We start from the raw sequence: 536,014 nt of genomic DNA on the forward strand, positions 1-536,014 counted from the left end.
AAACTTAGTGACTTTGTTCCCAAACGGTATAACTAAATCTCAGTGTTTTTTTGAAAATGTTCTTATTTTTTTGTGGGAGTATTGTTACCTTGTTACACTTGTGGTGTTCCCGGTCAAAAATGACCGGCCTATAAAAAATAGCTTATAAATCATTCATTATACCATATTTTCACCCAATCTTGGATTCAATCTTTTTGTCAACTTGTTCTCTTTGAATTAGGACTGGTTTTATATTTCTGTTTGCATCTGATTAATCGTGGGCCTCATTTATCTGAGAGTGGGCATCTAATTTTTTGAGTAAAAAACAAATAATTTATGAGTAAATTTGGAAATATGAAAAAAAAATATGAAAAAAAATGGCTACTGTTAATCACACTAGTCTACTCTAATGTTTCACCAGGAATTTTGTTTTAAAACTTTTGTTTTGTAAAAAATATGGCACATAGTCACACTTGTGGTGTTCCCGGTCAAAAATGACCGGCCTATAAAAAATAGCTTATAAATCACTCATAATACCATATTTTCACCCAATCTTGGATTCAATCTTTTTGTCAACTTGTTCTCTTTCAATTAGGACTGGTTTTATATTTCTGTTTGCATCTGATTAATCGTGGGCCTCATTTATCTGAGAGTAGGCATGGTCAAAAATGGTCACAATGGCCGACCATTGAAAGTGAATGGGAGAGACTAAAAATAATAAGTTACATGCTTGTGTGTGAGTTGTTCCAGCCTGCCTGTCTGCACCTGTACCTGTTGGATTTCTATAAGTAAACATTTTGCAATTGAGCCTTTGTACTCTTCGTCTTCTTCAACCCACACCCGCCGTGACAGAACTACAGACCGCCCTAAAATGGAAGACAGGGTCAAAATAATCGTCCTGGCTCAGGAGAGCAAAACATTTTTTTCGTTTGTGGTGGGCTTTTGCCGCATTGCCGTCTTCAGTGACCTCGACGATGTGAGCTTGTGCACGTTGTTCCGGATCGGGGCCACTTTCAACCAGCACATCGACCTCCCAGACACCACCGGACTTGACTGGAGGGAGACCGTCAGCCGGTGTCTGGAGAGCGTCGTGTCCTGATCCGGAACTCAACTTGCCAAGCCAGAGCCTTCATCGCTGGTTCCGTCCAGCCCAGCCAAGCTTCACCTCGACATGCCTGAGCTAATTCCCCCAGAGACCGTCCAGCCAGAGACCGTCGCCGTTGGTCCGGCCCAGCCCAGATCTTCACGTCACGCCTGCAGAACCAGTCTTCGAGCCACAGCCAGTCTTCGAACCAGAGTCAGTCTTCGAGCAAGCGCCAGAGCCGGTTGATCCTGCGCCAGAGCCAGTTGATCCTGCGCCAGAGCCCACTGATTCTGTACCCCTCCTATCCTGCCCTGTCGAGCATGAGCTTGCCCACGTCCCGTCTGCCCAGCCTGGGTCTGCTCATGTCCCGTTTGCCCAGCCTGAGGCTGTTCGCGTCATGTCTGCCCAGCCTGAGACTGTTCATGTCACGTCTGTCCAGCCTGTCCCAGAGCCTGTCCCTCATCCAGTCACTCTCCCCAATAATTTTTTGGGGGGGGGGGCATAGGTCACCGCCGTGTCCGCCTGAAGAGTCCTCACCGCCGTGGCCACCCGAAAGGTTTGCTCCGCCACGGCCGCCTGCACATCCTGCTCCGCCACGGCCGCCTGCTCGTCCTGCTCCGCCACGGCCGCCTGGACCATCCTGGAGTCCATCCAGCTGCACCCGGTCCGCCTTCCTGTCACGGACTCCAGGATGCCCACCCCCCCTCTCGTGTTCTGATGTGATGTGACGCTGATGTGAACCATCACAAGTACATTTTTGTTGATGAAGCGGGCTTTAACCTGGCCAAAACTCGACGCCGTGGACGGAACATCATCGGCCAACGGGCCACTGTCCAAGTGCCTGGACAACGTGGAGGAAACATCTCCATGTGCGCAGCTATCTCTGAAGATGGTGTAGTAGGATGTAGGCCATTACTTGGTTCCTATAATGCTGCACATCTTATTGAGTTTCTCAATGAAATTGAGCCGGCCTGTCAAGGTGAAGGGGTCACCTATGTAATTGTGTGGGACAATGTGAGGTTCCACCACGCAGAAGCATGGTTTCAGGCCCATCCCCGATTCATGACCCTCTACCTGCCTCCATACTCTCCTTTCCTCAACCCTATTGAAGAATTTTTTTCAGCATGGAGGTGGAAGGTCTATGATCGCCAACCCCTGGAGCGTGCCACCCTCCTTGAGGCCATGGATGATGCATGTGATGACATCAGTGTAGACCAATGTCAAGCATGGATTCGTCACGCCAAAAGGTTTTTCCCAAGGTGCATGAACAATGATAACATTCATTGTGATGTGGACGAGAATCTATGGCCAAATGCTCAAGACAGGCTTGATCCAAATGAATGTAATGTGTGCACTAAATGTTATGTTTTGTTCTCATTTAGTTACATTTCATTATAATGTCAATTTTAATATTTAGCACCATTAATCCCAACCGAGGTTGTCCAATGTGCTGCACATACTGTAGTAGACATAAGACAATACAATACAATATAAAACAATAATAAAATTAAAAACTGTGTAATAAAAAACGTACAATACACTTCCTCATTGAATATAAGCCAGTTCAAAAAGATGCGTTTTCAGCTTAGATTTAAAAACAGACAAAGATGATGCAGAGCGAATACACAAGGGTAGAGCATTCCATAGTCTGGGCGCAGCTACTGAAAAAGCCCTGTCACCCCTGCACCTCAGCTTCGACTTTGGAACACACAACTATCTCTGGTTAGAAGACCGGAGAGACAGAACTGGACGATATTCAGTTAGTAATTCCGAGAGGTAAGGAGGGGCCAGACCGTTTAATGATTTAAACACCAAAAGAAGAATTTTAAAATTCACTCGGTAACGCACGGGCAACCAGTGAAGAGAGCGTAAAACAGGCGTAATGTGGTCTCGTTTTTTAGTCCTGGTTAAAAGTCTTGCAGCTGCATTTTGAACTCTCTGTAACCGCGAAAAAGCTGACTGGCTAATCCCAAAGTATAGTGAGTTACAGTAATCCAATCTCGAAGTAATAAAAGCATGAATTAATTGTTCAAAAAAATTTCTTGACAGAATAGGTTTTACTTTAGCTAGAAGTCGAAGCTGAAAGAAACATGATTTGACCACTGTAGTGATATGTTTGTCAAATTTCAGCCCATCATCGAAAACAACCCCTAGATTTTTAACCCAAGGCTTCACAGACGAGGATAACTCACCAAAATTAATATTCGGTGGACTAACAGAGTCTGAAGGACCAAACACTATTATCTCAGTTTTACTCTGATTAAAGTTAAGAAAATTTTAAGACAGCCAGGCCCTCACATCAGCCAAACAGGTCAAAAGTGCTTCCAGACCATTAGAACTCTTTTTTAAGGGCAGATAGATTTGAGTATCATCTGCATAGCAATGAAATGACAGACCATGTTTCCTAAAAATAGAACCCAATGGTAGCATATACAGAGAAAAAAGAATCGGAGCTAAGATGGAACCCTGAGGAACACCACATAATAGAGAAGCTGCCTTAGATGAATGTTCACCCATGATAACATTAAAACTTCAATTTGAAAGATATGATTTAAACCATTCAAGAGCACTTCCTTTTATCCCTGCGCAGTGCTCCAAGCGAGTAAGAAGGACAGCATGGTCAACAGTGTCAAACGCTGCACTCAAATCTAGGAGCACAAGCACAGCATAGTCCCCAGAGTCACCAGTAAGTAGAATATCATTTAAGACCTTCAAGAGTGCTGTCTCTGTAGAATGGTATTTTCTAAAACCTGATTGAAGGACCTCAAATATCTCATTTTCATCTAAAAAACTCTGCAATTGTTGAAGAACTATTTTCTCGAGGATCTTTGAAATAAAAGACAAATTAGAAATTGGCCTATAATTATCTAAAACAGTAGGGTCTAGATTCTGTCTCTTAAGCAAAGGATGTACTGTAGCATGTTTTAACACATCAGGTACAGAACTAGTTTCAAAACATCGGTTAATCATAGTCACAAGGTATGGACCCACTGCATCAAAAACTTGTTTCAGGAAATATGGAGGCATGACATCAATGGAAGAGCCTGACGGCTTAAGCTGGCATACTAATTCTTGAAGATGTAAAAAAGAAATAGGTTCAAATTGACTGAACTCTGCAAAACAAACAGAGGGGATGGACGGATCAGAAGCAGGGCGAGATATCCCCAATCTGATAGCATTAATCTTATTAACAAAAAAGCTCATAAAATCCTCACACATTGTTTTTGACACAGCAGGGTACTCAGAGACGGTTGGGTTAACAACAGTGTTGAAAACAGTAAAAAGAGTTTTGGGCCTATGGTAGTTAATCTTAATAAGATCCGCAAAATACCTGGATTTTGCTACTTTCACTGCCTTCTGGAAATTGGATAATGATTCTCTTAATAATTCAAACGAAATCTGGAGCCGATCCTTTTTCCACTTGCGCTCCGCTCGTCTACAGATCTGCCTCGAAGAGCGTACGTTATCGTCAATCCAGGGCTCAGATCTAGGTTTGAGTTTTAAAGTCTTTACAGGAGCGACTGAATCCAAGACATTCAAAACAGTGGAGTTGAGTCTAAATAGGAGCTCCTCTAGACTCAAAACATACTGACTTACATCTACTGATTGAATAGCATCACAGAAAGCTAATGAAAAGGATTTACTAGTAGATGAAGTAATTTTTCTAGATTGACGGACACATTTAGTGGCTTTAGCATAATTTGGTACCCAGGGAACAGAAAACATAACAGATTTATGGTCAGAAAACCCATTTTCAGTTACCTCAAGCTCAAAAAGAGAAATGCCATATGAAAGCACAAGGTCAAGAGTATGTCCCAGCTGATGAGTCGGGATTTTCACATATTGTTCGAGATCAAATGCATTTATCAAAGTAGAAAATTCTTTAGATAATGAGTCCGTTGCGCAACACACATGAATGTTAAAATCACCAAGAATTAACACTTTCTCATATTTAGGTAGAAATTCTCCCAAAAAGTCAGCAAACTCATTTAAAAAATGTGTATTGTACTTAGGAGGACGGTATATCAGAGCAACCAGGAGTGGACCATTCAGATCAAATGTAAACAACTGCAGCTCGAAACTCCGAAAGTCATAAAACATAATTTGGCAACAAGAAAATTTTTCTTTAAAAATAGAGACCAGTCCTCCACCACGGCCCGTTTTACGAGGGGAATTAAAAAACGAACAATTTTGAGGTAAAAGATCAGAAAACGGACTTTGGTCCCCATTAGTAAGCCAACTTTCAGTAATGAATAAAAAATCAAGTTCCCGCGAAGAGAAGAAGTCATTAATAATAGCAGTCTTGTTTACCACTGATCTGGCATTTAACAACGCCATCCTTAGACCAGGCAGATTTTCAGTCGCGCCCTGCCGAATCCGAGAAAAACGTCGAAGATTACTCAAACACACTCCAGCGCGGTGTAAACGGGGCGAGCCGTAGACAGGTAACTGAACAGTCACAGCCGTGATCACTGAAGTGTTCTTATTCCATTCATACACTGGATCCAAAGAGCGCCAGCGAATGGAGAAACCCTTCACATGGAGACCCAGAGAGGGACGCGACTCTCGTTGTTGTTGAGCCAGGAAATGCTTCAGCTTAACGGCAAAGCCACCCCTTCTTCCGCGTTTTCTCCTACGCCTCCTCACCGGTAGAGAACACGGCCAGCGGCGCAGGTTGTCAGGTATTGACGTCAGAAAATGAGATGAATGAGATGAGCCATTTCGAGCTGGGTATATCAGATTGTTTGCACTAGTTTGCAAACTTAAAAGAGTTAATTTGTCATATACCAATATTGACGAGGCGCGTTGTGTTAAATAAAAGATAAACAAGACAAACAAACTAAAGACTGGACCAGATGTCCGAGAAAGAATTATAGAAAGTATACCTATGATACAAGTATATCTGAAAAATAAAAACTAATTTGCCCAAATGATTGTAGAGGATCTCTTCATTGATCCTTCACTTGATTACATATATGATGGATATTTGGAAATGATAGATTATGTAAATGTCTCGTAAGAGAACGAATCGGTTACCTAACGTAACCTCGGTTCTCTCTAGATGAGGGAACGAGTATTGCGTAAGCTAGCTTACGCTACGGGAAAGATTCATCTTTTCTGAGAAATTGAAGCCAAAAAATTATCCTATAATTTTGTATCCATTGTCAACGCAGTTCAGCTGCAGCAGACCATGAGCGGGCTAGCTAGCAGCTCATTGGTTCGATCACAGAGAACTGCTTAAGCCTATGAGGAGACGCGAATGAACTCTCGGCCAATGAGAGTCTGACATGCCCTCATTGCGTCAGAGCCCGCCGAAACGGGCGTGGTCAGAGAGTATAAATTCGCCTCTCAGGCTGTAAACACTGGTTTTCATAGAATGAAGCGAAAACGCTAGTAGCACAAGCACGGCCAGGAACGCAATACTCGTTCCCTCATCTAGAGAGAACCGAGGTTACGTTAGGTAACCGATTCGTTCTCTTACGAGAGGTCCTCTCGTATTGCGTAAGCTAGCTTACGCTACGGGAACACCTGGTCAACGCCGTGCGTGCTAAGCATCCACTATGAGTCCCAGGGGAGACCCCGGGGAACCCTTATGAGTGGGAATAAATATATGTACATGTGATAAAGGCCAGCAGAACGGGCGGAGATTGTGTAGTACATAAGCACATGATAGAGAGGGACAGAGCGAAACCGGTCTGAGTGAATAATTCCCTATAGTGCAGCTCAACCAGAAGAGCTGTAACCTACTAGACTGCTAGTAGTTTAGCCTGCAAGGCGGGAACTTCCAGATTGTAAAATCTGACAAAGGTGGAGGGGGAAGCCCATCCCGCTGCCACACAAATGTCATGAATGGAGATTCCGCTGGACCATGCCCACGATGAGGCCATGCCTCTAGTGGAATGAGCCCTGATGCCCAGAGGGCATGGCAGGTCTTTTGATGCGTATGCGGCTGCAATGGCATCAACTATCCATCTAGATAGAGTCTGTTTCGAGGCGGCCAACCCCTTGGTGCGCCCACCGAACGAAACAAAAAGCTGCTCAGATCGTCTGACCGGAGCAGTGCGAGTAATGTATAATCTCAGGGCCCTGACCGGACACAGGAGATTAGAGTCAGATTCGCTATCGGAAGCAGGCAGAGCCGATAGGGAAATAACTTGTGCCCTGAACGGGGTACCAATCGCTTTTGGGACATAACCATGTCTAGGTTTGAGAACGACTAAGGAGTCATTGGGCCCAAACTCGAGACAGGAAGCGCTACTGGACAGCGCGTGAAGGTCTCCCACACGTTTTACTGATGCGAGCGCGAGCAGAAAAACGGTTTTGAGCGAAAGGTATTTGAGGTCCACAGTGTTTAGCGGTTCGAATGGGGGGGGCTTTCAAAGCTTCGAGAACTATGGAAAGGTCCCAAATCGGCACCGAAGGGGGGCGCGGGGGGTTCATCCTTCTAGCTCCCCTGAGGAAGCGGATGACCAAGCCCTCTTTGCCCAGTGACTGGCCGCGCCGGGGTTCAATGAACGCTGCGACGGCTGCCACATACACCTTGAGAGTGGACGGGGACCTGCCCTTGTCCAACATCTCTTGGAGAAAAACTAGCAAGGAAGGGACCTCGCATGACCGTGGGTCCAAATTTCTGTCGGTGCACCATTTAGAGAACACAGACCATTTAGGCGCTTAGAGCCTTCTAGTAGAAGCCGCCCTAGCCTGCGTGATCGTGTTTAACACTCCCTCCGGCAAAGCGACGGGTAGTCGTTGATCACCCACGCATATAGCACCCAGCGCTCTGGGTGGGGATGCCAGATCGTGCCGCGAGCTTGGGAGAGGAGATCTGCTCTGACTGGAATGGGCCACGGGGCTGTCTGTGACAGCTGAGTGAGCTCCGGAAACCAAGTCTGACCCTCCCAACGCGTGGCTTTGAGGAGCACCGAGTGGCGTGTTTCCCTGATTCTCTGAAGCACCTGTGGTAGCAGAGAAACCGGAGGGAATGCATAAAGCGGGCGGCTGGGCCAGGTCTGGGCTAGCGCGTCCTCGCTCTTTGAGAAAAATATTGGGCAGTGGGTGTTCTCTTCTGAGGCGAAGAGGTCCACCTCTGCTCTGCCGAATATTCGCACAGCTTTTGGACTGTAAGAGTGTGCAGGGACCATTCCCCGGGGGGAATGGGGTTCCTGGACAGACTGTCTGGACCGTCGTTCAGATGACCCGGCACGTGCATCGCTCTGAGCGAGAGCAGGTGACACTGAGACCAAACTAAAAAGCGTTCTGTCAGCTGGAAGAGATTCCTGGATCTGACTCCGCCCTGACGGTATAGATAGGAAACCACGGCTATATTGTCCGAACGGATCAGCACGTGGTGACCGTGAATGCGCGGAAGAAAGCGCGTAAGCGCGTTCTCGACCGCCAGCATCTCCAAACAGTTTATGTGGAGGAGACTCTCCTGAGCTGACCAGGGGCCGAAGGCCGGTGAGCCCTCGCAGACCGCACCCCAACCCGTGTTGGATGCGTCTGTCAAGATGACTTTTCGGCGAGAAAAGGTCCCCATGGAAACGCCCCGCTGAAACCATTCTGCCACGGTCCATGGCTGCAGAGCTGTGATACAGGTCTGCGTTACCTTTATCAGCTGGCGGCCCGTGGTCCACGCGCGGTGAGACACACGGCTATTCAACCAGAGCTGAAGCGGGCGCATGCTGAAGCCTCGTCGCGCTAGCTCCTCTGCAGGCCGCTCACGTGACCAGCCTCCTGCACGAGCAGCTAGCGCGACGAGGCAGAAAAAGATTCATGGCCTGGGAGGCTTTCTGCACTTCGGAGAAACGGTCAACGATACCCGTGACAGCAGATCCGAAGAGGCCGGATGGAGAGAGCGGGGCGTTGAGAAAGGCGGCGCGCTCAGAATCTCCCATGTCGGCGAGTGTGAGCCACAAATGTCTTTCAGACACACAAATGGCGGCCATGCATTTCCCCAGGGCTTGAGCAGCAGATTTTGTAGCGCGAAGGGCAATGTCCGTGGCGCTCCTCAAATCCCCGACTGAGGGGGGATTTTTTCCGCTCTCGTCCCATTCACGAAGTAAATCGCCCTGTAGAATCTGAAGGACGGACATGGAGTGGAGTGCAGAGGCTGCTTGGCCGGCGGCTGAGTAAGCGCGGGCGTGAAAGCTCGAAGTCGCTCTGCAGGCTTTAGAGGGAAGCACAGGTGATGAGCGCCATCTCGTGGAAGGCGGGCATAAATGTGCGGCGACCAGGTCCTCTACAGGGGGAATGGAGAGATAGCCCTTTTCTGCGGCTCCGTCCACAACGCGAAGCGGGGCGGAAGAGTCAGAGCGAGTTCTGGCAGAGAGCGGGGCATTCCAGGACTTCGTGAGTTCCGCGTGCAGTTCAGGCAGGAAGGGCGCGGCCCGTTTAGTGACAGGAGTCGAGCGCTGGCGGAAGTAGCTGCCGTCCATACGGTTGATGGTCTGCTCGGGGGGAGGGGACCAATCGAGCCCGAGGCGTTCGACGGCCTGTGAGAGGAGGCGCACTAATTCCTCATCGATTCCAGCACGGGTCCCAGAGGATTCTCGGGCCGAGGAGGCGTGAGAACCGGACCATTCCTCACTGTCTGAAGCGAGAAGCGAACACGTTTCCTTGAAGTCCGCGGCGTCATCGGAGGCGACAGAGCGGCCACTCGGCGGCAACTGTACGTCCGGAAGCGGCGGAGAAGGAGAGCGGGAGGCAACAGGCTCCGGCGGGATGAACGCTTCCAGCTGGGGTTCCGGCGGCCTCTGAGAGCGGCGTTTCTTCTTCCGCGGCGAAGTCAGAGGCGGCGCGGAAGCAACTTTAGTGGCCTGAAGTCGAGCCCGCAGGGTCGACAACGGCATCTCCTCGCAGAGAACGCAGCTGAATCCGTCGGATGGCGCTAGCTCGCAGGACGGCTGAAGGTGGCGAAGACGGCCGGCTTCCTCAGTCTCCCAGATGCTCGCTAGAGTCGCCTTTTCGACGACGACGGCTTCTCTCAGGATCAGCAGATGCGTGTAGCCTCGCTGAAGAGATGAAAATCAGTGTTTACAGCCTGAGAGGCGAATTTATACTCTCTGACCACGCCCGTTTCGGCGGGCTCTGACGCAATGAGGGCATGTCAGACTCTCATTGGCTGAGAGTTCATTCGCGTCTCCTCATAGGCTTAAGCAGTTCTCTGTGAGCGAACCAATGAGCTGCTAGCTAGCCCGCTCATGGTCTGCTGCAGCTGAACTGCGTTGACAATGGATACAAAATTATAGGATAATTTTTTGGCTTCAATTTCTCAGAAAAGATGAATCTTTCCCGTAGCGTAAGCTAGCTTACGCAATACGAGAGAACCTCTCGTAAGAGAACTGTGTAATCTCTCTTTTATAGTACTGTAGCATATTAATTTCAGCACTTCTAGGGCCGATTTGAAACATGTATCTTGCATTGTTTGCTGTTCGATGAACTGATTGTTAAAAGTACTAAACTGAAAGAAGATCATACTGTTGTGTTTCAGTGATTACGTTATAAATGTCACGATGTCACGTTATAAAAAGGCTCTAAAAGCAGCCAGGGCTGAGCATCTCCGCAAACTAATAGAAAATAACCAAAATAATCCAAGGTTCTTATTTAACACCGTGGCTAGACTAACAAATAAACAGACATCACCAGAGCAAAATATTCCGTTACAGTATAGCTGTAATGATTTTATGAATTACTTCAATGAGAAAATAGAAAGCATCCGAAACACAATTGTAAATGTACAATCCTCTATGGTGTCTTATGATTCAGCCTCAATTATGGCCCCTCAAGGACAACTACACCGCTTTACAACTATAGGACAGGAAGAGCTAAATAAACTTATCATTGCATCTAAACCAACAACATGTTTATTAGATCCAATACCCACTAAACTACTGAAAGAAGTGTTACCTGTAGTGGAAGAGCCTCTTCTCAATATTATTAACTCGTCTTTATTTTTAGGTCATGTTCCAAAAATATTCAAGCAGTAATAAAACCTCTTATTAAGAAACCGCAATTAGATCCAAATAACTTAGCAAATTACAGACCCATTTCAAATCTTCCATTTATGTCTAAAATACTAGAAAAAACTGTGTCCGCTCAATTGTGCTCTTTCCTGCAAGAAAATGAGATGTATGAAAAATTTCAGTCAGGATTCAGACCGCATCATAGCACAGAAACTGCGCTAGTTAAAATTACAAATGATTTACTTTTAGCTTCTGACCAAGGCTGTATCTCAATACTAGTTCTACTCGATCTTAGCGCTGCGCTTGACACTATCGATCATAAAATACTCTTGGATCGACTACAAAACTACACTGGTGTTCAAGGACAGGCATTAAGCTGGTTCAGATCGTACTTATCAGACCGTTACCATTTTGTCTGTTTAAATGGGGAAATATCGAAGATAACGTCAGTAGACTATGGAGTGCCGCAAGGATCGGTGTTAGGCCCTCTGCTATTCTCAATATATATGCTGCCACTTGGTAATATTATAAGAAAACATGGAATTAATTTCCACTGCTATGCTGATGACACTCAATTATATATTTCATCACGACCAGATGAAAACACTAACTTATCTAAATTGACAGAGTGTCTTAAAGATATAAAATGCTGGATGACGTTAGCCTGGTTAAAACCAGACCATCTCAGTTGTAACTGAGTTATGGTCTGGCAAAGCGTCATAGACAAATCATTTCCAGAGGGGCGTCACCAACGGACGTCGCGGATAGACCTAAACCCAATCAGAGCGATGAAGGAGATGACGTATGCAGAGCGGCAGAAACATCTCCGAGTGTTGTTCTTTGCTCAGTTTTTAACAAAAAGGAAACGTTCAAATCGCTTAAAACAGGCGAGATAGCTGATTCGAACGAGTGATGTTCGACGGCGGCATCCATTTTTGTAATGTAGGCTACAAAATCTGCTTCAAAACCCCAGCGCTGTCGTCATCGTGTAAAGCCCGCCCCAACGTTTCTGATTGGTGCCGGGATTTCGGCGGATTGGAAATGAGCTTGAATGAGCTCTTTGCCAGACTAACTTTCAGAGCAAATCTAAATTTGCCGGAAGTTGTCTGGGTTTTCCCAGGCTAGGCTGACGTGTAATTTCCTGCTATTAAATCCAGATAATACTGAGGTATTACTTATTGGTCCAAAAAACTACCCACAAAATCTCTTACAATACAACTTTAATTTAGAAGGATGTCCTGTTACTTTATCCACTACAGTAAAAGACCTGGGTGTCATACTAGACCGCAACTTGTCTTTCGAAAATCATATTTCATATGTTACAAGAACTGCCTTTTTCCACCTTAGAAACATTGCTAAATTACGTAACATGCTATCTGTTTCTGATGCAGAAAAGTTAGTTCATGCATTCATGACCTCGAGACTAGATTACTGTAATGCTTTATTAGCTGGTTGTCCTGCATCCTCAATAAACAAGCTACAGTTAGTGCAAAATGCAGCCGCTAGAGTTCTTACTAGGTCAAGAAAATATGATCATATAACACCAATTTTATCATCTCTACACTGGTTACCTATTAAGTTCCGTATCAATTACAAAGTATTACTACTGACCTATAAAGCCCTAAATGGTTTAGCTCCTGTGTATTTAATGGATCTTCTATCGCCCTACAATCCATCGCGTTCTTTAAGATCCCTAAATTCGAGGCTTCTGGTCATTCCTAGGATATCTAAGTCCACTAAAGGAGGGAGGGTGTTCTCACATTTAGCTCCTAAACTTTGGAATAGCCTTCCTGATACTGTTCGTTGCTCAGACTCGCTCTCCCAGTTCAAAACTAGATTAAAGATGCATCTCTTCAGCCAAGCATTCACATAAGGCTTACCTTTTATACCACTGTTGAATCAGATCGAATGCATTAATATTATGAACAGCAGCTACGCTAATTATTTCCCATCTGCTTTTCTGCTGTTATCTCGGGACGCTAGTCCCGAGGTAAATAGCGTTCGTCAGCTCCAGTTTGTATCCAGCCTCTCACGGAGACTTCAGATGCCCCAACACCTGCGATGAGACGACTCGACGCCTGTGAAGAGACGACTCAACGCCGGCGATATGTTATGCCCTAAATTAATACATGATGATTAACTAACTGTATTTTTCTATGTACATTTCTGAAAAGCACTTTCTGTAAAGCTGCTTTGAAACAATATGTATTGTGAAAAGCGCTATACAAATAAATTTGAATTGAATTGAATTGATTAAACCAAATGTTCTCATTACATATTACAATAATCTTGTGTTTGAAATAATGATTATGTGGACTGAAAACATGTGCAACTGACTGAAAGCATTACATCAGGTTTTGAAAGAATGACTAACTGCGTTACAAGTGTGATCAGTTTGGATTTTTGTACTAAGAGTTTTGAAAATGTACACCTTACTTATGAAAATAGTACCAAAGCGAATAAAAAAAACTGTAATAGATGCATAGATATAAATTAGGGCTGTCAATCGATTAAAAATTTTAATCTAATTAATTACATAGTATTTTAAATATTTCAATTCCAATGAATCAGGATTAGTGACATTAAAGTTCAAAAACTCTTTTATTATTATTTTCACTGTTCAAATAATGGCCATAACATTCAACAATATGACCTAATATGCTGAGGAAATAAATTCAAAAAAGCTTCAGGAAGATTTTTTTTAACTGTACATACAAGGCATCTCAGGCCACAGTTATAACCTAGGGGACACAATGAATAAATTAACACTCCCCTCAATTTCAACACTATTTCTCTTGTATGTGCCATAAATAAACTCAGGCAACAGAGACCAAAACGTTAACAGTGCAATATCAATTTCAGGGCTTTTTTGTGTAATTGAACATAAACCTTAAATAAATAAAAGATCAGCCCCTTTTACCCACCAAAAAAAAAAAAAAGCAACAAAGCAACAATTTCTCATTTTTTAGTTTTAGTCAGACACATCTCCTCACTTCTACTTCTTCTTCAGCCAGTCACTGAGACAAAGTAGCTTCTCTACATTCTCAGAGCTCAAAGCTGCCCTCTTTTTTTGGACTATGTTACCTGCAAGTGAAAAAAGTCTCTCACAAGGGACAGAACTGGCAGGGGCAGCCAGATATTTGCGAGCCAGGACAGACAGCTGTTGATGGGTTCCTGCATGAGTTGTCCACCACTGCAGCGGGCATTCCTCCATGCTGATGCTGGGCTCTGCTTTGTAGCGGTTCAGAGCCCTGCTTGGTTCCACCGTGTCATCATCATCCGAGTCTGTGTCTGAACCAAAGAGTAGGAGGCTTCTCTTTTTCGGTGGCTCTTCTGCAGGCTCTGGGGTAGCCGTACTATTTTGCAGCAGTACCTCAAGGCTGGTCCACACCTCTTCTCTGTCTCCTCTTTGAAGATACTTCAAGTCCTTGAAGCGCGGGTCCAGTGCTGAAGCTATGTTGAGCCATCCATCGTTGAGGTTTGCTTGCCGTTCAGACAGGTCCTTTTTAAAGGCAGACTTGAATTTTCCTATGTAGACTGGGTCCTCTTCCGAAACTTCCATTGTGCGGTACAGGTGGCAGAGAGCAGGCAACACCACAGAGCAAGAAACATAAGTCTCACCTCCAAGGAGCTCAGTAACATATCTGCAGTGGATGATAAGAGATGCACACAGTATATTTATTATATCAGTGTCATAGTTTTAGCCTAGCCTACTTCAACAATTTGCAAAATAAAGTAAATGCCTAAAAAAATAAAAATATAAAAAAATGACTTTTTTTGTGCGTGTTTGTGCTTTTACCTGCATGGTTCAAGGATGGTTTCCAGCCTCTGAAGTTTGTCCCACTCAGATGTAGTCAACATAGTCAACTTGTGCTTCTGTCTGCTCAGTGTAGCCTTGATAGCCTCCTGGTTCTTCAGGAGACGAGAGATCATGGCGAGTAACGAGTTCCATCTTGTAGGGACGTCCTGAATCAGACTTTCTGTCAGTTGCCCAAGTTGATTTTGCTGCTGATGTAGCTCCTCTGTATTTGCAGGGCTATGTTTAAAATGTCCCACTATCTTACGACACTTTGCCAATGTGTCACAAAACCCACTGTCTGCGAGGCAAACAGTGATGCTTCTCTGTAACATATGAGCAACACAAGGCATGTGCTCATATGGAAGCTTTCTCGCCGCAGCAATCATGTTTCGGGCGCTGTCTGTGCCGACTGTGGTGATCTTTTGTTGAACTCCCCATGCCTCCGCCACAGACAAAAACTGCTGGGCACAGGCATCGGCGTAATGCCTGGTGTCCGTTTTTAGCATTGCTAACGCAAATGAATGTAGTTTCCACTTACAGTCTATGATGAGTGCCGTAACACCAAGGTAATTGTGGTTGCTAACTGAAGTCCAGTGATCCCCTGTCAGCGCGATATATTCCGCTCCCACCAATACATCTCCTTTTTTTTTTTTTTTTGTCGTACAGCTGCTGAATTTTTGACATAATGGTGTTTCGCGATGGCGGGTTATATGTTACGTCTGAAGAGGCAATTTGCAAAACCTCTGCTAACCCTCTGTCTTCTATCACCGAAACTGGTCTGCAGGACATTGCGATCCATTTAGCAAGGAAATTGCTCAGTCGGTCACATACAGATTTGCTAAGTTTGTATTTTAGTGTTTGGTCCAGTGTGGTTTGAAGATGACGCTGACTGCTAGAGTTGGTATCACGGGACGTGCTAGATCGTGCCGGATTAACGTTAACTCCTGGATGCTTTGCATTGATGTGCTATTTTAGAGTTGACGAAAATCCTGTGATAGGCAAATTCCTTGCTGCAGACATTGCATATAAGTTTATTTTTATCAGCACTTCCATCAGGCCGTTTTTTATAGGTAAATGTTCCAATCAATAATCCAGGCAGCGCGTTCTCGTCTCCCTCCTTCACTTAACTTTAGCTGGAAGTAACATTATTCAAGAACCGCTATAACGCCAAAACAATCTGTTACCTTAAATTATATGTTTATCTCTGTAAAGCTGCTTTGAAACAATTCATTGTTAAAAGCGCTATATAAATGAAGATGACTTGACTTGACTTGACTTCATTTTACAGTCGAATGGTGGCTAGTACGGCTCCGAGTCAAAGGTCAATACGGAATGGATTAATCTGCGTTTATTTTTTTAACACATTATTTTTCCTCAGATTAGTTAATCGAAATTAACGCGTTATTTTGACAGCCCTAATATAAATATATATAGACAGATAGATCGATAGATAGATAAAAATGGAGGCTCCACAGAAGAGATGTCGTACATCTGTGGTGTGGGAGCATTTCCATTTGGAAACCCCAAATAAAGTGAGATGTATGTATTGTGATCGGCAGCTAGCCTACTGCAACAATACATCATCCATGATGCGCCATTTGAGAAGCACTCATCCTGCCATTTTGCAGGGTGCAGAGGATGGTAACATTCCCCCTGTACCTAGGCCTGCTACTGACACTGCTGGGCCATCTAAGCAAGGTATGCATTGTTTGAAATATAGGTGTCACAAAGAGGAGTCGTAGTCGTAGATCCAAATGCAAGTAAAACAGTTTATTGAAGACACAGCACCGGAGATACTCAAAACACCACGTTTAGCAGGCGGGAGACCTGGAAGACAACACTCCGACTGGAAGACGTCAGACGAGGATGTACACACTCGACAGGAGACACTCAAAACACCACGTTTAACAGGCGGGCGACCTGGAAGGAGTCCGACGGGGAATTCTCCAGTGAAGGTAAACTATTAGTCAGGTGAATAGACTCAGGTGATCTCCCAAACGGCTGGATGCGTAGGAAACACAGACAAAACTCCGCACGGAGACTAGGGCACAGGAACTGTGTGAGAGACACAAACAAGAGTGACGAACCGACACTAAGCACAGAAAACTCCAGCGATATAAAGGCAGCTAACAAGCCTAATGATAAGCTGCAGCTGAAGGCTGATAAGAACCAGCTGGTGCTAACAACAAACAGGTAGAACACACCCACAAACCCACGCCTACAAAACACACCAACAGAGACACAGAACGAACACCCGGATTGATGCACCGTGACAGTACCCCCTCCCCTAGGAGTGCCTCCTGGCACTCCCAGGAGAGCTTACCTGACGATTGTAATCATCGATAAGGGAGTGATCCAGTATGTCTCTAGCAGGAAAAGAGGATTCAGTCCGTGCAACCCCACCCATCAGTAACCTCTTACCTTCTAACGGGTGCTGGCTTTTACCGGACACTGCAGCGCGATGTGACCAGCTGTACCACAATAAAAACATAATCCCCTCTCCTTTCTCCTCTGTTTCTCCCGAGAAGATAAGCGAGATCTGCCAAGCTGCATAGGTTCGGGTTCCGGAGGAAATGCTGTGGTCTCGACCGGAGAGAAAGTGTGATCGGAAGAATAATTCACGTGGCTTCGTTGTGACCTCGTCGACGTAGTCGAGTATCAACTTGAACTGCTAGATCAATCAATTTATCCACCCCGGTGGGTAATTCCAAAGCATAAATCTCGTCCTTAATGTACTCAGAAAGTCCGTGTAAAAACATGTCCCATTGGGCCTCGGCATTCCAGCCACACTCAGCAGCCAACGTACGAAATTCAATAGAGTAGTCCGTTACCGTACGTTCCCCTTGCCTCAGTTCAGCGAGAAGACGCGCCGCGTCTCGGCCAGAAGCAGCGCGATCAAAAACTTTTCTGAGTTCGCTGGAAAAAGCTTGAAATGATGCACAACACGGAAGTCTCTGTTCCCAAACAGTCGTTCCCCAGCTGCCCGCTCTACCCGCGAGCAAAGTGATCACAAAGGCCACCTTAGATTCCTCCGTAGGAAATGCGGATGGTTGGAGCGAGATGTAAAGTGAACACTTCGCCAAAAAAGAACGACACAGCTGGGACTCACCGGAGTAGCATGCGGGAGACGGAAGGCGAGGTTCAGTGGAGCGGATGATCTGGGCTGGAGCCGGCGGATTCACCGCGGCCTGTGGTTGAGAAACAGCAGCCTCGCTTCGTAGTTGTTGGACCTGTTTCGTCAGTTCTGAGACCTGGGTAACTAGCGCCTGAACGGCACGACCAGTAGCCGTCGCCTGTTCCTCCTGTTGCTGAAGACGAGTGTCACTCTTGAACAATATGTCCTGCAATTCTGCCACACTTGCTGGATCCATAATGTGGTCGGTTCGTTCTGTCACAAAGAGGAGTCGTAGTCGTAGATCCAAATGCAAGTAAAACAGTTTATTGAAGACACAGCACCGGAGATACTCAAAACACCACGTTTAGCAGGCGGGAGACCTGGAAGACAACACTCCGACTGGAAGACGTCAGACGAGGATGTACACACTCGACAGGAGACACTCAAAACACCACGTTTAACAGGCGGGCGACCTGGAAGGAGTCCGACGGGGAATTCTCCAGTGAAGGTAAACTATTAGTCAGGTGAATAGACTCAGGCGATCTCCCAAACGGCTGGATGCGTAGGAAACACAGACAAAACTCTGCACGGAGACTAGGGCACAGGAACTGTGTGAGAGACACAAACAAGAGTGACGAACCGACACTAAGCACAGAAAATTCCAGCGATATAAAGGCAGCTAACAAGCCTAATGATAAGCTGCAGCTGAAGGCTGATAAGAAAATATAATAGGCTAATTATAATTGAAATATAATAACAAACTGTTGGGACACTGTTTAGAAAGTCCATAGGCCAACCTAAGCCCTACCTAACGTCCCAATCACAACTGCCAATCATGTTAAAAACAGCTTCACTGAATATAATATATGTTGTCAATATAATATAATATTTTGTGAATATACATTTTATAGGTCTACATATGAGTACCCAATCTACAGCCAAGACATCATTTTGGTTTTTCTAATTGTTGTAGTTCTACATTCCACTTTATCTTTCTCTGCACACTGAGCATAAATATTCATAACATAACTTTGTTTAGGAAGGTTTCCAAATAATGAACCAGTAGGCTACTTTCACAGTAGGCTACAGTGGGGATTTCTTTAAGACTGCAAGGGAAGCTCGGCTTCCCCTATAATGTCAAAATAAATAATGGTCAAATATGTACTATTGTGTAAACAATTTATTGACTAAAAACGCGTTAGAACACGTTCATCTCGAAAACGAGTTCGTTCAGAATCATCTACAGGTCGACTGACTCGATTTCCTTCTCATACATTCCCGCAGCGTCACAGTGCATTTCCCTGTTGAAGCCGAGCGTCCATTGCCTTCAATGGGGCTGCTTTGAACAGTTTTTTTCAGTGCTCCGAAACTAGACGGTCATTGGATAAATGCTGCGATTATGTCCCGCCCACGGACCCCCGGCGTCTCTGGGGTGAATAGAGAAGTGGTCTGGCCCGGACGCCGGGCTTCCGCGTAATTATTGGAGGATCTGTCAAAAGACTGCATCTCCTTTTGACTGACAGCGAATCTGTACTATAAGAAGTCGCTGAAGCTATTTCGCGCTCAGTCCCGTCGCGGATTTCTCAAGTGTAGTCGAAAGACAAACTGCAGCAACTTATTTCTTGATATTTCTTTGGTGAAATTGCTAGTCAATTTGCATAATACATCCCAGCCAACACACCCATGTGGGGCCCAAAGGGGTTGTACTTGGGCTGATATCTGGGGCCCACCTGGGCTACCCAACTGGGACCCAGGTAATTTTGTCCTCAGTTTCCATGGAGGCCCCACATGGGTTAGCCCAGATGGGTTGATGATGGGATCTTGATGGGCTCCATATCGGGCCCATATGGGTAACCTAGGTAGCTCCCATTTAGGGCCTACAGGAGTCTGCCCACATGGGTTGATGATGGGACCCAGATAGGTCTTATCTAGGGCTCTTATGGGCCACAACAGGTATATATATGGGCTACTATATTTGTTTGTTTGGGTTACCTTATTTTACAGTAAACCCCTAAATACAAACATTACATGTAATCCACTAAACTACACTAAAATGTTAAAGGTATTCAATGAACAGAAGCAGTAGTTCATGCTTTACTTTATTAAGCAAGTTATAATAACAATTTTAACATGACTATTAGAACATTGCACATTTACAACTTTATAAAACACAAGTATCAAAATGTTAACTATAAAAAAAGTTAAAGCTCCTGACAATTTCCAAAACAGCTTCTCACTCCTCTGTCGTCGCTCTCCCAACGGTCCTTTGAAAAGAGAAAATAAATGAATGAATCAACCATTATGCCACTTTTTTTAATTCCTTTTCACAGTTCAAACAGATGTGTCAGGTTAGCCTTTTGGTGCCCCACATCAAGTTTATCAAGATAAGGGGGTTTGCAAACCTGTCCTGGAACACCATCTGCACATATTGAATGCACAAAATGTACATTTTGACCCATTTTTACCTCTTTTGAAGTAATTTCAATATTCAAGTCATTAAATGTTCACTTTGTTGTTAAACCATTATGCTGCCTCATAAGTCTGTCTAAAATCAGTTTTGTGAGGCACCTTAGTGTGTAAACGCTGCCTGCTAAGACATTGCCTGATAAGGCAGCAAGGCAATGAGTCAGCTGCCTAAGTTTTCGGATGCAGACTTTGTATGTCTCCCACATCTAATACACCTGATTCATCACATTAGCTCATTAGTAGAAACTGCTAGATCTGAAGTGGGTGTGCAGTGCTGAGGGTTCCCAGGACAAGTTTGAAAACCCCTGATTCAAAATATTTTGGCTACAATCATTCTTGTCTTTTTAAAGTTTGTATTTCCATATAAAAACAAGCATATCTTAAGACTTTTACCCATCTGGCTCTCCACCGTGTGCCCTCGCAGTATGCTTTCTTCCCCTGTCCCTGGCACCGATTAGCCACTTTGACACTGCCTTTTCTGCGTCTCTTCTGGCAATTTGGTTTGTAAGGGCATTTTTTTTCAAGCCTCCTGAAAAATACATAAAAGAGCATTAGAGTGAGATTAAATTCCATATTTGAGCCCTTGCAGCAAAGCAGTTATCTCCACCTTGACATTTTTCACTCCACATCTGACACGATTTCTGTTCAGCAATCAACTATTGTTGTTATGCACTGGGCTAACGTTAGTTAGTTATCGAACTAAACTGCCAGTGTGAAAGCACCCTCAGTCACTTAGCCTGCGAATTCCTAGCGTAAACAAATAGGCGCTAACGTGTACAGTAGGCTACTTCAGTTGGCTTACTTGAAAAGTCTAGGGTGCTTTCACACTGCCAGTTTAGTTCGGAACGGAGCACTGTTTGCATGAAAAATCGCTAATGTGAACGCTGTCATGCGGACCCGGGTGCGCACTGGGGTACCGAACCCGAGACTGCCTGGAGGAGGCGCTCTGTAGGGCTGTCAACTTTAGTCGTTTAGTCGACTAATCGGTCGATGCCGTCTTGGTCGACTGACATTCTTATTGGTCGACCAGTTGCATTTTTTTTTTTTTACCAATAGAAAGAAATTTTCAATGATTTACTCCTTGATATTTATTCCTTTATAAGCAGTTAAATATTACTGTATTCTAAATATAATTAGCCTATGGTTTATCCCCAACTTTAAATGCTTTAATTTAGGCTATTTTGTAACAGCGCCACAGTTTAGCGCACACACATAGAACACTCGGTTCGCCCCTGTGGCTGGCTGCGCTGCTGCTTCGTGCTCAGTAAGGGATATAGGTAGTTTAGCTGTATTCATTCAGTTAGAACGCTACTTGTTTCGGTTTTTATGTTTTTATACACTATATGTTTGTATCTCGATGCGGCGTGGACGCACTTGGAAAAAAAAGAGCGCGTCGCACCGCGACCGTTGCTTCCATCATTAGCGCACACCGCGCGCCTACATTTGAAATCGAACTTGAGCGCGCAAAAGACGTGAGCAGTCCCTTTAACGGCTTTATCATGCTGACTCAATAGATTGTGTTTTCTTGATATGTTTTTGTTTTTATTTGTACACTTGACGCATTTGAAAATAGCCTAAATAATGTAACAAAACGAAAATAAACCTATATGCGGTCCTACAATAAAGCCTATTATTATTAGGATTGTTTTTTAGGCTCTTTGGGTTTTTGTGTGTGTTTGTTTTAAAACGCCTAGATAGGCTGGACAAAAGTTAACCTATAGCTTTGAAAGTAAAGAAGAATATACAGCCTGTATAAACGAGAGCTTTTGTTAGGATTTTTCATTGTGGCAGATAGCAGTTATATTATTTGTAGCGTGTGGTGTGGTCAGGTGCGCGATTGTGACTGTCACTATAGACCTAGGACAGATCACTTTTTGCAGTTAAAAAAAAATCACTTAATTTTCAAAGAATTGTATTATTATTATAGTGTTATGTATTTTTGATGTTTTTTCGTTGTTGTTTTATAAATGCTCTATGACAATTGTTAAAAAATGTTCAATCAAAACATCGCGTCTTTTTTTTTTTTTTTTTTTTAGTCGACTAATCGTTGCGCAGGACAAGACTTTGGTCGACTAAGGATTTCTTTGGTTGACTACAGCCCTAGCGCTCTGAGTTCGGTTGCACTTGATCCGTGCTGCGGTTCGCGTGAATGTGAAAGCAACACGGACTCGGCTACGCACTTGTTCAGGAAGTAAAGTGACCTGCGCATGCTTTTTAGCTGATTATGATGTATTTAGTTAAATAAAACACATTTAAGGGGTGATAGTGTTGATAATTTACCTTGGATAACAGCGAGAGTGAGTCCACCATGCCAACCTAAGGAAAAACAAGATTATCATTATGGGGGAGACAACACAAAAAAATTAACCTGAATAATCACAATTACATTTCCTCCCAAATCGTGCAGCCATAGGTTAATCGATGGCTATTTTACATCAGAAGTAGTAATCTATTGTGTGTATTGTGTATCGAGTCATACACTAGATAGATACACAATACATACAATACAATACACTGACATTATGGATTCAGAAGGCAATAAAATCACGACTTACCCCTGTAAACGTTTAAAATACTGTACATGTGTGTTACCAAATCCATCAAAAGGAATTACTAATTATTTGAAACAGTATTCTAAAGTGTAACTATATTGGGTATCTTTTGTGCAGTTGTTTTTGAATTAGCACTAAATAAAGAAAGGAAAAAATAGCACAGGAATCCAAAGGGTTGCCGAGATGGTGTTAAAGACTTAGGTAAAGTTGGTTTTATATTCGCACATTCGCACATTCGCGTTCAAGAACTTTTTCAATTAAATAGTCAATGAAGCAATTTTTTTTCAGATTCGAAGCAGCTACACAATATTGACAACAAAGACTGTGAACTACAACATTTTCTACAATCGATCAAAATGGGCAAGTATATTTTTAATGCATACACACTTTGTTGAATATTCAATGTAGTGTGGTAACCAAGATAGGGACCGTCTAAAAAGTTTATATTGTTTTTCATCGTGTGCAAACAGACAACTACATTTTAGCCAACTACAGATGTACCAGCAAATATCTCTCACATTATGTGTTCTAATGCAATAGAATGTCCTTTAGCAACAATAAAAACTGCATTATAATGATGGTGTTTAAAAAGGTGTTTAGGAAATAATAAAGAATGAACATGTAGGCCACATGAACTGTAATCTGGTAACAATCCAGACTGTAGAAAGTGGAAAATCATGTGTAATCTCCTGAATATAGTTAATTGCTTCATTTTACATCTGTTTATATTTATGTTTATTTATTTATTTGAAATCAAAATTAACAAGAACAGTGTTGGTGTTGGTTTTAATAATGACATATGATTTATTTCAATAGGTTTTGAAAGGATGGGCCGACTGTTCCAAAGCAAGTTGGATCGTCTTGTCTGGACCCTAACATACTACTGTTTTATCCACCTCGGTTTTTCTGTTTTTAAGTGTAATAAAGACTTTACAGTGTAACAGTGTTCTCCAGGTGCTGAATAAAAAGAATGGCCTAACAGTATTTTATGTTTTCCTGTTGTATAGCATCTTCAATTAACATTAAACTCTCACAATAACACAATTCGTGTGCATTGATTGATGTTTACAGTCCTGCAGAAATGTCACTGTCCATTGTACTGAATCCATCAGATTATTGACAAGTACTCAGAAAGCATGACAGCAAACATGATGTTTATTTTGGGTGTGAAGGGTGTGGATTTTGGAATAAACTGCTGCTTCAATGTATATGTAATGAGTGATTATAATCAAGGTTTTCTTTCTAAATATCACATGAGTGGAATGACTTATATAGGCATGTGAGATTTTACTTAGTTATAGAAGTTACCAGTATGATTACTGAAATGTTTGTTTCATGTATTTTCTAATGTCTGTATTTGATATCTGAAAACAGTAACAGTGCTTGCTCATTTAGTGATTGAGTCTTGAAGCTGACTTCTGCTGATGAAACTGAAAACTATCTTCAGTAAATCTTTTCTTTATTATAATTCTGACTCCTGCTCTTCATTCATCATATCTGGTTCTGGGTCTTTGACTGTGCGCCCCTAACAGGTGAACATTTAAAAAACTAGCAAAACTCCTATGGGGTTTCAATTAGTTTCAATGGCACACCTTCCATCAAAAAATATTACATTATCTAAATGTATTTATTACTGTAATGGCTGAAAACAGTAACTTATTTACTTCATGGATGTATTTATAGAAGAATGATTTGCTTTAAAAGAACATTGAAACCATTAAACAAAGTACAGTTTTGAAAATATCTCCCTTACTGTACGTACAATTATCAAATGTGTATTAAAAAAAATACTGTATTTCCCCTAAAGTATTCTTTCCCGTTCCAAGGGCTGTAGTGCTTTCCTAGTGACCACACTGACTTACTACAGGTAAAATTCTGACAATAACTCCCTTACTGTACGTACAATTATCAAATGTTTATTAAAAAAATGTCTGTACTTGCCCTGGTCTAAAGTATTCTTTTCGTGTTTCAAAGGCTGTAGTGCTTTCCTAGTGACCACACTGACTTACTACAGGTGAAATTTCCACAATAACTCCTTTACTGTACGTACAATAAACTAATAAGTTCAAGAAAAAATTACTGTAATTCCCCTAAAGTATTTTTTCCCGTTCCAAGGGCTGTAGTGCTTTCCTAGTGACCACACTGACTTACTACAGCTGAAATTTTGACAATAACTCCCTTACTGTACGTACAATAAACTGAAATGTTTATGAAAAAATTACTGTAATTCCCCTAAAGTATTTTTTCCCGTTCCAAGGGCTGTAGTGCTTTCCTACTGATCAGACTGACTTACTACAGGTGAAATTTTGACAATAACTCCTTTACTGTACGTACAATAAACTAATAAGTTCAAGAAAAAATTACTGTAATTCCCCTAAAGTATTTTTTCCCGTTCCAAGGGCTGTAGTGCTTTCCTAGTGACCACACTGACTTACTACAGCTGAAATTTTGACAATAACTCCCTTACTGTACGTACAATAAACTGAAATGTTTATGAAAAAATTACTGTAATTCCCCTAAAGTATTTTTTCCCGTTCTAAAGGCTGTAGTGCTTTCCTAGTGACCACACTGACTTACTACAGGTGAAATTTTGACAATAACTCCTTTACTGTACGTACAATAAACTAATAAGTTCAAGAAAAAATTACTGTGATTCCCCTTAAGTATTTTTCCCGTTCCAAAGGCTGTAGTGCTTTCCTACTGATCAGACTGACTTACTACAGGTGAAATTTTGACAATAACTCCCTTACTGTACGTACAATAAACTAATAAGTTCAAGAAAAAATTACTGTAATTCCCCTAAAGTATTTTTTCCGTTCCAAAGGCTGTAGTGCTTTCCTACTGATCAGACTGACTTACTACAGGTGAAATTTTGACAATAACTCCTTTACTGTACGTACAATAAACTAATAAGTTCAAGAAAAAATTACTGTAATTCCCCTAAAGTATTTTATCCCGTTCCAAGGGCTGTAGTGCTTTCCTAGTGACCAAACTGACTTACTACAGCTGAAATTTTGACAATAACTCCCTTACTGTACGTACAATAAACTAATAAGTTCAAGAAAAAATTACTGTAATTCCCCTAAAGTATTTTTTCCCGTTCCAAAGGCTGTAGTGCTTTCCTACTGATCAGACTGACTTACTACAGGTGAAATTTTGACAATAACTCCTTTACTGTACGTACAATAAACTAATAAGTTCAAGAAAAAATTACTGTAATTCCCCTAAAGTATTTTTTCCCGTTCCAAGGGCTGTAGTGCTTTCCTAGTGACCACACTGACTTACTACAGCTGAAATTTTGACAATAACTCCCTTACTGTACGTACAATAAACTGAAATGTTTATGAAAAAATTACTGTAATTCCCCTAAAGTATTTTTTCCCGTTCTAAAGGCTGTAGTGCTTTCCTAGTGACCACACTGACTTACTACAGGTGAAATTTTGACAATAACTCCTTTACTGTACGTACAATAAACTAATAAGTTCAAGAAAAAATTACTGTAATTCCCCTTAAGTATTTTTCCCGTTCCAAAGGCTGTAGTGCTTTCCTACTGATCAGACTGACTTACTACAGGTGAAATTTTGACAATAACTCCCTTACTGTACGTACAATAAACTAATAAGTTCAAGAAAAAATTACTGTAATTCCCCTAAAGTATTTTTTCCCGTTCCAAAGGCTGTAGTGCTTTCCTACTGATCAGACTGACTTACTACAGGTGAAATTTTGACAATAACTCCTTTACTGTACGTACAATAAACTAATAAGTTCAAGAAAAAATTACTGTAATTCCCCTAAAGTATTTTTTCCCGTTCCAAGGGCTGTAGTGCTTTCCTAGTGACCAAACTGACTTACTACAGCTGAAATTTTGACAATAACTCCCTTACTGTACGTACAATAAACTAATAAGTTCAAGAAAAAATTACTGTAATTCCCCTAAAGTATTTTTTCCCGTTCCAAAGGCTGTAGTGCTTTCCTACTGATCAGACTGACTTACTACAGGTGAAATTTTGACAATAACTCCTTTACTGTACGTACAATAAACTAATAAGTTCAAGAAAAAATTACTGTAATTCCCCTAAAGTATTTTTTCCCGTTCCAAGGGCTGTAGTGCTTTCCTAGTGACCACACTGACTTACTACAGCTGAAATTTTGACAATAACTCCCTTACTGTACGTACAATAAACTGAAATGTTTATGAAAAAATTACTGTAATTCCCCTAAAGTATTTTTTCCCGTTCTAAAGGCTGTAGTGCTTTCCTAGTGACCACACTGACTTACTACAGGTGAAATTTTGACAATAACTCCTTTACTGTACGTACAATAAACTAATAAGTTCAAGAAAAAATTACTGTAATTCCCCTTAAGTATTTTTCCCGTTCCAAAGGCTGTAGTGCTTTCCTACTGATCAGACTGACTTACTACAGGTGAAATTTTGACAATAACTCCCTTACTGTACGTACAATAAACTAATAAGTTCAAGAAAAAATTACTGTAATTCCCCTAAAGTATTTTTTCCCGTTCCAAAGGCTGTAGTGCTTTCCTACTGATCAGACTGACTTACTACAGGTGAAATTTTGACAATAACTCCTTTACTGTACGTACAATAAACTAATAAGTTCAAGAAAAAATTACTGTAATTCCCCTAAAGTATTTTTTCCCGTTCCAAGGGCTGTAGTGCTTTCCTAGTGACCAAACTGACTTACTACAGCTGAAATTTTGACAATAACTCCCTTACTGTACGTACAATAAACTAATAAGTTCAATAAAAAATTACTGTAATTCCCCTAAAGTATTTTTTCCCGTTCCAAAGGCTGTAGTGCTTTCCTACTGATCAGACTGACTTACTACAGGTGAAATTTTGACAATAACTCCTTTACTGTACGTACAATAAACTAATAAGTTCAAGAAAAAATTACTGTAATTCCCCTAAAGTATTTTTTCCCGTTCCAAGGGCTGTAGTGCTTTCCTAGTGACCACACTGACTTACTACAGCTGAAATTTTGACAATAACTCCCTTACTGTACGTACAATAAACTAATACGTTCAAGAAAAAATTACTGTAATTCCCCTAAAGTATTTTTTCCCGTTCCAAAGGCTGTAGTGCTTTCCTAGTGACCACACTGACTTACTACAGGTGAAATTTCCACAATAACTCCTTTACTGTATGTACAATAAACTAATAAGTTCAAGAAAAAATTACTGTAATTCCCCTAAAGTATTTTTTCCCGTTCCAAGGGCTGTAGTGCTTTCCTACTGATCAGACTGACTTACTACAGGTGAAATTTTGACAATAACTCCTTTACTGTACGTACAATAAACTAATAAGTTCAAGAAAAAATTACTGTAATTCCCCTAAAGTATTTTTTCCCGTTCCAAAGGCTGTAGTGCTTTCCTACTGATCAGACTGACTTACTACAGGTGAAATTTTGACAATAACTCCCTTACTGTACGTACAATAAACTAATAAAGTTCAAGAAAAAATTACTGTAATTCCCCTAAAGTATTTTTTCCCGTTCCAAAGGCTGTAGTGCTTTCCTACTGATCAGACTGACTTACTACAGGTGAAATTTTGACAATAACTCCTTTACTGTACGTACAATAAACTAATAAGTTCAAGAAAAAATTACTGTAATTCCCCTAAAGTATTTTTTCCCGTTCCAAGGGCTGTAGTGCTTTCCTAGTGACCAAACTGACTTACTACAGCTGAAATTTTGACAATAACTCCTTTACTGTACGTACAATAAACTAATAAGTTCAAGAAAAATTACTGTAATTCACCTCAAGTGTTTCTTCATGTTCCAAAGGTTATAGTATGTTTCTAGTGATCACTCTACTCAATTAATTTTGATAAATGTATTAGGTAAAAGTATTTATTAGAACTGCTGTTCCTGGTACAACACATTTCGTTCATTGATTAAAAACTGTAAAGATTTTAGCTCAATCATATTTTTAACGTTATAAATAAGCAACAATCTTATTGTAATGATTTCAATCTGGAATCCATTGCTGCTTCAGTGTATATCTAATGACAAATTGGTAACACTTTACAATAAGGTTCCATTAGTTAACATTAGTTAATGCATTAGTTAACATGTACTAACCATGAACAACATCTCTGTTCAGCATTAGTTCATATTTGTTAACGTTAACTCACACATGTACTAACTAATGCATCAATTCACATTAACAGCACGGTTAGTTAACATTAGTTAATGCATTAGTTAACATGAACTAACCATGAACAATGCCTGTAAATAGCTTTACTGTTTTGTAAGGTTAACTTACTGTACATATTTACATTAGTTTACGTAGCAGTTGACACACACTAAGTATGAACATTTCTAACTCAACATGTTATCCTAAATGTAAAAATACTGTTGTGTACCTTATCTAAGGACTAATTATGTAATACACCACTAGCAGTTGTGTGTGTTAACCAATTACATTATGTAATAAAGAAATATTAAATAATTTTAATATGTTCAATTGCTTCAATATTTTGGTTTACCCAAAGTAGTCCTGACTGAAAACTGTGCTGAAAACAATATTTTAATTCAAATATACACATTTTTATTCGATTTATATTTTATTGTCACTTCACTAAAAGAAAATATAGTAAAGTAAAAATTACGTGACAAAACAATCAGTTAAAGGGTTTATGATAATATAAGAACAACTTAAACCAAGAGAGGATCAACAACAGCAAAATTATGAAGAGGTGATATTGAAATATTACTCTAACCATGAGGAATTAACTACAACTTTTATGTATAATCCCAGTTGTATTCCATGGACAATTAGAAAGATAATACATATAAAACAGTGTTTACATCAACAGTGACTTTCTACGTTACTTTGGTTGAATTTGGAGGGGGGAGAAGGAACATAAAAGTGAATGTCATATAAGTTTTTTGGCTGGTGGCTATATCAGCACATGTGACTTAATATGTGAAAATATTGACCATGAAGGACAACTACACTACATACAGATTGACAGGAGAGTCAGTGTCAGAAAAGATGATGCCAACAGCATCCTCTGAACAAACCATTATTTTGGATAACCTTGCATACAAAAATATACCGGACTCGGACTCCTGCAATCAGACCCTTTATTCCTGCTGTACAAGAAGCAAAAATTACATGTTGGTCATAAAATTCTGCACTGTACAGTATCTTGAATGCCTTCTTGATCTTGCTGTACATTATCTGTCAGATTTGCTGCACCAATGCCAACAGGTTCATTCACTGCTGTTATTAATAATTTAGCCCCTATTAATATTCTACAACCTTAAACAAACAAAACCCCTTTTAGTGAATATTATATTAGTATGTAATGTCAAAATTTCATGTGTATTAAGTCAGTCTGGTCACTAGAAAAGTACTACACCCTTTGAAACATGAAAAGAATGATTTAGGGAAATTACAGTAATTTTTTTTAAATTAACATTTGATAATTGTACGTACAGTATGGGAGGTATTGCCAAAATGTCACCTGTAGTAAGTCAGTGTGGTCACTAGGAAAGCAATACACCCTTTGGAACACTAAAAAATACTTACAGTGAATTACAGTAATTTTTTCATAAACCTTTTTGATAATAGTATATTCAGTTAGGGAGTAATTGTCAAAATTTCACCTGAAGTAAGTCAGTCTGGTCACTAGGAGAGTACTACACCCTTTGAAACATGAAAAAATACATACGGTGAATTACAGTAATTTTTTCATAAACATAATTGACAATAGTATGTACAGTAAGGGATATATTGTCAAAATGTCACCTTTAGTAAGTCACACTGGTCATTAGGAAAGTACTACAGCATTTGGAACGTGGAAAAATAGTTACGGTCATTTACAGTAAATTTTTCATAAACATATTTGACAAAAGCACGTACAGTGTGCGAGTTATTGTGGAAATTTCACCTGTAGTAAGTCAGTGTGGTCACTAGAAAAGCACTACAGCCCTTTGAAACACGAAAAGAATACTTTAGGGGAATTACTGTAATTTTTCTAATAAACATTTGATAATAGCACGTACAGTATGCGAGTTATTGTGGAAATTTCAGCTGTAGTAAGTCAGTCTGATCAGTAGGAAAGCACTACAGCCCTTGGAACGGGAAAAAATACTTTAGGGGAATTACAGTAATTGTTTCATAAACATTTTAGTTTATTGTAAGTACAGTAAGGGAGTTATTGTCAAAATTTCACCTGTAGTAAGTCAGTCTGATCAGTAGGAAAGCACTACAGCCCTTGGAACGGGAAAAATACTTTAGGGGAATTACAGTAATTTTTTCTTGAACTTATTAGTTTATTGTACGTACAGTAAGGGAGTTATTGTCAAAATTTCACCTGTAGTAAGTCAGTCTGATAACTAGGAAAGCACTACAGCCTTTGAAACAAGAAAAAATACTTTAGGGGAATTACAGTAATATTTTCTTCAACTTATTAGTTTATTGTACGTACAGTAAGGGAGTTATTGTCAAAACTTCACCTGTAGTAAGTCAGTCTGATCACTAGGAAAGGACTACAGCATTTGAAACAGGAAAAAATACTTTAGGGGAATTACAGTAATTTTTTCTTGAACTTATTAGTTTATTGTACGTACAGTAAGGGAGTTATTGTCAAAATTGCACCTGTAGTAAGTCAGTGTGATAACTAGGAAAGCACTACAGCCTTTGAAACAAGAAAAAATACTTTAGGGGAATTACAGTAATTTTTTCTTCAACTTATTAGTTTATTGTAAGTACAGTAAGGGAGTTATTGTCAAAATTTCACCCGTAGTAAGTCAGTGTGGTCACTGGGAAAGCACTACAGCCCTTGGAACGGGAAAAAATACTTTAGGGGAATTACAGTAATTTTTTCTTGAACTTATTAGTTTATTGTACGTACAGTAAAGGAGTTATTGTCAAAATTTCACCCGTAGTAAGTCAGTGTGGTCACTGGGAAAACACTACAGCCTTTGTAACAGGAAAAAATGCTTTAGGGGAATTACAGTAATTTTTTCTTCAACTTATTAGTTTATTGTACGTACAGTAAGGGAGTTATTGTCAAAATTTCACCTGTAGTAAGTCAGTCTGATAACTAGGAAAGCACTACAGCCTTTGAAACAAGAAAAAATACTTTAGGGGAATTACAGTAATTTTTTCTTCAACTTATTAGTTTATTGTACGTACAGTAAGGGAGTTATTGTCCAAATTTCACCCGTAGTAAGTCAGTGTGGTCACTGGGAAAGCACTACAGCCCTTGGAACGGGACAAAATACTTTAGGGGAATTACAGTATTTTTTTTCTTGAACTCATTAGTTTATTGTACGTACAGTAAAGGAGTTATTGTCAAAATTTCACCCGTAGTAAGTCAGTCTGATTAGTAGGAAAGCACTACAGCCTTTGGAACAGGAAAAAATGATTTGATTATTGTCCTGTTGGGGGGGGGGGGGGGGATGGTGGGTTGGGGGGGTGGTACAGTTGTAAGACCTAGGATCAGATATGATGAAAGAAGACCAGGAGTCGTGAAATTTAATCAAATAAGTAAAATTTTACTGAAGAATAGTTTGCAGTTAAATTAGTAGAACCAGTGTCAAAGTCACGAGGAGGTCCCAAGCCAATACCTTACACAAAAATCTCACACAATTATACTTTTTACAAGGACATGCATTACATAATCATTTACTTCTGATTGGCTAAGACAACATATAGTCTAAACAATAATACATTTTTGATAGATAAGTGGGTATATAGCCAATAATCAGAATATTTGTCGTCCATTTCCGAGATTCAAGTCTGTGGTGACCTTCTTCCAGGGTACGAGAATGTTGTATATCACAAAGTTCAGAACCTCCAAAGAATATCAAACGCACACACACACACAGAACACTGACAAACAACAGTTCTCTTCGAGGCTGAAGAAGGCCTGAGCTCATTATCAGAACAGCAGTCTACCTTAACAGGCTGATAAAACATTTCACTCCAGGAAAGCAGGAACGATAATATTATACCCCTTTACTCCACTCGCTAAAGAAATACACATGAGATGTTCACTTAATGAAAATAAGGTGAAATTATGTATAAATTGACCTTCAAACTTATACAAGTCAACTAAGACAAGATATGTGGATATTGTTATGAAATATGCAATTATTCTATTCTAATCATGGCTTTTGGTATATGAAGTATTTATGGGTTATAGTAAGCCACAATTGCAACCAATAAAAAGTGCTTTTATAATGAAAGGTATCATAAGTAGTTGTTAAACAATTTATTAAGAAAGTGTTTACTGTAAAACACTTGTATTAATAATCATTGTAACCAGAAAATAGTTTATTAAGAAAAACAACTTGTTTTTATAAAGATTTTTATTATGAAGCTGGTTTATTAAGGAAAACACTGTAACTTGTTTTATAAATATTTTTATTATGAAAATGGTTTATAAAGAAAAACATACCACACTGAATGTTGCAAGCATTTATTAAGCAGATGATGGTGGCAGAGTAGAGAGGAATTGAAAATTTATTAGAAAGAGCTTTGCAAAAGAAAGGAGAAAAATGCCATACCGTCTGTGTTGCGGACGAGATACAGAAGATACAGCGATGATGGAAAGGTCCAGAAAAAGAGGACAAAGGGACAAAGACTTTTATATGGAAAAGTCCTAAGGGCTCTTCTAGAAATAATGACAGTTCAAGATTTTGTGTTTGACCAATTGGCTGTAAAAGACTGAATGTATGCATGTCTCTCTCTCTCTCTCTCGCCGCTCTCTGAATCCCAAGACAACTATCATCAAAAGGCTTGCATGTGAACACAACCCAAGGGCACACACTGGAATGCACCTAAAAGAAAATGAATAAAGAATTGATTAGGATACATACTCGATTGTTGATTTTTTAATAAGAATAAAGTAATCATTCAAAAGGATATAAAAGGATATATAATTAAATTGAAGAGACAGGGGATTCTGACCCCAACCCTTCAGTACATACAGTAAGGGAGGTACTGTCAGAATTCCACCTGTAGCAGCAGTAAGTCAGTCTGGTCAGTAGGAACATACTACAACCTTTGGAATATGAAAAAAATCTCTTTGGTGAAGAATTACTGTAAGTTTTAAAACATTTTTGCGTACTGCATGTACAATAGCCTACACAAAGGTACACTAAAGCAGTCGTGATCTAGGTGAATACTCAGCAAATATCAAACCTGAAACTATTTTCACCCTGGTTGATTTTAAAAAAAATAACTTGACTATGTTCATGGTGCTGTCCACGTACTATGTGGTCCTGAAGGTCCTACATGATCAAGTCTGCAACTTGGGTACAGTTGCTTTTTATATTCGCTTCGCATATTTGCGGAGTTCCGCGTTCAATATCTCGTAAGCTGAATATTGTTACTACACAAATAACATTGTTTTAATATTTTAATCTCCTCAAAACGAGTTTTCCTTCGGGTTTGCACTTTGCAGATGGTCCCTTCTTAGCAGCCTGCTCATAGAGATCAATGTATTTTGTCCAGTGCGAAGGAAAGATCGTTTTGAGGAAATTTATGTTGTAGCTTCTAGTGTTTTATCTGTAGTTATCTGTGATATGCGTTGTGTGTAGCAACAACGTTTAGTTCACGAGTTATTGAACGCGGAAGTCCGCGAATGTGCGAATATGCGAATATAAAACCAACTTTACCTAAGTTGTTAAAGCTTCTCAGGTATCATAATTCAGTGAAAACTAGTTGTTCTGTGACAAAATAGACATTTATTAAAGATTTATTTAAAATTAAACATCAAGAATGTAGCCTAAATATTTTATTGAATGTGCACACTTTTAGAATAAAAGCTAAAATGGTCGCTGTATGACGCTGTTCTGTGATCACAATATAGACGGTAGCAGACCGATTAAACAGGCTTGTCGGGTAACGTTAATTAAATTCGAAATATTAATATGTCCTGCTTTCATTTTGGGTGTTTAATGTGCACATCTTATAAAAATTAAGAAACTGCTGCCATTGTGGGATTTATATTGTAAAACAGTGGTACAATTTTTATGCTGGAGTCTCAACTCCAATCAACTTGTTATAATACACAGTTCAAATAGTATTTTTTCGACTATTTTTGACTGACAAGAAACCGGCGGCCGGAAACAACAACAGCTAAAATACGGTCAATCTTAATACTGGCGTTTCCATCATAATTATGCTTTTAAACAAAGGTTTGCCTCGGGTAGATTCACAAAAAGGCCCTAGGTTGCATTTTTTGGGAGAGTTGACCTTTAACAATTATAAGAAACTAAGAATATTACTTGCTATAATAGCGTGCAGAGCGCCAGAAATAAGGGAAAATGGCGCGATCTGAGGGAACTCGAAATTCTAACTGAAATTCTAACGTGACAATAAGCTTTTGGTTAACATTATGTTTTGAAAACAATGTATTTTAATTAACATTTCAGTTTTTAAAAGATTGTAGTTCTTACCTTGAATACAGCAAGAATCTCCTCCCGAAAATTACAGCAGAATGAGTGAGAGTGCTATGGCGCCCGCGCGGTTCAGGGCGTGGAGTGGGGGATGGGAATTGCTGAATGAAATCTCGCGAGATCCATCCTGCCAAAGATTTGTACACTTTCAAGTCTTTTTTTTTTTTTTTTTTTTTTTTTCTCTGTATCCGAAGTTTCTTGGTCCTTTTAATTTGCAAAAATTGGGTACAATTGCAATTGTGTTGGCATTTATAGATTTTTAATAGATTAAAGTCACATGTTAAAGTGACAAAATAACAATACTTTCTTTTTCAAAGGTGCAGTGTAATCAATCTTTGGGATTGACTTTTTGCACTTGTCTTGGTAAACTGAATTAGTCCCCTTGTAGCCCATTTTCAACCCATGTACTCAATTTCCCATTAGTGAACCAACTAGGTCCCATATGGGGAGCCCACCTGGGTTTGCCCATGTTGGACCTACTTAGTTGACCCAAGTGGGCCCCAGATAAGATGCCCATTTTGAGCCCATGCCCACTCTGTACCCACGTAGCCCATGTGTAACCCATGTGGGCCCCACATACACGTGTTTGCTGGGATTTCACACAATTATACACCACATTCCTTGTTTCAGTTTTACCAAGTTTAATATATATTTTTAGATCGTTCATTCATTCATTTATACAGTAGGCTACAGTCGACCTGATTTTGGTGAAGCCATTTGAAAGTCTTCCTTACGAGGAAAAAATTTGAATTAAACAGCAGGGCAGATCAACACCTAAGATTGATTTAGTGCAAAAGATAGGGAAACATAACAGGTCTTTTTAGCTCTCCTGGTATGACAAAGTTAGCTGGCTGACTGGAAGTGCTGTGACAAATAAAATGTACTGCTGGCCATGCCTCTTGATGAAACCATCTCACGGATGTGTTGTTTGGTCAAAGGTGGGTTTTGGAGAACTGTCTAACTTTGACAGGGCATATAAAAGACATGAAAAGAGCAATGAACGTGAGTGCATGTGCAAGATTAAGTTGCATGGGCAGTATCAGGGTTGAGCATGCAATCAATGAAGGTGCTCGCATTCAAGTGGCTAAACATAATGAAACAGTCAAACAAAACAGGGCCTTCCTAAACCGCCTTATTGATGTAACATCCTTGCTTGGCCGACAGGAGCTGTCATTTAGGGGACATGATGAGAGTATTGAATCATCCAACAAGGGGAATTACAGGGAGTTCACAGAAACATTAGCTAAATATGACTGTCCTGACCACACAATTCGATGTCCCATACTATTCAAAATGACTTGATCTCTGCTCTTGCAGCCACCATTTCTGATCAGATCAGAGATGAAATTCTCCCTTTTTGAGATGCTCCCTTTTTCTGGATGGCAGGTGGATGAAACCACTGATATATCCTGCCGTGCCCAACTCTCTGTCATTGTTCGCTATGTGGATAGTGCAGGTAAAATTTAGGAGCGCTTTATTGGATTTCTTTATGTTTCTCGGGGTCCGTTTTTGATGTTTTAAATGAGAACATGCAGGCCTACAATTTTAAGGATAAGCTTGTGGCACAGACCTATGATGGGGCTGCTGTCATGGCTTCAGCTCTCAATGGTCTGCAGGCCAAAGTGATTTTGCATTGCTATGCACACAGACTGAATCTGGTGCTGTCACAGGGGGCTAAATGCTTGCCTGAGTGCAGAATTTTTTTGCATCACTCTCTGGGTTTGGCACATTTTTTTCACAATCCACAAAGAGGATGTCTTTTCTAGAGTCTGCAGGCTGTTCAAGGTTGCCCAGAAACGCTCCTACTCATGGAATTTCACATCACGGATAGTGAGCACTGTGGCAAACAATTATCATGGCCTCCTGCAGACATTTGAAAACATCATTGCAGACACGACAGTGGGTGATGATACACTGGATTGTGCCAAATGCTTTCTGAGGAAACTGGAGGATTTTGAGTTTGTGTTCATGTTGTACACATATGAACAAATCTTCACTGAGACTGATGTGGTCTTTGATGTTGTCCAGCAGAGGGCGATGGATGTTTTTTACTGCAAGAAAATAATTGAATCTCTTCTTGTATTTGTCAAAGAGAAAAGGTCAGAGGGGGCTTTCCAAGCTGTTTATGCCAAAACAGCAGATCTCACATCAGACCCATGAGATGAGCCCATGAGAAAGCGCCGTCTGACCCAATTGCAGGATCCCCAAGAGCGCTACAGAAATCTCTACATGGCCATCCTTGATAACATCTTGGAGCAGATTCCTCAACGTTTTTCAAATTTGGAAAGTATGCTCTTCTTAGAATTAGTCAATCCATGGAAATTTGATGACATGAGACAAGAATTTCCAGAGGAGGCCTTCCAAAGTGTCCTGAAAAGTTATGGGCGTCACTTTGATTCAGGGAGACTGAGGTCTGAACTTCAAGTCCTGTATTCAGATCAGGACTTGCAGGGTAACAGGGGAAAGCTGTGTGATTACTTGGTGTTCCTCAAAGACATGGAGTTGGACAGTGCAATGCCTGAGCTTTACAAACTGTTCTCATTAGTGGCAACAATTGGAGCTACATCTGCAAGTGTAGAAAGGAGCTTCTCCTGTTTAAAGCGGCTCAAGTCCTACATCCGTAACACAATGGGCCAAGGCCGTTTAAGCAGCCTAGCTCTGCTGGCCATTGAGAAGACCCTGGTCAAGTCACTGGAAAAGACACCTAGTTGGTACGACAGGGTCACGGTGCATTTTCTCGAAAAGGAACGTAGGGCAAAATTTACTTTTTAAATTAATGGACAAGTTTATAATGTAGGCTGAAAATGAGCCTTGTTTGAAAGACCAGGAGCCACCACTGGTAGGCTACTATTTTTCCAATATATTTGTCCGAAAGTATGTTTTATCTTCTCTTTTAAAAGGCAGACAGAGGGAATTGGATGAGGCTCTTCTAAACATGGTGGTGAAGGATCTGCAGCCCTTCACCATCGTGGAGGATGAGGGTTTCAGGGCCTTTGTGAACAAGCTTGATCCAAGTTATGTCCTCCCATCCCGGAAGGTGCTTAAAACAATGGTCAGTGAAAGGTACAACAAAACCAAGGAGAAGACAATGGAGGACCTACAAAAGGCCAAATTTGTTAGCCTTACGGCTGACATGTGGTCCTCCATTAATATGGACGGATATCTTGGTGTAACTTGCCATTACATAACCCCAGAGGCAAAAATGGCAACTGTTGTACTGGGTGTAAGGAGGTTTTACCAAACCCACACAGCCCAGCATCTCATGGAGGCTAAAGCCTTGCTAATGGCTGAGTGGGGAATAAACTCCAAAGTTCAGTGCATGGTGACTGACAATGCCTCCAACATGATCCTAAGTGCCCAGCTACTCCACCTTCGCCATGTCCCATGTTTTGCTCATAATTTAAATTTGATTGTGAAAAAGGCCCTAGATCAAACCCCAGTCATCAATGAAATACGCCAGAAAGCCAGAAAGATAGTGGAGATGCAGGGCTTGATGGCCAGACCAACTCTGAAACTGATACAGGACGTTGAGACGAGATGGAACAGCACATTCGACATGCTACAACGCTTGTATGAGCAACGTGGGCCAGTGGGTGCTGCACTTTCCAGTTTAAACAGTGATACTGCTCCCCTGACAAGTCTTGAGTATGACATTATTCAACAATCATTGTCACTACTGCAACCATTCAAACTAGCAACAACAGAGATGTCAGAGGAACAGAGAGTGCTTCAAAGCTTATACCACTGTACAGGATGTTGCAGCACAAGCTTGCACAGAAAAAAGGAAATGCAACGCAGGAATCAACTGTACAATTAGGTAGACCACAATGACCATACTACCCATGTAATTGGCCATAACTGTCATATTGTTGTCATTATTATAATTAATATGTTTTTCTCCTGTTTTGGCTCATAGGCTCACATCTACAAGAAGGTCTGCACTCCAGATGTGGAGGGTATGAGACTTGTAGAGCCTTGGCACTGGCTACACTGCTAATGCGTTCAAAAACAACTCCTGGTGAGCAGTTTCAGTCTATGTTATGTTATGTAATCTGATTCATGTAATTTATACCTCATATATGCCTCAGTTTAGGATTTGTTACTAATTGCTGTTTTCATTTTCATTCAGAGCCACAAATGTCAACATCAGGCCCATCATCATCAACACCAGTAGAAACACAGGACAGTTTATGGGAACATTTTGACAATCGTATCCGTGAAACCCAGATGATACACAATGCTACAGCTGATGCCACAGTGGAAGTGAAAAAATACCTCAACGATGCGTTTTTGCCCAGAACTCATGATCCCCTAACTTACTGGAAAGAGAGAGCAGTAATCTTTCCTCATTTGTATGTCCTTGCTAAAAAAAAATCTTTGCATGCCAGCAACAAGTGTCCCTTGTGAGAGGATTTTTTCAAAGGCTGGAGAAATTATCTGTAAAAAAAAGAAGTAGGCTAAGTCCTTCAACAGCAGAGAAATTAATATTTTTGAATAAAAATCTATAAGAAAGTGAGACATTGTGGCTTGATTTCTTTTATTACAGTTTTTTTCAATTGTTTACACGCAATTTTGAAAACCGGGTTCTTTTTTTCAAAATATAATCACAATTATCCAAACACCACACTCAATTTGCATAATTCCTAGATTGTTTGCAAAATGACACACTTCTGTCAAAACATACACACTTCAGTCAAAAGATATACACATATTTGTGAAAATGCTATTAGTTTTCATTTAACCAACACAGTCCTCAATGATCAGACACTATTGCAGCCCGTTTCACACGGCTGTGATAAATAAAAAACACATTTGTAAAAAAACAATTTTTAGGAAATTGCATGTGCTAGATTTTTGGCCAGACATTGTTATGTAAGGGATAATTTAGATGAAAAAAAAAGAATAGTGACAAACCCACAACATTCTTCATGATTAGTTTGAGATATAGGGAGAATGTACACAAATAGGCCTACTATAAACTTGCCTGATTTCTGCAGACTCATATTTCAAGTATTTATTTACGGTATTTCTTACCATAATCAGTTACAGTAATCAACCAACAAAGAAATCAATGAAAAAAATAAAATCTGTAGACAAATAAAAATTACTGCATGAAGTACATACAGTTTGACTCTGAAAAAAAAAACTACTGTAAAAGCAACAAGAATACTGTAACTATTCAGTTACAGTATCAACCAGAGATTTGGTTGATCTCTTTGTCCAGCTTCCATCAGTGTCAGTCCATTGTTGATAACATGGTCAATAAGTGTTGCACGGATTTCTTGAGTCAAATTTGGTCCTCGTCTTCTTTGTTCAGGTTCTATCAACTCTTCAAGTCCTTCTCTACCTCTTCCTCTACCTAGGGCTCTTCCTCTATCTCCTTCTCCTCTTCCTCTATCTCCTTCTCCTCTTCCTCTACCTGGGCCTCCTCCTCTACCTCCTTCACCTCTTCCTCTACCTCCTTCTCCTCTTCCTCCTTCTCCTCTTCCTCTACCTCCTTCACCTCTTCTTTGAGCTCCCCCTCTTATTCTCACTCTTCTTCTTCTTCTTCTTCTTCTTCCAGCTCCTTCCATTTTTGTTGAAGACAGGTGAACTTGAAGACAGGTGAACTCACCTGCTGCCTTTTATAGCACACCTGAGTGCTGCGTTTTCAAATTAGCACATGTGTGCTTCCACACCTGGTGGATGTGCATATCCAATTCATTCATTAGTGTGGTCAATGGCAAACCGGGGCTTTGTAATGACAAGGAAGTAACCTCACAATCCTTAACTGTGTCTAAGGTGTGAAAATGTGTGTAGAGTTTTACAAATTACTGTGTGTAATGTTTTGCAAAAAGGGTGAAGCTGACAACGTGCTTACAATTGTGCAAATCTAGGCTGGTGTTTTGCTCATTGAGTGTAAGGTTTTGCTAATAGTGGGAAAGTTTTAATTTTAGTGTGTAAGCAATTGAAAAAAACTGTAATATTCATTTTTCATGACCAAAATAACATTATGCACTGTGAAGAGCCTACCGGTTACAAGATTCACATATTAGAAAAATACAATAATAAAAAATAAAAACTTTTTTTAATGGCTCGTTGTCAAGGTTGTTTCAGATCAACACCTGCAAGTGACCACTAGGTGTCACCGTGGAGACGGGTGTCGGATTGATTCGAAGCCACGAAACAATATGGCACATTTGCTTCAACTGTTTCATTGCTTCACGAAGCCTCGATCTGCCCACCACTAGATAATACAAGGTAAATCTTAAAGGAGATAACATATAGCGCAGGCATAACTCACGTACACACGTAATAATCCGACAAAGAACAAGGGGAACAAACGCTTGAAGTAGAGAGAAAGAAATGAGACTAAAGTGAGAACAGGTGTCACAAAGAAGCAGCACAAACGCTAATTGCAACGATGAACAGGTGGGAGAATAGATAGGTAGAGCCAGAGCGAGAGAGAACAAACCCAGCTCATGACAGACATCACGCTAGTGGTGGGCAGATCGAGGCTTCGTGAAACACTGAAACAGTTGAAGCAAATGTGCCGTATTGTGTCGAGGCTTTGAAACAATCCGACACCCGTCTCCATGGTGACCCCTAGTGGTCAGAACAGTGTAAATGCAACAAATACCCGGGCCAAACATGTATAAAAAAAACATTTACAAATCTATTGCAAATGTTTTATTGAAAGTAAAATATTTCAAATGCAATTATCTAATCATCTAATAAGATTATCAAGTGTATGTTCTTTTATCAATTGTCAGGGTTTGTTAGTTCTATGAATTGCTCAGCTAAACAGGCCAATAAGACTATGAACTACCATTATTCATTTTAAAGCTCCAGTCGGCAAGTCTGGCAGATTGAGTGGATTTAGGAAAATTTTGAATGTTTACAACTCTCATGCCCCTCCCCCACTATCAACGGATACCCTCCCACCCAGTTCATGCTCGTCAGTGCGTGTGCACCAGATTTTCAGTGAACGCCAGGGCTCTCAAGTGTCACGCATTGAGCGTGACAGACTGACAGTCACTCATTTCGGTCTTTTGTCACGCTCTCCCGCCACACATTGTATTTCTCACGCTGAAAAACGATTTGAAATATATTTAATATGCCGCAGCGCCCAAAACTCTGGCCGCGCCGCTCTCACTGTGGAACCGGCATGAATCAAGCGCGTTTCCTCTGGTGTTGTTCGTCGAGCTACACAATAGCCAATCAGAAAATAGCACTATTGTATCTGGGTAAGATTTAACGCAACAACCAATGACACAAATGTATCCAACCCCCCGTCGGCTGGGTGTCACTCTTACCTGTCTTCAAAACTTGAGAGCCCTGGAACGCGCCCGTCTCATCAGCATCCATCAACACCATGGAGTATTTGGAGGTATGCTGTCCTGGCTAATCTACCAATAGATTGCAATTGCTAACGTCATTTATTCTCTAAATGAGCTTACTTGATTTTCCGCCATCACTCTTCGTTACTGCGCGAACTTCCGCGAACTTCAGGCGTGTGCATGTGATTGTAACGTGCGTGAGGGGTGGCGTGTGCCCGATCTGTGATTGACAGTCAGATCTCACACCCCCCTGCGCTGATTGGACATGATGAACCGGGAGCTGTGGATTTTTGCAAAACAAATAACACGCTTCAGGTGGAGTTAGAAGCTCGGGTTTTTTTCTAAAACCACTTTATTTATGTTGTTCTGTCAGATTATAGTGTCGATTTCACTGAATATGATCAAAAAAATGTTGCCGACGGCAGCTTTAATTATTCTAATGTCTAATTAAATATACAAATGTATAAAACTGATCAGAGATCAGGTAAAACCCACAGACACTTGTTCAATGGTTCTCAGTGAATCATCATGATTCATGGGTTGACAGAGATCATCGCCCCCAGCGGTGAACCATTGAAATTCAAAAGTGTTTCGAAACAGTTATGACGTAATGAAGCCTCGTTTACTGAAATCACGTGACTCTGGCAGTTTGATACACGCTCCGAACCATTGATTCGTAACAAACGATTCGCAAAGGCTTCAAAGCTTCATGAAGCAGTGTTTTGAAATTGCTATCACTACATCTCGCCACAAACGTCATGTGAATCGAACCCAGCAGAAACACAAGGATGCTGCTGCCCATTTTTTGCTTTTTATGGACATACCAGATGTTGTTGATGATTCTGCCACAAGTGACAATGTCAGAGATAATGTCTGCAGTGTAGGGACTCAAACTGAAATGACTGGTGATTTTATTGATTTATATGACCAGTGAACTTCAAAATCTGAGAACAGAAAACATTCAATTGCGTTCTTGTGTTGAAAATGTGTCCTCTTCATATGACCTAAGTGCATTTGAGGGTAAAGATGAAAAGGTTTTATTTTTCACTGGTCTACCTACATATCAGATTTTACTAGCACTATTTACATACCTTAGTCCCCACCTCCCTGTGAAGAAGTCACTTAATGCATTCAAGGTGCTGATGCTGACATTAATGACATTAATGATACTAAGGCGTAATGTTTCTACAACCTTCCTGTCTTATGCATTCAATGTGTCAATAGCCACTGCTTCTAGGGTATTTCACTGATGTTATTGATGTCATGTTTATTTGGATGAAACCACTTGTTATATGGCCAGAAAGAGAACAGTTGGTAAAAACCATGCCAATGCAATTCAGAAAACAATTTGTGAAAAAAATTGTTGTTATTATCGATTATCGGCTTTGAGGTCTTAATAGATCATCCATCTAACCTTATAGCCAGAGCAGAAACATGGTCATCCTACAAGCAGTAGGTTGCATTATGCCTCAGGTAAAAAGTCCAGCCTTTACCCGTGGGAAGTCGCAGCTTAGCTCCAGTTGACTTAGAAACCAAAAGGAAAATTGCTCATGTTAGGATTCATGTTGAACGTGTGATTGGTAGTGTGCGCCAGAAATATTGTATATGGGGAATGGGGGGCATTGTTAATTGATTTCTTGATGAGAAAAGATGATAGTTTTTGTACAATAGACAAGATTGGACTTGTCTGTTGTGCTCTGGTAAACCTTTGTCCATCAGTTGTTGATTTTGACTGAAGTTGCTTGTTTTAGGCTATTTTGGTAAAAATAATCCTTGCGATTTCATTGTAAATATGTAAATAGTTTTCTTGTGTAGGACAAACACATAGTATACCACTGTCAATAGAACAACACAAATGTATTAAAAGAGCAACAGAACATTTGGGTGAGCAACAGAACATTTGGGTATGCCACAACTTTTTACTTTATTGTATAATGTACAAATGATGTGAAAATGTACTCAATTCTGAAATAAATCTGTAACAAAGAAGTTAACTGTGTAAAGTGCCCAAATAACACACGTTACGATTTCAAAAGGAAATAAACCAAATAAATATTAAAATAAAACTTAATTTAAACAAAAAGTACCTGAAGAAATTTTTTTTTACTAAGCTTGGCTACACTTAGGCTGTACATTACAGATGTAAATGAAAACATGTGAAGCTACAGAATGGTTTACTGCATATAACCAGAGATGGACAGTAGTGAAGTATTTTTACTCTGCTTAAAGCTATGGTATACGATATTGAAAATCGGTCGAGAAAGCCTGAATTAAAAAAAAACTCATCCCGCCCCTCCACACACACACCCCTCCCCTCTGTGCTACCTGATCCCTCCCACCGGGAAACGAACTGAACTACGTCACTCAGTCAAGCTGTGATCACCGGTAGTAAACATCGGAACTGAGATGTAATGTCAGTTCATGTAATGTTCAATCTAATGACTTCGCTAATAAACACATCATATGCAAAATTGCCTTTAGACACTTGAACTTAGTTGCTTCATCAACAATTCAATGTCACGTTTGAGTTCACGTCAACGCAAGATTAGCAACCCATGAAATGTTCTAAACTCCCCACCACCATTAGTATAAAATACTACTAATATTGCTAAGGTTTTCAGTAATTGTTATTGCAGCACACAGCGCATCTTGTTCAAATTTCGATCGGCTCGAACAGAAACCTGCTAACTTAGGCCAACTGAAATATATTCAAGGACTTCAAGAAATATAATTACTTTGACCCGTGACATTCCAATGCCGACCGGCAGCATGAGCAAGTTGTCAAACTGATAAAAAGCTATTTTTGTAACACGTCCATAAAAGTATAAATAAATGTTTACCTGCTCAACAAAAAGTCAGCCATGTCAGCGTCGGTCTTCAGTCCCAGATCTTCCTGAAGCTTCCTCCAACGGTCAATGGTGGACCCTATATTTATATCCTACTCAAAGTTCGGCGTTCTTCACATTTTTTTTTAATCTCTGCTCGTTCCTCTAATGACTTTCTCTTTCGTCCTTACTTTACTGTAGGGGCAAGCAGGGGACGCTTGCTGCTGTCTTTTTTTTTATCCATTGCTGATATGCTACTTAACTAGCTACCATAGACTGTCAGCTGCTTGCTCGCGCAATTTCATGACGCAGGAGGGGTGCGGTGGGGTGGAGACGCGAGCGCCAGGCGGAGTTTCAGTGGAGCTGGCGATTGGATGAGAGCAGTTGACCAATGTAAGCTGTCCAGGCGGACAGCTTACATTGGTCAACTTCTCTGCGGCTGTACAGCCAATAGAGTGAATGGATTTTTTTCATTCTTTTTTCCATTCACATTGTTAGGATTGTACTATATAACCATAACCAGCATCTAAACGAGGATATTAATAATGAACAATCTTTGAAATCGTATACCCTAGCTTTAAGTAAATTTGTGAAGTATCTGTACTTAATCAGTGTTTTTCTTTGGAAAACTTTTACTTCACAACATTCCAAAGCATAATGTCGTACTTTTTACTGCTCTACGTTTCATATTGAATTTCATTTAATACTTAATTACATTAGAAATATACAACAACGGTTTACAGACCTCTAACAGAACATTTTTAGCTTGTCAGCTAGCCGAGAAATCAAAGGGAATCATTCGCCTTGTCCATTGCGAATGCCTTAATTTTTGTGCATGCAGAATCGTGTTTCGGCAGCAGATGACGGTGTACGTTCAATAATTACAGCCCTCATCCCATTTGGATGTCTCTAACTTTGTACACCTAGATTGGGGAATATTTGCCCATTCTTCCTTGCAGAATTGTTTTGAGTTCAGTCAAATTTCATGATGAGCGGGGATTGACTGTGGTTTTCAAGTCCATTGTGGCGGCAGTGGCTCAGTGGTTCATGTAGGTTGTCTACAGACCAGAAGGAACGTATCCCCGGTTCCACCTGACCAAGTGTCGAGGTGTCCATGAGCAAGACACCTAACCCCAGCTGCTCCCGACGAACTGGATGGCGCCTTGCATGGCTGACACCGCCGTCAGTGTATGAGTGAATGAATGGGTAAATGTGAGGCAATATGTAAAGTGCTTTGGTGACCATGGGTCTGTTGAAAGCGCTATATAAATGCAGTACATTTACCATTCACAGATCTTCAATTGGATTTAGGTTAGGGCTCTGACTTGGCCAAGGACATTCACCTTCCTATCCTTAAGCCACTGGATCGTTTTTTTTGTTGTTGTTGTGTCTAAATGTTTGAATTGCTTGTTTTATAACTCATTCTAACCAGTAGCTTTACCCACCTTGTTCTCTTCTTTTCACATGTGCACACAGGACACTATACATGCTTGCCAGATATGTATTTTGACATTCCTCAAAGACTCTTTAGTCATGGCCACTACATCACCGCACTCACTTTCATCCCCTTTCATTTCTGTAGATAATCTTGATTTTTGCAACTGTATGTTAGTCTCTTGATTAAAGTAGTTTATTGAACTCCAAGATGAGAGATTAACAACGCACTAGCCTAGCAAATACCCGACACACATATAGGTTAATAGGCTGGGCATGTCCTGACCACATGAAGTGAGTGCTTCTGGAGTGGTATTAGAGCGATATTGAGCAACAGCCTTCTGTCCCACTCAAATATCGCTACGTGCTCCCGTCAATCTGGATTCGCTCCGCTTCTCGCTCCTCTCCCACTCCACTCTGCTCACATACTCTGGTCCTAACAACATCCCTCCTGCCTTTGTGTCCGGCCATCTACAGCAGCCCAATGACCCAGTCCTCTAGCCCTACATCGACACAACACAATCACCCATTTCAATATCTGCCACCCCTGCCACTTCAGCAACCCTCTCTGTCTTGGAGAGAGAAGGCAATAAATATCGACGTTGAAGCATTGCACAGACCAGCTGTCTGCAGGGTTCACTGGCATTTTTAACATTTCACTGGAGACATGCTATGTTCCAGCATGTTTCAAATCCTCCAGCATCATCCCGGTCCCCACAAAGACAAAGATCAACTGACTTAACCCTCTGGGGACCAAGGTGTTTTTGGGGTCCTTGAGATGTTTTGACATGCCCTGACATTTGTGCTTTTTTCAGTTGCTTATAAACATATTAAGGGCACAGGTGAAATTACACTCTATTTAGCACAAACAGGGCTACCATAATATGTGAGCAACATGTATGTAAATGTTTGTATTTTTGAGAGAATATTGTTTATGCATGGTTATTGAAAAAAACAAAAAATTAAAGTTTCTGAAATAAAGCCACAAAACACATACTAAATATGTGTCCACAAGACTTTTGACTAATGGAAGTTGTGGCCTAGAGTTTTTGCTTCAAAATGATCTGAAAATCATCCTGTCTAAATCATTCACATAACACAATAGATTCTTTTAAATTGGGAAAAACATTTTTTTTATCCAAGGCAATATGCGAATGGGCGTGAACGGCCCAACCCCATTGTGAATAATTAATAATAATAATAGATTTTATTTATAACGCACTTTTCATTCCAAAGAATCTCAAAGTGCTACATAAAAGAACAACAATAATAGCTACAGAATACTAAAAACAATAAAAACAATAGAACAATCAGCACATAAAAGCCTTTCTAAATAAAAAAATTAGGTGGTTGAGAAGACAAAGACCCTGCATAGTAATGAGCCTTTCATTCAGGTGTGTCACACAAGAAAGAATGCAAGGACAATATACACACACACACACACATACATATACATACATACATTATATATATATATATATATATTATATATAAAATCAAAATATATAATGAAAGTCAAAAGCACATTTTTAGTCATACCTGGAAACAAATCCTGTTCAAATAGGTTATATGGGCCATTCTACAGAATTGGTTCAAAGTTAGAGTTGGAAACATCTTGAATAGAGCCCTGCACGGGCCTCAAATCTAGGCCCTAGCCCGGCCCTGGCCCGAGACGCTCAGGCCCTAGCCCGGCCCGTGTCCGACAGCTCATTAGAATGATCAGCCCGAGTCCGACCCGAGCCCGTAAAAAAAAAAAAAAAAAAAATTCACAGCCTGCCCTATGTTGCAGTCAGTAAAACTGATATTTTTTTCTTCTCAATGGCAAAGTATTTACCAGTAAGTTTATTTTCATTTCTTTATAAAGTTAATTTAGAAAAATGTTTTTTTTTTTTTTATGACGACCAAGCAGCCGACAGTGAGTTAAACATGTTTGATCCATTTATAGCCTCTCAAATCAACACTTTACTTGGCTACAATACAATCCATATATATAAAACAACTTAAGCATATCACACAGACAGTTAACGTTTGTTTAAACGTTTATTGTCATTTTTGAAAAGCTGAGGCAAACTGCTCTGCTGCTCAGTCGCAACAGCGCTCGCAAACTAAATGAGTTTACAATACAATACAGAGAATGCAATCTAAACAAATCAAATAAATTACATTAAAAACAAACATGCAGGTTATCTTACCTCAAAAATCAAGTCTTCACTACAGAACATGGCCATTCTTATTTCCAATAGTTTTCAACAGACTCATGAAAATAAAGTCCAATCAAACAAAAAACAACCTCCTAACATGGCTAAGAACAGTCTCAGAGCATCGTGAAGAAAAAGCACAGCATCCACAGTGGAAGGTTTTAATCCAGTCGTACTTTTTCCAGCTGCGCTGAAGTCACGCTCGCCACCGGGACACTAAACACAGAACGAGCCGGTCGCACGAATCTCAGATCGCGCCGCCGGGAAACCTGTGCGTGTGCGTGAGCAGACTGTCATGTGTCAGTCATGTCAGTGTGATAGGTTATAAAACGTCTTTCTATGTTTGCTTTTCAATCGTCATCTTCTCATATTTTATTTTAATTAATGTCTAAAATAGGCTATAAAAAAAGATAAGCCTAAAACAGGCCCGAGGCCCGGCCCGCGTGTGAACTATGACGTGAAAATTGGCCCGAAGCCCGGCCCTAGAAGCGTAAATAAGTCGGGGCCCGTCGGGCTCGGGCTGAAATGCAGGCCTCTAATCTTGAAAAGAAAATGGTCTTTTTCCATAAATGTCTTAGTAGGCCAATACATTTTATCATACATATTTCAAAGTTAAGGATTCATTATTTTGATATAGCTTGCATTGGAACAAACACTATAATATCTTAGTTGATTAGTTTATTGACAAAACAGAAACTGCTAACAAAAGCTTATTTGATGTCTATTTTAGAGTTAAAACTTTATAATCTATCCAAAACTAGTCACACACACACACAGAAACATGATTCAAATTTAAACAGTAGGGTATTTTTGCGTTTACAGACACTAACGTTATTCATCGCGATTAGAACAAAGCACAAGAATAAAACACTTACAGCCCAGCTCGCTCCTCGAAGTGAAAATAAACCAGCACTTGTTCTGAGGTAGGTAAATGTCCCAGGATTATTCCTCACAGCCGCGCAAGACGACAGTACATTAATCTGACTAAATATAGTGTGTTTACAGAGTTTATGTGGGCGTTTACACGTCTCAATGTGTTGCTTCAGATCATTAGCGTTCGAATAGCGCGCGCTCAAGGAGTGTTCAAGTTGTTGAGCTGTTCACACCACACGACACAACGTGATTGATCCGCAACAGGAGGTAACGCACTACACGAGTTGACAACAACTCTGTCACCCAACGATTCAATCTTGTCTACAAACCACGTTTTGTCACAAAAAATCACGCGATAAAACGAACCGGAAATGACGCGAAACATCACGCGCGCTAATACCCAGCGAAGAAGACGAAGACCCATGCCTTGCTCTGATTGGAGCAACCCATGCCTTGCTCTGATTGGCTGTAGCTCATGACATCATTGAGGTTGAGTCGGGCGACAGCTCTGGATATCTAGCATGCTAGATATTTTTCTGGGCTCGGCGACGCGTCTGCGAGGCGTCAGCGAGCGTCTTTGATGCGTTGTTGGCTCTTTCATACTAACAGATTGGCGAGCGTCCATCGTCCGCTAATCCCCCGCGATTTGCACGCGATAACACCCTGACCTGTCGGCGAGCTCAACGATTTGCAAATCGGGCTTAAATCGGGCTTATAATCCTGTAGTGTGAACTAGGCTTAAAGGGTAACTAAACACTGAAACAACTTTTTTTAGTTAATGATCTGTAAGAATGAAGCTTCATAAATGCTGTTCTTTGATTCGAGTACATTTTTTGACATTTGGGTATAAAGTGTTTTAATTTTCAAATATATGGTGTAAAAACGTATGAGTGCTGCCCTCTTCAGGTTAAACGGAAAGCTCCTGCAGTAGGGGTACTCTCTGACGTAGGATACTCTCTGACGTAACTCTGTCACGCCCTTGGTGCGAGCTCACCACGCCCTTGGCAGCCCCTGGTATAAAAGCATCTGGTTCCGTCAAAACTAACTTACTGTAGCGAGTCAGGAGTTGGTGTATTGAAAACGATCAGGATAGTTTTACATTTGAAAATCAACAAACAACAAATAAAAAAAGCAGCTCTATGCACTTTTTAAGGCAAGATTCTATTCTGTGGCATTTCCTTCTGACCGTCGTCAATAGCAACGCATTATAAACACAGTGCAAATCCATGCATCACAACGGACGCGCTCTCTCGTTTCATTCAAATACAATTTGCCGTCTTGCGTCTCCGTTTTTGATTGTATTGAAAATAAAATCAGAGTTAATTTATTGTTTACAGAGTTTGATAATATTGTTGTGATCATCTTGTCTGGACGATTGTTTTGTACGCTGTACAAAATGGATTTATAAACAGGTAAGATTTAAAACATTAATGCAAACTTTTCTTCGTGGAAGCTTCACGTTTATTTCAAGTGAGTGAGATAAAATATTTCAACTCAAAACAACATTTTGAAGTGTATTTCAGCGACTTTTTTGTGCATGTTCTGCAGACAGGGTGACCATCATCGATTAAGTTTCCCTCAGGACTTTTGTAAAAGCCAAAATATGACCACACACCTCAGATTTGGCCCTCTTAAAAGGCAGAAAAATCAGATGAAGGTGGGGAAGAAGAAAATACTTCAAATGACCGCTCTGTTGCAAAGCTACTTGCGTCACTCCAGTCGGTCTCCATTTTAGCGAGTTTGACAGCAGCTGTCAATCAATCCCTCACTGCGGTCTCAGTTCGTCCCCTCTATCTCCGCTGGGCTCTGGCCACTTTTCCAGCATTTTTCAAATATTGCCAGTGGGTGGAGTCAGGCTCTGACCAGGGGTTTAGTTACCCTTTAAGAGTGACACCCAGCCGACGGGGGGGTTGGATACATTTTTGTCATTGGTTGTTGCGTTAAATCTTACCCAGATACAATAGTGCTATTTTCTGATTGGCTATTGTGTAGCTCGACGAACAACACCAGAGGAAACGCGCTTGATTCATGCCGGTTCCACAGTGAGAGCGGCGCGGCCAGAGTTTTGGGCGCTGCGGCATATTAAATATATTACAAATAGTTTTTCAGCGTGAGAAATACAATGTGTGGCGGGAGAGCATGACAAAAGACCGAAATGAGTGACTGTCACGCTCAATGCGTGACACTTGAGAGCCCTGGCGTTCACTGAAAATCTGGTGCACACGCACTGACGAGCATGAACTGGGTGGGAGGGTATCCGTTGATAGTGGGGGAGGGGCATGAGAGTTGTAAACATTCAAAATTTTCCTAAATCCACTCAATCTGCCAGACTTGCCGACTGGAGCTTTAATTTTATTTTAAATTATATATTATACTGTATTAATAGTCTTTCTAGTTACATTAAGGCTACGTGTATTAAAGCAGAGTGCCCTGGGTAATATTTTATATCCTGTCAAAACATACTAATCATAGCCTAATCATAGCTATTGCATTTGTATTTTTCAAAGATGTCAGGGAAAAATGCAAAAAGATTTGTTTTTCCAAACTGTTTGAAACAATTTGTTATTTGTAATTTTGAAATATAACATTAAAGAGTAGGCCTATATTTGATGTGATGAATTGCTCTGTCATTTATCAGATTTACCAACTGCTATAATTTCAATTTGTGCTGGTTATTATGAACAATGGGTAAAATTGATGGCGGGGATGGGAGGGGGCGGGGCTCCATTAAGGCTCCTCCCCTAACCGCATGTGATCTCACTCCAAGCTTTTGATCAAACTTGAGAACCCTGGTGCCGAGTGTGTGTTAAATGCTCTCCTACTTGTTGCTTTGGATAAAAGCGTCTGTTAAATGAGACATAACAGATTATTCCCAGCAGGCACACAACGTCATAAGACGTTGATATTTGGTTAAATTTTGGTTGCGACGTCGGGTGACCAAAATTCAATGTAAATTCAACATATAATGTCAATGTTAAATTGATGTCCAATACCGAATACATTGATTTAGGTTTTATTGATATATTTTTATAAAATGTCTGTTGTATAAAATTACTGTAGGCTAGATGTAATCTGTATACTCATTGAACACTTTTTTTTTGGTCCAACTGTTAAGAAGTAAGATAAAAGTTATTGTTCAAGTGTAGTTTAACTGAAATATTGTAAATATCATAAAATATCTTTATTTCACAAAAATAAAGTATAGATGTCCACAGTTGTCTGAAAGTCCCAAGTCCTGCAATATTTTTTTATTTCGAGTATGATTTCACAAAAATAGGTTGCTGTAAACTATCATGGCATGTTCCCAAAATTGGCACTAGGGTGCTGTAAAATGCCAATTGCTATTCCATCTAGAATTTATTATTATGAACATCACCTTTCAGTCCCTCCAGAAAAACGTGATTATGCGATCACATGATCCAATGCATAAGCAGCCAAAGTCCGCATATTTATGCGGGGGCATTTTTTTAAATACGCCGCACTTTTTCCGTATAAATTGCCGATTTCCACGCAAAATATGCGGGGCTTGTATGATTTCATAATCCCCGCATTTTTGTTGCAAAAAAAGTCACATATATCTTAGCAGAAAGTTGAAAAATGTTGCGTTTGCTTCACACGAGAGCAGCCGTTTCCCCCTGTTGCCATGGGAACGTTATGAAGTGACGTAATTACGCGACATGAACATCATTGAAAAGCTGTAAAACAGGAAACATTTTTTTCATATTTTATTTATTCATTTTTACAAAAGTTGTAGCATATTCCTTTTGTAAAGCTACAGAACTTGTTTGACTCATCAATGTTTTGTAAGTTTGAGCCATGTGTTTATTAAGGTCTGAAATAAAACAAGATTAAATATTCCAGCACTTTCTGTGATGTAGTATGTTTGCTTATCATAGGAAGTAATAAGAAATAGCTCTTTACATTAAGGCCTAGTGAGAACAGGGTGTTGGGGAATCACTTTTTCTCTCTTTTTTATCAAACCGCAGTTTTTGCAAGTTCCCGCAATTTCATCACATAAAATTGCAAATATCCTGCATATTCCATCGCCGCATAATCAAGGATTTTTGCCCGCAACAATCCAAAAAAAATTCCACATTTTTCTGGAAGGACTGACCTTTGGGTCACATCACCACACCATTTTGTCCCCCCCACTTTTATAATGGCTGCTACGCCCCTGGGCCTGTTGATGGTATAAAATGAATTGCACTGTGCCTGAAAAAGACGCGCTCTCCGCTCTCTTCCCGTGCATTCAAAATTAACGGGAGTCTTCAGAACAGGCTCGTCCAGCGTCAACAGCACCGAACTTAGCTCCAATGTCAATCAACGTCTGGGCCACTTGGTGGAATCCTTTACGAGAAAAAATATCGAACGGGCGCATATCAAGAGAGCGCACAACTTATTCCAGGCAACACTTTTCTGACCTTCTATTTCCTTTGTTTTTAATTCTCCTTTTTTTGAGTTTGTCACGTAGCTACCTCCTTCGCCGGCGTTGCCATCTCTGATAACAACAAGCAGTCTCTGCATAGACTCGACTAGCTGATGAAAATTTGACTATTTCAAAGTGTGCTCGATTTATTTATTTTTTTGGATGTAGGTAGGCTATATGGTCATATAACAATATTTAACAATGTATATTTTTTCATTTGATTGGTTCAACCGCCCGCCACCCGCCCGAATTTAATTAAAATATTTTTTTCCGTCCCGTCATCCGCCCGATCCGCGGTTTATCCGCGGAGTCCGCGGCTGTAACCGCCAACCGCGCATCTCTACTAGACTCCACTGGATCCTAAGCCAGAATTCAGTTTGTGGACTTCAGCTCTGCATTTAACACCATCATTCCGGCCCTGCTACAGAATAAAATCTCCCAACTGGGAGTGCCTGAACCAACATGCCGGTGGATCACAGACTCAGATCGCATGTTAGGCTGGGGAAACACTTCTCTGACCCCCTGACCATCAGCACTGGATTCCCTCATGGCTGCATCCTATCAACCCTACTCTTCTCCCTGGACACCAACAGCTGCACATCCAGTCACAACTTAGTCAAGCTTCTAAAGTTTGCAGATGACACCACCCTCATCAGATTAATTACTGATGAAGATGAGTATACCTACTAGTTGGAGATCGACCATCTGGTGTCCTGGTGCAGCCAGAACAACATGGAGCTCAACGCCCCAAAGACAGTGGAGATAGTAGTGGACTTCAGGACCTCTGAACGGTACTCAGGGGGATGGTTAAAGCCTTTGACATTTGTATCCTTCCTCTAACTTGTGCCTTTCCACAACTTTTTTCCGGAGCTCTTTTGAAAACACCTTTCCAACCATGGTGTATTCTTTGCGTTGCCATTCACTACTGGTAATGTACTCATCATGGAACAGTCAGTTATGAAGTAAACAAAACCACTACAACTGATGTCTTCTGGGGAGCAATTAGCATGGTGTGTGATCTGGGAAGTGACTGGTTGTACCTGACCAAGTTTATAACAGTTATGGCGCTTTTCCACTGCATGGAACGGTACGGTTCGGTTCGGTACGGCACGCTTTGGCGCTTTTCCACTGCATGGTACAGTACGGCTCGGTTCGGTACGGCTCACTTATGGCGCATTTCCACTGCATGGTACGGTACGGTACGGCTCGCTTCGGCTCGCTTTAAATGGTACCTGGTCTGTTGAGGTTCCAAGCGTACCGTACCGATACTAAAATGTGACGTGAAAACACTACAGATCACTGATTGGTCAGACAGACAGAATCGTCACTATCAGCGTCATTGTATTTGCCACACGAGACACTAAACCCACTAGATTTAAATAGCCAGTAGACAACAGCCACCGCTGTAGCACCTGTTTTAAAACTACTTGCTTGAAGAAAAAAGAAAGAAAGAAAACTTCCATAAAAAAGAAATGGCTGAATCGTGGTCAGTGGACGAAGTGCAGACGTTCGTCTTGTTGGTTGCCGAGGAGCGGATAAACTATAACGGTCCGACTATAATCCCACCCACTTTGAAGCGGTACTAACTGCAGTGGAAAAGCAAACCGAGCTAAAGCGAGCCGCGCCGTGCCGTGCTGAGCCGAGTCGTACCAAGCAGTGGAAAAGCGAAGCGAGCCGAACCGTGCCGCGCCGAGCCGAACCGTACTGAGCCGTACCGAGCCGTACCAGCAGTGGAAAAGCGCCATTAGTCTAAAGGGTGTCCAAACCCTTCCATGGAGGGGCTAGTGTATGCTGGTTTTTGGTCTTTCCCTTCAATTAGAGCATAATTAGGACCTAGACTGCCAGGTGAGGGGAGATCCTAACCAAATAGTGACCTACTCCATTAGCCTTGTACAAGGTAAAAGCGAAAACCTGCATACACTAGGCCCTCCATGGAAGGGTTTGGACACCCCTGACTTAACCAAACCCGGTATTTCACTAATTAAATTGTAAGAATTATTCTGAATTTTATTATTTCTTTGATGTCAAGGGTTGGTTACACTTTATTTCGATAGTCCACTTTAGACATTTTACTTACTATAAGTAACTTTTCAACTAAATGTCATCTAACTCTCATTAGAGTATTAGTAGACTGTCAGTAGGCTGTTAGGTTATGGTTAGGTGTTAGGGTTCGGTTTAGTAGAATAAGTTGACTTGTATTTGCCAAGTCTGTTGGGGGACCAACAAAATAAAGTGTTAGCAAATATTAAGCAGAAAGTCTACTAATCCTCTAATGAGAGTTAGTTGAGATATAGCTGCAAAGTTACATATAATTAGTAGAATGTCTAAAGTGGACTATCAAAATAAAGTGCAACCATTTTTTTTATATATATATATTTTAATTTCCAGGGTGTAATGTGACAAAAGATAAGGATTTCAACAGAGTATGATGATTTTCTATAGGCACTGTATACTTATGAAGACTATACTAATCACAATAGGCTCACATGCAATATTTATTCTTTTTTAATTAAACAGATTGTATGGTGAGGCCACCCTTGTGCAATGTGACATCTCAAAATGAAAGTCAGCATCCAAGGAACAAGGACTGTGTTGAGGACACAGCCGAGTCACCATGTGCTTCAGGCAGTCGGATGCAAAATGACACAAAGAAAAACTCTCAAGCTATCCAATTATCATCTCCAAAAAATGGTGACTGACTTGTGTGAATGATCTGATTAACTGAAACACAGTGCTACTGTTCTCTAACAGTATTTGTAGTGAAGAACTCAGTTTAATTTAAAGGAACTGTTTTGGCAGGTGATTTATTTATGGGTTTGGTTATTGGGTTGTGAGAATGCTATCAAAACTTTATAAATTTGTCCCGCTTTCAAGTTCAGTAATTTCATTCTCATTTAGGTCGCAAACCAGTCAAGAAAAATAATTGGCACAAGGTGGATGTTGATGCAGTTGAAAAACACATGATGCACTTCATTGAATCCTGTCGTGTTCCAGGAAAGGCTGCATAGTATTTGTGCCTCAAATCTGAGCCGGAAGCCCTAAAACGGAGGGACTGGCTGGCTATTAAATTTTACATCAAAAACCGGATATCTGCTCTGCAAAGAAAAATTTGAGCTATGCTCCTGAGCTGACAGTATAAAGTACACCCAAAGAATAAAGTTGTAAATGGCTAAATGTAAAATGGTTAGATTTCAGGGAATTTTAAATGTTTTCCCATAGTGAATGCTTTCAACAACCAAAATGATGTTTTTTTAAATCAGCCTTTTTCATTTCTAAAGGTAAAGGATTTAGAGAGACAGGGTCAGTTTTATAGTAGGAGAGGGATTGAGGTTGAACATTGGCAGCTACAGTATCTTGGACACAAGGGATATGGAGAACGAGTCATCTTTATCTTCTTATGATGTGTAGTGTTCAGCCTGGATAGACTCGATCTATTCCAGGTGATGATGATGTGAGGGTGTAGTGATGGAGGAGTGTGTTCAGTGTCCATGTCTAGGAGATGGGTGGAATCTAATATATAATAATTGTGTTAATAATTTAGTTCCAGTTATATACTGGGAGGCCATACGTATGCAGTGGTGTGCTACTGTGAGGTGTGAATGGCCTCGTGAAGCGTCTTTTCACCCATCTCAGGTTATGTTCTAACAATTCCGCGGTCCTGGCTTTGATCCAGGTGGGGTCCAGCCTGTCCTGGCATCCAGGGGCGGAGTGGGACCAAAAAATCGACCGGGAAATAAATCTTTAGAGATCAAATCACACTGTCAGTAACAACTGTCTTGACAAAAGAAAACTGGACTCTCTCAAAACATGAGTTGCCGTCGCAGTAGGTCAATGGTCTCTGCTAACTTGTTTATAACTCCATCAGAGTCCAAGGACATCATAATGTCTTTCTCTGTTGACATAAGCATAAATGCTTCCAAGTGCTCTTGGGTTAGAGTACTCCCAAGTCTGTTTTTAACAAACTTAAAGGGTAACTAAACACTGAAACAACTTTTTTTAGTTAATGATCTGTAAGAATGGAGCTTCATAAATGCTGTTCTTTGATTCGAGTACATTTTTTGACATTTGGGTATAAAGTGTTTTAATTTTCAAATATATGGTGTAAAAACGTATGAGTGCTGCCCTCTTCAGGTTAAACGGAAAGCTCCTGCAGTAGGGGTACTCTCTGACGTAGGATACTCTCTGACGTAACTCTGTCACGCCCTTGGTGCGAGCTCACCACGCCCTTGGCAGCCCCTGGTATAAAAGCATCTGGTTCCGTCAAAACTAACTTACTGTAGCGAGTCAGGAGTTGGTGTATTGAAAACGATCAGGATAGTTTTACATTTGAAAATCAACAAACAACAAATAAAACAAGCAGCTCTATGCACTTTTTAAGGCAAGATTCTATTCTGTGGCATTTCCTTCTGACCGTCGTCAATAGCAACGCATTATAAACACAGTGCAAATCCATGCATCACAACGGACGCGCTCTCTCGTTTCATTCAAATACAATTTGCCGTCTTGCGTCTCCGTTTTTGATTGTATTGAAAATAAAATCAGACTTAATTTATTGTTTACAGAGTTTGATAATATTGTTGTGATCATCTTGTCTGGACGATTGTTTTGTACGCTGTACAAAATGGATTTATAAACAGGTAAGATTTAAAACATTAATGCGAACTTTTCTTCGTGGAAGCTTCACGTTTATTTCGAGTGAGATAAAATATTTCAACTCAAAACAACATTTTGAAGTGTGCATGTTCACAGCGACGTGTGTTTGAAGTGTGCAGCGACTTTTTTGTGCATGTTCTGCAGACAGGGTGACCATCATCGATTAAGTTTCCCTCAGGACTTTTGTAAAAGCCAAAATATGACCACACACCTCAGATTTGGCCCTCTTAAAAGGCAGAAAAATCAGATGAAGGTGGGGAAGAAAATACTTCAAATGACCGCTCGGTTGCAAAGCTACTTGCGTCACTCCAGTCGGTCTCCATTTTAGCGAGTTTGACAGCAGCTGTCAAACAATCCCTCACGGCGGTCTCAGTTCGTCCCCTCTATCTCCGCTGGGCTCTGCCCACTTTTCCAGCATTTTTCAAATATTGCCAGTGAGTGGAGTCAGGCTCTGACCAGGGGTTTAGTTACCCTTTAAGGGTGGAAAAGCTCCTCTCGCAGGACACTTGAGTGGTCGATAACGTCAACAGAAATTTGTAGGCCAGTCCAATGACATGGTATGCATCTGTTAACAGATTGTATTGAGCCAGGACAAGATACACACAAATGGCACAGTTTTTACACATACAGACATTCTTATTAACCAGCTCTGGCCCTTCCACATCATATGTGTCTTCATTACCACTGCCTTCAGATGCATGATCCATATCATCTTCTGTGTATGTCCTCACATTGTATTCTATTAGAGGGGACAGTTTCAATCTTTCCCACTGTCTGGCAAGGCTTAACAGCTCAGCCTGCAAAGTTCCAGCAGTGGCCCTTGAATCAAATTTCAGCAAACAGTTGCTGAGGTTTTGCATCGCTGATCGAATGAGACCCCTTTCCCTTATCTCAGGGAAGGTTTTTGGGTCAAGGCAGGCAAAATCAGTGCAGAGTTTTCCACTTGCAGCAAAGCGCTGGTGAATACTCTGTCACAGTGTCCATTATTACATTATAAACTCTGACCTCAAAGTCTCTCTCAGCTGCTGCAAGTGGTTCATCTTCTGCCAACTCTCCTGGCATGGTCTTCTTTCTCATCCGTTTTTCAGGTAGGGATACCTGCACCACCATCTCACAGTCCTTTTCCAGAAGCTTGTCATTGGCCCACTCCACAAATTGGCTCGCAGCTTTTTGGGCCCCACTAAAATCCCTCACACATTTCTTTAAACCATCTGCCGTGTCCACAACCAGACGCTGTGCTGTGAGTAGATCCATCCCGCTTGTCTGGAGATATTTTGATAAGGGTCCAGTGTGCTCAAAAACCCGAAGAAAAGTTTGAGCTGTGAGAATGGTCTCGTATTTCAGGAGGCCCTCCATGAATCCTGTAGCCTTAACCCTGTTGACTGCATTGTTTTGTCGTCTACAATCGCTGCTAATGTCAAGATCAGGTCAATGAACATGACACTCTCAGGCTTTCCGAAACCTAAAAGAGGCCTAATAAGCCTCTGCATAGTCCCTATGCACTTTACTTTTTTCATGCTCCTCAATCCTCTGATGTACATGCTTCCACGCTTGCATGCCTCCTCTGACAAAAGGACTGTCTGATACAGTGGGCTTTGAAAAAGCGAGGCAAACAGTGCAATAAAGTGCATGACTTGCTTCACAATATGTCAGCCACTTACGATTGAGCCCATCTTTTGTGTAAAAAATATTTGGTAGGGCACTTTTTGGGGTTTGTTGGGGGTTTAACTGCAAAAATCAACTGAGGTCTTTGGACTGGGGGCGGGCAAAGTAATTAAAGCTTCCCTCATTCACTTAATGATCTTTTCTGTTTCCTTCCATATTCTTCTCTCCTGTTTCAGTCTCTACACTTTCTGTATCCATCTCAGCTGTTTCATTCTCTACGCTTTCAAAGTCCTCAGCTGTTTCTTTCTCTATTTTTGACCCTGAGGTAGAAGCGTCTCTGTCCCTTGCACTGCTTGACAGATCATCTTCATCTACATCTGCTTTAAATTATATAAAATAAAACAGCTAGCTATCATCAACAGTATTACTACTACATAGTTTAATGTAACTTCTTTGAGTAACACAATATTTAAATAATAGTTGTTTTAGAGTAATTGACCATAAGGAACTTATGATACAACACAATTAAATTTTTCTACTATAGCACACCTTTACCTACATCTCTCCATATGCTACAATCATTAATTTCACTTTTCACAAGCAAAATATAATATTGCAGAAGTGCATTGATGACAATTTTTCATCAATGCACTAATGCAATATTATGTTTTGCTCATGAACTACATTCTACCCTATTGCACTCATAAATATAACATTGTGCAATGTGCACACCTTTGACTGTAGCACCTTTTCCAAAAGAGGAAAAAATAGCGTGAGACTGATAATAACGGCAGTCAGAAGAGATAAATGTCAATTTGTCATCACTCCCACAGCCGCTGTATTAGAAACACCCTCACAGCAGCATTAACTAGTTTTTTGTAATTTGATACAAAAGGTAATATAATATATAAAGTATAGTTTTATAAATGTAAAATACATATTTTTAAAAATGAAAATATAAAAAATATAAAATTACGATGCTGATGATGATTAAAACGCCTGTTGAAAAGGGTCCATTTTCACGGTCACGTCACCTAGCTTGAACGTGCATTAGCTTCTGCTAATGTTAATCCTTATACACTTAACATAGCAGCAGCCAAGGGAAGTTACTCATTTTAAAATTAGGAACATCTGCCAACCACTGAAGGACAAATTCAAGAGCCACTCAATAGTAAACCACTGAGGTGCCTTGATACAGCACTCTGGGAACAGCCTATTTGTTCAGAAATTTCTTTCTGTCTTTCCCTCTTGCTTGAGGGTGTCAATGATGGCCTTCTGGACAGCAGTCAGGTCGGCAGTCTTACCCATGATTGCGGTTTTGAGTAATGAAACAGGCTGGGAGTTTTTAAAAGCCTCAGGAATCTTTTGCAGGTGTTTAGAGTTAATTAGTTGATTCAGATGATTAGGTTAATAGCTCGTTTAGAGACCCTTTTCATGATATGCTAATTTTTTGAGATAGGAATTTTGGGTTTTCATGAGCTGTATGCCAAAATCATCAGTATTAAAACAATAAAAGACCTGAAATATTTCAGTTGGTGTGCAATGAATCTAAAATATATGAACGTTTAATTTTTATCATTACATTATGGAAAATAATGAACTTTATCACAATATGCAAATTTTTTGAGAAGGACCTGTATATAGGATGTGTCTGTTTATCCCTCAAGACTTCTAAAAAAGGCAAAAAGAATTGACTTACCACAACGGCGGAAGAAAGAGAAGACGTTCAAACCTCTTGTTGATTTTATGATCCCGATACTTTGCTGGAAAGACGTTCTCGCCTGTGTCGGGGGGTAACCACTTTAAGGCCCGGTTCGATTGGTCTCTGCGCGTTATTGTCTTTCCGCGTGGCAAAGGGATTTTATTAAATGAAATACATTTTCTTATATATTCTCTTGTTATTTCATCTGACTCCATAAACAGACTGATCTCATGAAATGGCGTATGTATGACACGCCAATTCGTATTTCCATTTTTGGCGTGCTATCAACACGCATAATCGCTTTTCAGCGTGTTTATCAACGCCTTGACTTAACGTTACATTACTGTATATATAAATATATGACCTACCCCAACCCCGTCCCTAAACCTACCCGTCACTGGGGTTAATACCATTTATGAGTCTTCCCCTACTATCCTAGGAAAATAAATATTGCTCCACAGATGTAAATATACATTTTGCTTCGTTTCGCTCGGACAATTAACGGCGTACACATACACGCGGAATCACTCGGACATTTAACGGCGTACACATACACGCAAAAGATGACGGTTCGTTTCGGCGTGGACATACACGCGGATAGCTCAAAATGCGTATAGATAACACGCCACTTGACTTGAAAGTGGCGTGTATGTTTACGCAAAGTCATGATGTCATGTTGCCATAAATGAAAAAGTTTTTAATGATATCTGTGCATCATTAAATGTGAGCGAATGTTTGACTGTTCTTTTAACTCTTTACTGGAAATAATGTTAGAGTCGATTAGAATAAAATCAAATGTTTACAATTTATTATGTCAGGTAAATGTATTATGCAAAGTCCATAATCAATTCAAAGATAATCAATACAAAACATCAAATGCTCTGGAATAAAGAAGAGATGCAAACCCATTAAAGACATTAAGAAATACATGGAGCTGAGAGTCTCGGCCGCTCTGAAGTACAGAAGGCCCCGATCCTTTTGCTGTATTATTACATTATATAGCTTTTCACATGGAAACATTTGCTAACAATGGTAATTTGCATTCAGAGTTCACACCCTTTGAGGGTAGGAGACCATTTGTCTAGAGACCACCTTCCTTTGTGTACCAGTTATCTCTAAACTCTTAAAAAAACGTTATTACCTTTTTTTTTTTACTTCTTTGAGAATGAGACCTTTGTACCAGTCGCACTGAGACATTTCAAATGATACCAAACATGTATAATACTGTATGATAATTATACACATTAAATCATATAGATTCTTGTGTGAGTTTTGGTGATAAAACGAGTGGGGGATGAGGGGAAGAAATGTAGGTTAGGTGAGACTTTTGTCTCAAATGATGAGTTCAAATGGTCCTTTGTCTTCTCGAGGAGTGGTCGTTCCTCAACCAGTTTCTCCAGTCTTACAGCTGTGCGGAAAACATGGCAGATGTCTCAAATTTATTTTCTTTACTGCTGCAACCACATTTGCTCCGTTGTCTGTAGCTACACAAAAAACGTTGTCTTGAAGACCCCACTCCAGAAGGTTACTGCGAAGGTGGGTAGCTATGGCATCAGCTGTGCGTCTTCCTTCAAATCTAACAAAGAAATAAGATATACTCAGATGTGATTATTATGCACATAGGTACTTGACCGTTAAATCTGAAGAGAGTAATTTCTACACAACTAGCATTACCAAATAGAGTTTTCAAAATGACTTCAATTAACTCCCTGCCAGCAATTGTATACTATAAAATGCGCAGGAACACATTTAGGGTTTCAAGAACTTAATTTAAAAATAAGTCTCTATAAACGTTTAAATGATTGTATTTTAGAATCAATCATAGTAATCATTAGAATGATTCCTTTTACTCTAATATAGTAAATTTACTAATTTACTATAATATTTCTGGGCCAAAGTGACTCAGAATGATGGAGCAGGTCACATGTAATCTAACTGACTGTCACTTTAATAAATACAAATTCTGTCATCTACGTTTTTCAGTATACGGTGATTACTAAATTAATCAAATTATAAATACAGCCATTTAACATTTTGCATATAGGAGAGAATAAAACAAAACAGCATATTGAAATAGAGGGGAAATAATGACAAACGGGGAAATAAAAGTAGTTACTCAGACGTGCAGTGAGCTGGTCCTTCAGAGCTTGCTTTTCTTTTGTATATCTTTCAAGGATTAGTTGTTTTGTTGTTTGTCTGCATGGAATCCTGGACTTTGGATCAAGTGTATTCACGAATGCTCGAAAACCTTTATCCTCCACAACAGATAGTGGCTGCATGTCCTTGATTATGAACTCAATCAGCTTTTGATCTATTTTTTTGTTTGGGAAGACTGAGCTACAATGAAAGAACATTCATATAAAAAAAACAATGAGTGAAAAAATAACCCCAACTAAGGCTCAAATTACTACAGCACTATTGACGACAATTTTTATGGGATGATTATAAGGGTGTAACAATACATCGTATCACAATATCATCGCAATATAAAAATGCAACTATGCATTGTGGATAGTGACAATCTGTATTGTGTATAGTTCACTCAAAATGAAAAAAATCAAGTTTACAGAGTTTTACTGTCAATACTACATTAAACTACTACAGTATACATAATGTTCAATATAAATGTATAATAATGCAATGGGGGAATATTTATGGGACCTGATAATGCCAAATGTCTTATGTTACCAGTAAAAAATGCCCTACATTATTTTAAATATATCTAGTCAGTGACAAATGTAAGCCTATTAGTCTGAAATAATTCTGTATTTCAGGCTTCAGAATCATCAATATTTTTATTCTGTTGTCACTAGTGGGTTACCAGCACCAAGTCCAAGCCTATTCATTTCCACCCCCAGTGTAATACCAAATGTAGCATTTTAATCAACAGTAAAAAAAAAAAAGTGTTAACTCAATAATATCGTATTGTGAGATCAATACCATGATTTGTAACGTTATCGAATTGTGACATGAGGATATCATTACACCTCTAGATGATTATATAACAAATATTATATTATTGCTTAGTTTCTCTACACTAAATAATCTTTACGATAAATAATTTGAGTAAACACCTACCAGGGTATGGCATCTTGTGGCAACTGTTGTTCAATTGATGTCTGCATCAAACGCTTTTTCGGGGCAGGCGGAGTTTCTCTCTTCCCCATCCTCATTTTTTCCAGGGAATTGCGATTTGGAAAATATAAAACCCCTTCCTGAGTTAATGAGGCTAGGCTAAATCCTGACTGACCACAATCGTTAATGCTTGATTGAGCAGTTTTATTTACATTTTTATTAACATTTGATGTACATTCCTTTTAAACCTTCATATTGATCTGCTTATGTATCTGACGTAAAATGGCGCATCAGATTAGCTAATTGTTGTTACCTGATCCTCATCCGTCACCTCCTTTTTGTAGATGGGCCTAAGATGTTTTATCATTGGGGATGTTGTTTTATTATATGCTAATTGTTTATGGCAAATTTGGCATTTAACTTAATTTTTTGATGATTCTAAAGTAAAATAGCACCAGACAACCGATGTTGACCATGGTGACTTGTCCTAAACCACAACGAGTTAAGAGCAAACCCCGCCCAGCAACCGATTCTGAAGATTTCATTGGTCATGTCAATCATTGCGCTGATTGCCTACACAACGATGCAAAAAATAGTTAATACTAAACCCCTCATCCTACCCTAAACCATAACATTAGAATAGCAGTTCCTGAAGACATTACGGTGTCACGACTGGATCCATTTATGTTGTCTATACTTTTTTTTCTTCACAGGTGACTGTGATTGTGTTGACAAATGAAACCGCTACGGGGCGCAGTTTGTGCTTAAACTCTTATTGATTCCCAGCCCTATACCTGTAGCTCTAGTCTTCCTCCAGGGAATCATTATTAAAATGCTGGACTAGAAAGCAGATTTCTGCTAATCTGGTTTAAAGGGCCATTTTAGTCCAGGACTAGGCTTAAGGAAACCGCCTCTATAAATTCAAATGAATCATGTTATGTTCCATAATTGTAGCTAATAAACCATACACTGTCAGAAAAAAAGTACAATAGTTGTATCTATCGTCACTGGCAGTCCCGTACAAAAATTAACCATTTGGTATTTTTTTATGGTAACCATAGTTCCACTATAGTACTAGTAAAACTGCAGTAACCACAAATTACAAATCCATGTTTACTATTACAGCCATATTTTAACTCAAATTATATTTGTAGTAAAACCATAGCAGTAATCATAATGATAATCAATCAATAAATTAAAAATAATCATGGTTTACCACAGTTTTACTTATGTAACACCATGGACATTTTTACCCAATGGGGTAAGAAAAATGAAAACAAAATTATTTTTCGTATGCCATTGGCAGATAATTTGGCTTGTTTTAATTAATTCAGAAAACAAGACATAATATCTTGTCATTTTACTTGTCTAATAAATTAATCTTGATTTAAGATGTTTTAAATATATTAAGAAAAGCATTTTTTTCAGTGTAGTAGCCTATAATATAATCGATAGGGCACACATGCGCTGAATACCTCTGAAGTAACTTAACCACGGAACATAAACTGCTTACCCCGGTGTCGCATAACCTGCTTTCTGAAAAACCCTCCTGCACTTTTATTTTGGTGTGATCGTGTGACGTCATAAACATGCGCTCCGCTCCTGCGTCTGTTGTGATTCGGCTAATGAAAGGTTTGTGTTTTTAAACGTTTGTGATTTGGGGAATTTTAGGTTTTTAAATGGGAATTGTTTAATCAATGTATAGCATTTACAATTCATTAAATAATAATAAATGTAACATGTATGAATGTTATTTTTGGTGAGTAAAGCGCATCCAAGCATGAGTTGCAGAAGGGGTACGTCTCATTTCGCTCCCTATCTCCCCATGGTCGTGAAATGAAGTAGGCTATATCGTAAACTGTAATTCGGTCTCTGACAAGTAGTGATTGGAGATTCAAAGCTTTGGAGCTCTCGAAACGGTTTCAAAACGGTGTAAATGCAACGAAAACAATACAAGTAACGTTAGCCTATAGACATTTAAAACTAACTGATTTCCCCCCTATTAAATCATATTAAATATTATCTACAAATGATTAAATACCAAATATATATCATAAATGCTAAATATGACGAGTCTGTAAAAGCAGAATGAATGTTACGAAATGAATATGTTTAGCCTATACAATATGAATAGTCTAGCAAAATTAATTTGTAATATATTAGGTTTGATCGAGACATATAGCGTCTGACTCCCTTACTACCAGTTCACCAACTAGGGAGCTAATTGCGACGTACCCAGAAATTTAGTTTGGATTTATTTTTCTTTCTTTTAATTATTCACATCTTAAACAAAGTGTCTAAACACACAGAAAAAAAACTCCTGGTGAAGCAACTGTGATCCATGTGACATACTATTATAAAGATGGCGTTTATTAAAGAGGAGAGTGAAGACGTGAAGATTGAAGAAACATTCAGAGTGAAAGAGGAAGATACTGAGGAACAAACAGGTTGGTTTTATTCTCAAAGCTTAACTCAGTCATTTGATCCTTATTAAAATGTTGACCTCAAAAGTGCTCTCTGTATCAAATCAGTAGCTGTGTCACAATTGACCTTTCGCCGGCCCCTCCCCCAAAACGGCCATTGTCCAATCACACATCATAGCAACCGTTACTATGTGAGCAGGTCCGTCAAACATTGACTCCAAGCAAGATGGTGAAGCGGTGTGCCCACGGCCAATAGATTGTCTGGAGTACCCCGATAGATACCCCGAGAGATTGTCTGGAGGATAGGGATGGGCATTCGATTAAATTTTCTTAGTCGATCGTCGGGAGAATTAACGATAGACTATCGATTAATCATTAATATTTTTTATATATTAAAATTAATTATTTATTTAACTTTTTATAAATTAAAAATGCAATGAAAATACAAAAATACAGCGTGTTTTTCCTCGATGAGATCTTTATTACAAGATAATCAACTTGCGGCAGTTAAACTGGACATTCGGCTAAACTTGAAATATGCGCTGCGGTGCTCTAAAAAGCAACAAAACCTGCAGCTGCGAGTTGGCGTCCTCAAACAGAGACCCGATCGTTTGTTCCAAAATAATAATGAAAAAAATCATGTTAAACAATAACTTAACCAAAAACATAATAATACTCAATGTAACTCAAAACTATCCAAGGTACGAAGTCGAGAAAGAGTGTGAGAGAGATTAGCCTACCTAGCAACAAATTAGGCTACTTAACAAAGCCTCAAAAAAAATATCTATTAACTCACATAAAACTTCTGCACCAGTCTACTGATTTTTGTTGAGAAAGATAAGCATGTTGATGACATGGACTGGGCCTGGGGTCAGACGCGACCGCAACATTGTGACCGTCAAGCCTCGTTTATACTTTTGCCTGGCTCTGCAGCGTGAGTCTCCGCAAACGGACGAGGCGTTTATACTCCACGCGCTCGCCTGTAAAACGCCGAATACCGCAATGACGTCATTTTTGCCTCGCGCACCTTTGCTCGTGCTTGTGCGGACGCGTCGAGGTCGAGTGTAAACAAACTCTTCAGTCCAGCCGCCGAAAACACCCGCTCTGAGGGGACTGACGTTGCCGGGATGCACAGGTACCTCTGCGCTAACTTGACCAGCCCGGGAAACAACTTATTCCGTTCACTTTCCACCCGTCTGCAGTGGTGCAATCCAGCGGTTCATTGCTTCAAGGCTCACATTACGCAACGCAACCATATTACATTTACATTTACATTTAGTCATTTAGCAGACGCTTTTATCCAAAGCGACTTACAACTGAGGACTAAACCAAGCGAGTCATCGTGAAGAGGCAAAAGCAACGCAAGAAGTGCTCAAAATACAAAGTTCAGACATAGCTCGGAGTAGCATAAGCCAGGCAAGCGAGGATTTAGAGGAAAGGATTTTTTTTTTTTTTTTTTTTTTTTTTTTTTATCGATAACAAATTAACATGATCGACGAAATTCTTAATGATCAATTATCGATCGTCGATTAATAATGCCCATCCCTACTGGAGGAGTTGCGTTCTTTCCGATTCCAAAGCCGAAAACACAACGTGAGCGGTGCCTACAATGGATAAAACAGTGTGGACGGCCCCAATCCCAGTTAAATGTGTCGAACATGGTTAACTCGCGTGCAGCGTGCGTGAGACTTGAGACACTGAGATTAGTCAAAGAAACATGGAGAAAGCAGATCAAGAGGATCCACAAAGGAATTACGTTTTCTAAAGGGTTGTTGTTAACATGATATTCTCGGGGGGAAATGAGCAGCAGTCAACTAGCAGTGCAGCACCATAGACTACAGTTTAGAGGAGTGCACGCTCGCAACGGGGAAAGCATGAAGCTTACTTAACAACATCAGTTCATATATCAATATCGTAACAAATAGAAATAACCTTAAATAATGTATGGTTATCTCCATCTTTCCGTCTCTTATGTATAGTTACTTTTTAAACACGAAAATTGCATTCAGCGTGACACGCAAGCGGTTGCCGTGGTAATGAACAACCTGCTTGTTAAAGCGAATGTATAATCCTGTATCTGAGGCAAAATTACTAAATATGCAGCGCGAGTTATATATTTCTAACTCCAAACAGTTAGCCACTGAACCAGCTTGTAAAATCTTCTTCAAGGCTGTGCTGGTTGCATTTGAGGTACAGGTCATGGGGTTGCTCAGATTTTGCTTGAGACCGGTAAACATTAGCCTCGATAGTTGTCGTGTCTCCATTGCGTATTTTTATATTTTGAATATATCCCTCCACTGCATACAGTAACCCCTTTTGCCTCGATCTGGAGCATATAGCTGAGGTATTGCTCCAAAAAAGGTCACTGACACGCACGGGTATACCTCTTTCTGTCATGGTAATCTGACACGCTGGTCGTTTTTGACCATTTGTTTGACGGGCGTAGTAACAATAACTATATTCAAAATATGATATATTCAAAATTAACCACGTATTATTACATTTACGCATCTTTGAGAAATAAAGTCACCATGCAGCTTTGAAAAGCAAAAACAAATTTTTTCCTAAACCTAATCAAAGAGGCGAAAGGTAATTGTAAAAATCTGTGGAGGAGCATGGATAAATTATTGGGAAGGGAAAAAATATATCAGGAGCACTTACAGCTTAAAATTAATGGAATAGTTCAAAATGAGGGTTCTACTCTGGCTAAATATTTTAATAATTATTTCTTGGATTCTATCTTAGACCTGGCGGAGACTTTCCCTGAAGTGAACTGCCGCCAAGATGATCATGGGGATGGCAATGCGTCTTATTGTAGGTTGCAGAATATGAAGATACAATTTTCAAAATAATAGCAAATTTAAAAAAATAGTAAAGCAAAGGATATATTTGGACTTGATACATCATTCCTAAAAGAAAACAAAATTACTCTAACTCCTGTGCTCACAATAGCTGTGAATCAATCCATAAATGAAAACAATTTTCCTCTGGCGTTGAAAAAAGCAGTAGTTAAGCCGATCAGGAGACAAGCTCTGTGTGGCAAACTACCGACCTATAAGTATTCTACCAGCCATCTCAAAGATCTTTGAGAAGGTGGTGGCAGAGCAGCTAGTAGAGCATCTCGACCACATTGACTACGTTTACATGCAGCCAATTTTCGGGTTATGGTCGGGTTAAGGTCACTATTCGGGTTTCTGAAACATTAGGAATAACCCGTTTACATGCGTGAGCAGAGAGAGTTTCTCCTGTATACATGGAATTGCAATATCCCGATGTAAACGGCGACGCACGGTTAGCGTCAAGACGTACGGACAACCTTAAGCCGCAATATGCGTCATTTCCGATTCTTCTTCCTGTATTCAAAGACAACAACAACAGCAGCAGCAGCACGCGGATAATGAATAGTTCGGGGCAGATAGCAATCGCCTTTGTTTGCGCTTTGGTGCTGGTACTGATCTCGCTCCAAAAGTATGCTGTGCTGCGTCTCGCCATGTTTACTTCCGGTATACTGCACGCAGGTTTTTGTAAGCGCCGAGAAGTTCCTCTACTCAAAAGACCAAGATTCCTTGCGAATAGAACATGCGCAGAACACAAATCACTATGCCGATGTGCGTTTTTTATTTTATTTATTTATTTATTTAGTTTTTTATTTAGTTATTTATTTTCGAAGAAAATGTCGGCTGAGAGTTCTTCTGTGGCGGCCGAAGAATACATGTATAAAAATGTAAGTATTGTTTACATTTACTCAAATGGCTAGCGAAACAAGGGCCACGGGTCTTTCTTTCGTAAAAGCGCGGCTTCATTTGTTAGGTGTTCTAAGGCCAAACTTGTTCCAATCGTTTTGTTTTAGGGAGCAAATAGCAGACAGCTGAGTTTGTGGCCAAAAATTTGTATTTATTAGGGCAGCACAATTTGGGGAAAATGTCATATTGCTATTATTGAGGTCAATATTGCAATTGCGATATTAAGTTTATTGACAACTTGTTACAATGTGGTACTGGTAGGCTACTGTTTTTATTATAGTTTCTATGTTTTATTCATAGATATTTCTAGCTTGCGGGAGTCCCGCGAATCGTTTTATTCTCCCACAACCGGTACACACAGAGTGAGTGCATTACCGCCCGTGCTCCCTTTTATGACGTCATCACCCAGTTACGGTAAAAAACATGCTACCTTTGAAGAAACCCCAATAAATGTTACTTTAACGCATTTTAAGACAGAGATTTTTAAATGTATACATATTAAGCACTTTAATTTACACATTAATTTGTTGTGGTGGTTAACCTGCAATTTACACTTTAAACCCTGTGTCTTGTTACAGTGTTTGTGGGTTCTTGATGTTGTTAGATGTTAGTTGTGTCGTTCTCTATGTCTGAGTTTTTGAGTCTGTCTAGTCTTTTGTTTATTTATTAAAAGTACTACTGCTGCATTTGGATCCTGCTTCCTTCTATGTTCCAACCGGCCACGTAACAGTGGTGAGCGCACTGACGCCATTGTGGCTGCCGTCGCATCAACCAAGTGGTGGTGGCTGAGGAGAGATCCCCTGATATGATTGTAAAGCGCTTTGGGTGTACAGTAGTACATATGAAAGCGCTATATAAATGCCTCATTCATTCATTATATTTATTTATTAGGGGTTTGTATCACGGTTTTAGGATTACAGTTTCCGTACAGTTTGTTATATGATTGTAGGGGTGGGCGATATGACAAATCTTAGATATGAGGAATTTTATTTTACAATAACGATATATATCACAATATAGATATTTTTGCTTTAAATAAGGTTATGATATCAAAATTTGACACCAGCATTAACATTTAATAATTATCACCATTTTCAATATCATTAAAAAAAAAATACTAGCCTAAAAAAAAACTCAAGTTTACTGAAGACAAGTAAACAGTGATAAAGAAAGAGAAAATAAAACAGACAATAGAACAGACACCAATGAAAATAGACCTACCTGAAAAACTTCAAGCACTAGAAATGCTACATAAAATGTATAAAGTAATCAAATGTATATAAAAAAAACAATGCACAGTCTTTACTGTGTAAATTAAATGTGCATTTATTCTTATTAAACTTACAAGTGATTACAAGTGATACAAGCATTAATAATGACAGCAGGTAAATTTGGATGCTCTCACTTTAAGACCGACATTGTAAAACCATGATGCTTAAAAATGCATGCAAATGATAAGCTTTTGTGACCGCGCAACACCACATGAGCGTAAAACCGCGATGGAGAAGATAGTCCAAAATAAAACTCTACCGGTTGATAAATTTCTACTTGTTAATCAGGTCTACCAGTATATCGCCCACCCCTACGTGATTGTATTGTAATAAGGATATGACTCCAAATTTTAGATACCAGTGGAATTTCACAATTCTCCATTACAATTTTGATACCACAGCAAAAACTACAAGTCTAACTAACAAACATTTTAACCATTATTAAAAGGCAAGTAAACAGTCACTAATAAAATAAGAAAAAATAATCAAACTACAACCAACAGAACAAATATACAAATGAAATTTAGTTTTCAGGTACAGAAATTGAATAAAGTAATCAGACATAAAATAACATTGTACAGTCTTCACTATATATTACATATATACACTACCGTTCAAAAGTTTGGGGTCGGTACGATTTTAAATACTTTTAAAAGAATTCTCTTCTGCTAACCATTAGCACTAGCTTATTTGATTAAAAATACAACAAAAATCAGTTATAGTATTAAATATTATTCCAGTGTAAATCAGCTGTTTTCTGTGTGAATATATAGTAAAGTGTAATTTATTCCTGTGATCAAAGCTGAATTTTCAGCATCACCAGTGTCAGTGTCTTCAGTGTCAAATGATCCTTCACAAATCAGTATAATATGAGGATTTGATGCTCAAGAAACATTTATTATTATTATCAATGTTGAAACAGTTGTTGGTCTGTCAGTTGTACAGTTTTTTTTTTTTTTTTTTGATTCTTTGATGAATAGGAAGTTCAAAAGACTTTTGTAACATTATAAATGTCTTTACTGTCACTTTCGATCAAATTAATTAATCCTTGATAAATAAAAGTATTGATTTCTTTCCTCCAAAAAATAAAAATAAAATTCTCACTGACCCCAAACTTTTGAACGGTAGTATATACTACGTAAAAATTATTCAGTCTAGAGCAGTGTGTGTTTTTATAGATTTGTTTTTATTAACATTAAGGACACAGACAGCAGGAGGTATATTAGGCTGCTGACACTTAAAAATCTAATGCACAGGTCCAGTGTATTCTAGTCACACACACACAAATCTTCTCACAGCCCACACGAGTTCTCTTTCGTGTCTTGCTCTTAAATGTTTACATTGGCAAAGCTTAAATGAGTTTAGTTTTAAACACCGATATAACGTGTGCAGTTCAGGTCTCGCCTGCACTTGCGCGCTATCGACTCCCGGGTGGTGATGACGGCGTAAATGACTGGTCATGTTCGAGCATTTGGCACTCGCATTGAACAGTTTACAAAGAGTAACAGTTTTGTTCACGTTTTTTTCTCTTTTTTCCGCTGTTGTAATGTATTTTTTGGGAAGCCAGCAAGTGAATTTATCGACAGTGGAACTGTCTGTTTTACGCGTTGTTATTTTCAACAAACCAGATTATAGATGCGTCATTGGTTTTGAGCAACCGCGGTGCAAGTGCGTCCCGAACCGAGGTTGGAGAACGGTACGGTTCGATTTTTTACAGAGAACCGTTACACCCCTAGCATCTTTGGATGCGGAGCCGCTCGCAAAGTTAGTAGGGGTGTGACAAGATTTCGTGCCACAAGATTCCGCGACATTAAAATGTGACTAGATTTCTAATTGAGGTAAAAAGATATTCTGTGATATAGCCATTACGGAGCGTGAGGGTGAGATTAGCATAGAATATGATTACATTACCGCCTCTATTTTTATAGAAATAAAAAAACATTTCAGTTGGATAACGGTCGCTTCAATTGTAAACAATTGTAAACGTCTGCTCTCATCCAGCACGAGCTGCAGAGTCGCACACAGTGCAGCAGGAATCACAGTTCACGGATCACGTGACGAGAGTAAGGCGAGATGACTGACAAGACCATGCAGAGGAATCGTTGTGCAAAAGAGCCCAAGCACCTGATAAATGTCTTATCTTGTAGAATGCGCGCTCGGCACTGCCGCTCCCTATACACAAAGTATGTGTGATTGCGAATTTAAAGCGAAACGCAAGCTCCCTGACGCGCGCAAATTAGGCTACATACAATAGCCTGTCTCCCAATATCAAACCTATCTTAGGGTACGTTTACAGGACAACAATATGCTTCAAACTGAGAAGTTTTTCCCTTTCAGTTTTCCGCGTACAGATGACACTATTGTCAACTAAAAACGCTGTATTCTGCTGCCAGGCCATTAGATGGCAATGAAACACTGTAGACTGAACAAGTAATACGGATGTGTATGACATCATCATCCTCAGAGATTGGCGTTTTTTGTTGTTTACACAGAGACCGTTTTCAAAAAAATTTACTTTGAAGTTTTCAAAAGTTTGTGTTTTCAGGCACCCAAAACACCATTGTCATGTAAATGAGCGGTCAAAACTCATATAAAAGTTTTACGGTTTTAGTAGTAATCGACTACTAAAATTGTTTTTTTGATGGCCGATATCTTAGAGAGCGGGGTGGCCGATGGCTCATATAAACTCGATATTTATTTTATATATATATATATATATATATATATATATATATATATATATATATATATATATATATATATATATATATAGGCTACTTTTAAATGTTTTGATGTCTGTTGCTTTGTGCCATTAAACTTAAGTTAACTTATATTTGCCTTTTTTGCCCTAGACCTGATGCCGCTGAAAGAGGAGTCTCAAGAACTCAATGAAATGTATGAGAAATATCACTATGAGAAGAATCGTGATTCTGCCAATGGAGAAAAATACACACAGACTGAAAATACTTCCTTACGGAAAGAAGATTATTTCGCCTGCTTTCAATGTGGAAAGAGTTTCACTGAAAAAGGAAACCTTAAAGTCCATATAAGAATTCATACTGGAGAGAGCCCTTACACCTGCCAACAGTGTGGAAAGTGTTTTACTCAAAAAGGAACTCTTAAAAGCCACATGAGAATTCACACCAGAGAGATGCCTTACACCTGCGAACTTTGTGGAAAGAGCTTCATGCGAGAACTAAACCTTAGATATCACATGAACATTCACAATGGAGTGAAGCCTTTCTCATGTGATCAATGTGAAAAGCGTTTCACACGTAAAGTAGGCCTTAGTAACCACATGAGAGTTCACTCAAAAAATTGTTTTAAATGTCATCAGTGTGGAATGAGTTTCCCAGACATGAATCGTTTTAACAGGCATGTGATAATTCACTCTGGAGAGAAGCCTTTCAAATGCCAGCAGTGTGGAAGGGGTTTCAAATGTAAGAAAAATCTTAAGACACACATGATAATTCACACTGGAGAGAAGCCTTTCATATGCCATCATTGTGGAAAGAGATTCAGTCATAAAGTAAGCCTTAAGACTCACACAAGACTTCATACTGGAGAGAAGCCTTACACATGCCCTCAATGCAAAAAGAGTTTCACATATAAATCAACCCTTAATGCCCACATGAGAAGTCACACCGGAGAGACCCCTCACACATGCAAACTATGTGGGAAGAGCTTCTCACAGAAAGGAAATCTTAAGACTCACATGAGAATTCACACGGGAGAAAAGCCGTTCATATGTGGTCAGTGTGGAAATGGTTTCAGATGTAAAGTAACCCTTAATTACCACATGAAGATTCATTCAAGAGAGAACCGTTGTATTTGTCAGCAGTGTGGAATGACGTTCACAGACCGTAAACAACTTAAGGATCATGTAATAACTCATATTGGAGAAAAGCCGTTCATGTGTCATCACTGTGGAAAGAGTTTCACACATAAAGGAAACCTCAAGACTCACATGAGACTTCACACTGGAGAGAAGCCTTTCACATGCCATCAATGTGGAAAGAGATTCAGGCATAATGTAAGCCTCCAAACTCATGTGAGACTTCACACTGGAGAGAAGCCTTTCGTGTGTCTTGAGTGTGAAAAGAGTTTCACGTATCAACGAGACCTGAAACGTCATTTGCAAACTCATTCTGGAAAGAAATTGCAGTGTGATAGGAGGTTAACAAAAAGGGGTCATTTCAAAAGTCACCTTCCCATTCACTCTGGAGGAAGGCGATTTAATTGTGATCAGTGTAATAAAAGATTTATCTTGTCGTCACACTTACAGATACACCTGAAAAGCCATGCGGATGTGAGACCCTATTTGTGTTCTATGTGTGGAAAGAGTTTTAAATGGCTCAGCAATTTAAAATGGCACCAGAAAATACGTATTTGTGTGAGATCAAGGCTACGTGCACACCTCAGCTGAATGTGACCCAAATCTAATTTTATGCTACATTTTTTTGATCATTTTTAAATGATCAACTGATGCTCCTACAACGTTCCACCTTGGCATAGTCAATGATTTGGAGATGGCCGAGATTTGGAGGTTTTTTGCTTTCTTCACCTATAATTTGCGTTGAGGCTTCTTTTCCTTTGGCATGTGCATATGAATGCTTGCGACAACAACTGACAGTTTTCCAATCTTTCTCTGTTATCTCAGAATCACACCACTGGCCCTTTTTTTGTCCTCTTTGTGTGTAGGTTGAAGAGAGCAAACACACATTTGCATGGTCTTTTTTTATTATTATATTCATTTATTTCCTTCTGTTCAATATTATTATATTACTCATTATATTCCTTACTCTTGCAATGTTTTGCTGTTGCTATTTAGTCTTAAGTTTGTTTGGTCTTCATAATTTAGAGATAAGAGGGAGTGAGGTCATTTCAGTGTTTCTGCTATCACAGGATGATGTTGTGAAGCAGTTTGATATAATACTACGGATGGACAAAGTCTGACTGAGCATTGAGAATGAAACAACTAAGTTTATTCAATAAAATTAGCTCATTATCATCATTATTTTGTCTCCTGCTTTACTCTTACCTTGGTCTGTCTACACGACTGGGTTCCTGCGGTTTGAGACTGGGTGTAACATTTATCATCTTAAACTTCTCTTTCCATTTCTTTTCCACAGGAAGTTAAAACATGCAATTCTGTCAAATGTCATGTTCAAATGACATCCCAAACTGGGTCATGTTCCTCTCTTCCCAGAGTCCTATGTTCCCAAGATGGGTTTCAAAAAAGAAAATGTTTTTGACCCTAGACTTTGTTTAACTTTAAATGAACGTATAAGATAATAATATAAAAGAACAACAAATTAACTGTTGGAAATAGGGTTTCTGGAAACAAAATGGGAGCACAATCTCAAGAACCCACTCTTCCAACCAAGACAAAACAAAAATGAGAGAAAGTGAGACAAAATCCAGGAGCTTCTTAAATAGGTTGTCACAGGTGCTGCCTGTTTTCATTAGAGCAGTCCAGCCCACCAAGGAGGAGTCTCTGTCCTAGAATTCTCACAAAAGCAACTGAAGTTAAAAAAGGGCTATAACACCTCCACCCAGAAAACATTAAATAATCTGAATTATTTTATAATACATTTTTTTTAACGAACATAACCCCAAACTAGAGGAAAAAGCTAACAAGATAAATCTACAATAAATCAATTTATATGAAAAGAAAAAATACCTACTCATAAATAGGATTTAACCATTTCCAAGGGGCTACATTTATGAAAGAATCCAAAATTAGAAATTGACAAGATATCACAGGCGAGAACATAGCATGATGTTTCACACGAGACATTTCTCCATTCTCCTTTCCTTTAATGTGATGAATTTGTAGAGGAAAAGACTGCAGAAACAAACTCTATCTCACCAAGCACTGATTGGTGGTGCAACTCTGCTGTAAAAAGACTAAAGGATTGTGATCAGGCATCACCTTATTCGGATTGCCGTGGCTCAAATAAAGCTCAAAATGCTGGATGGTCAAAATCAACGCCAAAGCTTCCTTCACAATTAATTTATTTGATGGGAATTAAACCTTTTAGAAAAGAAACAAACTGGATGTTCAACACCTCGATCATCATCCTGCAAAAGAACAGCTTCAACAGCATTTTCGCTAGCATCCACCGCCAGTTTAAAAGGAGTCTTCGGGTCAAAAATAATTTTCGCCATTGGATGGCGGGCCAGAACAGTCAAAGGATAATTTAAAGAAATTAATTTATGAAAAATGCAAATAGAATTGCCTGTGACAGACTGTCACAGTGTCTTTTGTAACTGGTAGTGAGTTGTTACTCTTGTGTTAAATCCTGTAGTAAGACAGTCATAAACATTTGCTTGTTACACAATGGAGTCTAACTTATTGTAATCATTATTTGAAGTAGCCTACTTTTACACTCATAATTATTCCTTGGCATCCTTACGTACTAGGAATGCACGATATTGGATTTTGGCCGATATTCGATATGCCGATATTTTCAAACTAATTTTGCCCGATGCTGATACCGATATATTTGTATTTTTTTTAAGTGCAAAAAAGCTTCTATTAAAGTTCTCAGTCAAGAGCAGTGAGTGATTTCCTCTTTGTGTATTGTTGTTTTATTAACATTAAAGGGATAGTTCTCCCAAAATTTTTTATTGTCATCATTTACTCTCTCAAGTTGTTTTAAACCCAAATAAATTTCTTTCTTCTGTTGAAAATAAAAGTTATTTGGAAGAATGTGGCTAACCAAACAGTTGCTGTACTCCAGTGACTTCCATAGTGTATTTAAGCACAAGAAAGAAATGAATACAGGTTTGGAACAACATTAGAGTGAGTAAATAATGACAGACTTTTTATTTTTGGGTGCAGTATCTCTTTAAGGACAAGCGGCAGCATATTATAGATACTGTGTCTTTAAGAGCTGCACGCGACGCGTCTAATATACACGCATTTGACAAGCAGATTGTATCTGTTTGCTTTCACTTTAGACATAACCAACTTTGTTTATGTAAACCTTGTGTGTATTTGACAGTATTAGCGCAATAAGACTCGAACGATAACTTAGTCCAGTATGCAGCTCTGGCGCTGTTTGACAGGCTTTTAGTTAATGCGAGCGTCGGGTGTACGCGCTCAGAAAATCGCATGTTAGAACAGCGCATCAGCACGTGAATGACATGTTTAACTAGCAAGACTTAGACGCACATGCAAATAATGAACTTTTGTGAATTGCAGTGTCCCGTGAGTGTAACTCTCACATCACATCACATGTAAACGCAGAGGTAATGCACGTCGCGTTGTACAGTATGTTGAGATGAAGGCGCCAGAATTGAACATAGAATGCACGATGATTTTTCTTCAAAAGCAGATTGTGGAGACATTTTAATCTTCCACGATCAAAAACCTGCTGGCGCTCATGCTTCGTTCACGGTCGTCACGTGCGCATAGGAAACACGCCACCCTATCGGCAAGGCTCATCGGCAGAAATATTCATATCGGCCGATGCCGATGATGGTCATTTTAAGCTTGTATCGGCCAATACCGATGTTGTCTCGATATCATCGTGCATCCCTTTCACGTACTAAACTGCATTTTTTAAAATTGTTTGCGTGCTGTAGGTACAGTATTACATTGTGTGCAGAGTGATGTTAACATTTAAGCTGGTGAGAGAAAATGGCACTATCAAAGAGTTTAAAGAGGAAAGTTGACAGCGAAAATAGGGCATACAAAGAAGAATGGAAAGACAACTATGCGTTCATCCTACCTAGTTTTGTGAATGCAAAACGTGTCTTATCTGCAACAAATCGATCCAATTATCAATTCATCTCAAAATAAAACATTGCTGCAAAAATGTTCTCATACTATTATTTTAAAGGCAAAATCACTAAAGATGAAGTGATTATGAGTAACTGTTGCTGTCATGACAGATCTATTTTAGAACCAGCCGCTATAGAAAAAATATGGCTGCGGGCGCAATATTAATGCTGACGGGCCACCTGTTGCGGACCACTGGTCTACAGTCTCAACTTTAGCCCTAATTGTTTGAACTTGACGCTTCCCCACAATTTTGCCCAAATAAGTAATGGTAGCCTTGGTAAATTCACACTTGGCCAGATTAACCTGTTAGCATTCACACCCCCGCTTTTGAAAAAAAAATCCCAAGAAATGGCATACCCAAACTAAAACAGATACAGTTCATGAACCCTTTGCACTAAGAGCATAAATATGGTCTCATTTGAAAGAAGACGCTTGGGAGTTTATTGAAAATTAAGTATTTTCATAATTTAAAAAAAAGTTATAAATAGCTTTAAAGTTTTGTAAAGTTATTAGAAATTTATTTTTGTTTCTAAGAGTGACACAAGGTATACATCTTGCTTTTGGAAACATTGGACCCGAAGCCTGTATATGTTCTATAAATGATGCCTCATCCGCATCATTTTTAATTGTTTTGTATTGTTTTTTACATCTGTACTGTGTTGTCTCTATGGACCTCTGTGTCTTGAATAAAAGTTGATTGATTGATGAAATATCTTTATGAAAATAAATTTGAAGTTGGCATATTGTTTTAATCTATAAATGCACTGCAGCTAAAGCCACATGCCTGACCATGTTTTATTTCAAATCTGAAGATAAGTCTAAAACTTTTAGTTTTAGTTTTTCATAAAACATGAAAAGAGGCTGGCCTCATAAAACATGACCAGAGGCTGGCCTCTGGCGATTACGTTTTGGTTGCACCGGCAAAGAAAGAAAAGTCTGAGGTGTGGAAAACTTTTGACCATGTGCATAATGAGAATAATGAGCCAGTGTGTTATGTGAAATGCAAAAGATGCGACATTCTGTTAAAGTACGACAGCAAAACGACAGGGAATTCGTCGCTGATGTTGATCGTCGCTCATGTTGATCGAAGCTGTTCAACACCTGCCAGTGCCCAGGATCAACCTACAATCACATCGTTTGTTACAGCATCAAAACCCATCCCTGCAAAGGTGAAACAAACGGTGACAGGGAAGTGTGTCAGCTTTTGCTGTAAAGACATTAGGCCTTTTAATATCGTAAATGGCGAGGGGTTTGAAGAGCTGGCACAAGAACTAATTAATGTTGTCACGCGGTTCATGTAAGCCCCAATAGTTCCAAAACATACGCGGGCTATCATGTTCTTCTATGGACAGACAGCAGCGATTGCTTTATTAAACGGTAGATATAAAATAAAACACACACCCAAGTACTTTTTAAGCTGTTATTGCATTTTGTTAATGTCAGTTTTGCATTTGGAGAGGCAGGGTGACAACTTAGATAAGTTTTAGGCTATATTTTTGGAGGGAAAAGCTTAGTGTTCATGTTCGCATGGGTAGTAGCACTGGCTTTAGCGGCTCTAACTTAACTTTTCCATGTCATTTATTTGATGATGGACGTCTCATGATATTTATTTTAGCACAACTGGGCTGTATTAGGCTATTGATTCCCGTGATCTTGCTTATAAATTCCGATTCAGCCATTATAGCCTACCTTCGTGATCACGCAAAGAGGTCTGCAGTCCGTTCAGAACTCCAACCAACATAAAATATAAATAATTACGCTGTGCATGTACAAATGAATGATTTAGGAGGGAAATAGACTGCTCCCATAACGTAGAAAGCAACGACTATATACAGCAATGTTCGGTAAATATTCAACCGAAAAATATTCTTCATAAAATTAAACCGGAGAGATAGTTAATGAGTGAATTAACTATGTTCCTAAATACATATAAGCACATTATATGCATAACCCTAACCCATTTAAATAAATGAATTGTGTGTGTGTGTGTGTGTGTGTGTGTATGTATATATAATATTATATAGGCTATATATATATATATATATATATACATACATATAAAATATTATTAAAAATATTATATACACCAGGTTACCGTAAGTTAGCTAACGTTAGTGAAGTGTTGGTCACGTAAGCTATCGCTGCAATTAACCTATTATCTTCCAATAAACATTTACTAAAACTGGCTACATAAAATATAACTACAGACTAGATTCACGAGAGGTCGGCTAATGTATGTAAAAGTAAAAAAAATACAGTAATTTCATTCATTTACCAGTGAGCGTACTTCGGAAGCACTGAAAATGAATGGGGTTCAATGCTGGAACTATCAGTGTTTGGAACTATTGGCCGCTCCACGACACGCGTTACTTCCGCATTCCAAAGGTCCTATGGCGGTCTATTGGAGTGTCGCAACTCTTTCTCTCTATGGCTCTGGGTGCACTGACGTAGCAGAAGAAAAGAGGGAAGCTTTAGTACAGAAACTTAAAGGGGTCATATAATGCCATTTTTGTACAAGCTAGTATGATTCTTTAGGGTCTAAATTAAAAGTTTGTAATATACTTTAATTAAAAATTCTCATTAGTATGGTAAGAAAACACTTATTTTACTTGGTCAAAAACAGCTCTGTTTTCAGCACGCCGTTTCAGTGCATATGACTTTAAATGATAATGAGCTTTGCTCACTCCGCCTCTCTGTTCTGTGCGTACACGTTTGTAACACAATAACACAATAACCATAACGCGTTGTTCAGTATAAACGTGGGATTATGAATTTTATTGAGAACATCATACATAGAAAACATGCCGTAATGTACCCTGAGTGTAAACCTTAGACACATTCATTGTGAAGCGTGCAGCTAGCGATTTGCAAAGATTAATATAAATATTAATATAAAGTTTAACAAAACGTTACACTCACTTCAGTTGTTCTAGAGGTTCAGCAGGAACACGAATAGCTGGTACCGATCCTTTTTTCATGAGCAGCTTCCACCAGCTCATACTGACCCTCGTTTATAAAGCAGTCTGGTGAGAAATGATTCGCGCAAACATGAAAGCATTGACGTTGCTCGTGGGGAATATTCCCTTCGAAAACAAACTCAGCCACTGCGTCTTCAGCGGTTCGGATTTAGGAACATTAAAATGACTTTTGTGTTCGTTATTACACCCAAGAACAGAACACCACAATCGCGTAGACGCCATTCTGCTCATAGACAGTGCTCCAGCGTATCAACAATGACCGCGCTGGTCCGCGCAGACTATGATTGACAGTTGGCTCACGAGCGAGGGCGGGTCTGTGTTGAAACGATGCTGTCAATGGGAGGGGCTTCCGAGCGTGTGACGTCACACGGTCGAACGGCTTGATTTGAGGCAGGGGAAAACATATAAGGAGATTAAAACAAAAACACTGGATGTATTTTTATCATTTTATGATGGTTGTGTACAGACACTGCCAACACACATTTCAGTACAATCAACTTGTAAAAGTGCATGTACCATTATATGACCCCTTTAAGACTTTGTTGAAGGATGGCACAGTCGCAATGACCACAGACATGTGGACAGAGGATTATCGGAAAATTAGTTATTTGACAATCACATGCCATTTCATAAGTAAGGATATGGAACTGGTGAATAAAACCCTGACAACTACAATGTTCCCTTTGGAAGAGGCAAAGACGGGAGAAAATATCAGACGGGAGATACTGAAACTACTGGTGACAAAGTTTGGCCTTGACACTTCCTCTCTCAGCAAAATTGTATGGGTGACCGATGAGGGGGCAAACATTAAATTAGCTATGCGGCCATACCAGTGATTGGACTGCATTGACCATGTCATTAATACGGTTATGGGACTCGACATTGCCGAGTTATCGAAAGCCGATGGTGCTCTGGACATAGGAGATACCATTTCTGCTGCTAAATCATTAGTGAGGTACGTTAAACAGTCGGGTTGGCTGCGCAACTGTCAACAACATTGCTGCAAACGGGAGACACTCGGTTCAGTACGGTGTACCTCACACTGACTTCTATACAGGCCATTTATCATGAGCTCCATGAAAAGCTGGAGGCACGAGGGGAGAGCGCGCACATTGAAAAAATAACACCGGACATACTGGACTTTTTGATAGACTTTCTGAAGCCGTTCTATGAAGCACAGCGGGAACTTGAGGGAGACAAGTATCCAACACTTAATAGTGTGTCTCTGGTGTGAGAAACTGAAACGCCACTGTCAGCCCAATGCCCTGGACTACCCTCAGCAAGCTGTCGTGCGTAAACGGCACGAAGACTGGCTCGCGTGTAAAGTGATAATACAGGACCTCCACAAGATCGCAACATTCCTCTGGCCAAAATTTAACCAGCTGAGAATGTTGTCACACTCAGACAGGAATGCCGTACATGCTCATGCCCGCACTCTTCTGCAAGCCATGACTGCAGGTGCACCAGATGTGGAGATTCGAGACCCAGAGCTTTCCGGAGTCAAACCCACTCCTCTGGCAAAAAGGGGCGAATTTTGCGGAGTGGGAAAATGGACGCACCATCAGTGAGCGCAGGACCGCGCTGAAGCCATCTACAGTGGATTCAATAATTTTCCTCCACAAAAACATGTAGCCTAATCTTGGTGAGTAAAGGTTTTTCAAATTATAACTAAATATTAATTGAGTCTTAAATGCATAATATGGACAGAGTATATAGGCTAAAAATGATCTCAATGATCATTCAACTTCCGGGTGAAAGGACACGCTGGCGCTGTTACGGGCTGAACAAGACGAGAGACGTGCGGATCCATTTGCAGGGCTTTATTCCAAAACATGGTCTTATACAGGCAAGGTCAACAAACAGCAAACATGAATGGCAGAGGCATGACACAGAGTGATCCTTAGGGCAAGCGTGGGTCGACGATCAGCAAACAACATCCAACAGGGGCAAGGCAAAGAGAGATAATCCAAGTAATCAGCAAAATCCAAACGAGGCGCTAACAGAGTCCAAAGGGCTAGGCTAGGGGTAAATCCAGGAAACACAGGCTAGAATCAGAACACAAGAAAACAGGCAAGGCAATGAACACTGGATGGGCTCAGTAGAGTAGCTAACACTAGGGGAGCGCTAAACGCAATACAATACTCGGCATCAGGGAGAGAAAGTCCAAGGCTTATGAAGAGTGTGTGATAGTTCTCAGGTGTGAGCGTGATTAGTGGAATCAGCTGTGTGAGTCGTCAATGCTATGAATGATGGGGATTGTAGTGAAGTGCAAGAGTCCATGCTGTGATTTGGTGGTGACCTCTGGTGGTGATTGACCGGAAGTGCATGGACCAGATTCGTGACATAGGAATCCAAGGAGCGGCTTCCAGACGCTCTTACACAATCCACGATGGCGATGGAGCAGAGGCGGAACAGGGGCCGGGACAGAGACAAAGATCTCTGCGGCAAAGCAGAAGACCCCCAGACAGGAGCAGAAGACCACCACAGTAGAGCAGACGAAACAAAAGGCCTCCACGGCAGAGCAGAGCACCACCACGGCGGAGCAGCCTGTGCAGGCGACCAGGGCGGAGCAGCCTGTGCAGGCGACCAGGGCGGAGCAGGCCGTGCAGGCGACCAGGGCGGAGCAGGCCGTGCAGGCGACCAGGGCGGAGCAGGCCGTGCAGTCGACCAGAGCGGAGCAGGCCGTGCAGTCGGGTCAGGAACCCAGGGCGCTGCAGGCTGTGCAGAAGAGACTGAGGACCATGGCAAGAACTGGGACCTAGGGAACACAGAAACACACAAAACCGACAGAGTATCTATGGTCCCAAGGACCAAGGCAGGGAACACAAGTTCGTCAGTACTTTCCCTGTTGACAATTGAGCTGGCAAACAGTTCATGAGCATGCTTATTGACTGTAACTAGACTGACAGACATTCCAAAATCAGACTCTGTGGTAGGAACAGGACAGACATAGAGTGCATTCATGGTTTCTGAGTTCATGACAGAAAGGGTTAAGAGTTCAACGGCAGGTCCTTGGGCTGTGACAGGGCTACTAGAGCCCAAAGAGAGCTCGGGTTTCTGGGGTCGTGACTGGACTAGTGGGGCACGAAACAGATTCATAGATTGAAATGGGACAAACACATGGTTCGACAAACACAATGCTTAAATCAGACCTGACAGATAGTTTTAATTCAGACTCCACAGCAGTACTAGGACAGACAGATAACTCCAGTTTAGATTCCTTGATGGAATCAGGCAGGACAGAAGCCTAGCCTTGGCTAGTTCCGAACACAATGATAGTTCGGCATGGATTGGAACTGGACAGGAAGACGTAACGTGAGCAGTTTCTGGCTCGGCAGACGTGACGTGAACTGTCTCTGGCTGGGCAGACGATACGTGAACAGTCTCCGGCTGGGCAGACGGGACGTGAACAGTCTCTGGCTGGCCGGGCGGGACGTGAACAGTCTCTGGCTGGGCAGGCGGGACGTGAACAGTCTCTGGCTGGGCAGGCGGGACGTGAACAGTCTCTGGCTGGGCAGGCGTGACGTGAACCTCTGCTGAGACGTGACGAGGCTCTGGCTGGACGTGGCTGACGTGAAGCTCTGGCTGGAAGTGGCTGACGTGAAGCTCTGGCTGGACGTGGCTGACGTGAAGCTCTGGCTGGACGTGGCTGACGTGAAGCTCTGGCTGGACGTGGCTGACGTGAAGCTCTGGCTGGACGGTCTCTGGCTGGACGGTCTCTGGCTGGACGGTCTCTAGATTGGTAACAGGGCAAGACGAGGATTTACAGATGGCTTCCAGAGCCGTGACAGGATAGGACAGGAATTCATCAACGGTTACCTCTGACACCTCCGAAGGTTCTGCAGCAGACGCCGCCACCTCTGGAGGTTCTACAGTGGTAGCATCAAGAATCAGGTAACGTTCATTAACAGGACAGGTACAGTTCTCCTCTACGGTTCCCTTGACCGTGACATGACAGGCTGAGAGGACATTGCTGGGCGCTACCACCATACAAGGGGCGAAAGCGACCACCACCATGGAAAAAGTGGGCCGGTCTTGGGCCTGAAACTCCCAGGCTGAAAAGTGGCCCCACTCCGGCCCTGGGATGGCTCTGTTGTACATTTCCAATCGAAACAAAAAAACCTGGGAGTAATTTTCGATTCTAATTTAACATTTGATCTTCACGTATGTAATACCGTTAAAGTTTCTTTTTTTTTCATCTCAGAAATATATCCAGATTACGGTCTATGCTGCCTTTTCCTGTAGCTGAAAAATTAAAGGTTCTCTGAACGATGTCGGGTGACGTCACTTCTTGTTGACGTTTAAAGTATTGTCAAACAAAACGGAGGCTAGCTAGACCCTCCCTCCTCCTCATCCGCGCACTCACCCCCCAAACCCCGCCCCCAAGTCCTTCTTGTCGGTGATTGGCTGGAACTGTTTGTCATGTTTCAGGGAGCGGGTCGCCGCAGTTTGTTTTTGTTGCTGTGTGTGGAGCCTGGGCTGTCTACAGAGATCGCGTTTCTTTACAGTGTGTTCAGGGGACAGGCAGCCAGCGGATAGTGAGGAGATGTTTGCTGTATGTGACAAAAAAATGTTTTGGCCTAAAAAACGCGTGACATCGCTTAGCCTTAGAGCACCTTTAATTAATACTCTGGTTTTCTCGAGAATTGATTATTGCAATGCCTTGTTTGGAGGAGCATCAAAATCTATTTTGAACAAACTTCAGTGGGTACAAAATTCTGCTGCACGTATTTTGACTAGGACAAGACAAAGAGATCATATAAAACCGATTTTAGAGTCTTTGCACTGGCTACCTGTGGACTCGCTCCTCAATATCTTTCCGAGCTTTTAATACCCTACATTCCGACACGTAATCATTGCTTGGCTGACGCTGATCTTTTAGTTGTTCCGGTAACGAACCTAAAAACAATGAGTGATAGGGCGTTCTCTTCAGTAGCCCCAAAGCTATGGAACTCTTTGCCTTCCGAAATAAGAAATGCACCATCTTTGAAAAATTTTAAATCATCTCTCAAAACGTATTATTTTATGGAAGCATTTGGCTAAAAGGTGATCTCAGTGGTTGTTTATGTGATGTATTTTTAATGGGCTTACTATATGTCTTGGATACTTATTTTGTACATTGTTTTTAGGGTTGTAAACTTGTTTGAAATACTTGGTTTTGTATTGTGTTTATCATGCCTTTTTTTTATTCTACTTATGTAAAGCGCTCTGAGAATTGACTTTTAAAAGCGCTAGCTGTACAAAATAAAGTTATTATAAAGTTGGCATTATTCTTTTATTAAATTTCAGCTGCTGTTGAGGTCGGATTGTGGAGAGAAGCAAATCCTGCGGAGCCTTTATCTTAATTTCGTTATTTGCCAAATACCCATCTTAATTTAGAATTTATATAAATTTAATGTGTTCCTTTTTATTCCTTTGTTCCTTTTTAAATATCTCCATGCTGAGCCTTTTTTGCACTTCCTGATTTCCCTACTTGAGAATCCTTGTCCAATGAATGGATGACCTTAGCACACGTGTGGTTTTGTTTACAAATTTTGGTTCACTTGCAAAAAGAGCAGCTTGAAAGCGAACCGTACCAAAAAAAAAAAACATTTTGGTCCGGACCAAAGCAGGTGAGCTATCGGACTTTCCTGGTGTGAATACACCCTTAAAGACTCTAGCTTGAGCCCGCAGCCAAAGGTTAGGTTTGTCAGAAGTGGGATTCGAACCCACGCCTCCAGGGGAGACTGCGACCTGAACGCAGCGCCTTAGACCGCTCGGCCATCCTGACGTGATGGCTGAGGGTGAGCAGTACTTTTGCAGCTGCACCGAATGGCAGATGATCTGGAAGCTAGTGCTGCACCGCTCACCCTAGCCACAGCACATGCCTCATTGGCGCAGTTAGGCAGCGCGTCAGTCTCATAATCTGAAGGTCGTGAGTTCGAGCTTCACACGGGGCAGAGTGGTGCTTTTTGATACACGGGAGCGTGTAAATGAAAGAGCTGCTTTCTGCATTCCCTTTTGTGCATTTGTCCAGTCCTTCATATGCAATGTAATTGAGGTCCAGTGTTTTTGTAGGACTAATGTTGAACAAATGCAGTAATAGTATTACTCTCATATTCATGTAATATGCGTCAGTGTTGTTACAATGTTTTGTTGAGGCTAATATAATTCTTTCGTTCCAATGACATGTCTTGTCAATGCTAATGTAATGTTTTGCATGACATTCCTTGAATCTTATGCCATGACACTCCACCCCATGCCCCCAAAACCCATGACATTCAATTCCAAGAAATTTCCAAGAATCCTTGCCATGAAACTCTACTGCATCCCCAAAACTTCAGTCCATGACATCACAGTCAGATTCCAAGAATCACATCGCATAATCCCCCTAAAAAGAAAAAAAAAGAAGACATGAACAGCCTTTCATAAACAAGTTCTTCTTCCGGTAAACATCAGAACGTGGTATTCTTTGAAATTATGTTGGATCCCATTCTATAAACATGTCCAATTTCATGAAATGTCACGACTTGAAATTCCAAGAAAACTGCACGAAAATGCCACCGAATCCCATACATCGGACTAAAGTGTTACTTTAAAGTCCATGTTAGGGCTGTCACGATGTTAGATTTTTCACACCACGGTTATTGTGGCCAAAATAATTCACGATATCGATATATCGCGATATCTATAGAAACCTTGGGGGAAAAAATGTCAAATCAGTCAAATTAATTTTTACTTCATTTAATGTTTCTTTTTTTGCATTTTTACTTCTTGCGTTCTTATATTTGAATGCACATTTTTGTGAAGTAAGACAAGGATGTGAAGTATATCTGGTTTCAAACTGGAGCGAAACACTGTCTGAATGTTTCCTGAAGAACTGAAAAGCTCTTAAACCTATTGTTGCGCCGGTGCAAGTCATGCAGATTTGAACAAAACAAAGCAAGTGCAAATACAAAAATACAAAAATAAGACGTGTAAAGAAAACGGGGTACTTAATAATCACCCTTTATTTAAACATATATGAAAACAAAAACCCGCTGTTAACAGGTTAATGTCACATTTCCCATTCCATGACTAGTAAAATTATCGCAATTTACTCTCTGTAAAATAGCGTAATCCGCAGGGTGATGGACACGGAGATGGGTAAAAAGGTTGGTGGCTACACATTCTGCAGATTGGGCTTAAGGGGGTCGCACACCGGACGAGAAGCGCAGCTCAGCGTCGCGTGTAGCACACCTGATGCGCACTTTCTCAGTTCATGGCCAGCAATATTGTTATGTTTAAGGACATTATGAAATTAAGATCATGTCTGTACTATGTTATGATTGTACTGGACAATTAAATACAATCGTTGCTAAGTCTGCAGTCTGAACACTTTACCTCAGTCAGAGCGCATCCGTTAACTGAATGATTTGAGAATCTCACCTGAAAATCCGAGCCATAGCTTTAGCTGGGCGTCGCGGATAGACGCCGAATGGTGCCGGTGGTGTGTGTAAACTCCTAGAAAATAATGTGTTCGAATTTTAAAGAATTCTCTGCGCTTCTCGTCCGGTGTGCGACCCCCTTTAAAGTGCTGTTTTCTTTGAAGCCGAAGAACTCTCATACCAGAGTGGCTGCGCGGGCGCGCGCTGCGTCTTCTTCTCATTTGATAGATGTCAGCGGGTGCAATACTGCCACCTCAACTGGCGCTGGAGTATACGTGTCATGTTATCATAAAAGTCCTATTCATTTTAAACATCGTGGCTATCGCCAATACCGGTATATTGCCACACTCTAAATTAACACGATGTCGATATTTCACGCTTTGAATATCACGATTATCGTCAATACCGGTATATTGCGACACCCCAAGTCCATGTAATGCAGGTCAGTGTTACTGTAATGTTTGGTTAACTCTAGCATGAACTGAAATGCAGTGCTTTGTCAAAATGAATGCATTTCTGGGTAAACTTGCCAGAGGGGTAAAGACTCTAGCTTGAGCCCGCATCCAAAGGTTCGGTTTGTCAGAAGTGGGATTTGAACCCATGCCTCCAGGGGAGACTGCGACCTGAACGAAGCGCCTTAGACCGCTCGGCCATCCTGACGTGATGGCTGAGGGTGAGCAGTACTTTCGGAGCTGCACCGAATGATAGATGATCTGGAAGCTAGTGCTGCACCGCTCACCCTAGCCACAGCACATGCCTCGTTGGCGCAGTTAGGCAGCGCGTCAGTCTCATAATCTGAAGGTCGTGAGTTCGAGCCTCACACGGGGCAGAGTGGTGCTTTTTGATACACGGGAGAGTGTAAATGAAAGAGCTGCTTTCCCTTTTGTGTGTTTGTCCAGTCCTTCATATGCAATGTAATTGAGGTCCAGTGTTTTTGTAGGACTAATGTTGAACAAATGCAGTAATAGTATTACTCTCATATTCATGTAATATGCGTCAGTGTTGTTACAATGTTTTGGTGAGGCTAATATAATTCTTTCGTTCCAATGACATGTCTTGTCAATGCTAATGCAATGTTTTGCATGACATTCCTTGAATCTTATGCCATGACACTCCACCCCATGCCCCCAAAACCCATGACATTCAATTCCAAGAAATTTCCAAGAATCCTTGCCATGAAACTCTACTGCATCCCCAAAACTTCAGTCCATGACATCACAGTCAGACTCCAAGAATCACATGGCATACTCCCCCTAAAAAGAAAAAAAAGAAGACATGAACAGCCTTTCATAAACAAGTTCTTCTTCCGGTAAACATCAGAACGTGGTATTCTTTGAAATTCTGTTGGATCCCATTCTATAAACATGTCCAATTTCATGAAATGTCACGACTTGAAATTCCAAGAAAACTGCACGAAAATGCCACCGAATCCCATACATCGCACTAAAGTGTTACTTTAAAGTCCATGTAATGCAGGTCAGTGTTACTGTAATGTTTGGTTAACTCTAGCATGAACTGAAATGCAGTGCTTTGTCAACATGAATGCATTTCTGGGTAAACTTGCCAGAGGGTTAAAGACTCTAGCTTGAGCCCGCAGCCAAAGGTTAGGTTAGTCAGAAGTGGGATTCGAACCCACGCCTCCAGGGGAGACTGCGACCTGAACGCAGCGCCTTAGACCGCTCGGCCATCCTGACGTGATGGCTGAGGGTGAGCAGTACTTTTGGAGCTGCACCGAATGGCAGATGATCTGGAAGCTAGTGCTGCACCGCTCACCCTAGCCACAGCACATGCCTCGTTGGCGCAGTTAGGCAGCGCGTCAGTCTCATAATCTGAAGGTCGTGAGTTCGAGCCTCACATGGGGCACAGTGGTGCTTTTTGATACACGGGAGAGTGTAAATGAAAGATCTGCTTTCTGCATTCCCTTTTGTGCGTTTGTCCAGTCCTACATATGCAATGTAATTGAGGTCCAGTGTTTTTGTAGGACTAATGTTGAACAAATGCAGTAATAGTATTACTCTCATATTCATGTAATATGCGTCAGTGTTGTTACAATGTTTTGGTGAGGCTAATATAATTCTTTCGTTCCAATGACATGTCTTGTCAATGCTAATGCAATGTTTTGCATGACATTCCTTGAATCTTATGCCATGACACTCCACCCCATGCCCCCAAAACCCATGACATTCAATTCCAAGAAATTTCCAAGAATCCTTGCCATGAAACTCTACTGCATCCCCAAAACTTCAGACCATGACATCACAGTCAGACTCCAAGAATCACATCGCATACTCCCCCTAAAAAGAAAAAAAAAGAAGACATGAACAGCCTTTCATAAACAAGTTCTTCTTCCGGTAAACATCAGAACATGGTATTCTTTGAAATTCTGTTGGATCCCATTCTATAAACATGTCCAATTTCATGAAATGTCACGACTTGAAATTCCAAGAAAACTGCACGAAAATGCCACCGAATCCCATACATCGCACTAAAGTGTTACTTTAAAGTCCATGTAATGCAGGTCAGTGTTACTGTAATGTTTGGTTAACTCTAGCATGAACTGAAATGCAGTGCTTTGTCAACATGAATGCATTTCTGGGTAAACTTGCCAGAGGGTTAAAGACTCTAGCTTGAGCCCGCAGCCAAAGGTTAGGTTTGTCAGAAGTGGGATTCGAACCCACGCCTCCAGGGGAGACTGCGACCTGAACGCAGCGCCTTAGACCGCTCGGCCATCCTGACGTGATGGCTGAGGGTGAGCAGTACTTTTGGAGCTGCACCGAATGGCAGATGATCTGGAAGCTAGTGGTGCACCGCTCACCCTAGCCACAGCACATGCCTCGTTGGCGCAGTTAGGCAGCGCGTCAGTCTCATAATCTGAAGGTCGTGAGTTCGAGCCTCACACGGGGCAGAGTGGTGCTTTTTGATACACGGGAGAGTGTAAATGAAAGAGCTGCTTTCTGCATTCCCTTTTGTGCGTTTGTCCAGTCCTTCATATGCAATGTAATTGAGGTCCAGTGTTTTTGTAGGACTAATGTTGAACAAATGCAGTAATAGTATTACTCTCATATTCATGTAATATGCGTCAGTGTTGTTACAATGTTTTGTTGAGGCTAATATAATTCTTTCGTTCCAATGACATGTCTTGTCAATGCTAATGCAATGTTTTGCATGACATTCCTTAAATCTTATGCCATGACACTCCACCCCATGCCCCCAAAACCCATGACATTCAATTCCAAGAAATTTCCAAGAATCCTTGCCATGAAACTCTACTGCATCCCCAAAACTTCAGACCATGACATCACAGTCAGACTCCAAGAATCACATCGCATACTCCCCCTAAAAAGAAAAAAAAAGAAGACATGAACAGCCTTTCATAAACAAGTTCTTCTTCCGGTAAACATCAGAACGTGGTATTCTTTGAAATTCTGTTGGATCCCATTCTATAAACATGTCCAATTTCATGAAATGTCACGACTTGAAATTCCAAGAAAACTGCACGAAAATGCCACCGAATCCCATACATCGCACTAAAGTGTTACTTTAAAGTCCATGTAATGCAGGTCAGTGTTACTGTAATGTTTGGTTAACTCTAGCATGAACTGAAATGCAGTGCTTTGTCAACATGAATGCATTTCTGGGTAAACTTGCCAGAGGGTTAAAGACTCTAGCTTGAGCCCGCAGCCAAAGGTTAGGTTTGTCAGAAGTGGGATTCGAACCCACGCCTCCAGGGGAGACTGCGACCTGAACGCAGCGCCTTAGACCGCTCGGCCATCCTGACGTGATGGCTGAGGGTGAGCAGTACTTTTGGAGCTGCACCGAATGGCAGATGATCTGGAAGCTAGTGCTGCACCGCTCACCCTAGCCACAGCACATGCCTCGTTGGCGCAGTTAGGCAGCGCGTCAGTCTCATAATCTGAAGGTCGTGAGTTCGAGCCTCACACGGGGCAGAGTGGTGCTTTTTGATACACGGGAGAGTGTAAATGAAAGAGCTGCTTTCTGCATTCCCTTTTGTGCGTTTGTCCAGTCCTTCATATGCAATGTAATTGAGGTCCAGTGTTTTTGTAGGACTAATGTTGAACAAATGCAGTAATAGTATTACTCTCATATTCATGTAATATGCGTCAGTGTTGTTACAATGTTTTGTTGAGGCTAATATAATTCTTTCGTTCCAATGACATGTCTTGTCAATGCTAATGTAATGTTTTGCATGACATTCCTTGAATCTTATGCCATGACACTCCACCCCATGCCCCCAAAACCCATGACATTCAATTCCAAGAAATTTCCAAGAATCCTTGCCATGAAACTCTACTACATCCCCAAAACTTCAGACCATGACATCACAGTCAGACTCCAAGAATCACATCGCATACTCCCCCTAAAAAGAAAAAAAAAGAAGACATGAACAGCCTTTCATAAACAAGTTCTTCTTCCGGTAAACATCAGAACGTGGTATTCTTTGAAATTCTGTTGAATCCCATTCTATAAACATGTCCAATTTCATGAAATGTCACGACTTGAAATTCCAAGAAAACTGCACGAAAATGCCACCGAATCCCATACATCGCACAAAAGTGTTACTTTAAAGTCCATGTAATGCAGGTCAGTGTTACTGTAATGTTTGGTTAACTCTAGCATGAACTGAAATGCAGTGCTTTGTCAACATGAATGCATTTCTGGGTAAACTTGCCAGAGGGTTAAAGACTCTAGCTTGAGCCCGCAGCCAAAGGTTAGGTTTGTCAGAAGTGGGATTCGAACCCACGCCTCCAGGGGAGACTGCGACCTGAACGCAGCGCCTTAGACCGCTCGGCCATCCTGATGTGATGGCTGAGGGTGAGCAGTACTTTTGGAGCTGCACCGAATGGCAGATGATCTGGAAGCTAGTGCTGCACCGCTCACCCTAGCCACAGCACATGCCTCGTTGGTGCAGTTAGGCAGCGCGTCAGTCTCATAATCTGAAGGTCGTGAGTTCGAGCCTCACACGGGGCAGAGTGGTGCTTTTTGATACACGGGAGAGTGTAAATGAAAGAGCTGCTTTCTGCATTCCCTTTTGTGCGTTTGTCCAGTCCTTCATATGCAATGTAATTGAGGTCCAGTGTTTTTGTAGGACTAATGTTGAACAAATGCAGTAATAGTATTACTCTCATATTCATGTAATATGCATCAGTGTTGTTACAATGTTTTGTTGAGGCTAATATAATTCTTTCGTTCCAATGACATGTCTTGTCAATGCTAATGTAATGTTTTGCATGACATTCCTTGAATCTTATGCCATGACACTCCACCCCATGCCCCCAAAACCCATGACATTCAATTCCAAGAAATTTCCAAGAATCCTTGCCATGAAACTCTACTGCATCCCCAAAACTTCAGACCATGACATCACAGTCAGACTCCAAGAATCACATCGCATACTCCCACTAAAAAGAAAAAAAAAGAAGACATGAACAGCCTTTCATAAACAAGTTCTTCTTCCGGTAAACATCAGAACGTGGTATTCTTTGAAATTCTGTTGGATCCCATTCTATAAACATGTCCAATTTCATGAAATGTCACGACTTGAAATTCCAAGAAAACTGCACGAAAATGCCACCGAATCCCATACATCGCACAAAAGTGTTACTTTAAAGTCCATGTAATGCAGGTCAGTGTTACTGTAATGTTTGGTTAACTCTAGCATGAACTGAAATGCAGTGCTTTGTCAACATGAATGCATTTCTGGGTAAACTTGCCAGAGGGTTAAAGACTCTAGCTTGAGCCCGCAGCCAAAGGTTAGGTTTGTCAGAAGTGGGATTCGAACCCACGCCTCCAGGGGAGACTGCGACCTGAACGCAGCGCCTTAGACCGCTCGGCCATCCTGACGTGATGGCTGAGGGTGAGCAGTACTTTTGGAGCTGCACCGAATGGCAGATGATCTGGAAGCTAGTGGTGCACCGCTCACCCTAGCCACAGCACATGCCTCGTTGGCGCAGTTAGGCAGCGCGTCAGTCTCATAATCTGAAGGTCGTGAGTTCGAGCCTCACACGGGGCAGAGTGGTGCTTTTTGATACACGGGAGAGTGTAAATGAAAGAGCTGCTTTCTGCATTCCCTTTTGTGCGTTTGTCCAGTCCTTCATATGCAATGTAATTGAGGTCCAGTGTTTTTGTAGGACTAATGTTGAACAAATGCAGTAATAGTATTACTCTCATATTCATGTAATATGCGTCAGTGTTGTTACAATGTTTTGTTGAGGCTAATATAATTCTTTCGTTCCAATGACATGTCTTGTCAATGCTAATGCAATGTTTTGCATGACATTCCTTAAATCTTATGCCATGACACTCCACCCCATGCCCCCAAAACCCATGACATTCAATTCCAAGAAATTTCCAAGAATCCTTGCCATGAAACTCTACTGCATCCCCAAAACTTCAGACCATGACATCACAGTCAGACTCCAAGAATCACATCGCATACTCCCCCTAAAAAGAAAAAAAAAGAAGACATGAACAGCCTTTCATAAACAAGTTCTTCTTCCGGTAAACATCAGAACGTGGTATTCTTTGAAATTCTGTTGGATCCCATTCTATAAACATGTCCAATTTCATGAAATGTCACGACTTGAAATTCCAAGAAAACTGCACGAAAATGCCACCGAATCCCATACATCGCACTAAAGTGTTACTTTAAAGTCCATGTAATGCAGGTCAGTGTTACTGTAATGTTTGGTTAACTCTAGCATGAACTGAAATGCAGTGCTTTGTCAACATGAATGCATTTCTGGGTAAACTTGCCAGAGGGTTAAAGACTCTAGCTTGAGCCCGCAGCCAAAGGTTAGGTTTGTCAGAAGTGGGATTCGAACCCACGCCTCCAGGGGAGACTGCGACCTGAACGCAGCGCCTTAGACCGCTCGGCCATCCTGACGTGATGGCTGAGGGTGAGCAGTACTTTTGGAGCTGCACCGAATGGCAGATGATCTGGAAGCTAGTGCTGCACCGCTCACCCTAGCCACAGCACATGCCTCGTTGGCGCAGTTAGGCAGCGCGTCAGTCTCATAATCTGAAGGTCGTGAGTTCGAGCCTCACACGGGGCAGAGTGGTGCTTTTTGATACACGGGAGAGTGTAAATGAAAGAGCTGCTTTCTGCATTCCCTTTTGTGCGTTTGTCCAGTCCTTCATATGCAATGTAATTGAGGTCCAGTGTTTTTGTAGGACTAATGTTGAACAAATGCAGTAATAGTATTACTCTCATATTCATGTAATATGCGTCAGTGTTGTTACAATGTTTTGTTGAGGCTAATATAATTCTTTCGTTCCAATGACATGTCTTGTCAATGCTAATGCAATGTTTTGCATGACATTCCTTGAATCTTATGCCATGACACTCCACCCCATGCCCCCAAAACCCATGACATTCAATTCCAAGAAATTTCCAAGAATCCTTGCCATGAAACTCTACTGCATCCCCAAAACTTCAGACCATGACATCACAGTCAGACTCCAAGAATCACATCGCATACTCCCCCTAAAAAGAAAAAAAAAGAAGACATGAACAGCCTTTCATAAACAAGTTCTTCTTCCGGTAAACATCAGAACGTGGTATTCTTTGAAATTCTGTTGGATCCCATTCTATAAACATGTCCAATTTCATGAAATGTCACGACTTGAAATTCCAAGAAAACTGCACGAAAATGCCACCGAATCCCATACATCGCACTAAAGTGTTACTTTAAAGTCCATGTAATGCAGGTCAGTGTTACTGTAATGTTTGGTTAACTCTAGCATGAACTGAAATGCAGTGCTTTGTCAACATGAATGCATTTCTGGGTAAACTTGCCAGAGGGTTAAAGACTCTAGCTTGAGCCCGCAGCCAAAGGTTAGGTTTGTCAGAAGTGGGATTCGAACCCACGCCTCCAGGGGAGACTGCGACCTGAACGCAGCGCCTTAGACCGCTCGGCCATCCTGACGTGATGGCTGAGGGTGAGCAGTACTTTTGCAGCTGCACCGAATGGCAGATGATCTGGAAGCTAGTGCTGCACCGCTCACCCTAGCCACAGCACATGCCTCGTTGGCGCAGTTAGGCAGCGCGTCAGTCTCATAATCTGAAGGTCGTGAGTTCGAGCCTCACACGGGGCAGAGTGGTGCTTTTTGATACACGGGAGAGTGTAAATGAAAGAGCTGCTTTCTGCATTCCCTTTTGTGCGTTTGTCCAGTCCTACATATGCAATGTAATTGAGGTCCAGTGTTTTTGTAGGACTAATGTTGAACAAATGCAGTAATAGTATTACTCTCATATTCATGTAATATGCGTCAGTGTTGTTACAATGTTTTGTTGAGGCTAATATAATTCTTTCGTTCCAATGACATGTCTTGTCAATGCTAATGTAATGTTTTGCATGACATTCCTTGAATCTTATGCCATGACACTCCACCCCATGCCCCCAAAACCCATGACATTCAATTCCAAGAAATTTCCAAGAATCCTTGCCATGAAACTCTACTGCATCCCCAAAACTTCAGACCATGACATCACAGTCAGACTCCAAGAATCACATCGCATACTCCCCCTAAAAAGAAAAAAAAAGAAGACATGAACAGCCTTTCATAAACAAGTTCTTCTTCCGGTAAACATCAGAACGTGGTATTCTTTGAAATTCTGTTGGATCCCATTCTATAAACATGTCCAATTTCATGAAATGTCACGACTTGAAATTCCAAGAAAACTGCACGAAAATGCCACCGAATCCCATACATTGCACTAAAGTGTTACTTTAAAGTCCATGTAATGCAGGTCAGTGTTACTGTAATGTTTGGTTAACTCTAGCATGAACTGAAATGCAGTGCTTTGTCAACATGAATGCATTTCTGGGTAAACTTGCCAGAGGGTTAAAGACTCTAGCTTGAGCCCGCAGCCAAAGGTTAGGTTTGTCAGAAGTGGGATTCGAACCCACGCCTCCAGGGGAGACTGCGACCTGAACGCAGCGCCTTAGACCGCTCGGCCATCCTGACGTGATGGCTGAGGGTGAGCAGTACTTTTGGAGCTTCACCGAATGGCAGATGATCTGGAAGCTAGTGCTGCACCGCTCACCCTAGCCACAGCACATGCCTCGTTGGCGCAGTTAGGCAGCGCGTCAGTCTCATAATCTGAAGGTCGTGAGTTCGAGCCTCACATGGGGCACAGTGGTGCTTTTTGATACACGGGAGAGTGTAAATGAAAGATCTGCTTTCTGCATTCCCTTTTGTGCGTTTGTCCAGTCCTACATATGCAATGTAATTGAGGTCCAGTGTTTTTGTAGGACTAATGTTGAACAAATGCAGTAATAGCATTACTCTCATATTCATGTAATATGCGTCAGTGTTGTTACAATGTTTTGGTGAGGCTAATATAATTCTTTCGTTCCAATGACATGTCTTGTCAATGCTAATGCAATGTTTTGCATGACATTCCTTGAATCTTATGCCATGACACTCCACCCCATGCCCCCAAAACCCATGACATTCAATTCCAAGAAATTTCCAAGAATCCTTGCCATGAAACTCTACTGCATCCCCAAAACTTCAGACCATGACATCACAGTCAGACTCCAAGAATCACATCGCATACTCCCCCTAAAAAGAAAAAAAAAGAAGACATGAACAGCCTTTCATAAACAAGTTCTTCTTCCGGTAAACATCAGAACATGGTATTCTTTGAAATTCTGTTGGATCCCATTCTATAAACATGTCCAATTTCATGAAATGTCACGACTTGAAATTCCAAGAAAACTGCACGAAAATGCCACCGAATCCCATACATCGCACTAAAGTGTTACTTTAAAGTCCATGTAATGCAGGTCAGTGTTACTGTAATGTTTGGTTAACTCTAGCATGAACTGAAATGCAGTGCTTTGTCAACATGAATGCATTTCTGGGTAAACTTGCCAGAGGGTTAAAGACTCTAGCTTGAGCCCGCAGCCAAAGGTTAGGTTTGTCAGAAGTGGGATTCGAACCCACGCCTCCAGGGGAGACTGCGACCTGAACGCAGCGCCTTAGACCGCTCGGCCATCCTGACGTGATGGCTGAGGGTGAGCAGTACTTTTGGAGCTGCACCGAATGGCAGATGATCTGGAAGCTAGTGGTGCACCGCTCACCCTAGCCACAGCACATGCCTCGTTGGCGCAGTTAGGCAGCGCGTCAGTCTCATAATCTGAAGGTCGTGAGTTCGAGCCTCACACGGGGCAGAGTGGTGCTTTTTGATACACGGGAGAGTGTAAATGAAAGAGCTGCTTTCTGCATTCCCTTTTGTGCGTTTGTCCAGTCCTTCATATGCAATGTAATTGAGGTCCAGTGTTTTTGTAGGACTAATGTTGAACAAATGCAGTAATAGTATTACTCTCATATTCATGTAATATGCGTCAGTGTTGTTACAATGTTTTGTTGAGGCTAATATAATTCTTTCGTTCCAATGACATGTCTTGTCAATGCTAATGCAATGTTTTGCATGACATTCCTTAAATCTTATGCCATGACACTCCACCCCATGCCCCCAAAACCCATGACATTCAATTCCAAGAAATTTCCAAGAATCCTTGCCATGAAACTCTACTGCATCCCCAAAACTTCAGACCATGACATCACAGTCAGACTCCAAGAATCACATCGCATACTCCCCCTAAAAAGAAAAAAAAAGAAGACATGAACAGCCTTTCATAAACAAGTTCTTCTTCCGGTAAACATCAGAACGTGGTATTCTTTGAAATTCTGTTGGATCCCATTCTATAAACATGTCCAATTTCATGAAATGTCACGACTTGAAATTCCAAGAAAACTGCACGAAAATGCCACCGAATCCCATACATCGCACTAAAGTGTTACTTTAAAGTCCATGTAATGCAGGTCAGTGTTACTGTAATGTTTGGTTAACTCTAGCATGAACTGAAATGCAGTGCTTTGTCAACATGAATGCATTTCTGGGTAAACTTGCCAGAGGGTTAAAGACTCTAGCTTGAGCCCGCAGCCAAAGGTTAGGTTTGTCAGAAGTGGGATTCGAACCCACGCCTCCAGGGGAGACTGCGACCTGAACGCAGCGCCTTAGACCGCTCGGCCATCCTGACGTGATGGCTGAGGGTGAGCAGTACTTTTGGAGCTGCACCGAATGGCAGATGATCTGGAAGCTAGTGCTGCACCGCTCACCCTAGCCACAGCACATGCCTCGTTGGCGCAGTTAGGCAGCGCGTCAGTCTCATAATCTGAAGGTCGTGAGTTCGAGCCTCACACGGGGCAGAGTGGTGCTTTTTGATACACGGGAGAGTGTAAATGAAAGAGCTGCTTTCTGCATTCCCTTTTGTGCGTTTGTCCAGTCCTTCATATGCAATGTAATTGAGGTCCAGTGTTTTTGTAGGACTAATGTTGAACAAATGCAGTAATAGTATTACTCTCATATTCATGTAATATGCGTCAGTGTTGTTACAATGTTTTGTTGAGGCTAATATAATTCTTTCGTTCCAATGACATGTCTTGTCAATGCTAATGTAATGTTTTGCATGACATTCCTTGAATCTTATGCCATGACACTCCACCCCATGCCCCCAAAACCCATGACATTCAATTCCAAGAAATTTCCAAGAATCCTTGCCATGAAACTCTACTACATCCCCAAAACTTCAGACCATGACATCACAGTCAGACTCCAAGAATCACATCGCATACTCCCCCTAAAAAGAAAAAAAAAGAAGACATGAACAGCCTTTCATAAACAAGTTCTTCTTCCGGTAAACATCAGAACGTGGTATTCTTTGAAATTCTGTTGAATCCCATTCTATAAACATGTCCAATTTCATGAAATGTCACGACTTGAAATTCCAAGAAAACTGCACGAAAATGCCACCGAATCCCATACATCGCACAAAAGTGTTACTTTAAAGTCCATGTAATGCAGGTCAGTGTTACTGTAATGTTTGGTTAACTCTAGCATGAACTGAAATGCAGTGCTTTGTCAACATGAATGCATTTCTGGGTAAACTTGCCAGAGGGTTAAAGACTCTAGCTTGAGCCCGCAGCCAAAGGTTAGGTTTGTCAGAAGTGGGATTCGAACCCACGCCTCCAGGGGAGACTGCGACCTGAACGCAGCGCCTTAGACCGCTCGGCCATCCTGATGTGATGGCTGAGGGTGAGCAGTACTTTTGGAGCTGCACCGAATGGCAGATGATCTGGAAGCTAGTGCTGCACCGCTCACCCTAGCCACAGCACATGCCTCGTTGGTGCAGTTAGGCAGCGCGTCAGTCTCATAATCTGAAGGTCGTGAGTTCGAGCCTCACACGGGGCAGAGTGGTGCTTTTTGATACACGGGAGAGTGTAAATGAAAGAGCTGCTTTCTGCATTCCCTTTTGTGCGTTTGTCCAGTCCTTCATATGCAATGTAATTGAGGTCCAGTGTTTTTGTAGGACTAATGTTGAACAAATGCAGTAATAGTATTACTCTCATATTCATGTAATATGCATCAGTGTTGTTACAATGTTTTGTTGAGGCTAATATAATTCTTTCGTTCCAATGACATGTCTTGTCAATGCTAATGTAATGTTTTGCATGACATTCCTTGAATCTTATGCCATGACACTCCACCCCATGCCCCCAAAACCCATGACATTCAATTCCAAGAAATTTCCAAGAATCCTTGCCATGAAACTCTACTGCATCCCCAAAACTTCAGACCATGACATCACAGTCAGACTCCAAGAATCACATCGCATACTCCCACTAAAAAGAAAAAAAAAGAAGACATGAACAGCCTTTCATAAACAAGTTCTTCTTCCGGTAAACATCAGAACGTGGTATTCTTTGAAATTCTGTTGGATCCCATTCTATAAACATGTCCAATTTCATGAAATGTCACGACTTGAAATTCCAAGAAAACTGCACGAAAATGCCACCGAATCCCATACATCGCACAAAAGTGTTACTTTAAAGTCCATGTAATGCAGGTCAGTGTTACTGTAATGTTTGGTTAACTCTAGCATGAACTGAAATGCAGTGCTTTGTCAACATGAATGCATTTCTGGGTAAACTTGCCAGAGGGTTAAAGACTCTAGCTTGAGCCCGCAGCCATAGCTTAGGTTTGTCAGAAGTGGGATTCGAACCCACGCCTCCAGGGGAGACTGCGACCTGAACGCAGCGCCTTAGACCGCTCGGCCATCCTGACGTGATGGCTGAGGGTGAGCAGTACTTTTGGAGCTGCACCGAATGGCAGATGATCTGGAAGCTAGTGCTGCACCGCTCACCCTAGCCACAGCACATGCCTCGTTGGCGCAGTTAGGCAGCGCGTCAGTCTCATAATCTGAAGGTCGTGAGTTCGAGCCTCACACGGGGCAGAGTGGTGCTTTTTGATACACGGGAGAGTGTAAATGAAAGAGCTGCTTTCTGCATTCCCTTTTGTGCGTTTGTCCAGTCCTTCATATGCAATGTAATTGAGGTCCAGTGTTTTTGTAGGACTAATGTTGAACAAATGCAGTAATAGTATTACTCTCATATTCATGTAATATGCGTCAGTGTTGTTACAATGTTTTGTTGAGGCTAATATAATTCTTTCGTTCCAATGACATGTCTTGTCAATGCTAATGCAATGTTTTGCATGACATTCCTTGAATCTTATGCCATGACACTCCACCCCATGCCCCCAAAACCCATGACATTCAATTCCAAGAAATTTCCAAGAATCCTTGCCATGAAACTCTACTGCATCCCCAAAACTTCAGACCATGACATCACAGTCAGACTCCAAGAATCACATCGCATACTCCCCCTAAAAAGAAAAAAGAAGAAGACATGAACAGCCTTTCATAAACAAGTTCTTCTTCCGGTAAACATCAGAACGTGGTATTCTTTGAAATTCTGTTGGATCCCATTCTATAAACATGTCCAATTTCATGAAATGTCACGACTTGAAATTCCAAGAAAACTGCACGAAAATGCCACCGAATCCCATACATCGCACTAAAGTGTTACTTTAAAGTCCATGTAATGCAGGTCAGTGTTACTGTAATGTTTGGTTAACTCTAGCATGAACTGAAATGCAGTGCTTTGTCAACATGAATGCATTTCTGGGTAAACTTGCCAGAGGGTTAAAGACTCTAGCTTGAGCCCGCAGCCAAAGGTTAGGTTTGTCAGAAGTGGGATTCGAACCCACGCCTCCAGGGGAGACTGCGACCTGAACGCAGCGCCTTAGACCGCTCGGCCATCCTGACGTGATGGCTGAGGGTGAGCAGTACTTTTGGAGCTGCACCGAATGGCAGATGATCTGGAAGCTAGTGCTGCACCGCTCACCCTAGCCACAGCACATGCCTCGTTGGCGCAGTTAGGCAGCGCGTCAGTCTCATAATCTGAAGGTCGTGAGTTCGAGCCTCACACGGGGCAGAGTGGTGCTTTTTGATACACGGGAGAGTGTAAATGAAAGAGCTGCTTTCTGCATTCCCTTTTGTGCGTTTGTCCAGTCCTTCATATGCAATGTAATTGAGGTCCAGTGTTTTTGTAGGACTAATGTTGAACAAATGCAGTAATAGTATTACTCTCATATTCATGTAATATGCGTCAGTGTTGTTACAATGTTTTGTTGAGGCTAATATAATTCTTTCGTTCCAATGACATGTCTTGTCAATGCTAATGTAATGTTTTGCATGACATTCCTTGAATCTTATGCCATGACACTCCACCCCATGCCCCCAAAACCCATGACATTCAATTCCAAGAAATTTCCAAGAATCCTTGCCATGAAACTCTACTACATCCCCAAAACTTCAGACCATGACATCACAGTCAGACTCCAAGAATCACATCGCATACTCCCCCTAAAAAGAAAAAAAAAGAAGACATGAACAGCCTTTCATAAACAAGTTCTTCTTCCGGTAAACATCAGAACGTGGTATTCTTTGAAATTCTGTTGAATCCCATTCTATAAACATGTCCAATTTCATGAAATGTCACGACTTGAAATTCCAAGAAAACTGCACGAAAATGCCACCGAATCCCATACATCGCACAAAAGTGTTACTTTAAAGTCCATGTAATGCAGGTCAGTGTTACTGTAATGTTTGGTTAACTCTAGCATGAACTGAAATGCAGTGCTTTGTCAACATGAATGCATTTCTGGGTAAACTTGCCAGAGGGTTAAAGACTCTAGCTTGAGCCCGCAGCCAAAGGTTAGGTTTGTCAGAAGTGGGATTCGAACCCACGCCTCCAGGGGAGACTGCGACCTGAACGCAGCGCCTTAGACCGCTCGGCCATCCTGATGTGATGGCTGAGGGTGAGCAGTACTTTTGGAGCTGCACCGAATGGCAGATGATCTGGAAGCTAGTGCTGCACCGCTCACCCTAGCCACAGCACATGCCTCGTTGGTGCAGTTAGGCAGCGCGTCAGTCTCATAATCTGAAGGTCGTGAGTTCGAGCCTCACACGGGGCAGAGTGGTGCTTTTTGATACACGGGAGAGTGTAAATGAAAGAGCTGCTTTCTGCATTCCCTTTTGTGCGTTTGTCCAGTCCTTCATATGCAATGTAATTGAGGTCCAGTGTTTTTGTAGGACTAATGTTGAACAAATGCAGTAATAGTATTACTCTCATATTCATGTAATATGCATCAGTGTTGTTACAATGTTTTGTTGAGGCTAATATAATTCTTTCGTTCCAATGACATGTCTTGTCAATGCTAATGTAATGTTTTGCATGACATTCCTTGAATCTTATGCCATGACACTCCACCCCATGCCCCCAAAACCCATGACATTCAATTCCAAGAAATTTCCAAGAATCCTTGCCATGAAACTCTACTGCATCCCCAAAACTTCAGACCATGACATCACAGTCAGACTCCAAGAATCACATCGCATACTCCCACTAAAAAGAAAAAAAAAGAAGACATGAACAGCCTTTCATAAACAAGTTCTTCTTCCGGTAAACATCAGAACGTGGTATTCTTTGAAATTCTGTTGGATCCCATTCTATAAACATGTCCAATTTCATGAAATGTCACGACTTGAAATTCCAAGAAAACTGCACGAAAATGCCACCGAATCCCATACATCGCACAAAAGTGTTACTTTAAAGTCCATGTAATGCAGGTCAGTGTTACTGTAATGTTTGGTTAACTCTAGCATGAACTGAAATGCAGTGCTTTGTCAACATGAATGCATTTCTGGGTAAACTTGCCAGAGGGTTAAAGACTCTAGCTTGAGCCCGCAGCCATAGCTTAGGTTTGTCAGAAGTGGGATTCGAACCCACGCCTCCAGGGGAGACTGCGACCTGAACGCAGCGCCTTAGACCGCTCGGCCATCCTGACGTGATGGCTGAGGGTGAGCAGTACTTTTGGAGCTGCACCGAATGGCAGATGATCTGGAAGCTAGTGCTGCACCGCTCACCCTAGCCACAGCACATGCCTCGTTGGCGCAGTTAGGCAGCGCGTCAGTCTCATAATCTGAAGGTCGTGAGTTCGAGCCTCACACGGGGCAGAGTGGTGCTTTTTGATACACGGGAGAGTGTAAATGAAAGAGCTGCTTTCTGCATTCCCTTTTGTGCGTTTGTCCAGTCCTTCATATGCAATGTAATTGAGGTCCAGTGTTTTTGTAGGACTAATGTTGAACAAATGCAGTAATAGTATTACTCTCATATTCATGTAATATGCGTCAGTGTTGTTACAATGTTTTGTTGAGGCTAATATAATTCTTTCGTTCCAATGACATGTCTTGTCAATGCTAATGCAATGTTTTGCATGACATTCCTTGAATCTTATGCCATGACACTCCACCCCATGCCCCCAAAACCCATGACATTCAATTCCAAGAAATTTCCAAGAATCCTTGCCATGAAACTCTACTGCATCCCCAAAACTTCAGACCATGACATCACAGTCAGACTCCAAGAATCACATCGCATACTCCCCCTAAAAAGAAAAAAGAAGAAGACATGAACAGCCTTTCATAAACAAGTTCTTCTTCCGGTAAACATCAGAACGTGGTATTCTTTGAAATTCTGTTGGATCCCATTCTATAAACATGTCCAATTTCATGAAATGTCACGACTTGAAATTCCAAGAAAACTGCACGAAAATGCCACCGAATCCCATACATCGCACTAAAGTGTTACTTTAAAGTCCATGTAATGCAGGTCAGTGTTACTGTAATGTTTGGTTAACTCTAGCATGAACTGAAATGCAGTGCTTTGTCAACATGAATGCATTTCTGGGTAAACTTGCCAGAGGGTTAAAGACTCTAGCTTGAGCCCGCAGCCAAAGGTTAGGTTTGTCAGAAGTGGGATTCGAACCCACGCCTCCAGGGGAGACTGCGACCTGAACGCAGCGCCTTAGACCGCTCGGCCATCCTGACGTGATGGCTGAGGGTGAGCAGTACTTTTGGAGCTGCACCGAATGGCAGATGATCTGGAAGCTAGTGGTGCACCGCTCACCCTAGCCACAGCACATGCCTCGTTGGCGCAGTTAGGCAGCGCGTCAGTCTCATAATCTGAAGGTCGTGAGTTCGAGCCTCACACGGGGCAGAGTGGTGCTTTTTGATACACGGGAGAGTGTAAATGAAAGAGCTGCTTTCTGCATTCCCTTTTGTGCGTTTGTCCAGTCCTTCATATGCAATGTAATTGAGGTCCAGTGTTTTTGTAGGACTAATGTTGAACAAATGCAGTAATAGTATTACTCTCATATTCATGTAATATGCGTCAGTGTTGTTACAATGTTTTGTTGAGGCTAATATAATTCTTTCGTTCCAATGACATGTCTTGTCAATGCTAATGCAATGTTTTGCATGACATTCCTTAAATCTTATGCCATGACACTCCACCCCATGCCCCCAAAACCCATGACATTCAATTCCAAGAAATTTCCAAGAATCCTTGCCATGAAACTCTACTGCATCCCCAAAACTTCAGACCATGACATCACAGTCAGACTCCAAGAATCACATCGCATACTCCCCCTAAAAAGAAAAAAAAAGAAGACATGAACAGCCTTTCATAAACAAGTTCTTCTTCCGGTAAACATCAGAACGTGGTATTCTTTGAAATTCTGTTGGATCCCATTCTATAAACATGTCCAATTTCATGAAATGTCACGACTTGAAATTCCAAGAAAACTGCACGAAAATGCCACCGAATCCCATACATCGCACTAAAGTGTTACTTTAAAGTCCATGTAATGCAGGTCAGTGTTACTGTAATGTTTGGTTAACTCTAGCATGAACTGAAATGCAGTGCTTTGTCAACATGAATGCATTTCTGGGTAAACTTGCCAGAGGGTTAAAGACTCTAGCTTGAGCCCGCAGCCAAAGGTTAGGTTTGTCAGAAGTGGGATTCGAACCCACGCCTCCAGGGGAGACTGCGACCTGAACGCAGCGCCTTAGACCGCTCGGCCATCCTGACGTGATGGCTGAGGGTGAGCAGTACTTTTGGAGCTGCACCGAATGGCAGATGATCTGGAAGCTAGTGCTGCACCGCTCACCCTAGCCACAGCACATGCCTCGTTGGCGCAGTTAGGCAGCGCGTCAGTCTCATAATCTGAAGGTCGTGAGTTCGAGCCTCACACGGGGCAGAGTGGTGCTTTTTGATACACGGGAGAGTGTAAATGAAAGAGCTGCTTTCTGCATTCCCTTTTGTGCGTTTGTCCAGTCCTTCATATGCAATGTAATTGAGGTCCAGTGTTTTTGTAGGACTAATGTTGAACAAATGCAGTAATAGTATTACTCTCATATTCATGTAATATGCGTCAGTGTTGTTACAATGTTTTGTTGAGGCTAATATAATTCTTTCGTTCCAATGACATGTCTTGTCAATGCTAATGTAATGTTTTGCATGACATTCCTTGAATCTTATGCCATGACACTCCACCCCATGCCCCCAAAACCCATGACATTCAATTCCAAGAAATTTCCAAGAATCCTTGCCATGAAACTCTACTACATCCCCAAAACTTCAGACCATGACATCACAGTCAGACTCCAAGAATCACATCGCATACTCCCCCTAAAAAGAAAAAAAAAGAAGACATGAACAGCCTTTCATAAACAAGTTCTTCTTCCGGTAAACATCAGAACGTGGTATTCTTTGAAATTCTGTTGAATCCCATTCTATAAACATGTCCAATTTCATGAAATGTCACGACTTGAAATTCCAAGAAAACTGCACGAAAATGCCACCGAATCCCATACATCGCACAAAAGTGTTACTTTAAAGTCCATGTAATGCAGGTCAGTGTTACTGTAATGTTTGGTTAACTCTAGCATGAACTGAAATGCAGTGCTTTGTCAACATGAATGCATTTCTGGGTAAACTTGCCAGAGGGTTAAAGACTCTAGCTTGAGCCCGCAGCCAAAGGTTAGGTTTGTCAGAAGTGGGATTCGAACCCACGCCTCCAGGGGAGACTGCGACCTGAACGCAGCGCCTTAGACCGCTCGGCCATCCTGATGTGATGGCTGAGGGTGAGCAGTACTTTTGGAGCTGCACCGAATGGCAGATGATCTGGAAGCTAGTGCTGCACCGCTCACCCTAGCCACAGCACATGCCTCGTTGGTGCAGTTAGGCAGCGCGTCAGTCTCATAATCTGAAGGTCGTGAGTTCGAGCCTCACACGGGGCAGAGTGGTGCTTTTTGATACACGGGAGAGTGTAAATGAAAGAGCTGCTTTCTGCATTCCCTTTTGTGCGTTTGTCCAGTCCTTCATATGCAATGTAATTGAGGTCCAGTGTTTTTGTAGGACTAATGTTGAACAAATGCAGTAATAGTATTACTCTCATATTCATGTAATATGCATCAGTGTTGTTACAATGTTTTGTTGAGGCTAATATAATTCTTTCGTTCCAATGACATGTCTTGTCAATGCTAATGTAATGTTTTGCATGACATTCCTTGAATCTTATGCCATGACACTCCACCCCATGCCCCCAAAACCCATGACATTCAATTCCAAGAAATTTCCAAGAATCCTTGCCATGAAACTCTACTGCATCCCCAAAACTTCAGACCATGACATCACAGTCAGACTCCAAGAATCACATCGCATACTCCCACTAAAAAGAAAAAAAAAGAAGACATGAACAGCCTTTCATAAACAAGTTCTTCTTCCGGTAAACATCAGAACGTGGTATTCTTTGAAATTCTGTTGGATCCCATTCTATAAACATGTCCAATTTCATGAAATGTCACGACTTGAAATTCCAAGAAAACTGCACGAAAATGCCACCGAATCCCATACATCGCACAAAAGTGTTACTTTAAAGTCCATGTAATGCAGGTCAGTGTTACTGTAATGTTTGGTTAACTCTAGCATGAACTGAAATGCAGTGCTTTGTCAACATGAATGCATTTCTGGGTAAACTTGCCAGAGGGTTAAAGACTCTAGCTTGAGCCTGCAGCCATAGCTTAGGTTTGTCAGAAGTGGGATTCGAACCCACGCCTCCAGGGGAGACTGCGACCTGAACGCAGCGCCTTAGACCGCTCGGCCATCCTGACGTGATGGCTGAGGGTGAGCAGTACTTTTGGAGCTGCACCGAATGGCAGATGATCTGGAAGCTAGTGCTGCACCGCTCACCCTAGCCACAGCACATGCCTCGTTGGCGCAGTTAGGCAGCGCGTCAGTCTCATAATCTGAAGGTCGTGAGTTCGAGCCTCACACGGGGCAGAGTGGTGCTTTTTGATACACGGGAGAGTGTAAATGAAAGAGCTGCTTTCTGCATTCCCTTTTGTGCCTTTGTCCAGTCCTTCATATGCAATGTAATTGAGGTCCAGTGTTTTTGTAGGACTAATGTTGAACAAATGCAGTAATAGTATTACTCTCATATTCATGTAATATGCGTCAGTGTTGTTACAATGTTTTGTTGAGGCTAATATAATTCTTTCGTTCCAATGACATGTCTTGTCAATGCTAATGCAATGTTTTGCATGACATTCCTTGAATCTTATGCCATGACACTCCACCCCATGCCCCCAAAACCCATGACATTCAATTCCAAGAAATTTCCAAGAATCCTTGCCATGAAACTCTACTGCATCCCCAAAACTTCAGACCATGACATCACAGTCAGACTCCAAGAATCACATCGCATACTCCCCCTAAAAAGAAAAAAGAAGAAGACATGAACAGCCTTTCATAAACAAGTTCTTCTTCCGGTAAACATCAGAACGTGGTATTCTTTGAAATTCTGTTGGATCCCATTCTATAAACATGTCCAATTTCATGAAATGTCACGACTTGAAATTCCAAGAAAACTGCACGAAAATGCCACCGAATCCCATACATCGCACTAAAGTGTTACTTTAAAGTCCATGTAATGCAGGTCAGTGTTACTGTAATGTTTGGTTAACTCTAGCATGAACTGAAATGCAGTGCTTTGTCAACATGAATGCATTTCTGGGTAAACTTGCCAGAGGGTTAAAGACTCTAGCTTGAGCCCGCAGCCAAAGGTTAGGTTTGTCAGAAGTGGGATTCGAACCCACGCCTCCAGGGGAGACTGCGACCTGAACGCCAGCTGCCGAAGGATAGTCCGACAATATGGGGATAATGTTGAACAATGTTGAACGCCACAGCCAATCACGTAGACGCGCTATAACATTTGCAGCCAATCAGAGAGCGCCATTCTTGACATTTTCTTATCATTTTCGACATTTGACCAATCAGAGTACAAGATTTTCTTATAATTTTCGACATTTGACCAATCAGAGTAAAAAGAAATCTCGACGGCACGTTTATGCTTATCACCGCTAGGTGAAGTCAGGAAGATAGCCAAGTGTCAATCAAGTTCCCGAACTGAGCCGAAAGTGTACGGAGCGGTACGAAGTGATGATCCTCAGGGGCGTGTCAGAGGTAAAAAAAGTTCAGTTAGACGTCGAGCATCACTGTCAGGGGGGTCAGGTTGCATAATTTGAACGGAGGACTGCGAAACAAAATTTTCGGTAAATTTAACGTTATTTTCGGACAACAGGTAAGAACGAATAATGTAATTGTATATTTGAATATGTCGTGTGTGCTTTTTTAAAGAAAACCTTTTTATTATTACTAGTTTTGTCCAAAACGATTTAACCTTAACTTACCTAGCCCCCCCAAAAAAAGAAAAAAAAAAGAATGTCGGGCAAAAAATCCCATAAAGCCATGTCGGATGCTGACTGGATTTCAAGGCTAAAAAAGTTTGCCAGCACAGGAGTTTGGCCATCAAATGAGGGTAACAGGCCAGCTCCTCGACAGAAAAAGTGGCATGACGTGTATCAAAAGGTGAGTGTGCTTTTGTCACCTTTGCATGGCAGTAAGGAATAAAAATGACATTTGAATGTAAAAATGACATTTTAATGACAAATTCAATTCGTACCACTGTAGTTGAGGTCAATAAAAACATTCATGACAAAGTTATAATGGCCTCATGACCAACCACATAACAGTTTAATGTAATGTTAACCTATAAAGCTAAGTGGTTTCTTAAGTTTGATAATTAATCTGCTATGTCATGTTTATGACATATTATGTTATCTTGGTATTGTCAAGTTGTTATGACACTGACCAGTTATGATGTATTGGTTAATGTCAAGTTGTCATAACAAAGACATCTCAAACAATGTCATATTTGCATTAAAAATGTCATAATTGACCGAATGACACTTAATGGCAGTTGTCATAAACATGCATAAAACCTCCTTCATATTCATGATTATGAGGGTGTCATGTCAGTCTTATGCACACCCCTTCAAGTAAAGTGTTACCGTGTGAAATGTTCCTCACTCTTTCTCTCTAATTTTACAGTTTGTATCTCCCCTTCAAAGAACATGAATAAAAATAAATATGACACACGTCATGGAAAATGACAGTAGATTAGTTTGCCATTCCGGTTTAGTTGAAATGCATGTATTGTGTATATGACATGTGTCATAATGTTTACAGATTGAAAAATGTCCGATGCAGTCTCGCGGCCAGACGACCTTGTTCAGAGAGGTCCCAAAGTGCACGTGTGGTTTTCACACTCAAAAGGTAACAATGTGAAGATGTTGCAAGTATTAAAACATAATAATAATAATAATTTACTGAATAAATGTTTCTCGTTCAAAAGTGATTGAAGCTGATGTCTTTTTTGGTTGTCTTAAGCAGGCCACAGTCTCTACTGGACAAGCACCAATGGTTGTGGAGCAACAGTCTGCCGCTACTGGACCAGCACAGGAGGTCATGGAGCAGAGTCAACCTCAGCCTCGACTCCAGCCCCAGCCACGGCCTACTGCATCTGTGACATCTAGGATAATACCAAGTTTGTCAATGGTAATAACATTTTTATTAATACATGTATTATTAATTCAGTCATCATGCATCTACTTTCAAGTATAACCTTAATTACTGTTAATAAACACTTTATCTTACAAGCTATGTGCAAACTAGTTTTGAATCAATGTCATTTTTAAAAGGTACCTGTTGAATTACAATAATACTCACATTCTAGCAATGTCTTCCCACTCATTTTTCTATTCTAACTGTGCTTGCTTCAATCTATATAAGTAGCAGAGGGTTGTAATATGAACAAATGTACAGCAAGAAAGCAGTTAATTTAGTTATATGAAATATTGAAACAACAGATATTTTCTCATTTACCAAAAATGTAATTATATTTTCTGCCACTGTGCTGTTACAGCTTATTTTGTCATTTAGTTGAAATTGTTTTGCCCTATTTTAGTTTACCAAGCCAAGATTTGGTGGGTCCCACATTTCTGCCGCAAAGCCAAATCTAAGTGTGTCTAGGAGACCATCTCAGGTTGATGACCAACCCAGCACAGCAGTGTCCAGTGCCCCTACACCAAGCACCACTGTCTCTGTAAGTACTGGCATAATCCACATTGCATTCTATGAATACACATTCCACTCCTGTGCACACATATCTTGTATTCCAGGAAATCTTACAATAATGAAGTAATAACAGTACTATATACTCTTTGAATTAAATAGATTTTATGTACAGTACTGTTCAAAAGTTTGTGTGTTCAGTAAATTGAGACTTTTTTTCAGCAATGACACATTAATAAATACATTTGAAAATACATTAAAATAAGCAGCAATATTATTTCCCAGTATAACTGTTTTTGACTGTATTTTAATCTTCTTTCAAAAACATAAAATAAACTTACTGACCCCAGACTTTTGAACAGCATTGTATAATTCCATCCAGGATGAGTTACAATTATTGGACAGGTATGTTTGACTGTTTCTCTTGTTATATATACAAAATCTATTATATTTCACTGCATGATTTTACAGACACAAGATCCTGGAGTTCCAGCCTCTGTCCCCAGAACCACTGCAGATGTGACCAGTCCTGAGTCTTGCGGTATTGTCTCGGTAAGCAATTTCAAATTCTATTGGTCTAAAATAATTTATTTTGCATATTAACTGTCACAACTCACTAGAGTCGCACAAAATAGCGCTAGCAGCTGACACAATTCTGAAAACATTTGGAACAAATGTACCAATTATATTCTATTACCTTAAGTACGTAATTGACATCCAATATTTTCTATTTTATGTGAGGGTAGACTTGGATAGATAAAGCGCTAATTAAATAAATGACCTGCTAGACTAAATGTTTTTTTCTTTTTCCTTCACAGACTGCTCCTTCCGGGGCGTCATTGCAAGCTCCATCTGCAGTTCGACTGCATCGTTTGTGGTCGGAGACCTTGCCGCCAGAGGACCACAGGTGGATTGCCAGCAGGCTTTTTAAAATGGGGCCCAAGGGAAAACCAGAGCTTCGAGACAACCTACAGCTCTGGTATTACCCACCACAGCCAGCACTTATTTATAACCAGGCTCCAGCTCCAGACAGATTTTTTTGTCATGCTCTGTTGCTGTGGATGCCGTACAAGCTGTGGAAGATCAAGGCTGTCTGTCCCAATTCTGCTTGCGGGCAGCATCAGCTAACAGGAGGCGGTCTGCACAAAAGGGCACGGCAGGTTCTGGACATCGATAGGATGTACAACATGGTCACAGAAACCCTCATCTGTACCAAATGTAAAGCCTCGCATGTGTCCTGGAGTCAGACTGTCCTGCAACAGCTGGATCTGGGTCATCGCTCTGAATTTCGGGTCATCCTCACGCGGAAGTAAGTACACTTTCATTCCACATCCAGTTGATAGACCATCATCACATATATTTGCAAATATTTTACAAATCAAACATGTAAAATATATGAATGTGTGGATTTTGCTTTTCCTAAGGTATGCCTGTGATATGAGAGTCATTCGGCTCCTGCGTGAGCGTGGCCTAGGCAACAGTCCCACGCGGGTCATCAAACAGCTGCGTGAGAACCACAGCGAGGAGTGGCTCCAGCGTATGGCCCGGTACACCACCCAATGTGTGGACTTCCTCAAACGACCCGGGGTGTTGCAAATACCATTCCAGGAACCCCCAGAGCCTACAGTGGTGCCAAGCTGCAAGTGGCTGCTCACCGTGTACAGCCAAGACATCCTGACAAGACTGGATGAAATCCATGCAAGGATAACATCCACGTATGGTTCAGTCTTGAAAATGGATTCCACTAAAAAGGTTAGCAGGGGATTTTTGTTCATTTATGGTGTTTACTGTTATATCATTATCAGAGCATGAGTATCATATTCTACATGGTGTGATGTTTCATTACATTGCATGCTTCCTGTCATCTACTGCAGATCACTAAGAAGCTGGCTGGGACGGCAAGGGGAACGGGACTCTGGCTTACCTCTGTTGGCAATGAGTTTGGTCAGGTGCTCATGAGTGTGCTGACAGCACAGGAAGGAGCAGGACTGGACATGATGGTCGATGGTCTGGTGAAGAGGTACCAGCAGGCTAGTGTGGATCCACCTGCTGTTTTGTATGTGGACTGTGGCTGCTGCACTGATGTGGGTGAGACCAAGCTGAAAACCAGATTCAGAGGTTGGCCTGATCTCATGATTCGCTTGGACATCTGGCATTTTATGCGCAGGATTGCCGTGGGGTGTACAACTGATGCCCATCAGCTGTATCCCATCTTCATGTCACAGCTGTCAGCGTGCATTTTTGAGTGGGATGCGGCTGATGTTTCTATGCTTCGCAAAGCAAAGAGAGAGCTGTTGTTATCCCAGGGTTGGCCTGCGCTGACAGATGAAGATGTCAACAAGCATCTTACCAGGGATGAGCTGGCACTCCATTGCCGGAGGAGGACCTGTGGAGAGGAGACTACCATCCTTCTCCTTGAGCGGCTGCTCACAGAGCTCCTGAGCAGCAAGGGCAAAGACTCCCTGGGTGTTCCTCTCCTGGACCGAGAAAGGATGGAGCACATCTGGAATGTCCAGAAGAAGCATGTGAAATGCATTCAAGACCCCCCTGGTGTTGTGCTCTATACAGAGACAGGGAGTCTAAACAAGGGAGGCGTTCTTCTGAAGACCTACAGATGTGCCAGAGGCTCCACTTCTCTCGAGTCCTTTCATTTACACCTAAACCGTTTCATCCCAGGTATTGTCTTTGTCACACACACTGTGCATGTGTAAAGAAAGAGCATTAAGTGTTTTGTATGTTTCTTTAACACCCCCTAAACACTGTTGTGTCTATTTACAGGGACCAGTGCAAACAGTCTGAACTTTCAGATTTATCTGCTGGAGGGTCTACACCGGTGGAACCAGGACCGGGAGGCTGCTTCCCTGTCATCGGAGCCATCAGCTTTGCGCAGCTACACAGGAGAACTTGTTCACTGTGTAAACAGCAATTATGAAAAGCTGTTTGGCAGGAAAGTGGTCCCCACGTTTTGTCCCCCTGCATGTTACACCGGTGAGAATTATTGTATATATTTTTTATTTTATCAACTTGCAATTTCTGTGTAACCTCCGTCTATATGTCAGATTTAATCCTATAGAGTCGATTGTATCATAATTGATATGCAAGTTTCTAAAGGCCTCTAAATGATCAACATGGTCAAAACTTTTCAGGAAACATGGCCTCTGTCGTCTGATTGATTATAGTCTTTTAATATAATTGTAAAAGTGTCCACCTTCAGCTCGTGCTTCACGTTTCTTTTCACTGTGAAACCTTTACTGATTTTTATAAAGTAATTGTAAGAATAACTTTTATATTGTTAGTAATATGTAATGACTGTAATATGTAATAAATATGTAATGACAGCTTGGGTTCACTTGATTAGAAAACCATGTTACATGTAAATATCAAAATTATCATCAGACTTTTCTCTCAGTCACCATTGTATTGCATTTCATTTCATGTTTTGCCCCCATAATTAAACGTGTTGGGCCTCTGAATAAAACAGTTTTTTTTTTCTCCTTGACGATGAGCTCTATATTCTCACACTATATGAGCTAGCCTACTACAAAAGCCTAATGTATCAAATATGATACACAACATTCTATTTAATTTCTGTTTGTTTATTGTTTTTATTTCAGGTGAGCTCATTGGAGTGCAGTATCTGTTCCAGCAGACTGGTCAGGCACTGCAGGACATGAATCCTGACTCTGAGCAGACAGCAGAGCTCATTGAGGACCTCAGTGTGGAGGAGCGAGATGAAGATGAGGGCTTCTGTGACATCAGCGAGGATCACACAATAGCAGATCCGGAGGCTGTTCTGTCACCGCCCTCTTCCACACTGACACTGGGTTCTTCCACCCTGGTCACCAGCAGTGCCACACCTGTACTGGGCTCCACATCCCCTCCACTGGTCCCTGACCCCAAACTTGGCCTCACACAGTCTCCTTCATCACCTGGACCCTCAGGGACTGCCGTCACACCTGTTCCCTCTGAAACATCTGTTTCAACTCTCCCCTCAGATCCAGAGGATGCTGGTGAGGATGATGGTGAAGAAGAGACGGTAAATACCACTCCTTTGCATGTCTTTCAAATTAACTAGAATAATTATGATGAATTAACATCCAGTGCTTTAAATACAGACTTTCCACATATTTTAAATGTAAAAGTACAGCCTAAATTCATTTGTAAGCTGCAAATACACATCAAGTCAAGTCATCTTTATTTATTTGGTGCTTTGTAAAGAACATGTTAAGAAAATGTCAAGAATGGGGCTCTCTGCTTTGTACTATACAGTGCTTTACGGTGATAAACAGGAAAATAACACAATCAGTTATGGAATTATGCATTAGACAGATGTGATGTAATAATTGTATTGCGTGTTTGTGTTTTTTAATAGGCTGTTGACTACCAAAATGTCCCGGGTTATCAACATGTGGACCAGCTGGCAGAATATCTGGTGGATCTCCGGGCCCACACAGCCCTCAGCCTGACCAACCAGGAAGCCAACACCATTATTGCTCTTTGGCAGAACCTGGATGACCGGGACAAGGAACGGGTGGTGTATGACAGTCGATGCCGAAAGAGACTGCTGAGTGGACGCTTCAAAGTCCCGAAGAGGCCCACTCACCCTGGTGTAGAGAGCACCACCAGATGTGTGCTGGGTGCAAGCAGCTCACCTGCTCAGTGGCCTGACTGTTGCCGTCTGGTGGAGACCATCTTCATCAGACTTTGCACTGTCCACCCAAGCCCTAAAAGAAAAGGCAAGGGAGCCCTGTCAAGATGGTCTCTGATCCTGCAAGACTATCGCAGGATAAGGCAGCTTGTACTGGGCAACAGCTTGGTGATGGGAGGAACATCGATGCAGCTGGTGGAGGTTAACCAGAACACCCTGATTCAGTGGTATAACAGAAGACAGAAAAAGCAGGAGCTGTCTGTGCTGCTTCAGGGTATTCAGTTGCCTCAGCCCCTCCCTGAAGCTCCAGAGCCTCTCCAGGTTGCCAAACGTCTACGGACTGAGCCAGAACAACCAGGGGAGCAGCACCAGTACAAGCTACCAGAGAGCACAGCTGGTCAGGCAAAGCAGAGGCAGACTTCTGTTGGGCGACCCCCTCTCAGACCCAAGGCACCAGCGCAGAGTCAGATGTTGCTGACACCATCAGCACCTGGAGCATCACTGCAGATGGTCCCAAATATACTCATACCATCAGCACCAGGTTTCCAGGGTGTGCCAATGTTTCAGGGTGTGCCAATGATCCAGGGAGTTCAAATGATCCAGGGCATCCCAATGGTCCAGGGGATGCAAATGATACAGCCACTGTTACAGCCAACAGCTGTACAGGGCACTCGCTTACCCGCTGCACCAGCTGCCAATCCAGACGCCATGCCCAAGAGACCCTACAGGAGAACTGTTGCGGCCAACACTTGCAAAAAATGTGGGCAATATAAAACAAGTGCAACAGGTCATAGCCAGTACAGGGGCAGGGTGTACTGCCCACAGACTGAGACTGTTACAAAAGAGGTGTGGTTAGAGGAAATGCGCAGAACCATTCCCAAATAATGTATATATTTTCATGTACAGTATATAGCATCATGTATATAGTGTGAACAGTTGTTTAAATAGTTAATACTTGTGTTGTATATTATTTAATTTTGTTTTTTTAACGTTATTTAACATTTTAACTTTTTATTTCTTGTTTTTGAAAACCTATTTAACTTTTCATTTTATTTATTTATTTTTAAAACATGTTACCAGTATTTAACATATTAATATTCATTACTGTTCTGTTGGCATGATTGGAAAATAAAAACAAATTGGCAAGTGATTTCTTTTTGACTTTCATATATCACTAGTTCATCAGTACACTGCAACAATATAACATTTGTATATAAAAAGATAATTTGTACATTTTGTTATTCTTGTGATTGACATTTTCAGCATATTAGTAACTATTTAATGGGTTGCATTTTGTTCATTACAAATAACAGTTTTGCAAGTTTCTTGTTTGAATGTAACCTAAAAAAATGCTTAATTAGATCAATAATAATACAACAACTACTAAATAATATCACTTTTTATTGGCAATTATATATTTTTATAAAAGAATATAAAAACAACACAAACAAATTACATATGTATATTTTATTAACACTGGAAAAGTATGCATTAAAAAATTAGCTTATTTTCTTTTACTTTATTATAACAGAATGTGCTCATTTACTTTCATATAACACAATATTTCATCAGTACACTGCACCAATATAACATTTGTATTTAAAAAGATAATTTGTACATTTTGTTATTCTTGTGACAGACATTCTTCATATTAGTTACTATTTAATGATTTGCATCTTTCTTCATTGCATAATAATGCAAATAACATTATTTTTCATGATAGAATATCAAAAAACACAACAAACAAATTAAATATGTATATTTTATTAACACTGGAACAGTATGCATTCAAAAATATTGATTATTTATTCTGGAACAGTATGCATTCAAAAATATTGATTATTTATTCAAATAATACATATGACAAAAAGTTGTCTTTAGCTGGATTCGAACCCCGGTCTTGGTGAACACCTGCAATAGAAAACAGTGTAATATAAATGCGTGATTTTCACACACGAAGAAACCGGAAAATGTATCATAAGACCTATGCTAATGAAGGTATATCTTTGAACATCAAATTTCAGCCTTTCTTTTCTTCATTTTTTCTTTCTCTTCTTCCCCCTCTCTTTTTCTTCCTTCCCCCTTTTCTTCCCTTCTTCCCCACCTTTGTTGGACTATTGTTCCCCAGCTTGAACGCAGCGCCTTAGACCGCTCGGCCATCCTGACGTGATGGCTGAGGGTGAGCAGTACTTTTGGAGCTGCACCGAATGGCAGATGATCTGGAAGCTAGTGGTGCACCGCTCACCCTAGCCACAGCACATGCCTCGTTGGCGCAGTTAGGCAGCGCGTCAGTCTCATAATCTGAAGGTCGTGAGTTCGAGCCTCACACGGGGCAGAGTGGTGCTTTTTGATACACGGGAGAGTGTAAATGAAAGAGCTGCTTTCTGCATTCCCTTTTGTGCGTTTGTCCAGTCCTTCATATGCAATGTAATTGAGGTCCAGTGTTTTTGTAGGACTAATGTTGAACAAATGCAGTAATAGTATTACTCTCATATTCATGTAATATGCGTCAGTGTTGTTACAATGTTTTGTTGAGGCTAATATAATTCTTTCGTTCCAATGACATGTCTTGTCAATGCTAATGCAATGTTTTGCATGACATTCCTTAAATCTTATGCCATGACACTCCACCCCATGCCCCCAAAACCCATGACATTCAATTCCAAGAAATTTCCAAGAATCCTTGCCATGAAACTCTACTGCATCCCCAAAACTTCAGACCATGACATCACAGTCAGACTCCAAGAATCACATCGCATACTCCCCCTAAAAAGAAAAAAAAGGAAGACATGAACAGCCTTTCATAAACAAGTTCTTCTTCCGGTAAACATCAGAACGTGGTATTCTTTGAAATTCTGTTGGATCCCATTCTATAAACATGTCCAATTTCATGAAATGTCACGACTTGAAATTCCAAGAAAACTGCACGAAAATGCCACCGAATCCCATACATCGCACTAAAGTGTTACTTTAAAGTCCATGTAATGCAGGTCAGTGTTACTGTAATGTTTGGTTAACTCTAGCATGAACTGAAATGCAGTGCTTTGTCAACATGAATGCATTTCTGGGTAAACTTGCCAAAGGGTTAAAGACTCTAGCTTGAGCCCGCAGCCAAAGGTTAGGTTTGTCAGAAGTGGGATTCGAACCCACGCCTCCAGGGGAGACTGCGACCTGAACGCAGCGCCTTAGACCGCTCGGCCATCCTGACGTGATGGCTGAGGGTGAGCAGTACTTTTGGAGCTGCACCGAATGGCAGATGATCTGGAAGCTAGTGCTGCACCGCTCACCCTAGCCACAGCACATGCCTCGTTGGCGCAGTTAGGCAGCGCGTCAGTCTCATAATCTGAAGGTCGTGAGTTCGAGCCTCACACGGGGCAGAGTGGTGCTTTTTGATACACGGGAGAGTGTAAATGAAAGAGCTGCTTTCTGCATTCCCTTTTGTGCGTTTGTCCAGTCCTTCATATGCAATGTAATTGAGGTCCAGTGTTTTTGTAGGACTAATGTTGAACAAATGCAGTAATAGTATTACTCTCATATTCATGTAATATGCGTCAGTGTTGTTACAATGTTTTGTTGAGGCTAATATAATTCTTTCGTTCCAATGACATGTCTTGTCAATGCTAATGCAATGTTTTGCATGACATTCCTTGAATCTTATGCCATGACACTCCACCCCATGCCCCCAAAACCCATGACATTCAATTCCAAGAAATTTCCAAGAATCCTTGCCATGAAACTCTACTGCATCCCCAAAACTTCAGACCATGACATCACAGTCAGACTCCAAGAATCACATCGCATACTCCCCCTAAAAAGAAAAAAAAAGAAGACATGAACAGCCTTTCATAAACAAGTTCTTCTTCCGGTAAACATCAGAACGTGGTATTCTTTGAAATTCTGTTGGATCCCATTCTATAAACATGTCCAATTTCATGAAATGTCACGACTTGAAATTCCAAGAAAACTGCACGAAAATGCCACCGAATCCCATACATTGCACTAAAGTGTTACTTTAAAGTCCATGTAATGCAGGTCAGTGTTACTGTAATGTTTGGTTAACTCTAGCATGAACTGAAATGCAGTGCTTTGTCAACATGAATGCATTTCTGGGTAAACTTGCCAGAGGGTTAAAGACTCTAGCTTGAGCCCGCAGCCAAAGGTTAGGTTTGTCAGAAGTGGGATTCGAACCCACGCCTCCAGGGGAGACTGCGACCTGAACGCAGCGCCTTAGACCGCTCGGCCATCCTGACGTGATGGCTGAGGGTGAGCAGTACTTTTGGAGCTGCACCGAATGGCAGATGATCTGGAAGCTAGTGCTGCACCGCTCACCCTAGCCACAGCACATGCCTCGTTGGTGCAGTTAGGCAGCGCGTCAGTCTCATAATCTGAAGGTCGTGAGTTCGAGCCTCACACGGGGCAGAGTGGTGCTTTTTGATACACGGGAGAGTGTAAATGAAAGAGCTGCTTTCTGCATTCCCTTTTGTGCGTTTGTCCAGTCCTTCATATGCAATGTAATTGAGGTCCAGTGTTTTTGTAGGACTAATGTTGAACAAATGCAGTAATAGTATTACTCTCATATTCATGTAATATGCGTCAGTGTTGTTACAATGTTTTGTTGAGGCTAATATAATTCTTTCGTTCCAATGACATGTCTTGTCAATGCTAATGCAATGTTTTGCATGACATTCCTTGAATCTTATGCCATGACACTCCACCCCATGCCCCCAAAACCCATGACATTCAATTCCAAGAAATTTCCAAGAATCCTTGCCATGAAACTCTACTGCATCCCCAAAACTTCAGACCATGACATCACAGTCAGACTCCAAGAATCACATCGCATACTCCCCCTAAAAAGAAAAAAAAAGAAGACATGAACAGCCTTTCATAAACAAGTTCTTCTTCCGGTAAACATCAGAACGTGGTATTCTTTGAAATTCTGTTGGATCCCATTCTATAAACATGTCCAATTTCATGAAATGTCACGACTTGAAATTCCAAGAAAACTGCACGAAAATGCCACCGAATCCCATACATCGCACTAAAGTGTTACTTTAACCCTCTGGGGACCAGAAACGCGCCCGCGCGTTTTGCCGTTTTTTTTTCACATAGCAGAAAAATAGACTTAAAATACTCTGTTGATTTTGATCGTACATATAAGTGTTATACATCAATCGATCTTGTTAATTGTCTATTATTTTTCTGTATACTCACAATAAAAACAAAGTTTTGTGCTTTTTGTCAAATAAAGAAAAATAAACATGATGCGAGTTTTGCCTTCTCTCTGTCAGTGCAGTCCATTCTGAAACACGTCCGAAAAATTAACTCTAACTCTGCAAATACTTGTCATACAGGCACGAGAGATTTTTCTTTATGAAGCTTGAATTCTCTTCTTTTCAATGATGTAATTTATATAAAAAACAAATATTCTCAGTTTATGTAATCTGTACGAAAAGAGAGTGCTGTCAGATTTTTTTTCCCCAGCTCATTACACTTCATTACGCGTTAATCTGACACGCCCACGGAGGACGCGCGCTATTCAAACGCAAATGTTGAGGCAAGCCATGACAATGCCCACATCAGCCGTTCCACCGCGGCGGTAAAATTTGGGGTGTATTTTCTGCCTTTTACCGCCAAGAGGCGCTACAATCATAGACTCTGAAAAGTGTTTGTTTATTCTCTCTAATGCGTAATCTGCTGCCGCACCGCACTGATTCAGAGCGATTGAAAGCTGGTAGCAGATGAATTCAACAAGTGAAACGTATAGTTAAAATAATTCATAATCACAATACTGAAATTAGGCTACTGAAATGAAATTGAATAAATAATGAAAAAGTAAAACATTGCAATAAAAACATTTACAGACGTACAGACGATAGCTCAGTGGTAGATGTTGGCCAACAGCGTTTATATTTTACCTTCTTGATGCTTAAATAGCTAACTGTTTATAACTGTTTACTTATTTAAAGTCAAGAGTTTTGTTTAATTATTATTACAACATAAATTTGCTACATTCCTGTAGAACCGCAGCCGCTGCACAAACGACAAAAACTGATGAAGGAAGATTGTCAGCCGATTGCATCAGAAAATGAAAATGAAGAAGCTCGTCTTTAGTCTGCTAAATTATTGTGTAATGTAAAAGAACACTAAAATTACTTAAGTTTGAAACCAAGTTCGAACATTTCAAGGTTTAAATAAAGTGTCGGGACAGTTTTTTTAATTTAAAACAGGGTTGCATCGGGTTTAGAGTTTATTTCTTTTGCGATGCAAAATAAGAAACACTAGGCTAATCTTATTCTTGCGACATTTTAAATTTGTATTGCCAAAGAAATGACAGCTATATTAAACAATTAAAACAGTAGGCCTACAAAACGAAAATTGTCCAAAGCAACATAATTAAATTAAAACATGCGTTTTTCTTTGCCTCTCTCGCGCTGAATCTCTTTTTAACAAGTTTATTTAGTCTCCCTCGCTCTCCATATGAAAGAGGAACATTAACACCTATGCCTATTGTCCTGCGCGCTCGATACAGCACTGAACTGTCCCTCCAACCCCCCACCGGCTATCGGAGTCTGAGGCTGACTTAACACAAAGAGAAGTCGCAATTCACACTTAAATCGCTATTCTAGACAGTGTTGATAATGAAGGAATTAAATGATTTAGTTACATGTAGCCTAGTGATATTTCTATCATAAAAGTTTATTACTAAATATTTCATTATTTCAGTAATTGATGAAATAAAACTGGTTTGGGCCAGCTTTTTCCAAGCAAAACTAAATATAATCTGAAAAAAACGCATGTTAATTTGTTTTCATGAACAAAATGTTCAACTCAATATTAAAGTCTACATGGATCTTTGGATCCTTTCAACCAGGCATGCAATTTGTGAATTAAGTTTTTTATTTTTTATTTTTTTATTCAAATAAATATCGAACCACGGTGCTTTGTGGTAATGCTGCTAAATTAAATAACATGTATTGAATAATTATGAACTTAAATGAAACAATATCGCAACATTTCGACAAATACATTATTTGATCTGTTTTTACATTTTAATTCAGGGCGATTTAGCCTGCTACATTTAATTAGAGCGAGATTTTCACCCTTGTCATTTTCTCATTGGGAAGCGCTTACAGGCTACATGTTTGAGTACATCCTCTGTACCTCTCGTTTTCATATGGATTACATAATCAGATAACATTTATTAGCCAGAATATTTAGACATTTAAAGGCTTTAGACAGAGCCGATTTCTTATAGTGACTGAGCTGAAGTGGCTTCGGTTCATTTTTGTGACGCGCAGTTCCCGGAGACAGAGACGACAGATAAACTGTTTTTGTCGTTAGCAAAAGTTCGAATAAAACCCGACTTTAGAAAAATGCATAGGGCCACTCGGCGTGGTCTGCCAAAACACTTAATTATAAACTTCAATATTTCATTCAAAATAATCTCAACACGCTTTGTAAAATTTTGAAAAGCCGTGCATGCATTAAGGCCACTTGAACTAATGAACAACTGAAACGCTGGTTTTGATTTTATTGTTTGTCGTTGTTTAAACGTGCTTGTTGCATATCTCTATTTTATATTTGATATGGTCTATTGGTGAAGTAGCCTATTGCATTGATTACTGTGGAGGGAGGGGTGTGGGGATTCAAATAATTCAGCAGAAGCAGGGATGTTTAGACCAGAAGGAAATCCCCGTCCCCTCTGGCAAATCACACTTTACTTAAAACCATGTTTTTAAAAACTCTAGGTTGTAGGGAATCAAAATAATAATAATAATAATAGGCCTAATAAAAAAAAAATATATATATATAGGCTATATATGTAAAATTACTTTTTTTACAGAACTGCTTTTGAAATTACGATTGGTAGCCTCGTACGATTGGTACAGATGCAGTGTCGTTGTGTTCGATACTATTGTTCCTAGTGTAAAATGGAAATGCATGGTAATTTTATTTTATAAATATAACCAAAAAACTGTATGGCGTAACAGAGTTTTAGAGCTAGACAAATCTCTCTGCATTAATAAATATAAAATTTGCAGTAGACCATGTTTGATCGGGATTTGAACCCGTGTCATCTTGATGATGAACCGTAAGTTCTACCGCTCGGCTATTAATTTCCTCACTGAGAAATGCCCAAACGTTTGTTTCTCACATGAGCGAGAAAACGTTTTGTCGTTAGCCTGTGTGAGTGTAGGCCTACTTTAGCCTACCTACATGAATAAAAGTAGACCTTTTACAGTTTTAAAAGATGATATCTTATCTGTATGACCAACAATTACGCAGTAAGTTCTTTTAGCTGTTATGAGAAAAATAAATCCAAATGAACGCGCCGCCGCGTTTGTCAAACTCTAATTCAACATGCCAGAATAAAGCCAGATTTTAGAATAATGCATAGCCACTCGGCGTGGTGTGCCAAAATACCCTAATTATAAACTTCAATATTTCATTCAAAACCATCTCAAAACGCTTTGTGACATTTTAAAAAGCCGTGAATGTATTAAGGCCACTGGAACCAGGATCGTAACTGAAACGCGCTGCATGTCTCAATACAGGAGCGCTGGTTCAGATTGTATTGTTTGTTGTTTAAACGTGCATGTTGCATATTTAAAAATATTTGTTTAAAAATAAATGTTTGTTGTAGGCTTATTTGTAAATTACCATAACTTGTAGAATTTCATCCTTACTGTTGTTAATTGACATTAGCCCCACTTACGTTTTGATAAATGTCCCTTTGCGCCACCTGGCGGTCATTTCGCGAGCGACTTTGAAATGCGACTGGTTTATTTTTATTGTATTGGTCTACTTTAAAAAATAATACTTTATAAGACATTTATGGGAAAAGACTATTTTCTTTTCAAGATGTTTCCAACTGTAACTTTGAACCAATTCTGTAGAATGGCCCATATAGCATTTGACCAGGATTTGTTTCCAGGTATGACTAAAAATGTGCTTCTGGCTTTCATTTATATTTTGATTGTTTGTATATATATATATATATATATGTGTGTGTTTGTGTGTGTGTGTGTGTGTGTATATATATATATATATATATATATATACACATGTAGGTTATATATATATACAAGAAAGAATGCAATGACAAAATATATATATATATATATATATATATATATATATATATATATACATGTAGGCTATATATATATATACAAGAAAGAATGCAATGACAATATATATATATATATATATATATATATATATATATATATATATATATATATATTGTCCTTACATTCTTTCTTGTGTGACACCCCTGAATGAAAGGCTCATTATTATGCAGGGTCACTGTCTGAGAACCACTTAATTATTCATGATAGGGGTTGGGCCGTTCCGCCCATCCGCATATTGCCTTGGCAAACAAAAAAATGTTTTTCACAATTTAAAACAATCTATTGTTTTATGTGAATGATTAGGAAGGATGATTTTCAGATCATTTTGAAGCAAAAACTCTAGGCAACAACGTACATTAGTCAAAAGTCTTGTGGACTCATATTTAGTATGTTTTTTGTGTCCTTATTTCAAAAACTTTATTTTTTAGTTTTTTCAATAACCACGCATAAACAATATTCTCTCAAAAATACAAACATGTACATACATGTTGCTCACACATTATGGTAGACCTGTTTGTGCTAAATAGAGTTTAATTTCACCTGTGCCATTAATATGTTTATAAGCAACTGAAAAAAGCACAAATGTCAGAGCATGTCAAAACATCCAAAGGGCCCCAAAAACACTCTGGTCCCCAGAGGGTTAAAGTCCATGTAATGCAGGTCAGTGTTACTGTAATGTTTGGTTAACTCTAGCATGAACTGAAATGCAGTGCTTTGTCAACATGAATGCATTTCTGGGTAAACTTGCCAGAGGGTTAAAGACTCTAGCTTGAGCCCGCAGCCAAAGGTTAGGTTTGTCAGAAGTGGGATTCAAACCCACGCCTCCAGGGGAGACTGCGACCTGAACGCAGCTCCTTAGACCGCTCGGCCATCCTGACGTGATGGCTGAGGGTGAGCAGTACTTTTGCAGCTGCACCGAATGGCAGATGATCTGGAAGCTAGTGCTGCACCGCTCACCCTAGCCACAGCACATGCCTCGTTGGCGCAGTTAGGCAGCGCGTCAGTCTCATAATCTGAAGGTCGTGAGTTCGAGCCTCACACGGGGCAGAGTGGTGCTTTTTGATACACGGGAGAGTGTAAATGAAAGAGCTGCTTTCTGCATTCCCTTTTGTGCGTTTGTCCAGTCCTACATATGCAATGTAATTGAGGTCCAGTGTTTTTGTAGGACTAATGTTGAACAAATGCAGTAATAGTATTACTCTCATATTCATGTAATATGCGTCAGTGTTGTTACAATGTTTTGTTGAGGCTAATATAATTCTTTCGTTCCAATGACATGTCTTGTCAATGCTAATGTAATGTTTTGCATGACATTCCTTGAATCTTATGCCATGACACTCCACCCCATGCCCCCAAAACCCATGACATTCAATTCCAAGAAATTTCCAAGAATCCTTGCCATGAAACTCTACTGCATCCCCAAAACTTCAGACCATGACATCACAGTCAGACTCCAAGAATCACATCGCATACTCCCCCTAAAAAGAAAAAAAAAGAAGACATGAACAGCCTTTCATAAACAAGTTCTTCTTCCGGTAAACATCAGAACGTGGTATTCTTTGAAATTCTGTTGGATCCCATTCTATAAACATGTCCAATTTCATGAAATGTCACGACTTGAAATTCCAAGAAAACTGCACGAAAATGCCACCGAATCCCATACATTGCACTAAAGTGTTACTTTAAAGTCCATGTAATGCAGGTCAGTGTTACTGTAATGTTTGGTTAACTCTAGCATGAACTGAAATGCAGTGCTTTGTCAACATGAATGCATTTCTGGGTAAACTTGCCAGAGGGTTAAAGACTCTAGCTTGAGCCCGCAGCCAAAGGTTAGGTTTGTCAGAAGTGGGATTCGAACCCACGCCTCCAGGGGAGACTGCGACCTGAACGCAGCGCCTTAGACCGCTCGGCCATCCTGACGTGATGGCTGAGGGTGAGCAGTACTTTTGGAGCTTCACCGAATGGCAGATGATCTGGAAGCTAGTGCTGCACCGCTCACCCTAGCCACAGCACATGCCTCGTTGGCGCAGTTAGGCAGCGCGTCAGTCTCATAATCTGAAGGTCGTGAGTTCGAGCCTCACATGGGGCACAGTGGTGCTTTTTGATACACGGGAGAGTGTAAATGAAAGATCTGCTTTCTGCATTCCCTTTTGTGCGTTTGTCCAGTCCTACATATGCAATGTAATTGAGGTCCAGTGTTTTTGTAGGACTAATGTTGAACAAATGCAGTAATAGCATTACTCTCATATTCATGTAATATGCGTCAGTGTTGTTACAATGTTTTGGTGAGGCTAATATAATTCTTTCGTTCCAATGACATGTCTTGTCAATGCTAATGCAATGTTTTGCATGACATTCCTTGAATCTTATGCCATGACACTCCACCCCATGCCCCCAAAACCCATGACATTCAATTCCAAGAAATTTCCAAGAATCCTTGCCATGAAACTCTACTGCATCCCCAAAACTTCAGACCATGACATCACAGTCAGACTCCAAGAATCACATCGCATACTCCCCCTAAAAAGAAAAAAAAAGAAGACATGAACAGCCTTTCATAAACAAGTTCTTCTTCCGGTAAACATCAGAACATGGTATTCTTTGAAATTCTGTTGGATCCCATTCTATAAACATGTCCAATTTCATGAAATGTCACGACTTGAAATTCCAAGAAAACTGCACGAAAATGCCACCGAATCCCATACATCGCACTAAAGTGTTACTTTAAAGTCCATGTAATGCAGGTCAGTGTTACTGTAATGTTTGGTTAACTCTAGCATGAACTGAAATGCAGTGCTTTGTCAACATGAATGCATTTCTGGGTAAACTTGCCAGAGGGTTAAAGACTCTAGCTTGAGCCCGCAGCCAAAGGTTAGGTTTGTCAGAAGTGGGATTCGAACCCACGCCTCCAGGGGAGACTGCGACCTGAACGCAGCGCCTTAGACCGCTCAAAACCCATGACATTCAATTCCAAGAAATTTCCAAGAATCCTTGCCATGAAACTCTACTGCATCCCCAAAACTTCAGACCATGACATCACAGTCAGACTCCAAGAATCACATCGCATACTCCCCCTAAAAAGAAAAAAAAAGAAGACATGAACAGCCTTTCATAAACAAGTTCTTCTTCCGGTAAACATCAGAACGTGGTATTCTTTGAAATTCTGTTGGATCCCATTCTATAAACATGTCCAATTTCATGAAATGTCACGACTCGAAATTCCAAGAAACTGCACGAAAATGCCACCGAATCCCATGCATTGCACTAAAGTGTTACTTTAAAGTCCATGTAATGCAGGTCAGTGTTACTGTAATGTTTGGTTAACTCTAGCATGAACTGAAATGCAGTGCTTTGTCAACATGAATGCATTTTTGGGTAAACTTGCCAGAGGGTTAAAGACTCTAGCTTGAGCCCGCAGCCAAAGGTTAGGTTTGTCAGAAGTGGGATTCGAACCCACGCCTCCAGGGGAGACTGCGACTTGAACGCAGCGCCTTAGACCGCTCGGCCATCCTGACGTGATGGCTGAGGGTGAGCAGTACTTTTGGAGCTGCACCGAATGGCAGATGATCTGGAAGCTAGTGCTGCACCGCTCACCCTAGCCTCAGCACATGCCTCGTTGGCGCAGTTAGGCAGCGCGTCAGTCTCATAATCTGAAGGTCGTGAGTTCGAGCCTCACATGGGGCAGAGTGGTGCTTTTTGATACACGGGAGAGTGTAAATGAAAGATCTGCTTTCTGCATTCCCTTTTGTGCGTTTGTCCAGTCCTACATATGCAATGTAATTGAGGTCCTGTAATTGAGGGAGACTGCGACCTGAACGCAGCGCCTTAGACCGCTCGGCCATCCTGACGTGATGGCTGAGGGTGAGCAGTACTTTTGGAGCTGCACCGAATGGCAGATGATCTGGAAGCTAGTGCTGCAACGCTCACCCTAGCCTCAGCACATACCTCGTTGGCGCAGTTAGGCAGCGCGTCAGTCTCATAATCTGAAGGTCGTGAGTTCGAGCCTCACATGGGGCAGAGTGGTGCTTTTTGATACACGGGAGAGTGTAAATGAAAGATCTGCTTTCTGCATTCCCTTTTGTGCGTTTGTCCAGTCCTACATATGCAATGTAATTGAGGTCCAGTGTTTTTGTAGGACTAATGTTGAAAAAATGCAGTAATAGTATTACTCTCATATTCATGTAATATGCGTCAGTGTTGTTACAATGTTTTGGTGAGGCTAATATAATTCTTTCGTTCCAATGACATGTCTTGTCAATGCTAATGCAATGTTTTGCATGACATTCCTTGAATCTTATGCCATGACACTCCACCCCATGCCCCCAAAACCCATGACATTCAATTCCAAGAAATTTCCAAGAATCCTTGCCATGAAACTCTACTGCATCCCCAAAACTTCAGACCATGACATCACAGTCAGACTCCAAGAATCACATCGCATACTCCCCCTAAAAAGAAAAAAAAAAGAAGACATGAACAGCCTTTCATAAACAAGTTCTTCTTCCGGTAAACATCAGAACGTGGTATTCTTTGAAATTCTGTTGGATCCCATTCTATAAACATGTCCAATTTCATGAAATGTCACGACTTGAAATTCCAAGAAAACTGCACGAAAATGCCACCGAATCCCATACATCGCACTAAAGTGTTACTTTAAAGTCCATGTAATGCAGGTCAGTGTTACTGTAATGTTTGGTTAACTCTAGCATGAACTGAAATGCAGTGCTTTGTCAACATGAATGCATTTCTGGGTAAACTTGCCAGAGGGTTAAAGACTCTAGCTTGAGCCCGCAGCCAAAGGTTAGGTTTGTCAGAAGTGGGATTCGAACCCACGCCTCCAGGGGAGACTGCGACTTGAACGCAGCACCTTAGACCGCTCGGCCATCCTGACGTGATGGCTGAGGGTGAGCAGTACTTTTGCAGCTGCACCGAATGGCAGATGATCTGGAAGCTAGTGCTGCACCGCTCACCCTAGCCACAGCACATGCCTCGTTGCCGCAGTTAGGCAGCACGTCAGTCTCATAATCTGAAGGTCGTGAGTTCGAGCCTCACACGGGGCAGAGTGGTGCTTTTTGATACACGGGAGAGTGTAAATGAAAGATCTGCTTTCTGCATTCCCTTTTGTGCGTTTGTCCAGTCCTACATATGCAATGTAATTGAGGTCCAGTGTTTTTGTAGGACTAATGTTGAACAAATGCAGTAATAGTATTACTCTCATATTCATGTAATATGCGTCAGTGTTGTTACAATGTTTTGTTGAGGCTAATATTATTCTTTCGTTCCAATGACATGTCTTGTCAATGCTAATGTAATGTTTTGCATGACATTCCTTGAATCTTATGCCATGACACTCCACCCCATGCCCCCAAAACCCATGACATTCAATTCCAAGAAATTTCCAAGAATCCTTGCCATGAAACTCTACTGCATCCCCAAAACTTCAGACCATGACATCACAGTCAGACTCCAAGAATCACATCGCATACTCCCCCTAAAAAGAAAAAAAAAGAAGACATGAACAGCCTTTCATAAACAAGTTCTTCTTCCGGTAAACATCAGAACGTGGTATTCTTTGAAATTCTGTTGGATCCCATTCTATAAACATGTCCAATTTCATGAAATGTCACGACTTGAAATTCCAAGAAAACTGCACGAAAATGCCACCGAATCCCATACATCGCACTAAAGTGTTACTTTAAAGTCCATGTAATGCAGGTCAGTGTTACTGTAATGTTTGGTTAACTCTAGCATGAACTGAAATGCAGTGCTTTGTCAACATGAATGCATTTCTGGGTAAACTTGCCAGAGGGTTAAAGACTCTAGCTTGAGCCCGCAGCCAAAGGTTAGGTTTGTCAGAAGTGGGATTCGAACCCACGCCTCCAGGGGAGACTGCGACCTGAACGCAGCGCCTTAGACCGCTCGGCCATCCTGACGTGATGGCTGAGGGTGAGCAGTACTTTTGGAGCTGCACCGAATGGCAGATGATCTGGAAGCTAGTGCTGCACCGCTCACCCTAGCCACAGCACATGCCTCGTTGGCGCAGTTAGGCAGCGCGTCAGTCTCATAATCTGAAGGTCGTGAGTTCGAGCCTCACATGGGGCACAGTGGTGCTTTTTGATACACGGGAGAGTGTAAATGAAAGATCTGCTTTCTGCATTCCCTTTTGTGCGTTTGTCCAGTCCTACATATGCAATGTAATTGAGGTCCAGTGTTTTTGTAGGACTAATGTTGAACAAATGCTGTAATAGTATTACTCTCATATTCATGTAATATGCGTCAGTGTTGTTACAATGTTTTGGTGAGGCTAATATAATTCTTTCGTTCCAATGACATGTCTTGTCAATGCTAATGCAATGTTTTGCATGACATTCCTTGAATCTTATGCCATGACACTCCACCCCATGCCCCCAAAACCCATGACATTCAATTCCAAGAAATTTCCAAGAATCCTTGCCATGAAACTCTACTGCATCCCCAAAACTTCAGACCATGACATCACAGTCAGACTCCAAGAATCACATCGCATACTCCCCCTAAAAAGAAAAATAAAGAAGACATGAACAGCCTTTCATAAACAAGTTCTTCTTCCGGTAAACATCAGAACATGGTATTCTTTGAAATTCTGTTGGATCCCATTCTATAAACATGTCCAATTTCATGAAATGTCACGACTTGAAATTCCAAGAAAACTGCACGAAAATGCCACCGAATCCCATACATGGCACTAAAGTGTTACTTTAAAGTCCATGTAATGCAGGTCAGTGTTACTGTAATGTTTGGTTAACTCTAGCATGAACTGAAATGCAGTGCTTTGTCAACATGAATGCATTTCTGGGTAAACTTGCCAGAGGGTTAAAGACTCTAGCTTGAGCCCGCAGCCAAAGGTTAGGTTTGTCAGAAGTGGGATTCGAACCCACGCCTCCAGGGGAGACTGCGACCTGAACGCAGCGCCTTAGACCGCTCGGCCATCCTGACGTGATGGCTGAGGGTGAGCAGTACTTTTGCAGCTGCACCGAATGGCAGATGATCTGGAAGCTAGTGCTGCACCGCTCACCCTAGCCACAGCACATGCCTCGTTGGCGCAGTTAGGCAGCGCGTCAGTCTCATAATCTGAAGGTCGTGAGTTCGAGCCTCACACGGGGCAGAGTGGTGCTTTTTGATACACGGGAGAGTGTAAATGAAAGAGCTGCTTTCTGCATTCCCTTTTGTGCGTTTGTCCAGTCCTTCATATGCAATGTAATTGAGGTCCAGTGTTTTTGTAGGACTAATGTTGAACAAATGCAGTAATAGTATTACTCTCATATTCATGTAATATGCGTCAGTGTTGTTACAATGTTTTGTTGAGGCTAATATAATTCTTTCGTTCCAATGACATGTCTTGTCAATGCTAATGCAATGTTTTGCATGACATTCCTTGAATCTTATGCCATGACACTCCACCCCATGCCCCCAAAACCCATGACATTCAATTCCAAGAAATTTCCAAGAATCCTTGCCATGAAACTCTACTGCATCCCCAAAACTTCAGACCATGACATCACAGTCAGACTCCAAGAATCACATGGCATACTCCCCCTAAAAAGAAAAAAAAAGAAGACATGAACAGCCTTTCATAAACAAGTTCTTCTTCCGGTAAACATCAGAACGTGGTATTCTTTGAAATTCTGTTGGATCCCATTCTATAAACATGTCCAATTTCATGAAATGTCACGACTTGAAATTCCAAGAAAACTGCACGAAAATGCCACCGAATCCCATACATCGCACTAAAGTGTTACTTTAAAGTCCATGTAATGCAGGTCAGTGTTACTGTAATGTTTGGTTAACTCTAGCATGAACTGAAATGCAGTGCTTTGTCAACATGAATGCATTTCTGGGTAAACTTGCCAGAGGGTTAAAGACTCTAGCTTGAGCCCGCAGCCAAAGGTTAGGTTTGTCAGAAGTGGGATTCGAACCCAAGCCTCCAGGGGAGATTGCGACCTGAACGCAGCGCCTTAGACCGCTCGGCGTGCACCGCTCACCCTAGCCACAGCACATGCCTCGTTGGCGCAGTTAGGCAGCGCGTCAGTCTCATAATCTGAAGGTCGTGAGTTCGAGCCTCACACGGGGCAGAGTGGTGCTTTTTGATACACGGGAGAGTGTAAATGAAAGAGCTGCTTTCTGCATTCCCTTTTGTGCGTTTGTCCAGTCCTTCATATGCAATGTAATTGAGGTCCAGTGTTTTTGTAGGACTAATGTTGAACAAATGCAGTAATAGTCTTACTCTCATATTCATGTAATATGCGTCAGTGTTGTTACAATGTTTTGTTGAGGCTAATATAATTCTTTCGTTCCAATGACATGTCTTGTCAATGCTAATGCAATGTTTTGCATGACATTCCTTGAATCTTATGCCATGACACTCCACCCCATGCCCCCAAAACCCATGACATTCAATTCCAAGAAATTTCCAAGAATCCTTGCCATGAAACTCTACTGCATCCCCAAAACTTCAGACCATGACATCACAGTCAGACTCCAAGAATCACATCGCATACTCCCCCTAAAAAGAAAAAAAAGAAGACATGAACAGCCTTTCATAAACAAGTTCTTCTTCCGGTAAACATCAGAACGTGGTATTCTTTGAAATTCTGTTGGATCCCATTCTATAAACATGTCCAATTTCATGAAATGTCACGACTTGAAATTCCAAGAAAACTGCACGAAAATGCCACCGAATCCCATACATGGCACTAAAGTGTTACTTTAAAGTCCATGTAATGCAGGTCAGTGTTACTGTAATGTTTGGTTAACTCTAGCATGAACTGAAATGCAGTGCTTTGTCAACATGAATGCATTTCTGGGTAAACTTGCCAGAGGGTTAAAGACTCTAGCTTGAGCCCGCAGCCAAAGGTTAGGTTTGTCAGAAGTGGGATTCGAACCCACGCCTCGAGGGGAGACTGCGACCTGAACGCAGCGCCTTAGACCGCTCGGCCATCCTGACGTGGCTGAGGGTGAGCAGTACTTTTGCAGCTGCACCGAATGGCAGATGATCTGGAAGCTAGTGCTGCACCGCTCACCCTAGCCACAGCACATGCCTCGTTGGCGCAGTTAGGCAGCGCGTCAGTCTCATAATCTGAAGGTCGTGAGTTCGAGCCTCACACGGGGCAGAGTGGTGCTTTTTGATACACGGGAGAGTGTAAATGAAAGAGCTGCTTTCTGCATTCCCTTTTGTGCGTTTGTCCAGTCCTACATATGCAATGTAATTGAGGTCCAGTGTTTTTGTAGGACTAATGTTGAACAAATGCAGTAATAGTATTACTCTCATATTCATGTCATATGTGTCAGTGTTGTTACAATGTTTTGTTGAGGCTAATATAATTCTTTCGTTCCAATGACATGTCTTGTCAATGCTAATGTAATGTTTTGCATGACATTCCTTGAATCTTATGCCATGACACTCCACCCCATGCCCCCAAAACCCATGACATTCAATTCCAAGAAATTTCCAAGAATCCTTGCCATGAAACTCTACTGCATCCCCAAAACTTCAGACCATGACATCACAGTCAGACTCCAAGAATCACATCGCATACTCCCCCTAAAAAGAAAAAAAAAGAAGACATGAACAGCCTTTCATAAACAAGTTCTTCTTCCGGTAAACATCAGAACGTGGTATTCTTTGAAATTCTGTTGGATCCCATTCTATAAACATGTCCAATTTCATGAAATGTCACGACTTGAAATTCCAAGAAAACTGCACGAAAATGCCACCGAATCCCATACATTGCACTAAAGTGTTACTTTAAAGTCCATGTAATGCAGGTCAGTGTTACTGTAATGTTTGGTTAACTCTAGCATGAACTGAAATGCAGTGCTTTGTCAACATGAATGCATTTCTGGGTAAACTTGCCAGAGGGTTAAAGACTCTAGCTTGAGCCCGCAGCCAAAGGTTAGGTTTGTCAGAAGTGGGATTTGAACCCACGCCTCCAGGGGAGACTGCGACCTGAACGCAGCGCCTTAGACCGCTCGGCCATCCTGACGTGATGGCTGAGGGTGAGCAGTACTTTTGGAGCTGCACCGAATGGCAGATGATCTGGAAGCTAGTGCTGCACCGCTCACCCTAGCCACAGCACATGCCTCGTTGGCGCAGTTAGGCAGCGCGTCAGTCTCATAATCTGAAGGTCGTGAGTTCGAGCCTCACATGGGGCACAGTGGTGCTTTTTGATACACGGGAGAGTGTAAATGAAAGATCTGCTTTCTGCATTCCCTTTTGTGCGTTTGTCCAGTCCTACATATGCAATGTAATTGAGGTCCAGTGTTTTTGTAGGACTAATGTTGAACAAATGCAGTAATAGTATTACTCTCATATTCATGTAATATGCGTCAGTGTTGTTACAATGTTTTGGTGAGGCTAATATAATTCTTTCGTTCCAATGACATGTCTTGTCAATGCTAATGCAATGTTTTGCATGACATTCCTTGAATCTTATGCCATGACACTCCACCCCATGCCCCCAAAACCCATGACATTCAATTCCAAGAAATTTCCAAGAATCCTTGCCATGAAACTCTACTGCATCCCCAAAACTTCAGACCATGACATCACAGTCAGACTCCAAGAATCACATGGCATACTCCCCCTAAAAAGAAAAAAAAGAAGACATGAACAGCCTTTCATAAACAAGTTCTTCTTCCGGTAAACATCAGAACATGGTATTCTTTGAAATTCTGTTGGATCCCATTCTATAAACATGTCCAATTTCATGAAATGTCACGACTTGAAATTCCAAGAAAACTGCACGAAAATGCCACCGAATCCCATACATCGCACTAAAGTGTTACTTTAAAGTCCATGTAATGCAGGTCAGTGTTACTGTAATGTTTGGTTAACTCTAGCATGAACTGAAATGCAGTGCTTTGTCAACATGAATGCATTTCTGGGTAAACTTGCCAGAGGGTTAAAGACTCTAGCTTGAGCCCGCAGCCAAAGGTTAGGTTTGTCAGAAGTGGGATTCGAACCCACGCCTCCAGGGGAGACTGCGACCTGAACGTAGCGCCTTAGACCGCTCGGCCATCCTGACGTGATGGCTGAGGGTGAGCAGTACTTTTGCAGCTGCACCGAATGGCAGATGATCTGGAAGCTAGTGCTGCACCGCTCACCCTAGCCACAGCACATGCCTCGTTGGCGCAGTTAGGCAGCGCGTCAGTCTCATAATCTGAAGGTCGTGAGTTCGAGCCTCACACGGGGCAGAGTGGTGCTTTTTGATACACGGGAGAGTGTAAATGAAAGAGCTGCTTTCTGCATTCCCTTTTGTGCGTTTGTCCAGTCCTACATATGCAATGTAATTGAGGTCCAGTGTTTTTGTAGGACTAATGTTGAACAAATGCAGTAATAGTATTACTCTCATATTCATGTAATATGCGTCAGTGTTGTTACAATGTTTTGTTGAGGCTAATATAATTCTTTCGTTCCAATGACATGTCTTGTCAATGCTAATGTAATGTTTTGCATGACATTCCTTGAATCTTATTCCATGACACTCCACCCCATGCCCCCAAAACCCATGACATTCAATTCCAAGAAATTTCCAAGAATCCTTGCCATGAAACTCTACTGCATCCCCAAAACTTCAGACCATGACATCACAGTCAGACTCCAAGAATCACATCGCATACTCCCCCTAAAAAGAAAAAAAAAGAAGACATGAACAGCCTTTCATAAACAAGTTCTTCTTCCAGTAAACATCAGAACGTGGTATTCTTTGAAATTCTGTTGGATCCCATTCTATAAACATGTCCAATTTCATGAAATGTCACGACTTGAAATTCCAAGAAAACTGCACGAAAATGCCACCGAATCCCATACATTGCACTAAAGTGTTACTTTAAAGTCCATGTAATGCAGGTCAGTGTTACTGTAATGTTTGGTTAACTCTAGCATGAACTGAAATGCAGTGCTTTGTCAACATGAATGCATTTCTGGGTAAACTTGCCAGAGGGTTAAAGACTCTAGCTTGAGCCCGCAGCCAAAGGTTAGGTTTGTCAGAAGTGGGATTCGAACCCACGCCTCCAGGGGAGACTGCGACCTGAACGCAGCGCCTTAGACCGCTCAAAACCCATGACATTCAATTCCAAGAAATTTCCAAGAATCCTTGCCATGAAACTCTACTGCATCCCCAAAACTTCAGACCATGACATCACAGTCAGACTCCAAGAATCACATCGCATACTCCCCCTAAAAAGAAAAAAAAAGAAGACATGAACAGCCTTTCATAAACAAGTTCTTCTTCCGGTAAACATCAGAACGTGGTATTCTTTGAAATTCTGTTGGATCCCATTCTATAAACATGTCCAATTTCATGAAATGTCACGACTTGAAATTCCAAGAAAACTGCACGAAAATGCCACCGAATCCCATACATTGCACTAAAGTGTTACTTTAAAGTCCATGTAATGCAGGTCAGTGTTACTGTAATGTTTGGTTAACTCTAGCATGAACTGAAATGCAGTGCTTTGTCAACATGAATGCATTTCTGGGTAAACTTGCCAGAGGGTTAAAGACTCTAGCTTGAGCCCGCAGCCAAAGGTTAGGTTTGTCAGAAGTGGGATTCGAACCCACGCCTCCAGGGGAGACTGCGACCTGAACGCAGCGCCTTAGACCGCTCGGCCATCCTGACGTGATGGCTGAGGGTGAGCAGTACTTTTGGAGCTGCACCGAATGGCAGATGATCTGGAAGCTAGTGCTGCACCGCTCACCCTAGCCACAGCACATGCCTCGTTGGCGCAGTTAGGCAGCGCGTCAGTCTCATAATCTGAAGGTCGTGAGTTCGAGCCTCACATGGGGCACAGTGGTGCTTTTTGATACACGGGAGAGTGTAAATGAAAGATCTGCTTTCTGCATTCCCTTTTGTGCGTTTGTCCAGTCCTACATATGCAATGTAATTGAGGTCCAGTGTTTTTGTAGGACTAATGTTGAACAAATGCTGTAATAGTATTACTCTCATATTCATGTAATATGCGTCAGTGTTGTTACAATGTTTTGGTGAGGCTAATATAATTCTTTCGTTCCAATGACATGTCTTGTCAATGCTAATGCAATGTTTTGCATGACATTCCTTGAATCTTATGCCATGACACTCCACCCCATGCCCCCAAAACCCATGACATTCAATTCCAAGAAATTTCCAAGAATCCTTGCCATGAAACTCTACTGCATCCCCAAAACTTCAGACCATGACATCACAGTCAGACTCCAAGAATCACATCGCATACTCCCCCTAAAAAGAAAAAAAAGAAGACATGAACAGCCTTTCATAAACAAGTTCTTCTTCCGGTAAACATCAGAACGTGGTATTCTTTGAAATTCTGTTGGATCCCATTCTATAAACATGTCCAATTTCATGAAATGTCACGACTTGAAATTCCAAGAAAACTGCACGAAAATGCCACCGAATCCCATACATCGCACTAAAGTGTTACTTTAAAGTCCATGTAATGCAGGTCAGTGTTACTGTAATGTTTGGTTAACTCTAGCATGAACTGAAATGCAGTGCTTTGTCAACATGAATGCATTTCTGGGTAAACTTGCCAGAGGGTTAAAGACTCTAGCTTGAGCCCGCAGCCAAAGGTTAGGTTTGTCAGAAGTGGGATTCGAACCCACGCCTCCAGGGGAGACTGCGACCTGAACGCAGCGCCTTAGACCGCTCGGCCATCCTGACGTGATGGCTGAGGGTGAGCAGTACTTTTGCAGCTGCACCGAATGGCAGATGATCTGGAAGCTAGTGCTGCACCGCTCACCCTAGCCACAGCACATGCCTCGTTGGCGCAGTTAGGCAGCGCGTCAGTCTCATAATCTGAAGGTCGTGAGTTCGAGCCTCACACGGGGCAGAGTGGTGCTTTTTGATACACGGGAGAGTGTAAATGAAAGAGCTGTTTTCTGCATTCCCTTTTGTGCGTTTGTCCAGTCCTACATATGCAATGTAATTGAGGTCCAGTGTTTTTGTAGGACTAATGTTGAACAAATGCAGTAATAGTATTACTCTCATATTCATGTAATATGCGTCAGTGTTGTTACAATGTTTTGTTGAGGCTAATATAATTCTTTCGTTCCAATGACGTCTTGTCAATGCTAATGTAATGTTTTGCATGACATTCCTTGAATCTTATGCCATGACACTCCACCCCATGCCCCCAAAACCCATGACATTCAATTCCAAGAAATTTCCAAGAATCCTTGCCATGAAACTCTACTGCATCCCCAAAACTTCAGACCATGACATCACAGTCAGACTCCAAGAATCACATCGCATACTCCCCCTAAAAAGAAAAAAAAAGAAGACATGAACAGCCTTTCATAAACAAGTTCTTCTTCCAGTAAACATCAGAACGTGGTATTCTTTGAAATTCTGTTGGATCCCATTCTATAAACATGTCCAATTTCATGAAATGTCACGACTTGAAATTCCAAGAAAACTGCACGAAAATGCCACCGAATCCCATACATTGCACTAAAGTGTTACTTTAAAGTCCATGTAATGCAGGTCAGTGTTACTGTAATGTTTGGTTAACTCTAGCATGAACTGAAATGCAGTGCTTTGTCAACATGAATGCATTTCTGGGTAAACTTGCCAGAGGGTTAAAGACTCTAGCTTGAGCCCGCAGCCAAAGGTTAGGTTTGTCAGAAGTGGGATTCGAACCCACGCCTCCAGGGGAGACTGCGACCTGAACACAACGCCTTAGACCGCTCGGCCATCCTGACGTGATGGCTGAGGGTGAGCAGTACTTTTGGAGCTGCACCGAATGGCAGATGATCTGGAAGCTAGTGCTGCACCGCTCACCCTAGCCACAGCACATGCCTCATTGGCGCAGTTAGGCAGCGCGTCAGTCTCATAATCTGAAGGTCGTGAGTTCGAGCCTCACATGGGGCACAGTGGTGCTTTTTGATACACGGGAGAGTGTAAATGAAAGATCTGCTTTCTGCATTCCCTTTTGTGCGTTTGTCCAGTCCTACATATGCAATGTAATTGAGGTCCAGTGTTTTTGTAGGACTAATGTTGAACAAATGCAGTAATAGTATTACTCTCATATTCATGTAATATGCGTCAGTGTTGTTACAATGTTTTGGTGAGGCTAATATAATTCTTTCGTTCCAATGACATGTCTTGTCAAGGCTAATGCAATGTTTTGCATGACATTCCTTGAATCTTATGCCATGACACTCCACCCCATGCCCCCAAAACCCATGACATTCAATTCCAAGAAATTTCCAAGAATCCTTGCCATGAAACTCTACTGCATCCCCAAAACTTCAGACCATGACATCACAGTCAGACTCCAAGAATCACATCGCATACTCCCCCTAAAAATAAAAAAAAAGAAGACATGAACAGCCTTTCATAAACAAGTTCTTCTTCCGGTAAACATCAGAACATGGTATTCTTTGAAATTCTGTTGGATCCCATTCTATAAACATGTCCAATTTCATGAAATGTCACGACTTGAAATTCCAAGAAAACTGCACGAAAATGCCACCGAATCCCATACATCGCACTAAAGTGTTACTTTAAAGTCCATGTAATGCAGGTCAGTGTTACTGTAATGTTTGGTTAACTCTAGCATGAACTGAAATGCAGTGCTTTGTCAACATGAATGCATTTCTGGGTAAACTTGCCAGAGGGTTAAAGACTCTAGCTTGAGCCCGCAGCCAAAGGTTAGGTTTGTCAGAAGTGGGATTCGAACCCACGCCTCCAGGGGAGACTGCGACCTGAACGCAGCGCCTTAGACCGCTCAAAACCCATGACATTCAATTCCAAGAAATTTCCAAGAATCCTTGCCATGAAACTCTACTGCATCCCCAAAACTTCAGACCATGACATCACAGTCAGACTCCAAGAATCACATCGCATACTCCCCCTAAAAAGAAAAAAAAAGAAGACATGAACAGCCTTTCATAAACAAGTTATTCTTCCGGTAAACATCAGAACATGGTATTCTTTGAAATTCTGTTGGATCCCATTCTATAAACATGTCCAATTTCATGAAATGTCACGACTTGAAATTCCAAGAAAACTGCACGAAAATGCCACCGAATCCCATACATCGCACTAAAGTGTTACTTTAAAGTCCATGTAATGCAGGTCAGTGTTACTGTAATGTTTGGTTAACTCTAGCATGAACTGAAATGCAGTGCTTTGTCAACATGAATGCATTTCTGGGTAAACTTGCCAGAGGGTTAAAGACTCTAGCTTGAGCCCGCAGCCAAAGGTTAGGTTTGTCAGAAGTGGGATTCGAACCCACGCCTCCAGGGGAGACTGCGACCTGAACGCAGCGCCTTAGACCGCTCGGCCATCCTGACGTGATGGCTGAGGGTGAGCAGTACTTTTGGAGCTGCACCGAATGGCAGATGATCTGGAAGCTAGTGCTGCACCGCTCCCCCTAGCCACAGAACATGCCTCGTTGGCGCAGTTAGGCAGCGCGTCAGTCTCATAATCTGAAGGTCGTGAGTTCGAGCCTCACACGGGGCAGAGTGGTGCTTTTTGATACACGGGAGAGTGTAAATGAAAGATCTGCTTTCTGCATTCCCTTTTGTGCGTTTGTCCAGTCCTACATATGCAATGTAATTGAGGTCCAGTGTTTTTGTAGGACTAATGTTGAACAAATGCAGTAATAGTATTACTCTCATATTCATGTAATATGCGTCAGTGTTGTTACAATGTTTTGGTGAGGCTAATATAATTCTTTCGTTCCAATGACATGTCTTGTCAATGCTAATGCAATGTTTTGCATGACATTCCTTGAATCTTATGCCATGACACTCCACCCCATGCCCCCAAAACCCATGACATTCAATTCCAAGAAATTTCCAAGAATCCTTGCCATGAAGCTCTACTGCATCCCCAAAACTTCAGACCATGACATCACAGTCAGACTCCAAGAATCACATCGCATACTCCCCCTAAAAAGAAAAAAAAAGAAGACATGAACAGCCTTTCATAAACAAGTTCTTCTTCCGGTAAACATCAGAACGTGGTATTCTTTGAAATTCTGTTGGATCCCATTCTATAAACATGTCCAATTTCATGAAATGTCACGACTTGAAATTCCAAGAAAACTGCACGAAAATGCCACCGAATCCCATACATCGCACTAAAGTGTTACTTTAAAGTCCATGTAATGCAGGTCAGTGTTACTGTAATGTTTGGTTAACTCTAGCATGAACTGAAATGCAGTGCTTTGTCAACATGAATGCATTTCTGGGTAAACTTGCCAGAGGGTTAAAGACTCTAGCTTGAGCCCGCAGCCAAAGGTTAGGTTTGTCAGAAGTGGGATTCGAACCCACGCCTGCAGGGGAGACTGCGACCTGAACGCAGCGCCTTAGACCGCTCGGCCATCCTGACGTGATGGCTGAGGGTGAGCAGTACTTTTGCAGCTGCACCGAATGGCAGATGATCTGGAAGCTAGTGCTGCACCGCTCACCCTAGCCACAGCACATGCCTCGTTGGCGCAGTTAGGCAGCGCGTCAGTCTCATAATCTGAAGGTCGTGAGTTCGAGCCTCACACGGGGCAGAGTGGTGCTTTTTGATACACGGGAGAGTGTAAATGAAAGAGCTGCTTTCTGCATTCCCTTTTGTGCGTTTGTCCAGTCCTACATATGCAATGTAATTGAGGTCCAGTGTTTTTGTAGGACTAATGTTGAACAAATGCAGTAATAGTATTACTCTCATATTCATGTAATATGCGTCAGTGTTGTTACAATGTTTTGTTGAGGCTAATATAATTCTTTCGTTCCAATGACATGTCTTGTCAATGCTAATGTAATGTTTTGCATGACATTCCTTGAATCTTATGCCATGACACTCCACCCCATGCCCCCAAAACCCATGACATTCAATTCCAAGAAATTTCCAAGAATCCTTGCCATGAAACTCTACTGCATCCCCAAAACTTCAGACCATGACATCACAGTCAGACTCCAAGAATCACATGGCATACTCCCCCTAAAAAGAAAAAAAAAGAAGACATGAACAGCCTTTCATAAACAAGTTCTTCTTCCGGTAAACATCAAAACGTGGTATTCTTTGAAATTCTGTTGGATCCCATTCTATAAACATGTCCAATTTCATGAAATGTCACGACTTGAAATTCCAAGAAAACTGCACGAAAATGCCACCGAATCCCATACATCGCACTAAAGTGTTACTTTAAAGTCCATGTAATGCAGGTCAGTGTTACTGTAATGTTTGGTTAACTCTAGCATGAACTGAAATGCAGTGCTTTGTCAACATGAATGCATTTCTGGGTAAACTTGCCAGAGGGTTAAAGACTCTAGCTTGAGCCCGCAGCCAAAGGTTAGGTTTGTCAGAAGTGGGATTCGAACCCACGCCTCCAGGGGAGACTGCGACCTGAACGCAGCGCCTTAGACCGCTCGGCCATCCTGACGTGATGTTGAGCAGTACTTTTGGAGCTGCACCGAATGGCAGATGATCTGGAAGCTAGTGCTGCACCGCTCACCCTAGCCACAGCACATGCCTCGTTGGCGCAGTTAGGCAGCGCGTCAGTCTCATAATCTGAAGGTCGTGAGTTCGAGCCTCACACGGGGCAGAGTGGTGCTTTTTGATACACGGAAGAGTGTAAATGAAAGAGCTGCTTTTTGCATTCCCTTTTGTGCGTTTGTCCAGTCCTACATATGCAATGTAATTGAGGTCCAGTGTTTTTGTAGGACTAATGTTGAACAAATGCAGTAATAGTATTACTCTCATATTCATGTAATATGCGTCAGTGTTGTTACAATGTTTTGGTGAGGCTAATATAATTCTTTCGTTCCAATGACATGTCTTGTCAATGCTAATGTAATGTTTTGCATGACATTCCTTGAATCTTATGCCATGACACTCCACCCCATGCCCCCAAAACCCATGACATTCAATTCCAAGAAATTTCCAAGAATCCTTGCCATGAAACTCTACTGCATCCCCAAAACTTCAGACCATGACATCACAGTCAGACTCCAAGAATCACATCGCATACTCCCCCTAAAAAGAAAAAAAAAGAAGACATGAACAGCCTTTCATAAACAAGTTCTTCTTCCGGTAAACATCAGAACGTGGTATTCTTTGAAATTCTGTTGGATCCCATTCTATAAACATGTCTAATTTCATGAAATGTCACGACTTGAAATTCCAAGAAAACTGCACGAAAATGCCACCGAATCCCATACATCGCACTAAAGTGTTACTTTAAAGTCCATGTAATGCAGGTCAGTGTTACTGTAATGTTTGGTTAACTCTAGCATGAACTGAAATGCAGTGCTTTGTCAACATGAATGCATTTCTGGGTAAACTTGCCAGAGGGTTAAAGACTCTAGCTTGAGCCCGCAGCCAAAGGTTAGGTTTGTCAGAAGTGGGATTCGAACCCACGCCTCCAGGGGAGACTGCGACCTGAACGCAGCGCCTTAGACCGCTCGGCCATCCTGACGTGATGGCTGAGGGTGAGCAGTACTTTTGGAGCTGCACCGAATGGCAGATGATCTGGAAGCTAGTGGTGCACCGCTCACCCTAGCCACAGCACATGCCTCGTTGGCGCAGTTAGGCAGCGCGTCAGTCTCATAATCTGAAGGTCGTGAGTTCGAGCCTCACACGGGGCAGAGTGGTGCTTTTTGATACACGGGAGAGTGTAAATGAAAGATCTGCTTTCTGCATTCCCTTTTGTGCGTTTGTCCAGTCCTACATATGCAATGTAATTGAGGTCCAGTGTTTTTGTAGGACTAATGTTGAACAAATGCAGTAATAGTATTACTCTCATATTCATGTAATATGCGTCAGTGTTGTTACAATGTTTTGTTGAGGCTAATATAATTCTTTCGTTCCAATGGCATGTCTTGTCAATGCTAATGTAATGTTTTGCATGACATTCCTTGAATCTTATGCCATGACACTCCACCCCATGCCCCCAAAACCCATGACATTCAATTCCAAGAAATTTCCAAGAATCCTTGCCATGAAACTCTACTGCATCCCCAAAACTTCAGACCATGACATCACAGTCAGACTCCAAGAATCACATGGCATACTCCCCCTAAAAAGAAAAAAAAAGAAGACATGAACAGCCTTTCATAAACAAGTTCTTCTTCCGGTAAACATCAGAACGTGGTATTCTTTGAAATTCTGTTGGATCCCATTCTATAAACATGTCCAATTTCATGAAATGTCACGACTTGAAATTCCAAGAAAACTGCACGAAAATGCCACCGAATCCCATACATCGCACTAAAGTGTTACTTTAAAGTCCATGTAATGCAGGTCAGTGTTACTGTAATGTTTGGTTAACTCTAGCATGAACTGAAATGCAGTGCTTTGTCAACATGAATGCATTTCTGGGTAAACTTGCCAGAGGGTTAAAGACTCTAGCTTGAGCCCGCAGCCAAAGGTTAGGTTTGTCAGAAGTGGGATTCGAACCCACGAACCCAGGGGAGACTGCGACCTGAACGCAGCGCCTTAGACCGCTCGGCCATCCTGACGTGATGGCTGAGGGTGAGCAGTACTTTTGGAGCTGCACCGAATGGCAGATGATCTGGAAGCTAGTGCTGCACCGCTCACCCTAGCCACAGCACATGCCTCGTTGGCGCAGTTAGGCAGCGCGTCAGTCTCATAATCTGAAGGTCGTGAGTTCGAGCCTCACACGGGGCAGAGTGGTGCTTTATGATACACGGGAGAGTGTAAATGAAAGATCTGCTTTCTGCATTCCCTTTTGTGCGTTTGTCCAGTCCTACATATGCAATGTAATTGAGGTCCAGTGTTTTTGTAGGACTAATGTTGAACAAATGCAGTAATAGTATTACTCTCATATTCATGTAATATGCGTCAGTGTTGTTACAATGTTTTGTTGAGGCTAATATAATTCTTTCGTTCCAATGACATGTCTTGTCAATGCTAATGTAATGTTTTGCATGACATTCCTTGAATCTTATGCCATGACACTCCACCCCATGCCCCCAAAACCCATGACATTCAATTCCAAGAAATTTCCAAGAATCCTTGCCATGAAACTCTACTGCATCCCCAAAACTTCAGACCATGACATCACAGTCAGACTCCAAGAATCACATCGCATACTCCCCCTAAAAAGAAAAAAAAAGAAGACATGAACAGCCTTTCATAAACAAGTTCTTCTTCCGGTAAACATCAGAACGTGGTATTCTTTGAAATTCTGTTGGATCCCATTCTATAAACATGTCCAATTTCATGAAATGTCACGACTTGAAATTCCAAGAAAACTGCACGAAAATGCCACCGAATCCCATACATCGCACTAAAGTGTTACTTTAAAGTCCATGTAATGCAGGTCAGTGTTACTGTAATGTTTGGTTAACTCTAGCATGAACTGAAATGCAGTGCTTTGTCAACATGAATGCATTTCTGGGTAAACTTGCCAGAGGGTTAAAGACTCTAGCTTGAGCCCGCAGCCAAAGGTTAGGTTTGTCAGAAGTGGGATTCGAACCCACGCCTCCAGGGGAGACTGCGACCTGAACGCAGCGCCTTAGACCGCTCGGCCATCCTGACGTGATGGCAGAGGGTGAGCAGTACTTTTGGAGCTGCACCGAATGGCAGATGATCTGGAAGCTAGTGCTGCACCGCTCACCCTAGCCACAGCACATGCCTCGTTGGCGCAGTTAGGCAGCGCGTCAGTCTCATAATCTGAAGGTCGTGAGTTCGAGCCTCACACGGGGCAGAGTGGTGCTTTTTGATACACGGGAGAGTGTAAATGAAAGAGCTGCTTTCTGCATTCCCTTTTGTGCGTTTGTCCAGTCCTTCATATGCAATGTAATTGAGGTCCAGTGTTTTTGTAGGACTAATGTTGAACAAATGCAGTAATAGTATTACTCTCATATTCATGTAATATGCGTCAGTGTTGTTACAATGTTTTGTTGAGGCTAATATAATTCTTTCGTTCCAATGACATGTCTTGTCAATGCTAATGTAATGTTTTGCATGACATTCCTTGAATCTTATGCCATGACACTCCACCCCATGCCCCCAAAACCCATGACATTCAATTCCAAGAAATTTCCAAGAATCCTTGCCATGAAACTCTACTGCATCCCCAAAACTTCAGACCATGACATCACAGTCAGACTCCAAGAATCACATCGCATACTCCCCCTAAAAAGAAAAAAAAAGAAGACATGAACAGCCTTTCATAAACAAGTTCTTCTTCCGGTAAACATCAGAACGTGGTATTCTTTGAAATTCTGTTGGATCCCATTCTATAAACATGTCCAATTTCATGAAATGTCACGACTTGAAATTCCAAGAAAACTGCACGAAAATGCCACCGAATCCCATACATCGCACTAAAGTGTTACTTTAAAGTCCATGTAATGCAGGTCAGTGTTACTGTAATGTTTGGTTAACTCTAGCATGAACTGAAATGCAGTGCTTTGTCAACATGAATGCATTTCTGGGTAAACTTGCCAGAGGGTTAAAGACTCTAGCTTGAGCCCGCAGCCAAAGGTTAGGTTTGTCAGAAGTGGGATTCGAACCCACGCCTCCAGGGGAGACTGCGACCTGAACGCAGCGCCTTAGACCGCTCGGCCATCCTGACGTGATGTTGAGCAGTACTTTTGGAGCTGCACCGAATGGCAGATGATCTGGAAGCTAGTGCTGCACCGCTCACCCTAGCCACAGCACATGCCTCGTTGGCGCAGTTAGGCAGCGCGTCAGTCTCATAATCTGAAGGTCGTGAGTTCGAGCCTCACACGGGGCAGAGTGGTTCTTTTTGATACACGGAAGAGTGTAAATGAAAGAGCTGCTTTTTGCATTCCCTTTTGTGCGTTTGTCCAGTCCTACATATGCAATGTAATTGATGTCCAGTGTTTTTGTAGGACTAATGTTGAACAAATGCAGTAATAGTATTACTCTCATATTCATGTAATATGCGTCAGTGTTGTTACAATGTTTTGGTGAGGCTAATATAATTCTTTCGTTCCAATGACATGTCTTGTCAATGCTAATGTAATGTTTTGCATGACATTCCTTGAATCTTATGCCATGACACTCCACCCCATGCCCCCAAAACCCATGACATTCAATTCCAAGAAATTTCCAAGAATCCTTGCCATGAAACTCTACTGCATCCCCAAAACTTCAGACCATGACATCACAGTCAGACTCCAAGAATCACATCGCATACTCCCCCTAAAAAGAAAAAAAAAGAAGACATGAACAGCCTTTCATAAACAAGTTCTTCTTCCGGTAAACATCAGAACGTGGTATTCTTTGAAATTCTGTTGGATCCCATTCTATAAACATGTCTAATTTCATGAAATGTCACGACTTGAAATTCCAAGAAAACTGCACGAAAATGCCACCGAATCCCATACATCGCACTAAAGTGTTACTTTAAAGTCCATGTAATGGAGGTCAGTGTTACTGTAATGTTTGGTTAACTCTAGCATGAACTGAAATGCAGTGCTTTGTCAACATGAATGCATTTCTGGGTAAACTTGCCAGAGGGTTAAAGACTCTAGCTTGAGCCCGCAGCCAAAGGTTAGGTTTGTCAGAAGTGGGATTCGAACCCACGCCTCCAGGGGAGACTGCGACCTGAACGCAGCGCCTTAGACCGCTCGGCCATCCTGACGTGATGGCTGAGGGTGAGCAGTACTTTTGGAGCTGCACCGAATGGCAGATGATCTGGAAGCTAGTGGTGCACCGCTCACCCTAGCCACAGCACATGCCTCGTTGGCGCAGTTAGGCAGCGCGTCAGTCTCATAATCTGAAGGTCGTGAGTTCGAGCCTCACACGGGGCAGAGTGGTGCTTTTTGATACACGGGAGAGTGTAAATGAAAGATCTGCTTTCTGCATTCCCTTTTGTGCGTTTGTCCAGTCCTACATATGCAATGTAATTGAGGTCCAGTGTTTTTGTAGGACTAATGTTGAACAAATGCAGTAATAGTATTACTCTCATATTCATGTAATATGCGTCAGTGTTGTTACAATGTTTTGTTGAGGCTAATATAATTCTTTCGTTCCAATGGCATGTCTTTTCAATGCTAATGTAATGTTTTGCATGACATTCCTTGAATCTTATGCCATGACACTCCACCCCATGCCCCCAAAACCCATGACATTCAATTCCAAGAAATTTCCAAGAATCCTTGCCATGAAACTCTACTGCATCCCCAAAACTTCAGACCATGACATCACAGTCAGACTCCAAGAATCACATGGCATACTCCCCCTAAAAAGAAAAAAAAAGAAGACATGAACAGCCTTTCATAAACAAGTTCTTCTTCCGGTAAACATCAGAACGTGGTATTCTTTGAAATTCTGTTGGATCCCATTCTATAAACATGTCCAATTTCATGAAATGTCACGACTTGAAATTCCAAGAAAACTGCACGAAAATGCCACCGAATCCCATACATCGCACTAAAGTGTTACTTTAAAGTCCATGTAATGCAGGTCAGTGTTACTGTAATGTTTGGTTAACTCTAGCATGAACTGAAATGCAGTGCTTTGTCAACATGAATGCATTTCTGGGTAAACTTGCCAGAGGGTTAAAGACTCTAGCTTGAGCCCGCAGCCAAAGGTTAGGTTTGTCAGAAGTGGGATTCGAACCCACGAACCCAGGGGAGACTGCGACCTGAACGCAGCGCCTTAGACCGCTCGGCCATCCTGACGTGATGGCTGAGGGTGAGCAGTACTTTTGGAGCTGCACCGAATGGCAGATGATCTGGAAGCTAGTGCTGCACCGCTCACCCTAGCCACAGCACATGCCTCGTTGGCGCAGTTAGGCAGCGCGTCAGTCTCATAATCTGAAGGTCGTGAGTTCGAGCCTCACACGGGGCAGAGTGGTGCTTTATGATACACGGGAGAGTGTAAATGAAAGATCTGCTTTCTGCATTCCCTTTTGTGCGTTTGTCCAGTCCTACATATGCAATGTAATTGAGGTCCAGTGTTTTTGTAGGACTAATGTTGAACAAATGCAGTAATAGTATTACTCTCATATTCATGTAATATGCGTCAGTGTTGTTACAATGTTTTGTTGAGGCTAATATAATTCTTTCGTTCCAATGACATGTCTTGTCAATGCTAATGTAATGTTTTGCATGACATTCCTTGAATCTTATGCCATGACACTCCACCCCATGCCCCCAAAACCCATGACATTCAATTCCAAGAAATTTCCAAGAATCCTTGCCATGAAACTCTACTGCATCCCCAAAACTTCAGACCATGACATCACAGTCAGACTCCAAGAATCACATCGCATACTCCCCCTAAAAAGAAAAAAAAAGAAGACATGAACAGCCTTTCATAAACAAGTTCTTCTTCCGGTAAACATCAGAACGTGGTATTCTTTGAAATTCTGTTGGATCCCATTCTATAAACATGTCCAATTTCATGAAATGTCACGACTTGAAATTCCAAGAAAACTGCACGAAAATGCCACCGAATCCCATACATCGCACTAAAGTGTTACTTTAAAGTCCATGTAATGCAGGTCAGTGTTACTGTAATGTTTGGTTAACTCTAGCATGAACTGAAATGCAGTGCTTTGTCAACATGAATGCATTTCTGGGTAAACTTGCCAGAGGGTTAAAGACTCTAGCTTGAGCCCGCAGCCAAAGGTTAGGTTTGTCAGAAGTGGGATTCGAACCCACGCCTCCAGGGGAGACTGCGACCTGAACGCAGCGCCTTAGACCGCTCGGCCATCCTGACGTGATGGCAGAGGGTGAGCAGTACTTTTGGAGCTGCACCGAATGGCAGATGATCTGGAAGCTAGTGCTGCACCGCTCACCCTAGCCACAGCACATGCCTCGTTGGCGCAGTTAGGCAGCGCGTCAGTCTCATAATCTGAAGGTCGTGAGTTCGAGCCTCACATGGGGCAGAGTGGTGCTTTTTGATACACGGGAGAGTGTAAATGAAAGATCTGCTTTCTGCATTCCCTTTTGTGCGTTTGTCCAGTCCTACATATGCAATGTAATTGAGGTCCAGTGTTTTTGTAGGACTAATGTTGAACAAATGCAGTAATAGTATTACTCTCATATTCATGTAATATGCGTCAGTGTTGTTACAATGTTTTGGTGAGGCTAATATAATTCTTTCGTTCCAATGACATGTCTTGTCAATGCTAATGTAATGTTTTGCATGACATTCCTTGAATCTTATGCCATGACACTCCACCCCATGCCCCCAAAACCCATGACATTCAATTCCAAGAAATTTACAAGAATCCTTGCCATGAAACTCTACTGCATCCCCAAAACTTCAGACCATGACATCACAGTCAGACTCCAAGAATCACATGGCATACTCCCCCTAAAAAGAAAAAAAAAGAAGACATGAACAGCCTTTCATAAACAAGTTCTTCTTCCGGTAAACATCAGAACGTGGTATTCTTTGAAATTCTGTTGGATCCCATTCTATAAACATGTCCAATTTCATGAAATGTCACGACTTGAAATTCCAAGAAAACTGCACGAAAATGCCACCGAATCCCATACATCGCACTAAAGTGTTACTTTAAAGTCCATGTAATGCAGGTCAGTGTTACTGTAATGTTTGGTTAACTCTAGCATGAACTGAAATGCAGTGCTTTGTCAACATGAATGCATTTCTGGGTAAACTTGCCAGAGGGTTAAAGACTCTAGCTTGAGCCCGCAGCCAAAGGTTAGGTTTGTCAGAAGAGGGATTCGAACCCACGCCTCCAGGGGAGACTGCGACCTGAACGCAGCGCCTTAGACCGCTCGGCCATCCTGACGTGATGGCTGAGGGTGAGCAGTACTTTTGCAGCTGCACCGAATGGCAGATGATCTGGAAGCTAGTGCTGCACCGCTCACCCTAGCCACAGCACATGCCTCGTTGGCGCAGTTAGGCAGCGCGTCAGTCTCATAATCTGAAGGTCGTGAGTTCGAGCCTCACACGGGGCAGAGTGGTGCTTTTTGATACACGGGAGAGTGTAAATGAAAGAGCTGCTTTCTGCATTCCCTTTTGTGCGTTTGTCCAGTCCTTCATATGCAATGTAATTGAGGTCCAGTGTTTTTGTAGGACTAATGTTGAACAAATGCAGTAATAGTATTACTCTCATATTCATGTAATATGCGTCAGTGTTGTTACAATGTTTTGTTGAGGCTAATATAATTCTTTCGTTCCAATGACATGTCTTGTCAATGCTAATGCAATGTTTTGCATGACATTCCTTGAATCTTATGCCATGACACTCCACCCCATGCCCCCAAAACCCATGACATTCAATTCCAAGAAATTTCCAAGAATCCTTGCCATGAAACTCTACTGCATCCCCAAAACTTCAGACCATGACATCACAGTCAGACTCCAAGAATCACATGGCATACTCCCCCTAAAAAGAAAAAAAAAGAAGACATGAACAGCCTTTCATAAACAAGTTCTTCTTCCGGTAAACATCAGAACGTGGTATTCTTTGAAATTCTGTTGGATCCCATTCTATAAACATGTCCAATTTCATGAAATGTCACGACTTGAAATTCCAAGAAAACTGCACGAAAATGCCACCGAATCCCATACATCGCACTAAAGTGTTACTTTAAAGTCCATGTAATGCAGGTCAGTGTTACTGTAATGTTTGGTTAACTCTAGCATGAACTGAAATGCAGTGCTTTGTCAACATGAATGCATTTCTGGGTAAACTTGCCAGAGGGTTAAAGACTCTAGCTTGAGCCCGCAGCCAAAGGTTAGGTTTGTCAGAAGTGGGATTCGAACCCACGCCTCCAGGGGAGACTGCGACCTGAACGCAGCGCCTTAGACCGCTCGGCCATCCTGACGTGATGGCTGAGGGTGAGCAGTACTTTTGGAGCTGCACCGAATGGCAGATGATCTGGAAGCTAGTGCTGCACCGCTCACCCTAGCCACAGCACATGCCTCGTTGGCGCAGTTAGGCAGCGCGTCAGTCTCATAATCTGAAGGTCTTGAGTTCGAGCCTCACACGGGGCAGAGTGGTGCTTTTTGATACACGGGAGAGTGTAAATGAAAGAGCTGCTTTTTGCATTCCCTTTTGTGCGTTTGTCCAGTCCTACATATGCAATGTAATTGAGGTCCAGTGTTTTTGTAGGACTAATGTTGAACAAATGCAGTAATAGTATTACTCTCATATTCATGTAATATGCGTCAGTGTTGTTACAATGTTTTGTTGAGGCTAATATAATTCTTTCGTTCCAATGACATGTCTTGTCAATGCTAATGTAATGTTTTGCATGACATTCCTTGAATCTTATGCCATGACACTCCACCCCATGCCCCCAAAACCCATGACATTCAATTCCAAGAAATTTCCAAGAATCCTTGCCATGAAACTCTACTGCATCCCCAAAACTTCAGACCATGACATCACAGTCAGACTCCAAGAATCACATCGCATATTCCCCCTAAAAAGAAAAAAAAAGAAGACATGAACAGCCTTTCATAAACAAGTTCTCTTCCGGTAAACATCAGAACGTGGTATTCTTTGAAATTCTGTTGGATCCCATTCTATAAACATGTCCAATTTCATGAAATGTCACGACTTGAAATTCCAAGAAAACTGCACGAAAATGCCACCGAATCCCATACATTGCACTAAAGTGTTACTTTAAAGTCCATGTAATGCAGGTCAGTGTTACTGTAATGTTTGGTTAACTCTAGCATGAACTGAAATGCAGTGCTTTGTCAACATGAATGCATTTCTGGGTAAACTTGCCAGAGGGTTAAAGACTCTAGCTTGAGCCCGCAGCCAAAGGTTAGGTTTGTCAGAAGTGGGATTCGAACCCACGCCTCCAGGGGAGACTGCGACCTGAACGCAGCGCCTTAGACCGCTCGGCCATCCTGACGTGATGGCTGAGGGTGAGCAGTACTTTTGGAGCTGCACCGAATGGCAGATGATCTGGAAGCTAGTGCTGCACCGCTCCCCCTAGCCACAGCACATGCCTCGTTGGCGCAGTTAGGCAGCGCGTCAGTCTCATAATCTGAAGGTCGTGAGTTCGAGCCTCACACGGGGCAGAGTGGTGCTTTTTGATACACGGGAGAGTGTAAATGAAAGATCTGCTTTCTGCATTCCCTTTTGTGCGTTTGTCCAGTCCTACATATGCAATGTAATTGAGGTCCAGTGTTTTTGTAGGACTAATGTTGAACAAATGCAGTAATAGTATTACTCTCATATTCATGTAATATGCGTCAGTGTTGTTACAATGTTTTGGTGAGGCTAATATAATTCTTTCGTTCCAATGACATGTCTTGTCAATGCTAATGCAATGTTTTGCATGACATTCCTTGAATCTTATGCCATGACACTCCACCCCATGCCCCCAAAACCCATGACATTCAATTCCAAGAAATTTCCAAGAATCCTTGCCATGAAACTCTACTGCATCCCCAAAACTTCAGACCATGACATCACAGTCAGACTCCAAGAATCACATGGCATACTCCCCCTAAAAAGAAAAAAAAAGAAGACATGAACAGCCTTTCATAAACAAGTTCTTCTTCCGGTAAACATCAGAACGTGGTATTCTTTGAAATTCTGTTGGATCCCATTCTATAAACATGTCCAATTTCATGAAATGTCACGACTTGAAATTCCAAGAAAACTGCACGAAAATGCCACCGAATCCCATACATTGCACTAAAGTGTTACTTTAAAGTCCATGTAATGCAGGTCAGTGTTACTGTAATGTTTGGTTAACTCTAGCATGAACTGAAATGCAGTGCTTTGTCAACATGAATGCATTTCTGGGTAAACTTGCCAGAGGGTTAAAGACTCTAGCTTGAGCCCGCAGCCAAAGGTTAGGTTTGTCAGAAGTGGGATTCGAACCCACGCCTCCAGGGGAGACTGCGACCTGAACGCAGCGCCTTAGACCGCTCGGCCATCCTGACGTGATGGCTGAGGGTGAGCAGTACTTTTGCAGCTGCACCGAATGGCAGATGATCTGGAAGCTAGTGCTGCACCGCTCACCCTAGCCACAGCACATGCCTCGTTGGCGCAGTTAGGCAGCGCGTCAGTCTCATAATCTGAAGGTCGTGAGTTCGAGCCTCACACGGGGCAGAGTGGTGCTTTTTGATACACGGGAGAGTGTAAATGAAAGATCTGCTTTCTGCATTCCCTTTTGTGCGTTTGTCCAGTCCTTCATATGCAATGTAATTGAGGTCCAGTGTTTTTGTAGGACTAATGTTGAACAAATGCAGTAATAGTATTACTCTCATATTCATGTAATATGCGTCAGTGTTGTTACAATGTTTTGTTGAGGCTAATATAATTCTTTCGTTCCAATGACATGTCTTGTCAATGCTAATGCAATGTTTTGCATGACATTCCTTGAATCTTATGCCATGACACTCCACCCCATGCCCCCAAAACCCATGACATTCAATTCCAAGAAATTTCCAAGAATCCTTGCCATGAAACTCTACTGCATCCCCAAAACTTCAGACCATGACATCACAGTCAGACTCCAAGAATCACATGGCATACTCCCCCTAAAAAGAAAAAAAAAGAAGACATGAACAGCCTTTCATAAACAAGTTCTTCTTCCGGTAAACATCAGAACGTGGTATTCTTTGAAATTCTGTTGGATCCCATTCTATAAACATGTCCAATTTCATGAAATGTCACGACTTGAAATTCCAAGAAAACTGCACGAAAATGCCACCGAATCCCATACATCGCACTAAAGTGTTACTTTAAAGTCCATGTAATGCAGGTCAGTGTTACTGTAATGTTTGGTTAACTCTAGCATGAACTGAAATGCAGTGCTTTGTCAACATGAATGCATTTCTGGGTAAACTTGCCAGAGGGTTAAAGACTCTAGCTTGAGCCCGCAGCCAAAGGTTAGGTTTGTCAGAAGTGGGATTCGAACCCACGCCTCCAGGGGAGACTGCGACCTGAACGCAGCGCCTTAGACCGCTCGGCCATCCTGACGTGATGGCTGAGGGTGAGCAGTACTTTTGCAGCTGCACCGAATGGCAGATGATCTGGAAGCTAGTGCTGCACCGCTCACCCTAGCCACAGCACATGCCTTGTTGGCGCAGTTAGGCAGCGCGTCAGTCTCATAATCTGAAGGTCGTGAGTTCGAGCCTCACACGGGGCAGAGTGGTGCTTTTTGATACACGGGAGAGTGTAAATGAAAGATCTGCTTTCTGCATTCCCTTTTGTGCGTTTGTCCAGTCCTTCATATGCAATGTAATTGAGGTCCAGTGTTTTTGTAGGACTAATGTTGAACAAATGCAGTAATAGTATTACTCTTATATTCATGTAATATGCGTCAGTGTTGTTACAATGTTTTGTTGAGGCTAATATAATTCTTTCGTTCCAATGACATGTCTTGTCAATGCTAATGCAATGTTTTGCATGACATTCCTTGAATCTTATGCCATGACACTCCACCCCATGCCCCCAAAACCCATGACATTCAATTCCAAGAAATTTCCAAGAATCCTTGCCATGAAACTCTACTGCATCCCCAAAACTTCAGACCATGACATCACAGTCAGACTCCAAGAATCACATGGCATACTCCCCCTAAAAAGAAAAAAAAAGAAGACATGAACAGCCTTTCATAAACAAGTTCTTCTTCCGGTAAACATCAGAACGTGGTATTCTTTGAAATTCTGTTGGATCCCATTCTATAAACATGTCCAATTTCATGAAATGTCACGACTTGAAATTCCAAGAAAACTGCACGAAAATGCCACCGAATCCCATACATTGCACTAAAGTGTTACTTTAAAGTCCATGTAATGCAGGTCAGTGTTACTGTAATGTTTGGTTAACTCTAGCATGAACTGAAATGCAGTGCTTTGTCAACATGAATGCATTTCTGGGTAAACTTGCCAGAGGGTTAAAGACTCTAGCTTGAGCCCGCAGCCAAAGGTTAGGTTTGTCAGAAGTGGGATTCGAACCCACGCCTCCAGGGGAGACTGCGACCTGAACGCAGCGCCTTAGACCGCTCGGCCATCCTGACGTGATGGCTGAGGGTGAGCAGTACTTTTGCAGCTGCACCGAATGGCAGATGATCTGGAAGCTAGTGCTGCACCGCTCACCCTAGCCACAGCACATGCCTCGTTGGCGCAGTTAGGCAGCGCGTCAGTCTCATAATCTGAAGGTCGTGAGTTCGAGCCTCACACGGGGCAGAGTGGTGCATTTTGATACACGGGAGAGTGTAAATGAAAGATCTGCTTTCTGCATTCCCTTTTGTGCGTTTGTCCAGTCCTTCATATGCAATGTAATTGAGGTCCAGTGTTTTTGTAGGACTAATGTTGAACAAATGCAGTAATAGTATTACTCTCATATTCATGTAATATGCGTCAGTGTTGTTACAATGTTTTGTTGAGGCTAATATAATTCTTTCGTTCCAATGACATGTCTTGTCAATGCTAATGCAATGTTTTGCATGACATTCCTTGAATCTTATGCCATGACACTCCACCCCATGCCCCCAAAACCCATGACATTCAATTCCAAGAAATTTCCAAGAATCCTTGCCATGAAACTCTACTGCATCCCCAAAACTTCAGACCATGACATCACAGTCAGACTCCAAGAATCACATGGCATACTCCCCCTAAAAAGAAAAAAAAAGAAGACATGAACAGCCTTTCATAAACAAGTTCTTCTTCCGGTAAACATCAGAACGTGGTATTCTTTGAAATTCTGTTGGATCCCATTCTATAAACATGTCCAATTTCATGAAATGTCACGACTTGAAATTCCAAGAAAACTGCACGAAAATGCCACCGAATCCCATACATCGCACTAAAGTGTTACTTTAAAGTCCATGTAATGCAGTTCAGTGTTACTGTAATGTTTGGTTAACTCTAGCATGAACTGAAATGCAGTGCTTTGTCAACATGAATGCATTTCTGGGTAAACTTGCCAGAGGGTTAAAGACTCTAGCTTGAGCCCGCAGCCAAAGGTTAGGTTTGTCAGAAGTGGGATTCGAACCCACGCCTCCAGGGGAGACTGCGACCTGAACGCAGCGCCTTAGACGGCTCGGCCATCCTGACGTGATGGCTGAGGGTGAGCAGTACTTTTGCAGCTGCACCGAATGGCAGATGATCTGGAAGCTAGTGCTGCACCGCTCACCCTAGCCACAGCACATGCCTCGTTGGCGCAGTTAGGCAGCGCGTCAGTCTCATAATCTGAAGGTCGTGAGTTCGAGCCTCACACGGGGCAGAGTGGTGCTTTTTGATACACGGGAGAGTGTAAATGAAAGAGCTGCTTTCTGCATTCCCTTTTGTGCGTTTGTCCAGTCCTTCATATGCAATGTAATTGAGGTCCAGTGTTTTTGTAGGACTAATGTTGAACAAATGCAGTAATAGTATTACTCTCATATTCATGTAATATGCGTCAGTGTTGTTACAATGTTTTGTTGAGGCTAATATAATTCTTTCGTTCCAATGACATGTCTTGTCAATGCTAATGCAATGTTTTGCATGACATTCCTTGAATCTTATGCCATGACACTCCACCCCATGCCCCCAAAACCCATGACATTCAATTCCAAGAAATTTCCAAGAATCCTTGCCATGAAACTCTACTGCATCCCCAAAACTTCAGACCATGACATCACAGTCAGACTCCAAGAATCACATGGCATACTCCCCCTAAAAAGAAAAAAAAAGAAGACATGAACAGCCTTTCATAAACAAGTTCTTCTTCCGGTAAACATCAGAACGTGGTATTCTTTGAAATTCTGTTGGATCCCATTCTATAAACATGTCCAATTTCATGAAATGTCACGACTTGAAATTCCAAGAAAACTGCACGAAAATGCCACCGAATCCCATACATCGCACTAAAGTGTTACTTTAAAGTCCATGTAATGCAGGTCAGTGTTACTGTAATGTTTGGTTAACTCTAGCATGAACTGAAATGCAGTGCTTTGTCAACATGAATGCATTTCTGGGTAAACTTGCCAGAGGGTTAAAGACTCTAGCTTGAGCCCGCAGCCAAAGGTTAGGTTTGTCAGAAGTGGGATTCGAACCCACGCCTCCAGGGGAGACTGCAACCTGAACGCAGCGCCTTAGACCGCTCGGCCATCCTGACGTGATGGCTGAGGGTGAGCAGTACTTTTGGAGCTGCACCGAATGGCAGATGATCTGGAAGCTAGTGCTGCACCGCTCACCCTAGCCACAGCACATGCCTCGTTGGCGCAGTTAGGCAGCGCGTCAGTCTCATAATCTGAAGGTCGTGAGTTCGAGCCTCACACGGGGCAGAGTGGTGCTTTTTGATACACGGGAGAGTGTAAATGAAAGATCTGCTTTCTGCATTCCCTTTTGTGCGTTTGTCCAGTCCTACATATGCAATGTAATTGAGGTCCAGTGTTTTTGTAGGACTAATGTTGAACAAATGCAGTAATAGTATTACTCTCATATTCATGTAATATGCGTCAGTGTTGTTACAATGTTTTGGTGAGGCTAATATAATTCTTTCGTTCCAATGACATGTCTTGTCAATGCTAATGCAATGTTTTGCATGACATTCCTTGAATCTTATGCCATGACACTCCACCCCATGCCCCCAAAACCCATGACATTCAATTCCAAGAAATTTCCAAGAATCCTTGCCATGAAACTCTACTGCATCCCCAAAACTTCAGACCATGACATCACAGTCAGACTCCAAGAATCACATGGCATACTCCCCCTAAAAAGAAAAAAAAAGAAGACATGAACAGCCTTTCATAAACAAGTTCTTCTTCCGGTAAACATCAGAACGTGGTATTCTTTGAAATTCTGTTGGATCCCATTCTATAAACATGTCCAATTTCATGAAATGTCACGACTTGAAATTCCAAGAAAACTGCACGAAAATGCCACCGAATCCCATACATCGCACTAAAGTGTTACTTTAAAGTCCATGTAATGCAGGTCAGTGTTACTGTAATGTTTGGTTAACTCTAGCATGAACTGAAATGCAGTGCTTTGTCAACATGAATGCATTTCTGGGTAAACTTGCCAGAGGGTTAAAGACTCTAGCTTGAGCCCGCAGCCAAAGGTTAGGTTTGTCAGAAGTGGGATTCGAACCCACGCCTCCAGGGGAGACTGCGACCTGAACGCAGCGCCTTAGACCGCTCGGCCATCCTGACGTGATGGCTGAGGGTGAGCAGTACTTTTGCAGCTGCACCGAATGGCAGATGATCTGGAAGCTAGTGCTGCACCGCTCACCCTAGCCACAGCACATGCCTCGTTGGCGCAGTTAGGCAGCGCGTCAGTCTCATAATCTGAAGGTCGTGAGTTCGAGCCTCACACGGGGCAGAGTGGTGCTTTTTGATACACGGGAGAGTGTAAATGAAAGAGCTGCTTTTTGCATTCCCTTTTGTGCGTTTGTCCAGTCCTTCATATGCAATGTAATTGAGGTCCAGTGTTTTTGTAGGACTAATGTTGAACAAATGCAGTAATAGTATTACTCTCATATTCATGTAATATGCGTCAGTGTTGTTACAATGTTTTGTTGAGGCTAATATAATTCTTTCGTTCCAATGACATGTCTTGTCAATGCTAATGCAATGTTTTGCATGACATTCCTTGAATCTTATGCCATGACACTCCACCCCATGCCCCCAAAACCCATGACATTCAATTCCAAGAAATTTCCAAGAATCCTTGCCATGAAACTCTACTGCATCCCCAAAACTTCAGACCATGACATCACAGTCAGACTCCAAGAATCACATGGCATACTCCCCCTAAAAAGAAAAAAAAAGAAGACATGAACAGCCTTTCATAAACAAGTTCTTCTTCCGGTAAACATCAGAACGTGGTATTCTTTGAAATTCTGTTGGATCCCATTCTATAAACATGTCCAATTTCATGAAATGTCACGACTTGAAATTCCAAGAAAACTGCACGAAAATGCCACCGAATCCCATACATCGCACTAAAGTGTTACTTTAAAGTCCATGTAATGCAGGTCAGTGTTACTGTAATGTTTGGTTAACTCTAGCATGAACTGAAATGCAGTGCTTTGTCAACATGAATGCATTTCTGGGTAAACTTGCCAGAGGGTTAAAGACTCTAGCTTGAGCCCGCAGCCAAAGGTTAGGTTTGTCAGAAGTGGGATTCGAACCCACGCCTCCAGGGGAGACTGCGACCTGAACGCAGCGCCTTAGACCGCTCGGCCATCCTGACGTGATGGCTGAGGGTGAGCAGTACTTTTGCAGCTGCACCGAATGGCAGATGATCTGGAAGCTAGTGCTGCACCGCTCACCCTAGCCACAGCACATGCCTCGTTGGCGCAGTTAGGCAGCGCGTCAGTCTCATAATCTGAAGGTCGTGAGTTCGAGCCTCACACGGGGCAGAGTGGTGCTTTTTGATACACGGGAGAGTGTAAATGAAAGAGCTGCTTTCTGCATTCCCTTTTGTGCGTTTGTCCAGTCCTTCATATGCAATGTAATTGAGGTCCAGTGTTTTTGTAGGACTAATGTTGAACAAATGCAGTAATAGTATTACTCTCATATTCATGTAATATGCGTCAGTGTTGTTACAATGTTTTGTTGAGGCTAATATAATTCTTTCGTTCCAATGACATGTCTTGTCAATGCTAATGCAATGTTTTGCATGACATTCCTTGAATCTTATGCCATGACACTCCACCCCATGCCCCCAAAACCCATGACATTCAATTCCAAGAAATTTCCAAGAATCCTTGCCATGAAACTCTACTGCATCCCCAAAACTTCAGACCATGACATCACAGTCAGACTCCAAGAATCACATCGCATACTCCCCCTAAAAAGAAAAAAAAAGAAGACATGAACAGCCTTTCATAAACAAGTTCTCTTCCGGTAAACATCAGAACGTGGTATTCTTTGAAATTCTGTTGGATCCCATTCTATAAACATGTCCAATTTCATGAAATGTCACGACTTGAAATTCCAAGAAAACTGCACGAAAATGCCACCGAATCCCATACATTGCACTAAAGTGTTACTTTAAAGTCCATGTAATGCAGGTCAGTGTTACTGTAATGTTTGGTTAACTCTAGCATGAACTGAAATGCAGTGCTTTGTCAACATGAATGCATTTCTGGGTAAACTTGCCAGAGGGTTAAAGACTCTAGCTTGAGCCCGCAGCCAAAGGTTAGGTTTGTCAGAAGTGGGATTCGAACCCACGCCTCCAGGGGAGACTGCGACCTGAACGCAGCGCCTTAGACCGCTCGGCCATCCTGACGTGATGGCTGAGGGTGAGCAGTACTTTTGGAGCTGCACCGAATGGCAGATGATCTGGAAGCTAGTGCTGCACCGCTCACCCTAGCCACAGCACATGCCTCGTTGGCGCAGTTAGGCAGCGCGTCAGTCTCATAATCTGAAGGTCGTGAGTTCGAGCCTCACACGGGGCAGAGTGGTGCTTTTTGATACACGGGAGAGTGTAAATGAAAGATCTGCTTTCTGCATTCCCTTTTGTGCGTTTGTCCAGTCCTACATATGCAATGTAATTGAGGTCCAGTGTTTTTGTAGGACTAATGTTGAACAAATGCAGTAATAGTATTACTCTCATATTCATGTAATATGCGTCAGTGTTGTTACAATGTTTTGGTGAGGCTAATATAATTCTTTCGTTCCAATGACATGTCTTGTCAATGCTAATGCAATGTTTTGCATGACATTCCTTGAATCTTATGCCATGACACTCCACCCCATGCCCCCAAAACCCATGACATTCAATTCCAAGAAATTTCCAAGAATCCTTGCCATGAAACTCTACTGCATCCCCAAAACTTCAGACCATGACATCACAGTCAGACTCCAAGAATCACATCGCATACTCCCCCTAAAAAGAAAAAAAAGAAGACATGAACAGCCTTTCATAAACAAGTTCTTCTTCCGGTAAACATCAGAACGTGGTATTCTTTGAAATTCTGTTGGATCCCATTCTATAAACATGTCCAATTTCATGAAATGTCACGACTTGAAATTCCAAGAAAACTGCACGAAAATGCCACCGAATCCCATACATCGCACTAAAGTGTTACTTTAAAGTCCATGTAATGCAGGTCAGTGTTACTGTAATGTTTGGTTAACTCTAGCATGAACTGAAATGCAGTGCTTTGTCAACATGAATGCATTTCTGGGTAAACTTGCCAGAGGGTTAAAGACTCTAGCTTGAGCCCGCAGCCAAAGGTTAGGTTTGTCAGAAGTGGGATTCGAACCCACGCCTCCAGGGGAGACTGCGACCTGAACGCAGCGCCTTAGACCGCTCGGCCATCCTGACGTGATGGCTGAGGGTGAGCAGTACTTTTGCAGCTGCACCGAATGGCAGATGATCTGGAAGCTAGTGCTGCACCGCTCACCCTAGCCAAAGCACATGCCTCGTTGGCGCAGTTAGGCAGCGCGTCAGTCTCATAATCTGAAGGTCGTGAGTTCGAGCCTCACACGGGGCAGAGTGGTGCTTTTTGATACACGGGAGAGTGTAAATGAAAGAGCTGCTTTCTGCATTCCCTTTTGTGCGTTTGTCCAGTCCTTCATATGCAATGTAATTGAGGTCCAGTGTTTTTGTAGGACTAATGTTGAACAAATGCAGTAATAGTATTACTCTCATATTCATGTAATATGCGTCAGTGTTGTTACAATGTTTTGTTGAGGCTAATATAATTCTTTCGTTCCAATGACATGTCTTGTCAATGCTAATGTAATGTTTTGCATGACATTCCTTGAATCTTATGCCATGACACTCCACCCCATGCCCCCAAAACCCATGACATTCAATTCCAAGAAATTTCCAAGAATCCTTGCCATGAAACTCTACTGCATCCCCAAAACTTCAGACCATGACATCACAGTCAGACTCCAAGAATCACATCGCATACTCCCCCTAAAAAGAAAAAAAAAGAAGACATGAACAGCCTTTCATAAACAAGTTCTTCTTCCGGTAAACATCAGAACGTGGTATTCTTTGAAATTCTGTTGGATCCCATTCTATAAACATGTCCAATTTCATGAAATGTCACGACTTGAAATTCCAAGAAACTGCACGAAAATGCCACCGAATCCCATACATTGCACTAAAGTGTTACTTTAAAGTCCATGTAATGCAGGTCAGTGTTACTGTAATGTTTGGTTAACTCTAGCATGAACTGAAATGCAGTGCTTTGTCAACATGAATGCATTTCTGGGTAAACTTGCCAGAGGGTTAAAGACTCTAGCTTGAGCCCACAGCCAAAGGTTAGGTTTGTCAGAAGTGGGATTCGAACCCACGCCTCCAGGGGAGACTGTGACCTGAACGCAGCACCTTAGACCGCTCGGCCATCCTGACGTGATGGCTGAGGGTGAGCAGTACTTTTGGAGCTGCACCGAATGGCAGATGATCTGGAAGCTAGTGCTGCACCGCTCACCCTAGCCACAGCACATGCCTCGTTGGCGCAGTTAGGCAGCGCGTCAGTCTCATAATCTGAAGGTCGTGAGTTCGAGCCTCACATGGGGCAGAGTGGTGCTTTTTGATACACGGGAGAGTGTAAATGAAAGATCTGCTTTCTGCATTCCCTTTTGTGCGTTTGTCCAGTCCTACATATGCAATGTAATTGAGGTCCAGTGTTTTTGTAGGACTAATGTTGAACAAATGCAGTAATAGTATTACTCTCATATTCATGTAATATGCGTCAGTGTTGTTACAATGTTTTGGTGAGGCTAATATAATTCTTTCGTTCCAATGACATGTCTTGTCAATGCTAATGCAATGTTTTGCATGACATTCCTTGAATCTTATGCCATGACACTCCACCCCATGCCCCCAAAACCCATGACATTCAATTCCAAGAAATTTCCAAGAATCCTTGCCATGAAACTCTACTGCATCCCCAAAACTTCAGACCATGACATCACAGTCAGACTCCAAGAATCACATCGCATACTCCCCCTAAAAAGAAAAAAAAAGAAGACATGAACAGCCTTTCATAAACAAGTTCTTCTTCCGGTAAACATCAGAACGTGGTATTCTTTGAAATTCTGTTGGATCCCATTCTATAAACATGTCCAATTTCATGAAATGTCACGACTTGAAATTCCAAGAAAACTGCACGAAAATGCCACCGAATCCCATACATCGCACTAAAGTGTTACTTTAAAGTCCATGTAATGCAGGTCAGTGTTACTGTAATGTTTGGTTAACTCTAGCATGAACTGAAATGCAGTGCTTTGTCAACATGAATGCATTTCTGGGTAAACTTGCCAGAGGGTTAAAGACTCTAGCTTGAGCCCGCAGCCAAAGGTTAGGTTTGTCAGAAGTGGGATTCGAACCCACGCCTCCAGGGGAGACTGCGACCTGAACGCAGCGCCTTAGACCGCTCGGCCATCCTGACGTGATGGCTGAGGGTGAGCAGTACTTTTGCAGCTGCACCGAATGGCAGATGATCTGGAAGCTAGTGCTGCACCGCTCACCCTAGCCAAAGCACATGCCTCGTTGGCGCAGTTAGGCAGCGCGTCAGTCTCATAATCTGAAGGTCGTGAGTTCGAGCCTCACACGGGGCAGAGTGGTGCTTTTTGATACACGGGAGAGTGTAAATGAAAGAGCTGCTTTCTGCATTCCCTTTTGTGCGTTTGTCCAGTCCTTCATATGCAATGTAATTGAGGTCCAGTGTTTTTGTAGGACTAATGTTGAACAAATGCAGTAATAGTATTACTCTCATATTCATGTAATATGCGTCAGTGTTGTTACAATGTTTTGTTGAGGCTAATATAATTCTTTCGTTCCAATGACATGTCTTGTCAATGCTAATGTAATGTTTTGCATGACATTCCTTGAATCTTATGCCATGACACTCCACCCCATGCCCCCAAAACCCATGACATTCAATTCCAAGAAATTTCCAAGAATCCTTGCCATGAAACTCTACTGCATCCCCAAAACTTCAGACCATGACATCACAGTCAGACTCCAAGAATCACATCGCATACTCCCCCTAAAAAGAAAAAAAAAGAAGACATGAACAGCCTTTCATAAACAAGTTCTTCTTCCGGTAAACATCAGAACGTGGTATTCTTTGAAATTCTGTTGGATCCCATTCTATAAACATGTCCAATTTCATGAAATGTCACGACTTGAAATTCCAAGAAACTGCACGAAAATGCCACCGAATCCCATACATTGCACTAAAGTGTTACTTTAAAGTCCATGTAATGCAGGTCAGTGTTACTGTAATGTTTGGTTAACTCTAGCATGAACTGAAATGCAGTGCTTTGTCAACATGAATGCATTTCTGGGTAAACTTGCCAGAGGGTTAAAGACTCTAGCTTGAGCCCACAGCCAAAGGTTAGGTTTGTCAGAAGTGGGATTCGAACCCACGCCTCCAGGGGAGACTGCGACCTGAACGCAGCGCCTTAGACCGCTCGGCCATCCTGACGTGATGGCTGAGGGTGAGCAGTACTTTTGGAGCTGCACCGAATGGCAGATGATCTGGAAGCTAGTGCTGCACCGCTCACCCTAGCCACAGCACATGCCTCGTTGGCGCAGTTAGGCAGCGCGTCAGTCTCATAATCTGAAGGTCGTGAGTTCGAGCCTCACATGGGGCAGAGTGGTGCTTTTTGATACACGGGAGAGTGTAAATGAAAGATCTGCTTTCTGCATTCCCTTTTGTGCGTTTGTCCAGTCCTACATATGCAATGTAATTGAGGTCCAGTGTTTTTGTAGGACTAATGTTGAACAAATGCAGTAATAGTATTACTCTCATATTCATGTAATATGCGTCAGTGTTGTTACAATGTTTTGTTGAGGCTAATATAATTCTTTCGTTCCAATGACATGTCTTGTCAATGCTAATGCAATGTTTTGCATGACATTCCTTGAATCTTATGCCATGACACTCCACCCCATGCCCCCAAAACCCATGACATTCAATTCCAAGAAATTTCCAAGAATCCTTGCCATGAAACTCTACTGCATCCCCAAAACTTCAGACCATGACATCACAGTCAGACTCCAAGAATCACATCGCATACTCCCCCTAAAAAGAAAAAAAAAGAAGACATGAACAGCCTTTCATAAACAAGTTCTTCTTCCGGTAAACATCAGAACGTGGTATTCTTTGAAATTCTGTTGGATCCCATTCTATAAACATGTCCAATTTCATGAAATGTCACGACTTGAAATTCCAAGAAACTGCACGAAAATGCCACCGAATCCCATACATTGCACTAAAGTGTTACTTTAAAGTCCATGTAATGCAGGTCAGTGTTACTGTAATGTTTGGTTAACTCTAGCATGAACTGAAATGCAGTGCTTTGTCAACATGAATGCATTTCTGGGTAAACTTGCCAGAGGGTTAAAGACTCTAGCTTGAGCCCGCAGCCAAAGGTTAGGTTTGTCAGAAGTGGGATTCGAACCCACGCCTCCAGGGGAGACTGCGACCTGAACGCAGCGCCTTAGACCGCTCGGCCATCCTGACGTGATGGCTGAGGGTGAGCAGTACTTTTGGAGCTGCACCGAATGGCAGATGATCTGGAAGCTAGTGCTGCACCGCTCACCCTAGCCACAGCACATGCCTCGTTGGCGCAGTTAGGCAGCGCGTCAGTCTCATAATCTGAAGGTCGTGAGTTCGAGCCTCAAATGGGGCAGAGTGGTGCTTTTTGATACACGGGAGAGTGTAAATGAAAGATCTGCTTTCTGCATTCCCTTTTGTGCGTTTGTCCAGTCCTACATATGCAATGTAATTGAGGTCCAGTGTTTTTGTAGGACTAATGTTGAACAAATGCAGTAATAGTATTACTCTCATATTCATGTAATATGCGTCAGTGTTGTTACAATGTTTTGGTGAGGCTAATATAATTCTTTCGTTCCAATGACATGTCTTGTCAATGCTAATGCAATGTTTTGCATGACATTCCTTGAATCTTATGCCATGACACTCCACCCCATGCCCCCAAAACCCATGACATTCAATTCCAAGAAATTTCCAAGAATCCTTGCCATGAAACTCTACTGCATCCCCAAAACTTCAGACCATGACATCACAGTCAGACTCCAAGAATCACATCGCATACTCCCCCTAAAAAGAAAAAAAAAGAAGACATGAACAGCCTTTCATAAACAAGTTCTTCTTCCGGTAAACATCAGAACGTGGTATTCTTTGAAATTCTGTTGGATCCCATTCTATAAACATGTCCAATTTCATGAAATGTCACGACTTGAAATTCCAAGAAAACTGCACGAAAATGCCACCGAATCCCATACATCGCACTAAAGTGTTACTTTAAAGTCCATGTAATGCAGGTCAGTGTTACTGTAATCTTTGGTTAACTCTAGCATGAACTGAAATGCAGTGCTTTGTCAACATGAATGCATTTCTGGGTAAACTTGCCAGAGGGTTAAAGACTCTAGCTTGAGCCCGCAGCCAAAGGTTAGGTTTGTCAGAAGTGGGATTCGAACCCACGCCTCCAGGGGAGACTGCGACCTGAACGCAGCGCCTTAGACCGCTCGGCCATCCTGACGTGATGGCTGAGGGTGAGCAGTACTTTTGCAGCTGCACCGAATGGCAGATGATCTGGAAGCTAGTGCTGCACCGCTCACCCTAGCCAAAGCACATGCCTCGTTGGCGCAGTTAGGCAGCGCGTCAGTCTCATAATCTGAAGGTCGTGAGTTCGAGCCTCACACGGGGCAGAGTGGTGCTTTTTGATACACGGGAGAGTGTAAATGAAAGAGCTGCTTTCTGCATTCCCTTTTGTGCGTTTGTCCAGTCCTTCATATGCAATGTTATTGAGGTCCAGTGTTTTTGTAGGACTAATGTTGAACAAATGCAGTAATAGTATTACTCTCATATTCATGTAATATGCGTCAGTGTTGTTACAATGTTTTGTTGAGGCTAATATAATTCTTTCGTTCCAATGACATGTCTTGTCAATGCTAATGTAATGTTTTGCATGACATTCCTTGAATCTTATGCCATGACACTCCACCCCATGCCCCCAAAACCCATGACATTCAATTCCAAGAAATTTCCAAGAATCCTTGCCATGAAACTCTACTGCATCCCCAAAACTTCAGACCATGACATCACAGTCAGACTCCAAGAATCACATCGCATACTCCCCCTAAAAAGAAAAAAAAAGAAGACATGAACAGCCTTTCATAAACAAGTTCTTCTTCCGGTAAACATCAGAACGTGGTATTCTTTGAAATTCTGTTGGATCCCATTCTATAAACATGTCCAATTTCATGAAATGTCACGACTTGAAATTCCAAGAAACTGCACGAAAATGCCACCGAATCCCATACATTGCACTAAAGTGTTACTTTAAAGTCCATGTAATGCAGGTCAGTGTTACTGTAATGTTTGGTTAACTCTAGCATGAACTGAAATGCAGTGCTTTGTCAACATGAATGCATTTCTGGGTAAACTTGCCAGAGGGTTAAAGACTCTAGCTTGAGCCCGCAGCCAAAGGTTAGGTTTGTCAGAAGTGGGATTCGAACCCACGCCTCCAGGGGAGACTGCGACCTGAACGCAGCGCCTTAGACCGCTCGGCCATCCTGACGTGATGGCTGAGGGTGAGCAGTACTTTTGCAGCTGCACCGAATGGCAGATGATCTGGAAGCTAGTGCTGCACCGCTCACCCTAGCCAAAGCACATGCCTCGTTGGCGCAGTTAGGCAGCGCGTCAGTCTCATAATCTGAAGGTCGTGAGTTCGAGCCTCACACGGGGCAGAGTGGTGCTTTTTGATACACGGGAGAGTGTAAATGAAAGAGCTGCTTTCTGCATTCCCTTTTGTGCGTTTGTCCAGTCCTTCATATGCAATGTAATTGAGGTCCAGTGTTTTTGTAGGACTAATGTTGAACAAATGCAGTAATAGTATTACTCTCATATTCATGTAATATGCGTCAGTGTTGTTACAATGTTTTGTTGAGGCTAATATAATTCTTTCGTTCCAATGACATGTCTTGTCAATGCTAATGTAATGTTTTGCATGACATTCCTTGAATCTTATGCCATGACACTCCACCCCATGCCCCCAAAACCCATGACATTCAATTCCAAGAAATTTCCAAGAATCCTTGCCATGAAACTCTACTGCATCCCCAAAACTTCAGACCATGACATCACAGTCAGACTCCAAGAATCACATCGCATACTCCCCCTAAAAAGAAAAAAAAAGAAGACATGAACAGCCTTTCATAAACAAGTTCTTCTTCCGGTAAACATCAGAACGTGGTATTCTTTGAAATTCTGTTGGATCCCATTCTATAAACATGTCCAATTTCATGAAATGTCACGACTTGAAATTCCAAGAAACTGCACGAAAATGCCACCGAATCCCATACATTGCACTAAAGTGTTACTTTAAAGTCCATGTAATGCAGGTCAGTGTTACTGTAATGTTTGGTTAACTCTAGCATGAACTGAAATGCAGTGCTTTGTCAACATGAATGCATTTCTGGGTAAACTTGCCAGAGGGTTAAAGACTCTAGCTTGAGCCCACAGCCAAAGGTTAGGTTTGTCAGAAGTGGGATTCGAACCCACGCCTCCAGGGGAGACTGCGACCTGAACGCAGCGCCTTAGACCGCTCGGCCATCCTGACGTGATGGCTGAGGGTGAGCAGTACTTTTGGAGCTGCACCGAATGGCAGATGATCTGGAAGCTAGTGCTGCACCGCTCACCCTAGCCACAGCACATGCCTCGTTGGCGCAGTTAGGCAGCGCGTCAGTCTCATAATCTGAAGGTTGTGAGTTCGAGCCTCACATGGGGCAGAGTGGTGCTTTTTGATACACGGGAGAGTGTAAATGAAAGATCTGCTTTCTGCATTCCCTTTTGTGCGTTTGTCCAGTCCTACATATGCAATGTAATTGAGGTCCAGTGTTTTTGTAGGACTAATGTTGAACAAATGCAGTAATAGTATTACTCTCATATTCATGTAATATGCGTCAGTGTTGTTACAATGTTTTGGTGAGGCTAATATAATTCTTTCGTTCCAATGACATGTCTTGTCAATGCTAATGCAATGTTTTGCATGACATTCCTTGAATCTTATGCCATGACACTCCACCCCATGCCCCCAAAACCCATGACATTCAATTCCAAGAAATTTCCAAGAATCCTTGCCATGAAACTCTACTGCATCCCCAAAACTTCAGACCATGACATCACAGTCAGACTCCAAGAATCACATCGCATACTCCCCCTAAAAAGAAAAAAAAAGAAGACATGAACAGCCTTTCATAAACAAGTTCTTCTTCCGGTAAACATCAGAACGTGGTATTCTTTGAAATTCTGTTGGATCCCATTCTATAAACATGTCCAATTTCATGAAATGTCACGACTTGAAATTCCAAGAAAACTGCACGAAAATGCCACCGAATCCCATACATCGCACTAAAGTGTTACTTTAAAGTCCATGTAATGCAGGTCAGTGTTACTGTAATGTTTGGTTAACTCTAGCATGAACTGAAATGCAGTGCTTTGTCAACATGAATGCATTTCTGGGTAAACTTCCCAGAGGGTTAAAGACTCTAGCTTGAGCCCGCAGCCAAAGGTTAGGTTTGTCAGAAGTGGGATTCGAACCCACGCCTCCAGGGGAGACTGCGACCTGAACACAGCGCCGTTGACCGCTCGGCCATCCTGACGTGATGGCTGAGGGTGAGCAGTACTTTTGCAGCTGCACCGAATGGCAGATGATCTGGAAGCTAGTGCTGCACCGCTCACCCTAGCCACAGCACATGCCTCGTTGGCGCAGTTAGGCAGCGCGTCAGTCTCATAATCTGAAGGTCGTGAGTTTGAGCCTCACACGGGGCAGAGTGGTGCTTTTTGATACACGGGAGAGTGTAAAAGAAAGAGCTGCTTTCTGCATTCCCTTTTGTGCGTTTGTCCAGTCCTTCATATGCAATGTAATTGAGGTCCAGTGTTTTTGTAGGACTAATGTTGAACAAATGCAGTAATAGTATTACTCTCATATTCATGTAATATGCGTCAGTGTTGTTACAATGTTTTGTTGAGGCTAATATAATTCTTTCGTTCCAATGACATGTCTTGTCAATGCTAATGCAATGTTTTGCATGACATTCCTTGAATCTTATGCCATGACACTCCACCCCATGCCCCCAAAACCCATGACATTCAATTCCAAGAAATTTCCAAGAATCCTTGCCATGAAACTCGACTGCATCCCCAAAACTTCAGACCATGACATCACAGTCAGACTCCAAGAATCACATGGCATACTCCCCCTAAAAAGAAAAAAAAAGAAGACATGAACAGCCTTTCATAAACAAGTTCTTCTTCCGGTAAACATCAGAACGTGGTATTCTTTGAAATTCTGTTGGATCCCATTCTATAAACATGTCCAATTTCATGAAATGTCACGACTTGAAATTCCAAGAAACTGCACGAAAATGCCACCGAATCCCATACATTGCACTAAAGTGTTACTTTAAAGTCCATGTAATGCAGGTCAGTGTTACTGTAATGTTTGGTTAACTCTAGCATGAACTGAAATGCAGTGCTTTGTCAACATGAATGCATTTCTGGGTAAACTTGCCAGAGGGTTAAAGACTCTAGCTTGAGCCCGCAGCCAAAGGTTAGGTTTGTCAGAAGTGGGATTCGAACCCACGCCTCCAGGGGAGACTGCGACCTGAACGCAGCGCCTTAGACCGCTCGGCCATCCTGACGTGATGGCTGAGGGTGAGCAGTACTTTTGGAGCTGCACCGAATGGCAGATGATCTGGAAGCTAGTGCTGCACCGCTCACCCTAGCCACAGCACATGCCTCGTTGGCGCAGTTAGGCAGCGCGTCAGTCTCATAATCTGAAGGTCGTGGGTTCGAGCCTCACATGGGGCAGAGTGGTGCTTTTTGATACACGGGAGAGTGTAAATGAAAGATCTGCTTTCTGCATTCCCTTTTGTGCGTTTGTCCAGTCCTACATATGCAATGTAATTGAGGTCCAGTGTTTTTGTAGGACTAATGTTGAACAAATGCAGTAATAGTATTACTCTCATATTCATGTAATATGCGTCAGTGTTGTTACAATGTTTTGTTGAGGCTAATATAATTCTTTCGTTCCAATGACATGTCTTGTCAATGCTAATGTAATGTTTTGCATGACATTCCTTGAATCTTATGCCATGACACTCCACCCCATGCCCCCAAAACCCATGACATTCAATTCCAAGAAATTTCCAAGAATCCTTGCCATGAAACTCTACTGCATCCCCAAAACTTCAGACCATGACATCACAGTCAGACTCCAAGAATCACATCGCATACTCCCCCTAAAAAGAAAAAAAAAGAAGACATGAACAGCCTTTCATAAACAAGTTCTTCTTCCGGTAAACATCAGAACGTGGTATTCTTTGAAATTCTGTTGGATCCCATTCTATAAACATGTCCAATTTCATGAAATGTCACGACTTGAAATTCCAAGAAAACTGCACGAAAATGCCACCGAATCCCATACATTGCACTAAAGTGTTACTTTAAAGTCCATGTAATGCAGGTCAGTGTTACTGTAATGTTTGGTTAACTCTAGCATGAACTGAAATGCAGTGCTTTGTCAACATGAATGCATTTCTGGGTAAACTTGCCAGAGGGTTAAAGACTCTAGCTTGAGCCCACAGCCAAAGGTTAGGTTTGTCAGAAGTGGGATTCGAACCCACGCCTCCAGGGGAGACTGCGACCTGAACGCAGCGCCTTAGACCGCTCGGCCATCCTGACGTGATGGCTGAGGGTGAGCAGTACTTTTGGAGCTGCACCGAATGGCAGATGATCTGGAAGCTAGTGCTGCACCGCTCACCCTAGCCACAGCACATGCCTCGTTGGCGCAGTTAGGCAGCGCGTCAGTCTCATAATCTGAAGGTCGTGAGTTCGAGCCTCACATGGGGCAGAGTGGTGCTTTTTGATACACGGGAGAGTGTAAATGAAAGATCTGCTTTCTGCATTCCCTTTTGTGCGTTTGTCCAGTCCTACATATGCAATGTAATTGAGGTCCAGTGTTTTTGTAGGACTAATGTTGAACAAATGCAGTAATAGTATTACTCTCATATTCATGTAATATGCGTCAGTGTTGTTACAATGTTTTGTTGAGGCTAATATAATTCTTTCGTTCCAATGACATGTCTTGTCAATGCTAATGCAATGTTTTGCATGACATTCCTTGAATCTTATGCCATGACACTCCACCCCATGCCCCCAAAACCCATGACATTCAATTCCAAGAAATTTCCAAGAATCCTTGCCATGAAACTCTACTGCATCCCCAAAACTTCAGACCATGACATCACAGTCAGACTCCAAGAATCACATCGCATACTCCCCCTAAAAAGAAAAAAAAAGAAGACATGAACAGCCTTTCATAAACAAGTTCTTCTTCCGGTAAACATCAGAACGTGGTATTCTTTGAAATTCTGTTGGATCCCATTCTATAAACATGTCCAATTTCATGAAATGTCACGACTTGAAATTCCAAGAAACTGCACGAAAATGCCACCGAATCCCATACATTGCACTAAAGTGTTACTTTAAAGTCCATGTAATGCAGGTCAGTGTTACTGTAATGTTTGGTTAACTCTAGCATGAACTGAAATGCAGTGCTTTGTCAACATGAATGCATTTCTGGGTAAACTTGCCAGAGGGTTAAAGACTCTAGCTTGAGCCCGCAGCCAAAGGTTAGGTTTGTCAGAAGTGGGATTCGAACCCACGCCTCCAGGGGAGACTGCGACCTGAACGCAGCGCCTTAGACCGCTCGGCCATCCTGACGTGATGGCTGAGGGTGAGCAGTACTTTTGGAGCTGCACCGAATGGCAGATGATCTGGAAGCTAGTGCTGCACCGCTCACCCTAGCCACAGCACATGCCTCGTTGGCGCAGTTAGGCAGCGCGTCAGTCTCATAATCTGAAGGTCGTGAGTTCGAGCCTCAAATGGGGCAGAGTGGTGCTTTTTGATACACGGGAGAGTGTAAATGAAAGATCTGCTTTCTGCATTCCCTTTTGTGCGTTTGTCCAGTCCTACATATGCAATGTAATTGAGGTCCAGTGTTTTTGTAGGACTAATGTTGAACAAATGCAGTAATAGTATTACTCTCATATTCATGTAATATGCGTCAGTGTTGTTACAATGTTTTGGTGAGGCTAATATAATTCTTTCGTTCCAATGACATGTCTTGTCAATGCTAATGCAATGTTTTGCATGACATTCCTTGAATCTTATGCCATGACACTCCACCCCATGCCCCCAAAACCCATGACATTCAATTCCAAGAAATTTCCAAGAATCCTTGCCATGAAACTCTACTGCATCCCCAAAACTTCAGACCATGACATCACAGTCAGACTCCAAGAATCACATCGCATACTCCCCCTAAAAAGAAAAAAAAAGAAGACATGAACAGCCTTTCATAAACAAGTTCTTCTTCCGGTAAACATCAGAACGTGGTATTCTTTGAAATTCTGTTGGATCCCATTCTATAAACATGTCCAATTTCATGAAATGTCACGACTTGAAATTCCAAGAAAACTGCACGAAAATGCCACCGAATCCCATACATCGCACTAAAGTGTTACTTTAAAGTCCATGTAATGCAGGTCAGTGTTACTGTAATCTTTGGTTAACTCTAGCATGAACTGAAATGCAGTGCTTTGTCAACATGAATGCATTTCTGGGTAAACTTGCCAGAGGGTTAAAGACTCTAGCTTGAGCCCGCAGCCAAAGGTTAGGTTTGTCAGAAGTGGGATTCGAACCCACGCCTCCAGGGGAGACTGCGACCTGAACGCAGCGCCTTAGACCGCTCGGCCATCCTGACGTGATGGCTGAGGGTGAGCAGTACTTTTGCAGCTGCACCGAATGGCAGATGATCTGGAAGCTAGTGCTGCACCGCTCACCCTAGCCAAAGCACATGCCTCGTTGGCGCAGTTAGGCAGCGCGTCAGTCTCATAATCTGAAGGTCGTGAGTTCGAGCCTCACACGGGGCAGAGTGGTGCTTTTTGATACACGGGAGAGTGTAAATGAAAGAGCTGCTTTCTGCATTCCCTTTTGTGCGTTTGTCCAGTCCTTCATATGCAATGTTATTGAGGTCCAGTGTTTTTGTAGGACTAATGTTGAACAAATGCAGTAATAGTATTACTCTCATATTCATGTAATATGCGTCAGTGTTGTTACAATGTTTTGTTGAGGCTAATATAATTCTTTCGTTCCAATGACATGTCTTGTCAATGCTAATGTAATGTTTTGCATGACATTCCTTGAATCTTATGCCATGACACTCCACCCCATGCCCCCAAAACCCATGACATTCAATTCCAAGAAATTTCCAAGAATCCTTGCCATGAAACTCTACTGCATCCCCAAAACTTCAGACCATGACATCACAGTCAGACTCCAAGAATCACATCGCATACTCCCCCTAAAAAGAAAAAAAAAGAAGACATGAACAGCCTTTCATAAACAAGTTCTTCTTCCGGTAAACATCAGAACGTGGTATTCTTTGAAATTCTGTTGGATCCCATTCTATAAACATGTCCAATTTCATGAAATGTCACGACTTGAAATTCCAAGAAACTGCACGAAAATGCCACCGAATCCCATACATTGCACTAAAGTGTTACTTTAAAGTCCATGTAATGCAGGTCAGTGTTACTGTAATGTTTGGTTAACTCTAGCATGAACTGAAATGCAGTGCTTTGTCAACATGAATGCATTTCTGGGTAAACTTGCCAGAGGGTTAAAGACTCTAGCTTGAGCCCGCAGCCAAAGGTTAGGTTTGTCAGAAGTGGGATTCGAACCCACGCCTCCAGGGGAGACTGCGACCTGAACGCAGCGCCTTAGACCGCTCGGCCATCCTGACGTGATGGCTGAGGGTGAGCAGTACTTTTGCAGCTGCACCGAATGGCAGATGATCTGGAAGCTAGTGCTGCACCGCTCACCCTAGCCAAAGCACATGCCTCGTTGGCGCAGTTAGGCAGCGCGTCAGTCTCATAATCTGAAGGTCGTGAGTTCGAGCCTCACACGGGGCAGAGTGGTGCTTTTTGATACACGGGAGAGTGTAAATGAAAGAGCTGCTTTCTGCATTCCCTTTTGTGCGTTTGTCCAGTCCTTCATATGCAATGTAATTGAGGTCCAGTGTTTTTGTAGGACTAATGTTGAACAAATGCAGTAATAGTATTACTCTCATATTCATGTAATATGCGTCAGTGTTGTTACAATGTTTTGTTGAGGCTAATATAATTCTTTCGTTCCAATGACATGTCTTGTCAATGCTAATGTAATGTTTTGCATGACATTCCTTGAATCTTATGCCATGACACTCCACCCCATGCCCCCAAAACCCATGACATTCAATTCCAAGAAATTTCCAAGAATCCTTGCCATGAAACTCTACTGCATCCCCAAAACTTCAGACCATGACATCACAGTCAGACTCCAAGAATCACATCGCATACTCCCCCTAAAAAGAAAAAAAAAGAAGACATGAACAGCCTTTCATAAACAAGTTCTTCTTCCGGTAAACATCAGAACGTGGTATTCTTTGAAATTCTGTTGGATCCCATTCTATAAACATGTCCAATTTCATGAAATGTCACGACTTGAAATTCCAAGAAACTGCACGAAAATGCCACCGAATCCCATACATTGCACTAAAGTGTTACTTTAAAGTCCATGTAATGCAGGTCAGTGTTACTGTAATGTTTGGTTAACTCTAGCATGAACTGAAATGCAGTGCTTTGTCAACATGAATGCATTTCTGGGTAAACTTGCCAGAGGGTTAAAGACTCTAGCTTGAGCCCACAGCCAAAGGTTAGGTTTGTCAGAAGTGGGATTCGAACCCACGCCTCCAGGGGAGACTGCGACCTGAACGCAGCGCCTTAGACCGCTCGGCCATCCTGACGTGATGGCTGAGGGTGAGCAGTACTTTTGGAGCTGCACCGAATGGCAGATGATCTGGAAGCTAGTGCTGCACCGCTCACCCTAGCCACAGCACATGCCTCGTTGGCGCAGTTAGGCAGCGCGTCAGTCTCATAATCTGAAGGTCGTGAGTTCGAGCCTCACATGGGGCAGAGTGGTGCTTTTTGATACACGGGAGAGTGTAAATGAAAGATCTGCTTTCTGCATTCCCTTTTGTGCGTTTGTCCAGTCCTACATATGCAATGTAATTGAGGTCCAGTGTTTTTGTAGGACTAATGTTGAACAAATGCAGTAATAGTATTACTCTCATATTCATGTAATATGCGTCAGTGTTGTTACAATGTTTTGGTGAGGCTAATATAATTCTTTCGTTCCAATGACATGTCTTGTCAATGCTAATGCAATGTTTTGCATGACATTCCTTGAATCTTATGCCATGACACTCCACCCCATGCCCCCAAAACCCATGACATTCAATTCCAAGAAATTTCCAAGAATCCTTGCCATGAAACTCTACTGCATCCCCAAAACTTCAGACCATGACATCACAGTCAGACTCCAAGAATCACATCGCATACTCCCCCTAAAAAGAAAAAAAAAGAAGACATGAACAGCCTTTCATAAACAAGTTCTTCTTCCGGTAAACATCAGAACGTGGTATTCTTTGAAATTCTGTTGGATCCCATTCTATAAACATGTCCAATTTCATGAAATGTCACGACTTGAAATTCCAAGAAAACTGCACGAAAATGCCACCGAATCCCATACATCGCACTAAAGTGTTACTTTAAAGTCCATGTAATGCAGGTCAGTGTTACTGTAATGTTTGGTTAACTCTAGCATGAACTGAAATGCAGTGCTTTGTCAACATGAATGCATTTCTGGGTAAACTTGCCAGAGGGTTAAAGACTCTAGCTTGAGCCCGCAGCCAAAGGTTAGGTTTGTCAGAAGTGGGATTCGAACCCACGCCTCCAGGGGAGACTGCGACCTGAACGCAGCGCCTTAGACCGCTCGGCCATCCTGACGTGATGGCTGAGGGTGAGCAGTACTTTTGCAGCTGCACCGAATGGCAGATGATCTGGAAGCTAGTGCTGCACCGCTCACCCTAGCCAAAGCACATGCCTCGTTGGCGCAGTTAGGCAGCGCGTCAGTCTCATAATCTGAAGGTCGTGAGTTCGAGCCTCACACGGGGCAGAGTGGTGCTTTTTGATACACGGGAGAGTGTAAAAGAAAGAGCTGCTTTCTGCATTCCCTTTTGTGCGTTTGTCCAGTCCTTCATATGCAATGTAATTGAGGTCCAGTGTTTTTGTAGGACTAATGTTGAACAAATGCAGTAATAGTATTACTCTCATATTCATGTAATATGCGTCAGTGTTGTTACAATGTTTTGTTGAGGCTAATATAATTCTTTCGTTCCAATTACATGTCTTGTCAATGCTAATGCAATGTTTTGCATGACATTCCTTGAATCTTATGCCATGACACTCCACCCCATGCCCCCAAAACCCATGACATGCAATTCCAAGAAATTTCCAAGAATCCTTGCCATGAAACTCTACTGCATCCCCAAAACTTCAGACCATGACATCACAGTCAGACTCCAAGAATCACATCGCATACTCCCCCTAAAAAGAAAAAAAAAGAAGACATGAACAGCCTTTCATAAACAAGTTCTTCTTCCGGTAAACATCAGAACGTGGTATTCTTTGAAATTCTGTTGGATCCCATTCTATAACATGTCCAATTTCATGAAATGTCACGACTTGAAATTCCAAGAAACTGCACGAAAATGCCACCGAATCCCATACATCGCACTAAAGTGTTACTTTAAAGTCCATGTAATGCAGGTCAGTGTTACTGTAATGTTTGGTTAACTCTAGCATGAACTGAAATGCAGTGCTTTGTCAACATGAATGCATTTCTGGGTAAACTTGCCAGAGGGTTAAAGACTCTAGCTTGAGCCCGCAGCCAAAGGTTAGGTTTGTCAGAAGTGGGATTCGAACCCACGCCTCCAGGGGAGACTGCGACCTGAACGCAGCGCCTTAGACCGCTCGGCCATCCTGACGTGATGGCTGAGGGTGAGCAGTACTTTTGCAGCTGCACCGAATGGCAGATGATCTGGAAGCTAGTGCTGCACCGCTCACCCTAGCCACAGCACATGCCTCGTTGGCGCAGTTAGGCAGCGCGTCAGTCTCATAATCTGAAGGTCGTGAGTTCGAGCCTCACACGGGGCAGAGTGGTGCTTTTTGATACACGGGAGAGTGTAAAAGAAAGAGCTGCTTTCTGCATTCCCTTTTGTGCATTTGTCCAGTCCTTCATATGCAATGTAATTGAGGTCCAGTGTTTTTGTAGGACTAATGTTGAACAAATGCAGTAATAGTATTACTCTCATATTCATGTAATATGCGTCAGTGTTGTTACAATGTTTTGTTGAGGCTAATATAATTCTTTCGTTCCAATGACATGTCTTGTCAATGCTAATGCAATGTTTTGCATGACATTCCTTGAATCTTATGCCATGACACTCCACCCCATGCCCCCAAAACCCATGACATTCAATTCCAAGAAATTTCCAAGAATCCTTGCCATGAAACTCTACTGCATCCCCAAAACTTCAGACCATGACATCACAGTCAGACTCCAAGAATCACATCGCATACTCCCCCTAAAAAGAAAAAAAAAGAAGACATGAACAGCCTTTCATAAACAAGTTCTTCTTCCGGTAAACATCAGAACGTGGTATTCTTTGAAATTCTGTTGGATCCCATTCTATAACATGTCCAATTTCATGAAATGTCACGACTTGAAATTCCAAGAAACTGCACGAAAATGCCACCGAATCCCATACATTGCACTAAAGTGTTACTTTAAAGTCCATGTAATGCAGGTCAGTGTTACTGTAATGTTTGGTTAACTCTAGCATGAACTGAAATGCAGTGCTTTGTCAACATGAATGCATTTCTGGGTAAACTTGCCAGAGGGTTAAAGACTCTAGCTTGAGCCCGCAGCCAAAGGTTAGGTTTGTCAGAAGTGGGATTCGAACCCACGCCTCCAGGGGAGACTGCGACCTGAACGCAGCGCCTTAGACCGCTCGGCCATCCTGACGTGATGGCTGAGGGTGAGCAGTACTTTTGGAGCTGCACCGAATGGCAGATGATCTGGAAGCTAGTGCTGCACCGCTCACCCTAGCCACAGCACATGCCTCGTTGGCGCAGTTAGGCAGCGCGTCAGTCTCATAATCTGAAGGTCGTGAGTTCGAGCCTCACATGGGGCAGAGTGGTGCTTTTTGATACACGGGAGAGTGTAAATGAAAGATCTGCTTTCTGCATTCCCTTTTGTGCGTTTGTCCAGTCCTACATATGCAATGTAATTGAGGTCCAGTGTTTTTGTAGGACTAATGTTGAACAAATGCAGTAATAGTATTACTCTCATATTCATGTAATATGCGTCAGTGTTATTACAATGTTTTGGTGAGGCTAATATAATTCTTTCGTTCCAATGACATGTCTTGTCAATGCTAATGCAATGTTTTGCATGACATTCCTTGAATCTTATGCCATGACACTCCACCCCATGCCCCCAAAACCCATGACATTCAATTCCAAGAAATTTCCAAGAATCCTTGCCATGAAACTCTACTGCATCCCCAAAACTTCAGACCATGACATCACAGTCAGACTCCAAGAATCACATCGCATACTCCCCCTAAAAAGAAAAAAAAAGAAGACATGAACAGCCTTTCATAAACAAGTTCTTCTTCCGGTAAACATCAGAACGTGGTATTCTTTGAAATTCTGTTGGATCCCATTCTATAAACATGTCCAATTTCATGAAATGTCACGACTTGAAATTCCAAGAAAACTGCACGAAAATGCCACCGAATCCCATACATCGCACTAAAGTGTTACTTTAAAGTCCATGTAATGCAGGTCAGTGTTACTGTAATGTTTGGTTAACTCTAGCATGAACTGAAATGCAGTGCTTTGTCAACATGAATGCATTTCTGGGTAAACTTGCCAGAGGGTTAAAGACTCTAGCTTGAGCCCGCAGCCAAAGGTTAGGTTTGTCAGAAGTGGGATTCGAACCCACGCCTCCAGGGGAGACTGCGACCTCTGCGACCTGAACGCAGCGCCTTAGACCGCTCGGCCATCCTGACGTGATGGCTGAGGGTGAGCAGTACTTTTGCAGCTGCACCGAATGGCAGATGATCTGGAAGCTAGTGCTGCACCGCTCACCCTAGCCACAGCACATGCCTCGTTGGCGCAGTTAGGCAGCGCGTCAGTCTCATAATCTGAAGGTCGTGAGTTCGAGCCTCACACGAGGCAGAGTGGTGCTTTTTGATACACGGGAGAGTGTAAAAGAAAGAGCTGCTTTCTGCATTCCCTTTTGTGCGTTTGTCCAGTCCTTCATATGCAATGTAATTGAGGTCCAGTGTTTTTGTAGGACTAATGTTGAACAAATGCAGTAATAGTATTACTCTCATATTCATGTAATATGCGTCAGTGTTGTTACAATGTTTTGTTGAGGCTAATATAATTCTTTCGTTCCAATGACATGTCTTGTCAATGCTAATGCAATGTTTTGCATGACATTCCTTGAATCTTATGCCATGACACTCCACCCCATGCCCCCAAAACCCATGACATTCAATTCCAAGAAATTTCCAAGAATCCTTGCCATGAAACTCTACTGCATCCCCAAAACTTCAGACCATGACATCACAGTCAGACTCCAAGAATCACATGGCATACTCCCCCTAAAAAGAAAAAAAAAGAAGACATGAACAGCCTTTCATAAACAAGTTCTTCTTCCGGTAAACATCAGAACGTGGTATTCTTTGAAATTCTGTTGGATCCCATTCTATAAACATGTCCAATTTCATGAAATGTCACGACTTGAAATTCCAAGAAACTGCACGAAAATGCCACCGAATCCCATACATTGCACTAAAGTGTTACTTTAAAGTCCATGTAATGCAGGTCAGTGTTACTGTAATGTTTGGTTAACTCTAGCATGAACTGAAATGCAGTGCTTTGTCAACATGAATGCATTTCTGGGTAAACTTGCCAGAGGGTTAAAGACTCTAGCTTGAGCCCGCAGCCAAAGGTTAGGTTTGTCAGAAGTGGGATTCGAACCCACGCCTCCAGGGGAGACTGCGACCTGAACGCAGCGCCTTAGACCGCTCGGCCATCCTGACGTGATGGCTGAGGGTGAGCAGTACTTTTGGAGCTGCACCGAATGGCAGATGATCTGGAAGCTAGTGCTGCACCGCTCACCCTAGCCACAGCACATGCCTCGTTGGCGCAGTTAGGCAGCGCGTCAGTCTCATAATCTGAAGGTAGTGAGTTCGAGCCTCACACGGGGCAGAGTGGTGCTTTATGATACACGGGAGAGTGTAAATGAAAGATCTGCTTTCTGCATTCCCTTTTGTGCGTTTGTCCAGTCCTACATATGCAATGTAATTGAGGTCCAGTGTTTTTGTAGGACTAATGTTGAACAAATGCAGTAATAGTATTACTCTCATATTCATGTAATATGCGTCAGTGTTGTTACAATGTTTTGTTGAGGCTAATATAATTCTTTCGTTCCAATGACATGTCTTGTCAATGCTAATGTAATGTTTTGCATGACATTCCTTGAATCTTATGCCATGACACTCCACCCCATGCCCCCAAAACCCATGACATTCAATTCCAAGAAATTTCCAAGAATCCTTGCCATGAAACTCTACTGCATCCCCAAAACTTCAGACCATGACATCACAGTCAGACTCCAAGAATCACATCGCATACTCCCCCTAAAAAGAAAAAAAAAGAAGACATGAACAGCCTTTCATAAACAAGTTCTTCTTCCGGTAAACATCAGAACGTGGTATTCTTTGAAATTCTGTTGGATCCCATTCTATAAACATGTCCAATTTCATGAAATGTCACGACTTGAAATTCCAAGAAACTGCACGAAAATGCCACCGAATCCCATACATTGCACTAAAGTGTTACTTTAAAGTCCATGTAATGCAGGTCAGTGTTACTGTAATGTTTGGTTAACTCTAGCATGAACTGAAATGCAGTGCTTTGTCAACATGAATGCATTTCTGGGTAAACTTGCCAGAGGGTTAAAGACTCTAGCTTGAGCCCGCAGCCAAAGGTTAGGTTTGTCAGAAGTGGGATTCGAACCCACGCCTCCAGGGGAGACTGCGACCTGAACGCAGCGCCTTAGACCGCTCGGCCATCCTGACGTGATGGCTGAGGGTGAGCAGTACTTTTGGAGCTGCACCGAATGGCAGATGATCTGGAAGCTAGTGCTGCACCGCTCACCCTAGCCACAGCACATGCCTCGTTGGCGCAGTTAGGCAGCGCGTCAGTCTCATAATCTGAAGGTCGTGAGTTCGAGCCTCACACGGGGCAGAGTGGTGCTTTATGATACACGGGAGAGTGTAAATGAAAGATCTGCTTTCTGCATTCCCTTTTGTGCGTTTGTCCAGTCCTACATATGCAATGTAATTGAGGTCCAGTGTTTTTGTAGGACTAATGTTGAACAAATGCAGTAATAGTATTACTCTCATATTCATGTAATATGCGTCAGTGTTGTTACAATGTTTTGTTGAGGCTAATATAATTCTTTCGTTCCAATGACATGTCTTGTCAATGCTAATGTAATGTTTTGCATGACATTCCTTGAATCTTATGCCATGACACTCCACCCCATGCCCCCAAAACCCATGACATTCAATTCCAAGAAATTTCCAAGAATCCTTGCCATGAAACTCTACTGCATCCCCAAAACTTCAGACCATGACATCACAGTCAGACTCCAAGAATCACATCGCATACTCCCCCTAAAAAGAAAAAAAAAAGAAGACATGAACAGCCTTTCATAAACAAGTTCTTCTTCCGGTAAACATCAGAACGTGGTATTCTTTGAAATTCTGTTGGATCCCATTCTATAAACATGTCCAATTTCATGAAATGTCACGACTTGAAATTCCAAGAAACTGCACGAAAATGCCACCGAATCCCATACATTGCACTAAAGTGTTACTTTAAAGTCCATGTAATGCAGGTCAGTGTTACTGTAATGTTTGGTTAACTCTAGCATGAACTGAAATGCAGTGCTTTGTCAACATGAATGCATTTCTGGGTAAACTTGCCAGAGGGTTAAAGACTCTAGCTTGAGCCCACAGCCAAAGGTTAGGTTTGTCAGAAGTGGGATTCGAACCCACGCCTCCAGGGGAGACTGCGACCTGAACGCAGCGCCTTAGACCGCTCGGCCATCCTGACGTGATGGCTGAGGGTGAGCAGTACTTTTGGAGCTGCACCGAATGGCAGATGATCTGGAAGCTAGTGCTGCACCGCTCACCCTAGCCACAGCACATGCCTCGTTGGCGCAGTTAGGCAGCGCGTCAGTCTCATAATCTGAAGGTTGTGAGTTCGAGCCTCACATGGGGCAGAGTGGTGCTTTTTGATACACGGGAGAGTGTAAATGAAAGATCTGCTTTCTGCATTCCCTTTTGTGCGTTTGTCCAGTCCTACATATGCAATGTAATTGAGGTCCAGTGTTTTTGTAGGACTAATGTTGAACAAATGCAGTAATAGTATTACTCTCATATTCATGTAATATGCGTCAGTGTTGTTACAATGTTTTGGTGAGGCTAATATAATTCTTTCGTTCCAATGACATGTCTTGTCAATGCTAATGCAATGTTTTGCATGACATTCCTTGAATCTTATGCCATGACACTCCACCCCATGCCCCCAAAACCCATGACATTCAATTCCAAGAAATTTCCAAGAATCCTTGCCATGAAACTCTACTGCATCCCCAAAACTTCAGACCATGACATCACAGTCAGACTCCAAGAATCACATCGCATACTCCCCCTAAAAAGAAAAAAAAAGAAGACATGAACAGCCTTTCATAAACAAGTTCTTCTTCCGGTAAACATCAGAACGTGGTATTCTTTGAAATTCTGTTGGATCCCATTCTATAAACATGTCCAATTTCATGAAATGTCACGACTTGAAATTCCAAGAAAACTGCACGAAAATGCCACCGAATCCCATACATCGCACTAAAGTGTTACTTTAAAGTCCATGTAATGCAGGTCAGTGTTACTGTAATGTTTGGTTAACTCTAGCATGAACTGAAATGCAGTGCTTTGTCAACATGAATGCATTTCTGGGTAAACTTCCCAGAGGGTTAAAGACTCTAGCTTGAGCCCGCAGCCAAAGGTTAGGTTTGTCAGAAGTGGGATTCGAACCCACGCCTCCAGGGGAGACTGCGACCTGAACACAGCGCCGTTGACCGCTCGGCCATCCTGACGTGATGGCTGAGGGTGAGCAGTACTTTTGCAGCTGCACCGAATGGCAGATGATCTGGAAGCTAGTGCTGCACCGCTCACCCTAGCCACAGCACATGCCTCGTTGGCGCAGTTAGGCAGCGCGTCAGTCTCATAATCTGAAGGTCGTGAGTTTGAGCCTCACACGGGGCAGAGTGGTGCTTTTTGATACACGGGAGAGTGTAAAAGAAAGAGCTGCTTTCTGCATTCCCTTTTGTGCGTTTGTCCAGTCCTTCATATGCAATGTAATTGAGGTCCAGTGTTTTTGTAGGACTAATGTTGAACAAATGCAGTAATAGTATTACTCTCATATTCATGTAATATGCGTCAGTGTTGTTACAATGTTTTGTTGAGGCTAATATAATTCTTTCGTTCCAATGACATGTCTTGTCAATGCTAATGCAATGTTTTGCATGACATTCCTTGAATCTTATGCCATGACACTCCACCCCATGCCCCCAAAACCCATGACATTCAATTCCAAGAAATTTCCAAGAATCCTTGCCATGAAACTCGACTGCATCCCCAAAACTTCAGACCATGACATCACAGTCAGACTCCAAGAATCACATGGCATACTCCCCCTAAAAAGAAAAAAAAAGAAGACATGAACAGCCTTTCATAAACAAGTTCTTCTTCCGGTAAACATCAGAACGTGGTATTCTTTGAAATTCTGTTGGATCCCATTCTATAAACATGTCCAATTTCATGAAATGTCACGACTTGAAATTCCAAGAAACTGCACGAAAATGCCACCGAATCCCATACATTGCACTAAAGTGTTACTTTAAAGTCCATGTAATGCAGGTCAGTGTTACTGTAATGTTTGGTTAACTCTAGCATGAACTGAAATGCAGTGCTTTGTCAACATGAATGCATTTCTGGGTAAACTTGCCAGAGGGTTAAAGACTCTAGCTTGAGCCCGCAGCCAAAGGTTAGGTTTGTCAGAAGTGGGATTCGAACCCACGCCTCCAGGGGAGACTGCGACCTGAACGCAGCGCCTTAGACCGCTCGGCCATCCTGACGTGATGGCTGAGGGTGAGCAGTACTTTTGGAGCTGCACCGAATGGCAGATGATCTGGAAGCTAGTGCTGCACCGCTCACCCTAGCCACAGCACATGCATCGTTGGCGCAGTTAGGCAGCGCGTCAGTCTCATAATCTGAAGGTAGTGAGTTCGAGCCTCACACGGGGCAGAGTGGTGCTTTATGATACACGGGAGAGTGTAAATGAAAGATCTGCTTTCTGCATTCCCTTTTGTGCGTTTGTCCAGTCCTACATATGCAATGTAATTGAGGTCCAGTGTTTTTGTAGGACTAATGTTGAACAAATGCAGTAATAGTATTACTCTCATATTCATGTAATATGCGTCAGTGTTGTTACAATGTTTTGTTGAGGCTAATATAATTCTTTCGTTCCAATGACATGTCTTGTCAATGCTAATGTAATGTTTTGCATGACATTCCTTGAATCTTATGCCATGACACTCCACCCCATGCCCCCAAAACCCATGACATTCAATTCCAAGAAATTTCCAAGAATCCTTGCCATGAAACTCTACTGCATCCCCAAAACTTCAGACCATGACATCACAGTCAGACTCCAAGAATCACATCGCATACTCCCCCTAAAAAGAAAAAAAAAAGAAGACATGAACAGCCTTTCATAAACAAGTTCTTCTTCCGGTAAACATCAGAACGTGGTATTCTTTGAAATTCTGTTGGATCCCATTCTATAAACATGTCCAATTTCATGAAATGTCACGACTTGAAATTCCAAGAAACTGCACGAAAATGCCACCGAATCCCATACATTGCACTAAAGTGTTACTTTAAAGTCCATGTAATGCAGGTCAGTGTTACTGTAATGTTTGGTTAACTCTAGCATGAACTGAAATGCAGTGCTTTGTCAACATGAATGCATTTCTGGGTAAACTTGCCAGAGGGTTAAAGACTCTAGCTTGAGCCCACAGCCAAAGGTTAGGTTTGTCAGAAGTGGGATTCGAACCCACGCCTCCAGGGGAGACTGCGACCTGAACGCAGCGCCTTAGACCGCTCGGCCATCCTGACGTGATGGCTGAGGGTGAGCAGTACTTTTGGAGCTGCACCGAATGGCAGATGATCTGGAAGCTAGTGCTGCACCGCTCACCCTAGCCACAGCACATGCCTCGTTGGCGCAGTTAGGCAGCGCGTCAGTCTCATAATCTGAAGGTTGTGAGTTCGAGCCTCACATGGGGCAGAGTGGTGCTTTTTGATACACGGGAGAGTGTAAATGAAAGATCTGCTTTCTGCATTCCCTTTTGTGCGTTTGTCCAGTCCTACATATGCAATGTAATTGAGGTCCAGTGTTTTTGTAGGACTAATGTTGAACAAATGCAGTAATAGTATTACTCTCATATTCATGTAATATGCGTCAGTGTTGTTACAATGTTTTGGTGAGGCTAATATAATTCTTTCGTTCCAATGACATGTCTTGTCAATGCTAATGCAATGTTTTGCATGACATTCCTTGAATCTTATGCCATGACACTCCACCCCATGCCCCCAAAACCCATGACATTCAATTCCAAGAAATTTCCAAGAATCCTTGCCATGAAACTCTACTGCATCCCCAAAACTTCAGACCATGACATCACAGTCAGACTCCAAGAATCACATCGCATACTCCCCCTAAAAAGAAAAAAAAAGAAGACATGAACAGCCTTTCATAAACAAGTTCTTCTTCCGGTAAACATCAGAACGTGGTATTCTTTGAAATTCTGTTGGATCCCATTCTATAAACATGTCCAATTTCATGAAATGTCACGACTTGAAATTCCAAGAAAACTGCACGAAAATGCCACCGAATCCCATACATCGCACTAAAGTGTTACTTTAAAGTCCATGTAATGCAGGTCAGTGTTACTGTAATGTTTGGTTAACTCTAGCATGAACTGAAATGCAGTGCTTTGTCAACATGAATGCATTTCTGGGTAAACTTGCCAGAGGGTTAAAGACTCTAGCTTGAGCCCGCAGCCAAAGGTTAGGTTTGTCAGAAGTGGGATTCGAACCCACGCCTCCAGGGGAGACTGCGACCTGAACGCAGCGCCTTAGACCGCTCGGCCATCCTGACGTGATGGCTGAGGGTGAGCAGTACTTTTGCAGCTGCACCGAATGGCAGATGATCTGGAAGCTAGTGCTGCACCGCTCACCCTAGCCAAAGCACATGCCTCGTTGGCGCAGTTAGGCAGCGCGTCAGTCTCATAATCTGAAGGTCGTGAGTTCGAGCCTCACACGGGGCAGAGTGGTGCTTTTTGATACACGGGAGAGTGTAAAAGAAAGAGCTGCTTTCTGCATTCCCTTTTGTGCGTTTGTCCAGTCCTTCATATGCAATGTAATTGAGGTCCAGTGTTTTTGTAGGACTAATGTTGAACAAATGCAGTAATAGTATTACTCTCATATTCATGTAATATGCGTCAGTGTTGTTACAATGTTTTGTTGAGGCTAATATAATTCTTTCGTTCCAATTACATGTCTTGTCAATGCTAATGCAATGTTTTGCATGACATTCCTTGAATCTTATGCCATGACACTCCACCCCATGCCCCCAAAACCCATGACATGCAATTCCAAGAAATTTCCAAGAATCCTTGCCATGAAACTCTACTGCATCCCCAAAACTTCAGACCATGACATCACAGTCAGACTCCAAGAATCACATCGCATACTCCCCCTAAAAAGAAAAAAAAAGAAGACATGAACAGCCTTTCATAAACAAGTTCTTCTTCCGGTAAACATCAGAACGTGGTATTCTTTGAAATTCTGTTGGATCCCATTCTATAACATGTCCAATTTCATGAAATGTCACGACTTGAAATTCCAAGAAACTGCACGAAAATGCCACCGAATCCCATACATCGCACTAAAGTGTTACTTTAAAGTCCATGTAATGCAGGTCAGTGTTACTGTAATGTTTGGTTAACTCTAGCATGAACTGAAATGCAGTGCTTTGTCAACATGAATGCATTTCTGGGTAAACTTGCCAGAGGGTTAAAGACTCTAGCTTGAGCCCGCAGCCAAAGGTTAGGTTTGTCAGAAGTGGGATTCGAACCCACGCCTCCAGGGGAGACTGCGACCTGAACGCAGCGCCTTAGACCGCTCGGCCATCCTGACGTGATGGCTGAGGGTGAGCAGTACTTTTGCAGCTGCACCGAATGGCAGATGATCTGGAAGCTAGTGCTGCACCGCTCACCCTAGCCACAGCACATGCCTCGTTGGCGCAGTTAGGCAGCGCGTCAGTCTCATAATCTGAAGGTCGTGAGTTCGAGCCTCACACGGGGCAGAGTGGTGCTTTTTGATACACGGGAGAGTGTAAAAGAAAGAGCTGCTTTCTGCATTCCCTTTTGTGCATTTGTCCAGTCCTTCATATGCAATGTAATTGAGGTCCAGTGTTTTTGTAGGACTAATGTTGAACAAATGCAGTAATAGTATTACTCTCATATTCATGTAATATGCGTCAGTGTTGTTACAATGTTTTGTTGAGGCTAATATAATTCTTTCGTTCCAATGACATGTCTTGTCAATGCTAATGCAATGTTTTGCATGACATTCCTTGAATCTTATGCCATGACACTCCACCCCATGCCCCCAAAACCCATGACATTCAATTCCAAGAAATTTCCAAGAATCCTTGCCATGAAACTCTACTGCATCCCCAAAACTTCAGACCATGACATCACAGTCAGACTCCAAGAATCACATCGCATACTCCCCCTAAAAAGAAAAAAAAAGAAGACATGAACAGCCTTTCATAAACAAGTTCTTCTTCCGGTAAACATCAGAACGTGGTATTCTTTGAAATTCTGTTGGATCCCATTCTATAACATGTCCAATTTCATGAAATGTCACGACTTGAAATTCCAAGAAACTGCACGAAAATGCCACCGAATCCCATACATTGCACTAAAGTGTTACTTTAAAGTCCATGTAATGCAGGTCAGTGTTACTGTAATGTTTGGTTAACTCTAGCATGAACTGAAATGCAGTGCTTTGTCAACATGAATGCATTTCTGGGTAAACTTGCCAGAGGGTTAAAGACTCTAGCTTGAGCCCGCAGCCAAAGGTTAGGTTTGTCAGAAGTGGGATTCGAACCCACGCCTCCAGGGGAGACTGCGACCTGAACGCAGCGCCTTAGACCGCTCGGCCATCCTGACGTGATGGCTGAGGGTGAGCAGTACTTTTGGAGCTGCACCGAATGGCAGATGATCTGGAAGCTAGTGCTGCACCGCTCACCCTAGCCACAGCACATGCCTCGTTGGCGCAGTTAGGCAGCGCGTCAGTCTCATAATCTGAAGGTCGTGAGTTCGAGCCTCACATGGGGCAGAGTGGTGCTTTTTGATACACGGGAGAGTGTAAATGAAAGATCTGCTTTCTGCATTCCCTTTTGTGCGTTTGTCCAGTCCTACATATGCAATGTAATTGAGGTCCAGTGTTTTTGTAGGACTAATGTTGAACAAATGCAGTAATAGTATTACTCTCATATTCATGTAATATGCGTCAGTGTTATTACAATGTTTTGGTGAGGCTAATATAATTCTTTCGTTCCAATGACATGTCTTGTCAATGCTAATGCAATGTTTTGCATGACATTCCTTGAATCTTATGCCATGACACTCCACCCCATGCCCCCAAAACCCATGACATTCAATTCCAAGAAATTTCCAAGAATCCTTGCCATGAAACTCTACTGCATCCCCAAAACTTCAGACCATGACATCACAGTCAGACTCCAAGAATCACATCGCATACTCCCCCTAAAAAGAAAAAAAAAGAAGACATGAACAGCCTTTCATAAACAAGTTCTTCTTCCGGTAAACATCAGAACGTGGTATTCTTTGAAATTCTGTTGGATCCCATTCTATAAACATGTCCAATTTCATGAAATGTCACGACTTGAAATTCCAAGAAAACTGCACGAAAATGCCACCGAATCCCATACATCGCACTAAAGTGTTACTTTAAAGTCCATGTAATGCAGGTCAGTGTTACTGTAATGTTTGGTTAACTCTAGCATGAACTGAAATGCAGTGCTTTGTCAACATGAATGCATTTCTGGGTAAACTTGCCAGAGGGTTAAAGACTCTAGCTTGAGCCCGCAGCCAAAGGTTAGGTTTGTCAGAAGTGGGATTCGAACCCACGCCTCCAGGGGAGACTGCGACCTCTGCGACCTGAACGCAGCGCCTTAGACCGCTCGGCCATCCTGACGTGATGGCTGAGGGTGAGCAGTACTTTTGCAGCTGCACCGAATGGCAGATGATCTGGAAGCTAGTGCTGCACCGCTCACCCTAGCCACAGCACATGCCTCGTTGGCGCAGTTAGGCAGCGCGTCAGTCTCATAATCTGAAGGTCGTGAGTTCGAGCCTCACACGAGGCAGAGTGGTGCTTTTTGATACACGGGAGAGTGTAAAAGAAAGAGCTGCTTTCTGCATTCCCTTTTGTGCGTTTGTCCAGTCCTTCATATGCAATGTAATTGAGGTCCAGTGTTTTTGTAGGACTAATGTTGAACAAATGCAGTAATAGTATTACTCTCATATTCATGTAATATGCGTCAGTGTTGTTACAATGTTTTGTTGAGGCTAATATAATTCTTTCGTTCCAATGACATGTCTTGTCAATGCTAATGCAATGTTTTGCATGACATTCCTTGAATCTTATGCCATGACACTCCACCCCATGCCCCCAAAACCCATGACATTCAATTCCAAGAAATTTCCAAGAATCCTTGCCATGAAACTCTACTGCATCCCCAAAACTTCAGACCATGACATCACAGTCAGACTCCAAGAATCACATGGCATACTCCCCCTAAAAAGAAAAAAAAAGAAGACATGAACAGCCTTTCATAAACAAGTTCTTCTTCCGGTAAACATCAGAACGTGGTATTCTTTGAAATTCTGTTGGATCCCATTCTATAAACATGTCCAATTTCATGAAATGTCACGACTTGAAATTCCAAGAAACTGCACGAAAATGCCACCGAATCCCATACATTGCACTAAAGTGTTACTTTAAAGTCCATGTAATGCAGGTCAGTGTTACTGTAATGTTTGGTTAACTCTAGCATGAACTGAAATGCAGTGCTTTGTCAACATGAATGCATTTCTGGGTAAACTTGCCAGAGGGTTAAAGACTCTAGCTTGAGCCCGCAGCCAAAGGTTAGGTTTGTCAGAAGTGGGATTCGAACCCACGCCTCCAGGGGAGACTGCGACCTGAACGCAGCGCCTTAGACCGCTCGGCCATCCTGACGTGATGGCTGAGGGTGAGCAGTACTTTTGGAGCTGCACCGAATGGCAGATGATCTGGAAGCTAGTGCTGCACCGCTCACCCTAGCCACAGCACATGCCTCGTTGGCGCAGTTAGGCAGCGCGTCAGTCTCATAATCTGAAGGTAGTGAGTTCGAGCCTCACACGGGGCAGAGTGGTGCTTTATGATACACGGGAGAGTGTAAATGAAAGATCTGCTTTCTGCATTCCCTTTTGTGCGTTTGTCCAGTCCTACATATGCAATGTAATTGAGGTCCAGTGTTTTTGTAGGACTAATGTTGAACAAATGCAGTAATAGTATTACTCTCATATTCATGTAATATGCGTCAGTGTTGTTACAATGTTTTGTTGAGGCTAATATAATTCTTTCGTTCCAATGACATGTCTTGTCAATGCTAATGTAATGTTTTGCATGACATTCCTTGAATCTTATGCCATGACACTCCACCCCATGCCCCCAAAACCCATGACATTCAATTCCAAGAAATTTCCAAGAATCCTTGCCATGAAACTCTACTGCATCCCCAAAACTTCAGACCATGACATCACAGTCAGACTCCAAGAATCACATCGCATACTCCCCCTAAAAAGAAAAAAAAAGAAGACATGAACAGCCTTTCATAAACAAGTTCTTCTTCCGGTAAACATCAGAACGTGGTATTCTTTGAAATTCTGTTGGATCCCATTCTATAAACATGTCCAATTTCATGAAATGTCACGACTTGAAATTCCAAGAAACTGCACGAAAATGCCACCGAATCCCATACATTGCACTAAAGTGTTACTTTAAAGTCCATGTAATGCAGGTCAGTGTTACTGTAATGTTTGGTTAACTCTAGCATGAACTGAAATGCAGTGCTTTGTCAACATGAATGCATTTCTGGGTAAACTTGCCAGAGGGTTAAAGACTCTAGCTTGAGCCCGCAGCCAAAGGTTAGGTTTGTCAGAAGTGGGATTCGAACCCACGCCTCCAGGGGAGACTGCGACCTGAACGCAGCGCCTTAGACCGCTCGGCCATCCTGACGTGATGGCTGAGGGTGAGCAGTACTTTTGGAGCTGCACCGAATGGCAGATGATCTGGAAGCTAGTGCTGCACCGCTCACCCTAGCCACAGCACATGCCTCGTTGGCGCAGTTAGGCAGCGCGTCAGTCTCATAATCTGAAGGTCGTGAGTTCGAGCCTCACACGGGGCAGAGTGGTGCTTTATGATACACGGGAGAGTGTAAATGAAAGATCTGCTTTCTGCATTCCCTTTTGTGCGTTTGTCCAGTCCTACATATGCAATGTAATTGAGGTCCAGTGTTTTTGTAGGACTAATGTTGAACAAATGCAGTAATAGTATTACTCTCATATTCATGTAATATGCGTCAGTGTTGTTACAATGTTTTGTTGAGGCTAATATAATTCTTTCGTTCCAATGACATGTCTTGTCAATGCTAATGTAATGTTTTGCATGACATTCCTTGAATCTTATGCCATGACACTCCACCCCATGCCCCCAAAACCCATGACATTCAATTCCAAGAAATTTCCAAGAATCCTTGCCATGAAACTCTACTGCATCCCCAAAACTTCAGACCATGACATCACAGTCAGACTCCAAGAATCACATCGCATACTCCCCCTAAAAAGAAAAAAAAAAGAAGACATGAACAGCCTTTCATAAACAAGTTCTTCTTCCGGTAAACATCAGAACGTGGTATTCTTTGAAATTCTGTTGGATCCCATTCTATAAACATGTCCAATTTCATGAAATGTCACGACTTGAAATTCCAAGAAACTGCACGAAAATGCCACCGAATCCCATACATTGCACTAAAGTGTTACTTTAAAGTCCATGTAATGCAGGTCAGTGTTACTGTAATGTTTGGTTAACTCTAGCATGAACTGAAATGCAGTGCTTTGTCAACATGAATGCATTTCTGGGTAAACTTGCCAGAGGGTTAAAGACTCTAGCTTGAGCCCACAGCCAAAGGTTAGGTTTGTCAGAAGTGGGATTCGAACCCACGCCTCCAGGGGAGACTGCGACCTGAACGCAGCGCCTTAGACCGCTCGGCCATCCTGACGTGATGGCTGAGGGTGAGCAGTACTTTTGGAGCTGCACCGAATGGCAGATGATCTGGAAGCTAGTGCTGCACCGCTCACCCTAGCCACAGCACATGCCTCGTTGGCGCAGTTAGGCAGCGCGTCAGTCTCATAATCTGAAGGTTGTGAGTTCGAGCCTCACATGGGGCAGAGTGGTGCTTTTTGATACACGGGAGAGTGTAAATGAAAGATCTGCTTTCTGCATTCCCTTTTGTGCGTTTGTCCAGTCCTACATATGCAATGTAATTGAGGTCCAGTGTTTTTGTAGGACTAATGTTGAACAAATGCAGTAATAGTATTACTCTCATATTCATGTAATATGCGTCAGTGTTGTTACAATGTTTTGGTGAGGCTAATATAATTCTTTCGTTCCAATGACATGTCTTGTCAATGCTAATGCAATGTTTTGCATGACATTCCTTGAATCTTATGCCATGACACTCCACCCCATGCCCCCAAAACCCATGACATTCAATTCCAAGAAATTTCCAAGAATCCTTGCCATGAAACTCTACTGCATCCCCAAAACTTCAGACCATGACATCACAGTCAGACTCCAAGAATCACATCGCATACTCCCCCTAAAAAGAAAAAAAAAGAAGACATGAACAGCCTTTCATAAACAAGTTCTTCTTCCGGTAAACATCAGAACGTGGTATTCTTTGAAATTCTGTTGGATCCCATTCTATAAACATGTCCAATTTCATGAAATGTCACGACTTGAAATTCCAAGAAAACTGCACGAAAATGCCACCGAATCCCATACATCGCACTAAAGTGTTACTTTAAAGTCCATGTAATGCAGGTCAGTGTTACTGTAATGTTTGGTTAACTCTAGCATGAACTGAAATGCAGTGCTTTGTCAACATGAATGCATTTCTGGGTAAACTTCCCAGAGGGTTAAAGACTCTAGCTTGAGCCCGCAGCCAAAGGTTAGGTTTGTCAGAAGTGGGATTCGAACCCACGCCTCCAGGGGAGACTGCGACCTGAACACAGCGCCGTTGACCGCTCGGCCATCCTGACGTGATGGCTGAGGGTGAGCAGTACTTTTGCAGCTGCACCGAATGGCAGATGATCTGGAAGCTAGTGCTGCACCGCTCACCCTAGCCACAGCACATGCCTCGTTGGCGCAGTTAGGCAGCGCGTCAGTCTCATAATCTGAAGGTCGTGAGTTTGAGCCTCACACGGGGCAGAGTGGTGCTTTTTGATACACGGGAGAGTGTAAAAGAAAGAGCTGCTTTCTGCATTCCCTTTTGTGCGTTTGTCCAGTCCTTCATATGCAATGTAATTGAGGTCCAGTGTTTTTGTAGGACTAATGTTGAACAAATGCAGTAATAGTATTACTCTCATATTCATGTAATATGCGTCAGTGTTGTTACAATGTTTTGTTGAGGCTAATATAATTCTTTCGTTCCAATGACATGTCTTGTCAATGCTAATGCAATGTTTTGCATGACATTCCTTGAATCTTATGCCATGACACTCCACCCCATGCCCCCAAAACCCATGACATTCAATTCCAAGAAATTTCCAAGAATCCTTGCCATGAAACTCTACTGCATCCCCAAAACTTCAGACCATGACATCACAGTCAGACTCCAAGAATCACATCGCATACTCCCCCTAAAAAGAAAAAAAAAGAAGACATGAACAGCCTTTCATAAACAAGTTCTTCTTCCGGTAAACATCAGAACGTGGTATTCTTTGAAATTCTGTTGGATCCCATTCTATAAACATGTCCAATTTCATGAAATGTCACGACTTGAAATTCCAAGAAACTGCACGAAAATGCCACCGAATCCCATACATTGCACTAAAGTGTTACTTTAAAGTCCATGTAATGCAGGTCAGTGTTACTGTAATGTTTGGTTAACTCTAGCATGAACTGAAATGCAGTGCTTTGTCAACATGAATGCATTTCTGGGTAAACTTGCCAGAGGGTTAAAGACTCTAGCTTGAGCCCGCAGCCAAAGGTTAGGTTTGTCAGAAGTGGGATTCGAACCCACGCCTCCAGGGGAGACTGCGACCTGAACGCAGCGCCTTAGACCGCTCGGCCATCCTGACGTGATGGCTGAGGGTGAGCAGTACTTTTGGAGCTGCACCGAATGGCAGATGATCTGGAAGCTAGTGCTGCACCGCTCACCCTAGCCACAGCACATGCATCGTTGGCGCAGTTAGGCAGCGCGTCAGTCTCATAATCTGAAGGTAGTGAGTTCGAGCCTCACACGGGGCAGAGTGGTGCTTTATGATACACGGGAGAGTGTAAATGAAAGATCTGCTTTCTGCATTCCCTTTTGTGCGTTTGTCCAGTCCTACATATGCAATGTAATTGAGGTCCAGTGTTTTTGTAGGACTAATGTTGAACAAATGCAGTAATAGTATTACTCTCATATTCATGTAATATGCGTCAGTGTTGTTACAATGTTTTGTTGAGGCTAATATAATTCTTTCGTTCCAATGACATGTCTTGTCAATGCTAATGTAATGTTTTGCATGACATTCCTTGAATCTTATGCCATGACACTCCACCCCATGCCCCCAAAACCCATGACATTCAATTCCAAGAAATTTCCAAGAATCCTTGCCATGAAACTCTACTGCATCCCCAAAACTTCAGACCATGACATCACAGTCAGACTCCAAGAATCACATCGCATACTCCCCCTAAAAAGAAAAAAAAAAGAAGACATGAACAGCCTTTCATAAACAAGTTCTTCTTCCGGTAAACATCAGAACGTGGTATTCTTTGAAATTCTGTTGGATCCCATTCTATAAACATGTCCAATTTCATGAAATGTCACGACTTGAAATTCCAAGAAACTGCACGAAAATGCCACCGAATCCCATACATTGCACTAAAGTGTTACTTTAAAGTCCATGTAATGCAGGTCAGTGTTACTGTAATGTTTGGTTAACTCTAGCATGAACTGAAATGCAGTGCTTTGTCAACATGAATGCATTTCTGGGTAAACTTGCCAGAGGGTTAAAGACTCTAGCTTGAGCCCACAGCCAAAGGTTAGGTTTGTCAGAAGTGGGATTCGAACCCACGCCTCCAGGGGAGACTGCGACCTGAACGCAGCGCCTTAGACCGCTCGGCCATCCTGACGTGATGGCTGAGGGTGAGCAGTACTTTTGGAGCTGCACCGAATGGCAGATGATCTGGAAGCTAGTGCTGCACCGCTCACCCTAGCCACAGCACATGCCTCGTTGGCGCAGTTAGGCAGCGCGTCAGTCTCATAATCTGAAGGTTGTGAGTTCGAGCCTCACATGGGGCAGAGTGGTGCTTTTTGATACACGGGAGAGTGTAAATGAAAGATCTGCTTTCTGCATTCCCTTTTGTGCGTTTGTCCAGTCCTACATATGCAATGTAATTGAGGTCCAGTGTTTTTGTAGGACTAATGTTGAACAAATGCAGTAATAGTATTACTCTCATATTCATGTAATATGCGTCAGTGTTGTTACAATGTTTTGGTGAGGCTAATATAATTCTTTCGTTCCAATGACATGTCTTGTCAATGCTAATGCAATGTTTTGCATGACATTCCTTGAATCTTATGCCATGACACTCCACCCCATGCCCCCAAAACCCATGACATTCAATTCCAAGAAATTTCCAAGAATCCTTGCCATGAAACTCTACTGCATCCCCAAAACTTCAGACCATGACATCACAGTCAGACTCCAAGAATCACATCGCATACTCCCCCTAAAAAGAAAAAAAAAGAAGACATGAACAGCCTTTCATAAACAAGTTCTTCTTCCGGTAAACATCAGAACGTGGTATTCTTTGAAATTCTGTTGGATCCCATTCTATAAACATGTCCAATTTCATGAAATGTCACGACTTGAAATTCCAAGAAAACTGCACGAAAATGCCACCGAATCCCATACATCGCACTAAAGTGTTACTTTAAAGTCCATGTAATGCAGGTCAGTGTTACTGTAATGTTTGGTTAACTCTAGCATGAACTGAAATGCAGTGCTTTGTCAACATGAATGCATTTCTGGGTAAACTTGCCAGAGGGTTAAAGACTCTAGCTTGAGCCCGCAGCCAAAGGTTAGGTTTGTCAGAAGTGGGATTCGAACCCACGCCTCCAGGGGAGACTGCGACCTGAACGCAGCGCCGTTGACCGCTCGGCCATCCTGACGTGATGGCTGAGGGTGAGCAGTACTTTTGCAGCTGCACCGAATGGCAGATGATCTGGAAGCTAGTGCTGCACCGCTCACCCTAGCCACAGCACATGCCTCGTTGGCGCAGTTAGGCAGCGCGTCAGTCTCATAATCTGAAGGTCGTGAGTTTGAGCCTCACACGGGGCAGAGTGGTGCTTTTTGATACACGGGAGAGTGTAAAAGAAAGAGCTGCTTTCTGCATTCCCTTTTGTGCGTTTGTCCAGTCCTTCATATGCAATGTAATTGAGGTCCAGTGTTTTTGTAGGACTAATGTTGAACAAATGCAGTAATAGTATTACTCTCATATTCATGTAATATGCGTCAGTGTTGTTACAATGTTTTGTTGAGGCTAATATAATTCTTTCGTTCCAATGACATGTCTTGTCAATGCTAATGCAATGTTTTGCATGACATTCCTTGAATCTTATGCCATGACACTCCACCCCATGCCCCCAAAACCCATGACATTCAATTCCAAGAAATTTCCAAGAATCCTTGCCATGAAACTCTACTGCATCCCCAAAACTTCAGACCATGACATCACAGTCAGACTCCAAGAATCACATGGCATACTCCCCCTAAAAAGAAAAAAAAAGAAGACATGAACAGCCTTTCATAAACAAGTTCTTCTTCCGGTAAACATCAGAACGTGGTATTCTTTGAAATTCTGTTGGATCCCATTCTATAAACATGTCCAATTTCATGAAATGTCACGACTTGAAATTCCAAGAAACTGCACGAAAATGCCACCGAATCCCATACATTGCACTAAAGTGTTACTTTAAAGTCCATGTAATGCAGGTCAGTGTTACTGTAATGTTTGGTTAACTCTAGCATGAACTGAAATGCAGTGCTTTGTCAACATGAATGCATTTCTGGGTAAACTTGCCAGAGGGTTAAAGACTCTAGCTTGAGCCCGCAGCCAAAGGTTAGGTTTGTCAGAAGTGGGATTCGAACCCACGCCTCCAGGGGAGACTGCGACCTGAACGCAGCGCCTTAGACCGCTCGGCCATCCTGACGTGATGGCTGAGGGTGAGCAGTACTTTTGGAGCTGCACCGAATGGCAGATGATCTGGAAGCTAGTGCTGCACCGCTCACCCTAGCCACAGCACATGCCTCGTTGGCGCAGTTAGGCAGCGCGTCAGTCTCATAATCTGAAGGTCGTGGGTTCGAGCCTCACATGGGGCAGAGTGGTGCTTTTTGATACACGGGAGAGTGTAAATGAAAGATCTGCTTTCTGCATTCCCTTTTGTGCGTTTGTCCAGTCCTACATATGCAATGTAATTGAGGTCCAGTGTTTTTGTAGGACTAATGTTGAACAAATGCAGTAATAGTATTACTCTCATATTCATGTAATATGCGTCAGTGTTGTTACAATGTTTTGTTGAGGCTAATATAATTATTTCGTTCCAATGACATGTCTTGTCAATGCTAATGTAATGTTTTGCATGACATTCCTTGAATCTTATGCCATGACACTCCACCCCATGCCCCCAAAACCCATGACATTCAATTCCAAGAAATTTCCAAGAATCCTTGCCATGAAACTCTACTGCATCCCCAAAACTTCAGACCATGACATCACAGTCAGACTCCAAGAATCACATCGCATACTCCCCCTAAAAAGAAAAAAAAAGAAGACATGAACAGCCTTTCATAAACAAGTTCTTCTTCCGGTAAACATCAGAACGTGGTATTCTTTGAAATTCTGTTGGATCCCATTCTATAAACATGTCCAATTTCATGAAATGTCACGACTTGAAATTCCAAGAAAACTGCACGAAAATGCCACCGAATCCCATACATCGCACTAAAGTGTTACTTTAAAGTCCATGTAATGCAGGTCAGTGTTACTGTAATGTTTGGTTAACTCTAGCATGAACTGAAATGCAGTGCTTTGTCAACATGAATGCATTTCTGGGTAAACTTGCCAGAGGGTTAAAGACTCTAGCTTGAGCCCGCAGCCAAAGGTTAGGTTTGTCAGAAGTGGGATTCGAACCCACGCCTCCAGGGGAGACTTCGACCTGAACGCAGCGCCTTAGACCGCTCGGCCATCCTGACGTGATGGCTGAGGGTGAGCAGTACTTTTGCAGCTGCACCGAATGGCAGATGATCTGGAAGCTAGTGCTGCACCGCTCACCCTAGCCACAGCACATGCCTCGTTGGCGCAGTTAGGCAGCGCGTCAGTCTCATAATCTGAAGGTCGTGAGTTCGAGCCTCACACGGGGCAGAGTGGTGCTTTATGATACACGGGAGAGTGTAAATGAAAGATCTGCTTTCTGCATTCCCTTTTGTGCGTTTGTCCAGTCCTTCATATGCAATGTAATTGAGGTCCAGTGTTTTTGTAGGACTAATGTTGAACAAATGCAGTAATAGTATTACTCTCATATTCATGTAATATGCATCAGTGTTGTTACAATGTTTTGTTGAGGCTAATATAATTCTTTCGTTCCAATGACATGTCTTGTCAATGCTAATGCAATGTTTTGCATGACATTCCTTGAATCTTATGCCATGACACTCCACCCCATGCCCCCAAAACCCATGACATTCAATTCCAAGAAATTTCCAAGAATCCTTGCCATGAAACTCTACTGCATCCCCAAAACTTCAGACCATGACATCACAGTCAGACTCCAAGAATCACATCGCATACTCCCCCTAAAAAGAAAAAAAAAGAAGACATGAACAGCCTTTCATAAACAAGTTCTTCTTCCGGTAAACATCAGAACGTGGTATTCTTTGAAATTTTGTTGGATCCCATTCTATAAACATGTCCAATTTCATGAAATGTCACGACTTGAAATTCCAAGAAAACTGCACGAAAATGCCACCGAATCCCATACATCGCACTAAAGTGTTACTTTAAAGTCCATGTAATGCAGGTCAGTGTTACTGTAATGTTTGGTTAACTCTAGCATGAACTGAAATGCAGTGCTTTGTCAACATGAATGCATTTCTGGGTAAACTTGCCAGAGGGTTAAAGACTCTAGCTTGAGCCCACAGCCAAAGGTTAGGTTTGTCAGAAGTGGGATTCTAACCCACGCCTCCAGGGGAGACTGCGACCTGAACGCAGCGCCTTAGACCGCTCGGCCATCCTGACGTGATGGCTGAGGGTGAGCAGTACTTTTGGAGCTGCACCGAATGGCAGATGATCTGGAAGCTAGTGCTGCACCGCTCACCCTAGCCACAGCACATGCCTCGTTGGCGCAGTTAGGCAGCGCGTCAGTCTCATAATCTGAAGGTCGTGAGTTCGAGCCTCACATGGGGCAGAGTGGTGCTTTTTGATACACGGGAGAGTGTAAAAGAAAGAGCTGCTTTCTGCATTCCCTTTTGTGCGTTTGTCCAGTCCTACATATGCAATGTAATTGAGGTCCAGTGTTTTTGTAGGACTAATGTTGAACAAATGCAGTAATAGTATTACTCTCATATTCATGTAATATGCGTCAGTGTTGTTACAATGTTTTGGTGAGGCTAATATAATTCTTTCGTTCCAATGACATGTCTTGTCAATGCTAATGCAATGTTTTGCATGACATTCCTTGAATCTTATGCCATGACACTCCACCCCATGCCCCCAAAACCCATGACATTCAATTCCAAGAAATTTCCAAGAATCCTTGCCATGAAACTCTACTGCATCCCCAAAACTTCAGACCATGACATCACAGTCAGACTCCAAGAATCACATGGCATACTCCCCCTAAAAAGAAAAAAAAAGAAGACATGAACAGCCTTTCATAAACAAGTTCTTCTTCCGGTAAACATCAGAACGTGGTATTCTTTGAAATTCTGTTGGATCCCATTCTATAAACATGTCCAATTTCATGAAATGTCACGACTTGAAATTCCAAGAAACTGCACGAAAATGCCACCGAATCCCATACATTGCACTAAAGTGTTACTTTAAAGTCCATGTAATGCAGGTCAGTGTTACTGTAATGTTTGGTTAACTCTAGCATGAACTGAAATGCAGTGCTTTGTCAACATGAATGCATTTCTGGGTAAACTTGCCAGAGGGTTAAAGACTCTAGCTTGAGCCCGCAGCCAAAGGTTAGGTTTGTCAGAAGTGGGATTCGAACCCACGCCTCCAGGGGAGACTGCGACCTGAACGCAGCGCCTTAGACCGCTCGGCCATCCTGACGTGATGGCTGAGGGTGAGCAGTACTTTTGGAGCTGCACCGAATGGCAGATGATCTGGAAGCTAGTGCTGCACCGCTCACCCTAGCCACAGCACATGCCTCGTTGGCGCAGTTAGGCAGCGCGTCAGTCTCATAATCTGAAGGTTGTGAGTTCGAGCCTCACATGGGGCAGAGTGGTGCTTTTTGATACACGGGAGAGTGTAAATGAAAGATCTGCTTTCTGCATTCCCTTTTGTGCGTTTGTCCAGTCCTACATATGCAATGTAATTGAGGTCCAGTGTTTTTGTAGGACTAATGTTGAACAAATGCAGTAATAGTATTACTCTCATATTCATGTAATATGCGTCAGTGTTGTTACAATGTTTTGTTGAGGCTAATATAATTCTTTCGTTCCAATGACATGTCTTGTCAATGCTAATGTAATGTTTTGCATGACATTCCTTGAATCTTATGCCATGACACTCCACCCCATGCCCCCAAAACCCATGACATTCAATTCCAAGAAATTTCCAAGAATCCTTGCCATGAAACTCTACTGCATCCCCAAAACTTCAGACCATGACATCACAGTCAGACTCCAAGAATCACATCGCATACTCCCCCTAAAAAGAAAAAAAAAAGAAGACATGAACAGCCTTTCATAAACAAGTTCTTCTTCCGGTAAACATCAGAACGTGGTATTCTTTGAAATTCTGTTGGATCCCATTCTATAAACATGTCCAATTTCATGAAATGTCACGACTTGAAATTCCAAGAAACTGCACGAAAATGCCACCGAATCCCATACATTGCACTAAAGTGTTACTTTAAAGTCCATGTAATGCAGGTCAGTGTTACTGTAATGTTTGGTTAACTCTAGCATGAACTGAAATGCAGTGCTTTGTCAACATGAATGCATTTCTGGGTAAACTTGCCAGAGGGTTAAAGACTCTAGCTTGAGCCCACAGCCAAAGGTTAGGTTTGTCAGAAGTGGGATTCGAACCCACGCCTCCAGGGGAGACTGCGACCTGAACGCAGCGCCTTAGACCGCTCGGCCATCCTGACGTGATGGCTGAGGGTGAGCAGTACTTTTGGAGCTGCACCGAATGGCAGATGATCTGGAAGCTAGTGCTGCACCGCTCACCCTAGCCACAGCACATGCCTCGTTGGCGCAGTTAGGCAGCGCGTCAGTCTCATAATCTGAAGGTTGTGAGTTCGAGCCTCACATGGGGCAGAGTGGTGCTTTTTGATACACGGGAGAGTGTAAATGAAAGATCTGCTTTCTGCATTCCCTTTTGTGCGTTTGTCCAGTCCTACATATGCAATGTAATTGAGGTCCAGTGTTTTTGTAGGACTAATGTTGAACAAATGCAGTAATAGTATTACTCTCATATTCATGTAATATGCGTCAGTGTTGTTACAATGTTTTGGTGAGGCTAATATAATTCTTTCGTTCCAATGACATGTCTTGTCAATGCTAATGCAATGTTTTGCATGACATTCCTTGAATCTTATGCCATGACACTCCACCCCATGCCCCCAAAACCCATGACATTCAATTCCAAGAAATTTCCAAGAATCCTTGCCATGAAACTCTACTGCATCCCCAAAACTTCAGACCATGACATCACAGTCAGACTCCAAGAATCACATCGCATACTCCCCCTAAAAAGAAAAAAAAAGAAGACATGAACAGCCTTTCATAAACAAGTTCTTCTTCCGGTAAACATCAGAACGTGGTATTCTTTGAAATTCTGTTGGATCCCATTCTATAAACATGTCCAATTTCATGAAATGTCACGACTTGAAATTCCAAGAAAACTGCACGAAAATGCCACCGAATCCCATACATCGCACTAAAGTGTTACTTTAAAGTCCATGTAATGCAGGTCAGTGTTACTGTAATGTTTGGTTAACTCTAGCATGAACTGAAATGCAGTGCTTTGTCAACATGAATGCATTTCTGGGTAAACTTGCCAGAGGGTTAAAGACTCTAGCTTGAGCCCGCAGCCAAAGGTTAGGTTTGTCAGAAGTGGGATTCGAACCCACGCCTCCAGGGGAGACTGCGACCTGAACGCAGCGCCGTTGACCGCTCGGCCATCCTGACGTGATGGCTGAGGGTGAGCAGTACTTTTGCAGCTGCACCGAATGGCAGATGATCTGGAAGCTAGTGCTGCACCGCTCACCCTAGCCACAGCACATGCCTCGTTGGCGCAGTTAGGCAGCGCGTCAGTCTCATAATCTGAAGGTCGTGAGTTTGAGCCTCATACGGGGCAGAGTGGTGCTTTTTGATACACGGGAGAGTGTAAAAGAAAGAGCTGCTTTCTGCATTCCCTTTTGTGCGTTTGTCCAGTCCTTCATATGCAATGTAATTGAGGTCCAGTGTTTTTGTAGGACTAATGTTGAACAAATGCAGTAATAGTATTACTCTCATATTCATGTAATATGCGTCAGTGTTGTTACAATGTTTTGTTGAGGCTAATATAATTCTTTCGTTCCAATGACATGTCTTGTCAATGCTAATGCAATGTTTTGCATGACATTCCCTGAATCTTATGCCATGACACTCCACCCCATGCCCCCAAAACCCATGACATTCAATTCCAAGAAATTTCCAAGAATCCTTGCCATGAAACTCTACTGCATCCCCAAAACTTCAGACCATGACATCACAGTCAGACTCCAAGAATCACATGGCATACTCCCCCTAAAAAGAAAAAAAAAGAAGACATGAACAGCCTTTCATAAACAAGTTCTTCTTCCGGTAAACATCAGAACGTGGTATTCTTTGAAATTCTGTTGGATCCCATTCTATAAACATGTCCAATTTCATGAAATGTCACGACTTGAAATTCCAAGAAACTGCACGAAAATGCCACCGAATCCCATACATTGCACTAAAGTGTTACTTTAAAGTCCATGTAATGCAGGTCAGTGTTACTGTAATGTTTGGTTAACTCTAGCATGAACTGAAATGCAGTGCTTTGTCAACATGAATGCATTTCTGGGTAAACTTGCCAGAGGGTTAAAGACTCTAGCTTGAGCCCGCAGCCAAAGGTTAGGTTTGTCAGAAGTGGGATTCGAACCCACGCCTCCAGGGGAGACTGCGACCTGAACGCAGCGCCTTAGACCGCTCGGCCATCCTGACGTGATGGCTGAGGGTGAGCAGTACTTTTGGAGCTGCACCGAATGGCAGATGATCTGGAAGCTAGTGCTGCACCGCTCACCCTAGCCACAGCACATGCCTCGTTGGCGCAGTTAGGCAGCGCGTCAGTCTCATAATCTGAAGGTCGTGGGTTCGAGCCTCACATGGGGCAGAGTGGTGCTTTTTGATACACGGGAGAGTGTAAATGAAAGATCTGCTTTCTGCATTCCCTTTTGTGCGTTTGTCCAGTCCTACATATGCAATGTAATTGAGGTCCAGTGTTTTTGTAGGACTAATGTTGAACAAATGCAGTAATAGTATTACTCTCATATTCATGTAATATGCGTCAGTGTTGTTACAATGTTTTGTTGAGGCTAATATAATTATTTCGTTCCAATGACATGTCTTGTCAATGCTAATGTAATGTTTTGCATGACATTCCTTGAATCTTATGCCATGACACTCCACCCCATGCCCCCAAAACCCATGACATTCAATTCCAAGAAATTTCCAAGAATCCTTGCCATGAAACTCTACTGCATCCCCAAAACTTCAGACCATGACATCACAGTCAGACTCCAAGAATCACATCGCATACTCCCCCTAAAAAGAAAAAAAAAGAAGACATGAACAGCCTTTCATAAACAAGTTCTTCTTCCGGTAAACATCAGAACGTGGTATTCTTTGAAATTCTGTTGGATCCCATTCTATAAACATGTCCAATTTCATGAAATGTCACGACTTGAAATTCCAAGAAAACTGCACGAAAATGCCACCGAATCCCATACATCGCACTAAAGTGTTACTTTAAAGTCCATGTAATGCAGGTCAGTGTTACTGTAATGTTTGGTTAACTCTAGCATGAACTGAAATGCAGTGCTTTGTCAACATGAATGCATTTCTGGGTAAACTTGCCAGAGGGTTAAAGACTCTAGCTTGAGCCCGCAGCCAAAGGTTAGGTTTGTCAGAAGTGGGATTCGAACCCACGCCTCCAGGGGAGACTTCGACCTGAACGCAGCGCCTTAGACCGCTCGGCCATCCTGACGTGATGGCTGAGGGTGAGCAGTACTTTTGCAGCTGCACCGAATGGCAGATGATCTGGAAGCTAGTGCTGCACCGCTCACCCTAGCCACAGCACATGCCTCGTTGGCGCAGTTAGGCAGCGCGTCAGTCTCATAATCTGAAGGTCGTGAGTTCGAGCCTCACACGGGGCAGAGTGGTGCTTTATGATACACGGGAGAGTGTAAATGAAAGATCTGCTTTCTGCATTCCCTTTTGTGCGTTTGTCCAGTCCTTCATATGCAATGTAATTGAGGTCCAGTGTTTTTGTAGGACTAATGTTGAACAAATGCAGTAATAGTATTACTCTCATATTCATGTAATATGCATCAGTGTTGTTACAATGTTTTGTTGAGGCTAATATAATTCTTTCGTTCCAATGACGTCTTGTCAATGCTAATGCAATGTTTTGCATGACATTCCTTGAATCTTATGCCATGACACTCCACCCCATGCCCCCAAAACCCATGACATTCAATTCCAAGAAATTTCCAAGAATCCTTGCCATGAAACTCTACTGCATCCCCAAAACTTCAGACCATGACATCACAGTCAGACTCCAAGAATCACATCGCATACTCCCCCTAAAAAGAAAAAAAAAGAAGACATGAACAGCCTTTCATAAACAAGTTCTTCTTCCGGTAAACATCAGAACGTGGTATTCTTTGAAATTTTGTTGGATCCCATTCTATAAACATGTCCAATTTCATGAAATGTCACGACTTGAAATTCCAAGAAAACTGCACGAAAATGCCACCGAATCCCATACATCGCACTAAAGTGTTACTTTAAAGTCCATGTAATGCAGGTCAGTGTTACTGTAATGTTTGGTTAACTCTAGCATGAACTGAAATGCAGTGCTTTGTCAACATGAATGCATTTCTGGGTAAACTTGCCAGAGGGTTAAAGACTCTAGCTTGAGCCCGCAGCCAAAGGTTAGGTTTGTCAGAAGTGGGATTCGAACCCACGCCTCCAGGGGAGACTGCGACCTGAACGCAGCGCCGTTGACCGCTCGGCCATCCTGACGTGATGGCTGAGGGTGAGCAGTACTTTTGCAGCTGCACCGAATGGCAGATGATCTGGAAGCTAGTGCTGCACCGCTCACCCTAGCCACAGCACATGCCTCGTTGGCGCAGTTAGGCAGCGCGTCAGTCTCATAATCTGAAGGTCGTGAGTTCGAGCCTCACACGGGGCAGAGTGGTGCTTTTTGATACACGGGAGAGTGTAAAAGAAAGAGCTGCTTTCTGCATTCCCTTTTGTGCGTTTGTCCAGTCCTTCATATGCAATGTAATTGAGGTCCAGTGTTTTTGTAGGACTAATGTTGAACAAATGCAGTAATAGTATTACTCTCATATTCATGTAATATGCGTCAGTGTTGTTACAATGTTTTGTTGAGGCTAATATAATTCTTTCGTTCCAATGACATGTCTTGTCAATGCTAATGCAATGTTTTGCATGACATTCCTTGAATCTTATGCCATGACACTCCACCCCATGCCCCCAAAACCCATGACATTCAATTCCAAGAAATTTCCAAGAATCCTTGCCATGAAACTCTACTGCATCCCCAAAACTTCAGACCATGACATCACAGTCAGACTCCAAGAATCACATCGCATACTCCCCCTAAAAAGAAAAAAAAAGAAGACATGAACAGCCTTTCATAAACAAGTTCTTCTTCCGGTAAACATCAGAACGTGGTATTCTTTGAAATTCTGTTGGATCCCATTCTATAAACATGTCCAATTTCATGAAATGTCACGACTTGAAATTCCAAGAAACTGCACGAAAATGCCACCGAATCCCATACATTGCACTAAAGTGTTACTTTAAAGTCCATGTAATGCAGGTCAGTGTTACTGTAATGTTTGGTTAACTCTAGCATGAACTGAAATGCAGTGCTTTGTCAACATGAATGCATTTCTGGGTAAACTTGCCAGAGGGTTAAAGACTCTAGCTTGAGCCCGCAGCCAAAGGTTAGGTTTGTCAGAAGTGGGATTCGAACCCACGCCTCCAGGGGAGACTGCGACCTGAACGCAGCGCCTTAAACCGCTCGGCCATCCTGACGTGATGGCTGAGGGTGAGCAGTACTTTTGCAGCTGCACCGAATGGCAGATGATCTGGAAGCTAGTGCTGCACCGCTCACCCTAGCCACAGCACATGCCTCGTTGGCGCAGTTAGGCAGCGCGTCAGTCTCATAATCTGAAGGTCGTGAGTTCGAGCCTCACACGGGGCAGAGTGGTGCTTTTTGATACACGGGAGAGTGTAAAAGAAAGAGCTGCTTTTTGCATTCCCTTTTGTGCGTTTGTCCAGTCCTTCATATGCAATGTAATTGAGGTCCAGTGTTTTTGTAGGACTAATGTTGAACAAATGCAGTAATAGTATTACTCTCATATTCATGTAATATGCGTCAGTGTTGTTACAATGTTTTGTTGAGGCTAATATAATTCTTTCGTTCCAATGACATGTCTTGTCAATGCTAATGCAATGTTTTGCATGACATTCCTTGAATCTTATGCCATGCCACTCCACCCCATGCCCCCAAAACCCATGACATTCAATTCCAAGAAATTTCCAAGAATCCTTGCCATGAAACTCTACTGCATCCCCAAAACTTCAGACCATGACATCACAGTCAGACTCCAAGAATCACATCGCATACTCCCCCTAAAAAGAAAAAAAAAGAAGACATGAACAGCCTTTCATAAACAAGTTCTTCTTCCGGTAAACATCAGAACGTGGTATTCTTTGAAATTCTGTTGGATCCCATTCTATAAACATGTCCAATTTCATGAAATGTCACGACTTGAAATTCCAAGAAACTGCACGAAAATGCCACCGAATCCCATACATTGCACTAAAGTGTTACTTTAAAGTCCATGTAATGCAGGTCAGTGTTACTGTAATGTTTGGTTAACTCTAGCATGAACTGAAATGCAGTGCTTTGTCAACATGAATGCATTTCTGGGTAAACTTGCCAGAGGGTTAAAGACTCTAGCTTGAGCCCACAGCCAAAGGTTAGGTTTGTCAGAAGTGGGATTCGAACCCACGCCTCCAGGGGAGACTGCGACCTGAACGCAGCGCCTTAGACCGCTCGGCCATCCTGACATGATGGCTGAGGGTGAGCAGTACTTTTGGAGCTGCACCGAATGGCAGATGATCTGGAAGCTAGTGCTGCACCGCTCACCCTAGCCACAGCACATGCCTCGTTGGCGCAGTTAGGCAGCGCGTCAGTCTCATTATCTGAAGTTCGTGAGTTCGAGCCTCACATGGGGCAGAGTGGTGCTTTTTGATACACGGGAGAGTGTAAATGAAAGATCTGCTTTCTGCATTCCCTTTTGTGCGTTTGTCCAGTCCTACATATGCAATGTAATTGAGGTCCAGTGTTTTTGTAGGACTAATGTTGAACAAATGCAGTAATAGTATTACTCTCATATTCATGTAATATGCGTCAGTGTTGTTACAATGTTTTGTTGAGGCTAATATAATTCTTTCGTTCCAATGACATGTCTTGTCAATGCTAATGCAATGTTTTGCATGACATTCCTTGAATCTTATGCCATGACACTCCACCCCATGCCCCCAAAACCCATGACATTCAATTCCAAGAAATTTCCAAGAATCCTTGCCATGAAACTCTACTGCATCCCCAAAACTTCAGACCATGACATCACAGTCAGACTCCAAGAATCACATCGCATACTCCCCCTAAAAAGAAAAAAAAAGAAGACATGAACAGCCTTTCATAAACAAGTTCTTCTTCCGGTAAACATCAGAACGTGGTATTCTTTGAAATTCTGTTGGATCCCATTCTATAAACATGTCCAATTTCATGAAATGTCACGACTTGAAATTCCAAGAAACTGCACGAAAATGCCACCGAATCCCATACATTGCACTAAAGTGTTACTTTAAAGTCCATGTAATGCAGGTCAGTGTTACTGTAATGTTTGGTTAACTCTAGCATGAACTGAAATGCAGTGCTTTGTCAACATGAATGCATTTCTGGGTAAACTTGCCAGAGGGTTAAAGACTCTAGCTTGAGCCCGCAGCCAAAGGTTAGGTTTGTCAGAAGTGGGATTCGAACCCACGCCTCCAGGGGAGACTGCGACCTGAACGCAGCGCCTTAGACCGCTCGGCCATCCTGACGTGATGGCTGAGGGTGAGCAGTACTTTTGGAGCTGCACCGAATGGCAGATGATCTGGAAGCTAGTGCTGCACCGCTCACCCTAGCCACAGCACATGCATCGTTGGCGCAGTTAGGCAGCAGGGCAGCGCGTCAGTCTCATAATCTGAAGGTAGTGAGTTCGAGCCTCACACGGGGCAGAGTGGTGCTTTATGATACACGGGAGAGTGTAAATGAAAGATCTGCTTTCTGCATTCCCTTTTGTGCGTTTGTCCAGTCCTACATATGCAATGTAATTGAGGTCCAGTGTTTTTGTAGGACTAATGTTGAACAAATGCAGTAATAGTATTACTCTCATATTCATGTAATATGCGTCAGTGTTGTTACAATGTTTTGTTGAGGCTAATATAATTCTTTCGTTCCAATGACATGTCTTGTCAATGCTAATGTAATGTTTTGCATGACATTCCTTGAATCTTATGCCATGACACTCCACCCCATGCCCCCAAAACCCATGACATTCAATTCCAAGAAATTTCCAAGAATCCTTGCCATGAAACTCTACTGCATCCCCAAAACTTCAGACCATGACATCACAGTCAGACTCCAAGAATCACATCGCATACTCCCCCTAAAAAGAAAAAAAAAAGAAGACATGAACAGCCTTTCATAAACAAGTTCTTCTTCCGGTAAACATCAGAACGTGGTATTCTTTGAAATTCTGTTGGATCCCATTCTATAAACATGTCCAATTTCATGAAATGTCACGACTTGAAATTCCAAGAAAACTGCACGAAAATGCCACCGAATCCCATACATCGCACTAAAGTGTTACTTTAAAGTCCATGTAATGCAGGTCAGTGTTACTGTAATGTTTGGTTAACTCTAGCATGAACTGAAATGCAGTGCTTTGTCAACATGAATGCATTTCTGGGTAAACTTGCCAGAGGGTTAAAGACTCTAGCTTGAGCCCGCAGCCAAAGGTTAGGTTTGTCAGAAGTGGGATTCGAACCCACGCCTCCAGGGGAGACTGCGACCTGAACGCAGCGCCTTAGACCGCTCGGCCATCCTGACGTGATGGCTGAGGGTGAGCAGTACTTTTGGAGCTGCACCGAATGGCAGATGATCTGGAAGCTAGTGCTGCACCGCTCACCCTAGCCACAGCACATGCCTCGTTGGCGCAGTTAGGCAGCGCGTCAGTCTCATAATCTGAAGGTCGTGAGTTCGAGCCTCACATGGGGCAGAGTGGTGCTTTTTGATACACGGGAGAGTGTAAATGAAAGATCTGCTTTCTGCATTCCCTTTTGTGCGTTTGTCCAGTCCTACATATGCAATGTAATTGAGGTCCAGTGTTTTTGTAGGACTAATGTTGAACAAATGCAGTAATAGTATTACTCTCATATTCATGTAATATGCGTCAGTGTTGTTACAATGTTTTGGTGAGGCTAATATAATTCTTTCGTTCCAATGACATGTCTTGTCAATGCTAATGCAATGTTTTGCATGACATTCCTTGAATCTTATGCCATGACACTCCACCCCATGCCCCCAAAACCCATGACATTCAATTCCAAGAAATTTCCAAGAATCCTTGCCATGAAACTCTACTGCATCCCCAAAACTTCAGACCATGACATCACAGTCAGACTCCAAGAATCACATCGCATACTCCCCCTAAAAAGAAAAAAAAAGAAGACATGAACAGCCTTTCATAAACAAGTTCTTCTTCCGGTAAACATCAGAACGTGGTATTCTTTGAAATTCTGTTGGATCCCATTCTATAAACATGTCCAATTTCATGAAATGTCACGACTTGAAATTCCAAGAAAACTGCACGAAAATGCCACCGAATCCCATACATCGCACTAAAGTGTTACTTTAAAGTCCATGTAATGCAGGTCAGTGTTACTGTAATGTTTGGTTAACTCTAGCATGAACTGAAATGCAGTGCTTTGTCAACATGAATGCATTTCTGGGTAAACTTGCCAGAGGGTTAAAGACTCTAGCTTGAGCCCGCAGCCAAAGGTTAGGTTTGTCAGAAGTGGGATTCGAACCCACGCCTCCAGGGGAGACTGCGACCTGAACGCAGCGCCTTAGACCGCTCGGCCATCCTGACGTGATGGCTGAGGGTGAGCAGTACTTTTGGAGCTGCACCGAATGGCAGATGATCTGGAAGCTAGTGCTGCACCGCTCACCCTAGCCACAGCACATGCCTCGTTGGCGCAGTTAGGCAGCGCGTCAGTCTCATAATCTGAAGGTCGTGAGTTCGAGCCTCACATGGGGCAGAGTGGTGCTTTTTGATACACGGGAGAGTGTAAATGAAAGATCTGCTTTCTGCATTCCCTTTTGTGCGTTTGTCCAGTCCTACATATGCAATGTAATTGAGGTCCAGTGTTTTTGTAGGACTAATGTTGAACAAATGCAGTAATAGTATTACTCTCATATTCATGTAATATGCGTCAGTGTTGTTACAATGTTTTGGTGAGGCTAATATAATTCTTTCGTTCCAATGACATGTCTTGTCAATGCTAATGCAATGTTTTGCATGACATTCCTTGAATCTTATGCCATGACACTCCACCCCATGCCCCCAAAACCCATGACATTCAATTCCAAGAAATTTCCAAGAATCCTTGCCATGAAACTCTACTGCATCCCCAAAACTTCAGACCATGACATCACAGTCAGACTCCAAGAATCACATCGCATACTCCCCCTAAAAAGAAAAAAAAAGAAGACATGAACAGCCTTTCATAAACAAGTTCTTCTTCCGGTAAACATCAGAACGTGGTATTCTTTGAAATTCTGTTGGATCCCATTCTATAAACATGTCCAATTTCATGAAATGTCACGACTTGAAATTCCAAGAAAACTGCACGAAAATGCCACCGAATCCCATACATCGCACTAAAGTGTTACTTTAAAGTCCATGTAATGCAGGTCAGTGTTACTGTAATGTTTGGTTAACTCTAGCATGAACTGAAATGCAGTGCTTTGTCAACATGAATGCATTTCTGGGTAAACTTGCCAGAGGGTTAAAGACTCTAGCTTGAGCCCGCAGCCAAAGGTTAGGTTTGTCAGAAGTGGGATTCGAACCCACGCCTCCAGGGGAGACTGCGACCTGAACGCAGCGCCTTAGACCGCTCGGCCATCCTGACGTGATGGCTGAGGGTGAGCATTTTGGAGCTGCACCGAATGGCAGATGATCTGGAAGCTAGTGCTGCACCGCTCACCCTAGCCACAGCACATGCCTCGTTGGCGCAGTTAGGCAGCGCGTCAGTCTCATAATCTGAAGGTCGTGAGTTCGAGCCTCACATGGGGCAGAGTGGTGCTTTTTGATACACGGGAGAGTGTAAATGAAAGATCTGCTTTCTGCATTCCCTTTTGTGCGTTTGTCCAGTCCTACATATGCAATGTAATTGAGGTCCAGTGTTTTTGTAGGACTAATGTTGAACAAATGCAGTAATAGTATTACTCTCATATTCATGTAATATGCGTCAGTGTTGTTACAATGTTTTGGTGAGGCTAATATAATTCTTTCGTTCCAATGACATGTCTTGTCAATGCTAATGCAATGTTTTGCATGACATTCCTTGAATCTTATGCCATGACACTCCACCCCATGCCCCCAAAACCCATGACATTCAATTCCAAGAAATTTCCAAGAATCCTTGCCATGAAACTCTACTGCATCCCCAAAACTTCAGACCATGACATCACAGTCAGACTCCAAGAATCACATCGCATACTCCCCCTAAAAAGAAAAAAAAAGAAGACATGAACAGCCTTTCATAAACAAGTTCTTCTTCCGGTAAACATCAGAACGTGGTATTCTTTGAAATTCTGTTGGATCCCATTCTATAAACATGTCCAATTTCATGAAATGTCACGACTTGAAATTCCAAGAAAACTGCACGAAAATGCCACCGAATCCCATACATCGCACTAAAGTGTTACTTTAAAGTCCATGTAATGCAGGTCAGTGTTACTGTAATGTTTGGTTAACTCTAGCATGAACTGAAATGCAGTGCTTTGTCAACATGAATGCATTTCTGGGTAAACTTGCCAGAGGGTTAAAGACTCTAGCTTGAGCCCGCAGCCAAAGGTTAGGTTTGTCAGAAGTGGGATTCGAACCCACGCCTCCAGGGGAGACTGCGACCTCTGCGACCTGAACGCAGCGCCTTAGACCGCTCGGCCATCCTGACGTGATGGCTGAGGGTGAGCAGTACTTTTGCAGCTGCACCGAATGGCAGATGATCTGGAAGCTAGTGCTGCACCGCTCACCCTAGCCACAGCACATGCCTCGTTGGCGCAGTTAGGCAGCGCGTCAGTCTCATAATCTGAAGGTCGTGAGTTCGAGCCTCACACGGGGCAGAGTGGTGCTTTTTGATACACGGGAGAGTGTAAAAGAAAGAGCTGCTTTCTGCATTCCCTTTTGTGCGTTTGTCCAGTCCTTCATATGCAATGTAATTGAGGTCCAGTGTTTTTGTAGGACTAATGTTGAACAAATGCAGTAATAGTATTACTCTCATATTCATGTAATATGCGTCAGTGTTGTTACAATGTTTTGTTGAGGCTAATATAATTCTTTCGTTCCAATGACATGTCTTGTCAATGCTAATGCAATGTTTTGCATGACATTCCTTGAATCTTATGCCATGACACTCCACCCCATGCCCCCAAAACCCATGACATTCAATTCCAAGAAATTTCCAAGAATCCTTGCCATGAAACTCTACTGCATCCCCAAAACTTCAGACCATGACATCACAGTCAGACTCCAAGAATCACATCGCATACTCCCCCTAAAAAGAAAAAAAAAGAAGACATGAACAGCCTTTCATAAACAAGTTCTTCTTCCGGTAAACATCAGAACGTGGTATTCTTTGAAATTCTGTTGGATCCCATTCTATAAACATGTCCAATTTCATGAAATGTCACGACTTGAAATTCCAAGAAACTGCACGAAAATGCCACCGAATCCCATACATTGCACTAAAGTGTTACTTTAAAGTCCATGTAATGCAGGTCAGTGTTACTGTAATGTTTGGTTAACTCTAGCATGAACTGAAATGCAGTGCTTTGTCAACATTAATGCATTTCTGGGTAAACTTGCCAGAGGGTTAAAGACTCTAGCTTGAGCCCGCAGCCAAAGGTTAGGTTTGTCAGAAGTGGGATTCGAACCTACGCCTCCAGGGGAGACTGCGACCTGAACGCAGCGCCTTAGACCGCTCGGCCATCCTGACGTGATGGCTGAGGGTGAGCAGTACTTTTGGAGCTGCACCGAATGGCAGATGATCTGGAAGCTAGTGCTGCACCGCTCACCCTAGCCACAGCACATGCCTCGTTGGCGCAGTTAGGCAGCGCGTCAGTCTCATAATCTGAAGGTCGTGAGTTCGAGCCTCACATGGGGCAGAGTGGTGCTTTTTGATACACGGGAGAGTGTAAATGAAAGATCTGCTTTCTGCATTCCCTTTTTTTGCGTTTGTCCAGTCCTACATATGCAATGTAATTGAGGTCCAGTGTTTTTGTAGGACTAATGTTGAACAAATGCAGTAATAGTATTACTCTCATATTCATGTAATATGCGTCAGTGTTGTTACAATGTTTTGTTGAGGCTAATATAATTCTTTCGTTCCAATGACATGTCTTGTCAATGCTAATGTAATGTTTTGCATGACATTCCTTGAATCTTATGCCATGACACTCCACCCCATGCCCCCAAAACCCATGACATTCAATTCCAAGAAATTTCCAAGAATCCTTGCCATGAAACTCTACTGCATCCCCAAAACTTCAGACCATGACATCACAGTCAGACTCCAAGAATCACATCGCATACTCCCCCTAAAAAGAAAAAAAAAGAAGACATGAACAGCCTTTCATAAACAAGTTCTTCTTCCGGTAAACATCAGAACGTGGTATTCTTTGAAATTCTGTTGGATCCCATTCTATAAACATGTCCAATTTCATGAAATGTCACGACTTGAAATTCCAAGAAAACTGCACGAAAATGCCACCGAATCCCATACATCGCACTAAAGTGTTACTTTAAAGTCCATGTAATGCAGGTCAGTGTTACTGTAATGTTTGGTTAACTCTAGCATGAACTGAAATGCAGTGCTTTGTCAACATGAATGCATTTCTGGGTAAACTTGCCAGAGGGTTAAAGACTCTAGCTTGAGCCCGCAGCCAAAGGTTAGGTTTGTCAGAAGTGGGATTCGAACCCACGCCTCCAGGGGAGACTTCGACCTGAACGCAGCGCCTTAGACCGCTCGGCCATCCTGACGTGATGGCTGAGGGTGAGCAGTACTTTTGGAGCTGCACCGAATGGCAGATGATCTGGAAGCTAGTGCTGCACCGCTCACCCTAGCCACAGCACATGCCTCGTTGGCGCAGTTAGGCAGCGCGTCAGTCTCATAATCTGAAGGTTGTGAGTTCGAGCCTCACATGGGGCAGAGTGGTGCTTTTTGATACACGGGAGAGTGTAAATGAAAGATCTGCTTTCTGCATTCCCTTTTGTGCGTTTGTCCAGTCCTACATATGCAATGTAATTGAGGTCCAGTGTTTTTGTAGGACTAATGTTGAACAAATGCAGTAATAGTATTACTCTCATATTCATGTAATATGCGTCAGTGTTGTTACAATGTTTTGGTGAGGCTAATATAATTCTTTCGTTCCAATGACATGTCTTGTCAATGCTAATGCAATGTTTTGCATGACATTCATTGAATCTTATGCCATGACACTCCACCCCATGCCCCCAAAACCCATGACATTCAATTCCAAGAAATTTCCAAGAATCCTTGCCATGAAACTCTACTGCATCCCCAAAACTTCAGACCATGACATCACAGTCAGACTCCAAGAATCACATCGCATACTCCCCCTAAAAAGAAAAAAAAAGAAGACATGAACAGCCTTTCATAAACAAGTTCTTCTTCCGGTAAACATCAGAACGTGGTATTCTTTGAAATTCTGTTGGATCCCATTCTATAAACATGTCCAATTTCATGAAATGTCACGACTTGAAATTCCAAGAAAACTGCACGAAAATGCCACCGAATCCCATACATCGCACTAAAGTGTTACTTTAAAGTCCATGTAATGCAGGTCAGTGTTACTGTAATGTTTGGTTAACTCTAGCATGAACTGAAATGCAGTGCTTTGTCAACATGAATGCATTTCTGGGTAAACTTGCCAGAGGGTTAAAGACTCTAGCTTGAGCCCGCAGCCAAAGGTTAGGTTTGTCAGAAGTGGGATTCGAACCCACGCCTCCAGGGGAGACTTCGACCTGAACGCAGCGCCTTAGACCGCTCGGCCATCCTGACGTGATGGCTGAGGGTGAGCAGTACTTTTGGAGCTGCACCGAATGGCAGATGATCTGGAAGCTAGTGCTGCACCGCTCACCCTAGCCACAGCACATGCCTCGTTGGCGCAGTTAGGCAGCGCGTCAGTCTCATAATCTGAAGGTTGTGAGTTCGAGCCTCACATGGGGCAGAGTGGTGCTTTTTGATACACGGGAGAGTGTAAATGAAAGATCTGCTTTCTGCATTCCCTTTTGTGCGTTTGTCCAGTCCTACATATGCAATGTAATTGAGGTCCAGTGTTTTTGTAGGACTAATGTTGAACAAATGCAGTAATAGTATTACTCTCATATTCATGTAATATGCGTCAGTGTTGTTACAATGTTTTGGTGAGGCTAATATAATTCTTTCGTTCCAATGACATGTCTTGTCAATGCTAATGCAATGTTTTGCATGACATTCATTGAATCTTATGCCATGACACTCCACCCCATGCCCCCAAAACCCATGACATTCAATTCCAAGAAATTTCCAAGAATCCTTGCCATGAAACTCTACTGCATCCCCAAAACTTCAGACCATGACATCACAGTCAGACTCCAAGAATCACATCGCATACTCCCCCTAAAAAGAAAAAAAAAGAAGACATGAACAGCCTTTCATAAACAAGTTCTTCTTCCGGTAAACATCAGAACGTGGTATTCTTTGAAATTCTGTTGGATCCCATTCTATAAACATGTCCAATTTCATGAAATGTCACGACTTGAAATTCCAAGAAAACTGCACGAAAATGCCACCGAATCCCATACATCGCACTAAAGTGTTACTTTAAAGTCCATGTAATGCAGGTCAGTGTTACTGTAATGTTTGGTTAACTCTAGCATGAACTGAAATGCAGTGCTTTGTCAACATGAATGCATTTCTGGGTAAACTTGCCAGAGGGTTAAAGACTCTAGCTTGAGCCCGCAGCCAAAGGTTAGGTTTGTCAGAAGTGGGATTCGAACCCACGCCTCCAGGGGAGACTGCGACCTGAACGCAGCGCCTTAGACCGCTCGGCCATCCTGACGTGATGGCTGAGGGTGAGCAGTACTTTTGCAGCTGCACCGAATGGCAGATGATCTGGAAGCTAGTGCTGCACCGCTCACCCTAGCCACAGCACATGCCTCGTTGGCGCAGTTAGGCAGCGCGTCAGTCTCATAATCTGAAGGTCGTGAGTATGAGCCTCACACGGGGCAGAGTGGTGCTTTTTGATACACGGGAGAGTGTAAAAGAAAGAGCTGCTTTCTGCATTCCCTTTTGTGCGTTTGTCCAGTCCTTCATATGCAATGTAATTGAGGTCCAGTGTTTTTGTAGGACTAATGTTGAACAAATGCAGTAATAGTATTACTCTCATATTCATGTAATATGCGTCAGTGTTGTTACAATGTTTTGTTGAGGCTAATATAATTCTTTCGTTCCAATGACATGTCTTGTCAATGCTAATGCAATGTTTTGCATGACATTCCTTGAATCTTATGCCATGACACTCCACCCCATGCCCCCAAAACCCATGACATTCAATTCCAAGAAATTTCCAAGAATCCTTGCCATGAAACTCTACTGCATCCCCAAAACTTCAGACCATGACATCACAGTCAGACTCCAAGAATCACATGGCATACTCCCCCTAAAAAGAAAAAAAAAGAAGACATGAACAGCCTTTCATAAACAAGTTCTTCTTCCGGTAAACATCAGAACGTGGTATTCTTTGAAATTCTGTTGGATCCCATTCTATAAACATGTCCAATTTCATGAAATGTCACGACTTGAAATTCCAAGAAACTGCACGAAAATGCCACCGAATCCCATACATTGCACTAAAGTGTTACTTTAAAGTCCATGTAATGCAGGTCAGTGTTACTGTAATGTTTGGTTAACTCTAGCATGAACTGAAATGCAGTGCTTTGTCAACATGAATGCATTTCTGGGTAAACTTGCCAGAGGGTTAAAGACTCTAGCTTGAGCCCGCAGCCAAAGGTTAGGTTTGTCAGAAGTGGGATTCGAACCCACGCCTCCAGGGGAGACTGCGACCTGAACGCAGCGCCTTAGACCGCTCGGCCATCCTGACGTGATGGCTGAGGGTGAGCAGTACTTTTGGAGCTGCACCGAATGGCAGATGATCTGGAAGCTAGTGCTGCACCGCTCACCCTAGCCACAGCACATGCCTCGTTGGCGCAGTTAGGCAGCGCGTCAGTCTCATAATCTGAAGGTCGTGGGTTCGAGCCTCACATGGGGTAGAGTGGTGCTTTTTGATACACGGGAGAGTGTAAATGAAAGATCTGCTTTCTGCATTCCCTTTTGTGCGTTTGTCCAGTCCTACATATGCAATGTAATTGAGGTCCAGTGTTTTTGTAGGACTAATGTTGAACAAATGCAGTAATAGTATTACTCTCATATTCATGTAATATGCGTCAGTGTTGTTACAATGTTTTGTTGAGGCTAATATAATTCTTTCGTTCCAATGACATGTCTTGTCAATGCTAATGTAATGTTTTGCATGACATTCCTTGAATCTTATGCCATGACACTCCACCCCATGCCCCCAAAACCCATGACATTCAATTCCAAGAAATTTCCAAGAATCCTTGCCATGAAACTCTACTGCATCCCCAAAACTTCAGACCATGACATCACAGTCAGACTCCAAGAATCACATCGCATACTCCCCCTAAAAAGAAAAAAAAAGAAGACATGAACAGCCTTTCATAAACAAGTTCTTCTTCCGGTAAACATCAGAACGTGGTATTCTTTGAAATTCTGTTGGATCCCATTCTATAAACATGTCCAATTTCATGAAATGTCACGACTTGAAATTCCAAGAAAACTGCACGAAAATGCCACCGAATCCCATACATCGCACTAAAGTGTTACTTTAAAGTCCATGTAATGCAGGTCAGTGTTACTGTAATGTTTGGTTAACTCTAGCATGAACTGAAATGCAGTGCTTTGTCAACATGAATGCATTTCTGGGTAAACTTGCCAGAGGGTTAAAGACTCTAGCTTGAGCCCGCAGCCAAAGGTTAGGTTTGTCAGAAGTGGGATTCGAACCCACGCCTCCAGGGGAGACTGCGACCTCTGCGACCTGAACGCAGCGCCTTAGACCGCTCGGCCATCCTGACGTGATGGCTGAGGGTGAGCAGTACTTTTGCAGCTGCACCGAATGGCAGATGATCTGGAAGCTAGTGCTGCACCGCTCACCCTAGCCACAGCACATGCCTCGTTGGCGCAGTTAGGCAGCGCGTCAGTCTCATAATCTGAAGGTCGTGAGTTCGAGCCTCACACGGGGCAGAGTGGTGCTTTTTGATACACGGGAGAGTGTAAAAGAAAGAGCTGCTTTCTGCATTCCCTTTTGTGCGTTTGTCCAGTCCTTCATATGCAATGTAATTGAGGTCCAGTGTTTTTGTAGGACTAATGTTGAACAAATGCAGTAATAGTATTACTCTCATATTCATGTAATATGCGTCAGTGTTGTTACAATGTTTTGTTGAGGCTAATATAATTCTTTCGTTCCAATGACATGTCTTGTCAATGCTAATGCAATGTTTTGCATGACATTCCTTGAATCTTATGCCATGACACTCCACCCCATGCCCCCAAAACCCATGACATTCAATTCCAAGAAATTTCCAAGAATCCTTGCCATGAAACTCTACTGCATCCCCAAAACTTCAGACCATGACATCACAGTCAGACTCCAAGAATCACATCGCATACTCCCCCTAAAAAGAAAAAAAAAGAAGACATGAACAGCCTTTCATAAACAAGTTCTTCTTCCGGTAAACATCAGAACGTGGTATTCTTTGAAATTCTGTTGGATCCCATTCTATAAACATGTCCAATTTCATGAAATGTCACGACTTGAAATTCCAAGAAACTGCACGAAAATGCCACCGAATCCCATACATTGCACTAAAGTGTTACTTTAAAGTCCATGTAATGCAGGTCAGTGTTACTGTAATGTTTGGTTAACTCTAGCATGAACTGAAATGCAGTGCTTTGTCAACATTAATGCATTTCTGGGTAAACTTGCCAGAGGGTTAAAGACTCTAGCTTGAGCCCGCAGCCAAAGGTTAGGTTTGTCAGAAGTGGGATTCGAACCTACGCCTCCAGGGGAGACTGCGACCTGAACGCAGCGCCTTAGACCGCTCGGCCATCCTGACGTGATGGCTGAGGGTGAGCAGTACTTTTGGAGCTGCACCGAATGGCAGATGATCTGGAAGCTAGTGCTGCACCGCTCACCCTAGCCACAGCACATGCCTCGTTGGCGCAGTTAGGCAGCGCGTCAGTCTCATAATCTGAAGGTCGTGAGTTCGAGCCTCACATGGGGCAGAGTGGTGCTTTTTGATACACGGGAGAGTGTAAATGAAAGATCTGCTTTCTGCATTCCCTTTTTTTGCGTTTGTCCAGTCCTACATATGCAATGTAATTGAGGTCCAGTGTTTTTGTAGGACTAATGTTGAACAAATGCAGTAATAGTATTACTCTCATATTCATGTAATATGCGTCAGTGTTGTTACAATGTTTTGTTGAGGCTAATATAATTCTTTCGTTCCAATGACATGTCTTGTCAATGCTAATGTAATGTTTTGCATGACATTCCTTGAATCTTATGCCATGACACTCCACCCCATGCCCCCAAAACCCATGACATTCAATTCCAAGAAATTTCCAAGAATCCTTGCCATGAAACTCTACTGCATCCCCAAAACTTCAGACCATGACATCACAGTCAGACTCCAAGAATCACATCGCATACTCCCCCTAAAAAGAAAAAAAAAGAAGACATGAACAGCCTTTCATAAACAAGTTCTTCTTCCGGTAAACATCAGAACGTGGTATTCTTTGAAATTCTGTTGGATCCCATTCTATAAACATGTCCAATTTCATGAAATGTCACGACTTGAAATTCCAAGAAAACTGCACGAAAATGCCACCGAATCCCATACATCGCACTAAAGTGTTACTTTAAAGTCCATGTAATGCAGGTCAGTGTTACTGTAATGTTTGGTTAACTCTAGCATGAACTGAAATGCAGTGCTTTGTCAACATGAATGCATTTCTGGGTAAACTTGCCAGAGGGTTAAAGACTCTAGCTTGAGCCCGCAGCCAAAGGTTAGGTTTGTCAGAAGTGGGATTCGAACCCACGCCTCCAGGGGAGACTTCGACCTGAACGCAGCGCCTTAGACCGCTCGGCCATCCTGACGTGATGGCTGAGGGTGAGCAGTACTTTTGGAGCTGCACCGAATGGCAGATGATCTGGAAGCTAGTGCTGCACCGCTCACCCTAGCCACAGCACATGCCTCGTTGGCGCAGTTAGGCAGCGCGTCAGTCTCATAATCTGAAGGTTGTGAGTTCGAGCCTCACATGGGGCAGAGTGGTGCTTTTTGATACACGGGAGAGTGTAAATGAAAGATCTGCTTTCTGCATTCCCTTTTGTGCGTTTGTCCAGTCCTACATATGCAATGTAATTGAGGTCCAGTGTTTTTGTAGGACTAATGTTGAACAAATGCAGTAATAGTATTACTCTCATATTCATGTAATATGCGTCAGTGTTGTTACAATGTTTTGGTGAGGCTAATATAATTCTTTCGTTCCAATGACATGTCTTGTCAATGCTAATGCAATGTTTTGCATGACATTCATTGAATCTTATGCCATGACACTCCACCCCATGCCCCCAAAACCCATGACATTCAATTCCAAGAAATTTCCAAGAATCCTTGCCATGAAACTCTACTGCATCCCCAAAACTTCAGACCATGACATCACAGTCAGACTCCAAGAATCACATCGCATACTCCCCCTAAAAAGAAAAAAAAAGAAGACATGAACAGCCTTTCATAAACAAGTTCTTCTTCCGGTAAACATCAGAACGTGGTATTCTTTGAAATTCTGTTGGATCCCATTCTATAAACATGTCCAATTTCATGAAATGTCACGACTTGAAATTCCAAGAAAACTGCACGAAAATGCCACCGAATCCCATACATCGCACTAAAGTGTTACTTTAAAGTCCATGTAATGCAGGTCAGTGTTACTGTAATGTTTGGTTAACTCTAGCATGAACTGAAATGCAGTGCTTTGTCAACATGAATGCATTTCTGGGTAAACTTGCCAGAGGGTTAAAGACTCTAGCTTGAGCCCGCAGCCAAAGGTTAGGTTTGTCAGAAGTGGGATTCGAACCCACGCCTCCAGGGGAGACTGCGACCTGAACGCAGCGCCTTAGACCGCTCGGCCATCCTGACGTGATGGCTGAGGGTGAGCAGTACTTTTGCAGCTGCACCGAATGGCAGATGATCTGGAAGCTAGTGCTGCACCGCTCACCCTAGCCACAGCACATGCCTCGTTGGCGCAGTTAGGCAGCGCGTCAGTCTCATAATCTGAAGGTCGTGAGTATGAGCCTCACACGGGGCAGAGTGGTGCTTTTTGATACACGGGAGAGTGTAAAAGAAAGAGCTGCTTTCTGCATTCCCTTTTGTGCGTTTGTCCAGTCCTTCATATGCAATGTAATTGAGGTCCAGTGTTTTTGTAGGACTAATGTTGAACAAATGCAGTAATAGTATTACTCTCATATTCATGTAATATGCGTCAGTGTTGTTACAATGTTTTGTTGAGGCTAATATAATTCTTTCGTTCCAATGACATGTCTTGTCAATGCTAATGCAATGTTTTGCATGACATTCCTTGAATCTTATGCCATGACACTCCACCCCATGCCCCCAAAACCCATGACATTCAATTCCAAGAAATTTCCAAGAATCCTTGCCATGAAACTCTACTGCATCCCCAAAACTTCAGACCATGACATCACAGTCAGACTCCAAGAATCACATGGCATACTCCCCCTAAAAAGAAAAAAAAAGAAGACATGAACAGCCTTTCATAAACAAGTTCTTCTTCCGGTAAACATCAGAACGTGGTATTCTTTGAAATTCTGTTGGATCCCATTCTATAAACATGTCCAATTTCATGAAATGTCACGACTTGAAATTCCAAGAAACTGCACGAAAATGCCACCGAATCCCATACATTGCACTAAAGTGTTACTTTAAAGTCCATGTAATGCAGGTCAGTGTTACTGTAATGTTTGGTTAACTCTAGCATGAACTGAAATGCAGTGCTTTGTCAACATGAATGCATTTCTGGGTAAACTTGCCAGAGGGTTAAAGACTCTAGCTTGAGCCCGCAGCCAAAGGTTAGGTTTGTCAGAAGTGGGATTCGAACCCACGCCTCCAGGGGAGACTGCGACCTGAACGCAGCGCCTTAGACCGCTCGGCCATCCTGACGTGATGGCTGAGGGTGAGCAGTACTTTTGGAGCTGCACCGAATGGCAGATGATCTGGAAGCTAGTGCTGCACCGCTCACCCTAGCCACAGCACATGCCTCGTTGGCGCAGTTAGGCAGCGCGTCAGTCTCATAATCTGAAGGTCGTGGGTTCGAGCCTCACATGGGGTAGAGTGGTGCTTTTTGATACACGGGAGAGTGTAAATGAAAGATCTGCTTTCTGCATTCCCTTTTGTGCGTTTGTCCAGTCCTACATATGCAATGTAATTGAGGTCCAGTGTTTTTGTAGGACTAATGTTGAACAAATGCAGTAATAGTATTACTCTCATATTCATGTAATATGCGTCAGTGTTGTTACAATGTTTTGTTGAGGCTAATATAATTCTTTCGTTCCAATGACATGTCTTGTCAATGCTAATGTAATGTTTTGCATGACATTCCTTGAATCTTATGCCATGACACTCCACCCCATGCCCCCAAAACCCATGACATTCAATTCCAAGAAATTTCCAAGAATCCTTGCCATGAAACTCTACTGCATCCCCAAAACTTCAGACCATGACATCACAGTCAGACTCCAAGAATCACATCGCATACTCCCCCTAAAAAGAAAAAAAAAGAAGACATGAACAGCCTTTCATAAACAAGTTCTTCTTCCGGTAAACATCAGAACGTGGTATTCTTTGAAATTCTGTTGGATCCCATTCTATAAACATGTCCAATTTCATGAAATGTCACGACTTGAAATTCCAAGAAAACTGCACGAAAATGCCACCGAATCCCATACATCGCACTAAAGTGTTACTTTAAAGTCCATGTAATGCAGGTCAGTGTTACTGTAATGTTTGGTTAACTCTAGCATGAACTGAAATGCAGTGCTTTGTCAACATGAATGCATTTCTGGGTAAACTTGCCAGAGGGTTAAAGACTCTAGCTTGAGCCCGCAGCCAAAGGTTAGGTTTGTCAGAAGTGGGATTCGAACCCACGCCTCCAGGGGAGACTTTGACCTGAACGCAGCGCCTTAGACCGCTCGGCCATCCTGACGTGATGGCTGAGGGTGAGCAGTACTTTTGCAGCTGCACCGAATGGCAGATGATCTGGAAGCTAGTGCTGCACCGCTCACCCTAGCCACAGCACATGCCTTGTTGGCGCAGTTAGGCAGCGCGTCAGTCTCATAATCTGAAGGTCGTGAGTTCGAGCCTCACACGGGGCAGAGTGGTGCTTTATGATACACGGGAGAGTGTAAATGAAAGATCTGCTTTCTGCATTCCCTTTTGTGCGTTTGTCCAGTCCTTCATATGCAATGTAATTGAGGTCCAGTGTTTTTGTAGGACTAATGTTGAACAAATGCAGTAATAGTATTACTCTCATATTCATGTAATATGCGTCAGTGTTGTTACAATGTTTTGTTGAGGCTAATATAATTCTTTCGTTCCAATGACATGTCTTGTCAATGCTAATGCAATGTTTTGCATGACATTCCTTGAATCTTATGCCATGACACTCCACCCCATGCCCCCAAAACCCATGACATTCAATTCCAAGAAATTTCCAAGAATCCTTGCCATGAAACTCTACTGCATCCCCAAAACTTCAGACCATGACATCACAGTCAGACTCCAAGAATCACATCGCATACTCCCCCTAAAAAGAAAAAAAAAGAAGACATGAACAGCCTTTCATAAACAAGTTCTTCTTCCGGTAAACATCAGAACGTGGTATTCTTTGAAATTCTGTTGGATCCCATTCTATAAACATGTCCAATTTCATGAAATGTCACGACTTGAAATTCCAAGAAACTGCACGAAAATGCCACCGAATCCCATACATTGCACTAAAGTGTTACTTTAAAGTCCATGTAATGCAGGTCAGTGTTACTGTAATGTTTGGTTAACTCTAGCATGAACTGAAATGCAGTGCTTTGTCAACATGAATGCATTTCTGGGTAAACTTGCCAGAGGGTTAAAGACTCTAGCTTGAGCCCGCAGCCAAAGGTTAGGTTTGTCAGAAGTGGGATTCGAACCCACGCCTCCAGGGGAGACTGCGACCTGAACGCAGCGCCTTAGACCGCTCGGCCATCCTGACGTGATGGCTGAGGGTGAGCAGTACTTTTGCAGCTGCACCGAATGGCAGATGATCTGGAAGCTAGTGCTGCACCGCTCACCCTAGCCACAGCACATGCCTCGTTGGCGCAGTTAGGCAGCGCGTCAGTCTCATAATCTGAAGGTCGTGAGTTCGAGCCTCACACGGGGCAGAGTGGTGCTTTTTGATACACGGGAGAGTGTAAAAGAAAGAGCTGCTTTTTGCATTCCCTTTTGTGCGTTTGTCCAGTCCTTCATATGCAATGTAATTGAGGTCCAGTGTTTTTGTAGGACTAATGTTGAACAAATGCAGTAATAGTATTACTCTCATATTCATGTAATATGCGTCAGTGTTGTTACAATGTTTTGTTGAGGCTAATATAATTCTTTCGTTCCAATGACATGTCTTGTCAATGCTAATGCAATGTTTTGCATGACATTCCTTGAATCTTATGCCATGACACTCCACCCCATGCCCCCAAAACCCATGACATTCAATTCCAAGAAATTTCCAAGAATCCTTGCCATGAAACTCTACTGCATCCCCAAAACTTCAGACCATGACATCACAGTCAGACTCCAAGAATCACATCGCATACTCCCCCTAAAAAGAAAAAAAAAGAAGACATGAACAGCCTTTCATAAACAAGTTCTTCTTCCGGTAAACATCAGAACGTGGTATTCTTTGAAATTCTGTTGGATCCCATTCTATAACATGTCCAATTTCATGAAATGTCACGACTTGAAATTCCAAGAAACTGCACGAAAATGCCACCGAATCCCATACATTGCACTAAAGTGTTACTTTAAAGTCCATGTAATGCAGGTCAGTGTTACTGTAATGTTTGGTTAACTCTAGCATGAACTGAAATGCAGTGCTTTGTCAACATGAATGCATTTCTGGGTAAACTTGCCAGAGGGTTAAAGACTCTAGCTTGAGCCCGCAGCCAAAGGTTAGGTTTGTCAGAAGTGGGATTCGAACCCACGCCTCCAGGGGAGACTGCGACCTGAACGCAGCGCCTTAGACCGCTCGGCCATCCTGACGTGATGGCTGAGGGTGAGCAGTACTTTTGGAGCTGCACCGAATGGCAGATGATCTGGAAGCTAGTGCTGCACCGCTCACCCTAGCCACAGCACATGCCTCGTTGGCGCAGTTAGGCAGCGCGTCAGTCTCATAATCTGAAGGTCGTGAGTTCGAGCCTCACATGGGGCAGAGTGGTGCTTTTTGATACACGGGAGAGTGTAAATGAAAGATCTGCTTTCTGCATTCCCTTTTGTGCGTTTGTCCAGTCCTACATATGCAATGTAATTGAGGTCCAGTGTTTTTGTAGGACTAATGTTGAACAAATGCAGTAATAGTATTACTCTCATATTCATGTAATATGCGTCAGTGTTGTTACAATGTTTTGGTGAGGCTAATATAATTCTTTCGTTCCAATGACATGTCTTGTCAATGCTAATGCAATGTTTTGCATGACATTCCTTGAATCTTATGCCATGACACTCCACCCCATGCCCCCAAAACCCATGACATTCAATTCCAAGAAATTTCCAAGAATCCTTGCCATGAAACTCTACTGCATCCCCAAAACTTCAGACCATGACATCACAGTCAGACTCCAAGAATCACATCGCATACTCCCCCTAAAAAGAAAAAAAAAGAAGACATGAACAGCCTTTCATAAACAAGTTCTTCTTCCGGTAAACATCAGAACGTGGTATTCTTTGAAATTTTGTTTGATCCCATTCTATAAACATGTCCAATTTCATGAAATGTCACGACTTGAAATTCCAAGAAAACTGCACGAAAATGCCACCGAATCCCATACATCGCACTAAAGTGTTACTTTAAAGTCCATGTAATGCAGGTCAGTGTTACTGTAATGTTTGGTTAACTCTAGCATGAACTGAAATGCAGTGCTTTGTCAACATGAATGCATTTCTGGGTAAACTTGCCAGAGGGTTAAAGACTCTAGCTTGAGCCCGCAGCCAAAGGTTAGGTTTGTCAGAAGTGGGATTCGAACCCACGCCTCCAGGGGAGACTTCGACCTGAACGCAGCGCCTTAGACCGCTCGGCCATCCTGACGTGATGGCTGAGGGTGAGCAGTACTTTTGCAGCTGCACCGAATGGCAGATGATCTGGAAGCTAGTGCTGCACCGCTCACCCTAGCCACAGCACATGCATCGTTGGCGCAGTTAGGCAGCGCGTCAGTCTCATAATCTGAAGGTAGTGAGTTCGAGCCTCACACGGGGCAGAGTGGTGCTTTATGATACACGGGAGAGTGTAAATGAAAGATCTGCTTTCTGCATTCCCTTTTGTGCGTTTGTCCAGTCCTACATATGCAATGTAATTGAGGTCCAGTGTTTTTGTAGGACTAATGTTGAACAAATGCAGTAATAGTATTACTCTCATATTCATGTAATATGCGTCAGTGTTGTTACAATGTTTTGGTGAGGCTAATATAATTCTTTCGTTCCAATGACATGTCTTGTCAATGCTAATGCAATGTTTTGCATGACATTCCTTGAATCTTATGCCATGACACTCCACCCCATGCCCCCAAAACCCATGACATTCAATTCCAAGAAATTTCCAAGAATCCTTGCCATGAAACTCTACTGCATCCCCAAAACTTCAGACCATGACATCACAGTCAGACTCCAAGAATCACATCGCATACTCCCCCTAAAAAGAAAAAAAAAGAAGACATGAACAGCCTTTCATAAACAAGTTCTTCTTCCGGTAAACATCAGAACGTGGTATTCTTTGAAATTCTGTTGGATCCCATTCTATAAACATGTCCAATTTCATGAAATGTCACGACTTGAAATTCCAAGAAACTGCACGAAAATGCCACCGAATCCCATACATTGCACTAAAGTGTTACTTTAAAGTCCATGTAATGCAGGTCAGTGTTACTGTAATGTTTGGTTAACTCTAGCATGAACTGAAATGCAGTGCTTTGTCAACATGAATGCATTTCTGGGTAAACTTGCCAGAGGGTTAAAGACTCTAGCTTGAGCCCGCAGCCAAAGGTTAGGTTTGTCAGAAGTGGGATTCGAACCCACGCCTCCAGGGGAGACTGCGACCTGAACGCAGCGCCTTAGACCGCTCGGCCATCCTGACGTGATGGCTGAGGGTGAGCAGTACTTTTGGAGCTGCACCGAATGGCAGATGATCTGGAAGCTAGTGCTGCACCGCTCACCCTAGCCACAGCACATGCCTCGTTGGCGCAGTTAGGCAGCGCGTCAGTCTCATAATCTGAAGGTCGTGAGTTCGAGCCTCACACGGGGCAGAGTGGTGCTTTATGATACACGGGAGAGTGTAAATGAAAGATCTGCTTTTTGCATTCCCTTTTGTGCGTTTGTCCAGTCCTTCATATGCAATGTAATTGAGGTCCAGTGTTTTTGTAGGACTAATGTTGAACAAATGCAGTAATAGTATTACTCTCATATTCATGTAATATGCGTCAGTGTTGTTACAATGTTTTGTTGAGGCTAATATAATTCTTTCGTTCCAATGACATGTCTTGTCAATGCTAATGCAATGTTTTGCATGACATTCCTTGAATCTTATGCCATGACACTCCACCCCATGCCCCCAAAACCCATGACATTCAATTCCAAGAAATTTCCAAGAATCCTTGCCATGAAACTCTACTGCATCCCCAAAACTTCAGACCATGACATCACAGTCAGACTCCAAGAATCACATCGCATACTCCCCCTAAAAAGAAAAAAAAAGAAGACATGAACAGCCTTTCATAAACAAGTTCTTCTTCCGGTAAACATCAGAACGTGGTATTCTTTGAAATTCTGTTGGATCCCATTCTATAAACATGTCCAATTTCATGAAATGTCACGACTTGAAATTCCAAGAAACTGCACGAAAATGCCACCGAATCCCATACATTGCACTAAAGTGTTACTTTAAAGTCCATGTAATGCAGGTCAGTGTTACTGTAATGTTTGGTTAACTCTAGCATGAACTGAAATGCAGTGCTTTGTCAACATGAATGCATTTCTGGGTAAACTTGCCAGAGGGTTAAAGACTCTAGCTTGAGCCCGCAGCCAAAGGTTAGGTTTGTCAGAAGTGGGATTCGAACCCACGCCTCCAGGGGAGACTGCGACCTGAACGCAGCGCCTTAGACCGCTCGGCCATCCTGACGTGATGGCTGAGGGTGAGCAGTACTTTTGGAGCTGCACCGAATGGCAGATGATCTGGAAGCTAGTGCTGCACCGCTCACCCTAGCCACAGCACATGCATCGTTGGCGCAGTTAGGCAGCGCGTCAGTCTCATAATCTGAAGGTAGTGAGTTCGAGCCTCACACGGGGCAGAGTGGTGCTTTATGATACACGGGAGAGTGTAAATGAAAGATCTGCTTTCTGCATTCCCTTTTGTGCGTTTGTCCAGTCCTACATATGCAATGTAATTGAGGTCCAGTGTTTTTGTAGGACTAATGTTGAACAAATGCAGTAATAGTATTACTCTCATATTCATGTAATATGCGTCAGTGTTGTTACAATGTTTTGGTGAGGCTAATATAATTCTTTCGTTCCAATGACATGTCTTGTCAATGCTAATGCAATGTTTTGCATGACATTCCTTGAATCTTATGCCATGACACTCCACCCCATGCCCCCAAAACCCATGACATTCAATTCCAAGAAATTTCCAAGAATCCTTGCCATGAAACTCTACTGCATCCCCAAAACTTCAGACCATGACATCACAGTCAGACTCCAAGAATCACATCGCATACTCCCCCTAAAAAGAAAAAAAAAGAAGACATGAACAGCCTTTCATAAACAAGTTCTTCTTCCGGTAAACATCAGAACGTGGTATTCTTTGAAATTCTGTTGGATCCCATTCTATAAACATGTCCAATTTCATGAAATGTCACGACTTGAAATTCCAAGAAAACTGCACGAAAATGCCACCGAATCCCATACATCGCACTAAAGTGTTACTTTAAAGTCCATGTAATGCAGGTCAGTGTTACTGTAATGTTTGGTTAACTCTAGCATGAACTGAAATGCAGTGCTTTGTCAACATGAATGCATTTCTGGGTAAACTTGCCAGAGGGTTAAAGACTCTAGCTTGAGCCCGCAGCCAAAGGTTAGGTTTGTCAGAAGTGGGATTCGAACCCACGCCTCCAGGGGAGACTGCGACCTGAACGCAGCGCCTTAGACCGCTCGGCCATCCTGACGTGATGGCTGAGGGTGAGCAGTACTTTTGGAGCTGCACCGAATGGCAGATGATCTGGAAGCTAGTGCTGCACCGCTCACCCTAGCCACAGCACATGCCTCGTTGGCGCAGTTAGGCAGCGCGTCAGTCTCATAATCTGAAGGTCGTGAGTTCGAGCCTCACATGGGGCAGAGTGGTGCTTTTTGATACACGGGAGAGTGTAAATGAAAGATCTGCTTTCTGCATTCCCTTTTGTGCGTTTGTCCAGTCCTACATATGCAATGTAATTGAGGTCCAGTGTTTTTGTAGGACTAATGTTGAACAAATGCAGTAATAGTATTACTCTCATATTCATGTAATATGCGTCAGTGTTGTTACAATGTTTTGGTGAGGCTAATATAATTCTTTCGTTCCAATGACATGTCTTGTCAATGCTAATGCAATGTTTTGCATGACATTCCTTGAATCTTATGCCATGACACTCCACCCCATGCCCCCAAAACCCATGACATTCAATTCCAAGAAATTTCCAAGAATCCTTGCCATGAAACTCTACTGCATCCCCAAAACTTCAGACCATGACATCACAGTCAGACTCCAAGAATCACATCGCATACTCCCCCTAAAAAGAAAAAAAAAGAAGACATGAACAGCCTTTCATAAACAAGTTCTTCTTCCGGTAAACATCAGAACGTGGTATTCTTTGAAATTCTGTTGGATCCCATTCTATAAACATGTCCAATTTCATGAAATGTCACGACTTGAAATTCCAAGAAAACTGCACGAAAATGCCACCGAATCCCATACATCGCACTAAAGTGTTACTTTAAAGTCCATGTAATGCAGGTCAGTGTTACTGTAATGTTTGGTTAACTCTAGCATGAACTGAAATGCAGTGCTTTGTCAACATGAATGCATTTCTGGGTAAACTTGCCAGAGGGTTAAAGACTCTAGCTTGAGCCCGCAGCCAAAGGTTAGGTTTGTCAGAAGTGGGATTCGAACCCACGCCTCCAGGGGAGACTGCGACCTCTGCGACCTGAACGCAGCGCCTTAGACCGCTCGGCCATCCTGACGTGATGGCTGAGGGTGAGCAGTACTTTTGCAGCTGCACCGAATGGCAGATGATCTGGAAGCTAGTGCTGCACCGCTCACCCTAGCCACAGCACATGCCTCGTTGGCGCAGTTAGGCAGCGCGTCAGTCTCATAATCTGAAGGTCGTGAGTTCGAGCCTCACACGGGGCAGAGTGGTGCTTTTTGATACACGGGAGAGTGTAAAAGAAAGAGCTGCTTTCTGCATTCCCTTTTGTGCGTTTGTCCAGTCCTTCATATGCAATGTAATTGAGGTCCAGTGTTTTTGTAGGACTAATGTTGAACAAATGCAGTAATAGTATTACTCTCATATTCATGTAATATGCGTCAGTGTTGTTACAATGTTTTGTTGAGGCTAATATAATTCTTTCGTTCCAATGACATGTCTTGTCAATGCTAATGCAATGTTTTGCATGACATTCCTTGAATCTTATGCCATGACACTCCACCCCATGCCCCCAAAACCCATGACATTCAATTCCAAGAAATTTCCAAGAATCCTTGCCATGAAACTCTACTGCATCCCCAAAACTTCAGACCATGACATCACAGTCAGACTCCAAGAATCACATCGCATACTCCCCCTAAAAAGAAAAAAAAAGAAGACATGAACAGCCTTTCATAAACAAGTTCTTCTTCCGGTAAACATCAGAACGTGGTATTCTTTGAAATTCTGTTGGATCCCATTCTATAAACATGTCCAATTTCATGAAATGTCACGACTTGAAATTCCAAGAAACTGCACGAAAATGCCACCGAATCCCATACATTGCACTAAAGTGTTACTTTAAAGTCCATGTAATGCAGGTCAGTGTTACTGTAATGTTTGGTTAACTCTAGCATGAACTGAAATGCAGTGCTTTGTCAACATTAATGCATTTCTGGGTAAACTTGCCAGAGGGTTAAAGACTCTAGCTTGAGCCCGCAGCCAAAGGTTAGGTTTGTCAGAAGTGGGATTCGAACCTACGCCTCCAGGGGAGACTGCGACCTGAACGCAGCGCCTTAGACCGCTCGGCCATCCTGACGTGATGGCTGAGGGTGAGCAGTACTTTTGGAGCTGCACCGAATGGCAGATGATCTGGAAGCTAGTGCTGCACCGCTCACCCTAGCCACAGCACATGCCTCGTTGGCGCAGTTAGGCAGCGCGTCAGTCTCATAATCTGAAGGTCGTGAGTTCGAGCCTCACATGGGGCAGAGTGGTGCTTTTTGATACACGGGAGAGTGTAAATGAAAGATCTGCTTTCTGCATTCCCTTTTTTTGCGTTTGTCCAGTCCTACATATGCAATGTAATTGAGGTCCAGTGTTTTTGTAGGACTAATGTTGAACAAATGCAGTAATAGTATTACTCTCATATTCATGTAATATGCGTCAGTGTTGTTACAATGTTTTGTTGAGGCTAATATAATTCTTTCGTTCCAATGACATGTCTTGTCAATGCTAATGTAATGTTTTGCATGACATTCCTTGAATCTTATGCCATGACACTCCACCCCATGCCCCCAAAACCCATGACATTCAATTCCAAGAAATTTCCAAGAATCCTTGCCATGAAACTCTACTGCATCCCCAAAACTTCAGACCATGACATCACAGTCAGACTCCAAGAATCACATCGCATACTCCCCCTAAAAAGAAAAAAAAAGAAGACATGAACAGCCTTTCATAAACAAGTTCTTCTTCCGGTAAACATCAGAACGTGGTATTCTTTGAAATTCTGTTGGATCCCATTCTATAAACATGTCCAATTTCATGAAATGTCACGACTTGAAATTCCAAGAAAACTGCACGAAAATGCCACCGAATCCCATACATCGCACTAAAGTGTTACTTTAAAGTCCATGTAATGCAGGTCAGTGTTACTGTAATGTTTGGTTAACTCTAGCATGAACTGAAATGCAGTGCTTTGTCAACATGAATGCATTTCTGGGTAAACTTGCCAGAGGGTTAAAGACTCTAGCTTGAGCCCGCAGCCAAAGGTTAGGTTTGTCAGAAGTGGGATTCGAACCCACGCCTCCAGGGGAGACTTCGACCTGAACGCAGCGCCTTAGACCGCTCGGCCATCCTGACGTGATGGCTGAGGGTGAGCAGTACTTTTGGAGCTGCACCGAATGGCAGATGATCTGGAAGCTAGTGCTGCACCGCTCACCCTAGCCACAGCACATGCCTCGTTGGCGCAGTTAGGCAGCGCGTCAGTCTCATAATCTGAAGGTTGTGAGTTCGAGCCTCACATGGGGCAGAGTGGTGCTTTTTGATACACGGGAGAGTGTAAATGAAAGATCTGCTTTCTGCATTCCCTTTTGTGCGTTTGTCCAGTCCTACATATGCAATGTAATTGAGGTTCAGTGTTTTTGTAGGACTAATGTTGAACAAATGCAGTAATAGTATTACTCTCATATTCATGTAATATGCGTCAGTGTTGTTACAATGTTTTGGTGAGGCTAATATAATTCTTTCGTTCCAATGACATGTCTTGTCAATGCTAATGCAATGTTTTGCATGACATTCCTTGAATCTTATGCCATGACACTCCACCCCATGCCCCCAAAACCCATGACATTCAATTCCAAGAAATTTCCAAGAATCCTTGCCATGAAACTCTACTGCATCCCCAAAACTTCAGACCATGACATCACAGTCAGACTCCAAGAATCACATCGCATACTCCCCCTAAAAAGAAAAAAAAAGAAGACATGAACAGCCTTTCATAAACAAGTTCTTCTTCCGGTAAACATCAGAACGTGGTATTCTTTGAAATTCTGTTGGATCCCATTCTATAAACATGTCCAATTTCATGAAATGTCACGACTTGAAATTCCAAGAAAACTGCACGAAAATGCCACCGAATCCCATACATCGCACTAAAGTGTTACTTTAAAGTCCATGTAATGCAGGTCAGTGTTACTGTAATGTTTGGTTAACTCTAGCATGAACTGAAATGCAGTGCTTTGTCAACATGAATGCATTTCTGGGTAAACTTGCCAGAGGGTTAAAGACTCTAGCTTGAGCCCGCAGCCAAAGGTTAGGTTTGTCAGAAGTGGGATTCGAACCCACGCCTCCAGGGGAGACTTCGACCTGAACGCAGCGCCTTAGACCGCTCGGCCATCCTGACGTGATGGCTGAGGGTGAGCAGTACTTTTGGAGCTGCACCGAATGGCAGATGATCTGGAAGCTAGTGCTGCACCGCTCACCCTAGCCACAGCACATGCCTCGTTGGCGCAGTTAGGCAGCGCGTCAGTCTCATAATCTGAAGGTTGTGAGTTCGAGCCTCACATGGGGCAGAGTGGTGCTTTTTGATACACGGGAGAGTGTAAATGAAAGATCTGCTTTCTGCATTCCCTTTTGTGCGTTTGTCCAGTCCTACATATGCAATGTAATTGAGGTCCAGTGTTTTTGTAGGACTAATGTTGAACAAATGCAGTAATAGTATTACTCTCATATTCATGTAATATGCGTCAGTGTTGTTACAATGTTTTGGTGAGGCTAATATAATTCTTTCGTTCCAATGACATGTCTTGTCAATGCTAATGCAATGTTTTGCATGACATTCCTTGAATCTTATGCCATGACACTCCACCCCATGCCCCCAAAACCCATGACATTCAATTCCAAGAAATTTCCAAGAATCCTTGCCATGAAACTCTACTGCATCCCCAAAACTTCAGACCATGACATCACAGTCAGACTCCAAGAATCACATCGCATACTCCCCCTAAAAAGAAAAAAAAAGAAGACATGAACAGCCTTTCATAAACAAGTTCTTCTTCCGGTAAACATCAGAACGTGGTATTCTTTGAAATTCTGTTGGATCCCATTCTATAAACATGTCCAATTTCATGAAATGTCACGACTTGAAATTCCAAGAAAACTGCACGAAAATGCCACCGAATCCCATACATCGCACTAAAGTGTTACTTTAAAGTCCATGTAATGCAGGTCAGTGTTACTGTAATGTTTGGTTAACTCTAGCATGAACTGAAATGCAGTGCTTTGTCAACATGAATGCATTTCTGGGTAAACTTGCCAGAGGGTTAAAGACTCTAGCTTGAGCCCGCAGCCAAAGGTTAGGTTTGTCAGAAGTGGGATTCGAACCCACGCCTCCAGGGGAGACTGCGACCTGAACGCAGCGCCTTAGACCGCTCGGCCATCCTGACGTGATGGCTGAGGGTGAGCAGTACTTTTGCAGCTGCACCGAATGGCAGATGATCTGGAAGCTAGTGCTGCACCGCTCACCCTAGCCACAGCACATGCCTCGTTGGCGCAGTTAGGCAGCGCGTCAGTCTCATAATCTGAAGGTCGTGAGTATGAGCCTCACACGGGGCAGAGTGGTGCTTTTTGATACACGGGAGAGTGTAAAAGAAAGAGCTGCTTTCTGCATTCCCTTTTGTGCGTTTGTCCAGTCCTTCATATGCAATGTAATTGAGGTCCAGTGTTTTTGTAGGACTAATGTTGAACAAATGCAGTAATAGTATTACTCTCATATTCATGTAATATGCGTCAGTGTTGTTACAATGTTTTGTTGAGGCTAATATAATTCTTTCGTTCCAATGACATGTCTTGTCAATGCTAATGCAATGTTTTGCATGACATTCCTTGAATCTTATGCCATGACACTCCACCCCATGCCCCCAAAACCCATGACATTCAATTCCAAGAAATTTCCAAGAATCCTTGCCATGAAACTCTACTGCATCCCCAAAACTTCAGACCATGACATCACAGTCAGACTCCAAGAATCACATGGCATACTCCCCCTAAAAAGAAAAAAAAAGAAGACATGAACAGCCTTTCATAAACAAGTTCTTCTTCCGGTAAACATCAGAACGTGGTATTCTTTGAAATTCTGTTGGATCCCATTCTATAAACATGTCCAATTTCATGAAATGTCACGACTTGAAATTCCAAGAAACTGCACGAAAATGCCACCGAATCCCATACATTGCACTAAAGTGTTACTTTAAAGTCCATGTAATGCAGGTCAGTGTTACTGTAATGTTTGGTTAACTCTAGCATGAACTGAAATGCAGTGCTTTGTCAACATGAATGCATTTCTGGGTAAACTTGCCAGAGGGTTAAAGACTCTAGCTTGAGCCCGCAGCCAAAGGTTAGGTTTGTCAGAAGTGGGATTCGAACCCACGCCTCCAGGGGAGACTGCGACCTGAACGCAGCGCCTTAGACCGCTCGGCCATCCTGACGTGATGGCTGAGGGTGAGCAGTACTTTTGGAGCTGCACCGAATGGCAGATGATCTGGAAGCTAGTGCTGCACCGCTCACCCTAGCCACAGCACATGCCTCGTTGGCGCAGTTAGGCAGCGCGTCAGTCTCATAATCTGAAGGTCGTGGGTTCGAGCCTCACATGGGGTAGAGTGGTGCTTTTTGATACACGGGAGAGTGTAAATGAAAGATCTGCTTTCTGCATTCCCTTTTGTGCGTTTGTCCAGTCCTACATATGCAATGTAATTGAGGTCCAGTGTTTTTGTAGGACTAATGTTGAACAAATGCAGTAATAGTATTACTCTCATATTCATGTAATATGCGTCAGTGTTGTTACAATGTTTTGTTGAGGCTAATATAATTCTTTCGTTCCAATGACATGTCTTGTCAATGCTAATGTAATGTTTTGCATGACATTCCTTGAATCTTATGCCATGACACTCCACCCCATGCCCCCAAAACCCATGACATTCAATTCCAAGAAATTTCCAAGAATCCTTGCCATGAAACTCTACTGCATCCCCAAAACTTCAGACCATGACATCACAGTCAGACTCCAAGAATCACATCGCATACTCCCCCTAAAAAGAAAAAAAAAGAAGACATGAACAGCCTTTCATAAACAAGTTCTTCTTCCGGTAAACATCAGAACGTGGTATTCTTTGAAATTCTGTTGGATCCCATTCTATAAACATGTCCAATTTCATGAAATGTCACGACTTGAAATTCCAAGAAAACTGCACGAAAATGCCACCGAATCCCATACATCGCACTAAAGTGTTACTTTAAAGTCCATGTAATGCAGGTCAGTGTTACTGTAATGTTTGGTTAACTCTAGCATGAACTGAAATGCAGTGCTTTGTCAACATGAATGCATTTCTGGGTAAACTTGCCAGAGGGTTAAAGACTCTAGCTTGAGCCCGCAGCCAAAGGTTAGGTTTGTCAGAAGTGGGATTCGAACCCACGCCTCCAGGGGAGACTTTGACCTGAACGCAGCGCCTTAGACCGCTCGGCCATCCTGACGTGATGGCTGAGGGTGAGCAGTACTTTTGCAGCTGCACCGAATGGCAGATGATCTGGAAGCTAGTGCTGCACCGCTCACCCTAGCCACAGCACATGCCTTGTTGGCGCAGTTAGGCAGCGCGTCAGTCTCATAATCTGAAGGTCGTGAGTTCGAGCCTCACACGGGGCAGAGTGGTGCTTTATGATACACGGGAGAGTGTAAATGAAAGATCTGCTTTCTGCATTCCCTTTTGTGCGTTTGTCCAGTCCTTCATATGCAATGTAATTGAGGTCCAGTGTTTTTGTAGGACTAATGTTGAACAAATGCAGTAATAGTATTACTCTCATATTCATGTAATATGCGTCAGTGTTGTTACAATGTTTTGTTGAGGCTAATATAATTCTTTCGTTCCAATGACATGTCTTGTCAATGCTAATGCAATGTTTTGCATGACATTCCTTGAATCTTATGCCATGACACTCCACCCCATGCCCCCAAAACCCATGACATTCAATTCCAAGAAATTTCCAAGAATCCTTGCCATGAAACTCTACTGCATCCCCAAAACTTCAGACCATGACATCACAGTCAGACTCCAAGAATCACATCGCATACTCCCCCTAAAAAGAAAAAAAAAGAAGACATGAACAGCCTTTCATAAACAAGTTCTTCTTCCGGTAAACATCAGAACGTGGTATTCTTTGAAATTCTGTTGGATCCCATTCTATAAACATGTCCAATTTCATGAAATGTCACGACTTGAAATTCCAAGAAACTGCACGAAAATGCCACCGAATCCCATACATTGCACTAAAGTGTTACTTTAAAGTCCATGTAATGCAGGTCAGTGTTACTGTAATGTTTGGTTAACTCTAGCATGAACTGAAATGCAGTGCTTTGTCAACATGAATGCATTTCTGGGTAAACTTGCCAGAGGGTTAAAGACTCTAGCTTGAGCCCGCAGCCAAAGGTTAGGTTTGTCAGAAGTGGGATTCGAACCCACGCCTCCAGGGGAGACTGCGACCTGAACGCAGCGCCTTAGACCGCTCGGCCATCCTGACGTGATGGCTGAGGGTGAGCAGTACTTTTGCAGCTGCACCGAATGGCAGATGATCTGGAAGCTAGTGCTGCACCGCTCACCCTAGCCACAGCACATGCCTCGTTGGCGCAGTTAGGCAGCGCGTCAGTCTCATAATCTGAAGGTCGTGAGTTCGAGCCTCACACGGGGCAGAGTGGTGCTTTTTGATACACGGGAGAGTGTAAAAGAAAGAGCTGCTTTTTGCATTCCCTTTTGTGCGTTTGTCCAGTCCTTCATATGCAATGTAATTGAGGTCCAGTGTTTTTGTAGGACTAATGTTGAACAAATGCAGTAATAGTATTACTCTCATATTCATGTAATATGCGTCAGTGTTGTTACAATGTTTTGTTGAGGCTAATATAATTCTTTCGTTCCAATGACATGTCTTGTCAATGCTAATGCAATGTTTTGCATGACATTCCTTGAATCTTATGCCATGACACTCCACCCCATGCCCCCAAAACCCATGACATTCAATTCCAAGAAATTTCCAAGAATCCTTGCCATGAAACTCTACTGCATCCCCAAAACTTCAGACCATGACATCACAGTCAGACTCCAAGAATCACATCGCATACTCCCCCTAAAAAGAAAAAAAAAGAAGACATGAACAGCCTTTCATAAACAAGTTCTTCTTCCGGTAAACATCAGAACGTGGTATTCTTTGAAATTCTGTTGGATCCCATTCTATAACATGTCCAATTTCATGAAATGTCACGACTTGAAATTCCAAGAAACTGCACGAAAATGCCACCGAATCCCATACATTGCACTAAAGTGTTACTTTAAAGTCCATGTAATGCAGGTCAGTGTTACTGTAATGTTTGGTTAACTCTAGCATGAACTGAAATGCAGTGCTTTGTCAACATGAATGCATTTCTGGGTAAACTTGCCAGAGGGTTAAAGACTCTAGCTTGAGCCCGCAGCCAAAGGTTAGGTTTGTCAGAAGTGGGATTCGAACCCACGCCTCCAGGGGAGACTGCGACCTGAACGCAGCGCCTTAGACCGCTCGGCCATCCTGACGTGATGGCTGAGGGTGAGCAGTACTTTTGGAGCTGCACCGAATGGCAGATGATCTGGAAGCTAGTGCTGCACCGCTCACCCTAGCCACAGCACATGCCTCGTTGGCGCAGTTAGGCAGCGCGTCAGTCTCATAATCTGAAGGTCGTGAGTTCGAGCCTCACATGGGGCAGAGTGGTGCTTTTTGATACACGGGAGAGTGTAAATGAAAGATCTGCTTTCTGCATTCCCTTTTGTGCGTTTGTCCAGTCCTACATATGCAATGTAATTGAGGTCCAGTGTTTTTGTAGGACTAATGTTGAACAAATGCAGTAATAGTATTACTCTCATATTCATGTAATATGCGTCAGTGTTGTTACAATGTTTTGGTGAGGCTAATATAATTCTTTCGTTCCAATGACATGTCTTGTCAATGCTAATGCAATGTTTTGCATGACATTCCTTGAATCTTATGCCATGACACTCCACCCCATGCCCCCAAAACCCATGACATTCAATTCCAAGAAATTTCCAAGAATCCTTGCCATGAAACTCTACTGCATCCCCAAAACTTCAGACCATGACATCACAGTCAGACTCCAAGAATCACATCGCATACTCCCCCTAAAAAGAAAAAAAAAGAAGACATGAACAGCCTTTCATAAACAAGTTCTTCTTCCGGTAAACATCAGAACGTGGTATTCTTTGAAATTCTGTTTGATCCCATTCTATAAACATGTCCAATTTCATGAAATGTCACGACTTGAAATTCCAAGAAAACTGCACGAAAATGCCACCGAATCCCATACATCGCACTAAAGTGTTACTTTAAAGTCCATGTAATGCAGGTCAGTGTTACTGTAATGTTTGGTTAACTCTAGCATGAACTGAAATGCAGTGCTTTGTCAACATGAATGCATTTCTGGGTAAACTTGCCAGAGGGTTAAAGACTCTAGCTTGAGCCCGCAGCCAAAGGTTAGGTTTGTCAGAAGTGGGATTCGAACCCACGCCTCCAGGGGAGACTTCGACCTGAACGCAGCGCCTTAGACCGCTCGGCCATCCTGACGTGATGGCTGAGGGTGAGCAGTACTTTTGCAGCTGCACCGAATGGCAGATGATCTGGAAGCTAGTGCTGCACCGCTCACCCTAGCCACAGCACATGCATCGTTGGCGCAGTTAGGCAGCGCGTCAGTCTCATAATCTGAAGGTAGTGAGTTCGAGCCTCACACGGGGCAGAGTGGTGCTTTATGATACACGGGAGAGTGTAAATGAAAGATCTGCTTTCTGCATTCCCTTTTGTGCGTTTGTCCAGTCCTACATATGCAATGTAATTGAGGTCCAGTGTTTTTGTAGGACTAATGTTGAACAAATGCAGTAATAGTATTACTCTCATATTCATGTAATATGCGTCAGTGTTGTTACAATGTTTTGGTGAGGCTAATATAATTCTTTCGTTCCAATGACATGTCTTGTCAATGCTAATGCAATGTTTTGCATGACATTCCTTGAATCTTATGCCATGACACTCCACCCCATGCCCCCAAAACCCATGACATTCAATTCCAAGAAATTTCCAAGAATCCTTGCCATGAAACTCTACTGCATCCCCAAAACTTCAGACCATGACATCACAGTCAGACTCCAAGAATCACATCGCATACTCCCCCTAAAAAGAAAAAAAAAGAAGACATGAACAGCCTTTCATAAACAAGTTCTTCTTCCGGTAAACATCAGAACGTGGTATTCTTTGAAATTCTGTTGGATCCCATTCTATAAACATGTCCAATTTCATGAAATGTCACGACTTGAAATTCCAAGAAACTGCACGAAAATGCCACCGAATCCCATACATTGCACTAAAGTGTTACTTTAAAGTCCATGTAATGCAGGTCAGTGTTACTGTAATGTTTGGTTAACTCTAGCATGAACTGAAATGCAGTGCTTTGTCAACATGAATGCATTTCTGGGTAAACTTGCCAGAGGGTTAAAGACTCTAGCTTGAGCCCGCAGCCAAAGGTTAGGTTTGTCAGAAGTGGGATTCGAACCCACGCCTCCAGGGGAGACTGCGACCTGAACGCAGCGCCTTAGACCGCTCGGCCATCCTGACGTGATGGCTGAGGGTGAGCAGTACTTTTGGAGCTGCACCGAATGGCAGATGATCTGGAAGCTAGTGCTGCACCGCTCACCCTAGCCACAGCACATGCCTCGTTGGCGCAGTTAGGCAGCGCGTCAGTCTCATAATCTGAAGGTCGTGAGTTCGAGCCTCACACGGGGCAGAGTGGTGCTTTATGATACACGGGAGAGTGTAAATGAAAGATCTGCTTTTTGCATTCCCTTTTGTGCGTTTGTCCAGTCCTTCATATGCAATGTAATTGAGGTCCAGTGTTTTTGTAGGACTAATGTTGAACAAATGCAGTAATAGTATTACTCTCATATTCATGTAATATGCGTCAGTGTTGTTACAATGTTTTGTTGAGGCTAATATAATTCTTTCGTTCCAATGACATGTCTTGTCAATGCTAATGCAATGTTTTGCATGACATTCCTTGAATCTTATGCCATGACACTCCACCCCATGCCCCCAAAACCCATGACATTCAATTCCAAGAAATTTCCAAGAATCCTTGCCATGAAACTCTACTGCATCCCCAAAACTTCAGACCATGACATCACAGTCAGACTCCAAGAATCACATCGCATACTCCCCCTAAAAAGAAAAAAAAAGAAGACATGAACAGCCTTTCATAAACAAGTTCTTCTTCCGGTAAACATCAGAACGTGGTATTCTTTGAAATTCTGTTGGATCCCATTCTATAAACATGTCCAATTTCATGAAATGTCACGACTTGAAATTCCAAGAAACTGCACGAAAATGCCACCGAATCCCATACATTGCACTAAAGTGTTACTTTAAAGTCCATGTAATGCAGGTCAGTGTTACTGTAATGTTTGGTTAACTCTAGCATGAACTGAAATGCAGTGCTTTGTCAACATGAATGCATTTCTGGGTAAACTTGCCAGAGGGTTAAAGACTCTAGCTTGAGCCCGCAGCCAAAGGTTAGGTTTGTCAGAAGTGGGATTCGAACCCACGCCTCCAGGGGAGACTGCGACCTGAACGCAGCGCCTTAGACCGCTCGGCCATCCTGACGTGATGGCTGAGGGTGAGCAGTACTTTTGGAGCTGCACCGAATGGCAGATGATCTGGAAGCTAGTGCTGCACCGCTCACCCTAGCCACAGCACATGCATCGTTGGCGCAGTTAGGCAGCGCGTCAGTCTCATAATCTGAAGGTAGTGAGTTCGAGCCTCACACGGGGCAGAGTGGTGCTTTATGATACACGGGAGAGTGTAAATGAAAGATCTGCTTTCTGCATTCCCTTTTGTGCGTTTGTCCAGTCCTACATATGCAATGTAATTGAGGTCCAGTGTTTTTGTAGGACTAATGTTGAACAAATGCAGTAATAGTATTACTCTCATATTCATGTAATATGCGTCAGTGTTGTTACAATGTTTTGTTGAGGCTAATATAATTCTTTAGTTCCAATGACATGTCTTGTCAATGCTAATGTAATGTTTTGCATGACATTCCTTGAATCTTATGCCATGACACTCCACCCCATGCCCCCAAAACCCATGACATTCAATTCCAAGAAATTTCCAAGAATCCTTGCCATGAAACTCTACTGCATCCGCAAAACTTCAGACCATGACATCACAGTCAGACTCCAAGAATCACATCGCATACTCCCCCTAAAAAGAAAAAAAAAAGAAGACATGAACAGCCTTTCATAAACAAGTTCTTCTTCCGGTAAACATCAGAACGTGGTATTCTTTGAAATTCTGTTGGATCCCATTCTATAAACATGTCCAATTTCATGAAATGTCACGACTTGAAATTCCAAGAAACTGCACGAAAATGCCACCGAATCCCATACATTGCACTAAAGTGTTACTTTAAAGTCCATGTAATGCAGGTCAGTGTTACTGTAATGTTTGGTTAACTCTAGCATGAACTGAAATGCAGTGCTTTGTCAACATGAATGCATTTCTGGGTAAACTTGCCAGAGGGTTAAAGACTCTAGCTTGAGCCCACAGCCAAAGGTTAGGTTTGTCAGAAGTGGGATTCGAACCCACGCCTCCAGGGGAGACTGCGACCTGAACGCAGCGCCTTAGACCGCTCGGCCATCCTGACGTGATGGCTGAGGGTGAGCAGTACTTTTGGAGCTGCACCGAATGGCAGATGATCTGGAAGCTAGTGCTGCACCGCTCACCCTAGCCACAGCACATGCCTCGTTGGCGCAGTTAGGCAGCGCGTCAGTCTCATAATCTGAAGGTTGTGAGTTCGAGCCTCACATGGGGCAGAGTGGTGCTTTTTGATACACGGGAGAGTGTAAATGAAAGATCTGCTTTCTGCATTCCCTTTTGTGCGTTTGTCCAGTCCTACATATGCAATGTAATTGAGGTCCAGTGTTTTTGTAGGACTAATGTTGAACAAATGCAGTAATAGTATTACTCTCATATTCATGTAATATGCGTCAGTGTTGTTACAATGTTTTGGTGAGGCTAATATAATTCTTTCGTTCCAATGACATGTCTTGTCAATGCTAATGCAATGTTTTGCATGACATTCCTTGAATCTTATGCCATGACACTCCACCCCATGCCCCCAAAACCCATGACATTCAATTCCAAGAAATTTCCAAGAATCCTTGCCATGAAACTCTACTGCATCCCCAAAACTTCAGACCATGACATCACAGTCAGACTCCAAGAATCACATCGCATACTCCCCCTAAAAAGAAAAAAAAAGAAGACATGAACAGCCTTTCATAAACAAGTTCTTCTTCCGGTAAACATCAGAACGTGGTATTCTTTGAAATTCTGTTGGATCCCATTCTATAAACATGTCCAATTTCATGAAATGTCACGACTTGAAATTCCAAGAAAACTGCACGAAAATGCCACCGAATCCCATACATCGCACTAAAGTGTTACTTTAAAGTCCATGTAATGCAGGTCAGTGTTACTGTAATGTTTGGTTAACTCTAGCATGAACTGAAATGCAGTGCTTTGTCAACATGAATGCATTTCTGGGTAAACTTGCCAGAGGGTTAAAGACTCTAGCTTGAGCCCGCAGCCAAAGGTTAGGTTTGTCAGAAGTGGGATTCGAACCCACGCCTCCAGGGGAGACTGCGACCTGAACGCAGCGCCGTTGACCGCTCGGCCATCCTGACGTGATGGCTGAGGGTGAGCAGTACTTTTGCAGCTGCACCGAATGGCAGATGATCTGGAAGCTAGTGCTGCACCGCTCACCCTAGCCACAGCACATGCCTCGTTGGCGCAGTTAGGCAGCGCGTCAGTCTCATAATCTGAAGGTCGTGAGTTTGAGCCTCACACGGGGCAGAGTGGTGCTTTTTGATACACGGGAGAGTGTAAAAGAAAGAGCTGCTTTCTGCATTCCCTTTTGTGCGTTTGTCCAGTCCTTCATATGCAATGTAATTGAGGTCCAGTGTTTTTGTAGGACTAATGTTGAACAAATGCAGTAATAGTATTACTCTCATATTCATGTAATATGCGTCAGTGTTGTTACAATGTTTTGTTGAGGCTAATATAATTATTTCGTTCCAATGACATGTCTTGTCAATGCTAATGCAATGTTTTGCATGACATTCCTTGAATCTTATGCCATGACACTCCACCCCATGCCCCCAAAACCCATGACATTCAATTCCAAGAAATTTCCAAGAATCCTTGCCATGAAACTCTACTGCATCCCCAAAACTTCAGACCATGACATCACAGTCAGACTCCAAGAATCACATGGCATACTCCCCCTAAAAAGAAAAAAAAAGAAGACATGAACAGCCTTTCATAAACAAGTTCTTCTTCCGGTAAACATCAGAACGTGGTATTCTTTGAAATTCTGTTGGATCCCATTCTATAAACATGTCCAATTTCATGAAATGTCACGACTTGAAATTCCAAGAAACTGCACGAAAATGCCACCGAATCCCATACATTGCACTAAAGTGTTACTTTAAAGTCCATGTAATGCAGGTCAGTGTTACTGTAATGTTTGGTTAACTCTAGCATGAACTGAAATGCAGTGCTTTGTCAACATGAATGCATTTCTGGGTAAACTTGCCAGAGGGTTAAAGACTCTAGCTTGAGCCCGCAGCCAAAGGTTAGGTTTGTCAGAAGTGGGATTCGAACCCACGCCTCCAGGGGAGACTGCGACCTGAACGCAGCGCCGTTGACCGCTCGGCCATCCTGACGTGATGGCTGAGGGTGAGCAGTACTTTTGCAGCTGCACCGAATGGCAGATGATCTGGAAGCTAGTGCTGCACCGCTCACCCTAGCCACAGCACATGCCTCGTTGGCGCAGTTAGGCAGCGCGTCAGTCTCATAATCTGAAGGTCGTGAGTTTGAGCCTCACACGGGGCAGAGTGGTGCTTTTTGATACACGGGAGAGTGTAAAAGAAAGAGCTGCTTTCTGCATTCCCTTTTGTGCGTTTGTCCAGTCCTTCATATGCAATGTAATTGAGGTCCAGTGTTTTTGTAGGACTAATGTTGAACAAATGCAGTAATAGTATTACTCTCATATTCATGTAATATGCGTCAGTGTTGTTACAATGTTTTGTTGAGGCTAATATAATTCTTTCGTTCCAATGACATGTCTTGTCAATGCTAATGCAATGTTTTGCATGACATTCCTTGAATCTTATGCCATGACACTCCACCCCATGCCCCCAAAACCCATGACATTCAATTCCAAGAAATTTCCAAGAATCCTTGCCATGAAACTCTACTGCATCCCCAAAACTTCAGACCATGACATCACAGTCAGACTCCAAGAATCACATGGCATACTCCCCCTAAAAAGAAAAAAAAAGAAGACATGAACAGCCTTTCATAAACAAGTTCTTCTTCCGGTAAACATCAGAACGTGGTATTCTTTGAAATTCTGTTGGATCCCATTCTATAAACATGTCCAATTTCATGAAATGTCACGACTTGAAATTCCAAGAAACTGCACGAAAATGCCACCGAATCCCATACATTGCACTAAAGTGTTACTTTAAAGTCCATGTAATGCAGGTCAGTGTTACTGTAATGTTTGGTTAACTCTAGCATGAACTGAAATGCAGTGCTTTGTCAACATGAATGCATTTCTGGGTAAACTTGCCAGAGGGTTAAAGACTCTAGCTTGAGCCCGCAGCCAAAGGTTAGGTTTGTCAGAAGTGGGATTCGAACCCACGCCTCCAGGGGAGACTGCGACCTGAACGCAGCGCCTTAGACCGCTCGGCCATCCTGACGTGATGGCTGAGGGTGAGCAGTACTTTTGGAGCTGCACCGAATGGCAGATGATCTGGAAGCTAGTGCTGCACCGCTCACCCTAGCCACAGCACATGCCTCGTTGGCGCAGTTAGGCAGCGCGTCAGTCTCATAATCTGAAGGTCGTGGGTTCGAGCCTCACATGGGGCAGAGTGGTGCTTTTTGATACACGGGAGAGTGTAAATGAAAGATCTGCTTTCTGCATTCCCTTTTGTGCGTTTGTCCAGTCCTACATATGCAATGTAATTGAGGTCCAGTGTTTTTGTAGGACTAATGTTGAACAAATGCAGTAATAGTATTACTCTCATATTCATGTAATATGCGTCAGTGTTGTTACAATGTTTTGTTGAGGCTAATATAATTATTTCGTTCCAATGACATGTCTTGTCAATGCTAATGTAATGTTTTGCATGACATTCCTTGAATCTTATGCCATGACACTCCACCCCATGCCCCCAAAACCCATGACATTCAATTCCAAGAAATTTCCAAGAATCCTTGCCATGAAACTCTACTGCATCCCCAAAACTTCAGACCATGACATCACAGTCAGACTCCAAGAATCACATCGCATACTCCCCCTAAAAAGAAAAAAAAAGAAGACATGAACAGCCTTTCATAAACAAGTTCTTCTTCCGGTAAACATCAGAACGTGGTATTCTTTGAAATTCTGTTGGATCCCATTCTATAAACATGTCCAATTTCATGAAATGTCACGACTTGAAATTCCAAGAAAACTGCACGAAAATGCCACCGAATCCCATACATCGCACTAAAGTGTTACTTTAAAGTCCATGTAATGCAGGTCAGTGTTACTGTAATGTTTGGTTAACTCTAGCATGAACTGAAATGCAGTGCTTTGTCAACATGAATGCATTTCTGGGTAAACTTGCCAGAGGGTTAAAGACTCTAGCTTGAGCCCGCAGCCAAAGGTTAGGTTTGTCAGAAGTGGGATTCGAACCCACGCCTCCAGGGGAGACTTCGACCTGAACGCAGCGCCTTAGACCGCTCGGCCATCCTGACGTGATGGCTGAGGGTGAGCAGTACTTTTGCAGCTGCACCGAATGGCAGATGATCTGGAAGCTAGTGCTGCACCGCTCACCCTAGCCACAGCACATGCCTCGTTGGCGCAGTTAGGCAGCGCGTCAGTCTCATAATCTGAAGGTCGTGAGTTCGAGCCTCACACGGGGCAGAGTGGTGCTTTATGATACACGGGAGAGTGTAAATGAAAGATCTGCTTTCTGCATTCCCTTTTGTGCGTTTGTCCAGTCCTTCATATGCAATGTAATTGAGGTCCAGTGTTTTTGTAGGACTAATGTTGAACAAATGCAGTAATAGTATTACTCTCATATTCATGTAATATGCATCAGTGTTGTTACAATGTTTTGTTGAGGCTAATATAATTCTTTCGTTCCAATGACATGTCTTGTCAATGCTAATGCAATGTTTTGCATGACATTCCTTGAATCTTATGCCATGACACTCCACCCCATGCCCCCAAAACCCATGACATTCAATTCCAAGAAATTTCCAAGAATCCTTGCCATGAAACTCTACTGCATCCCCAAAACTTCAGACCATGACATCACAGTCAGACTCCAAGAATCACATCGCATACTCCCCCTAAAAAGAAAAAAAAAGAAGACATGAACAGCCTTTCATAAACAAGTTCTTCTTCCGGTAAACATCAGAACGTGGTATTCTTTGAAATTTTGTTGGATCCCATTCTATAAACATGTCCAATTTCATGAAATGTCACGACTTGAAATTCCAAGAAAACTGCACGAAAATGCCACCGAATCCCATACATCGCACTAAAGTGTTACTTTAAAGTCCATGTAATGCAGGTCAGTGTTACTGTAATGTTTGGTTAACTCTAGCATGAACTGAAATGCAGTGCTTTGTCAACATGAATGCATTTCTGGGTAAACTTGCCAGAGGGTTAAAGACTCTAGCTTGAGCCCACAGCCAAAGGTTAGGTTTGTCAGAAGTGGGATTCTAACCCACGCCTCCAGGGGAGACTGCGACCTGAACGCAGCGCCTTAGACCGCTCGGCCATCCTGACGTGATGGCTGAGGGTGAGCAGTACTTTTGGAGCTGCACCGAATGGCAGATGATCTGGAAGCTAGTGCTGCACCGCTCACCCTAGCCACAGCACATGCCTCGTTGGCGCAGTTAGGCAGCGCGTCAGTCTCATAATCTGAAGGTCGTGAGTTCGAGCCTCACATGGGGCAGAGTGGTGCTTTTTGATACACGGGAGAGTGTAAAAGAAAGAGCTGCTTTCTGCATTCCCTTTTGTGCGTTTGTCCAGTCCTACATATGCAATGTAATTGAGGTCCAGTGTTTTTGTAGGACTAATGTTGAACAAATGCAGTAATAGTATTACTCTCATATTCATGTAATATGCGTCAGTGTTGTTACAATGTTTTGGTGAGGCTAATATAATTCTTTCGTTCCAATGACATGTCTTGTCAATGCTAATGCAATGTTTTGCATGACATTCCTTGAATCTTATGCCATGACACTCCACCCCATGCCCCCAAAACCCATGACATTCAATTCCAAGAAATTTCCAAGAATCCTTGCCATGAAACTCTACTGCATCCCCAAAACTTCAGACCATGACATCACAGTCAGACTCCAAGAATCACATGGCATACTCCCCCTAAAAAGAAAAAAAAAGAAGACATGAACAGCCTTTCATAAACAAGTTCTTCTTCCGGTAAACATCAGAACGTGGTATTCTTTGAAATTCTGTTGGATCCCATTCTATAAACATGTCCAATTTCATGAAATGTCACGACTTGAAATTCCAAGAAACTGCACGAAAATGCCACCGAATCCCATACATTGCACTAAAGTGTTACTTTAAAGTCCATGTAATGCAGGTCAGTGTTACTGTAATGTTTGGTTAACTCTAGCATGAACTGAAATGCAGTGCTTTGTCAACATGAATGCATTTCTGGGTAAACTTGCCAGAGGGTTAAAGACTCTAGCTTGAGCCCGCAGCCAAAGGTTAGGTTTGTCAGAAGTGGGATTCGAACCCACGCCTCCAGGGGAGACTGCGACCTGAACGCAGCGCCTTAGACCGCTCGGCCATCCTGACGTGATGGCTGAGGGTGAGCAGTACTTTTGGAGCTGCACCGAATGGCAGATGATCTGGAAGCTAGTGCTGCACCGCTCACCCTAGCCACAGCACATGCCTCGTTGGCGCAGTTAGGCAGCGCGTCAGTCTCATAATCTGAAGGTCGTGGGTTCGAGCCTCACATGGGGCAGAGTGGTGCTTTTTGATACACGGGAGAGTGTAAATGAAAGATCTGCTTTCTGCATTCCCTTTTGTGCGTTTGTCCAGTCCTACATATGCAATGTAATTGAGGTCCAGTGTTTTTGTAGGACTAATGTTGAACAAATGCAGTAATAGTATTACTCTCATATTCATGTAATATGCGTCAGTGTTGTTACAATGTTTTGTTGAGGCTAATATAATTCTTTCGTTCCAATGACATGTCTTGTCAATGCTAATGTAATGTTTTGCATGACATTCCTTGAATCTTATGCCATGACACTCCACCCCATGCCCCCAAAACCCATGACATTCAATTCCAAGAAATTTCCAAGAATCCTTGCCATGAAACTCTACTGCATCCCCAAAACTTCAGACCATGACATCACAGTCAGACTCCAAGAATCACATCGCATACTCCCCCTAAAAAGAAAAAAAAAAGAAGACATGAACAGCCTTTCATAAACAAGTTCTTCTTCCGGTAAACATCAGAACGTGGTATTCTTTGAAATTCTGTTGGATCCCATTCTATAAACATGTCCAATTTCATGAAATGTCACGACTTGAAATTCCAAGAAACTGCACGAAAATGCCACCGAATCCCATACATTGCACTAAAGTGTTACTTTAAAGTCCATGTAATGCAGGTCAGTGTTACTGTAATGTTTGGTTAACTCTAGCATGAACTGAAATGCAGTGCTTTGTCAACATGAATGCATTTCTGGGTAAACTTGCCAGAGGGTTAAAGACTCTAGCTTGAGCCCACAGCCAAAGGTTAGGTTTGTCAGAAGTGGGATTCGAACCCACGCCTCCAGGGGAGACTGCGACCTGAACGCAGCGCCTTAGACCGCTCAGCCATCCTGACGTGATGGCTGAGGGTGAGCAGTACTTTTGGAGCTGCACCGAATGGCAGATGATCTGGAAGCTAGTGCTGCACCGCTCACCCTAGCCACAGCACATGCCTCGTTGGCGCAGTTAGGCAGCGCGTCAGTCTCATAATCTGAAGGTTGTGAGTTCGAGCCTCACATGGGGCAGAGTGGTGCTTTTTGATACACGGGAGAGTGTAAATGAAAGATCTGCTTTCTGCATTCCCTTTTGTGCGTTTGTCCAGTCCTACATATGCAATGTAATTGAGGTCCAGTGTTTTTGTAGGACTAATGTTGAACAAATGCAGTAATAGTATTACTCTCATATTCATGTAATATGCGTCAGTGTTGTTACAATGTTTTGGTGAGGCTAATATAATTCTTTCGTTCCAATGACATGTCTTGTCAATGCTAATGCAATGTTTTGCATGACATTCCTTGAATCTTATGCCATGACACTCCACCCCATGCCCCCAAAACCCATGACATTCAATTCCAAGAAATTTCCAAGAATCCTTGCCATGAAACTCTACTGCATCCCCAAAACTTCAGACCATGACATCACAGTCAGACTCCAAGAATCACATGGCATACTCCCCCTAAAAAGAAAAAAAAAGAAGACATGAACAGCCTTTCATAAACAAGTTCTTCTTCCGGTAAACATCAGAACGTGGTATTCTTTGAAATTCTGTTGGATCCCATTCTATAAACATGTCCAATTTCATGAAATGTCACGACTTGAAATTCCAAGAAAACTGCACGAAAATGCCACCGAATCCCATACATCGCACTAAAGTGTTACTTTAAAGTCCATGTAATGCAGGTCAGTGTTACTGTAATGTTTGGTTAACTCTAGCATGAACTGAAATGCAGTGCTTTGTCAACATGAATGCATTTCTGGGTAAACTTGCCAGAGGGTTAAAGACTCTAGCTTGAGCCCGCAGCCAAAGGTTAGGTTTGTCAGAAGTGGGATTCGAACCCACGCCTCCAGGGGAGACTGCGACCTGAACGCAGCGCCGTTGACCGCTCGGCCATCCTGACGTGATGGCTGAGGGTGAGCAGTACTTTTGCAGCTGCACCGAATGGCAGATGATCTGGAAGCTAGTGCTGCACCGCTCACCCTAGCCACAGCACATGCCTCGTTGGCGCAGTTAGGCAGCGCGTCAGTCTCATAATCTGAAGGTCGTGAGTTTGAGCCTCATACGGGGCAGAGTGGTGCTTTTTGATACACGGGAGAGTGTAAAAGAAAGAGCTGCTTTCTGCATTCCCTTTTGTGCGTTTGTCCAGTCCTTCATATGCAATGTAATTGAGGTCCAGTGTTTTTGTAGGACTAATGTTGAACAAATGCAGTAATAGTATTACTCTCATATTCATGTAATATGCGTCAGTGTTGTTACAATGTTTTGTTGAGGCTAATATAATTCTTTCGTTCCAATGACATGTCTTGTCAATGCTAATGCAATGTTTTGCATGACATTCCTTGAATCTTATGCCATGACACTCCACCCCATGCCCCCAAAACCCATGACATTCAATTCCAAGAAATTTCCAAGAATCCTTGCCATGAAACTCTACTGCATCCCCAAAACTTCAGACCATGACATCACAGTCAGACTCCAAGAATCACATGGCATACTCCCCCTAAAAAGAAAAAAAAAGAAGACATGAACAGCCTTTCATAAACAAGTTCTTCTTCCGGTAAACATCAGAACGTGGTATTCTTTGAAATTCTGTTGGATCCCATTCTATAAACATGTCCAATTTCATGAAATGTCACGACTTGAAATTCCAAGAAACTGCACGAAAATGCCACCGAATCCCATACATTGCACTAAAGTGTTACTTTAAAGTCCATGTAATGCAGGTCAGTGTTACTGTAATGTTTGGTTAACTCTAGCATGAACTGAAATGCAGTGCTTTGTCAACATGAATGCATTTCTGGGTAAACTTGCCAGAGGGTTAAAGACTCTAGCTTGAGCCCGCAGCCAAAGGTTAGGTTTGTCAGAAGTGGGATTCGAACCCACGCCTCCAGGGGAGACTGCGACCTGAACGCAGCGCCGTTGACCGCTCGGCCATCCTGACGTGATGGCTGAGGGTGAGCAGTACTTTTGCAGCTGCACCGAATGGCAGATGATCTGGAAGCTAGTGCTGCACCGCTCACCCTAGCCACAGCACATGCCTCGTTGGCGCAGTTAGGCAGCGCGTCAGTCTCATAATCTGAAGGTCGTGAGTTTGAGCCTCACACGGGGCAGAGTGGTGCTTTTTGATACACGGGAGAGTGTAAAAGAAAGAGCTGCTTTCTGCATTCCCTTTTGTGCGTTTGTCCAGTCCTTCATATGCAATGTAATTGAGGTCCAGTGTTTTTGTAGGACTAATGTTGAACAAATGCAGTAATAGTATTACTCTCATATTCATGTAATATGCGTCAGTGTTGTTACAATGTTTTGTTGAGGCTAATATAATTCTTTCGTTCCAATGACATGTCTTGTCAATGCTAATGCAATGTTTTGCATGACATTCCTTGAATCTTATGCCATGACACTCCACCCCATGCCCCCAAAACCCATGACATTCAATTCCAAGAAATTTCCAAGAATCCTTGCCATGAAACTCTACTGCATCCCCAAAACTTCAGACCATGACATCACAGTCAGACTCCAAGAATCACATGGCATACTCCCCCTAAAAAGAAAAAAAAAGAAGACATGAACAGCCTTTCATAAACAAGTTCTTCTTCCGGTAAACATCAGAACGTGGTATTCTTTGAAATTCTGTTGGATCCCATTCTATAAACATGTCCAATTTCATGAAATGTCACGACTTGAAATTCCAAGAAACTGCACGAAAATGCCACCGAATCCCATACATTGCACTAAAGTGTTACTTTAAAGTCCATGTAATGCAGGTCAGTGTTACTGTAATGTTTGGTTAACTCTAGCATGAACTGAAATGCAGTGCTTTGTCAACATGAATGCATTTCTGGGTAAACTTGCCAGAGGGTTAAAGACTCTAGCTTGAGCCCGCAGCCAAAGGTTAGGTTTGTCAGAAGTGGGATTCGAACCCACGCCTCCAGGGGAGACTGCGACCTGAACGCAGCGCCTTAGACCGCTCGGCCATCCTGACGTGATGGCTGAGGGTGAGCAGTACTTTTGGAGCTGCACCGAATGGCAGATGATCTGGAAGCTAGTGCTGCACCGCTCACCCTAGCCACAGCACATGCCTCGTTGGCGCAGTTAGGCAGCGCGTCAGTCTCATAATCTGAAGGTCGTGGGTTCGAGCCTCACATGGGGCAGAGTGGTGCTTTTTGATACACGGGAGAGTGTAAATGAAAGATCTGCTTTCTGCATTCCCTTTTGTGCGTTTGTCCAGTCCTACATATGCAATGTAATTGAGGTCCAGTGTTTTTGTAGGACTAATGTTGAACAAATGCAGTAATAGTATTACTCTCATATTCATGTAATATGCGTCAGTGTTGTTACAATGTTTTGTTGAGGCTAATATAATTATTTCGTTCCAATGACATGTCTTGTCAATGCTAATGTAATGTTTTGCATGACATTCCTTGAATCTTATGCCATGACACTCCACCCCATGCCCCCAAAACCCATGACATTCAATTCCAAGAAATTTCCAAGAATCCTTGCCATGAAACTCTACTGCATCCCCAAAACTTCAGACCATGACATCACAGTCAGACTCCAAGAATCACATCGCATACTCCCCCTAAAAAGAAAAAAAAAGAAGACATGAACAGCCTTTCATAAACAAGTTCTTCTTCCGGTAAACATCAGAACGTGGTATTCTTTGAAATTCTGTTGGATCCCATTCTATAAACATGTCCAATTTCATGAAATGTCACGACTTGAAATTCCAAGAAAACTGCACGAAAATGCCACCGAATCCCATACATCGCACTAAAGTGTTACTTTAAAGTCCATGTAATGCAGGTCAGTGTTACTGTAATGTTTGGTTAACTCTAGCATGAACTGAAATGCAGTGCTTTGTCAACATGAATGCATTTCTGGGTAAACTTGCCAGAGGGTTAAAGACTCTAGCTTGAGCCCGCAGCCAAAGGTTAGGTTTGTCAGAAGTGGGATTCGAACCCACGCCTCCAGGGGAGACTTCGACCTGAACGCAGCGCCTTAGACCGCTCGGCCATCCTGACGTGATGGCTGAGGGTGAGCAGTACTTTTGCAGCTGCACCGAATGGCAGATGATCTGGAAGCTAGTGCTGCACCGCTCACCCTAGCCACAGCACATGCCTCGTTGGCGCAGTTAGGCAGCGCGTCAGTCTCATAATCTGAAGGTCGTGAGTTCGAGCCTCACACGGGGCAGAGTGGTGCTTTATGATACACGGGAGAGTGTAAATGAAAGATCTGCTTTCTGCATTCCCTTTTGTGCGTTTGTCCAGTCCTTCATATGCAATGTAATTGAGGTCCAGTGTTTTTGTAGGACTAATGTTGAACAAATGCAGTAATAGTATTACTCTCATATTCATGTAATATGCATCAGTGTTGTTACAATGTTTTGTTGAGGCTAATATAATTCTTTCGTTCCAATGACATGTCTTGTCAATGCTAATGCAATGTTTTGCATGACATTCCTTGAATCTTATGCCATGACACTCCACCCCATGCCCCCAAAACCCATGACATTCAATTCCAAGAAATTTCCAAGAATCCTTGCCATGAAACTCTACTGCATCCCCAAAACTTCAGACCATGACATCACAGTCAGACTCCAAGAATCACATCGCATACTCCCCCTAAAAAGAAAAAAAAAGAAGACATGAACAGCCTTTCATAAACAAGTTCTTCTTCCGGTAAACATCAGAACGTGGTATTCTTTGAAATTTTGTTGGATCCCATTCTATAAACATGTCCAATTTCATGAAATGTCACGACTTGAAATTCCAAGAAAACTGCACGAAAATGCCACCGAATCCCATACATCGCACTAAAGTGTTACTTTAAAGTCCATGTAATGCAGGTCAGTGTTACTGTAATGTTTGGTTAACTCTAGCATGAACTGAAATGCAGTGCTTTGTCAACATGAATGCATTTCTGGGTAAACTTGCCAGAGGGTTAAAGACTCTAGCTTGAGCCCACAGCCAAAGGTTAGGTTTGTCAGAAGTGGGATTCTAACCCACGCCTCCAGGGGAGACTGCGACCTGAACGCAGCGCCTTAGACCGCTCGGCCATCCTGACGTGATGGCTGAGGGTGAGCAGTACTTTTGGAGCTGCACCGAATGGCAGATGATCTGGAAGCTAGTGCTGCACCGCTCACCCTAGCCACAGCACATGCCTCGTTGGCGCAGTTAGGCAGCGCGTCAGTCTCATAATCTGAAGGTCGTGAGTTCGAGCCTCACATGGGGCAGAGTGGTGCTTTTTGATACACGGGAGAGTGTAAAAGAAAGAGCTGCTTTCTGCATTCCCTTTTGTGCGTTTGTCCAGTCCTACATATGCAATGTAATTGAGGTCCAGTGTTTTTGTAGGACTAATGTTGAACAAATGCAGTAATAGTATTACTCTCATATTCATGTAATATGCGTCAGTGTTGTTACAATGTTTTGTTGAGGCTAATATAATTATTTCGTTCCAATGACATGTCTTGTCAATGCTAATGCAATGTTTTGCATGACATTCCTTGAATCTTATGCCATGACACTCCACCCCATGCCCCCAAAACCCATGACATTCAATTCCAAGAAATTTCCAAGAATCCTTGCCATGAAACTCTACTGCATCCCCAAAACTTCAGACCATGACATCACAGTCAGACTCCAAGAATCACATCGCATACTCCCCCTAAAAAGAAAAAAAAAGAAGACATGAACAGCCTTTCATAAACAAGTTCTTCTTCCGGTAAACATCAGAACGTGGTATTCTTTGAAATTCTGTTGGATCCCATTCTATAAACATGTCCAATTTCATGAAATGTCACGACTTGAAATTCCAAGAAACTGCACGAAAATGCCACCGAATCCCATACATTGCACTAAAGTGTTACTTTAAAGTCCATGTAATGCAGGTCAGTGTTACTGTAATGTTTGGTTAACTCTAGCATGAACTGAAATGCAGTGCTTTGTCAACATGAATGCATTTCTGGGTAAACTTGCCAGAGGGTTAAAGACTCTAGCTTGAGCCCGCAGCCAAAGGTTAGGTTTGTCAGAAGTGGGATTCGAACCCACGCCTCCAGGGGAGACTGCGACCTGAACGCAGCGCCTTAGACCGCTCGGCCATCCTGACGTGATGGCTGAGGGTGAGCAGTACTTTTGCAGCTGCACCGAATGGCAGATGATCTGGAAGCTAGTGCTGCACCGCTCACCCTAGCCACAGCACATGCCTCGTTGGCGCAGTTAGGCAGCGCGTCAGTCTCATAATCTGAAGGTCGTGAGTTCGAGCCTCACACGGGGCAGAGTGGTGCTTTTTGATACACGGGAGAGTGTAAAAGAAAGAGCTGCTTTTTGCATTCCCTTTTGTGCGTTTGTCCAGTCCTTCATATGCAATGTAATTGAGGTCCAGTGTTTTTGTAGGACTAATGTTGAACAAATGCAGTAATAGTATTACTCTCATATTCATGTAATATGCGTCAGTGTTGTTACAATGTTTTGTTGAGGCTAATATAATTCTTTCGTTCCAATGACATGTCTTGTCAATGCTAATGCAATGTTTTGCATGACATTCCTTGAATCTTATGCCATGACACTCCACCCCATGCCCCCAAAACCCATGACATTCAATTCCAAGAAATTTCCAAGAATCCTTGCCATGAAACTCTACTGCATCCCCAAAACTTCAGACCATGACATCACAGTCAGACTCCAAGAATCACATCGCATACTCCCCCTAAAAAGAAAAAAAAAGAAGACATGAACAGCCTTTCATAAACAAGTTCTTCTTCCGGTAAACATCAGAACGTGGTATTCTTTGAAATTCTGTTGGATCCCATTCTATAAACATGTCCAATTTCATGAAATGTCACGACTTGAAATTCCAAGAAACTGCACGAAAATGCCACCGAATCCCATACATTGCACTAAAGTGTTACTTTAAAGTCCATGTAATGCAGGTCAGTGTTACTGTAATGTTTGGTTAACTCTAGCATGAACTGAAATGCAGTGCTTTGTCAACATGAATGCATTTCTGGGTAAACTTGCCAGAGGGTTAAAGACTCTAGCTTGAGCCCACAGCCAAAGGTTAGGTTTGTCAGAAGTGGGATTCGAACCCACGCCTCCAGGGGAGACTGCGACCTGAACGCAGCGCCTTAGACCGCTCGGCCATCCTGACATGATGGCTGAGGGTGAGCAGTACTTTTGGAGCTGCACCGAATGGCAGATGATCTGGAAGCTAGTGCTGCACCGCTCACCCTAGCCACAGCACATGCCTCGTTGGCGCAGTTAGGCAGCGCGTCAGTCTCATTATCTGAAGTTCGTGAGTTCGAGCCTCACATGGGGCAGAGTGGTGCTTTTTGATACACGGGAGAGTGTAAATGAAAGATCTGCTTTCTGCATTCCCTTTTGTGCGTTTGTCCAGTCCTACATATGCAATGTAATTGAGGTCCAGTGTTTTTGTAGGACTAATGTTGAACAAATGCAGTAATAGTATTACTCTCATATTCATGTAATATGCGTCAGTGTTGTTACAATGTTTTGTTGAGGCTAATATAATTCTTTCGTTCCAATGACATGTCTTGTCAATGCTAATGCAATGTTTTGCATGACATTCCTTGAATCTTATGCCATGACACTCCACCCCATGCCCCCAAAACCCATGACATTCAATTCCAAGAAATTTCCAAGAATCCTTGCCATGAAACTCTACTGCATCCCCAAAACTTCAGACCATGACATCACAGTCAGACTCCAAGAATCACATCGCATACTCCCCCTAAAAAGAAAAAAAAAGAAGACATGAACAGCCTTTCATAAACAAGTTCTTCTTCCGGTAAACATCAGAACGTGGTATTCTTTGAAATTCTGTTGGATCCCATTCTATAAACATGTCCAATTTCATGAAATGTCACGACTTGAAATTCCAAGAAACTGCACGAAAATGCCACCGAATCCCATACATTGCACTAAAGTGTTACTTTAAAGTCCATGTAATGCAGGTCAGTGTTACTGTAATGTTTGGTTAACTCTAGCATGAACTGAAATGCAGTGCTTTGTCAACATGAATGCATTTCTGGGTAAACTTGCCAGAGGGTTAAAGACTCTAGCTTGAGCCCGCAGCCAAAGGTTAGGTTTGTCAGAAGTGGGATTCGAACCCACGCCTCCAGGGGAGACTGCGACCTGAACGCAGCGCCTTAGACCGCTCGGCCATCCTGACGTGATGGCTGAGGGTGAGCAGTACTTTTGGAGCTGCACCGAATGGCAGATGATCTGGAAGCTAGTGCTGCACCGCTCACCCTAGCCACAGCACATGCATCGTTGGCGCAGTTAGGCAGCGCGTCAGTCTCATAATCTGAAGGTAGTGAGTTCGAGCCTCACACGGGGCAGAGTGGTGCTTTATGATACACGGGAGAGTGTAAATGAAAGATCTGCTTTCTGCATTCCCTTTTGTGCGTTTGTCCAGTCCTACATATGCAATGTAATTGAGGTCCAGTGTTTTTGTAGGACTAATGTTGAACAAATGCAGTAATAGTATTACTCTCATATTCATGTAATATGCGTCAGTGTTGTTACAATGTTTTGTTGAGGCTAATATAATTCTTTCGTTCCAATGACATGTCTTGTCAATGCTAATGTAATGTTTTGCATGACATTCCTTGAATCTTATGCCATGACACTCCACCCCATGCCCCCAAAACCCATGACATTCAATTCCAAGAAATTTCCAAGAATCCTTGCCATGAAACTCTACTGCATCCCCAAAACTTCAGACCATGACATCACAGTCAGACTCCAAGAATCACATCGCATACTCCCCCTAAAAAGAAAAAAAAAAGAAGACATGAACAGCCTTTCATAAACAAGTTCTTCTTCCGGTAAACATCAGAACGTGGTATTCTTTGAAATTCTGTTGGATCCCATTCTATAAACATGTCCAATTTCATGAAATGTCACGACTTGAAATTCCAAGAAAACTGCACGAAAATGCCACCGAATCCCATACATCGCACTAAAGTGTTACTTTAAAGTCCATGTAATGCAGGTCAGTGTTACTGTAATGTTTGGTTAACTCTAGCATGAACTGAAATGCAGTGCTTTGTCAACATGAATGCATTTCTGGGTAAACTTGCCAGAGGGTTAAAGACTCTAGCTTGAGCCCGCAGCCAAAGGTTAGGTTTGTCAGAAGTGGGATTCGAACCCACGCCTCCAGGGGAGACTGCGACCTGAACGCAGCGCCTTAGACCGCTCGGCCATCCTGACGTGATGGCTGAGGGTGAGCAGTACTTTTGGAGCTGCACCGAATGGCAGATGATCTGGAAGCTAGTGCTGCACCGCTCACCCTAGCCACAGCACATGCCTCGTTGGCGCAGTTAGGCAGCGCGTCAGTCTCATAATCTGAAGGTCGTGAGTTCGAGCCTCACATGGGGCAGAGTGGTGCTTTTTGATACACGGGAGAGTGTAAATGAAAGATCTGCTTTCTGCATTCCCTTTTGTGCGTTTGTCCAGTCCTACATATGCAATGTAATTGAGGTCCAGTGTTTTTGTAGGACTAATGTTGAACAAATACAGTAATAGTATTACTCTCATATTCATGTAATATGCGTCAGTGTTGTTACAATGTTTTGGTGAGGCTAATATAATTCTTTCGTTCCAATGACATGTCTTGTCAATGCTAATGCAATGTTTTGCATGACATTCCTTGAATCTTATGCCATGACACTCCACCCCATGCCCCCAAAACCCATGACATTCAATTCCAAGAAATTTCCAAGAATCCTTGCCATGAAACTCTACTGCATCCCCAAAACTTCAGACCATGACATCACAGTCAGACTCCAAGAATCACATCGCATACTCCCCCTAAAAAGAAAAAAAAAGAAGACATGAACAGCCTTTCATAAACAAGTTCTTCTTCCGGTAAACATCAGAACGTGGTATTCTTTGAAATTCTGTTGGATCCCATTCTATAAACATGTCCAATTTCATGAAATGTCACGACTTGAAATTCCAAGAAAACTGCACGAAAATGCCACCGAATCCCATACATCGCACTAAAGTGTTACTTTAAAGTCCATGTAATGCAGGTCAGTGTTACTGTAATGTTTGGTTAACTCTAGCATGAACTGAAATGCAGTGCTTTGTCAACATGAATGCATTTCTGGGTAAACTTGCCAGAGGGTTAAAGACTCTAGCTTGAGCCCGCAGCCAAAGGTTAGGTTTGTCAGAAGTGGGATTCGAACCCACGCCTCCAGGGGAGACTGCGACCTGAACGCAGCGCCTTAGACCGCTCGGCCATCCTGACGTGATGGCTGAGGGTGAGCAGTACTTTTGGAGCTGCACCGAATGGCAGATGATCTGGAAGCTAGTGCTGCACCGCTCACCCTAGCCACAGCACATGCCTCGTTGGCGCAGTTAGGCAGCGCGTCAGTCTCATAATCTGAAGGTCGTGAGTTCGAGCCTCACATGGGGCAGAGTGGTGCTTTTTGATACACGGGAGAGTGTAAATGAAAGATCTGCTTTCTGCATTCCCTTTTGTGCGTTTGTCCAGTCCTACATATGCAATGTAATTGAGGTCCAGTGTTTTTGTAGGACTAATGTTGAACAAATGCAGTAATAGTATTACTCTCATATTCATGTAATATGCGTCAGTGTTGTTACAATGTTTTGGTGAGGCTAATATAATTCTTTCGTTCCAATGACATGTCTTGTCAATGCTAATGCAATGTTTTGCATGACATTCCTTGAATCTTATGCCATGACACTCCACCCCATGCCCCCAAAACCCATGACATTCAATTCCAAGAAATTTCCAAGAATCCTTGCCATGAAACTCTACTGCATCCCCAAAACTTCAGACCATGACATCACAGTCAGACTCCAAGAATCACATCGCATACTCCCCCTAAAAAGAAAAAAAAAGAAGACATGAACAGCCTTTCATAAACAAGTTCTTCTTCCGGTAAACATCAGAACGTGGTATTCTTTGAAATTCTGTTGGATCCCATTCTATAAACATGTCCAATTTCATGAAATGTCACGACTTGAAATTCCAAGAAAACTGCACGAAAATGCCACCGAATCCCATACATCGCACTAAAGTGTTACTTTAAAGTCCATGTAATGCAGGTCAGTGTTACTGTAATGTTTGGTTAACTCTAGCATGAACTGAAATGCAGTGCTTTGTCAACATGAATGCATTTCTGGGTAAACTTGCCAGAGGGTTAAAGACTCTAGCTTGAGCCCGCAGCCAAAGGTTAGGTTTGTCAGAAGTGGGATTCGAACCCACGCCTCCAGGGGAGACTGCGACCTGAACGCAGCGCCTTAGACCGCTCGGCCATCCTGACGTGATGGCTGAGGGTGAGCAGTACTTTTGGAGCTGCACCGAATGGCAGATGATCTGGAAGCTAGTGCTGCACCGCTCACCCTAGCCACAGCACATGCCTCGTTGGCGCAGTTAGGCAGCGCGTCAGTCTCATAATCTGAAGGTCGTGAGTTCGAGCCTCACATGGGGCAGAGTGGTGCTTTTTGATACACGGGAGAGTGTAAATGAAAGATCTGCTTTCTGCATTCCCTTTTGTGCGTTTGTCCAGTCCTACATATGCAATGTAATTGAGGTCCAGTGTTTTTGTAGGACTAATGTTGAACAAATGCAGTAATAGTATTACTCTCATATTCATGTAATATGCGTCAGTGTTGTTACAATGTTTTGGTGAGGCTAATATAATTCTTTCGTTCCAATGACATGTCTTGTCAATGCTAATGCAATGTTTTGCATGACATTCCTTGAATCTTATGCCATGACACTCCACCCCATGCCCCCAAAACCCATGACATTCAATTCCAAGAAATTTCCAAGAATCCTTGCCATGAAACTCTACTGCATCCCCAAAACTTCAGACCATGACATCACAGTCAGACTCCAAGAATCACATCGCATACTCCCCCTAAAAAGAAAAAAAAAGAAGACATGAACAGCCTTTCATAAACAAGTTCTTCTTCCGGTAAACATCAGAACGTGGTATTCTTTGAAATTCTGTTGGATCCCATTCTATAAACATGTCCAATTTCATGAAATGTCACGACTTGAAATTCCAAGAAAACTGCACGAAAATGCCACCGAATCCCATACATCGCACTAAAGTGTTACTTTAAAGTCCATGTAATGCAGGTCAGTGTTACTGTAATGTTTGGTTAACTCTAGCATGAACTGAAATGCAGTGCTTTGTCAACATGAATGCATTTCTGGGTAAACTTGCCAGAGGGTTAAAGACTCTAGCTTGAGCCCGCAGCCAAAGGTTAGGTTTGTCAGAAGTGGGATTCGAACCCACGCCTCCAGGGGAGACTGCGACCTCTGCGACCTGAACGCAGCGCCTTAGACCGCTCGGCCATCCTGACGTGATGGCTGAGGGTGAGCAGTACTTTTGCAGCTGCACCGAATGGCAGATGATCTGGAAGCTAGTGCTGCACCGCTCACCCTAGCCACAGCACATGCCTCGTTGGCGCAGTTAGGCAGCGCGTCAGTCTCATAATCTGAAGGTCGTGAGTTCGAGCCTCACACGGGGCAGAGTGGTGCTTTTTGATACACGGGAGAGTGTAAAAGAAAGAGCTGCTTTCTGCATTCCCTTTTGTGCGTTTGTCCAGTCCTTCATATGCAATGTAATTGAGGTCCAGTGTTTTTGTAGGACTAATGTTGAACAAATGCAGTAATAGTATTACTCTCATATTCATGTAATATGCGTCAGTGTTGTTACAATGTTTTGTTGAGGCTAATATAATTCTTTCGTTCCAATGACATGTCTTGTCAATGCTAATGCAATGTTTTGCATGACATTCCTTGAATCTTATGCCATGACACTCCACCCCATGCCCCCAAAACCCATGACATTCAATTCCAAGAAATTTCCAAGAATCCTTGCCATGAAACTCTACTGCATCCCCAAAACTTCAGACCATGACATCACAGTCAGACTCCAAGAATCACATCGCATACTCCCCCTAAAAAGAAAAAAAAAGAAGACATGAACAGCCTTTCATAAACAAGTTCTTCTTCCGGTAAACATCAGAACGTGGTATTCTTTGAAATTCTGTTGGATCCCATTCTATAAACATGTCCAATTTCATGAAATGTCACGACTTGAAATTCCAAGAAACTGCACGAAAATGCAATGTAATTGAGGTCCAGTGTTTTTGTAGGACTAATGTTGAACAAATGCAGTAATAGTATTACTCTCATATTCATGTAATATGCGTCAGTGTTGTTACAATGTTTTGTTGAGGCTAATATAATTCTTTCGTTCCAATGACATGTCTTGTCAATGCTAATGCAATGTTTTGCATGACATTCCTTGAATCTTATGCCATGACACTCCACCCCATGCCCCCAAAACCCATGACATTCAATTCCAAGAAATTTCCAAGAATCCTTGCCATGAAACTCTACTGCATCCCCAAAACTTCAGACCATGACATCACAGTCAGACTCCAAGAATCACATCGCATACTCCCCCTAAAAAGAAAAAAAAAGAAGACATGAACAGCCTTTCATAAACAAGTTCTTCTTCCGGTAAACATCAGAACGTGGTATTCTTTGAAATTCTGTTGGATCCCATTCTATAAACATGTCCAATTTCATGAAATGTCACGACTTGAAATTCCAAGAAACTGCACGAAAATGCCACCGAATCCCATACATTGCACTAAAGTGTTACTTTAAAGTCCATGTAATGCAGGTCAGTGTTACTGTAATGTTTGGTTAACTCTAGCATGAACTGAAATGCAGTGCTTTGTCAACATGAATGCATTTCTGGGTAAACTTGCCAGAGGGTTAAAGACTCTAGCTTGAGCCCGCAGCCAAAGGTTAGGTTTGTCAGAAGTGGGATTCGAACCCACGCCTCCAGGGGAGACTTCGACCTGAACGCAGCGCCTTAGACCGCTCGGCCATCCTGACGTGATGGCTGAGGGTGAGCAGTACTTTTGGAGCTGCACCGAATGGCAGATGATCTGGAAGCTAGTGCTGCACCGCTCACCCTAGCCACAGCACATGCCTCGTTGGCGCAGTTAGGCAGCGCGTCAGTCTCATAATCTGAAGGTTGTGAGTTCGAGCCTCACATGGGGCAGAGTGGTGCTTTTTGATACACGGGAGAGTGTAAATGAAAGATCTGCTTTCTGCATTCCCTTTTGTGCGTTTGTCCAGTCCTACATATGCAATGTAATTGAGGTCCAGTGTTTTTGTAGGACTAATGTTGAACAAATGCAGTAATAGTATTACTCTCATATTCATGTAATATGCGTCAGTGTTGTTACAATGTTTTGGTGAGGCTAATATAATTCTTTCGTTCCAATGACATGTCTTGTCAATGCTAATGCAATGTTTTGCATGACATTCCTTGAATCTTATGCCATGACACTCCACCCCATGCCCCCAAAACCCATGACATTCAATTCCAAGAAATTTCCAAGAATCCTTGCCATGAAACTCTACTGCATCCCCAAAACTTCAGACCATGACATCACAGTCAGACTCCAAGAATCACATCGCATACTCCCCCTAAAAAGAAAAAAAAAGAAGACATGAACAGCCTTTCATAAACAAGTTCTTCTTCCGGTAAACATCAGAACGTGGTATTCTTTGAAATTCTGTTGGATCCCATTCTATAAACATGTCCAATTTCATGAAATGTCACGACTTGAAATTCCAAGAAAACTGCACGAAAATGCCACCGAATCCCATACATCGCACTAAAGTGTTACTTTAAAGTCCATGTAATGCAGGTCAGTGTTACTGTAATGTTTGGTTAACTCTAGCATGAACTGAAATGCAGTGCTTTGTCAACATGAATGCATTTCTGGGTAAACTTGCCAGAGGGTTAAAGACTCTAGCTTGAGCCCGCAGCCAAAGGTTAGGTTTGTCAGAAGTGGGATTCGAACCCACGCCTCCAGGGGAGACTGCGACCTGAACGCAGCGCCTTAGACCGCTCGGCCATCCTGACGTGATGGCTGAGGGTGAGCAGTACTTTTGCAGCTGCACCGAATGGCAGATGATCTGGAAGCTAGTGCTGCACCGCTCACCCTAGCCACAGCACATGCCTCGTTGGCGCAGTTAGGCAGCGCGTCAGTCTCATAATCTGAAGGTCGTGAGTATGAGCCTCACACGGGGCAGAGTGGTGCTTTTTGATACACGGGAGAGTGTAAAAGAAAGAGCTGCTTTCTGCATTCCCTTTTGTGCGTTTGTCCAGTCCTTCATATGCAATGTAATTGAGGTCCAGTGTTTTTGTAGGACTAATGTTGAACAAATGCAGTAATAGTATTACTCTCATATTCATGTAATATGCGTCAGTGTTGTTACAATGTTTTGTTGAGGCTAATATAATTCTTTCGTTCCAATGACATGTCTTGTCAATGCTAATGCAATGTTTTGCATGACATTCCTTGAATCTTATGCCATGACACTCCACCCCATGCCCCCAAAACCCATGACATTCAATTCCAAGAAATTTCCAAGAATCCTTGCCATGAAACTCTACTGCATCCCCAAAACTTCAGACCATGACATCACAGTCAGACTCCAAGAATCACATGGCATACTCCCCCTAAAAAGAAAAAAAAAGAAGACATGAACAGCCTTTCATAAACAAGTTCTTCTTCCGGTAAACATCAGAACGTGGTATTCTTTGAAATTCTGTTGGATCCCATTCTATAAACATGTCCAATTTCATGAAATGTCACGACTTGAAATTCCAAGAAACTGCACGAAAATGCCACCGAATCCCATACATTGCACTAAAGTGTTACTTTAAAGTCCATGTAATGCAGGTCAGTGTTACTGTAATGTTTGGTTAACTCTAGCATGAACTGAAATGCAGTGCTTTGTCAACATGAATGCATTTCTGGGTAAACTTGCCAGAGGGTTAAAGACTCTAGCTTGAGCCCGCAGCCAAAGGTTAGGTTTGTCAGAAGTGGGATTCGAACCCACGCCTCCAGGGGAGACTGCGACCTGAACGCAGCGCCTTAGACCGCTCGGCCATCCTGACGTGATGGCTGAGGGTGAGCAGTACTTTTGGAGCTGCACCGAATGGCAGATGATCTGGAAGCTAGTGCTGCACCGCTCACCCTAGCCACAGCACATGCCTCGTTGGCGCAGTTAGGCAGCGCGTCAGTCTCATAATCTGAAGGTCGTGGGTTCGAGCCTCACATGGGGTAGAGTGGTGCTTTTTGATACACGGGAGAGTGTAAATGAAAGATCTGCTTTCTGCATTCCCTTTTGTGCGTTTGTCCAGTCCTACATATGCAATGTAATTGAGGTCCAGTGTTTTTGTAGGACTAATGTTGAACAAATGCAGTAATAGTATTACTCTCATATTCATGTAATATGCGTCAGTGTTGTTACAATGTTTTGTTGAGGCTAATATAATTCTTTCGTTCCAATGACATGTCTTGTCAATGCTAATGTAATGTTTTGCATGACATTCCTTGAATCTTATGCCATGACACTCCACCCCATGCCCCCAAAACCCATGACATTCAATTCCAAGAAATTTCCAAGAATCCTTGCCATGAAACTCTACTGCATCCCCAAAACTTCAGACCATGACATCACAGTCAGACTCCAAGAATCACATCGCATACTCCCCCTAAAAAGAAAAAAAAAGAAGACATGAACAGCCTTTCATAAACAAGTTCTTCTTCCGGTAAACATCAGAACGTGGTATTCTTTGAAATTCTGTTGGATCCCATTCTATAAACATGTCCAATTTCATGAAATGTCACGACTTGAAATTCCAAGAAAACTGCACGAAAATGCCACCGAATCCCATACATCGCACTAAAGTGTTACTTTAAAGTCCATGTAATGCAGGTCAGTGTTACTGTAATGTTTGGTTAACTCTAGCATGAACTGAAATGCAGTGCTTTGTCAACATGAATGCATTTCTGGGTAAACTTGCCAGAGGGTTAAAGACTCTAGCTTGAGCCCGCAGCCAAAGGTTAGGTTTGTCAGAAGTGGGATTCGAACCCACGCCTCCAGGGGAGACTTTGACCTGAACGCAGCGCCTTAGACCGCTCGGCCATCCTGACGTGATGGCTGAGGGTGAGCAGTACTTTTGCAGCTGCACCGAATGGCAGATGATCTGGAAGCTAGTGCTGCACCGCTCACCCTAGCCACAGCACATGCCTTGTTGGCGCAGTTAGGCAGCGCGTCAGTCTCATAATCTGAAGGTCGTGAGTTCGAGCCTCACACGGGGCAGAGTGGTGCTTTATGATACACGGGAGAGTGTAAATGAAAGATCTGCTTTCTGCATTCCCTTTTGTGCGTTTGTCCAGTCCTTCATATGCAATGTAATTGAGGTCCAGTGTTTTTGTAGGACTAATGTTGAACAAATGCAGTAATAGTATTACTCTCATATTCATGTAATATGCATCAGTGTTGTTACAATGTTTTGTTGAGGCTAATATAATTCTTTCGTTCCAATGACATGTCTTGTCAATGCTAATGCAATGTTTTGCATGACATTCCTTGAATCTTATGCCATGACACTCCACCCCATGCCCCCAAAACCCATGACATTCAATTCCAAGAAATTTCCAAGAATCCTTGCCATGAAACTCTACTGCATCCCCAAAACTTCAGACCATGACATCACAGTCAGACTCCAAGAATCACATCGCATACTCCCCCTAAAAAGAAAAAAAAAGAAGACATGAACAGCCTTTCATAAACAAGTTCTTCTTCCGGTAAACATCAGAACGTGGTATTCTTTGAAATTTTGTTGGATCCCATTCTATAAACATGTCCAATTTCATGAAATGTCACGACTTGAAATTCCAAGAAAACTGCACGAAAATGCCACCGAATCCCATACATCGCACTAAAGTGTTACTTTAAAGTCCATGTAATGCAGGTCAGTGTTACTGTAATGTTTGGTTAACTCTAGCATGAACTGAAATGCAGTGCTTTGTCAACATGAATGCATTTCTGGGTAAACTTGCCAGAGGGTTAAAGACTCTAGCTTGAGCCCGCAGCCAAAGGTTAGGTTTGTCAGAAGTGGGATTCGAACCCACGCCTCCAGGGGAGACTGCGACCTGAACGCAGCGCCGTTGACCGCTCGGCCATCCTGACGTGATGGCTGAGGGTGAGCAGTACTTTTGCAGCTGCACCGAATGGCAGATGATCTGGAAGCTAGTGCTGCACCGCTCACCCTAGCCACAGCACATGCCTCGTTGGCGCAGTTAGGCAGCGCGTCAGTCTCATAATCTGAAGGTCGTGAGTTCGAGCCTCACACGGGGCAGAGTGGTGCTTTTTGATACACGGGAGAGTGTAAAAGAAAGAGCTGCTTTCTGCATTCCCTTTTGTGCGTTTGTCCAGTCCTTCATATGCAATGTAATTGAGGTCCAGTGTTTTTGTAGGACTAATGTTGAACAAATGCAGTAATAGTATTACTCTCATATTCATGTAATATGCGTCAGTGTTGTTACAATGTTTTGTTGAGGCTAATATAATTCTTTCGTTCCAATGACATGTCTTGTCAATGCTAATGCAATGTTTTGCATGACATTCCTTGAATCTTATGCCATGACACTCCACCCCATGCCCCCAAAACCCATGACATTCAATTCCAAGAAATTTCCAAGAATCCTTGCCATGAAACTCTACTGCATCCCCAAAACTTCAGACCATGACATCACAGTCAGACTCCAAGAATCACATCGCATACTCCCCCTAAAAAGAAAAAAGAAGAAGACATGAACAGCCTTTCATAAACAAGTTCTTCTTCCGGTAAACATCAGAACGTGGTATTCTTTGAAATTCTGTTGGATCCCATTCTATAAACATGTCCAATTTCATGAAATGTCACGACTTGAAATTCCAAGAAACTGCACGAAAATGCCACCGAATCCCATACATTGCACTAAAGTGTTACTTTAAAGTCCATGTAATGCAGGTCAGTGTTACTGTAATGTTTGGTTAACTCTAGCATGAACTGAAATGCAGTGCTTTGTCAACATGAATGCATTTCTGGGTAAACTTGCCAGAGGGTTAAAGACTCTAGCTTGAGCCCGCAGCCAAAGGTTAGGTTTGTCAGAAGTGGGATTCGAACCCACGCCTCCAGGGGAGACTGCTACCTGAACGCAGCGCCTTAGACCGCTCGGCCATCCTGACGTGATGGCTGAGGGTGAGCAGTACTTTTGCAGCTGCACCGAATGGCAGATGATCTGGAAGCTAGTGCTGCACCGCTCACCCTAGCCACAGCACATGCCTCGTTGGCGCAGTTAGGCAGCGCGTCAGTCTCATAATCTGAAGGTCGTGAGTTCGAGCCTCACACGGGGCAGAGTGGTGCTTTTTGATACACGGGAGAGTGTAAAAGAAAGAGCTGCTTTTTGCATTCCCTTTTGTGCGTTTGTCCAGTCCTTCATATGCAATGTAATTGAGGTCCAGTGTTTTTGTAGGACTAATGTTGAACAAATGCAGTAATAGTATTACTCTCATATTCATGTAATATGCGTCAGTGTTGTTACAATGTTTTGTTGAGGCTAATATAATTCTTTCGTTCCAATGACATGTCTTGTCAATGCTAATGCAATGTTTTGCATGACATTCCTTGAATCTTATGCCATGACACTCCACCCCATGCCCCCAAAACCCATGACATTCAATTCCAAGAAATTTCCAAGAATCCTTGCCATGAAACTCTACTGCATCCCCAAAACTTCAGACCATGACATCACAGTCAGACTCCAAGAATCACATCGCATACTCCCCCTAAAAAGAAAAAAAAAGAAGACATGAACAGCCTTTCATAAACAAGTTCTTCTTCCGGTAAACATCAGAACGTGGTATTCTTTGAAATTCTGTTGGATCCCATTCTATAAACATGTCCAATTTCATGAAATGTCACGACTTGAAATTCCAAGAAACTGCACGAAAATGCCACCGAATCCCATACATTGCACTAAAGTGTTTACTTTAAAGTCCATGTAATGCAGGTCAGTGTTACTGTAATGTTTGGTTAACTCTAGCATGAACTGAAATGCAGTGCTTTGTCAACATGAATGCATTTCTGGGTAAACTTGCCAGAGGGTTAAAGACTCTAGCTTGAGCCCACAGCCAAAGGTTAGGTTTGTCAGAAGTGGGATTCGAACCCACGCCTCCAGGGGAGACTGCGACCTGAACGCAGCGCCTTAGACCGCTCGGCCATCCTGACATGATGGCTGAGGGTGAGCAGTACTTTTGGAGCTGCACCGAATGGCAGATGATCTGGAAGCTAGTGCTGCACCGCTCACCCTAGCCACAGCACATGCCTCGTTGGCGCAGTTAGGCAGCGCGTCAGTCTCATAATCTGAAGGTCGTGAGTTCGAGCCTCACATGGGGCAGAGTGGTGCTTTTTGATACACGGGAGAGTGTAAATGAAAGATCTGCTTTCTGCATTCCCTTTTGTGCGTTTGTCCAGTCCTACATATGCAATGTAATTGAGGTCCAGTGTTTTTGTAGGACTAATGTTGAACAAATGCAGTAATAGTATTACTCTCATATTCATGTAATATGCGTCAGTGTTGTTACAATGTTTTGGTGAGGCTAATATAATTCTTTCGTTCCAATGACATGTCTTGTCAATGCTAATGCAATGTTTTGCATGACATTCCTTGAATCTTATGCCATGACACTCCACCCCATGCCCCCAAAACCCATGACATTCAATTCCAAGAAATTTCCAAGAATCCTTGCCATGAAACTCTACTGCATCCCCAAAACTTCAGACCATGACATCACAGTCAGACTCCAAGAATCACATCGCATACTCCCCCTAAAAAGAAAAAAAAAAGAAGACATGAACAGCCTTTCATAAACAAGTTCTTCTTCCGGTAAACATCAGAACGTGGTATTCTTTGAAATTCTGTTGGATCCCATTCTATAAACATGTCCAATTTCATGAAATGTCACGACTTGAAATTCCAAGAAACTGCACGAAAATGCCACCGAATCCCATACATTGCACTAAAGTGTTACTTTAAAGTCCATGTAATGCAGGTCAGTGTTACTGTAATGTTTGGTTAACTCTAGCATGAACTGAAATGCAGTGCTTTGTCAACATGAATGCATTTCTGGGTAAACTTGCCAGAGGGTTAAAGACTCTAGCTTGAGCCCACAGCCAAAGGTTAGGTTTGTCAGAAGTGGGATTCGAACCCACGCCTCCAGGGGAGACTGCGACCTGAACGCAGCGCCTTAGACCGCTCGGCCATCCTGACGTGATGGCTGAGGGTGAGCAGTACTTTTGGAGCTGCACCGAATGGCAGATGATCTGGAAGCTAGTGCTGCACCGCTCACCCTAGCCACAGCACATGCCTCGTTGGCGCAGTTAGGCAGCGCGTCAGTCTCATAATCTGAAGGTTGTGAGTTCGAGCCTCACATGGGGCAGAGTGGTGCTTTTTGATACACGGGAGAGTGTAAATGAAAGATCTGCTTTCTGCATTCCCTTTTGTGCGTTTGTCCAGTCCTACATATGCAATGTAATTGAGGTCCAGTGTTTTTGTAGGACTAATGTTGAACAAATGCAGTAATAGTATTACTCTCATATTCATGTAATATGCGTCAGTGTTGTTACAATGTTTTGGTGAGGCTAATATAATTCTTTCGTTCCAATGACATGTCTTGTCAATGCTAATGCAATGTTTTGCATGACATTCCTTGAATCTTATGCCATGACACTCCACCCCATGCCCCCAAAACCCATGACATTCAATTCCAAGAAATTTCCAAGAATCCTTGCCATGAAACTCTACTGCATCCCCAAAACTTCAGACCATGACATCACAGTCAGACTCCAAGAATCACATCGCATACTCCCCCTAAAAAGAAAAAAAAAGAAGACATGAACAGCCTTTCATAAACAAGTTCTTCTTCCGGTAAACATCAGAACGTGGTATTCTTTGAAATTCTGTTGGATCCCATTCTATAAACATGTCCAATTTCATGAAATGTCACGACTTGAAATTCCAAGAAAACTGCACGAAAATGCCACCGAATCCCATACATCGCACTAAAGTGTTACTTTAAAGTCCATGTAATGCAGGTCAGTGTTACTGTAATGTTTGGTTAACTCTAGCATGAACTGAAATGCAGTGCTTTGTCAACATGAATGCATTTCTGGGTAAACTTGCCAGAGGGTTAAAGACTCTAGCTTGAGCCCGCAGCCAAAGGTTAGGTTTGTCAGAAGTGGGATTCGAACCCACGCCTCCAGGGGAGACTGCGACCTGAACGCAGCGCCTTAGACCGCTCGGCCATCCTGACGTGATGGCTGAGGGTGAGCAGTACTTTTGCAGCTGCACCGAATGGCAGATGATCTGGAAGCTAGTGGTGCACCGCTCACCCTAGCCACAGCACATGCCTCGTTGGCGCAGTTAGGCAGCGCGTCAGTCTCATAATCTGAAGGTCGTGAGTTTGAGCCTCACACGGGGCAGAGTGGTGCTTTTTGATACACGGGAGAGTGTAAAAGAAAGAGCTGCTTTCTGCATTCCCTTTTGTGCGTTTGTCCAGTCCTTCATATGCAATGTAATTGAGGTCCAGTGTTTTTGTAGGACTAATGTTGAACAAATGCAGTAATAGTATTACTCTCATATTCATGTAATATGCGTCAGTGTTGTTACAATGTTTTGTTGAGGCTAATATAATTCTTTCGTTCCAATGACATGTCTTGTCAATGCTAATGCAATGTTTTGCATGACATTCCTTGAATCTTATGCCATGACACTCCACCCCATGCCCCCAAAACCCATGACATTCAATTCCAAGAAATTTCCAAGAATCCTTGCCATGAAACTCTACTGCATCCCCAAAACTTCAGACCATGACATCACAGTCAGACTCCAAGAATCACATGGCATACTCCCCCTAAAAAGAAAAAAAAAGAAGACATGAACAGCCTTTCATAAACAAGTTCTTCTTCCGGTAAACATCAGAACGTGGTATTCTTTGAAATTCTGTTGGATCCCATTCTATAAACATGTCCAATTTCATGAAATGTCACGACTTGAAATTCCAAGAAACTGCACGAAAATGCCACCGAATCCCATACATTGCACTAAAGTGTTACTTTAAAGTCCATGTAATGCAGGTCAGTGTTACTGTAATGTTTGGTTAACTCTAGCATGAACTGAAATGCAGTGCTTTGTCAACATGAATGCATTTCTGGGTAAACTTGCCAGAGGGTTAAAGACTCTAGCTTGAGCCCGCAGCCAAAGGTTAGGTTTGTCAGAAGTGGGATTCGAACCCACGCCTCCAGGGGAGACTGCGACCTGAACGCAGCGCCTTAGACCGCTCGGCCATCCTGACGTGATGGCTGAGGGTGAGCAGTACTTTTGGAGCTGCACCGAATGGCAGATGATCTGGAAGCTAGTGCTGCACCGCTCACCCTAGCCACAGCACATGCCTCGTTGGCGCAGTTAGGCAGCGCGTCAGTCTCATAATCTGAAGGTCGTGGGTTCGAGCCTCACATGGGGCAGAGTGGTGCTTTTTGATACACGGGAGAGTGTAAATGAAAGATCTGCTTTCTGCATTCCCTTTTGTGCGTTTGTCCAGTCCTACATATGCAATGTAATTGAGGTCCAGTGTTTTTGTAGGACTAATGTTGAACAAATGCAGTAATAGTATTACTCTCATATTCATGTAATATGCGTCAGTGTTGTTACAATGTTTTGTTGAGGCTAATATAATTCTTTCGTTCCAATGACATGTCTTGTCAATGCTAATGTAATGTTTTGCATGACATTCCTTGAATCTTATGCCATGACACTCCACCCCATGCCCCCAAAACCCATGACATTCAATTCCAAGAAATTTCCAAGAATCCTTGCCATGAAACTCTACTGCATCCCCAAAACTTCAGACCATGACATCACAGTCAGACTCCAAGAATCACATCGCATACTCCCCCTAAAAAGAAAAAAAAAGAAGACATGAACAGCCTTTCATAAACAAGTTCTTCTTCCGGTAAACATCAGAACGTGGTATTCTTTGAAATTCTGTTGGATCCCATTCTATAAACATGTCCAATTTCATGAAATGTCACGACTTGAAATTTCAAGAAAACTGCACGAAAATGCCACCGAATCCCATACATCGCACTAAAGTGTTACTTTAAAGTCCATGTAATGCAGGTCAGTGTTACTGTAATGTTTGGTTAACTCTAGCATGAACTGAAATGCAGTGCTTTGTCAACATGAATGCATTTCTGGGTAAACTTGCCAGAGGGTTAAAGACTCTAGCTTGAGCCCGCAGCCAAAGGTTAGGTTTGTCAGAAGTGGGATTCGAACCCACGCCTCCAGGGGAGACTTCGACCTGAACGCAGCACCTTAGACCGCTCGGCCATCCTGACGTGATGGCTGAGGGTGAGCAGTACTTTTGGAGCTGCACCGAATGGCAGATGATCTGGAAGCTAGTGCTGCACCGCTCACCCTAGCCACAGCACATGCCTCGTTGGCGCAGTTAGGCAGCGCGTCAGTCTCATAATCTGAAGGTCGTGAGTTCGAGCCTCACACGGGGCAGAGTGGTGCTTTATGATACACGGGAGAGTGTAAATGAAAGATCTGCTTTCTGCATTCCCTTTTGTGCGTTTGTCCAGTCCTTCATATGCAATGTAATTGAGGTCCAGTGTTTTTGTAGGACTAATGTTGAACAAATGCAGTAATAGTATTACTCTCATATTCATGTAATATGCATCAGTGTTGTTACAATGTTTTGTTGAGGCTAATATAATTCTTTCGTTCCAATGACATGTCTTGTCAATGCTAATGCAATGTTTTGCATGACATTCCTTGAATCTTATGCCATGACACTCCACCCCATGCCCCCAAAACCCATGACATTCAATTCCAAGAAATTTCCAAGAATCCTTGCCATGAAACTCTACTGCATCCCCAAAACTTCAGACCATGACATCACAGTCAGACTCCAAGAATCACATCGCATACTCCCCCTAAAAAGAAAAAAAAAGAAGACATGAACAGCCTTTCATAAACAAGTTCTTCTTCCGGTAAACATCAGAACGTGGTATTCTTTGAAATTTTGTTGGATCCCATTCTATAAACATGTCCAATTTCATGAAATGTCACGACTTGAAATTCCAAGAAAACTGCACGAAAATGCCACCGAATCCCATACATCGCACTAAAGTGTTACTTTAAAGTCCATGTAATGCAGGTCAGTGTTACTGTAATGTTTGGTTAACTCTAGCATGAACTGAAATGCAGTGCTTTGTCAACATGAATGCATTTCTGGGTAAACTTGCCAGAGGGTTAAAGACTCTAGCTTGAGCCCGCAGCCAAAGGTTAGGTTTGTCAGAAGTGGGATTCGAACCCACGCCTCCAGGGGAGACTGCGACCTGAACGCAGCGCCGTTGACCGCTCGGCCATCCTGACGTGATGGCTGAGGGTGAGCAGTACTTTTGCAGCTGCACCGAATGGCAGATGATCTGGAAGCTAGTGCTGCACCGCTCACCCTAGCCACAGCACATGCCTCGTTGGCGCAGTTAGGCAGCGCGTCAGTCTCATAATCTGAAGGTCGTGAGTTCGAGCCTCACACGGGGCAGAGTGGTGCTTTTTGATACACGGGAGAGTGTAAAAGAAAGAGCTGCTTTCTGCATTCCCTTTTGTGCGTTTGTCCAGTCCTTCATATGCAATGTAATTGAGGTCCAGTGTTTTTGTAGGACTAATGTTGAACAAATGCAGTAATAGTATTACTCTCATATTCATGTAATATGCGTCAGTGTTGTTACAATGTTTTGTTGAGGCTAATATAATTCTTTCGTTCCAATGACATGTCTTGTCAATGCTAATGCAATGTTTTGCATGACATTCCTTGAATCTTATGCCATGACACTCCACCCCATGCCCCCAAAACCCATGACATTCAATTCCAAGAAATTTCCAAGAATCCTTGCCATGAAACTCTACTGCATCCCCAAAACTTCAGACCATGACATCACAGTCAGACTCCAAGAATCACATCGCATACTCCCCCTAAAAAGAAAAAAAAAGAAGACATGAACAGCCTTTCATAAACAAGTTCTTCTTCCGGTAAACATCAGAACGTGGTATTCTTTGAAATTCTGTTGGATCCCATTCTATAAACATGTCCAATTTCATGAAATGTCACGACTTGAAATTCCAAGAAACTGCACGAAAATGCCACCGAATCCCATACATTGCACTAAAGTGTTACTTTAAAGTCCATGTAATGCAGGTCAGTGTTACTGTAATGTTTGGTTAACTCTAGCATGAACTGAAATGCAGTGCTTTGTCAACATGAATGCATTTCTGGGTAAACTTGCCAGAGGGTTAAAGACTCTAGCTTGAGCCCGCAGCCAAAGGTTAGGTTTGTCAGAAGTGGGATTCGAACCCACGCCTCCAGGGGAGACTGCGACCTGAACGCAGCGCCTTAGACCGCTCGGCCATCCTGACGTGATGGCTGAGGGTGAGCAGTACTTTTGCAGCTGCACCGAATGGCAGATGATCTGGAAGCTAGTGCTGCACCGCTCACCCTAGCCACAGCACATGCCTCGTTGGCGCAGTTAGGCAGCGCGTCAGTCTCATAATCTGAAGGTCGTGAGTTCGAGCCTCACATGGGGCAGAGTGGTGCTTTTTGATACACGGGAGAGTGTAAATGAAAGATCTGCTTTCTGCATTCCCTTTTGTGCGTTTGTCCAGTCCTACATATGCAATGTAATTGAGGTCCAGTGTTTTTGTAGGACTAATGTTGAACAAATGCAGTAATAGTATTACTCTCATATTCATGTAATATGCGTCAGTGTTGTTACAATGTTTTGGTGAGGCTAATATAATTCTTTCGTTCCAATGACATGTCTTGTCAATGCTAATGCAATGTTTTGCATGACATTCCTTGAATCTTATGCCATGACACTCCACCCCATGCCCCCAAAACCCATGACATTCAATTCCAAGAAATTTCCAAGAATCCTTGCCATGAAACTCTACTGCATCCCCAAAACTTCAGACCATGACATCACAGTCAGACTCCAAGAATCACATCGCATACTCCCCCTAAAAAGAAAAAAAAAGAAGACATGAACAGCCTTTCATAAACAAGTTCTTCTTCCGGTAAACATCAGAACGTGGTATTCTTTGAAATTCTGTTGGATCCCATTCTATAAACATGTCCAATTTCATGAAATGTCACGACTTGAAATTCCAAGAAAACTGCACGAAAATGCCACCGAATCCCATACATCGCACTAAAGTGTTACTTTAAAGTCCATGTAATGCAGGTCAGTGTTACTGTAATGTTTGGTTAACTCTAGCATGAACTGAAATGCAGTGCTTTGTCAACATGAATGCATTTCTGGGTAAACTTGCCAGAGGGTTAAAGACTCTAGCTTGAGCCCGCAGCCAAAGGTTAGGTTTGTCAGAAGTGGGATTCGAACCCACGCCTCCAGGGGAGACTGCGACCTGAACGCAGCGCCTTAGACCGCTCGGCCATCCTGACGTGATGGCTGAGGGTGAGCAGTACTTTTGCAGCTGCACCGAATGGCAGATGATCTGGAAGCTAGTGCTGCACCGCTCACCCTAGCCACAGCACATGCCTCGTTGGCGCAGTTAGGCAGCGCGTCAGTCTCATAATCTGAAGGTCGTGAGTTCGAGCCTCACACGGGGCAGAGTGGTGCTTTTTGATACACGGGAGAGTGTAAATGAAAGAGCTGCTTTCTGCATTCCCTTTTGTGCGTTTGTCCAGTCCTTCATATGCAATGTAATTGAGGTCCAGTGTTTTTGTAGGACTAATGTTGAACAAATGCAGTAATAGTATTACTCTCATATTCATGTAATATGCGTCAGTGTTGTTACAATGTTTTGTTGAGGCTAATATAATTCTTTCGTTCCAATGACATGTCTTGTCAATGCTAATGTAATGTTTTGCATGACATTCCTTGAATCTTATGCCATGACACTCCACCCCATGCCCCCAAAACCCATGACATTCAATTCCAAGAAATTTCCAAGAATCCTTGCCATGAAACTCTACTGCATCCCCAAAACTTCAGACCATGACATCACAGTCAGACTCCAAGAATCACATCGCATACTCCCCCTAAAAAGAAAAAAAAAGAAGACATGAACAGCCTTTCATAAACAAGTTCTTCTTCCGGTAAACATCAGAACGTGGTATTCTTTGAAATTCTGTTGGATCCCATTCTATAACATGTCCAATTTCATGAAATGTCACGACTTGAAATTCCAAGAAACTGCACGAAAATGCCACCGAATTCCATACATTGCACTAAAGTGTTACTTTAAAGTCCATGTAATGCAGGTCAGTGTTACTGTAATGTTTGGTTAACTCTAGCATGAACTGAAATGCAGTGCTTTGTCAACATGAATGCATTTCTGGGTAAACTTGCCAGAGGGTTAAAGACTCTAGCTTGAGCCCGCAGCCAAAGGTTAGGTTTGTCAGAAGTGGGATTCGAACCCACGCCTCCAGGGGAGACTGCGACCTGAACGCAGCGCCTTAGACCGCTCGGCCATCCTGACGTGATGGCTGAGGGTGAGCAGTACTTTTGGAGCTGCACCGAATGGCAGATGATCTGGAAGCTAGTGCTGCACCGCTCACCCTAGCCACAGCACATGCCTCGTTGGCGCAGTTAGGCAGCGCGTCAGTCTCATAATCTGAAGGTCGTGAGTTCGAGCCTCACATGGGGCAGAGTGGTGCTTTTTGATACACGGGAGAGTGTAAATGAAAGATCTGCTTTCTGCATTCCCTTTTGTGCGTTTGTCCAGTCCTACATATGCAATGTAATTGAGGTCCAGTGTTTTTGTAGGACTAATGTTGAACAAATGCAGTAATAGTATTACTCTCATATTCATGTAATATGCGTCAGTGTTGTTACAATGTTTTGGTGAGGCTAATATAATTCTTTCGTTCCAATGACATGTCTTGTCAATGCTAATGCAATGTTTTGCATGACATTCCTTGAATCTTATGCCATGACACTCCACCCCATGCCCCCAAAACCCATGACATTCAATTCCAAGAAATTTCCAAGAATCCTTGCCATGAAACTCTACTGCATCCCCAAAACTTCAGACCATGACATCACAGTCAGACTCCAAGAATCACATCGCATACTCCCCCTAAAAAGAAAAAAAAAGAAGACATGAACAGCCTTTCATAAACAAGTTCTTCTTCCGGTAAACATCAGAACGTGGTATTCTTTGAAATTCTGTTGGATCCCATTCTATAAACATGTCCAATTTCATGAAATGTCATGACTTGAAATTCCAAGAAAACTGCACGAAAATGCCACCGAATCCCATACATCGCACTAAAGTGTTACTTTAAAGTCCATGTAATGCAGGTCAGTGTTACTGTAATGTTTGGTTAACTCTAGCATGAACTGAAATGCAGTGCTTTGTCAACATGAATGCATTTCTGGGTAAACTTGCCAGAGGGTTAAAGACTCTAGCTTGAGCCCGCAGCCAAAGGTTAGGTTTGTCAGAAGTGGGATTCGAACCCACGCCTCCAGGGGAGACTGCGACCTCTGCGACCTGAACGCAGCGCCTTAGACCGCTCGGCCATCCTGACGTGATGGCTGAGGGTGAGCAGTACTTTTGCAGCTGCACCGAATGGCAGATGATCTGGAAGCTAGTGCTGCACCGCTCACCCTAGCCACAGCACATGCCTCGTTGGCGCAGTTAGGCAGCGCGTCAGTCTCATAATCTGAAGGTCGTGAGTTCGAGCCTCACACGGGGCAGAGTGGTGCTTTTTGATACACGGGAGAGTGTAAAAGAAAGAGCTGCTTTCTGCATTCCCTTTTGTGCGTTTGTCCAGTCCTTCATATGCAATGTAATTGAGGTCCAGTGTTTTTGTAGGACTAATGTTGAACAAATGCAGTAATAGTATTACTCTCATATTCATGTAATATGCGTCAGTGTTGTTACAATGTTTTGTTGAGGCTAATATAATTCTTTCGTTCCAATGACATGTCTTGTCAATGCTAATGCAATGTTTTGCATGACATTCCTTGAATCTTATGCCATGACACTCCACCCCATGCCCCCAAAACCCATGACATTCAATTCCAAGAAATTTCCAAGAATCCTTGCCATGAAACTCTACTGCATCCCCAAAACTTCAGACCATGACATCACAGTCAGACTCCAAGAATCACATCGCATACTCCCCCTAAAAAGAAAAAAAAAGAAGACATGAACAGCCTTTCATAAACAAGTTCTTCTTCCGGTAAACATCAGAACGTGGTATTCTTTGAAATTCTGTTGGATCCCATTCTATAAACATGTCCAATTTCATGAAATGTCACGACTTGAAATTCCAAGAAACTGCACGAAAATGCCACCGAATCCCATTCATTGCACTAAAGTGTTACTTTAAAGTCCATGTAATGCAGGTCAGTGTTACTGTAATGTTTGGTTAACTCTAGCATGAACTGAAATGCAGTGCTTTGTCAACATGAATGCATTTCTGGGTAAACTTGCCAGAGGGTTAAAGACTCTAGCTTGAGCCCGCAGCCAAAGGTTAGGTTTGTCAGAAGTGGGATTCGAACCCACGCCTCCAGGGGAGACTGCGACCTGAACGCAGCGCCTTAGACCGCTCGGCCATCCTGACGTGATGGCTGAGGGTGAGCAGTACTTTTGGAGCTGCACCGAATGGCAGATGATCTGGAAGCTAGTGCTGCACCGCTCACCCTAGCCACAGCACATGCCTCGTTGGCGCAGTTAGGCAGCGCGTCAGTCTCATAATCTGAAGGTCGTGAGTTCGAGCCTCACATGGGGCAGAGTGGTGCTTTTTGATACACGGGAGAGTGTAAATGAAAGATCTGCTTTCTGCATTCCCTTTTTTTGCGTTTGTCCAGTCCTACATATGCAATGTAATTGAGGTCCAGTGTTTTTGTAGGACTAATGTTGAACAAATGCAGTAATAGTATTACTCTCATATTCATGTAATATGCGTCAGTGTTGTTACAATGTTTTGTTGAGGCTAATATAATTCTTTCGTTCCAATGACATGTCTTGTCAATGCTAATGTAATGTTTTGCATGACATTCCTTGAATCTTATGCCATGACACTCCACCCCATGCCCCCAAAACCCATGACATTCAATTCCAAGAAATTTCCAAGAATCCTTGCCATGAAACTCTACTGCATCCCCAAAACTTCAGACCATGACATCACAGTCAGACTCCAAGAATCACATCGCATACTCCCCCTAAAAAGAAAAAAAAAGAAGACATGAACAGCCTTTCATAAACAAGTTCTTCTTCCGGTAAACATCAGAACGTGGTATTCTTTGAAATTCTGTTGGATCCCATTCTATAAACATGTCCAATTTCATGAAATGTCACGACTTGAAATTCCAAGAAAACTGCACGAAAATGCCACCGAATCCCATACATCGCACTAAAGTGTTACTTTAAAGTCCATGTAATGCAGGTCAGTGTTACTGTAATGTTTGGTTAACTCTAGCATGAACTGAAATGCAGTGCTTTGTCAACATGAATGCATTTCTGGGTAAACTTGCCAGAGGGTTAAAGACTCTAGCTTGAGCCCGCAGCCAAAGGTTAGGTTTGTCAGAAGTGGGATTCGAACCCACGCCTCCAGGGGAGACTTCGACCTGAACGCAGCGCCTTAGACCGCTCGGCCATCCTGACGTGATGGCTGAGGGTGAGCAGTACTTTTGCAGCTGCACCGAATGGCAGATGATCTGGAAGCTAGTGCTGCACCGCTCACCCTAGCCACAGCACATGCATCGTTGGCGCAGTTAGGCAGCGCGTCAGTCTCATAATCTGAAGGTAGTGAGTTCGAGCCTCACACGGGGCAGAGTGGTGCTTTATGATACACGGGAGAGTGTAAATGAAAGATCTGCTTTCTGCATTCCCTTTTGTGCGTTTGTCCAGTCCTACATATGCAATGTAATTGAGGTCCAGTGTTTTTGTAGGACTAATGTTGAACAAATGCAGTAATAGTATTACTCTCATATTCATGTAATATGCGTCAGTGTTGTTACAATGTTTTGTTGAGGCTAATATAATTCTTTCGTTCCAATGACATGTCTTGTCAATGCTAATGTAATGTTTTGCATGACATTCCTTGAATCTTATGCCATGACACTCCACCCCATGCCCCCAAAACCCATGACATTCAATTCCAAGAAATTTCCAAGAATCCTTGCCATGAAACTCTACTGCATCCCCAAAACTTCAGACCATGACATCACAGTCAGACTCCAAGAATCACATCGCATACTCCCCCTAAAAAGAAAAAAAAAAGAAGACATGAACAGCCTTTCATAAACAAGTTCTTCTTCCGGTAAACATCAGAACGTGGTATTCTTTGAAATTCTGTTGGATCCCATTCTATAAACATGTCCAATTTCATGAAATGTCACGACTTGAAATTCCAAGAAACTGCACGAAAATGCCACCGAATCCCATACATTGCACTAAAGTGTTACTTTAAAGTCCATGTAATGCAGGTCAGTGTTACTGTAATGTTTGGTTAACTCTAGCATGAACTGAAATGCAGTGCTTTGTCAACATGAATGCATTTCTGGGTAAACTTGCCAGAGGGTTAAAGACTCTAGCTTGAGCCCACAGCCAAAGGTTAGGTTTGTCAGAAGTGGGATTCGAACCCACGCCTCCAGGGGAGACTGCGACCTGAACGCAGCGCCTTAGACCGCTCGGCCATCCTGACGTGATGGCTGAGGGTGAGCAGTACTTTTGGAGCTGCACCGAATGGCAGATGATCTGGAAGCTAGTGCTGCACCGCTCACCCTAGCCACAGCACATGCCTTGTTGGCGCAGTTAGGCAGCGCGTCAGTCTCATAATCTGAAGGTCGTGAGTTCGAGCCTCACACGGGGCAGAGTGGTGCTTTATGATACACGGGAGAGTGTAAATGAAAGATCTGCTTTCTGCATTCCCTTTTGTGCGTTTGTCCAGTCCTTCATATGCAATGTAATTGAGGTCCAGTGTTTTTGTAGGACTAATGTTGAACAAATGCAGTAATAGTATTACTCTCATATTCATGTAATATGCATCAGTGTTGTTACAATGTTTTGTTGAGGCTAATATAATTCTTTCGTTCCAATGACATGTCTTGTCAATGCTAATGCAATGTTTTGCATGACATTCCTTGAATCTTATGCCATGACACTCCACCCCATGCCCCCAAAACCCATGACATTCAATTCCAAGAAATTTCCAAGAATCCTTGCCATGAAACTCTACTGCATCCCCAAAACTTCAGACCATGACATCACAGTCAGACTCCAAGAATCACATCGCATACTCCCCCTAAAAAGAAAAAAAAAGAAGACATGAACAGCCTTTCATAAACAAGTTCTTCTTCCGGTAAACATCAGAACGTGGTATTCTTTGAAATTTTGTTGGATCCCATTCTATAAACATGTCCAATTTCATGAAATGTCACGACTTGAAATTCCAAGAAAACTGCACGAAAATGCCACCGAATCCCATACATCGCACTAAAGTGTTACTTTAAAGTCCATGTAATGCAGGTCAGTGTTACTGTAATGTTTGGTTAACTCTAGCATGAACTGAAATGCAGTGCTTTGTCAACATGAATGCATTTCTGGGTAAACTTGCCAGAGGGTTAAAGACTCTAGCTTGAGCCCGCAGCCAAAGGTTAGGTTTGTCAGAAGTGGGATTCGAACCCACGCCTCCAGGGGAGACTGCGACCTGAACGCAGCGCCGTTGACCGCTCGGCCATCCTGACGTGATGGCTGAGGGTGAGCAGTACTTTTGCAGCTGCACCGAATGGCAGATGATCTGGAAGCTAGTGCTGCACCGCTCACCCTAGCCACAGCACATGCCTCGTTGGCGCAGTTAGGCAGCGCGTCAGTCTCATAATCTGAAGGTCGTGAGTTCGAGCCTCACACGGGGCAGAGTGGTGCTTTTTGATACACGGGAGAGTGTAAAAGAAAGAGCTGCTTTCTGCATTCCCTTTTGTGCGTTTGTCCAGTCCTTCATATGCAATGTAATTGAGGTCCAGTGTTTTTGTAGGACTAATGTTGAACAAATGCAGTAATAGTATTACTCTCATATTCATGTAATATGCGTCAGTGTTGTTACAATGTTTTGTTGAGGCTAATATAATTCTTTCGTTCCAATGACATGTCTTGTCAATGCTAATGCAATGTTTTGCATGACATTCCTTGAATCTTATGCCATGACACTCCACCCCATGCCCCCAAAACCCATGACATTCAATTCCAAGAAATTTCCAAGAATCCTTGCCATGAAACTCTACTGCATCCCCAAAACTTCAGACCATGACATCACAGTCAGACTCCAAGAATCACATCGCATACTCCCCCTAAAAAGAAAAAAGAAGAAGACATGAACAGCCTTTCATAAACAAGTTCTTCTTCCGGTAAACATCAGAACGTGGTATTCTTTGAAATTCTGTTGGATCCCATTCTATAAACATGTCCAATTTCATGAAATGTCACGACTTGAAATTCCAAGAAACTGCACGAAAATGCCACCGAATCCCATACATTGCACTAAAGTGTTACTTTAAAGTCCATGTAATGCAGGTCAGTGTTACTGTAATGTTTGGTTAACTCTAGCATGAACTGAAATGCAGTGCTTTGTCAACATGAATGCATTTCTGGGTAAACTTGCCAGAGGGTTAAAGACTCTAGCTTGAGCCCGCAGCCAAAGGTTAGGTTTGTCAGAAGTGGGATTCGAACCCACGCCTCCAGGGGAGACTGCTACCTGAACGCAGCGCCTTAGACCGCTCGGCCATCCTGACGTGATGGCTGAGGGTGAGCAGTACTTTTGCAGCTGCACCGAATGGCAGATGATCTGGAAGCTAGTGCTGCACCGCTCACCCTAGCCACAGCACATGCCTCGTTGGCGCAGTTAGGCAGCGCGTCAGTCTCATAATCTGAAGGTCGTGAGTTCGAGCCTCACACGGGGCAGAGTGGTGCTTTTTGATACACGGGAGAGTGTAAAAGAAAGAGCTGCTTTTTGCATTCCCTTTTGTGCGTTTGTCCAGTCCTTCATATGCAATGTAATTGAGGTCCAGTGTTTTTGTAGGACTAATGTTGAACAAATGCAGTAATAGTATTACTCTCATATTCATGTAATATGCGTCAGTGTTGTTACAATGTTTTGTTGAGGCTAATATAATTCTTTCGTTCCAATGACATGTCTTGTCAATGCTAATGCAATGTTTTGCATGACATTCCTTGAATCTTATGCCATGACACTCCACCCCATGCCCCCAAAACCCATGACATTCAATTCCAAGAAATTTCCAAGAATCCTTGCCATGAAACTCTACTGCATCCCCAAAACTTCAGACCATGACATCACAGTCAGACTCCAAGAATCACATCGCATACTCCCCCTAAAAAGAAAAAAAAAGAAGACATGAACAGCCTTTCATAAACAAGTTCTTCTTCCGGTAAACATCAGAACGTGGTATTCTTTGAAATTCTGTTGGATCCCATTCTATAAACATGTCCAATTTCATGAAATGTCACGACTTGAAATTCCAAGAAACTGCACGAAAATGCCACCGAATCCCATACATTGCACTAAAGTGTTTACTTTAAAGTCCATGTAATGCAGGTCAGTGTTACTGTAATGTTTGGTTAACTCTAGCATGAACTGAAATGCAGTGCTTTGTCAACATGAATGCATTTCTGGGTAAACTTGCCAGAGGGTTAAAGACTCTAGCTTGAGCCCACAGCCAAAGGTTAGGTTTGTCAGAAGTGGGATTCGAACCCACGCCTCCAGGGGAGACTGCGACCTGAACGCAGCGCCTTAGACCGCTCGGCCATCCTGACATGATGGCTGAGGGTGAGCAGTACTTTTGGAGCTGCACCGAATGGCAGATGATCTGGAAGCTAGTGCTGCACCGCTCACCCTAGCCACAGCACATGCCTCGTTGGCGCAGTTAGGCAGCGCGTCAGTCTCATAATCTGAAGGTCGTGAGTTCGAGCCTCACATGGGGCAGAGTGGTGCTTTTTGATACACGGGAGAGTGTAAATGAAAGATCTGCTTTCTGCATTCCCTTTTGTGCGTTTGTCCAGTCCTACATATGCAATGTAATTGAGGTCCAGTGTTTTTGTAGGACTAATGTTGAACAAATGCAGTAATAGTATTACTCTCATATTCATGTAATATGCGTCAGTGTTGTTACAATGTTTTGGTGAGGCTAATATAATTCTTTCGTTCCAATGACATGTCTTGTCAATGCTAATGCAATGTTTTGCATGACATTCCTTGAATCTTATGCCATGACACTCCACCCCATGCCCCCAAAACCCATGACATTCAATTCCAAGAAATTTCCAAGAATCCTTGCCATGAAACTCTACTGCATCCCCAAAACTTCAGACCATGACATCACAGTCAGACTCCAAGAATCACATCGCATACTCCCCCTAAAAAGAAAAAAAAAAGAAGACATGAACAGCCTTTCATAAACAAGTTCTTCTTCCGGTAAACATCAGAACGTGGTATTCTTTGAAATTCTGTTGGATCCCATTCTATAAACATGTCCAATTTCATGAAATGTCACGACTTGAAATTCCAAGAAACTGCACGAAAATGCCACCGAATCCCATACATTGCACTAAAGTGTTACTTTAAAGTCCATGTAATGCAGGTCAGTGTTACTGTAATGTTTGGTTAACTCTAGCATGAACTGAAATGCAGTGCTTTGTCAACATGAATGCATTTCTGGGTAAACTTGCCAGAGGGTTAAAGACTCTAGCTTGAGCCCACAGCCAAAGGTTAGGTTTGTCAGAAGTGGGATTCGAACCCACGCCTCCAGGGGAGACTGCGACCTGAACGCAGCGCCTTAGACCGCTCGGCCATCCTGACGTGATGGCTGAGGGTGAGCAGTACTTTTGGAGCTGCACCGAATGGCAGATGATCTGGAAGCTAGTGCTGCACCGCTCACCCTAGCCACAGCACATGCCTCGTTGGCGCAGTTAGGCAGCGCGTCAGTCTCATAATCTGAAGGTTGTGAGTCTGAGCCTCACATGGGGCAGAGTGGTGCTTTTTGATACACGGGAGAGTGTAAATGAAAGATCTGCTTTCTGCATTCCCTTTTGTGCGTTTGTCCAGTCCTACATATGCAATGTAATTGAGGTCCAGTGTTTTTGTAGGACTAATGTTGAACAAATGCAGTAATAGTATTACTCTCATATTCATGTAATATGCGTCAGTGTTGTTACAATGTTTTGGTGAGGCTAATATAATTCTTTCGTTCCAATGACATGTCTTGTCAATGCTAATGCAATGTTTTGCATGACATTCCTTGAATCTTATGCCATGACACTCCACCCCATGCCCCCAAAACCCATGACATTCAATTCCAAGAAATTTCCAAGAATCCTTGCCATGAAACTCTACTGCATCCCCAAAACTTCAGACCATGACATCACAGTCAGACTCCAAGAATCACATCGCATACTCCCCCTAAAAAGAAAAAAAAAGAAGACATGAACAGCCTTTCATAAACAAGTTCTTCTTCCGGTAAACATCAGAACGTGGTATTCTTTGAAATTCTGTTGGATCCCATTCTATAAACATGTCCAATTTCATGAAATGTCACGACTTGAAATTCCAAGAAAACTGCACGAAAATGCCACCGAATCCCATACATCGCACTAAAGTGTTACTTTAAAGTCCATGTAATGCAGGTCAGTGTTACTGTAATGTTTGGTTAACTCTAGCATGAACTGAAATGCAGTGCTTTGTCAACATGAATGCATTTCTGGGTAAACTTGCCAGAGGGTTAAAGACTCTAGCTTGAGCCCGCAGCCAAAGGTTAGGTTTGTCAGAAGTGGGATTCGAACCCACGCCTCCAGGGGAGACTGCGACCTGAACGCAGCGCCTTAGACCGCTCGGCCATCCTGACGTGATGGCTGAGGGTGAGCAGTACTTTTGCAGCTGCACCGAATGGCAGATGATCTGGAAGCTAGTGGTGCACCGCTCACCCTAGCCACAGCACATGCCTCGTTGGCGCAGTTAGGCAGCGCGTCAGTCTCATAATCTGAAGGTCGTGAGTTTGAGCCTCACACGGGGCAGAGTGGTGCTTTTTGATACACGGGAGAGTGTAAAAGAAAGAGCTGCTTTCTGCATTCCCTTTTGTGCGTTTGTCCAGTCCTTCATATGCAATGTAATTGAGGTCCAGTGTTTTTGTAGGACTAATGTTGAACAAATGCAGTAATAGTATTACTCTCATATTCATGTAATATGCGTCAGTGTTGTTACAATGTTTTGTTGAGGCTAATATAATTCTTTCGTTCCAATGACATGTCTTGTCAATGCTAATGCAATGTTTTGCATGACATTCCTTGAATCTTATGCCATGACACTCCACCCCATGCCCCCAAAACCCATGACATTCAATTCCAAGAAATTTCCAAGAATCCTTGCCATGAAACTCTACTGCATCCCCAAAACTTCAGACCATGACATCACAGTCAGACTCCAAGAATAACATGGCATACTCCCCCTAAAAAGAAAAAAAAAGAAGACATGAACAGCCTTTCATAAACAAGTTCTTCTTCCGGTAAACATCAGAACGTGGTATTCTTTGAAATTCTGTTGGATCCCATTCTATAAACATGTCCAATTTCATGAAATGTCACGACTTGAAATTCCAAGAAACTGCACGAAAATGCCACCGAATCCCATACATTGCACTAAAGTGTTACTTTAAAGTCCATGTAATGCAGGTCAGTGTTACTGTAATGTTTGGTTAACTCTAGCATGAACTGAAATGCAGTGCTTTGTCAACATGAATGCATTTCTGGGTAAACTTGCCAGAGGGTTAAAGACTCTAGCTTGAGCCCGCAGCCAAAGGTTAGGTTTGTCAGAAGTGGGATTCGAACCCACGCCTCCAGGGGAGACTGCGACCTGAACGCAGCGCCTTAGACCGCTCGGCCATCCTGACGTGATGGCTGAGGGTGAGCAGTACTTTTGGAGCTGCACCGAATGGCAGATGATCTGGAAGCTAGTGCTGCACCGCTCACCCTAGCCACAGCACATGCCTCGTTGGCGCAGTTAGGCAGCGCGTCAGTCTCATAATCTGAAGGTCGTGGGTTCGAGCCTCACATGGGGCAGAGTGGTGCTTTTTGATACACGGGAGAGTGTAAATGAAAGATCTGCTTTCTGCATTCCCTTTTGTGCGTTTGTCCAGTCCTACATATGCAATGTAATTGAGGTCCAGTGTTTTTGTAGGACTAATGTTGAACAAATGCAGTAATAGTATTACTCTCATATTCATGTAATATGCGTCAGTGTTGTTACAATGTTTTGTTGAGGCTAATATAATTCTTTCGTTCCAATGACATGTCTTGTCAATGCTAATGTAATGTTTTGCATGACATTCCTTGAATCTTATGCCATGACACTCCACCCCATGCCCCCAAAACCCATGACATTCAATTCCAAGAAATTTCCAAGAATCCTTGCCATGAAACTCTACTGCATCCCCAAAACTTCAGACCATGACATCACAGTCAGACTCCAAGAATCACATCGCATACTCCCCCTAAAAAGAAAAAAAAAGAAGACATGAACAGCCTTTCATAAACAAGTTCTTCTTCCGGTAAACATCAGAACGTGGTATTCTTTGAAATTCTGTTGGATCCCATTCTATAAACATGTCCAATTTCATGAAATGTCACGACTTGAAATTTCAAGAAAACTGCACGAAAATGCCACCGAATCCCATACATCGCACTAAAGTGTTACTTTAAAGTCCATGTAATGCAGGTCAGTGTTACTGTAATGTTTGGTTAACTCTAGCATGAACTGAAATGCAGTGCTTTGTCAACATGAATGCATTTCTGGGTAAACTTGCCAGAGGGTTAAAGACTCTAGCTTGAGCCCGCAGCCAAAGGTTAGGTTTGTCAGAAGTGGGATTCGAACCCACGCCTCCAGGGGAGACTTCGACCTGAACGCAGCACCTTAGACCGCTCGGCCATCCTGACGTGATGGCTGAGGGTGAGCAGTACTTTTGGAGCTGCACCGAATGGCAGATGATCTGGAAGCTAGTGCTGCACCGCTCACCCTAGCCACAGCACATGCCTCGTTGGCGCAGTTAGGCAGCGCGTCAGTCTCATAATCTGAAGGTCGTGAGTTCGAGCCTCACACGGGGCAGAGTGGTGCTTTATGATACACGGGAGAGTGTAAATGAAAGATCTGCTTTCTGCATTCCCTTTTGTGCGTTTGTCCAGTCCTTCATATGCAATGTAATTGAGGTCCAGTGTTTTTGTAGGACTAATGTTGAACAAATGCAGTAATAGTATTACTCTCATATTCATGTAATATGCATCAGTGTTGTTACAATGTTTTGTTGAGGCTAATATAATTCTTTCGTTCCAATGACATGTCTTGTCAATGCTAATGCAATGTTTTGCATGACATTCCTTGAATCTTATGCCATGACACTCCACCCCATGCCCCCAAAACCCATGACATTCAATTCCAAGAAATTTCCAAGAATCCTTGCCATGAAACTCTACTGCATCCCCAAAACTTCAGACCATGACATCACAGTCAGACTCCAAGAATCACATCGCATACTCCCCCTAAAAAGAAAAAAAAAGAAGACATGAACAGCCTTTCATAAACAAGTTCTTCTTCCGGTAAACATCAGAACGTGGTATTCTTTGAAATTTTGTTGGATCCCATTCTATAAACATGTCCAATTTCATGAAATGTCACGACTTGAAATTCCAAGAAAACTGCACGAAAATGCCACCGAATCCCATACATCGCACTAAAGTGTTACTTTAAAGTCCATGTAATGCAGGTCAGTGTTACTGTAATGTTTGGTTAACTCTAGCATGAACTGAAATGCAGTGCTTTGTCAACATGAATGCATTTCTGGGTAAACTTGCCAGAGGGTTAAAGACTCTAGCTTGAGCCCGCAGCCAAAGGTTAGGTTTGTCAGAAGTGGGATTCGAACCCACGCCTCCAGGGGAGACTGCGACCTGAACGCAGCGCCGTTGACCGCTCGGCCATCCTGACGTGATGGCTGAGGGTGAGCAGTACTTTTGCAGCTGCACCGAATGGCAGATGATCTGGAAGCTAGTGCTGCACCGCTCACCCTAGCCACAGCACATGCCTCGTTGGCGCAGTTAGGCAGCGCGTCAGTCTCATAATCTGAAGGTCGTGAGTTCGAGCCTCACACGGGGCAGAGTGGTGCTTTTTGATACACGGGAGAGTGTAAAAGAAAGAGCTGCTTTCTGCATTCCCTTTTGTGCGTTTGTCCAGTCCTTCATATGCAATGTAATTGAGGTCCAGTGTTTTTGTAGGACTAATGTTGAACAAATGCAGTAATAGTATTACTCTCATATTCATGTAATATGCGTCAGTGTTGTTACAATGTTTTGTTGAGGCTAATATAATTCTTTCGTTCCAATGACATGTCTTGTCAATGCTAATGCAATGTTTTGCATGACATTCCTTGAATCTTATGCCATGACACTCCACCCCATGCCCCCAAAACCCATGACATTCAATTCCAAGAAATTTCCAAGAATCCTTGCCATGAAACTCTACTGCATCCCCAAAACTTCAGACCATGACATCACAGTCAGACTCCAAGAATCACATCGCATACTCCCCCTAAAAAGAAAAAAAAAGAAGACATGAACAGCCTTTCATAAACAAGTTCTTCTTCCGGTAAACATCAGAACGTGGTATTCTTTGAAATTCTGTTGGATCCCATTCTATAAACATGTCCAATTTCATGAAATGTCACGACTTGAAATTCCAAGAAACTGCACGAAAATGCCACCGAATCCCATACATTGCACTAAAGTGTTACTTTAAAGTCCATGTAATGCAGGTCAGTGTTACTGTAATGTTTGGTTAACTCTAGCATGAACTGAAATGCAGTGCTTTGTCAACATGAATGCATTTCTGGGTAAACTTGCCAGAGGGTTAAAGACTCTAGCTTGAGCCCGCAGCCAAAGGTTAGGTTTGTCAGAAGTGGGATTCGAACCCACGCCTCCAGGGGAGACTGCGACCTGAACGCAGCGCCTTAGACCGCTCGGCCATCCTGACGTGATGGCTGAGGGTGAGCAGTACTTTTGCAGCTGCACCGAATGGCAGATGATCTGGAAGCTAGTGCTGCACCGCTCACCCTAGCCACAGCACATGCCTCGTTGGCGCAGTTAGGCAGCGCGTCAGTCTCATAATCTGAAGGTCGTGAGTTCGAGCCTCACATGGGGCAGAGTGGTGCTTTTTGATACACGGGAGAGTGTAAATGAAAGATCTGCTTTCTGCATTCCCTTTTGTGCGTTTGTCCAGTCCTACATATGCAATGTAATTGAGGTCCAGTGTTTTTGTAGGACTAATGTTGAACAAATGCAGTAATAGTATTACTCTCATATTCATGTAATATGCGTCAGTGTTGTTACAATGTTTTGGTGAGGCTAATATAATTCTTTCGTTCCAATGACATGTCTTGTCAATGCTAATGCAATGTTTTGCATGACATTCCTTGAATCTTATGCCATGACACTCCACCCCATGCCCCCAAAACCCATGACATTCAATTCCAAGAAATTTCCAAGAATCCTTGCCATGAAACTCTACTGCATCCCCAAAACTTCAGACCATGACATCACAGTCAGACTCCAAGAATCACATCGCATACTCCCCCTAAAAAGAAAAAAAAAGAAGACATGAACAGCCTTTCATAAACAAGTTCTTCTTCCGGTAAACATCAGAACGTGGTATTCTTTGAAATTCTGTTGGATCCCATTCTATAAACATGTCCAATTTCATGAAATGTCACGACTTGAAATTCCAAGAAAACTGCACGAAAATGCCACCGAATCCCATACATCGCACTAAAGTGTTACTTTAAAGTCCATGTAATGCAGGTCAGTGTTACTGTAATGTTTGGTTAACTCTAGCATGAACTGAAATGCAGTGCTTTGTCAACATGAATGCATTTCTGGGTAAACTTGCCAGAGGGTTAAAGACTCTAGCTTGAGCCCGCAGCCAAAGGTTAGGTTTGTCAGAAGTGGGATTCGAACCCACGCCTCCAGGGGAGACTGCGACCTGAACGCAGCGCCTTAGACCGCTCGGCCATCCTGACGTGATGGCTGAGGGTGAGCAGTACTTTTGCAGCTGCACCGAATGGCAGATGATCTGGAAGCTAGTGCTGCACCGCTCACCCTAGCCACAGCACATGCCTCGTTGGCGCAGTTAGGCAGCGCGTCAGTCTCATAATCTGAAGGTCGTGAGTTCGAGCCTCACACGGGGCAGAGTGGTGCTTTTTGATACACGGGAGAGTGTAAATGAAAGAGCTGCTTTCTGCATTCCCTTTTGTGCGTTTGTCCAGTCCTTCATATGCAATGTAATTGAGGTCCAGTGTTTTTGTAGGACTAATGTTGAACAAATGCAGTAATAGTATTACTCTCATATTCATGTAATATGCGTCAGTGTTGTTACAATGTTTTGTTGAGGCTAATATAATTCTTTCGTTCCAATGACATGTCTTGTCAATGCTAATGTAATGTTTTGCATGACATTCCTTGAATCTTATGCCATGACACTCCACCCCATGCCCCCAAAACCCATGACATTCAATTCCAAGAAATTTCCAAGAATCCTTGCCATGAAACTCTACTGCATCCCCAAAACTTCAGACCATGACATCACAGTCAGACTCCAAGAATCACATCGCATACTCCCCCTAAAAAGAAAAAAAAAGAAGACATGAACAGCCTTTCATAAACAAGTTCTTCTTCCGGTAAACATCAGAACGTGGTATTCTTTGAAATTCTGTTGGATCCCATTCTATAACATGTCCAATTTCATGAAATGTCACGACTTGAAATTCCAAGAAACTGCACGAAAATGCCACCGAATCCCATACATTGCACTAAAGTGTTACTTTAAAGTCCATGTAATGCAGGTCAGTGTTACTGTAATGTTTGGTTAACTCTAGCATGAACTGAAATGCAGTGCTTTGTCAACATGAATGCATTTCTGGGTAAACTTGCCAGAGGGTTAAAGACTCTAGCTTGAGCCCGCAGCCAAAGGTTAGGTTTGTCAGAAGTGGGATTCGAACCCACGCCTCCAGGGGAGACTGCGACCTGAACGCAGCGCCTTAGACCGCTCGGCCATCCTGACGTGATGGCTGAGGGTGAGCAGTACTTTTGGAGCTGCACCGAATGGCAGATGATCTGGAAGCTAGTGCTGCACCGCTCACCCTAGCCACAGCACATGCCTCGTTGGCGCAGTTAGGCAGCGCGTCAGTCTCATAATCTGAAGGTCGTGAGTTCGAGCCTCACATGGGGCAGAGTGGTGCTTTTTGATACACGGGAGAGTGTAAATGAAAGATCTGCTTTCTGCATTCCCTTTTGTGCGTTTGTCCAGTCCTACATATGCAATGTAATTGAGGTCCAGTGTTTTTGTAGGACTAATGTTGAACAAATGCAGTAATAGTATTACTCTCATATTCATGTAATATGCGTCAGTGTTGTTACAATGTTTTGGTGAGGCTAATATAATTCTTTCGTTCCAATGACATGTCTTGTCAATGCTAATGCAATGTTTTGCATGACATTCCTTGAATCTTATGCCATGACACTCCACCCCATGCCCCCAAAACCCATGACATTCAATTCCAAGAAATTTCCAAGAATCCTTGCCATGAAACTCTACTGCATCCCCAAAACTTCAGACCATGACATCACAGTCAGACTCCAAGAATCACATCGCATACTCCCCCTAAAAAGAAAAAAAAAGAAGACATGAACAGCCTTTCATAAACAAGTTCTTCTTCCGGTAAACATCAGAACGTGGTATTCTTTGAAATTCTGTTGGATCCCATTCTATAAACATGTCCAATTTCATGAAATGTCATGACTTGAAATTCCAAGAAAACTGCACGAAAATGCCACCGAATCCCATACATCGCACTAAAGTGTTACTTTAAAGTCCATGTAATGCAGGTCAGTGTTACTGTAATGTTTGGTTAACTCTAGCATGAACTGAAATGCAGTGCTTTGTCAACATGAATGCATTTCTGGGTAAACTTGCCAGAGGGTTAAAGACTCTAGCTTGAGCCCGCAGCCAAAGGTTAGGTTTGTCAGAAGTGGGATTCGAACCCACGCCTCCAGGGGAGACTGCGACCTCTGCGACCTGAACGCAGCGCCTTAGACCGCTCGGCCATCCTGACGTGATGGCTGAGGGTGAGCAGTACTTTTGCAGCTGCACCGAATGGCAGATGATCTGGAAGCTAGTGCTGCACCGCTCACCCTAGCCACAGCACATGCCTCGTTGGCGCAGTTAGGCAGCGCGTCAGTCTCATAATCTGAAGGTCGTGAGTTCGAGCCTCACACGGGGCAGAGTGGTGCTTTTTGATACACGGGAGAGTGTAAAAGAAAGAGCTGCTTTCTGCATTCCCTTTTGTGCGTTTGTCCAGTCCTTCATATGCAATGTAATTGAGGTCCAGTGTTTTTGTAGGACTAATGTTGAACAAATGCAGTAATAGTATTACTCTCATATTCATGTAATATGCGTCAGTGTTGTTACAATGTTTTGTTGAGGCTAATATAATTCTTTCGTTCCAATGACATGTCTTGTCAATGCTAATGCAATGTTTTGCATGACATTCCTTGAATCTTATGCCATGACACTCCACCCCATCACCCCCAAAACCCATGACATTCAATTCCAAGAAATTTCCAAGAATCCTTGCCATGAAACTCTACTGCATCCCCAAAACTTCAGACCATGACATCACAGTCAGACTCCAAGAATCACATCGCATACTCCCCCTAAAAAGAAAAAAAAAGAAGACATGAACAGCCTTTCATAAACAAGTTCTTCTTCCGGTAAACATCAGAACGTGGTATTCTTTGAAATTCTGTTGGATCCCATTCTATAAACATGTCCAATTTCATGAAATGTCACGACTTGAAATTCCAAGAAACTGCACGAAAATGCCACCGAATCCCATTCATTGCACTAAAGTGTTACTTTAAAGTCCATGTAATGCAGGTCAGTGTTACTGTAATGTTTGGTTAACTCTAGCATGAACTGAAATGCAGTGCTTTGTCAACATGAATGCATTTCTGGGTAAACTTGCCAGAGGGTTAAAGACTCTAGCTTGAGCCCGCAGCCAAAGGTTAGGTTTGTCAGAAGTGGGATTCGAACCCACGCCTCCAGGGGAGACTGCGACCTGAACGCAGCGCCTTAGACCGCTCGGCCATCCTGACGTGATGGCTGAGGGTGAGCAGTACTTTTGGAGCTGCACCGAATGGCAGATGATCTGGAAGCTAGTGCTGCACCGCTCACCCTAGCCACAGCACATGCCTCGTTGGCGCAGTTAGGCAGCGCGTCAGTCTCATAATCTGAAGGTCGTGAGTTCGAGCCTCACATGGGGCAGAGTGGTGCTTTTTGATACACGGGAGAGTGTAAATGAAAGATCTGCTTTCTGCATTCCCTTTTTTTGCGTTTGTCCAGTCCTACATATGCAATGTAATTGAGGTCCAGTGTTTTTGTAGGACTAATGTTGAACAAATGCAGTAATAGTATTACTCTCATATTCATGTAATATGCGTCAGTGTTGTTACAATGTTTTGTTGAGGCTAATATAATTCTTTCGTTCCAATGACATGTCTTGTCAATGCTAATGTAATGTTTTGCATGACATTCCTTGAATCTTATGCCATGACACTCCACCCCATGCCCCCAAAACCCATGACATTCAATTCCAAGAAATTTCCAAGAATCCTTGCCATGAAACTCTACTGCATCCCCAAAACTTCAGACCATGACATCACAGTCAGACTCCAAGAATCACATCGCATACTCCCCCTAAAAAGAAAAAAAAAGAAGACATGAACAGCCTTTCATAAACAAGTTCTTCTTCCGGTAAACATCAGAACGTGGTATTCTTTGAAATTCTGTTGGATCCCATTCTATAAACATGTCCAATTTCATGAAATGTCACGACTTGAAATTCCAAGAAAACTGCACGAAAATGCCACCGAATCCCATACATCGCACTAAAGTGTTACTTTAAAGTCCATGTAATGCAGGTCAGTGTTACTGTAATGTTTGGTTAACTCTAGCATGAACTGAAATGCAGTGCTTTGTCAACATGAATGCATTTCTGGGTAAACTTGCCAGAGGGTTAAAGACTCTAGCTTGAGCCCGCAGCCAAAGGTTAGGTTTGTCAGAAGTGGGATTCGAACCCACGCCTCCAGGGGAGACTTCGACCTGAACGCAGCGCCTTAGACCGCTCGGCCATCCTGACGTGATGGCTGAGGGTGAGCAGTACTTTTGCAGCTGCACCGAATGGCAGATGATCTGGAAGCTAGTGCTGCACCGCTCACCCTAGCCACAGCACATGCATCGTTGGCGCAGTTAGGCAGCGCGTCAGTCTCATAATCTGAAGGTAGTGAGTTCGAGCCTCACACGGGGCAGAGTGGTGCTTTATGATACACGGGAGAGTGTAAATGAAAGATCTGCTTTCTGCATTCCCTTTTGTGCGTTTGTCCAGTCCTACATATGCAATGTAATTGAGGTCCAGTGTTTTTGTAGGACTAATGTTGAACAAATGCAGTAATAGTATTACTCTCATATTCATGTAATATGCGTCAGTGTTGTTACAATGTTTTGTTGAGGCTAATATAATTCTTTCGTTCCAATGACATGTCTTGTCAATGCTAATGTAATGTTTTGCATGACATTCCTTGAATCTTATGCCATGACACTCCACCCCATGCCCCCAAAACCCATGACATTCAATTCCAAGAAATTTCCAAGAATCCTTGCCATGAAACTCTACTGCATCCCCAAAACTTCAGACCATGACATCACAGTCAGACTCCAAGAATCACATCGCATACTCCCCCTAAAAAGAAAAAAAAAAGAAGACATGAACAGCCTTTCATAAACAAGTTCTTCTTCCGGTAAACATCAGAACGTGGTATTCTTTGAAATTCTGTTGGATCCCATTCTATAAACATGTCCAATTTCATGAAATGTCACGACTTGAAATTCCAAGAAACTGCACGAAAATGCCACCGAATCCCATACATTGCACTAAAGTGTTACTTTAAAGTCCATGTAATGCAGGTCAGTGTTACTGTAATGTTTGGTTAACTCTAGCATGAACTGAAATGCAGTGCTTTGTCAACATGAATGCATTTCTGGGTAAACTTGCCAGAGGGTTAAAGACTCTAGCTTGAGCCCACAGCCAAAGGTTAGGTTTGTCAGAAGTGGGATTCGAACCCACGCCTCCAGGGGAGACTGCGACCTGAACGCAGCGCCTTAGACCGCTCGGCCATCCTGACGTGATGGCTGAGGGTGAGCAGTACTTTTGGAGCTGCACCGAATGGCAGATGATCTGGAAGCTAGTGCTGCACCGCTCACCCTAGCCACAGCACATGCCTCGTTGGCGCAGTTAGGCAGCGCGTCAGTCTCATAATCTGAAGGTTGTGAGTTCGAGCCTCACATGGGGCAGAGTGGTGCTTTTTGATACACGGGAGAGTGTAAATGAAAGATCTGCTTTCTGCATTCCCTTTTGTGCGTTTGTCCAGTCCTACATATGCAATGTAATTGAGGTCCAGTGTTTTTGTAGGACTAATGTTGAACAAATGCAGTAATAGTATTACTCTCATATTCATGTAATATGCGTCAGTGTTGTTACAATGTTTTGGTGAGGCTAATATAATTCTTTCGTTCCAATGACATGTCTTGTCAATGCTAATGCAATGTTTTGCATGACATTCCTTGAATCTTATGCCATGACACTCCACCCCATGCCCCCAAAACCCATGACATTCAATTCCAAGAAATTTCCAAGAATCCTTGCCATGAAACTCTACTGCATCCCCAAAACTTCAGACCATGACATCACAGTCAGACTCCAAGAATCACATCGCATACTCCCCCTAAAAAGAAAAAAAAAGAAGACATGAACAGCCTTTCATAAACAAGTTCTTCTTCCGGTAAACATCAGAACGTGGTATTCTTTGAAATTCTGTTGGATCCCATTCTATAAACATGTCCAATTTCATGAAATGTCACGACTTGAAATTCCAAGAAAACTGCACGAAAATGCCACCGAATCCCATACATCGCACTAAAGTGTTACTTTAAAGTCCATGTAATGCAGGTCAGTGTTACTGTAATGTTTGGTTAACTCTAGCATGAACTGAAATGCAGTGCTTTGTCAACATGAATGCATTTCTGGGTAAACTTGCCAGAGGGTTAAAGACTCTAGCTTGAGCCCGCAGCCAAAGGTTAGGTTTGTCAGAAGTGGGATTCGAACCCACGCCTCCAGGGGAGACTGCGACCTGAACGCAGCGCCTTAGACCGCTCGGCCATCCTGACGTGATGGCTGAGGGTGAGCAGTACTTTTGGAGCTGCACCGAATGGCAGATGATCTGGAAGCTAGTGCTGCACCGCTCACCCTAGCCACAGCACATGCCTCGTTGGCGCAGTTAGGCAGCGCGTCAGTCTCATAATCTGAAGGTAGTGAGTTCGAGCCTCACACGGGGCAGAGTGGTGCTTTATGATACACGGGAGAGTGTAAATGAAAGATCTGCTTTCTGCATTCCCTTTTGTGCGTTTGTCCAGTCCTACATATGCAATGTAATTGAGGTCCAGTGTTTTTGTAGGACTAATGTTGAACAAATGCAGTAATAGTATTACTCTCATATTCATGTAATATGCGTCAGTGTTGTTACAATGTTTTGTTGAGGCTAATATAATTCTTTCGTTCCAATGACATGTCTTGTCAATGCTAATGTAATGTTTTGCATGACATTCCTTGAATCTTATGCCATGACACTCCACCCCATGCCCCCAAAACCCATGACATTCAATTCCAAGAAATTTCCAAGAATCCTTGCCATGAAACTCTACTGCATCCCCAAAACTTCAGACCATGACATCACAGTCAGACTCCAAGAATCACATCGCATACTCCCCCTAAAAAGAAAAAAAAAGAAGACATGAACAGCCTTTCATAAACAAGTTCTTCTTCCGGTAAACATCAGAACGTGGTATTCTTTGAAATTCTGTTGGATCCCATTCTATAAACATGTCCAATTTCATGAAATGTCACGACTTGAAATTCCAAGAAACTGCACGAAAATGCCACCGAATCCCATACATTGCACTAAAGTGTTACTTTAAAGTCCATGTAATGCAGGTCAGTGTTACTGTAATGTTTGGTTAACTCTAGCATGAACTGAAATGCAGTGCTTTGTCAACATGAATGCATTTCTGGGTAAACTTGCCAGAGGGTTAAAGACTCTAGCTTGAGCCCGCAGCCAAAGGTTAGGTTTGTCAGAAGTGGGATTCGAACCCACGCCTCCAGGGGAGACTGCGACCTCTGCGACCTGAACGCAGCGCCTTAGACCGCTCGGCCATCCTGACGTGATGGCTGAGGGTGAGCAGTACTTTTGCAGCTGCACCGAATGGCAGATGATCTGGAAGCTAGTGCTGCACCGCTCACCCTAGCCACAGCACATGCCTCGTTGGCGCAGTTAGGCAGCGCGTCAGTCTCATAATCTGAAGGTCGTGAGTTCGAGCCTCACACGGGGCAGAGTGGTGCTTTTTGATACACGGGAGAGTGTAAAAGAAAGAGCTGCTTTCTGCATTCCCTTTTGTGCGTTTGTCCAGTCCTTCATATGCAATGTAATTGAGGTCCAGTGTTTTTGTAGGACTAATGTTGAACAAATGCAGTAATAGTATTACTCTCATATTCATGTAATATGCGTCAGTGTTGTTACAATGTTTTGTTGAGGCTAATATAATTCTTTCGTTCCAATGACATGTCTTGTCAATGCTAATGCAATGTTTTGCATGACATTCCTTGAATCTTATGCCATGACACTCCACCCCATGCCCCCAAAACCCATGACATTCAATTCCAAGAAATTTCCAAGAATCCTTGCCATGAAACTCTACTGCATCCCCAAAACTTCAGACCATGACATCACAGTCAGACTCCAAGAATCACATCGCATACTCCCCCTAAAAAGAAAAAAAAAGAAGACATGAACAGCCTTTCATAAACAAGTTCTTCTTCCGGTAAACATCAGAACGTGGTATTCTTTGAAATTCTGTTGGATCCCATTCTATAAACATGTCCAATTTCATGAAATGTCACGACTTGAAATTCCAAGAAACTGCACGAAAATGCCACCGAATCCCATTCATTGCACTAAAGTGTTACTTTAAAGTCCATGTAATGCAGGTCAGTGTTACTGTAATGTTTGGTTAACTCTAGCATGAACTGAAATGCAGTGCTTTGTCAACATGAATGCATTTCTGGGTAAACTTGCCAGAGGGTTAAAGACTCTAGCTTGAGCCCGCAGCCAAAGGTTAGGTTTGTCAGAAGTGGGATTCGAACCCACGCCTCCAGGGGAGACTGCGACCTGAACGCAGCGCCTTAGACCGCTCGGCCATCCTGACGTGATGGCTGAGGGTGAGCAGTACTTTTGGAGCTGCACCGAATGGCAGATGATCTGGAAGCTAGTGCTGCACCGCTCACCCTAGCCACAGCACATGCCTCGTTGGCGCAGTTAGGCAGCGCGTCAGTCTCATAATCTGAAGGTCGTGAGTTCGAGCCTCACATGGGGCAGAGTGGTGCTTTTTGATACACGGGAGAGTGTAAATGAAAGATCTGCTTTCTGCATTCCCTTTTTTTGCGTTTGTCCAGTCCTACATATGCAATGTAATTGAGGTCCAGTGTTTTTGTAGGACTAATGTTGAACAAATGCAGTAATAGTATTACTCTCATATTCATGTAATATGCGTCAGTGTTGTTACAATGTTTTGTTGAGGCTAATATAATTCTTTCGTTCCAATGACATGTCTTGTCAATGCTAATGTAATGTTTTGCATGACATTCCTTGAATCTTATGCCATGACACTCCACCCCATGCCCCCAAAACCCATGACATTCAATTCCAAGAAATTTCCAAGAATCCTTGCCATGAAACTCTACTGCATCCCCAAAACTTCAGACCATGACATCACAGTCAGACTCCAAGAATCACATCGCATACTCCCCCTAAAAAGAAAAAAAAAGAAGACATGAACAGCCTTTCATAAACAAGTTCTTCTTCCGGTAAACATCAGAACGTGGTATTCTTTGAAATTCTGTTGGATCCCATTCTATAAACATGTCCAATTTCATGAAATGTCACGACTTGAAATTCCAAGAAAACTGCACGAAAATGCCACCGAATCCCATACATCGCACTAAAGTGTTACTTTAAAGTCCATGTAATGCAGGTCAGTGTTACTGTAATGTTTGGTTAACTCTAGCATGAACTGAAATGCAGTGCTTTGTCAACATGAATGCATTTCTGGGTAAACTTGCCAGAGGGTTAAAGACTCTAGCTTGAGCCCGCAGCCAAAGGTTAGGTTTGTCAGAAGTGGGATTCGAACCCACGCCTCCAGGGGAGACTGCGACCTGAACGCAGCGCCTTAGACCGCTCGGCCATCCTGACGTGATGGCTGAGGGTGAGCAGTACTTTTGCAGCTGCACCGAATGGCAGATGATCTGGAAGCTAGTGCTGCACCGCTCACCCTAGCCACAGCACATGCCTCGTTGGCGCAGTTAGGCAGCGCGTCAGTCTCATAATCTGAAGGTCGTGAGTTCGAGCCTCACACGGGGCAGAGTGGTGCTTTTTGATACACGGGAGAGTGTAAATGAAAGAGCTGCTTTCTGCATTCCCTTTTGTGCGTTTGTCCAGTCCTTCATATGCAATGTAATTGAGGTCCAGTGTTTTTGTAGGACTAATGTTGAACAAATGCAGTAATAGTATTACTCTCATATTCATGTAATATGCGTCAGTGTTGTTACAATGTTTTGTTGAGGCTAATATAATTCTTTCGTTCCAATGACATGTCTTGTCAATGCTAATGTAATGTTTTGCATGACATTCCTTGAATCTTATGCCATGACACTCCACCCCATGCCCCCAAAACCCATGACATTCAATTCCAAGAAATTTCCAAGAATCCTTGCCATGAAACTCTACTGCATCCCCAAAACTTCAGACCATGACATCACAGTCAGACTCCAAGAATCACATCGCATACTCCCCCTAAAAAGAAAAAAAAAGAAGACATGAACAGCCTTTCATAAACAAGTTCTTCTTCCGGTAAACATCAGAACGTGGTATTCTTTGAAATTCTGTTGGATCCCATTCTATAACATGTCCAATTTCATGAAATGTCACGACTTGAAATTCCAAGAAACTGCACGAAAATGCCACCGAATCCCATACATTGCACTAAAGTGTTACTTTAAAGTCCATGTAATGCAGGTCAGTGTTACTGTAATGTTTGGTTAACTCTAGCATGAACTGAAATGCAGTGCTTTGTCAACATGAATGCATTTCTGGGTAAACTTGCCAGAGGGTTAAAGACTCTAGCTTGAGCCCGCAGCCAAAGGTTAGGTTTGTCAGAAGTGGGATTCGAACCCACGCCTCCAGGGGAGACTGCGACCTGAACGCAGCGCCTTAGACCGCTCGGCCATCCTGACGTGATGGCTGAGGGTGAGCAGTACTTTTGGAGCTGCACCGAATGGCAGATGATCTGGAAGCTAGTGCTGCACCGCTCACCCTAGCCACAGCACATGCCTCGTTGGCGCAGTTAGGCAGCGCGTCAGTCTCATAATCTGAAGGTCGTGAGTTCGAGCCTCACATGGGGCAGAGTGGTGCTTTTTGATACACGGGAGAGTGTAAATGAAAGATCTGCTTTCTGCATTCCCTTTTGTGCGTTTGTCCAGTCCTACATATGCAATGTAATTGAGGTCCAGTGTTTTTGTAGGACTAATGTTGAACAAATGCAGTAATAGTATTACTCTCATATTCATGTAATATGCGTCAGTGTTGTTACAATGTTTTGTTGAGGCTAATATAATTCTTTCGTTCCAATGACATGTCTTGTCAATGCTAATGTAATGTTTTGCATGACATTCCTTGAATCTTATGCCATGACACTCCACCCCATGCCCCCAAAACCCATGACATTCAATTCCAAGAAATTTCCAAGAATCCTTGCCATGAAACTCTACTGCATCCCCAAAACTTCAGACCATGACATCACAGTCAGACTCCAAGAATCACATCGCATACTCCCCCTAAAAAGAAAAAAAAAAGAAGACATGAACAGCCTTTCATAAACAAGTTCTTCTTCCGGTAAACATCAGAACGTGGTATTCTTTGAAATTCTGTTGGATCCCATTCTATAAACATGTCCAATTTCATGAAATGTCACGACTTGAAATTCCAAGAAAACTGCACGAAAATGCCACCGAATCCCATACATCGCACTAAAGTGTTACTTTAAAGTCCATGTAATGCAGGTCAGTGTTACTGTAATGTTTGGTTAACTCTAGCATGAACTGAAATGCAGTGCTTTGTCAACATGAATGCATTTCTGGGTAAACTTGCCAGAGGGTTAAAGACTCTAGCTTGAGCCCGCAGCCAAAGGTTAGGTTTGTCAGAAGTGGGATTCGAACCCACGCCTCCAGGGGAGACTGCGACCTGAACGCAGCGCCTTAGACCGCTCGGCCATCCTGACGTGATGGCTGAGGGTGAGCAGTACTTTTGCAGCTGCACCGAATGGCAGATGATCTGGAAGCTAGTGCTGCACCGCTCACCCTAGCCACAGCACATGCCTCGTTGGCGCAGTTAGGCAGCGCGTCAGTCTCATAATCTGAAGGTCGTGAGTTCGAGCCTCACACGGGGCAGAGTGGTGCTTTTTGATACACGGGAGAGTGTAAAAGAAAGAGCTGCTTTCTGCATTCCCTTTTGTGCGTTTGTCCAGTCCTTCATATGCAATGTAATTGAGGTCCAGTGTTTTTGTAGGACTAATGTTGAACAAATGCAGTAATAGTATTACTCTCATATTCATGTAATATGCGTCAGTGTTGTTACAATGTTTTGTTGAGGCTAATATAATTCTTTCGTTCCAATGACATGTCTTGTCAATGCTAATGCAATGTTTTGCATGACATTCCTTGAATCTTATGCCATGACACTCCACCCCATGCCCCCAAAACCCATGACATTCAATTCCAAGAAATTTCCAAGAATCCTTGCCATGAAACTCTACTGCATCCCCAAAACTTCAGACCATGACATCACAGTCAGACTCCAAGAATCACATCGCATACTCCCCCTAAAAAGAAAAAAAAAGAAGACATGAACAGCCTTTCATAAACAAGTTCTTCTTCCGGTAAACATCAGAACGTGGTATTCTTTGAAATTCTGTTGGATCCCATTCTATAAACATGTCCAATTTCATGAAATGTCACGACTTGAAATTCCAAGAAACTGCACGAAAATGCCACCGAATCCCATTCATTGCACTAAAGTGTTACTTTAAAGTCCATGTAATGCAGGTCAGTGTTACTGTAATGTTTGGTTAACTCTAGCATGAACTGAAATGCAGTGCTTTGTCAACATGAATGCATTTCTGGGTAAACTTGCCAGAGGGTTAAAGACTCTAGCTTGAGCCCGCAGCCAAAGGTTAGGTTTGTCAGAAGTGGGATTCGAACCCACGCCTCCAGGGGAGACTGCGACCTGAACGCAGCGCCTTAGACCGCTCGGCCATCCTGACGTGATGGCTGAGGGTGAGCAGTACTTTTGGAGCTGCACCGAATGGCAGATGATCTGGAAGCTAGTGCTGCACCGCTCACCCTAGCCACAGCACATGCCTCGTTGGCGCAGTTAGGCAGCGCGTCAGTCTCATAATCTGAAGGTCGTGAGTTCGAGCCTCACATGGGGCAGAGTGGTGCTTTTTGATACACGGGAGAGTGTAAATGAAAGATCTGCTTTCTGCATTCCCTTTTTTTGCGTTTGTCCAGTCCTACATATGCAATGTAATTGAGGTCCAGTGTTTTTGTAGGACTAATGTTGAACAAATGCAGTAATAGTATTACTCTCATATTCATGTAATATGCGTCAGTGTTGTTACAATGTTTTGTTGAGGCTAATATAATTCTTTCGTTCCAATGACATGTCTTGTCAATGCTAATGTAATGTTTTGCATGACATTCCTTGAATCTTATGCCATGACACTCCACCCCATGCCCCCAAAACCCATGACATTCAATTCCAAGAAATTTCCAAGAATCCTTGCCATGAAACTCTACTGCATCCCCAAAACTTCAGACCATGACATCACAGTCAGACTCCAAGAATCACATCGCATACTCCCCCTAAAAAGAAAAAAAAAGAAGACATGAACAGCCTTTCATAAACAAGTTCTTCTTCCGGTAAACATCAGAACGTGGTATTCTTTGAAATTCTGTTGGATCCCATTCTATAAACATGTCCAATTTCATGAAATGTCACGACTTGAAATTCCAAGAAAACTGCACGAAAATGCCACCGAATCCCATACATCGCACTAAAGTGTTACTTTAAAGTCCATGTAATGCAGGTCAGTGTTACTGTAATGTTTGGTTAACTCTAGCATGAACTGAAATGCAGTGCTTTGTCAACATGAATGCATTTCTGGGTAAACTTGCCAGAGGGTTAAAGACTCTAGCTTGAGCCCGCAGCCAAAGGTTAGGTTTGTCAGAAGTGGGATTCGAACCCACGCCTCCAGGGGAGACTTCGACCTGAACGCAGCGCCTTAGACCGCTCGGCCATCCTGACGTGATGGCTGAGGGTGAGCAGTACTTTTGCAGCTGCACCGAATGGCAGATGATCTGGAAGCTAGTGCTGCACCGCTCACCCTAGCCACAGCACATGCATCGTTGGCGCAGTTAGGCAGCGCGTCAGTCTCATAATCTGAAGGTAGTGAGTTCGAGCCTCACACGGGGCAGAGTGGTGCTTTATGATACACGGGAGAGTGTAAATGAAAGATCTGCTTTCTGCATTCCCTTTTGTGCGTTTGTCCAGTCCTACATATGCAATGTAATTGAGGTCCAGTGTTTTTGTAGGACTAATGTTGAACAAATGCAGTAATAGTATTACTCTCATATTCATGTAATATGCGTCAGTGTTGTTACAATGTTTTGTTGAGGCTAATATAATTCTTTCGTTCCAATGACATGTCTTGTCAATGCTAATGTAATGTTTTGCATGACATTCCTTGAATCTTATGCCATGACACTCCACCCCATGCCCCCAAAACCCATGACATTCAATTCCAAGAAATTTCCAAGAATCCTTGCCATGAAACTCTACTGCATCCCCAAAACTTCAGACCATGACATCACAGTCAGACTCCAAGAATCACATCGCATACTCCCCCTAAAAAGAAAAAAAAAAGAAGACATGAACAGCCTTTCATAAACAAGTTCTTCTTCCGGTAAACATCAGAACGTGGTATTCTTTGAAATTCTGTTGGATCCCATTCTATAAACATGTCCAATTTCATGAAATGTCACGACTTGAAATTCCAAGAAACTGCACGAAAATGCCACCGAATCCCATACATTGCACTAAAGTGTTACTTTAAAGTCCATGTAATGCAGGTCAGTGTTACTGTAATGTTTGGTTAACTCTAGCATGAACTGAAATGCAGTGCTTTGTCAACATGAATGCATTTCTGGGTAAACTTGCCAGAGGGTTAAAGACTCTAGCTTGAGCCCACAGCCAAAGGTTAGGTTTGTCAGAAGTGGGATTCGAACCCACGCCTCCAGGGGAGACTGCGACCTGAACGCAGCGCCTTAGACCGCTCGGCCATCCTGACGTGATGGCTGAGGGTGAGCAGTACTTTTGGAGCTGCACCGAATGGCAGATGATCTGGAAGCTAGTGCTGCACCGCTCACCCTAGCCACAGCACATGCCTCGTTGGCGCAGTTAGGCAGCGCGTCAGTCTCATAATCTGAAGGTCGTGAGTTCGAGCCTCACACGGGGCAGAGTGGTGCTTTATGATACACGGGAGAGTGTAAATGAAAGATCTGCTTTTTGCATTCCCTTTTGTGCGTTTGTCCAGTCCTTCATATGCAATGTAATTGAGGTCCAGTGTTTTTGTAGGACTAATGTTGAACAAATGCAGTAATAGTATTACTCTCATATTCATGTAATATGCGTCAGTGTTGTTACAATGTTTTGTTGAGGCTAATATAATTCTTTCGTTCCAATGACATGTCTTGTCAATGCTAATGCAATGTTTTGCATGACATTCCTTGAATCTTATGCCATGACACTCCACCCCATGCCCCCAAAACCCATGACATTCAATTCCAAGAAATTTCCAAGAATCCTTGCCATGAAACTCTACTGCATCCCCAAAACTTCAGACCATGACATCACAGTCAGACTCCAAGAATCACATCGCATACTCCCCCTAAAAAGAAAAAAAAAGAAGACATGAACAGCCTTTCATAAACAAGTTCTTCTTCCGGTAAACATCAGAACGTGGTATTCTTTGAAATTCTGTTGGATCCCATTCTATAAACATGTCCAATTTCATGAAATGTCACGACTTGAAATTCCAAGAAACTGCACGAAAATGCCACCGAATCCCATACATTGCACTAAAGTGTTACTTTAAAGTCCATGTAATGCAGGTCAGTGTTACTGTAATGTTTGGTTAACTCTAGCATGAACTGAAATGCAGTGCTTTGTCAACATGAATGCATTTCTGGGTAAACTTGCCAGAGGGTTAAAGACTCTAGCTTGAGCCCGCAGCCAAAGGTTAGGTTTGTCAGAAGTGGGATTCGAACCCACGCCTCCAGGGGAGACTGCGACCTGAACGCAGCGCCTTAGACCGCTCGGCCATCCTGACGTGATGGCTGAGGGTGAGCAGTACTTTTGGAGCTGCACCGAATGGCAGATGATCTGGAAGCTAGTGCTGCACCGCTCACCCTAGCCACAGCACATGCATCGTTGGCGCAGTTAGGCAGCGCGTCAGTCTCATAATCTGAAGGTAGTGAGTTCGAGCCTCACACGGGGCAGAGTGGTGCTTTATGATACACGGGAGAGTGTAAATGAAAGATCTGCTTTCTGCATTCCCTTTTGTGCGTTTGTCCAGTCCTACATATGCAATGTAATTGAGGTCCAGTGTTTTTGTAGGACTAATGTTGAACAAATGCAGTAATAGTATTACTCTCATATTCATGTAATATGCGTCAGTGTTGTTACAATGTTTTGTTGAGGCTAATATAATTCTTTCGTTCCAATGACATGTCTTGTCAATGCTAATGTAATGTTTTGCATGACATTCCTTGAATCTTATGCCATGACACTCCACCCCATGCCCCCAAAACCCATGACATTCAATTCCAAGAAATTTCCAAGAATCCTTGCCATGAAACTCTACTGCATCCCCAAAACTTCAGACCATGACATCACAGTCAGACTCCAAGAATCACATGGCATACTCCCCCTAAAAAGAAAAAAAAAGAAGACATGAACAGCCTTTCATAAACAAGTTCTTCTTCCGGTAAACATCAGAACGTGGTATTCTTTGAAATTCTGTTGGATCCCATTCTATAAACATGTCCAATTTCATGAAATGTCACGACTTGAAATTCCAAGAAACTGCACGAAAATGCCACCGAATCCCATACATCGCACTAAAGTGTTACTTTAAAGTCCATGTAATGCAGGTCAGTGTTACTGTAATGTTTGGTTAACTCTAGCATGAACTGAAATGCAGTGCTTTGTCAACATGAATGCATTTCTGGGTAAACTTGCCAGAGGGTTAAAGACTCTAGCTTGAGCCCGCAGCCAAAGGTTAGGTTTGTCAGAAGTGGGATTCGAACCCACGCCTCCAGGGGAGACTGCGACCTGAACGCAGCGCCTTAGACCGCTCGGCCATCCTGACGTGATGGCTGAGGGTGAGCAGTACTTTTGGAGCTGCACCGAATGGCAGATGATCTGGAAGCTAGTGCTGCACCGCTCACCCTAGCCACAGCACATGCCTCGTTGGCGCAGTTAGGCAGCGCGTCAGTCTCATAATCTGAAGGTCGTGGGTTCGAGCCTCACATGGGGCAGAGTGGTGCTTTTTGATACACGGGAGAGTGTAAATGAAAGATCTGCTTTCTGCATTCCCTTTTGTGCGTTTGTCCAGTCCTACATATGCAATGTAATTGAGGTCCAGTGTTTTTGTAGGACTAATGTTGAACAAATGCAGTAATAGTATTACTCTCATATTCATGTAATATGCGTCAGTGTTGTTACAATGTTTTGTTGAGGCTAATATAATTATTTCGTTCCAATGACATGTCTTGTCAATGCTAATGTAATGTTTTGCATGACATTCCTTGAATCTTATGCCATGACACTCCACCCCATGCCCCCAAAACCCATGACATTCAATTCCAAGAAATTTCCAAGAATCCTTGCCATGAAACTCTACTGCATCCCCAAAACTTCAGACCATGACATCACAGTCAGACTCCAAGAATCACATCGCATACTCCCCCTAAAAAGAAAAAAAAAGAAGACATGAACAGCCTTTCATAAACAAGTTCTTCTTCCGGTAAACATCAGAACGTGGTATTCTTTGAAATTCTGTTGGATCCCATTCTATAAACATGTCCAATTTCATGAAATGTCACGACTTGAAATTCCAAGAAAACTGCACGAAAATGCCACCGAATCCCATACATCGCACTAAAGTGTTACTTTAAAGTCCATGTAATGCAGGTCAGTGTTACTGTAATGTTTGGTTAACTCTAGCATGAACTGAAATGCAGTGCTTTGTCAACATGAATGCATTTCTGGGTAAACTTGCCAGAGGGTTAAAGACTCTAGCTTGAGCCCGCAGCCAAAGGTTAGGTTTGTCAGAAGTGGGATTCGAACCCACGCCTCCAGGGGAGACTTCGACCTGAACGCAGCGCCTTAGACCGCTCGGCCATCCTGACGTGATGGCTGAGGGTGAGCAGTACTTTTGCAGCTGCACCGAATGGCAGATGATCTGGAAGCTAGTGCTGCACCGCTCACCCTAGCCACAGCACATGCCTCGTTGGCGCAGTTAGGCAGCGCGTCAGTCTCATAATCTGAAGGTCGTGAGTTCGAGCCTCACACGGGGCAGAGTGGTGCTTTATGATACACGGGAGAGTGTAAATGAAAGATCTGCTTTCTGCATTCCCTTTTGTGCGTTTGTCCAGTCCTTCATATGCAATGTAATTGAGGTCCAGTGTTTTTGTAGGACTAATGTTGAACAAATGCAGTAATAGTATTACTCTCATATTCATGTAATATGCATCAGTGTTGTTACAATGTTTTGTTGAGGCTAATATAATTCTTTCGTTCCAATGACATGTCTTGTCAATGCTAATGCAATGTTTTGCATGACATTCCTTGAATCTTATGCCATGACACTCCACCCCATGCCCCCAAAACCCATGACATTCAATTCCAAGAAATTTCCAAGAATCCTTGCCATGAAACTCTACTGCATCCCCAAAACTTCAGACCATGACATCACAGTCAGACTCCAAGAATCACATCGCATACTCCCCCTAAAAAGAAAAAAAAAGAAGACATGAACAGCCTTTCATAAACAAGTTCTTCTTCCGGTAAACATCAGAACGTGGTATTCTTTGAAATTTTGTTGGATCCCATTCTATAAACATGTCCAATTTCATGAAATGTCACGACTTGAAATTCCAAGAAAACTGCACGAAAATGCCACCGAATCCCATACATCGCACTAAAGTGTTACTTTAAAGTCCATGTAATGCAGGTCAGTGTTACTGTAATGTTTGGTTAACTCTAGCATGAACTGAAATGCAGTGCTTTGTCAACATGAATGCATTTCTGGGTAAACTTGCCAGAGGGTTAAAGACTCTAGCTTGAGCCCGCAGCCAAAGGTTAGGTTTGTCAGAAGTGGGATTTGAACCCACGCCTCCAGGGGAGACTGCGACCTGAACGCAGCGCCGTTGACCGCTCGGCCATCCTGACGTGATGGCTGAGGGTGAGCAGTACTTTTGCAGCTGCACCGAATGGCAGATGATCTGGAAGCTAGTGCTGCACCGCTCACCCTAGCCACAGCACATGCCTCGTTGGCGCAGTTAGGCAGCGCGTCAGTCTCATAATCTGAAGGTCGTGAGTTCGAGCCTCACACGGGGCAGAGTGGTGCTTTTTGATACACGGGAGAGTGTAAAAGAAAGAGCTGCTTTCTGCATTCCCTTTTGTGCGTTTGTCCAGTCCTTCATATGCAATGTAATTGAGGTCCAGTGTTTTTGTAGGACTAATGTTGAACAAATGCAGTAATAGTATTACTCTCATATTCATGTAATATGCGTCAGTGTTGTTACAATGTTTTGTTGAGGCTAATATAATTCTTTCGTTCCAATGACATGTCTTGTCAATGCTAATGCAATGTTTTGCATGACATTCCTTGAATCTTATGCCATGACACTCCACCCCATGCCCCCAAAACCCATGACATTCAATTCCAAGAAATTTCCAAGAATCCTTGCCATGAAACTCTACTGCATCCCCAAAACTTCAGACCATGACATCACAGTCAGACTCCAAGAATCACATCGCATACTCCCCCTAAAAAGAAAAAAAAAGAAGACATGAACAGCCTTTCATAAACAAGTTCTTCTTCCGGTAAACATCAGAACGTGGTATTCTTTGAAATTCTGTTGGATCCCATTCTATAAACATGTCCAATTTCATGAAATGTCACGACTTGAAATTCCAAGAAAACTGCACGAAAATGCCACCGAATCCCATACATCGCACTAAAGTGTTACTTTAAAGTCCATGTAATGCAGGTCAGTGTTACTGTAATGTTTGGTTAACTCTAGCATGAACTGAAATGCAGTGCTTTGTCAACATGAATGCATTTCTGGGTAAACTTGCCAGAGGGTTAAAGACTCTAGCTTGAGCCCGCAGCCAAAGGTTAGGTTTGTCAGAAGTGGGATTCGAACCCACGCCTCCAGGGGAGACTGCGACCTGAACGCAGCGCCTTAGACCGCTCGGCCATCCTGACGTGATGGCTGAGGGTGAGCAGTACTTTTGGAGCTGCACCGAATGGCAGATGATCTGGAAGCTAGTGCTGCACCGCTCACCCTAGCCACAGCACATGCCTCGTTGGCGCAGTTAGGCAGCGCGTCAGTCTCATAATCTGAAGGTAGTGAGTTCGAGCCTCACACGGGGCAGAGTGGTGCTTTATGATACACGGGAGAGTGTAAATGAAAGATCTGCTTTCTGCATTCCCTTTTGTGCGTTTGTCCAGTCCTACATATGCAATGTAATTGAGGTCCAGTGTTTTTGTAGGACTAATGTTGAACAAATGCAGTAATAGTATTACTCTCATATTCATGTAATATGCGTCAGTGTTGTTACAATGTTTTGTTGAGGCTAATATAATTCTTTCGTTCCAATGACATGTCTTGTCAATGCTAATGTAATGTTTTGCATGACATTCCTTGAATCTTATGCCATGACACTCCACCCCATGCCCCCAAAACCCATGACATTCAATTCCAAGAAATTTCCAAGAATCCTTGCCATGAAACTCTACTGCATCCCCAAAACTTCAGACCATGACATCACAGTCAGACTCCAAGAATCACATCGCATACTCCCCCTAAAAAGAAAAAAAAAGAAGACATGAACAGCCTTTCATAAACAAGTTCTTCTTCCGGTAAACATCAGAACGTGGTATTCTTTGAAATTCTGTTGGATCCCATTCTATAAACATGTCCAATTTCATGAAATGTCACGACTTGAAATTCCAAGAAACTGCACGAAAATGCCACCGAATCCCATACATTGCACTAAAGTGTTACTTTAAAGTCCATGTAATGCAGGTCAGTGTTACTGTAATGTTTGGTTAACTCTAGCATGAACTGAAATGCAGTGCTTTGTCAACATGAATGCATTTCTGGGTAAACTTGCCAGAGGGTTAAAGACTCTAGCTTGAGCCCGCAGCCAAAGGTTAGGTTTGTCAGAAGTGGGATTTGAACCCACGCCTCCAGGGGAGACTGCGACCTGAACGCAGCGCCTTAGACCGCTCGGCCATCCTGACGTGATGGCTGAGGGTGAGCAGTACTTTTGGAGCTGCACCGAATGGCAGATGATCTGGAAGCTAGTGCTGCACCGCTCACCCTAGCCACAGCACATGCCTCGTTGGCGCAGTTAGGCAGCGCGTCAGTCTCATAATCTGAAGGTCGTGAGTTCGAGCCTCACACGGGGCAGAGTGGTGCTTTATGATACACGGGAGAGTGTAAATGAAAGATCTGCTTTTTGCATTCCCTTTTGTGCGTTTGTCCAGTCCTTCATATGCAATGTAATTGAGGTCCAGTGTTTTTGTAGGACTAATGTTGAACAAATGCAGTAATAGTATTACTCTCATATTCATGTAATATGCGTCAGTGTTGTTACAATGTTTTGTTGAGGCTAATATAATTCTTTCGTTCCAATGACATGTCTTGTCAATGCTAATGCAATGTTTTGCATGACATTCCTTGAATCTTATGCCATGACACTCCACCCCATGCCCCCAAAACCCATGACATTCAATTCCAAGAAATTTCCAAGAATCCTTGCCATGAAACTCTACTGCATCCCCAAAACTTCAGACCATGACATCACAGTCAGACTCCAAGAATCACATCGCATACTCCCCCTAAAAAGAAAAAAAAAGAAGACATGAACAGCCTTTCATAAACAAGTTCTTCTTCCGGTAAACATCAGAACGTGGTATTCTTTGAAATTCTGTTGGATCCCATTCTATAAACATGTCCAATTTCATGAAATGTCACGACTTGAAATTCCAAGAAACTGCACGAAAATGCCACCGAATCCCATACATTGCACTAAAGTGTTACTTTAAAGTCCATGTAATGCAGGTCAGTGTTACTGTAATGTTTGGTTAACTCTAGCATGAACTGAAATGCAGTGCTTTGTCAACATGAATGCATTTCTGGGTAAACTTGCCAGAGGGTTAAAGACTCTAGCTTGAGCCCGCAGCCAAAGGTTAGGTTTGTCAGAAGTGGGATTCGAACCCACGCCTCCAGGGGAGACTGCGACCTGAACGCAGCGCCTTAGACCGCTCGGCCATCCTGACGTGATGGCTGAGGGTGAGCAGTACTTTTGGAGCTGCACCGAATGGCAGATGATCTGGAAGCTAGTGCTGCACCGCTCACCCTAGCCACAGCACATGCATCGTTGGCGCAGTTAGGCAGCGCGTCAGTCTCATAATCTGAAGGTAGTGAGTTCGAGCCTCACACGGGGCAGAGTGGTGCTTTATGATACACGGGAGAGTGTAAATGAAAGATCTGCTTTCTGCATTCCCTTTTGTGCGTTTGTCCAGTCCTACATATGCAATGTAATTGAGGTCCAGTGTTTTTGTAGGACTAATGTTGAACAAATGCAGTAATAGTATTACTCTCATATTCATGTAATATGCGTCAGTGTTGTTACAATGTTTTGTTGAGGCTAATATAATTCTTTCGTTCCAATGACATGTCTTGTCAATGCTAATGTAATGTTTTGCATGACATTCCTTGAATCTTATGCCATGACACTCCACCCCATGCCCCCAAAACCCATGACATTCAATTCCAAGAAATTTCCAAGAATCCTTGCCATGAAACTCTACTGCATCCCCAAAACTTCAGACCATGACATCACAGTCAGACTCCAAGAATCACATGGCATACTCCCCCTAAAAAGAAAAAAAAAGAAGACATGAACAGCCTTTCATAAACAAGTTCTTCTTCCGGTAAACATCAGAACGTGGTATTCTTTGAAATTTTGTTGGATCCCATTCTATAAACATGTCCAATTTCATGAAATGTCACGACTTGAAATTCCAAGAAAACTGCACGAAAATGCCACCGAATCCCATACATTGCACTAAAGTGTTACTTTAAAGTCCATGTAATGCAGGTCAGTGTTACTGTAATGTTTGGTTAACTCTAGCATGAACTGAAATGCAGTGCTTTGTCAACATGAATGCATTTCTGGGTAAACTTGCCAGAGGGTTAAAGACTCTAGCTTGAGCCCGCAGCCAAAGGTTAGGTTTGTCAGAAGTGGGATTCGAACCCACGCCTCCAGGGGAGACTGCGACCTGAACGCAGCGCCTTAGACCGCTCGGCCATCCTGACGTGATGGCTGAGGGTGAGCAGTACTTTTGCAGCTGCACCGAATGGCAGATGATCTGGAAGCTAGTGCTGCACCGCTCACCCTAGCCACAGCACATGCCTCGTTGGCGCAGTTAGGCAGCGCGTCAGTCTCATAATCTGAAGGTCGTGAGTTCGAGCCTCACACGGGGCAGAGTGGTGCTTTTTGATACACGGGAGAGTGTAAAAGAAAGAGCTGCTTTTTGCATTCCCTTTTGTGCGTTTGTCCAGTCCTTCATATGCAATGTAATTGAGGTCCAGTGTTTTTGTAGGACTAATGTTGAACAAATGCAGTAATAGTATTACTCTCATATTCATGTAATATGCGTCAGTGTTGTTACAATGTTTTGTTGAGGCTAATATAATTCTTTCGTTCCAATGACATGTCTTGTCAATGCTAATGCAATGTTTTGCATGACATTCCTTGAATCTTATGCCATGACACTCCACCCCATGCCCCCAAAACCCATGACATTCAATTCCAAGAAATTTCCAAGAATCCTTGCCATGAAACTCTACTGCATCCCCAAAACTTCAGACCATGACATCACAGTCAGACTCCAAGAATCACATCGCATACTCCCCCTAAAAAGAAAAAAAAAGAAGACATGAACAGCCTTTCATAAACAAGTTCTTCTTCCGGTAAACATCAGAACGTGGTATTCTTTGAAATTCTGTTGGATCCCATTCTATAAACATGTCCAATTTCATGAAATGTCACGACTTGAAATTCCAAGAAACTGTACGAAAATGCCACCGAATCCCATACATTGCACTAAAGTGTTACTTTAAAGTCCATGTAATGCAGGTCAGTGTTACTGTAATGTTTGGTTAACTCTAGCATGAACTGAAATGCAGTGCTTTGTCAACATGAATGCATTTCTGGGTAAACTTGCCAGAGGGTTAAAGACTCTAGCTTGAGCCCACAGCCAAAGGTTAGGTTTGTCAGAAGTGGGATTCGAACCCACGCCTCCAGGGGAGACTGCGACCTGAACGCAGCGCCTTAGACCGCTCGGCCATCCTGACATGATGGCTGAGGGTGAGCAGTACTTTTGGAGCTGCACCGAATGGCAGATGATCTGGAAGCTAGTGCTGCACCGCTCACCCTAGCCACAGCACATGCCTCGTTGGCGCAGTTAGGCAGCGCGTCAGTCTCATAATCTGAAGGTCGTGAGTTCGAGCCTCACATGGGGCAGAGTGGTGCTTTTTGATACACGGGAGAGTGTAAATGAAAGATCTGCTTTCTGCATTCCCTTTTGTGCGTTTGTCCAGTCCTACATATGCAATGTAATTGAGGTCCAGTGTTTTTGTAGGACTAATGTTGAACAAATGCAGTAATAGTATTACTCTCATATTCATGTAATATGCGTCAGTGTTGTTACAATGTTTTGGTGAGGCTAATATAATTCTTTCGTTCCAATGACATGTCTTGTCAATGCTAATGCAATGTTTTGCATGACATTCCTTGAATCTTATGCCATGACACTCCACCCCATGCCCCCAAAACCCATGACATTCAATTCCAAGAAATTTCCAAGAATCCTTGCCATGAAACTCTACTGCATCCCCAAAACTTCAGACCATGACATCACAGTCAGACTCCAAGAATCACATCGCATACTCCCCCTAAAAAGAAAAAAAAAGAAGACATGAACAGCCTTTCATAAACAAGTTCTTCTTCCGGTAAACATCAGAACGTGGTATTCTTTGAAATTCTGTTGGATCCCATTCTATAAACATGTCCAATTTCATGAAATGTCACGACTTGAAATTCCAAGAAAACTGCACGAAAATGCCACCGAATCCCATACATTGCACTAAAGTGTTACTTTAAAGTCCATGTAATGCAGGTCAGTGTTACTGTAATGTTTGGTTAACTCTAGCATGAACTGAAATGCAGTGCTTTGTCAACATGAATGCATTTCTGGGTAAACTTGCCAGAGGGTTAAAGACTCTAGCTTGAGCCCGCAGCCAAAGGTTAGGTTTGTCAGAAGTGGGATTCGAACCCACGCCTCCAGGGGAGACTGCAACCTGAACGCAGCGCCTTAGACCGCTCGGCCATCCTGACGTGATGGCTGAGGGTGAGCAGTACTTTTGCAGCTGCACCGAATGGCAGATGATCTGGAAGCTAGTGCTGCACCGCTCACCCTAGCCACAGCACATGCCTCGTTGGCGCAGTTAGGCAGCACGTCAGTCTCATAATCTGAAGGTCGTGAGTTCGAGCCTCACACTGGGCAGAGTGGTGCTTTTTGATACACGGGAGAGTGTAAATGAAAGAGCTGCTTTCTGCATTCCCTTTTGTGCGTTTGTCCAGTCCTTCATATGCAATGTAATTGAGGTCCAGTGTTTTTGTAGGACTAATGTTGAACAAATGCAGTAATAGTATTACTCTCATATTCATGTAATATGCGTCAGTGTTGTTACAATGTTTTGGTGAGGCTAATATAATTCTTTCGTTCAAATGACATGTCTTGTCAATGCTAATGCAATGTTTTGCATGACATTCCTTGAATCTTATGCCATGACACTCCACCCCATGCCCCCAAAACCCATGACATTCAATTCCAAGAAATTTCCAAGAATCCTTGCCATGAAACTCTACTGCATCCCCAAAACTTCAGACCATGACATCACAGTCAGACTCCAAGAACCACATGGCATACTCCCCCTAAAAAGAAAAAAAAAGAAGACATGAACAGCCTTTCATAAACAAGTTCTTCTTCCGGTAAACATCAGAACGTGGTATTCTTTGAAATTCTGTTGGATCCCATTCTATAAACATGTCCAATTTCATGATATGTCACGACTTGAAATTCCAAGAAAACTGCACGAAAATGCCACCGAATCCCATACATCGCACTAAAGTGTTACTTTAAAGTCCATGTAATGCAGGTCAGTGTTACTGTAATGTTTGGTTAACTCTAGCATGAACTGAAATGCAGTGCTTTGTCAACATGAATGCATTTCTGGGTAAACTTGCCAGAGGGTTAAAGACTCTAGCTTGAGCCCGCAGCCAAAGGTTAGGTTTGTCAGAAGTGGGATTCGAACCCACGCCTCCAGGGGAGACTGCGACCTGAACGCAGCGCCTTAGACCGCTCGGCCATCCTGACGTGATGGCTGAGGGTGAGCAGTACTTTTGGAGCTGCACCGAATGGCAGATGATCTGGAAGCTAGTGCTGCACCGCTCACCCTAGCCACAGCACATGCCTCGTTGGCGCAGTTAGGCAGCGCGTCAGTCTCATAATCTGAAGGTCGTGAGTTCGAGCCTCACATGGGGTAGAGTGGTGCTTTATGATACACGGGAGAGTGTAAATGAAAGATCTGCTTTCTGCATTCCCTTTTGTGCGTTTGTCCAGTCCTACATATGCAATGTAATTGAGGTCCAGTGTTTTTGTAGGACTAATGTTGAACAAATGCAGTAATAGTATTACTCTCATATTCATGTAATATGCGTCAGTGTTGTTACAATGTTTTGTTGAGGCTAATATAATTCTTTCGTTCCAATGACATGTCTTGTCAATGCTAATGTAATGTTTTGCATGACATTCCTTGAATCTTATGCCATGACACTCCACCCCATGCCCCCAAAACCCATGACATTCAATTCCAAGAAATTTCCAAGAATCCTTGCCATGAAACTCTACTGCATCCCCAAAACTTCAGACCATGACATCACAGTCAGACTCCAAGAATCACATCGCATACTCCCCCTAAAAAGAAAAAAAAAGAAGACATGAACAGCCTTTCATAAACAAGTTCTTCTTCCGGTAAACATCAGAACGTGGTATTCTTTGAAATTCTGTTGGATCCCATTCTATAAACATGTCCAATTTCATGAAATGTCACGACTTGAAATTCCAAGAAACTGCACGAAAATGCCACCGAATCCCATACATTGCACTAAAGTGTTACTTTAAAGTCCATGTAATGCAGGTCAGTGTTACTGTAATGTTTGGTTAACTCTAGCATGAACTGAAATGCAGTGCTTTGTCAACATGAATGCATTTCTGGGTAAACTTGCCAGAGGGTTAAAGACTCTAGCTTGAGCCCGCAGCCAAAGGTTAGGTTTGTCAGAAGTGGGATTCGAACCCACGCCTCCAGGGGAGACTGCGACCTGAACGCAGCGCCTTAGACCGCTCGGCCATCCTGACGTGATGGCTGAGGGTGAGCAGTACTTTTGCAGCTGCACCGAATGGCAGATGATCTGGAAGCTAGTGCTGCACCGCTCACCCTAGCCACAGCACATGCCTCGTTGGCGCAGTTAGGCAGCGCGTCAGTCTCATAATCTGAAGGTCGTGAGTTCGAGCCTCACATGGGGCAGAGTGGTGCTTTTTGATACACGGGAGAGTGTAAATGAAAGATCTGCTTTCTGCATTCCCTTTTGTGCGTTTGTCCAGTCCTACATATGCAATGTAATTGAGGTCCAGTGTTTTTGTAGGACTAATGTTGAACAAATGCAGTAATAGTATTACTCTCATATTCATGTAATATGCGTCAGTGTTGTTACAATGTTTTGGTGAGGCTAATATAATTCTTTCGTTCCAATGACATGTCTTGTCAATGCTAATGCAATGTTTTGCATGACATTCCTTGAATCTTATGCCATGACACTCCACCCCATGCCCCCAAAACCCATGACATTCAATTCCAAGAAATTTCCAAGAATCCTTGCCATGAAACTCTACTGCATCCCCAAAACTTCAGACCATGACATCACAGTCAGACTCCAAGAATCACATCGCATACTCCCCCTAAAAAGAAAAAAAAAGAAGACATGAACAGCCTTTCATAAACAAGTTCTTCTTCCGGTAAACATCAGAACGTGGTATTCTTTGAAATTCTGTTGGATCCCATTCTATAAACATGTCCAATTTCATGAAATGTCACGACTTGAAATTCCAAGAAAACTGCACGAAAATGCCACCGAATCCCATACATCGCACTAAAGTGTTACTTTAAAGTCCATGTAATGCAGGTCAGTGTTACTGTAATGTTTGGTTAACTCTAGCATGAACTGAAATGCAGTGCTTTGTCAACATGAATGCATTTCTGGGTAAACTTGCCAGAGGGTTAAAGACTCTAGCTTGAGCCCGCAGCCAAAGGTTAGGTTTGTCAGAAGTGGGATTCTAACCCACGCCTCCAGGGGAGACTGCGACCTGAACGCAGCGCCTTAGACCGCTCGGCCATCCTGACGTGATGGCTGAGGGTGAGCAGTACTTTTGCAGCTGCACCGAATGGCAGATGATCTGGAAGCTAGTGCTGCACCGCTCACCCTAGCCACAGCACATGCCTCGTTGGCGCAGTTAGGCAGCGCGTCAGTCTCATAATCTGAAGGTCGTGAGTTCGAGCCTCACACGGGGCAGAGTGGTGCTTTTTGATACACGGGAGAGTGTAAATGAAAGAGCTGCTTTCTGCATTCCCTTTTGTGCGTTTGTCCAGTCCTACATATGCAATGTAATTGAGGTCCAGTGTTTTTGTAGGACTAATGTTGAACAAATGCAGTAATAGTATTACTCTCATATTCATGTAATATGCGTCAGTGTTGTTACAATGTTTTGTTGAGGCTAATATAATTCTTTCGTTCCAATGACATGTCTTGTCAATGCTAATGTAATGTTTTGCATGACATTCCTTGAATCTTATGCCATGACACTCCACCCCATGCCCCCAAAACCCATGACATTCAATTCCAAGAAATTTCCAAGAATCCTTGCCATGAAACTCTACTGCATCCCCAAAACTTCAGACCATGACATCACAGTCAGACTCCAAGAATCACATCGCATACTCCCCCTAAAAAGAAAAAAAAAGAAGACATGAACAGCCTTTCATAAACAAGTTCTTCTTCCGGTAAACATCAGAACGTGGTATTCTTTGAAATTCTGTTGGATCCCATTCTATAAACATGTCCAATTTCATGAAATGTCACGACTTGAAATTCCAAGAAAACTGCACGAAAATGCCACCGAATCCCATACATCGCACTAAAGTGTTACTTTAAAGTCCATGTAATGCAGGTCAGTGTTACTGTAATGTTTGGTTAACTCTAGCATGAACTGAAATGCAGTGCTTTGTCAACATGAATGCATTTCTGGGTAAACTTGCCAGAGGGTTAAAGACTCTAGCTTGAGCCCGCAGCCAAAGGTTAGGTTTGTCAGAAGTGGGATTCGAACCCACGCCTCCAGGGGAGACTGCGACCTGAACGCAGCGCCTTAGACCGCTCGGACATCCTGACGTGATGACTGAGGGTGAGCAGTACTTTTGGAGCTGCACCGAATGGCAGATGATCTGGAAGCTAGTGCTGCACCGCTCACCCTAGCCACAGCACATGCCTCGTTGGCGCAGTTAGGCAGCGCGTCAGTCTCATAATCTGAAGGTCGTGAGTTCGAGCCTCACACGGGGCAGAGTGGTGCTTTTTGATACACGGGAGAGTGTAAATGAAAGATCTGCTTTCTGCATTCCCTTTTGTGCGTTTGTCCAGTCCTACATATGCAATGTAATTGAGGTCCAGTGTTTTTGTAGGACTAATGTTGAACAAATGCAGTAATAGTATTACTCTCATATTCATGTAATATGCGTCAGTGTTGTTACAATGTTTTGTTGAGGCTAATATAATTCTTTCGTTCCAATGACATGTCTTGTCAATGCTAATGTAATGTTTTGCATGACATTCCTTGAATCTTATGCCATGACACTCCACCCCATGCCCCCAAAACCCATGACATTCAATTCCAAGAAATTTCCAAGAATCCTTGCCATGAAACTCTACTGCATCCCCAAAACTTCAGACCATGACATCACAGTCAGACTCCAAGAATCACATCGCATACTCCCCCTAAAAAGAAAAAAAAAGAAGACATGAACAGCCTTTCATAAACAAGTTCTTCTTCCGGTAAACATCAGAACGTGGTATTCTTTGAAATTCTGTTGGATCCCATTCTATAAACATGTCCAATTTCATGAAATGTCACGACTTGAAATTCCAAGAAAACTGCACGAAAATGCCACCGAATCCCATACATTGCACTAAAGTGTTACTTTAAAGTCCATGTAATGCAGGTCAGTGTTACTGTAATGTTTGGTTAACTCTAGCATGAACTGAAATGCAGTGCTTTGTCAACATGAATGCATTTCTGGGTAAACTTGCCAGAGGGTTAAAGACTCTAGCTTGAGCCCGCAGCCAAAGGTTAGGTTTGTCAGAAGTGGGATTCGAACCCACGCCTCCAGGGGAGACTGCAATCTGAACGCAGCGCCTTAGACCGCTCGGCCATCCTGACGTGATGGCTGAGGGTGAGCAGTACTTTTGCAGCTGCACCGAATGGCAGATGATCTGGAAGCTAGTGCTGCACCGCTCACCCTAGCCACAGCACATGCCTCGTTGGCGCAGTTAGGCAGCACGTCAGTCTCATAATCTGAAGGTCGTGAGTTCGAGCCTCACACGGGGCAGAGTGGTGCTTTTTGATACACGGGAGAGTGTAAATGAAAGAGCTGCTTTCTGCATTCCCTTTTGTGCGTTTGTCCAGTCCTTCATATGCAATGTAATTGAGGTCCAGTGTTTTTGTAGGACTAATGTTGAACAAATGCAGTAATAGTATTACTCTCATATTCATGTAATATGCGTCAGTGTTGTTACAATGTTTTGGTGAGGCTAATATAATTCTTTCGTTCAAATGACATGTCTTGTCAATGCTAATGCAATGTTTTGCATGACATTCCTTGAATCTTATGCCATGACACTCCACCCCATGCCCCCAAAACCCATGACATTCAATTCCAAGAAATTTCCAAGAATCCTTGCCATGAAACTCTACTGCATCCCCAAAACTTCAGACCATGACATCACAGTCAGACTCCAAGAACCACATGGCATACTCCCCCTAAAAAGAAAAAAAAAGAAGACATGAACAGCCTTTCATAAACAAGTTCTTCTTCCGGTAAACATCAGAACGTGGTATTCTTTGAAATTCTGTTGGATCCCATTCTATAAACATGTCCAATTTCATGATATGTCACGACTTGAAATTCCAAGAAAACTGCACGAAAATGCCACCGAATCCCATACATCGCACTAAAGTGTTACTTTAAAGTCCATGTAATGCAGGTCAGTGTTACTGTAATGTTTGGTTAACTCTAGCATGAACTGAAATGCAGTGCTTTGTCAACATGAATGCATTTCTGGGTAAACTTGCCAGAGGGTTAAAGACTCTAGCTTGAGCCCGCAGCCAAAGGTTAGGTTTGTCAGAAGTGGGATTCGAACCCACGCCTCCAGGGGAGACTGCGACCTGAACGCAGCGCCTTAGACCGCTCGGCCATCCTGACGTGATGGCTGAGGGTGAGCAGTACTTTTGGAGCTGCACCGAATGGCAGATGATCTGGAAGCTAGTGCTGCACCGCTCACCCTAGCCACAGCACATGCCTCGTTGGCGCAGTTAGGCAGCGCGTCAGTCTCATAATCTGAAGGTCGTGAGTTCGAGCCTCACATGGGGTAGAGTGGTGCTTTATGATACACGGGAGAGTGTAAATGAAAGATCTGCTTTCTGCATTCCCTTTTGTGCGTTTGTCCAGTCCTACATATGCAATGTAATTGAGGTCCAGTGTTTTTGTAGGACTAATGTTGAACAAATGCAGTAATAGTATTACTCTCATATTCATGTAATATGCGTCAGTGTTGTTACAATGTTTTGTTGAGGCTAATATAATTCTTTCGTTCCAATGACATGTCTTGTCAATGCTAATGTAATGTTTTGCATGACATTCCTTGAATCTTATGCCATGACACTCCACCCCATGCCCCCAAAACCCATGACATTCAATTCCAAGAAATTTCCAAGAATCCTTGCCATGAAACTCTACTGCATCCCCAAAACTTCAGACCATGACATCACAGTCAGACTCCAAGAATCACATCGCATACTCCCCCTAAAAAGAAAAAAAAAGAAGACATGAACAGCCTTTCATAAACAAGTTCTTCTTCCGGTAAACATCAGAACGTGGTATTCTTTGAAATTCTGTTGGATCCCATTCTATAAACATGTCCAATTTCATGAAATGTCACGACTTGAAATTCCAAGAAACTGCACGAAAATGCCACCGAATCCCATACATTGCACTAAAGTGTTACTTTAAAGTCCATGTAATGCAGGTCAGTGTTACTGTAATGTTTGGTTAACTCTAGCATGAACTGAAATGCAGTGCTTTGTCAACATGAATGCATTTCTGGGTAAACTTGCCAGAGGGTTAAAGACTCTAGCTTGAGCCCGCAGCCAAAGGTTAGGTTTGTCAGAAGTGGGATTCGAACCCACGCCTCCAGGGGAGACTGCGACCTGAACGCAGCGCCTTAGACCGCTCGGCCATCCTGACGTGATGGCTGAGGGTGAGCAGTACTTTTGCAGCTGCACCGAATGGCAGATGATCTGGAAGCTAGTGCTGCACCGCTCACCCTAGCCACAGCACATGCCTCGTTGGCGCAGTTAGGCAGCGCGTCAGTCTCATAATCTGAAGGTCGTGAGTTCGAGCCTCACACGGGGCAGAGTGGTGCTTTTTGATACACGGGAGAGTGTAAATGAAAGAGCTGCTTTCTGCATTCCCTTTTGTGCGTTTGTCCAGTCCTTCATATGCAATGTAATTGAGGTCCAGTGTTTTTGTAGGACTAATGTTGAACAAATGCAGTAATAGTATTACTCTCATATTCATGTAATATGCGTCAGTGTTGTTACAATGTTTTGTTGAGGCTAATATAATTCTTTCGTTCCAATGACATGTCTTGTCAATGCTAATGTAATGTTTTGCATGACATTCCTTGAATCTTATGCCATGACACTCCACCCCATGCCCCCAAAACCCATGACATTCAATTCCAAGAAATTTCCAAGAATCCTTGCCATGAAACTCTACTGCATCCCCAAAACTTCAGACCATGACATCACAGTCAGACTCCAAGAATCACATCGCATACTCCCCCTAAAAAGAAAAAAAAAGAAGACATGAACAGCCTTTCATAAACAAGTTCTTCTTCCGGTAAACATCAGAACGTGGTATTCTTTGAAATTCTGTTGGATCCCATTCTATAAACATGTCCAATTTCATGAAATGTCACGACTTGAAATTCCAAGAAACTGCACGAAAATGCCACCGAATCCCATACATCGCACTAAAGTGTTACTTTAAAGTCCATGTAATGCAGGTCAGTGTTACTGTAATGTTTGGTTAACTCTAGCATGAACTGAAATGCAGTGCTTTGTCAACATGAATGCATTTCTGGGTAAACTTGCCAGAGGGTTAAAGACTCTAGCTTGAGCCCGCAGCCAAAGGTTAGGTTTGTCAGAAGTGGGATTCGAACCCACGCCTCCAGGGGAGACTGCGACCTGAACGCAGCGCCTTAGACCGCTCGGCCATCCTGACATGATGGCTGAGGGTGAGCAGTACTTTTGGAGCTGCACCGAATGGCAGATGATCTGGAAGCTAGTGCTGCACCGCTCACCCTAGCCACAGCACATGCCTCGTTGGCGCAGTTAGGCAGCGCGTCAGTCTCATAATCTGAAGGTCGTGAGTTCGAGCCTCACACGGGGCAGAGTGGTGCTTTTTGATACACGGGAGAGTGTAAATGAAAGATCTGCTTTCTGCATTCCCTTTTGTGCGTTTGTCCAGTCCTTCATATGCAATGTAATTGAGGTCCAGTGTTTTTGTAGGACTAATGTTGAACAAATGCAGTAATAGTATTACTCTCATATTCATGTAATATGCGTCAGTGTTGTTACAATGTTTTGTTGAGGCTAATATAATTCTTTCGTTCCAATGACATGTCTTGTCAATGCTAATGTAATGTTTTGCATGACATTCCTTGAATCTTATGCCATGACACTCCACCCCATGCCCCCAAAACCCATGACATTCAATTCCAAGAAATTTCCAAGAATCCTTGCCATGAAACTCTACTGCATCCCCAAAACTTCAGACCATGACATCACAGTCAGACTCCAAGAATCACATCGCATACTCCCCCTAAAAAGAAAAAAAAAGAAGACATGAACAGCCTTTCATAAACAAGTTCTTCTTCCGGTAAACATCAGAACGTGGTATTCTTTGAAATTCTGTTGGATCCCATTCTATAAACATGTCCAATTTCATGAAATGTCACGACTTGAAATTCCAAGAAAACTGCACGAAAATGCCACCGAATCCCATACATCGCACTAAAGTGTTACTTTAAAGTCCATGTAATGCAGGTCAGTGTTACTGTAATGTTTGGTTAACTCTAGCATGAACTGAAATGCAGTGCTTTGTCAACATGAATGCATTTCTGGGTAAACTTGCCAGAGGGTTAAAGACTCTAGCTTGAGCCCGCAGCCAAAGGTTAGGTTTGTCAGAAGTGGGATTCGAACCCACGCCTCCAGGGGAGACTGCGACCTGAACGCAGCGCCTTAGACCGCTCGGCCATCCTGACGTGATGGCTGAGGGTGAGCAGTACTTTTGGAGCTGCACCGAATGGCAGATGATCTGGAAGCTAGTGCTGCACCGCTCACCCTAGCCACAGCACATGCCTCGTTGGCGCAGTTAGGCAGCGCGTCAGTCTCATAATCTGAAGGTCGTGAGTTCGAGCCTCACATGGGGTAGAGTGGTGCTTTATGATACACGGGAGAGTGTAAATGAAAGATCTGCTTTCTGCATTCCCTTTTGTGCGTTTGTCCAGTCCTACATATGCAATGTAATTGAGGTCCAGTGTTTTTGTAGGACTAATGTTGAACAAATGCAGTAATAGTATTACTCTCATATTCATGTAATATGCGTCAGTGTTGTTACAATGTTTTGTTGAGGCTAATATAATTCTTTCGTTCCAATGACATGTCTTGTCAATGCTAATGTAATGTTTTGCATGACATTCCTTGAATCTTATGCCATGACACTCCACCCCATGCCCCCAAAACCCATGACATTCAATTCCAAGAAATTTCCAAGAATCCTTGCCATGAAACTCTACTGCATCCCCAAAACTTCAGACCATGACATCACAGTCAGACTCCAAGAATCACATCGCATACTCCCCCTAAAAAGAAAAAAAAAGAAGACATGAACAGCCTTTCATAAACAAGTTCTTCTTCCGGTAAACATCAGAACGTGGTATTCTTTGAAATTCTGTTGGATCCCATTCTATAAACATGTCCAATTTCATGAAATGTCACGACTTGAAATTCCAAGAAACTGCACGAAAATGCCACCGAATCCCATACATTGCACTAAAGTGTTACTTTAAAGTCCATGTAATGCAGGTCAGTGTTACTGTAATGTTTGGTTAACTCTAGCATGAACTGAAATGCAGTGCTTTGTCAACATGAATGCATTTCTGGGTAAACTTGCCAGAGGGTTAAAGACTCTAGCTTGAGCCCGCAGCCAAAGGTTAGGTTTGTCAGAAGTGGGATTCGAACCCACGCCTCCAGGGGAGACTGCGACCTGAACGCGGCGCCTTAGACCGCTCGGCCATCCTGACGTGATGGCTGAGGGTGAGCAGTACTTTTGCAGCTGCACCGAATGGCAGATGATCTGGAAGCTAGTGCTGCACCGCTCACCCTAGCCACAGCACATGCCTCGTTGGCGCAGTTAGGCAGCGCGTCAGTCTCATAATCTGAAGGTCGTGAGTTCGAGCCTCACACGGGGCAGAGTGGTGCTTTTTGATACACGGGAGAGTGTAAATGAAAGAGCTGCTTTCTGCATTCCCTTTTGTGCGTTTGTCCAGTCCTTCATATGCAATGTAATTGAGGTCCAGTGTTTTTGTAGGACTAATGTTGAACAAATGCAGTAATAGTATTACTCTCATATTCATGTAATATGCGTCAGTGTTGTTACAATGTTTTGTTGAGGCTAATATAATTCTTTCGTTCCAATGACATGTCTTGTCAATGCTAATGTAATGTTTTGCATGACATTCCTTGAATCTTATGCCATGACACTCCACCCCATGCCCCCAAAACCCATGACATTCAATTCCAAGAAATTTCCAAGAATCCTTGCCATGAAACTCTACTGCATCCCCAAAACTTCAGACCATGACATCACAGTCAGACTCCAAGAATCACATCGCATACTCCCCCTAAAAAGAAAAAAAAAGAAGACATGAACAGCCTTTCATAAACAAGTTCTTCTTCCGGTAAACATCAGAACGTGGTATTCTTTGAAATTCTGTTGGATCCCATTCTATAAACATGTCCAATTTCATGAAATGTCACGACTTGAAATTCCAAGAAACTGCACGAAAATGCCACCGAATCCCATACATCGCACTAAAGTGTTACTTTAAAGTCCATGTAATGCAGGTCAGTGTTACTGTAATGTTTGGTTAACTCTAGCATGAACTGAAATGCAGTGCTTTGTCAACATGAATGCATTTCTGGGTAAACTTGCCAGAGGGTTAAAGACTCTAGCTTGAGCCCGCAGCCAAAGGTTAGGTTTGTCAGAAGTGGGATTCGAACCCACGCCTCCAGGGGAGACTGCGACCTGAACGCAGCGCCTTAGACCGCTCGGCCATCCTGACATGATGGCTGAGGGTGAGCAGTACTTTTGGAGCTGCACCGAATGGCAGATGATCTGGAAGCTAGTGCTGCACCGCTCACCCTAGCCACAGCACATGCCTCGTTGGCGCAGTTAGGCAGCGCGTCAGTCTCATAATCTGAAGGTCGTGAGTTCGAGCCTCACACGGGGCAGAGTGGTGCTTTTTGATACACGGGAGAGTGTAAATGAAAGATCTGCTTTCTGCATTCCCTTTTGTGCGTTTGTCCAGTCCTTCATATGCAATGTAATTGAGGTCCAGTGTTTTTGTAGGACTAATGTTGAACAAATGCAGTAATAGTATTACTCTCATATTCATGTAATATGCGTCAGTGTTGTTACAATGTTTTGTTGAGGCTAATATAATTCTTTCGTTCCAATGACATGTCTTGTCAATGCTAATGTAATGTTTTGCATGACATTCCTTGAATCTTATGCCATGACACTCCACCCCATGCCCCCAAAACCCATGACATTCAATTCCAAGAAATTTCCAAGAATCCTTGCCATGAAACTCTACTGCATCCCCAAAACTTCAGACCATGACATCACAGTCAGACTCCAAGAATCACATCGCATACTCCCCCTAAAAAGAAAAAAAAAGAAGACATGAACAGCCTTTCATAAACAAGTTCTTCTTCCGGTAAACATCAGAACGTGGTATTCTTTGAAATTCTGTTGGATCCCATTCTATAAACATGTCCAATTTCATGAAATGTCACGACTTGAAATTCCAAGAAAACTGCACGAAAATGCCACCGAATCCCATACATCGCACTAAAGTGTTACTTTAAAGTCCATGTAATGCAGGTCAGTGTTACTGTAATGTTTGGTTAACTCTAGCATGAACTGAAATGCAGTGCTTTGTCAACATGAATGCATTTCTGGGTAAACTTGCCAGAGGGTTAAAGACTCTAGCTTGAGCCCGCAGCCAAAGGTTAGGTTTGTCAGAAGTGGGATTCGAACCCACGCCTCCAGGGGAGACTGCGACCTGAACGCAGCGCCTTAGACCGCTCGGCCATCCTGACGTGATGGCTGAGGGTGAGCAGTACTTTTGCAGCTGCACCGAATGGCAGATGATCTGGAAGCTAGTGCTGCACCGCTCACCCTAGCCACAGCACATGCCTCGTTGGCGCAGTTAGGCAGCGCGTCAGTCTCATAATCTGAAGGTCGTGAGTTCGAGCCTCACACGGGGCAGAGTGGTGCTTTTTGAGACACGGGAGAGTGTAAATGAAAGATCTGCTTTCTGCATTCCCTTTTGTGCGTTTGTCCAGTCCTACATATGCAATGTAATTGAGGTCCAGTGTTTTTGTAGGACTAATGTTGAACAAATGCAGTAATAGTATTACTCTCATATTCATGTAATATGCGTCAGTGTTGTTACAATGTTTTGTTGAGGCTAATATAATTCTTTCGTTCCAATGACATGTCTTGTCAATGCTAATGTAATGTTTTGCATGACATTCCTTGAATCTTATGCCATGACACTCCACCCCATGCCCCCAAAACCCATGACATTCAATTCCAAGAAATTTCCAAGAATCCTTGCCATGAAACTCTACTGCATCCCCAAAACTTCAGACCATGACATCACAGTCAGACTCCAAGAATCACATCGCATACTCCCCCTAAAAAGAAAAAAAAAGAAGACATGAACAGCCTTTCATAAACAAGTTCTTCTTCCGGTAAACATCAGAACGTGGTATTCTTTGAAATTCTGTTGGATCCCATTCTATAAACATGTCCAATTTCATGAAATGTCACGACTTGAAATTCCAAGAAAACTGCACGAAAATGCCACCGAATCCCATACATTGCACTAAAGTGTTACTTTAAAGTCCATGTAATGCAGGTCAGTGTTACTGTAATGTTTGGTTAACTCTAGCATGAACTGAAATGCAGTGCTTTGTCAACATGAATGCATTTCTGGGTAAACTTGCCAGAGGGTTAAAGACTCTAGCTTGAGCCCGCAGCCAAAGGTTAGGTTTGTCAGAAGTGGGATACGAACCCACGCCTCCAGGGGAGACTGCGACCTGAACGCAGCGCCTTAGACCGCTCGGCCATCCTGACGTGATGGCTGAGGGTGAGCAGTACTTTTGCAGCTGCACCGAATGGCAGATGATCTGGAAGCTAGTGCTGCACCGCTCACCCTAGCCACAGCACATGTCTCGTTGGCGCAGTTAGGCAGCGCGTCAGTCTCATAATCTGAAGGTCGTGAGTTCGAGCCTCACACGGGGCAGAGTGGTGCTTTTTGATACACGGGAGAGTGTAAATGAAAGAGCTGCTTTCTGCATTCCCTTTTGTGCGTTTGTCCAGTCCTTCATATGCAATGTAATTGAGGTCCAGTGTTTTTGTAGGACTAATGTTGAACAAATGCAGTAATAGTATTACTCTCATATTCATGTAATATGCGTCAGTGTTGTTACAATGTTTTGTTGAGGCTAATATAATTCTTTCGTTCCAATGACATGTCTTGTCAATGCTAATGCAATGTTTTGCATGACATTCCTTGAATCTTATGCCATGACACTCCACCCCATGCCCCCAAAACCCATGACATTCAATTCCAAGAAATTTCCAAGAATCCTTGCCATGAAACTCTACTGCATCCCCAAAACTTCAGACCATGACATCACAGTCAGACTCCAAGAATCACATCGCATACTCCCCCTAAAAAGAAAAAAAAAGAAGACATGAACAGCCTTTCATAAACAAGTTCTTCTTCCGGTAAACATCAGAACGTGATATTCTTTGAAATTCTGTTGGATCCCATTCTATAAACATGTCCAATTTCATGAAATGTCACGACTTGAAATTCCAAGAAAACTGCACGAAAATGCCACCGAATCCCATACATCGCACTAAAGTGTTACTTTAAAGTCCATGTAATGCAGGTCAGTGTTACTGTAATGTTTGGTTAACTCTAGCATGAACTGAAATGCAGTGCTTTGTCAACATGAATGCATTTCTGGGTAAACTTGCCAGAGGGTTAAAGACTCTAGCTTGAGCCCGCAGCCAAAGGTTAGGTTTGTCAGAAGTGGGATTCGAACCCACGCCTCCAGGGGAGACTGCGACCTGAACGCAGCGCCTTAGACCGCTCGGCCATCCTGACGTGATGGCTGAGGGTGAGCAGTACTTTTGGAGCTGCACCGAATGGCAGATGATCTGGAAGCTAGTGCTGCACCGCTCACCCTAGCCACAGCACATGCCTCGTTGGCGCAGTTAGGCAGCGCGTCAGTCTCATAATCTGAAGGTCGTGAGTTCGAGCCTCACACGGGGCAGAGTGGTGCTTTTTGATACACGGGAGAGTGTAAATGAAAGATCTGCTTTCTGCATTCCCTTTTGTGCGTTTGTCCAGTCCTACATATGCAATGTAATTGAGGTCCAGTGTTTTTGTAGGACTAATGTTGAACAAATGCAGTAATAGTATTACTCTCATATTCATGTAATATGCGTCAGTGTTGTTACAATGTTTTGGTGAGGCTAATATAATTCTTTCGTTCCAATGACATGTCTTGTCAATGCTAATGCAATGTTTTGCATGACATTCCTTGAATCTTATGCCATGACACTCCACCCCATGCCCCCAAAACCCATGACATTCAATTCCAAGAAATTTCCAAGAATCCTTGCCATGAAACTCTACTGCATCCCCAAAACTTCAGACCATGACATCACAGTCAGACTCCAAGAATCACATCGCATACTCCCCCTAAAAAGAAAAAAAAAGAAGACATGAACAGCCTTTCATAAACAAGTTCTTCTTCCGGTAAACATCAGAACGTGGTATTCTTTGAAATTCTGTTGGATCCCATTCTATAAACATGTCCAATTTCATGAAATGTCACGACTTGAAATTCCAAGAAACTGCACGAAAATGCCACCGAATCCCATACATTGCACTAAAGTGTTACTTTAAAGTCCATGTAATGCAGGTCAGTGTTACTGTAATGTTTGGTTAACTCTAGCATGAACTGAAATGCAGTGCTTTGTCAACATGAATGCATTTCTGGGTAAACTTGCCAGAGGGTTAAAGACTCTAGCTTGAGCCCGCAGCCAAAGGTTAGGTTTGTCAGAAGTGGGATTCTAACCCACGCCTCCAGGGGAGACTGCGACCTGAACGCAGCGCCTTAGACCGCTCGGCCATCCTGACGTGATGGCTGAGGGTGAGCAGTACTTTTGCAGCTGCACCGAATGGCAGATGATCTGGAAGCTAGTGCTGCACCGCTCACCCTAGCCACAGCACATGCCTCGTTGGCGCAGTTAGGCAGCGCGTCAGTCTCATAATCTGAAGGTCGTGAGTTCGAGCCTCACACGGGGCAGAGTGGTGCTTTTTGATACACGGGAGAGTGTAAATGAAAGAGCTGCTTTCTGCATTCCCTTTTGTGCGTTTGTCCAGTCCTACATATGCAATGTAATTGAGGTCCAGTGTTTTTGTAGGACTAATGTTGAACAAATGCAGTAATAGTATTACTCTCATATTCATGTAATATGCGTCAGTGTTGTTACAATGTTTTGTTGAGGCTAATATAATTCTTTCGTTCCAATGACATGTCTTGTCAATGCTAATGTAATGTTTTGCATGACATTCCTTGAATCTTATGCCATGACACTCCACCCCATGCCCCCAAAACCCATGACATTCAATTCCAAGAAATTTCCAAGAATCCTTGCCATGAAACTCTACTGCATCCCCAAAACTTCAGACCATGACATCACAGTCAGACTCCAAGAATCACATCGCATACTCCCCCTAAAAAGAAAAAAAAAGAAGACATGAACAGCCTTTCATAAACAAGTTCTTCTTCCGGTAAACATCAGAACGTGGTATTCTTTGAAATTCTGTTGGATCCCATTCTATAAACATGTCCAATTTCATGAAATGTCACGACTTGAAATTCCAAGAAAACTGCACGAAAATGCCACCGAATCCCATACATTGCACTAAAGTGTTACTTTAAAGTCCATGTAATGCAGGTCAGTGTTACTGTAATGTTTGGTTAACTCTAGCATGAACTGAAATGCAGTGCTTTGTCAACATGAATGCATTTCTGGGTAAACTTGCCAGAGGGTTAAAGACTCTAGCTTGAGCCCGCAGCCAAAGGTTAGGTTTGTCAGAAGTGGGATACGAACCCACGCCTCCAGGGGAGACTGCGACCTGAACGCAGCGCCTTAGACCGCTCGGCCATCCTGACGTGATGGCTGAGGGTGAGCAGTACTTTTGCAGCTGCACCGAATGGCAGATGATCTGGAAGCTAGTGCTGCACCGCTCACCCTAGCCACAGCACATGTCTCGTTGGCGCAGTTAGGCAGCGCGTCAGTCTCATAATCTGAAGGTCGTGAGTTCGAGCCTCACACGGGGCAGAGTGGTGCTTTTTGATACACGGGAGAGTGTAAATGAAAGAGCTGCTTTCTGCATTCCCTTTTGTGCGTTTGTCCAGTCCTTCATATGCAATGTAATTGAGGTCCAGTGTTTTTGTAGGACTAATGTTGAACAAATGCAGTAATAGTATTACTCTCATATTCATGTAATATGCGTCAGTGTTGTTACAATGTTTTGTTGAGGCTAATATAATTCTTTCGTTCCAATGACATGTCTTGTCAATGCTAATGCAATGTTTTGCATGACATTCCTTGAATCTTATGCCATGACACTCCACCCCATGCCCCCAAAACCCATGACATTCAATTCCAAGAAATTTCCAAGAATCCTTGCCATGAAACTCTACTGCATCCCCAAAACTTCAGACCATGACATCACAGTCAGACTCCAAGAATCACATCGCATACTCCCCCTAAAAAGAAAAAAAAAGAAGACATGAACAGCCTTTCATAAACAAGTTCTTCTTCCGGTAAACATCAGAACGTGATATTCTTTGAAATTCTGTTGGATCCCATTCTATAAACATGTCCAATTTCATGAAATGTCACGACTTGAAATTCCAAGAAAACTGCACGAAAATGCCACCGAATCCCATACATCGCACTAAAGTGTTACTTTAAAGTCCATGTAATGCAGGTCAGTGTTACTGTAATGTTTGGTTAACTCTAGCATGAACTGAAATGCAGTGCTTTGTCAACATGAATGCATTTCTGGGTAAACTTGCCAGAGGGTTAAAGACTCTAGCTTGAGCCCGCAGCCAAAGGTTAGGTTTGTCAGAAGTGGGATTCGAACCCACGCCTCCAGGGGAGACTGCGACCTGAACGCAGCGCCTTAGACCGCTCGGCCATCCTGACGTGATGGCTGAGGGTGAGCAGTACTTTTGGAGCTGCACCGAATGGCAGATGATCTGGAAGCTAGTGCTGCACCGCTCACCCTAGCCACAGCACATGCCTCGTTGGCGCAGTTAGGCAGCGCGTCAGTCTCATAATCTGAAGGTCGTGAGTTCGAGCCTCACACGGGGCAGAGTGGTGCTTTTTGATACACGGGAGAGTGTAAATGAAAGATCTGCTTTCTGCATTCCCTTTTGTGCGTTTGTCCAGTCCTACATATGCAATGTAATTGAGGTCCAGTGTTTTTGTAGGACTAATGTTGAACAAATGCAGTAATAGTATTACTCTCATATTCATGTAATATGCGTCAGTGTTGTTACAATGTTTTGGTGAGGCTAATATAATTCTTTCGTTCCAATGACATGTCTTGTCAATGCTAATGCAATGTTTTGCATGACATTCCTTGAATCTTATGCCATGACACTCCACCCCATGCCCCCAAAACCCATGACATTCAATTCCAAGAAATTTCCAAGAATCCTTGCCATGAAACTCTACTGCATCCCCAAAACTTCAGACCATGACATCACAGTCAGACTCCAAGAATCACATCGCATACTCCCCCTAAAAAGAAAAAAAAAGAAGACATGAACAGCCTTTCATAAACAAGTTCTTCTTCCGGTAAACATCAGAACGTGGTATTCTTTGAAATTCTGTTGGATCCCATTCTATAAACATGTCCAATTTCATGAAATGTCACGACTTGAAATTCCAAGAAACTGCACGAAAATGCCACCGAATCCCATACATTGCACTAAAGTGTTACTTTAAAGTCCATGTAATGCAGGTCAGTGTTACTGTAATGTTTGGTTAACTCTAGCATGAACTGAAATGCAGTGCTTTGTCAACATGAATGCATTTCTGGGTAAACTTGCCAGAGGGTTAAAGACTCTAGCTTGAGCCCGCAGCCAAAGGTTAGGTTTGTCAGAAGTGGGATTCTAACCCACGCCTCCAGGGGAGACTGCGACCTGAACGCAGCGCCTTAGACCGCTCGGCCATCCTGACGTGATGGCTGAGGGTGAGCAGTACTTTTGCAGCTGCACCGAATGGCAGATGATCTGGAAGCTAGTGCTGCACCGCTCACCCTAGCCACAGCACATGCCTCGTTGGCGCAGTTAGGCAGCGCGTCAGTCTCATAATCTGAAGGTCGTGAGTTCGAGCCTCACACGGGGCAGAGTGGTGCTTTTTGATACACGGGAGAGTGTAAATGAAAGAGCTGCTTTCTGCATTCCCTTTTGTGCGTTTGTCCAGTCCTACATATGCAATGTAATTGAGGTCCAGTGTTTTTGTAGGACTAATGTTGAACAAATGCAGTAATAGTATTACTCTCATATTCATGTAATATGCGTCAGTGTTGTTACAATGTTTTGTTGAGGCTAATATAATTCTTTCGTTCCAATGACATGTCTTGTCAATGCTAATGTAATGTTTTGCATGACATTCCTTGAATCTTATGCCATGACACTCCACCCCATGCCCCCAAAACCCATGACATTCAATTCCAAGAAATTTCCAAGAATCCTTGCCATGAAACTCTACTGCATCCCCAAAACTTCAGACCATGACATCACAGTCAGACTCCAAGAATCACATCGCATACTCCCCCTAAAAAGAAAAAAAAAGAAGACATGAACAGCCTTTCATAAACAAGTTCTTCTTCCGGTAAACATCAGAACGTGGTATTCTTTGAAATTCTGTTGGATCCCATTCTATAAACATGTCCAATTTCATGAAATGTCACGACTTGAAATTCCAAGAAAACTGCACGAAAATGCCACCGAATCCCATACATCGCACTAAAGTGTTACTTTAAAGTCCATGTAATGCAGGTCAGTGTTACTGTAATGTTTGGTTAACTCTAGCATGAACTGAAATGCAGTGCTTTGTCAACATGAATGCATTTCTGGGTAAACTTGCCAGAGGGTTAAAGACTCTAGCTTGAGCCCGCAGCCAAAGGTTAGGTTTGTCAGAAGTGGGATTCGAACCCACGCCTCCAGGGGAGACTGCGACCTGAACGCAGCGCCTTAGACCGCTCGGCCATCCTGACGTCATGACTGAGGGTGAGCAGTACTTTTGGAGCTGCACCGAATGGCAGATGATCTGGAAGCTAGTGCTGCACCGCTCACCCTAGCCACAGCACATGCCTCGTTGGCGCAGTTAGGCAGCGCGTCAGTCTCATAATCTGAAGGTCGTGAGTTCGAGCCTCACACGGGGCAGAGTGGTGCTTTTTGATACACGGGAGAGTGTAAATGAAAGATCTGCTTTCTGCATTCCCTTTTGTGCGTTTGTCCAGTCCTACATATGCAATGTAATTGAGGTCCAGTGTTTTTGTAGGACTAATGTTGAACAAATGCAGTAATAGTATTACTCTCATATTCATGTAATATGCGTCAGTGTTGTTACAATGTTTTGTTGAGGCTAATATAATTCTTTCGTTCCAATGACATGTCTTGTCAATGCTAATGTAATGTTTTGCATGACATTCCTTGAATCTTATGCCATGACACTCCACCCCATGCCCCCAAAACCCATGACATTCAATTCCAAGAAATTTCCAAGAATCCTTGCCATGAAACTCTACTGCATCCCCAAAACTTCAGACCATGACATCACAGTCAAACTCCAAGAATCACATCACATACTCCCCCTAAAAAGAAAAAAAAAGAAGACATGAACAGCCTTTCATAAACAAGTTCTTCTTCCGGTAAACATCAGAACGTGGTATTCTTTGAAATTCTGTTGGATCCCATTCTATAAACATGTCCAATTTCATGAAATGTCACGACTTGAAATTCCAAGAAAACTGCACGAAAATGCCACCGAATCCCATACATCGCACAAAAGTGTTACTTTAAAGTCCATGTAATGCAGGTCAGTGTTACTGTAATGTTTGGTTAACTCTAGCATGAACTGAAATGCAGTGCTTTGTCAACATGAATGCATTTCTGGGTAAACTTGCCAGAGGGTTAAAGACTCTAGCTTGAGCCCGCAGCCAAAGGTTAGGTTTGTCAGAAGTGGGATTCGAACCCACGCCTCCAGGGGAGACTGCGACCTGAACGCAGCGCCTTAGACCGCTCGGCCATCCTGACGTGATGGCTGAGGGTGAGCAGTACTTTTGCAGCTGCACCGAATGGCAGATGATCTGGAAGCTAGTGCTGCACCGCTCACCCTAGCCACAGCACATGCCTCGTTGGCGCAGTTAGGCAGCGCGTCAGTCTCATAATCTGAAGGTTGTGAGTTCGAGCCTCACACGGGGCAGAGTGGTGCTTTTTGATACACGGGAGAGTGTAAATGAAAGAGCTGCTTTCTGCATTCCCTTTTGTGCGTTTGTCCAGTCCTACATATGCAATGTAATTGAGGTCCAGTGTTTTTGTAGGACTAATGTTGAACAAATGCAGTAATAGTATTACTCTCATATTCATGTAATATGCGTCAGTGTTGTTACAATGTTTTGTTGAGGCTAATATAATTCTTTCGTTCCAATGACATGTCTTGTCAATGCTAATGTAATGTTTTGCATGACATTCCTTGAATCTTATGCCATGACACTCCACCCCATGCCCCCAAAACCCATGACATTTAATTCCAAGAAATTTCCAAGAATCCTTGCCATGAAACTCTACTGCATCCCCAAAACTTCAGACCATGACATCACAGTCAGACTCCAAGAATCACATGGCATACTCCCCCTAAAAAGAAAAAAAAAGAAGACATGAACAGCCTTTCATAAACAAGTTCTTCTTCCGGTAAACATCAGAACGTGGTATTCTTTGAAATTCTGTTGGATCCCATTCTATAAACATGTCCAATTTCATGAAATGTCACGACTTGAAATTCCAAGAAAACTGCACGAAAATGGAACCGAATCCCATACATCGCACTAAAGTGTTACTTTAAAGTCCATGTAATGCAGGTCAGTGTTACTGTAATGTTTGGTTAACTCTAGCATGAACTGAAATGCAGTGCTTTGTCAACATGAATGCATTTCTGGGTAAACTTGCCAGAGGGTTAAAGACTCTAGCTTGAGCCCGCAGCCAAAGGTTAGGTTTGTCAGAAGTGGGATTCGAACCCACGCCTCCAGGGGAGACTGCGACCTGAACGCAGCGCCTCAGACCGCTCAGCCATCCTGACGTGATGGCCGAGGGTGAGCAGTACTTTTGGAGCTGCACCGAATGGCAGATGATCTGGAAGCTAGTGCTGCACCGCTCACCCTAGCCACAGCACATGCCTCGTTGGCGCAGTTAGGCAGCGCGTCAGTCTCATAATCTGAAGGTCGTGAGTTCGAGCCTCACACGGGGCAGAGTGGTGCTTTTTGATACACGGGAGAGTGTAAATGAAAGAGCTGCTTTCTGCATTCCCTTTTGTGCGTTTGTCCAGTCCTTCATATGCAATGTAATTGAGGTCCAGTGTTTTTGTAGGACTAATGTTGAACAAATGCAGTAATAGTATTACTCTCATATTCATGTAATATGCGTCAGTGTTGTTACAATGTTTTGGTGAGGCTAATATAATTCTTTCGTTCCAATGACATGTCTTGTCAATGCTAATGCAATGTTTTGCATGACATTCCTTGAATCTTATGCCATGACACTCCACCCCATGCCCCCAAAACCCATGACATTCAATTCCAAGAAATTTCCAAGAATCCTTGCCATGAAGCTCTACTGCATCCCCAAAACTTCAGACCATGACATCACAGTCAGACTCCAAGAATCACATCGCATACTCCCCCTAAAAAGAAAAAAAAAGAAGACATGAACAGCCTTTCATAAACAAGTTCTTCTTCCGGTAAACATCAGAACGTGGTATTCTTTGAAATTCTGTTGGATCCCATTCTATAAACATGTCCAATTTCATGAAATGTCACGACTTGAAATTCCAAGAAAACTGCACGAAAATGCCACCGAATCCCATACATCGCACTAAAGTGTTACTTTAAAGTCCATGTAATGCAGGTCAGTGTTACTGTAATGTTTGGTTAACTCTAGCATGAACTGAAATGCAGTGCTTTGTCAACATGAATGCATTTCTGGGTAAACTTGCCAGAGGGTTAAAGACTCTAGCTTGAGCCCGCAGCCAAAGGTTAGGTTTGTCAGAAGTGGGATTCGAACCCACGCCTCCAGGGGAGACTGCGACCTGAACGCAGCGCCTTAGACCGCTCGGCCATCCTGACGTGATGGCTGAGGGTGAGCAGTACTTTTGGAGCTGCACCGAATGGCAGATGATCTGGAAGCTAGTGCTGCACCGCTCACCCTAGCCACAGCACATGCCTCGTTGGCGCAGTTAGGCAGCGCGTCAGTCTCATAATCTGAAGGTCGTGAGTTCGAGCCTCACACGGGGCAGAGTGGTGCTTTTTGATACACGGGAGAGTGTAAATGAAAGAGCTGCTTTCTGCATTCCCTTTTGTGCGTTTGTCCAGTCCTACATATGCAATGTAATTGAGGTCCAGTGTTTTTGTAGGACTAATGTTGAACAAATGCAGTAATAGTATTACTCTCATATTCATGTAATATGCGTCAGTGTTGTTACAATGTTTTGTTGAGGCTAATATAATTCTTTCGTTCCAATGACATGTCTTGTCAATGCTAATGTAATGTTTTGCATGACATTCCTTGAATCTTATGCCATGACACTCCACCCCATGCCCCCAAAACCCATGACATTCAATTCCAAGAAATTTCCAAGAATCCTTGCCATGAAACTCTACTGCATCCCCAAAACTTCAGACCATGACATCACAGTCAGACTCCAAGAATCACATCGCATACTCCCCCTAAAAAGAAAAAAAAAGAAGACATGAACAGCCTTTCATAAACAAGTTCTTCTTCCGGTAAACATCAGAACGTGGTATTCTTTGAAATTCTGTTGGATCCCATTCTATAAACATGTCCAATTTCATGAAATGTCACGACTTGAAATTCCAAGAAAACTGCACGAAAATGCCACCGAATCCCATACATCGCACTAAAGTGTTACTTTAAAGTCCATGTAATGCAGGTCAGTGTTACTGTAATGTTTGGTTAACTCTAGCATGAACTGAAATGCAGTGCTTTGTCAACATGAATGCATTTCTGGGTAAACTTGCCAGAGGGTTAGTTGCGGGCTCAAGACTCTAGCTTGAGCCCGCAGCCAAAGGTTAGGTTTGTCAGAAGTGGGATTCGAACCCACGCCTCCAGGGGAGACTGCGACCTGAACGCAGCGCCTTAGACCGCTCGGCCATCCTGACGTGATGGCTGAGGGTGAGCAGTACTTTTGCAGCTGCACCGAATGGCAGATGATCTGGAAGCTAGTGGTGCACCGCTCACCCTAGCCACAGCACATGCCTCGTTGGCGCAGTTAGGCAGTGCGTCAGTCTCATAATCTGAAGGTTGTGAGTTCGAGCCTCACACGGGGCAGAGTGGTGCTTTTTGATACACGGGAGAGTGTAAATGAAAGAGCTGCTTTCTGCATTCCCTTTTGTGCGTTTGTCCAGTCCTACATATGCAATGTAATTGAGGTCCAGTGTTTTTGTAGGACTAATGTTGAACAAATGCAGTAATAGTATTACTCTCATATTCATGTAATATGCGTCAGTGTTGTTACAATGTTTTGTTGAGGCTAATATAATTCTTTCGTTCCAATGACATGTCTTGTCAATGCTAATGTAATGTTTTGCATGACATTCCTTGAATCTTATGCCATGACACTCCACCCCATGCCCCCAAAACCCATGACATTCAATTCCAAGAAATTTCCAAGAATCCTTGCCATGAAACTCTACTGCATCCCCAAAACTTCAGACCATGACATCACAGTCAGACTCCAAGAATCACATGGCATACTCCCCCTAAAAAGAAAAAAAAAGAAGACATGAACAGCCTTTCATAAACAAGTTCTTCTTCCGGTAAACATCAGAACGTGGGATTCTTTGAAATTCTGTTGGATCCCATTCTATAAACATGTCCAATTTCATGAAATGTCACGACTTGAAATTCCAAGAAAACTGCACGAAAATGCCACCGAATCCCATACATCGCACTAAAGTGTTACTTTAAAGTCCATGTAATGCAGGTCAGTGTTACTGTAATGTTTGGTTAACTCTAGCATGAACTGAAATGCAGTGCTTTGTCAACATGAATGCATTTCTGGGTAAACTTGCCAGAGGGTTAAAGACTCTAGCTTGAGCCCGCAGCCAAAGGTTAGGTTTGTCAGAAGTGGGATTCGAACCCACGCCTCCAGGGGAGACTGCGACCTGAACGCAGCGCCTTAGACCGCTCGGCCATCCTGACGTGATGGCTGAGGGTGAGCAGTACTTTTGGAGCTGCACCGAATGGCAGATGATCTGGAAGCTAGTGCTGCACCGCTCACCCTAGCCACAGCACATGCCTCGTTGGCGCAGTTAGGCAGCGCGTCAGTCTCATAATCTGAAGGTCGTGAGTTTGAGCCTCACACGGGGCAGAGTGGTGCTTTTTGATACACGGGAGAGTGTAAATGAAAGAGCTGCTTTTTGCATTCCCTTTTGTGCGTTTGTCCAGTCCTTCATATGCAATGTAATTGAGGTCCAGTGTTTTTGTAGGACTAATGTTGAACAAATGCAGTAATCAGGGACGTGCACAGGGGGGTTGCTCAGGTTGCCCGGGCAACTGCCCATATGCCCTTCTCACTCAAGTTGCCCTTCTCACTCAAGTTGCCCTTCCGAGAAAAAAATTAAATCGTACAATGGATGCAGAATTTCACGTAGGCCTAGATTAAAAAAAAAATCGCAAAGCCTCATTCACTTCCATTCGGGCACCGAAAGTGAAAGTCAGTATGAAGGGCAAACGCTGCACGCGACCATAGACTGCACGCGACCGGCGTAGGGCCACGCAAATTACTTAAGGCCACGCCTCCATCTCGTGTCATAGTCATAGCGCGCCGTCAAATGTAGCTACAACATCCACGACAAAATGAAGCGAAACTATCCTTCTGGTCACGAAAAGAGGAAGAAGAAAAAAACCATGAGAGTGAATTGCGGGAACAACAATCAAGTAAACTTGTGTTCTCTCCTCTCTAAGTTTGATGTCAGCAAAGTTTGATGTTTTTTGGTCTTGCTAACCTAGCTGGGCAGGCAGTGCATCTCTTGCATCCCTTTGTGGCTGGCAAAAGTGAGAGTAAAATACAATTATTTATTACGTTTGATTTTGATAAACGACAAAGTGCAACGGTGTTTGTTTACTGCTGCTCGGAAAACATAACCGCGTCGCATGTGTTATCGTGCGTTCATATGCGCGTTGCCGAAATGAAACTCGCATTTTTCAAGCAGAAATATGTGGAGACCAGACATACTGTACAATATATGCACGTGAATGATGGCACTCCCAATCAAAGTACACATTATAAAACAAGACACTGATTATCTAGTCTCAGTGTAGTTAAAAACTCTAAACAACTGCACTAATTATGCAAGATAGAAAGCAATGTATTGACAATTTGACATTGATTGACTATTGATTTATAGGCTATATTGAATTAAAAATGTTGATTAGCTGGACATACTGGTCAAAATGGATGCACATCCCTCAGTAAATAATAACCATAAATCAAGAATTGCTTCAACATGCATAATAAAAAATTTAAAAATCATACTGATGCCGAAAATGCCCAGGCTGTAGAAAGAACCAAAGTTAATCCCAAAAGCCAAAGCTCAGGGTTATAATTTATTATTTTCTTCTTATTTATGTTTACGTTAATATTCACTTACTTAATAATATTCACTTATTATCTTAACATTCTATAGAAAATACTCTATTCAATAAATATTGTGTGTTTGAACCTCATTCTGTTCTATATTGTTGTACTTATTCTTTGACTGTTTTGTTTAAAGGAGGGAGGATTGTATGGGAGCGCTGAAGTGTCAGGTGTGACTGTGGCAATGGCAAATGGTTTACATAGCTCACGACATCACAGGTCAGGTAGAGGGCCCATTAGCAGAATTTTGCTTAGGGCCCCAGGGAGGTCAGGATCGGTGGGTGTAGCAGTCGATTCTGTTCCTTACCGGAATTCCTGTTCCCTTTACGCAATCATACTACAAATCATGCGTAGTTGCCCAGATGAGCAAAAAGCACAATTGAATGTACGGGAAGCCAAAAGGTTAAAAAAGGATTGTATTTTTTCCGAAATCTAAGCGTTTTTTTTATTTTTATTAGAAGCGAGTTTTTCCCCATCTGTCAATTCAATCCAGATTATTTATTTAAAAATAATAAATAATAATAATAATAATAATTAAAAAACAATAAACAATAATATGAGGAACTCTTTTTCTCATGTGTATTTTGGTGACATTTAACATATTGTTAATACATTTTGTATACTGTTTACAAAGTTGTATATCATAAACCTGTCATCTTTGACGTTTGCAATCTTTATAAATAATAATAAGACCATAATATGAGGCATTGCGTTTGGACATAAACACGATCAGATAAGGCAATTTGTATGGGCAAAATTCAACTGAATATATTCCTTCATATAGCCCGTGAGTTTTGGGGGTAGTGGCCTTTTTTCAGGTCAGAGCAACTGCCCCACAAAATTCCTGTGCACGTCCCTGGCAGTAATAGTATTACTCTCATATTCATGTAATATGCGTCAGTGTTGTTACAATGTTTTGTTGAGGCTAATATAATTCTTTCGTTCCAATGACATGTCTTGTCAATGCTAATGCAATGTTTTGCATGACATTCCTTGAATCTTATGCCATGACACTCCACCCCATGCCCCCAAAACCCATGACATTCAATTCCAAGAAATTTCCAAGAATCCTTGCCATGAAACTCTACTGCATCCCCAAAACTTCAGACCATGACATCACAGTCAGACTCCAAGAATCACATGGCATACTCCCCCTAAAAAGAAAAAAAAAGAAGACATGAACAGCCTTTCATAAACAAGTTCTTCTTCCGGTAAACATCAGAACGTGGTATTCTTTGAAATTCTGTTGGATCCCATTCTATAAACATGTCCAATTTCATGAAATGTCACGACTTGAAATTCCAAGAAAACTGCACGAAAATGCCACCGAATCCCATACATCGCACTAAAGTGTTACTTTAAAGTCCATGTAATGCAGGTCAGTGTTACTGTAATGTTTGGTTAACTCTAGCATGAACTGAAATGCAGTGCTTTGTCAACATGAATGCATTTCTGGGTAAACTTGCCAGAGGGTTAAAGACTCTAGCTTGAGCCCGCAGCCAAAGGTTAGGTTTGTCAGAAGTGGGATTCGAACCCACGCCTCCAGGGGAGACTGCGACCTGAACGCAGCGCCTTAGACCGCTCGGCCATCCTGACGTGATGGCTGAGGGTGAGCAGTACTTTTGCAGCTGCACCGAATGGCAGATGATCTGGAAGCTAGTGCTGCACCGCTCACCCTAGCCACAGCACATGCCTCGTTGGCGCAGTTAGGCAGCGCGTCAGTCTCATAATCTGAAGGTCGTGAGTTCGAGCCTCACACGGGGCAGAGTGGTGCTTTTTGATACACGGGAGAGTGTAAATGAAAGAGCTGCTTTTTGCATTCCCTTTTGTGCGTTTGTCCAGTCCTTCATATGCAATGTAATTGAGGTCCAGTGTTTTTGTAGGACTAATGTTGAACAAATGCAGTAATAGTATTACTCTCATATTCATGTAATATGCGTCAGTGTTGTTACAATGTTTTGTTGAGGCTAATATAATTCTTTCGTTCCAATGACATGTCTTGTCAATGCTAATGCAATGTTTTGCATGACATTCCTTGAATCTTATGCCATGACACTCCACCCCATGCCCCCAAAACCCATGACATTCAATTCCAAGAAATTTCCAAGAATCCTTGCCATGAAACTCTACTGCATCCCCAAAACTTCAGACCATGACATCACAGTCAGACTCCAAGAATCACATGGCATACTCCCCCTAAAAAGAAAAAAAAAGAAGACATGAACAGCCTTTCATAAACAAGTTCTTCTTCCGGTAAACATCAGAACGTGGTATTCTTTGAAATTCTGTTGGATCCCATTCTATAAACATGTCCAATTTCATGAAATGTCACGACTTGAAATTCCAAGAAAACTGCACGAAAATGCCACCGAATCCCATACATCGCACTAAAGTGTTACTTTAAAGTCCATGTAATGCAGGTCAGTGTTACTGTAATGTTTGGTTAACTCTAGCATGAACTGAAATGCAGTGCTTTGTCAACATGAATGCATTTCTGGGTAAACTTGCCAGAGGGTTAAAGACTCTAGCTTGAGCCCGCAGCCAAAGGTTAGGTTTGTCAGAAGTGGGATTCGAACCCACGCCTCCAGGGGAGACTGCGACCTGAACGCAGCGCCTTAGACCGCTCGGCCATCCTGACGTGATGGCTGAGGGTGAGCAGTACTTTTGCAGCTGCACCGAATGGCAGATGATCTGGAAGCTAGTGCTGCACCGCTCACCCTAGCCACAGCACATGCCTCGTTGGCGCAGTTAGGCAGCGCGTCAGTCTCATAATCTGAAGGTCGTGAGTTCGAGCCTCACACGGGGCAGAGTGGTGCTTTTTGATACACGGGAGAGTGTAAATGAAAGAGCTGCTTTTTGCATTCCCTTTTGTGCGTTTGTCCAGTCCTTCATATGCAATGTAATTGAGGTCCAGTGTTTTTGTAGGACTAATGTTGAACAAATGCAGTAATAGTATTACTCTCATATTCATGTAATATGCGTCAGTGTTGTTACAATGTTTTGTTGAGGCTAATATAATTCTTTCGTTCCAATGACATGTCTTGTCAATGCTAATGCAATGTTTTGCATGACATTCCTTGAATCTTATGCCATGACACTCCACCCCATGCCCCCAAAACCCATGACATTCAATTCCAAGAAATTTCCAAGAATCCTTGCCATGAAACTCTACTGCATCCCCAAAACTTCAGACCATGACATCACAGTCAGACTCCAAGAATCACATCGCATACTCCCCCTAAAAAGAAAAAAAAAGAAGACATGAACAGCCTTTCATAAACAAGTTCTTCTTCCGGTAAACATCAGAACGTGGTATTCTTTGAAATTCTGTTGGATCCCATTCTATAAACATGTCCAATTTCATGAAATGTCACGACTTGAAATTCCAAGAAAACTGCACGAAAATGCCACCGAATCCCATACATCGCACTAAAGTGTTACTTTAAAGTCCATGTAATGCAGGTCAGTGTTACTGTAATGTTTGGTTAACTCTAGCATGAACTGAAATGCAGTGCTTTGTCAACATGAATGCATTTCTGGGTAAACTTGCCAGAGGGTTAAAGACTCTAGCTTGAGCCCGCAGCCAAAGGTTAGGTTTGTCAGAAGTGGGATTCGAACCCACGCCTCCAGGGGAGACTGCGACCTGAACGCAGCGCCTTAGACCGCTCGGCCATCCTGACGTGATGGCTGAGGGTGAGCAGTACTTTTGCAGCTGCACCGAATGGCAGATGATCTGGAAGCTAGTGCTGCACCGCTCACCCTAGTCACAGCACATGCCTCGTTGGCGCAGTTAGGCAGCGCGTCAGTCTCATAATCTGAAGGTCGTGAGTTCGAGCCTCACACGGGGCAGAGTGGTGCTTTTTGATACACGGGAGAGTGTAAATGAAAGAGCTGCTTTCTGCATTCCCTTTTGTGCGTTTGTCCAGTCCTACATATGCAATGTAATTGAGGTCCAGTGTTTTTGTAGGACTAATGTTGAACAAATGCAGTAATAGTATTACTCTCATATTCATGTAATATGCGTCATTGTTGTTACAATGTTTTGTTGAGGCTAATATAATTCTTTCGTTCCAATGACATGTCTTGTCAATGCTAATGTAATGTTTTGCATGACATTCCTTGAATCTTATGCCATGACACTCCACCCCATGCCCCCAAAACCCATGACATTCAATTCCAAGAAATTTCCAAGAATCCTTGCCATGAAACTCTACTGCATCCCCAAAACTTCAGACCATGACATCACAGTCAGACTCCAAGAATCACATGGCATACTCCCCCTAAAAAGAAAAAAAAAGAAGACATGAACAGCCTTTCATAAACAAGTTCTTCTTCCGGTAAACATCAGAACGTGGTATTCTTTGAAATTCTGTTGGATCCCATTCTATAAACATGTCCAATTTCATGAAATGTCACGACTTGAAATTCCAAGAAAACTGCACGAAAATGCCACCGAATCCCATACATCGCACTAAAGTGTTACTTTAAAGTCCATGTAATGCAGGTCAGTGTTACTGTAATGTTTGGTTAACTCTAGCATGAACTGAAATGCAGTGCTTTGTCAACATGAATGCATTTCTGGGTAAACTTGCCAGAGGGTTAAAGACTCTAGCTTGAGCCCGCAGCCAAAGGTTAGGTTTGTCAGAAGTGGGATTCGAACCCACGCCTCCAGGGGAGACTGCGACCTGAACGCAGCGCCTTAGACCGCTCGGCCATCCTGACGTGATGGCTGAGGGTGAGCAGTACTTTTGCAGCTGCACCGAATGGCAGATGATCTGGAAGCTAGTGCTGCACCGCTCACCCTAGCCACAGCACATGCCTCGTTGGCGCAGTTAGGCAGCGCGTCAGTCTCATAATCTGAAGGTCGTGAGTTCGAGCCTCACACGGGGCAGAGTGGTGCTTTTTGATACACGGGAGAGTGTAAATGAAAGAGCTGCTTTTTGCATTCCCTTTTGTGCGTTTGTCCAGTCCTTCATATGCAATGTAATTGAGGTCCAGTGTTTTTGTAGGACTAATGTTGAACAAATGCAGTAATAGTATTACTCTCATATTCATGTAATATGCGTCAGTGTTGTTACAATGTTTTGTTGAGGCTAATATAATTCTTTCGTTCCAATGACATGTCTTGTCAATGCTAATGCAATGTTTTGCATGACATTCCTTGAATCTTATGCCATGACACTCCACCCCATGCCCCCAAAACCCATGACATTCAATTCCAAGAAATTTCCAAGAATCCTTGCCATGAAACTCTACTGCATCCCCAAAACTTCAGACCATGACATCACAGTCAGACTCCAAGAATCACATCGCATACTCCCCCTAAAAAGAAAAAAAAGAAGACATGAACAGCCTTTCATAAACAAGTTCTTCTTCCGGTAAACATCAGAACGTGGTATTCTTTGAAATTCTGTTGGATCCCATTCTATAAACATGTCCAATTTCATGAAATGTCACGACTTGAAATTCCAAGAAAACTGCACGAAAATGCCACCGAATCCCATACATCGCACTAAAGTGTTACTTTAAAGTCCATGTAATGCAGGTCAGTGTTACTGTAATGTTTGGTTAACTCTAGCATGAACTGAAATGCAGTGCTTTGTCAACATGAATGCATTTCTGGGTAAACTTGCCAGAGGGTTAAAGACTCTAGCTTGAGCCCGCAGCCAAAGGTTAGGTTTGTCAGAAGTGGGATTCGAACCCACGCCTCCAGGGGAGACTGCGACCTGAACGCAGCGCCTTAGACCGCTCGGCCATCCTGACGTGATGGCTGAGGGTCAGCAGTACTTTTGCAGCTGCACCGAATGGCAGATGATCTGGAAGCTAGTGCTGCACCGCTCACCCTAGCCACAGCACATGCCTCGTTGGTGCAGTTAGGCAGCGCGTCAGTCTCATAATCTGAAGGTCGTGAGTTCGAGCCTCACACGGGGCAGAGTGGTGCTTTTTGATACACGGGAGAGTGTAAATGAAAGAGCTGCTTTTTGCATTCCCTTTTGTGCGTTTGTCCAGTCCTTCATATGCAATGTAATTGAGGTCCAGTGTTTTTGTAGGACTAATGTTGAACAAATGCAGTAATAGTATTACTCTCATATTCATGTAATATGCGTCAGTGTTGTTACAATGTTTTGTTGAGGCTAATATAATTCTTTCGTTCCAATGACATGTCTTGTCAATGCTAATGCAATGTTTTGCATGACATTCCTTGAATCTTATGCCATGACACTCCACCCCATGCCCCCAAAACCCATGACATTCAATTCCAAGAAATTTCCAAGAATCCTTGCCATGAAACTCTACTGCATCCCCAAAACTTCAGACCATGACATCACAGTCAGACTCCAAGAATCACATCGCATACTCCCCCTAAAAAGAAAAAAAAGAAGACATGAACAGCCTTTCATAAACAAGTTCTTCTTCCGGTAAACATCAGAACGTGGTATTCTTTGAAATTCTGTTGGATCCCATTCTATAAACATGTCCAATTTCATGAAATGTCACGACTTGAAATTCCAAGAAAACTGCACGAAAATGCCACCGAATCCCATACATCGCACTAAAGTGTTACTTTAAAGTCCATGTAATGCAGGTCAGTGTTACTGTAATGTTTGGTTAACTCTAGCATGAACTGAAATGCAGTGCTTTGTCAACATGAATGCATTTCTGGGTAAACTTGCCAGAGGGTTAAAGACTCTAGCTTGAGCCCGCAGCCAAAGGTTAGGTTTGTCAGAAGTGGGATTCGAACCCACGCCTCCAGGGGAGACTGCGACCTGAACGCAGCGCCTTAGACCGCTCGGCCATCCTGACGTGATGGCTGAGGGTGAGCAGTACTTTTGCAGCTGCACCGAATGGCAGATGATCTGGAAGCTAGTGCTGCACCGCTCACCCTAGCCACAGCACATGCCTCGTTGGCGCAGTTAGGCAGCGCGTCAGTCTCATAATCTGAAGGTCGTGAGTTCGAGCCTCACACGGGGCAGAGTGGTGCTTTTTGATACACGGGAGAGTGTAAATGAAAGAGCTGCTTTCTGCATTCCCTTTTGTGCGTTTGTCCAGTCCTTCATATGCAATGTAATTGAGGTCCAGTGTTTTTGTAGGACTAATGTTGAACAAATGCAGTAATAGTATTACTCTCATATTCATGTAATATGCGTCAGTGTTGTTACAATGTTTTGTTGAGGCTAATATAATTCTTTCGTTCCAATGACATGTCTTGTCAATGCTAATGCAATGTTTTGCATGACATTCCTTGAATCTTATGCCATGACACTCCACCCCATGCCCCCAAAACCCATGACATTCAATTCCAAGAAATTTCCAAGAATCCTTGCCATGAAACTCTACTGCATCCCCAAAACTTCAGACCATGACATCACAGTCAGACTCCAAGAATCACATGGCATACTCCCCCTAAAAAGAAAAAAAAAGAAGACATGAACAGCCTTTCATAAACAAGTTCTTCTTCCGGTAAACATCAGAACGTGGTATTCTTTGAAATTCTGTTGGATCCCATTCTATAAACATGTCCAATTTCATGAAATGTCACGACTTGAAATTCCAAGAAACTGCACGAAAATGCCACCGAATCCCATACATCGCACTAAAGTGTTACTTTAAAGTCCATGTAATGCAGGTCAGTGTTACTGTAATGTTTGGTTAACTCTAGCATGAACTGAAATGCAGTGCTTTGTCAACATGAATGCATTTCTGGGTAAACTTGCCAGAGGGTTAAAGACTCTAGCTTGAGCCCGCAGCCAAAGGTTAGGTTTGTCAGAAGTGGGATTCGAACCCACGCCTCCAGGGGAGACTGCGACCTGAACGCAGCGCCTTAGACCGCTCGGTCATCCTGACGTGATGGCTGAGGGTGAGCAGTACTTTTGCAGCTGCACCGAATGGCAGATGATCTGGAAGCTAGTGCTGCACCGCTCACCCTAGCCACAGCACATGCCTCGTTGGCGCAGTTAGGCAGCGCGTCAGTCTCATAATCTGAAGGTCGTGAGTTCGAGCCTCACACGGGGCAGAGTGGTGCTTTTTGATACACGGGAGAGTGTAAATGAAAGATCTGCTTTCTGCATTCCCTTTTGTGCGTTTGTCCAGTCCTACTTATGCAATGTAATTGAGGTCCAGTGTTTTTGTAGGACTAATGTTGAACAAATGCAGTAATAGTATTACTCTCATATTCATGTAATATGCGTCATTGTTGTTACAATGTTTTGTTGAGGCTAATATAATTCTTTCGTTCCAATGACATGTCTTGTCAATGCTAATGTAATGTTTTGCATGACATTCCTTGAATCTTATGCCATGACACTCCACCCCATGCCCCCAAAACCCATGACATTCAATTCCAAGAAATTTCCAAGAATCCTTGCCATGAAACTCTACTGCATCCCCAAAACTTCAGACCATGACATCACAGTCAGACTCCAAGAATCACATGGCATACTCCCCCTAAAAAGAAAAAAAAAGAAGACATGAACAGCCTTTCATAAACAAGTTCTTCTTCCGGTAAACATCAGAACGTGGTATTCTTTGAAATTCTGTTGGATCCCATTCTATAAACATGTCCAATTTCATGAAATGTCACGACTTGAAATTCCAAGAAAACTGCACGAAAATGCCACCGAATCCCATACATCGCACTAAAGTGTTACTTTAAAGTCCATGTAATGCAGGTCAGTGTTACTGTAATGTTTGGTTAACTCTAGCATGAACTGAAATGCAGTGCTTTGTCAACATGAATGCATTTCTGGGTAAACTTGCCAGAGGGTTAAAGACTCTAGCTTGAGCCCGCAGCCAAAGGTTAGGTTTGTCAGAAGTGGGATTCGAACCCACGCCTCCAGGGGAGACTGCGACCTGAACGCAGCGCCTTAGACCGCTCGGCCATCCTGACGTGATGGCTGAGGGTGAGCAGTACTTTTGCAGCTGCACCGAATGGCAGATGATCTGGAAGCTAGTGCTGCACCGCTCACCCTAGCCACAGCACATGCCTCGTTGGCGCAGTTAGGCAGCGCGTCAGTCTCATAATCTGAAGGTCGTGAGTTCGAGCCTCACACGGGGCAGAGTGGTGCTTTTTGATACACGGGAGAGTGTAAATGAAAGAGCTGCTTTTTGCATTCCCTTTTGTGCGTTTGTCCAGTCCTTCATATGCAATGTAATTGAGGTCCAGTGTTTTTGTAGGACTAATGTTGAACAAATGCAGTAATAGTATTACTCTCATATTCATGTAATATGCGTCAGTGTTGTTACAATGTTTTGTTGAGGCTAATATAATTCTTTCGTTCCAATGACATGTCTTGTCAATGCTAATGCAATGTTTTGCATGACATTCCTTGAATCTTATGCCATGACACTCCACCCCATGCCCCCAAAACCCATGACATTCAATTCCAAGAAATTTCCAAGAATCCTTGCCATGAAACTCTACTGCATCCCCAAAACTTCAGACCATGACATCACAGTCAGACTCCAAGAATCACATCGCATACTCCCCCTAAAAAGAAAAAAAAGAAGACATGAACAGCCTTTCATAAACAAGTTCTTCTTCCGGTAAACATCAGAACGTGGTATTCTTTGAAATTCTGTTGGATCCCATTCTATAAACATGTCCAATTTCATGAAATGTCACGACTTGAAATTCCAAGAAAACTGCACGAAAATGCCACCGAATCCCATACATCGCACTAAAGTGTTACTTTAAAGTCCATGTAATGCAGGTCAGTGTTACTGTAATGTTTGGTTAACTCTAGCATGAACTGAAATGCAGTGCTTTGTCAACATGAATGCATTTCTGGGTAAACTTGCCAGAGGGTTAAAGACTCTAGCTTGAGCCCGCAGCCAAAGGTTAGGTTTGTCAGAAGTGGGATTCGAACCCACGCCTCCAGGGGAGACTGCGACCTGAACGCAGCGCCTTAGACCGCTCGGCCATCCTGACGTGATGGCTGAGGGTCAGCAGTACTTTTGCAGCTGCACCGAATGGCAGATGATCTGGAAGCTAGTGCTGCACCGCTCACCCTAGCCACAGCACATGCCTCGTTGGTGCAGTTAGGCAGCGCGTCAGTCTCATAATCTGAAGGTCGTGAGTTCGAGCCTCACACGGGGCAGAGTGGTGCTTTTTGATACACGGGAGAGTGTAAATGAAAGAGCTGCTTTTTGCATTCCCTTTTGTGCGTTTGTCCAGTCCTTCATATGCAATGTAATTGAGGTCCAGTGTTTTTGTAGGACTAATGTTGAACAAATGCAGTAATAGTATTACTCTCATATTCATGTAATATGCGTCAGTGTTGTTACAATGTTTTGTTGAGGCTAATATAATTCTTTCGTTCCAATGACATGTCTTGTCAATGCTAATGCAATGTTTTGCATGACATTCCTTGAATCTTATGCCATGACACTCCACCCCATGCCCCCAAAACCCATGACATTCAATTCCAAGAAATTTCCAAGAATCCTTGCCATGAAACTCTACTGCATCCCCAAAACTTCAGACCATGACATCACAGTCAGACTCCAAGAATCACATCGCATACTCCCCCTAAAAAGAAAAAAAAGAAGACATGAACAGCCTTTCATAAACAAGTTCTTCTTCCGGTAAACATCAGAACGTGGTATTCTTTGAAATTCTGTTGGATCCCATTCTATAAACATGTCCAATTTCATGAAATGTCACGACTTGAAATTCCAAGAAAACTGCACGAAAATGCCACCGAATCCCATACATCGCACTAAAGTGTTACTTTAAAGTCCATGTAATGCAGGTCAGTGTTACTGTAATGTTTGGTTAACTCTAGCATGAACTGAAATGCAGTGCTTTGTCAACATGAATGCATTTCTGGGTAAACTTGCCAGAGGGTTAAAGACTCTAGCTTGAGCCCGCAGCCAAAGGTTAGGTTTGTCAGAAGTGGGATTCGAACCCACGCCTCCAGGGGAGACTGCGACCTGAACGCAGCGCCTTAGACCGCTCGGCCATCCTGACGTGATGGCTGAGGGTGAGCAGTACTTTTGCAGCTGCACCGAATGGCAGATGATCTGGAAGCTAGTGCTGCACCGCTCACCCTAGCCACAGCACATGCCTCGTTGGCGCAGTTAGGCAGCGCGTCAGTCTCATAATCTGAAGGTCGTGAGTTCGAGCCTCACACGGGGCAGAGTGGTGCTTTTTGATACACGGGAGAGTGTAAATGAAAGAGCTGCTTTCTGCATTCCCTTTTGTGCGTTTGTCCAGTCCTTCATATGCAATGTAATTGAGGTCCAGTGTTTTTGTAGGACTAATGTTGAACAAATGCAGTAATAGTATTACTCTCATATTCATGTAATATGCGTCAGTGTTGTTACAATGTTTTGTTGAGGCTAATATAATTCTTTCGTTCCAATGACATGTCTTGTCAATGCTAATGCAATGTTTTGCATGACATTCCTTGAATCTTATGCCATGACACTCCACCCCATGCCCCCAAAACCCATGACATTCAATTCCAAGAAATTTCCAAGAATCCTTGCCATGAAACTCTACTGCATCCCCAAAACTTCAGACCATGACATCACAGTCAGACTCCAAGAATCACATGGCATACTCCCCCTAAAAAGAAAAAAAAAGAAGACATGAACAGCCTTTCATAAACAAGTTCTTCTTCCGGTAAACATCAGAACGTGGTATTCTTTGAAATTCTGTTGGATCCCATTCTATAAACATGTCCAATTTCATGAAATGTCACGACTTGAAATTCCAAGAAACTGCACGAAAATGCCACCGAATCCCATACATCGCACTAAAGTGTTACTTTAAAGTCCATGTAATGCAGGTCAGTGTTACTGTAATGTTTGGTTAACTCTAGCATGAACTGAAATGCAGTGCTTTGTCAACATGAATGCATTTCTGGGTAAACTTGCCAGAGGGTTAAAGACTCTAGCTTGAGCCCGCAGCCAAAGGTTAGGTTTGTCAGAAGTGGGATTCGAACCCACGCCTCCAGGGGAGACTGCGACCTGAACGCAGCGCCTTAGACCGCTCGGTCATCCTGACGTGATGGCTGAGGGTGAGCAGTACTTTTGCAGCTGCACCGAATGGCAGATGATCTGGAAGCTAGTGCTGCACCGCTCACCCTAGCCACAGCACATGCCTCGTTGGCGCAGTTAGGCAGCGCGTCAGTCTCATAATCTGAAGGTCGTGAGTTCGAGCCTCACACGGGGCAGAGTGGTGCTTTTTGATACACGGGAGAGTGTAAATGAAAGATCTGCTTTCTGCATTCCCTTTTGTGCGTTTGTCCAGTCCTACTTATGCAATGTAATTGAGGTCCAGTGTTTTTGTAGGACTAATGTTGAACAAATGCAGTAATAGTATTACTCTCATATTCATGTAATATGCGTCAGTGTTGTTACAATGTTTTGGTGAGGCTAATATAATTCTTTCGTTCCAATGACATGTCTTGTCAATGCTAATGCAATGTTTTGCATGACATTCCTTGAATCTTATGCTATGACATTACCACCCCATGCCCCCAAAACCCATGACATTCAATTCCAAGAAATTTCCAAGAATCCTTGCCATGAAACTCTACTGCATCCCCAAAACTTCAGACCATGACATCACAGTCAGACTCCAAGAATCACATGGCATACTCCCCCTAAAAAGAAAAAAAAAGAAGACATGAACAGCCTTTCATAAACAAGTTCTTCTTCCGGTAAACATCAGAACGTGGTATTCTTTGAAATTCTGTTGGATCCCATTCTATAAACATGTCCAATTTCATGAAATGTCACGACTTGAAATTCCAAGAAAACTGCACGAAAATGCCACCGAATCCCATACATCGCACTAAAGTGTTACTTTAAAGTCCATGTAATGCAGGTCAGTGTTACTGTAATGTTTGGTTAACTCTAGCATGAACTGAAATGCAGTGCTTTGTCAACATGAATGCATTTCTGGGTAAACTTGCCAGAGGGTTAAAGACTCTAGCTTGAGCCCGCAGCCAAAGGTTAGGTTTGTCAGAAGTGGGATTCGAACCCACGCCTCCAGGGGAGACTGCGACCTGAACGCAGCGCCTTAGACCGCTCGGCCATCCTGACGTGATGGCTGAGGGTGAGCAGTACTTTTGCAGCTGCACCGAATGGCAGATGATCTGGAAGCTAGTGCTGCACCGCTCACCCTAGCCACAGCACATGCCTCGTTGGCGCAGTTAGGCAGCGCGTCAGTCTCATAATCTGAAGGTCGTGAGTTCGAGCCTCACACGGGGCAGAGTGGTGCTTTTTGATACACGGGAGAGTGTAAATGAAAGAGCTGCTTTTTGCATTCCCTTTTGTGCGTTTGTCCAGTCCTTCATATGCAATGTAATTGAGGTCCAGTGTTTTTGTAGGACTAATGTTGAACAAATGCAGTAATAGTATTACTCTCATATTCATGTAATATGCGTCAGTGTTGTTACAATGTTTTGTTGAGGCTAATATAATTCTTTCGTTCCAATGACATGTCTTGTCAATGCTAATGCAATGTTTTGCATGACATTCCTTGAATCTTATGCCATGACACTCCACCCCATGCCCCCAAAACCCATGACATTCAATTCCAAGAAATTTCCAAGAATCCTTGCCATGAAACTCTACTGCATCCCCAAAACTTCAGACCATGACATCACAGTCAGACTCCAAGAATCACATCGCATACTCCCCCTAAAAAGAAAAAAAAGAAGACATGAACAGCCTTTCATAAACAAGTTCTTCTTCCGGTAAACATCAGAACGTGGTATTCTTTGAAATTCTGTTGGATCCCATTCTATAAACATGTCCAATTTCATGAAATGTCACGACTTGAAATTCCAAGAAAACTGCACGAAAATGCCACCGAATCCCATACATCGCACTAAAGTGTTACTTTAAAGTCCATGTAATGCAGGTCAGTGTTACTGTAATGTTTGGTTAACTCTAGCATGAACTGGAATCCAGTGCTTTGTCAACATGAATGCATTTCTGGGTAAACTTGCCAGAGGGTTAAAGACTCTAGCTTGAGCCCGCAGCCAAAGGTTAGGTTTGTCAGAAGTGGGATTCGAACCCACGCCTCCAGGGGAGACTGCGACCTGAACGCAGCGCCTTAGACCGCTCGGCCATCCTGACGTGATGGCTGAGGGTGAGCAGTACTTTTGGAGCTGCACCGAATGGCAGATGATCTGGAAGCTAGTGCTGCACCGCTCACCCTAGCCACAGCACATGCCTCGTTGGCGCAGTTAGGCAGCGCGTCAGTCTCATAATCTGAAGGTCGTGAGTTCGAGCCTCACACGGGGCAGAGTGGTGCTTTTTGATACACGGGAGAGTGTAAATGAAAGATCTGCTTTCTGCATTCCCTTTTGTGCGTTTGTCCAGTCCTACATATGCAATGTAATTGAGGTCCAGTGTTTTTGTAGGACTAATGTTGAACAAATGCAGTAATAGTATTACTCTCATATTCATGTAATATGCGTCAGTGTTGTTACAATGTTTTGGTGAGGCTAATATAATTCTTTCGTTCCAATGACATGTCTTGTCAATGCTAATGTAATGTTTTGCATGACATTCCTTGAATCTTATGCCATGACACTCCACCCCATGCCCCCAAAACCCATGACATTCAATTCCAAGAAATTTCCAAGAATCCTTGCCATGAAACTCTACTGCATCCCCAAAACTTCAGACCATGACATCACAGTCAGACTCCAAGAATCACATCGCATACTCCCCCTAAAAAGAAAAAAAAAGAAGACATGAACAGCCTTTCATAAACAAGTTCTTCTTCCGGTAAACATCAGAACGTGGTATTCTTTGAAATTCTGTTGGATCCCATTCTATAAACATGTCCAATTTCATGAAATGTCACGACTTGAAATTCCAAGAAACTGCACGAAAATGCCACCGAATCCCATACATTGCACTAAAGTGTTACTTTAAAGTCCATGTAATGCAGGTCAGTGTTACTGTAATGTTTGGTTAACTCTAGCATGAACTGAAATGCAGTGCTTTGTCAACATGAATGCATTTCTGGGTAAACTTGCCAGAGGGTTAAAGACTCTAGCTTGAGCCCACAGCCAAAGGTTAGGTTTGTCAGAAGTGGGATTCGAACCCACGCCTCCAGGGGAGACTGCGACCTGAACGCAGCGCCTTAGACCGCTCGGCCATCCTGACGTGATGGCTGAGGGTGAGCAGTACTTTTGGAGCTGCACCGAATGGCAGATGATCTGGAAGCTAGTGCTGCACCGCTCACCCTAGCCACAGCACATGCCTCGTTGGCGCAGTTAGGCAGCGCGTCAGTCTCATAATCTGAAGGTCGTGAGTTCGAGCCTCACATGGGGCAGAGTGGTGCTTTTTGATACACGGGAGAGTGTAAATGAAAGATCTGCTTTCTGCATTCCCTTTTGTGCGTTTGTCCAGTCCTACATATGCAATGTAATTGAGGTCCAGTGTTTTTGTAGGACTAATGTTGAACAAATGCAGTAATAGTATTACTCTCATATTCATGTAATATGCGTCAGTGTTGTTACAATGTTTTGGTGAGGCTAATATAATTCTTTCGTTCCAATGACATGTCTTGTCAATGCTAATGCAATGTTTTGCATGACATTCCTTGAATCTTATGCCATGACACTCCACCCCATGCCCCCAAAACCCATGACATTCAATTCCAAGAAATTTCCAAGAATCCTTGCCATGAAACTCTACTGCATCCCCAAAACTTCAGACCATGACATCACAGTCAGACTCCAAGAATCACATCGCATACTCCCCCTAAAAAGAAAAAAAAAGAAGACATGAACAGCCTTTCATAAACAAGTTCTTCTTCCGGTAAACATCAGAACGTGGTATTCTTTGAAATTCTGTTGGATCCCATTCTATAAACATGTCCAATTTCATGAAATGTCACGACTTGAAATTCCAAGAAAACTGCACGAAAAAATGCCACCGAATCCCATTCATCGCACTAAAGTGTTACTTTAAAGTCCATGTAATGCAGGTCAGTGTTACTGTAATGTTTGGTTAACTCTAGCATGAACTGAAATGCAGTGCTTTGTCAACATGAATGCATTTCTGGGTAAACTTGCCAGAGGGTTAAAGACTCTAGCTTGAGCCCGCAGCCAAAGGTTAGGTTTGTCAGAAGTGGGATTCGAACCCACGCCTCCAGGGGAGACTGCGACCTGAACGCAGCGCCTTAGACCGCTCGGCCATCCTGACGTGATGGCTGAGGGTGAGCAGTACTTTTGCAGCTGCACCGAATGGCAGATGATCTGGAAGCTAGTGCTGCACCGCTCACCCTAGCCACAGCAAATACCTCGTTGGCGCAGTTAGGCAGCGCGTCAGTCTCATAATCTGAAGGTCGTGAGTTCGAGCCTCACACGGGGCAGAGTGGTGCTTTTTGATACACGGGAGAGTGTAAATGAAAGAGCTGCTTTCTGCATTCCCTTTTGTGCGTTTGTCCAGTCCTTCATATGCAATGTAATTGAGGTCCAGTGTTTTTGTAGGACTAATGTTGAACAAATGCAGTAATAGTATTACTCTCATATTCATGTAATATGCGTCAGTGTTGTTACAATGTTTTGTTGAGGCTAATATAATTCTTTCGTTCCAATGACATGTCTTGTCAATGCTAATGTAATGTTTTGCATGACATTCCTTGAATCTTATGCCATGACACTCCACCCCATGCCCCCAAAACCCATGACATTCAATTCCAAGAAATTTCCAAGAATCCTTGCCATGAAACTCTACTGCATCCCCAAAACTTCAGACCATGACATCACAGTCAGACTCCAAGAATCACATCGCATACTCCCCCTAAAAAGAAAAAAAAAGAAGACATGAACAGCCTTTCATAAACAAGTTCTTCTTCCGGTAAACATCAGAACGTGGTATTCTTTGAAATTCTGTTGGATCCCATTCTATAAACATGTCCAATTTCATGAAATGTCACGACTTGAAATTCCAAGAAACTGCACGAAAATGCCACCGAATCCCATACATTGCACTAAAGTGTTACTTTAAAGTCCATGTAATGCAGGTCAGTGTTACTGTAATGTTTGGTTAACTCTAGCATGAACTGAAATGCAGTGCTTTGTCAACATGAATGCATTTCTGGGTAAACTTGCCAGAGGGTTAAAGACTCTAGCTTGAGCCCGCAGCCAAAGGTTAGGTTTGTCAGAAGTGGGATTCGAACCCACGCCTCCAGGGGAGACTGCGAACTGAACGCAGCGCCTTAGACCGCTCGGCCATCCTGACGTGATGGCTGAGGGTGAGCAGTACTTTTGGAGCTGCACCGAATGGCAGATGATCTGGAAGCTAGTGCTGCACCGCTCACCCTAGCCACAGCACATGCCTCGTTGGCGCAGTTAGGCAGCGCGTCAGTCTCTTAATCTGAAGGTCGTGAGTTCGAGCCTCACATGGGGCAGAGTGGTGCTTTTTGATACACGGGAGAGTGTAAATGAAAGATCTGCTTTCTGCATTCCCTTTTGTGCGTTTGTCCAGTCCTACATATGCAATGTAATTGAGGTCCAGTGTTTTTGTAGGACTAATGTTGAACAAATGCAGTAATAGTATTACTCTCATATTCATGTAATATGCGTCAGTGTTGTTACAATGTTTTGGTGAGGCTAATATAATTCTTTCGTTCCAATGACATGTCTTGTCAATGCTAATGCAATGTTTTGCATGACATTCCTTGAATCTTATGCCATGACACTCCACCCCATGCCCCCAAAACCCATGACATTCAATTCCAAGAAATTTCCAAGAATCCTTGCCATGAAACTCTACTGCATCCCCAAAACTTCAGACCATGACATCACAGTCAGACTCCAAGAATCACATCGCATACTCCCCCTAAAAAGAAAAAAAAAGAAGACATGAACAGCCTTTCATAAACAAGTTCTTCTTCCGGTAAACATCAGAACGTGGTATTCTTTGAAATTCTGTTGGATCCCATTCTATAAACATGTCCAATTTCATGAAATGTCACGACTTGAAATTCCAAGAAAACTGCACGAAAATGCCACCGAATCCCATACATCGCACTAAAGTGTTACTTTAAAGTCCATGTAATGCAGGTCAGTGTTACTGTAATGTTTGGTTAACTCTAGCATGAACTGAAATGCAGTGCTTTGTCAACATGAATGCATTTCTGGGTAAACTTGCCAGAGGGTTAAAGACTCTAGCTTGAGCCCGCAGCCAAAGGTTAGGTTTGTCAGAAGTGGGATTCGAACCCACGCCTCCAGGGGAGACTGCGACCTGAACGCAGCGCCTTAGACCGCTCGGCCATCCTGACGTGATGGCTGAGGGTGAGCAGTACTTTTGGAGCTGCACCGAATGGCAGATGATCTGGAAGCTAGTGCTGCACCGCTCACCCTAGCCACAGCACATGCCTCGTTGGCGCAGTTAGGCAGCGCGTCAGTCTCATAATCTGAAGGTCGTGAGTTCGAGCCTCACATGGGGCAGAGTGGTGCTTTTTGATACACGGGAGAGTGTAAATGAAAGATCTGCTTTCTGCATTCCCTTTTGTGCGTTTGTCCAGTCCTACATATGCAATGTAATTGAGGTCCAGTGTTTTTGTAGGACTAATGTTGAACAAATGCAGTAATAGTATTACTCTCATATTCATGTAATATGCGTCAGTGTTGTTACAATGTTTTGGTGAGGCTAATATAATTCTTTCGTTCCAATGACATGTCTTGTCAATGCTAATGCAATGTTTTGCATGACATTCCTTGAATCTTATGCCATGACACTCCACCCCATGCCCCCAAAACCCATGACATTCAATTCCAAGAAATTTCCAAGAATCCTTGCCATGAAACTCTACTGCATCCCCAAAACTTCAGACCATGACATCACAGTCAGACTCCAAGAATCACATCGCATACTCCCCCTAAAAAGAAAAAAAAAAGAAGACATGAACAGCCTTTCATAAACAAGTTCTTCTTCCGGTAAACATCAGAACGTGGTATTCTTTGAAATTCTGTTGGATCCCATTCTATAAACATGTCCAATTTCATGAAATGTCACGACTTGAAATTCCAAGAAAACTGCACGAAAATGCCACCGAATCCCATACATCGCACTAAAGTGTTACTTTAAAGTCCATGTAATGCAGGTCAGTGTTACTGTAATGTTTGGTTAACTCTAGCATGAACTGAAATGCAGTGCTTTGTCAACATGAATGCATTTCTGGGTAAACTTGCCAGAGGGTTAAAGACTCTAGCTTGAGCCCGCAGCCAAAGGTTAGGTTTGTCAGAAGTGGGATTCGAACCCACGCCTCCAGGGGAGACTGCGACCTGAACGCAGCGCCTTAGACCGCTCGGCCATCCTGACGTGATGGCTGAGGGTGAGCAGTACTTTTGCAGCTGCACCGAATGGCAGATGATCTGGAAGCTAGTGCTGCACCGCTCACCCTAGCCACAGCACATGCCTCGTTGGCGCAGTTAGGCAGCGCGTCAGTCTCATAATCTGAAGGTCGTGAGTTCGAGCCTCACACGGGGCAGAGTGGTGCTTTTTGATACACGGGAGAGTGTAAATGAAAGAGCTGCTTTCTGCATTCCCTTTTGTGCGTTTGTCCAGTCCTTCATATGCAATGTAATTGAGGTCCAGTGTTTTTGTAGGACTAATGTTGAACAAATGCAGTAATAGTATTACTCTCATATTCATGTAATATGCGTCAGTGTTGTTACAATGTTTTGTTGAGGCTAATATAATTCTTTCGTTCCAATGACATGTCTTGTCAATGCTAATGTAATGTTTTGCATGACATTCCTTGAATCTTATGCCATGACACTCCACCCCATGCCCCCAAAACCCATGACATTCAATTCCAAGAAATTTCCAAGAATCCTTGCCATGAAACTCTACTGCATCCCCAAAACTTCAGACCATGACATCACAGTCAGACTCCAAGAATCACATCGCATACTCCCCCTAAAAAGAAAAAAAAAGAAGACATGAACAGCCTTTCATAAACAAGTTCTTCTTCCGGTAAACATCAGAACGTGGTATTCTTTGAAATTCTGTTGGATCCCATTCTATAAACATGTCCAATTTCATGAAATGTCACGACTTGAAATTCCAAGAAACTGCACGAAAATGCCACCGAATCCCATACATTGCACTAAAGTGTTACTTTAAAGTCCATGTAATGCAGGTCAGTGTTACTGTAATGTTTGGTTAACTCTAGCATGAACTGAAATGCAGTGCTTTGTCAACATGAATGCATTTCTGGGTAAACTTGCCAGAGGGTTAAAGACTCTAGCTTGAGCCCACAGCCAAAGGTTAGGTTTGTCAGAAGTGGGATTCGAACCCACGCCTCCAGGGGAGACTGCGACCTGAACGCAGCGCCTTAGACCGCTCGGCCATCCTGACGTGATGGCTGAGGGTGAGCAGAACTTTTGGAGCTGCACCGAATGGCAGATGATCTGGAAGCTAGTGCTGCACCGCTCACCCTAGCCACAGCACATGCCTCGTTGGCGCAGTTAGGCAGCGCGTCAGTCTCATAATCTGAAGGTCGTGAGTTCGAGCCTCACATGGGGCAGAGTGGTGCTTTTTGATACACGGGAGAGTGTAAATGAAAGATCTGCTTTCTGCATTCCCTTTTGTGCGTTTGTCCAGTCCTACATATGCAATGTAATTGAGGTCCAGTGTTTTTGTAGGACTAATGTTGAACAAATGCAGTAATAGTATTACTCTCATATTCATGTAATATGCGTCAGTGTTGTTACAATGTTTTGGTGAGGCTAATATAATTCTTTCGTTCCAATGACATGTCTTGTCAATGCTAATGCAATGTTTTGCATGACATTCCTTGAATCTTATGCCATGACACTCCACCCCATGCCCCCAAAACCCATGACATTCAATTCCAAGAAATTTCCAAGAATCCTTGCCATGAAACTCTACTGCATCCCCAAAACTTCAGACCATGACATCACAGTCAGACTCCAAGAATCACATCGCATACTCCCCCTAAAAAGAAAAAAAAAGAAGACATGAACAGCCTTTCATAAACAAGTTCTTCTTCCGGTAAACATCAGAACGTGGTATTCTTTGACATTCTGTTGGATCCCATTCTATAAACATGTCCAATTTCATGAAATGTCACGACTTGAAATTCCAAGAAAACTGCACGAAAATGCCACCGAATCCCATACATCGCACTAAAGTGTTACTTTAAAGTCCATGTAATGCAGGTCAGTGTTACTGTAATGTTTGGTTAACTCTAGCATGAACTGAAATGCAGTGCTTTGTCAACATGAATGCATTTCTGGGTAAACTTGCCAGAGGGTTAAAGACTCTAGCTTGAGCCCGCAGCCAAAGGTTAGGTTTGTCAGAAGTGGGATTCGAACCCACGCCTCCAGGGGAGACTGCGACCTGAACGCAGCGCCTTAGACCGCTCGGCCATCCTGACGTGATGGCTGAGGGTGAGCAGTACTTTTGCAGCTGCACCGAATGGCAGATGATCTGGAAGCTAGTGCTGCACCGCTCACCCTAGCCACAGCACATGCCTCGTTGGCGCAGTTAGGCAGCGCGTCAGTCTCATAATCTGAAGGTCGTGAGTTCGAGCCTCACACGGGGCAGAGTGGTGCTTTTTGATACACGGGAGAGTGTAAATGAAAGAGCTGCTTTCTGCATTCCCTTTTGTGCGTTTGTCCAGTCCTACATATGCAATGTAATTGAGGTCCAGTGTTTTTGTAGGACTAATGTTGAACAAATGCAGTAATAGTATTACTCTCATATTCATGTAATATGCGTCAGTGTTGTTACAATGTTTTGGTGAGGCTAATATAATTCTTTCGTTCCAATGACATGTCTTGTCAATGCTAATGCAATGTTTTGCATGACATTCCTTGAATCTTATGCCATGACACTCCACCCCATGCCCCCAAAACCCATGACATTCAATTCCAAGAAATTTCCAAGAATCCTTGCCATGAAACTCTACTGCATCCCCAAAACTTCAGACCATGACATCACAGTCAGACTCCAAGAATCACATCGCATACTCCCCCTAAAAAGAAAAAAAAAGAAGACATGAACAGCCTTTCATAAACAAGTTCTTCTTCCGGTAAACATCAGAACGTGGTATTCTTTGAAATTCTGTTGGATCCCATTCTATAAACATGTCCAATTTCATGAAATGTCACGACTTGAAATTCCAAGAAAACTGCACGAAAATGCCACCGAATCCCATACATCGCACTAAAGTGTTACTTTAAAGTCCATGTAATGCAGGTCAGTGTTACTGTAATGTTTGGTTAACTCTAGCATGAACTGAAATGCAGTGCTTTGTCAACATGAATGCATTTCTGGGTAAACTTGCCAGAGGGTTAAAGACTCTAGCTTGAGCCCGCAGCCAAAGGTTAGGTTTGTCAGAAGTGGGATTCGAACCCACGCCTCCAGGGGAGACTGCGACCTGAACGCAGCGCCTTAGACCGCTCGGCCATCCTGACGTGATGGCTGAGGGTGAGCAGTACTTTTGCAGCTGCACCGAATGGCAGATGATCTGGAAGCTAGTGCTGCACCGCTCACCCTAGCCACAGCACATGCCTCGTTGGCGCAGTTAGGCAGCGCGTCAGTCTCATAATCTGAAGGTCGTGAGTTCGAGCCTCACACGGGGCAGAGTGGTGCTTTTTGATACACGGGAGAGTGTAAAAGAAAGAGCTGCTTTCTGCATTCCCTTTTGTGCGTTTGTCCAGTCCTTCATATGCAATGTAATTGAGGTCCAGTGTTTTTGTAGGACTAATGTTGAACAAATGCAGTAATAGTATTACTCTCATATTCATGTAATATGCGTCAGTGTTGTTACAATGTTTTGTTGAGGCTAATATAATTCTTTCGTTCCAATGACATGTCTTGTCAATGCTAATGCAATGTTTTGCATGACATTCCTTGAATCTTATGCCATGACACTCCACCCCATGCCCCCAAAACCCATGACATTCAATTCCAAGAAATTTCCAAGAATCCTTGCCATGAAACTCTACTGCATCCCCAAAACTTCAGACCATGACATCACAGTCAGACTCCAAGAATCACATGGCATACTCCCCCTAAAAAGAAAAAAAAAGAAGACATGAACAGCCTTTCATAAACAAGTTCTTCTTCCGGTAAACATCAGAACGTGGTATTCTTTGAAATTCTGTTGGATCCCATTCTATAAACATGTCCAATTTCATGAAATGTCACGACTTGAAATTCCAAGAAACTGCACGAAAATGCCACCGAATCCCATACATTGCACTAAAGTGTTACTTTAAAGTCCATGTAATGCAGGTCAGTGTTACTGTAATGTTTGGTTAACTCTAGCATGAACTGAAATGCAGTGCTTTGTCAACATGAATGCATTTCTGGGTAAACTTGCCAGAGGGTTAAAGACTCTAGCTTGAGCCCGCAGCCAAAGGTTAGGTTTGTCAGAAGTGGGATTCGAACCCACGCCTCCAGGGGAGACTGCGACCTGAACGCAGCGCCTTAGACCGCTCGGCCATCCTGACGTGATGGCTGAGGGTGAGCAGTACTTTTGGAGCTGCACCGAATGGCAGATGATCTGGAAGCTAGTGCTGCACCGCTCACCCTAGCCACAGCACATGCCTCGTTGGCGCAGTTAGGCAGCGCGTCAGTCTCATAATCTGAAGGTCGTGAGTTCGAGCCTCACATGGGGCAGAGTGGTGCTTTTTGATACACGGGAGAGTGTAAATGAAAGATCTGCTTTCTGCATTCCCTTTTGTGCGTTTGTCCAGTCCTACATATGCAATGTAATTGAGGTCCAGTGTTTTTGTAGGACTAATGTTGAACAAATGCAGTAATAGTATTACTCTCATATTCATGTAATATGCGTCAGTGTTGTTACAATGTTTTGGTGAGGCTAATATAATTCTTTCGTTCCAATGACATGTCTTGTCAATGCTAATGCAATGTTTTGCATGACATTCCTTGAATCTTATGCCATGACACTCCACCCCATGCCCCCAAAACCCATGACATTCAATTCCAAGAAATTTCCAAGAATCCTTGCCATGAAACTCTACTGCATCCCCAAAACTTCAGACCATGACATCACAGTCAGACTCCAAGAATCACATCGCATACTCCCCCTAAAAAGAAAAAAAAAGAAGACATGAACAGCCTTTCATAAACAAGTTCTTCTTCCGGTAAACATCAGAACGTGGTATTCTTTGAAATTCTGTTGGATCCCATTCTATAAACATGTCCAATTTCATGAAATGTCACGACTTGAAATTCCAAGAAAACTGCACGAAAATGCCACCGAATCCCATACATCGCACTAAAGTGTTACTTTAAAGTCCATGTAATGCAGGTCAGTGTTACTGTAATGTTTGGTTAACTCTAGCATGAACTGAAATGCAGTGCTTTGTCAACATGAATGCATTTCTGGGTAAACTTGCCAGAGGGTTAAAGACTCTAGCTTGAGCCCGCAGCCAAAGGTTAGGTTTGTCAGAAGTGGGATTCGAACCCACGCCTCCAGGGGAGACTGCGACCTGAACGCAGCGCCTTAGACCGCTCGGCCATCCTGACGTGATGGCTGAGGGTGAGCAGTACTTTTGCAGCTGCACCGAATGGCAGATGATCTGGAAGCTAGTGCTGCACCGCTCACCCTAGCCACAGCACATGCCTCGTTGGCGCAGTTAGGCAGCGCGTCAGTCTCATAATCTGAAGGTCGTGAGTTCGAGCCTCACACGGGGCAGAGTGGTGCTTTTTGATACACGGGAGAGTGTAAATGAAAGAGCTGCTTTCTGCATTCCCTTTTGTGCGTTTGTCCAGTCCTTCATATGCAATGTAATTGAGGTCCAGTGTTTTTGTAGGACTAATGTTGAACAAATGCAGTAATAGTATTACTCTCATATTCATGTAATATGCGTCAGTGTTGTTACAATGTTTTGGTGAGGCTAATATAATTCTTTCGTTCAAATGACATGTCTTGTCAATGCTAATGCAATGTTTTGCATGACATTCCTTGAATCTTATGCCATGACACTCCACCCCATGCCCCCAAAACCCATGACATTCAATTCCAAGAAATTTCCAAGAATCCTTGCCATGAAACTCTACTGCATCCCCAAAACTTCAGACCATGACATCACAGTCAGACTCCAAGAACCACATGGCATACTCCCCCTAAAAAGAAAAAAAAAGAAGACATGAACAGCCTTTCATAAACAAGTTCTTCTTCCGGTAAACATCAGAACGTGGTATTCTTTGAAATTCTGTTGGATCCCATTCTATAAACATGTCCAATTTCATGATATGTCACGACTTGAAATTCCAAGAAAACTGCACGAAAATGCCACCGAATCCCATACATCGCACTAAAGTGTTACTTTAAAGTCCATGTAATGCAGGTCAGTGTTACTGTAATGTTTGGTTAACTCTAGCATGAACTGAAATGCAGTGCTTTGTCAACATGAATGCATTTCTGGGTAAACTTGCCAGAGGGTTAAAGACTCTAGCTTGAGCCCGCAGCCAAAGGTTAGGTTTGTCAGAAGTGGGATTTGAACCCACGCCTCCAGGGGAGACTGCGACCTGAACGCAGCGCCTTAGACCGCTCGGCCATCCTGACGTGATGGCTGAGGGTGAGCAGTACTTTTGCATCTGCACCGAATGGCAGATGATCTGGAAGCTAGTGCTGCACCGCTCACCCTAGCCACAGCACATGCCTCGTTGGCGCAGTTAGGCAGCGCGTCAGTCTCATAATCTGAAGGTCGTGGGTTCGAGCCTCACATGGGGCAGAGTGGTGCTTTTTGATACACGGGAGAGTGTAAATGAAAGATCTGCTTTCTGCATTCCCTTTTGTGCGTTTGTCCAGTCCTACATATGCAATGTAATTGAGGTCCAGTGTTTTTGTAGGACTAATGTTGAACAAATGCAGTAATAGTATTACTCTCATATTCATGTAATATGCGTCAGTGTTGTTACAATGTTTTGTTGAGGCTAATATAATTCTTTCGTTCCAATGACATGTCTTGTCAATGCTAATGTAATGTTTTGCATGACATTCCTTGAATCTTATGCCATGACACTCCACCCCATGCCCCCAAAACCCATGACATTCAATTCCAAGAAATTTCCAAGAATCCTTGCCATGAAACTCTACTGCATCCCCAAAACTTCAGACCATGACATCACAGTCAGACTCCAAGAATCACATCGCATACTCCCCCTAAAAAGAAAAAAAAAGAAGACATGAACAGCCTTTCATAAACAAGTTCTTCTTCCGGTAAACATCAGAACGTGGTATTCTTTGAAATTCTGTTGGATCCCATTCTATAAACATGTCCAATTTCATGAAATGTCACGACTTGAAATTCCAAGAAACTGCACGAAAATGCTACCGAATCCCATACATTGCACTAAAGTGTTACTTTAAAGTCCATGTAATGCAGGTCAGTGTTACTGTAATGTTTGGTTAACTCTAGCATGAACTGAAATGCAGTGCTTTGTCAACATGAATGCATTTCTGGGTAAACTTGCCAGAGGGTTAAAGACTCTAGCTTGAGCCCGCAGCCAAAGGTTAGGTTTGTCAGAAGTGGGATTTGAACCCACGCCTCCAGGGGAGACTGCGACCTGAACGCAGCGCCTTAGACCGCTCGGCCATCCTGACGTGATGGCTGAGGGTGAGCAGTACTTTTGCAGCTGCACCGAATGGCAGATGATCTGGAAGCTAGTGCTGCACCGCTCACCCTAGCCACAGCACATGCCTCGTTGGCGCAGTTAGGCAGCGCGTCAGTCTCATAATCTGAAGGTCGTGAGTTCGAGCCTCACACGGGGCAGAGTGGTGCTTTTTGATACACGGGAGAGTGTAAAAGAAAGAGCTGCTTTTTGCATTCCCTTTTGTGCGTTTGTCCAGTCCTTCATATGCAATGTAATTGAGGTCCAGTGTTTTTGTAGGACTAATGTTGAACAAATGCAGTAATAGTATTACTCTCATATTCATGTAATATGCGTCAGTGTTGTTACAATGTTTTGTTGAGGCTAATATAATTCTTTCGTTCCAATGACATGTCTTGTCAATGCTAATGCAATGTTTTGCATGACATTCCTTGAATCTTATGCCATGACACTCCACCCCATGCCCCCAAAACCCATGACATTCAATTCCAAGAAATTTCCAAGAATCCTTGCCATGAAACTCTACTGCATCCCCAAAACTTCAGACCATGACATCACAGTCAGACTCCAAGAATCACATCGCATACTCCCCCTAAAAAGAAAAAAAAAGAAGACATGAACAGCCTTTCATAAACAAGTTCTTCTTCCGGTAAACATCAGAACGTGGTATTCTTTGAAATTCTGTTGGATCCCATTCTATAAACATGTCCAATTTCATGAAATGTCACGACTTGAAATTCCAAGAAACTGCACGAAAATGCCACCGAATCCCATACATTGCACTAAAGTGTTACTTTAAAGTCCATGTAATGCAGGTCAGTGTTACTGTAATGTTTGGTTAACTCTAGCATGAACTGAAATGCAGTGCTTTGTCAACATGAATGCATTTCTGGGTAAACTTGCCAGAGGGTTAAAGACTCTAGCTTGAGCCCACAGCCAAAGGTTAGGTTTGTCAGAAGTGGGATTCGAACCCACGCCTCCAGGGGAGACTGCGACCTGAACGCAGCGCCTTAGACCGCTCGGCCATCCTGACGTGATGGCTGAGGGTGAGCAGTACTTTTGGAGCTGCACCGAATGGCAGATGATCTGGAAGCTAGTGCTGCACCGCTCACCCTAGCCACAGCACATGCCTCGTTGGCGCAGTTAGGCAGCGCGTCAGTCTCATAATCTGAAGGTCGTGAGTTCGAGCCTCACATGGGGCAGAGTGGTGCTTTTTGATACACGGGAGAGTGTAAATGAAAGATCTGCTTTCTGCATTCCCTTTTGTGCGTTTGTCCAGTCCTACATATGCAATGTAATTGAGGTCCAGTGTTTTTGTAGGACTAATGTTGAACAAATGCAGTAATAGTATTACTCTCATATTCATGTAATATGCGTCAGTGTTGTTACAATGTTTTGGTGAGGCTAATATAATTCTTTCGTTCCAATGACATGTCTTGTCAATGCTAATGCAATGTTTTGCATGACATTCCTTGAATCTTATGCCATGACACTCCACCCCATGCCCCCAAAACCCATGACATTCAATTCCAAGAAATTTCCAAGAATCCTTGCCATGAAACTCTACTGCATCCCCAAAACTTCAGACCATGACATCACAGTCAGACTCCAAGAATCACATCGCATACTCCCCCTAAAAAGAAAAAAAAAGAAGACATGAACAGCCTTTCATAAACAAGTTCTTCTTCCGGTAAACATCAGAACGTGGTATTCTTTGAAATTCTGTTGGATCCCATTCTATAAACATGTCCAATTTCATGAAATGTCACGACTTGAAATTCCAAGAAAACTGCACGAAAATGCCACCGAATCCCATACATCGCACTAAAGTGTTACTTTAAAGTCCATGTAATGCAGGTCAGTGTTACTGTAATGTTTGGTTAACTCTAGCATGAACTGAAATGCAGTGCTTTGTCAACATGAATGCATTTCTGGGTAAACTTGCCAGAGGGTTAAAGACTCTAGCTTGAGCCCGCAGCCAAAGGTTAGGTTTGTCAGAAGTGGGATTCGAACCCACGCCTCCAGGGGAGACTGCGACCTGAACGCAGCGCCTTAGACCGCTCGGCCATCCTGACGTGATGGCTGAGGGTGAGCAGTACTTTTGCAGCTGCACCGAATGGCAGATGATCTGGAAGCTAGTGCTGCACCGCTCACCCTAGCCACAGCACATGCCTCGTTGGCGCAGTTAGGCAGCGCGTCAGTCTCATAATCTGAAGGTCGTGGGTTCGAGCCTCACATGGGGCAGAGTGGTGCTTTTTGATACACGGGAGAGTGTAAATGAAAGATCTGCTTTCTGCATTCCCTTTTGTGCGTTTGTCCAGTCCTACATATGCAATGTAATTGAGGTCCAGTGTTTTTGTAGGACTAATGTTGAACAAATGCAGTAATAGTATTACTCTCATATTCATGTAATATGCGTCAGTGTTGTTACAATGTTTTGTTGAGGCTAATATAATTCTTTCGTTCCAATGACATGTCTTGTCAATGCTAATGTAATGTTTTGCATGACATTCCTTGAATCTTATGCCATGACACTCCACCCCATGCCCCCAAAACCCATGACATTCAATTCCAAGAAATTTCCAAGAATCCTTGCCATGAAACTCTACTGCATCCCCAAAACTTCAGACCATGACATCACAGTCAGACTCCAAGAATCACATCGCATACTCCCCCTAAAAAGAAAAAAAAAGAAGACATGAACAGCCTTTCATAAACAAGTTCTTCTTCCGGTAAACATCAGAACGTGGTATTCTTTGAAATTCTGTTGGATCCCATTCTATAAACATGTCCAATTTCATGAAATGTCACGACTTGAAATTCCAAGAAAACTGCACGAAAATGCCACCGAATCCCATACATCGCACTAAAGTGTTACTTTAAAGTCCATGTAATGCAGGTCAGTGTTACTGTAATGTTTGGTTAACTCTAGCATGAACTGAAATGCAGTGCTTTGTCAACATGAATGCATTTCTGGGTAAACTTGCCAGAGGGTTAAAGACTCTAGCTTGAGCCCGCAGCCAAAGGTTAGGTTTGTCAGAAGTGGGATTCGAACCCACGCCTCCAGGGGAGACTGCGACCTGAACGCAGCGCCTTAGACCGCTCGGCCATCCTGACGTGATGGCTGAGGGTGAGCAGTACTTTTGCAGCTGCACCGAATGGCAGATGATCTGGAAGCTAGTGCTGCACCGCTCACCCTAGCCACAGCACATGCCTCGTTGGCGCAGTTAGGCAGCGCGTCAGTCTCATAATCTGAAGGTCGTGAGTTCGAGCCTCACACGGGGCAGAGTGGTGCTTTTTGATACACGGGAGAGTGTAAAAGAAAGAGCTGCTTTCTGCATTCTCTTTTGTGCATTTGTCCAGTCCTTCATATGCAATGTAATTGAGGTCCAGTGTTTTTGTAGGACTAATGTTGAACAAATGCAGTAATAGTATTACTCTCATATTCATGTAATATGCGTCAGTGTTGTTACAATGTTTTGTTGAGGCTAATATAATTCTTTCGTTCCAATGACATGTCTTGTCAATGCCAATGCAATGTTTTGCATGACATTCCTTGAATCTTATGCCATGACACTCCACCCCATGCCCCCAAAACCCATGACATTCAATTCCAAGAAATTTCCAAGAATCCTTGCCATGAAACTCTACTGCATCCCCAAAACTTCAGACCATGACATCACAGTCAGACTCCAAGAATCACATCGCATACTCCCCCTAAAAAGAAAAAAAAAGAAGACATGAACAGCCTTTCATAAACAAGTTCTTCTTCCGGTAAACATCAGAACGTGGTATTCTTTGAAATTCTGTTGGATCCCATTCTATAACATGTCCAATTTCATGAAATGTCACGACTTGAAATTCCAAGAAACTGCACGAAAATGCCACCGAATCCCATACATTGCACTAAAGTGTTACTTTAAAGTCCATGTAATGCAGGTCAGTGTTACTGTAATGTTTGGTTAACTCTAGCATGAACTGAAATGCAGTGCTTTGTCAACATTAATGCATTTCTGGGTAAACTTGCCAGAGGGTTAAAGACTCTAGCTTGAGCCCGCAGCCAAAGGTTAGGTTTGTCAGAAGTGGGATTCGAACCCACGCCTCCAGGGGAGACTGCGACCTGAACGCAGCGCCTTAGACCGCTCGGCCATCCTGACGTGATGGCTGAGGGTGAGCAGTACTTTTGGAGCTGCACCGAATGGCAGATGATCTGGAAGCTAGTGCTGCACCACTCACCCTAGCCACAGCACATGCCTCGTTGGCGCAGTTAGGCAGCGCGTCAGTCTCATAATCTGAAGGTAGTGAGTTCGAGCCTCACACGGGGCAGAGTGGTGCTTTATGATACACGGGAGAGTGTAAATGAAAGATCTGCTTTCTGCATTCCCTTTTGTGCGTTTGTCCAGTCCTACATATGCAATGTAATTGAGGTCCAGTGTTTTTGTAGGACTAATGTTGAACAAATGCAGTAATAGTATTACTCTCATATTCATGTAATATGCGTCAGTGTTGTTACAATGTTTTGTTGAGGCTAATATAATTCTTTCGTTCCAAAGACATGTCTTGTCAATGCTAATGTAATGTTTTGCATGACATTCCTTGAATCTTATGCCATGACACTCCACCCCATGCCCCCAAAACCCATGACATTCAATTCCAAGAAATTTCCAAGAATCCTTGCCATGAAACTCTACTGCATCCCCAAAACTTCAGACCATGACATCACAGTCAGACTCCAAGAATCACATCGCATACTCCCCCTAAAAAGAAAAAAAAAGAAGACATGAACAGCCTTTCATAAACAAGTTCTTCTTCCGGTAAACATCAGAACGTGGTATTCTTTGAAATTCTGTTGGATCCCATTCTATAAACATGTCCAATTTCATGAAATGTCACGACTTGAAATTCCAAGAAACTGCACGAAAATGCCACCGAATCCCATACATTGCACTAAAGTGTTACTTTAAAGTCCATGTAATGCAGGTCAGTGTTACTGTAATGTTTGGTTAACTCTAGCATGAACTGAAATGCAGTGCTTTGTCAACATGAATGCATTTCTGGGTAAACTTGCCAGAGGGTTAAAGACTCTAGCTTGAGCCCGCAGCCAAAGGTTAGGTTTGTCAGAAGTGGGATTCGAACCCACGCCTCCAGGGGAGACTGCGACCTGAACGCAGCGCCTTAGACCGCTCGGCCATCCTGACGTGATGGCTGAGGGTGAGCAGTACTTTTGGAGCTGCACCGAATGGCAGATGATCTGGAAGCTAGTGCTGCACCGCTCACCCTAGCCACAGCACATGCCTCGTTGGCGCAGTTAGGCAGCGCGTCAGTCTCATAATCTGAAGGTCGTGAGTTCGAGCCTCACACGGGGCAGAGTGGTGCTTTATGATACACGGGAGAGTGTAAATGAAAGATCTGCTTTCTGCATTCCCTTTTGTGCGTTTGTCCAGTCCTTCATATGCAATGTAATTGAGGTCCAGTGTTTTTGTAGGACTAATGTTGAACAAATGCAGTAATAGTATTACTCTCATATTCATGTAATATGCGTCAGTGTTGTTACAATGTTTTGTTGAGGCTAATATAATTCTTTCGTTCCAATGACATGTCTTGTCAATGCTAATGCAATGTTTTGCATGACATTCCTTGAATCTTATGCCATGACACTCCACCCCATGCCCCCAAAACCCATGACATTCAATTCCAAGAAATTTCCAAGAATCCTTGCCATGAAACTCTACTGCATCCCCAAAACTTCAGACCATGACATCACAGTCAGACTCCAAGAATCACATCGCATACTCCCCCTAAAAAGAAAAAAGAAGAAGACATGAACAGCCTTTCATAAACAAGTTCTTCTTCCGGTAAACATCAGAACGTGGTATTCTTTGAAATTCTGTTGGATCCCATTCTATAAACATGTCCAATTTCATGAAATGTCACGACTTGAAATTCCAAGAAACTGCACGAAAATGCCACCGAATCCCATACATTGCACTAAAGTGTTACTTTAAAGTCCATGTAATGCAGGTCAGTGTTACTGTAATGTTTGGTTAACTCTAGCATGAACTGAAATGCAGTGCTTTGTCAACATGAATGCATTTCTGGGTAAACTTGCCAGAGGGTTAAAGACTCTAGCTTGAGCCCGCAGCCAAAGGTTAGGTTTGTCAGAAGTGGGATTCGAACCCACGCCTCCAGGGGAGACTGCGACCTGAACGCAGCGCCTTAGACCGCTCGGCCATCCTGACGTGATGGCTGAGGGTGAGCAGTACTTTTGGAGCTGCACCGAATGGCAGATGATCTGGAAGCTAGTGCTGCACCGCTCACCCTAGCCACAGCACATGCATCGTTGGCGCAGTTAGGCAGCGCGTCAGTCTCATAATCTGAAGGTCGTGAGTTTGAGCCTCACACGGGGCAGAGTGGTGCTTTTTGATACACGGGAGAGTGTAAAAGAAAGAGCTGCTTTCTGCATTCCCTTTTGTGCGTTTGTCCAGTCCTTCATATGCAATGTAATTGAGGTCCAGTGTTTTTGTAGGACTAATGTTGAACAAATGCAGTAATAGTATTACTCTCATATTCATGTAATATGCGTCAGTGTTGTTACAATGTTTTGTTGAGGCTAATATAATTCTTTCGTTCCAATGACATGTCTTGTCAATGCTAATGCAATGTTTTGCATGACATTCCTTGAATCTTATGCCATGACACTCCACCCCATGCCCCCAAAACCCATGACATTCAATTCCAAGAAATTTCCAAGAATCCTTGCCATGAAACTCTACTGCATCCCCAAAACTTCAGACCATGACATCACAGTCAGACTCCAAGAATCACATGGCATACTCCCCCTAAAAAGAAAAAAAAAGAAGACATGAACAGCCTTTCATAAACAAGTTCTTCTTCCGGTAAACATCAGAACGTGGTATTCTTTGAAATTCTGTTGGATCCCATTCTATAAACATGTCCAATTTCATGAAATGTCACGACTTGAAATTCCAAGAAACTGCACGAAAATGCCACCGAATCCCATACATTGCACTAAAGTGTTACTTTAAAGTCCATGTAATGCAGGTCAGTGTTACTGTAATGTTTGGTTAACTCTAGCATGAACTGAAATGCAGTGCTTTGTCAACATGAATGCATTTCTGGGTAAACTTGCCAGAGGGTTAAAGACTCTAGCTTGAGCCCGCAGCCAAAGGTTAGGTTTGTCAGAAGTGGGATTCGAACCCACGCCTCCAGGGGAGACTGCGACCTGAACGCAGCGCCTTAGACCGCTCGGCCATCCTGACGTGATGGCTGAGGGTGAGCAGTACTTTTGGAGCTGCACCGAATGGCAGATGATCTGGAAGCTAGTGCTGCACCGCTCACCCTAGCCACAGCACATGCCTCGTTGGCGCAGTTAGGCAGCGCGTCAGTCTCATAATCTGAAGGTCGTGGGTTCGAGCCTCACATGGGGCAGAGTGGTGCTTTTTGATACACGGGAGAGTGTAAATGAAAGATCTGCTTTCTGCATTCCCTTTTGTGCGTTTGTCCAGTCCTACATATGCAATGTAATTGAGGTCCAGTGTTTTTGTAGGACTAATGTTGAACAAATGCAGTAATAGTATTACTCTCATATTCATGTAATATGCGTCAGTGTTGTTACAATGTTTTGTTGAGGCTAATATAATTCTTTCGTTCCAATGACATGTCTTGTCAATGCTAATGTAATGTTTTGCATGACATTCCTTGAATCTTATGCCATGACACTCCACCCCATGCCCCCAAAACCCATGACATTCAATTCCAAGAAATTTCCAAGAATCCTTGCCATGAAACTCTACTGCATCCCCAAAACTTCAGACCATGACATCACAGTCAGACTCCAAGAATCACATCGCATACTCCCCCTAAAAAGAAAAAAAAAGAAGACATGAACAGCCTTTCATAAACAAGTTCTTCTTCCGGTAAACATCAGAACGTGGTATTCTTTGAAATTCTGTTGGATCCCATTCTATAACATGTCCAATTTCATGAAATGTCACGACTTGAAATTCCAAGAAACTGCACGAAAATGCCACCGAATCCCATACATTGCACTAAAGTGTTACTTTAAAGTCCATGTAATGCAGGTCAGTGTTACTGTAATGTTTGGTTAACTCTAGCATGAACTGAAATGCAGTGCTTTGTCAACATGAATGCATTTCTGGGTAAACTTGCCAGAGGGTTAAAGACTCTAGCTTGAGCCCGCAGCCAAAGGTTAGGTTTGTCAGAAGTGGGATTCGAACCCACGCCTCCAGGGGAGACTGCGACCTGAACGCAGCGCCTTAGACCGCTCGGCCATCCTGACGTGATGGCTGAGGGTGAGCAGTACTTTTGGAGCTGCACCGAATGGCAGATGATCTGGAAGCTAGTGCTGCACCGCTCACCCTAGCCACAGCACATGCCTCGTTGGCGCAGTTAGGCAGCGCGTCAGTCTCATAATCTGAAGGTCGTGAGTTCGAGCCTCACATGGGGCAGAGTGGTGCTTTTTGATACACGGGAGAGTGTAAATGAAAGATCTGCTTTCTGCATTCCCTTTTGTGCGTTTGTCCAGTCCTACATATGCAATGTAATTGAGGTCCAGTGTTTTTGTAGGACTAATGTTGAACAAATGCAGTAATAGTATTACTCTCATATTCATGTAATATGCGTCAGTGTTGTTACAATGTTTTGGTGAGGCTAATATAATTCTTTCGTTCCAATGACATGTCTTGTCAATGCTAATGCAATGTTTTGCATGACATTCCTTGAATCTTATGCCATGACACTCCACCCCATGCCCCCAAAACCCATGACATTCAATTCCAAGAAATTTCCAAGAATCCTTGCCATGAAACTCTACTGCATCCCCAAAACTTCAGACCATGACATCACAGTCAGACTCCAAGAATCACATCGCATACTCCCCCTAAAAAGAAAAAAAAAGAAGACATGAACAGCCTTTCATAAACAAGTTCTTCTTCCGGTAAACATCAGAACGTGGTATTCTTTGAAATTCTGTTGGATCCCATTCTATAAACATGTCCAATTTCATGAAATGTCACGACTTGAAATTCCAAGAAAACTGCACGAAAATGCCACCGAATCCCATACATCGCACTAAAGTGTTACTTTAAAGTCCATGTAATGCAGGTCAGTGTTACTGTAATGTTTGGTTAACTCTAGCATGAACTGAAATGCAGTGCTTTGTCAACATGAATGCATTTCTGGGTAAACTTGCCAGAGGGTTAAAGACTCTAGCTTGAGCCCGCAGCCAAAGGTTAGGTTTGTCAGAAGTGGGATTCGAACCCACGCCTCCAGGGGAGACTGCGACCTGAACGCAGCGCCTTAGACCGCTCGGCCATCCTGACGTGATGGCTGAGGGTGAGCAGTACTTTTGCAGCTGCACCGAATGGCAGATGATCTGGAAGCTAGTGCTGCACCGCTCACCCTAGCCACAGCACATGCCTCGTTGGCGCAGTTAGGCAGCGCGTCAGTCTCATAATCTGAAGGTCGTGAGTTCGAGCCTCACACGGGGCAGAGTGGTGCTTTTTGATACACGGGAGAGTGTAAATGAAAGAGCTGCTTTCTGCATTCCCTTTTGTGCGTTTGTCCAGTCCTTCATATGCAATGTAATTGAGGTCCAGTGTTTTTGTAGGACTAATGTTGAACAAATGCAGTAATAGTATTACTCTCATATTCATGTAATATGCGTCAGTGTTGTTACAATGTTTTGTTGAGGCTAATATAATTCTTTCGTTCCAATGACATGTCTTGTCAATGCTAATGTAATGTTTTGCATGACATTCCTTGAATCTTATGCCATGACACTCCACCCCATGCCCCCAAAACCCATGACATTCAATTCCAAGAAATTTCCAAGAATCCTTGCCATGAAACTCTACTGCATCCCCAAAACTTCAGACCATGACATCACAGTCAGACTCCAAGAATCACATCGCATACTCCCCCTAAAAAGAAAAAAAAAGAAGACATGAACAGCCTTTCATAAACAAGTTCTTCTTCCGGTAAACATCAGAACGTGGTATTCTTTGAAATTCTGTTGGATCCCATTCTATAACATGTCCAATTTCATGAAATGTCACGACTTGAAATTCCAAGAAACTGCTAGAAAATGCCACCGAATCCCATACATTGCACTAAAGTGTTACTTTAAAGTCCATGTAATGCAGGTCAGTGTTACTGTAATGTTTGGTTAACTCTAGCATGAACTGAAATGCAGTGCTTTGTCAACATGAATGCATTTCTGGGTAAACTTGCCAGAGGGTTAAAGACTCTAGCTTGAGCCCGCAGCCAAAGGTTAGGTTTGTCAGAAGTGGGATTCGAACCCACGCCTCCAGGGGAGACTGCGACCTGAACGCAGCGCCTTAGACCGCTCGGCCATCCTGACATGATGGCTGAGGGTGAGCAGTACTTTTGGAGCTGCACCGAATGGCAGATGATCTGGAAGCTAGTGCTGCACCGCTCACCCTAGCCACAGCACATGCCTCGTTGGCGCAGTTAGGCAGCGCGTCAGTCTCATAATCTGAAGGTCGTGAGTTCGAGCCTCACATGGGGCAGAGTGGTGCTTTTTGATACACGGGAGAGTGTAAATGAAAGATCTGCTTTCTGCATTCCCTTTTGTGCGTTTGTCCAGTCCTACATATGCAATGTAATTGAGGTCCAGTGTTTTTGTAGGACTAATGTTGAACAAATGCAGTAATAGTATTACTCTCATATTCATGTAATATGCGTCAGTGTTGTTACAATGTTTTGGTGAGGCTAATATAATTCTTTCGTTCCAATGACATGTCTTGTCAATGCTAATGCAATGTTTTGCATGACATTCCTTGAATCTTATGCCATGACACTCCACCCCATGCCCCCAAAACCCATGACATTCAATTCCAAGAAATTTCCAAGAATCCTTGCCATGAAACTCTACTGCATCCCCAAAACTTCAGACCATGACATCACAGTCAGACTCCAAGAATCACATGGCATACTCCCCCTAAAAAGAAAAAAAAAGAAGACATGAACAGCCTTTCATAAACAAGTTCTTCTTCCGGTAAACATCAGAACGTGGTATTCTTTGAAATTCTGTTGGATCCCATTCTATAAACATGTCCAATTTCATGAAATGTCACGACTTGAAATTCCAAGAAAACTGCACGAAAATGCCACCGAATCCCATACATCGCACTAAAGTGTTACTTTAAAGTCCATGTAATGCAGGTCAGTGTTACTGTAATGTTTGGTTAACTCTAGCATGAACTGAAATGCAGTGCTTTGTCAACATGAATGCATTTCTGGGTAAACTTGCCAGAGGGTTAAAGACTCTAGCTTGAGCCCGCAGCCAAAGGTTAGGTTTGTCAGAAGTGGGATTCGAACCCACGCCTCCAGGGGAGACTGCGACCTGAACGCAGCGCCTTAGACCGCTCGGCCATCCTGACGTGATGGCTGAGGGTGAGCAGTACTTTTGGAGCTGCACCGAATGGCAGATGATCTGGAAGCTAGTGCTGCACCGCTCACCCTAGCCACAGCACATGCCTCGTTGGCGCAGTTAGGCAGCGCGTCAGTCTCATAATCTGAAGGTCGTGAGTTCGAGCCTCACACGGGGCAGAGTGGTGCTTTTTGATACACGGGAGAGTGTAAATGAAAGATCTGCTTTCTGCATTCCCTTTTGTGCGTTTGTCCAGTCCTACATATGCAATGTAATTGAGGTCCAGTGTTTTTGTAGGACTAATGTTGAACAAATGCAGTAATAGTATTACTCTCATATTCATGTAATATGCGTCAGTGTTGTTACAATGTTTTGGTGAGGCTAATATAATTCTTTCGTTCCAATGACATGTCTTGTCAATGCTAATGTAATGTTTTGCATGACATTCCTTGAATCTTATGCCATGACACTCCACCCCATGCCCCCAAAACCCATGACATTCAATTCCAAGAAATTTCCAAGAATCCTTGCCATGAAACTCTACTGCATCCCCAAAACTTCAGACCATGACATCACAGTCAGACTCCAAGAATCACATCGCATACTCCCCCTAAAAAGAAAAAAAAAGAAGACATGAACAGCCTTTCATAAACAAGTTCTTCTTCCGGTAAACATCAGAACGTGGTATTCTTTGAAATTCTGTTGGATCCCATTCTATAAACATGTCCAATTTCATGAAATGTCACGACTTGAAATTCCAAGAAACTGCACGAAAATGCCACCGAATCCCATACATTGCACTAAAGTGTTACTTTAAAGTCCATGTAATGCAGGTCAGTGTTACTGTAATGTTTGGTTAACTCTAGCATGAACTGAAATGCAGTGCTTTGTCAACATGAATGCATTTCTGGGTAAACTTGCCAGAGGGTTAAAGACTCTAGCTTGAGCCCCCAGCCAACGGTTAGGTTTGTCAGAAGTGGGATTCGAACCCACGCCTCCAGGGGAGACTGCGACCTTAACGCAGCGCCTTAGACCGCTCGGCCATCCTGACGTGATGGCTGAGGGTGAGCAGTACTTTTGGAGCTGCACCGAATGGCAGATGATCTGGAAGCTAGTGCTGCACCGCTCACCCTAGCCACAGCACAGCATTAAATGAAAGAGCTGCTTTCTGCATTCCCTTTTGTGCGTTTGTCCAGTCCTTCATATGCAATGTAATTGAGGTCCAGTGTTTTTGTAGGACTAATGTTGAACAAATGCAGTAATAGTATTACTCTCATATTCATGTAATATGCGTCAGTGTTGTTACAATGTTTTGTTGAGGCTAATATAATTCTTTCGTTCCAATGACATGTCTTGTCAATGCTAATGCAATGTTTTGCATGACATTCCTTGAATCTTATGCCATGACACTCCACCCCATGCCCCCAAAACCCATGACATTCAATTCCAAGAAATTTCCAAGAATCCTTGCCATGAAACTCTACTGCATCCCCAAAACTTCAGACCATGACATCACAGTCAGACTCCAAGAATCACATGGCATACTCCCCCTAAAAAGAAAAAAAAAGAAGACATGAACAGCCTTTCATAAACAAGTTCTTCTTCCGGTAAACATCAGAACGTGGTATTCTTTGAAATTCTGTTGGATCCCATTCTATAAACATGTCCAATTTCATGAAATGTCACGACTTGAAATTCCAAGAAAACTGCACGAAAATGCCACCGAATCCCATACATCGCACTAAAGTGTTACTTTAAAGTCCATGTAATGCAGGTCAGTGTTACTGTAATGTTTGGTTAACTCTAGCATGAACTGAAATGCAGTGCTTTGTCAACATGAATGCATTTCTGGGTAAACTTGCCAGAGGGTTAAAGACTCTAGCTTGAGCCCGCAGCCAAAGGTTAGGTTTGTCAGAAGTGGGATTCGAACCCACGCCTCCAGGGGAGACTGCGACCTGAACGCAGCGCCTTAGACCGCTCGGCCATCCTGACGTGATGGCTGAGGGTGAGCAGTACTTTTGGAGCTGCACCGAATGGCAGATGATCTGGAAGCTAGTGCTGCACCGCTCACCCTAGCCACAGCACATGCCTCGTTGGCGCAGTTAGGCAGCGCGTCAGTCTCATAATCTGAAGGTCGTGAGTTCGAGCCTCACACGGGGCAGAGTGGTGCTTTTTGATACACGGGAGAGTGTAAATGAAAGAGCTGCTTTTTGCATTCCCTTTTGTGCGTTTGTCCAGTCCTTCATATGCAATGTAATTGAGGTCCAGTGTTTTTGTAGGACTAATGTTGAACAAATGCAGTAATAGTATTACTCTCATATTCATGTAATATGCGTCAGTGTTGTTACAATGTTTTGTTGAGGCTAATATAATTATTTCGTTCCAATGACATGTCTTGTCAATGCTAATGCAATGTTTTGCATGACATTCCTTGAATCTTATGCCATGACACTCCACCCCATGCCCCCAAAACCCATGACATTCAATTCCAAGAAATTTCCAAGAATCCTTGCCATGAAACTCTACTGCATCCCCAAAACTTCAGACCATGACATCACAGTCAGACTCCAAGAATCACATGGCATACTCCCCCTAAAAAGAAAAAAAAAGAAGACATGAACAGCCTTTCATAAACAAGTTCTTCTTCCGGTAAACATCAGAACGTGGTATTCTTTGAAATTCTGTTGGATCCCATTCTATAAACATGTCCAATTTCATGAAATGTCACGACTTGAAATTCCAAGAAAACTGCACGAAAATGCCACCGAATCCCATACATTGCACTAAAGTGTTACTTTAAAGTCCATGTAATGCAGGTCAGTGTTACTGTAATGTTTGGTTAACTCTAGCATGAACTGAAATGCAGTGCTTTGTCAACATGAATGCATTTCTGGGTAAACTTGCCAGAGGGTTAAAGACTCTAGCTTGAGCCCGCAGCCAAAGGTTAGGTTTGTCAGAAGTGGGATTCGAACCCACGCCTCCAGGGGAGACTGCGACCTGAACGCAGCGCCTTAGACCGCTCGGCCATCCTGACGTGATGGCTGAGGGTGAGCAGTACTTTTGGAGCTGCACCGAATGGCAGATGATCTGGAAGCTAGTGCTGCACCGCTCACCCTAGCCACAGCACATGCCTCGTTGGCGCAGTTAGGCAGCGCGTCAGTCTCATAATCTGAAGGTCGTGAGTTCGAGCCTCACACGGGGCAGAGTGGTGCTTTTTGATACACGGGAGAGTGTAAATGAAAGATCTGCTTTCTGCATTCCCTTTTGTGCGTTTGTCCAGTCCTACATATGCAATGTAATTGAGGTCCAGTGTTTTTGTAGGACTAATGTTGAACAAATGCAGTAATAGTATTACTCTCATATTCATGTAATATGCGTCAGTGTTGTTACAATGTTTTGGTGAGGCTAATATAATTCTTTCGTTCCAATGACATGTCTTGTCAATGCTAATGTAATGTTTTGCATGACATTCCTTGAATCTTATGCCATGACACTCCACCCCATGCCCCCAAAACCCATGACATTCAATTCCAAGAAATTTCCAAGAATCCTTGCCATGAAACTCTACTGCATCCCCAAAACTTCAGACCATGACATCACAGTCAGACTCCAAGAATCACATCGCATACTCCCCCTAAAAAGAAAAAAAAAGAAGACATGAACAGCCTTTCATAAACAAGTTCTTCTTCCGGTAAACATCAGAACGTGGTATTCTTTGAAATTCTGTTGGATCCCATTCTATAAACATGTCCAATTTCATGAAATGTCACGACTTGAAATTCCAAGAAAACTGCACGAAAATGCCACCGAATCCCATTCATCGCACTAAAGTGTTACTTTAAAGTCCATGTAATGCAGGTCAGTGTTACTGTAATGTTTGGTTAACTCTAGCATGAACTGAAATGCAGTGCTTTGTCAACATGAATGCATTTCTGGGTAAACTTGCCAGAGGGTTAAAGACTCTAGCTTGAGCCCGCAGCCAAAGGTTAGGTTTGTCAGAAGTGGGATTCGAACCCACGCCTCCAGGGGAGACTGCGACCTGAACGCAGCGCCTTAGACCGCTCGGCCATCCTGACGTGATGGCTGAGGGTGAGCAGTACTTTTGGAGCTGCACCGAATGGCAGATGATCTGGAAGCTAGTGCTGCACCGCTCACCCTAGCCACAGCACATGCCTCGTTGGCGCAGTTAGGCAGCGCGTCAGTCTCATAATCTGAAGGTCGTGAGTTCGAGCCTCACACGGGGCAGAGTGGTGCTTTTTGATACACGGGAGAGTGTAAATGAAAGATCTGCTTTCTGCATTCCCTTTTGTGCGTTTGTCCAGTCCTACATATGCAATGTAATTGAGGTCCAGTGTTTTTGTAGGACTAATGTTGAACAAATGCAGTAATAGTATTACTCTCATATTCATGTAATATGCGTCAGTGTTGTTACAATGTTTTGGTGAGGCTAATATAATTCTTTCGTTCCAATGACATGTCTTGTCAATGCTAATGTAATGTTTTGCATGACATTCCTTGAATCTTATGCCATGACACTCCACCCCATGCCCCCAAAACCCATGACATTCAATTCCAAGAAATTTCCAAGAATCCTTGCCATGAAACTCTACTGCATCCCCAAAACTTCAGACCATGACATCACAGTCAGACTCCAAGAATCACATCGCATACTCCCCCTAAAAAGAAAAAAAAAGAAGACATGAACAGCCTTTCATAAACAAGTTCTTCTTCCGGTAAACATCAGAACGTGGTATTCTTTGAAATTCTGTTGGATCCCATTCTATAAACATGTCCAATTTCATGAAATGTCACGACTTGAAATTCCAAGAAAACTGCACGAAAATGCCACCGAATCCCATTCATCGCACTAAAGTGTTACTTTAAAGTCCATGTAATGCAGGTCAGTGTTACTGTAATGTTTGGTTAACTCTAGCATGAACTGAAATGCAGTGCTTTGTCAACATGAATGCATTTCTGGGTAAACTTGCCAGAGGGTTAAAGACTCTAGCTTGAGCCCGCAGCCAAAGGTTAGGTTTGTCAGAAGTGGGATTCGAACCCACGCCTCCAGGGGAGACTGCGACCTGAACGCAGCGCCTTAGACCGCTCGGCCATCCTGACGTGATGGCTGAGGGTGAGCAGTACTTTTGCAGCTGCACCGAATGGCAGATGATCTGGAAGCTAGTGCTGCACCGCTCACCCTAGCCACAGCAAATACCTCGTTGGCGCAGTTAGGCAGCGCGTCAGTCTCATAATCTGAAGGTCGTGAGTTCGAGCCTCACACGGGGCAGAGTGGTGCTTTTTGATACACGGGAGAGTGTAAATGAAAGAGCTGCTTTCTGCATTCCCTTTTGTGCGTTTGTCCAGTCCTTCATATGCAATGTAATTGAGGTCCAGTGTTTTTGTAGGACTAATGTTGAACAAATGCAGTAATAGTATTACTCTCATATTCATGTAATATGCGTCAGTGTTGTTACAATGTTTTGTTGAGGCTAATATAATTCTTTCGTTCCAATGACATGTCTTGTCAATGCTAATGTAATGTTTTGCATGACATTCCTTGAATCTTATGCCATGACACTCCACCCCATGCCCCCAAAACCCATGACATTCAATTCCAAGAAATTTCCAAGAATCCTTGCCATGAAACTCTACTGCATCCCCAAAACTTCAGACCATGACATCACAGTCAGACTCCAAGAATCACATCGCATACTCCCCCTAAAAAGAAAAAAAAAGAAGACATGAACAGCCTTTCATAAACAAGTTCTTCTTCCGGTAAACATCAGAACGTGGTATTCTTTGAAATTCTGTTGGATCCCATTCTATAAACATGTCCAATTTCATGAAATGTCACGACTTGAAATTCCAAGAAACTGCACGAAAATGCCACCGAATCCCATACATTGCACTAAAGTGTTACTTTAAAGTCCATGTAATGCAGGTCAGTGTTACTGTAATGTTTGGTTAACTCTAGCATGAACTGAAATGCAGTGCTTTGTCAACATGAATGCATTTCTGGGTAAATTTGCCAGAGGGTTAAAGACTCTAGCTTGAGCCCACAGCCAAAGGTTAGGTTTGTCAGAAGTGGGATTCGAACCCACGCCTCCAGGGGAGACTGCGACCTGAACGCAGCGCCTTAGACCGCTCGGCCATCCTGACGTGATGGCTGAGGGTGAGCAGTACTTTTGGAGCTGCACCGAATGGCAGATGATCTGGAAGCTAGTGCTGCACCGCTCACCCTAGCCACAGCACATGCCTCGTTGGTGCAGTTAGGCAGCGCGTCAGTCTCATAATCTGAAGGTCGTGAGTTCGAGCCTCACATGGGGCAGAGTGGTGCTTTTTGATACACGGGAGAGTGTAAATGAAAGATCTGCTTTCTGCATTCCCTTTTGTGCGTTTGTCCAGTCCTACATATGCAATGTAATTGAGGTCCAGTGTTTTTGTAGGACTAATGTTGAACAAATGCAGTAATAGTATTACTCTCATATTCATGTAATATGCGTCAGTGTTGTTACAATGTTTTGGTGAGGCTAATATAATTCTTTCGTTCCAATGACATGTCTTGTCAATGCTAATGCAATGTTTTGCATGACATTCCTTGAATCTTATGCCATGACACTCCACCCCATGCCCCCAAAACCCATGACATTCAATTCCAAGAAATTTCCAAGAATCCTTGCCATGAAACTCTACTGCATCCCCAAAACTTCAGACCATGACATCACAGTCAGACTCCAAGAATCACATGGCATACTCCCCCTAAAAAGAAAAAAAAAGAAGACATGAACAGCCTTTCATAAACAAGTTCTTCTTCCGGTAAACATCAGAACGTGGTATTCTTTGAAATTCTGTTGGATCCCATTCTATAAACATGTCCAATTTCATGAAATGTCACGACTTGAAATTCCAAGAAAACTGCACGAAAATGCCACCGAATCCCATACATCGCACTAAAGTGTTACTTTAAAGTCCATGTAATGCAGGTCAGTGTTACTGTAATGTTTGGTTAACTCTAGCATGAACTGAAATGCAGTGCTTTGTCAACATGAATGCATTTCTGGGTAAACTTGCCAGAGGGTTAAAGACTCTAGCTTGAGCCCGCAGCCAAAGGTTAGGTTTGTCAGAAGTGGGATTCGAACCCACGCCTCCAGGGGAGACTGCGACCTGAACGCAGCGCCTTAGACCGCTCGGCCATCCTGACGTGATGGCTGAGGGTGAGCAGTACTTTTGCAGCTGCACCGAATGGCAGATGATCTGGAAGCTAGTGCTGCACCGCTCACCCTAGCCACAGCACATGCCTCGTTGGCGCAGTTAGGCAGCGCGTCAGTCTCATAATCTGAAGGTCGTGAGTTCGAGCCTCACACGGGGCAGAGTGGTGCTTTGTGATACACGGGAGAGTGTAAATGAAAGAGCTGCTTTCTGCATTCCCTTTTGTGCGTTTGTCCAGTCCTTCATATGCAATGTAATTGAGGTCCAGTGTTTTTGTAGGACTAATGTTGAACAAATGCAGTAATAGTATTACTCTCATATTCATGTAATATGCGTCAGTGTTGTTACAATGTTTTGTTGAGGCTAATATAATTCTTTCGTTCCAATGACATGTCTTGTCAATGCTAATGTAATGTTTTGCATGACATTCCTTGAATCTTATGCCATGACACTCCACCCCATGCCCCCAAAACCCATGACATTCAATTCCAAGAAATTTCCAAGAATCCTTGCCATGAAACTCTACTGCATCCCCAAAACTTCAGACCATGACATCACAGTCAGACTCCAAGAATCACATCGCATACTCCCCCTAAAAAGAAAAAAAAAGAAGACATGAACAGCCTTTCATAAACAAGTTCTTCTTCCGGTAAACATCAGAACGTGGTATTCTTTGAAATTCTGTTGGATCCCATTCTATAAACATGTCCAATTTCATGAAATGTCACGACTTGAAATTCCAAGAAACTGCACGAAAATGCCACCGAATCCCATACATTGCACTAAAGTGTTACTTTAAAGTCCATGTAATGCAGGTCAGTGTTACTGTAATGTTTGGTTAACTCTAGCATGAACTGAAATGCAGTGCTTTGTCAACATGAATGCATTTCTGGGTAAACTTGCCAGAGGGTTAAAGACTCTAGCTTGAGCCCGCAGCCAAAGGTTAGGTTTGTCAGAAGTGGGATTCGAACCCACGCCTCCAGGGGAGACTGCGACCTCTGCGACCTGAACGCAGCGCCTTAGACCGCTCGGCCATCCTGACGTGATGGCTGAGGGTGAGCAGTACTTTTGCAGCTGCACCGAATGGCAGATGATCTGGAAGCTAGTGCTGCACCGCTCACCCTAGCCACAGCACATGCCTCGTTGGCGCAGTTAGGCAGCGCGTCAGTCTCATAATCTGAAGGTCGTGAGTTCGAGCCTCACACGGGGCAGAGTGGTGCTTTTTGATACACGGGAGAGTGTAAAAGAAAGAGCTGCTTTCTGCATTCCCTTTTGTGCGTTTGTCCAGTCCTTCATATGCAATGTAATTGAGGTCCAGTGTTTTTGTAGGACTAATGTTGAACAAATGCAGTAATAGTATTACTCTCATATTCATGTAATATGCGTCAGTGTTGTTACAATGTTTTGTTGAGGCTAATATAATTCTTTCGTTCCAATGACATGTCTTGTCAATGCTAATGTAATGTTTTGCATGACATTCCTTGAATCTTATGCCATGACACTCCACCCCATGCCCCCAAAACCCATGACATTCAATTCCAAGAAATTTCCAAGAATCCTTGCCATGAAACTCTACTGCATCCCCAAAACTTCAGACCATGACATCACAGTCAGACTCCAAGAATCACATCGCATACTCCCCCTAAAAAGAAAAAAAAAGAAGACATGAACAGCCTTTCATAAACAAGTTCTTCTTCCGGTAAACATCAGAACGTGGTATTCTTTGAAATTCTGTTGGATCCCATTCTATAAACATGTCCAATTTCATGAAATGTCACGACTTGAAATTCCAAGAAACTGCACGAAAATGCCACCGAATCCCATACATTGCACTAAAGTGTTACTTTAAAGTCCATGTAATGCAGGTCAGTGTTACTGTAATGTTTGGTTAACTCTAGCATGAACTGAAATGCAGTGCTTTGTCAACATGAATGCATTTCTGGGTAAACTTGCCAGAGGGTTAAAGACTCTAGCTTGAGCCCGCAGCCAAAGGTTAGGTTTGTCAGAAGTGGGATTCGAACCCACGCCTCCAGGGGAGACTGCGACCTGAACGCAGCGCCTTAGACCGCTCGGCCATCCTGACGTGATGGCTGAGGGTGAGCAGTACTTTTGCAGCTGCACCGAATGGCAGATGATCTGGAAGCTAGTGCTGCACCGCTCACCCTAGCCACAGCACATGCCTCGTTGGCGCAGTTAGGCAGCGCGTCAGTCTCATAATCTGAAGGTCGTGAGTTCGAGCCTCACACGGGGCAGAGTGGTGCTTTTTGATACACGGGAGAGTGTAAATGAAAGATCTGCTTTCTGCATTCCCTTTTGTGCGTTTGTCCAGTCCTACATATGCAATGTAATTGAGGTCCAGTGTTTTTGTAGGACTAATGTTGAACAAATGCAGTAATAGTATTACTCTCATATTCATGTAATATGCGTCAGTGTTGTTACAATGTTTTGGTGAGGCTAATATAATTCTTTCGTTCCAATGACATGTCTTGTCAATGCTAATGTAATGTTTTGCATGACATTCCTTGAATCTTATGCCATGACACTCCACCCCATGCCCCCAAAACCCATGACATTCAATTCCAAGAAATTTCCAAGAATCCTTGCCATGAAACTCTACTGCATCCCCAAAACTTCAGACCATGACATCACAGTCAGACTCCAAGAATCACATCGCATACTCCCCCTAAAAAGAAAAAAAAAGAAGACATGAACAGCCTTTCATAAACAAGTTCTTCTTCCGGTAAACATCAGAACGTGGTATTCTTTGAAATTCTGTTGGATCCCATTCTATAAACATGTCCAATTTCATGAAATGTCACGACTTGAAATTCCAAGAAAACTGCACGAAAATGCCACCGAATCCCATTCATCGCACTAAAGTGTTACTTTAAAGTCCATGTAATGCAGGTCAGTGTTACTGTAATGTTTGGTTAACTCTAGCATGAACTGAAATGCAGTGCTTTGTCAACATGAATGCATTTCTGGGTAAACTTGCCAGAGGGTTAAAGACTCTAGCTTGAGCCCGCAGCCAAAGGTTAGGTTTGTCAGAAGTGGGATTCGAACCCACGCCTCCAGGGGAGACTGCGACCTGAACGCAGCGCCTTAGACCGCTCGGCCATCCTGACGTGATGGCTGAGGGTGAGCAGTACTTTTGGAGCTGCACCGAATGGCAGATGATCTGGAAGCTAGTGCTGCACCGCTCACCCTAGCCACAGCACATGCCTCGTTGGCGCAGTTAGGCAGCGCGTCAGTCTCATAATCTGAAGGTCGTGAGTTCGAGCCTCACACGGGGCAGAGTGGTGCTTTTTGATACACGGGAGAGTGTAAATGAAAGAGCTGCTTTCTGCATTCCCTTTTGTGCGTTTGTCCAGTCCTTCATATGCAATGTAATTGAGGTCCAGTGTTTTTGTAGGACTAATGTTGAACAAATGCAGTAATAGTATTACTCTCATATTCATGTAATATGCGTCAGTGTTGTTACAATGTTTTGTTGAGGCTAATATAATTCTTTCGTTCCAATGACATGTCTTGTCAATGCTAATGTAATGTTTTGCATGACATTCCTTGAATCTTATGCCATGACACTCCACCCCATGCCCCCAAAACCCATGACATTCAATTCCAAGAAATTTCCAAGAATCCTTGCCATGAAACTCTACTGCATCCCCAAAACTTCAGACCATGACATCACAGTCAGACTCCAAGAATCACATCGCATACTCCCCCTAAAAAGAAAAAAAAAGAAGACATGAACAGCCTTTCATAAACAAGTTCTTCTTCCGGTAAACATCAGAACGTGGTATTCTTTGAAATTCTGTTGGATCCCATTCTATAAACATGTCCAATTTCATGAAATGTCACGACTTGAAATTCCAAGAAACTGCACGAAAATGCCACCGAATCCCATACATTGCACTAAAGTGTTACTTTAAAGTCCATGTAATGCAGGTCAGTGTTACTGTAATGTTTGGTTAACTCTAGCATGAACTGAAATGCAGTGCTTTGTCAACATGAATGCATTTCTGGGTAAATTTGCCAGAGGGTTAAAGACTCTAGCTTGAGCCCACAGCCAAAGGTTAGGTTTGTCAGAAGTGGGATTCGAACCCACGCCTCCAGGGGAGACTGCGACCTGAACGCAGCGCCTTAGACCGCTCGGCCATCCTGACGTGATGGCTGAGGGTGAGCAGTACTTTTGGAGCTGCACCGAATGGCAGATGATCTGGAAGCTAGTGCTGCACCGCTCACCCTAGCCACAGCACATGCCTCGTTGGTGCAGTTAGGCAGCGCGTCAGTCTCATAATCTGAAGGTCGTGAGTTCGAGCCTCACATGGGGCAGAGTGGTGCTTTTTGATACACGGGAGAGTGTAAATGAAAGATCTGCTTTCTGCATTCCCTTTTGTGCGTTTGTCCAGTCCTACATATGCAATGTAATTGAGGTCCAGTGTTTTTGTAGGACTAATGTTGAACAAATGCAGTAATAGTATTACTCTCATATTCATGTAATATGCGTCAGTGTTGTTACAATGTTTTGGTGAGGCTAATATAATTCTTTCGTTCCAATGACATGTCATGTCAATGCTAATGCAATGTTTTGCATGACATTCCTTGAATCTTATGCCATGACACTCCACCCCATGCCCCCAAAACCCATGACATTCAATTCCAAGAAATTTCCAAGAATCCTTGCCATGAAACTCTACTGCATCCCCAAAACTTCAGACCATGACATCACAGTCAGACTCCAAGAATCACATGGCATACTCCCCCTAAAAAGAAAAAAAAAGAAGACATGAACAGCCTTTCATAAACAAGTTCTTCTTCCGGTAAACATCAGAACGTGGTATTCTTTGAAATTCTGTTGGATCCCATTCTATAAACATGTCCAATTTCATGAAATGTCACGACTTGAAATTCCAAGAAAACTGCACGAAAATGCCACCGAATCCCATACATCGCACTAAAGTGTTACTTTAAAGTCCATGTAATGCAGGTCAGTGTTACTGTAATGTTTGGTTAACTCTAGCATGAACTGAAATGCAGTGCTTTGTCAACATGAATGCATTTCTGGGTAAACTTGCCAGAGGGTTAAAGACTCTAGCTTGAGCCCGCAGCCAAAGGTTAGGTTTGTCAGAAGTGGGATTCGAACCCACGCCTCCAGGGGAGACTGCGACCTGAACGCAGCGCCTTAGACCGCTCGGCCATCCTGACGTGATGGCTGAGGGTGAGCAGTACTTTTGCAGCTGCACCGAATGGCAGATGATCTGGAAGCTAGTGCTGCACCGCTCACCCTAGCCACAGCACATGCCTCGTTGGCGCAGTTAGGCAGCGCGTCAGTCTCATAATCTGAAGGTCGTGAGTTCGAGCCTCACACGGGGCAGAGTGGTGCTTTTTGATACACGGGAGAGTGTAAATGAAAGAGCTGCTTTCTGCATTCCCTTTTGTGCGTTTGTCCAGTCCTTCATATGCAATGTAATTGAGGTCCAGTGTTTTTGTAGGACTAATGTTGAACAAATGCAGTAATAGTATTACTCTCATATTCATGTAATATGCGTCAGTGTTGTTACAATGTTTTGTTGAGGCTAATATAATTCTTTCGTTCCAATGACATGTCTTGTCAATGCTAATGTAATGTTTTGCATGACATTCCTTGAATCTTATGCCATGACACTCCACCCCATGCCCCCAAAACCCATGACATTCAATTCCAAGAAATTTCCAAGAATCCTTGCCATGAAACTCTACTGCATCCCCAAAACTTCAGACCATGACATCACAGTCAGACTCCAAGAATCACATCGCATACTCCCCCTAAAAAGAAAAAAAAAGAAGACATGAACAGCCTTTCATAAACAAGTTCTTCTTCCGGTAAACATCAGAACGTGGTATTCTTTGAAATTCTGTTGGATCCCATTCTATAAACATGTCCAATTTCATGAAATGTCACGACTTGAAATTCCAAGAAACTGCACGAAAATGCCACCGAATCCCATACATTGCACTAAAGTGTTACTTTAAAGTCCATGTAATGCAGGTCAGTGTTACTGTAATGTTTGGTTAACTCTAGCATGAACTGAAATGCAGTGCTTTGTCAACATGAATGCATTTCTGGGTAAACTTGCCAGAGGGTTAAAGACTCTAGCTTGAGCCCGCAGCCAAAGGTTAGGTTTGTCAGAAGTGGGATTCGAACCCACGCCTCCAGGGGAGACTGCGACCTGAACGCAGCGCCTTAGACCGCTCGGCCATCCTGACGTGATGGCTGAGGGTGAGCAGTACTTTTGGAGCTGCACCGAATGGCAGATGATCTGGAAGCTAGTGCTGCACCGCTCACCCTAGCCACAGCACATGCCTCGTTGGCGCAGTTAGGCAGCGCGTCAGTCTCATAATCTGAAGGTCGTGAGTTCGAGCCTCACATGGGGCAGAGTGGTGCTTTTTGATACACGGGAGAGTGTAAATGAAAGATCTGCTTTCTGCATTCCCTTTTGTGCGTTTGTCCAGTCCTACATATGCAATGTAATTGAGGTCCAGTGTTTTTGTAGGACTAATGTTGAACAAATGCAGTAATAGTATTACTCTCATATTCATGTAATATGCGTCAGTGTTGTTACAATGTTTTGGTGAGGCTAATATAATTCTTTCGTTCCAATGACATGTCTTGTCAATGCTAATGCAATGTTTTGCATGACATTCCTTGAATCTTATGCCATGACACTCCACCCCATGCCCCCAAAACCCATGACATTCAATTCCAAGAAATTTCCAAGAATCCTTGCCATGAAACTCTACTGCATCCCCAAAACTTCAGACCATGACATCACAGTCAGACTCCAAGAATCACATCGCATACTCCCCCTAAAAAGAAAAAAAAAGAAGACATGAACAGCCTTTCATAAACAAGTTCTTCTTCCGGTAAACATCAGAACGTGGTATTCTTTGAAATTCTGTTGGATCCCATTCTATAAACATGTCCAATTTCATGAAATGTCACGACTTGAAATTCCAAGAAACTGCACGAAAATGCCACCGAATCCCATACATTGCACTAAAGTGTTACTTTAAAGTCCATGTAATGCAGGTCAGTGTTACTGTAATGTTTGGTTAACTCTAGCATGAACTGAAATGCAGTGCTTTGTCAACATGAATGCATTTCTGGGTAAACTTGCCAGAGGGTTAAAGACTCTAGCTTGAGCCCGCAGCCAAAGGTTAGGTTTGTCAGAAGTGGGATTCGAACCCACGCCTCCAGGGGAGACTGCGACCTGAACGCAGCGCCTTAGACCGCTCGGCCATCCTGACGTGATGGCTGAGGGTGAGCAGTACTTTTGGAGCTGCACCGAATGGCAGATGATCTGGAAGCTAGTGCTGCACCGCTCACCCTAGCCACAGCACATGCATCGTTGGCGCAGTTAGGCAGCGCGTCAGTCTCATAATCTGAAGGTCGTGAGTTTGAGCCTCACACGGGGCAGAGTGGTGCTTTTTGATACACGGGAGAGTGTAAAAGAAAGAGCTGCTTTCTGCATTCCCTTTTGTGCGTTTGTCCAGTCCTTCATATGCAATGTAATTGAGGTCCAGTGTTTTTGTAGGACTAATGTTGAACAAATGCAGTAATAGTATTACTCTCATATTCATGTAATATGCGTCAGTGTTGTTACAATGTTTTGTTGAGGCTAATATAATTCTTTCGTTCCAATGACATGTCTTGTCAATGCTAATGCAATGTTTTGCATGACATTCCTTGAATCTTATGCCATGACACTCCACCCCATGCCCCCAAAACCCATGACATTCAATTCCAAGAAATTTCCAAGAATCCTTGCCATGAAACTCTACTGCATCCCCAAAACTTCAGACCATGACATCACAGTCAGACTCCAAGAATCACATGGCATACTCCCCCTAAAAAGAAAAAAAAAGAAGACATGAACAGCCTTTCATAAACAAGTTCTTCTTCCGGTAAACATCAGAACGTGGTATTCTTTGAAATTCTGTTGGATCCCATTCTATAAACATGTCCAATTTCATGAAATGTCACGACTTGAAATTCCAAGAAACTGCACGAAAATGCCACCGAATCCCATACATTGCACTAAAGTGTTACTTTAAAGTCCATGTAATGCAGGTCAGTGTTACTGTAATGTTTGGTTAACTCTAGCATGAACTGAAATGCAGTGCTTTGTCAACATGAATGCATTTCTGGGTAAACTTGCCAGAGGGTTAAAGACTCTAGCTTGAGCCCGCAGCCAAAGGTTAGGTTTGTCAGAAGTGGGATTCGAACCCACGCCTCCAGGGGAGACTGCGACCTGAACGCAGCGCCTTAGACCGCTCGGCCATCCTGACGTGATGGCTGAGGGTGAGCAGTACTTTTGGAGCTGCACCGAATGGCAGATGATCTGGAAGCTAGTGCTGCACCGCTCACCCTAGCCACAGCACATGCCTCGTTGGCGCAGTTAGGCAGCGCGTCAGTCTCATAATCTGAAGGTCGTGGGTTCGAGCCTCACATGGGGCAGAGTGGTGCTTTTTGATACACGGGAGAGTGTAAATGAAAGATCTGCTTTCTGCATTCCCTTTTGTGCGTTTGTCCAGTCCTACATATGCAATGTAATTGAGGTCCAGTGTTTTTGTAGGACTAATGTTGAACAAATGCAGTAATAGTATTACTCTCATATTCATGTAATATGCGTCAGTGTTGTTACAATGTTTTGTTGAGGCTAATATAATTCTTTCGTTCCAATGACATGTCTTGTCGATGCTAATGTAATGTTTTGCATGACATTCCTTGAATCTTATGCCATGACACTCCACCCCATGCCCCCAAAACCCATGACATTCAATTCCAAGAAATTTCCAAGAATCCTTGCCATGAAACTCTACTGCATCCCCAAAACTTCAGACCATGACATCACAGTCAGACTCCAAGAATCACATCGCATACTCCCCCTAAAAAGAAAAAAAAAGAAGACATGAACAGCCTTTCATAAACAAGTTCTTCTTCCGGTAAACATCAGAACGTGGTATTCTTTGAAATTCTGTTGGATCCCATTCTATAACATGTCCAATTTCATGAAATGTCACGACTTGAAATTCCAAGAAACTGCACGAAAATGCCACCGAATCCCATACATTGCACTAAAGTGTTACTTTAAAGTCCATGTAATGCAGGTCAGTGTTACTGTAATGTTTGGTTAACTCTAGCATGAACTGAAATGCAGTGCTTTGTCAACATGAATGCATTTCTGGGTAAACTTGCCAGAGGGTTAAAGACTCTAGCTTGAGCCCGCAGCCAAAGGTTAGGTTTGTCAGAAGTGGGATTCGAACCCACGCCTCCAGGGGAGACTGCGACCTGAACGCAGCGCCTTAGACCGCTCGGCCATCCTGACGTGATGGCTGAGGGTGAGCAGTACTTTTGGAGCTGCACCGAATGGCAGATGATCTGGAAGCTAGTGCTGCACCGCTCACCCTAGCCACAGCACATGCCTCGTTGGCGCAGTTAGGCAGCGCGTCAGTCTCATAATCTGAAGGTCGTGAGTTCGAGCCTCACATGGGGCAGAGTGGTGCTTTTTGATACACGGGAGAGTGTAAATGAAAGATCTGCTTTCTGCATTCCCTTTTGTGCGTTTGTCCAGTCCTACATATGCAATGTAATTGAGGTCCAGTGTTTTTGTAGGACTAATGTTGAACAAATGCAGTAATAGTATTACTCTCATATTCATGTAATATGCGTCAGTGTTGTTACAATGTTTTGGTGAGGCTAATATAATTCTTTCGTTCCAATGACATGTCTTGTCAATGCTAATGCAATGTTTTGCATGACATTCCTTGAATCTTATGCCATGACACTCCACCCCATGCCCCCAAAACCCATGACATTCAATTCCAAGAAATTTCCAAGAATCCTTGCCATGAAACTCTACTGCATCCCCAAAACTTCAGACCATGACATCACAGTCAGACTCCAAGAATCACATCGCATACTCCCCCTAAAAAGAAAAAAAAAGAAGACATGAACAGCCTTTCATAAACAAGTTCTTCTTCCGGTAAACATCAGAACGTGGTATTCTTTGAAATTCTGTTGGATCCCATTCTATAAACATGTCCAATTTCATGAAATGTCACGACTTGAAATTCCAAGAAAACTGCACGAAAATGCCACCGAATCCCATACATCGCACTAAAGTGTTACTTTAAAGTCCATGTAATGCAGGTCAGTGTTACTGTAATGTTTGGTTAACTCTAGCATGAACTGAAATGCAGTGCTTTGTCAACATGAATGCATTTCTGGGTAAACTTGCCAGAGGGTTAAAGACTCTAGCTTGAGCCCGCAGCCAAAGGTTAGGTTTGTCAGAAGTGGGATTCGAACCCACGCCTCCAGGGGAGACTGCGACCTGAACGCAGCGCCTTAGACCGCTCGGCCATCCTGACGTGATGGCTGAGGGTGAGCAGTACTTTTGCAGCTGCACCGAATGGCAGATGATCTGGAAGCTAGTGCTGCACCGCTCACCCTAGCCACAGCACATGCCTCGTTGGCGCAGTTAGGCAGCGCGTCAGTCTCATAATCTGAAGGTCGTGAGTTCGAGCCTCACACGGGGCAGAGTGGTGCTTTTTGATACACGGGAGAGTGTAAATGAAAGAGCTGCTTTCTGCATTCCCTTTTGTGCGTTTGTCCAGTCCTTCATATGCAATGTAATTGAGGTCCAGTGTTTTTGTAGGACTAATGTTGAACAAATGCAGTAATAGTATTACTCTCATATTCATGTAATATGCGTCAGTGTTGTTACAATGTTTTGTTGAGGCTAATATAATTCTTTCGTTCCAATGACATGTCTTGTCAATGCTAATGTAATGTTTTGCATGACATTCCTTGAATCTTATGCCATGACACTCCACCCCATGCCCCCAAAACCCATGACATTCAATTCCAAGAAATTTCCAAGAATCCTTGCCATGAAACTCTACTGCATCCCCAAAACTTCAGACCATGACATCACAGTCAGACTCCAAGAATCACATCGCATACTCCCCCTAAAAAGAAAAAAAAAGAAGACATGAACAGCCTTTCATAAACAAGTTCTTCTTCCGGTAAACATCAGAACGTGGTATTCTTTGAAATTCTGTTGGATCCCATTCTATAACATGTCCAATTTCATGAAATGTCACGACTTGAAATTCCAAGAAACTGCACGAAAATGCCACCGAATCCCATACATTGCACTAAAGTGTTACTTTAAAGTCCATGTAATGCAGGTCAGTGTTACTGTAATGTTTGGTTAACTCTAGCATGAACTGAAATGCAGTGCTTTGTCAACATGAATGCATTTCTGGGTAAACTTGCCAGAGGGTTAAAGACTCTAGCTTGAGCCCGCAGCCAAAGGTTAGGTTTGTCAGAAGTGGGATTCGAACCCACGCCTCCAGGGGAGACTGCGACCTGAACGCAGCGCCTTAGACCGCTCGGCCATCCTGACGTGATGGCTGAGGGTGAGCAGTACTTTTGGAGCTGCACCGAATGGCAGATGATCTGGAAGCTAGTGCTGCACCGCTCACCCTAGCCACAGCACATGCCTCGTTGGCGCAGTTAGGCAGCGCGTCAGTCTCATAATCTGAAGGTCGTGAGTTCGAGCCTCACATGGGGCAGAGTGGTGCTTTTTGATACACGGGAGAGTGTAAATGAAAGATCTGCTTTCTGCATTCCCTTTTGTGCGTTTGTCCAGTCCTACATATGCAATGTAATTGAGGTCCAGTGTTTTTGTAGGACTAATGTTGAACAAATGCAGTAATAGTATTACTCTCATATTCATGTAATATGCGTCAGTGTTGTTACAATGTTTTGGTGAGGCTAATATAATTCTTTCGTTCCAATGACATGTCTTGTCAATGCTAATGCAATGTTTTGCATGACATTCCTTGAATCTTATGCCATGACACTCCACCCCATGCCCCCAAAACCCATGACATTCAATTCCAAGAAATTTCCAAGAATCCTTGCCATGAAACTCTACTGCATCCCCAAAACTTCAGACCATGACATCACAGTCAGACTCCAAGAATCACATCGCATACTCCCCCTAAAAAGAAAAAAAAAGAAGACATGAACAGCCTTTCATAAACAAGTTCTTCTTCCGGTAAACATCAGAACGTGGTATTCTTTGAAATTCTGTTGGATCCCATTCTATAAACATGTCCAATTTCATGAAATGTCACGACTTGAAATTCCAAGAAAACTGCACGAAAATGCCACCGAATCCCATACATCGCACTAAAGTGTTACTTTAAAGTCCATGTAATGCAGGTCAGTGTTACTGTAATGTTTGGTTAACTCTAGCATGAACTGAAATGCAGTGCTTTGTCAACATGAATGCATTTCTGGGTAAACTTGCCAGAGGGTTAAAGACTCTAGCTTGAGCCCGCAGCCAAAGGTTAGGTTTGTCAGAAGTGGGATTCGAACCCACGCCTCCAGGGGAGACTGCGACCTGAACGCAGCGCCTTAGACCGCTCGGCCATCCTGACGTGATGGCTGAGGGTGAGCAGTACTTTTGGAGCTGCACCGAATGGCAGATGATCTGGAAGCTAGTGCTGCACCGCTCACCCTAGCCACAGCACATGCCTCGTTGGCGCAGTTAGGCAGCGCGTCAGTCTCATAATCTGAAGGTCGTGAGTTCGAGCCTCACACGGGGCAGAGTGGTGCTTTTTGATACACGGGAGAGTGTAAAAGAAAGAGCTGCTTTCTGCATTCCCTTTTGTGCGTTTGTCCAGTCCTTCATATGCAATGTAATTGAGGTCCAGTGTTTTTGTAGGACTAATGTTGAACAAATGCAGTAATAGTATTACTCTCATATTCATGTAATATGCGTCAGTGTTGTTACAATGTTTTGTTGAGGCTAATATAATTCTTTCGTTCCAATGACATGTCTTGTCGATGCTAATGTAATGTTTTGCATGACATTCCTTGAATCTTATGCCATGACACTCCACCCCATGCCCCCAAAACCCATGACATTCAATTCCAAGAAATTTCCAAGAATCCTTGCCATGAAACTCTACTGCATCCCCAAAACTTCAGACCATGACATCACAGTCAGACTCCAAGAATCACATCGCATACTCCCCCTAAAAAGAAAAAAAAAGAAGACATGAACAGCCTTTCATAAACAAGTTCTTCTTCCGGTAAACATCAGAACGTGGTATTCTTTGAAATTCTGTTGGATCCCATTCTATAACATGTCCAATTTCATGAAATGTCACGACTTGAAATTCCAAGAAACTGCACGAAAATGCCACCGAATCCCATACATTGCACTAAAGTGTTACTTTAAAGTCCATGTAATGCAGGTCAGTGTTACTGTAATGTTTGGTTAACTCTAGCATGAACTGAAATGCAGTGCTTTGTCAACATGAATGCATTTCTGGGTAAACTTGCCAGAGGGTTAAAGACTCTAGCTTGAGCCCGCAGCCAAAGGTTAGGTTTGTCAGAAGTGGGATTCGAACCCACGCCTCCAGGGGAGACTGCGACCTGAACGCAGCGCCTTAGACCGCTCGGCCATCCTGACGTGATGGCTGAGGGTGAGCAGTACTTTTGGAGCTGCACCGAATGGCAGATGATCTGGAAGCTAGTGCTGCACCGCTCACCCTAGCCACAGCACATGCCTCGTTGGCGCAGTTAGGCAGCGCGTCAGTCTCATAATCTGAAGGTCGTGAGTTCGAGCCTCACATGGGGCAGAGTGGTGCTTTTTGATACACGGGAGAGTGTAAATGAAAGATCTGCTTTCTGCATTCCCTTTTGTGCGTTTGTCCAGTCCTACATATGCAATGTAATTGAGGTCCAGTGTTTTTGTAGGACTAATGTTGAACAAATGCAGTAATAGTATTACTCTCATATTCATGTAATATGCGTCAGTGTTGTTACAATGTTTTGGTGAGGCTAATATAATTCTTTCGTTCCAATGACATGTCTTGTCAATGCTAATGCAATGTTTTGCATGACATTCCTTGAATCTTATGCCATGACACTCCACCCCATGCCCCCAAAACCCATGACATTCAATTCCAAGAAATTTCCAAGAATCCTTGCCATGAAACTCTACTGCATCCCCAAAACTTCAGACCATGACATCACAGTCAGACTCCAAGAATCACATCGCATACTCCCCCTAAAAAGAAAAAAAAAGAAGACATGAACAGCCTTTCATAAACAAGTTCTTCTTCCGGTAAACATCAGAACGTGGTATTCTTTGAAATTCTGTTGGATCCCATTCTATAAACATGTCCAATTTCATGAAATGTCACGACTTGAAATTCCAAGAAAACTGCACGAAAATGCCACCGAATCCCATACATCGCACTAAAGTGTTACTTTAAAGTCCATGTAATGCAGGTCAGTGTTACTGTAATGTTTGGTTAACTCTAGCATGAACTGAAATGCAGTGCTTTGTCAACATGAATGCATTTCTGGGTAAACTTGCCAGAGGGTTAAAGACTCTAGCTTGAGCCCGCAGCCAAAGGTTAGGTTTGTCAGAAGTGGGATTCGAACCCACGCCTCCAGGGGAGACTGCGACCTGAACGCAGCGCCTTAGACCGCTCGGCCATCCTGACGTGATGGCTGAGGGTGAGCAGTACTTTTGGAGCTGCACCGAATGGCAGATGATCTGGAAGCTAGTGCTGCACCGCTCACCCTAGCCACAGCACATGCCTCGTTGGCGCAGTTAGGCAGCGCGTCAGTCTCATAATCTGAAGGTCGTGAGTTCGAGCCTCACACGGGGCAGAGTGGTGCTTTTTGATACACGGGAGAGTGTAAAAGAAAGAGCTGCTTTCTGCATTCCCTTTTGTGCGTTTGTCCAGTCCTTCATATGCAATGTAATTGAGGTCCAGTGTTTTTGTAGGACTAATGTTGAACAAATGCAGTAATAGTATTACTCTCATATTCATGTAATATGCGTCAGTGTTGTTACAATGTTTTGTTGAGGCTAATATAATTCTTTCGTTCCAATGACATGTCTTGTCGATGCTAATGTAATGTTTTGCATGACATTCCTTGAATCTTATGCCATGACACTCCACCCCATGCCCCCAAAACCCATGACATTCAATTCCAAGAAATTTCCAAGAATCCTTGCCATGAAACTCTACTGCATCCCCAAAACTTCAGACCATGACATCACAGTCAGACTCCAAGAATCACATCGCATACTCCCCCTAAAAAGAAAAAAAAAGAAGACATGAACAGCCTTTCATAAACAAGTTCTTCTTCCGGTAAACATCAGAACGTGGTATTCTTTGAAATTCTGTTGGATCCCATTCTATAACATGTCCAATTTCATGAAATGTCACGACTTGAAATTCCAAGAAACTGCACGAAAATGCCACCGAATCCCATACATTGCACTAAAGTGTTACTTTAAAGTCCATGTAATGCAGGTCAGTGTTACTGTAATGTTTGGTTAACTCTAGCATGAACTGAAATGCAGTGCTTTGTCAACATGAATGCATTTCTGGGTAAACTTGCCAGAGGGTTAAAGACTCTAGCTTGAGCCCGCAGCCAAAGGTTAGGTTTGTCAGAAGTGGGATTCGAACCCACGCCTCCAGGGGAGACTGCGACCTGAACGCAGCGCCTTAGACCGCTCGGCCATCCTGACGTGATGGCTGAGGGTGAGCAGTACTTTTGGAGCTGCACCGAATGGCAGATGATCTGGAAGCTAGTGCTGCACCGCTCACCCTAGCCACAGCACATGCCTCGTTGGCGCAGTTAGGCAGCGCGTCAGTCTCATAATCTGAAGGTCGTGAGTTCGAGCCTCACATGGGGCAGAGTGGTGCTTTTTGATACACGGGAGAGTGTAAATGAAAGATCTGCTTTCTGCATTCCCTTTTGTGCGTTTGTCCAGTCCTACATATGCAATGTAATTGAGGTCCAGTGTTTTTGTAGGACTAATGTTGAACAAATGCAGTAATAGTATTACTCTCATATTCATGTAATATGCGTCAGTGTTGTTACAATGTTTTGGTGAGGCTAATATAATTCTTTCGTTCCAATGACATGTCTTGTCAATGCTAATGCAATGTTTTGCATGACATTCCTTGAATCTTATGCCATGACACTCCACCCCATGCCCCCAAAACCCATGACATTCAATTCCAAGAAATTTCCAAGAATCCTTGCCATGAAACTCTACTGCATCCCCAAAACTTCAGACCATGACATCACAGTCAGACTCCAAGAATCACATCGCATACTCCCCCTAAAAAGAAAAAAAAAGAAGACATGAACAGCCTTTCATAAACAAGTTCTTCTTCCGGTAAACATCAGAACGTGGTATTCTTTGAAATTCTGTTGGATCCCATTCTATAAACATGTCCAATTTCATGAAATGTCACGACTTGAAATTCCAAGAAAACTGCACGAAAATGCCACCGAATCCCATACATCGCACTAAAGTGTTACTTTAAAGTCCATGTAATGCAGGTCAGTGTTACTGTAATGTTTGGTTAACTCTAGCATGAACTGAAATGCAGTGCTTTGTCAACATGAATGCATTTCTGGGTAAACTTGCCAGAGGGTTAAAGACTCTAGCTTGAGCCCGCAGCCAAAGGTTAGGTTTGTCAGAAGTGGGATTCGAACCCACGCCTCCAGGGGAGACTGCGACCTGAACGCAGCGCCTTAGACCGCTCGGCCATCCTGACGTGATGGCTGAGGGTGAGCAGTACTTTTGCAGCTGCACCGAATGGCAGATGATCTGGAAGCTAGTGCTGCACCGCTCACCCTAGCCACAGCACATGCCTCGTTGGCGCAGTTAGGCAGCGCGTCAGTCTCATAATCTGAAGGTCGTGAGTTCGAGCCTCACACGGGGCAGAGTGGTGCTTTTTGATACACGGGAGAGTGTAAATGAAAGAGCTGCTTTCTGCATTCCCTTTTGTGCGTTTGTCCAGTCCTTCATATGCAATGTAATTGAGGTCCAGTGTTTTTGTAGGACTAATGTTGAACAAATGCAGTAATAGTATTACTCTCATATTCATGTAATATGCGTCAGTGTTGTTACAATGTTTTGTTGAGGCTAATATAATTCTTTCGTTCCAATGACATGTCTTGTCAATGCTAATGTAATGTTTTGCATGACATTCCTTGAATCTTATGCCATGACACTCCACCCCATGCCCCCAAAACCCATGACATTCAATTCCAAGAAATTTCCAAGAATCCTTGCCATGAAACTCTACTGCATCCCCAAAACTTCAGACCATGACATCACAGTCAGACTCCAAGAATCACATCGCATACTCCCCCTAAAAAGAAAAAAAAAGAAGACATGAACAGCCTTTCATAAACAAGTTCTTCTTCCGGTAAACATCAGAACGTGGTATTCTTTGAAATTCTGTTGGATCCCATTCTATAAACATGTCCAATTTCATGAAATGTCACGACTTGAAATTCCAAGAAAACTGCACGAAAATGCCACCGAATCCCATACATCGCACTAAAGTGTTACTTTAAAGTCCATGTAATGCAGGTCAGTGTTACTGTAATGTTTGGTTAACTCTAGCATGAACTGAAATGCAGTGCTTTGTCAACATGAATGCATTTCTGGGTAAACTTGCCAGAGGGTTAAAGACTCTAGCTTGAGCCCGCAGCCAAAGGTTAGGTTTGTCAGAAGTGGGATTCGAACCCACGCCTCCAGGGGAGACTGCGACCTGAACGCAGCGCCTTAGACCGCTCGGCCATCCTGACGTGATGGCTGAGGGTGAGCAGTACTTTTGGAGCTGCACCGAATGGCAGATGATCTGGAAGCTAGTGCTGCACCGCTCACCCTAGCCACAGCACATGCCTCGTTGGCGCAGTTAGGCAGCGCGTCAGTCTCATAATCTGAAGGTCGTGAGTTCGAGCCTCACACGGGGCAGAGTGGTGCTTTTTGATACACGGGAGAGTGTAAAAGAAAGAGCTGCTTTCTGCATTCCCTTTTGTGCGTTTGTCCAGTCCTTCATATGCAATGTAATTGAGGTCCAGTGTTTTTGTAGGACTAATGTTGAACAAATGCAGTAATAGTATTACTCTCATATTCATGTAATATGCGTCAGTGTTGTTACAATGTTTTGTTGAGGCTAATATAATTCTTTCGTTCCAATGACATGTCTTGTCAATGCTAATGCAATGTTTTGCATGACATTCCTTGAATCTTATGCCATGACACTCCACCCCATGCCCCCAAAACCCATGACATTCAATTCCAAGAAATTTCCAAGAATCCTTGCCATGAAACTCTACTGCATCCCCAAAACTTCAGACCATGACATCACAGTCAGACTCCAAGAATCACATCGCATACTCCCCCTAAAAAGAAAAAAAAAGAAGACATGAACAGCCTTTCATAAACAAGTTCTTCTTCCGGTAAACATCAGAACGTGGTATTCTTTGAAATTCTGTTGGATCCCATTCTATAAACATGTCCAATTTCATGAAATGTCACGACTTGAAATTCCAAGAAACTGCACGAAAATGCCACCGAATCCCATACATTGCACTAAAGTGTTACTTTAAAGTCCATGTAATGCAGGTCAGTGTTACTGTAATGTTTGGTTAACTCTAGCATGAACTGAAATGCAGTGCTTTGTCAACATTAATGCATTTCTGGGTAAACTTGCCAGAGGGTTAAAGACTCTAGCTTGAGCCCGCAGCCAAAGGTTAGGTTTGTCAGAAGTGGGATTCGAACCCACGCCTCCAGGGGAGACTGCGACCTGAACGCAGCGCCTTAGACCGCTCTGCCATCCTGACGTGATGGCTGAGGGTGAGCAGTACTTTTGGAGCTGCACCGAATGGCAGATGATCTGGAAGCTAGTGCTGCACCGCTCACCCTAGCCACAGCACATGCCTCGTTGGCGCAGTTAGGCAGCGCGTCAGTCTCATAATCTGAAGGTCGTGAGTTCGAGCCTCACATGGGGCAGAGTGGTGCTTTTTGATACACGGGAGAGTGTAAATGAAAGATCTGCTTTCTGCATTCCCTTTTTTTGCGTTTGTCCAGTCCTACATATGCAATGTAATTGAGGTCCAGTGTTTTTGTAGGACTAATGTTGAACAAATGCAGTAATAGTATTACTCTCATATTCATGTAATATGCGTCAGTGTTGTTACAATGTTTTGTTGAGGCTAATATAATTCTTTCGTTCCAGTGACATGTCTTGTCAATGCTAATGTAATGTTTTGCATGACATTCCTTGAATCTTATGCCATGACACTCCACCCCATGCCCCCAAAACCCATGACATTCAATTCCAAGAAATTTCCAAGAATCCTTGCCATGAAACTCTACTGCATCCCCAAAACTTCAGACCATGACATCACAGTCAGACTCCAAGAATCACATCGCATACTCCCCCTAAAAAGAAAAAAAAAGAAGACATGAACAGCCTTTCATAAACAAGTTCTTCTTCCGGTAAACATCAGAACGTGGTATTCTTTGAAATTCTGTTGGATCCCATTCTATAAACATGTCCAATTTCATGAAATGTCACGACTTGAAATTCCAAGAAAACTGCACGAAAATGCCACCGAATCCCATACATCGCACTAAAGTGTTACTTTAAAGTCCATGTAATGCAGGTCAGTGTTACTGTAATGTTTGGTTAACTCTAGCATGAACTGAAATGCAGTGCTTTGTCAACATGAATGCATTTCTGGGTAAACTTGCCAGAGGGTTAAAGACTCTAGCTTGAGCCCGCAGCCAAAGGTTAGGTTTGTCAGAAGTGGGATTCGAACCCACGCCTCCAGGGGAGACTTCGACCTGAACGCAGCGCCTTAGACCGCTCGGCCATCCTGACGTGATGGCTGAGGGTGAGCAGTACTTTTGCAGCTGCACCGAATGGCAGATGATCTGGAAGCTAGTGCTGCACCGCTCACCCTAGCCACAGCACATGCATCGTTGGCGCAGTTAGGCAGCGCGTCAGTCTCATAATCTGAAGGTAGTGAGTTCGAGCCTCACACGGGGCAGAGTGGTGCTTTATGATACACGGGAGAGTGTAAATGAAAGATCTGCTTTCTGCATTCCCTTTTGTGCGTTTGTCCAGTCCTACATATGCAATGTAATTGAGGTCCAGTGTTTTTGTAGGACTAATGTTGAACAAATGCAGTAATAGTATTACTCTCATATTCATGTAATATGCGTCAGTGTTGTTACAATGTTTTGTTAAGGCTAATATAATTCTTTCGTTCCAATGACATGTCTTGTCAATGCTAATGTAATGTTTTGCATGACATTCCTTGAATCTTATGCCATGACACTCCACCCCATGCCCCCAAAACCCATGACATTCAATTCCAAGAAATTTCCAAGAATCCTTGCCATGAAACTCTACTGCATCCCCAAAACTTCAGACCATGACATCACAGTCAGACTCCAAGAATCACATCGCATACTCCCCCTAAAAAGAAAAAAAAAAGAAGACATGAACAGCCTTTCATAAACAAGTTCTTCTTCCGGTAAACATCAGAACGTGGTATTCTTTGAAATTCTGTTGGATCCCATTCTATAAACATGTCCAATTTCATGAAATGTCACGACTTGAAATTCCAAGAAACTGCACGAAAATGCCACCGAATCCCATACATTGCACTAAAGTGTTACTTTAAAGTCCATGTAATGCAGGTCAGTGTTACTGTAATGTTTGGTTAACTCTAGCATGAACTGAAATGCAGTGCTTTGTCAACATGAATGCATTTCTGGGTAAACTTGCCAGAGGGTTAAAGACTCTAGCTTGAGCCCACAGCCAAAGGTTAGGTTTGTCAGAAGTGGGATTCGAACCCACGCCTCCAGGGGAGACTGCGACCTGAACGCAGCGCCTTAGACCGCTCGGCCATCCTGACGTGATGGCTGAGGGTGAGCAGTACTTTTGGAGCTGCACCGAATGGCAGATGATCTGGAAGCTAGTGCTGCACCGCTCACCCTAGCCACAGCACATGCCTCGTTGGCGCAGTTAGGCAGCGCGTCAGTCTCATAATCTGAAGGTTGTGAGTTCGAGCCTCACATGGGGCAGAGTGGTGCTTTTTGATACACGGGAGAGTGTAAATGAAAGATCTGCTTTCTGCATTCCCTTTTGTGCGTTTGTCCAGTCCTACATATGCAATGTAATTGAGGTCCAGTGTTTTTGTGGGACTAATGTTGAACAAATGCAGTAATAGTATTACTCTCATATTCATGTAATATGCGTCAGTGTTGTTACAATGTTTTGGTGAGGCTAATATAATTCTTTCGTTCCAATGACATGTCTTGTCAATGCTAATGCAATGTTTTGCATGACATTCCTTGAATCTTATGCCATGACACTCCACCCCATGCCCCCAAAACCCATGACATTCAATTCCAAGAAATTTCCAAGAATCCTTGCCATGAAACTCTACTGCATCCCCAAAACTTCAGACCATGACATCACAGTCAGACTCCAAGAATCACATCGCATACTCCCCCTAAAAAGAAAAAAAAAGAAGACATGAACAGCCTTTCATAAACAAGTTCTTCTTCCGGTAAACATCAGAACGTGGTATTCTTTGAAATTCTGTTGGATCCCATTCTATAAACATGTCCAATTTCATGAAATGTCACGACTTGAAATTCCAAGAAACTGCACGAAAATGCCACCGAATCCCATACATTGCACTAAAGTGTTACTTTAAAGTCCATGTAATGCAGGTCAGTGTTACTGTAATGTTTGGTTAACTCTAGCATGAACTGAAATGCAGTGCTTTGTCAACATGAATGCATTTCTGGGTAAACTTGCCAGAGGGTTAAAGACTCTAGCTTGAGCCCGCAGCCAAAGGTTAGGTTTGTCAGAAGTGGGATTCGAACCCACGCCTCCAGGGGAGACTGCGACCTGAACGCAGCGCCTTAGACCGCTCGGCCATCCTGACGTGATGGCTGAGGGTGAGCAGTACTTTTGGAGCTGCACCGAATGGCAGATGATCTGGAAGCTAGTGCTGCACCGCTCACCCTAGCCACAGCACATGCCTCGTTGGCGCAGTTAGGCAGCGCGTCAGTCTCATAATCTGAAGGTCGTGGGTTCGAGCCTCACATGGGGCAGAGTGGTGCTTTTTGATACACGGGAGAGTGTAAATGAAAGATCTGCTTTCTGCATTCCCTTTTGTGCGTTTGTCCAGTCCTACATATGCAATGTAATTGAGGTCCAGTGTTTTTGTAGGACTAATGTTGAACAAATGCAGTAATAGTATTACTCTCATATTCATGTAATATGCGTCAGTGTTGTTACAATGTTTTGTTGAGGCTAATATAATTCTTTCGTTCCAATGACATGTCTTGTCAATGCTAATGTAATGTTTTGCATGACATTCCTTGAATCTTATGCCATGACACTCCACCCCATGCCCCCAAAACCCATGACATTCAATTCCAAGAAATTTCCAAGAATCCTTGCCATGAAACTCTACTGCATCCCCAAAACTTCAGACCATGACATCACAGTCAGACTCCAAGAATCACATGGCATACTCCCCCTAAAAAGAAAAAAAAAGAAGACATGAACAGCCTTTCATAAACAAGTTCTTCTTCCGGTAAACATCAGAACGTGGTATTCTTTGAAATTCTGTTGGATCCCATTCTATAAACATGTCCAATTTCATGAAATGTCACGACTTGAAATTCCAAGAAACTGCACGAAAATGCTACCGAATCCCATACATTGCACTAAAGTGTTACTTTAAAGTCCATGTAATGCAGGTCAGTGTTACTGTAATGTTTGGTTAACTCTAGCATGAACTGAAATGCAGTGCTTTGTCAACATGAATGCATTTCTGGGTAAACTTGCCAGAGGGTTAAAGACTCTAGCTTGAGCCCGCAGCCAAAGGTTAGGTTTGTCAGAAGTGGGATTTGAACCCACGCCTCCAGGGGAGACTGCGACCTGAACGCAGCGCCTTAGACCGCTCGGCCATCCTGACGTGATGGCTGAGGGTGAGCAGTACTTTTGCAGCTGCACCGAATGGCAGATGATCTGGAAGCTAGTGCTGCACCGCTCACCCTAGCCACAGCACATGCCTCGTTGGCGCAGTTAGGCAGCGCGTCAGTCTCATAATCTGAAGGTCGTGGGTTCGAGCCTCACATGGGGCAGAGTGGTGCTTTTTGATACACGGGAGAGTGTAAATGAAAGATCTGCTTTCTGCATTCCCTTTTGTGCGTTTGTCCAGTCCTACATATGCAATGTAATTGAGGTCCAGTGTTTTTGTAGGACTAATGTTGAACAAATGCAGTAATAGTATTACTCTCATATTCATGTAATATGCGTCAGTGTTGTTACAATGTTTTGTTGAGGCTAATATAATTCTTTCGTTCCAATGACATGTCTTGTCAATGCTAATGTAATGTTTTGCATGACATTCCTTGAATCTTATGCCATGACACTCCACCCCATGCCCCCAAAACCCATGACATTCAATTCCAAGAAATTTCCAAGAATCCTTGCCATGAAACTCTACTGCATCCCCAAAACTTCAGACCATGACATCACAGTCAGACTCCAAGAATCACATCGCATACTCCCCCTAAAAAGAAAAAAAAAGAAGACATGAACAGCCTTTCATAAACAAGTTCTTCTTCCGGTAAACATCAGAACGTGGTATTCTTTGAAATTCTGTTGGATCCCATTCTATAAACATGTCCAATTTCATGAAATGTCACGACTTGAAATTCCAAGAAACTGCACGAAAATGCTACCGAATCCCATACATTGCACTAAAGTGTTACTTTAAAGTCCATGTAATGCAGGTCAGTGTTACTGTAATGTTTGGTTAACTCTAGCATGAACTGAAATGCAGTGCTTTGTCAACATGAATGCATTTCTGGGTAAACTTGCCAGAGGGTTAAAGACTCTAGCTTGAGCCCGCAGCCAAAGGTTAGGTTTGTCAGAAGTGGGATTTGAACCCACGCCTCCAGGGGAGACTGCGACCTGAACGCAGCGCCTTAGACCGCTCGGCCATCCTGACGTGATGGCTGAGGGTGAGCAGTACTTTTGCAGCTGCACCGAATGGCAGATGATCTGGAAGCTAGTGCTGCACCGCTCACCCTAGCCACAGCACATGCCTCGTTGGCGCAGTTAGGCAGCGCGTCAGTCTCATAATCTGAAGGTCGTGAGTTCGAGCCTCACACGGGGCAGAGTGGTGCTTTTTGATACACGGGAGAGTGTAAAAGAAAGAGCTGCTTTTTGCATTCCCTTTTGTGCGTTTGTCCAGTCCTTCATATGCAATGTAATTGAGGTCCAGTGTTTTTGTAGGACTAATGTTGAACAAATGCAGTAATAGTGTTACTCTCATATTCATGTAATATGCGTCAGTGTTGTTACAATGTTTTGTTGAGGCTAATATAATTCTTTCGTTCCAATGACATGTCTTGTCAATGCTAATGCAATGTTTTGCATGACATTCCTTGAATCTTATGCCATGACACTCCACCCCATGCCCCCAAAACCCATGACATTCAATTCCAAGAAATTTCCAAGAATCCTTGCCATGAAACTCTACTGCATCCCCAAAACTTCAGACCATGACATCACAGTCAGACTCCAAGAATCACATCGCATACTCCCCCTAAAAAGAAAAAAAAAGAAGACATGAACAGCCTTTCATAAACAAGTTCTTCTTCCGGTAAACATCAGAACGTGGTATTCTTTGAAATTCTGTTGGATCCCATTCTATAAACATGTCCAATTTCATGAAATGTCACGACTTGAAATTCCAAGAAACTGCACGAAAATGCCACCGAATCCCATACATTGCACTAAAGTGTTACTTTAAAGTCCATGTAATGCAGGTCAGTGTTACTGTAATGTTTGGTTAACTCTAGCATGAACTGAAATGCAGTGCTTTGTCAACATGAATGCATTTCTGGGTAAACTTGCCAGAGGGTTAAAGACTCTAGCTTGAGCCCGCAGCCAAAGGTTAGGTTTGTCAGAAGTGGGATTCGAACCCACGCCTCCAGGGGAGACTGCGACCTGAACGCAGCGCCTTAGACCGCTCGGCCATCCTGACATGATGGCTGAGGGTGAGCAGTACTTTTGGAGCTGCACCGAATGGCAGATGATCTGGAAGCTAGTGCTGCACCGCTCACCCTAGCCACAGCACATGCCTCGTTGGCGCAGTTAGGCAGCGCGTCAGTCTCATAATCTGAAGGTCGTGAGTTCGAGCCTCACATGGGGCAGAGTGGTGCTTTTTGATACACGGGAGAGTGTAAATGAAAGATCTGCTTTCTGCATTCCCTTTTGTGCGTTTGTCCAGTCCTACATATGCAATGTAATTGAGGTCCAGTGTTTTTGTAGGACTAATGTTGAACAAATGCAGTAATAGTATTACTCTCATATTCATGTAATATGCGTCAGTGTTGTTACAATGTTTTGGTGAGGCTAATATAATTCTTTCGTTCCAATGACATGTCTTGTCAATGCTAATGCAATGTTTTGCATGACATTCCTTGAATCTTATGCCATGACACTCCACCCCATGCCCCCAAAACCCATGACATTCAATTCCAAGAAATTTCCAAGAATCCTTGCCATGAAACTCTACTGCATCCCCAAAACTTCAGACCATGACATCACAGTCAGACTCCAAGAATCACATCGCATACTCCCCCTAAAAAGAAAAAAAAAGAAGACATGAACAGCCTTTCATAAACAAGTTCTTCTTCCGGTAAACATCAGAACGTGGTATTCTTTGAAATTCTGTTGGATCCCATTCTATAAACATGTCCAATTTCATGAAATGTCACGACTTGAAATTCCAAGAAAACTGCACGAAAATGCCACCGAATCCCATACATCGCACTAAAGTGTTACTTTAAAGTCCATGTAATGCAGGTCAGTGTTACTGTAATGTTTGGTTAACTCTAGCATGAACTGAAATGCAGTGCTTTGTCAACATGAATGCATTTCTGGGTAAACTTGCCAGAGGGTTAAAGACTCTAGCTTGAGCCCGCAGCCAAAGGTTAGGTTTGTCAGAAGTGGGATTCGAACCCACGCCTCCAGGGGAGACTGCGACCTGAACGCAGCGCCTTAGACCGCTCGGCCATCCTGACGTGATGACTGAGGGTGAGCAGTACTTTTGGAGCTGCACCGAATGGCAGATGATCTGGAAGCTAGTGCTGCACCGCTCACCCTAGCCACAGCACATGCCTCGTTGGCGCAGTTAGGCAGCGCGTCAGTCTCATAATCTGAAGGTTGTGAGTTCGAGCCTCACACGGGGCAGAGTGGTGCTTTTTGATACACGGGAGAGTGTAAATGAAAGATCTGCTTTCTGCATTCCCTTTTGTGCGTTTGTCCAGTCCTACATATGCAATGTAATTGAGGTCCAGTGTTTTTGTAGGACTAATGTTGAACAAATGCAGTAATAGTATTACTCTCATATTCATGTAATATGCGTCAGTGTTGTTACAATGTTTTGTTGAGGCTAATATAATTCTTTCGTTCCAATGACATGTCTTGTCAATGCTAATGTAATGTTTTGCATGACATTCCTTGAATCTTATGCCATGACACTCCACCCCATGCCCCCAAAACCCATGACATTCAATTCCAAGAAATTTCCAAGAATCCTTGCCATGAAACTCTACTGCATCCCCAAAACTTCAGACCATGACATCACAGTCAGACTCCAAGAATCACATCGCATACTCCCCCTAAAAAGAAAAAAAAAGAAGACATGAACAGCCTTTCATAAACAAGTTCTTCTTCCGGTAAACATCAGAACGTGGTATTCTTTGAAATTCTGTTGGATCCCATTCTATAAACATGTCCAATTTCATGAAATGTCACGACTTGAAATTCCAAGAAAACTGCACGAAAATGCCACCGAATCCCATACATTGCACTAAAGTGTTACTTTAAAGTCCATGTAATGCAGGTCAGTGTTACTGTAATGTTTGGTTAACTCTAGCATGAACTGAAATGCAGTGCTTTGTCAACATGAATGCATTTCTGGGTAAACTTGCCAGAGGGTTAAAGACTCTAGCTTGAGCCCGCAGCCAAAGGTTAGGTTTGTCAGAAGTGGGATTCGAACCCACGCCTCCAGGGGAGACTGCAACCTGAACGCAGCGCCTTAGACCGCTCGGCCATCCTGACGTGATGGCTGAGGGTGAGCAGTACTTTTGCAGCTGCACCGAATGGCAGATGATCTGGAAGCTAGTGCTGCACCGCTCACCCTAGCCACAGCACATGCCTCGTTGGCGCAGTTAGGCAGCACGTCAGTCTCATAATCTGAAGGTCGTGAGTTCGAGCCTCACACGGGGCAGAGTGGTGCTTTTTGATACACGGGAGAGTGTAAATGAAAGAGCTGCTTTCTGCATTCCCTTTTGTGCGTTTGTCCAGTCCTTCATATGCAATGTAATTGAGGTCCAGTGTTTTTGTAGGACTAATGTTGAACAAATGCAGTAATAGTATTACTCTCATATTCATGTAATATGCGTCAGTGTTGTTACAATGTTTTGGTGAGGCTAATATAATTCTTTCGTTCAAATGACATGTCTTGTCAATGCTAATGCAATGTTTTGCATGACATTCCTTGAATCTTATGCCATGACACTCCACCCCATGCCCCCAAAACCCATGACATTCAATTCCAAGAAATTTCCAAGAATCCTTGCCATGAAACTCTACTGCATCCCCAAAACTTCAGACCATGACATCACAGTCAGACTCCAAGAACCACATGGCATACTCCCCCTAAAAAGAAAAAAAAAGAAGACATGAACAGCCTTTCATAAACAAGTTCTTCTTCCGGTAAACATCAGAACGTGGTATTCTTTGAAATTCTGTTGGATCCCATTCTATAAACATGTCCAATTTCATGATATGTCACGACTTGAAATTCCAAGAAAACTGCACGAAAATGCCACCGAATCCCATACATCGCACTAAAGTGTTACTTTAAAGTCCATGTAATGCAGGTCAGTGTTACTGTAATGTTTGGTTAACTCTAGCATGAACTGAAATGCAGTGCTTTGTCAACATGAATGCATTTCTGGGTAAACTTGCCAGAGGGTTAAAGACTCTAGCTTGAGCCCGCAGCCAAAGGTTAGGTTTGTCAGAAGTGGGATTTGAACCCACGCCTCCAGGGGAGACTGCGACCTGAACGCAGCGCCTTAGACCGCTCGGCCATCCTGACGTGATGGCTGAGGGTGAGCAGTACTTTTGCAGCTGCACCGAATGGCAGATGATCTGGAAGCTAGTGCTGCACCGCTCACCCTAGCCACAGCACATGCCTCGTTGGCGCAGTTAGGCAGCGCGTCAGTCTCATAATCTGAAGGTCGTGGGTTCGAGCCTCACATGGGGCAGAGTGGTGCTTTTTGATACACGGGAGAGTGTAAATGAAAGATCTGCTTTCTGCATTCCCTTTTGTGCGTTTGTCCAGTCCTACATATGCAATGTAATTGAGGTCCAGTGTTTTTGTAGGACTAATGTTGAACAAATGCAGTAATAGTATTACTCTCATATTCATGTAATATGCGTCAGTGTTGTTACAATGTTTTGTTGAGGCTAATATAATTCTTTCGTTCCAATGACATGTCTTGTCAATGCTAATGTAATGTTTTGCATGACATTCCTTGAATCTTATGCCATGACACTCCACCCCATGCCCCCAAAACCCATGACATTCAATTCCAAGAAATTTCCAAGAATCCTTGCCATGAAACTCTACTGCATCCCCAAAACTTCAGACCATGACATCACAGTCAGACTCCAAGAATCACATCGCATACTCCCCCTAAAAAGAAAAAAAAAGAAGACATGAACAGCCTTTCATAAACAAGTTCTTCTTCCGGTAAACATCAGAACGTGGTATTCTTTGAAATTCTGTTGGATCCCATTCTATAAACATGTCCAATTTCATGAAATGTCACGACTTGAAATTCCAAGAAACTGCACGAAAATGCTACCGAATCCCATACATTGCACTAAAGTGTTACTTTAAAGTCCATGTAATGCAGGTCAGTGTTACTGTAATGTTTGGTTAACTCTAGCATGAACTGAAATGCAGTGCTTTGTCAACATGAATGCATTTCTGGGTAAACTTGCCAGAGGGTTAAAGACTCTAGCTTGAGCCCGCAGCCAAAGGTTAGGTTTGTCAGAAGTGGGATTTGAACCCACGCCTCCAGGGGAGACTGCGACCTGAACGCAGCGCCTTAGACCGCTCGGCCATCCTGACGTGATGGCTGAGGGTGAGCAGTACTTTTGCAGCTGCACCGAATGGCAGATGATCTGGAAGCTAGTGCTGCACCGCTCACCCTAGCCACAGCACATGCCTCGTTGGCGCAGTTAGGCAGCGCGTCAGTCTCATAATCTGAAGGTCGTGAGTTCGAGCCTCACACGGGGCAGAGTGGTGCTTTTTGATACACGGGAGAGTGTAAAAGAAAGAGCTGCTTTTTGCATTCCCTTTTGTGCGTTTGTCCAGTCCTTCATATGCAATGTAATTGAGGTCCAGTGTTTTTGTAGGACTAATGTTGAACAAATGCAGTAATAGTATTACTCTCATATTCATGTAATATGCGTCAGTGTTGTTACAATGTTTTGTTGAGGCTAATATAATTCTTTCGTTCCAATGACATGTCTTGTCAATGCTAATGCAATGTTTTGCATGACATTCCTTGAATCTTATGCCATGACACTCCACCCCATGCCCCCAAAACCCATGACATTCAATTCCAAGAAATTTCCAAGAATCCTTGCCATGAAACTCTACTGCATCCCCAAAACTTCAGACCATGACATCACAGTCAGACTCCAAGAATCACATCGCATACTCCCCCTAAAAAGAAAAAAAAAGAAGACATGAACAGCCTTTCATAAACAAGTTCTTCTTCCGGTAAACATCAGAACGTGGTATTCTTTGAAATTCTGTTGGATCCCATTCTATAAACATGTCCAATTTCATGAAATGTCACGACTTGAAATTCCAAGAAACTGCACGAAAATGCCACCGAATCCCATACATTGCACTAAAGTGTTACTTTAAAGTCCATGTAATGCAGGTCAGTGTTACTGTAATGTTTGGTTAACTCTAGCATGAACTGAAATGCAGTGCTTTGTCAACATGAATGCATTTCTGGGTAAACTTGCCAGAGGGTTAAAGACTCTAGCTTGAGCCCACAGCCAAAGGTTAGGTTTGTCAGAAGTGGGATTCGAACCCACGCCTCCAGGGGAGACTGCGACCTGAACGCAGCGCCTTAGACCGCTCGGCCATCCTGACATGATGGCTGAGGGTGAGCAGTACTTTTGGAGCTGCACCGAATGGCAGATGATCTGGAAGCTAGTGCTGCACCGCTCACCCTAGCCACAGCACATGCCTCGTTGGCGCAGTTAGGCAGCGCGTCAGTCTCATAATCTGAAGGTCGTGAGTTCGAGCCTCACATGGGGCAGAGTGGTGCTTTTTGATACACGGGAGAGTGTAAATGAAAGATCTGCTTTCTGCATTCCCTTTTGTGCGTTTGTCCAGTCCTACATATGCAATGTAATTGAGGTCCAGTGTTTTTGTAGGACTAATGTTGAACAAATGCAGTAATAGTATTACTCTCATATTCATGTAATATGCGTCAGTGTTGTTACAATGTTTTGGTGAGGCTAATATAATTCTTTCGTTCCAATGACATGTCTTGTCAATGCTAATGCAATGTTTTGCATGACATTCCTTGAATCTTATGCCATGACACTCCACCCCATGCCCCCAAAACCCATGACATTCAATTCCAAGAAATTTCCAAGAATCCTTGCCATGAAACTCTACTGCATCCCCAAAACTTCAGACCATGACATCACAGTCAGACTCCAAGAATCACATCGCATACTCCCCCTAAAAAGAAAAAAAAAGAAGACATGAACAGCCTTTCATAAACAAGTTCTTCTTCCGGTAAACATCAGAACGTGGTATTCTTTGAAATTCTGTTGGATCCCATTCTATAAACATGTCCAATTTCATGAAATGTCACGACTTGAAATTCCAAGAAAACTGCACGAAAATGCCACCGAATCCCATACATCGCACTAAAGTGTTACTTTAAAGTCCATGTAATGCAGGTCAGTGTTACTGTAATGTTTGGTTAACTCTAGCATGAACTGAAATGCAGTGCTTTGTCAACATGAATGCATTTCTGGGTAAACTTGCCAGAGGGTTAAAGACTCTAGCTTGAGCCCGCAGCCAAAGGTTAGGTTTGTCAGAAGTGGGATTCGAACCCACGCCTCCAGGGGAGACTGCGACCTGAACGCAGCGCCTTAGACCGCTCGGCCATCCTGACGTGATGACTGAGGGTGAGCAGTACTTTTGGAGCTGCACCGAATGGCAGATGATCTGGAAGCTAGTGCTGCACCGCTCACCCTAGCCACAGCACATGCCTCGTTGGCGCAGTTAGGCAGCGCGTCAGTCTCATAATCTGAAGGTCGTGAGTTCGAGCCTCACACGGGGCAGAGTGGTGCTTTTTGATACACGGGAGAGTGTAAATGAAAGATCTGCTTTCTGCATTCCCTTTTGTGCGTTTGTCCAGTCCTACATATGCAATGTAATTGAGGTCCAGTGTTTTTGTAGGACTAATGTTGAACAAATGCAGTAATAGTATTACTCTCATATTCATGTAATATGCGTCAGTGTTGTTACAATGTTTTGTTGAGGCTAATATAATTCTTTCGTTCCAATGACATGTCTTGTCAATGCTAATGTAATGTTTTGCATGACATTCCTTGAATCTTATGCCATGACACTCCACCCCATGCCCCCAAAACCCATGACATTCAATTCCAAGAAATTTCCAAGAATCCTTGCCATGAAACTCTACTGCATCCCCAAAACTTCAGACCATGACATCACAGTCAGACTCCAAGAATCACATCGCATACTCCCCCTAAAAAGAAAAAAAAAGAAGACATGAACAGCCTTTCATAAACAAGTTCTTCTTCCGGTAAACATCAGAACGTGGTATTCTTTGAAATTCTGTTGGATCCCATTCTATAAACATGTCCAATTTCATGAAATGTCACGACTTGAAATTCCAAGAAAACTGCACGAAAATGCCACCGAATCCCATACATTGCACTAAAGTGTTACTTTAAAGTCCATGTAATGCAGGTCAGTGTTACTGTAATGTTTGGTTAACTCTAGCATGAACTGAAATGCAGTGCTTTGTCAACATGAATGCATTTCTGGGTAAACTTGCCAGAGGGTTAAAGACTCTAGCTTGAGCCCGCAGCCAAAGGTTAGGTTTGTCAGAAGTGGGATTCGAACCCACGCCTCCAGGGGAGACTGCAACCTGAACGCAGCGCCTTAGACCGCTCGGCCATCCTGACGTGATGGCTGAGGGTGAGCAGTACTTTTGCAGCTGCACCGAATGGCAGATGATCTGGAAGCTAGTGGTGCACCGCTCACCCTAGCCACAGCACATGCCTCGTTGGCGCAGTTAGGCAGCACGTCAGTCTCATAATCTGAAGGTCGTGAGTTCGAGCCTCACACGGGGCAGTGTGGTGCTTTTTGATACACGGGAGAGTGTAAATGAAAGAGCTGCTTTCTGCATTCCCTTTTGTGCGTTTGTCCAGTCCTTCATATGCAATGTAATTGAGGTCCAGTGTTTTTGTAGGACTAATGTTGAACAAATGCAGTAATAGTATTACTCTCATATTCATGTAATATGCGTCAGTGTTGTTACAATGTTTTGGTGAGGCTAATATAATTCTTTCGTTCAAATGACATGTCTTGTCAATGCTAATGCAATGTTTTGCATGACATTCCTTGAATCTTATGCCATGACACTCCACCCCATGCCCCCAAAACCCATGACATTCAATTCCAAGAAATTTCCAAGAATCCTTGCCATGAAACTCTACTGCATCCCCAAAACTTCAGACCATGACATCACAGTCAGACTCCAAGAACCACATGGCATACTCCCCCTAAAAAGAAAAAAAAAGAAGACATGAACAGCCTTTCATAAACAAGTTCTTCTTCCGGTAAACATCAGAACGTGGTATTCTTTGAAATTCTGTTGGATCCCATTCTATAAACATGTCCAATTTCATGATATGTCACGACTTGAAATTCCAAGAAAACTGCACGAAAATGCCACCGAATCCCATACATCGCACTAAAGTGTTACTTTAAAGTCCATGTAATGCAGGTCAGTGTTACTGTAATGTTTGGTTAACTCTAGCATGAACTGAAATGCAGTGCTTTGTCAACATGAATGCATTTCTGGGTAAACTTGCCAGAGGGTTAAAGACTCTAGCTTGAGCCCGCAGCCAAAGGTTAGGTTTGTCAGAAGTGGGATTCGAACCCACGCCTCCAGGGGAGACTGCGACCTGAACGCAGCGCCTTAGACCGCTCGGCCATCCTGACGTGATGGCTGAGGGTGAGCAGTACTTTTGGAGCTGCACCGAATGGCAGATGATCTGGAAGCTAGTGCTGCACCGCTCACCCTAGCCACAGCACATGCCTCGTTGGCGCAGTTAGGCAGCGCGTCAGTCTCATAATCTGAAGGTCGTGAGTTCGAGCCTCACATGGGGTAGAGTGGTGCTTTATGATACACGGGAGAGTGTAAATGAAAGATCTGCTTTCTGCATTCCCTTTTGTGCGTTTGTCCAGTCCTACATATGCAATGTAATTGAGGTCCAGTGTTTTTGTAGGACTAATGTTGAACAAATGCAGTAATAGTATTACTCTCATATTCATGTAATATGCGTCAGTGTTGTTACAATGTTTTGTTGAGGCTAATATAATTCTTTCGTTCCAATGACATGTCTTGTCAATGCTAATGTAATGTTTTGCATGACATTCCTTGAATCTTATGCCATGACACTCCACCCCATGCCCCCAAAACCCATGACATTCAATTCCAAGAAATTTCCAAGAATCCTTGCCATGAAACTCTACTGCATCCCCAAAACTTCAGACCATGACATCACAGTCAGACTCCAAGAATCACATCGCATACTCCCCCTAAAAAGAAAAAAAAAGAAGACATGAACAGCCTTTCATAAACAAGTTCTTCTTCCGGTAAACATCAGAACGTGGTATTCTTTGAAATTCTGTTGGATCCCATTCTATAAACATGTCCAATTTCATGAAATGTCACGACTTGAAATTCCAAGAAACTGCACGAAAATGCCACCGAATCCCATACATTGCACTAAAGTGTTACTTTAAAGTCCATGTAATGCAGGTCAGTGTTACTGTAATGTTTGGTTAACTCTAGCATGAACTGAAATGCAGTGCTTTGTCAACATGAATGCATTTCTGGGTAAACTTGCCAGAGGGTTAAAGACTCTAGCTTGAGCCCGCAGCCAAAGGTTAGGTTTGTCAGAAGTGGGATTCGAACCCACGCCTCCAGGGGAGACTGCGACCTGAACGCCAGCTGCCGAAGGATAGTCCGACAATATGGGGATAATGTTGAACAATGTTGAACGCCACAGCCAATCACGTAGACGCGCTATAACATTTGCAGCCAATCAGAGAGCGCCATTCTTGACATTTTCTTATCATTTTCGACATTTGACCAATCAGAGTACAAGATTTTCTTATAATTTTCGACATTTGACCAATCAGAGTAAAAAGAAATCTCGACGGCACGTTTATGCTTATCACCGCTAGGTGAAGTCAGGAAGATAGCCAAGTGTCAATCAAGTTCCCGAACTGAGCCGAAAGTGTACGGAGCGGTACGAAGTGATGATCCTCAGGGGCGTGTCAGAGGTAAAAAAAGTTCAGTTAGACGTCGAGCATCACTGTCAGGGGGGTCAGGTTGCATAATTTGAACGGAGGACTGCGAAACAAAATTTTCGGTAAATTTAACGTTATTTTCGGACAACAGGTAAGAACGAATAATGTAATTGTATATTTGAATATGTCGTGTGTGCTTTTTTAAAGAAAACCTTTTTATTATTACTAGTTTTGTCCAAAACGATTTAACCTTAACTTACCTAGCCCCCCCAAAAAAAGAAAAAAAAAAGAATGTCGGGCAAAAAATCCCATAAAGCCATGTCGGATGCTGACTGGATTTCAAGGCTAAAAAAGTTTGCCAGCACAGGAGTTTGGCCATCAAATGAGGGTAACAGGCCAGCTCCTCGACAGAAAAAGTGGCATGACGTGTATCAAAAGGTGAGTGTGCTTTTGTCACCTTTGCATGGCAGTAAGGAATAAAAATGACATTTGAATGTAAAAATGACATTTTAATGACAAATTCAATTCGTACCACTGTAGTTGAGGTCAATAAAAACATTCATGACAAAGTTATAATGGCCTCATGACCAACCACATAACAGTTTAATGTAATGTTAACCTATAAAGCTAAGTGGTTTCTTAAGTTTGATAATTAATCTGCTATGTCATGTTTATGACATATTATGTTATCTTGGTATTGTCAAGTTGTTATGACACTGACCAGTTATGATGTATTGGTTAATGTCAAGTTGTCATAACAAAGACATCTCAAACAATGTCATATTTGCATTAAAAATGTCATAATTGACCGAATGACACTTAATGGCAGTTGTCATAAACATGCATAAAACCTCCTTCATATTCATGATTATGAGGGTGTCATGTCAGTCTTATGCACACCCCTTCAAGTAAAGTGTTACCGTGTGAAATGTTCCTCACTCTTTCTCTCTAATTTTACAGTTTGTATCTCCCCTTCAAAGAACATGAATAAAAATAAATATGACACACGTCATGGAAAATGACAGTAGATTAGTTTGCCATTCCGGTTTAGTTGAAATGCATGTATTGTGTATATGACATGTGTCATAATGTTTACAGATTGAAAAATGTCCGATGCAGTCTCGCGGCCAGACGACCTTGTTCAGAGAGGTCCCAAAGTGCACGTGTGGTTTTCACACTCAAAAGGTAACAATGTGAAGATGTTGCAAGTATTAAAACATAATAATAATAATAATTTACTGAATAAATGTTTCTCGTTCAAAAGTGATTGAAGCTGATGTCTTTTTTGGTTGTCTTAAGCAGGCCACAGTCTCTACTGGACAAGCACCAATGGTTGTGGAGCAACAGTCTGCCGCTACTGGACCAGCACAGGAGGTCATGGAGCAGAGTCAACCTCAGCCTCGACTCCAGCCCCAGCCACGGCCTACTGCATCTGTGACATCTAGGATAATACCAAGTTTGTCAATGGTAATAACATTTTTATTAATACATGTATTATTAATTCAGTCATCATGCATCTACTTTCAAGTATAACCTTAATTACTGTTAATAAACACTTTATCTTACAAGCTATGTGCAAACTAGTTTTGAATCAATGTCATTTTTAAAAGGTACCTGTTGAATTACAATAATACTCACATTCTAGCAATGTCTTCCCACTCATTTTTCTATTCTAACTGTGCTTGCTTCAATCTATATAAGTAGCAGAGGGTTGTAATATGAACAAATGTACAGCAAGAAAGCAGTTAATTTAGTTATATGAAATATTGAAACAACAGATATTTTCTCATTTACCAAAAATGTAATTATATTTTCTGCCACTGTGCTGTTACAGCTTATTTTGTCATTTAGTTGAAATTGTTTTGCCCTATTTTAGTTTACCAAGCCAAGATTTGGTGGGTCCCACATTTCTGCCGCAAAGCCAAATCTAAGTGTGTCTAGGAGACCATCTCAGGTTGATGACCAACCCAGCACAGCAGTGTCCAGTGCCCCTACACCAAGCACCACTGTCTCTGTAAGTACTGGCATAATCCACATTGCATTCTATGAATACACATTCCACTCCTGTGCACACATATCTTGTATTCCAGGAAATCTTACAATAATGAAGTAATAACAGTACTATATACTCTTTGAATTAAATAGATTTTATGTACAGTACTGTTCAAAAGTTTGTGTGTTCAGTAAATTGAGACTTTTTTTCAGCAATGACACATTAATAAATACATTTGAAAATACATTAAAATAAGCAGCAATATTATTTCCCAGTATAACTGTTTTTGACTGTATTTTAATCTTCTTTCAAAAACATAAAATAAACTTACTGGCCCCAGACTTTTGAACAGCATTGTATAATTCCATCCAGGATGAGTTACAATTATTGGACAGGTATGTTTGACTGTTTCTCTTGTTATATATACAAAATCTATTATATTTCACTGCATGATTTTACAGACACAAGATCCTGGAGTTCCAGCCTCTGTCCCCAGAACCACTGCAGATGTGACCAGTCCTGAGTCTTGCGGTATTGTCTCGGTAAGCAATTTCAAATTCTATTGGTCTAAAATAATTTATTTTGCATATTAACTGTCACAACTCACTAGAGTCGCACAAAATAGCGCTAGCAGCTGACACAATTCTGAAAACATTTGGAACAAATGTACCAATTATATTCTATTACCTTAAGTACGTAATTGACATCCAATATTTTCTATTTTATGTGAGGGTAGACTTGGATAGATAAAGCGCTAATTAAATAAATGACCTGCTAGACTAAATGTTTTTTTCTTTTTCCTTCACAGACTGCTCCTTCCGGGGCGTCATTGCAAGCTCCATCTGCAGTTCGACTGCATCGTTTGTGGTCGGAGACCTTGCCGCCAGAGGACCACAGGTGGATTGCCAGCAGGCTTTTTAAAATGGGGCCCAAGGGAAAACCAGAGCTTCGAGACAACCTACAGCTCTGGTATTACCCACCACAGCCAGCACTTATTTATAACCAGGCTCCAGCTCCAGACAGATTTTTTTGTCATGCTCTGTTGCTGTGGATGCCGTACAAGCTGTGGAAGATCAAGGCTGTCTGTCCCAATTCTGCTTGCGGGCAGCATCAGCTAACAGGAGGCGGTCTGCACAAAAGGGCACGGCAGGTTCTGGACATCGATAGGATGTACAACATGGTCACAGAAACCCTCATCTGTACCAAATGTAAAGCCTCGCATGTGTCCTGGAGTCAGACTGTCCTGCAACAGCTGGATCTGGGTCATCGCTCTGAATTTCGGGTCATCCTCACGCGGAAGTAAGTACACTTTCATTCCACATCCAGTTGATAGACCATCATCACATATATTTGCAAATATTTTACAAATCAAACATGTAAAATATATGAATGTGTGGATTTTGCTTTTCCTAAGGTATGCCTGTGATATGAGAGTCATTCGGCTCCTGCGTGAGCGTGGCCTAGGCAACAGTCCCACGCGGGTCATCAAACAGCTGCGTGAGAACCACAGCGAGGAGTGGCTCCAGCGTATGGCCCGGTACACCACCCAATGTGTGGACTTCCTCAAACGACCCGGGGTGTTGCAAATACCATTCCAGGAACCCCCAGAGCCTACAGTGGTGCCAAGCTGCAAGTGGCTGCTCACCGTGTACAGCCAAGACATCCTGACAAGACTGGATGAAATCCATGCAAGGATAACATCCACGTATGGTTCAGTCTTGAAAATGGATTCCACTAAAAAGGTTAGCAGGGGATTTTTGTTCATTTATGGTGTTTACTGTTATATCATTATCAGAGCATGAGTATCATATTCTACATGGTGTGATGTTTCATTACATTGCATGCTTCCTGTCATCTACTGCAGATCACTAAGAAGCTGGCTGGGACGGCAAGGGGAACGGGACTCTGGCTTACCTCTGTTGGCAATGAGTTTGGTCAGGTGCTCATGAGTGTGCTGACAGCACAGGAAGGAGCAGGACTGGACATGATGGTCGATGGTCTGGTGAAGAGGTACCAGCAGGCTAGTGTGGATCCACCTGCTGTTTTGTATGTGGACTGTGGCTGCTGCACTGATGTGGGTGAGACCAAGCTGAAAACCAGATTCAGAGGTTGGCCTGATCTCATGATTCGCTTGGACATCTGGCATTTTATGCGCAGGATTGCCGTGGGGTGTACAACTGATGCCCATCAGCTGTATCCCATCTTCATGTCACAGCTGTCAGCGTGCATTTTTGAGTGGGATGCGGCTGATGTTTCTATGCTTCGCAAAGCAAAGAGAGAGCTGTTGTTATCCCAGGGTTGGCCTGCGCTGACAGATGAAGATGTCAACAAGCATCTTACCAGGGATGAGCTGGCACTCCATTGCCGGAGGAGGACCTGTGGAGAGGAGACTACCATCCTTCTCCTTGAGCGGCTGCTCACAGAGCTCCTGAGCAGCAAGGGCAAAGACTCCCTGGGTGTTCCTCTCCTGGACCGAGAAAGGATGGAGCACATCTGGAATGTCCAGAAGAAGCATGTGAAATGCATTCAAGACCCCCCTGGTGTTGTGCTCTATACAGAGACAGGGAGTCTAAACAAGGGAGGCGTTCTTCTGAAGACCTACAGATGTGCCAGAGGCTCCACTTCTCTCGAGTCCTTTCATTTACACCTAAACCGTTTCATCCCAGGTATTGTCTTTGTCACACACACTGTGCATGTGTAAAGAAAGAGCATTAAGTGTTTTGTATGTTTCTTTAACACCCCCTAAACACTGTTGTGTCTATTTACAGGGACCAGTGCAAACAGTCTGAACTTTCAGATTTATCTGCTGGAGGGTCTACACCGGTGGAACCAGGACCGGGAGGCTGCTTCCCTGTCATCGGAGCCATCAGCTTTGCGCAGCTACACAGGAGAACTTGTTCACTGTGTAAACAGCAATTATGAAAAGCTGTTTGGCAGGAAAGTGGTCCCCACGTTTTGTCCCCCTGCATGTTACACCGGTGAGAATTATTGTATATATTTTTTATTTTATCAACTTGCAATTTCTGTGTAACCTCCGTCTATATGTCAGATTTAATCCTATAGAGTCGATTGTATCATAATTGATATGCAAGTTTCTAAAGGCCTCTAAATGATCAACATGGTCAAAACTTTTCAGGAAACATGGCCTCTGTCGTCTGATTGATTATAGTCTTTTAATATAATTGTAAAAGTGTCCACCTTCAGCTCGTGCTTCACGTTTCTTTTCACTGTGAAACCTTTACTGATTTTTATAAAGTAATTGTAAGAATAACTTTTATATTGTTAGTAATATGTAATGACTGTAATATGTAATAAATATGTAATGACAGCTTGGGTTCACTTGATTAGAAAACCATGTTACATGTAAATATCAAAATTATCATCAGACTTTTCTCTCAGTCACCATTGTATTGCATTTCATTTCATGTTTTGCCCCCATAATTAAACGTGTTGGGCCTCTGAATAAAACAGTTTTTTTTTTCTCCTTGACGATGAGCTCTATATTCTCACACTATATGAGCTAGCCTACTACAAAAGCCTAATGTATCAAATATGATACACAACATTCTATTTAATTTCTGTTTGTTTATTGTTTTTATTTCAGGTGAGCTCATTGGAGTGCAGTATCTGTTCCAGCAGACTGGTCAGGCACTGCAGGACATGAATCCTGACTCTGAGCAGACAGCAGAGCTCATTGAGGACCTCAGTGTGGAGGAGCGAGATGAAGATGAGGGCTTCTGTGACATCAGCGAGGATCACACAATAGCAGATCCGGAGGCTGTTCTGTCACCGCCCTCTTCCACACTGACACTGGGTTCTTCCACCCTGGTCACCAGCAGTGCCACACCTGTACTGGGCTCCACATCCCCTCCACTGGTCCCTGACCCCAAACTTGGCCTCACACAGTCTCCTTCATCACCTGGACCCTCAGGGACTGCCGTCACACCTGTTCCCTCTGAAACATCTGTTTCAACTCTCCCCTCAGATCCAGAGGATGCTGGTCAGGATGATGGTGAAGAAGAGACGGTAAATACCAGTCCTTTGCATGTCTTTCAAATTAACTAGAATAATTATGATGAATTAACATCCAGTGCTTTAAATACAGACTTTCCACATATTTTAAATGTAAAAGTACAGCCTAAATTCATTTGTAAGCTGCAAATACACATCAAGTCAAGTCATCTTTATTTATTTGGTGCTTTGTAAAGAACATGTTAAGAAAATGTCAAGAATGGGGCTCTCTGCTTTGTACTATACAGTGCTTTACGGTGATAAACAGGAAAATAACACAATCAGTTATGGAATTATGCATTAGACAGATGTGATGTAATAATTGTATTGCGTGTTTGTGTTTTTTAATAGGCTGTTGACTACCAAAATGTCCCGGGTTATCAACATGTGGACCAGCTGGCAGAATATCTGGTGGATCTCCGGGCCCACACAGCCCTCAGCCTGACCAACCAGGAAGCCAACACCATTATTGCTCTTTGGCAGAACCTGGATGACCGGGACAAGGAACGGGTGGTGTATGACAGTCGATGCCGAAAGAGACTGCTGAGTGGACGCTTCAAAGTCCCGAAGAGGCCCACTCACCCTGGTGTAGAGAGCACCACCAGATGTGTGCTGGGTGCAAGCAGCTCACCTGCTCAGTGGCCTGACTGTTGCCGTCTGGTGGAGACCATCTTCATCAGACTTTGCACTGTCCACCCAAGCCCTAAAAGAAAAGGCAAGGGAGCCCTGTCAAGATGGTCTCTGATCCTGCAAGACTATCGCAGGATAAGGCAGCTTGTACTGGGCAACAGCTTGGTGATGGGAGGAACATCGATGCAGCTGGTGGAGGTTAACCAGAACACCCTGATTCAGTGGTATAACAGAAGACAGAAAAAGCAGGAGCTGTCTGTGCTGCTTCAGGGTATTCAGTTGCCTCAGCCCCTCCCTGAAGCTCCAGAGCCTCTCCAGGTTGCCAAACGTCTACGGACTGAGCCAGAACAACCAGGGGAGCAGCACCAGTACAAGCTACCAGAGAGCACAGCTGGTCAGGCAAAGCAGAGGCAGACTTCTGTTGGGCGACCCCCTCTCAGACCCAAGGCACCAGCGCAGAGTCAGATGTTGCTGACACCATCAGCACCTGGAGCATCACTGCAGATGGTCCCAAATATACTCATACCATCAGCACCAGGTTTCCAGGGTGTGCCAATGTTTCAGGGTGTGCCAATGATCCAGGGAGTTCAAATGATCCAGGGCATCCCAATGGTCCAGGGGATGCAAATGATACAGCCACTGTTACAGCCAACAGCTGTACAGGGCACTCGCTTACCCGCTGCACCAGCTGCCAATCCAGACGCCATGCCCAAGAGACCCTACAGGAGAACTGTTGCGGCCAACACTTGCAAAAAATGTGGGCAATATAAAACAAGTGCAACAGGTCATAGCCAGTACAGGGGCAGGGTGTACTGCCCACAGACTGAGACTGTTACAAAAGAGGTGTGGTTAGAGGAAATGCGCAGAACCATTCCCAAATAATGTATATATTTTCATGTACAGTATATAGCATCATGTATATAGTGTGAACAGTTGTTTAAATAGTTAATACTTGTGTTGTATATTATTTAATTTTGTTTTTTTAACGTTATTTAACATTTTAACTTTTTATTTCTTGTTTTTGAAAACCTATTTAACTTTTCATTTTATTTATTTATTTTTAAAACATGTTACCAGTATTTAACATATTAATATTCATTACTGTTCTGTTGGCATGATTGGAAAATAAAAACAAATTGGCAAGTGATTTCTTTTTGACTTTCATATATCACTAGTTCATCAGTACACTGCAACAATATAACATTTGTATATAAAAAGATAATTTGTACATTTTGTTATTCTTGTGATTGACATTTTCAGCATATTAGTAACTATTTAATGGGTTGCATTTTGTTCATTACAAATAACAGTTTTGCAAGTTTCTTGTTTGAATGTAACCTAAAAAAATGCTTAATTAGATCAATAATAATACAACAACTACTAAATAATATCACTTTTTATTGGCAATTATATATTTTTATAAAAGAATATAAAAACAACACAAACAAATTACATATGTATATTTTATTAACACTGGAAAAGTATGCATTAAAAAATTAGCTTATTTTCTTTTACTTTATTATAACAGAATGTGCTCATTTACTTTCATATAACACAATATTTCATCAGTACACTGCACCAATATAACATTTGTATTTAAAAAGATAATTTGTACATTTTGTTATTCTTGTGACAGACATTCTTCATATTAGTTACTATTTAATGATTTGCATCTTTCTTCATTGCATAATAATGCAAATAACATTATTTTTCATGATAGAATATCAAAAAACACAACAAACAAATTAAATATGTATATTTTATTAACACTGGAACAGTATGCATTCAAAAATATTGATTATTTATTCTGGAACAGTATGCATTCAAAAATATTGATTATTTATTCAAATAATACATATGACAAAAAGTTGTCTTTAGCTGGATTCGAACCCCGGTCTTGGTGAACACCTGCAATAGAAAACAGTGTAATATAAATGCGTGATTTTCACACACGAAGAAACCGGAAAATGTATCATAAGACCTATGCTAATGAAGGTATATCTTTGAACATCAAATTTCAGCCTTTCTTTTCTTCATTTTTTCTTTCTCTTCTTCCCCCTCTCTTTTTCTTCCTTCCCCCTTTTCTTCCCTTCTTCCCCACCTTTGTTGGACTATTGTTCCCCAGCTTGAACGCAGCGCCTTAGACCGCTCGGCCATCCTGACGTGATGGCTGAGGGTGAGCAGTACTTTTGCAGCTGCACCGAATGGCAGATGATCTGGAAGCTAGTGCTGCACTGCTCACCCTAGCCACAGCACATGCCTCGTTGGCGCAGTTAGGCAGCGCGTCAGTCTCATAATCTGAAGGTCGTGAGTTCGAGCCTCACACGGGGCAGAGTGGTGCTTTTTGATACACGGGAGAGTGTAAATGAAAGATCTGCTTTCTGCATTCCCTTTTGTGCGTTTGTCCAGTCCTTCATATGCAATGTAATTGAGGTCCAGTGTTTTTGTAGGACTAATGTTGAACAAATGCAGTAATAGTATTACTCTCATATTCATGTAATATGCGTCAGTGTTGTTACAATGTTTTGTTGAGGCTAATATAATTCTTTCGTTCCAATGGCATGTCTTGTCAATGCTAATGTAATGTTTTGCATGACATTCCTTGAATCTTATGCCATGACACTCCACCCCATGCCCCCAAAACCCATGACATTCAATTCCAAGAAATTTCCAAGAATCCTTGCCAGGAAACTCTACTGCATCCCCAAAACTTCAGACCATGACATCACAGTCAGACTCCAAGAATCACATGGCATACTCCCCCTAAAAAGAAAAAAAAAGAAGACATGAACAGCCTTTCATAAACAAGTTCTTCTTCCGGTAAACATCAGAACGTGGTATTCTTTGAAATTCTGTTGGATCCCATTCTATAAACATGTCCAATTTCATGAAATGTCACGACTTGAAATTCCAAGAAAACTGCACGAAAATGCCACCGAATCCCATACATCGCACTAAAGTGTTACTTTAAAGTCCATGTAATGCAGGTCAGTGTTACTGTAATGTTTGGTTAACTCTAGCATGAACTGAAATGCAGTGCTTTGTCAACATGAATGCATTTCTGGGTAAACTTGCCAGAGGGTTAAAGACTCTAGCTTGAGCCCGCAGCCAAAGGTTAGGTTTGTCAGAAGTGGGATTCGAACCCATGCCTCCAAGGGAGACTGCGACCTGAACGCAGCGCCTTAGACCGCTCGGCCATCTTGACGTGATGGCTGAGGGTGAGCAGTACTTTTGGAGCTGCACCGAATGGCAGATGATCTGGAAGCTAGTGCTGCACCGCTCACCCTAGCCACAGCACATGCCTCGTTGGCGCAGTTAGGCAGCGCGTCAGTCTCATAATCTGAAGGTCGTGAGTTCGAGCCTCACACGGGGCAGAGTGGTGCTTTTTGATACACGGGAGAGTGTAAATGAAAGATCTGCTTTCTGCATTCCCTTTTGTGCGTTTGTCCAGTCCTACATATGCAATGTAATTGAGGTCCAGTGTTTTTGTAGGACTAATGTTGAACAAATGCAGTAATAGTATTACTCTCATATTCATGTAATATGGGTCAGTATTGTTACAATGTTTTGTTGAGGCTAATATAATTCTTTCGTTCCAATGACATGTCTTGTCAATGCTAATGTAATGTTTTGCATGACATTCCTTGAATCTTATGCCATGACACTCCACCCCATGCCCCCAAAACCCATGACATTCAATTCCAAGATATTTCCAAGAATCCTTGCCATGAAACTCTACTGCATCCCCAAAACTTCAGACCATGACATCACAGTCAGACTCCAAGAATCACATCGCATACTCCCCCTAAAAAGAAAAAAGAAGAAGACATGAACAGCCTTTCATAAACAAGTTCTTCTTCCGGTAAACATCAGAACGTGGTATTCTTTGAAATTCTGTTGGATCCCATTCTATAAACATGTCCAATTTCATGAAATGTCACGACTTGAAATTCCAAGAAACTGCACGAAAATGCCACCGAATCCCATACATTGCACTAAAGTGTTACTTTAAAGTCCATGTAATGCAGGTCAGTGTTACTGTAATGTTTGGTTAACTCTAGCATGAACTGAAATGCAGTGCTTTGTCAACATGAATGCATTTCTGGGTAAACTTGCCAGAGGGTTAAAGACTCTAGCTTGAGCCCGCAGCCAAAGGTTAGGTTTGTCAGAAGTGGGATTCGAACCCACGCCTCCAGGGGAGACTGCGACCTGAACGCAGCGCCTTAGACCGCTCGGCCATTCTGACGTGATGGCTGAGGGTGAGCAGTACTTTTGGAGCTGCACCGAATGGCAGATGATCTGGAAGCTAGTGCTGCACCGCTCACCCTAGCCACAGCACATGCCTCGTTGGCGCAGTTAGGCAGCGCGTCAGTCTCATAATCTGAAGGTCGTGAGTTCGAGCCTCACACGGGGCAGAGTGGTGCTTTTTGATACACGGGAGAGTGTAAATGAAAGATCTGCTTTCTGCATTCCCTTTTGTGCGTTTGTCCAGTCCTACATATGCAATGTAATTGAGGTCCAGTGTTTTTGTAGGACTAATGTTGAACAAATGCAGTAATAGTATTACTCTCATATTCATGTAATATGCGTCAGTGTTGTTACAATGTTTTGGTGAGGCTAATATAATTCTTTCGTTCCAATGACATGTCTTGTCAATGCTAATGCAATGTTTTGCATGACATTCCTTGAATCTTATGCCATGACACTCCACCCCATGCCCCCAAAACCCATGACATTCAATTCCAAGAAATTTCCAAGAATCCTTGCCATGAAGCTCTACTGCATCCCCAAAACTTCAGACCATGACATCACAGTCAGACTCCAAGAATCACATCGCATACTCCCCCTAAAAAGAAAAAAGAAGAAGACATGAACAGCCTTTCATAAACAAGTTCTTCTTCCGGTAAACATCAGAACGTGGTATTCTTTGAAATTCTGTTGGATCCCATTCTATAAACATGTCCAATTTCATGAAATGTCACGACTTGAAATTCCAAGAAAACTGCACGAAAATGCCACCGAATCCCATACATCGCACTAAAGTGTTACTTTAAAGTCCATGTAATGCAGGTCAGTGTTACTGTAATGTTTGGTTAACTCTAGCATGAACTGAAATGCAGTGCTTTGTCAACAAGAATGCATTTCTGGGTAAACTTGCCAGAGGGTTAAAGACTCTAGCTTGAGCCCGCAGCCGAAGGTTAGGTTTGTCAGAAGTGGGATTCGAACCCACGCCTCCAGGGGAGACTGCGACCTGAACGCAGCGCCTTAGACCGCTCGGCCATCCTGACGTGATGGCTGAGGGTGAGCAGTACTTTTGCAGCTGCACCGAATGGCAGATGATCTGGAAGCTAGTGCTGCACCGCTCACCCTAGCCACAGCACATGCCTCGTTGGCGCAGTTAGGCAGCGCGTCAGTCTCATAATCTGAAGGTCGTGAGTTCGAGCCTCACACGGGGCAGAGTGGTGCTTTTTGATACACGGGAGAGTGTAAATGAAAGAGCTGCTTTCTGCATTCCCTTTTGTGCGTTTGTCCAGTCCTTCATATGCAATGTAATTGAGGTCCAGTGTTTTTGTAGGACTAATGTTGAACAAATGCAGTAATAGTATTACTCTCATATTCATGTAATATGCGTCAGTGTTGTTACAATGTTTTGTTGAGGCTAATATAATTCTTTCGTTCCAATGACATGTCTTGTCAATGCTAATGCAATGTTTTGCATGACATTCCTTGAATCTTATGCCATGACACTCCACCCCATGCCCCCAAAACCCATGACATTCAATTCCAAGAAATTTCCAAGAATCCTTGCCATGAAACTCTACTACATCCCCCAAAACTTCAGACCATGACATCACAGTCAGACTCCAAGAATCACATGGCATACTCCCCCTAAAAAGAAAAAAAAAGAAGACATGAACAGCCTTTCATAAACAAGTTCTTCTTCCGGTAAACATCAGAACGTGGTATTCTTTGAAATTCTGTTGGATCCCATTCTATAAACATGTCCAATTTCATGAAATGTCACGACTTGAAATTCCAAGAAAACTGCACGAAAATGCCACCGAATCCCATACATCGCACTAAAGTGTTACTTTAAAGTCCATGTAATGCAGGTCAGTGTCACTGTAATGTTTGGTTAACTCTAGCATGAACTGAAATGCAGTGCTTTGTCAACATGAATGCATTTCTGGGTAAACTTGCCAGAGGGTTAAAGACTCTAGCTTGAGCCCGCAGCCAAAGGTTAGGTTTGTCAGAAGTGGGATTCGAACCTACGCCTCCAGGGGAGACTGCGACCTGAACGCAGCGCCTTAGACCGCTCGGCCATCTTGACGTGATGGCTGAGGGTGAGCAGTACTTTTGGAGCTGCACCGAATGGCAGATGATCTGGAAGCTAGTGCTGCACCGCTCACCCTAGCCACAGCACATGCCTCGTTGGTGCAGTTAGGCAGCGCGTCAGTCTCATAATCTGAAGGTCGTGAGTTCGAGCCTCACACGGGGCAGAGTGGTGCTTTTTGATACACGGGAGAGTGTAAATGAAAGATCTGCTTTCTGCATTCCCTTTTGTGCGTTTGTCCAGTCCTACATATGCAATGTAATTGAGGTCCAGTGTTTTTGTAGGACTAATGTTGAACAAATGCAGTAATAGTATTACTCTCATATTCATGTAATATGCGTCAGTATTGTTACAATGTTTTGTTGAGGCTAATATAATTCTTTCGTTCCAATGACATGTCTTGTCAATGCTAATGTAATGTTTTGCATGACATTCCTTGAATCTTATGCCATGACACTCCACCCCATGCCCCCAAAACCCATGACATTCAATTCCAAGAAATTTCCAAGAATCCTTGCCATGAAACTCTACTGCATCCCCAAAACTTCAGACCATGACATCACAGTCAGACTCCAAGAATCACATCGCATACTCCCCCTAAAAAGAAAAAAAAAGAAGACATGAACAGCCTTTCATAAACAAGTTCTTCTTCCGGTAAACATCAGAACGTGGTATTCTTTGAAATTCTGTTGGATCCCATTCTATAAACATGTCCAATTTCATGAAATGTCACGACTTGAAATTCCAAGAAACTGCACGAAAATGCCACCGAATCCCATACATTGCACTAAAGTGTTACTTTAAAGTCCATGTAATGCAGGTCAGTGTTACTGTAATGTTTGGTTAACTCTAGCATGAACTGAAATGCAGTGCTTTGTCAACATGAATGCATTTCTGGGTAAACTTGCCAGAGGGTTAAAGACTCTAGCTTGAGCCCGCAGCCAAAGGTTAGGTTTGTCAGAAGTGGGATTCGAACCCACGCCTCCAGGAAGACTGCGACCTGAACGCAGCGCCTTAGACCGCTCGGCCATCCTGACGTGATGGCAGAGGGTGAGCAGTACTTTTGGAGCTGCACCGAATGGCAGATGATCTGGAAGCTAGTGCTGCACCGCTCACCCTAGCTACAGCACATGCCTCGTTGGCGCAGTTAGGCAGCGCGTCAGTCTCATAATCTGAAGGTCGTGAGTTCGAGCCTCACACGGGGCAGAGTGGTGCTTTTTGATACACCGGAGAGTGTAAATGAAAGAGCTGCTTTTTGCATTCCCTTTTGTGCGTTTGTCCAGTCCTTCATATGCAATGTAATTGAGGTCCAGTGTTTTTGTAGGACTAATGTTGAACAAATGCAGTAAAAGTATTACTCTCATATTCATGTAATATGCGTCAGTGTTGTTACAATGTTTTGTTGAGGCTAATATAATTCTTTCGTTCCAATGACATGTCTTGTCAATGCTAATGCAATGTTTTGCATGACATTCCTTGAATCTTATGCCATGACACTCCACCCCATGCCCCCAAAACCCATGACATTCAATTCCAAGAAATTTCCAAGAATCCTTGCCATGAAACTCTACTGCATCCCCAAAACTTCAGACCATGACATCACAGTCAGACTCCAAGAATCACATGGCATACTCCCCCTAAAAAGAAAAAAAAAAGAAGACATGAACAGCCTTTCATAAACAAGTTCTTCTTCCGGTAAACATCAGAACGTGGTATTCTTTGAAATTCTGTTGGATCCCATTCTATAAACATGTCCAATTTCATGAAATGTCACGACTTGAAATTCCAAGAAAACTGCACGAAAATGCCACCGAATCCCATACATCGCACTAAAGTGTTACTTTAAAGTCCATGTAATGCAGGTCAGTGTTACTGTAATGTTTGGTTAACTCTAGCATGAACTGAAATGCAGTGCTTTGTCAACATGAATGCATTTCTGGGTAAACTTGCCAGAGGGTTAAAGACTCTAGCTTGAGCCCGCAGCCAAAGGTTAGGTTTGTCAGAAGTGGGATTCGAACCCACGCCTCCAGGGGAGACTGCGACCTGAAGGCAGCGCCTTAGACTGCTCGGCCATCCTGACGTGATGGCTGAGGGTGAGCAGTACTTTTTGGAGCTGCACCGAATGGCAGATGATCTGGAAGCTAGTGCTGCACCGCTCACCCTAGACATAGCACATGCCTCGTTGGCGCAGTTAGGCAGCGCGTCAGTCTCATAATCTGAAGGTCGTGAGTTCGAGCCTCACATGGGGCAGAGTGGTGCTTTTTGATACACGGGAGAGTGTAAATGAAAGATCTGCTTTCTGCATTCCCTTTTGTGCGTTTGTCCAGTCCTACATATGCAATGTAATTGAGGTCCAGTGTTTTTGTAGGACTAATGTTGAACAAATGCAGTAATAGTATTACTCTCATATTCATGTAATATGCGTCAGTGTTGTTACAATGTTTTGTTGAGGCTAATATAATTCTTTCGTTCCAATGACATGTCTTGTCAATGCTAATGTAATGTTTTGCATGACATTCCTTGAATCTTATGCCATGACACTCCACCCCATGCCCCCAAAACCCATGACATTCAATTCCAAGAAATTTCCAAGTATCCTTGCCATGAAACTCTACTGCATCCCCAAAACTTCAGACCATGACATCACAGTCAGACTCCAAGAATCACATCGCATACTCCCCCTAAAAAGAAAAAAAAAGAAGACATGAACAGCCTTTCATAAACAAGTTCTCTTCCGGTAAACATCAGAACGTGGTATTCTTTGAAATTCTGTTGGATCCCATTCTATAAACATGTCCAATTTCATGAAATGTCACGACTTGAAATTCCAAGAAAACTGCACGAAAATGCCACCGAATCCCATACATTGCACTAAAGTGTTACTTTAAAGTCCATGTAATGCAGGTCAGTGTTACTGTAATGTTTGGTTAACTCTAGCATGAACTGAAATGCAGTGCTTTGTCAACATGAATGCATTTCTGGGTAAACTTGCCAGAGGGTTAAAGACTCTAGCTTGAGCCCGCAGCCAAAGGTTAGGTTTGTCAGAAGTGGGATTCGAACCCACGCCTCCAGGGGAGACTGCGACCTGAACGCAGCGCCTTAGACCGCTCGGCCATCCTGACGTGATGGCTGAGGGTGAGCAGTACTTTTGCAGCTGCACCGAATGGCAGATGATCTGGAAGCTAGTGCTGCACCGCTCACCCTAGCCACAGCACATGCCTCGTTGGCGCAGTTAGGCAGCGCGTCAGTCTCATAATCTGAAGGTCGTGAGTTCGAGCCTCACACGGGGCAGAGTGGTGCTTTTTGATACACGGGAGAGTGTAAAAGAAAGAGCTGCTTTCTGCATTCCCTTTTGTGCGTTTGTCCAGTCCTTCATATGCAATGTAATTGAGGTCCAGTGTTTTTGTAGGACTAATGTTGAACAAATGCAGTAATAGTATTACTCTCATATTCATGTAATATGCGTCAGTGTTGTTACAATGTTTTGTTGAGGCTAATATAATTCTTTCGTTCCAATGACATGTCTTGTCAATGCTAATGCAATGTTTTGCATGACATTCCTTGAATCTTATGCCATGACACTCCACCCCATGCCCCCAAAACCCATGACATTCAATTCCAAGAAATTTCCAAGAATCCTTGCCATGAAACTCTACTGCATCCCCAAAACTTCAGACCATGACATCACAGTCAGACTCCAAGAATCACATGGCATACTCCCCCTAAAAAGAAAAAAAAAGAAGACATGAACAGCCTTTCATAAACAAGTTCTTCTTCCGGTAAACATCAGAACGTGGTATTCTTTGAAATTCTGTTGGATCCCATTCTATAAACATGTCCAATTTCATGAAATGTCACGACTTGAAATTCCAAGAAAACTGCACGAAAATGCCACCGAATCCCATACATCGCACTAAAGTGTTACTTTAAAGTCCATGTAATGCAGGTCAGTGTTACTGTAATGTTTGGTTAACTCTAGCATGAACTGAAATGCAGTGCTTTGTCAACATGAATGCATTTCTGGGTAAACTTGCCAGAGGGTTAAAGACTCTAGCTTGAGCCCGCAGCCAAAGGTTAGGTTTGTCAGAAGTGGGATTCGAACCCACGCCTCCAGGGGAGACTGCGACCTGAACGCAGCGCCTTAGACCGCTCGGCCATCCTGACGTGATGGCTGAGGGTGAGCAGTACTTTTGGAGCTGCACCGAATGGCAGATGATCTGGAAGCTAGTGCTGCACCGCTCACCCTAGCCACAGCACATGCCTCGTTGGCGCAGTTAGGCAGCGCGTCAGTCTCATAATCTGAAGGTCGTGAGTTCGAGCCTCACACGGGTCAGAGTGGTGCTTTTTGATACACGGGAGAGTGTAAATGAAAGATCTGCTTTCTGCATTCCCTTTTGTGCGTTTGTCCAGTCCTACATATGCAATGTAATTGAGGTCCAGTGTTTTTGTAGGACTAATGTTGAACAAATGCAGTAATAGTATTACTCTCATATTCATGTAATATGCGTCAGTATTGTTACAATGTTTTGTTGAGGCTAATATAATTCTTTCGTTCCAATGACATGTCTTGTCAATGCTAATGTAATGTTTTGCATGACATTCCTTGAATCTTATGCCATGACACTCCACCCCATGCCCCCAAAACCCATGACATTCAATTCCAAGAAATTTCCAAGAATCCTTGCCATGAAACTCTACTGCATCCCCAAAACTTCAGACCATGACATCACAGTCAGACTCCAAGAATCACATCGCATACTCCCCCTAAAAAGAAAAAAAAAGAAGACATGAACAGCCTTTCATAAACAAGTTCTTCTTCCGGTAAACATCAGAACGTGGTATTCTTTGAAATTCTGTTGGATCCCATTCTATAAACATGTCCAATTTCATGAAATGTCACGACTTGAAATTCCAAGAAACTGCACGAAAATGCCACCGAATCCCATACATTGCACTAAAGTGTTACTTTAAAGTCCATGTAATGCAGGTCAGTGTTACTGTAATGTTTGGTTAACTCTAGCATGAACTGAAATGCAGTGCTTTGTCAACATGAATGCATTTCTGGGTAAACTTGCCAGAGGGTTAAAGACTCTAGCTTGAGCCCGCAGCCAAAGGTTAGGTTTGTCAGAAGTGGGATTCGAACCCACGCCTCCAGGAAGACTGCGACCTGAACGCAGCGCCTTAGACCGCTCGGCCATCCTGACGTAATGGCTGAGGGTGAGCAGTACTTTTGGAGCTGCACCGAATGGCAGATGATCTGGAAGCTAGTGCTGCACCGCTCACCCTAGCTACAGCACATGCCTCGTTGGCGCAGTTAGGCAGCGCGTCAGTCTCATAATCTGAAGGTCGTGAGTTCGAGCCTCACACGGGGCAGAGTGGTGCTTTTTGATACACCGGAGAGTGTAAATGAAAGAGCTGCTTTTTGCATTCCCTTTTGTGCGTTTGTCCAGTCCTTCATATGCAATGTAATTGAGGTCCAGTGTTTTTGTAGGACTAATGTTGAACAAATGCAGTAAAAGTATTACTCTCATATTCATGTAATATGCGTCAGTGTTGTTACAATGTTTTGTTGAGGCTAATATAATTCTTTCGTTCCAATGACATGTCTTGTCAATGCTAATGCAATGTTTTGCATGACATTCCTTGAATCTTATGCCATGACACTCCACCCCATGCCCCCAAAACCCATGACATTCAATTCCAAGAAATTTCCAAGAATCCTTGCCATGAAACTCTACTGCATCCCCAAAACTTCAGACCATGACATCACAGTCAGACTCCAAGAATCACATGGCATACTCCCCCTAAAAAGAAAAAAAAAAGAAGACATGAACAGCCTTTCATAAACAAGTTCTTCTTCCGGTAAACATCAGAACGTGGTATTCTTTGAAATTCTGTTGGATCCCATTCTATAAACATGTCCAATTTCATGAAATGTCACGACTTGAAATTCCAAGAAAACTGCACGAAAATGCCACCGAATCCCATACATCGCACTAAAGTGTTACTTTAAAGTCCATGTAATGCAGGTCAGTGTTACTGTAATGTTTGGTTAACTCTAGCATGAACTGAAATGCAGTGCTTTGTCAACATGAATGCATTTCTGGGTAAACTTGCCAGAGGGTTAAAGACTCTAGCTTGAGCCCGCAGCCAAAGGTTAGGTTTGTCAGAAGTGGGATTCGAACCCACGCCTCCAGGGGAGACTGCGACCTGAACGCAGCGCCTTAGACTGCTCGGCCATCCTGACGTGATGGCTGAGGGTGAGCAGTACTTTTTGGAGCTGCACCGAATGGCAGATGATCTGGAAGCTAGTGCTGCACCGCTCACCCTAGACATAGCACATGCCTCGTTGGCGCAGTTAGGCAGCGCGTCAGTCTCATAATCTGAAGGTCGTGAGTTCGAGCCTCACATGGGGCAGAGTGGTGCTTTTTGATACACGGGAGAGTGTAAATGAAAGATCTGCTTTCTGCATTCCCTTTTGTGCGTTTGTCCAGTCCTACATATGCAATGTAATTGAGGTCCAGTGTTTTTGTAGGACTAATGTTGAACAAATGCAGTAATAGTATTACTCTCATATTCATGTAATATGCGTCAGTGTTGTTACAATGTTTTGTTGAGGCTAATATAATTCTTTCGTTCCAATGACATGTCTTGTCAATGCTAATGTAATGTTTTGCATGACATTCCTTGAATCTTATGCCATGACACTCCACCCCATGCCCCCAAAACCCATGACATTCAATTCCAAGAAATTTCCAAGAATCCTTGCCATGAAACTCTACTGCATCCCCAAAACTTCAGACCATGACATCACAGTCAGACTCCAAGAATCACATCGCATACTCCCCCTAAAAAGAAAAAAAAAGAAGACATGAACAGCCTTTCATAAACAAGTTCTCTTCCGGTAAACATCAGAACGTGGTATTCTTTGAAATTCTGTTGGATCCCATTCTATAAACATGTCCAATTTCATGAAATGTCACGACTTGAAATTCCAAGAAAACTGCACGAAAATGCCACCGAATCCCATACATTGCACTAAAGTGTTACTTTAAAGTCCATGTAATGCAGGTCAGTGTTACTGTAATGTTTGGTTAACTCTAGCATGAACTGAAATGCAGTGCTTTGTCAACATGAATGCATTTCTGGGTAAACTTGCCAGAGGGTTAAAGACTCTAGCTTGAGCCCGCAGCCAAAGGTTAGGTTTGTCAGAAGTGGGATTCGAACCCACGCCTCCAGGGGAGACTGCGACCTGAACGCAGCGCCTTAGACCGCTCGGCCATCCTGACGTGATGGCTGAGGGTGAGCAGTACTTTTGCAGCTGCACCGAATGGCAGATGATCTGGAAGCTAGTGCTGCACCGCTCACCCTAGCCACAGCACATGCCTCGTTGGCGCAGTTAGGCAGCGCGTCAGTCTCATAATCTGAAGGTCGTGAGTTCGAGCCTCACACGGGGCAGAGTGGTGCTTTTTGATACACGGGAGAGTGTAAAAGAAAGAGCTGCTTTCTGCATTCCCTTTTGTGCGTTTGTCCAGTCCTTCATATGCAATGTAATTGAGGTCCAGTGTTTTTGTAGGACTAATGTTGAACAAATGCAGTAATAGTATTACTCTCATATTCATGTAATATGCGTCAGTGTTGTTACAATGTTTTGTTGAGGCTAATATAATTCTTTCGTTCCAATGACATGTCTTGTCAATGCTAATGCAATGTTTTGCATGACATTCCTTGAATCTTATGCCATGACACTCCACCCCATGCCCCCAAAACCCATGACATTCAATTCCAAGAAATTTCCAAGAATCCTTGCCATGAAACTCTACTGCATCCCCAAAACTTCAGACCATGACATCACAGTCAGACTCCAAGAATCACATGGCATACTCCCCCTAAAAAGAAAAAAAAAGAAGACATGAACAGCCTTTCATAAACAAGTTCTTCTTCCGGTAAACATCAGAACGTGGTATTCTTTGAAATTCTGTTGGATCCCATTCTATAAACATGTCCAATTTCATGAAATGTCACGACTTGAAATTCCAAGAAAACTGCACGAAAATGCCACCGAATCCCATACATCGCACTAAAGTGTTACTTTAAAGTCCATGTAATGCAGGTCAGTGTTACTGTAATGTTTGGTTAACTCTAGCATGAACTGAAATGCAGTGCTTTGTCAACATGAATGCATTTCTGGGTAAACTTGCCAGAGGGTTAAAGACTCTAGCTTGAGCCCGCAGCCAAAGGTTAGGTTTGTCAGAAGTGGGATTCGAACCCACGCCTCCAGGGGAGACTGCGACCTGAACGCAGCGCCTTAGACCGCTCGGCCATCCTGACGTGATGGCTGAGGGTGAGCAGTACTTTTGGAGCTGCACCGAATGGCAGATGATCTGGAAGCTAGTGCTGCACCGCTCACCCTAGCCACAGCACATGCCTCGTTGGCGCAGTTAGGCAGCGCGTCAGTCTCATAATCTGAAGGTCGTGAGTTCGAGCCTCACACGGGGCAGAGTGGTGCTTTTTGATACACGGGAGAGTGTAAATGAAAGATCTGCTTTCTGCATTCCCTTTTGTGCGTTTGTCCAGTCCTACATATGCAATGTAATTGAGGTCCAGTGTTTTTGTAGGACTAATGTTGAACAAATGCAGTAATAGTATTACTCTCATATTCATGTAATATGCGTCAGTGTTGTTACAATGTTTTGTTGAGGCTAATATAATTCTTTCGTTCCAATGACATGTCTTGTCAATGCTAATGTAATGTTTTGCATGACATTCCTTGAATCTTATGCCATGACACTCCACCCCATGCCCCCAAAACCCATGACATTCAATTCCAAGAAATTTCCAAGAATCCTTGCCATGAAACTCTACTGCATCCCCAAAACTTCAGACCATGACATCACAGTCAGACTCCAAGAATCACATCGCATACTCCCCCTAAAAAGAAAAAAAAAGAAGACATGAACAGCCTTTCATAAACAAGTTCTTCTTCCGGTAAACATCAGAACGTGGTATTCTTTGAAATTCTGTTGGATCCCATTCTATAAACATGTCCAATTTCATGGAATGTCACGACTTGAAATTCCAAGAAAACTGCACGAAAATGCCACCGAATCCCATACATCGCACTAAAGTGTTACTTTAAAGTCCATGTAATGCAGGTCAGTGTTACTGTAATGTTTGGTTAACTCTAGCATGAACTGAAATGCAGTGCTTTGTCAACATGAATGCATTTCTGGGTAAACTTGCCAGAGGGTTAAAGACTCTAGCTTGAGCCCGCAGCCAAAGGTTAGGTTTGTCAGAAGTGGGATTCGAACCCACGCCTCCAGGGGAGACTGCGACCTGAACGCAGCGCCTTAGACCGCTCGGCCATCCTGACGTGATGGCTCAGGGTGAGCAGTACTTTTGCAGCTGCACCGAATGGCAGATGATCTGGAAGCTAGTGCTGCACCGCTCACCCTAGCCACAGCACATGCCTCGTTGGCGCAGTTAGGCAGCGCGTCAGTCTCATAATCTGAATGTCGTGAGTTCGAGCCTCACACGGGGCAGAGTGGTGCTTTTTGATACACGGGAGAGTGTAAATGAAAGAGCTGCTTTCTGCATTCCCTTTTGTGCGTTTGTCCAGTCCTTCATATGCAATGTAATTGAGGTCCAGTGTTTTTGTAGGACTAATGTTGAACAAATGCAGTAATAGTATTACTCTCATATTCATGTAATATGCGTCAGTGTTGTTACAATGTTTTGTTGAGGCTAATATAATTCTTTCGTTCCAATGACATGTCTTGTCAATGCTAATGTAATGTTTTGCATGACATTCCTTGAATCTTATGCCATGACACTCCACCCCATGCCCCCAAAACCCATGACATTCAATTCCAAGAAATTTCCAAGAATCCTTGCCATGAAACTCTACTGCATCCCCAAAACTTCAGACCATGACATCACAGTCAGACTCCAAGAATCACATCGCATACTCCCCCTAAAAAGAAAAAAAAGAAGACATGAACAGCCTTTCATAAACAAGTTCTTCTTCCGGTAAACATCAGAACGTGGTATTCTTTGAAATTCTGTTGGATCCCATTCTATAAACATGTCCAATTTCATGAAATGTCACGACTTGAAATTCCAAGAAAACTGCACGAAAATGCCACCGAATCCCATACATCGCACTAAAGTGTTACTTTAAAGTCCATGTAATGCAGGTCAGTGTTACTGTAATGTTTGGTTAACTCTAGCATGAACTGAAATGCAGTGCTTTGTCAACATGAATGCATTTCTGGGTAAACTTGCCAGAGGGTTAAAGACTCTAGCTTGAGCCCGCAGCCAAAGGTTAGGTTTGTCAGAAGTGGGATTCGAACCCACGCCTCCAGGGGAGACTGCGACCTGAACGCAGCGCCTTAGACCGCTCGGCCATCCTGACGTGATGGCTGAGGGTGAGCAGTACTTTTGGAGCTGCACCGAATGGCAGATGATCTGGAAGCTAGTGCTGCACCGCTCACCCTAGCCACAGCACATGCCTCGTTGGCGCAGTTAGGCAGCGTGTCAGTCTCATAATCTGAAGGTCGTGAGTTCGAGCCTCACACGGGGCAGAGTGGTGCTTTTTGATACACGGGAGAGTGTAAATGAAAGATCTGCTTTCTGCATTCCCTTTTGTGCGTTTGTCCAGTCCTACATATGCAATGTAATTGAGGTCCAGTGTTTTTGTAGGACTAATGTTGAACAAATGCAGTAATAGTATTACTCTCATATTCATGTAATATGCGTCAGTGTTGTTACAATGTTTTGTTGAGGCTAATATAATTATTTCGTTCCAATGACATGTCTTGTCAATGTTAATGTAATGTTTTGCATGACATTCCTTGAATCTTATGCCATGACACTCCACCCCATGCCCCCAAAACCCATGACATTCAATTCCAAGAAATTTCCAAGAATCCTTGCCATGAAACTCTACTGCATCCCCAAAACTTCAGACCATGACATCACAGTCAGACTCCAAGAATCACATCGCATACTCCCCCTAAAAAGAAAAAAAAAGAAGACATGAACAGCCTTTCATAAACAAGTTCTTCTTCCGGTAAACATCAGAACGTGGTATTCTTTGAAATTCTGTTGGATCCCATTCTATAAACATGTCCAATTTCATGAAATGTCACGACTTGAAATTCCAAGAAAACTGCACGAAAATGCCACCGAATCCCATACATCGCACTAAAGTGTTACTTTAAAGTCCATGTAATGCAGGTCAGTGTTACTGTAATGTTTGGTTAACTCTAGCATGAACTGAAATGCAGTGCTTTGTCAACATGAATGCATTTCTGGGTAAACTTGCCAGAGGGTTAAAGACTCTAGCTTGAGCCCGCAGCCAAAGGTTAGGTTTGTCAGAAGTGGGATTCGAACCCACGCCTCCAGGGGAGACTGCGACCTGAACGCAGCGCCTTAGACCGCTCGGCCATCCTGACGTGATGGCTGAGGGTGAGCAGTACTTTTGGAGCTGCACCGAATGGCAGATGATCTGGAAGCTAGTGCTGCACCGCTCACCCTAGCCACAGCACATGCCTCGTTGGCGCAGTTAGGCAGCGCGTCAGTCTCATAATCTGAAGGTCGTGAGTTCGAGCCTCACACGGGGCAGAGTGGTGCTTTTTGATACACGGGAGAGTGTAAATGAAAGATCTGCTTTCTGCATTCCCTTTTGTGCGTTTGTCCAGTCCTACATATGCAATGTAATTGAGGTCCAGTGTTTTTGTAGGACTAATGTTGAACAAATGCAGTAATAGTATTACTCTCATATTCATGTAATATGCGTCAGTGTTGTTACAATGTTTTGTTGAGGCTGATATAATTCTTTCGTTCCAATGACATGTCTTGTCAATGTTAATGTAATGTTTTGCATGACATTCCTTGAATCTTATGCCATGACACTCCACCCCATGCCCCCAAAACCCATGACATTCAATTCCAAGAAATTTCCAAGAATCCTTGCAATGAAACTCTACTGCATCCCCAAAACTTCAGACCATGACATCACAGTCAGACTCCAAGAATCACATGGCATACTCCCCCTAAAAAGAAAAAAAAAGAAGACATGAACAGCCTTTCATAAACAAGTTCTTCTTCCGGTAAACATCAGAACGTGGTATTCTTTGAAATTCTGTTGGATCCCATTCTATAAACATGTCCAATTTCATGAAATGTCACGACTTGAAATTCCAAGAAAACTGCACGAAAATGCCACCGAATCCCATACATCGCACTAAAGTGTTACTTTAAAGTCCATGTAATGCAGGTCAGTGTTACTGTAATGTTTGGTTAACTCTAGCATGAACTGAAATGCAGTGCTTTGTCAACATGAATGCATTTCTGGGTAAACTTGCCAGAGGGTTAAAGACTCTAGCTTGAGCCCGCAGCCAAAGGTTAGGTTTGTCAGAAGTGGGATTCGAACCCACGCCTCCAGGGGAGACTGCGACCTGAACGCAGCGCCTTAGACCGCTCGGCCATCCTGACGTGATGGCTGAGGGTGAGCAGTACTTTTGCAGCTGCACCGAATGGCAGATGATCTGGAAGCTAGTGCTGCACCGCTCACCCTAGCCACAGCACATGCCTCGTTGGCGCAGTTAGGCAGCGCGTCAGTCTCATAATCTGAAGGTCGTGAGTTCGAGCCTCACACGGGGCAGAGTGGTGCTTTTTGATACACGGGAGAGTGTAAAAGAAAGAGCTGCTTTCTGCATTCCCTTTTGTGCGTTTGTCCAGTCCCTTATATGCAATGTAATTGAGGTCCAGTGTTTTTGTAGGACTAATGTTGAACAAATGCAGTAATAGTTTTACTCTCATATTCATGTAATATGCGTCAGTGTTGTTACAATGTTTTGGTGAGGCTAATATAATTCTTTCGTTCCAATGACATGTCTTGTCAATGCTAATGCAATGTTTTGCATGACATTCCTTGAATCTTATGCCATGACACTCCACCCCATGCCCCCAAAACCCATGACATTCAATTCCAAGAAATTTCCAAGAATCCTTGCCATGAAACTCTACTGCATCCCCAAAACTTCAGACCATGACATCACAGTCAGACTCCAAGAATCACATCGCATACTCCCCCTAAAAAGAAAAAAAAAGAAGACATGAACAGCCTTTCATAAACAAGTTCTTCTTCCGGTAAACATCAGAACGTGGTATTCTTTGAAATTCTGTTGGATCCCATTCTATAAACATGTCCAATTTCATGAAATGTCACGACTTGAAATTCCAAGAAAACTGCACGAAAATGCCACCGAATCCCATACATCGCACTAAAGTGTTACTTTAAAGTCCATGTAATGCAGGTCAGTGTTACTGTAATGTTTGGTTAACTCTAGCATGAACTGAAATGCAGTGCTTTGTCAACATGAATGCATTTCTGGGTAAACTTGCCAGAGGGTTAAAGACTCTAGCTTGAGCCCGCAGCCAAAGGTTAGGTTTGTCAGAAGTGGGATTCGAACCCACGCCTCCAGGGGAGACTGCGACCTGAACGCAGCGCCTTAGACCGCTCGGCCATCCTGACGTGATGGCTGAGGGTGAGCAGTACTTTTGCAGCTGCACCGAATGGCAGATGATCTGGAAGCTAGTGCTGCACCGCTCACCCTAGCCACAGCACATGCCTCGTTGGCGCAGTTAGGCAGCGCGTCAGTCTCATAATCTGAAGGTCGTGAGTTCGAGCCTCACACGGGGCAGAGTGGTGCTTTTTGATACACGGGAGAGTGTAAAAGAAAGAGCTGCTTTCTGCATTCCCTTTTGTGCGTTTGTCCAGTCCTTCATATGCAATGTAATTGAGGTCCAGTGTTTTTGTAGGACTAATGTTGAACAAATGCAGTAATAGTATTACTCTCATATTCATGTAATATGCGTCAGTGTTGTTACAATGTTTTGTTGAGGCTAATATAATTCTTTCGTTCCAATGACATGTCTTGTCAATGCTAATGCAATGTTTTGCATGACATTCCTTGAATCTTATGCCATGACACTCCACCCCATGCCCCCAAAACCCATGACATTCAATTCCAAGAAATTTCCAAGAATCCTTGCCATGAAACTCTACTGCATCCCCAAAACTTCAGACCATGACATCACAGTCAGACTCCAAGAATCACATCGCATACTCCCCCTAAAAAGAAAAAAAAAGAAGACATGAACAGCCTTTCATAAACAAGTTCTTCTTCCGGTAAACATCAGAACGTGGTATTCTTTGAAATTCTGTTGGATCCCATTCTATAAACATGTCCAATTTCATGAAATGTCACGACTTGAAATTCCAAGAAACTGCACGAAAATGCCACCGAATCCCATACATTGCACTAAAGTGTTACTTTAAAGTCCATGTAATGCAGGTCAGTGTTACTGTAATGTTTGGTTAACTCTAGCATGAACTGAAATGCAGTGCTTTGTCAACATGAATGCATTTCTGGGTAAACTTGCCAGAGGGTTAAAGACTCTAGCTTGAGCCCGCAGCCAAAGGTTAGGTTTGTCAGAAGTGGGATTCGAACCCACGCCTCCAGGGGAGACTGCGACCTGAACGCAGCGCCTTAGACCGCTCGGCCATCCTGACGTGATGGCTGAGGGTGAGCAGTACTTTTGGAGCTGCACCGAATGGCAGATGATCTGGAAGCTAGTGCTGCACCGCTCACCCTAGCCACAGCACATGCCTCGTTGGCGCAGTTAGGCAGCGCGTCAGTCTCATAATCTGAAGGTCGTGAGTTCGAGCCTCACATGGGGCAGAGTGGTGCTTTTTGATACACGGGAGAGTGTAAATGAAAGATCTGCTTTCTGCATTCCCTTTTGTGCGTTTGTCCAGTCCTACATATGCAATGTAATTGAGGTCCAGTGTTTTTGTAGGACTAATGTTGAACAAATGCAGTAATAGTATTACTCTCATATTCATGTAATATGCGTCAGTGTTGTTACAATGTTTTGGTGAGGCTAATATAATTCTTTCGTTCCAATGACATGTCTTGTCAATGCTAATGCAATGTTTTGCATGACATTCCTTGAATCTTATGCCATGACACTCCACCCCATGCCCCCAAAACCCATGACATTCAATTCCAAGAAATTTCCAAGAATCCTTGCCATGAAACTCTACTGCATCCCCAAAACTTCAGACCATGACATCACAGTCAGACTCCAAGAATCACATCGCATACTCCCCCTAAAAAGAAAAAAAAAGAAGACATGAACAGCCTTTCATAAACAAGTTCTTCTTCCGGTAAACATCAGAACGTGGTATTCTTTGAAATTCTGTTGGATCCCATTCTATAAACATGTCCAATTTCATGAAATGTCACGACTTGAAATTCCAAGAAAACTGCACGAAAATGCCACCGAATCCCATACATCGCACTAAAGTGTTACTTTAAAGTCCAGTACTTCAAAGTTACCGTGTGAAATGTTCCTCACTCTTTCTCTCTAATTTTACAGTTTGTATCTCCCCTTCAAAGAACATGAATAAAAATAAATATGACACACGTCATGGAAAATGACAGTAGATTAGTTTGCCATTCCGGTTTAGTTGAAATGCATGTATTGTGTATATGACATGTGTCATAATGTTTACAGATTGAAAAATGTCCGATGCAGTCTCGCGGCCAGACGACCTTGTTCAGAGAGGTCCCAAAGTGCACGTGTGGTTTTCACACTCAAAAGGTAACAATGTGAAGATGTTGCAAGTATTAAAACATAATAATAATAATAATTTACTGAATAAATGTTTCTCGTTCAAAAGTGATTGAAGCTGATGTCTTTTTTGGTTGTCTTAAGCAGGCCACAGTCTCTACTGGACAAGCACCAATGGTTGTGGAGCAACAGTCTGCCGCTACTGGACCAGCACAGGAGGTCATGGAGCAGAGTCAACCTCAGCCTCGACTCCAGCCCCAGCCACGGCCTACTGCATCTGTGACATCTAGGATAATACCAAGTTTGTCAATGGTAATAACATTTTTATTAATACATGTATTATTAATTCAGTCATCATGCATCTACTTTCAAGTATAACCTTAATTACTGTTAATAAACACTTTATCTTACAAGCTATGTGCAAACTAGTTTTGAATCAATGTCATTTTTAAAAGGTACCTGTTGAATTACAATAATACTCACATTCTAGCAATGTCTTCCCACTCATTTTTCTATTCTAACTGTGCTTGCTTCAATCTATATAAGTAGCAGAGGGTTGTAATATGAACAAATGTACAGCAAGAAAGCAGTTAATTTAGTTATATGAAATATTGAAACAACAGATATTTTCTCATTTACCAAAAATGTAATTATATTTTCTGCCACTGTGCTGTTACAGCTTATTTTGTCATTTAGTTGAAATTGTTTTGCCCTATTTTAGTTTACCAAGCCAAGATTTGGTGGGTCCCACATTTCTGCCGCAAAGCCAAATCTAAGTGTGTCTAGGAGACCATCTCAGGTTGATGACCAACCCAGCACAGCAGTGTCCAGTGCCCCTACACCAAGCACCACTGTCTCTGTAAGTACTGGCATAATCCACATTGCATTCTATGAATACACATTCCACTCCTGTGCACACATATCTTGTATTCCAGGAAATCTTACAATAATGAAGTAATAACAGTACTATATACTCTTTGAATTAAATAGATTTTATGTACAGTACTGTTCAAAAGTTTGTGTGTTCAGTAAATTGAGACTTTTTTTCAGCAATGACACATTAATAAATACATTTGAAAATACATTAAAATAAGCAGCAATATTATTTCCCAGTATAACTGTTTTTGACTGTATTTTAATCTTCTTTCAAAAACATAAAATAAACTTACTGACCCCAGACTTTTGAACAGCATTGTATAATTCCATCCAGGATGAGTTACAATTATTGGACAGGTATGTTTGACTGTTTCTCTTGTTATATATACAAAATCTATTATATTTCACTGCATGATTTTACAGACACAAGATCCTGGAGTTCCAGCCTCTGTCCCCAGAACCACTGCAGATGTGACCAGTCCTGAGTCTTGCGGTATTGTCTCGGTAAGCAATTTCAAATTCTATTGGTCTAAAATAATTTATTTTGCATATTAACTGTCACAACTCACTAGAGTCGCACAAAATAGCGCTAGCAGCTGACACAATTCTGAAAACATTTGGAACAAATGTACCAATTATATTCTATTACCTTAAGTACGTAATTGACATCCAATATTTTCTATTTTATGTGAGGGTAGACTTGGATAGATAAAGCGCTAATTAAATAAATGACCTGCTAGACTAAATGTTTTTTTCTTTTTCCTTCACAGACTGCTCCTTCCGGGGCGTCATTGCAAGCTCCATCTGCAGTTCGACTGCATCGTTTGTGGTCGGAGACCTTGCCGCCAGAGGACCACAGGTGGATTGCCAGCAGGCTTTTTAAAATGGGGCCCAAGGGAAAACCAGAGCTTCGAGACAACCTACAGCTCTGGTATTACCCACCACAGCCAGCACTTATTTATAACCAGGCTCCAGCTCCAGACAGATTTTTTTGTCATGCTCTGTTGCTGTGGATGCCGTACAAGCTGTGGAAGATCAAGGCTGTCTGTCCCAATTCTGCTTGCGGGCAGCATCAGCTAACAGGAGGCGGTCTGCACAAAAGGGCACGGCAGGTTCTGGACATCGATAGGATGTACAACATGGTCACAGAAACCCTCATCTGTACCAAATGTAAAGCCTCGCATGTGTCCTGGAGTCAGACTGTCCTGCAACAGCTGGATCTGGGTCATCGCTCTGAATTTCGGGTCATCCTCACGCGGAAGTAAGTACACTTTCATTCCACATCCAGTTGATAGACCATCATCACATATATTTGCAAATATTTTACAAATCAAACATGTAAAATATATGAATGTGTGGATTTTGCTTTTCCTAAGGTATGCCTGTGATATGAGAGTCATTCGGCTCCTGCGTGAGCGTGGCCTAGGCAACAGTCCCACGCGGGTCATCAAACAGCTGCGTGAGAACCACAGCGAGGAGTGGCTCCAGCGTATGGCCCGGTACACCACCCAATGTGTGGACTTCCTCAAACGACCCGGGGTGTTGCAAATACCATTCCAGGAACCCCCAGAGCCTACAGTGGTGCCAAGCTGCAAGTGGCTGCTCACCGTGTACAGCCAAGACATCCTGACAAGACTGGATGAAATCCATGCAAGGATAACATCCACGTATGGTTCAGTCTTGAAAATGGATTCCACTAAAAAGGTTAGCAGGGGATTTTTGTTCATTTATGGTGTTTACTGTTATATCATTATCAGAGCATGAGTATCATATTCTACATGGTGTGATGTTTCATTACATTGCATGCTTCCTGTCATCTACTGCAGATCACTAAGAAGCTGGCTGGGACGGCAAGGGGAACGGGACTCTGGCTTACCTCTGTTGGCAATGAGTTTGGTCAGGTGCTCATGAGTGTGCTGACAGCACAGGAAGGAGCAGGACTGGACATGATGGTCGATGGTCTGGTGAAGAGGTACCAGCAGGCTAGTGTGGATCCACCTGCTGTTTTGTATGTGGACTGTGGCTGCTGCACTGATGTGGGTGAGACCAAGCTGAAAACCAGATTCAGAGGTTGGCCTGATCTCATGATTCGCTTGGACATCTGGCATTTTATGCGCAGGATTGCCGTGGGGTGTACAACTGATGCCCATCAGCTGTATCCCATCTTCATGTCACAGCTGTCAGCGTGCATTTTTGAGTGGGATGCGGCTGATGTTTCTATGCTTCGCAAAGCAAAGAGAGAGCTGTTGTTATCCCAGGGTTGGCCTGCGCTGACAGATGAAGATGTCAACAAGCATCTTACCAGGGATGAGCTGGCACTCCATTGCCGGAGGAGGACCTGTGGAGAGGAGACTACCATCCTTCTCCTTGAGCGGCTGCTCACAGAGCTCCTGAGCAGCAAGGGCAAAGACTCCCTGGGTGTTCCTCTCCTGGACCGAGAAAGGATGGAGCACATCTGGAATGTCCAGAAGAAGCATGTGAAATGCATTCAAGACCCCCCTGGTGTTGTGCTCTATACAGAGACAGGGAGTCTAAACAAGGGAGGCGTTCTTCTGAAGACCTACAGATGTGCCAGAGGCTCCACTTCTCTCGAGTCCTTTCATTTACACCTAAACCGTTTCATCCCAGGTATTGTCTTTGTCACACACACTGTGCATGTGTAAAGAAAGAGCATTAAGTGTTTTGTATGTTTCTTTAACACCCCCTAAACACTGTTGTGTCTATTTACAGGGACCAGTGCAAACAGTCTGAACTTTCAGATTTATCTGCTGGAGGGTCTACACCGGTGGAACCAGGACCGGGAGGCTGTTTCCCTGTCATCGGAGCCATCAGCTTTGCGCAGCTACACAGGAGAACTTGTTCACTGTGTAAACGGCAATTATGAAAAGCTGTTTGGCAGGAAAGTGGTCCCCACGTTTTGTCCCCCTGCATGTTACACCGGTGAGAATTATTGTATATATTTTTTATTTTATCAACTTGCAATTTCTGTGTAACCTCCGTCTATATGTCAGATTTAATCCTATAGAGTCGATTGTATCATAATTGATATGCAAGTTTCTAAAGGCCTCTAAATGATCAACATGGTCAAAACTTTTCAGGAAACATGGCCTCTGTCGTCTGATTGATTATAGTCTTTTAATATAATTGTAAAAGTGTCCACCTTCAGCTCGTGCTTCACGTTTCTTTTCACTGTGAAACCTTTACTGATTTTTATAAAGTAATTGTAAGAATAACTTTTATATTGTTAGTAATATGTAATGACTGTAATATGTAATAAATATGTAATGACAGCTTGGGTTCACTTGATTAGAAAACCATGTTACATGTAAATATCAAAATTATCATCAGACTTTTCTCTCAGTCACCATTGTATTGCATTTCATTTCATGTTTTGCCCCCATAATTAAACGTGTTGGGCCTCTGAATAAAACAGTTTTTTTTTTCTCCTTGACGATGAGCTCTATATTCTCACACTATATGAGCTAGCCTACTACAAAAGCCTAATGTATCAAATATGATACACAACATTCTATTTAATTTCTGTTTGTTTATTGTTTTTATTTCAGGTGAGCTCATTGGAGTGCAGTATCTGTTCCAGCAGACTGGTCAGGCACTGCAGGACATGAATCCTGACTCTGAGCAGACAGCAGAGCTCATTGAGGACCTCAGTGTGGAGGAGCGAGATGAAGATGAGGGCTTCTGTGACATCAGCGAGGATCACACAATAGCAGATCCGGAGGCTGTTCTGTCACCGCCCTCTTCCACACTGACACTGGGTTCTTCCACCCTGGTCACCAGCAGTGCCACACCTGTACTGGGCTCCACATCCCCTCCACTGGTCCCTGACCCCAAACTTGGCCTCACACAGTCTCCTTCATCACCTGGACCCTCAGGGACTGCCGTCACACCTGTTCCCTCTGAAACATCTGTTTCAACTCTCCCCTCAGATCCAGAGGATGCTGGTCAGGATGATGGTGAAGAAGAGACGGTAAATACCAGTCCTTTGCATGTCTTTCAAATTAACTAGAATAATTATGATGAATTAACATCCAGTGCTTTAAATACAGACTTTCCACATATTTTAAATGTAAAAGTACAGCCTAAATTCATTTGTAAGCTGCAAATACACATCAAGTCAAGTCATCTTTATTTATTTGGTGCTTTGTAAAGAACATGTTAAGAAAATGTCAAGAATGGGGCTCTCTGCTTTGTACTATACAGTGCTTTACGGTGATAAACAGGAAAATAACACAATCAGTTATGGAATTATGCATTAGACAGATGTGATGTAATAATTGTATTGCGTGTTTGTGTTTTTTAATAGGCTGTTGACTACCAAAATGTCCCGGGTTATCAACATGTGGACCAGCTGGCAGAATATCTGGTGGATCTCCGGGCCCACACAGCCCTCAGCCTGACCAACCAGGAAGCCAACACCATTATTGCTCTTTGGCAGAACCTGGATGACCGGGACAAGGAACGGGTGGTGTATGACAGTCGATGCCGAAAGAGACTGCTGAGTGGACGCTTCAAAGTCCCGAAGAGGCCCACTCACCCTGGTGTCGAGAGCACCACCAGATGTGTGCTGGGTGCAAGCAGCTCACCTGCTCAGTGGCCTGACTGTTGCCGTCTGGTGGAGACCATCTTCATCAGACTTTGCACTGTCCACCCAAGCCCTAAAAGAAAAGGCAAGGGAGCCCTGTCAAGATGGTCTCTGATCCTGCAAGACTATCGCAGGATAAGGCAGCTTGTACTGGGCAACAGCTTGGTGATGGGAGGAACATCGATGCAGCTGGTGGAGGTTAACCAGAATACCCTGATTCAGTGGTATAACAGAAGACAGAAAAAGCAGGAGCTGTCTGTGCTGCTTCAGGGTATTCAGTTGCCTCAGCCCCTCCCTGAAGCTCCAGAGCCTCTCCAGGTTGCCAAACGTCTACGGACTGAGCCAGAACAACCAGGGGAGCAGCACCAGTACAAGCTACCAGAGAGCACAGCTGGTCAGGCAAAGCAGAGGCAGACTTCTGTTGGGCGACCCCCTCTCAGACCCAAGGCACCAGCGCAGAGTCAGATGTTGCTGACACCATCAGCACCTGGAGCATCACTGCAGATGGTCCCAAATATACTCATACCATCAGCACCAGGTTTCCAGGGTGTGCCAATGTTTCAGGGTGTGCCAATGATCCAGGGAGTTCAAATGATCCAGGGCATCCCAATGGTCCAGGGGATGCAAATGATACAGCCACTGTTACAGCCAACAGCTGTACAGGGCAGTCGCTTACCCGCTGCACCAGCTGCCAATCCAGGCGCCATGCCCAAGAGACCCTACAGGAGAACAGTTGCGGCCAACACTTGCAAAAAATGTGGGCAATATAAAACAAGTGCAACAGGTCATAGCCAGTACAGGGGCAGGGTGTACTGCCCACAGACTGAGACTGTTACAAAAGAGGTGTGGTTAGAGGAAATGCGCAGAACCATTCCCAAATAATGTATATATTTTCATGTACAGTATATAGCATCATGTATATAGTGTGAACAGTTGTTTAAATAGTTAATACTTGTGTTGTATATTATTTAATTTTGTTTTTTTAACGTTATTTAACATTTTAACTTTTTATTTCTTGTTTTTGAAAACCTATTTAACTTTTCATTTTATTTATTTATTTTTAAAACATGTTACCAGTATTTAACATATTAATATTCATTACTGTTCTGTTGGCATGATTGGAAAATAAAAACAAATTGGCAAGTGATTTCTTTTTGACTTTCATATATCACTAGTTCATCAGTACACTGCAACAATATAACATTTGTATATAAAAAGATAATTTGTACATTTTGTTATTCTTGTGATTGACATTTTCAGCATATTAGTAACTATTTAATGGGTTGCATTTTGTTCATTACAAATAACAGTTTTGCAAGTTTCTTGTTTGAATGTAACCTAAAAAAATGCTTAATTAGATCAATAATAATACAACAACTACTAAATAATATCACTTTTTATTGGCAATTATATATTTTTATAAAAGAATATAAAAAAAACACAAACAAATTACATATGTATATTTTATTAACACTGGAAAAGTATGCATTAAAAAATTAGCTTATTTTCTTTTACTTTATTATAACAGAATGTGCTCATTTACTTTCATATAACACAATATTTCATCAGTACACTGCACCAATATAACATTTGTATTTAAAAAGATAATTTGTACATTTTGTTATTCTTGTGACAGACATTCTTCATATTAGTTACTATTTAATGATTTGCATCTTTCTTCATTGCATAATAATGCAAATAACATTATTTTTCATGATAGAATATCAAAAAACACAACAAACAAATTAAATATGTATATTTTATTAACACTGGAACAGTATGCATTCAAAAATATTGATTATTTATTCTGGAACAGTATGCATTCAAAAATATTGATTATTTATTCAAATAATACATATGACAAAAAGTTGTCTTTAGCTGGATTCGAACCCCGGTCTTGGTGAACACCTGCAATAGAAAACAGTGTAATATAAATGCGTGATTTTCACACACGAAGAAACCGGAAAATGTATCATAAGACCTATGCTAATGAAGGTATATCTTTGAACATCAAATTTCAGCCTTTCTTTTCTTCATTTTTTCTTTCTCTTCTTCCCCCTCTCTTTTTCTTCCTTCCCCCTTTTCTTCCCTTCTTCCCCACCTTTGTTGGACTATTGTTCCCCAGCTTGAACGCAGCGCCTTAGACCGCTCGGCCATCCTGACGTGATGGCTGAGGGTGAGCAGTACTTTTGCAGCTGCACCGAATGGCAGATGATCTGGAAGCTAGTGCTGCACTGCTCACCCTAGCCACAGCACATGCCTCGTTGGCGCAGTTAGGCAGCGCGTCAGTCTCATAATCTGAAGGTCGTGAGTTCGAGCCTCACACGGGGCAGAGTGGTGCTTTTTGATACACGGGAGAGTGTAAATGAAAGATCTGCTTTCTGCATTCCCTTTTGTGCGTTTGTCCAGTCCTACATATGCAATGTAATTGAGGTCCAGTGTTTTTGTAGGACTAATGTTGAACAAATGCAGTAATAGTATTACTCTCATATTCATGTAATATGCGTCAGTGTTGTTACAATGTTTTGGTGAGGCTAATATAATTCTTTCGTTCCAATGACATGTCTTGTCAATGCTAATGCAATGTTTTGCATGACATTCCTTGAATCTTATGCCATGACACTCCACCCCATGCCCCCAAAACCCATGACATTCAATTCCAAGAAATTTCCAAGAATCCTTGCCATGAAGCTCTACTGCATCCCCAAAACTTCAGACCATGACATCACAGTCAGACTCCAAGAATCACATCGCATACTCCCCCTAAAAAGAAAAAAAAAGAAGACATGAACAGCCTTTCATAAACAAGTTCTTCTTCCGGTAAACATCAGAACGTGGTATTCTTTGAAATTCTGTTGGATCCCATTCTATAAACATGTCCAATTTCATGAAATGTCACGACTTGAAATTCCAAGAAAACAGCACGAAAATGCCACCGAATCCCATACATCGCACTAAAGTGTTACTTTAAAGTCCATGTAATGCAGGTCAGTGTTACTGTAATGTTTGGTTAACTCTAGCATGAACTGAAATGCAGTGCTTTGTCAACATGAATGCATTTCTGGGTAAACTTGCCAGAGGGTTAAAGACTCTAGCTTGAGCCCGCACCCAAAGGTTAGGTTTGTCAGAAGTGGGATTCGAACCCACGCCTCCAGGGGAGACTGCGACCTGAACGCAGCGCCTTAGACCACTCGGCCATCCTGACGTGATGGCTGAGGGTGAGCAGTACTTTTGCAGCTGCACCGAATGGCAGATGATCTGGAAGCTAGTGCTGCACCGCTCACCCTAGCCACAGCACATGCCTCGTTGGCGCAGTTAGGCAGCGCGTCAGTCTCATAATCTGAAGGTCGTGAGTTCGAGCCTCACACGGGGCAGAGTGGTGCTTTTTGATACACGGGAGAGTGTAAATGAAAGAGCTGCTTTCTGCATTCCCTTTTGTGCGTTTGTCCAGTCCTTCATATGCAATGTAATTGAGGTCCAGTGTTTTTGTAGGACTAATGTTGAACAAATGCAGTAATAGTATTACTCTCATATTCATGTAATATGCGTCAGTGTTGTTACAATGTTTTGTTGAGGCTAATATAATTCTTTCGTTCCAATGACATGTCTTGTCAATGCTAATGTAATGTTTTGCATGACATTCCTTGAATCTTATGCCATGACACTCCACCCCATGCCCCCAAAACCCATGACATTCAATTCCAAGAAATTTCCAAGAATCCTTGCCATGAAACTCTACTGCATCCCCAAAACTTCAGACCATGACATCACAGTCAGACTCCAAGAATCACATCGCATACTCCCCCTAAAAAGAAAAAAAAAGAAGACATGAACAGCCTTTCATAAACAAGTTCTTCTTCCGGTAAACATCAGAACGTGGTATTCTTTGAAATTCTGTTGGATCCCATTCTATAAACATGTCCAATTTCATGAAATGTCACGACTTGAAATTCCAAGAAAACTGCACGAAAATGCCACCGAATCCCATACATCGCACTAAAGTGTTACTTTAAAGTCCATGTAATGCAGGTCAGTGTTACTGTAATGTTTGGTTAACTCTAGCATGAACTGAAATGCAGTGCTTTGTCAACATGAATGCATTTCTGGGTAAACTTGCCAGAGGGTTAAAGACTCTAGCTTGAGCCCGCAGCCAAAGGTTAGGTTTGTCAGAAGTGGGATTCGAACCCACGCCTCCAGGGGAGACTGCGACCTGAAAGCAGCGCCTTAGACCGCTCGGCCATCCTGACGTGATGGCTGAGGGTGAGCAGTACTTTTGCAGCTGCACCGAATGGCAGATGATCTAGAAGCTAGTGCTGCACCGCTCACCCTAGCCACAGCACATGCCTCGTTGGCGCAGTTAGGCAGCGCGTCAGTCTCATAATCTGAAGGTCGTGAGTTCGAGCCTCACACGGGGCAGAGTGGTGCTTTTTGATACACGGGAGAGTGTAAATGAAAGAGCTGCTTTCTGCATTCCCTTTTGTGCGTTTGTCCAGTCCTTCATATGCAATGTAATTGAGGTCCAGTGTTTTTGTAGGACTAATGTTGAACAAATGCAGTAATAGTATTACTCTCATATTCATGTAATATGCGTCAGTGTTGTTACAATGTTTTGTTGAGGCTAATATAATTCTTTCGTTCCAATGACATGTCTTGTCAATGCTAATGTAATGTTTTGCATGACATTCCTTGAATCTTATGCCATGACACTCCACCCCATGCCCCCAAAACCCATGACATTCAATTCCAAGAAATTTCCAAGAATCCTTGCCATGAAACTCTACTGCATCCCCAAAACTTCAGACCATGACATCACAGTCAGACTCCAAGAATCACATCGCATACTCCCCCTAAAAAGAAAAAAAAAGAAGACATGAACAGCCTTTCATAAACAAGTTCTTCTTCCGGTAAACATCAGAACGTGATATTCTTTGAAATTCTGTTGGATCCCATTCTATAAACATGTCCAATTTCATGAAATGTCACGACTTGAAATTCCAAGAAAACTGCACGAAAATGCCACCGAATCCCATACATCGCACTAAAGTGTTACTTTAAAGTCCATGTAATGCAGGTCAGTGTTACTGTAATGTTTGGTTAACTCTAGCATGAACTGAAATGCAGTGCTTTGTCAACATGAATGCATTTCTGGGTAAACTTGCCAGAGGGTTAAAGACTCTAGCTTGAGCCCGCAGCCAAAGGTTAGGTTTGTCAGAAGTGGGATTCGAACCCACGCCTCCAGGGGAGACTGCGACCTGAACGCAGCGCCTTAGACCGCTCGGCCATCCTGACGTGATGGCTGAGGGTGAGCAGTACTTTTGCAGCTGCACCGAATGGCAGATGATCTGGAAGCTAGTGCTGCACCGCTCACCCTAGCCACAGCACATGCCTCGTTGGCGCAGTTAGGCAGCGCGTCAGTCTCATAATCTGAAGGTCGTGAGTTCGAGCCTCACACGGGGCAGAGTGGTGCTTTTTGATACACGGGAGAGTGTAAATGAAAGAGCTGCTTTCTGCATTCCCTTTTGTGCGTTTGTCCAGTCCTTCATATGCAATGTAATTGAGGTCCAGTGTTTTTGTAGGACTAATGTTGAACAAATGCAGTAATAGTATTACTCTCATATTCATGTAATATGCGTCAGTGTTGTTACAATGTTTTGTTGAGGCTAATATAATTCTTTCGTTCCAATGACATGTCTTGTCAATGCTAATGTAATGTTTTGCATGACATTCCTTGAATCTTATGCCATGACACTCCACCCCATGCCCCCAAAACCCATGACATTCAATTCCAAGAAATTTCCAAGAATCCTTGCCATGAAACTCTACTGCATCCCCAAAACTTCAGACCATGACATCACAGTCAGACTCCAAGAATCACATCGCATACTCCCCCTAAAAAGAAAAAAAAAGAAGACATGAACAGCCTTTCATAAACAAGTTCTTCTTCCGGTAAACATCAGAACGTGGTATTCTTTGAAATTCTGTTGGATCCCATTCTATAAACATGTCCAATTTCATGAAATGTCACGACTTGAAATTCCAAGAAAACTGCACGAAAATGCCACCGAATCCCATACATCGCACTAAAGTGTTACTTTAAAGTCCATGTAATGCAGGTCAGTGTTACTGTAATGTTTGGTTAACTCTAGCATGAACTGAAATGCAGTGCTTTGTCAACATGAATGCATTTCTGGGTAAACTTGCCAGAGGGTTAAAGACTCTAGCTTGAGCCCGCAGCCAAAGGTTAGGTTTGTCAGAAGTGGGATTCGAACCCACGCCTCCAGGGGAGACTGCGACCTGAACGCAGCGCCTTAGACCGCTCGGCCATCCTGACGTGATGGCTGAGGGTGAGCAGTACTTTTGCAGCTGCACCGAATGGCAGATGATCTAGAAGCTAGTGCTGCACCGCTCACCCTAGCCACAGCACATGCCTCGTTGGCGCAGTTAGGCAGCGCGTCAGTCTCATAATCTGAAGGTCGTGAGTTCGAGCCACACACGGGGCAGAGTGGTGCTTTTTGATACACGGGAGAGTGTAAAAGAAAGAGCTGCTTTCTGCATTCCCTTTTGTGCGTTTGTCCAGTCCTTCATATGCAATGTAATTGAGGTCCAGTGTTTTTGTAGGACTAATGTTGAACAAATGCAGTAATAGTATTACTCTCATATTCATGTAATATGCGTCAGTGTTGTTACAATGTTTTGTTGAGGCTAATATAATTCTTTCGTTCCAATGACATGTCTTGTCAATGCTAATGCAATGTTTTGCATGACATTCCTTGAATCTTATGCCATGACACTCCACCCCATGCCCCCAAAACCCATGACATTCAATTCCAAGAAATTTCCAAGAATCCTTGCCATGAAACTCTACTGCATCCCCAAAACTTCAGACCATGACATCACAGTCAGACTCCAAGAATCACATCGCATACTCCCCCTAAAAAGAAAAAAAAAGAAGACATGAACAGCCTTTCATAAACAAGTTCTTCTTCCGGTAAACATCAGAACGTGGTATTCTTTGAAATTCTGTTGGATCCCATTCTATAAACATGTCCAATTTCATGAAATGTCACGACTTGAAATTCCAAGAAAACTGCACGAAAATGCCACCGAATCCCATACATCGCACTAAAGTGTTACTTTAAAGTCCATGTAATGCAGGTCAGTGTTACTGTAATGTTTGGTTAACTCTAGCATGAACTGAAATGCAGTGCTTTGTCAACATGAATGCATTTCTGGGTAAACTTGCCAGAGGGTTAAAGACTCTAGCTTGAGCCCGCAGCCAAAGGTTAGGTTTGTCAGAAGTGGGATTCGAACCCACACCTCCAGGGGAGACTGCGACCTGAACGCAGCGCCTTAGACCGCTCGGCCATCCTGACGTGATGGCTGAGGGTGAGCAGTACTTTTGCAGCTGCACCGAATGGCAGATGATCTAGAAGCTAGTGCTGCACCGCTCACCCTAGCCACAGCACATGCCTCGTTGGCGCAGTTAGGCAGCGCGTCAGTCTCATAATCTGAAGGTCGTGAGTTCGAGCCACACACGGGGCAGAGTGGTGCTTTTTGATACACGGGAGAGTGTAAAAGAAAGAGCTGCTTTCTGCATTCCCTTTTGTGCGTTTGTCCAGTCCTTCATATGCAATGTAATTGAGGTCCAGTGTTTTTGTAGGACTAATGTTGAACAAATGCAGTAATAGTATTACTCTCATATTCATGTAATATGCGTCAGTGTTGTTACAATGTTTTGTTGAGGCTAATATAATTCTTTCGTTCCAATGACATGTCTTGTCAATGCTAATGCAATGTTTTGCATGACATTCCTTGAATCTTATGCCATGACACTCCACCCCATGCCCCCAAAACCCATGACATTCAATTCCAAGAAATTTCCAAGAATCCTTGCCATGAAACTCTACTGCATCCCCAAAACTTCAGACCATGACATCACAGTCAGACTCCAAGAATCACATCGCATACTCCCCCTAAAAAGAAAAAAAAAAGAAGACATGAACAGCCTTTCATAAACAAGTTCTTCTTCCGGTAAACATCAGAACGTGGTATTCTTTGAAATTCTGTTGGATCCCATTCTATAAACATGTCCAATTTCATGAAATGTCACGACTTGAAATTCCAAGAAAACTGCACGAAAATGCCACCGAATCCCATACATCGCACTAAAGTGTTACTTTAAAGTCCATGTAATGCAGGTCAGTGTTACTGTAATGTTTGGTTAACTCTAGCATGAACTGAAATGCAGTGCTTTGTCAACATGAATGCATTTCTGGGTAAACTTGCCAGAGGGTTAAAGACTCTAGCTTGAGCCCGCAGCCAAAGGTTAGGTTTGTCAGAAGTGGGATTCGAACCCACACCTCCAGGGGAGACTGCGACCTGAACGCAGCGCCTTAGACCGCTCGGCCATCCTGACGTGATGGCTGAGGGTGAGCAGTACTTTTGCAGCTGCACCGAATGGCAGATGATCTGGAAGCTAGTGCTGCACCGCTCACCCTAGCCACAGCACATGCCTCGTTGGCGCAGTTAGGCAGCGCGTCAGTTTCATAATCTGAAGGTCGTGAGTTCGAGCCTCACACGGGGCAGAGTGGTGCTTTTTGATACACGGGAGAGTGTAAATGAAAGAGCTGCTTTTTGCATTCCCTTCTGTGCGTTTGTCCAGTCCTTCATATGCAATGTAATTGAGGTCCAGTGTTTTTGTAGGACTAATGTTGAACAAATTCAGTAATAGTATTACTCTCATATTCATGTAATATGCGTCAGTGTTGTTACAATGTTTTGTTGAGGCTAATATAATTCTTTCGTTCCAATGACATGTCTTGTCAATGCTAATGTAATGTTTTGCATGACATTCCTTGAATCTTATGCCATGACACTCCACCCCATGCCCCCAAAACCCATGACATTCAATTCCAAGAAATTTCCAAGAATCCTTGCCATGAAACTCTACTGCATCCCCAAAATTTCAGACCATGACATCACAGTCAGACTCCAAGAATCACATCGCATACTCCCCCTAAAAAGAAAAAAAAAGAAGACATGAACAGCCTTTCATAAACAAGTTCTTCTTCCGGTAAACATCAGAACGTGGTATTCTTTGAAATTCTGTTGGATCCCATTCTATAAACATGTCCAATTTCATGAAATGTCACGACTTGAAATTCCAAGAAACTGCACGAAAATGCCACCGAATCCCATACATTGCACTAAAGTGTTACTTTAAAGTCCATGTAATGCAGGTCAGTGTTACTGTAATGTTTGGTTAACTCTAGCATGAACTGAAATGCAGTGCTTTGTCAACATGAATGCATTTCTGGGTAAACTTGCCAGAGGGTTAAAGACTCTAGCTTGAGCCCGCAACCAAAGGTTAGGTTTGTCAGAAGTGGGATTCGAACCCACGCCTCCAGGGGAGACTGCGACCTGAACGCCAGCTGCCGAAGGATAGTCCGACAAAATGGGGATGATGTTGAACAATGTTGAACGCCACAGCCAATCACGTCGACGTGCTATAACATTTGCAGCCAATCAGAGAGCGCCAATCTTGATTTTTTTTCTTATCATTTTCAACATTTGACCAATCAGAGTACAAGGAAATGTCGATGGCACGTTCACGCTTATCACCGCTAGGTTAAGTCAGGAAGCTAGCCAAGTGTCAATCAAGTTGCCTAACTGAGTCGAAGATGTACGAAGTAATGACATATCCTCAGGGGCGTGTCAGAGGTAAAAAAGTTCAGACGTCGAGCATCACTTTCACGGAGGTCAGGCAGCATCATTTTAACGGAGGACTGCAAAACATTTTTCGGTAACTTTAACGAATTTTTCGGACAACAGGTAAAAACGCAAAATGTAATTGTATATTTGAATATGTCGTGTGTGCTTTTTTTTTTTTAAGAAATAATTTTTATTAATAGTAGTTTTGTCCAAACCGATTTAACCTAGCTCCCCCAAATCACATAAAGCCATGTCAGATGCTGACTGGATTTCAAGGCTGAAAAAACTTGCTAGCACAGGAGTTTGGCCATCAAATGAGGGTAACAGGCCAGCTCCTCGACAGAAAAAGTGGCATGACGTGTTTTAAAGAGTGAGTGTGCTTTTGTCTCATTTGCATGACAAAATAAGTAAGGAATAGCCTAACTGACGACGGGCCGTTGAATTATTAGAAAAATAATGCTCACCCGAGGTTATTTAATTTATTAATTCCTTCGTTTTAATTAATTCAACGATTCATGTAATAATTCTAATCTTTTTTATTTAATTCAATGTCATTATTATTTGTAGATATTTATGTAGATAATGTTGCAGGTATTTGAGATTTATGATTATTTATGTAAAAAAAAAACTACATTAAAGACATTTTTTTGCACTGGGAGATTCAGAGATTTGAGGCAGTGGGGGTGGGGATGTTGAGTGAATGGATGTTTTGAAGGTGTGAAATGTTCTTCTCTTGTTCTTTTTGAAGGAGGATACAAACTTTACTCACTCTTTCTCTCTAATTGTACAGTTTGTATCTCCCCTTCAAAGAACATGAATAAAAATAAATATGACACCTGTCCTGGAAAATGACAATAAATTAATTTGCCATTCATCCTGAAAGGTTAGAAATGCATGTATTCTATATTATATGTGTCATAATGTTTACAGACTGAAAGATGTCCGATGCAGTCTCGTGGCCAGACAACCTTGCTCGGAGCGGTCCCAAAGTGCGTGTGTGGTTCTCTTACGAGAGGTTCTCTCGTATTGCGTAAGTTTAGCTTACGCTACGGGAAAGATTTATCTTCTCAAGATATTGAAATTATCCTTAATTTTGTATATGTTGTCAACGTAGTGCAGCAGCTAGCAGACCTAGAGCGGGCATTCTAGCGCGCTCATAGGCTGCCCTGCGGGAACTGCACAGCCTACCAGTGAGCCCGACGTGACGTCACGTCCAATCAAGGGCGCTCGCGCCCTTGCCGCGTCCTAGCCCGCCAGAATGGGCGTGGCTTAGCGTATATAAGCGGGGCTCGGAGGCTGATTCTCTGATTTTGATCTCTTCAGCGAAGCTGCTCGCATCGCTGGACCTTCAGAAGCCGCCGCCGTTGAAACAGCGACAAAGCCAGCTAGGACAGTGACTGAGGAAGCCGGCCGCCTTCGCTACCTTCAGCCTTCCGATGTGAGCTACGCTATCCGGCGTTGAATCCTTTTCTCATTGCAAATCCGAGCATCTAAAAGAGCACGAGCGTCTTTTTAAAGATGCCTTGGTCCACTTGCGGCTCGTGCAGAGCCCCTCTCAGCGTCGGAGACCGCCACGTTATATGCGCTCTCTGCCTGGGACAGGAACATGCTGCTCTTGCCCTCTCTTCGGGAGGATGTGAGCACTGTGTGGATCTTCCGATGTCGACCCTGCGGGCTCGACTCGAAGCCTTCCAGGACGAAGCTATCTCTCCGCCCTTTGCTGCACCGCGCAGGAAAAAGAAGCGGCGTTCACAAAGGCCGCAGGAGCCTGCCGCCGCCGCCGCGACGCGCTCGCCGGAGTCCCTCCCTCGAGCCTCGCCGACGTCCTCCCCGCCTCTTCTCACCGACGCGCAGCCGCCGGCTACGGCCCGCCCTGCCGTCGAGTCTGAGGACGACACGGATGGACCCGCCGCAGGAGATAGCTGTTCCATCCTAGCTTCAGATAGCGAGGACTGGTCGAGCTCTCAACGCTCCGCCTCCTCTTCTATTCAGGAGTCTAGGAGAACACGCACTGGAGCGGAAGCCGAACTGATGCGCCTCCTGTCACAGGCCATCGACCGCCTCGGGCTCGAGTGGTCACCGCCTCAGGAGCCCGCCCCCAACAGGCTTGATGGCTGCTTTCTTCAGAGTCGCCGCCGTCAAGCGCCCGCTTCCAGGCCCGCGCCCTTCCTCCCTGAGCTGCACTCAGAACTGGCTAAATCGTGGAATGCCCCTTTCTCCGCGAGGCTTCATTCCTCTGTCTCCGCGTCGCTCTCCCAAGTGGACGGCGCCGCCAAGAAGGGATACAGCTCCATTCCAAAGGTCGAGGAAGTTGTCGCAGCGCACCTTTGCCCGCCCTCCGCGAGATGGCGCTCAAAGTCTGCCCTACCATCTAAAGCCTGCAGGACCACATCTGCCCTTGTCGGTCGCGCATACGCTGCCGCCGGACAAGCAGCTTCTGCCCTGGACTCCATGGCTGTTCTACAAATTCTCCAAGCCTATCTCCTCCGTGAGTGGGACGAGAAAGGCCGGGACCCAGCTGCCGTTACGGACCTGAGGAGCGCGACGGATCTCTCCCTTCGTGCTACCAAGTCTGCGGCCCAGGCCCTGGGGAGATGCATGGCCTCGTTAACTGTAACTGAGAGGCACCTTTGGCTGACGCTGGCTGAGTCTGAGTGATCCGTTTTCCTCGTGCCCCTCTCTCACCCTCCGGTCTCTTCGGCCCAGCAGTGAACGGGATCGTCGAACGTTTTTCTGAGGTACAGAAAACGTCGCAAGCCATGAACCTGTTCCTGCCGCGTCGCACTAGCTCCGCTACAGGTTGCTCACGTGACCAGCCGCCTGCACGAGCCGCCACGCAGCGCCCTGCTCAGCCCAGACAGAACAGCCAGTCTTCGCAGTGACAGGGCGGCCGCCCTAGATCGCGCTCAGCTAACCGCAGCAGGCCGCACCCCCCACGAGGGCCTCGGCCGAGGATCGCGTTGACACCTGAGCACGCGAAGCCCTCCTAGCACCATCAGGAGGAAAAAGATGGTTGTGTCTCGCCGCGGCCGGACCACCGCCAAAACTTCTAGCCCTGTCAGTCCCCTCATCTCAGGCTACTGCAGTGGATCATTTAACAGTCAACGAGTCGGTTACACAACCCGCTCGTCTGCACACAAACGCCGTTTTTACGGCGACCCAGAGAAATATCATAAAGAGCAAGTTATCTGGTTATCCGGCTCACCGAAGGTGTTTTATGTGTAGTAAAAGTGCCCACAACCCAGTGTTCACCCCTACATGTAAACACAACACTTCCCGTGTCTCACATAGAGCCCACTCTCATGAAGCAGGCAAATGCTGCTCGCATGTTGCCCATAACAGGTGTGCCCACGTGCACACATCTTCTATCTGCCCGTTCTGTCACACGTCCAATCTGCGCGCGCAACACAGTGCGCAGTCCCACATGAGCCACAATATAAACGTAAGTCTCGTGCCCGCTCACAAGCGCTCACGCTTACTAACTCGCGCTTCACCAGTGCTGTTAAACGCACGCCACAAAGCGCAAGCTCATGCCGGTCAATCTAAGGTTGTAAGTTACGCGTCCGCCCACGAGCGCCCGCGCTTACAAGCCTGCACGCCTCTCAAGGCGCCGCTCGCGCATCACAATGTGATCACAAAGCTCCCCCATTCACAGTAATCGGGAAGCTGCATATGAAACAGCCTGTCACTGTTTTCAGCGAGCCACCCCATATAAGCACACAGAGCGCGCGCTGCGCCCGCTCCTCCGGTTCAGTCTCTCGAGCCCGCACAGCGCGGCGACCAGAGCCCGGAGTCCATTCTACCCTTAGCTGCACATATAAAAGCATGGGAAAACATCCCAGGGGTATTGAAGTGGGTGCTAAGCACTATAAATCAGGGTTATGCGTTACAGTTTTCGCTTGCCGCCCCCCTCGGTTTCGAGCGCGGACCGCGACGACAGTGAAAGCAGAAGTAGCACACCTACTTCGCTCAGAAATAACAAAACTGCTGTGCAAAGGGGCCATAGAACCGGTACCGCCTTCTCTGAGCGAGTCAGGCTTTTACAGCCGTTATTTTCTCGTGCCCAAGAAGGACGGGGGACTCAGACCCATACTGGATTTGAGGCATGTGACCAAAGCTCTTATGAAAAGACCGTTCAAAATGCTTACAACCAGACAACTCCTCGCGCACATTCGCCAGGGCGACTGGTTTATATCTCTCGATCTGAAAGATGCCTATTTCCAGATTCAGATAATACCCCGTCACAGGCCATTCTTGAGATTCGCCTTCGACGATCGGGTTTATCAATACACCGTCCTGCCGTTCGGCCTGTCCCTAGCACCCCGTACTTTCACGAAGTGCATGGACGCGGCTCTCGCCCCCTTGAGAACTCAGGGCGTGCGAATTTTTAACTATCTGGATGATTGGTTGATTCTAGCACAGTCAGAGACAGAGCTATTATCTCACAGAACTGCGCTTCTCAGCCATCTGAAATGCCTAGGTCTCACGGTCAACTGGACCAAGAGCTCATTACTGCCCAGTCAGTCAATTTCCTTTTTAGGAATAGAACTGGACTCAGTGACCATGACGGCTCGCCTGTTTTCAGAGGGGCAGCGTTTCCCCTCTGAAAAAATTCCAGAGGATGCTAGGTTTGATGGCTTCAGCCTCGGCGGTACTCCAGCTAGGTTTACTACGCATGCGCCCGCTACAGCACTGGCTGGCCGCGCGTGTGCCACACCGAGCTTGGAGGTTGGGTCGCGAGCGGATCAGAGTGACTCAGAGCTGTATCACAGCTCTGTAGCCCTGGTCAGCGGCCGACTGGTACCAGAGGGGAGTGACTATGGGGGCGGTCTCATACAGGAAGGTCATCTCGACGGATGCGTTCAACGCAGGTTGGGGCGCCACCCTCGAGGGCAGACCAGTCTTCGGCCTGTGGTCAGACCGGGAAAAACTCCTCCATATAAACTGTCTGGAAATGATAGCGGTCGAGAACGCGCTGAAACCCTTCCTCCCGCTCATTCAGGACCACCATGTTCTAGTCCGTTCGGACAACATGTCTGTGGTGTCCTATTTAAATCGCCAGGGCGGCGTCAGATCCAGGAACCTCTGCAATCTGGCGGAACGCCTCCTCGTTTGGTCTCAGCACCATCTGCGCTCACTGAGAGCTGCACATGTGCCGGGTCACCTGAACGACAGCCCAGACAGACTGTCCAGGGACAACGTTCCCCCGGGAGAATGGTCCCTGCACCCCCAAACAGTCCAGTTATTATGGTGCCTTTTCGGCAAAGCGGAAGTCGACCTTTTTGCGTCACAAGACAATGCTCACTGCCCGACGTTCTTTTCGAAGGACAGGGACGCGCTTGCCCGGACGTGGCCCAGCCGTCCGCTATATGCATTTCCTCCTGTATCTCTGTTACCACAGGTGATCAAGAGAATCAGGGAAACGCGCCATTCAGTGCTCCTTATAGCCCGGCGTTGGGAGAACCAGACTTGGTTCCCAGAGCTAATGCGGCTGTCACAGACAGCCCCATGGCCTGTCCCGCTGAGAGCAGACCTCCTCTCTCAAGCGCGCGGCTTGATCTGGCATCCCCACCCGGAGCGCTGGTCGCTGCACGTGTGGGTGATCAATGGGTATCCCTGCCAGACGCAGTAATGAACACAATCTCGCAGTCTAGAGCACCTTCTACCAGAAGGCTCTACGTGTCCAAATGGTCTGTGTTCTCTAAGTGGTGCACTAGCAAAAACCTGGATCCGCGAACGTGTGGGGTCCCGTGGCTGCTCAGTTTCCTTCAGGAGCTGCTGGATAGGGGCAGATCCCCCTCCACGCTCAAAGTCTATGTGGCGGCTGTCGCAGCATTCTCTGAATCAATGCATGGCCAGTCAATAGGCAGAAACAAGCTTATCATCCGCTTCCTCAGAGGAGCCAGAAGGATGAACCCCCCCGCGCCCCCCCCCTCGGTTCCTATGTGGGACCTTTCACTGGTCCTAGAGGCCCTGAAAGCATTCCCCTTTGAACCCCTGGACACAGCGGACCTGAAATACCGGTCGCTCAAAGCTGTTTTTCTGATCGCACTGTCATCAGTCAAACGCGTGGGGGATTTACACGCGCTGTCTGTAAGCGCGTTGTGTCTTGAGTTTGGCCCGAATGACTCTAAAGTCATCCTCAAGCCTAGACATGGTTACGTTCCCAAAGTGGTTGGCACCCCATTCAGAGCACAGGTCATTTCTCTATCGCCTCTGCCAGCATCCGATAGTGAAAGTGATGTTAATCTCCTCTGCCCAGTCAAAGCTCTGAGATTGTACATTACGCGCTCCGCCCCATTCAGGCGCTCTGAGCAGCTGTTTGTTTCGTTCGGTGGGTGCACTAAAGGTCTCGCCTCCTCGAAACAGAGCCTGTCCAGGTGGATAGTAGACGCAATCGCAGCCGCTTACACAGCAAAAGGTCTGCAGTGCCCCTTGGGCATCAGGCCTCATTCCACTAGAGGCGTAGCCTCGTCGTGGGCATGGTCAAGCGGAATTTCCATTCAAGACATATGTGTGGCTAGGCTTGGGAATCGGTTCCAGGTTCCGGTTTGGAACCGGTTCCAAACGTTCCGATCCATCGGAATCGTACACGTCCACACGTTAACAATTCCACTAACGATTCCGAATATTCCGTTCCATCCATTCACGCGTCGCGGCATGACGTTACAGTATGCGACTGGATTTTTAAATCCCGCAAAAGCGCGATGGCTACGAGACGATCGAGAGTGTGGCTTCATTTTAAATGCAGACCGGGGGAAGCAAATCTGGGTATCAGCTCCAATGACGGCATCAAAACAATGAAAGCATGGCGAAGCGGCTCTCCACGGCTCTGCTTTCGTTGGCGAAAAAGTTAAGAAACTCGACGCTATAAGCCCTCAGTACCGAGGCAAGCAGTTCGCATGTGACTTGTAGGCTATGCGGTGTTTCCCACACAAATACTCATTCGCGGCCACAAAATCAAATCCGGCCGCCACATATTGCGTTTCGTTCATTTTTTAATGCTATTTAAAACACTCAGCGTATTCTTTCCGTTGTATTTCCTTTCCCCGCTCTCCCTCCGTCTCTCTATCACTCACGCGTCTCTCTCACATACACGCGCACACACACACACACCGCGTCTGTCTATGAGGCGCCGGACTGGACTAAAGCGAAGCGAACTCCGCGAGCGACGAGAGAGAGACAGAGTGTGACTTTTATTTAAACTTATATAAACTAATATAATTTATTTTACTGGACAGTTTAAAGCTCATAACCATATGTTGTTGTTACTTGAAGAGTGCAGTGTCATGGGGCATCATGCAGTAGGCCTATTTGTCCTGAAAAGGCTACTCACTAAATGTCTGTAATTTAAGGTCATTTCTATTTTATTTGTATACATTTTAATCATTAACTTTAAAAGCACACTCTTTTTATGACTAAAATAACAGTAAAGGGTAAAAAAAATGAAGTCCCAAAAATTAAAACGGAAAACGGAATTTGGGAAAAATAAAACGGAATTTGGGAAAAAATAAAACTGATTTCATAGGGCCCTAGATATTGCACACTTGGTTTTCATTCTCTAAAACCAATTTAAATTAGACATTTAAAGCCAACAACTCTCAAAGCCACCCTGTAAGTCAGCAAATGGTACAGGAATCGATATGGGAATCGATAAGGAATCGCATCGATAAGCAGACTCGACAATGGCATCGATATCGATAATTTCTTAACGATGCTCATCCCTATGTGTGGCGGCGGGCTGGTCCTCCCCATCCACCTTTGTCAGGTTTTATAACCTAGAAGTTCCCGCCCTGCAGGCGAAACTGCTGTCTGTTTAAGTGAGAGGCTAGCCCTGTCCAGATACCATCATGCGCAGACTACCCTCACGTGAATTCAGCTCTTCTGGTTGAGCTGCGCTGTTTCAGGTTATGTGCTATATATGCCTATACACCGGCCACACACGGCCGCTCTGTATTGCCTGTCAGTGCTTGTTTACATGCGCTTATACGCTCATAGTACTCGCGCTTATGCTCGCGCTTATGTACATGCGTGTTGTTCCCACTTTCTGGGTTCACAGAAGTGTTGTGACTCATGAGGTGGATGCGGGCGCGCACGGCGTGGACAATGGGTTCCCGTAGCGTAAGCTAAACTTACGCAATACGAGAGAACCTCTCGTAAGAGAACGATACTGGTTACTAACGTAACCTCAGTTCTCTCTAGAAGAGTGAACGAGTATTGCGTAACCTGCTGTGCTAAACGCCACAAGCGCTATTTCGCTTCAGTCGATGAAAACCAGAGAATCAGCCTCCGAGCCCCGCTTATATACGCTAAGCCATGCCCATTCTGGCGGGCTAGGACGCGGCGAGGGCGCGAGCGCGAGCGCCCTCGATTGGACGTGACGTCACGTCGGGCTCACTGGTAGGCTGTGCAGTTCCCGCAGGGCAGCCTATGAGCGCGCTAGAATGCCCGCTCTAGGTCTGCTAGCTGCTGCACTGCGTTGACAACATATACAAAATTAAGGATCATTTTTTGGCTTCAATATCTCGAGAAGATGAATCTTTCCCGTAGCGTAAGCTAAACTTACGCAATACTCGTTCCCTCTTCTAGAGAGAACCAAGGTTACGTTAGTAACCAGTATCGTTTTCACACGTTTCCAAAAGGTAACAATGTAAAGATGTAACTTGTATATATTTTTTTAATATAATTTACTGAACAAATTCTTCTCGTTCAACAATTATTGTAGCCTATGTATTTTTGTGGTTGTCTTAAGCAGGCCACAGCCTCTAGTGGACAAGCACCAAGGGTTGTGGAACAACCGTCTGCTGCTACTGGACCAGCACAGGAGGTCATGGAGCAGAGTGCGTCAGCTCCCACCCCAGCCTACTTCATCTAAAATAATACCAAGTTTGTCAAAGGTAATAACATTTTTTTTAAAGAATTGCAATTTTTATATACGTTTAAAGTATAAAGGTTTAAATTCAGTGGAAATGGCTGGTATGTTTTTACACCTACCTACCAGCTGTCACACCTTGTACAGGGGCGACTGTAGCCTGCTTATTGGTCAGTTTCACTGTCTCAGGTGGGTTTAGACACATGATCAAGTAAAATGGTGAAAGAACAATGTAACCTGTGTGATCTCTCTTTCTTTTCTGGGCTCTGTCCTTGTATTCTCCTCTTCCTCTCTAATTGGGCTCTGCCATTATGGGATAAAGGACAATTACATCCGTCATGGCATCTCTCTTGATCTTTTTTTTAACTGGCTATTGAAGCTACATCTTTCATTCTGTATCTCTCAGGTAACTTATGCACAATTCAGGGACGTGCACAGGGGGGTTGCTCAGGTTGCCCGGGCAACTGCCCATATGCCCTTCTCACTCAAGTTGCCCTTCTCACTCAAGTTGCCCTTCCGAGAAAAAAATTAAATCGTACAATGGATGCAGAATTTCACGTAGGCCTAGATTTTAAAAAAAATCGCAAAGCCTCATTCACTTCCATTCGGGCACCGAAAGTGAAAGTCAGTATGAAGGGCAAACGCTGCACGCGACCATAGACTGCACGCGACCGGCGTAGGGCCACGCAAATTACTTAAGGCCACGCCTCCATCTCGTGTCATAGTCATAGCGCGCCGTCAAATGTAGCTACAACATCCACGACAAAATGAAGCGAAACTATCCTTCTGGTCACGAAAAGAGGAAGAAGAAAAAAACCATGAGAGTGAATTGCGGGAACAACAATCAAGTAAACTTGTGTTCTCTCCTCTCTAAGTTTGATGTCAGCAAAGTTTGATGTTTTTTGGTCTTGCTAACCTAGCTGGGCAGGCAGTGCATCTCTTGCATCCCTTTGTGGCTGACAAAAGTGAGAGTAAAATACAATTATTTATTACGTTTGATTTTGATAAACGACAAAGTGCAACGGTGTTTGTTTACTGCGTTCATGCGCGTGCACGAAATGAAACTCGCATTTTTCAAGCAGAAATATGTGGAGACCAGACATACTGTACAATATATGCACGTGAATGATGGCACTCCCAATCAAAGTAACGTTACACATTATAAAACAAGACACTGATTATCTAGTCTCAGTGTAGTTAAAAACTCTAAACAACTGCACTAATTATGCAAGATAGAAAGCAATGTATTGACAATTTGACATTGATTGACTATTGATTTATAGGCTATATTGAATTAAAAATGTTGATTAGCTGGACAAACTGGTCAAAATGGATGCACATCCCTCAGTAAATAATAACCATAAATCAAGAATTGCTTCAACATGCATAATAAAAAATAAAAAAATCATACTGATGCCGAAAATGCCCAGGCTGTAGAAAGAACCAAAGTTAATCCCAAAAGCCAAAGCTCAGGGTTATAATTTATTATTTTCTTCTTATTTATGTTTACGTTAATATTCACTTACTTAATAATATTCACTTATTATCTTAACATTCTATAGAAAATACTCTATTCAATAAATATTGTGTGTTTGAACCTCATTCTGTTCTATATTGTTGTACTTATTCTTTGACTGTTTTGTTTAAAGGAGGGAGGATTGTATGGGAGCGCTGAAGTGTCAGGTGTGACTGTGGCAATGGCAAATGGTTTACATAGCTCACGACATCACAGGTCAGGTAGAGGGCCCATTAGCAGAATTTTGCTTAGGGCCCCAGGGAGGTCAGGATCGGTGGGTGTAGCAGTCGATTCTGTTCCTTACCGGAATTCCTGTTCCCCTTACGCAATCATACTACAAATCATGCGTAGTTGCCCAGATGAGCAAAAAGCACAATTGAATGTACGGGAAGCCAAAAGGTTAAAAAAGGATTGTATTTTTTCCGAAATCTAAGCGTTTTTTTTATTTTTATTAGAAGCGAGTTTTTCACCATCTGTCAATTCAATCAAGATTATTTATTTAAAAATAATAAATAATAATAATAATAATAATTAAAAAACAATAAACAATAATATGAGGAACTCTTTTTCTCATGTGTATTTTGGTGACATTTAACATATTGTTAATACATTTTGTATACTGTTTACAAAGTTGTATATCATAAACCTGTCATCTTTGACGTTTGCAATCTTTATAAATAATAATAAGACCATAATATGAGGCATTGCGTTTGGACATAAACACGATCAGATAAGGCAATTTGTATGGGCAAAATTCAACTGAATATATTCCTTCATATAGCCCGTGAGTTTTGGGGGTAGTGCCCTTTTTTCAGGTCAGAGCAACTGCCCCACAAAATTCCTGTGCACGTCCCTGGCACAATTAATTATACACGTATTATTAATGAAGTCATCATGCATCTGCTTTGTAGCCATTTCAAGTGTAACCTTCATTACTGTTAATAAAGGCTTTCTCTTACAAACTATGTGCAGACTAGTTTTGATTTTAAGTCATTTTAAAAGGTACCTGTTGAATTACAATATACTCACATTCTAACAATACCTTCCCACACATTTTTCTTTTCTAACTGTGCTTATTTCAATCTGTATAAGTAGCAGAGGGTGGTAATACACAGCAAAAACTTAAGACAAAGAAAGTAGGCAGTTCCTTTAGTTATACAATGAATAGGAACAATAGATATTTTGTCATTTTACATTTTTATATATTTTTTGACAATGTGCTGTTACATTAAATTTGTCTTTTCGTTGAAATTGTTTTGCCCTTGTTTAGTTTACCAAGCCAAGATTTGGTGGGTCCCACATTTCTGCTGCAAAGCCAAATCTGAGTGTGTCTAGGGCTGCGTTTACACTTGGCATTAACATGCGATCACCGTGATCCGATGAAGCAGATCGGATCATTAGCCAATCAGGACATGGTGCGTTTATATTTGTTCACATTAAGCAGCCTCTGTATCTGGATAACCGATCGGATTTCTGTTTCCCGCATAATATTTAAATCAGGTCTGTGGCACAACACCAGATTAAGAGTAAAGATGATACAAATTAAACAACATCCCAATTGCTTTCACTCACTCACTTTACTTTCATATGCGATCTCCATTAATTAGATCAAATTATATTTTTTGAAAGAAGCAATACTTCCAGAGTTGATCTTATAAAAATAACTGGGTTGATCATGTTAAACAAGTCACATCATCGATCATCTGGGTTTAAGGCGTGCAATGACTATATTGACAGAAATGGGAGATTGATAAACATGCTAAAACAATAAAAACATTCAACATTTAAAACATTAAAAAATTCCGATTCCGATTATTCCTCTGGCAAGTGCAGCTCTTCATTAAGATCTCATGACTGACTGTGAGTGTACAGGCGATCGCCTCGTTCAGATAATGTTGCACAATTAAAATAAAAAATGACACACATAAATAAAATGTTTTAAAGATTGACGTTTATTGTTACAGTAAAATAAGTTTAATTTCGTGTCTAAACTGCGTCTGGCCATTACTTTCTGACAGTCACGCGGGGAGACTGGGCGGGGATTTAAATTACGTTCACCTGTGAATGCAGACACGATGGCTGGATTGCGTTTACATTACACTGAGATCCGATCACAATGCGTCCTCGACTACCTCCGAACCGGGACACGCTGATCGGATAACATTCCGATCAGAAGTGCGTTTACACTTGTCTTTTCAATGTGTATGTGGACAACATCCAGATACAGGTCGCATGTTAATGCCAAGTGTAAACGCAGCCTAGGAGACCATCTCAGGTTGATGACCAACCCAGAGCAGCAGTGTCCAGTGCCCCTACACCAAGCACCACTGTCTCTGTAAGTACTGGAATAATCCATGTTGCATTCTATGAAGACACATTCCACATCTGTGCACTTTTTAGAAACATATTTTGTATTCCAGGAAATCTTATCATAATGAATTAAAGCAACACTAAGTACGAATTTTTACCTTAAAATAATGTTTTCAAAATCGTTTCAGTTGTTCATCAAGTCGTGACATGGTGAAATCCACTTATGCCACCGCTTTGCGGTCCTTTATCTGATATATCCACGCAATGTAAGATTGCCAGATCGGGTCGCGTTTCTGTAGTCTGAATGAGACATAAGAAAACTACAAATTTGACCTGCTTTACGGCAAGCGTTACATCATACTTTCATAAAATCGTGCATCATACTCTACCTTGTCTGTGGCCATTGTTGATTCCAAAGCCGGTGCTGGATAACCAGAGAGCATGTGCGTGCGTGCGACAGTAGGATGCGGTAGGCTAAATTATTTACTGTAGGGCGACCACAGAGGAAAAGTTGCTTGGTGTTGCTTTAAGAGCAATACTATACAGTACTATATAATGTTTAAATGAAATAGATTTTATATACACTACTGTTCAAAAGTTGATGGGGTTAGTATTTGTTTATAAAGAAATTGATACTTTAACCCCCTTGGGTCGGCTATCGCGCCGGCGCGATTGTCTCGCTTTTTTTCTTATCAGTGCAAAAGTGACTCAAAATACTCGGTTGATTTTGATCTTACATATAAGTGTGATACATCATTAGATCCTGTTAAGTTTCTATTTTTTTTGTGGATACTCACAATAAAAACAAAGTGTTGTGCTTTTCACCAAATAAAGAAAAACAAACATGATGCGAGTTCTGCGTTCTCTCTGTAAGTGAAGTCCATTCTGAAACGCGTCCTAAGATTAACTGTAACTCCGCGATTACTTGTCACACAGGCACGAGAGATTTTTCTTTATGAAGCTTGAATTCTCTTCTTTTAAATGAAGTAATTTATATAAAAAACAAATATTCTCAGTTTATGCAATCTGTATGAAAAAAGAGTGCTGTCAGTATTTTTTTCCCAGCTCATTACACTTCATTACGCGTTAATCTGACACGCCCACGGAGGACGCGCGCTATTCAAACGCAAATGTCGAGGCAAGCAATGACAATGCCCACATCAGCCGTTCCACCGCGGCGGTAAAATGTGTGGTGTATTTGCTGCCTTTTACCGCTAAGAGGCGCTACAATCATAGACTCTGAAAAGTGTTAGTTTATTCCGGTTTATTCTCTTTAATGCGTAATCTGCTGCCGCACCGCGCTGATTCAGAGCGATTGAAAGCTGGTAGCAGATGAATTCAACAAGTGAAACGTAGCTAAAATAATTCATAATCACAATACTGAAATTAGGCTACTGAAATGTAATTGAATAAATAATGAAAACATTTCAACATAAAACATTGCAATAAAAACATTTAGGCTACATCAATGAGGCTTTACAACTTTAACAGCGTACTGACGGTAGCTCAGTGATCAACGCAACAACACGAGCTTCGAGGAGCTTCAATCGACCCGAGATCGAATCTCAATGTAGCATACATGTTGTTAACCGATGTTGTCCTACAGCGTTTATATTTTACCACCTTGATGCTTAAATAGGTAACTGTTTATAACTGTTTACTTATTTAAAGTCAAGAGTTTTGTTTAATTATCATTACAACATAAATTTGCTACATTCCTGTAGAACGCAGCCGCTGCACAAACGACAAAAACTGATGAAGGAAGATTGTCAGCCGATTGCATCAGAAAATGAAAATGAAGAAGCTCGTCTTTAGTCTGCTAAATTATTGTGTAATGTAAAAGAACACTAAAATTTCTTAAGTTTGAAACCAAGTTCGAACATTTCAAGGTTTAAATAAAGTGTCGGTACAGTTTTTTTTTTATTTAAAACAGGGTTGCATCGGGTTTAGAGTTTATTTCTTTTGCGATGCAAAATAAGAAATTTTAAATTTGTATTGCCAAAGAAATTACAGCTAAATTAAACAATTAAAACAGTACAAAACGAAAATTGTCCAAAGAAACATAATTAAATTAAAAACATGCGTTTCTCTTTCCCTCTCTCGCGCTGGATCTCTTTTTAACAAGTTTATTTAGTCTCCCTCGCTGCGCGCGCCGGGTCTCTCTCGAAATTAAACATTTCAGGGTAAAAACACATCATACAGCTGATAATACTGTATATGTCGCTGCGTGTCAGCCATACAAATTACGAAAAAATTATTTAGCCTTTAATTGTTGCTTCAAAGACACAGCATGCCTTGTTGAATTCACCTTACAATAACTTCAATTTAAATTTTGTGTGAAAAAAACTTTAAATAGGCTACAATAAATAAACTACAATATTTATAATTTAATAAAATATGGGGCCTACATTTGGACACAGATTTATCCTTACAATAATTTTGCCTGCTCATCAGGCTGGCTATCCGACACTCTCCATATGAAAGAGGAACATTAACACCTTTGTCCAGCAACTGTCCCTCCAACCCCCCCACAGGCTATCGGAGTCTGAGGCTGACTTAACACAAAGAGAAGTCGCAATTCACACTTAAATCGCTATTCTAGACAGTGTTGATAATGAAGGATTTAAATGATTTAAGTTACATGTAGCCTAGTGATATTTCTGTCATAAAAGTTTATTACTAAATATTTCATTATTTCAATAATTGATTAAATAAAACTGGTTTGGGCCAGCTTTTTCCAAGCAAAACTAAATATAATCTGAAAAAACACATGTTAATTTGTTGTCATGAACAAAATGTTCAACTCAATATTAAAGTCTACAGGGATCTTTGGATCCTTACAACCAGGCATGCAATTTGTGAATTAAGTTTTTATTTTATTTTGTATTATTCAAATAAATATCGAAACACGGTGCTTCGTGGTAATGCTGCTAAATTAAATAACATTTATAGAATAATTATGAACTTAAATGAAACAATATCGCAACATTTCGACAAATACATTATTTGATCTGTTTTTACATTTTAATTCAGGGCGATTTAGCCTACATTTAATTAGAGCGAGATTTTCACCCTTGTCTTGTCATTTTCTCATTGGGAAGCGCTTACATTACATGTTTGAGTAGATCCTCTGTACCTCTCGTTTTCATATGGATTAGCCTACATAATCAGATAACATTTATTAGCCTAAATATTTAGACATTTAAAGGCTTTAGACATAGCCGATTTCTTATCGTGACTGAGCTGAAGTGGCTTTCGGTTCATTTTTGTGACGCGCAGTTCCCGGAGACAGAGACGACAGATATACTGTTTTTGTCGTTAGCCTAATATGAATACAAGTTTACAGTTTTGAACGATGTAAGCTACTCTACTCTTATCTGTATGACCAAAAAATTACGGAGTCGCCTATTAAGTTATTTTAGCTGTAATAATGAGAAAAATAAATTAATCTAAATGAATGCGCCGCAACGTTTGTCGAACACTAACTAACCATGCCAGAATAAAACCCGACTTTAGAAAAATGCATAGGGCCACTCGGCGTGGTGTGCCAAAACACTTAATTATAAACTTCAATATTTCATTCAAAATAATCTCAACACGCTTTGTGAAATTTTGAAAAGCCGTGCATGCATTAGGGCCACTGGAACTAATGAACAACTGAAACGCTGATTTTGATTTTATTGTTTGTCGTTTAAACGTGCCTGTTGCATATCTCTATTTTATATATTTGATATTGGTGAAGTAGCCTATAGCATTGATTAGCTGTGGAGGGAGGGGTGTGGGGATTAAAATAATTCAGCAGAAGCAGGGATGTTTAGACCAGAAGGAAATCCTAGTCCCCCCTGGCAAATCACACTTTACTTAAAACCATGTTTTTAAAAACTCTAGGTTGTAGGGAACAGACCTCTCTGCCATGCGCGCGCATGGTTTGGAGCACAATATCTGTCTCGCATGCACGCTCGCTCTAGATAGATTACGGGATATTTTAACTAATTTGCGGTATAACTAGTTGATCACGAGTGGCTCAACAGGTAGATCTATAGATAAAGTATATCTTTTAGGAATTTGACCGACCGGGTTGACACTTCAGCGTGAGAAATCGGCGGTGTGGCGTGAGAGCGTGAGATTTGGGTCAATTGCGTGAGTCTCACGCTCAATGCGTGAGAGTTGGCAGCCCTGAAAAAAAAAAAAAAGTATATATATATATATATATATATGCTATATATAATTTATTTTTTACAGAACTGCTTTTGAAATTACGATTGGTAGCCTATTATTATACAGATGCAAAGTCGTTCTGTTGGATACTATTTTGTTCCTTAGTGTAAAATGGAAATGCATGATAATTGTATTTTATAAATATAAGCAAAAAAACTGTATGGTGTAACAGAGTTTTAGAGCTAGACAAATCTAAATAAATATAAAACTTACAACAGACCATGTTTGTGCGGGATTTGAACCCGTGTCATCTTGATGATGAACCGTAAGTTCTACCGCTCGGCAATGAATTTTCTCACTGAGAAATACCCAAACGTCTGTTTCTCACATGAGCGAGAAAACGTTTTGTCTTTAGCCTGTGAGTGTAGGCCTATACTTTAGCCTTTTACAGTTTTAAAAGATTATATCTTATCTGTATGACCAACAATTACGGAGAAGGCTATAATTGGTTGTTGTAGGCTTATTTGGAAATTACCATAACTTGTAGTATTTCATCCTTAGGCTACAGACATTAGCCCCACTTACGTTTTGCTAAATGTCCCTTTGCGCCACCTGGCGGTCATTTCGCGAACGACTTTGAAATGCGACTGGTTTATTTTTACCGCGGTGGATGGCTAAAAATGGTATGTGGATGGCTAAAAGGTGTGACTAAAAATGTGCTTTTGGCTTTCATTTATATTTAGATTGTTTGTATGTATATATATATATATATATATATATATATATATTAGGGATGCACCGAATCCAGATTTGTGGGGTTCGGCCGAATACCGAATCCACTGGTTAAGATTCTGCCGAATCCAAAACCGAATACCGAATCCTACTCTCATCCTCAGTCCATTAACACAGTAAACACATTAATGAAGTAAACAAAGTGGATTTTTCATTTTATTTTATTACTGTAAATAATAAACACTACTTTTACTTTTATAACTGTAAAAAAAAAAAAAAAAAAAAAAAAAAAAAAAAAAGCAACATTATATGCATTTTAACAGCGGCGATGTTGTGTAGCCTATTTAGAGTCCTTGACTCCTTGCCACCATGAGACAAATCGGCATTGCAAATTGAACATGTAGCTCGACTTGAATTGCCTTCTTTCACTGAAAGTACTGCCAAACAACACTTTTTCTGCTCACGAGTTCCATTTTCACTTTCTCACAGCCTACTGCATTCGAACGGTCCACCTACTGTAGCGAGTGGAAATAAGGTGTGTCCCCTTTAAGAACTGCGCGCCGTATGTGTCGTGCGCCTCGAACACATGCCCATGTATGCGGGTTATTTCTGTTTGATGCTCATTTTTACCTTATTTTGTTAAGTAACGCTGTGGACGGTAGAACGTGTGACAGACAGTTACACAAGTTCGATTGTGGAATAAAGTGCGAGTTGTGAGATGCCAATCGCCTCCGTGAGTCTGTCTGGCCTCTGCAATAACTACTTGTTCGACTTGAACCGGCGCTGCATAGACAGATGAGTTTATGACATCAAAGTCCCGCGAGAGCAATTCAAAAGCATAAGGAGCCGTCTGCTCTCTATTCGTTCACGCGGTACTTTGATGTCATTCACTGATCGGTGACTTCGACGTAGCGCAAGCCTAGGGTTCGGTTCGGTGGAAAAAAATTCTGAGGTTCGGCAGAAACCGAACCCCGTTAAAAAGCCCAATATTCGGCCGAATCCGAATCCGAATCCTGGATTCGGTGCATCCCTAATATATATATATATATATATATATATATATATATATGTGTGTGTGTGTGTGTATAAATATTTATTTATTTATATATATATTGTCCTTGCATTCTTTCTTGTGTGACACCCCTGAATGAAAGGCTCATTAGTATGCAGTCTGCTCAGGTGAGAACTGCCTAGTTATTCATGAGGGGGTTGGGCCGTTCCGCCCATCCGCATATTGCCTTTGCAAACAAAAAAATGTTTTTCACAATTTAAAACAATCTATTGTTTTATGTGAATGATTAGGCAGAATGATTTTCAGATCAATTTGAAGCAAAAACTCTAGGCGACAACATCCACTAGTCAAAAGTCTTGTGGACAGATATTTAGTATGTTATTTGTGGCCTTATATTAGAAACTTTAGTTTTTAGTTTTTTCAATAACCACGCATAAACAATATTCTCTCAAAAATACAAACATGTACATACATGTTGCTCACATATTATGGTAGCCCTGTGTGTGCTATAAAGAGTGTAATTTCACCTGTGCCATTAATATGTTTATAAGCAACTGAAAAAAGCAGAAATGTCAGAGCATGCCAAAACATCTCAAGGACCCCGACAACACCTCAGACCCCAGAGGGTTAATGAAGCATAAATACATTTGAAAACAGATTCAAATAAGCGGTGATCCTAAATTACAATATTATTTCCCACTATTTCTGTTTTTGACTGTATTTTAATCATATTTCAAAAACAAAAAGAATCTTACTGAACATAGACATTTAAACAGTATTGTATAATTTTATCTAGGATTAGTTAAAATTATTGGACAGTTATGACTGTTTCTCTTGTTATATATGCAACATATATTATATTTCATTGCATGATTGTACAGGCACAAGACCCTGGAGTTCCAGCCTCTGTCCCCAGAACCACTGCAGATGTGACCAGTCCTTCAGACGCTTGCAGTATTGTCTCGGTAAGTAATTTAAAATTGTATTGGTCTAAAATGATTGAATTTGCATATTAACTGTCACAACTCACTAGAGTCGCACAAAATAGCGCTAGCAGCTGACACAATTCTGAAAACTTTTGGAACAAATGTTTACATTTTATTCTATAACCTTAAGTACGTATTTGACATCCAATATTTTCTATTTTATGTGAGGGTAGTCTTGGATAGATAAAGCGCTAATTAAATAAATGACCTGCTAGACTAAATTTTTTTTATTTTTCCTTCACAGAATGCATTATTGCAAGCTTCATCTGCAGTTCGACTGCATCATTTGTGGTCGGAGACCTTGCCGCCAGAGGATCACAGGTGGATTGCCAGCAGGCTTTTTAAAATGGGGCCCAAGGGAAAACCAGAGCTTCGAGACAACCTACAGCTCTGGTGTTACCCACCACAGCCAGCACTTATCTACAATCAGGCTCCAGCTCCAGACAGATTTTTTTTGTCATGCTCTGTTGCTGTGGATGCCGTACAAGCTGTGGAAGGTCAAGGTTCTCTGTCCCAATTCTGGCTGCGGGCAGCATCAGCTGACAGGAGGCGGTCTGCACAAAATGGCACGGCAGGTTCTGGACATCGATAGGAAGTACAACATGGTCACAGAAACACTCATCTGTACCAAATGTAAAGCCTCGCATGTGTCCTGGAGTCAGACTGTCCTGCAACTGCTGAATCTGGGCCATCGCTCTGAGTTTCGGGTCATCCTCGCGCGGAAGTAAGTACACTACCATTCCACATCCAGTTAATAGCCCATCATCACATATGTTTGCAAATATTTTACAAATCAAATATGTAAAATACATGAATGTGTGGATTTTGCTTTTCTTAACCCCTTACTAGTCAGCCCCAATTTTGGCAAGTGATTTACATTTACATTTATTCATTTAGCTGACGCTTTTATCCAAAGCGACTTACAATTGCTATATATGTCAGAGGTCGCACGCCTCTGGAGCAACTAGGGGTTAAGTGTCTTGCTCAAGGACACATTGGTGTCTCACAGTGGGTTCGAGCCCGGGTCTCTCACACCAAAGGACCGGTGTGAGAGAGAAAAAAAGGCCCGGCCCGGTCTTATCCACTGCGCCATCACCACCCCGGCATTGGGCACCACCCCGGCATGCATTAATGACATACCCAAAATAAAAAGGTTGCTCCTCATAAGTCATTCTGAATAGACACATAACCAACATATATTTAGAAAGCCAACCCTTGAGAGTTTACATCTCAAGACTCAAAATTAATCAGACTGTTATTAATATTGAGATATATAAGCTCAAACATAAAAACAAAAACAACAAATATTAAGAACATATTTATTAAATGTATACAAATATTATGTGAATTTAGGATAGCAACTTGAAACCACAACTAAAGTGTAGCCACAATTGTGGTCATGCTTCTTTTAAAATCTGAGGATGATATCTCTAAAATTATGCATTTTATTTAGCCTATTGTGAGAGCATGTTAGGGGAGACTTTAGAGAATTTTTAGAGAATGCTAATATAAGATTCTCATCAAATATTTTATTGCCCTGTAAACACCCATTTACAGTCTCTGACTAATGTCTGGCGAGGAGAACAGGCCCCATTCATGTTCTTTTCATTTAATCGACCAACCTTTCACACCTCTGCCGGTATGATACTTAATCTTCATTATTCTTTTATCCTTATTCTTTTGTTTGAATTCAGCCATTATAGCCTGTATTGGCCATCTAAACCTCTCTGATCCCACTCTACATGATCAATCCACCTATTATATTAAGTCTTGTTAGAAAACAAACAATTCTTGGAACTTTAAATGCGAATTTTTTTTTTTTAAATGATTGTATGAAATGGAATAGCTTCTGCAAGCAGGTGCATTAGCACAACAAGTAGCCTCAAGCTACATGACACAATTGAATTAATTAATATTACACTTTTATTCAAAGTTCACTTTAAAACAACATTGAGTATTTGTATCATATTCCGGTCGCGGATTAAAATGGTTTCAAGTCACGAAAAGATTTTGAAATGTTATATTTAGCATTTTAGATGAAGCTATGGGCTAGCCTTACCTAGCATATGCATTCTGTAAACATTCTTTATTCATATGAAAACCCCAAATTGCACGAAAATCACACACAAAACACATAATATTTCAATCGTGCATTTATTAGTTCCTTGTTTCAGGTGAAGAGATGTCAGTTTCGCTTTGTTATCACGGATGTCCAGTATGAGGAAGTGTACACATGACGCGTCATGCAGAAGAGGTCACGCTGGATCACGTGAGATGATTGACAGCTGTACAGCGAATGATGTAGCTTTGAGGTCAAATATGACGCGATCCAGGAAGAGGAGAAACACATCTCGCTCCGTTCGCTGTTTGAGCTCTTTAGATCGCATATTTCAGTGGTAAATGAATATAAATGTTATTCTTTATGACGAAATATTTTACAAACATGCGAGAATTAATCATTATTTCTCCAAATATGCGCACCATTGGACTAAAAGCCCTGGCGGATGCTGTATATTGCATGTATGTGAACACAAATAAACCGGAGAAGACGTGAATGAATGCTTTATGAGTGATGATTTCTATTCAAAATAACGAACGTTACAGATTAACTATTTTGTACTCCTGGCATAAATTAAGAAATTAATGTCACTGCAAACCAGTTTAATCATAAACAGTGGTCAAATATCGAAGCTGGAGTCTTTAATCTTTCAAATGGTGTTGTGTTTGTCCAGATCAAATAAGAGTGTGATGTTTAAATGAGTAATAAAGGTAGAACAGCGATAATCTGGGATCACCGGTGATCTTTGAGTAAGGGGTTTTAAGGTATGCCTGTGATATGAGAGTCATTCGGCTCCTGCGTGAGCGTGGCCTAGGCAAGTGGCTGCTCACCGTTTACAGCCAAGACATCCTGACAAGGCTGGATGAAATCCATGCAAGGATAACATCCACGTATGGTTCAGTCTTGAAAATGGATTCCACTAAAAAGGTAAGCAGGGGATTTTTGTTAATTTATGCTGTTTTCTGTTATATCATTATCAGAGCATGATTATCATATTCTACATGGTGTGATGTTTTATTACATCGCATGCTTCCTGTCTGCAGATCACTAAGAAGCTGGCTGGGACGGCAAGGGGAACTGGACTCTGGCTTATCTCTGTTGGCAATGAGTTTGGTCAGGTGCTCATGAGTGTGCTGACAGCACAGGAAGGAGCAGGACTGGACATGATGGTAGATGGTGTGGTGAAAAGGTACCAGCAGGCTAGTGTGGATCCACCTGCTGTTTTCTACGTGGACTGTGGCTGCTGCACTGATGTGGGTGAGACCAAGCTGAAAACCAGATTCAGAGGTTGACCTGATCTCATGATTCGCTTGGACATCTGGCATTTTATGCGCAGGATTGCCATGGGGTGTACAACTGATGCCCATCAGCTGTATCCCATCTTCATGTCACAGCTGTCAGCGTGCATTTTTGAGTGGGATGCGGCTGATGTTTCTATGCTTCGCAAAGCAAAGAGAGAGCTGTTGATATCCCAGGGTTGGCCTGCGCTGACAGATGAAGATGTCAACAAGCATCTTACCAGGGATGAGCTGGCACTCCATTGCCGGAGGAGGACCTGTGGAGAGGAGACTACCATCCTTCTCCTTGAGTGGCTGCTTACAGAGCTCCTGAGCAGCAAGGGCAAAGACTCCCTGGGTGTTCCTCTCCTGGACCGAGAAAGGATGGAGCACATCTTGAATGTCCAGAAGAAGCATGTGAAATGCATTCAAGAACAAGACCACCCTCCCAGTCTGCATTGGACCCGCGACTGTAAACGTACCCCACAAACTGCCAGAAAGATAATATCCCCAGCATTCCCATCTCCCAGGCAGGCACAGGCTTATTGAGGCTGATGTTAAATCTTTCCTTGAGCACTGTGTCACCGATGTTGAGCCCCTCCGCGAAATACAGGAACTGGTAGGCAAGCTCCTTCACACTGCTCTCTCCTTGCCGAAGCGAAATGATCTTGTCCAGTTTCTCCACCATCGAATAAGCGGAGGGGCAGGGAGATGGGAAAAGGAAGATCCCCATTGTTAGCTGAGTCCTCAGTTGGCTGGTTCGTTCTGTCACGGAATGGGTAGATAAAGGTGCGAGGACTCAAGTGCATAACAATGAGTGATAATTTATTAACAAAACACAAACTACAAACAAAACTCCCTCGTGGGGGAAAACGACAACGATAACAAGCAAGATCTGGAAACACTGGGAACATGGACAACATGGACAACGAACCAGCACAGGACTGCAAACACAGGGAGACTAAATAGGGAACAAACAAAAGAAGGTAACGAGGCAGGCAGGTGAGGGACATTAAACAATAACGAGATAACAAGATGGGCGGGGTTTGACAATTGACAGGAGAACACATGGCACAAGGAAATAACATGACAGCCATGTGCTCACAACAGACCAGACTAACACAAACACATGACAAACCGGGAGTGTCACAGCTCTGTCACCTACCAAGAGAAAACCCAGACAATGGTGACAGAACTGTGACACCAGTGCGAACAGTCTGAACTTATAGATTTATCTGCTGGAGGGTCTACACCGGTGGAACCAGGACCAGGAGGTTGCTTCGCTGTCATCGGAGCCATCAGCTTTGCGCAGCTACACAGGAGAACTTGTTCACTGTGTAAACGGCAATTATGAAAAGCTGTTTGGCAGGAAAGTGGTCCCCACGTTTTGTCTCTCTGCATGTTATACCGATGAGAGAATTTCTTCCTTTTTTTAAATCAACTTGCAATTTCTGTGTATCCTCCGACTATATGTCAGATTTAACCCAATAAAGTCGACTGTATTATAATTGATATGCAAGTTTCTAAAGGCCTCTAAATTATCAACATGATCAAAACTTTTCTGGAAACATGCCCTCTGCCGTCAGATTGATAGTCCTAATTTTAGCTAGTAAAAGTATTTTAGTATAATTGTAAAAGTGTCCACCTTCAGCTCGTGCTTCATGTTTCTTTTCACTGTTAAACCTTTACTGATTTTATAAAGTTATTGTAAGAATAACTTTTATATTGTTAGTAATATTAAATGACTAGTTACTAGACTGAAGCAGCTTAGGTTAACTTGATTAGAAAAATCATGTTACATGTAAATATCAAAATGATCATCAGGCTTTTCTCTCAATCATCATTGTATTGCATTTCATTTCATGTTTTGCCCCTAATGTATAAAATATGATACACAACATTGTATTTAATTTCTGTTTGTTTATTGTTTTTATTTCAGATGAGCTCATTGGAGTTCAGTATCTGTTCCAGCAGACTGGTCAGGCACTGCAGGACATGAATCCAGACTCTGAGCAGACAGCAGAGCTCATTGAGGACATCAGTGTGGAGGAGCGAGATGAAGATGAGGGCTTCTGTGAAATCAGCGAGGATCACACAATTACAGATCCGGAGGCTGTTCTGTCACCACCCTGTTCCACACTGACACTGGGTTCTTCCACCTGGGTCACCAGCAGTGCTACATCTGAACTGGGCTCCACATCCCCTTCACTGGTCCCTGACCCCAAACTTGTCCTCACACAGTCTCCTTCATCACCTGGACCCTCAGGGACTGCTGTCACACCTGTTCCCTCTGAAACATCTGTTTCAACTCTCCCCTCAGAGTAAGAGGATGCTGGTCAGGATGATGATGATGATGAAGAGATGGTAAATGCCACTCCTTTGTATGTCTTTTAAATTAACTAGAATAATTATGATGAATTAACATCCAGTGCTTTAAATCCAGACTTTCCACATAATTTAAATTTCACAAGTTTTAGTCACAAAGTTCGGGAGGAGCACGTTCAGATAATTATCATGAGTGGAGATCACTCAGCAATCAACGATAAGAGGTGTATATATACAGTTGTGATTGTTATGGCTGTATACATACCTCCTCAGGCTAATGTTAAGTTAGCATTGGAGCAGCTATATGACGTCATCAGTAAACAACAGAACAAACACCCTGATGGAGTTTTTATCATCGCTGGGGATTTTAATCAAGCGCATCTTAAGACTGTACTTCCAAGTTTTTATCAATATGTAAAGTGCAAAACTAGGGGGGAAAACATTCTAGATCATGTTTATTCCAACATTAAAGATGCTTATAAGGTTATACCACGACCTCACCTCGGACAGTCAGACCATATCTCCTTGTATCTCATCCCTGCACACAAAGCCCTTGTTAACAGCGTTAAACCAACTAGCAGGGTTGTCAAAACTTGGCCTGCAGTTGCCATGAACCAACTCCAGGACTGCTTTGAACACACAGAGTGGAACATATTTTCCCATTAGTCAGATTTAGAGACATTAACTTCATCTGTACTGTCATATATTAGTTACTGTGTAGATAACGTCACTGTTAACAAAAAGATCAGAGTGTATCCAAACGAGAAACCGTGGATGGACAATGAAGTCAAATTGCTGCTCAGAGCAAGGGACATAGCATTTAAATCAGGGGATATCGCTGCCTACAGAGTTTCCAGAGCTAATCTCAAGAGAGGTATCAGGTCTGCAAAATTAAAGTACAAACAGCGAATTGAAGAGGATTTTGGCAATAATTCCAATCCACGGAGAATGTGGCAAGGCATCCGATCAATCACAGACTATAAAAAGAAAAATTACACACAGCACATGACACATAATAACAATGCTATCCTTGCTTAGGAACTAAATAGCTTCTTTGCTCGGTTGGATAAACATAATCAATTACCACTTAACTTGTCAGGGGACTCACAGCCCCTGGTCTTACATACACATGAGGTACGGCGGGTACTTAATAACATCAACACAAGAAAAGCAGCTGGTCCTGATGGTGTGCAAGGATGTGTACTACAAGCCTGCGCTGACCAACTGGCGGAGGTGTTTACAAACATTTTCAACCTCTCCCTCTCCTTGTGTATAGTCCCGACATGCCTGAAATCTACAACCATCGTGCCTGTTCCAAAAAAACAACAACATGGTAACATGTCTAAATGACTATCGTCCGATTGCCCTCACTCCTGTTATTGCTAAATGTTTTGAACGACTAGTAATCACACACATCAAAGACTCTGTACCAGCCGATCTAGACCAATATCAGTTTGCCTATCGGGCAAATAGATCGACTGAGGATGCCATCTGTGTAGCTGTGAATGCTGCCCTCTCACATCTGGAAAAGCCCAACACATACATCAGGATGCTCTTCGTTGACTACAGCTCGGCTTTTAACACCGTCGTACCAAGCCAGCTGATCAACAAACTTCACACATTAGGACTAACTCCCTCTACATGCAGCTGGTTACTGAACTTTCTCACCAACCGCCCCCAGTCAGTGCGGTTGGATAAGCATACATCCTCTACCTTAACCTTGAGTACTGGTGTGCCACAAGGATGTGTGCTAGGCCCCCTCCTCTATGCACTTTTCACCCACGACTGTCAAGCCACTTATGAGTCTAATGTTCTGGTCAAATTTGCAGATGACACGACCGTCATTGGGCTCATATCAAACAACAATGAAGATGCTTATAGGGATGAGGTTCAGAACCTGATAGCGTGGTGTGATATCAACAACCTGGTCTTGAACATCAAAAAGACCAAAGAAATGATAGTGGATTTTAGGACCACTAAAAAGACCACCCACAGTCCAGTAACTATAAAAGATGACGTCGTGGAGAGAGTTCCTAGCCACAAGTTTCTAGGAGTTACCATAAAGGAGGATTTCACATGGGGGAAAAATACTGCAAGTATAGCAGGAAAAGCACAACAACGCCTCTTTTTTCTGAGAAAGCTAAGGAGATCTAACCTTCCCCAGAAGCTGTTGTTAAATTTCTACAGATGTACTATAGAGAGCATCTTGACAAATTGTATGACAGCCTGGTATAGCAGCTGTACAAAATCTGCCAAACAAGCCCTGCAGCAGGTTGTAAAAATAGCACAGAACTGTTACGAAGCGTGGAAGCAAAGGCAGTAGGCGGATCTAAATGCAGCAGTAGACTTTAATAATACAAACTAGGGAAAACTCAGAACAGGCAAGACACTCGAAAATACATACATTCATTCAATAACTGACCAAGAACAAAAGAGCAGACAGGATTAAATACACAGACGGGATGAGGGAACAAGACACAGCTGGGGCAAAACAGAACACAGGTGAATAAACTGAACACTAACAAGGAGCGGGAAAACTGGGAACAGGACTGAACCAAATACACAATGACGGGGAAAACTCAGGGAAACAGATACAGAACAGACATAACTATAACATTATCCCCCCCTTCCATAAGGCGTGTCCCCGCGCCGAATAAACATCAAATAGGGGCGGGAGGGTGGGCGCCCTGGAGGCTGACGAGGGCGTGGCTTGCCCGGAACAGGAAGCCTCCAGGGCGGAGCAGGACGTGACAGCGGCCAGGGCGGAGCAGGATGAGGCGAAGGCCAGGGCGGAGCATGACGTGGTGAAGGCCAGGGTGGAGCATGGCGTGGCGAAGGCCAGGGCGGAGCATGACGTGGTGAAGGCCAGGGTGGAGCATGGCGTGGCGAAGGCCAGGGTGGAGCATGGCGTGGCAAAGGCCAGGGTGGAGCATGGCGTGGCAAAGGCCAGGGCGGAGCACAATGAGATGGTGGCCAGGTCGGAGCAGACTCAGACGAGGATGAGGACCATGTCGACGTCGTCTCCATGGCCCTCACGGAGTACCTTCTGCCCCCCCCCAAAAAATACTTGGGGAAATCCTCGGGAGGAACCTCCAGGTGGTAAAAGGGTTCCGGGCAGGCCTCCCGGAGCTTGAAGGGCGCAGGCAGGACGAGGCGCAGAGGCGGGGCCGGCAGGGCGAGGCACAGAGGCGGGGCCGGCAGGGCGAGGCACAGAGGCGGGGCCGGCAGGGCGAGGCGCAGAGGAGGGGCCGGCAGGGCGAGGCACAGAGGCGGGGCCGGCAGGGCGGGGCGCAGAGGCGGGGCCGGCAGGGCGAGGCGCAGAGGAGGGGCCGGCAGGGCGAGGCGCAGAGGCGGGGCCGGCAGGGCGAGGCGCAGAGGAAGGGCCGGCAGGGCGAGGCGCAGAGGAGGGGCCGGCAGGGCGAGGCGCAGAGGCGGGGCCGGCAGGGCGAGGCGCAGAGGAGGGGCCGGCAGGGCGAGGCGCAGAGGCGGAGCCGGCAGGGCGAGGCGCAGAGGCGGGGCCGGCGGGGCGAGGAGTCTGGGAACGCCCTTCGGAGCCTGGCGAGGCAAAGGAGACCTCCTTCTCCTCCTGCGACGACGCGTCACTGGGCTTGACTCACTTGACTCGGTAGACTCACTTGACTCGGTAGACTCACTTGACTCGGTAGACTCACTTGACTCGGTAGACTCACTTGACTCGGTAGACTCACTTGACTCGGTAGACTCACTTGACTCGGTAGACTCACTTGACTCGGTAGACTCACTTGACTCGGTAGGCTCACTTGACTCGGTAGGCTCACTTGACTCGGTAGGCTCACTTGACTCGGTAGCACTTGACTCGGTAGGCTCACTTGACTCGGTAGCACTTGACTCGGCGGCACTTGACTCACTTGACTCGGCGGCACTTGACTCACTTGACTCGGCAGCACTTGACTCGGCGGCAATTGACTCACTTGACTCGGGAAGCGCGGTCTCACTTGACTCGGCGCCACTTGACTCGCTTGACTCGGCGGCAATTGACTCGCTTGACTCGGGAAGCGCGGTCTCACTTGACTCGGCGGCACTTGACTCACTTGACTCGGGTTCGTCGAGGCTGAAGCGACGTGCGGGTTCGGAAGACAGAAGCTCAGCCTCAGGCATGTCGATCTCGGCAGGAAGAAGCTCAGGCATGTCGGTCTCGGCAGGAAGAAGCTCAGGCATGTCGTGGAAAGCGGGCTCGACTCGGTTCACGTGAAGCGCAGGCTTGTGGAGCGTGGTCTCGGCTGAGCAGCTGAAGTGAAGCGCGGGCGCGACCGGGCTGACGTTAAGCGCAGGCTCTCGCAGCTTCTCCTCCACGCCCACAGTAAACGGGGAACCGCTCCACAACAGGGCCAGGTCAACGTACCATTCTAAAGACCCGTGCGGACCAGGTTCGGGCATCAGAGACCGGAGTGGTTCCGATAATCCTCCGCGGAAGAAGATCTTCAGGCCGTGGGTGTTCATTTGCGCGAGATATGCCAGCTCGAGGAATTCTGCGACACAATCCTCGATGGCGCGATTCTCCTGGCGAAGACGGAGGATCTGGACATCAGGACTCCAGGTAGGCATGGCTGCTAGATCCTAGTGGGTCAGTTATTCTGTTACGAAGCGTGGAAGCAAAGGCAGTAGGCGGATCTAAATGCAGCAGTAGACTTTAATAATACAAACTAGGGAAAACTCAGAACAGGCAAGACACTCGAAAATACATACATTCATTCAATAACTGACCAAGAACAAAAGAGCAGACAGGATTAAATACACAGACGGGATGAGGGAACAAGACACAGCTGGGGCAAAACAGAACACAGGTGAATAAACTGAACACTAACAAGGAGCGGGAAAACTGGGAACAGGACTGAACCAAATACACAATGACGGGGAAAACTCAGGGAAACAGATACAGAACAGACATAACTATAACAAGAACATTGTAGGCACTGATCTGCCATCACTTGACCACCTCCATAACACTCGCTGTTTGAGAAGGGCCAATAACATCATCAAGGACATCACTCACCCCTGTCATAACTTGTTTCAGCTCTTTCCCTCCGGCAGACGTTTTCGGTCAATCCGCTTACGCACAAACAGCAATAACTATGTTTAATTATGATATCTCCCTGTCCGACCATGTATAGTAAGGTTGTTGGAAATGTGCGACTTACTGTTTTTTAAGTGCAAAAATTAATTATGCTGCTATGCATCTGAAGAAATAATAATAGTACTGGTACACCTGTAATAATTATGGATATGGCATTTTTAACAATATTCTGAATAATCTTGAAATATGTTGTATTATGAGCCAGTCTCTTTTTAAACTTTTATATTGTATTTATTTATTATATTGATATGCTAATTATTATATTTATTAAGTATCTCATCCGAAATGTATAATGTTCTTTATATATTAGTACATGTATTGTTAACAATTTGTTTTGTCTATTTTAAATAGGATCTACCTCTCCTTTTCTTTTTAATGCACCTTTGAGGTTGTCACAAGAGTAATTTCATTGTGCCACACAATGACAATAAAGTACTACTATATATAGATTCAGCAGTCTCACCTCAATCCATTGACAGTTTAGCAGCAGTTTAGCAGCATCTTGGTTCGCAGTTCTGCTACCATGTTGCAAAGTCAAAGTTCTTCATCTGACGAAGAAGCAAATATCCCCAGGGATCCGCTTTTGCATTCCGCTGGCCCCAGGACCATTCTTCCTTCGCCGGACATCGCACCTGAGCCCAAGGCTTCTTCGCCCGGCCGCACGCCTGCCCAAACAGTCCTGCGCTCGCCAAGATGTCGAGGCCAGTCTTCGCCGCCCCCGACAAGACTTCCATCTTCCTCCCCAGCCTCTTCCTACCACTCGGCCATCCCGACAATCCCACCTATCGGGAAGTGGACCGTAGCAGGATTGAGGCAAGCGCTGGGTAATTCGGACGTACAGGCTTCGTGAAAAATGAATAAAGCGGAGCTGTATGATCTGTACGTTACCTTGCAGTCAGCCAACCTCTCTCCAAAGTCCACACCAACTGCCAAGACGGCTCACATGCAGAGCAAATCCCGCAGGGCCCAAAAGTCGCCTCCCCAGACACCACCGCCGTCATCCTCCCGCACAAGATCTGGCTTGCTTTGCCCATCAAGCCCCGCCCCAGATTCCGCCGTGGCAAGTCCACTCGCGACGAGGCCCAGCCCTCCACCACAGCCGCAGCGCCGCATCCAGCAGGGCCCAGCAGCCTCCCCACAGCCTCTCAGTTCTATACTCCCGCTGTTCATAACCCTTTTTCTTTTCAGTGGCCTCCAGCTCCCGTCACAGACACTAGCGCAAGGCCATCGCCGCTAGCAGCACAGGCCCAACCATTTCAACAGTTTTACCCAACAGGTTATAACCCAGCCCACTTCCAGTGGCCTGCAGCTCCATTAGCTCAAACAAGTGCAAGCCCACTTCCACTTGCAGCACAAGCCCACACTTCATATTATCATCCTTCCTTTCCTTCCTATCCTCCAACTAATTTTCCTTTTTCAAGCCACACGGGGTAATCCGAGCGTGAGGCCGCCGCCGACATTCGCAGTGCCGGCTTATAGCCTTCCCAGCTCTCTCATACAACCTAAATGACAACATTCTCTCTTCACAGCAACACCGATGCCTGTTCCATCCAATTCCGTCGCCATGGAACCACCACCGGTGTCTCAAAACATCCTCACACAGATCCTCTCAGGTGCGGATGTAGACCTTTCTTCTCTTCTCTCTCTCCTCCCCGCAGCCGAACCAGACCGACAAATAGACTGTGGGGATTTCTCCGTTACCCTAAAAAACACAAAACACACATTCATCCTGCGTTCTTTTATTTTCCGAGTTTTCAATTGCTTTTTCTCGTTTTACCGAGATTATCTTTTCAGCTTTCCCCCACAGAATGATAAACTGAATGATTATCTAGCAATCATAGCCGAGCTCGCGCTGTCCTATGGGGAGGGCACTTCTACACGTACCATAAACTTTTTTCAGCAAAAAGTGCCGTGCGAGTCGCACAGTGGAACCAGTGAACATACTGGGGCACACTCGACCCAGATCATCACAGCAGGGTGTTTTTAGGCTGCAAAAACATTTCTTGCGCGGTCTGCAGGTCAGTGGCGCACTCAACTACATCGTGCCCGCAGGTTAACTCTTCCTCTCTTCCCTGCCCGGGAACAAGCACTGCTAAATCCACCAGCTAGATGCCTCGTGCAGCAACCACCAGCGCAAACCAGGACTTCAAAAGGAAAGTCTCCTCTTTCGACGAAAGCAGACAGCCCTGTAACCATTTTAACTTGGGTAAATGTAACAGATCGCGCTGCCAATACATGCACATCTGTAGCTTCTGTGGTGGTGCTCATGCCCGCATTGTATGTCCAGTGTACAAATCTGTGAATAAAAAATGTAAAAAATAATTTGGCGACTCCCGTAAATATTTCGCGCATGCACTTCGAACTAGCTCATCACTCGGACACTGAATTTACTCATTATCTGCTGTCAGGCCTAAAACCCGGCCTAGAATGCCCGCTCTCCCAAAACATCATATGTAATAATCTTCAATCCGCCCTCATAGAACCTCTTGTTGACAATCTGATCAAAAAAGAAGTTGAGTCAGGCTTCATGATCGGTCGGTTTGACAATCCTCCATTTAAGATAATTTTTTAATAATCTCGCCTACAATGCCATCCAGCCGTGCACATCCTCACAGGCCAAAACGTTGTTTTTTTTCTGAGCTTGGAATTCCCATCGCACAGAAAAAAACATGGGCCCTGCATCATCCATCGAGTTCCTAGGAATTAATTTGGATTCAGTCAAACTGTATCAAATACCATCTTGAAAAAACAGAAACATTTCAGTACGCATTCCTATTTAAAAATTTTCATAAAAATAACAGCTAGGTGGCAGGTGCATCTGAGGCCTAGCTAGTATGTTAGCTTAGCACACCATCAATACACGACAATTTATGAGATTTATGATAAACCATGTTTTTGCTTCAAACTTACTTTATAACAAAAGTCAATTGTTTTAAATAACATTCTGTGATCTGATTTGTCTTCGGATAAAAAAATCAGACATAAAGTATATTATTTTATAGTATTCTGCACAATGATAAAGTCTATATCGATTAGCATTACATTATAAATATAATCTATTATTTTGAAAATACCTGACATGGCTCGAAGAAGACAGAAAAATCATATATCGGCTGACGCTCATAATTCATATTAAAGGTATCTACATATCTCAATCCTCAGCTCTATTCAAGCTTTACCCTCTTGTAGTAGCAACTTTTCTGTGGGGGAAAGAATGGGCCGCTAGTAGCATTTCAGTCCATTGCGACAACGATGCAACAGTGCATTACATTAACAAAGGCCGTACCCATTCACCTGCTCTGATGCCACTCCTAAGGCGTCTCACCTGGATTTCAGCTTGCGACCAATTCATCATAATTAGTGATGTTACGTCTGACACCGACGCTCCGAAGCTTGCTTCAAACTCGAACAGTCCTTGCAATGAACCACTGCTTCGGAGCTTGTATCATTACGTCACTAGTCACGTGAAAATGACGTCTGAAGCAAACACACTGGTTCACTCCTGTAGTGAACCACCTGACTGCTTTGACAGCCCAATCCAGTGTTGACAGGTTTGAAACCTGGCGGCTGTATTTCTTATAAAAGTGAAGCCAAACTATGGCAACACCGTGGGTTGTAGTAGTCGGTGTTTGGATTGGCGTTATTGTTGAGAGTGGATTGAGTTTATTTCAGTGTTGTGATGGAACCAGCGAGAAAGAGAAGTCGTTCCCAAGTTTGGGAACACTTTAAACTTATTTCCCCGAATAAGGTTAGTTCTTTGACAGTTCTGCATACAAATATTTTTACATATGTAGTGAATGATATGGAGAAAGACATAAACTTTAAAAAAACCTCTGCTACATTATACAAGTACAACCAGTTACACAAGCACATCCTTTTCAACATACAAGAATATCAGTCCCACCAGTTAACAAGTTATAGAGTTCTGCTTCCCACAGCTAAGATAAAGCGGTAACACTTTAGAATACTGTATCTTACTTACTGCATAACTAATAAGGAATTATTGAAGAACTAGTAGGTAATTCTTCATTAACTACTTCTTCACTGCTGTTAACTAATAAGGAAGATGTGTTAACTAATCAGTATGTAATAGAATTTTATGATTGTGTTAAGTTACAGTTACTTAATCAATAACTAATGAATTATGTCATACCTCCTAAAGAACTACCATTAATTATCTATTAATTAAGGTTCAAGAAAAATAACTATGAAGTAACTAATGAACAGTCATACACAGTAGTCACTACAATAATCCAAGTACACAAATCAAGTGCTTGAGTAAAAGTACAGATACCCCAGTAAAATTATAATTAGGCCATTTTCAAAATTACAATAATCCAATAGGATAAAATATTACTCCAGTAAAATTATAATTAGGCCATTTTCAAAATTAATAAAATATTACTCCAGTAAAATTATAATTAGGCCATTTTCAAAATTACCTTAGTAAAAGTACAAAGGTAATTAATTTTTAAAGTACTTAAAAAGTAAAAAGCATATTATTATACTTAGTTCTTATACATTTTAAACTTATTTTGCACCATTCAAGTTCCGGCAATATCACGGTAGCCCACATTTTACAGTGATTTGGTGATGCAAGAGCGCGGGTATTTGCATCCTCTTCTGGAGAGTTCTCAGCGTCGCCGATTTGGTGCATTTCTGCTGCGAAATACAGGTTTGTGTACGTTTTATTTAATCTATAAAATCATTACTGTGCTGTAAATCATTTTATTTTATGCAAGGACGCGATGTCAGTTAGCCTACCTAGCTGAGTCCGTCTTTTTTGTGTGATGGAAACGCCTGATCCCTTGCATAAAACGAAGTACTTTATTCATAAAGATAGTAAATCTATTTACATCAGATGTTAAAATATGTTCTTAGAGCTGTGCACTGTTTGTTTATGGGCTGGTTATGGAGTCAGTCACAGCATATTTCGGCTATGAGTGAAACGCAGGGTGGCAGTCTGAAGTTAAAGCAGTTTCCCCGCTGAACACGAGCCCAGCTCCCGCAGGAGATCCAGCACCACTATCGTGAACACGAGCCCAGCTCCCGCAAGAGATCCAGCACCACTACCGTGAACACGAGCCCAGCTCCCTGAAGAGATCCAGCACCACTACCGTGAACACGAGCCCAGCTCCACCAGGAGATCCAGCACCACTACCGTGAACACGAGCCCAGCTCCCGCAGGAGATTCAGCACCACTACCGTGAACACGAGCCCAGCTCCCGCAAGAGATCCAGAACCACTACCGTGAACACGAGCACAGCTCCCGCAAGAGATCCAGCACCACTACCGTGAACACGAGCCCAGCTCCCGCAGGAGATCCAGCACCACTACCGTGAACACGAGCCCAGCTCCTGCAAGAGATCCAGCACCACTACCGTGAACATGAGCCCAGCTCCACCAGGAGATCCAGCACCACTACCGTGAACACGAGCACAGCTCCCGCAGGAGATCCAGCACCACTACCGTGAACACGAGCCCAGCTCCCGCAGGAGATCCAACACCACAGGAGATCCAGCACAACTACCGTGAACACGAGCCCAGCTCCCGCAGGAGATCCAGCACCACTACCGTGAACACGAGCCCAGCTCCCGCAGGAGATCCAGCACCACTACCGTGAACACGAGTCCAGCTCCCGCAAGAGATCCAGAACCACTACCGTGAACACGAGCCCAGCTCCCGCAGGAGATTCAGCACCACTACCGTGAACACGAGCCCAGCTCCACCAGGAGATCCAGCACCACTACTGTGAACACGAGCCCAGCTCCCGCAGGAGATCCAGCACCACTACCGTGAACACGAGCCCAGCTCCCGCAAGAGATCCAGAACCACTACCGTGAACACGAGCACAGCTCCCGCAAGAGATCCAGAACCACTACCGTGAACACGAGCCCAGCTCCCGCAGGAGATCCAGCACCACTACCGTGAACACGAGCCCACCTCCCGCAGGAGATCCAGCACCACTACCGTGAACACGAGCCCAGCTCCCGCAGGAGATCCAGCACCACTACCGTGAACACGAGCCCAGCTCCCGCAAGAGATCCAGCACCACTACCGTGAACACGAGCCCAGCTCCCGCAGGAGATCCGGCACAACTACCGTGGAAACGAGACCAGTTGATTACTTGAATTACTTTTAAAGGTTTAACTTTTGATTTTAAAATGTTTGTTAAACGAGTTTAAATGTAGGCAGTATACATGTTATAACAAAATATCATCTGAAATAAAGGAAGATATCATTTGGCTTAAACGAGTCATTGTAGTGTCTTTTACAAAGGTAGATGATTAAGTTAATAGTGTGTTTTTTTTTACAGTAAGTTTTATTTGAGTCAGAAGTATGTGGTAATTCTTTATTAATTACTAATGGGTTCCCTATATTTTCACTTTAGAATACTGTTCCAGGTTATAAATAGCCTAATTCCTGGATAATTATTTGATAATTATTTATTAATTACTAATGGGTTCCCTGTATTTTCACTTTAGAATACTGTTTCAGGTTATAAGTAATTCCTGAAGAATTATCTAATAATTCTTTAATAATTACTAATAAGTTCCCTATATTTTCACTTTAGAACACTGTTTCAGGTTATAAGTAGCCTAATTCCTGGATAATTATTTGATAATTATTTATCAATTACTAATGGGTTCCCTATATTTTCACTATAGAATACTGTTCCAGGTTATAAGTAATTCCTGAAGAATTATCTAGTAATTCTTTATTAAATACAAATAAGTTCCCTATATTTTCAGTTCCCTTCAGTTGTTGCCTAAAATACATTAATTTACTCAATGGCATTCTATGCTGAGGAAAACAGACACACACAGTACTGTACATAAAATATAAAAACTAATCTGAGGTTAGTTTTGTATGACTGTTCATTAGTTACTTCTTAGTTATTTTTCTTGAACCTTAATTAGTAGATAATTAGTAGTCGTTCTTCAGGAGGTATGACAGAATTCATTAGTTATTGATTAACTAACTGTAACTTAACACAATCATAAAATTATATTACATACTGATTAGTTAACACATATTCCTTTGTAGTTAACAGCAGTGAAGAAGTAGTTAATGAAGAATTACCTACTAGTTCTTCAATAATTCCTTATTAGTTATGCAGTAAGTAAGATACAGTATTCTAAAGTGTCTGCCCTGCTAAAAAAAACTATAGAAACCATTACAGAAATTCTATTGGATTTAATGGTTTTCATGGGAATTTTATTGGTTGTAATGGGAATTATAGTGGTCTCTGTGGGTCTCTACTGATATGTGTTGGGTTCTATTGGTGGGGGCATTAAATCCTAATGGAATATGTCCCAAACACACTACAAAAAAGAATTCTGTAGTGGTTTAAATGGTAAAAGCCAATGGTTCCTATTGGTATTTTAATAGAAACCATTAGAATTTCTGTGATGGTTTCCAACTTTGTTTAAGCTGGTCTGATCTTCTGTCCTTGTCTAAAGAAATAATTACACACACACATCTCGCTTAATGTTTTATTATCAAGGTGAACACATGAAATTCATCAGTATCTGTAAAATTCACCTACATAAATGAGTTTCACAGCACTAACACTGTTTCAGCTTTGATCGCCTCGGTAAACACGTAATAAACGGGGCGTTAACATATACGCCTACTTGCATTTTATGGTTGTCAGCTTTGTTGCATTACATTTACTTCACCAGGAGAGGGTGCTGGAATTTCTATCTGAATGAAGCTTCGAGTAATGAACCATTTTCGACACAATTGTATCAGAAAGCAATAATGCTTCGAAACGCTTCATTTGGCCATCACTAATCATATTTGCTAAACACGTCCCTCGGTCAGAAAATCAAATCGCTGACTCCCTGTCTTGTTTTCTCTTTCAGAAATTCAGGATGCTGGCTCGGCTCCAGAGGCGGATCAATTCCCAACTCCAGTACCTCGCTATTCGGAACTGATATTCCCGTAACCCACCCATTAAAACCCCTCCTTGACGCATCGCTCGACACTATAGATACTCCAAGCAAATTCTCCCAGGACCCTCGAATCCTACGTTACTGCTTGGAGATGTTTTAACAAAGCATTCCATGTCTCTTATAACATGTCGTTCCCCGATTTTTCTCTTCTTTCAATCACCTCGTTTATTTCCTACCTTAATAGTGTTAAGGGCCTACAAGTCGGGTCCATCCAAAGTTACTTGAGCGGCGTCCAGTTTTTCCATAAATTGATGTATGTCGCTCCCTCCCTCAAGATAAACAATTCACAAACCTGATCAAAGGGATTCAAAGATTCCAGCCCACCCGTCCCGACGCCAGACAACCCATAATGCTAGACATTCTCACCAAATGTATTCACGCCCAACGCACAGGCTACCAGCCCCTCAATACCGCCCGCACCGTCCAAAATCGACCCAAAATTCCATCCCACCATCTCAGACTTGTCAGTACAAGATGGTGAAATAATCTCATATTTGAGTGGCTGAGTGGCTTTCGGTTCATTTTTGTGACACGCAGTTCCCGGAGACAGACAAACATTTGTCATGAGCCTAATATGAATAAAAGTTTACAGTTTTGAACGATGTAGGCTACTCTACACTTATCTGTAGGCCTATGACCAAAAAATTATGAAGTAGCCTATTAAGTTATTTTAGCTTTTATTAGAAAAATAAATCCAAATAAACGTGCCGTCGCGTTTCTCGAACTCTAATTCAACATGCCAGAATAAAACCTGAGTTTAGAACAAATACATATCGCCACTCAGCGTGGTGTGCCAAAACACTTAATTATAAACTTAAATATTTCATTCAAAATAATCTCAAAACGCTTTGTGACATTTTGAAAAGCCGTGCATCTTATTGACATTTAATGAACCATAAAGTCCTATTATTTCACAATTGTACACAGGAAGCCTAGCATAAGCTATAAAGTAATCTGAAACTGAGTTATAAAATTTAGAATGCTTTGTCATTTATTATTTTAAATTTATCTTGAAAAATTAATAACACTGTGTCGCTCCTACTTTTAAGTAACTACATGGGTTTTTTTTCTGTTGTTTTAGTTTGTATTTGGCTGGCATGCATTTCAATGAAAATTCAAACCGTCCAAAGGCTACAACTTCATCTGGAAAGCCAATGTACAGACTTTTGTTCCCCAAGGTTAAAAAAAATTATACACCACAAAACCAGTGACATCCAACCTAACGTACTGTAAGTTTGAATAGATATTTTAATTCGTAATTTTTTTTAAAAAAGGAAAAGAAAACAAATGCAATACACACAAGGTGCATAGAACTTAATTTACAGTATTGCAAACATTTTTTCTAGGCTACGTCTACAATCTGATGACACTGCTTTTTGAAAAGGTTCTGCCAGATCCCTTTCCCTACATGGAGGAGCTGCATAAAATTACAGTACCTGACAGTCTATGCACACAGTATGACAGACCTTCATTGGAGGAGGCCATTGCTGAGCATGTGTCAAGGTTTAGTAAAGGGGCAGTTTGAATCCGACATAGCTGCCTTCCACATCTGGGAATTTCTGCAGTATACACAGGACAACACATGATGGTATTACAACACTGATCTTTCTGTCTATAGATAGCCCCAGCACAAACTGACAAAGCTTCTGTAGCGCCTGATGGAAACAGAGAAAAGACATTTAAAATTAAACATTCGAAAGGTGTTTTGGGAAGAGTTTTTTTGTGTGTGTGTGTGTGTGTATATATATATACACTCACCGGCCACTTTATTAGGTACACCTGTCCAACTGCTCGTTAACACTTAATTTCTAAGCAGCCAATCACATGGCGGCAACTCAGTGCATTTAGGCATGTAGACATGGTCAAGACAATCTCCTGCAGTTCAAACCGAGCATCAGTATGGGGAAGAAAGTTGATTTGAGTGACTTTGAACGTGGCATGATTGTTGGTGCCAGAAGGGCTGGTCTGAGTATTTCAGAAACTGCTAATCTACTGGGATTTTCACGCACAACCATCTCTAGGGTTTACAGAGAATGGTCCGAAAAAGAAAAAACATCCAGTGAGCGGCAGTTCTGTGGGCGGAAATGCCTTGTTGATGCCAGAGGTCAGAGGAGAATGGCCAGACTGGTTCGAGCTGATAGAAGGGCAACAGTGACTGAAATAACCACTCGTTACAACCGAGGTATGCAGTAAAGCATTTGTGAAGCCACAACACGCACAACCTTGAGGCGGATGGGCTACAACAGCAGAAGACTCCACCGGGTACCACTCATCTCCACTACAAATAGGAAAAAGAGGCTACAATTTGCAAGAGCTCACCAAAATTGAACAGTTGAAGACTGGAAAAATGTTGCCTGGTCTGATGAGTCTCGATTTCTGTTGAGACATTCAGATGTTAGAGTCAGAATTTGGCGTAAACAGAATGAGAACATGGAACCATCATGCCTTGTTACCACTGTGCAGGCTGGTGGTGGTGGTGTAATGGTGTGGGGGATGTTTTCCTGGCACACTTTAGGCCCCTTAGTGCCAATTGGGCATCGTTTAAATGCCACGGCCTACCTGAGCATTGTTTCTGACCATGTCCATCCCTTTATGGCCACCATGTACCCATCCTCTGATGGCTACTTCCACCATGTCACAAAGCTCTAATCATTTCAAATTGGTTTCTTGAACATGACAATGAGTTCACTGTACTAAAATGGCCTCCACAGTCACCAGATCTCAACCCAATAGAGCATCTTTGGGATGTGGTGGAACGGGAGATTCGCATCATGGATGTGCAGCCGACAAATCTGCGGCAACTGTGTGATGCCATCATGTCAATATGGACCAAACTCCCTGAGGAATGCTTCCAGCACCTTGTTGAATCTATGCCACGAAGAATTGAGGCAGTTCTGAAGGCAAAAGGGGGTCCAACCCGTTACTAGCATGGGGTACCTAATAAAGTGGCCGGTGAGTGTATATATATATATATATATATATATATATATATATATATATATATATATTTAAATAACTATGAGATAAGTTACCTGTTGAGTGAACGCTGGCACGTCTTTGCTGCCGCTGCTCCCGGGTTTCCTTTAACACGCTCTTTGGAAGCTGGCCTTTTAATTGTTCCGCATACCCGACTAAAATCCATGGGTGATAGGGCCTTCTCGTCGAATGCTCCAAAACTTTGGAATTCCCTGCCTATTGAGATTAGGCAAGCCAAATCTCTTAGTGTTTTTAAAACATCACTTAAAACTTATTTGTTTAGGGTAGCTTTTACATAATTGTTTATAATTGTCTTATTATTATTATTATTATTAATCCTATATTTTCATAATGTTTTTTTTTTGTACTTTGTATTTTATTAAGTTTTTCTGTCAGAAATGCATTGTTTGTTTAATTGTATGTTTTTTTTTGTTTTTATTCTTGTGAAGCGCTTTGAGATACTTTTTAAAGGCGCTATATAAAATAAAGTTTATTATTATTATTAACTATGTGGATTAACTATGTGTGGCTTGTGCTTGCCTGGACTATCCTGTCTTTGGTTTCGCACTGTTCCAGTATTCTACAGCTGAGCTTCTGAGGTTCCGTTTATATCTACATGATCCACCACCAGCAGCTCTACTTTCACACCCGGACATTTTATACTTGCCTCGTCGGAAATACATTCACAGAGGCTCTCGTCGGAACTTTCAGTATGATGAATCCAACTCCATAAAGTGCTTCTGGTCCACTAATCGACGTCCACAGAGGAATACCGGTCGCTGCGCTAATCATACTGTGTTGGCCCGCCTAGCTAGGTCGGCTAACATGGCTGGCAAAATCAGTAACACTACTGTCAACTTTAGCCTTTTCAACATCCGCCCACTTACGAGTAAGGGGCATCTTGTGAAGGATCTCCTCGTTGACCGTCAGTTTGACTTTTTGTGTTTAACAGAAACGTGGCAACATGGCTTCTCCCCCGGGGTTTGTTTACATCTCTCAACCGCGTGACTTTGGCCGAGGGGGAGGTCTCGCGATAATTTACCGTGAGAAGTGGAGGATAGCGCCTGTCAACGCTCCTGTCTGTCACTCATTCGAGGCTACTGTTTGTCATCCTTTCTGGACCCACTCCTACCATTGTTGCTACTTTGTACCGCTCACCAAAGCCTAACAAGGATTTTATTAATGATTTTGCTGCCTTTCTGACTCACTTATCCACACTTTCATCAAATGTAATACTTTTGGGGGATTTTAACATACATATGGATAATGTTGATAACACTCTCACCAAAGACTTTACATCCTCTCTGGACAGTCTTGGATTTCACCAATACATAAACTTTCCAACTCACATTAAAGGACATATTTTGGATTTAATCTGCTGTTCAGGTGTTGCACCTGTTAACTTTCAAGCAGATCCTTTCCCTTTTTCTGACCACATGCTGCTCTCGTTCAGTGTTAATCTATTCAAAGCACATTCTCCTTTACAAAGATTATATTTCTAGGGCTAAAACCATTTACTATTCTGGTTTAATCAGTTCAAGTAAAGGAAATTCAAATGCCCTTTTTTCCCTTATTACAAACTTCACAAAACCTCGGGATCCACTTCCTCCTCACTTGTACTCTTCTGATTTTTGTAATTCTATATTATAATTTTTCTCTTTAAAAATTTTACACATTCACCAGCAACTTATGTCTACTTCTGGTCTGAACTCACCAGTCTCAGTTTCATTTGCTCCCACCGATTTATTCACAGCATTTGCCTTACCGTCAATAAATGAAATTTCGGAACTCATTAAAAAATCCAAATCTTCAACCTGTAGATTAGACCCCCTTCCTACTGTTCTTGTGAAGGCTGTTCACAGAAACTCCGTTTCTGTCCCCTCTCATTACAAACATCATCCATTCTTCTCTTACCACTGGAATTTTTCCTTCTCTTAAAACAGCTGCTGTAACTCCAATTCTTAAGAAACCTGGTTTAGATCCCAACAACCTTAATAATTTTCGTCCTATTTCAAATCTTCCATTCATCTCCAAAATTCTTGAAAAAATAGTTGCTGCTCAACTTCATACTCATCTTTCCTACAATAATCTATATGAACAATTCCAGTCTGGTTTCCGTTCTCTTCATAGCACAGAAACGGCACTCCTTAAAATCACTAATGACCTTCTCCTGGCTGCTGACTCTGGTTTACTATCCATTCTCCTTCTGCCTGCATTCGATACAATTTCACACACTATCATTTTAGACAGACTTTCTTCTATTGGTATTACTAACACACCGCTTAACTGGTTTTATTCCTATCTCTCAGGCCGCACTCATTTCATTCAGTTAAAATCATTCACCTCTCAGTTTCTGTCATTACAGGAGTGCCCCAGGGCTCTGTCCTGGGACCCCTGCTTTTTATTATTTATCTTCTCCCTCTTGGTCACATCTTCCGTAAATATCAGATTTAGTTCCATTGCTACGCAGATGACACCCAGCTCTATCTTTCAACCAAACCAAACTCAATACTTCCACCATCTTACCTTACTAACTGTCTTCTTGACATAAAATCCTGGTTCACTTCAAACTTCCTTAAATTAAATAGCAATAAAACAGAATTGCTTCTTATAGGTACAAGATAAACATTAAACAAACTCCATAATTTTTCTATTCCCATTGATAGCTCCTTCATCTCCCCCTCCCCTCAGGTCAAGAGTCTGGGTGTCATCTTCGATGGCACCCTCTCTTTTACGTCTCATGTTAATAATGTTACCCGGTCTGCTTACTATCATCTCCGAAATATCAACCGTCTACGCCCTTTCCTTATGCCTCATTCCACTGCCATTCTTGTTCATAGTTTAGTCACTTCTCGTTTAGATTACTGCAATTCCCTTTTGTTTGGCCTCCCGCAAAAAACACTCCGTAAACTTCAAATGGTCCAAAATTCAGCTGCTCGTATTATCACCCGTACCCCTATTTATCACATCACTCCTATTCTACCACAGCTCCATTGGCTACCTATCATTTACCGTATCAACTATAAAATACTTCTCCTAACTTTTAAAGTCATTCATAATCTTGCCCCTTCATATCTTTCTGATCTTCTCCATATACCCACACCCGCTCGCACTCTTAGATCCTCTTCTTCCATCCATTTCACTGTTCCCCGTGTCCGCCTTGTTACTATGGGGAGCAGAGCTTTCAGCTGCTCTGTTCCTCAGCTCTGGAACTCGCTTCCACCGGACCTCCGTAATATTGATTCCCTCTCACATTTTAAATCAAAACTTAAAACCCATCTTTTTAGAATAGCTTACTCCCTCTGATCACAACTGCATTGTATTTTAATTGCATTGTATCACATAGTTTTTATTTATTTAATATTGTTATTGTTTAATATTGTTATTGTTTTGTTGATAATGTATGGTGACCTTGAGTGTCAAGAAAGGCGCCTGAAATAAAATGTATAATAATAATTAATAATAATAATAATATATATATATGTTAAAACTATTGTTATTTTAATATACATTTTGTTACATTAAATATTTATATTTCATATTAACATAAAACGATTGTGTCTGTCAGTGTTTTCTTACTGGTGTAACCCTCTGAGTCTCAGAGAACCATAGTCTGCCCTGTAAATGTTATGTGCATTCTGTAATGAATACAAATTCAGGCAAATAGGTTCAAGTCCTGGGTGATGAATCATACAGGTAGGTGGTACTGGTGCCTGGTTAATTCTTTTGACAACCTATTGAGAAGGATATTGAGTTTACAATTGTAGTCCAACATGTATGATATGTAATACTCAAACATGCAGATTAACATACTTGTAATTATTATTATTATTAGCCTTTTAGAATGTGCACATACTTCAGGGGTCTCCATGCAGCATGTTCTTGCTCAGTGGGCATTGCACCACAATTGCCACAAGTGCACCTGTGTGTTTAAAGCAATCATAAATGTATTTGATATGACACCTTTTTATGTAGAATTGTCATTTTAAGGGTATTGACAATATTACTTTTTATCACTGGCTAATATAAACACCTTCGTATAAGCGAATTTTGAAAATATATCGCCTTTCTAATAGGCCTACATGTGATACAAAATTACAAATTTTGCCATATCAATGCTGCATCTTCAAATATGGCCTGTGCATGCATTTTGTCCGTAGTACACCCTATCATTTCATTGAAATAAGTGGTTAGCAAATTATAGGATAATTACGCAACTGTTACAGCAGGACTAAGACGAGGGGCGTGTGGATCCATATGCAAAGCTTTTATTTACAGATGTGTTCAGAACAGGCAAAGGTCCAAACAGAGGCAAACAGGTACGATATGGACAAGACAAAGAGCATTCCAGGGACAGGCGAGGGTCAACAAACAGAGACTGTAATCTAGTGGACAAGGCAAGAGGATAAACTAACCAGGCTAAAGTCCAGGCGTGAGGCAAACACTATCCAAACAGGGCAAGACGAAAGAGGTAATCCAAAGCAAGCAATAGTCCAGGGCAGGCAGAGAACAGTCAGAACACAGGAAGCCATGCTAGGATCAAAACAGAGGGCAAACAAGCAAGAGTAAGACTTGAATAGACCAGGAACACTAGGATAGGCTCCGTAAAGATGCTATGAACTAGACAGCGATATTAGCTAACAATACTCGGCAATAGGTGAGCTTGTGCATCAGTGTTTTATAGTCCTTGTGATTGAATACAGGTGTGGAAATAATTAAAGCCATGGAGCATGGGAAATGTAGTCCAGGGTAACCTGTAACTCTATGCAATGAAAAAGTCTTAATAGTGAACAGGTGACCTCTGGTGGTGAGTAGAGGGAAACGGCAGGCGTAGAGTACGTGACAGCAACAATAACCCGTTTTCAAGTGTCTCAGATTACAATGACATATTAATTCAAAATAGTTTCAAACTTTCCACGTGGACACGGGCTGATCCATTCTTAGTTGATGTGGTGATGGTTCATTTTCTTCTGATTCCTCATCTGAGTCTGGCTCAAACATATAGGGTTGTATCATTGCAAGAGCCATTGCCTCGCACGCAGCAATCGGCAGCACCCGCTACTATTGTAAACAGTTCCGCAGAATCCGCACATGTTCTAACTAGGGGGCGTTAATAAGTTATGCATAAGCACTGACGTTAGCCAATCATAACAGTCAGTGTTAACACTGGGTTAAAATAATTCAGCAGAAGCAGGGATGTTTAGACCAGAAGGAAATCCCCGTCCCCCCTGGCAAATTGCACCATGCTTAATATATACATAAATAAATAAATATATATATAAAAAATTTTTTACAGAACTGCTTTTGAAATTACGATTGGAATTTTTATACAGATGTAAAGTCATTCTGTTGGATAATATTTGTTCCTTTGTGTAAAATGGAAAAGCATGGTCATTTTATTTTATAAATATAAGCAAAAAACTAAATGGTGTAACAGAGTTTTAGAACTAGACAAATCTCTCTGCATTAATAATAGGCTATAAAATGCATTAATACTGTACAGGCTAATATAAAATTTACAGTATTCCATGTTTGTTCGGGATTTGAACCCGTGTCATCTAAATGGTCAAAATGTAAGTGTTGTGGCAAAAACAATAATTAAACAAACAGCATCACAGCATAAGGATTCAAATAGCACTTTAAAAGATATTTATTCTTTTAAAGGAGGCTTGTTCACAAAAATACCACGGCAGCTACCTCGTGATAGGAACAAGACCTGAATCACACAGAAAACGGACAGCCTTTATACCCCCTTTCTTCAAAGTCTCTTCTCCTGTAAATTTCCACTCACCCCAGTAAACCAGATCTAGCTGGTTTTAGAAATACAATGATCCTTCTAACCCCCCCTGGGCTTTACTGTCCTCACACCTGTGAGGTCAAAAGGCTAAATAAACCCCTCTGTCTTTCCTGATTACCCATACTAAAGAGTTAAAAGGCTCTTTCTGACCATTTGTTTTACTGTGTGTGTCTTTGTTCCTGCCAGGTGTACACACACATTCCAGAAAGAGAAACACATGATTGAATCGAAAGAAAAGCCACACAATGTCTAAGAAAGTTAAAATATAAATGTTTCCACAACATAAGTTCTATAGTTACATTCGGCCATGAATTTACTCTATGACAAATCCCCAAATGTTTATTTCTCCAGTGTGTGTTCTCTCATGAGCGAGAAGCGCTCTTCATCCGTCTCATTCCTCAACAGAATAGTAAAAATAATCAGCTTCATTGCACCTAATTTATTTTTGTTTGTTATTTTTGTTATTGATTTGTTTTGGGGTTTTTTTTGTTATCGCGCTGCTCCCTCTAGGCCTACAATATGAAATATAGGCTATATTGTTCTCGTCTCTGTTTTTAACTTTTGATTCTATTTTTACATAGTTTTATTTTACCATAGTTGTAGTATTTCATCCTTGCTGTTAATTGACATTAACCCCACTTACATTTCAAAATGCGGCAATTGCTGCTGTCTTGCACTATATCCCTTTGCGCCACCTGCCGGTCATTTCGCGAATGACTTTGAAATGCGACTGGTTTATTTTTGGTTTATTACCGCAGCTGGCGCTGACTATCTATTCTACTGTATATAGATTCAGCAGTCTCACCTAAATCCATTGACAGTTTAGCAGCATCCTTCCACCACCCCCTCTCCACACTTCTAACCATTTACAACCATTTTGTGTGGGTTTGGGCCGAACTCCGAGCTCGGAGCCCTACCCCCGGACAGCACGCCAAATACGCATTAAACTTTACTCCCTCTAATTGTATGTAAGTGTGAACTCGTGAACATACAATAAAAAAAGTACGGTGATATACACCGTCACAGATAAGCGTCAATTTTATTTTTATTTAATGCCAATTTAATATTATAATCTTATCAGTTAACGATTAACGAGCGGCGGTTGTCGGTCGGGAAAATTAACTTAAATGAGCATCCCTACTGGATACATTTCGTTGAAATCACATATGAGGACTTCGCATGCTGTGGAGAAATGCAATCCTCCATAGCCACGGAGCGCTGTCATGACGGCATCAACGAGGGCATCACGTCGCAGGCTTACGGCATCGATAAGAGGAGCGGTGTCCGCAGACTCAATGCTTGTAAAATGGCAAATAATCCTTCTGATCGGTCGGTGTATTTTTGCTTTACACATTTTAGGCTTATTCTCAAATTCAGATTGTGTTAGGGGGGCGGGATTATTAGGCCATTTTAATCAGACAATTTTTTGGAGAGATTTAATTTTGTCGGACATTTCATTTTTTTCCCGGCCAATGTCCGGTAATTACTGGATAACGGAAACCCTGATTGGGGGCCAAGGAAACTTTTGGAAGTATCTGCAGATTAGACACTGTCAAGAACAAATTTAACGCAAGTGATAACCCTGTTTATGCCTATCTTCAGTTGCCCTGCTTCTATGTGTTACAAATCAATGCTTAGTGTAACTGCAGATACCTGTAATAACCTGAAAACAATATGGCAGAAGGATTTGGGGATTAATATCCATGATAATGACTGGCTGTACATCCTATCTAATGTGGGTAAGAACATATGGGAAGCTAGGGGGAAATTCATTCAGTACAAAATAGTACATGGATATTATTATACACCAGGGGCAATAATATCTGGCCCGCGCCGCAGCCTGAAAAGTTCTGAAAGACATTCAAAAGAGTCTGGATCGCTAGACACACCTCTAAAATAACCATCATGAAATGTCTAATATTATATTAAATGCGGCTCTATAGCACGCGTTGTGTTTATCGTGCAATTTATACACGAAAATGTGTTTTTACGTGCATATGATACGCAGTTTTTCGCGTGCATTTGATACGCACTTTATTGCGTGTAATACACACACATCCCACACCACTAATCCTACCCAACGTATAATACACACGCACCAGACACCACTACTAAACCTACCCATGCGTATCATATGCACGTAAAAACTCTTTTTCGCGTATAAATTGCACGATAGACACAATGCGTGCTATAGAGACGCATTTAGTGTGATCGGGTTGTCGTTGCAGATAAGACACACCGGCTTTGCATTTACAAAACTAGGTAGGATGAACGCATAGTTGTCTTTTTATTCTTTGTATAACTATTTTCGCTGTCAACTTCCCTTTTTAGACTCTTTGATAGTGCCATTTTCTCTCACCAGCTTAAATGTTAACACGACGTAATAGCGTAAAAAAAGTAGCTATGCAGTTTAGTAGGCTATGCGAGGATGCCAAGGAATAATTCTAAGTTTAAAAGTAGTCTACGTCAAATAATTATTACAATAAGTTAGACTCCATTGTGTAACAAGCAAATTAAAATGATACACATTTATTCACAATATGGAAAGAGGAAATAAAACATAGTTCGTTAAGAGCATGACTCAAAAATGCCATTAATGGGCTTATTCAAGTCCTCTTTTATTTTTTTAGTTATTTTTATCCATTCCGCATCTCCCACATGTGTGTTTTAGCAAGGCAGGATGTGTTGCAAGATGCCGCAATATATCGGGAGACATGTGGGTCAGACATGATTTTGACCACTTCATTAAGTTTTGTTTTGTAGAAAGCCTATCTAAAAATTTTATTTCGTTTTGTATCATTTGTATCTTATTTTTAATCAATGTTTTATCAACCAATTGCTTGTATTTAATGAAAGCAAATATAGCAGACAATATAATCGGACATGGAGGCGCCGGCGAGATTGCATTGCTCGTGAACTGGAGCTCGTCTCATAAATTAACCGAAACTCAGCGTTTAAGCTGCCTCACAGACACGAAAATATATAGAAAGCTTAAAAATGTCTAATTTTAAACGAAACAATTCAAAACGAAAAGAAACCGACTACTCTCTGCTTATGTAATCCATATGAAATGTGCATTTCTCTCTATAGGCGCGTTAACTACTGCGGTCACTATTGCAGCCGACTGAGCCGACACAAGACACTTATAAACAATTAAAATGTCTCCTTGCTATATTTGAAACATTCATAATCATTACTTTTGCCGGTTCCTTGTGACAGCTTTTGCGTTATTGGCAGCGTCACCCTCTGGTTACATGAACACGGCGTCACCACCGAATCAGCACCGAAAACATGGGAATTTTTTTAGACAATAATCCCACGACCTATTCGATATTCTATAATTAAATCAACAAATCGAATATTCGAAAATCGTGACTCATCCCTACTGCTTTATTAATGTATCCTGTATAAAACCCGGACACTGCCACACTGACTGTCCTACTACAGTATTTAACACAGAGGACCGCCATCTAGTGTAAAAAATTTTTTTGGGCCCGATGCCAACCTTACTTGCCGACCCCTGTTATACACCATCTAGGCTTTACGATGGGGGAAATGTATACAGGATAGCTGGAAATGTAATGAAGAAGAGGGTACTTATTTACATATGATTTGGGAATGTTCTTTAGTTCACCCATTCTGCTGTAAAATTCTGGCAGTACTTACTTTTTCCACTACAGTAAAAGACCTGGGTGTTATACTAGACCGCAACTTGTCTTTCGAAAATCATATTTCATCTGTTACAAGAACAGCCTTTTTCCACCTTAGAAACATTGCTAAATTACGTAACATGCTATCTGTTTCTGATGCAGAAAAGTTAGTTCATGCATTCATGACCTCGAGACTAGATTACTGTAATGCTTTATTAGCTGGTTGTCCTGCATCCTCAATAAACAAGCTACAGTTAGTGCAAAATGCAGCCGCTAGAGTTCTTACTAGATCAAGAAAATATGATCATATAACACCGATTTTATCATCTCTGCACTGGTTACCTATTAAGTTCCGTATCAATTACAAAGTACTACTACTGACCTATAAAGCCCTTAATGGTTTAGCTCCTATGTACTTAACGGACCTTCTTTCGCCCTACAATCCACCGCGTTCTCTAAGATCACTAAATTCAAGGCTTCTGGTCATTCCTAGGATATCGAAGTCCACGAAAGGAGGGAGGGCATTCTCGCATTTAGCTCCAAAACTCTGGAATAGCCTTCCCGATACGGTCCGATGCTCTGACTCGCTGACACAGTTTAAAACTAGACTAAAGACGTGTCTCTTTAGTCAAGCATTCACATAATGCTTACCTTTTAGTCCTCTGCTATGCCATACGGAACCGTTTGCCACTGAAACTGCTTAACGCACCAGTGGGGCTCGACAGCCTTATAGACAAACGGGTCGGTCCGTATGGTTGCGGTTGGGTTGCGGAGAGTTTGGGTTACGGGAATTCGTCCTCTTCTACTACTTCTCTTTCCTGCGGGGTGCCACAAGGCTCTATTCTCGGACCAGTTTTATTTTCACTCTATATGCTGCCCCTTGGGTCCATCATAGCCAGGCATAACATAGCTTATCATTGCTATGCTGATGATTTGCAGATTTATTTGCCGATGAGTCCAACAAATAGTGATGCATCTGGGTCACTAATTGATTGCATTGACGACATTAAATTATGGTTAGGAAAAAACTTCCTTAATTTGAATGAAGATAAGACCGAATATATTTTATTTGGCGAGTCTGCAAACGCTGACCCAAATACAGTAATTTCAAAACTTAGACCGACTGTGAGAAATCTCGGTGTGACTTTTGATAGTAGCCTTAAATTTGACAAGCAAATTGACAGCGTGGTAAAAGCAAGTTTTTTTCAACTACGCCTATTGGCCAAGGTCAAACCATTTTTAAATCGTTCGGATCTTGAGAAAGCTATTCATGCTTTTATTAGCTCAAGACTAGACTATTGTAACGCACTCTACGTGGGAGTTTCACAGTCCTCGCTCAGGCGCCTTCAGCTGGTGCAGAACGCAGCAGCTCGCCTTTTAACTAATACACGCAAACGTGAGCATATAACTCCTATTCTTTCTTCACTCCACTGGCTTCCTGTTTCTTTTAGAGTAGATTTTAAGATTTTATTGTTTGTTTTTAAAGCTCTCAACGGCCTTGCTCCACCTTACGTAACTGAGATGCTAACTTTGCGAGAGTCAAACAGGAATCTTAGATCAACAACTCAACTTTTGTTGGAAGTCCCAAGGACAAGGTACAGACTCTGGGGTGACCGGGCCTTTTCTGTAGCTGGGCCAAGACTTTGGAACAAGCTACCTGCCGACTTACGAATAACCACAGACTTAGGCCGTTTTAAAGCGAAGCTTAAGACTTATTTATTTAGACTGGCTTTTGTATCGTAGCATTGGTTGAGTCATTCTGTGTTTTCTTTTCTTTTCTTTTTTGTTTTCTTTGTTTTCTTTGTGACATACATTTATTATATATCTTGATTATATATTTTATTTTTATATTTTGCTTTGTATTGTTGTTGTTGTTTTTGGAAAGCACTTTGGTTCACCTTGAGTGTTGTAAAGGGCTGTATAAATAAATAAATGTTGATTGATTACGGAGAGTTGTGAGATTATGGTTTTCTAACACCTACTCCCGTGTAATGGAAATCATTATGAACATCAGCTATGCTAATTATTTCCCATCTGCCTTTCTGCTGTTATCTCGGGACGCTTGTCCCGAGAAAAATGGCGTTCGTAGGCTCCAGTTTGGTATCCTGCCTCTCACGGGGATTTCGGATGCCCCAACGCCTGTGATGAGAAGACCAACGCCTGTGAAGAGACGACTCAACGCCTGCGAAGAGACGACTCAACGCCGGCGATATGTTATCCCCTAAATATTACATGATTAACTAAATGTATTTTTTCCAGGTACTCTCTGATATGGACTTACTGTAAAGCTTCTTTAAAACCCTATGATTGTTAGCCAGAGGAGAACTGGCCCCTGACTAGCCTGGGTTCTCCCAAGGTTTTTTTCTCCATCCAATCTGATGGAGTTTTGGTTCCTTGCCACTGTCGCCTTGCTTTTGGCTTGCTTAGTTGGGGATATTTAATATTCAACAATATTATTGAACTGTGTTGTACTACTTTCATGTTATCACTGTGAAGCTGCTTTGATGCAATCTGTATTGTGAAAAGCGCTATATAAATAAATGTGACTTGACTTGACTTGACTTAAAGAGTCGATGGGGTCTAATTTACCTGTGGAACCACAACAATGCCTTCTTGGAGATAAATCAGTGATACCCAACATAGCAAAAAATACATTTACCCTTATTAAAGGGGTGGTTGATTATTACTTTACTTTTCTACTTTAGTTAGTGTGTAATGTTGCTGTTTGAGCATTAACAACAACTGCAAAGTTACAACACTCAAAGTTCAAACCAAAGGAAGATATTTGCTTTTAAAGAAATTGTTTTTCAAGGACTACAACAAACGGCAGGTAAGGACTATAGGGATGGGTATCGATAAGGTTTTAACAGTATTACTACTCTTCCCGATACTGCTTATTGATCCGGTACTTTAACGGTATTCTTATCGGTTCCTTTTGTTTTTTGATTTTTTTAAGAATTAAGAACATAATTAACATTGCTTTATATTATGAAATGTAAAATATCTATAGCTAAAGAAAAAGCAATGCTTTAACAAAACGAATAAAATATACAGTATATTTGTTAAGCAGCAGTGTGCAGGGTTTTTTGTTTTATATACATAAGATAGGATACGATAAGCAAAAACAAGTACAAACACATGGTCAAAAAATACACAGTGCTTTAATTTCAGGAAGATCTACTAACATTACTTTTTAGGTAAGTGTTTCTGTCTGAAAAGAAATCTAATTTAGTAATCAATTGTAAAATAACACTGCATAGTTTATCATAGATAGATTAATGCTTATTAACCCTCTGGGGTCTGAGGTGTTTTTGGGGTCCTTGAGATGTTTTGACATGCCCTGACATTTGTGCTTATTTCAGCTACTTAAAACATACCATTTGCCAACATATAAATTTGCTGTATTCAGCACAAACTCTGCTACAATAATATGTGAGCAAAATGGATGTACATGGATGGCTTCACTGCAAAGCAGTCAGGTGAATATACAGGCACGTAATCCTCTTCTTCTACAGGTGACAGTCAGAGAACTTACGGCTAGAGAGCTTCACTGCAAAGCAGTCAGGTGAGTATACAGGCACGTAATCCTCTTGAAGGGCCGGCAGACATGGAGCTTACGGCGCTAGAGTTTCGCTGCAAAGCAGACAGGTGAATATACAGGCACGTAATCCTCTTCTTCTACAGGTGACACCTACGTGTCCCTCTTCACAATGGGCTGTCAGATAATACACTCAAAGGTCTGTGGAGTACAACAGTGTTAGCCTCTTCTTATGTCTTTAGAACTTGATAGAAACTCAGGTAAGTAATGGACATCCAGCGGGTTTAAGTTCACACATCACACATCAAAACAGTGCATCACATCACGTCATCTCTACAATTCAGCACTCAGTGGGAATAGGGTGACCACCCGTCCCGCGTAGCGCGTGCGCGCACAGCGTTTGAAGCCCAATTCATGCGTCCCGCAAATTGAGACCGTGTCACGCATAATCAATGCTTGCTCAAAACAAAAGTTGGTCGCTCTATACATGTATATCCTCGAGCCCCAGGCAGCCAAACGAACATTACTTGACAGTTCAGCACGCTACTGTTGCCACACCCACGTGACGCTGACTAGGTTGTTGTCAACTTTTTCGTAGTTGTCATGACAGTGCACGCACGTGCATACCAGACACACCGGGAAGGAAATTTTAGATGCGCGCTTTCCTATTCGAAAAATGGAGAAAGAGACTGAGTCTGAGGCACCGCCATCATCAATTAAAAAGAGAAGGTGTGGGTACAAGAAAGACTGGGAAAATTAATATTTTTTTAAACTGTTCCTGTGGTGTTGAGCAACTACAATTCCTGTTAATCCTATAATTTTATATTATAATTTATTTAAAGTGAATAAATTGTAATGAAAAATAAATAAAATTAAATAGCTAAAGTAAATCGTAAGTGGAAGTGCATCTGTCAATTCATTGAATGTTCAAAATATTGAATGAATCTTTATTTAGAAAAAAAAATACACATTGGTTGGCCTATTCATGAGCATACATCAGCAATTACACATGTTTAGGGGAATAGGGCATTATTAATATACCATGTAAGGTGGTATGTGCTAGAAATGGGTAAACCACTATCAGTGAGTCTGCCCGTAGGGTGGGGGCACCGCCGCGCCAGGCAGTGTCCCACATTGTCCCTCAGAAACATACCCCTTGTCCCCCCTTGGACTTATTAGCAGGTGGTCACCCTAAGTGGGAAAATACATATATAGATGGCCGTCGCCCATTTTCTGACCTGGCATTCACATCAGGGAGTCCCATAGACACGAGAGAGGAGGATGGAGATTGATTGGACTACTCACAGTCTCTCACAAACGATCTTACTGTCCAGTAGGGCTGACTTCTAATAGTCGAGGATTCGGCGATTCGATTCGGAGAGGTCTGATTCGACTATGAACCTCATAGTCGAATAGTAGGCAAGTGTTATGAGGGGTGTGACGTTATTATATAACCGTGAGACCGACGGTTATAGTTGAACAACGTCATTAGAACTCTATAACCGCCAAAACCGTGCTATTAAAATATTTTTTACAAACATTTTTTATCATAGAGAATGTTTAAATACTAATATCAGCTTACGAGGGAAACGGAGGCGGAGTTAGTGGTGCGATCGGAGGCTGCTACTGCTGGAGATGATTCGGGAGAGGTCTGTGCCCCTTAACCCATCGGTTCCCAACAGGGGGGTCGCGGCCCACAAGGGGGCCTCAGCGAGCTCTGTGGGGGGTCGCGTCATATTTTGAAAGGTTTGAGCAATGAGCATTAAATAAAAGTCCTTTAACTTTTTTCTGTTCAAAATTTACAAAATGTATATAATGAGCGAGTTCATCATGAATCCATTTTTCAATCCGTGTTTTTGTCTTATCCTGAACCACTATGGTACACCTATAATAAGTGTTTACATTGGGACTATTTTACACTGGTTCGGATCGCTGCCGCTGCGGAGTAGCCCAGTACCTGCGTGACTCGTCATAGACGTACACAGAGAGAAGTAGTTCCAGCTACAATGTTCTTCCGAAAGACGCATTATTCTGTTAATAAATGCAAGTTTATTATCGCTCGCTATAGCGCCAAAAGCGTAAAAAATAAAGCCTCACATTGATAAAGCCTCACAAATAACATGCAAGTATTGAGGCCCCAGACAGCAGTCATTTAGTAATAGCATTCTTTCTTTTTTTTTACCTACACACAAGTGTGAATATTTTTGTTTTTGCATTTCAAATAGGGCCGATATATAGGCTTCTCCTAGGCTTACGTTTTTAAATTACAAAGAGCCTACTGATGTTTTTGTTATTGTATTTTCAATATTATAGGCTATTATTTGTGCATAAACATACTGTTTGTTTGAAAAAAACATATTTTGTCATCCTTGCTGCAAGCTTACAAGAGCGATAATATCATTAAATGTGAAGGGGGGCCCTAAAATATTTTCTTGGGAAAAAGGGGGTCTCAGACAAAAAAAGGTTGGGAACCACTGCCTTAACCGATCAGAGCGCGCGCTGACACGGAGTAAAGCCTTGTTTATACTCGACGCGTCCGCACGAGTGCGAAGGTGCGGACGGCAAAAAAAATGACGCGTTGGGTGCGCAAGACCGGCAACAACCCATTTCGCTTGGCTGTGTGCAGAGCTTTTTTTGTAACAGCGCACGCGACGCCGCATCCGAGGATGAACGACTTCAAGCCGAATCTGCCCGAGCATGTAGCCTACGTCTCACCGCACCGGCACGCAATTTGGGCGTCTAAATTGCAAAGTTCATTGCAAAGTTTTTTTGTTAAGGTTTTGTGTACTGTGTGTGATTTATTTAAAACAAAGCACGTTCTTTGCAACGTTTTTTTTGTGTTAAGGATTCATTTAATGGAAAGCACATTCACTTCTAGTTGTCTTGCTGTTCATTTTAAATAAACATAGAGCGAGTTTTCCTATAACAGACGAACAGTTATTCAACCGAACGTCTAGCTGCTATCTAAAAAAAAAAGAAAAAAAAAAAGGTTCGACTATCAGTCGACTACGGCAAAATCTAACGAATCAGATTCGACTATGAAAATCCTTAGTCGAAAACAGCCCTACTGTCCAGCGATTCCCTCCTTCCGGTTGAGTCGGTGTGCTCTTTCTCCCAAACTCACAGTGCCGCCCCGTTTGTCGGCCCCACTTCCTCTTCTCCAACGCTCACGCTTCCTCCGGGCTCACAGTCCCCAAAACAACTCCCCTCTTTCCTCTCCTTTTATCCTCCCCTAATGGCAACATGTCCCAATCGCGGGGCTTCAATCCCCTCATGCACAGCTGCCGACGATTTTGGGTAATCACCCCATTCGCGGGGATTTTTGCGCTAACCCGGAACTAGCCCGGTGTTCCGTTGTTATTGTTATCGGAAGGCAATCTCGGCGAACATTAGTTCCGCCTTGCAAGGGAAAAAGTTGGAATTTCGTCACCTCGTGACAAATTCGTTAATCAGAGTTTATTTTTAGTTAATAGTGGTTACTAGATTGTTAATAAACTTTTTCAGTAGTTCTCTGGGAAGCATTAAAAAATAGTAGTTATTGATTAGTTAATAGTGAACTACCACTTTCATCTGTGCGCTATTACTTACTAGTTCGTTAATCAGAGTTTCTTGTTAGTTAATAATAGTTACTAGATTGTTAATATTGTGTTACTCATTGGTTCTTGTGTAGTTATTCATTAACGAAGGAACCGTATTCTAAAGTGTTACCGAGACTGCATTTTACAACAATCACGATAGTGCTGATTCTGACGGTATGTTTGGGTTTTAGGAAGAAATTGTAGTGGGAAGGGAAGTTGCGCTAGACAGAATGCGTCTAGTTTGTAATGGTTTTATCTCAAATATCTTCTTTTTATAATCTTTGGAAGCTGAAATCTAAAATAAAATTAGAATAATATCCCAGATCTAAAGTGTAACCACGTTTAAATGTTTAGTTCTGTCCTCATTGTCACTCATTAAACAGGGGCTGTCGCGTTGTGTGCGCTGTGGCTCCGCGTGCGAGATCTCTCTCTCTCTCTCTTCTGGGCTGTGAATAGCAAAATTGCATCACAGACAAATGGTGTAATATTATTATAGAAATGGCTGGCGAGATAAACATGTTCAAGATAACGTCTTTATAGCAATAAGTGTATTTTCTTAATTTCGCCAGTACCGACAGCAGAACCGATAACGTCCGAGTTTATCGATACAGCGGTCTTTCAAAATTCAGCCCCAGGGCCCGTTTAATACCGGGTTTCGGTACCCATCCCTAATAAGGGGGTCGCACACCGGACGAGAAGCGCAGCGCCGCGTCGCGCAGCGCCAGGTCTTTAAAATTCGAACACATTATTCTCTATGAGTGTACACACACCGGCGGCGCCATTCGGCGTCTGTCCGCGGCACCCAGCTATGGCTCAGGACCTTGTTCAAAACCCTGCCGTGCCACAGAGCGCCATTTGCATAGTTTTATATTAAATTTACATTTATTTGTCTCAAATTGTCGTTAATGTACATGGCTTCACCCCGTGCTGTTTTCACTCGGGTTTGCTAAACGCTAGCTAAATAAATACTATTGTATTATGTGACATAGTTGCCTAGACAACGGATAACGTTACAACAAAATAACAGACTCAACGTGATAGACACTTTTACTTGATTAACGTTCAAACATCAGCTATTATTCAATGAACATAAAAAAATAAATAATTAATCAAGATAAAACACACATCGTGCAGCTCTTCTACCAGGAGTTGATTCAAAATTGTGCTCGCACCATTAGAATGTGCGCGTCCGGTGTGCGATACC

The 536,014-nt window shown here is 42.9% G+C and overlaps 4 protein-coding genes and 432 non-coding genes across 436 annotated transcripts; 218 read left to right on the forward strand and 218 right to left on the reverse strand.

The window, feature by feature from the left end:
- Positions 1-67,078: 67,078 nt before the first annotated feature.
- On the forward strand, positions 67,079-77,588 carry LOC130092480 (gastrula zinc finger protein XlCGF26.1-like). Its single transcript, XM_056260340.1, has 3 exons — positions 67,079-67,139; positions 67,817-67,954; positions 75,797-77,588. The coding sequence occupies exons 2-3, from the start codon at positions 67,870-67,872 to the stop codon at positions 77,368-77,370; spliced, it is 1,659 nt and encodes a 552-aa protein (XP_056116315.1). The 5' UTR covers positions 67,079-67,139; positions 67,817-67,869; the 3' UTR covers positions 77,371-77,588.
- An 11,813-nt stretch (positions 77,589-89,401) lies between these two features.
- Positions 89,402-89,484, reverse strand: trnal-cag (transfer RNA leucine (anticodon CAG)). Its single transcript has one exon. It is a non-coding gene; the product is annotated as a tRNA-Leu (tRNA).
- A 2,391-nt stretch (positions 89,485-91,875) lies between these two features.
- trnam-cau (transfer RNA methionine (anticodon CAU)) lies at positions 91,876-91,949 on the forward strand. The gene has a single exon. It is a non-coding gene; the product is annotated as a tRNA-Met (tRNA).
- A 1,824-nt stretch (positions 91,950-93,773) lies between these two features.
- trnal-cag (transfer RNA leucine (anticodon CAG)) lies at positions 93,774-93,856 on the reverse strand. The gene has a single exon. It is a non-coding gene; the product is annotated as a tRNA-Leu (tRNA).
- Positions 93,857-93,951: 95 nt separating this feature from the next.
- Positions 93,952-94,025, forward strand: trnam-cau (transfer RNA methionine (anticodon CAU)). Its single transcript has one exon. It is a non-coding gene; the product is annotated as a tRNA-Met (tRNA).
- Positions 94,026-94,815: 790 nt separating this feature from the next.
- Positions 94,816-94,898, reverse strand: trnal-cag (transfer RNA leucine (anticodon CAG)). The gene has a single exon. It is a non-coding gene; the product is annotated as a tRNA-Leu (tRNA).
- Positions 94,899-94,993: 95 nt separating this feature from the next.
- On the forward strand, positions 94,994-95,067 carry trnam-cau (transfer RNA methionine (anticodon CAU)). The gene has a single exon. It is a non-coding gene; the product is annotated as a tRNA-Met (tRNA).
- Positions 95,068-96,899: 1,832 nt separating this feature from the next.
- Positions 96,900-96,982, reverse strand: trnal-cag (transfer RNA leucine (anticodon CAG)). Its single transcript has one exon. It is a non-coding gene; the product is annotated as a tRNA-Leu (tRNA).
- A 95-nt stretch (positions 96,983-97,077) lies between these two features.
- trnam-cau (transfer RNA methionine (anticodon CAU)) lies at positions 97,078-97,151 on the forward strand. Its single transcript has one exon. It is a non-coding gene; the product is annotated as a tRNA-Met (tRNA).
- Positions 97,152-97,941: 790 nt separating this feature from the next.
- Positions 97,942-98,024, reverse strand: trnal-cag (transfer RNA leucine (anticodon CAG)). The gene has a single exon. It is a non-coding gene; the product is annotated as a tRNA-Leu (tRNA).
- A 95-nt stretch (positions 98,025-98,119) lies between these two features.
- Positions 98,120-98,193, forward strand: trnam-cau (transfer RNA methionine (anticodon CAU)). The gene has a single exon. It is a non-coding gene; the product is annotated as a tRNA-Met (tRNA).
- Positions 98,194-98,983: 790 nt separating this feature from the next.
- On the reverse strand, positions 98,984-99,066 carry trnal-cag (transfer RNA leucine (anticodon CAG)). The gene has a single exon. It is a non-coding gene; the product is annotated as a tRNA-Leu (tRNA).
- Positions 99,067-99,161: 95 nt separating this feature from the next.
- trnam-cau (transfer RNA methionine (anticodon CAU)) lies at positions 99,162-99,235 on the forward strand. Its single transcript has one exon. It is a non-coding gene; the product is annotated as a tRNA-Met (tRNA).
- Positions 99,236-100,025: 790 nt separating this feature from the next.
- On the reverse strand, positions 100,026-100,108 carry trnal-cag (transfer RNA leucine (anticodon CAG)). Its single transcript has one exon. It is a non-coding gene; the product is annotated as a tRNA-Leu (tRNA).
- Positions 100,109-100,203: 95 nt separating this feature from the next.
- On the forward strand, positions 100,204-100,277 carry trnam-cau (transfer RNA methionine (anticodon CAU)). Its single transcript has one exon. It is a non-coding gene; the product is annotated as a tRNA-Met (tRNA).
- Positions 100,278-101,067: 790 nt separating this feature from the next.
- Positions 101,068-101,150, reverse strand: trnal-cag (transfer RNA leucine (anticodon CAG)). The gene has a single exon. It is a non-coding gene; the product is annotated as a tRNA-Leu (tRNA).
- Positions 101,151-101,245: 95 nt separating this feature from the next.
- Positions 101,246-101,319, forward strand: trnam-cau (transfer RNA methionine (anticodon CAU)). The gene has a single exon. It is a non-coding gene; the product is annotated as a tRNA-Met (tRNA).
- A 790-nt stretch (positions 101,320-102,109) lies between these two features.
- On the reverse strand, positions 102,110-102,192 carry trnal-cag (transfer RNA leucine (anticodon CAG)). The gene has a single exon. It is a non-coding gene; the product is annotated as a tRNA-Leu (tRNA).
- Positions 102,193-102,287: 95 nt separating this feature from the next.
- trnam-cau (transfer RNA methionine (anticodon CAU)) lies at positions 102,288-102,361 on the forward strand. Its single transcript has one exon. It is a non-coding gene; the product is annotated as a tRNA-Met (tRNA).
- A 1,832-nt stretch (positions 102,362-104,193) lies between these two features.
- On the reverse strand, positions 104,194-104,276 carry trnal-cag (transfer RNA leucine (anticodon CAG)). Its single transcript has one exon. It is a non-coding gene; the product is annotated as a tRNA-Leu (tRNA).
- Positions 104,277-104,371: 95 nt separating this feature from the next.
- On the forward strand, positions 104,372-104,445 carry trnam-cau (transfer RNA methionine (anticodon CAU)). The gene has a single exon. It is a non-coding gene; the product is annotated as a tRNA-Met (tRNA).
- A 790-nt stretch (positions 104,446-105,235) lies between these two features.
- On the reverse strand, positions 105,236-105,318 carry trnal-cag (transfer RNA leucine (anticodon CAG)). Its single transcript has one exon. It is a non-coding gene; the product is annotated as a tRNA-Leu (tRNA).
- A 95-nt stretch (positions 105,319-105,413) lies between these two features.
- On the forward strand, positions 105,414-105,487 carry trnam-cau (transfer RNA methionine (anticodon CAU)). The gene has a single exon. It is a non-coding gene; the product is annotated as a tRNA-Met (tRNA).
- A 1,832-nt stretch (positions 105,488-107,319) lies between these two features.
- On the reverse strand, positions 107,320-107,402 carry trnal-cag (transfer RNA leucine (anticodon CAG)). Its single transcript has one exon. It is a non-coding gene; the product is annotated as a tRNA-Leu (tRNA).
- Positions 107,403-107,497: 95 nt separating this feature from the next.
- trnam-cau (transfer RNA methionine (anticodon CAU)) lies at positions 107,498-107,571 on the forward strand. Its single transcript has one exon. It is a non-coding gene; the product is annotated as a tRNA-Met (tRNA).
- Positions 107,572-108,361: 790 nt separating this feature from the next.
- trnal-cag (transfer RNA leucine (anticodon CAG)) lies at positions 108,362-108,444 on the reverse strand. Its single transcript has one exon. It is a non-coding gene; the product is annotated as a tRNA-Leu (tRNA).
- Positions 108,445-108,539: 95 nt separating this feature from the next.
- Positions 108,540-108,613, forward strand: trnam-cau (transfer RNA methionine (anticodon CAU)). Its single transcript has one exon. It is a non-coding gene; the product is annotated as a tRNA-Met (tRNA).
- Positions 108,614-109,403: 790 nt separating this feature from the next.
- trnal-cag (transfer RNA leucine (anticodon CAG)) lies at positions 109,404-109,486 on the reverse strand. Its single transcript has one exon. It is a non-coding gene; the product is annotated as a tRNA-Leu (tRNA).
- Positions 109,487-109,581: 95 nt separating this feature from the next.
- Positions 109,582-109,655, forward strand: trnam-cau (transfer RNA methionine (anticodon CAU)). The gene has a single exon. It is a non-coding gene; the product is annotated as a tRNA-Met (tRNA).
- A 1,832-nt stretch (positions 109,656-111,487) lies between these two features.
- trnal-cag (transfer RNA leucine (anticodon CAG)) lies at positions 111,488-111,570 on the reverse strand. The gene has a single exon. It is a non-coding gene; the product is annotated as a tRNA-Leu (tRNA).
- A 95-nt stretch (positions 111,571-111,665) lies between these two features.
- Positions 111,666-111,739, forward strand: trnam-cau (transfer RNA methionine (anticodon CAU)). The gene has a single exon. It is a non-coding gene; the product is annotated as a tRNA-Met (tRNA).
- A 1,137-nt stretch (positions 111,740-112,876) lies between these two features.
- Positions 112,877-117,582, forward strand: LOC130092359 (uncharacterized). Its single transcript, XM_056260202.1, has 7 exons — positions 112,877-114,073; positions 114,191-114,355; positions 114,765-114,902; positions 115,343-115,423; positions 115,690-116,180; positions 116,296-116,623; positions 116,746-117,582. Exons 1-7 carry the CDS (start codon positions 114,002-114,004, stop codon positions 117,580-117,582), a joined length of 2,112 nt encoding a protein of 703 aa, XP_056116177.1. The 5' UTR covers positions 112,877-114,001.
- Positions 117,583-121,780: 4,198 nt separating this feature from the next.
- Positions 121,781-121,854, forward strand: trnam-cau (transfer RNA methionine (anticodon CAU)). The gene has a single exon. It is a non-coding gene; the product is annotated as a tRNA-Met (tRNA).
- Positions 121,855-122,644: 790 nt separating this feature from the next.
- trnal-cag (transfer RNA leucine (anticodon CAG)) lies at positions 122,645-122,727 on the reverse strand. The gene has a single exon. It is a non-coding gene; the product is annotated as a tRNA-Leu (tRNA).
- Positions 122,728-122,822: 95 nt separating this feature from the next.
- Positions 122,823-122,896, forward strand: trnam-cau (transfer RNA methionine (anticodon CAU)). Its single transcript has one exon. It is a non-coding gene; the product is annotated as a tRNA-Met (tRNA).
- A 790-nt stretch (positions 122,897-123,686) lies between these two features.
- On the reverse strand, positions 123,687-123,769 carry trnal-cag (transfer RNA leucine (anticodon CAG)). Its single transcript has one exon. It is a non-coding gene; the product is annotated as a tRNA-Leu (tRNA).
- A 5,860-nt stretch (positions 123,770-129,629) lies between these two features.
- trnam-cau (transfer RNA methionine (anticodon CAU)) lies at positions 129,630-129,703 on the forward strand. The gene has a single exon. It is a non-coding gene; the product is annotated as a tRNA-Met (tRNA).
- A 790-nt stretch (positions 129,704-130,493) lies between these two features.
- trnal-cag (transfer RNA leucine (anticodon CAG)) lies at positions 130,494-130,576 on the reverse strand. The gene has a single exon. It is a non-coding gene; the product is annotated as a tRNA-Leu (tRNA).
- Positions 130,577-130,671: 95 nt separating this feature from the next.
- Positions 130,672-130,745, forward strand: trnam-cau (transfer RNA methionine (anticodon CAU)). The gene has a single exon. It is a non-coding gene; the product is annotated as a tRNA-Met (tRNA).
- A 1,343-nt stretch (positions 130,746-132,088) lies between these two features.
- trnal-caa (transfer RNA leucine (anticodon CAA)) lies at positions 132,089-132,171 on the reverse strand. The gene has a single exon. It is a non-coding gene; the product is annotated as a tRNA-Leu (tRNA).
- A 95-nt stretch (positions 132,172-132,266) lies between these two features.
- On the forward strand, positions 132,267-132,340 carry trnam-cau (transfer RNA methionine (anticodon CAU)). Its single transcript has one exon. It is a non-coding gene; the product is annotated as a tRNA-Met (tRNA).
- A 1,124-nt stretch (positions 132,341-133,464) lies between these two features.
- On the reverse strand, positions 133,465-133,547 carry trnal-caa (transfer RNA leucine (anticodon CAA)). The gene has a single exon. It is a non-coding gene; the product is annotated as a tRNA-Leu (tRNA).
- Positions 133,548-134,506: 959 nt separating this feature from the next.
- trnal-cag (transfer RNA leucine (anticodon CAG)) lies at positions 134,507-134,589 on the reverse strand. The gene has a single exon. It is a non-coding gene; the product is annotated as a tRNA-Leu (tRNA).
- A 95-nt stretch (positions 134,590-134,684) lies between these two features.
- trnam-cau (transfer RNA methionine (anticodon CAU)) lies at positions 134,685-134,758 on the forward strand. The gene has a single exon. It is a non-coding gene; the product is annotated as a tRNA-Met (tRNA).
- Positions 134,759-135,548: 790 nt separating this feature from the next.
- Positions 135,549-135,631, reverse strand: trnal-cag (transfer RNA leucine (anticodon CAG)). Its single transcript has one exon. It is a non-coding gene; the product is annotated as a tRNA-Leu (tRNA).
- A 95-nt stretch (positions 135,632-135,726) lies between these two features.
- trnam-cau (transfer RNA methionine (anticodon CAU)) lies at positions 135,727-135,800 on the forward strand. Its single transcript has one exon. It is a non-coding gene; the product is annotated as a tRNA-Met (tRNA).
- Positions 135,801-136,693: 893 nt separating this feature from the next.
- trnam-cau (transfer RNA methionine (anticodon CAU)) lies at positions 136,694-136,767 on the forward strand. The gene has a single exon. It is a non-coding gene; the product is annotated as a tRNA-Met (tRNA).
- Positions 136,768-137,731: 964 nt separating this feature from the next.
- Positions 137,732-137,805, forward strand: trnam-cau (transfer RNA methionine (anticodon CAU)). The gene has a single exon. It is a non-coding gene; the product is annotated as a tRNA-Met (tRNA).
- A 968-nt stretch (positions 137,806-138,773) lies between these two features.
- trnam-cau (transfer RNA methionine (anticodon CAU)) lies at positions 138,774-138,847 on the forward strand. Its single transcript has one exon. It is a non-coding gene; the product is annotated as a tRNA-Met (tRNA).
- A 967-nt stretch (positions 138,848-139,814) lies between these two features.
- On the forward strand, positions 139,815-139,888 carry trnam-cau (transfer RNA methionine (anticodon CAU)). The gene has a single exon. It is a non-coding gene; the product is annotated as a tRNA-Met (tRNA).
- A 1,344-nt stretch (positions 139,889-141,232) lies between these two features.
- On the reverse strand, positions 141,233-141,315 carry trnal-cag (transfer RNA leucine (anticodon CAG)). The gene has a single exon. It is a non-coding gene; the product is annotated as a tRNA-Leu (tRNA).
- Positions 141,316-141,410: 95 nt separating this feature from the next.
- On the forward strand, positions 141,411-141,484 carry trnam-cau (transfer RNA methionine (anticodon CAU)). The gene has a single exon. It is a non-coding gene; the product is annotated as a tRNA-Met (tRNA).
- A 789-nt stretch (positions 141,485-142,273) lies between these two features.
- trnal-cag (transfer RNA leucine (anticodon CAG)) lies at positions 142,274-142,356 on the reverse strand. The gene has a single exon. It is a non-coding gene; the product is annotated as a tRNA-Leu (tRNA).
- Positions 142,357-142,451: 95 nt separating this feature from the next.
- On the forward strand, positions 142,452-142,525 carry trnam-cau (transfer RNA methionine (anticodon CAU)). The gene has a single exon. It is a non-coding gene; the product is annotated as a tRNA-Met (tRNA).
- A 2,384-nt stretch (positions 142,526-144,909) lies between these two features.
- trnal-cag (transfer RNA leucine (anticodon CAG)) lies at positions 144,910-144,992 on the reverse strand. Its single transcript has one exon. It is a non-coding gene; the product is annotated as a tRNA-Leu (tRNA).
- A 95-nt stretch (positions 144,993-145,087) lies between these two features.
- trnam-cau (transfer RNA methionine (anticodon CAU)) lies at positions 145,088-145,161 on the forward strand. Its single transcript has one exon. It is a non-coding gene; the product is annotated as a tRNA-Met (tRNA).
- A 968-nt stretch (positions 145,162-146,129) lies between these two features.
- trnam-cau (transfer RNA methionine (anticodon CAU)) lies at positions 146,130-146,203 on the forward strand. The gene has a single exon. It is a non-coding gene; the product is annotated as a tRNA-Met (tRNA).
- A 790-nt stretch (positions 146,204-146,993) lies between these two features.
- On the reverse strand, positions 146,994-147,076 carry trnal-cag (transfer RNA leucine (anticodon CAG)). The gene has a single exon. It is a non-coding gene; the product is annotated as a tRNA-Leu (tRNA).
- An 88-nt stretch (positions 147,077-147,164) lies between these two features.
- trnam-cau (transfer RNA methionine (anticodon CAU)) lies at positions 147,165-147,238 on the forward strand. The gene has a single exon. It is a non-coding gene; the product is annotated as a tRNA-Met (tRNA).
- Positions 147,239-148,028: 790 nt separating this feature from the next.
- Positions 148,029-148,111, reverse strand: trnal-cag (transfer RNA leucine (anticodon CAG)). Its single transcript has one exon. It is a non-coding gene; the product is annotated as a tRNA-Leu (tRNA).
- Positions 148,112-148,206: 95 nt separating this feature from the next.
- Positions 148,207-148,280, forward strand: trnam-cau (transfer RNA methionine (anticodon CAU)). The gene has a single exon. It is a non-coding gene; the product is annotated as a tRNA-Met (tRNA).
- Positions 148,281-149,248: 968 nt separating this feature from the next.
- On the forward strand, positions 149,249-149,322 carry trnam-cau (transfer RNA methionine (anticodon CAU)). The gene has a single exon. It is a non-coding gene; the product is annotated as a tRNA-Met (tRNA).
- Positions 149,323-150,112: 790 nt separating this feature from the next.
- On the reverse strand, positions 150,113-150,195 carry trnal-cag (transfer RNA leucine (anticodon CAG)). The gene has a single exon. It is a non-coding gene; the product is annotated as a tRNA-Leu (tRNA).
- Positions 150,196-150,290: 95 nt separating this feature from the next.
- Positions 150,291-150,364, forward strand: trnam-cau (transfer RNA methionine (anticodon CAU)). The gene has a single exon. It is a non-coding gene; the product is annotated as a tRNA-Met (tRNA).
- A 790-nt stretch (positions 150,365-151,154) lies between these two features.
- On the reverse strand, positions 151,155-151,237 carry trnal-cag (transfer RNA leucine (anticodon CAG)). Its single transcript has one exon. It is a non-coding gene; the product is annotated as a tRNA-Leu (tRNA).
- An 88-nt stretch (positions 151,238-151,325) lies between these two features.
- trnam-cau (transfer RNA methionine (anticodon CAU)) lies at positions 151,326-151,399 on the forward strand. Its single transcript has one exon. It is a non-coding gene; the product is annotated as a tRNA-Met (tRNA).
- A 790-nt stretch (positions 151,400-152,189) lies between these two features.
- trnal-cag (transfer RNA leucine (anticodon CAG)) lies at positions 152,190-152,272 on the reverse strand. Its single transcript has one exon. It is a non-coding gene; the product is annotated as a tRNA-Leu (tRNA).
- A 95-nt stretch (positions 152,273-152,367) lies between these two features.
- On the forward strand, positions 152,368-152,441 carry trnam-cau (transfer RNA methionine (anticodon CAU)). Its single transcript has one exon. It is a non-coding gene; the product is annotated as a tRNA-Met (tRNA).
- Positions 152,442-153,409: 968 nt separating this feature from the next.
- Positions 153,410-153,483, forward strand: trnam-cau (transfer RNA methionine (anticodon CAU)). Its single transcript has one exon. It is a non-coding gene; the product is annotated as a tRNA-Met (tRNA).
- A 790-nt stretch (positions 153,484-154,273) lies between these two features.
- trnal-cag (transfer RNA leucine (anticodon CAG)) lies at positions 154,274-154,356 on the reverse strand. Its single transcript has one exon. It is a non-coding gene; the product is annotated as a tRNA-Leu (tRNA).
- Positions 154,357-154,451: 95 nt separating this feature from the next.
- On the forward strand, positions 154,452-154,525 carry trnam-cau (transfer RNA methionine (anticodon CAU)). The gene has a single exon. It is a non-coding gene; the product is annotated as a tRNA-Met (tRNA).
- A 968-nt stretch (positions 154,526-155,493) lies between these two features.
- On the forward strand, positions 155,494-155,567 carry trnam-cau (transfer RNA methionine (anticodon CAU)). Its single transcript has one exon. It is a non-coding gene; the product is annotated as a tRNA-Met (tRNA).
- Positions 155,568-156,357: 790 nt separating this feature from the next.
- On the reverse strand, positions 156,358-156,440 carry trnal-cag (transfer RNA leucine (anticodon CAG)). The gene has a single exon. It is a non-coding gene; the product is annotated as a tRNA-Leu (tRNA).
- A 958-nt stretch (positions 156,441-157,398) lies between these two features.
- trnal-cag (transfer RNA leucine (anticodon CAG)) lies at positions 157,399-157,481 on the reverse strand. The gene has a single exon. It is a non-coding gene; the product is annotated as a tRNA-Leu (tRNA).
- A 95-nt stretch (positions 157,482-157,576) lies between these two features.
- trnam-cau (transfer RNA methionine (anticodon CAU)) lies at positions 157,577-157,650 on the forward strand. The gene has a single exon. It is a non-coding gene; the product is annotated as a tRNA-Met (tRNA).
- Positions 157,651-158,440: 790 nt separating this feature from the next.
- trnal-cag (transfer RNA leucine (anticodon CAG)) lies at positions 158,441-158,523 on the reverse strand. The gene has a single exon. It is a non-coding gene; the product is annotated as a tRNA-Leu (tRNA).
- A 95-nt stretch (positions 158,524-158,618) lies between these two features.
- trnam-cau (transfer RNA methionine (anticodon CAU)) lies at positions 158,619-158,692 on the forward strand. The gene has a single exon. It is a non-coding gene; the product is annotated as a tRNA-Met (tRNA).
- A 790-nt stretch (positions 158,693-159,482) lies between these two features.
- trnal-cag (transfer RNA leucine (anticodon CAG)) lies at positions 159,483-159,565 on the reverse strand. Its single transcript has one exon. It is a non-coding gene; the product is annotated as a tRNA-Leu (tRNA).
- Positions 159,566-160,524: 959 nt separating this feature from the next.
- On the reverse strand, positions 160,525-160,607 carry trnal-cag (transfer RNA leucine (anticodon CAG)). The gene has a single exon. It is a non-coding gene; the product is annotated as a tRNA-Leu (tRNA).
- Positions 160,608-160,702: 95 nt separating this feature from the next.
- On the forward strand, positions 160,703-160,776 carry trnam-cau (transfer RNA methionine (anticodon CAU)). Its single transcript has one exon. It is a non-coding gene; the product is annotated as a tRNA-Met (tRNA).
- Positions 160,777-161,744: 968 nt separating this feature from the next.
- Positions 161,745-161,818, forward strand: trnam-cau (transfer RNA methionine (anticodon CAU)). Its single transcript has one exon. It is a non-coding gene; the product is annotated as a tRNA-Met (tRNA).
- A 968-nt stretch (positions 161,819-162,786) lies between these two features.
- trnam-cau (transfer RNA methionine (anticodon CAU)) lies at positions 162,787-162,860 on the forward strand. Its single transcript has one exon. It is a non-coding gene; the product is annotated as a tRNA-Met (tRNA).
- Positions 162,861-163,650: 790 nt separating this feature from the next.
- On the reverse strand, positions 163,651-163,733 carry trnal-cag (transfer RNA leucine (anticodon CAG)). The gene has a single exon. It is a non-coding gene; the product is annotated as a tRNA-Leu (tRNA).
- A 95-nt stretch (positions 163,734-163,828) lies between these two features.
- trnam-cau (transfer RNA methionine (anticodon CAU)) lies at positions 163,829-163,902 on the forward strand. Its single transcript has one exon. It is a non-coding gene; the product is annotated as a tRNA-Met (tRNA).
- Positions 163,903-164,692: 790 nt separating this feature from the next.
- trnal-cag (transfer RNA leucine (anticodon CAG)) lies at positions 164,693-164,775 on the reverse strand. Its single transcript has one exon. It is a non-coding gene; the product is annotated as a tRNA-Leu (tRNA).
- A 95-nt stretch (positions 164,776-164,870) lies between these two features.
- Positions 164,871-164,944, forward strand: trnam-cau (transfer RNA methionine (anticodon CAU)). Its single transcript has one exon. It is a non-coding gene; the product is annotated as a tRNA-Met (tRNA).
- A 789-nt stretch (positions 164,945-165,733) lies between these two features.
- On the reverse strand, positions 165,734-165,816 carry trnal-cag (transfer RNA leucine (anticodon CAG)). Its single transcript has one exon. It is a non-coding gene; the product is annotated as a tRNA-Leu (tRNA).
- Positions 165,817-165,911: 95 nt separating this feature from the next.
- trnam-cau (transfer RNA methionine (anticodon CAU)) lies at positions 165,912-165,985 on the forward strand. The gene has a single exon. It is a non-coding gene; the product is annotated as a tRNA-Met (tRNA).
- A 789-nt stretch (positions 165,986-166,774) lies between these two features.
- Positions 166,775-166,857, reverse strand: trnal-cag (transfer RNA leucine (anticodon CAG)). Its single transcript has one exon. It is a non-coding gene; the product is annotated as a tRNA-Leu (tRNA).
- A 95-nt stretch (positions 166,858-166,952) lies between these two features.
- trnam-cau (transfer RNA methionine (anticodon CAU)) lies at positions 166,953-167,026 on the forward strand. The gene has a single exon. It is a non-coding gene; the product is annotated as a tRNA-Met (tRNA).
- A 967-nt stretch (positions 167,027-167,993) lies between these two features.
- On the forward strand, positions 167,994-168,067 carry trnam-cau (transfer RNA methionine (anticodon CAU)). The gene has a single exon. It is a non-coding gene; the product is annotated as a tRNA-Met (tRNA).
- Positions 168,068-168,857: 790 nt separating this feature from the next.
- Positions 168,858-168,940, reverse strand: trnal-cag (transfer RNA leucine (anticodon CAG)). Its single transcript has one exon. It is a non-coding gene; the product is annotated as a tRNA-Leu (tRNA).
- Positions 168,941-169,035: 95 nt separating this feature from the next.
- Positions 169,036-169,109, forward strand: trnam-cau (transfer RNA methionine (anticodon CAU)). The gene has a single exon. It is a non-coding gene; the product is annotated as a tRNA-Met (tRNA).
- Positions 169,110-169,898: 789 nt separating this feature from the next.
- Positions 169,899-169,981, reverse strand: trnal-cag (transfer RNA leucine (anticodon CAG)). Its single transcript has one exon. It is a non-coding gene; the product is annotated as a tRNA-Leu (tRNA).
- Positions 169,982-170,076: 95 nt separating this feature from the next.
- trnam-cau (transfer RNA methionine (anticodon CAU)) lies at positions 170,077-170,150 on the forward strand. Its single transcript has one exon. It is a non-coding gene; the product is annotated as a tRNA-Met (tRNA).
- A 789-nt stretch (positions 170,151-170,939) lies between these two features.
- On the reverse strand, positions 170,940-171,022 carry trnal-cag (transfer RNA leucine (anticodon CAG)). Its single transcript has one exon. It is a non-coding gene; the product is annotated as a tRNA-Leu (tRNA).
- A 959-nt stretch (positions 171,023-171,981) lies between these two features.
- trnal-cag (transfer RNA leucine (anticodon CAG)) lies at positions 171,982-172,064 on the reverse strand. Its single transcript has one exon. It is a non-coding gene; the product is annotated as a tRNA-Leu (tRNA).
- A 95-nt stretch (positions 172,065-172,159) lies between these two features.
- On the forward strand, positions 172,160-172,233 carry trnam-cau (transfer RNA methionine (anticodon CAU)). Its single transcript has one exon. It is a non-coding gene; the product is annotated as a tRNA-Met (tRNA).
- A 789-nt stretch (positions 172,234-173,022) lies between these two features.
- trnal-cag (transfer RNA leucine (anticodon CAG)) lies at positions 173,023-173,105 on the reverse strand. Its single transcript has one exon. It is a non-coding gene; the product is annotated as a tRNA-Leu (tRNA).
- Positions 173,106-173,200: 95 nt separating this feature from the next.
- Positions 173,201-173,274, forward strand: trnam-cau (transfer RNA methionine (anticodon CAU)). The gene has a single exon. It is a non-coding gene; the product is annotated as a tRNA-Met (tRNA).
- Positions 173,275-174,063: 789 nt separating this feature from the next.
- Positions 174,064-174,146, reverse strand: trnal-cag (transfer RNA leucine (anticodon CAG)). The gene has a single exon. It is a non-coding gene; the product is annotated as a tRNA-Leu (tRNA).
- Positions 174,147-176,146: 2,000 nt separating this feature from the next.
- Positions 176,147-176,229, reverse strand: trnal-cag (transfer RNA leucine (anticodon CAG)). Its single transcript has one exon. It is a non-coding gene; the product is annotated as a tRNA-Leu (tRNA).
- A 959-nt stretch (positions 176,230-177,188) lies between these two features.
- trnal-cag (transfer RNA leucine (anticodon CAG)) lies at positions 177,189-177,271 on the reverse strand. Its single transcript has one exon. It is a non-coding gene; the product is annotated as a tRNA-Leu (tRNA).
- A 95-nt stretch (positions 177,272-177,366) lies between these two features.
- Positions 177,367-177,440, forward strand: trnam-cau (transfer RNA methionine (anticodon CAU)). The gene has a single exon. It is a non-coding gene; the product is annotated as a tRNA-Met (tRNA).
- A 789-nt stretch (positions 177,441-178,229) lies between these two features.
- trnal-cag (transfer RNA leucine (anticodon CAG)) lies at positions 178,230-178,312 on the reverse strand. The gene has a single exon. It is a non-coding gene; the product is annotated as a tRNA-Leu (tRNA).
- A 959-nt stretch (positions 178,313-179,271) lies between these two features.
- Positions 179,272-179,354, reverse strand: trnal-cag (transfer RNA leucine (anticodon CAG)). The gene has a single exon. It is a non-coding gene; the product is annotated as a tRNA-Leu (tRNA).
- A 95-nt stretch (positions 179,355-179,449) lies between these two features.
- Positions 179,450-179,523, forward strand: trnam-cau (transfer RNA methionine (anticodon CAU)). The gene has a single exon. It is a non-coding gene; the product is annotated as a tRNA-Met (tRNA).
- Positions 179,524-180,312: 789 nt separating this feature from the next.
- trnal-cag (transfer RNA leucine (anticodon CAG)) lies at positions 180,313-180,395 on the reverse strand. Its single transcript has one exon. It is a non-coding gene; the product is annotated as a tRNA-Leu (tRNA).
- Positions 180,396-180,490: 95 nt separating this feature from the next.
- trnam-cau (transfer RNA methionine (anticodon CAU)) lies at positions 180,491-180,564 on the forward strand. Its single transcript has one exon. It is a non-coding gene; the product is annotated as a tRNA-Met (tRNA).
- A 789-nt stretch (positions 180,565-181,353) lies between these two features.
- trnal-cag (transfer RNA leucine (anticodon CAG)) lies at positions 181,354-181,436 on the reverse strand. The gene has a single exon. It is a non-coding gene; the product is annotated as a tRNA-Leu (tRNA).
- Positions 181,437-181,531: 95 nt separating this feature from the next.
- Positions 181,532-181,605, forward strand: trnam-cau (transfer RNA methionine (anticodon CAU)). Its single transcript has one exon. It is a non-coding gene; the product is annotated as a tRNA-Met (tRNA).
- Positions 181,606-182,395: 790 nt separating this feature from the next.
- Positions 182,396-182,478, reverse strand: trnal-cag (transfer RNA leucine (anticodon CAG)). Its single transcript has one exon. It is a non-coding gene; the product is annotated as a tRNA-Leu (tRNA).
- Positions 182,479-182,573: 95 nt separating this feature from the next.
- trnam-cau (transfer RNA methionine (anticodon CAU)) lies at positions 182,574-182,647 on the forward strand. Its single transcript has one exon. It is a non-coding gene; the product is annotated as a tRNA-Met (tRNA).
- Positions 182,648-183,435: 788 nt separating this feature from the next.
- trnal-cag (transfer RNA leucine (anticodon CAG)) lies at positions 183,436-183,518 on the reverse strand. The gene has a single exon. It is a non-coding gene; the product is annotated as a tRNA-Leu (tRNA).
- A 95-nt stretch (positions 183,519-183,613) lies between these two features.
- trnam-cau (transfer RNA methionine (anticodon CAU)) lies at positions 183,614-183,687 on the forward strand. Its single transcript has one exon. It is a non-coding gene; the product is annotated as a tRNA-Met (tRNA).
- A 788-nt stretch (positions 183,688-184,475) lies between these two features.
- On the reverse strand, positions 184,476-184,558 carry trnal-cag (transfer RNA leucine (anticodon CAG)). The gene has a single exon. It is a non-coding gene; the product is annotated as a tRNA-Leu (tRNA).
- A 95-nt stretch (positions 184,559-184,653) lies between these two features.
- Positions 184,654-184,727, forward strand: trnam-cau (transfer RNA methionine (anticodon CAU)). Its single transcript has one exon. It is a non-coding gene; the product is annotated as a tRNA-Met (tRNA).
- A 977-nt stretch (positions 184,728-185,704) lies between these two features.
- On the forward strand, positions 185,705-185,778 carry trnam-cau (transfer RNA methionine (anticodon CAU)). The gene has a single exon. It is a non-coding gene; the product is annotated as a tRNA-Met (tRNA).
- Positions 185,779-186,567: 789 nt separating this feature from the next.
- trnal-cag (transfer RNA leucine (anticodon CAG)) lies at positions 186,568-186,650 on the reverse strand. Its single transcript has one exon. It is a non-coding gene; the product is annotated as a tRNA-Leu (tRNA).
- Positions 186,651-187,608: 958 nt separating this feature from the next.
- On the reverse strand, positions 187,609-187,691 carry trnal-cag (transfer RNA leucine (anticodon CAG)). The gene has a single exon. It is a non-coding gene; the product is annotated as a tRNA-Leu (tRNA).
- Positions 187,692-187,786: 95 nt separating this feature from the next.
- On the forward strand, positions 187,787-187,860 carry trnam-cau (transfer RNA methionine (anticodon CAU)). The gene has a single exon. It is a non-coding gene; the product is annotated as a tRNA-Met (tRNA).
- Positions 187,861-188,650: 790 nt separating this feature from the next.
- trnal-cag (transfer RNA leucine (anticodon CAG)) lies at positions 188,651-188,733 on the reverse strand. The gene has a single exon. It is a non-coding gene; the product is annotated as a tRNA-Leu (tRNA).
- A 2,000-nt stretch (positions 188,734-190,733) lies between these two features.
- On the reverse strand, positions 190,734-190,816 carry trnal-cag (transfer RNA leucine (anticodon CAG)). The gene has a single exon. It is a non-coding gene; the product is annotated as a tRNA-Leu (tRNA).
- A 959-nt stretch (positions 190,817-191,775) lies between these two features.
- Positions 191,776-191,858, reverse strand: trnal-cag (transfer RNA leucine (anticodon CAG)). Its single transcript has one exon. It is a non-coding gene; the product is annotated as a tRNA-Leu (tRNA).
- Positions 191,859-192,817: 959 nt separating this feature from the next.
- On the reverse strand, positions 192,818-192,900 carry trnal-cag (transfer RNA leucine (anticodon CAG)). The gene has a single exon. It is a non-coding gene; the product is annotated as a tRNA-Leu (tRNA).
- Positions 192,901-192,995: 95 nt separating this feature from the next.
- trnam-cau (transfer RNA methionine (anticodon CAU)) lies at positions 192,996-193,069 on the forward strand. The gene has a single exon. It is a non-coding gene; the product is annotated as a tRNA-Met (tRNA).
- Positions 193,070-193,857: 788 nt separating this feature from the next.
- On the reverse strand, positions 193,858-193,940 carry trnal-cag (transfer RNA leucine (anticodon CAG)). The gene has a single exon. It is a non-coding gene; the product is annotated as a tRNA-Leu (tRNA).
- A 95-nt stretch (positions 193,941-194,035) lies between these two features.
- On the forward strand, positions 194,036-194,109 carry trnam-cau (transfer RNA methionine (anticodon CAU)). Its single transcript has one exon. It is a non-coding gene; the product is annotated as a tRNA-Met (tRNA).
- Positions 194,110-194,897: 788 nt separating this feature from the next.
- Positions 194,898-194,980, reverse strand: trnal-cag (transfer RNA leucine (anticodon CAG)). Its single transcript has one exon. It is a non-coding gene; the product is annotated as a tRNA-Leu (tRNA).
- A 95-nt stretch (positions 194,981-195,075) lies between these two features.
- Positions 195,076-195,149, forward strand: trnam-cau (transfer RNA methionine (anticodon CAU)). Its single transcript has one exon. It is a non-coding gene; the product is annotated as a tRNA-Met (tRNA).
- A 977-nt stretch (positions 195,150-196,126) lies between these two features.
- trnam-cau (transfer RNA methionine (anticodon CAU)) lies at positions 196,127-196,200 on the forward strand. The gene has a single exon. It is a non-coding gene; the product is annotated as a tRNA-Met (tRNA).
- Positions 196,201-196,989: 789 nt separating this feature from the next.
- trnal-cag (transfer RNA leucine (anticodon CAG)) lies at positions 196,990-197,072 on the reverse strand. Its single transcript has one exon. It is a non-coding gene; the product is annotated as a tRNA-Leu (tRNA).
- A 958-nt stretch (positions 197,073-198,030) lies between these two features.
- Positions 198,031-198,113, reverse strand: trnal-cag (transfer RNA leucine (anticodon CAG)). The gene has a single exon. It is a non-coding gene; the product is annotated as a tRNA-Leu (tRNA).
- A 95-nt stretch (positions 198,114-198,208) lies between these two features.
- On the forward strand, positions 198,209-198,282 carry trnam-cau (transfer RNA methionine (anticodon CAU)). Its single transcript has one exon. It is a non-coding gene; the product is annotated as a tRNA-Met (tRNA).
- Positions 198,283-199,072: 790 nt separating this feature from the next.
- On the reverse strand, positions 199,073-199,155 carry trnal-cag (transfer RNA leucine (anticodon CAG)). The gene has a single exon. It is a non-coding gene; the product is annotated as a tRNA-Leu (tRNA).
- Positions 199,156-201,155: 2,000 nt separating this feature from the next.
- trnal-cag (transfer RNA leucine (anticodon CAG)) lies at positions 201,156-201,238 on the reverse strand. The gene has a single exon. It is a non-coding gene; the product is annotated as a tRNA-Leu (tRNA).
- Positions 201,239-202,197: 959 nt separating this feature from the next.
- trnal-cag (transfer RNA leucine (anticodon CAG)) lies at positions 202,198-202,280 on the reverse strand. The gene has a single exon. It is a non-coding gene; the product is annotated as a tRNA-Leu (tRNA).
- A 2,000-nt stretch (positions 202,281-204,280) lies between these two features.
- trnal-cag (transfer RNA leucine (anticodon CAG)) lies at positions 204,281-204,363 on the reverse strand. The gene has a single exon. It is a non-coding gene; the product is annotated as a tRNA-Leu (tRNA).
- A 1,137-nt stretch (positions 204,364-205,500) lies between these two features.
- On the forward strand, positions 205,501-205,574 carry trnam-cau (transfer RNA methionine (anticodon CAU)). Its single transcript has one exon. It is a non-coding gene; the product is annotated as a tRNA-Met (tRNA).
- A 968-nt stretch (positions 205,575-206,542) lies between these two features.
- Positions 206,543-206,616, forward strand: trnam-cau (transfer RNA methionine (anticodon CAU)). The gene has a single exon. It is a non-coding gene; the product is annotated as a tRNA-Met (tRNA).
- Positions 206,617-207,405: 789 nt separating this feature from the next.
- trnal-cag (transfer RNA leucine (anticodon CAG)) lies at positions 207,406-207,488 on the reverse strand. Its single transcript has one exon. It is a non-coding gene; the product is annotated as a tRNA-Leu (tRNA).
- Positions 207,489-208,447: 959 nt separating this feature from the next.
- Positions 208,448-208,530, reverse strand: trnal-cag (transfer RNA leucine (anticodon CAG)). The gene has a single exon. It is a non-coding gene; the product is annotated as a tRNA-Leu (tRNA).
- A 2,000-nt stretch (positions 208,531-210,530) lies between these two features.
- trnal-cag (transfer RNA leucine (anticodon CAG)) lies at positions 210,531-210,613 on the reverse strand. Its single transcript has one exon. It is a non-coding gene; the product is annotated as a tRNA-Leu (tRNA).
- A 1,137-nt stretch (positions 210,614-211,750) lies between these two features.
- On the forward strand, positions 211,751-211,824 carry trnam-cau (transfer RNA methionine (anticodon CAU)). The gene has a single exon. It is a non-coding gene; the product is annotated as a tRNA-Met (tRNA).
- Positions 211,825-212,790: 966 nt separating this feature from the next.
- On the forward strand, positions 212,791-212,864 carry trnam-cau (transfer RNA methionine (anticodon CAU)). The gene has a single exon. It is a non-coding gene; the product is annotated as a tRNA-Met (tRNA).
- A 789-nt stretch (positions 212,865-213,653) lies between these two features.
- On the reverse strand, positions 213,654-213,736 carry trnal-cag (transfer RNA leucine (anticodon CAG)). Its single transcript has one exon. It is a non-coding gene; the product is annotated as a tRNA-Leu (tRNA).
- Positions 213,737-213,831: 95 nt separating this feature from the next.
- On the forward strand, positions 213,832-213,905 carry trnam-cau (transfer RNA methionine (anticodon CAU)). Its single transcript has one exon. It is a non-coding gene; the product is annotated as a tRNA-Met (tRNA).
- Positions 213,906-214,694: 789 nt separating this feature from the next.
- Positions 214,695-214,777, reverse strand: trnal-cag (transfer RNA leucine (anticodon CAG)). The gene has a single exon. It is a non-coding gene; the product is annotated as a tRNA-Leu (tRNA).
- Positions 214,778-215,735: 958 nt separating this feature from the next.
- On the reverse strand, positions 215,736-215,818 carry trnal-cag (transfer RNA leucine (anticodon CAG)). Its single transcript has one exon. It is a non-coding gene; the product is annotated as a tRNA-Leu (tRNA).
- Positions 215,819-216,786: 968 nt separating this feature from the next.
- On the reverse strand, positions 216,787-216,869 carry trnal-cag (transfer RNA leucine (anticodon CAG)). Its single transcript has one exon. It is a non-coding gene; the product is annotated as a tRNA-Leu (tRNA).
- Positions 216,870-216,964: 95 nt separating this feature from the next.
- Positions 216,965-217,038, forward strand: trnam-cau (transfer RNA methionine (anticodon CAU)). Its single transcript has one exon. It is a non-coding gene; the product is annotated as a tRNA-Met (tRNA).
- A 790-nt stretch (positions 217,039-217,828) lies between these two features.
- Positions 217,829-217,911, reverse strand: trnal-cag (transfer RNA leucine (anticodon CAG)). The gene has a single exon. It is a non-coding gene; the product is annotated as a tRNA-Leu (tRNA).
- A 95-nt stretch (positions 217,912-218,006) lies between these two features.
- trnam-cau (transfer RNA methionine (anticodon CAU)) lies at positions 218,007-218,080 on the forward strand. Its single transcript has one exon. It is a non-coding gene; the product is annotated as a tRNA-Met (tRNA).
- Positions 218,081-218,870: 790 nt separating this feature from the next.
- trnal-cag (transfer RNA leucine (anticodon CAG)) lies at positions 218,871-218,953 on the reverse strand. Its single transcript has one exon. It is a non-coding gene; the product is annotated as a tRNA-Leu (tRNA).
- A 91-nt stretch (positions 218,954-219,044) lies between these two features.
- trnam-cau (transfer RNA methionine (anticodon CAU)) lies at positions 219,045-219,118 on the forward strand. Its single transcript has one exon. It is a non-coding gene; the product is annotated as a tRNA-Met (tRNA).
- A 977-nt stretch (positions 219,119-220,095) lies between these two features.
- trnam-cau (transfer RNA methionine (anticodon CAU)) lies at positions 220,096-220,169 on the forward strand. The gene has a single exon. It is a non-coding gene; the product is annotated as a tRNA-Met (tRNA).
- A 967-nt stretch (positions 220,170-221,136) lies between these two features.
- trnam-cau (transfer RNA methionine (anticodon CAU)) lies at positions 221,137-221,210 on the forward strand. The gene has a single exon. It is a non-coding gene; the product is annotated as a tRNA-Met (tRNA).
- A 2,875-nt stretch (positions 221,211-224,085) lies between these two features.
- trnal-cag (transfer RNA leucine (anticodon CAG)) lies at positions 224,086-224,168 on the reverse strand. Its single transcript has one exon. It is a non-coding gene; the product is annotated as a tRNA-Leu (tRNA).
- Positions 224,169-225,126: 958 nt separating this feature from the next.
- Positions 225,127-225,209, reverse strand: trnal-cag (transfer RNA leucine (anticodon CAG)). Its single transcript has one exon. It is a non-coding gene; the product is annotated as a tRNA-Leu (tRNA).
- A 1,146-nt stretch (positions 225,210-226,355) lies between these two features.
- Positions 226,356-226,429, forward strand: trnam-cau (transfer RNA methionine (anticodon CAU)). Its single transcript has one exon. It is a non-coding gene; the product is annotated as a tRNA-Met (tRNA).
- Positions 226,430-227,396: 967 nt separating this feature from the next.
- On the forward strand, positions 227,397-227,470 carry trnam-cau (transfer RNA methionine (anticodon CAU)). The gene has a single exon. It is a non-coding gene; the product is annotated as a tRNA-Met (tRNA).
- Positions 227,471-229,303: 1,833 nt separating this feature from the next.
- Positions 229,304-229,386, reverse strand: trnal-cag (transfer RNA leucine (anticodon CAG)). Its single transcript has one exon. It is a non-coding gene; the product is annotated as a tRNA-Leu (tRNA).
- Positions 229,387-230,344: 958 nt separating this feature from the next.
- Positions 230,345-230,427, reverse strand: trnal-cag (transfer RNA leucine (anticodon CAG)). Its single transcript has one exon. It is a non-coding gene; the product is annotated as a tRNA-Leu (tRNA).
- Positions 230,428-232,427: 2,000 nt separating this feature from the next.
- trnal-cag (transfer RNA leucine (anticodon CAG)) lies at positions 232,428-232,510 on the reverse strand. Its single transcript has one exon. It is a non-coding gene; the product is annotated as a tRNA-Leu (tRNA).
- Positions 232,511-232,605: 95 nt separating this feature from the next.
- trnam-cau (transfer RNA methionine (anticodon CAU)) lies at positions 232,606-232,679 on the forward strand. Its single transcript has one exon. It is a non-coding gene; the product is annotated as a tRNA-Met (tRNA).
- A 788-nt stretch (positions 232,680-233,467) lies between these two features.
- On the reverse strand, positions 233,468-233,550 carry trnal-cag (transfer RNA leucine (anticodon CAG)). Its single transcript has one exon. It is a non-coding gene; the product is annotated as a tRNA-Leu (tRNA).
- Positions 233,551-233,645: 95 nt separating this feature from the next.
- On the forward strand, positions 233,646-233,719 carry trnam-cau (transfer RNA methionine (anticodon CAU)). The gene has a single exon. It is a non-coding gene; the product is annotated as a tRNA-Met (tRNA).
- A 1,831-nt stretch (positions 233,720-235,550) lies between these two features.
- Positions 235,551-235,633, reverse strand: trnal-cag (transfer RNA leucine (anticodon CAG)). Its single transcript has one exon. It is a non-coding gene; the product is annotated as a tRNA-Leu (tRNA).
- A 95-nt stretch (positions 235,634-235,728) lies between these two features.
- On the forward strand, positions 235,729-235,802 carry trnam-cau (transfer RNA methionine (anticodon CAU)). The gene has a single exon. It is a non-coding gene; the product is annotated as a tRNA-Met (tRNA).
- Positions 235,803-236,591: 789 nt separating this feature from the next.
- Positions 236,592-236,674, reverse strand: trnal-cag (transfer RNA leucine (anticodon CAG)). The gene has a single exon. It is a non-coding gene; the product is annotated as a tRNA-Leu (tRNA).
- A 959-nt stretch (positions 236,675-237,633) lies between these two features.
- On the reverse strand, positions 237,634-237,716 carry trnal-cag (transfer RNA leucine (anticodon CAG)). The gene has a single exon. It is a non-coding gene; the product is annotated as a tRNA-Leu (tRNA).
- A 95-nt stretch (positions 237,717-237,811) lies between these two features.
- On the forward strand, positions 237,812-237,885 carry trnam-cau (transfer RNA methionine (anticodon CAU)). Its single transcript has one exon. It is a non-coding gene; the product is annotated as a tRNA-Met (tRNA).
- Positions 237,886-238,862: 977 nt separating this feature from the next.
- On the forward strand, positions 238,863-238,936 carry trnam-cau (transfer RNA methionine (anticodon CAU)). The gene has a single exon. It is a non-coding gene; the product is annotated as a tRNA-Met (tRNA).
- A 967-nt stretch (positions 238,937-239,903) lies between these two features.
- On the forward strand, positions 239,904-239,977 carry trnam-cau (transfer RNA methionine (anticodon CAU)). The gene has a single exon. It is a non-coding gene; the product is annotated as a tRNA-Met (tRNA).
- A 2,875-nt stretch (positions 239,978-242,852) lies between these two features.
- Positions 242,853-242,935, reverse strand: trnal-cag (transfer RNA leucine (anticodon CAG)). Its single transcript has one exon. It is a non-coding gene; the product is annotated as a tRNA-Leu (tRNA).
- Positions 242,936-243,893: 958 nt separating this feature from the next.
- trnal-cag (transfer RNA leucine (anticodon CAG)) lies at positions 243,894-243,976 on the reverse strand. The gene has a single exon. It is a non-coding gene; the product is annotated as a tRNA-Leu (tRNA).
- Positions 243,977-245,976: 2,000 nt separating this feature from the next.
- Positions 245,977-246,059, reverse strand: trnal-cag (transfer RNA leucine (anticodon CAG)). Its single transcript has one exon. It is a non-coding gene; the product is annotated as a tRNA-Leu (tRNA).
- Positions 246,060-246,154: 95 nt separating this feature from the next.
- trnam-cau (transfer RNA methionine (anticodon CAU)) lies at positions 246,155-246,228 on the forward strand. The gene has a single exon. It is a non-coding gene; the product is annotated as a tRNA-Met (tRNA).
- Positions 246,229-247,016: 788 nt separating this feature from the next.
- trnal-cag (transfer RNA leucine (anticodon CAG)) lies at positions 247,017-247,099 on the reverse strand. Its single transcript has one exon. It is a non-coding gene; the product is annotated as a tRNA-Leu (tRNA).
- A 95-nt stretch (positions 247,100-247,194) lies between these two features.
- On the forward strand, positions 247,195-247,268 carry trnam-cau (transfer RNA methionine (anticodon CAU)). The gene has a single exon. It is a non-coding gene; the product is annotated as a tRNA-Met (tRNA).
- A 1,831-nt stretch (positions 247,269-249,099) lies between these two features.
- trnal-cag (transfer RNA leucine (anticodon CAG)) lies at positions 249,100-249,182 on the reverse strand. The gene has a single exon. It is a non-coding gene; the product is annotated as a tRNA-Leu (tRNA).
- A 95-nt stretch (positions 249,183-249,277) lies between these two features.
- On the forward strand, positions 249,278-249,351 carry trnam-cau (transfer RNA methionine (anticodon CAU)). The gene has a single exon. It is a non-coding gene; the product is annotated as a tRNA-Met (tRNA).
- Positions 249,352-250,140: 789 nt separating this feature from the next.
- On the reverse strand, positions 250,141-250,223 carry trnal-cag (transfer RNA leucine (anticodon CAG)). Its single transcript has one exon. It is a non-coding gene; the product is annotated as a tRNA-Leu (tRNA).
- A 959-nt stretch (positions 250,224-251,182) lies between these two features.
- On the reverse strand, positions 251,183-251,265 carry trnal-cag (transfer RNA leucine (anticodon CAG)). Its single transcript has one exon. It is a non-coding gene; the product is annotated as a tRNA-Leu (tRNA).
- Positions 251,266-254,306: 3,041 nt separating this feature from the next.
- On the reverse strand, positions 254,307-254,389 carry trnal-cag (transfer RNA leucine (anticodon CAG)). The gene has a single exon. It is a non-coding gene; the product is annotated as a tRNA-Leu (tRNA).
- Positions 254,390-255,526: 1,137 nt separating this feature from the next.
- Positions 255,527-255,600, forward strand: trnam-cau (transfer RNA methionine (anticodon CAU)). Its single transcript has one exon. It is a non-coding gene; the product is annotated as a tRNA-Met (tRNA).
- Positions 255,601-256,568: 968 nt separating this feature from the next.
- trnam-cau (transfer RNA methionine (anticodon CAU)) lies at positions 256,569-256,642 on the forward strand. Its single transcript has one exon. It is a non-coding gene; the product is annotated as a tRNA-Met (tRNA).
- A 789-nt stretch (positions 256,643-257,431) lies between these two features.
- On the reverse strand, positions 257,432-257,514 carry trnal-cag (transfer RNA leucine (anticodon CAG)). Its single transcript has one exon. It is a non-coding gene; the product is annotated as a tRNA-Leu (tRNA).
- A 4,083-nt stretch (positions 257,515-261,597) lies between these two features.
- On the reverse strand, positions 261,598-261,680 carry trnal-cag (transfer RNA leucine (anticodon CAG)). Its single transcript has one exon. It is a non-coding gene; the product is annotated as a tRNA-Leu (tRNA).
- Positions 261,681-262,817: 1,137 nt separating this feature from the next.
- On the forward strand, positions 262,818-262,891 carry trnam-cau (transfer RNA methionine (anticodon CAU)). The gene has a single exon. It is a non-coding gene; the product is annotated as a tRNA-Met (tRNA).
- Positions 262,892-263,859: 968 nt separating this feature from the next.
- trnam-cau (transfer RNA methionine (anticodon CAU)) lies at positions 263,860-263,933 on the forward strand. The gene has a single exon. It is a non-coding gene; the product is annotated as a tRNA-Met (tRNA).
- Positions 263,934-264,722: 789 nt separating this feature from the next.
- Positions 264,723-264,805, reverse strand: trnal-cag (transfer RNA leucine (anticodon CAG)). The gene has a single exon. It is a non-coding gene; the product is annotated as a tRNA-Leu (tRNA).
- A 95-nt stretch (positions 264,806-264,900) lies between these two features.
- trnam-cau (transfer RNA methionine (anticodon CAU)) lies at positions 264,901-264,974 on the forward strand. The gene has a single exon. It is a non-coding gene; the product is annotated as a tRNA-Met (tRNA).
- A 789-nt stretch (positions 264,975-265,763) lies between these two features.
- Positions 265,764-265,846, reverse strand: trnal-cag (transfer RNA leucine (anticodon CAG)). The gene has a single exon. It is a non-coding gene; the product is annotated as a tRNA-Leu (tRNA).
- Positions 265,847-266,804: 958 nt separating this feature from the next.
- Positions 266,805-266,887, reverse strand: trnal-cag (transfer RNA leucine (anticodon CAG)). Its single transcript has one exon. It is a non-coding gene; the product is annotated as a tRNA-Leu (tRNA).
- Positions 266,888-267,847: 960 nt separating this feature from the next.
- trnal-cag (transfer RNA leucine (anticodon CAG)) lies at positions 267,848-267,930 on the reverse strand. The gene has a single exon. It is a non-coding gene; the product is annotated as a tRNA-Leu (tRNA).
- Positions 267,931-268,025: 95 nt separating this feature from the next.
- On the forward strand, positions 268,026-268,099 carry trnam-cau (transfer RNA methionine (anticodon CAU)). The gene has a single exon. It is a non-coding gene; the product is annotated as a tRNA-Met (tRNA).
- A 790-nt stretch (positions 268,100-268,889) lies between these two features.
- Positions 268,890-268,972, reverse strand: trnal-cag (transfer RNA leucine (anticodon CAG)). Its single transcript has one exon. It is a non-coding gene; the product is annotated as a tRNA-Leu (tRNA).
- Positions 268,973-269,067: 95 nt separating this feature from the next.
- On the forward strand, positions 269,068-269,141 carry trnam-cau (transfer RNA methionine (anticodon CAU)). Its single transcript has one exon. It is a non-coding gene; the product is annotated as a tRNA-Met (tRNA).
- A 790-nt stretch (positions 269,142-269,931) lies between these two features.
- On the reverse strand, positions 269,932-270,014 carry trnal-cag (transfer RNA leucine (anticodon CAG)). Its single transcript has one exon. It is a non-coding gene; the product is annotated as a tRNA-Leu (tRNA).
- A 95-nt stretch (positions 270,015-270,109) lies between these two features.
- trnam-cau (transfer RNA methionine (anticodon CAU)) lies at positions 270,110-270,183 on the forward strand. The gene has a single exon. It is a non-coding gene; the product is annotated as a tRNA-Met (tRNA).
- Positions 270,184-271,160: 977 nt separating this feature from the next.
- On the forward strand, positions 271,161-271,234 carry trnam-cau (transfer RNA methionine (anticodon CAU)). The gene has a single exon. It is a non-coding gene; the product is annotated as a tRNA-Met (tRNA).
- Positions 271,235-273,576: 2,342 nt separating this feature from the next.
- trnal-cag (transfer RNA leucine (anticodon CAG)) lies at positions 273,577-273,659 on the reverse strand. The gene has a single exon. It is a non-coding gene; the product is annotated as a tRNA-Leu (tRNA).
- Positions 273,660-274,617: 958 nt separating this feature from the next.
- Positions 274,618-274,700, reverse strand: trnal-cag (transfer RNA leucine (anticodon CAG)). The gene has a single exon. It is a non-coding gene; the product is annotated as a tRNA-Leu (tRNA).
- A 2,179-nt stretch (positions 274,701-276,879) lies between these two features.
- trnam-cau (transfer RNA methionine (anticodon CAU)) lies at positions 276,880-276,953 on the forward strand. Its single transcript has one exon. It is a non-coding gene; the product is annotated as a tRNA-Met (tRNA).
- Positions 276,954-277,920: 967 nt separating this feature from the next.
- Positions 277,921-277,994, forward strand: trnam-cau (transfer RNA methionine (anticodon CAU)). The gene has a single exon. It is a non-coding gene; the product is annotated as a tRNA-Met (tRNA).
- Positions 277,995-278,784: 790 nt separating this feature from the next.
- On the reverse strand, positions 278,785-278,867 carry trnal-cag (transfer RNA leucine (anticodon CAG)). The gene has a single exon. It is a non-coding gene; the product is annotated as a tRNA-Leu (tRNA).
- A 95-nt stretch (positions 278,868-278,962) lies between these two features.
- On the forward strand, positions 278,963-279,036 carry trnam-cau (transfer RNA methionine (anticodon CAU)). The gene has a single exon. It is a non-coding gene; the product is annotated as a tRNA-Met (tRNA).
- A 790-nt stretch (positions 279,037-279,826) lies between these two features.
- trnal-cag (transfer RNA leucine (anticodon CAG)) lies at positions 279,827-279,909 on the reverse strand. The gene has a single exon. It is a non-coding gene; the product is annotated as a tRNA-Leu (tRNA).
- A 959-nt stretch (positions 279,910-280,868) lies between these two features.
- Positions 280,869-280,951, reverse strand: trnal-cag (transfer RNA leucine (anticodon CAG)). The gene has a single exon. It is a non-coding gene; the product is annotated as a tRNA-Leu (tRNA).
- A 958-nt stretch (positions 280,952-281,909) lies between these two features.
- On the reverse strand, positions 281,910-281,992 carry trnal-cag (transfer RNA leucine (anticodon CAG)). The gene has a single exon. It is a non-coding gene; the product is annotated as a tRNA-Leu (tRNA).
- Positions 281,993-283,129: 1,137 nt separating this feature from the next.
- On the forward strand, positions 283,130-283,203 carry trnam-cau (transfer RNA methionine (anticodon CAU)). Its single transcript has one exon. It is a non-coding gene; the product is annotated as a tRNA-Met (tRNA).
- A 968-nt stretch (positions 283,204-284,171) lies between these two features.
- Positions 284,172-284,245, forward strand: trnam-cau (transfer RNA methionine (anticodon CAU)). Its single transcript has one exon. It is a non-coding gene; the product is annotated as a tRNA-Met (tRNA).
- Positions 284,246-285,034: 789 nt separating this feature from the next.
- Positions 285,035-285,117, reverse strand: trnal-cag (transfer RNA leucine (anticodon CAG)). The gene has a single exon. It is a non-coding gene; the product is annotated as a tRNA-Leu (tRNA).
- A 95-nt stretch (positions 285,118-285,212) lies between these two features.
- Positions 285,213-285,286, forward strand: trnam-cau (transfer RNA methionine (anticodon CAU)). Its single transcript has one exon. It is a non-coding gene; the product is annotated as a tRNA-Met (tRNA).
- A 790-nt stretch (positions 285,287-286,076) lies between these two features.
- On the reverse strand, positions 286,077-286,159 carry trnal-cag (transfer RNA leucine (anticodon CAG)). Its single transcript has one exon. It is a non-coding gene; the product is annotated as a tRNA-Leu (tRNA).
- Positions 286,160-286,254: 95 nt separating this feature from the next.
- On the forward strand, positions 286,255-286,328 carry trnam-cau (transfer RNA methionine (anticodon CAU)). The gene has a single exon. It is a non-coding gene; the product is annotated as a tRNA-Met (tRNA).
- Positions 286,329-287,116: 788 nt separating this feature from the next.
- Positions 287,117-287,199, reverse strand: trnal-cag (transfer RNA leucine (anticodon CAG)). Its single transcript has one exon. It is a non-coding gene; the product is annotated as a tRNA-Leu (tRNA).
- A 95-nt stretch (positions 287,200-287,294) lies between these two features.
- Positions 287,295-287,368, forward strand: trnam-cau (transfer RNA methionine (anticodon CAU)). Its single transcript has one exon. It is a non-coding gene; the product is annotated as a tRNA-Met (tRNA).
- A 977-nt stretch (positions 287,369-288,345) lies between these two features.
- Positions 288,346-288,419, forward strand: trnam-cau (transfer RNA methionine (anticodon CAU)). Its single transcript has one exon. It is a non-coding gene; the product is annotated as a tRNA-Met (tRNA).
- Positions 288,420-289,208: 789 nt separating this feature from the next.
- Positions 289,209-289,291, reverse strand: trnal-cag (transfer RNA leucine (anticodon CAG)). Its single transcript has one exon. It is a non-coding gene; the product is annotated as a tRNA-Leu (tRNA).
- A 95-nt stretch (positions 289,292-289,386) lies between these two features.
- On the forward strand, positions 289,387-289,460 carry trnam-cau (transfer RNA methionine (anticodon CAU)). The gene has a single exon. It is a non-coding gene; the product is annotated as a tRNA-Met (tRNA).
- A 1,833-nt stretch (positions 289,461-291,293) lies between these two features.
- trnal-cag (transfer RNA leucine (anticodon CAG)) lies at positions 291,294-291,376 on the reverse strand. Its single transcript has one exon. It is a non-coding gene; the product is annotated as a tRNA-Leu (tRNA).
- Positions 291,377-292,513: 1,137 nt separating this feature from the next.
- On the forward strand, positions 292,514-292,587 carry trnam-cau (transfer RNA methionine (anticodon CAU)). Its single transcript has one exon. It is a non-coding gene; the product is annotated as a tRNA-Met (tRNA).
- Positions 292,588-293,554: 967 nt separating this feature from the next.
- On the forward strand, positions 293,555-293,628 carry trnam-cau (transfer RNA methionine (anticodon CAU)). The gene has a single exon. It is a non-coding gene; the product is annotated as a tRNA-Met (tRNA).
- A 790-nt stretch (positions 293,629-294,418) lies between these two features.
- Positions 294,419-294,501, reverse strand: trnal-cag (transfer RNA leucine (anticodon CAG)). Its single transcript has one exon. It is a non-coding gene; the product is annotated as a tRNA-Leu (tRNA).
- A 95-nt stretch (positions 294,502-294,596) lies between these two features.
- On the forward strand, positions 294,597-294,670 carry trnam-cau (transfer RNA methionine (anticodon CAU)). Its single transcript has one exon. It is a non-coding gene; the product is annotated as a tRNA-Met (tRNA).
- Positions 294,671-295,460: 790 nt separating this feature from the next.
- Positions 295,461-295,543, reverse strand: trnal-cag (transfer RNA leucine (anticodon CAG)). Its single transcript has one exon. It is a non-coding gene; the product is annotated as a tRNA-Leu (tRNA).
- Positions 295,544-296,502: 959 nt separating this feature from the next.
- Positions 296,503-296,585, reverse strand: trnal-cag (transfer RNA leucine (anticodon CAG)). The gene has a single exon. It is a non-coding gene; the product is annotated as a tRNA-Leu (tRNA).
- A 958-nt stretch (positions 296,586-297,543) lies between these two features.
- Positions 297,544-297,626, reverse strand: trnal-cag (transfer RNA leucine (anticodon CAG)). The gene has a single exon. It is a non-coding gene; the product is annotated as a tRNA-Leu (tRNA).
- Positions 297,627-298,763: 1,137 nt separating this feature from the next.
- Positions 298,764-298,837, forward strand: trnam-cau (transfer RNA methionine (anticodon CAU)). The gene has a single exon. It is a non-coding gene; the product is annotated as a tRNA-Met (tRNA).
- Positions 298,838-299,805: 968 nt separating this feature from the next.
- Positions 299,806-299,879, forward strand: trnam-cau (transfer RNA methionine (anticodon CAU)). Its single transcript has one exon. It is a non-coding gene; the product is annotated as a tRNA-Met (tRNA).
- A 789-nt stretch (positions 299,880-300,668) lies between these two features.
- Positions 300,669-300,751, reverse strand: trnal-cag (transfer RNA leucine (anticodon CAG)). The gene has a single exon. It is a non-coding gene; the product is annotated as a tRNA-Leu (tRNA).
- A 95-nt stretch (positions 300,752-300,846) lies between these two features.
- Positions 300,847-300,920, forward strand: trnam-cau (transfer RNA methionine (anticodon CAU)). Its single transcript has one exon. It is a non-coding gene; the product is annotated as a tRNA-Met (tRNA).
- Positions 300,921-301,710: 790 nt separating this feature from the next.
- Positions 301,711-301,793, reverse strand: trnal-cag (transfer RNA leucine (anticodon CAG)). Its single transcript has one exon. It is a non-coding gene; the product is annotated as a tRNA-Leu (tRNA).
- A 95-nt stretch (positions 301,794-301,888) lies between these two features.
- trnam-cau (transfer RNA methionine (anticodon CAU)) lies at positions 301,889-301,962 on the forward strand. Its single transcript has one exon. It is a non-coding gene; the product is annotated as a tRNA-Met (tRNA).
- A 788-nt stretch (positions 301,963-302,750) lies between these two features.
- Positions 302,751-302,833, reverse strand: trnal-cag (transfer RNA leucine (anticodon CAG)). The gene has a single exon. It is a non-coding gene; the product is annotated as a tRNA-Leu (tRNA).
- Positions 302,834-302,928: 95 nt separating this feature from the next.
- Positions 302,929-303,002, forward strand: trnam-cau (transfer RNA methionine (anticodon CAU)). Its single transcript has one exon. It is a non-coding gene; the product is annotated as a tRNA-Met (tRNA).
- A 977-nt stretch (positions 303,003-303,979) lies between these two features.
- Positions 303,980-304,053, forward strand: trnam-cau (transfer RNA methionine (anticodon CAU)). The gene has a single exon. It is a non-coding gene; the product is annotated as a tRNA-Met (tRNA).
- Positions 304,054-304,843: 790 nt separating this feature from the next.
- On the reverse strand, positions 304,844-304,926 carry trnal-cag (transfer RNA leucine (anticodon CAG)). The gene has a single exon. It is a non-coding gene; the product is annotated as a tRNA-Leu (tRNA).
- Positions 304,927-305,021: 95 nt separating this feature from the next.
- Positions 305,022-305,095, forward strand: trnam-cau (transfer RNA methionine (anticodon CAU)). The gene has a single exon. It is a non-coding gene; the product is annotated as a tRNA-Met (tRNA).
- Positions 305,096-306,928: 1,833 nt separating this feature from the next.
- Positions 306,929-307,011, reverse strand: trnal-cag (transfer RNA leucine (anticodon CAG)). The gene has a single exon. It is a non-coding gene; the product is annotated as a tRNA-Leu (tRNA).
- A 959-nt stretch (positions 307,012-307,970) lies between these two features.
- Positions 307,971-308,053, reverse strand: trnal-cag (transfer RNA leucine (anticodon CAG)). The gene has a single exon. It is a non-coding gene; the product is annotated as a tRNA-Leu (tRNA).
- Positions 308,054-309,198: 1,145 nt separating this feature from the next.
- Positions 309,199-309,272, forward strand: trnam-cau (transfer RNA methionine (anticodon CAU)). The gene has a single exon. It is a non-coding gene; the product is annotated as a tRNA-Met (tRNA).
- Positions 309,273-310,061: 789 nt separating this feature from the next.
- trnal-cag (transfer RNA leucine (anticodon CAG)) lies at positions 310,062-310,144 on the reverse strand. The gene has a single exon. It is a non-coding gene; the product is annotated as a tRNA-Leu (tRNA).
- Positions 310,145-310,239: 95 nt separating this feature from the next.
- trnam-cau (transfer RNA methionine (anticodon CAU)) lies at positions 310,240-310,313 on the forward strand. Its single transcript has one exon. It is a non-coding gene; the product is annotated as a tRNA-Met (tRNA).
- A 791-nt stretch (positions 310,314-311,104) lies between these two features.
- trnal-cag (transfer RNA leucine (anticodon CAG)) lies at positions 311,105-311,187 on the reverse strand. Its single transcript has one exon. It is a non-coding gene; the product is annotated as a tRNA-Leu (tRNA).
- A 95-nt stretch (positions 311,188-311,282) lies between these two features.
- On the forward strand, positions 311,283-311,356 carry trnam-cau (transfer RNA methionine (anticodon CAU)). The gene has a single exon. It is a non-coding gene; the product is annotated as a tRNA-Met (tRNA).
- A 788-nt stretch (positions 311,357-312,144) lies between these two features.
- On the reverse strand, positions 312,145-312,227 carry trnal-cag (transfer RNA leucine (anticodon CAG)). The gene has a single exon. It is a non-coding gene; the product is annotated as a tRNA-Leu (tRNA).
- A 95-nt stretch (positions 312,228-312,322) lies between these two features.
- trnam-cau (transfer RNA methionine (anticodon CAU)) lies at positions 312,323-312,396 on the forward strand. Its single transcript has one exon. It is a non-coding gene; the product is annotated as a tRNA-Met (tRNA).
- A 791-nt stretch (positions 312,397-313,187) lies between these two features.
- Positions 313,188-313,270, reverse strand: trnal-cag (transfer RNA leucine (anticodon CAG)). The gene has a single exon. It is a non-coding gene; the product is annotated as a tRNA-Leu (tRNA).
- A 95-nt stretch (positions 313,271-313,365) lies between these two features.
- trnam-cau (transfer RNA methionine (anticodon CAU)) lies at positions 313,366-313,439 on the forward strand. The gene has a single exon. It is a non-coding gene; the product is annotated as a tRNA-Met (tRNA).
- A 789-nt stretch (positions 313,440-314,228) lies between these two features.
- Positions 314,229-314,311, reverse strand: trnal-cag (transfer RNA leucine (anticodon CAG)). The gene has a single exon. It is a non-coding gene; the product is annotated as a tRNA-Leu (tRNA).
- Positions 314,312-314,406: 95 nt separating this feature from the next.
- trnam-cau (transfer RNA methionine (anticodon CAU)) lies at positions 314,407-314,480 on the forward strand. Its single transcript has one exon. It is a non-coding gene; the product is annotated as a tRNA-Met (tRNA).
- Positions 314,481-316,313: 1,833 nt separating this feature from the next.
- On the reverse strand, positions 316,314-316,396 carry trnal-cag (transfer RNA leucine (anticodon CAG)). The gene has a single exon. It is a non-coding gene; the product is annotated as a tRNA-Leu (tRNA).
- A 95-nt stretch (positions 316,397-316,491) lies between these two features.
- On the forward strand, positions 316,492-316,565 carry trnam-cau (transfer RNA methionine (anticodon CAU)). The gene has a single exon. It is a non-coding gene; the product is annotated as a tRNA-Met (tRNA).
- A 789-nt stretch (positions 316,566-317,354) lies between these two features.
- Positions 317,355-317,437, reverse strand: trnal-cag (transfer RNA leucine (anticodon CAG)). Its single transcript has one exon. It is a non-coding gene; the product is annotated as a tRNA-Leu (tRNA).
- Positions 317,438-318,395: 958 nt separating this feature from the next.
- Positions 318,396-318,478, reverse strand: trnal-cag (transfer RNA leucine (anticodon CAG)). Its single transcript has one exon. It is a non-coding gene; the product is annotated as a tRNA-Leu (tRNA).
- Positions 318,479-319,615: 1,137 nt separating this feature from the next.
- Positions 319,616-319,689, forward strand: trnam-cau (transfer RNA methionine (anticodon CAU)). Its single transcript has one exon. It is a non-coding gene; the product is annotated as a tRNA-Met (tRNA).
- A 968-nt stretch (positions 319,690-320,657) lies between these two features.
- On the forward strand, positions 320,658-320,731 carry trnam-cau (transfer RNA methionine (anticodon CAU)). The gene has a single exon. It is a non-coding gene; the product is annotated as a tRNA-Met (tRNA).
- A 790-nt stretch (positions 320,732-321,521) lies between these two features.
- Positions 321,522-321,604, reverse strand: trnal-cag (transfer RNA leucine (anticodon CAG)). Its single transcript has one exon. It is a non-coding gene; the product is annotated as a tRNA-Leu (tRNA).
- Positions 321,605-322,740: 1,136 nt separating this feature from the next.
- trnam-cau (transfer RNA methionine (anticodon CAU)) lies at positions 322,741-322,814 on the forward strand. Its single transcript has one exon. It is a non-coding gene; the product is annotated as a tRNA-Met (tRNA).
- Positions 322,815-323,603: 789 nt separating this feature from the next.
- trnal-cag (transfer RNA leucine (anticodon CAG)) lies at positions 323,604-323,686 on the reverse strand. The gene has a single exon. It is a non-coding gene; the product is annotated as a tRNA-Leu (tRNA).
- A 959-nt stretch (positions 323,687-324,645) lies between these two features.
- On the reverse strand, positions 324,646-324,728 carry trnal-cag (transfer RNA leucine (anticodon CAG)). The gene has a single exon. It is a non-coding gene; the product is annotated as a tRNA-Leu (tRNA).
- Positions 324,729-324,823: 95 nt separating this feature from the next.
- On the forward strand, positions 324,824-324,897 carry trnam-cau (transfer RNA methionine (anticodon CAU)). Its single transcript has one exon. It is a non-coding gene; the product is annotated as a tRNA-Met (tRNA).
- A 789-nt stretch (positions 324,898-325,686) lies between these two features.
- On the reverse strand, positions 325,687-325,769 carry trnal-cag (transfer RNA leucine (anticodon CAG)). The gene has a single exon. It is a non-coding gene; the product is annotated as a tRNA-Leu (tRNA).
- Positions 325,770-325,864: 95 nt separating this feature from the next.
- On the forward strand, positions 325,865-325,938 carry trnam-cau (transfer RNA methionine (anticodon CAU)). The gene has a single exon. It is a non-coding gene; the product is annotated as a tRNA-Met (tRNA).
- Positions 325,939-327,770: 1,832 nt separating this feature from the next.
- Positions 327,771-327,853, reverse strand: trnal-cag (transfer RNA leucine (anticodon CAG)). The gene has a single exon. It is a non-coding gene; the product is annotated as a tRNA-Leu (tRNA).
- A 958-nt stretch (positions 327,854-328,811) lies between these two features.
- trnal-cag (transfer RNA leucine (anticodon CAG)) lies at positions 328,812-328,894 on the reverse strand. Its single transcript has one exon. It is a non-coding gene; the product is annotated as a tRNA-Leu (tRNA).
- Positions 328,895-328,989: 95 nt separating this feature from the next.
- trnam-cau (transfer RNA methionine (anticodon CAU)) lies at positions 328,990-329,063 on the forward strand. The gene has a single exon. It is a non-coding gene; the product is annotated as a tRNA-Met (tRNA).
- A 968-nt stretch (positions 329,064-330,031) lies between these two features.
- On the forward strand, positions 330,032-330,105 carry trnam-cau (transfer RNA methionine (anticodon CAU)). The gene has a single exon. It is a non-coding gene; the product is annotated as a tRNA-Met (tRNA).
- A 968-nt stretch (positions 330,106-331,073) lies between these two features.
- trnam-cau (transfer RNA methionine (anticodon CAU)) lies at positions 331,074-331,147 on the forward strand. Its single transcript has one exon. It is a non-coding gene; the product is annotated as a tRNA-Met (tRNA).
- A 1,832-nt stretch (positions 331,148-332,979) lies between these two features.
- On the reverse strand, positions 332,980-333,062 carry trnal-cag (transfer RNA leucine (anticodon CAG)). The gene has a single exon. It is a non-coding gene; the product is annotated as a tRNA-Leu (tRNA).
- Positions 333,063-334,020: 958 nt separating this feature from the next.
- trnal-cag (transfer RNA leucine (anticodon CAG)) lies at positions 334,021-334,103 on the reverse strand. The gene has a single exon. It is a non-coding gene; the product is annotated as a tRNA-Leu (tRNA).
- Positions 334,104-334,198: 95 nt separating this feature from the next.
- On the forward strand, positions 334,199-334,272 carry trnam-cau (transfer RNA methionine (anticodon CAU)). Its single transcript has one exon. It is a non-coding gene; the product is annotated as a tRNA-Met (tRNA).
- Positions 334,273-335,061: 789 nt separating this feature from the next.
- Positions 335,062-335,144, reverse strand: trnal-cag (transfer RNA leucine (anticodon CAG)). Its single transcript has one exon. It is a non-coding gene; the product is annotated as a tRNA-Leu (tRNA).
- A 95-nt stretch (positions 335,145-335,239) lies between these two features.
- Positions 335,240-335,313, forward strand: trnam-cau (transfer RNA methionine (anticodon CAU)). The gene has a single exon. It is a non-coding gene; the product is annotated as a tRNA-Met (tRNA).
- Positions 335,314-336,103: 790 nt separating this feature from the next.
- trnal-cag (transfer RNA leucine (anticodon CAG)) lies at positions 336,104-336,186 on the reverse strand. The gene has a single exon. It is a non-coding gene; the product is annotated as a tRNA-Leu (tRNA).
- A 1,136-nt stretch (positions 336,187-337,322) lies between these two features.
- On the forward strand, positions 337,323-337,396 carry trnam-cau (transfer RNA methionine (anticodon CAU)). Its single transcript has one exon. It is a non-coding gene; the product is annotated as a tRNA-Met (tRNA).
- A 789-nt stretch (positions 337,397-338,185) lies between these two features.
- trnal-cag (transfer RNA leucine (anticodon CAG)) lies at positions 338,186-338,268 on the reverse strand. The gene has a single exon. It is a non-coding gene; the product is annotated as a tRNA-Leu (tRNA).
- A 95-nt stretch (positions 338,269-338,363) lies between these two features.
- On the forward strand, positions 338,364-338,437 carry trnam-cau (transfer RNA methionine (anticodon CAU)). The gene has a single exon. It is a non-coding gene; the product is annotated as a tRNA-Met (tRNA).
- Positions 338,438-339,227: 790 nt separating this feature from the next.
- trnal-cag (transfer RNA leucine (anticodon CAG)) lies at positions 339,228-339,310 on the reverse strand. The gene has a single exon. It is a non-coding gene; the product is annotated as a tRNA-Leu (tRNA).
- A 95-nt stretch (positions 339,311-339,405) lies between these two features.
- Positions 339,406-339,479, forward strand: trnam-cau (transfer RNA methionine (anticodon CAU)). The gene has a single exon. It is a non-coding gene; the product is annotated as a tRNA-Met (tRNA).
- A 1,832-nt stretch (positions 339,480-341,311) lies between these two features.
- On the reverse strand, positions 341,312-341,394 carry trnal-cag (transfer RNA leucine (anticodon CAG)). The gene has a single exon. It is a non-coding gene; the product is annotated as a tRNA-Leu (tRNA).
- Positions 341,395-341,489: 95 nt separating this feature from the next.
- On the forward strand, positions 341,490-341,563 carry trnam-cau (transfer RNA methionine (anticodon CAU)). Its single transcript has one exon. It is a non-coding gene; the product is annotated as a tRNA-Met (tRNA).
- Positions 341,564-342,530: 967 nt separating this feature from the next.
- On the forward strand, positions 342,531-342,604 carry trnam-cau (transfer RNA methionine (anticodon CAU)). The gene has a single exon. It is a non-coding gene; the product is annotated as a tRNA-Met (tRNA).
- Positions 342,605-344,436: 1,832 nt separating this feature from the next.
- trnal-cag (transfer RNA leucine (anticodon CAG)) lies at positions 344,437-344,519 on the reverse strand. The gene has a single exon. It is a non-coding gene; the product is annotated as a tRNA-Leu (tRNA).
- Positions 344,520-344,614: 95 nt separating this feature from the next.
- On the forward strand, positions 344,615-344,688 carry trnam-cau (transfer RNA methionine (anticodon CAU)). The gene has a single exon. It is a non-coding gene; the product is annotated as a tRNA-Met (tRNA).
- Positions 344,689-345,655: 967 nt separating this feature from the next.
- trnam-cau (transfer RNA methionine (anticodon CAU)) lies at positions 345,656-345,729 on the forward strand. The gene has a single exon. It is a non-coding gene; the product is annotated as a tRNA-Met (tRNA).
- A 790-nt stretch (positions 345,730-346,519) lies between these two features.
- trnal-cag (transfer RNA leucine (anticodon CAG)) lies at positions 346,520-346,602 on the reverse strand. Its single transcript has one exon. It is a non-coding gene; the product is annotated as a tRNA-Leu (tRNA).
- Positions 346,603-346,697: 95 nt separating this feature from the next.
- trnam-cau (transfer RNA methionine (anticodon CAU)) lies at positions 346,698-346,771 on the forward strand. The gene has a single exon. It is a non-coding gene; the product is annotated as a tRNA-Met (tRNA).
- A 790-nt stretch (positions 346,772-347,561) lies between these two features.
- Positions 347,562-347,644, reverse strand: trnal-cag (transfer RNA leucine (anticodon CAG)). The gene has a single exon. It is a non-coding gene; the product is annotated as a tRNA-Leu (tRNA).
- A 1,137-nt stretch (positions 347,645-348,781) lies between these two features.
- trnam-cau (transfer RNA methionine (anticodon CAU)) lies at positions 348,782-348,855 on the forward strand. Its single transcript has one exon. It is a non-coding gene; the product is annotated as a tRNA-Met (tRNA).
- A 790-nt stretch (positions 348,856-349,645) lies between these two features.
- trnal-cag (transfer RNA leucine (anticodon CAG)) lies at positions 349,646-349,728 on the reverse strand. Its single transcript has one exon. It is a non-coding gene; the product is annotated as a tRNA-Leu (tRNA).
- A 95-nt stretch (positions 349,729-349,823) lies between these two features.
- trnam-cau (transfer RNA methionine (anticodon CAU)) lies at positions 349,824-349,897 on the forward strand. The gene has a single exon. It is a non-coding gene; the product is annotated as a tRNA-Met (tRNA).
- An 801-nt stretch (positions 349,898-350,698) lies between these two features.
- On the reverse strand, positions 350,699-350,781 carry trnal-cag (transfer RNA leucine (anticodon CAG)). The gene has a single exon. It is a non-coding gene; the product is annotated as a tRNA-Leu (tRNA).
- A 959-nt stretch (positions 350,782-351,740) lies between these two features.
- Positions 351,741-351,823, reverse strand: trnal-cag (transfer RNA leucine (anticodon CAG)). The gene has a single exon. It is a non-coding gene; the product is annotated as a tRNA-Leu (tRNA).
- Positions 351,824-354,774: 2,951 nt separating this feature from the next.
- trnal-cag (transfer RNA leucine (anticodon CAG)) lies at positions 354,775-354,857 on the reverse strand. The gene has a single exon. It is a non-coding gene; the product is annotated as a tRNA-Leu (tRNA).
- Positions 354,858-354,952: 95 nt separating this feature from the next.
- Positions 354,953-355,026, forward strand: trnam-cau (transfer RNA methionine (anticodon CAU)). The gene has a single exon. It is a non-coding gene; the product is annotated as a tRNA-Met (tRNA).
- A 790-nt stretch (positions 355,027-355,816) lies between these two features.
- On the reverse strand, positions 355,817-355,899 carry trnal-cag (transfer RNA leucine (anticodon CAG)). The gene has a single exon. It is a non-coding gene; the product is annotated as a tRNA-Leu (tRNA).
- Positions 355,900-355,994: 95 nt separating this feature from the next.
- Positions 355,995-356,068, forward strand: trnam-cau (transfer RNA methionine (anticodon CAU)). Its single transcript has one exon. It is a non-coding gene; the product is annotated as a tRNA-Met (tRNA).
- A 790-nt stretch (positions 356,069-356,858) lies between these two features.
- trnal-cag (transfer RNA leucine (anticodon CAG)) lies at positions 356,859-356,941 on the reverse strand. The gene has a single exon. It is a non-coding gene; the product is annotated as a tRNA-Leu (tRNA).
- Positions 356,942-357,036: 95 nt separating this feature from the next.
- trnam-cau (transfer RNA methionine (anticodon CAU)) lies at positions 357,037-357,110 on the forward strand. The gene has a single exon. It is a non-coding gene; the product is annotated as a tRNA-Met (tRNA).
- Positions 357,111-357,900: 790 nt separating this feature from the next.
- On the reverse strand, positions 357,901-357,983 carry trnal-cag (transfer RNA leucine (anticodon CAG)). The gene has a single exon. It is a non-coding gene; the product is annotated as a tRNA-Leu (tRNA).
- A 95-nt stretch (positions 357,984-358,078) lies between these two features.
- On the forward strand, positions 358,079-358,152 carry trnam-cau (transfer RNA methionine (anticodon CAU)). Its single transcript has one exon. It is a non-coding gene; the product is annotated as a tRNA-Met (tRNA).
- A 789-nt stretch (positions 358,153-358,941) lies between these two features.
- trnal-cag (transfer RNA leucine (anticodon CAG)) lies at positions 358,942-359,024 on the reverse strand. Its single transcript has one exon. It is a non-coding gene; the product is annotated as a tRNA-Leu (tRNA).
- A 958-nt stretch (positions 359,025-359,982) lies between these two features.
- Positions 359,983-360,065, reverse strand: trnal-cag (transfer RNA leucine (anticodon CAG)). The gene has a single exon. It is a non-coding gene; the product is annotated as a tRNA-Leu (tRNA).
- A 95-nt stretch (positions 360,066-360,160) lies between these two features.
- trnam-cau (transfer RNA methionine (anticodon CAU)) lies at positions 360,161-360,234 on the forward strand. The gene has a single exon. It is a non-coding gene; the product is annotated as a tRNA-Met (tRNA).
- Positions 360,235-361,201: 967 nt separating this feature from the next.
- On the forward strand, positions 361,202-361,275 carry trnam-cau (transfer RNA methionine (anticodon CAU)). The gene has a single exon. It is a non-coding gene; the product is annotated as a tRNA-Met (tRNA).
- Positions 361,276-362,065: 790 nt separating this feature from the next.
- Positions 362,066-362,148, reverse strand: trnal-cag (transfer RNA leucine (anticodon CAG)). The gene has a single exon. It is a non-coding gene; the product is annotated as a tRNA-Leu (tRNA).
- Positions 362,149-362,243: 95 nt separating this feature from the next.
- trnam-cau (transfer RNA methionine (anticodon CAU)) lies at positions 362,244-362,317 on the forward strand. The gene has a single exon. It is a non-coding gene; the product is annotated as a tRNA-Met (tRNA).
- Positions 362,318-363,106: 789 nt separating this feature from the next.
- trnal-cag (transfer RNA leucine (anticodon CAG)) lies at positions 363,107-363,189 on the reverse strand. Its single transcript has one exon. It is a non-coding gene; the product is annotated as a tRNA-Leu (tRNA).
- A 958-nt stretch (positions 363,190-364,147) lies between these two features.
- On the reverse strand, positions 364,148-364,230 carry trnal-cag (transfer RNA leucine (anticodon CAG)). The gene has a single exon. It is a non-coding gene; the product is annotated as a tRNA-Leu (tRNA).
- A 95-nt stretch (positions 364,231-364,325) lies between these two features.
- Positions 364,326-364,399, forward strand: trnam-cau (transfer RNA methionine (anticodon CAU)). Its single transcript has one exon. It is a non-coding gene; the product is annotated as a tRNA-Met (tRNA).
- Positions 364,400-365,366: 967 nt separating this feature from the next.
- Positions 365,367-365,440, forward strand: trnam-cau (transfer RNA methionine (anticodon CAU)). Its single transcript has one exon. It is a non-coding gene; the product is annotated as a tRNA-Met (tRNA).
- A 791-nt stretch (positions 365,441-366,231) lies between these two features.
- Positions 366,232-366,314, reverse strand: trnal-cag (transfer RNA leucine (anticodon CAG)). The gene has a single exon. It is a non-coding gene; the product is annotated as a tRNA-Leu (tRNA).
- Positions 366,315-366,409: 95 nt separating this feature from the next.
- trnam-cau (transfer RNA methionine (anticodon CAU)) lies at positions 366,410-366,483 on the forward strand. Its single transcript has one exon. It is a non-coding gene; the product is annotated as a tRNA-Met (tRNA).
- Positions 366,484-367,272: 789 nt separating this feature from the next.
- trnal-cag (transfer RNA leucine (anticodon CAG)) lies at positions 367,273-367,355 on the reverse strand. The gene has a single exon. It is a non-coding gene; the product is annotated as a tRNA-Leu (tRNA).
- Positions 367,356-367,450: 95 nt separating this feature from the next.
- trnam-cau (transfer RNA methionine (anticodon CAU)) lies at positions 367,451-367,524 on the forward strand. The gene has a single exon. It is a non-coding gene; the product is annotated as a tRNA-Met (tRNA).
- A 789-nt stretch (positions 367,525-368,313) lies between these two features.
- On the reverse strand, positions 368,314-368,396 carry trnal-cag (transfer RNA leucine (anticodon CAG)). The gene has a single exon. It is a non-coding gene; the product is annotated as a tRNA-Leu (tRNA).
- A 95-nt stretch (positions 368,397-368,491) lies between these two features.
- trnam-cau (transfer RNA methionine (anticodon CAU)) lies at positions 368,492-368,565 on the forward strand. Its single transcript has one exon. It is a non-coding gene; the product is annotated as a tRNA-Met (tRNA).
- A 792-nt stretch (positions 368,566-369,357) lies between these two features.
- trnal-cag (transfer RNA leucine (anticodon CAG)) lies at positions 369,358-369,440 on the reverse strand. Its single transcript has one exon. It is a non-coding gene; the product is annotated as a tRNA-Leu (tRNA).
- Positions 369,441-371,440: 2,000 nt separating this feature from the next.
- Positions 371,441-371,523, reverse strand: trnal-cag (transfer RNA leucine (anticodon CAG)). Its single transcript has one exon. It is a non-coding gene; the product is annotated as a tRNA-Leu (tRNA).
- A 95-nt stretch (positions 371,524-371,618) lies between these two features.
- trnam-cau (transfer RNA methionine (anticodon CAU)) lies at positions 371,619-371,692 on the forward strand. Its single transcript has one exon. It is a non-coding gene; the product is annotated as a tRNA-Met (tRNA).
- A 791-nt stretch (positions 371,693-372,483) lies between these two features.
- On the reverse strand, positions 372,484-372,566 carry trnal-cag (transfer RNA leucine (anticodon CAG)). Its single transcript has one exon. It is a non-coding gene; the product is annotated as a tRNA-Leu (tRNA).
- Positions 372,567-372,661: 95 nt separating this feature from the next.
- On the forward strand, positions 372,662-372,735 carry trnam-cau (transfer RNA methionine (anticodon CAU)). The gene has a single exon. It is a non-coding gene; the product is annotated as a tRNA-Met (tRNA).
- Positions 372,736-373,524: 789 nt separating this feature from the next.
- On the reverse strand, positions 373,525-373,607 carry trnal-cag (transfer RNA leucine (anticodon CAG)). Its single transcript has one exon. It is a non-coding gene; the product is annotated as a tRNA-Leu (tRNA).
- Positions 373,608-373,702: 95 nt separating this feature from the next.
- Positions 373,703-373,776, forward strand: trnam-cau (transfer RNA methionine (anticodon CAU)). The gene has a single exon. It is a non-coding gene; the product is annotated as a tRNA-Met (tRNA).
- A 790-nt stretch (positions 373,777-374,566) lies between these two features.
- On the reverse strand, positions 374,567-374,649 carry trnal-cag (transfer RNA leucine (anticodon CAG)). The gene has a single exon. It is a non-coding gene; the product is annotated as a tRNA-Leu (tRNA).
- A 95-nt stretch (positions 374,650-374,744) lies between these two features.
- trnam-cau (transfer RNA methionine (anticodon CAU)) lies at positions 374,745-374,818 on the forward strand. Its single transcript has one exon. It is a non-coding gene; the product is annotated as a tRNA-Met (tRNA).
- Positions 374,819-375,608: 790 nt separating this feature from the next.
- On the reverse strand, positions 375,609-375,691 carry trnal-cag (transfer RNA leucine (anticodon CAG)). Its single transcript has one exon. It is a non-coding gene; the product is annotated as a tRNA-Leu (tRNA).
- A 95-nt stretch (positions 375,692-375,786) lies between these two features.
- On the forward strand, positions 375,787-375,860 carry trnam-cau (transfer RNA methionine (anticodon CAU)). Its single transcript has one exon. It is a non-coding gene; the product is annotated as a tRNA-Met (tRNA).
- A 789-nt stretch (positions 375,861-376,649) lies between these two features.
- On the reverse strand, positions 376,650-376,732 carry trnal-cag (transfer RNA leucine (anticodon CAG)). The gene has a single exon. It is a non-coding gene; the product is annotated as a tRNA-Leu (tRNA).
- Positions 376,733-376,827: 95 nt separating this feature from the next.
- On the forward strand, positions 376,828-376,901 carry trnam-cau (transfer RNA methionine (anticodon CAU)). Its single transcript has one exon. It is a non-coding gene; the product is annotated as a tRNA-Met (tRNA).
- Positions 376,902-377,691: 790 nt separating this feature from the next.
- trnal-cag (transfer RNA leucine (anticodon CAG)) lies at positions 377,692-377,774 on the reverse strand. Its single transcript has one exon. It is a non-coding gene; the product is annotated as a tRNA-Leu (tRNA).
- Positions 377,775-377,869: 95 nt separating this feature from the next.
- On the forward strand, positions 377,870-377,943 carry trnam-cau (transfer RNA methionine (anticodon CAU)). The gene has a single exon. It is a non-coding gene; the product is annotated as a tRNA-Met (tRNA).
- Positions 377,944-379,952: 2,009 nt separating this feature from the next.
- On the forward strand, positions 379,953-380,026 carry trnam-cau (transfer RNA methionine (anticodon CAU)). Its single transcript has one exon. It is a non-coding gene; the product is annotated as a tRNA-Met (tRNA).
- A 789-nt stretch (positions 380,027-380,815) lies between these two features.
- Positions 380,816-380,898, reverse strand: trnal-cag (transfer RNA leucine (anticodon CAG)). The gene has a single exon. It is a non-coding gene; the product is annotated as a tRNA-Leu (tRNA).
- A 95-nt stretch (positions 380,899-380,993) lies between these two features.
- trnam-cau (transfer RNA methionine (anticodon CAU)) lies at positions 380,994-381,067 on the forward strand. Its single transcript has one exon. It is a non-coding gene; the product is annotated as a tRNA-Met (tRNA).
- A 790-nt stretch (positions 381,068-381,857) lies between these two features.
- On the reverse strand, positions 381,858-381,940 carry trnal-cag (transfer RNA leucine (anticodon CAG)). Its single transcript has one exon. It is a non-coding gene; the product is annotated as a tRNA-Leu (tRNA).
- A 959-nt stretch (positions 381,941-382,899) lies between these two features.
- On the reverse strand, positions 382,900-382,982 carry trnal-cag (transfer RNA leucine (anticodon CAG)). Its single transcript has one exon. It is a non-coding gene; the product is annotated as a tRNA-Leu (tRNA).
- A 95-nt stretch (positions 382,983-383,077) lies between these two features.
- On the forward strand, positions 383,078-383,151 carry trnam-cau (transfer RNA methionine (anticodon CAU)). Its single transcript has one exon. It is a non-coding gene; the product is annotated as a tRNA-Met (tRNA).
- Positions 383,152-383,939: 788 nt separating this feature from the next.
- Positions 383,940-384,022, reverse strand: trnal-cag (transfer RNA leucine (anticodon CAG)). Its single transcript has one exon. It is a non-coding gene; the product is annotated as a tRNA-Leu (tRNA).
- A 958-nt stretch (positions 384,023-384,980) lies between these two features.
- trnal-cag (transfer RNA leucine (anticodon CAG)) lies at positions 384,981-385,063 on the reverse strand. Its single transcript has one exon. It is a non-coding gene; the product is annotated as a tRNA-Leu (tRNA).
- Positions 385,064-385,158: 95 nt separating this feature from the next.
- On the forward strand, positions 385,159-385,232 carry trnam-cau (transfer RNA methionine (anticodon CAU)). The gene has a single exon. It is a non-coding gene; the product is annotated as a tRNA-Met (tRNA).
- Positions 385,233-386,021: 789 nt separating this feature from the next.
- Positions 386,022-386,104, reverse strand: trnal-cag (transfer RNA leucine (anticodon CAG)). Its single transcript has one exon. It is a non-coding gene; the product is annotated as a tRNA-Leu (tRNA).
- A 958-nt stretch (positions 386,105-387,062) lies between these two features.
- Positions 387,063-387,145, reverse strand: trnal-cag (transfer RNA leucine (anticodon CAG)). Its single transcript has one exon. It is a non-coding gene; the product is annotated as a tRNA-Leu (tRNA).
- A 957-nt stretch (positions 387,146-388,102) lies between these two features.
- On the reverse strand, positions 388,103-388,185 carry trnal-cag (transfer RNA leucine (anticodon CAG)). Its single transcript has one exon. It is a non-coding gene; the product is annotated as a tRNA-Leu (tRNA).
- Positions 388,186-388,280: 95 nt separating this feature from the next.
- trnam-cau (transfer RNA methionine (anticodon CAU)) lies at positions 388,281-388,354 on the forward strand. Its single transcript has one exon. It is a non-coding gene; the product is annotated as a tRNA-Met (tRNA).
- A 790-nt stretch (positions 388,355-389,144) lies between these two features.
- Positions 389,145-389,227, reverse strand: trnal-cag (transfer RNA leucine (anticodon CAG)). Its single transcript has one exon. It is a non-coding gene; the product is annotated as a tRNA-Leu (tRNA).
- Positions 389,228-389,322: 95 nt separating this feature from the next.
- Positions 389,323-389,396, forward strand: trnam-cau (transfer RNA methionine (anticodon CAU)). Its single transcript has one exon. It is a non-coding gene; the product is annotated as a tRNA-Met (tRNA).
- Positions 389,397-390,184: 788 nt separating this feature from the next.
- trnal-cag (transfer RNA leucine (anticodon CAG)) lies at positions 390,185-390,267 on the reverse strand. Its single transcript has one exon. It is a non-coding gene; the product is annotated as a tRNA-Leu (tRNA).
- A 95-nt stretch (positions 390,268-390,362) lies between these two features.
- Positions 390,363-390,436, forward strand: trnam-cau (transfer RNA methionine (anticodon CAU)). Its single transcript has one exon. It is a non-coding gene; the product is annotated as a tRNA-Met (tRNA).
- Positions 390,437-391,226: 790 nt separating this feature from the next.
- trnal-cag (transfer RNA leucine (anticodon CAG)) lies at positions 391,227-391,309 on the reverse strand. The gene has a single exon. It is a non-coding gene; the product is annotated as a tRNA-Leu (tRNA).
- A 95-nt stretch (positions 391,310-391,404) lies between these two features.
- trnam-cau (transfer RNA methionine (anticodon CAU)) lies at positions 391,405-391,478 on the forward strand. The gene has a single exon. It is a non-coding gene; the product is annotated as a tRNA-Met (tRNA).
- A 789-nt stretch (positions 391,479-392,267) lies between these two features.
- Positions 392,268-392,350, reverse strand: trnal-aag (transfer RNA leucine (anticodon AAG)). The gene has a single exon. It is a non-coding gene; the product is annotated as a tRNA-Leu (tRNA).
- An 858-nt stretch (positions 392,351-393,208) lies between these two features.
- trnal-cag (transfer RNA leucine (anticodon CAG)) lies at positions 393,209-393,291 on the reverse strand. The gene has a single exon. It is a non-coding gene; the product is annotated as a tRNA-Leu (tRNA).
- Positions 393,292-393,386: 95 nt separating this feature from the next.
- On the forward strand, positions 393,387-393,460 carry trnam-cau (transfer RNA methionine (anticodon CAU)). Its single transcript has one exon. It is a non-coding gene; the product is annotated as a tRNA-Met (tRNA).
- Positions 393,461-394,250: 790 nt separating this feature from the next.
- On the reverse strand, positions 394,251-394,333 carry trnal-cag (transfer RNA leucine (anticodon CAG)). Its single transcript has one exon. It is a non-coding gene; the product is annotated as a tRNA-Leu (tRNA).
- Positions 394,334-394,428: 95 nt separating this feature from the next.
- On the forward strand, positions 394,429-394,502 carry trnam-cau (transfer RNA methionine (anticodon CAU)). Its single transcript has one exon. It is a non-coding gene; the product is annotated as a tRNA-Met (tRNA).
- A 790-nt stretch (positions 394,503-395,292) lies between these two features.
- On the reverse strand, positions 395,293-395,375 carry trnal-cag (transfer RNA leucine (anticodon CAG)). Its single transcript has one exon. It is a non-coding gene; the product is annotated as a tRNA-Leu (tRNA).
- Positions 395,376-395,470: 95 nt separating this feature from the next.
- Positions 395,471-395,544, forward strand: trnam-cau (transfer RNA methionine (anticodon CAU)). Its single transcript has one exon. It is a non-coding gene; the product is annotated as a tRNA-Met (tRNA).
- Positions 395,545-396,334: 790 nt separating this feature from the next.
- trnal-cag (transfer RNA leucine (anticodon CAG)) lies at positions 396,335-396,417 on the reverse strand. The gene has a single exon. It is a non-coding gene; the product is annotated as a tRNA-Leu (tRNA).
- Positions 396,418-397,375: 958 nt separating this feature from the next.
- trnal-cag (transfer RNA leucine (anticodon CAG)) lies at positions 397,376-397,458 on the reverse strand. Its single transcript has one exon. It is a non-coding gene; the product is annotated as a tRNA-Leu (tRNA).
- A 959-nt stretch (positions 397,459-398,417) lies between these two features.
- On the reverse strand, positions 398,418-398,500 carry trnal-cag (transfer RNA leucine (anticodon CAG)). The gene has a single exon. It is a non-coding gene; the product is annotated as a tRNA-Leu (tRNA).
- A 95-nt stretch (positions 398,501-398,595) lies between these two features.
- trnam-cau (transfer RNA methionine (anticodon CAU)) lies at positions 398,596-398,669 on the forward strand. Its single transcript has one exon. It is a non-coding gene; the product is annotated as a tRNA-Met (tRNA).
- Positions 398,670-399,645: 976 nt separating this feature from the next.
- Positions 399,646-399,719, forward strand: trnam-cau (transfer RNA methionine (anticodon CAU)). Its single transcript has one exon. It is a non-coding gene; the product is annotated as a tRNA-Met (tRNA).
- Positions 399,720-400,508: 789 nt separating this feature from the next.
- Positions 400,509-400,591, reverse strand: trnal-cag (transfer RNA leucine (anticodon CAG)). The gene has a single exon. It is a non-coding gene; the product is annotated as a tRNA-Leu (tRNA).
- A 95-nt stretch (positions 400,592-400,686) lies between these two features.
- trnam-cau (transfer RNA methionine (anticodon CAU)) lies at positions 400,687-400,760 on the forward strand. The gene has a single exon. It is a non-coding gene; the product is annotated as a tRNA-Met (tRNA).
- A 790-nt stretch (positions 400,761-401,550) lies between these two features.
- trnal-cag (transfer RNA leucine (anticodon CAG)) lies at positions 401,551-401,633 on the reverse strand. Its single transcript has one exon. It is a non-coding gene; the product is annotated as a tRNA-Leu (tRNA).
- A 95-nt stretch (positions 401,634-401,728) lies between these two features.
- On the forward strand, positions 401,729-401,802 carry trnam-cau (transfer RNA methionine (anticodon CAU)). Its single transcript has one exon. It is a non-coding gene; the product is annotated as a tRNA-Met (tRNA).
- Positions 401,803-402,591: 789 nt separating this feature from the next.
- On the reverse strand, positions 402,592-402,674 carry trnal-cag (transfer RNA leucine (anticodon CAG)). The gene has a single exon. It is a non-coding gene; the product is annotated as a tRNA-Leu (tRNA).
- A 959-nt stretch (positions 402,675-403,633) lies between these two features.
- trnal-cag (transfer RNA leucine (anticodon CAG)) lies at positions 403,634-403,716 on the reverse strand. The gene has a single exon. It is a non-coding gene; the product is annotated as a tRNA-Leu (tRNA).
- Positions 403,717-403,811: 95 nt separating this feature from the next.
- trnam-cau (transfer RNA methionine (anticodon CAU)) lies at positions 403,812-403,885 on the forward strand. The gene has a single exon. It is a non-coding gene; the product is annotated as a tRNA-Met (tRNA).
- Positions 403,886-404,674: 789 nt separating this feature from the next.
- On the reverse strand, positions 404,675-404,757 carry trnal-cag (transfer RNA leucine (anticodon CAG)). The gene has a single exon. It is a non-coding gene; the product is annotated as a tRNA-Leu (tRNA).
- A 95-nt stretch (positions 404,758-404,852) lies between these two features.
- Positions 404,853-404,926, forward strand: trnam-cau (transfer RNA methionine (anticodon CAU)). The gene has a single exon. It is a non-coding gene; the product is annotated as a tRNA-Met (tRNA).
- A 789-nt stretch (positions 404,927-405,715) lies between these two features.
- trnal-cag (transfer RNA leucine (anticodon CAG)) lies at positions 405,716-405,798 on the reverse strand. The gene has a single exon. It is a non-coding gene; the product is annotated as a tRNA-Leu (tRNA).
- A 958-nt stretch (positions 405,799-406,756) lies between these two features.
- trnal-cag (transfer RNA leucine (anticodon CAG)) lies at positions 406,757-406,839 on the reverse strand. The gene has a single exon. It is a non-coding gene; the product is annotated as a tRNA-Leu (tRNA).
- Positions 406,840-407,796: 957 nt separating this feature from the next.
- On the reverse strand, positions 407,797-407,879 carry trnal-cag (transfer RNA leucine (anticodon CAG)). Its single transcript has one exon. It is a non-coding gene; the product is annotated as a tRNA-Leu (tRNA).
- Positions 407,880-407,974: 95 nt separating this feature from the next.
- Positions 407,975-408,048, forward strand: trnam-cau (transfer RNA methionine (anticodon CAU)). Its single transcript has one exon. It is a non-coding gene; the product is annotated as a tRNA-Met (tRNA).
- A 790-nt stretch (positions 408,049-408,838) lies between these two features.
- On the reverse strand, positions 408,839-408,921 carry trnal-cag (transfer RNA leucine (anticodon CAG)). The gene has a single exon. It is a non-coding gene; the product is annotated as a tRNA-Leu (tRNA).
- Positions 408,922-409,016: 95 nt separating this feature from the next.
- On the forward strand, positions 409,017-409,090 carry trnam-cau (transfer RNA methionine (anticodon CAU)). The gene has a single exon. It is a non-coding gene; the product is annotated as a tRNA-Met (tRNA).
- A 788-nt stretch (positions 409,091-409,878) lies between these two features.
- Positions 409,879-409,961, reverse strand: trnal-cag (transfer RNA leucine (anticodon CAG)). The gene has a single exon. It is a non-coding gene; the product is annotated as a tRNA-Leu (tRNA).
- A 95-nt stretch (positions 409,962-410,056) lies between these two features.
- trnam-cau (transfer RNA methionine (anticodon CAU)) lies at positions 410,057-410,130 on the forward strand. Its single transcript has one exon. It is a non-coding gene; the product is annotated as a tRNA-Met (tRNA).
- A 790-nt stretch (positions 410,131-410,920) lies between these two features.
- trnal-cag (transfer RNA leucine (anticodon CAG)) lies at positions 410,921-411,003 on the reverse strand. Its single transcript has one exon. It is a non-coding gene; the product is annotated as a tRNA-Leu (tRNA).
- A 95-nt stretch (positions 411,004-411,098) lies between these two features.
- trnam-cau (transfer RNA methionine (anticodon CAU)) lies at positions 411,099-411,172 on the forward strand. Its single transcript has one exon. It is a non-coding gene; the product is annotated as a tRNA-Met (tRNA).
- A 788-nt stretch (positions 411,173-411,960) lies between these two features.
- Positions 411,961-412,043, reverse strand: trnal-cag (transfer RNA leucine (anticodon CAG)). Its single transcript has one exon. It is a non-coding gene; the product is annotated as a tRNA-Leu (tRNA).
- A 95-nt stretch (positions 412,044-412,138) lies between these two features.
- Positions 412,139-412,212, forward strand: trnam-cau (transfer RNA methionine (anticodon CAU)). The gene has a single exon. It is a non-coding gene; the product is annotated as a tRNA-Met (tRNA).
- Positions 412,213-413,002: 790 nt separating this feature from the next.
- Positions 413,003-413,085, reverse strand: trnal-cag (transfer RNA leucine (anticodon CAG)). Its single transcript has one exon. It is a non-coding gene; the product is annotated as a tRNA-Leu (tRNA).
- Positions 413,086-413,180: 95 nt separating this feature from the next.
- Positions 413,181-413,254, forward strand: trnam-cau (transfer RNA methionine (anticodon CAU)). The gene has a single exon. It is a non-coding gene; the product is annotated as a tRNA-Met (tRNA).
- A 788-nt stretch (positions 413,255-414,042) lies between these two features.
- trnal-cag (transfer RNA leucine (anticodon CAG)) lies at positions 414,043-414,125 on the reverse strand. Its single transcript has one exon. It is a non-coding gene; the product is annotated as a tRNA-Leu (tRNA).
- Positions 414,126-414,220: 95 nt separating this feature from the next.
- On the forward strand, positions 414,221-414,294 carry trnam-cau (transfer RNA methionine (anticodon CAU)). Its single transcript has one exon. It is a non-coding gene; the product is annotated as a tRNA-Met (tRNA).
- A 790-nt stretch (positions 414,295-415,084) lies between these two features.
- On the reverse strand, positions 415,085-415,167 carry trnal-cag (transfer RNA leucine (anticodon CAG)). The gene has a single exon. It is a non-coding gene; the product is annotated as a tRNA-Leu (tRNA).
- A 95-nt stretch (positions 415,168-415,262) lies between these two features.
- On the forward strand, positions 415,263-415,336 carry trnam-cau (transfer RNA methionine (anticodon CAU)). The gene has a single exon. It is a non-coding gene; the product is annotated as a tRNA-Met (tRNA).
- Positions 415,337-416,126: 790 nt separating this feature from the next.
- On the reverse strand, positions 416,127-416,209 carry trnal-cag (transfer RNA leucine (anticodon CAG)). The gene has a single exon. It is a non-coding gene; the product is annotated as a tRNA-Leu (tRNA).
- A 95-nt stretch (positions 416,210-416,304) lies between these two features.
- trnam-cau (transfer RNA methionine (anticodon CAU)) lies at positions 416,305-416,378 on the forward strand. Its single transcript has one exon. It is a non-coding gene; the product is annotated as a tRNA-Met (tRNA).
- A 967-nt stretch (positions 416,379-417,345) lies between these two features.
- On the forward strand, positions 417,346-417,419 carry trnam-cau (transfer RNA methionine (anticodon CAU)). Its single transcript has one exon. It is a non-coding gene; the product is annotated as a tRNA-Met (tRNA).
- Positions 417,420-419,252: 1,833 nt separating this feature from the next.
- Positions 419,253-419,335, reverse strand: trnal-cag (transfer RNA leucine (anticodon CAG)). The gene has a single exon. It is a non-coding gene; the product is annotated as a tRNA-Leu (tRNA).
- Positions 419,336-420,293: 958 nt separating this feature from the next.
- On the reverse strand, positions 420,294-420,376 carry trnal-cag (transfer RNA leucine (anticodon CAG)). The gene has a single exon. It is a non-coding gene; the product is annotated as a tRNA-Leu (tRNA).
- A 2,177-nt stretch (positions 420,377-422,553) lies between these two features.
- On the forward strand, positions 422,554-422,627 carry trnam-cau (transfer RNA methionine (anticodon CAU)). The gene has a single exon. It is a non-coding gene; the product is annotated as a tRNA-Met (tRNA).
- Positions 422,628-423,416: 789 nt separating this feature from the next.
- trnal-cag (transfer RNA leucine (anticodon CAG)) lies at positions 423,417-423,499 on the reverse strand. Its single transcript has one exon. It is a non-coding gene; the product is annotated as a tRNA-Leu (tRNA).
- Positions 423,500-423,594: 95 nt separating this feature from the next.
- trnam-cau (transfer RNA methionine (anticodon CAU)) lies at positions 423,595-423,668 on the forward strand. The gene has a single exon. It is a non-coding gene; the product is annotated as a tRNA-Met (tRNA).
- A 790-nt stretch (positions 423,669-424,458) lies between these two features.
- trnal-cag (transfer RNA leucine (anticodon CAG)) lies at positions 424,459-424,541 on the reverse strand. Its single transcript has one exon. It is a non-coding gene; the product is annotated as a tRNA-Leu (tRNA).
- A 3,220-nt stretch (positions 424,542-427,761) lies between these two features.
- trnam-cau (transfer RNA methionine (anticodon CAU)) lies at positions 427,762-427,835 on the forward strand. Its single transcript has one exon. It is a non-coding gene; the product is annotated as a tRNA-Met (tRNA).
- Positions 427,836-428,624: 789 nt separating this feature from the next.
- trnal-cag (transfer RNA leucine (anticodon CAG)) lies at positions 428,625-428,707 on the reverse strand. The gene has a single exon. It is a non-coding gene; the product is annotated as a tRNA-Leu (tRNA).
- Positions 428,708-428,802: 95 nt separating this feature from the next.
- trnam-cau (transfer RNA methionine (anticodon CAU)) lies at positions 428,803-428,876 on the forward strand. Its single transcript has one exon. It is a non-coding gene; the product is annotated as a tRNA-Met (tRNA).
- Positions 428,877-429,666: 790 nt separating this feature from the next.
- Positions 429,667-429,749, reverse strand: trnal-cag (transfer RNA leucine (anticodon CAG)). The gene has a single exon. It is a non-coding gene; the product is annotated as a tRNA-Leu (tRNA).
- A 95-nt stretch (positions 429,750-429,844) lies between these two features.
- trnam-cau (transfer RNA methionine (anticodon CAU)) lies at positions 429,845-429,918 on the forward strand. Its single transcript has one exon. It is a non-coding gene; the product is annotated as a tRNA-Met (tRNA).
- A 1,832-nt stretch (positions 429,919-431,750) lies between these two features.
- trnal-cag (transfer RNA leucine (anticodon CAG)) lies at positions 431,751-431,833 on the reverse strand. Its single transcript has one exon. It is a non-coding gene; the product is annotated as a tRNA-Leu (tRNA).
- A 1,305-nt stretch (positions 431,834-433,138) lies between these two features.
- Positions 433,139-437,844, forward strand: LOC130092360 (uncharacterized). Its single transcript, XM_056260203.1, has 7 exons — positions 433,139-434,335; positions 434,453-434,617; positions 435,027-435,164; positions 435,605-435,685; positions 435,952-436,442; positions 436,558-436,885; positions 437,008-437,844. The coding sequence occupies exons 1-7, from the start codon at positions 434,264-434,266 to the stop codon at positions 437,842-437,844; spliced, it is 2,112 nt and encodes a 703-aa protein (XP_056116178.1). The 5' UTR covers positions 433,139-434,263.
- Positions 437,845-442,042: 4,198 nt separating this feature from the next.
- On the forward strand, positions 442,043-442,116 carry trnam-cau (transfer RNA methionine (anticodon CAU)). Its single transcript has one exon. It is a non-coding gene; the product is annotated as a tRNA-Met (tRNA).
- A 968-nt stretch (positions 442,117-443,084) lies between these two features.
- On the forward strand, positions 443,085-443,158 carry trnam-cau (transfer RNA methionine (anticodon CAU)). The gene has a single exon. It is a non-coding gene; the product is annotated as a tRNA-Met (tRNA).
- Positions 443,159-444,125: 967 nt separating this feature from the next.
- trnam-cau (transfer RNA methionine (anticodon CAU)) lies at positions 444,126-444,199 on the forward strand. The gene has a single exon. It is a non-coding gene; the product is annotated as a tRNA-Met (tRNA).
- A 790-nt stretch (positions 444,200-444,989) lies between these two features.
- On the reverse strand, positions 444,990-445,072 carry trnal-cag (transfer RNA leucine (anticodon CAG)). The gene has a single exon. It is a non-coding gene; the product is annotated as a tRNA-Leu (tRNA).
- Positions 445,073-445,167: 95 nt separating this feature from the next.
- Positions 445,168-445,241, forward strand: trnam-cau (transfer RNA methionine (anticodon CAU)). Its single transcript has one exon. It is a non-coding gene; the product is annotated as a tRNA-Met (tRNA).
- A 2,009-nt stretch (positions 445,242-447,250) lies between these two features.
- On the forward strand, positions 447,251-447,324 carry trnam-cau (transfer RNA methionine (anticodon CAU)). The gene has a single exon. It is a non-coding gene; the product is annotated as a tRNA-Met (tRNA).
- A 970-nt stretch (positions 447,325-448,294) lies between these two features.
- On the forward strand, positions 448,295-448,368 carry trnam-cau (transfer RNA methionine (anticodon CAU)). The gene has a single exon. It is a non-coding gene; the product is annotated as a tRNA-Met (tRNA).
- A 789-nt stretch (positions 448,369-449,157) lies between these two features.
- Positions 449,158-449,240, reverse strand: trnal-cag (transfer RNA leucine (anticodon CAG)). The gene has a single exon. It is a non-coding gene; the product is annotated as a tRNA-Leu (tRNA).
- Positions 449,241-449,335: 95 nt separating this feature from the next.
- trnam-cau (transfer RNA methionine (anticodon CAU)) lies at positions 449,336-449,409 on the forward strand. The gene has a single exon. It is a non-coding gene; the product is annotated as a tRNA-Met (tRNA).
- A 790-nt stretch (positions 449,410-450,199) lies between these two features.
- Positions 450,200-450,282, reverse strand: trnal-cag (transfer RNA leucine (anticodon CAG)). Its single transcript has one exon. It is a non-coding gene; the product is annotated as a tRNA-Leu (tRNA).
- Positions 450,283-451,417: 1,135 nt separating this feature from the next.
- On the forward strand, positions 451,418-451,491 carry trnam-cau (transfer RNA methionine (anticodon CAU)). Its single transcript has one exon. It is a non-coding gene; the product is annotated as a tRNA-Met (tRNA).
- A 970-nt stretch (positions 451,492-452,461) lies between these two features.
- trnam-cau (transfer RNA methionine (anticodon CAU)) lies at positions 452,462-452,535 on the forward strand. The gene has a single exon. It is a non-coding gene; the product is annotated as a tRNA-Met (tRNA).
- Positions 452,536-453,324: 789 nt separating this feature from the next.
- On the reverse strand, positions 453,325-453,407 carry trnal-cag (transfer RNA leucine (anticodon CAG)). Its single transcript has one exon. It is a non-coding gene; the product is annotated as a tRNA-Leu (tRNA).
- A 95-nt stretch (positions 453,408-453,502) lies between these two features.
- Positions 453,503-453,576, forward strand: trnam-cau (transfer RNA methionine (anticodon CAU)). The gene has a single exon. It is a non-coding gene; the product is annotated as a tRNA-Met (tRNA).
- Positions 453,577-454,366: 790 nt separating this feature from the next.
- trnal-cag (transfer RNA leucine (anticodon CAG)) lies at positions 454,367-454,449 on the reverse strand. The gene has a single exon. It is a non-coding gene; the product is annotated as a tRNA-Leu (tRNA).
- A 95-nt stretch (positions 454,450-454,544) lies between these two features.
- On the forward strand, positions 454,545-454,618 carry trnam-cau (transfer RNA methionine (anticodon CAU)). Its single transcript has one exon. It is a non-coding gene; the product is annotated as a tRNA-Met (tRNA).
- A 3,051-nt stretch (positions 454,619-457,669) lies between these two features.
- On the forward strand, positions 457,670-457,743 carry trnam-cau (transfer RNA methionine (anticodon CAU)). Its single transcript has one exon. It is a non-coding gene; the product is annotated as a tRNA-Met (tRNA).
- Positions 457,744-458,711: 968 nt separating this feature from the next.
- Positions 458,712-458,785, forward strand: trnam-cau (transfer RNA methionine (anticodon CAU)). The gene has a single exon. It is a non-coding gene; the product is annotated as a tRNA-Met (tRNA).
- Positions 458,786-459,753: 968 nt separating this feature from the next.
- trnam-cau (transfer RNA methionine (anticodon CAU)) lies at positions 459,754-459,827 on the forward strand. The gene has a single exon. It is a non-coding gene; the product is annotated as a tRNA-Met (tRNA).
- Positions 459,828-460,794: 967 nt separating this feature from the next.
- Positions 460,795-460,868, forward strand: trnam-cau (transfer RNA methionine (anticodon CAU)). The gene has a single exon. It is a non-coding gene; the product is annotated as a tRNA-Met (tRNA).
- Positions 460,869-461,544: 676 nt separating this feature from the next.
- On the forward strand, positions 461,545-465,302 carry LOC130092361 (uncharacterized). Its single transcript, XM_056260204.1, has 7 exons — positions 461,545-461,793; positions 461,911-462,075; positions 462,485-462,622; positions 463,063-463,143; positions 463,410-463,900; positions 464,016-464,343; positions 464,466-465,302. The coding sequence occupies exons 1-7, from the start codon at positions 461,722-461,724 to the stop codon at positions 465,300-465,302; spliced, it is 2,112 nt and encodes a 703-aa protein (XP_056116179.1). The 5' UTR covers positions 461,545-461,721.
- Positions 465,303-469,500: 4,198 nt separating this feature from the next.
- Positions 469,501-469,574, forward strand: trnam-cau (transfer RNA methionine (anticodon CAU)). The gene has a single exon. It is a non-coding gene; the product is annotated as a tRNA-Met (tRNA).
- A 790-nt stretch (positions 469,575-470,364) lies between these two features.
- trnal-cag (transfer RNA leucine (anticodon CAG)) lies at positions 470,365-470,447 on the reverse strand. Its single transcript has one exon. It is a non-coding gene; the product is annotated as a tRNA-Leu (tRNA).
- Positions 470,448-470,542: 95 nt separating this feature from the next.
- trnam-cau (transfer RNA methionine (anticodon CAU)) lies at positions 470,543-470,616 on the forward strand. Its single transcript has one exon. It is a non-coding gene; the product is annotated as a tRNA-Met (tRNA).
- Positions 470,617-471,584: 968 nt separating this feature from the next.
- trnam-cau (transfer RNA methionine (anticodon CAU)) lies at positions 471,585-471,658 on the forward strand. The gene has a single exon. It is a non-coding gene; the product is annotated as a tRNA-Met (tRNA).
- A 968-nt stretch (positions 471,659-472,626) lies between these two features.
- Positions 472,627-472,700, forward strand: trnam-cau (transfer RNA methionine (anticodon CAU)). The gene has a single exon. It is a non-coding gene; the product is annotated as a tRNA-Met (tRNA).
- Positions 472,701-536,014: the final 63,314 nt, after the last annotated feature.

This window comes from Rhinichthys klamathensis, unplaced genomic scaffold, assembly GCF_029890125.1.
Source record: "Rhinichthys klamathensis goyatoka isolate OS25496 unplaced genomic scaffold, OSU_Roscu_1.1 h1tg000176l_1, whole genome shotgun sequence".
NCBI lineage: Eukaryota > Metazoa > Chordata > Actinopteri > Cypriniformes > Leuciscidae > Rhinichthys > Rhinichthys klamathensis.

Excerpts from the sequence above, each read along its gene's own strand:
- LOC130092361 (XM_056260204.1), top strand. The coding sequence starts at position 461,722 with ATGCAGTCTCGCGGCCAGACGACCTTGTTCAGAGAGGTCCCAAAGTGC. Across the intron at positions 462,076-462,484 it reads TAATACCAAGTTTGTCAATG|TTTACCAAGCCAAGATTTGG; the intron begins GTAATAACATTT and ends GCCCTATTTTAG. Across the intron at positions 462,623-463,062 it reads CACCAAGCACCACTGTCTCT|ACACAAGATCCTGGAGTTCC; the intron begins GTAAGTACTGGC and ends ATGATTTTACAG.
- LOC130092480 (XM_056260340.1), top strand. The coding sequence starts at position 67,870 with ATGGCGTTTATTAAAGAGGAGAGTGAAGACGTGAAGATTGAAGAAACA. Across the intron at positions 67,955-75,796 it reads AGATACTGAGGAACAAACAG|ACCTGATGCCGCTGAAAGAG; the intron begins GTTGGTTTTATT and ends TTTTTGCCCTAG.
- LOC130092359 (XM_056260202.1), top strand. The coding sequence starts at position 114,002 with ATGCAGTCTCGCGGCCAGACGACCTTGTTCAGAGAGGTCCCAAAGTGC. Across the intron at positions 114,074-114,190 it reads GTGGTTTTCACACTCAAAAG|GCCACAGTCTCTACTGGACA; the intron begins GTAACAATGTGA and ends TGTCTTAAGCAG. Across the intron at positions 114,903-115,342 it reads CACCAAGCACCACTGTCTCT|ACACAAGATCCTGGAGTTCC; the intron begins GTAAGTACTGGC and ends ATGATTTTACAG.
- LOC130092360 (XM_056260203.1), top strand. The coding sequence starts at position 434,264 with ATGCAGTCTCGCGGCCAGACGACCTTGTTCAGAGAGGTCCCAAAGTGC. Across the intron at positions 434,336-434,452 it reads GTGGTTTTCACACTCAAAAG|GCCACAGTCTCTACTGGACA; the intron begins GTAACAATGTGA and ends TGTCTTAAGCAG. Across the intron at positions 436,886-437,007 it reads AAATGGATTCCACTAAAAAG|ATCACTAAGAAGCTGGCTGG; the intron begins GTTAGCAGGGGA and ends CATCTACTGCAG.